Raw genomic sequence first — 566009 nt, 5'->3', positions numbered from 1 at the left:
CCTATGAACGACACTAATTTAGACAAGTACAAATGAAACAACATTAAAATTGTGGTGGTATTCAATACTTCAATTAGAGAGAAGCGTACCACAAAGCAGGGTAATAAAGCTGTCTCCGAAATCTTAGTGTGACATCACCCATGCTATTTGCCCATTGAACCAATGCGGTACCAAACATGGCCGCCCACTACCAAACCTAAGCCCGGACGTTTTACCTAGGCGCTGACGTCACAGCTGAGATAGCTCTATTGTAGTATGATTCTTCCCAACATCATTTTGCATTTGGAGCAAGGTTACTAAACCGAATCACATACGCGATAAATAGTTTCCTCAACATTATTCTATTAGCGCTTAACTAATTTCCAAGACGCGCTCGTGGATTTTTGTCCCACGTCAAGACAATCAAGGTTTGTGGGTTGATTGCTGAGGATTTAGTACCAAACAGTTATTGAATTCACCCTATTCACCCTACCACTGTGTGTTGGCCACTGAAGTTTGATAAGCAGCAGGGCAAACAAAAAGGGGTGAGCCTGGGAAGAATCATGTTACATAACTAACGTATTAAGGGGATATAGTGCCATCCTTCTTCTATTATCCCCTTCTGATTTAACGTAGTATTAGTTTGTTTAAACTTCGCATATTATCAAAAATGTCTAAGGTTTTTGTATGTGGGTGTCTGTTTGGGGCGGAGCTAAGATATTAGCTAGATGTTGTCAGTAGTAGAGCTTCCTTGCAAAGATAAAGGGGAATTCGGGAACGTGAGTTAGTACTATGGCCTTATTGACCTTTGCTGTATGCAATGCTGCAGTACCGAGTTGGAAATCGCTTTACAACGAACGCCAGCTCTATCTAGAAAGAGGCCATTTTGTGACCTCTGGCTTTTCTAGTTTAGAAGCTTGCCGAAAGCTATAATTAAGTTATTTTATAATAAAGTTTTCGTGCCTCCGAAGGTGCGCGAAACTCACAATTTGGCACTACTAGTGTAAGGGATGAGTAGAGACGGAGCGCAATTGTACGCATTTTTTAGACTGACAATTTAAAGAGAGAAAAAGGGGGAATTAGGAAAATCTTGGTTTTCGCTTATCACGTGGATATACCGCAAAGTTTCACTACAAACTGCCCTCTAGTGAGAATATTGATAAGAAAAAGCGACCATTGGCTGTAGTAGCATCAATGTGTGTGTTCTGACTGTTGTCTGAAAACTGCGTACAATTCTGCTCCTGCTCAACTTCTCCCTGCTAGTGTCAAAGCATCGATCTGTTTTACTGAATCCTAGGCAGTGTTCTGCCTTCTTTTGACATCAATATGAATTAGTATTAACTTGGTTTAATATATCAAAAATAAACAAATTTAAGTAAATAAAACATTTTACTTTTTGATGTGTATAATTTCTGAGTTGTAATAATTATTTGTCAAAAATTGTTTCACGAAAGGATGCTGCTAAACACCTACTACCTAAACTTGAAATCAATTCTAAATCAAACACGCGAAATTTTAAATAGCTTGCTTTCCTTTAAAAGTTCACGAAACATTTCGAATTGTCACCACTCCCAAAATCTCGAAATTCAAATCCATGGCTTAAAGGGAGGGTGAACAGGAAAATTAAGTGATATTTTTTTATGGATTTTTCTACTTAAGGCTCTTTCAGACGATCCAACTTTTTGACTCAGCTCGATGGGTCAAAAAGTTGTATCAACTTGCCCAACTTTTGAAGGGAAAAGTGAAGTAAATCCTTCCTTTTCATACGACTTAACTTTTACCGCCAAGTGGAACATTTTTAAGCGCCACGTACCTTGGCACTTATAAAATAACCCACGAAAAAGGTTTTTTATTGTAATTCATTTTGATTGGCTGGAGAAATGAAATTAAAAAGTTGAGTCAGCAAAAATTGGATCACTGATCCAATTTTTCCTAGCCAACTTTTTTTGGTGACTCAACTCATCCAGCGTCTATTCACACGATCCAACTACTTGATTCAACTCGAGTTGACCCATCAAGCTGAGTCAAAAAGTTCGATCGTCCGAAAGAGCCTTAGCTATAAGACATATTAGCATAGTGAGAGCTTAAAGAAATACCTCGGAATGATTTGAAAATTCAAATTAGTTTGACGTATCTTTTATAATTCGAAATTAGCACCTCCTACCAATGGCATCACGCCCTGCCTTCTTGTTAATAAAACTCAGTGTTGAATGAAATCTAACCCGAGATTAGATAAAGATTGCGCGATGTGACAATCCTGGCGCGAGCGTGCAACTTAAATTTTGTTAACAAGAAGACAGGGCGTTACGTGATTGATTGCTTGTGCTAATTTCAAATTATCCATGAAATCGCAAACTAATTTTAATTTTGAAGTCATTCGGAGGTATTTCCTGGTCTTAGAATTAGAAGAATTGATAAAAAGTCACTATTTTCCTTTTCACCCTCCGTTTAACCAATATCTAGCGTCGGTTCCATTAGCTGCGCCAAGCTATTTGTATAAGATCTATTTAATAGCGAGCTCATGTCTACAAAGACGTTTTTTGGTTATGAAATCATTCTATCCGTTATTTTAAGTAACTGAAAGCGTAATGCCATAAGTTCATAAGATATATTCCATAAGTGTGCCACTGGTTACTGGTAGCCTGTCATGAAGTGACGTAGGTAATAATTTCTCGTAAAGCGACACCTGGTGTGGCGGTATCAAAGGCTAAATAGGAGGATTGACTTCAAAACCGAGTGTAGTCAATTCTCACTTGTCGTTCTCGAACTGGCTCTCAGCATTAAGTATGGATAGTGTCATACTTATGGAATATAACTTATAAACTTATGATAATGTACAATGAAAGTTGTCGAAACTTTTAATGGATCTAGCCGATATTTCCATATTTATGTTTCTTGAGTACATAGTTTTCGAAAGCAACATTAAAATGTGTTTTTGTGTACCGACTTTTACATTAGCTCAAAGTTCTTTTGTTTGAGTTCACTTGTCCGTGACTCAAGACTTCAGCTTCTCAAATGTGAATTATTTTTTTCGAGCTTCTCGAAGGAACTTTCTACAATTTAGTTGATAATTTATCGACACCGAAAAAACTACGATGAATGTTGCGATAAATCTACGTCACAGATACGTAATATACCGAAAATTATTTTAATAAATAGCTTGTAGCTTTAATAATGATGTCTTTGAACATTGTAAAATCTCCCATTTGCTAGAGTAACATGCATGGATTTGTTGTACTTGGAATCTTTAACGGGTCCTTTTCTGGGTCTTCTGCTTGAATTGAAGGGGAGGGCGCGTAGAAACCAGGGTGGGAAATAAGGATTTTTTTAAAACTGGACATTGGGCCAGTGACCCCCTGGCCTTGAATAAATAATCTGGTCCATGACCATTGACCAGGGCGCAGCGTCTGCTAAACTAAAGAACTGGATAATTAAAATAGTTGAGATAATGTCTGGACTCTGGTTACCCTTGGTGGTCCCGTGGACCACTGACCCCCCTCCGATTTAATTTTTAGACTGGTCCAGGCAATTTTTAAACAGGTCATTTGCTATGTGCCACCACTTTATTTCTCATGCTGGTAGAAACCATTACCTCTGACGTCATGCATAATCCATTGAACTTGGAAACCACGTGATATTGACGTAGCTAGTGACATGTGCCTCGACTCCCGCGACCTATAAGTGCCGCACCCGAATGGAAATAAGTTCTCTTTTTGTGATATGAACGAGTAAAGCTAGGGTCCACGGTTGTCCTATAAATGTGAATAGCCAATGAAAAGCGAGGAAGGAGGAGAGGGGTTATTAACCAAGTTTAAGCCCTTCCCTTTACCTTCAATCAGATATTAGCATGGCCTCTTAAAGATTTCAAGTAGAAGATATCTATATACATTCCTGTGTCAGGTGATTACTGATTTTATGATAAACTTCATTTCACTTTCAAAGTACAAGCCTCTTGTTTACCACAAGTTGGGAACAAATCAAGGGAGTTATTTCCAAGGCGTAACTGGACCAATATCTGACCTCGTTCAGGCAATGGCTAGTAGATTCAAGTATGTTAGTCAATTCTTTATTTAGTTAATGAAGATTAACGTTTTTATTTAATATTTCACATTCTATTAACGTAGCTGGTCTCTTGTGCCATTACCCGTGAAGGTACGTAAACTTAGTCAGGAAAATCTGTGCCCATTCTTTTTGTGAACTTTTACTATGGTTAAGGGGGAAAAAACCGATTTATTCCAGAACCAATCGGATTACGATTTATATTTGTATCCATACAAAATCCAGACACGATGCAGATCAATACACTTCCGAAGTTTATTTTTCCGAGATAGTAATAATTTCTCAGCTTAAAAACTGTACAACTAGTTCACCTTTAGCTAGCTTTGCCAATATCCCATTTTGGGTACGACATAATTTATCCCTTTTCAAAGGTTGGGGTTAAATAGTCTGGTGTGTTGAGCACGTTGTTTTCTTGAGACAGGACATTGATGGGTATGTGCATGGACAATAAAGACTTAAATTAAGATATGCCTTCAAACTATATGGAGAAAATTTGGCGCAGGACTGGTAACTTTTAAGCCCTATCTAATGTCTTTTTGTCCACATACCCGTCGAAAGCGGTGCGCAGGACAAGAATTTTTCCTTTTTAAACGAAAGAGCGTGTAAAATAATGCATGTATCAATCGGAACCATGTTTCTATCTGCAATATTAAAGATACGAGCATTTAAGTTTTTTCAACGGTCACTACGCGTTATGGCTTTCACGCGAAGCGTTGGGGTGTATCAGTATTGGACGAGTCTTTAATATTGTAGATAGAAACATGGTTCCAATAGACCCAACCAACAAATAAACAAGTTGGCTGCGTCTCGGTTCCATCAAAGCTATATGATCACGTGACTAATAAGGTTGCCTATAGCACCATCTGTCGTTGAGGGACGAAAATAAATTTACTTTTTTCTGATTGGACTAGTCTCTCGACAGAGTCTGACTCTTGGGGTAAAACAGGTTCTGCGCATGGCAAAATCGAACCAATCAGATTATCCCTTTCTCACCTCAAATATCGAGAAAGAGATCTGAGCCTTTATAAAAATTCGAAAGATTTGTCGGTTGGTTCTATTGCTATATTCATTATTTTATATGCTCTTTCGATTACGAAGGAAAAATTCCAGCAGACGATACAGCACCCCTTCTTTTGAAAAGGATCTATTTCATATAACATACCTGCGCATCACTCTTAATCGTGATTTACTGTCTTGCAGTTACCATGTTCAATTTTTATATCGCTTTTAATACTTGCCTCGTTAAGTTTCTTCATGGAACGGATTTCAAAAAACTACACGATACGTATTTACCAGATTTTCTGGAGTTACTTCGAAAGCATCTTTGCGCAATGTAATGGCTATACTGCAATTATGAGTGATTTACTTTGGTTACAAAAATAATTGATTTTCAGCCATGTCCTATAACGGTGAGGTACTGGGGAGACCAACTAGAATATCGCTCTCTGTATGGTGGATTTCAATGATATTGTTTCACAATATTTTAAATTCGGTTATTCTGTTGAATCTTGTCAACAAATCGCGACATTACATTGATCATTTAACTGATATTCTTGATTTTAAAGACCTTCGGATAATAAATGAAGGTGATTCGCCAGGAATTACTGATTTTTTAGAAGTAATAAACACTTAAAATATAGCGTGTTCCAGATAAGGGTAATTCCAGGTACAGATTTAATTTTAGAGGTAGGAATGGAGAACGGTTAGTATTCACTTCAGTCAGACTCATAGCCCAGTATAGAGCCCCTCCCTCCAACACGTAACGAAAAGTTTAAATTATCTTATTGGCTCACTTAAACTACATTTTGATGACGTTGCTGACGGGAACGGCGAAAAATATGTAATTCCTTTTTACCTCTGTCGCTATGACCCGCCTCTTCTTTCATACCCCTCCGTCCCGAGGAAGGGGGTCCGGGACTTTGACGCGCGCCCACATTACTCTGTTCTCCATGCCTACTTCTATAATTAAATCTATCCCTGTCGTAACTTCGTTTGTGGCAAAATCGGTCATAGAAGTTACATTTTTGACTCAAAATTAATTTCCCATAAATGTTCCACTGTACAAAACTACCCTTCAGGAACACAATGTATATAAGAACGAAATTGATATATTAACATTAATTAACAATATAATGTTCAATTAGAATATACCTGGTAGTACTGGTGTGAAACTGAGAAATCGAAAACTCTGGTATGGTTCAACCACATACCATTTTTTGACATCTGGGCTTACAAATGGTCGTTTAGTATTTTTACACTGGCATGATGACCAGCAAGATTTCAAAAAAGTTTTTTGCAAAGATGTGTTAAAAAACGAATACGGTCCAATTTATTATCGAAGCCCTCCGAATATTCACTCTCGTGGAAATGCTCTCTGGACCAACAAGGACACGATTGATAAAAATACATTGGAATCAATTAATACAATGTACGTTCACGCTGCTTAATAGATGAGTCGTAAAATTGTTCGGGTACACCTTAAAGTTTTCACTGTTTATGTCGAGGTTACACAGGGTCGTTCAGTGCACATACCAAAGAGATCGGTTGTGTAAGACTATAAGAGTACGTTTGATCGTATTTCTTTTGCTACACGCAGTCAACAACACGTTCTACTCTATCCTTCGTTCGTTGGAAATCAATTCCAAAAAAAACCTTGAATGATTTTACCATTTATCTATTCTGAAACTGACCAGCAACAAAATAATTTTGTTGCAACTATGCCAGGGATAGATTTAATTATAGAAGTTGGAATGGAGAACGGTTAGTATTTACTTCAGTCCGACTCATAGCCCAGTATAGAGCCCCTCCCTCCAACACGTAACGAAAAATTTAAATTATCTTATTGGCTCACTTAAACTACGTTTTGATGACGTTACTGACGGGGACGACGAAAAATATGTAATCCCTATATAACCTCTGTTGCTATGACCCGCCTCTTCTTTCATTCCTCTCCGTCCCGTGGAAGGGGGTCCGGGACTTTGACGCTCGCCCACATTACTCTGTTCTCCATTCCTACTTCTAAAATTAAATCTATTCCTGGTGATGCGTAGTCTCTCTAAATCACCAGAATTAAATCTTCACCACGTGACATATCACAATGTTATTGGTTTCGTATCTTTTAAGGATACGGTATTTTTTCGCATCCGGGATAATCGACGATGCTATTAGAAAAGAATATTGGATGTTAGAAGACAGATGCATTACTGAAAATAAAAACACATTGGATAAATCGGAAGATATCTCGGCACACATGGCAACTTCGTACGCTTTAATTATCATCATTTGTCTCACAATATCAACAATTGTATTTGCGTTGGAACTTTTAGTGAAAAATGTTATTTCAACTTATAAACGACGTGAATTGAAGATAAAAAGATCTAATATATCATTTCAAATGAAAGTAACGGCGATTGCTCGGTTTAAAATGTCACTTGAAGATATGGTTTTAGATAACGTACGAGATTCTTAAAATCCATTTGTGCTAAAATTTATCGTTCCATTTACATTAACAGATTTAAGCTTTAGCCTCTGGTACCATCCTCGCATACTTGGTTGAAACAATTCATATGTTAACACTAGCTGTTACCCGCGGCGTCGCTCGCGTGTAATAAGAACTTACATCAAAATGATATAAAGAATGGGTAGATTTTACTGATGACTAATATTTTTGTAGCACCCTAGGAGCGAAGGCACTCGGCGTTGCCCGTCAGCCCGTCGGAACATTTTTTATTACTTTTCATTCGGACATTATTCCATTATGCAGGGTTTTTAAATTTCTGGCCGCCATTTAAAAAGATGGCAACAAATCGAATCCGAAAGACCATTCAGCCCGTCTCTAGGTTAAAGAAAACCAGTTTACTAAATATTTGAGACATCGGTTGAAACGCGCTGACTTTATTGCATAGAGAAGAGTTTTTACATTTCTGGGCGCCATTTATTAAGATGGTGGCGGATTGGAAAAATCTTTCTTAGCACGCGCCTACCACTTATGAGTAACGTTCCTGCAAATTTTCAGCCTTCTAGGGCAAGCGGTTTGGGCTTCGCGTTGATTATAAGTCAGTCAGGACTTTGATTTATATAGATATAGATAGATAGATAGATAAGATAGATGTATGTCTAGTATTTAATAGCTAACAGCACGCCCTGGTAAAGAGCAATATGGTCAAAGTATAAATATTCAATAGTTTATTCTATGTCTTCAACTGGTTTTTTTTAATAATTGGTATCATACCAACATTAACTTAAATTAAATCAATAGCGAACATTGTAAGTTTGCAACTAAGCAAAGTCAATCACAATTGTACGTGACATTTAATTTGTAGTACAAGCGAAATTTCAAAATTTAAAAACGAGTCTTAAAAGAATAATATACTTATGAAAATGTTAATTTCAATGCAATTTTTAAAAAGAAAGAGGGTACAACTCCGATTCAATTAAAAAGCCGTTTAAATGTTTATATCCTGTACATAGATTGCGACTATCGGTCATCATTTTATTAAAGTTTGTTTGGTTACAGCAACCAGATGTTAATTTTCGCGTTGCAAAGCACAAATAGCAATAATTCGAGTATGAAACTCATCAAAGCAATTGCCAAACAGAAAACATTTAAGAGAAAAGCGCCACTAATTGAAGCGAGGTTTAAATTGTAAAATTCTTCAGGCGGGGTTTTCCATAACATGCGATCCAAGATGTAACCTTGATCCCTGTTCATGTAATCGAACGGTTTGGTTTCGAAAACTCTCATGATCCTGCAAATATATCTTTAAATTCTCTGTGCGCTGCAATTACGAACTTAATGCCTTTACGAAATTACCCTTGAAGTATATTTTCAGTAGCATTTGAGGAGTTATCAAAGCGATGTATTTTAACTACTTCCAGGAACGTTTGAACAATGTTGGTTGATTTTCGAATTTTAATTTTAATGTTATTTTTGTCCTCCTTGACAAATTTGTTGACGCTTTGTTTCAAATCACTGACATGAGTAAATAAAGCAATTTTTCGATGTTGTAGTCCATCTAGAATTTGGTTCTTTTCGTACTGGTCAACGTTAACGATTTTGTGGAACAAGGAGTCTTGAAAGTCTTTGCTGCTAATTCCTGGAATTCCATCCTTTAGAAAGAAAAAACAAACGTTTATCGTAATTTATAGCTAATTATTAATTTGATGAAAGCGTAACTCACTTTCGTCCAAAAGAACTCAGTTTCTGGTGAATACTTCACTAAAGCCGGTGTTATGTTTGGATATTTCAAAAGATCACTGGCTGTTTCTAATATGTCATATGTTTTGACCGAGAAGTCGCTCTTCATGTAACTGGAAACGAAGACGGTAATAACCAGAACTACTAGCAACCAAGATGACCACACGATAAGAAAGGCGAAGTTATTGGGTCGATCACTTTGAACTGCCACTGCAATTCATTAATAAGTTAATCATACAAATGTCAACTTCATCTTCTGTTAAAATTGTACCTCCATACCTTGTTTTAACAGCAATACTGACGTCTCCCACAAGTAGTTAAGCCAAATGAAGATATTAATCTTGGTTGTTTTAATTGAACATGGATTAAGTTCCTGATGTTGATGGACATTATTATGCAGATTTTCATTTGTGATCTTGCATTTCAGTCGTTTCAACAATCCTTGAAATGTTGCTTTTGAAACCAACGAAACTAAGCATTTCAACGAAGACATGAAAATTATGACGAATAAAAGGTAAGCAACGAGCTGAAATGAAACACGCAATTGAAGACTTGATTTGGTATAATTTTGCACTTGTTAAAGTACCCGTATCTCCAAGCTTAGAAAGGATAAAGAGGTTACGAGTTTCATGGGTGGTTCTCCAGTAAACAAATGAACTGCGAAGAATTTCAATATCACAGGAGTTGCTCCATTATATAATTGATCGTGATAGTTAAGTGAAAAAATCGATAGATCACAGCACAAAAACTTGTTTATAAAACATGTTATAATTTTATAGCCGTCGAAGTGTCTTAAATAGATTTTAACCTTACTTTGCGACAAGTGCTCTCTGCTATCTCGTTAGATTTCGTGCTGAGAACCTCAAAATTTCTGAAAACACTTGAATGTTAAATCATCGCGAGAGTGAAAAAGAGTCGAATTTTCTAACCTTTGTTTCAAAAACCTGTATAAGAAGTGCCACACGGCAGTAGCAAAATCATTTTCGGTATCAAATCCGTAAAGCTCCTAGGTGAAAATATCACAATAATTTATCCATTTCTCCATGAATAACACTAGCTACACAACAGACAGATTTAAAATATAAACCATGATTCAACAAGGTTTGGGATGAAAAATTGCCCTGGATGTTTATTATTATTAAATTAATTTATGATGTATGTTAATTGACACAGTGACAACGATATTTAGGATGATGTTTCTTATTAAATCAATTTATACAAAACTAACTGTTACCCGCGGCGTCGCTCGCGTGCAATAAGAACTTCCATCAAAATGTTACAAAGAACGGGTAGATTTTACTGATGACTAATATTTTTGTAGCACCCTAGGAGCGAAGGCACTCGTTGTTGCCCGTCAGCCCGTCGGGACATTTTTTTATTACTTTTCACGCAGGCATTATTCCATAAAGAAGTGTTTTTAAATTTCTGGCCGCCATTTGAAAAGATGGTAAAAAATCGAACCCAAAAGATCATTCAGCCCATCTATAGGTTTAAGGAAACCAGTGTACTAAATATTTGTGAAATCGGTTGAAACACACGGACTTGTTGCATAGAGAGGATTTTTTACATTTCTGGGCGCCTGATTTATATAGATATAGAAGATATAGATAGATTATAGGAGGGATGGCCGATTTTTTATTTGCAGCCCACGAACCTAATCTATCATTAAATATTTTGCGGTCCGCGCTTAGGTCTCAGAAATGGCTAAAGCTCTTTCCATAAAAAACCTGTTCCGTCTCCTCTTGTGAACTTGCTACTCACCTGCTATAAGTAGTATATATTCTTTGGATTTGGTTACTTTATCGTTTTTATATATCCCTAATTTTCCCTCTTTTAATCTCAATAACATGGGAAGCACATTTTCCCTCTCTTTGCGCAATCATTTTTAAATATAAGTGTGTTTATGATCCTAATTTCTGCGCTGTTGATTTTAAATTTTAAACTTTCAGCCGGCGACATAGATTAAATTTTCGAATTTGGCCCTTCAGCCTAAATTACTGACTTACAGTATTCAACAATAATAGGACTTGTTGCTCGTATCTTTTTTATATTGTATTTATAAACATATGGTTCCAATTGAAATATTCACTATTTTATATTCTCTTTCGATTAAACGGAAAAATTCTATCCGGGGGTATTTCTTGAAGGCAAAACCATCCAAGAGTTTTTGTTGAACATTTGATAAATAAGTAAATTTAATTTATAACAGGAAAATGTTATTAATTAAAACTGGGCCATGACAATTAAGATGATGTAATACATTAAATGAAGGGTTACAAAAGTGACACACACTTACATTGTTCAATAATAATAAGACTACTGTTTTATTTATATTTTTAAATCTGAAATTAAAACTTAAATGACTCAAAACGACAAAATATATTTGAAATTAGAGACAAAAAAAAAAACCTACTGGTCATAATTGTAGTAGGTGCTCAAAATTGGATTATCCATAATATGTTAGATAAACGACCAATTGTCTTTGTCTGCGAAATTAGAAAACCGAATGAAACTGAAAAAAGGCAAAATGCAGTAAAATCGAGGTTCAAATACAATTTAAAATATTCAAAAATATTTCTTACCAAATTTTGTTTACTTCTAACATCGAGAGCGACAATTCTAAAAATCTTCTCAAAGTTTTACAAAATCCTCGGCGAATTTAAGAACTGGAGGTCGTACAATATTGACGTTTGAGAATTTTGCTTTATAAATTTTTGAACCATATTTTTCATAGCATTTCAGTAAATATTTAAACAATCTTTTTAGCGAACTTTTCTAAAACCGATGCATTATTGAACGCGGCTTTGTTTCCACGTCCAAATTCTATCGACTTAAGGGTGTATATTAAAGTGCGACGCTGTGTATCTTATTTCACTTTCATAGGAATTTTACCTTCTGTAGGTTTTCGAAATTAAACACGCAATGGTTTATTATTAACCTCGAATATATTATTGCACGCTATTATATTACTATTAAACATTAGAACCGTAAATATTGTGCGCTCTATTTGTTTTGATATTTAAGTCTTTTATGGGTAACATGCTTTCACCATTTGGATATAGCCTGACTGAGACGTGTTTTGACAGCAAAGCGCTTTACAAATGAATTACAAGTTGGGAAAACCAAAATATTACCTCTCCGAGTCAAGAGGTCTACTACTACAAACTTATTTACCCAGATATGGAGTTATTTCACTTTTTTGAAGTAAAAATTTACGAAATATTGAAGTAGTATTCCAAACATAGCAAACAGTAAAGTAGACGACATTTTACATCCAATAAGGATAAATCTTGGACACATGGAAATCAGTCAATGGGGAAAAGAACAGGAAATGAAGTCTACGCTTCAGCTGTTTACCCTATATTCTGGTAGCTACATTCACAACTGGTTTTCAGTGTAAACACAATCGTCTCGTCTCACCTCAACAATATTCTTAGTTTGCCAACACGAATGTTAACGTTAAATAACACCAAAGCTAAATTATACCCAGACGCACTAATAGTCATAGCGCACCGTAAAGAGAATAAAAAGTCTGTAGCTACTCGTTTACCACTAGCCCTTTTACTAATCTAATTGCCACCATGATCTTTTCTTCTATTATAAAATCTTTACCTGATTATTTAAGAGTGTATTTAACTTTCGGCTCACTCTGAACCGTTAATGTCTCTTCATTTCAGACACGAAAATCAAAGCCAAAAGTTTACTTCACTTCAGGCCTCAATAATTTACACTTTGTTTCACTAAGCCTATTGCGGATAATACTTGTTTTACCCGCCGGAGTCTAGGTCTTAGGTTTCTTCATGAAGTCACTAAACCAAGGATTATTCTATATACAGATGTCGTATAGCTTAAGTAATATATAAACAGCCATTTCAAATAACAATATTAAAAAAAATCTTTGGAATATCAAAATGAAACAGAGCTTTAAAGCTACAAAACTACTAAATGCATCATAATTACGAAAAATACTTCCACATATTCACTTTATATTATGTAAAAAGGGAATATTAAGGTTCTGTATGATTTCTTAACACATCAACACAAGGCTAACTGCTAACGCGACGCACTAGTGTAACAACGGACGGACACACACAGACAAAAAAATAAGCTGCTTTTTAACTCTTTCCGTATTAATTTTGAGATGAGAAACAAGATTATCTTAAATATTAAAATAAATATAATTAATATTAAATATTTTCTTCGTCAGTTGTTTGCCTTATTGAACGTTACATCGTTTTGATATAGAACAATTAAACATTCTAGAGAGACTTGACTAATATTGGCGTTTGAAATGAAGCATACGCCGGTTGCTTCGACTTACTCAAATAGGTAGTATATAAGGGATTCGAATCGCGGCTGTAGATAAGAACATCGCAATTGCGTGAACCTTGGAGGAAGACCCCTCCATTGGAAGGCTAGACGTTTCTCGTAACCCTAGCCGATCGCCGCGTATGTCTTAACCTTAAGGATGTTGGTGGTGTTAGAAGCCAGGTGTACAGACTGGTGTCCATGTGGGATGGACAAAAACAAAGACCAGAAGATGGTTGTGTTAGAAACCAGGTGTACAGACTGGTGTCCATGTGGGATGGACAAAAACAAAGACCAGAAGATAGTGGTGTTAGAAGCCAGGTGTACAGACTGGTGTCCATGTGGAATGGGCGAAAGACTAGAAGATGGTGGTGTTTAGAAGCTAGAAAGTTCAGACTGGTGTCCATGTGGGGTGGACAAATGAACAGTTGTTAGACAGACAATGGAGTTATAGCCTGTAAGTGGAATACAATTTCCGGGACTGTAAATGCGGTCTGGAAATTGAATACACGTTTGCTCCGATCTGCAAACTGCGAACGCGGTCACGTGGGTATAACAACGGACAGACAGACAGACAGACAGACAGACAGACAGACAGACAGACAGACAGACAGACAGACAGACAGACAGACACGTCGAATTTAGAACCTCTCCGTGACATACGTCACTCGGAGAGGTAAAAAATAACGATCTAAAGTTTCCTCAATTTTATTTTTAATACTTTAAATATTATGTATGTGAAATAAAATGGGACACTGTCTGTACACGGGATAAGTACTACAGAAAGGTTCATTTAGACTGATAACTCAAAGTAACGAAATATTTAGTACTTCCACTCAGACAGTTGAAATGACAAACTTATAAACATTGTTCTAAACCTCATTTATAGATATACCTGCATTTCAGCCCTTTGGCATTGTTCATAATCCGACCCAAAGCAACAACGCTAATATAAAATATAAAATGTATACTGAACATATTAAACATGAAACTATAAACCAAAGTCGAAGAAATTTCTAAATAGAAGTTGTGTCCAGATGTTCGAGCTCCAAGTACAATTTCCAAATAATACGGTTAAAAAATGCAGATATCGGTCATCATTTTAATAACAGTTGTTTGGTTACAGCAACCAGAAGTTAATCTTCGCGTTGCATAGTACAAATAGCAATAATTCGAGGATGAAACTCATCAAAACAATTGACAAACAGAAAACGTATAAGAGAAAAGCGCCACTAATTGAAGCGACGTTTAAATTGTGAAATTCTTCAGGCGGGGTTTTCCATAACATGCGATCCAAGATATAACCTTGATCCCTGTTTATGTAGTCTAACAGTTTGGTTTCGAAAACTCTCATGATCCTGCAAAAAGGTCTTTAAATTCTCTGTGCGCTGCAATTACGATTTTAATGCCTTTACGAAATTACCCTTGAAGTATATTTTCAGTAGCATTTGAGGCGTTATCAAAGCGATGTATCTTAACTACTTCCAGGAACGTTTCAACACTCTTTGTTGATTTCTGAATTTTAACTTTAATGTTATTTTTGTCTTTCTTGACAAATTTATTGATGCTTTGTTTCAAATCACTGATATGAGTAAATAAAGCAATTTTTCGATATTGTAGTCCATCTAGAATTTGATTCTTTTCGTACTGGTCAACTTTAACCATTTTGTGAAACAAGGAGTCTTGAAAGTCTTTGCTGCTAATTCCTGGAATTCCATCCTTTAGAAACAAAAAACGAACGTTTACCGTAATTCATAGTTCATTAACTTGATGGAAGTGAAACTCACTTTCGTCCAAAAGAACTTAGTTTCTGGGGAATATCTAACTAAAGCCGGTGTTATGTTTGGATATTTTAAAAGATCACTAGCCGTTTCTAATACGTCATATGATTTGACTGAAAAGTCGCTCTTCATGAAACTGGAAACGAAGACAGTAATAACCAAAACTGATAACAACCAAGATGACCACACGATACGAAAGGCGAAGTTACTGGGTCGATCACTTTGAACTGCCGCTGCAATTCAATACAAGTCAACTGAAGATTATCACTCAGTTTCTATCTAATATGAAGCAAAGGCAAACAGAAAAAAAACAGGAATCGGGGCAGTAAGGAAAGTGTAGGCAGATTCACCAACAAAAATCCATGTTTTTCATTGTTGAGTATATATAATCAATAGTACGCCGGCAAAATGCATTTCATTAAACAGGTTGAGGATTAAAGTAGAGCTTGTTATCGAGGTTTTTACCTCTCCGAGTGACGTCACAGATGCTACACTGAACGTTTCTGTGTGTCTGTCAACGCGTTCGCAGTTGCAATATCCAAACCGCGTTCGCAGTTCACAGAAAGCAATATATGCTTCTACTTTACTATCGTTGTTAGGGTTAAGATGTGCGCGGCAATCGGGTAGGGTTACGAGAAAAGCTTAGCCTCCCAATGGCAGGGTTTACACCAAAGTTTCACGCAATTGCGGGTTCTCTTATCACTTGCTGCGAATCAATCGCCTTATGTACCCTAAAGAGGCATACTCCAGAATTCAAACGTCAACAATAGCTATGTTTAAAATTATTTTAGGAATAACGTTTAAACGACTTAACTAGAAAAATAATTAACATCAATTATATTTATTTACTTATTTAAGGAAAACCTCTTAAATCGGTCTCGACTCGGAGAGGTTTATTTAGGTTTCCCAACTTGTTTCTATTTGCGTTACTTGGATGTTAAGTGGCTTTGGACACGTTTTGCTTGTGGCGTGAATTTAGATCCATTAAATCTATAATAACCCTTACTTTGTTTGAGCAGCAATACCAAGGTCTGCCATACACAATTAAACCAAACATAAAGGTTAAACTCTCCCCTTTTCATCGAATCTATATTTTGTTGTTTCGGTAAAGCGTTTCGATGACTCGTGCTTCTATTATTTCTTGAAAACTTCGTTCTAAATCTTTTCAACAAATCTTGAAATTTTCTTATTGTAAACCATGAAACGAAGCATTTTAATGAAGACACTAAAAGTATTACTAATACGAAGTAACCAACGAGCTGAAAATAAACGCTCTCAATGACTTGATTTGAGAAAACTTTCCAACAATTAATATACCCGGATTTCGAAACTTAGAAAGGATAATGATGTTACTAGTTTCATGGGTGGTTCTCCCGTAAACAGAAATACTTCGAAGAAAGACAATATCACCGGAGTTTCGCCCACTTTTAATTGAGTTTGATCGTGAAGCGAAAAAACCGACAGATCACAGCACAAAAACTTGTTTAAAAAAAAACGTCAATTTTGAATGACACCATTGGTAACTAAGAAGTTTTTATAAAGTAAAGGGTGACAACGCTATTTGAACCTTACTTCGCGACAAGTTGTTCTACTCCCCCTAGCTTTCCTGCTGAAAACATCTATATTTCTGAAAACACATTACATGAATGTTAAATTCATAGTGGCAAAGAAAAAGGTCAAGGTACTTCCTAACCGGTGTTTCAAGAAATTGTATAAGAAATACCACATGCCAGTAACAAAATCATTCTTGGTACCAAACTCGTCAAGTTCCTAAGCAAATCATGAATATCAAGATTACTCAAAGGGATACTCAGGTCAAGAATATTTTCCCTTATAATCGAAAGAGCGTTTAAAAAATGAATTTAACAATTGGAACGATGTTTCTATCTGCAATTGTAAAGAAAATAAGAGCAATAATGTTTCCGTAATGGACACTACGCGTTAGACATCTCCGCGAAGCACTGTAAAGTACTTCTATTGGACAAATCCGTCAGGTGGTACTATGCCTAGGCGTCAAATAGGGGTACTTTCCAGTGCTTCGTGGGAAAACGTAACGCGTAGTGTTCATTACGCGCCACGACGAGATCTTAATTGCTCGTATCTTCTTTAATATTGTAGACTGAAACGTGGTTCTAATTGATATATTTATATTTTATACGCTCTTTTGGTTAAAAATAAAATTAAAGGAAAAATCATCCAAATGTTATACATTAATAACGTTCCCAAAATTCAACAAAATCTGTTAAAAGAGTTTTTGTTGGAACGATAAAATACATTGATTTATTTAATAACAGGAAACCGTTCTTAATTAATATTTGGACAATGATAATTAAGACGATGTAACGCATTTAATGAATGGTTACAAAAGTGACAAGCACTTACATGGTTCAACAATAATACGACTACACTTTTATTTACATTTTTAAGTCTGAAATAAATGAAAAATTATATCAAACGAGAAAACCTATTGGAAATTATAAACGACAAAAAAAACCATACGGGTCATCGTATTCGTATAGCAATTCGGGCTTATCCATAATTTTAAGCTCTAGTTAAACGCTCAATTGTCTGAGAAATGAGGGAACCGAATGAAACTTAAACACTCGAAATGAAGTAAAAGGTTCAAATACAATTTAAAATATTCAAAAGTATTCCTTACCAAATTTTGTTTACTTCTAACATCGAGAGTGAAAATGCAAAAATTTTTCTCAAAGTTTTACAAAGTCCTCGGTGAATTTAAAAATGGAGGCCGTACAATTTTGACGTTTTAGAACTTTACTTTGTAAATTTTTGAACCTTTTTCTACATGGAATTTGAGTAAATATTTATACAATCTTTTTACCGAGATTTTCTAAGGCCGTTGCATTATTGAATGCGGCTTTGTTAATTCCACGACCAAATTCTATCGATGTAATGGTGTATATTAAATACGACGCTGTGTATCTTATTTCACTTTCATAGGAATTTTACCTTCTGTAGGTTTTCGAAATTAAACACGCAATGGTTTATTATTAACCTCGAATATATTATTGCACGCTACTATGTTAGTATTATTATTAAACATTAGAACCGTAAATATTATGCGCTCTAATTCTATTAAGTCTTTTAAGGGTAACATGCTTTCACCATTTGGATATAGCCTGACTGAGACGTGTTTTGACAGCAAAGCGCTTTACAAATGAATTAAAAATAACGATCTAAAGTTTCCTCAATTTTATTTTTAATATGTGAAATAAAATGGGACACTGTACACGGGATAAGTACTACACAAAGGTTCATTTAGACTGATAACTCATAATAACGAAATATTTAGTGGATCCACTCAGACTGTTGAAATGCCAAACTTATAAAACATTGTTCGCAATCTTATTTATAGTTATACCTGCGTTGCAACCACATGGTATTGTTCATGATACGACCCAAAGCAACAATGTCAGTGTAAAATGTATACTGAACATTTTAAACATGAAACTATAAAGCAAAGTCGAAGAAATTTTAAATAGAAGTTGTATCTGGATGTTCAAGCTCCAAGGACAATTCCCAACTCCGATCCAAGTAGTACAGTTAAAAATGCAGCTATCGGCCATCATTTTAATATCAGTTGTTTGGTTACAGCAGCCAGAAGTTAATTTTCGCGTTGAAAAGGACAAATAGCAATAATTCGAGGATGAAAGTCATCAAAGCAATTAACAAACAAAAAACGTACAAGAGAAAAGCGCCACTAATTGAAGTGACGTTTAAACTGTGAAATTCTTCAGGAGGAGTTTTCCATAACATGCGATCCAAAATGTAACCTTGATCCTTGTTCATGTAGTCGAACGGTTTGGTTTCGAAAACTCTCATGATCCTGCAAATAAATCTCTAAATTCTCTGTACGCTGCAATTACGAAATTAATGCCTTTACGAACTTACCCTTGAAGTATATTTTCCGTAGTATTTGAGGCGTTATCAAAGCGATGTATCTTAACTACTTCCAAGAACGTTTGGACAATGTTGGTTGATTTCCGAATTTTAACTTTAATGTTATTTTTGTCTTCATTGACAAAAGTGTTGACGCTTTGTTTCAAATCACTGACATGAGTAAATAATGCAATTTTTCGATATTGTAGTCCATCTAGAATTTTATTCTTTTCGTACTGGTCAACTTTAGCCATTTTGTGGAACAAGGAATCTTCAAAGTCTTTGCTGCTAATTCCTGGAATTCCATCCTTAAAAAAGAAAAAACTAACATTTATCGTAATTCATAGATTATTAATTTGATGAAAGCAAAACTCACTTTAGTCCAAAAGAACTTAGTTTCTGGTGAATACCTAACTAAAGCCGGTGTTATGTTTGGATACTTCAAAAGATCACAAGCTTTTTCTAATATTTCATATGATTTGACCGAGAAGTCGCTCTTCATGTAACTGGAAACGAAGACAGTAATAACCAATACTGCTAGCAACCAAGATGACCACACGATACGAAATGCAAAGTTATTGGGTCGATCACCTTGAACTGCCACTGCAATTCATTAAATACAAGTCAACTGAAGATTATCACTCAGTTCCTAACTAATTTGAAGCAAAGCCAAACAGAATTACAGGAAGCGTGCAGTAAAGAAAGCTTGGGCAACTTGTGATTCACCAACTAAAAAACAGTGTTGTTTTCAAAATGTCGCTTAAGCACTAGTACGCCGGAAAACAGCATTACATAAACCAGGTTGAGGACTAAAGTAGAGCATTATCGATGGTATTTCTATAAGCTTTACTTGGTAATTAAGCGGCATTGAACGCCTTTTTAGATCCATTAAATCTATAGTAACCCTTACTTTGTTTGAGCAGCAGTCCCAAGGTCTGCCATACACAATTAAACCAAGTATAAAGGTTTATCTCCCTCCTTTTAATCGAATCTATATTTTGTTCTTTCTGTAAATCGTTTCGATGAAGTTTGAATCTTCGCTTCGTTTTTCTCCTACGACTCTGACTACTTAAAAATTTTGTTTTTAATCTTTCCAAAAATTCTTGAAATTTTCTTATTGTAAACCATGTAACGAAGCATTTTAACGATGACACAAAAACTATTACCAATACGATGAAACCAACGAGCTAAAAATAAACTCGCTCAATGACTTGATTTGAGAAAACTCTGCAACAATTATTGTACCCGTATTTCGAAACTTAGAAAGGATAAAGATGTTACGAGTTTCATGGGTGGTTCACCGGTAAACAGATGAACTTCGAAGAATGACAATATCACCGGAGTTTCGCCCTCTTTTAATTGAGTTTGAGCGTGAAGCGAAAAAACCGATAGATCACAGCATGAAATCTGGTTTAAAAACGTGATCTTAGTCATATTATGCGGAAATCAGTATAAGAACGACACCCTTGGCAACTAAGAAGTTTTAATCAGGGATAGATTTAATTTTGGAAGTAGGAATGGAGAACGTTTAGTATTTACTTCAGTCCGACTCATAGCCCAGTATAAAGCCCATCCCTCCAACACGTAACAAAAAGTTTAAATTATCTTATTGGCTGACTTTAACTACGTTTTGATGACGTTGCTGACGGGGACGGCGAAAAATGCGTAAATCCTTTTGATCTCTGTCTCTATGACCCCCCTCTTCTTTCATGCCCCTCCGTCCCGTGGAAGGGGGTCCGGGACTTTGACGCGCGCACACATTACTCTGTTCTCCATTCCTACTTCTAAAATTAAATCGATCCCTGTTTTTATAAAGTAAAGGGTGACAGCGCTCTTTGAACCTTACTTCGAGACAAGCTGTTGAATGCCACTTGGCTCTCATGCTAAAAACCTCTATATTTCTGAAAACGCATTACATGAATGTTAAATTCATAGTGGCAAAGAAAAAGGTCAAGGTACTTCCTAACCGGTGTTTTAAGAATTTGTATAAGAAATGCCACAAGCCAGTAACAAAATCATTCTTGGTACCAAATCCGTGAAGTTCCTAAGCATAATCATGAATATCAGGATTACTCAAAGGGATACTCAGGACTAAAATATTTTCTCTTATAATCGAAAGAGCGTGTAAAAAATGAATTTAACAATTAGAACAATGTTTCTATCTGTGTACTAGGCGTTCAATAGGGATACTTTCCAGTGCTTCGTGGGTAAACGTAACGCGTAGTGTGTATTACGCGCCAATACGGAAACTTCTTCCAACATGGTTCCAATTGATATATTCATTATTTTATATTCTCTTTCGATTGAAAGGAAATATTCTATCCGGGGGTATCTCTTAAAGGCAAAACCATCCATGCATAAATAACGTTGCCAAATTCAACAAAAGCTTCTTAAATATTTTTGTTGAACGCTTGATAAATACGTAAATTTAAATAATAACAGGAAAATGTTATTAATTAATACTTGGGGCCATGATAATTAATTAAGATGATGTAATAAATGAAATGAAGGTTTGCAAAAGTGACACGCACTTACATTGTTCAATAATAATACGACTACTGTTTTATTTATATTTTCAAATCTGAAATTAAATGAGAACTTAAATGAATCAAAACGTGAAAATATATTTGAAATTAGAGACGAAACGAAAAAAAACCTACTGGTCATAATTATAATAGCTCAAAACTGGTTTATCTATAATAGATTAGTTAAACGATCAATTGTTTTTGTCTGAGAAGTGAAGAAACCGATTGAAACTTACAAACGCAAAATGAAGAAAATATAGGGTTCAAATACAATTTAAAATATTTCAAAAATTTCTTACCGAATTTTGTTGACTCCTAACATCGACACTGAAAATGTTACCGGTATTTTTCTCCAAGTTTTACAAAATCCTCGGCGAATTTAAGAACTGGAGACCGTACTATATTGACGTTTGAGAATTTTGCTTTATAAATTTTTGAACCGCATTTTGCATAGCATACTATAGAGAGCTGCAAAACGAAAATATTAACCTCCAACTCCTTCCAACTCCAAGGCAATACACAACAATGACTCCAATTCCTCCCAATGCCATAATCAAAAGTTTCAACTCCGCAGAACTCCACCCAGCGAAATGTAAAACTCCTCCCAACTCCTTCCATGAAAATTAAAATTTCTTAAACTCCTCCCAACTCCTTCCATGAAAATTTAAATTTCTTAAACTCCTCCCAACTCCTTCCATGAAAAGTAAAATTTCTTAAACTCCTAACTTTGTCCATTAAAACCTTTCTAGTTTCTAATTGGAAAAATAGAAAGTTTAAGTAGAAAGTGTAGCTCATTAGTTTTCTTTCAAATTTGGCCTAAGATTGATACAACGGGTTATGATTTTCAAGTAAGGAATAATATTTATACATAAAATTCTTCTATATAGACATTAAAACTTTGGGGGAAAAAGGCGCTACGCGTTGATGTTGAGTCATATTTTACGCTTAGTTTCTTAAATTAGCTATTTAATTAAAATCGGACTGATTCGCTTCGCAAATGCCATTTTGAAGGCCAAGGCCACAAACTTCACGAATCAAGAAATACTAACACTAGAGTCCATTCTGTTATTAGTTGTGCCTGCCAATATGCCTACTAACTTACTTTAATATGCCTCATAGCTAGAAAGGAGACTCTTGTCAATGGGTTTAAGAGAAAAGGAAAGCGCCCGTGGCTACATTGTGTGAGAGACTCACTGAGGGGACGTGTCACGTGGGGTTACGAGTGAAAAAAGAATTTCGTACGAAGCTTCTGATCCACTTATGACACTTTTAAATTGGAGTCCTACCACTTACCACACTTAAGTTTACCAACTCCGTAGATTTCCATGTTTTAAGATAATTTTCCATTGCCACCCAACTCCGCAATTATAATTATCATTATTCCCATTGCCTCCCAACTCCGCACACGAAAACATCCACTGCCACCCAACTCCAATTTTATCTTAGAAAAACATTTCCAACTCCTGGAGTTCCCATCGCTTAAACGCGGAACCCAGCGGGTTTCGGAGTTTTTCCACGGAGTTGCAGCTCTCTAGCATACTAGCAGAAGAAAATAGGGGAAGTACGTATTCTTAGCTATTTCGCGAGACGTCACTTTATCGGTTTTTTCGCGCCACTGAATATCCGCTTTTTTGGCGGGAAACCGCGGATGAATACAAGAAACTATTTTCTTCGAAGGTTCGTCTGCTATCCAGCTGAATGCTGATTTTGTTATGGTACCTGACTTCTTGAGTTTACTATGGCCGAGGCTTAACGAGTCACTCGAATTTGGCGAAAATTCTACTTGAATACCTTTAGTTTTGCCTTTAAAACTTGTCTGGCTTTTCTTCTGATACTAGTAAATATTTAAACAATCTTTTTACCGAGATTTTCTAAGGCCGTTGCATTATTGAATGCGTCTTTGTTTCCACGCCCAAATTGTATCGACTTAAGGGTGTATATTAAAGTGCGACGCTGTGTTTCTTATTTCACTTTCAAGGAATTTTACCTTCTGTAGGTTTTCAAAATTAAACACGCAATGGTTTTTTTAACCTCGAATATATTATTGCACGCTATTATATTATTACTAAACATTAGAACCGTAATTATTATGCGCTTTATTTCTTTTGATACTTAAGTCTTTTATGGCTAACATGCTTTCACCAATTTGATATGGCCTGACTTAGACGTGTTTTGACAGCAAAGTGCTTTACAAACGAATTTAAAATAACTATCTAAACTTTTCTCTATTTTACTTCTAATATTTCAAATATTTATGGATGTGAAATAAAATGGGACACTGTCTGTACACGGGATAAGTACTACACAAAGGATCATTTAGACTGATAACTCGAAGTAACGAAATATTTAGTGGATCCACTCAGACAGTTGAAATGCCAAACTTATAAAACATTGTTCGCAATCTCATTTATAAATATACCTGCATTGCAACCATATGGTATCCGACCCAAAGCAACAAAGCTAATGTAAAATGTATACAGAACATTTTGAACTTGCAAAGTCGATGAAATTTTCAAATAGAAGTTGTATCCAGATGTTCGAGCCCCAAGAACAATTCCAACTAATACGGTTAAAAACTGCAGATATCGGTAATCATTTTAATAACGGTTGTTAGGTTACAGCAACCAGAAGTTAATTTTCGCGTTGCAAAGCACAAATTGCAATAATTCGAGGATGAAACTCATCAAAGCAATTAACAAACAGAAAACGTATAAGAGAAAAGCGCCACTAATTGAAGTGACGTTTAAACTGTGAAATTCTTCAGGAGGAGTTTTCCATAACATGCGATCCAAAATGTAACCTTGATCCTTGTTCATGTAGTCGAACGGTTTGGTTTCGAAAACTCTCATGATCCTGCAAATAGATCTCTCAATTCTCTTTACGCTGCAATTACGAAATTAATGCCTTTACGAACTTACCCTTGAAGTATATTTTCAGTAGTATTTGAGGCGTTATCAAAGCGATGTATCTTAACTACTTCCAAGAACGTTTGGACACTGTTTGTTGATTTCCGAATTTTAACTTTTAGGTTGATTTTGTCTTTCTTGACAAATTTATTGACGCTTTGTTTCAAATCACTGACATGTGTAAATAATGCAATTTTTCGATATTGCAGTCCATCTAGAATTTGATTCTTTTCGTACTGGTCAACTTTAACCATTTTGTGGAACAAGAAGTCTTGAAATTCTTTGCTGGTAATTCCTGGAATTCCATCCTTTAGAAACAAAAAAACGAACGTTTACCGTTTTTCATTGATTATTAATTTGATGAAAGCGAAACTCACTTTCGTCCAAAAGAACTTAGTTTCTGGGGAATATCTAACTAAAGCCGGTGTTACGTTTGGATACTTCAAAAGATCACTAGCCGTTTCTAATACGTCATATGATTTGACCGAGAAGTCGCTCTTCATGTAACTAGAAACGAAGACGGTAATAACCAAAACTGATAACAACCAAGATGACCACACAATACGAAAGGCAAAAATATTGGGTCGATCACTTTGAACTGCCACTGCAATTCAATACAAGTCAACTGAAGATTATAACTCAGTTTCTAAATAATTTGAAGCAAAGGCAAACAGAAATTACAGGAAGTGTGCAGTAAGGAAAACTTATAGGCAACTTGTGATTCGCCAACTAAAAACACTGTTGTTTTCATTTTCTTATATGAATATAAGCACCAGTACGCCGGCAAACAGCATTACATTAACCAGGTTGAGGAGTGAAGTGTAGCATTATCGATGTTTTTTTTTCTATTTGCGTTACATGGTAATTAAGCGGTATTGGACGCGTTTGTGCGTTTGGCCTGAATTGAGATCCATTAAGTCTATAATAACCCTTACTTTGTTTGAGCAGCAGTCCCAATGTCTGCCATACACAATTAAACCAAGTATAAAGGTTTATCTCCCTCCTTTTAATCGAATCTATATTTTGTTCTTTCTGTAAAGCGTTTCGATGAAGTTTGAATCTTCGCTTCGTTTTTCTCCTACGACTCTGACTACTTAAAAATTTTGTTTTTAATCTTTCCAAACATTCTTGAAATTTTCTTATTGTAAACCATGAAACGAAGCATTTCAACGATGACACAAAAACTATTACCAATACGATGAAACCAACGAGCTAAAAATAAACTCGCTCAATGACTTGATTTGAGAAAACTTTCCCACAATTAATATACCCGTATTTCGAAACTTAGAAAGGATAAAGATGTTACGAGTTTCATGGGTGGTTCACCGGTAAACAGATTGACTTCGAAGAATGACAATATCACCGGAGTTTCGCCCACTTTTAATTGAGTTTGATCGTGAAGCGAAAAAACCGATAGATCACAGCACAAAAACTTGTTTAAAAAAAAACGTAAATTTTGAATGACACCATTGGTAACTAAGAAGTTTTTATAAAGTAAAGGGTGACAACGCTCTTTGATCCTTACTTTGCGGCAGAGTGTTGAAGGCAATGAAGGCCACTTGGCTCTCATGCTGAAAACCTCCATGTTTCTGAAAACACATAACGTGAATGTTAAATTCGTAGTGACAAAGAAAAAGGTCACGGTACTTCCTAACCGGTGTTTTAAGAATTTGTATAAGAAATGCCACACGCCAGTAACAAAATCATTCTTGGTACCAAATCCGTGAAGTTCCTAAGCAAAATTATGATTATCAGGATTACTTAAGGAGATACTCAGGACAGTAATATTTTCTCTAAGAGAAATAATGTTTCCGTAATGGACACTACGCGTTAGACATCTCCGCGAAGCACTGTGAAGTACCTCTTTTGGACAAATCCGTCAGGTGGTACTAGGCGTCCAATAGGGGTACTTCTCAGTGCTTCGCGGAGATGTCCAACGCGTAGTGTCCATTACGCGCCAATACGTAAACTTATTTGCTCGTATCTTTTTTAATATTGTATTTAGAAACATGGTTCCAATTGATATTTGCATTATTTTATAGTCTCTTTCGATTAAAAGGAAAAATTCTATCCGGGGGTATCTCTTAAAGGCAAAACCATCCATGCATAAATAACGTTGCCAACTTCAACAAAAGCTGCTTAAGAGTTTTTGTTGAACATTTGATAAATACGTAAATTTAATTAATAACAGGAAAATGTTATTAATTAATACTTGATAAATACGTAAATTTAATTAATAACAGGAAAATGTTATTAATTAATACTTGATAAATACGTAAATTTAATTAATAACAGGAAAATGTTATTAATTAATACTTGGGCCATGACAATTAAGAGGATGTAATACATTAAATGAAGTGTTACAAAAGTGACAAGCACTTACATTGTTCAATAATAATACTACTAGGCCTACGGTTTTATTTATATTTTTAATTCTGAAATTAAATGAGAACTTATATGAATTAAAACGTGAAAATATATTTGATATTAGAAACGGCAAAAGCCTTACTGGTAATAGCTGCCCAAAATTGGATTGTCCATAATATGTTAATTAAACGATCAATTGTCTTTGTCTGCGAAATTAGAAAACCGAATGAAACTTAAAAAGGCAAAACGAAGTAAAAACGAGGTTCATATACAATTAAAGTAATCAAAAATATTTCTTACCAAATTTTGTTTACTTCTAACATCGAGAGCGAAAATGTTAAAAATTTTCTAAAAGTTTTGCAAAATACTCGGCGAATTTAAGAACTGGAGACCCTACAATATTAACGTTTGAGAATTTTGCTTTTTAAATTTTAGAACCGTATTTTTCATGGAATTTCAGTAAATATTTAAACAATCTTTTTACCGAACTTTTCTAAGACCGATGCATTATTGAATGCGGCTTTGTTTCCACATCCAAACTCTATCGACGTAAGGGTGTTCATTAAAGTACTATTCTCTGAATCTTATTTTTTTTTATGGAATTGTACCTTCTGCAGGTTTTCGAAATTAAACACGCAATGGTTTATTATTAACCTCGAATATATCATTGCACGCTACATTATTATCATGAAATAACATTAGAACAGAAAGTACAATGTGTTTTATTTGTTTTAATCGTTAAGTCTGTTGTGGGTAACATGTTTTCACCATTTGGACATGGCATGGCTGAGACGTGTTTTGACAGCAAAGCACATTATAGAAAATTTAGAGATAACTACCTGAAATCTTCTCAATTGGGTTTCTAAGATTTTAGATATTTGTGTTTCTAAGATTTTAGATATTTGTGTATGTGAAAGAAAATGAAACACTGTCTGCACACGGGATAAATAATAAGCAAGGGTTCCTTCATTCGAACTGATAACTTAAATTAACGAAATATTTTATGGTTCCACTCAGACTGTTGAAATGGCAAACTTATAAAAGATTGTTTCCAATCTCGTAAATAAAAATGGATCATTTAATCGATAGTTATACCCGCATTGCAACCATATGGTATTGTTCATAATCCGACCCAAAGCAACATCGTTAATGTAAAATGTATACTGAACATTTTAAATTTGCAAAGTCGATGAAATTTTTAAATAGAAAGAGGTTTTATCCAGATGTTCGAGCCCCAAGTACAATTCCTATCTCATACGATTAAATATGCAGATATCGGTCATCATTTTAATAACGGTTGTTTGGTTACAGCAACCAGAAGTTAATTTTCGCGTTGCAAAGTACAAATAGCAATAATTCGAGGATGAAACTAATCAAAGCAATTGCCAAACACAAAACGTATAAGAGAAAAGCGCCACTAATAGAAGTGACGTTTAAACTGCGAAATTCTTCAGGCGGGGTTTTCCATAACATGCGATCCAAGATGTAACCTTGATCCCTGTTCATGTAGTCGAACGGTTTGGTTTCGAAAACTCTCATGATCCTGCAAATAGAAACCTATTCTCTGTACGCTACAGTTACGAACTTAATGCTTACGTGGGTCATTCCATGTGATATGAGTCAAGTATCTTCTATAATTGCTAGAAGCCTGTGACTCGGGTAATTCGCATATAACATTATTAAGTGGGACAAGTTAAAGCGCTCGTCAGTTTTCTTAGGCCATGTGAGCAAATTCGTCTGTGAGTCCCTCACCATAAATTTCAGCATGAAATCGCTTTCATCCTTAAAGGAGGCTAGCACAAGGGCAACGTACCACTATTGGTCGTTTTTATAATTCGAGAAACAATCCGAGTCGTAATTTGGTTTATTTTAATATAACTGATGGAAAAAGCTTATACATTTGAAACTTTTCGGAGAGCTTACTACGCGTCTTCTTTCGTTCGTTTTTTCATTGCCTATGACCATATTTTTCTATATTTCTTTAAACTTTCCGTACCCTAACAATAGGTAGTCTTTGCCTGTAGATATAAATCACAAATATTTCATAGGTGAAGTTACCCTTCTTGGAAAAAATTCTATTTCTGTTCGTCATTTTATGGTCAGATATTTAAAGTATTTTAACGTTAATAATTTGAAGTAAATTTTATAAACCTTTCATTACAAATCAATATTACACTTTTTTAAAACAATAAACAAATTTTAAACTTTCTTAAAAAGTATGTCTAGTCGCGACAGTCGTAAACAGCAACATATTGTCCCACTGATATATCCAAAAAAGCAATAGTGTTTTTATCGTCATTTATCCCAATAAAAACTTTTGTGCTGCAAGTATCTGATGATACGCGGTACATTTCAATTTGAAGTTGAATTTCTTCTTTAGAAACCCATAAAAAATCTAATCCGTTTTATATTTTCTTTCGACCACTCAAAACATTTATTCGACGTGGCTATTTGTTCCTTAATGGCAATTGCAGAGAAGCTCTGGCTACAATGCGTTTTGGCGTAGCTCCTATGCCGTCGCAAGCACTCTTGCCATGGCTGGTAGCTAAAAAGTTCCATTCTGCTGTTATTCCGGAATCAATTTCGTGGTGACATAAATTAATATAATTTTTCCGATTTTTATACTGTGACCTTGCATCATCGCTAAGGTAATTAACACTATTGCTTATTTGGATATATCAGTGGGACAATATGTTGCTGCTATTTACGATTAAGAGTTGTACGTTGCCCTTGTGCTGGCCTCCTTTAAGGATGAAAGCGATTTCATGCTGAAATTTATGGTGAGGGACTCACAGACGAATTTGCTCACATGGCCTAAGAAAACTGACGAACGCTTTAACTTGTCCCACTTAATAATGTTATATGCGAATTACCCGAGCCAAAGGCTTCTAGCAATTCTAGAAGATACTATAAACTAGATGATGATTGCCCTAAGCAAGTTCAAAACATGTTTCATGCTCTTATCAAAACGTAATTTACCATTAAAGCAAATAAATATTTTATATTTTGAAGAAAATATTTGTGTTTATTTAAATTAAATATTTAGGCTATAAGGAACAAAATACTCTAATATATGAATAAACCGTTAGAAAGGTCTCTTCGAGCTCTATAATTCAGGATATTTTATAAGATTTTTCGAGTTGGACGTGTTTCTCCATAGGCCCAAAAACGAGACCCCCGAAAATTTATAAAATTTATTTTTTCTCAAAAATGCTTCTGTAACTCGTGAAGGAAACTAGATACGCTAAATGTTAGTCGCTTAATCAATTTCCTGGGTTATATTACGTATTGTATGCAAATTTGATTGAATTCGCACAGAAAACTAGAAAGTTATTGCAGATTTTCTAAAAGGTACCAAAATGACTTTTGAGAAACACCGTTTTTCTGGGGTGATACAAATTTTGACGTAAAAATTAAACCGCTAAATTGTTTTAAAAACTATTCCGGTTTCTCTTTTCTAATAGCCACAGGATCATTTGTGCCAAATTTCATCAAAATCCGCCGACCCATGGTTAACGACTTGACTCATATCACATGGAATGACCCTTTTATGAAATTACCCTTGAAGTATATTTTCCGTAGTATTTGAGTCATTATGTATCTCAACTACTTCCAGAAACGTTTGGACAATGTTGGTTGATTTCCGAATTTTAACTTTAATGTTATTTTTGTCTTCTTTGACAAAACTATCGACGCTTTGTCTCAAATCACTGACGTGCGTAAATAAAGCTATTTTGCGATCTTGTAGTCCATCTAGAATTTGATTCTTTTCGTACTGGTCAACTTTCACCATATTGTCGTACAAGAGTTCTTCAAAATCTTCCGGGCTAATCCCAGGGATTCCATCCTTTTGAAATAAAATCAAACGGTTTCCGTAATTCTTAGTTAATTAGTTTGATGAAAGTGAAACTCACTTCGTTCCAAAAGAACTGAGTTTTTGGTGAATGCTTAACTAAAGCCGGTGTTATGTTTGAATATTTCAAAAGATCACTGGCTGTTTCTAATATGTCATATGTTTTGACGGAGAAGTCGCTCTTCATGTAACTAGAAACGAAGACGGTAATAACCAATACTGATAACAACCAAGATGACCACACAATACGAAAGGCAAAATTATTAGGACGATCACTTTGAACTGCAACTGCAATTTATTAATGAGTTAATCATACAAATGCCAACTTCATGTTCTGTTAAAATTGTAGCTCCATACCTTGTTTTAACAGCAATACTGACGTCTCCCACAAGTAGTTAAGCCAAATGAAGATTTTAATCTTGGTTGTTTTAGTTGAATATGGATTAAGTTCCTGATGTTGATGGACATTATTATGCAGGTTTTCATTTGTGATCTTGCATTTCAGTCGTTTACACAATCCTTGAAATGTTGCTTTTGAAACCAACGAAACTAAGCATTTCAACGAAGACATGAAAATTATGACGAATGAAAGGTAAGCAACGAGCTGAAATGAAACACGCAATTGTAGACTTGATTTGGTATAATTTTGCACTTGTTAAAATACCCGTATCTCCAAGCTTAGAATGGATAAAGAGGTTACGAGTTTCATGGGTGGTTCTCCAGTAAACAGATGAACTTCGAGGAATGACAATATCACAGGAGTTTCACCATCATATAATTGATCGTTATCGTTAAGTGAAGAAACCGACAGATCACAGCATAAAAACTTGTTTATAAAACATGTTTTAATTTTATAGCCGTCGAAGTGTCGTAAAGAGATTTTAACCTTACTTTGCGACAAGTTGTCTCTGCATTCCGGTCAGATCTCGTGCTGAGAACCTCAAAATTTCTGAAAACACTTGAATGTTAAATCATCGCGAGAGTGAAAAAGAATTGAATTTTCTAACCTTTGTTTCAAGAACCTGTATAAGAAGCAGGGTTGTTGATTTTTTTGATTTTTTCAAAAAAATCAAAAAAATCGATTTTTTTTTATTTTAATTGATTTATTTGATTTATTTGATTTTTTGATTTTTATTGAACTACTAGATAGTTAATTACCAACATGAAAACTTTTGAGTCAAAATTAACCAAAAGCAAAATAATCATGACATTTAAGCAGCTATTGGATATTGTTACTATTCAAATGCTTGTATAAAAAGATTAGCTTGACCGCTATTTCATTTCCTAGCCTTTCCAGCAAAACAAACTAGAGTTCTGGGAAAAACTTAAACTGAAATATACCAAAACCATGATTATTTTTAATTTTAGGTCTTTTCTAGTTAAGTTTCTTCTCGAGTTTCTTAAACTACTTCTTGGAATCTTAGAAAACATTTTTTAAAAATAAAAATATATTCTTGATTTTAATCATATGATTTTTTTAAAAAAAATCGCTTGATTTAAATCAGTGATTTAAATCAAACTGATTTAAATCAAACAACCCTGAAAAGAAGTGCCACACGCCAGTATCAAAATCATTTTCATTATTAAATCCGTAACGCATCTAGGTAAAAATATCAAAATAATTTATCCATTTCCCGATGAATAACACTAGAATTAACACTGTGACAACGATATTTAGGATGATGTTTCTTATTAAATCAATTTATTCAAAACTAATTGTTACCCGCGGCGTCACTCGCGTCACCGCGTGTAATAAGAACTTGTATCAAAATAACACAAAGAATGGGTAGATTTTACTGATGACTAATATTTTTGTAGCACCCAAGGAGCGAAGGCACTCGGCGTTGCCCGTCAACCCGTCGGGACATTTTTTTATTACTTTTCACGCGGACATTATTCCATAAAGAAGGGTGTTTAAGTTTCTGGCCGCCATTTAAAAAGATGCCAACAAATTGAAACCGAAAGACCATTCAGCCCGTCTATAGGTTAAAGGAAACTACTGTACTAAATATTTGTGAAATCGGTTGAAACGCGCGGACTTGGTTGCATAGAGAGGATTTTTTACACTTCTGGACGCCATTTATTAAGATAGCGGCGGATTGGAAAATCTTTCTTGGTACGCGCCTACTACTTCTGAGTAAGGTTCCTACAAATTTTCCGCCTTCTAGGGCAAGCGGTTTGGGCTGGGCGTTGATTATCAGTCCGTCATTCAGAGGACATTTGATTAGGCACTGCACCTGGCGGGGGGCCTTATCAGCGCCCCCCAATCGTCTCTCATCACTGTTCCCAATGGAACCTGCCGGGCCCGTAGCCAGAAACGTTTCGTTGAGGGGGCAATATCTTTCTGTAAGGGGGCATGACAAATGCCATTTTTTTTAAAAAAAAATACCATAAATAAATTGTCAAACAATCAATATTCTACAGGTGTTTTATTGCTGCAAATGAAACAATTTTTTATACCGGGAAAAAAATTACAATGCCAGCCGACGAGGCTTTTCTTTTTTAAATTTGTTTATAAACATTTCAAAATCAATATTTCTTGTAAGATCTTTTTCGTACGCTAGTAATGTTAAATTGCTCTTTCTTTCGTGACACATAGCTTGTCTTTGATTTGAAAAAACGCGAGTGAGGCAGGAAAAGCTAGCCTCGCAAGTCGCTGTTGAGGCTCCAAAAGTTACGGATACTGCAAAAACCTTATATACATTTGGAAAAATATTTCTAAATGGATGCATTGTGGCTAGAACGTTATGAATACTATTTTCTTTTGTTAACTTTGCTTTTAGATCTCTTAAAATGAAACTTTTGAATACTTTTGCTTCGGTTTTAAACACAGTTGTGTCGACTAGAGAATGTTTCAGAAGTACTTCGAGTTGACTAGAATCGAGAAATAATTCCGAATCTGGGAAAAGGGCGTCAAACGCAATTAAATATTCAATATTTCGACTAGAAAATCGCTCCGATGCTTCCGAAATAGCAAAGTCATAAACTTCGTTGGAAATACGTTTTAAATCGGTTTTCATGGGCAGATCGTCGATATTTGAGCTTAATGCACTTTCAACAACGTAATCGTTTAGTTTACGATTACTGGCTCTTTTTCGTTTTGGAAAAGAGCTGGTTGTTGTTTCGTCGATATCGAGTTCTTTGCAGACTTTCATAGCAGCTTCATATTGCGTTTCGAAAACCGAATCATCCCCTCTGTTTTCTTGCAAAATATGGATACACGATTGAACTAACCTTGCTGCAACAGCCAAATGCATTTTCTTGTCCTGGAGAGCCTTGTTTGCGGATTCAAAAATTTTTAATGTGTCTTTCATGAAGATTGCTAGTAGAATGAATCTTATGTTTCCGCATTTATGTAAAAGACCGGTGGCTTCGATGCTCAATTCAACGGCGATGTTAGTAGATTTTGGCGGCAATGAAAAATATTTTAAAACAGACATTATATCGGACGTGTTTTCTACTATGACACACGATGTGGCCAAATGACCTGTCCATCTTTGGTCTAAGAGTCTCTTCAAACGTGTTCCTTCGTAGACTTGACTAACTGTGAATTTTCGGAAGAAGTTGTAAAGAGAACCACAGAGGCTGAAAAATTCTTTAATGGCAACATTTTTTCACAAGCGTGAACTATCACTAGGTGAAGCTGATGATTGTAGCAGTGAACGTAAGGGATCGTTTTCTTTAATTTGTTTTGCATTATCCTTTGAATTCCACCGTCATTTCCAGACATGACATTGGCACCGTCATAGCATTGGCAAGTAATTTCCTTGGGTGGGAATCCAGATTTACTTAATATTTCTATTAAGTAGTCAGTCATGTCTATAGCTTTCAAGCTTGACAACTTGAATAAACCCAAAAATCGTTCTACAGCCACTCCGTCTTTCACAAATCGCACAACAACGGACAAGTTTTCAATACCAACGGAATCTAATGTTTCATCTACCTTTAAGCAAAACAGTTTGATGTCGCTTTCTTGGTAGAGTAAAGCTATTTGCTCGGTATCGTTCCTTTCAACCGAATTCCCAATGGACCGAAATCCCATTCGACCGAATATCTCGCAATGATTTTAGATTTCCAGCCCAATGGCTATATTCCCGATGGACCGAAATCCCAATCGTCCGAATATGCCCCTAAAAAATACATGAATATAACTTGAAACACTGTAGCCGTCAGCGATTCGGTGGTGTAGTGGATACGATGTTGGACTGCGAAGCGATAGGTTGTTGGTTCGAATCTCCGAAAGGTATGTTAGTAATATTAAAAGTAAATGTTTCGTGATACTAATTAAAACGCTCACTTTCATTCCTTTCAAGGCAAGAGATATATAGAATTAATAAACAAATTGTGCTTAAAATGAAGTACAGTCTTAATGGTAGTTCCATCAATGTCTTTAAATTTTAAATTAAAATTTTAATATTTTGGTTTCGGGTGGGTTGGGTTAGGTTAGGTTAAGTTAGGTTAGCATAGGTTAGGTTAGGTTAGTATAGGTTAGGTTAGGTTAGGTTAGCTTAGGTTAGGTTAGCTTAGGTTAGGTTAGCTTAGGTTAGTTTAGGTTTGGTTTGGTTTGATTCCAATAATTCGTTGACACCTTTTCCAAAATATGCTCCTTTTAATTAGCTACCACCTTTTCCGAAATATGCTCCTTTTAATTAGCTACCACCTTTTCCAAAATATTATCCCTTTAAATAGCTACCACCTTTTCCAAAACATTCTCCTATTAATTAGCTGCCACCTTTTCCAAAAGATTTTCCTATTAATTAGCTGCCACCTTTTTCAAAATATTCTCCTATTAATTAGCTGCAACCTTTTCCAAAACATTCTCTTACTAATTAGCTACCACATTTTCCAAAATATTATCCTTTTAACTAGCTACCACCTTTTCCAAAATATTCTCCTTTTAATTAGCTACCACCTTTTCCAAAACATTCTCCTATAAATTAGCTGCCACCTTTTCCAAAATATTCTCCTATTAATTAGCTGCAACCTTTTCCAAAACATTCTCCTACTAATTAGCTGCTACATTTTCCAAAATATTCTCCTTTTAATTAGCTACTACATTTTCTAAAATATTCTCCTATTAATTAGCTGCCACCTTTTCCAAAAGATTTTCCTATTAATTAGCTGCCACCTTTTCCAAAATATTCTCCTATTAATTAGCTGCCACCTTTTCCAAAATATTCTCCAATTAATTATCTGACATCTTTTCCAAAATATTTCTATTATTGCTCGTGGTAAGAGGCGGGCTTTTAATACTCATATAAATAATCTTTTTACCTCCAAACAAGGTTGGGTTGGGTTAGGTTAGGTTAGGTTAGGTTACGTTTGGTTAGGTTAGGTTAGGTTAGGTTAGGCTAGGGTAGGTGAGGTTCGCCGTAATTAAAACGTAGTTTAAATAAGTGCAGTAATACATTTTCAACTCACATTTATTTTAACAATAATAAGTTGTGAAATTAAAAATATATTTAATGCAAAACCACACAGTATGTCTTCTTCCAGTTCAATAGAATTTCGGTCCAATGGGACTATAATAAAACCGCACCTTTGGCTACGTTCGGTCGAATGGGACCCCCAAAAAAACCCCCTTCTGTCGAATGGGAATTCGGTTCAATGGGACCAAAGCATTTGCTCTAGTACCATAGAAGACATAATATCAATCACTTCATTTTGTATGTCCGGCGAAAGATAAGAAGCGTTACGTGGTATTGACTTAATTATTGATTTTAATTTGCAATCCTTTTGAATAGTATAGAGGAACAGAGACACGAAAAGACCTCCAGAGTTTTCGTTTTCTTCACCATTATTTATATGACGTATTGTTTCAATACTGTAACTGTTGGATCCCCGAAATGCTAGTTCATTCACAGCCAAAAACTGAATGGTCTCAGCTATGCTTTTTATATAGTATCTGTTATTAGATATCTGATTACGGCATAGCAGTGTTTGAATATCGCTATTGTTATAGGCTCTAGATTTTTCTTCTTCCCAAATGACTAGAGAACTCGTGTGACTTTTACTCGCTGCATGACGCTGAAATCCTTTCTTAGATTCTAATGCTATTTTCCAATTATCAAACCCCTTACTTACAAACGTTGGATCAAATTCCTTATTATCACTAGAGGAATACTTTCTGCACGGAAAGCAGAAGCATTTATCTTTTGAAACCGAATATTCTAACCATGAACGGCCAATGTACCATTTTTTATTAAAGGAACGTAAATTTGCACCATACTTCGTCTTTGGGTACTGATCCAACATTGGCTGAATCGGTGAAGTATCACCCAAATCATCGCTTGAATGTTTTGCATATTTAACTTTATCGCTCACCGAATTTTCTGGTCCAAGACTATGAGGAATTTGAGTTCCGGTAAACAAATTATCCGTAGAGATTTGTCTTTCAGTTCCAATTAAAGTGTTCCCTGGTCCTGATGATTCATAACGTTCATTATCATCACCATCGAAACCATTTCTAAGCACATTGTTATTAGGTTTGTAGACCGAGGCCGCAATATCCAGTTCATTATACACCCTAACCTCTTCGACGTTATCTTTAGGCTTAGTTGCTTTAAATCTGACTACAAATTTATCCATGTTCAACTCACTAATTTTGATTCCATACAAAAGGCGAAAAATAGCGAAAAAATATGATCCAACAGACACAATGTTCAAAGGTTATTATTAACAGCAAGCTAAAACTTACACACGCGCGAAAATAATAGATGTTTCAGACTTCAGTTTGATGCTCCACATAGCAAGATAAAACCAGGGATATTTCATAAGGATAAAGACATAAAGCTAAAAATTCTAGTGCATCAGGGATACGTATCAAGGGTGAAGTAAAATCATCCAAGTGAATCAGGGATATTTTTCAATGATAAAGACATTAAAGTATAAAATATTTTAATAAAAATACGAAGTATTTTGTGTACCAAAATAGAAATAGGAATTACAGAGGCAAAAAGAAATTGATAAGGGGGCATTGGAAAATTTTGAAGGGGCATTTGGGGGCAAACTTAAATTTTATTTGAGGGGGCAGGATATTTTTTTGAGGGGGCAATGCCCCCTGATGCCCCCCCGTGGCTACGGGCCTGGAACCTGCGAAACCGCCATCAAGGCATACGGGATCGGCCAGCGGCCGCGACTAACGCCCCTTGAGCAGATGACGAGAGCGCTACAGCGTCAGCGGCAAGCCCAGCCAGGAAGTGGTCGGTAACAGGGAAGGACTAAGGCAGCAGAAGGCTCGAGAGGCCGGGGGAGTGCCCTCCGAGCACAGCAGTGCCACACGGTCCAGGGGGTTGCCAAGAGCTGGGGATGAGCCAAAGCAACACCTGGACGAGGGCCAGGCGGCCGAGCAAAACGTTCGCGGAACGGGGCAGGGAAAGGTCCGAACCAAGGGCGAGCCCAAGGAACTATTCTAACCGGCACACCGAACTCTGGCCCCCTCCGCCACGACAAGGCCTGTTGCTCTGCTCCAACGGGACGACGACCCCGAGGGAGTCAGTCAGAACTTTGATTTATATAGATATAGATAGATTGGCATGCACTTATAGGAGGGATGGCCGATTTTTTAATTGCAGCCCACGAACCTAATCTATCATTAAATATTTTGCGGTCCGCGATTTGGTCTCAGGAATTGCGAAAGCTGTTTCCGTAATAAAACTGTTCCGTCTCCTCTTTTGACTTTGCTAGTATTTATTCTTTGGATTTGGTAACTTTATCGTTTTTATATATCCCTCATTTTTCCCTCTTTAAGTCTCAATAACTTGGGAAGCACATTTTTCCGCGTTTTGCGCAATCAGTTTTAAATATAAGTGTGTTTATGTTCCAAATTTCAGCGCTATTGATTTTAAATTTGAAACTTTCAGCCGGCGACATAGTTTAAATTTTCGAATTTGGCCCTTTAGCCTAAATTACTGACTTACAGTATTCAACAATAATAGGACTTCAGTTTTATTTGGACTTCCAATTCTGAAATGAAAAACAAATTTTCTGATTTAAACATTCTTCGTGTGCCTGAATGAGTTTTCGAATGTAAAACTCTATCCAGGTTTAAGTTTCTGTTACATTAAACGAACATTCTAGTATATTTAACTTGAGGTCTCCAAAAATGGACCAATTTTAAATTTAAACGCCACTTACTCGTCCAAATCAAAATTGTAAATTAGTTTTGGCTTATCCATAACACTGAGTCCACCTAAAGATAACCGAAGTTTCGAAAACAACCGATAAAACTGAATGAAATCATGTAGGTGCGAAAGACGTATTTCGATTTTCCAATCAATAGTTTTCTTCAACGCTTAGGTTTTAACGCATTCGGTTCATATGGTGTTGATTCACAACAAAATTTCGAGAGCAATAAAGTAAGCTTTGAAAGACTATTTGTATGGTTCGATAATGATCAAGAACTGCACGACCTTTTCGAGTATTTCAACATGATAAATATAGTAAGACCATTGCCCTAATTTTTTCATATTTTTTACACAGTCATTTTGTACGCACGAAACAACAATTATATTGATTTCAGAAAAACATGTTTTTTTCCCCACAGTCAACCCGTTTAAGCTTAGTTCCCACTTGACCGAAAACACGACGGATACAATGCGACAGAAACAGCTTTCGGTCGGACAGAATTGGTGTTCTATCTATTATTCAGAGACCGACGTAAAATTATTTTGATAATTTGAACTCTAATCAGATTTGATCGCGAATCGCTATTGCCTTGTTTGTATGTTGCAAATTTTTGAGTTTCAATCTCTCTGACCCGCATTTGGTAAGCTCCCTTATTAAAATACCATCAAGAAAAAAATCGAAGGCCAAGGCTTAAATTCTTGTGACTCCGAGTCCCAATTCCAACTGGTGCCACGTGACTACCGGTCGACCGCCCTTTTCAGTCGGAATTCGGTCGTATGTGTGAACTGAAAAAAAACTTGCCGTCGAATGCCTGCGTAAAAATCTATTTTTGGACGCAGCACTAAAGTTTTCGGTCATGTGGGAACCTAGCTTGACGCGTTCACATTTCACGTGATATTATTATATCTCAAGTGCACAAAAGTGTAAAAGTTTACAAAAAGTCAAAAGTTAAACAGTTAATAATTTATTATTTTCACAAAGCTCGCTCGTAACATTAAACACAAAGGTTTTTTTGTTCAAGCGCGTGGAGTTTCAAAAGTTTGTGCTGCTACGGCATTGACATCTTAGAGTTTTGCTTTATAAATTTTTGAATCGTATTTTTCATAGCATTTCAGTAAATTTTTAAAATCTTTCTAAGACCGTTGCATTATTGAATAAGGTGTTGTTTCCGTGTGCAAATTCTATCAACATAAGGATATTAATTAAAGTGCTACGCTCTGAATCTCATTTCTCTTTCATGGAATTTTACCTTATGTAGGTTTTCGAAATTAAACACGCGATGGTTTATTATTAACCTCGATTATATCATTACACGCTACATTATTAACATTAGAACAGGAAGTACTATGTGTTTTATTTGTTTTTATCGTAGAGCCTGTTGTCGGTAACATGATTTCACGATTTGGACATGGCCTGGCTGAGACGTGTTTTGACAGCAAAGTTCATTATAGAGAATTAAGAAATAACTACCTGAAATTTTCTCTATTTGGTTTCTAAGATTTTAGATATTTGTGTATGTGAAAGAAAATGAAACACAGTCTGCAGACGGGATAAGTAATAAGAGAAGGTCCATTCATTCAGACTTATAACTCAAGTTAACGAAATATTTAATGGTTTCACTCAGGGTTGTTGATTTTTTTGATTTTTTTCAAAAAAATCAAAAAAATCGATTTTTTTGATTTTAATTGATTTATTTGATTTTTTTGATTTTTATTGAACTACTAGATAGTTATTTACCAACATGAAAACTTTTGAGTCAAAATTAACCAAAAGCAAAATAATCATGACATTTAAGCAGCTATTGGATATTGTTACTATTCAAATACTTGTATAAAAAGATTAGCTTGACCGCTATTTCATTTCCTAGCCTATCCAGCAAGACAAACTGGAGTTCTGGGAAAAACTTAAACTGAAATATACCAAAACCATGATTATTTTTAATTTTAGGTCTTTTCTAGTTAAGTTTCTTCTCGAGTTTCTTAAACTACTTCTTGGAATCTTAGAAAACATTTTTTAAAAATAAAAATATATTCTTGATTTTAATCATATGATTTTTTTTAAAAAAATCACTTGATTTAAATCATGATTTAAATCAGTGATTTAAATCAAACTGATTTAAATCAAACAACCCTGGTTTCACTCAGACTATTGAAATGGCAAACTTATAAAAGATTGTTTCTCGTAAATAAAAATGGATCATTTAATCGATAGTTATACCTCCATTGCAACCATATGGCATTGTTCATAATCCGACCCAAAGCCACAACGTTAATGTATACTGAACATTTTAAATTTGCAACTACATACCAAAGCAGAAGTAATATAAGAGACCAGAAGTAAAGTGCTCTTGCATTGGTAATAGATCCTGGCACTTCCAACGCGCATACACTAGAGTGAAAAAAATTGGTCGAGTTCCAAAAAAAGGTTTCCAACCCCCTTCCCCTCAACCTAAAGCCACGGACGCGGGTGCTTGAATCTAGTTCGGCCGTCTACCGCCGCGAGCGTCCCGCGTTTTGGAGGGAAAATTCAGAACCCGTTACCAGGGGGCCAACTGTTGGTGTGTTATCAAGAGTATTCACTTTCTAAAAGTGAAGAATTTGGTTACCTCGATACTTCTAGTCCCTTATTTTACTTCTGACCAAAGTCGATGAAATTTTTATCCAGATGTTCGAGCCCCAAGTACAATTCCAACTAATACGGTTAAAAACTGTAGATATCAGTCATCATTTTAATAGCAGATGTTCGGCTACAACAACCAGAGGTTAATTTTCGCGTTGCAAAGTACAAATAGCAATAATTCGAGGATGAAACTCATCAAAGCAATTGCCAAACACAAAACGTATAAGAGAAAAGCGCCACTAATTGAAGTGACGTTTAAACTGTGAAATTCTTCAGGCGGGGTTTTCCATAACATGCGATCCAAAATGTAACCTTGATCCCTGTTCATGTAGTCGAACGGTTTGGTTTCGAAAACTCTCATGATCCTGCAAATAGATATCTAATCTCTGTACGCTGCAGTTACGAACTCAAGCCTTTATGAACTTGCCCTTGAAGTATATTTTCATTAGTATTTGAGGCGTTATCAAAGCGATGTATCTTAACAACTTCCAGAAACGTTTGGACAATGTTGTTTGATTTCCGAATTTTAACTTCTAGGTTATTTTTGTCTTTCTTGACAAAATTTTTTACGCTTTGTTTCAAATCACTGACATGAGTAAATAAAGCAATTTTTCGATGTTGTAGTCCATTTAGAATTTGATTCTTGTCGTACTGGTCAACTTTAACCATTTTGTGGAACAAGGAGTCTTGAAAGTCTTTGATGCTAATTCCTGGAATTCCATCCTTTAGAAAGAAAAAACAAACGTTTAACGTTATTCATAGATTATTAGATTTTATAAAAGTGAAACTCACATTAGTCCAAAAGAACTTAGTTTCTGGTGAATGCTTAACTAAAGCCGGTGTTATGTTTGGATATTTAAGCATATCACTAGCTGTTTCTAATATTTCATATGATTTGATAGAAAAGTCGCTATTCATATAACTAGAAACGAAGACAGTAATAACCAGAACTACTAGCAACCAAGATGACCACACGATACGAAAGGCAAAATTATTAGGTCGATCACTTTTAACTGCAACTGCAATTTATTAATAAGTTAATCATACAAATGCCAACATCATCTTCTGTTAAAATTGTACCTCCATACCTTGTTTTAACAGCAATACTGACGTCTCCCACAAGTAGTTAAGCCAAATGTAGATATTAATCTTGGTTGTTTTAGTTGAATATGGATTAAGTTCCTGATGTTGATGGACATTATTATGCAGATTTTCATTTGTGATCTTGAATTTCAGTCGTTTCAACAATCCTTGAAATGATGTTTTTGAAAAAAATGAAACGAAGCATTTCAATGAAGACAAGAAAATTATGACGAATAAAAGGTAAGCAACGAGCTGAAATGAAGCACGCGATTGAAGACTTGATTTGGTATAATTCTGCACCTGTTAAAATACCCGTATCTCCAAGCTTAGAAAGGATAAAGATGTAACGAGTTTCATGGGTGGTTCTCCAGTGAACAGATGAACTTCGAAGAATGACAATATCACCGGGGTTTCGCCCACTTTTAATTGAGTTTGATCGTGAAGCGAGGAATGCGATAGATCACAGCACAAAATCTGGTTTAAAAACGTAAACTTAGTCATATTATGCGTAATTCAGTATAAGAACGACACAGGGATAGATTTAATTTTAGAAGTAGGAATGGAGAACTTTTAGTATTAACTTCAGTCCGACTCATAGCCCAGTATAGAGCCCCTCCCTCCAAAACGTAATGAAAAGTTTAAATTATCTTATTGACTGACTTAAACTACGTTTTGATGACGTTGCTGACGGGGACGGCGAAAATACGTAATTACTTTTTTACCTATGTCGCTATGACCCCCCTCTTCTTTCATGCCCCTCCGTCCCGGGGAAGGGGGTCCGGGACTTTGACGCGCGCCCAGATTACTCTGTTCTCCGTTCCTACTTCAAAAATTAAATTTATCCCTGTTTTTATAAAGTAAAGGGTGACAACACTCTTTGAACCTTACTTTGCGACAATTTGTTGTACTCCCCCTAGCTGTCATGCTAAAAACCTCAATATTTCTGAAAACACATAACGTGAATGTTAAATTCATAGTGACGAAGAAAAAGGTCAAGGTACTTCCTAACCGGTGCTTCAAGAAATTGTATAAGAAATGCCACACGCCAGTAACAAAATCATTCTTGGAACCAAATCCGTAAAGTACCTAGGTATATAGGTAATAACATAAGTTTATCATGCCTCTAAGTAGACATATGGCTGCTAATTCTATGGCAATAGTGCTTGACTGGCTCCTTTTATGAAACCCTATACAGGGATCGCATCACGCGGCCCTCGAGCCGCATATGGCCCGCCAACTTTTTTAATTGCAGCCCGCGATGTTTTGCGCTCCGCGCTTAAGTTTCAGTAATTGCTAAAGCTGTTTCCATAAAAACCTGTTTCTTCTCCTTTCGTGAACGTGCTCCAACTGCTACCTATCTATAGCTTTATAAATCAAAGTCTGACTGACTGACTGACAGACTGACTGATAATCAACGCCCAGCCCAAACCGCTTGCCCTAGCAGGAACGTTTTCCAATCCGCCGCCATCTTCAAAAATGGCGCCCAGAAATGTAAAAAAAATCTTCTCTATGCAACAAAGTCCGCGCGTTTCAACCGATTTCGCAAATACTTAGTATACTGGTTTCCTTTAACCTATACACGGGCTGAATGGTCTTTCGGGTTCAATTTGTTGCCATCTTTTAAATGACGGCCGAAAACTTAAAAACCCTTCTTTATGGAATAATGTCCGCGTGAAAAGTAATAAAAAAATGTGCCGACGGGCAACGCCGTGTGCCTTCGCTCCCATAGGGTGCTACAAAAATATTAGTCATCAGTAAAATCTACCCTTTCTTTATATCATTTTGATGGAAGTTCTTATTACACGCGAGCGACGCCGCGGGTAACAGCTAGTAAGTAGTATATATTCTATGGGTTTGGTTACATTTTCCTTTTGATATATATCCTTAATTTTTCCCTCTTTTAAGTCTCAACAGGGGTAGATTTAATTTTAGAAGTAGGAATGGAGAACAGAGTAATCAGGGCGCGCGTCAAAGTCCCGGACCCTCTTCCACGAGACGGAGGGGTATGAAAGAAGAGGCGGGTCATAGTGACAGAGGTAAAAAGGAATTACGTATTTTTCGCCGTCCCCGTCAGCAACGTCATCAAAACGAAGTTCAAGTGAGCCAATAAGATAATTTAAAATTTTCTTTACGTGTTGAAGGGAGGGACTCTATACTGGGCTATGAGTGGGACTGAAGTAAATACTAACTGTTCTCCATTCCTACTTCTAAAATTAAATCTATCTCTGGTCTCAATAACTTGAGAAGCTAATTTCCCGCGCTTTGTGTAATCCTGCTTTATATATATAAGAGTGGTTTTGCTCCTTATTTAGTTTCAATTTTCGAATTTGACCCTTTAGCCAAGAAGGTTGGCCACGCCCTGACTTACGGTATTCAACAACAATAGGACTTCAGTTTTATTTAGACTTTGAATTCTGAAATGAAACAAAAATGTTCTGATTAAAAATTATTCGTGTAAGGTACGTTTGAATGAGTCTTTGAATTTATTACTCTATCCTCGTTTAAGTTTCTGTTACATTAAATGAACATTCTAGTATTTATAACTTGATCTAAAAAATGGACTGTTTTTAAATTTATACGCCAGATACACTTACTGCTTCAATTGGTAATTGTTAATTATTATTGGCTTATCCATAACACTGAGTCCAGCTAAAGATAACCAAAGTTTCGAGAAGGAAATTTACTTCAAACCATACTGAATAAAGTCATTGCGAAAGAAGAAATTCGATTTTCCTTTTAATAGTTTTCTTTAACACTTACATTTTAACGCATTCGGTTCGTATAGTGTTTACACACAACAACATTTCGAGAGCATTAAAGTAAGCTTTCTTAAAACTATTTGCATTGTTATATAATGATCAAGAACTACCCGCCCTTTGCGAGTATTTCAAGGTGCTACGCAAGCAACTACAATTATATTGATTTCAGAAAACCGCGTTTTTTTCCCCACACAATCAACCCGTTAACGCGTTCACATTTCACGTGACATCATAATTGCCACAGTTCACTAAAAAGTGTTTAGTTTACAAAAAGTCTAAAGTAAAACAGTTAATATATTCACAAAACTCGTAACATTAAACACAAAGTTTTTTGTTCAAGCGCGTGGAGTTTCAAAAGTTTATACGCGTTGTTTCGTAAATTTATTCGCTAACATGAAAAACTAACAGCCTTACCCTAGGTCGCCACTTACTCTGAGCCTATTTAGTGGTAGCATAGCCAACTCAAGTGCTGCTTCGTCCTACATATAGCACGAACAACTTGCGTACGTGAGCGCAATATTCGAGTGGGCTTTGTCACCTGCTACAACGAACCTAAACTTTCCGAAAGCCACGAACAGATAACAAGGTTTGCTACTGATTAAAAAATCCACGTCACAGGAGTGTCACGAAAACATGGCTCCCCTATAACTGTGGTTTCATTGGTTGTTAGTTAATGCGAGATCCTAGATGCGTGCGCACTGCGCGAAAGGTTCAACGTGCAGTGAGAGATTATTGTCAAAGATAGAATTCATAATGCATCACGATTATTCTATCTGCCTAGATAAGTTGAGAAAATGGTGGTTTCACAATGAATCCCTTTAGCTGTATATATTCCTATTGATTTCTTTTAATAGTCTTGTTTCTGCCTTCGTAACACAAACAACGGGCTTCCCTTATGTTTTGATTTAAGTCTCTTATACCGGTCATAGTAAAAATGCAGAACAGTCTTTAATAATTCGTAAACTGACAAAAACGAAACTCCCAACCATGCGCCCACGTAACCACCGATGCAGGAAAGCAATTGAATTCTCTGAAGAAAAAAAATGCAATGATTGATAAATAAATCCTTTTTCAAAAGTGCGTCCGCAGTATAGGGTTAGGACGGAACATCCGGCAGATACGTACACGCAAGCATATTCGATAGGGTTTCAAAGCTACCAGTTCTGCGCCAAATTTGGTCCGTACTGTTTGAAAGTATATCTTAATTTAACTCTTTTTTGTCCACATCGCCATTAATGCTCCGTCTTAAGAAAAGAAATAGGTCAAACATCCTCGTTTATTGACTTCGTTTAAGGTAAAGTCACGTTTTCACTAGTACGATCTAATGTATTTTTTAACGCCAATGTGGTAAGAATACGCAGCGAGCACGCATAAGAATGAGATCGAAGAGGGAAGGGGGAAGCTAACTATAACGGCGCATCCGATCATGAACGCTGGATCTCTAAAGGGACCGGAAAACGCCCGCCTTCCACTGTACAAACCGAGTCCTCTCTAACATAGCGTCGGGGGAAGGGACGGGGGTAGTGAATTTGGGAACACTCAAGGCCATTCGGTCTTTTGTGATTCTGAATAAACCTATTGAAAAGAAATTTCAACGACCTTGGCCGTACCCGGTTTTTTTTATTTATTTTTTTACAAAGCAAACGTGCTATAGAGAAAAATCTATTCCGTTTACCAGTCCCTTTAGAGATCCAGCGTTCATGATCCGATATCTCTCTCAAGCATCGAGAAAACCAGACGTCACGTGATCCGCACTGACGTAAACAAACTTCTCTGATTTTTTTCCCCCTCTCTGTTACGCCAATTGCGCATGTGCTGATACCGAGCCACTGATCGGTGCCGGTTTTGAAAAGGGGGGGGAGCGCTGACGGAGAATTTGGTCTCTCCGAGTCTCCTTCTATACGTGCTCACTGGAATTTGTGAGGAAATGCCAATTTGAACTCACGTCAATTTTAGGTATATATTCGTAAATGGAATGTATGTTCCTAGGATATGTCAAAACAACCAAACTTCTTGCGACCATGTCGTCATAGAAGCCTCTATATAAATCAAAATATTACGTCAGATGTTGTAATATAATATCTAAGAGAAAACAACTAATATTAGTTATTCTTGGGGCATTATTTAATCACGACTAATATTCAGTGTGTATATATATATATATATATATATACATATAAGAAACACTGACTATATATATATATAATGTTATGTTACCCTAAACTTTTCCTTTTTAGCCATATCGTAGTATACGATAGGCTCTTAGTTTGACCCGAGCTGTCCGTAGTAGTAGTAGTAGTAGTGGCCGGGGTTGTCGCTTCGTTATCGTCAGATTTTAGCTTAAAAGGAACTTTATATTTCCACAACCCACCCATAGGGGTTACTGGGCTCGGTTAGAGATTTAATTTTAATTAAAAATTTTTCAGGTCAGACCCGGGATTCGAACCCGGGTCACTGGCGCAATAAACAGCCATTCTAACCACTGAGCTATAGAGACTTGATAGAAACCCCGAGTTTTTTATTATTTATTCTTATCTCTAAAATGTCGGGGTGATGTGGGGTGGGGTACCTCTTAATCTGTGGGGTCGGAAACTTTTGAATTTTTATCTGTGGGGTCGGATGCTTATGAATTTGTATGTTTGGGGTTTTTATATTTATTTTCTTTTTATGTATGTGCTAATTAAATAGATAACGATTTTCCCCTCATGTGTTTCGTTCTCGTTCGGTAGCTATCGTCATCTATGTTATGTTTGACTGGAAAGTTTTGGCGGTTAATTCAAATGTGGGTTTAGATAGAGCTAACATAGTGTTAAATGAGCGTTATGCGTTTGATCATTTTAGCATTGCTAAAGGTAATTCGAGGGATAATCACTAAAATGCGTAATCACTATAACTAAACTTTCTCTTTCAAAAGTTTCTGGGCATAAGTCCTTGTTAGAAATTTATAAGATGCGATAAGTGTGCATCGGCATAAGTCTATGTTGTAAACTCATCGAGGGGATTATCACTAAAAACTATCTGTTCTTCGATTCGCCGGAATATTAGAATTACAGCATAAGTAAATTTATTATACGGTTATAATTTAATCACTGTTTAGAGTAGGGAATCGAGGGGCTATTCACTCTGATTTTATGCACGGTAAATCATTTAAGCATTGAAAAAGATAGCGCTATTCACTCATTAGGGTAAGGTATAGAGGGGTTATCCACTCATTAGGGTAGGGTATAGAGGGGCTATTCACTCGTACGATATGGCTACTATTACGAGCCCTTGGGCCGTCTTGTTATTTATAGTATTTAAAGGAAAAGTTTAGTTAACATAACATTATACCTTAAAAGAACGGCCCTTTTCTAATCTTATTACAAAAAAATTGGCATTTAAATATTCTTAAAAACATGGACTACTTGGTCGCCTTTAGTTTAGTGACGTCTGCTAGCCAGAAACCTAGCTCACCCTTACCTCTCTCAGCCTGTGAGAATTCAACCAATCGCGTAGCAACCCCACTAAACCCATGACGGAGCAGTAGTCCTTGTTTTTAAGACTAATTAAATGTTAATTATTTTGTAATAAGAGATTTATTTATTTTTTTTTAATATTTTAATATTTTATTCTTTCATATTTAGAAAAAGGCCGGTCTTTTAAGGTATAATGTTATTTTGATGAAATTTTCCTTTAATAACCTTCGCGATGCTTACGTTTTGCGATGATTTTTTCTCCAAAATCTCTTTTTCGAAATATGTTTTGTAAACGTTTCTTCCCTAATTAAATAAGGCATGTATTAGTAAATTAATAAGTAGATCAGGGGGAAATATAACCTTTAAACTTGATCAGTTTACTATCTGTTGAGATATTAAATTTCTGGTAAAAATAACTGAGATACTTTACTTGCAGTCACGTGGGCAGATGTCTTGACATTGAGTGTAAATGTTTCTAGAAGGAACCGGTTTTTCTGCCGAACATTCTGAAAGCAAATAGTCATGGTCGTCAGCCTGGGAAATGGGATACTTTCTCTTGTCCAAACCCAGATTATTAACTGGTTGGATCAGTTTATAACTTAAGAAGTGGGGATTACTGGTCTCTATGGGGCAAACTAAGGAGGGACTAGTTCTAAGGACCAGTTTCTACCAGACTGCTCATGGTTTCAAGCATAGGCCTAATTATTTTCAAACATGTTAGAATCAACTTAATCACTGTATTTAGCTAAATACCATGATAAGTGCCTTACCTTCTACGCCCGTCTTTGAAGAACACTTCAGGTGACTTTTGGATTTAGGAATGACCAACATGTAAATCAGGCAACCACATTTTTCCAAATAATAATCATGAAGACATTGTTGTACGCAATTCTAGAAGAAAAAAAAAATTAGATATAAAAGTAACTTCCCAACATTTTTTTCTTTTTCAAATAGTAACTCGCCTCTCTACAACTTGGTAAAGATTTGTTATTTTTCCACATTATCGAGTAGTCTGTACAATTTGTGTGATAAGGTTTTGGTAAAAGAATCGTGGTCACCTAAGATAAATGTTTCTAAAGGCTTGTTACCAGATTGTTATCAAGAAAGTGTGGAGAATATGGGGAGGCTGAGTTGTTATCAAGAAGAGATATCTAGTTTATTAGGGAGAAAGTATAAGATGCCTAGGTGTTCGCGCGCCATAGTCCCAGTCCCCCTTTCAAAATACAAGGGGGGACGTAAAAGGAGGCCGGGCTATTTCGCTTCTCCTCAGTCGGAAAACACGTAATTTTCGTCATTCGCGTCGTGCTGACGTGAGTTTTCAAGAACCAATGAGATACTGGTTGTAATTAGAGGCGGCGTTGTACTCGAGACCTACGTTTGGACTGGAGATAAAGCTGGAAATGTGGCGAACTTATACCTTCTCCCTAATAAACTAGATATCAGTTCTTGTTGTTATCTAACAATTCACGCTCGTGGATTTTATCGTTAAGTACCTTTGTAAGATGAACATCGTGAGTTGTTTCTGGAAATAATTCTTCAAAATCCTCACTTACAAATGGTATTTGTAAAGTATTGTGAACCCTATATTTAAGGGCGTTGTTTTCGTTAGGTTCCAGGAAAGTTTCGTTAAAGAAACGCACAGCTACTTGCAACACTGTTCCAAATATGATAAAATTTAATGAAATTGAACTGAAAGTTGAAATTAGTGATGGCACTAACCGATCTGAGATCGATATCGGTTGCCAAAATCGCCATTTTACCAATAAATATGTTCGAACTTTTACCGATTAACAGGTGCGAGCTTAATTTAACAATATTTACCGATTCCTCGCTTCGAACTCAGATTAATAATCGGTTGTCTTGTTGTGTTTAAATAATGAGTTAAAATCGGTAATCGGTAAGAGTTAAACCTCGATATCGGCACCGATATCGACATTTGTTGATTTACGATATCGGCCATCACTAATTGAAACATTATATTAAAGACGGAAACCTGACCCCCCCCCCTGAACCAATTCAAATCTAACCCTAACCAAACCTTATCCAACACACCAATTGATAATTTTTAAATTAACCAACATCTGCTTTTGTTAACACGGTCTTCGAGAGGGTTATTTCTGTAATTGTAGGTTTTGCAAGCAGTGTAAGGTCCATTGAAAGAGTTCTCATATCTGTAAATGAAAATGAACTTAAGTTAAATTTTATTTAATTTTTCAAAATGCTCACTTGCACATAACGTCTCCAGCCCTCCAAGGTCGTTCATTACAAAGGTTATGGAAACTGTAAGGACGCGAGCTGTGCGAAGATTTTTCTATCGTCTGATAAGTGGATATTTCTAGGTACCGAAGGATTTGCCTATCCTGAGATTAAAGTCCCGTTGAAAAATCATAAATAAAAGCGTTTATTAGAGGGGTTGAGATATTTTCTTGCAAAACATGTACGCAATATAAAGCGCCCTACTTACGTAGGTGTTAACCATATTTAAATTTTTAAAAGAACGTGTGAACTTACTGTTCTTTTGACATTCAAGACCTTTCCAAAAACGTTAATATGGCCGGGGGCATCTTGTTGAAATGGTCCCGCTACTCACGTATCAAGCTGTTAAACGGGAGCGCGTGAGGTTTTTAGTTGGGGTTCAGATGATCTGACACCCATCCGTAATGTTAAAGGAATAAAGGCTCATTTTCTTCATCAGGTTAAGTCATGAATTTATTCATTAACATAATAAATTCATGGTTAGGTCTTATTTTAAAAATTAAAACGACCCTTAAATTAGCGCAGGGATATATTTAATTTTAGAAGTAGGAATGGAGAACGGTTAGTATTTACTATAGACCAACTCATAGCCCAGTATAGAGCCCCTCCCTCCAACACGTAACGAAAAGTTGAAATTATCTCATTGGCTCACTTAAACTACGTTTTGATGACGTTGCTGCCAGGAACGGCGAAAAATACGTAATTACTTTTTACCTCTGTCGCTATGACCCGCCTCTTCTTTCATACCCCCCGTCCCGTGGAAGGGGGTCTGTAACTTTGACGCGCGCCCACATTACTCTGTTCTCCATTCCTACTTCTATAATTAAATCTATCCCTGATTAGCGTAACTGCTCTAGAGCTGGCGGAAGAATTGAATGAGTCACACAAAACAGCCATCGGACCATTTTCCCAGAATTCCTTCCGGTGTTTATTTTTGGAAAGGTCCATCCTATATGAATGTGAATTACCAAGCTCCCTTTGCCACTCGGTGAACAATAGTATTCGTTGTCGGGTTTACGACAAAAGACATCCTTGATTACCCTTAAAAGCAAAGTTAACTGTAGGTAATTTTCACACAAATGAGAGATATTCTAACCTAAGGTAGTTACCTATTATTAGCGCAGATTGTAATAGCGGGAAAGCTGATATTCACGGGATATTCAGTCGATAATTGAACGTTAGTTTCGAACTTATTGTACAGGATAAAAAACTGTCGCAGTTGGTAAAGACATCCGAAAAGGCATGAAAGCGCCAAAAGGATTTTGACGACCAAATTCATATTTAAAACTGACTATCGCATTACGAACGCCAATATCCTAATTTTTGTGATATGGTTACGTTACAGACCGTATTGCGCCTAAATGTCATTACTGTAAAGTACTTAACGATGATGACAACTTACTTACCTGGGAATCGAGACATTTGTCAAAAAACGCGTTAGGCAGAAAATCAATGGATCAAAAGTATTCTTTAAAATATAGTATTTAAATATTTAAGCATGTTTGCTCGATGACGATAATGGAAGTATTTGACTTGGAATATATATAGCTCTGAGATATTATTTCTTTATAACCATCTGTGGTAGATAAATTTATAGAGTCCATATTATGACACTAGTAAAATTTGCCTATCATCAGGGTAAATGACAATCAATAGTAGTACAATAGCAGGGATAGATTTAATTTTAGAAGTAGGAATGGAGAACGGTTAGTATTTACTTCAGTCCGACTCTTACCCAGTATAGAGCCCCTCCCTCCAACACGTAACGAAAATTTTAAATTATCTTATTGGGTCACTTAAACTACGTTTTGATGACGTTGCTGACTGGGACGGCAAAAAAACCTAATTCCTTTTTACCTCTGTCGCTATGACCCGCCTCTTCTTTATCAAGGGGAAGGGGGTCCAGGACTTTGACGCGCGCCCAGATTACTCTGTTTTCCATTCCTACTTCTAAAATTAAATCTATCCCTGACAATAGGCATTGAGTTCATTTCATCTGCAATATTTCTTTGCTGAGAGCTTGTAGTTGCTGTGTGAAATGCGCGTGAACATCAATTTATCATATAGATTGAAACACAAATTTTACATCAAATTTCTTTATTCGAGACAAGGCGTAGTCAAAGCTAACTGTGATTGGTTTAGACTAAATTGCAACTTTGATCACATCAAAATACACTCCAAGAAGCAAAAAATAATTTAAATCAAGAGATAGTTTGATATTTATGTTGTTAAAGCACGACAAACACTTTAAACTTTTAACTTGTCAAATATCTACGAAATCCTTTCTATCGCCAGCAGAAAGGAGCAAATTTTTAATTTTTCTTTTGGGTTTTCCGTAGCGATCGTAAGCCAAAAGAACGATTTTTTTGAACCAAATCAAACTAGAAAATAACGAGGCTCCAAGCCAAACTCCCGTGAATCCACCGACGTAACTGAACAACTCTATATCCTAGTAAATTATCGGCATTTCACTTTGAATTCTCGTAAAATAGTAAAACAGAAAACTCACGTCAATTTTGGGTTTGTATTCGTAGGTGGTGTGTTCGTTGTGGGTGTAGGACAGAATTATTTTGCTTTCTTTTTCGGTCGTATTCGATCTGTGCCAGGTATATCGTAAGTAACGTAGTAAAAAAAATTATGCACCCCCTACCAATTTCCGTAGCCCCCTTATATTTCAGTTTCTATTGGCTTCAAATTGGTAAACTACACTGTATAAAAATGCTTACAAAATCACGTAATCTTGAGTCCACATTCGTCTTGTAGAAATTCTGGTTTTATATGTATCCTCTCTTAAATATTTAACAAATAATTTTATATAATTTATCTTAAACATTTTTGAAAGCAAACGAAATTGTTAAAAACCACTTTATTTAATTTTGCGTATCCCTATGCAATAACCAAGAAGTGATATCTAGTATATTAGGGAGAAGGTATAAGATGCCTAAGTTTTCGCGCGCCATAGTCCCAGTCCCCTTTCAAAATACAAGGGGGGGGGTACGTAAAAGGAGGCCGGGCTATTTCGCCTCTCCTCAGTCGGAAAATACGTAATTTTCGTCTTTCGCGTTGCGCTGATGTCAGCCAAGAACCAATGAGATGCTGGTTGTAATTTACAGGCGGGGATTAACTCCGGACAGGCTATGTTTGGACTGGAGATAAAGCTGGAAATGTGGCGTATTTATACCTTCTCCCTAATAAACTAGATATCACTTCTTGAACTAACCATGAGTATCAAAACCAGTTCTTATTTTAATCTTACTTGCATTCCCTGGGACACGAATCCTGACACGTTTGTACTTCATCACACAGAGCTTCCATCGATGTAACTTGTTTGCAGAAACTGTAAATGTTGTCGGTATTCAAATCACTTATTATGAGACATAATACGTTCAGTTTCGAAACATTAATTTTATCAAAATTTGCGTTTCTAAATTGTTTTTAAGTGATAGTAATTTATCTTATGGCACTTGAAACGAAAACTAAAAGTTTCTACATTTTTAAACCAGCCAGTGGTAAAATGATTAAAAGAAAAATAACACAGCATAAATATTACCAGGGATAGATTTAATTTTAGAATTGGGAATGGAGAACAGAGTAATGTGGGCGCGCGTCAGAGTCCCGGACCCCCTTCCACGGGACGGAAGGGTATGAAAGAAGAGGCGGATCATAGCGACAGAGGTAAAAAAGGATTACGTATTTTTCGCCTTCTCCGTCAGCAACGTCATTAAAACGTAGTTTAAGTGAGCCAATAAGATAATTTAAAGTTTTCGTCACGTGTTGGAGGGAGGGGCTCCATACTGGGCTATGAGTCGGACTGAAGTAAAAACTAACCGTTCTCCATTCCTACTTCTAAAATTAAATATATCCCTGATTTTACTTTTTAAACTTACTGTCCTTTTGGATTTATACATTTCTGATCGAATTTCCATTCGGGAATTACAAGCATGTAATGCAAACAATTATTGCAACGTTGGAAAGCGTTGTCGTGAATACATTTCTGAACGCAATTCTGAAGAAGAAAAATAAGTTTTATTACTTTAGAATTTAGATAAACTTCATTACTGTTGTCTTACTTCTCGGTTAACTGGTAGTGAATTGTTCTTTTTCCATTCCAAGGTGTAGTCGTGACACTTGGTGCGAAAAGGATAAGGCAACGAAATCGTTGTAACCTATAGGTACAAATTAATTAGCATAAATAGCAATAATAAAATAATCGAAGCAACGTACTTTTTGTAAACGAACGAGATGAGCTTCGTCTTGAAAAATTTCTACGTAATCTTCGACGATGTCTGGAATATGCAAATTGTTGTGAATTGCGTATTTTGCGGCGTTGTTTTCAAAGGGTTCCGTAAAAGTTTCGGGATTAAAGCCCAAATCGATGGTCAAACCTGAAACGCAAAAAAGAAAACCTTAATTCACTTATAAAATCATTACCAACCTCTTTTTATTACCTTTGCTTTTGTTGAAATGTTCTTCTAGGGGATTAGTTCTGTAGTTATAAGTTCGACAAGCTGTATAACGTTCAGAAAATGAACTCACGTAACTAAGTTTAAAAGCAGAAAAATTTATTAATCCTAAATCTTTAATAGATCCTTTTGACATACTGGCAGTTAGACTGGCTTGTAATTGGCTCGGTCGTGCAATTTTTAAACATAACGTTTTCCCCGTAATCTTGGTAATTGTGAGAATTTTGTAGTATCACCGAACTGTTTGCATCGTCGAGGTAAAATGCAATATTCACGGCCTGAAAAAAGGCAATATTTTAATTGATATACAGATGTCGCTTATTTAGTAATAAATTAGACAATAAAATCTCAGACTTAGAAGTGTTTAATTTTCTATCGAATTAACGAAATAATAATTTAATGAAAATTAAAGCGAGGACTAATGACAGGAGATTTATTAGTTACCGTTCTGTCTTCTTCTTCAGGATAGCACATATACTTGGATAATTCACAAAATCTCTGTTTGACAATCCTAAATTCACAAAAATATTTAACATTTAAACTTCTCACAATCTGGAACATACCTGTTATTTGAGCATATTGTAATTGCGGGAAAACTGATGTTTTTCGGGTATGTCGTTGAGATTTGCACGGTTGTTTCTCGTTTATAAAACAATCTCAAGAAATCGTGCAATTGGTAAACGCATCCCACGAAACAAAGTAAACAGAAAATTATTTGTATCGCTTTCTCCATGGCTCAATGCAGACTAGATTGTTCTTGAACAATAATAACCACTAAAGATAAATTCGCTTTAGGATTTGAAAAATATTTTCTGTGGGACATCGACAGATGGCGTTCATCGTATATGACTATTAACATTAGTATACTTTAAAGCATATTAAACATCTGTTCGAATCGTTTGGTTCACGTTAGGTTCATTTATCATTCAAGTTAAATATTAAAATAAACCTTTATTGTTCGTCATAGCTATTACGACTATAATATGCCAAGAAAAACAGATGTTTAAAAATACAGAAAGTAGCCAAGGCTTATGCATTTAATAATTCGTAATTAAAAATTTTTTAATGCGGAAAATTATTTAATTTTATTCGTAATAATTTACAATGTCATTTTACATGTTAACCTCAAAATTTCTGGTGAATGGGAATTAATATGAAACTTTGTGTTGTGGCAGAGAGAATTAAGAAAAGGAGCGGAAGCTCCTGTCTTGCAAAACACAATGAAGCTCAAACGAGCGGGCGTGCCTCGAATAAGTGACAAGGGTTAACTTGACATGACAATCAAACTCCTTCCAACGAGAGGAGAGCAGACATTCCAGCAAGGAAGATCAAGCAAGGGCAGTTTGGTCTTACATTATAACTGTCCGCCAAAAATCTCCCGTCGTCGGCGCCAATGTGTTAATGTGCAATTTTCTGACGCATCGTGCTGAAGCAGACGACAATTCTGCCTCTGACGTATTGAAATGATGTGCTACACTCCTATTACACACGACTAAAACTAGATACGTGACCTGCTACGCTTCGTGAATTGAGACTTCTATACCGACGAAATTTCCCTCGCTTGATCTTCCTTGGTCCCAGAACAGGATTTGGCCTGTTACTTCTAATCATGTAGTTTTAGAGCTAAACCTTTCCCTTAAGCTTCCATTGCCTTTCTTAAATCTCTCTGGTTGTGGGCTGGTACTCTATAGTAAGCTATTGAGGCTTTTGCCATGGTGACGTTACTGACGTAGTAAAGGGATGTGATACAAACTCCTCCCATAACTAGGAGTATCATCGCGACATCATAATGTTGTTTCAGGTGAATTATAATTTAGAAACTTATTATGTTCAATTCTCTCGCAATCTCAATTGCTTTCACGAAGCTGGCTACCGAAAGTCCGCAGAAGAGGGCGTAAATTGAGAAAGTAAATTGGGGAAAACCCAAGGACATTGGGCTCTCGTTGTCCGTTTGTTCTGTCGGGAAGCAACGTCGGTTGACCCATATGTCAAAGTTAAGAGGCTTATGGAATACTCCAGTCGAAAATAGACTCGAAGCTCTGACAAATAACATAGATATAGTATTAAAAATTTTTAAAAAGGTAGTAGCGTTATTTCAGTAAGTTTTTACAGATTCATAGAGTTATTCTACTTGGAATGTTTAACAGGTAATTTTGGGCATTTTTCCTTGAATCAAAGGGAAAGAGGTGTAGAAACCGTCACCCCTGACGTCATGCATAATGCATTTAAACTTTGAAACCACGTTATATTGACGTAGCTAGCGACCCATGAGTGCCGAACCCGTATGTAATAAGGTTCTCTTTGCGTGTTCTGAACGAGTAAACCTATAGGGAGCTAACAACTGGCTAGGGGGAAGAGATATTCTGACGTCACTCAGCCCCTCTCTGGTTGTCATTTTTGCGCGTAGAATACTGTTTCCAACCGTTAGGGGGATGAAACTCGAGTAAGAGATATAAGGGTGTGACGTTTCAGGGTCAGAACTGTTAGTTCCCTATAGGGTCGACGGATGTTTTTTATAGCCAATGAAAAGCGAGGAAGGAGGAAACTGCGGTTTAAAAAAGTTTTAAGCTCTTCCCCTTATCTTCAATCAGATATAAGTATGTGGGGCATACGGCTTCTTAAAGGGAGGGTGAATTAGAAAATCAAGTGATTTTTTATCGATTCTTCCACTAATTATAAGACCAATCTGCATAGTCAAACATTCAGGAAATACTTCCGAATGATTTTAAAATTCAAATTAGGTTCATATTTTAAGGATAATTTTAGAGAAGGTCCTCCGACCAATCGTGTAACGCCCTGCCTTTTTATTAACAAAATTTTCGTGGCACGCGCCAAGTCTCGCGCCACGATTATCACGTCGCGCGCGAATTTTATCAAATATCGTGATAAATTTCATTCAACACGGAACGTGCCACGAGAATTTTGTTAATAAAAAGGCAGGGCGTTACGCGATTGGCCGGAGGACCTTCTTTAAAATTATCCTTAAAATCTGAACCTAATTTGAATTTTAAAATCATTCGGAATCTGTATTTCCTGCATGTTTCTTTATGCAGACTGGTCTTATAATTAGTAGAAGAATCGATAAAAAATCACTTGATTTTCTACTTCACCCTCCCTTTAAAGATTTCTATGTTGAAAATGTAAAATCGGCGGTACGAAAGAACTTTGGTTAAATACTTACACATTTTTGATGATTTTCTTGTATTTTTCCGGAAGGGACTTCCTCATTGGAAAAGCGATTGAAATTTCGTAAACCTTTTCGTTCAGGACCCGAATTTTTTCATCAGTCGGGCCACGACACTCCATTAAATATCCTAAAGTGCAGTAGATCAAAGGTTCGGGGAAAACCAGAAAATTTCTTCTTTTGTTTAGGTTTTGAATGGCTTCAATGAAGTCAAATTCCATAATTTTATTTACGCCTTCAGTTGATTCTGCTTGGGCGTAAATAGCACGTCGGACTTCACTTTCGGACATCTGAAAAGATAATTTTGGTTTACATCATTTAGTTACGAGTTTCGAGAAAGATTAAAGTGAGAAGTCACGTAAATAAAATTTCCGTATTAGCTTGGTGTGGTTGGGGGTGAGGAGGGCGTGTTAGTTTCGTATGCACTAATGTAATATCAGGGATAGATTTAATTTTTGAAGTAGGAATGGAGAACAGAGTAATTTGGGCGCGCGTCAAAGTCCCGGACCCCCTTCCACGGCTCGGAGGGGTATGAAAGAAGAGGCGGGTCATAGCGACAGAGGTAAAAAGGAAAAACGTATTTTTCGCCGTCCCCACAGCAACGTCATCAAAACGCAGTTTAACTGAGCCAATAAGATAACTTAAACTTTTCGTACGTGTTGGAGGGAGGGGCTATGAGTCGGACTGAAGTAAATACTAGCCGAACGTTCTCCATTCCTACATCTAAAATTAAATCTATCCCTGGTAGTACAGTATTCATATTCTCAACCACACCTAGCAAAAACGGTGAATTCAAGGTGAAAACAAAATTTGGTACGTTTTGAAAAGTTTACTTTTAAAGCATCGGGAACGGGAGAATCCTTAATAATGAATATTTGTGATTTTGGAAAATGCTTTCGGACGTCACTCAATGTTTGCAAATAAACTGGCTCCGGCGGTAATGTCAGAACGGATAAAATTCCACCTGAAAAGGCTGATGACATCCAAAAAGAGTGTAACACGCAAACAAGAATGAATAGGCGTAAACCGACTGTGCGTGGTGACTCCTCTAATGCTGAAATGAAAATTAATTGTACACATTTGATGAGACCAAAGTGACACTTACGGAGAGTGTGTTAGGCTTATGGATGAATTTTATTTGGTGTTGTCAGGAATACATGGATCTTTAAATTCTACCAGTTATAGAGTCAATTTTAGAAGTAGGAATGGAGAACGGTATTTACTTCAGTCCGACTCATAGCCCAGTATAGAGCCCCTCCCTCCAACACGTAATAAAAAGTTTAAAATTTCAGATTGGCTCACTTAAACTTATGACGTTGCTGACTGGGACGGCGAAAAATACGTAATTCCTTTTTACCTCTGTCGCTATGACCCGCCTCTTCTTTCATACCACCCCGTCCCGGGGAAGGGGGTCCGGGACTTTGACGCGCGCCCAGATTACTCTGTTCTCCATTCCTACTTCTAAAATTAAATCTATCCCTGATTCTTCTTGGAATCTTTCAGAGGCCTAATTTACTAATATCTGATTTAAGGCAAAGGGGAAGGGCTTAGAACTTTGATCAACCGCCCACTCCTCCTTCCTAGCCTTTCTTTGGATATTCACATCTAGAGGAAAACCGTCTACTCGATCATAGATAATAAACACCAGGATCAGAAGGTCGGGGCAGAGCTTGCCGCGCTTTGCACAAACTGGGTAGGTTCTACTCAATGAGATAGATAGAGTTCCAATTCAAATCGGCTTACCGCGATACACATTGTTTTTATCAAGCAAGTTTATCAAAACATGACAGCGCCACCTGTGAGCCTCTAGCTGAACTAATTACAACTTTTACTCGCTTATTTTCAATCGTTATGATTTTTATTTCATCTATTTATTAGATTAAAAAGGACTAGAGTTTTTACCTCTCCGTGTGACGTAGTCCAGGAGAGGTTCTGTAACGGCCGTGTCTGTGTGTCTGTCTGTCTGTCTGTGTGTCTGTCTGTCTGTCTGTCCGTTGTTACACCCACGTGACCGCGTTCGCAGTTTGCGTATCGGAGCAAACGTGTTCGCCATTTCCGAACTGCTTTCACAGTCACGGAAATGGCTCCTCTACTTGAGTTCTCACACCACCATCTTCTGGTCTTTGTCCATCCCACACGGCCACCAGTCTGTACATACTGGCTTCTAATCACCACCATCTTCTGGTCTATGTCCATCCCACACGGCCACCAGTCTGTACATACTGGCTTCTAATCACCACCATCTTCTGGTCTATGTCCATCCCACACGGACACCAGTCTGTACATACTGGCTTCTAATCACCACCATCTTCTGGTCTTCGTCCATTCGACTTGGACAGCAGTCTGTACATACTGGCTTCCAATCACCACCATCTTCTGTTCTTTGTCAATCCCACATTGACACCAGTCTGCACTTACACTGGCTTCTAACACCACCATCCACTGGTCTTCCGTCTATTCCACATTGACACCAATCTGTATCATTGGCTTCTACTCCATTATCATCGTTTGGTTTTAGGATATACGCGGCGATCAGCTAGGGTTACGAGAAACGTCTAGCCTCCCTAAGGTGGGATCGCCACCAAAGGTTTTCGCAATTGCGCTTTTTCCTTACTATTATAATGGAAACGAATCGTATATATACCCCAAAATTTGAATAAAGCGGGCAAGAGGGGTACCCTTCACTTTAAACGTCAATATTAGCAAAGTTTGAGATGATAATAGGTATAACTTTATTTTAAACGATTTAACTATTATTAATGTTAATTATTGAAGATTAAAATAATTAAAAATAATTATATTTATTTAAATATTAAAGATAAACCTCTCGTGCAAAGAGAGAGATTATCATTGCCTCCTATATCTACCAAGGCCCGTGCATGCGATATATTTCCTTCATTGCCTCCTATATCTATGAAGGCCCGTGCATTGTGATATATTTCATTCATTGCCTCCTATATCTATCAAGGCGCGTGCATTGTGATATATTTCATTCATTGCCTCCTATATCTATCAAGGCCCGTGCATTGCGATATATTTTTCAAAACAACAACAAAAATGGGAAGCTCCTCTCAGAAACATAATAATTTCTTTTCTCTGTATATGAAATGAAAATATGGATAATATTGCGCTCCTTCTTTAATGGTATGAATCCTTGCCTGTCTATTAATATTTTACGTAGGAGTAATACGTTTTTAGCGAAGTCTAGAGAGGATAAACATAAGCGATATTGTTTCGGAAAAAAAATACTGCTTCCACTAATGGGTTTATACTCCTTGTTACTGTTGTATAAAGTAATCATGATAAAAGCTTAAAAAATTACGAGAGGACAGACCTTTTTATCCTCTTGTTTTATTCTTAATAAGAATATAAAACATTTATTTTGTATCAAAAAATATTTTTTGGTGCTAAGATTGCTTTAAAAAATCCAAACGGTTAGGCATTGGTAAAAAAGACAAATGATATTTTTCAAATCTAATGAGATAACACCCACCTAGTTGAAAATTGCCCTTTTTTATCCGCGGGAGCCATTCTTAATGAGAATTTCGATGCTAGTAGGTTGTCAATTAAACTACCGGTATATTATTGTTGTTGGAAATTGGACATTAAGTCAAATTTAGTGGTTGTATAGGGCCAGCAGGTTTTTGCCGCTTCTTTTTGTGAGTATTTGATTTTTGTATGTAAAATGGAGGAAGATAATGTTGAGAGTAAGGATGAAATGAGGAAGCGCAAAGCGCGGGAAAGGATGAGGGCAAAAAGGTCGACGTTTTCATTGGATACTTAAGTTTATATAATCTTCTCGACACGGAGAGGTAATATTTTGGTTTTCCCAACTTGTTATTATTTAACTTGCTTATTTTATTTAACACGTTTAAAAAAACTATTTTGACAGCAGACGGTAATAAAAAAGTTCTTCAAGTGATTAATAGGTGGCGCCACCCGTATTTGATAAAGATTCATGCTCGACAAAAAGTGTATCGCGAATCGTCGATCTCGAGATCCCACGTTGTGACTCTTGGTTTATATATATATATTTTATCTCATTGGTTCTACTTCCGGAAACCAGCACATGCGTACAGCGTAGAATCATGGATAAATAATGCACGTGTTGAAAAACAAATTTCCCCACATACATTCTTTAAAGTTTTTAGGCCTATCGGTTATCATCTTATAGTATCATATGAGCATATCTTGGCACTATGGCTATAACTGACTATAAACTACTTACTAGAAACAAAAGAAGGATACCCCTTAAAGGTCAGGTTAATTTATAACGTTGTATTTTCAATAATTATTGAAAAACTTCCTAAGCCTCGGTTTAGATTAAGGGCCACACGGGTGCCACGGGGCGGAGCGAAAAACGAGCAGGCATACCTCGTCTGCGCAGAAGCGGAAGTCAACTGCAGAAGTTTGGCGTGCGGCCCCCCCGCACAAGCGCGGCAAAGAGAGATACACTACGGAAGGCATACCTTCCGATCCTTTTGTTTATTATCTATGACTCGATCAGTACAAGCAATGATGATTTGCTTACATTTGGATTCGACGCTAATACGTCGAGGAAGTTACTTTAATGTCACGTGGTTTCTAAGTTCAAATGTATAATGCATGAAGTCAGGGGTGACGGTTTCTAACCCTCCTCCCCTTTCTTTCAAGCATAAAGTCCCAAGTCCTATTTGAATAAATCTATGTATTCCTGGTGTTGTAAATAATGATTAACATACATTGTTGCAAGTTAATTACAATCATATGGTACGCCTTCATGTAGAAACGATACGCGAGATTCAAAATTGAATTCGGATTTATAAAATAGTCGATGAAAATCCAGGAAAGAGACAAGAATGTCGTGCACGCAAGATACGCTGTCCACAACTGTAGTAAATTGCTAAGTAAATATTGATTTAAGCTACGTACACGAACTTAAACGGGAATCGATTCAGAACTGTTTTTCTCATTTAGTTTTGAAACCCTTTCATTACCAGTTCGAAGCAATTTCAACGGTCTTGGTTCCAGCCTGAGAAATAAGGCGGTGGCCCTAGACAAATGTCCACTTTAAATATTAGCGGGGCCAGTTTAATAATTAAATCTTTAAGAAACCGCCTTTTGTAGGGCCTAATTTTTTCTCTAGTATATCAGTTTGAGGACTGTTCACAAGCTCGAGCCAGCTCGGGCTCGTGACGAGCAATCCGAGTGGCTCGATTAATTAACGAGCGATCTTTTTTAAGGTCGAGCTGATAGGCATCGAGCCACTATGACTCGCGAGCTTAGTCACTGAAATAGTGATTTCCTTTTAGTCTTTCGTCTCTCCACCAATAGCGTTCCGTTGTATTTTTACACGAAATGAAGCGTGGGAAATTGTCTCTAACCTTGAGCAGAGCGTATTTTACCGAGCGGGTTTTTCTGAACCACTACAGTCCTAAACATTGGATGACATTTCTAGTCGTTCTCAAGTCTTGCATTGGGTAGTAGCAATTTTTGTTAACCATATATATGTTAACCGAGCCAGCTCGGCTCGGCTCGATCATTTTCGAGCCGAGCTTTTAAAAAGCTCGCGCAGCTTGGCTCGTGAACAGTCCTGATTCTGTTTTGTTCACGCTTAACTTTGGAACGGTTATAAAATCGCTTCGAACCGGTTTCCCATGCATGTGTGAACGTGTCTTAATAGACAAGTAGACATAGTTCCGTGACCTGTTTAGAGAATATGCGAATTGGCGAGAATGTGTTACTCTTCCACTGCAAGGGCACATCTGCGCCAATCATAATCCAGCTATCAGCTATAATTATAAATAATTATTTGTACCGAGTTAAAGTCCTACATTTCAAGTTATAAACAGCAATTTACATATCATTGTTGTTGTAAAATCCACGTATGGGATATTGTTATACATCGGAGTAAAAGTGTCGAATCCCAAATCGGCAATCTGAAAATTCAATTTTGTTCCAAATTGGGCCCAGTTTTCCTATCCCTTATAGGCTTTATAATACCACGTTGACTTACTCCGTTCGCGAAGAAACCGATGTAACCGGTGACATTATTGGGTCCGTATACTTCTCCATAATCAGCGAATTCTTCGGTTTTTATTATTGTATAACTACACGCGCAATTATAGATGAATTTAAAAAATTATGTTAAAGGCCGACTTCCATCGAAAAGAGTTCTAGCGAACTGAAAACCGTGCAATGTGGTTGTAGCGAACTCAAGATACGCAATAGAGAATTTCCCTCAGGGGATAGAAAAAATTCGAGAGGAAATAAATTTAAAAGGATTTCTATTGTTCATCTTCAGTTCGCTAGAACCACATTGCATGGCTTTCAGTTAGCGAGAAATCTTCCAACTTTTGACCCAGCGGGGCTTCGAAAATCGGCACGGTCGCGTCATTGTTAATGTCGATGCTCGGTTTTCAGTTCGCTAGAACCCTTTTCGCTGGAAGTCGGCCTTTAAAAAAATCTAATTTTAAGAAATCAAAGACGAATGTACTTTAGTTTTATTTTTTCAATGATGGCATTAGCGAAGGTGGAAAAATAACCCTTTAAGGTCACTTTTTTGTTATCATCTTCTTCGAACTCCAACCAGAACGGAATCTAAAATAATATATATTATACCATGCACCCGTTTTAGAGCACCATGCAATTTAAGTGCTTATAAAATCAGCTTTAGTGCAACAATTATAATTTTTATAATAATTTCAAAGAATATGTGCTAAAATGTTTTAACTTACCTCTATAGCTCCGTAAGTTATATTTTCAGCCATGGAATTTTCTACAGAATGATTGCGCATGGCGAGCGCTAGAACTTTTATCGTGAAATTAATTATTATATCACGTTCAAACGAGCAATAATAAAATGAAATGGGCCGTTGTCTGTTTATACTTAACTCCAAATTGGTTAGAAATATAGAACGTTTTATGAGCGGAGTGAAAGTACGGACGTTTATTGGGTTTTTTTCTAAATGGATTTTTTGAAGTAAAGCGTACCAAGTTTCGATTTTGTACAGATGTGTTTTTGCTAATTCCAAACCGTATCATTTTCTATTGTTTATATCTCAACACACTCTAACAATAATGGTAAAATGAAAACGATACTGGTCTTAAAACTATTTCAAAGAAAGGGATTCTTAAATGACTTAATTTCTAAAAATACGAGACGGTCTTGTGGCGAATTAACGATAGAAGTAGAAGGGATGTACAATCAGTTATGTATTGGTCAATCAAGAAGTGATATCTTGTTTATTAGAGAGAAGGTATAAATTTGCCACATTTCCAGCTTTATCTCCAGTCCAAACGTAGGTCCGGAGTTAATCCCCGCCTCTAATTTACAAACAGTATCTCACTGGTTCTTGAAAACTCCCGTCAGCGCGACGCGAATGACGAAAATTACGTATTTTCTGACTGAGGAGAGGCGAAATAGCCCGGCCTCCTTTTACTCCCCCCCCTTGTGTTTTGAAAGGGGGACTGGGACTATTGGGCGCGAATACTTAGGCATCTTATACCTTCTCCCTAATAAACTAGATATCACATCTTGGCCTATCAAGAACTATATTATGAGGTAGTAGTGTTTCTATTCCCTGAAGTAGTGATTGGGCAATATCAGGTGTCTGTAATAGTGGAACGACTCGGTGTGTATGTAGATTCAACGGAAATGTCGATGAAAATTCTCAATATTGGTGAAATCGGTTGAAACTAACACCTACGTTATTCCGTGAGAAAGTATTTGGTTACATTTCATCAAAGATGGAAGGAGCAGATCATTGAAATGTCTCTTGGAGAGTGCTTACTGGTAAGGTTTCCCACAGTTCAGTTTTCGGTTCAGTTCATTTATTTTCGGTTTCAGTTTAGGGACTAAACTGATTTGATTGCTTCAGTTCAGTTTCAGTTTGCACATCTCGTAACTGATCAGTTTTCAGTTCGGTTCGGTTTATTTCTTAAACTGAACTGAAGAGATAGTTAAGTACTCTTTCGATCTATCGCGAGAAACGATATCAATACGTTCCCGCAAACATTAGTAGAACAATAGAAAACTGGCATCGTTTAGTATTGCATGCTGTATGATATTTTGGGGGATGTGTCGCGTAAAGTTACCTTATTAGTGTCGCGTATATTTCATCATTTATGTCGCGTATATTTAATTATGCATAGAAATAAGCTATTAATTTAAGTCCCGTGATTAGCTGGGACCCTCTGCAGAGAGACACAGGCTAAAAGAATACCAATAATTAGTAACTAAAAAGAGTATCATAATTAGTTAATTAGTCAAAGTTAAATTGTTCAATGTTAATAATTAGTAGTTAGTGAAATAAACGTGACTCTTAAGGTATGGCACTCAACGATTCCAAAATAATTAGTAGTAGTAGAAAATGTTAGCGGTTAATAGTTACAATCTGGGGTTTTCGGTTCAGTTCAGTTATAACTGAAAACTGAACTGATCAGTTCGGTTTCCCAGCTGAACCAGACCTTGCAGTCTTTCTAAAAGGTTACCGCGCTTCTCCTGAGGGTACATGAGAACGTGCAAGATTGAAGCGGATCAAAAAAATATCTCTTGGAGAGTATCTATCTAGTACTTAAGAGTATCTTTCCTTCCAGGCTGGCGACCTTTGATAATATGTATAGATTTTGAATAGCACAAGGTAAACAAAGCTCAATTTCATTAGCTGCAATTTTTGATTACTTTCGTGGGAAAAATGTACGAAATTATTTTTAGTTGCGTTCCAAATGGCATTTTACCCATTATATAGTTTTCTAGAGACGATAAAAGCAGAATAAGTAATATATTTTTGGCGCCATGTCGCGAAAAATACATCGATTTATATAACGTGCGTGAAATGATAATTGTAATTCATTCGTTATTAATCTTTGCGGTGTTTGTCTCCACAAACAGCCAATATGTAGAGAAATTTAGGGCAACTCTAAAACTTTTCATATTTCTCCTTGGTATTTGCACCCTTTTGTTTTTGTATCACCTACCAGGGGTCGGTTCTTAACTTTGACTACATTTTATATTGATTCATCTGTAGTGAAAATGGATTTTAATGGGACGCACCTGTATAAAATGTTTAAATTACATTTAAATTAAACTTATAATGATCTACAAAGTCTTAAAATCAAATTCCGTTAATAGTAGCTGGGAGTTTATTTGGAAATTTATAAGAAGTCAATGAAGATGGCGCTTTTAGCGTTCCTCCTAGGAAAAATCATTCGAAACTAAATAGATTCTTCTAGTTCTAGCTCTTATCATCTAGGGAACTTTATCGATTCTAATTGCATATAAACGTATAATAATAAATTTATTTTTAAGATAATGAAGAATTAAATGTGAGTTTTAAATATGCTAAAATAAAAATTGTAGTTCAAAATAGTATTTTAAGTTTCAAAGAAAATTGCAGAAATGGAATTATTTTCGTGAATCATTTTTAGGGAAAAACAGAAGTAGTTAATCTTCACTATTGGCAAAAGTTAGAGTAAGACCACAATCCCTTGAGCGATGTTTCGACCGCGAAACTAAAAACACTTCTTTTTGTAGCCGTTAAGGGGCGTTGCAGTCTGCTTGCTGCTGGTTTTACGCACTCCTCGAGTCCCAGGGTTGGAAATAAGACAGGTTTACAAGTCCAAAACTAGTTTATTAATTGCTCGGACCAGTTTATTTATTCCAAAACTTAGGGTCACTGGTCCCAAAGACCACTTAATTAATTATCGTTTTTGGAAAAAATAGACGGTGGGACCAGTTTATTAATTCGGGGTTCCTTATAAGAAATCTTCTTGCTCACACATTTTCCACCAATTCTACTACTATGTAGTTAGTACTCCGTGGCTACAACTTCCCTACAACTATTGAAGATTATTCAAAGGAACCCAAAATTAACATTAAGTTCTATGGGAGGAGGTAGCTTTTTTGGCCAGATCCTTTGTCCTAAACATCCGAATAACCTGAAATTTTAATGAGACGTGTGTTTTGGCGTGTTTTATTATACTAAAAAGGGTCCAAGCTTCTAGAGTGGGTAGTTTTTCTTATAAAAATTATTTTCCAAAGTCAAAATGATGGCTTATGAATATATCTTCGGATCTACTGGTCCCAATGTCAGAAAATTTTAATGAGAGGTGTTTTACAATCTATTCTGTTATACTAAAAAGGATTCAATGTTTTAGAATGAATAGATTTTTAATAAAAATTAATTTCTAACGTCAAAATTGTAAATTCAGTATTTAATCCACAATATCCTTGGATAAATTGGTCTAAATCTCCTGAAATTTGATTGGGAGGTGTGCCACAGTATATTCTATTCTATTAAAAAGATTCAAGCTTTTAGAGTCGATAGATTTTTTTTTAATAAAAGTTAATTTCCAATGTCAAAATTGTAAATTCAGTATTCAATCCACAATATCTTTGGATCTAATGGTCCAAATGTAATGAAACTAATGAGAGGTGTGTTACAATATATTGTATCAGAAGTATATAATACTTCTCTTCGAGAATTTTAAATTATACTTAGTTGTCAAGGAGGGCCAAGAAGGAAAAAAGCTTCCTTGCAGCTTGTTCGATGACGTTCTGAAGCTTCTTGCGTTTTTTTTAATGCAATCATTTTTATCAGTATCCAAGAGCGAGAGGGATAGGATATAAAAGCGGTACGAGCATAATTGTAGCTAGGAGTCTTCGACTGCCCGATCTTAGAGCTCAGGTTTCGGCGTGTCCGATGAGAGATTCGTGCACCCGTACCTAGTTACCTTGGTTATGCGCATCACGTCACTCACGTGACCACGCAAATCCAATTAAAAAAATAGCAGGTTTTTCATGCTAGCATAGGACTTTGAAGCAACGCCGCCTATATTACGTGTTGACTGCACTTTTAGTGATATTTTTTTATTTTCATCGGGCGTTAATCTTTAATCCATCTTAAACACTTATCTAGTAGAGTTTTTGGTGTAGGGAAAGAGTAAAAAACCGTTACCTTTATCTAAGAACCATCATTTGCTATTAATAAAAAATAAAATAACGATAAAAAACGGACCCCTTCCACGGGACGGTGGGGTATGAAAGAAGAGGCAGGTCAGAGTGACAGAGGTAAAAAGGAATTACGTATGATTCGCCTTCCCCGTCAGTAACGTCATCAAAACGTACTTTAAGTGAGCCTATAAGATAATTTAAACTTTTAATTACGTGTTGGAGGGAGGGGCTCTATACTAGGCAATGAGTCGGACTGAAGTAAATACTAACCGTTCTCCATTCCTGCTTCTAAAATTAAATCTATCACTGGTATTGTAATTAAATTAGTAACTTGAAAAATATGCTAAACACAAAGGAAAATATTACATTCACAATAGAGAATTACTAGATTTGAGAGTTTTATTCACGTCTAATCTAGGTGTAGATTATTAATATCTGTTTATTGAGGAAGGTAAGCTCTTTCAGTTCGTAAAAGGGTCTCATAAATTAATTTAAAAAATGTATTTCTTTATTTAGTTTGTGAAAAGACGGGCGTAAGTGTTTAATTTTGATCCTTTACATGTTCTTTCAGTAATCATCTAAAGAGATGGGGACCGCGGTTTGGACGTTTCTCTTAATCCCCCCCCATCCTCCTGCCGCCATCATAAAAGGTAAGACCATGGACTCGATTTACATATTCTCAACTCTGCATAAGCTTTCAGTAGTAATACTTCTCAAGTAAGAAAAAGTACGTCAAAGTATTTTTAGCCACATCGTATGACGTACATCTACGGTGAGGCTCTTAGTTTGACCTGCCCTGTTGTTGTCCCTGTCGTCATCGTCCCCGTCGTGCCAGTATAGTATACGCACCTTTGGCTGTATAGACGTTTTCGTTAGTCGTTGAAGGGAAAGTGAAAGGGAGAGAATTGTGGTGAGGTGATATTTTTCGTTCGTCTACTTATGAGGAAGGGAATTATGATAGTAAGGTTAAGCTATATACTCTCCCTTTAAAATTCGTCTCACCCGTCGTCGCCGTCCACAATACGATTTCACGCTTTCAATACCGCTCCCCTATTTCAACATTCAAAGAAATCGAGGGGAATTTCTAATCTAGGCAAATAAAATATATGTATTTTTAGAATGGTCTTAAGGCACCGGGATATTACAATTATTGGGTGTTTTACCGAATTCTCTCTCTTTCAAACGCTTCTGGCCATAAGTTCATGTTAGAAATTTTTAAGATGCGATAAGTATGCGTAGGCATAAGTTGTAAATTAAAAGTTTCTGTACGCGTATTAATTGAACGTTAAGTACGTAATCATTTTAGCACTGTTAAAGGTAACTCGATCATCGAGGGGATAATCACTAAAACTTTCTGTTATTCCATTAAGGGTTACTTGTGTGTAATCAGTTTAGCATTGTTAAAGCTAAAACCTCGTTTTTAGAATGGCCTTACGGGTAATCATTTTAGCAATGTTAAGGGTAGCGCATCGAGGGGCTACTCACTCAAGTTTTCTCTTGGCGTCGCACTATTACAATTATAACATAAATAAATTTATTGAAGTAAGGATTACGGGTAATCATTTTAGCACAGTTAAAAGTAGCGCATCGAGGGGCTATTCACGTAAATTTTATGTACGCCTGTTATGTACGGTACGATGTGGCTACTATTATTAGCCCAGTCCTTGGCCCATCTTGTTTAACTTTTATTTATAAGAAAATTTTGTTTAATCAGATCTTTCGTGTTCAAACATTATTATTTGCCGGTTCAAGCAAATTAATGAATATTTCTGTTTAGTTCTATCATATACACTAAGAAAGATTTTTCCAATCCGCCGCCATCTTAATAAATGGCGCCCCGAAATGTAAAAAATCTTCTCTATGCAACCAAGTCCGCGCGTTTCAACCGATTTCGCAACTATTTAGTACACTGGTTTCCTTTAACCTACAGACTGGCTGAATGGGCTTTTGGGTTCGATTTGTTGCCATCTTTTTAAATGGTGGCCAGAAATTTTAAAACCCTTCTTTATTTAATAATGTCCGCATGAAAAGTAATAAAAATGACGGGCAACGCCAAGTGCCTTCGCTCCTAGGGTGCTACAAAAATATTAGTCATTAGTAAAATCTACCCATTCTTTATATCATTTTGATGGAAGTTCTTATTACACGCGAGCGACGCCGCGGGTAACAGCTAGTTTATTATAATTGTAGATGTTCGGTATTGATTCAAACGTTCCTGGGAATTCCGGCGTTACTCTATTCCTGGCTGCCATATTGGTATTTCTTTCTAAGCTATAAATGTTTATGTTTTGAGGCATACCAAGTACAATTACGAGGAGTCCGACTATACCCAAAAAAAAAGAAAAAAGCGTACGGAATTTCGGGATTTCTTCTTGATTTCGCCTAAGATTTCGGAATTTCTCTTTGATTTCGCCTAAGATTTCGGAATTTCTCTTTGATTTCGTAATTTATTGATTACTTCAACGATTTCGCGAGAAGCGTACGGGATTTCGTGTAAATGTCGGATCCCTCGACAATGTATAATTTAATAGTGAGATTGAAGTAGTTTATAGTGTCACCGAGGGGCTAAACACTCGCACATTCTGGCCTCAGTGTAGAAAAGCGCTACTTGGGAGAGCTAATATATTTAAATCCATCCACCGGACTGAAACAATGGGCGCGTCGCCATACTCTCCAACCCTCTATGCCTTTAGGGTGTCCTATTGTCATCCTAGCTGGGGTGGTCCTCGTTACCCTGACCTCCCGGACTAGGATGCCATTAGGCACTAATTTCACTTTCCAAGAATCTACCTAAATTTATGGCTTGATGACTTGGCGGAGAGATGTTAAGAAACTCTCTCCGAATGGTTTTATGACAGGGTTGACTTGGGGGATTCTGTTGTTCCGAATAATAAAATATCAGTTCTATTTCTACCCTCAAAACGAAGAGTCACTTTTTTAACATCTCCTACATTCGCTACTTAAAATCGCGCTCGTAGAGAGACTTGTAGCGTTACATATCCGGGCAACGTTACAGCGGTTCCTAAAACAGCGGTTTGCAAAACCGCGTGGAAGCAAAACCGCGGTTGCTGTTTCCGCGTTTCTCAATACAGCGCTATTTCCCAAAACAGCGGTTGCTGTTTCCGCCCAAACTGTGATTGATAGGGAGGGAAATCTCTATTATATTAAGTATATAGAACAAAGAACAATATTATGCAAAAAGGAGTAATGTTATATCGGAAGTAAATATAAAATAAAATTTTTTGGAAAAGGCATATTATTTTGGGAAGTCAATGAAGATAAACAAGAATATTTTGGAAAAGGCGTACTTTCATACGCTCAAGATATAAACGCTGAAATCAAAATGCGCTAAAACGAGAAATGGCTATAATGGCAAACGCGTTTATGAAAAAGCCGTTTTGGACAATGCTGTTTTGATAACACGCCCAATCGATAACATACCCCCAAAGGCTGGGCTCGTAAGAGTAGCCACATCGTACCGTACTTCGACTCGCGTCTTTTAACAGTGGTAAAACATGGTACCCCGTAAAGAAAATCAGAGTGAATAGCCCATCGATACTCTAACAGAACCCTTAATCCTTATTTCAATAAATTTACTTACGTTATAAGTGAATATCCGGGGCCACAAGCTAGTACTTTCTTTTAAAACTCTTCTCGCTTTGTGGAGAAATAGACGTGTTTTGGGAACGTTCCCCTTTCGCTAGCTCGAGATAGAAGCTCTCCAGGATTACAGATTAACAAAGCTTGTTTTACAAATACGAAGGTGCATTTTCGTTACTATTAAGGGTTGGTCGCTTTAGAAATTGAAAGCTCAAGGTTTTTACTTCCGTTATTTTTGTATTCAAGGTTGGGTGGGTTTTTATCTTTTTACTATTGTTCACTCGCACTTACATATTTCTTTTATGCGATTAATCTATACATGGTTAATAATATTTATGCAATTTTAATTTTAACAATTAACTTATTCCATAAAAATAAAAAAGCGCAAATTACTTTCCTAATTTTTCAACACTCAGTGACTTTACGCGCTTCCTATCTGGACGCAAAAGCGTAATGCTACGTTTTACCACCAAATACCCTGGTTTTCCATCCTAACAACCTCGTTTTCCACCGTAGGATATTAGCGTGGGAAAACAGTGAAAATTCTAAGCCGATTAAAATTTGTTAATAATAGAAATTTTCTTATTATTTTCAGTACCTGGACTCAACACTCGGAAGTAACAAGTTTATAAAAATATTCTTATTATTTTCACTATTAATCTTTTTAATAAAATCTAATGTATCAATGAAATATATTTCAAAATAAAAACTCGCATTAATATTTATAAAATATTATTTAATAAAATTATTTCTATTTATAAGCTTATTAATTATATTATAGTTATGGCGTCAAATAATAAAAAAGAATAAAAGACTTTAAACAAAGTTATAAAAATGATTACCACATTTTTGAAAAGTATTTTAATTACAAATTTTTATTATATCCGAATGTATCAAATGGAATAGATTTCGAAATAAATATTGAATTAATATTTATAAGTCTGCCTGATAAATTTATTTTTACTTGTAAGCTTACTAATTATATTTAGTGACTAAGGTATAGAAACTCGCTTCATACCTCTGAATTAGAGTATGATTAAAGTGCTTGCTCAACATGGTAGAGCCGTCAGTGAGTATGAATATTTTGAATACAGTTTCAAAGTTATAATGAATGATTTTATTCGAAGTGCATTGCACTGAAGCGTGTCGTAGCAGCCACGTAAAACAAACAAACTAATGCTTTAACTAGTGCTGGTTACATAACTGCTTATGTGTGTGGTAGTGAACGGATTAAAGGTTGCGTCTGGATTACGAGTAATTATCGAGGGGCTACTCACTAAAAACTCGTTAGTGATTTTAAACGGGATAGGGATTTGGGGTTACTTAGGGGCTATTGGTTATTATTATTATTAATATTAACGGATAATTAAGCATTAACACATTTGCCACTAGGGGCGCTGTATACGTAGTTACGTATTTACTGACATCTAAAACATGATAAAATTCTGCTAGACATTCGTGTAAGCAATAGATAGTTCATAAATTGCCGCTAGGGGCGCTGTGTACGTAGTTACGTATTTACTGACATCTAAAGCATGGTAAATTTTTGCTATGACGTCATATCCGGGACGTGGCCAACGACGTAATATCCGGTGACGTAACCAATGACGTCAAATCCGATGACGTGATCAATGACGTCATATCCGGTGACGTGTCATGACGTCATATCCGGTGACGTGTCATGACGTCATATCCGGTGACGTTACCCATGACGTCATATCCGGTGACGTCAGCTATGACGTCAACGAGGTAATTGACTTGTGACGTCACGACAGATGTTAATGGTAATAGGTAATGATTGTCCATTCAGTTAGGCCTAGCGTTCATTCATTTAGGCCTAGCATTCATTCATTTAGGCCTAGCGTTCATTCAAATAGGCCTAGCAGTTTTCAGCTATTTGGATTTCGTGCCCGGGGTATGGCGCACCCGAGTCCGCGCATGGGAGCTTTTAGCGCCCCCCGACGTTGGAAATGTATTTGGTTGCAGGCAAAGGTCAGACGGCTATTTCGTTGCCTGGAAGCCGTCGAGGTCAGACGGCTCATTCTTTGCCTGGAAGCCGTCGTGGAGGTCGCTTGGAAAAACCTTTGCAGCCCAGCTGATCGTGATCCCGGCTTTTTTTAAGGTCGATTCTTGATAGCTCTGCCATTTCGTTGATCGTTTTTGCCGAGGATGCAAGCTGAATTCGACGCTCTTCAACTTACTTGGCGGCCATTGCTTCGCCTCGTGGTGCTTTAACAGTCCGTAAGCGTAAACTTTACAATAATCCAAACTCATCTAGCTCCCCTTAAATTATTTATTTTATTTCAAGTATTTAAATTAATTTGGTTGTGTTAAATGTTAGTGAATTTTATTTATTTATTAAAAACCAAGTACCATAAATAAAATTTTACAACAAGATCTTGGACAAGAGAGATAATTAGTTTAGGGGCTATTATTATAAACTATTAAACCGGGTACGTAATTAATTTAGAGATAACGCGACAGATTTTCGGAAATCAGGTCCCGCCGAGAGAATTTTAAAACACTAGGACCCTAAGCCTAAATTAAGCCGTGTCTGATTAAACTCTAGTTATTTTACGGATACTGTCTGTGGGAATAGTTTTAAAATAAATGGAAGGCTTTCCTAAAATTAGTTTAGGGGATATTATTAATTAATTTAGATCTAAAGCGACAGATTTTCGAAAATCAAGTCCCGCAGAGATAGTTTTAAGACACGCGGACGTTTGCCCTAAGCCTAAGTTCAGCCTTGTCCAATTTCAACTCAAGTTTTTGTTTATGGGTTCTATCTGTGGGAATAGTTTCAAATAAATGTCAGGTTTTCCTAAAATTAATTTAGGGGATATTTTAACTTAATAATTTCATTATTAAGCTGCGTAATTTAAATAAATAAATGGCAAGTTTTTCTGAAATTAATTTAGGGGATATTTTAAATTAATTTGATTATTAAGTTACATAATTTAATTTTAAATAAAGGGACGATTTTCTTAAAACTACTTTCTATAAAATTTTGGGAATTAGCTAGCTAGAGTATTTATTTAATTCGGGGTGGAATTCACGGTAATCAACTCTTTCTTAAAATTAGTTTAGGGGCTATTATTAATTAATTTAGAGCTGAAGCTACAGATTTTCGAAAATCAAGTCCCGCAGAGATAGTTTTAAGACACGTGGACGTTTGCCCTAAGCCTAAGTTCAGCCTTGTCCAATTTCAACTCAAGTTTTTGTTTATGGGTTCTATCTGTGGGAATAGTTTTAAATAAGGGTTTTCCTAAAATTGGCGAAGAAGATATTTTAAATTATTCTATTAAAAGGGGCAAGCAATTTAGTTTAAATAAATTTCAGGTTTTCGTAAAATTAATTTAGGGGATATTTTAAATTAATTTCATTATTAAGCTGCGTAATTTAAAGTAAAAGAATGGCAAGTTTTTCTGAAATTAGTTTAGGGGATGTTTTAAATTATTTTCATTATTAAGTTACATAATTTAATTTTAAATAAAGGGCCGCTTTTCTTAAAGCTATTTTCTATACAATTTTGGGAATTAGCTAGCGAGAGTATTTATTTAATTCAGGTGGAATTCACGGTAGTCAACTTTCTTTAATTTAGGGTGACAATTAGTTGGTGTAGTTTGTCATGGTTTATAAATTTGGTAACCAGTTTTTTAATTAATGACACGCTTTTCTTAAATTATTTAAATCTACAAGATTACTTTGTTAGTAGGCAATAGTTTAATATGTGTTATTAATATGTTTCAATTTATAGTTGTGGATGACTTTCTTGGATTTTTCTGTCGCTGGTCATTCCGAGACGTATCCATCCAGATGACATCCTTTGTTCCGATTGACGCAAGACGAAGCTGTTCTGGACTCGCTATGTATCATTCCTGATGCCATGCTTCGTTGGATTCACGTTACATGATGTCTTCTGGACTTGCTCTTTCTCTCAGCGGTGACTTAAAGATATGGAGGAAATCATCGAAGCTAGAAGACACAAAATATATCATTTTTACTTGCAAATTTTTCATGTAACCACTTAACTTAATTTTTTTGCTTCCAAATTTTATTTGTAACTACTTATTATTTTTTTTCGGGTTCAAACTTTAACTTACCAACCTCTTTAATATTTTTTGTTCAAAATTTTTGTAAACACTTTGGTTTTTTTGTTTTTAATTGAATAAATTTTGCCTTAAACCTCGTTCTTTCTTTTCTTGAATTTTTTATATACTAGACTTGGTTTCAGTTTTTTTACCTCTGGACTTAGGGTGATATTTTTGACCCCTTTTTTAAGCTTTTTACTTAATAAAAACATTAAAAAAATATTTTTTACACAAAAAAATGAAAATTTTATTAAATTTTTTTAAAAAAACAATAAAATAAGCATAAAAAATGTCAAAAAAACTACCCTAAGTGTTTTTCGACTATTTTTGTTCCTTCCCCAATATCGAAACTTTAGATTTAAACTTAAGCTACCACCCCCCACGTAAGCCTTGCGAGCCCAATTTAAATTTAACAAGTCCCTGTTTAACTCGGGAATTATTAAATTTAAACAAAAGCCCGCTGTGGAGCCCCCAAAACCAGGAAACTTCGTCCTTCGCATGGGATTTCCAATGAAAGTCCACTCGATGAATGAAGTCCTCTACTCGATGATTGAAGTCCTCTACTCGATGATTGAAGTCCTCCACTCGAGAGAATGTTCCTGTGCAAGAGAAAGTCTTATTATTATTTGGAGAAAATAGCACATGCATAACTTCAAATTAAATTACCTTAATATGAAAATCCACTTGAATATTCTTGCATGACGTAACGTAAAATGTTCGGGCATAAGACAAATTATCATTATTTGACAGGTTGCACACGCGTAACATTAAACTAAATACCTTAGTATGGGGAAGTAAAATAATACCATAAAAACCTAATACTTGATTTAAATCCGCTTAAAATCGTGTTTACTTTTAAAGGACAAAGCGTATAAGCAACCTTCTACCTTAAACATAAATCATAAATTTATTTAGATCCTACAAAACTCCCTCAACGAGTTGCCAAACGCTTTTCCCCTAAAAATATTTATAACTAAAACTAGATACCTTAATACCGCAAAGGGAATCTCACCCTTAAAATACTGATTACGTTCATTATTCTTAAAAGGGAGGGCTAGGACCAGTTTTCACCTATTCCATATTTCAGCTTTTTATTCATGTCCTGGCGAAAAAAATCCCTAAAAAGAGAAGGACACAAGCTCTTTCCTTCTAAGAATAAATATAATAATAAATAATAAACTAAATACCCCAATAATTGCCTACAATGTTTGATAGGCTGTCGAAATAGTCTTTTTTGCTAATGAGATTCCCTTTAAACGGATAAAATCAAAGTGTAGACCTGAATTGAGAATGGAATTGTCCTGTTAATATTGCTAAAATTACTATTAATAAGATTTAATTTCTTCACTGAGAGCCTTAAATTTCTAAATTGCTTTCCTAGTGAGATTCAGTTTCAACGGATAAAATCAAAGTGTAGAGCGGAATTGTAATGGGTTCATTGACCTGATTAATATAGGGTGTATTTTGTCAAATAATAATAATTCATTCTAGAATCCAACATAAATTTCTTTGGAAACGGATGATAGCTAAAAAAATAAAATCTGTTCAATTCAAACAATCTAATACAAAATTAAAATTATTATCAGCTTAGATGGGCACAAGCATCTTGAATAACATTAATTCCACTTTCAAATAAATCATTTAACATAACTAGAAAGATAAATATTAATACGGTTTAGGGTCAATCTTGAAATATTTGTCAATTAAACAATCACTTTGAATTACTTTTAAACCGACTAAAAGATTGAATAGTAAAACCAGAATAAATGCAATGCGCAATTAATTGGAAAAATTTAATAAGATTAATTTCAAATTTTTTGAGTAAGTACGACATAAATGTGAATCAAGAATACTGTGTGCCAAAATAAACTTCTAAATTCTACGGATAACTTGTAACTACACAAATGTTACGGTGAAAACAAATGGGCTTGACACCCACAGGGCCGGAAATGAGAAAACTTTCATATAGAACATCTGTCCCCTCCTTTGACTAGAAAATTTATAGGACCTCGTCCACTAGTGTGTGCAAAAACTCCGCGTATCTCTAGTACAACCACAGTTATGAGCCTTCAAAGTTGGGTGTAATTATGGTGGGATGGGGGGGGGCAAATAGGACTATAACATAGTCAAAGGACACCCCATATCTCTAGTAGAGTGAGAGTTATGAGCCTTCAAAGTTGGGTGTAATTATGGTGGGATGGGGGGGGCAAATAGGACTATAAAATAGTCAAAGAACACCCCCATATCTTTAGTAGAACCACAGTTATGAACCCCCAAAGTTGGGTGGAATGCTATTCCTATCGAGGCGGTATGTTTGTGAACATTTTGCTTAATTACTCAGCCCCTGTTTGTCGTAACCCTGGGTTTCTAATATGGTTGGATGGGGGGGCAAATAGAACTATAACATAGTCAAAGGACACTCTCATATCTCTAGTAGAACCACAGTTATGAGCTTTCAAAGTTGGGTGTAATGCTATTCCTACGGAGGTGGTATGTTTGTGAACCTTTTGCTTAATTACTCGGGCTTCTAATATGGTTGGATGGGGGGCAAATAGGACTATAACATACTCAAAGGACATCCCCATATCTCTAGTAGAACCACAGTTATGAGCTTTCAAAGTTGGGTGTAATGCTTTTCCTACAGAGGTGGTATGTTTGTGAACCTTTTGCTTAATTACTCGGGATTCTAATATGGTTGGATGGGGGGGCAAATAGTCAAAGGACATCCCCATATCTCTAGTAGAACCACAGTTATGAGCTTTCAAAGTTGGTTGTAATTATGGTGGGATGGGGGGGGCAAATAGGACTATAACATAGTCAAAGGACACCCCCATATTTCTAGTAGAACCACAGTTATGAGCCTTCAAAGTTGGGTGTAATGCTATTCCTACGGAGGTGGTATGTTTGTGTACTTTTGCTTAATTACTCGGGCTTCTAATATGGTTGGATGGGGGGCAAATAGGACTATAACATACTCAAAGGACATCCCCATATCTCTAGTAGAACCACAGTTATGAGCTTTCAAAGTTGGGTGTAATGCTTTTCCTACAGAGGTGGTATGTTTGTGAACCTTTTGCTTAACTACTCGGGATTCTAATATGGTTGGATGGGGGGGGGGCAAATAGGACTACAACATAGTCAAAGGACATCCCCATATCTCTAGTAGAACCACAGTTATGAGCTTTCAAAGTTGGTTGTAATTATGGTGGGATGGAGGGGCAAATAGGACTATAACATAGTCAAAGGACACCCCCATATTTCTAGTAGAACCACAGTTATGAGCCTTCAAAGTTGGGTGTAATGCTATTTCTACGGAGGTGGTATGTTTGTGTACTTTTGCTTAATTACTCGGGCTTCTAATATGGTTGGGTGGGGGGCAAATAGGACTATAACATACTCAAAGGACATCCCCATATCTCTAGTAGAACCACAGTTATGAGCTTTCAAAGTTGGGTGTAATGCTTTTCCTACAGAGGTGGTATGTTTGTGAACCTTTTGCCTAATTACTCGGGATTCTAATATGGTTGGATGGGGGGGGGCAAATACATAGTCAAAGGACATCCCCATATCTCTAGTAGAACCACAGTTATGAGCTTTCAAAGTTGGTTGTAATTATGGTGGGATGGAGGGGCAAATAGGACTATAACATAGTCAAAGGACACCCCCATATTTCTAGTAGAACCACAGTTATGAGCCTTCAAAGTTGGCAGTGGCGCCGCCAGGATTTTTTTGCAGATAGGCTAAGGAAAATTCGGGGGCCCCTTATAAAATTTCCAGAGAAAAATTTGGTTCCACAGCGTCGATAATATTAAATTAACAACCATTTTTATCATTATAGAGAAGTTTAATGTATTAAAGATCAGTATTATCAGACAATAGAAATATTATTATATCAGGGATAGATTTAATTTTAGAAGTAGGAATGGAGAACAGAGTAATATGGGCGCGCTTTAAATTCCCGGACCCCTTTCCTGGGAAGGGGTGAGTATGAAAGAAGAGGCGGGTCATAGCGACAGAGGTAAAAAGGAATTACGTATTTTTCGCCGTCCCAGTCATCAACGTCATCAAAACGTAGTTTCAGTGAGCCAATAAGATAATTTAAACTTTTTGTAACGTGTTGGAGGGAGGGGCTCTTTACTGGGCTATGAGTCGGACTGAAGTAAATATTAATTGCTCTCCATTCCTCCTAAAATTAAATCTATCCCTGATTATATAAACTATTGTTTCCGAAAATAATAAAATCACGGAGCCGGAGAGAGAGAGAGAGAGTTGAGGGGGATTTTCAGTTAAGCCCCATATGAGGTCACTGTGCACTGTCGATGTGGTGAGGAAAAGGGAAATCGGTTTACCAAAAGGAGTCTGACCTAGACGCTTTATGGGAACAGAAGGAATGGGAGAGAAGAGGGTTAAAGAGCGCGAAACCAACAAGACGACCCAAGGGCTTGTAATAGTAGCCACATCGTATTGTACTGAACAGGCGTACAGAAAATTTGAGTGAATAGCCCTTCGATGCTCTACCGTTAACTGTGATAAAATGATTACCCGTAATTCTGACTTCATAGAAGTGCAGAAAATTTGAGTGATTAGCCTCTCCATGAGCTGTCTTTTACAGTGCTAAATTCCTATCCCAATGAGTGATTAGCCTCTCGTTGCGCTTGAAAACGTAACATACTTGATTTTGTTTTTAAAATTCTTTAAGCAATGGTATATTGATTGGCCGTAAGCGTTATTTCAATAAATGTAGTTATGTTATAATTGTACTATCACTGGTTCACAAGCAAGTATATATTTTCCTTTGCTTTTAAATTTTTTCACGATTTCTGGAGAAACAGACGTAACTTCCAATAATAAACACCGCCTTAAGACCATTCCAAAATAACATCAGTATATAGTTCCTTTTGCTTTTAAAATTTCCCTAGATTTCTTAAAATGTTGTAATGGGGGAGTGGGATTGAAAGCGTGAAATCCTTATTGTCGACGGCTGAAAACTCCCATTTATATCAAGGCAATACCATAATCCTCTCTCTCGCCTTAAACATATCGAGCAAACGTAAAACACAATTCACAATGCTTAACCTTACTAGTACAATTAAATGCAATTCTTAATCCTCTCCTATTCAGTCTCACTTCAATGACGAACGAAAAATATAACCTCACCACATTCCTCTCCCAAATACTGTACACTACAACGTCGCCTACAATGCCGCCAACAGGGCAGGCCAAACTAATAGCCACATCGTAGATGTTCATCATACGATGTGGCTAAAAATAAGAAAGCGAGATAACTTTTCAGGCTAGTCAAAAACTTTTACCACGAGTGTGTTAACCCATTCCCCATTCTGTAGAATATTGTAAAAATCAAATGCTAAAAGGATCATCATCCTTATGAAACTTTGTCTAAAGTAATTTGCCTTGTAGATCAAAATATTGTAATAATGGTATTTTAGTATTATGGGAACCTCATTTCGGGGCCCCTCTGAAATTTACGGGTAGGCTGTAGCCTACCCAGCCTACCCCCTGGCGGCGCCACTTATAAGTTGGGTGTAATTATGGTGGGATGGGGGGGCAAATAGGACTATAACATAGTCAAAGGACACCCCCATATCTCTAGTAGAACCAGAGATATGAACCTCCAAAGTTGAGTGGAATGCTATTCCTATGGAGGGGTTATGCTTGTTAACATATTGCTTAATTACTCGGCCCCTGTTTGTCGTAACCTTGGGTTTCTAATATGGTTGGATGGGGGGAGGGCAAATAGGACTATAACATACTCAAAGGACAAAAACGACTTAACTCCTTTGACTAGAAAATTTATAGAACCTTGTCCACTAGTGTGTGCAAAAACTCCACGTATCTCTAGTAGAACCAGTTATGAGCCTTCAAAGTTGGGTGTAATTATGGTGGGATGGGGGGGACAAATAGGAATATAGTCAAAAGACACTCCCATATCTCTAGTAGAACCAGAGTTGTGAACCTCCAAAGTTGGGTGTAATGCTATTCCTTGTGAACATTTTGCTTAATTACTCGACACCTGTTTGCCGTAACCCTGGGTTTCTATTATGGTTGGATGGGGCAAATAGGACTATAACATACACAAAGGACAAAAACGACTTAACTCCTTTGACTAGTAATTCATAGGATATTGTGCACTAGGTGTGAAAAAATAGTATCGCGTGTTCATGGTTACGCTATCAAAACTTTGGGAAAATTTATTGGTCAAACAGGCCAGTGACCCCCTTCGTTTTTAAAAATAGTATGGGACATTTTTTAATGTTATTGGACAATGTGTCCTGCGCTTATTTCCGGCCCTAGACACCCATATTTACACCAATAGATTTGTTAATTGAAAACATTTTAGAGAACTAGTTACTTAAAAAGCTCACTTCGGCGTTAATACACAACTGCCGTTAAAGGTTTTCTACTCGCTTCAGTTAAGGGCAATATACAGCCAATAACCAAAGCAACAAAAGTGCATTAGTTATTTAGAACTATGGAGTTCCAAATAACTACCATTATGTTTGGTAACCAATATATAAAATCAACTAAGGCTATGTTTTCCTCAAACAGACAATGGTCGTAATTAACAAACCTATTTGGCACGGTTAAGATACATTTTCCATTTGTAACGCTTAATTTCCATTCGGTTGCGATAAAACTTCGGTATTTAATCTAAATTAGGTCTTAAAATATAAATAAAATATTTACCTGGAAAGATCTCTTATACCACTACTGAAAGAGGCAACTGCTTCCTTGAATCCGTGGTGCCAACGTGGTCCCGTAAGCCTTGGTAATAGTAGCAATAGCCAGTGGTGCCAACCAACGTGGTCCCGTAAGCCTTGGTCGTAATTAACAAACGTATTTTGGCACGGTTGACCATAAATTTTCCACTTCCAACGCTTAATTTCCGATCGGTTGCGATAAAACTTTGTTATTTAATCAAAATTAACCCTTAAAATATAAATAAAATCAAAATATTTACCAGCAAAGATCGGACAGAAAATCGCAGCGTCCACTTCTAACGGAAAACGACCCCAAAAATGACCTTGAATGAATAGATTTATTGGCTGTAAACACGGACCGCTAGATGGCGCTGCTGAAGTTAGGCACACTTCAAAATATGGCGGGAGCGTGCGTTTCAATTTTATTGTTTCTATTTTCTAATATAATTAATCCTATGAAAAACATTAACATGTACAAAAATGGGCCAAGCCTCGCTTCGTGCCCTCTCCGCCGTAAAACGTTCTGAGATCCCATGTAGAGCCAAGTCTGTCTTTTGTTCTCATTCAATCGCCAATTGAACAATTATGTTATAAATTAAATCCTTTTCCTAATTAATAACCAATATTCTTTGACTCTATCATTATTATACATCTTTGTTCGTATCAAAAATATCGTGACTTGGCAAGCGCAGGTGTACATAAGGTTATGCATAACTCACCATATAATTTGTACATAGGGTTGTGCATGACTCATCTTATAAACTTGTACATATCCCCTCGACCATAAACGATTTAGTGAATATCCCTTCGATTATTTTAAAATCGGCAACGATTTAGTGAATATCCCCTCGACTTCCTTTTAATATTACTTATCTGCGATTGCCAAGTCACGATATTTTTGATACGAACAAAGATGTATAATAATGATAGAGTCAAAGAATATTGGTTATTAATTAGGAAAAGGATTTAATTTATAACATAATTGTTCAATTGGCGATTGAATGAGAACAAAAGACAGACTTGGCTCTACATGGGATCTCAGAACGTTTTACGGCGGAGAGGGCACGAAGCGAGGCTTGGCCCATTTTTGTACATGTTAATGTTTTTCATAGGATCTCACTTCTTTTTGTAGACCCTCTAGTTATACTTCGGTAGTCATATTAAAACAAGACCCTCTCGTGGTACTTCGTTTGCCAATATAATGGCTAACGTTTGTCCATATTTACGCTGAATTACCCCTTTCGACCCGCAGAGAATATGCAATAAAGATTGTATGCGATATCCTAATAAAAGAATGTAGCATCAGTTAAGACACATTTCTTTTAAACTACTACTCCTACTAGCTTTAATATATATTTAACTTTCGGTTAACTTTGGACCATTACGTCCTTTCACCAAGAACACACACTATTTCTGTTGAAAAGACGGCAGCGCCATCTAGTTTTAAAATAAAGAACTAAAGAACAATTTTATAAAAATTTCGGGATGTTTTAATTTTTCTGTGCTTTATAAAATAAATGAAAATTAAATCCTGAATTTTAAGTTTCTATCTCCTCTAGAAGTACCTTAGAATTTTGATGATCGGTGAGTGAGTGAGTGAGTGACAAAATAAGGTAAATTTCACCTGCGATATTTCGAAAAGTATATAGGGTAGGAACTTGAAACTTGGAAACTATAGCTACAATTGACAGTCCTCGCGGCAAGCAAAATTTCAGGCTTTTACCTGTACCCATCACGAAGTTACAGTGGGCTTAAAAGTGCCACGAGTTGCTTCGAGAAAAGGATGTCAGTGCTCGACTTGGCTGGGAGCACTGCCGTGCTCCCAGATAATTTAGTTAATTATAAGTTACTAATGTCTTCTAAACAGCCAAAACACTTTTAAAAAGTGGTACTGGAGTTTATGGATTCCTGCAGCTGGAAAAACCACCCTATAAACGTGTTTGTCTAATAGGTCGAAACCTGAAATCATAATAATTAAACTAATTCCTGTGAAAGTTAATTAATTTTAAAGGGGACCCTGTTTTACGTTGATAAAAAGTTCTGAAATGAAATGTGTAATATATTCCAAAATCTTTGTTTGTTTTTGGTCTAATTATCCCTGTTCTCAATTAGAAAATTACTAAAATAAAAATAGTATGAAGAATGAAGATGCTATAGGTTTAGCCGGCCCATAAAGAAGGTGTCCTGTAAGAATAATCTGGTTGGAATACACGTCAAAACGCTATCAGAAATTCCACCTAAAATGGTGCAATCGCAAGAGATGCGAATCTTCCCTCCAGTAATGACAATGGTCAATAATACTAAGGCAATGCCTACGAGATAGATATCTATCTATCTCGTAGGCATTGACTAAGGTTAGTTTCCCCGACATGTGTGCTAGCTTCAAACGTTACAGCGAAAGCGTTCCTTGGTTTCTTGAAGGTAAAACTAATTAAAATTAATTATGGGCTAGACAATCTGGCTGTATAATCTAATACTTTTTAAAAGGCATGTTTTGGACAAGGAGGATGAGGTTGGGTTTTTTTATCTGGGAAAACGGTTATAAGTACTGAATTTACAATTTTGATATTGGAAATTAATTTTTATTAAAAAACTCTATCGACTCTAAAAGCTTGAATCCTTTTTAGAATAATAAAACACGTCTAAACACAAGTCTCATTAAAATTTCAGGCCATTTGGATGAATAGGACAATGGATCTGTCCAAAAACCTACCTCCTGCCATAGAACTTAATGTTAATTTTGGGTTCCTTCGAACTCTCCGCCGATAGTCCAAAAGTCGAATATTTTGTCCGATTGTATGGGCTTCTATAGTGCGAGCAGCTTGTAAAGTTTTGTAGTATATTGGCAATTGTTCTTGACTAGCGTCTATAGTATACTCTACAATGAGTCTCTTGAAGTCGACAGCCTAGAGCCCTAGTCGATGGTCAGTACTAGTTCTCAGTAGTCGTATTAGGCAGTAGTGTATGGCACTAGTCACATTACAGGACTTTGATCCTTAGGGAGCTCTCGTACTCTAGCTTACTGATGTAGCCACCGAAATTATGTAAAACCAGGAGTTCATAATAACCCCCCTTCGAAGGGGGGTTATTATGAACTCCTGGTAAAACGCAATAAGGATAGTTCAGAAAAGGATGAAGAACTTCAAATATCATTAGAAGTTGTAATAAGAAATAAAAGTTCACTGTTTTTACCTCTCCGAGTGACGTATGTCACGGAGAGGTTCTGTAACGATCGTGTTACTGTCTGTCTGTTGTTACACCCACGTGACCGCGTTCGCAGTTTCCAAATCGGAGCAAACGTGTTCGCCATTTCCGAACTGCATTCACAGTCACGGAAATGGCTCCTCTACTTGAGTTCTCACACCACCATCTTCTGGTCTTTGTCCATCCCACACGGACACCAGTCTGTACTTACTGGCTCCTAATCACCACTATCATTTGGTCTTCGTCCATCCCACATGGACACCAGTCTGAACATACTGGCTTCTAATCACCACCATCTTCTGGTATTTGCCCATCCCACTTGGACACCAGTCTGTACATACTGGCTTCTAAACACCACCACCTACTGGTCTTCCGTCTATTCCACATAGACACCAATCTGTTTCAATGGCTTCTAACTCCACCGTCATCGCCTGTCTATCAGCTAGGGTTACGAGAAACGTCTAGCCTCCCTAGGTTGGGTAGTCCATCAAAGGTTTTCGCAATACCGGTTGTTCTTGCTCTTAACTGTAGTTCGACACCCTTATATACTACCTATTTGAGTAAGGCGAAGCAACCGGCGTATGCTTCATTTCAAACGCCAATATTAGTCAAGTCTCTCAAGAGTGTTTAATTGTTCTTTATCAAAACGATGTAACGCACAATTAGGCGAACAACTAACGAAGAAAATATTTAATATTAATTATATTTATTTTAATATTTAAGATAACCTTGTTTCTCAACTCAAAATTAATACGGAAAGAGTTAAAAAGCAGTCTATGTTTTTGTCTGTGTGTGTCCGTCCATTGTTACACTAGTGCGTCGCGTTAGCAGTTAGCCTTGTGTTGATGTGTTAAGAAATCATACAGAACCTTAATATTCCCTTTTTCCATAATATAAAGTGAATATGTGGAAGTATTTTTCGTAATTATGATGCATTTAGTACTGTTGTAGCTTTAAAGCTCTGTTTCATTTTGATATTCCAAAGATTTTTTTTAATATTGTTATTTGAAATGGCTGTTTATATATTACTTAAGCTTTACTACATCTGTACATAGAATAATCCTTGGTCTTGTGATTTCATGAAGAAAACTAAGACCTAAACTCCGGCGGATATTTCAAGTATAAGCTTAGTGAAACAAAGAGTAAATAATTGAGGCCTGAGGTGAAGTAAACTCTGTGCTTTGATTTTCGTGTCTGAAATGAAGAGACATCAATGGTTCAGAGTGAGCCGAAAGTTAAGTACACTCTTATATAACCAGGTTAAGATTTTATAATAGAAGAAAAGATCATGGTGGCAATTAGAATAGTAAAAGTGCTAATGGTAAACGGGTAGTAGCTACAGACTATATATTCTCTTTATGGTGCGCATTGACTATTAGTGCGTGTAGCTAAAATTTAGCTTTGGTGTTATTGCAAACCAGTTGTGAATGCCGCTATCAGAATAAACGGTAAACAGCTGAAGCGTACACTTCATTTCCTGTTCTTTTCCCCATTGACTGATTTCCATGTGTCCAAGATTTATCCTTATTGGATGTAAAATGGCGTCTGCTTTACTGTATATTCGACATGCTTGGAATACTGCTTCAATATTTCATAAATTTTACTTCAAAAAAGAGAAATAATTCCATATCTAGGTAAATAAGTTTGTAGTAGTAGACCTCTTGACTCGGTAATATTTTGGTTTCCCCAACTTGTTGATTTTGATACGCTACTTTTTCCTACAGTGAAAAACTCAAAATCAATTAGAACTTTCAGCTTCTTTACTTTTGTGTCTTTACGCGCTTCTTATTCTCACCAATTTAGAAATTTTATAATGGGACCAGTAAAAAAATAATTTATGCAAGGGTCACTGGTCCCAAGGACCAGTTTAATAATTCCAACAGGAGGGGTCACTGGTCCCGAGGACCACTAACAAAATCCACCTTATTTCCAGCCCTGTAAGGACCTTGACTAGTTTCTGTAAAAATCAGTGAGCCATCATGGACTTTGTAACTGTAAAGAGGACCTGCAAAGAAGCAATTTTTTGCGATAAAATTTGCATAAATTATGCAATGAGCTTTTAGTTGCGTTCCAAATGGATATAATGGCCTTTTATCCATTATATATAGTTTTCTAGAAACGATAAAAGCAGAATAAGTAATATTTTAGGCACCATGTCGCGAAAAATGACATCGATTTATATAACGTGCGTGAAATGATAATTGTAATTCATTCGTTATTAATCTTTACGGTATTTGTCTCCACAAACAGCCAATATGTAGAGAAATTTAGGGCAACTCTTAAACTTTCCATATTTCTCCTCGGTATTTGCACCCTTTTGTTTCTGTATCAGCCACCTGGTGTCGCTTCTTAACTTTGACTACACTTAATATTGATTCATCTGTAGTGAAAATGGATTTTAATGGGACGCACCTGTATAAAATGTTTAAATTACATTTAAATTAAACTTATAATGATCTACAAAGTCTTAAAATCAAATTGCTTTAATAGTAGCTGGGAGTTTATTCGTAAATTTATATGAAGTCAATGAAGATGGCGCTTTTAGCGTTCCTCCTAGGAAAAATCATTCGAAACTAAATAGATTCTTCTAGTTCTAGCTCTTATCATCTAGGGAACTTTATCGATTCTAATTGCGTATAAACGTATAATAAATTTATTTTTAAGATAATGAAGAATTAAATGTGAGTTTAAAATATGCTAAAATAAGAATTGTAGTTCAAAAAAGTATTTTAAGTTTCAAAGAAAATTGCAGAAATGGAATTATTTTCGTGAATCATTTTTAGGGAAAAACAGAAGTAGTTAATCTTCACTATTGGCAAAAGTTAGAGTAAGACCACAATCCCTTGAGCGATGTTTCGACCGCGAAACTAAAAACACTTCTTTTTGTAGCCGTTAAGGGGCGTTGCAGTCTGCTTGCTGCTGGTTTTACGCACTCCTTGACTAGTTTCTGTAAAAATCAGTGAGCCATCATGGACTTTGTAACTGTAAAGAGGACCTGCAAAGAAGCAATTTTTTTGCGATAAAATTTTCATAAATTATGCAATGAGCTTGGAGGAATACTGTCATTTACCTCCGCTTACTCGCCTAGCTTTGAACAGTGTACTTTGAAAATAAATGATTAATTTCTTAAAAGTTACCTTGATATACCTTACGTCTCCCCGCGCTCCTAGCTTTAAATTTCGAATTACCGGTCCGTTGCTATACTAGTGAACGATAATCTTAAAGGGAAGGTTCAGGTAACATAACCCTTTACCTTAAAAGGACGACCTTATTCTAAATATAAAAGGAAAAATATTAAGAAAAAATAAATGATTTCTTATTACAAAATAATTAGCATTTAATTAGTCTTGAAAACGAGGACTGCTGCTCTGCCATTGGTTTAGTTGCGTCTGCTAAACCGAACCTCTTACACCTACGACATTGATTGAATTCACACTAGCTGAGAGTGGTACCAATTAATGGTGGCACATTAGTTCCCGTTTTTAAAACTAATTAAATGGTAATTTGTTTATTTTGTAATAAGAGATCATTTATTTTTTTTAATAGTTTTCCTTTTACATTTAGAAAAAGCCCGTCTATTAAGCATAATTTTTAATTTCCGTGCTGATATTGCACACCATTCCGTCATTACAAATGTATATTTTGTATTGTAAGCGCTCTACTAGTTTTCCCGTCCTCTATAGGGTTTACGAGATCCATGGAATATGTCTGTCTTTTTTCATTTTCCTATTCTTCTCGCGCTCTCTTAGTTCAATCGATGCTTCTTGGCTTTCGTCCCAATCTGCGGCATTCTTCCATTGAAGGGTGAGCCCCTTAAGAAATCAGGTGTTCAAACATTGAGAAATCGATTTGAAATAAAGCAATTAATATAATATTAAAAATACAATGCTATAGATATGAGATAAATTTTAATTTTACAAAGATAGAGGGAAATTTAATTGTCTTTAGTTCATTTTGAAATCGCAAAATCAAACGAGAAATTAATTTTTTTTTTACAAAACAGAAATAAGATGTTGGGAAAATTAACAAATAGGCTTAAAATTCAAGGAAATCATAAGAAAATTAAATACTTTTTGTTCGATTAAATGAATAACACACAAAATAATTCAATGGAAAGTGAGAATCTTTGTTCATTTATAGATTTCTTTAAAGGGATGTACAATGTGTTATGTAGATTATCTTTCTTGAAATAGAGCTCTTCTGGGCAAGCGTGAATTTCGTTGCGTTATCAGTGCATTAGGAATAGTCATCGAAATTTAAGTTGAAACTATCCACCGAGTTATTCCCACTTAGTCACGTGACATTGCCCAATCACCACTCCAGAAAATAGTAATACTACTACTTGAAATATAGTTCTTGACACGCCTCTTCAGATACTAACCTATATATAAATTTTGCCCTAATAGAAGGCTTAGGAAACTAACCATTGAACGTGCAATGTCTTTGACATTTTGCACATTAATTTAGTTAAGTTCAAATTTTGCCCCAATTTGAAACTAAATTTGGAAAACACGTGCGTTTTTTCTAGGCCTAGTGCCATCCAAAATTCAAAGATGAACAATTAATTTTAGAACTTCAGAAAAAACTTCGGTCAATTTCTTAAGCGGTATATTATTTGTGTAGCGCCTGATTTCGTTTAGACGAGTTATTTGCCTTGATATGCTAATTTCAAATATATGCAAACGCCCTCGTAGTAGTGTCTTCCAAATAGGGACACCTCTATTTAAACAGTTTCGTCGAAAGGAATATGCTAGTACTGAAAAATGTTTAAAGAACAAAACGTCAAACGAGAAAATTCTTATGTTCGAAAGGTTTCGACATATTTTGACACTGGAGGAAAAGGTTTAATATTTATTTTCTTTCCTTCACAATACAAACTTTTCCTTATATTCAGACCTAATTTCCTTTGGGCAAGGTATCAAGGTTGATGTAAACAGGTTGGGACATCCTTGACGAACAGATGCTAATCCACCCCTTCAACACCACGCAAAAAAAATACCGGGGTTCCAAAAGGGGTGATTATAGGACCGAAGTACACCTTGATCTATGGGACAATCAATTTTGAGTCTAAATTTGAGGGGTCGTCCGTAAAACACTCTAATCATAACTTGTAAAAGGTGAACTGTAGGGCAAAAGTGATGTCATAAAAGTTACATTTTCGACTCACAATCGCCCCACAGAACCGGATGTACTTCAGTCCTGCCATGCCTTTTGAAGCACTCTTTATACTGTTATACATTTCCTGGGGCATGCTGTTCCAAAACATATCGCCTCTGAACGGAAACGTAACTCTAAAGATGATCCAAACAGAATATGAGGTCTAACATGTTTGATTTGAACACAATTCAGGGGTGTATCTAATTAAATTCACGATAGTCGTTAGTACTTAACCTGCTTTGAAGTTCCTTGCTCGAACTTTAGCACGAGGCGCTTGCGCGACGTCTTCTGGTTGCGCTAAATCGACTCGAGCTCTCGATCGATTTGGAACTTTGAAAGGAGGATCGGGCCTTTGCAACGGCACAGAAAGAGCTCCCAAAAAACTTAAGAAGGGGGGTAGGAAACTCTTCGATCGGCTGTCGCTGGCAAAACTTTGCCCATCGCTAGCTCAGCCGATAACCGGGTAACGTTTAATAACACCGCGCTTTTGGGGTAAAACGCGCGCGTTGACTTGAACCGCTCTCTTCTTTCGCTTTTCTTCGCCTCAAGATTTACCCGTAATTTGGTATTCCACTTTATTACGGAACCGTGGAAAATAAAATACCGTAGCGTTACGAGACAAATGAAGTTTAAAATTGACTCGTTTAGTTTAGTAAATAGATCAGGAAATCATGGTCATTCGTAAATACGTTAGATTGAAAAAGAAAATCATGGCAACTCGCTTCTGAACGAAACTAAACATGATTCGCGGAATGTTTTTTGTTAGTTGAACTAGTCTAAATTCCTCGGAGGTGATGAAGGGTATTGAAAGATTAAATCGTCTTCAAAATCGGGAAAAACAATCGATTGCGGACGATAATTATCGAATTAGTCGAAATGTTTTAGAGAAACATCATCGTCGTTCTAGTAAAGTGTCGAAGGTTAGTAACCGAAAAGAGGTTAAATTCTCAAACGCGGACGGTGCGGATACGACTAGGTCGAAGAAACGGTCCCGCAGAACGTTACTCCAACTCCGAGATGAGGATCAGTATGATATTGATGAAGATAACGATGATATGATTAAATCGTGGCAGGGTGAAATGGTTTTATACCTTATTTTGATTATCGTTACAATTTTGTGTTACTGGAATTCGTTACGAGGTGATTTCGTACACGATGACATTGTCGCGGTTTGTGGAAATCGCGACGTTCTCCAACTGACTCCTTTAACTGAACTCTTTCGAAACGACTTTTGGGGGAAACCCATGGCGGATTCTCGCAGTCATAAATCGTACCGACCTTTGACCGTATTAAGTTTCAGGTCAGTACACGACCCCTCTTTGTTATATAAATCATTTCCTTTTTATTTTGTTAAACGCTGTGGTCTTGCGTTGCGGAAACGCAAACACATTTGTGTTGGGAATGAAATCCACGAAGACTCTATTTTATCGGTTTGTTGTTGTAAATACAGTCTTAATACGTCAGAAGAAATTGTTAATCACATAATAGTTTTAAAGTTTGTACTTCTCCTTCTCAATGTTGACTTAGAAGAGGTAGTACCAATCAAAGGTCAAACATGGTTGGAATACCTGTTAAGGTCAGGGAGTTTGAAAATGGGTCTGAAATATCTGGAAAAAGTCTGAATTCTAAAATTAGTCCTTAAAAGTTTGGAAATTTTTAAAAGTGTCTATAAACGTTTTGTAGATTTTAAAAATTGGCCATAAACGTTTTGGGAATTTTTAAAAGTGTACTTAAAAGTTTGGGGATTATAAAATGGTCATTAAAAGTCATTTACATCAGAACACAAATAAATTAAAATTAAAATAATGACCACAATAACAAACTAATTTTCGTGACTCTTCATCCTGTTGATTAATTATTCATTTATAATACTTAATACTTGCCCATATTTCAATTATATTTATTCAAACTAAAAATTTACATCCTTTAAAAATATATTCCATCGCGAAAGAGCTCAAAGTTGACTTTTGAAAAGTGTTTCCTAGGCTAGTTTCCTATAAATAATAGAAAATCCCTTCCTTGAAATACGTTGGCATTAGTCCCCCCTAATGCTCCGTAATCACTGAAACGTGAATAATTTTTAAATTAACAGCGAGTTTTCTCGAATCCAAGACTTCTAAAGAAGAGAAAAAGGACAAGGCTTACTCCCTCCCTCTTTTAAAGCTCTCGCTCCCTCTCTTTTGGGGCTTCCGAAAAAGGGTTATCGAAGGAATACGAAAAGCTACAGTACCTAAGGAAGGGGTTAAATACTCTGGTATTCCGCGTGTACCAAACTGAATAATTTTAAGGCCAACGTTATCTATAAGGTTATTCTACATTGTTTTTAAGGGTTCATGAAGTTAAAGTAGATAAATTGAATAACATTTAACTTTATCACGTTTATTTATTTCTGTTGTTATTTAAATAGGGTAATTATAGGACCGAAATACAGTGGGACTGTTCTATAGGCAATCAGTTTTGAGTCGAAAATGTAACTTCTATAACGTTTCGCCACAAACTTGGAACCTCCAAAACGAGTTATGATTGCAGTGTTTTTTAAGGTAGACAAATTGAATTATATTTGTGAAGGAGTTAGTTTTAAAAATCAATTGATATTGCTTTATGTAATAATAGAACCTACGTAAGCCAAATGCTTGCATCCCTTCTTGGTACTGTAACTACAGTAAAAGGGCCACTTCGTTTTCTCGTCAAAATATTGACGCCAAAACATTATTTAAACCTCAATAGATATTTCAAAAGTTATAAAACATTTACACCAATATGCAAACCACCTTCCTTTTAGCTTATTATTAAATTCAAAGAAAAAATAAAATAATAAATCGATGCAAAATTTAATGATCCTTTGTCCTAAATTGGCCAATTTATTAGAGTACACCATTATAGAACGGAGGAAGTGGGAGGTCCCTCGAGGAAATATGAATGCCGGTGTGACTAAGGAATTAGAAGGAAAAATATTTAAAATGTCCTTACTGTCCGTGTCCCAACGGGACATTAATCTTGTTACGAAAAGCCTTGGTGTGACCAAAAATAGAACCGGGAACTATATTCTTCTATACGCGAGTATAAACGACGTATAACGTAATTATTAGGTGATAATTTGAATTCCTTCCCCGCAGTTTCTATCTTTTAGTAAAATATAACAATTTCGAGTTTACACCCTTGTTCTAATACCCCTGCAGCGAGCGTGCACTATTCAGCATGGACAACGAACGCGGCTCCGAGGCTTTTGTCAATAGTCGGGCCGCTTTATCCGCTGCAAGTAATAACGCCTCATTTAAATAACAATCTCTTATTCTCAAACACTTGCCCCCATACCAAAATCAAAAGTAATATCATTGTAAATAAGTAAGTTTCAATAATGATATCTCTGCTTGAAATTATTCATCGTCAAGACATGCCTCATTTTAAACTAAGGCGTAGATAAAAACTGTAAGAACCAGGCTAATCAAGTAGCATATGTAAATTAATTTTTAAATGTGAAATCGCTCCTTTAAATATTAAACGCTTTAATTTAAACCCAAATTATTATTTTATCATTGTTTAAATTTGAACTCAATCAACTGATTTACTGCTAATCAGTTTATTAATCTTAAATTGGTCATCTCACATTTCTCAAATCCATCGTCTCATACTTACTGAGGCTCCACCTGCTCACCTGTCCTGATGTATTTATCCATTTGATTTTCGTATTTTGCATCACAGTATCAACGACGGCAAACCCTGTCATACTTTTTGACATGGTATACTTCTGTCTAAACGAAGTGGGACGGTTCCAGGGTTTCCTCCCATCAGGCCACGTACGTCCCAAAAGGTTCTCGAGCTGGGTCCCTTGCATGGAAAAGAGAAAGATAGCGGAGGCGCGATATGTATGCACGTTGGCAACCCGCTCCTTATCTAATGGGCCCCGAAACTTTAATAGGTTACGCCTGAAATGTCGCTTTTCCTGTCAAACACGAATCGGGCGTGAAGATATAGGACTCCCTACTTTGTACACCTATCCCTCTCTCCCTTGTTTACCAATTATTAATTTTCGCCACTCCATCTTTTACGTCTTTTGTCTCAATATTTTTGGCTCTAAATTTCAATACCCATTCAGGCCATTATATAAATACTTGTAGCAAAGTTGCGGATAGCTAATAGAACGGGCGCTAGTCGTAGAAGTTTTAAAATTTCACTAAGCCTTGGTTTTTGAATTTTGAAAGATTCTAATGCCCATGTTTTTGAATTATTAAATCAATTTCGCACGCGCTTTGACCCTTCTAATTGTCACGTGAACTGTCACTATACCTAGAGAGTACGTAATATGGGCTTTAATTTGATCCCAAAAACTACTAAATAGGTTCAGAATTAAGGAAGCTATGAATTTTATAAAAATATCGTACACCGATGTATTGCGGGCTGGAGTTTTACAGGGGCAGGTAGGAAATACATTATTAGATTTACCCCTGGATGTTGGCACTTTAAATTTCGCGCGATCTAACAATGTCACGTGTTTTGTCAATATATGTAGAGAAAAAATAATTTTGGCTTCATGTTGATCCCAAAAACGTCGAAAACGGGGCATAATTAAGGAAGCTATGAATTTTATAAAAATATCGTACACCAGTGTATTGCGGGTAAATGCTTTACAGGGGCCTATAGGAAATACATTATTAGTTTTACCCCTGGAAGGTTGCTTTTAAAATTTAACAAAAAAAAACAATACAATTCGTAATTAGTAATTTTAAAAACAATTATTAAAATATCTAATTTAATCCCAATTACTCTAATTAGTTCCACTATTTAAGAAGGCTATTCCTAACAAGAACAAAAACTATTAGCTTTTTCATATTGGTTGAATTATTAGAGCCATGAAGCCTTCTATTCTCTTTGAATAGAACTTGGTTTCATATTTATAAGCCAGCCTGTGCTAAGGTGGTCCTTTATTAGAGAAGGCGATGGTGAGTATAATTTCCGTCGCAAATATAATGGGACTCTAGTTTTGAGGTCACGTTTCTGATGGTCAGTTTAAACATAAATTCCGCCGCTAATTTGCTTAAAAGGATAAGAGAGACGGCGGAAGTGAAATTGTCTTGGGAAGGAATTGAGTAAAATTGCCTACGACGTCGAAACGTTTGTTGTTTTGCCGAAATTAAGCTAATGCACACCTAAGTAAATGTTTGCGACGTAAAACGAAATAATTCTTTGAATTTTCGGAAATTTACTCTTTGTACTAAAGAGAGAAAATTGTAAATATCCCTCTAAGGTGAACCAAAATATGAAGCGTGTATTGAAAATGTTATGGTTTTAAACTTAATTTTCCCAATATATATTAATTAATGTCGTTAAAAATTCATATGAAACAAATTAGGGAAAAATCGGAAAACTAACTTTGGAAGATTTATCTAATGTAAGATAAGTTGTTAAGCCTTGGTGTAAATATATGACAAAATTAGCCCCATGGCGAGGCAATTTAGGCACTTAAACACTCCCTGTATCTTCGTTGTGGGTAAGTCTGAAATTTAACTACACCAAGAGTACTTGCTGGATCTACCTCTGCCCCAAAATTTTCAAGTTTCATACCTAATATAGTTTACGAAAAACCACAAGTCAAAATTTCCATTTACTCACTCAACGCATCGCCATCTATTGGCAAGCAAAAGCGTGAATTCGTGTAATCGTAATATGACTAGTTATACGTCTCTCAGATCTTATATTGGTTCTTAATGCGACAGTCCTGTCAAACCCTTTCTATTTCCTGCAAACAATACGTTCACGCACCCGTTTTGAAGCAAACTCTTTCAGGTGAAACAAGACATACCTTTGTAAGTTCATAAAGTTTGTAAATCTTTTGCTTTTAGTGTATTGCAAGGGTGTCTTTATTATATGTTCGTTTTATTATCGCCATATCTTTTTATGTATGGCTTTTAGGACGATCAAATGGTGTTGTAAAAAGCGGGCAAGTTCGTATTTGAAGGAAAGGAACGAACGCTCTCTTAGTTATGACTCGTTTCGACAACCCCATCTACCGAGAATAAATTCATAAATACTATGAATATAAGCTTTGTAGAGAAATTTCTTCAATTATGGATAAAGACCCTACTATGGTGGAAATGATAATTTTCATTCGAAAATATAATAGCTTGATAAATACATGGTGTTTATGATAAGTCTGTCATAAATTAGGCTATTTGTAATAACTGCTCCATTTTTAATTTCGCCAACTGCGCGTTTTACGTCACGCGATCCAAAAAAACCGACCATTCACGTACCGATGAGCGGCATGACGTCAAAATCCAAAATAAAAATCAGGTTCAGTTAGACACCGCTAACAGTGGTGACTTAATGGACTCAGCCTAGGTTTGACAGTGTACTTGCGTATGACTAGTATTGTTACTCGAGTTTTAAATTCGCCTAGTATACCACCAGGGGCAGTAAATATTTGTTTTCGTTGGTTAAAAGGCCACGTTAATCATACAAGGTCCCAGTGCTCTTCTTTGTGTTATTTCTATTTGCCTTTGGCCGCCATAAAAGAAACACACACACACATTTACTTTTGGACTTACTTTGAAAGGAAAAGAAAACCGCTATACTAACCTTAAAAAGCAAAGAAAAAGTAAAGATAATTTAAAGTTATAAAAAAAAATAAAAAAAAAATTCTTTTTCACTAACCTACTCTCTCCTGGCACCTTTTCATATTCGAAGTTCGTCTCCACGTTTCTTTCTAAGAAGAAAGTTCAGTTAATAATAAACCCAAGAGGCGAAGATTCGGCGGAGTAATACATAATGTTAACGCGCGTTGGAAAATACTTGCGTGGGTATATTTAGGATAGGCTATCTGGGATAGAACATAGGTGCTCTTCTGCGAAGCTACTTTTCGCAATTTTTTCCAGTTTTCCCAGAAAAATATAGGAGAGATAGAATGTGGGTATTTTAAAGGACAATTGACGGGGAAAAACTATTTATAAGTAAATATTTTAGAAAGGAAGCTGGATGGATTAAGGGACTAGAAGTATCGAGCTAACCAAATTCTTCACTTGGCGAAAGTGAATATTCTTGATAACACACCAACGTTTGGCCCTCTGGTAGCGGCTTCCGAATTTTCCCTCCAAAACGTGAGACGCTCGCGGCGGTAGACGGCCGAACTAGATTCAAGCACAAGCGTCCTTGTTGCGCGGCTTAAGGTTGAGAGGAAGGGGGTAGGAAATTTTTTTGGAACTCGACCAATTTTTATGCGGAAGCGGCATAAAATCCTCAAATTTGTTCACTGGTGCCAGGATCAATTACCAATGCTAGAGCACTTCACTTCTAGTCCCTTATTTTACTTCTGATTAAAAATAAGCCTTTAATGTATTCCCAGTATTGTCTAAGTGCTCTGCTTGCCGATTTACTTTCTACTATTTCTATTTACCAATGATATTGCTCAACACCGTAATCATAATTTTGTGTCACTGGTTCTTCAACAGGGGGAAAAAACCTGGGGGGGGGCGCAAACTTGTTATATTGTAAACAAAGCGGGAAGAAGAAAAGTGTGTGGGAGGAGGAGGAGGGGTCTTCCCCTCGGAAAACGTAATCTGGTTGGGAGCTTGTATGAATCGGATGAAGCCATTTTTATCCTAACCCGAAATTTTCGTGGCCCTCCTCGAGTCTCGCGTGCGGTATGAGGAAACACAATTTACTTTATATGGATAAAAGCGCGCTTCTTCTTCTTGAAGAAGAAATTTGTTTTTTGGGGGTTTTTTTACGTAATAAAAGGAACGTACTTGGATACACTCTCGCTCTAGAAAAACGTATTCTTCAAGATATTCAGGAATCGTTCCCGAAACGCTGTTTCTCGGGGACTGTATATAGAGTTGCCTGGTTTTGGTTGAAAAAATACATCAGGGATGAAGATTTAAACACTCGAGCGTAAAAGAGACTAAGAAATTAAAGGGATAGTTGCGTTTAATTTAATTTTAGAAGCAGGAATGGAGAACGGTTAGTATTTACTTCAGTCAGACTCATAGACCACCCAGTATAGAGCGCCTCCCCCCAACACGTAACAGAAAGTTTAAATTATCTTATTGGCTCACTTAAACTACGTTTTGATGACGTTGCTGACGGGGACGGCAAAAATACCTAATTCTTTTTTACCTCTGTCGCTATGACCCGCCTCTTCTTTCATACCCCTCCGTCCCGTGGAAGGGGGTTCGGAACTTTGACGCGCCCACATTACTCTGTTCTCCATTCCTACTTCTAAAATTAAATCTATCCCTAGCGCTTCTCAAAAAACTTTTGGTTCCAAAATTTAATGACATCATGGTACTACAGCCCAATTCTTTCTTTGAACGTTCTCGGATCTATTATGGGTTCTGGTCCTACTACGTCCAACTTATTTTTATATGGATTTTCGCCTTGGGATATTAAAGTGGTCCAGTGGACGACTAAAGAAAAGTTTCTGGTTTTGGCAGCGTAGGATTTCTTTTATCCATAAATGTAAACGCAAACCGAGTTAAGGAAGAACAAAAACCTCTGTTGTCTGCAGTAATAACCATTTTTCTTTTTGACTGGTATGTGTCTGCATCGAAAAACTAGTAACTTCAAATAAAGCAATGAACATTCCAGCTTTGAAATTTAGAGTTATTTAAAGACAGACAAACAGCCAAAGTTGGCGAGTTTTCTACAGCGTAATTACTTTTCTTCGGATTGTCATACTTTCCTTCCTAACTTTGAAGTAATGGGCATAACCAAACAAAGGCTCAATGCTTCTTCGTAAACCATAAAAAGACCCCAACTTAGCAATATCAAAATAAAATTGATATCCTTAAGGGAAAATAAACAAACCCTCGATAAAATAATACGCTGCTTGAAAAAATTTATTTTATCAGAATTTTCTCTGATAAAAGCCCTTAATGTACCCAGGGATAGATTTAATTTTAGAAGCAGGAATGGAGAACGGCTAGTATTTACTTCAGTCCGACTCATAGCCCAGTATAGAGCCCCTCCCTTCAACACTTAACGAAAAGTTTAAATTATCTTATTGGCTTACTTAAACTATACGTTCTGATGACGTTGTTGACGGGGACGGCGAAAAATACATACTTCCTTTTTACCTCTGTCGCTATAACCCACCTCTTCTTTCATACCCCTCCGTGCCGTGAAAGGGGGTCAGGGACTTTGACGCGCGCCCACATTACTCTGTTCTCCATTCCAACTTCTAAAATTAAATCTATCCCTGATGTACCCAATTTCGGGTTAGGATTTATATCGCTGTTCTGCATTCAAATTTAAAAACTCAATATTTAAATCAAATAATTTGTGTCAGGGTCTTTATTAGAGAAGGCGTTGATCCGTACCGTAAATCGTGACAGGTAAAGATTTGAGAGACTGGTACAATTTCCAGAACTCTTAAATATAAAGTGCCAAAGGGATCCGTGTTATTCGTCATATACGTTTTAGAGTTTCCTTTCCTATGAGATCGTTTTTTTATGATCCGTATAAACAGGACATCAAATAAAAGTAGCAGTTGAAATGGTTAAGAAGGAACGACAGCCTATATTGAAAAACACTTTTTTTGGTAAAGTAGAACTTTCGATATATTGGAAAGTTGAAAATATATACAGGATGTTCCATAAAGGATAATTATAGGACTTAAATTTAAGAGGTCATCACTCTAATCGTAACTTGTTTAGGGGGTATCCCTTGTTGGGCCAGGGATAGATTTAATTTTAGAAGTAGGAATGGAGAACGGTTAGTATTTACTTCAGTCCGACTCATAGCCCGGTATAGAGCCCCTCCCTCCAACACGTAACGAAAAGTTTCAATTATCTTATTGGCTCCCTGAAACTACGTTTTGATGACGTTGCTGATAGGGACGTCGAAAAATACGTAAATCCTTTTTACCTCTGTTGCTATGACCCACCTCTTCTTTCATTCCCCTCCGTCCCATGGAAGGGGGTCCGGGACTTTGACGCGCGCCCACATTACTCTATTCTCCATTCCTACTTCTCAAATTAAATCTATCCCTGGTTGGGCAAAATCGGTCATAGAAGTTACATTTTCGACTCAAAATTCATTGCCCATGCAGTCCCACTGTCTTCATCGGTTCTACAATTACCCATTTAGGAAACACCTTGTATTCAAATTGTTTATAAGTTTAGAAAACTTCGTAACTTAGACCAAAAATAGTTTCGTAGTGACGTGCCCCTTCCTCGGGAAGATCAGCTAACATTCCTCCGATAGCCTGGTTGTCGTTTAAACATTCTTAAATTCTTTATAAAGTCGCTTTGTGTTTAAGAGTCAAGTTTCCTTTCTATAAAGGCTACCCTAGTATAGTTGGAATTTCTAAAATTATTCAAAGTACTGTTCGGCGCTTAATTACCGGGGAACTCCCTCGATACGTTACTCGCGTCGCCTAACGGATACTAACAAAAGTATTTCCAGTCAAAGGCTACGAAGCGGAAGTTCGTCGTTGACTCCTTCGATTTTACAATTTGAGAATCAGTACATTATACAAGAGAGTGAGAGAAAGAGAGAAAGTCCTTCAGTTTCTGTGATCGCATAGTTCAGTCCTTTCAATTACTACTGTTGAGGGGTACGATACTTAGCAGAATACTTGATTGTTAGAGCCCTTAGAGTTCCTTTGAAGGAGCAATTTACTTAAAATATGTTAAATATCTTACAACTAGAAGGACTAGCTTAATTAGAGTCAGTCAAAGTGGTGTTTCTGAAAGGTCTATCAGAAATTAAGGGGATTTCGAGTTAAAAATGTTAACTTCTATGACATTTTTGCCACAAGGGATAACCCCTAAACAAGTTGGATTGGAGGAATATTTTACGCATGACCCCTTTAAATTTACTTAAGAAACTGAAACGTAATGATTGCAAATTTAATTAAGGGGTCATTCGTAAAACGCTCCAATCACAGTGAGTAAACAAAGACACACCTTGTGGTGTTTTGATCCACCCCTGAAAAATGACCTGAACCGGATAGTCATTGATCGGGCTGTGTTTGTGTCTTACTTCTTCATCCAGCATCACTTTTTTCTTACTATTTCGACATAAGATGGTCAGGATAACCTGAAGCAATGGTGGATGTAACTCGCTAATCATATTTTAGAGGGACGATTAATTGCTCGAGGCAACTCGAGGCATAGGGTATATAGCAAGCGCGCCAAACCCTTAAATCGATAGAGAACACTCGACTTGCAGAAGAGATAACCACCAACCAAAAGGAATAAGTTTTACCACCCAGTTTTATTAGAAACTGCGACTATAACTCGCCCGTATAGGTAACAGGGTTCTCTCATAGGACACTTTAGAAGGGAATGGACACGATTGAATGAAAAACACCACTCCATCCATCTCTCCTTGGGAAATACACTAAAATTGAATTCTTTCTTACTTTCTGTTTTGGGTTTCCAGTCCATTTTTAACTGTACTAGGATTACCTAATTTCGGGGTAACTATATCCTTGTTTCTTAGCAGGCTTTGAAGCTTATCTCTTGAAGGTACGGCTATATTAATAGGCCGAGGAGGGCGATAAGCCTAAGATTTACAAGAGCCATTCTCTTCCCCTAGAGTATTAGTCGATTACTACCAAAGACAAACCTGAAGTTTTGTATTTTCTCGTACCTTGAGACCTTTTCTTTTTCTATGAAGTTTTATGGACCAAAACGTAATGTAGCAGTACAAACACATAGAATAAATAAACTGTGTTCAGTCAGTGTCTATTAACTAAAAAATGATCAAATGTAGAAATATATATATATATTTTATAACTTTGTCATAAAACACTACAAGCTGTACCCCAAAATAAAGTAAACTAAAAGCGTATCATATTAACATAAAAAATACATTTGGGTTCTGCTACATTCAGTTTTGTGTCTGCCCTGACTTGAGTCAGTCAGTTAGTTGTTCAAAATTTTTTAATTCCGCGTTAAGAAACTTAATTTGTTCGAAACCGCGCCTCTTCATGCAACCAGATCGACTAAGACTATACCGTTCGAGGAGGTGATTTTATCTGTGCAGATATACAAAGGTTCTTAGCCCACCGAGGGTTTGGCTGTTGGGCGGGGAAGCTTTGGAGAATCAAAGGAGCCGCGACTCGAAGTCAGATTAAAAGGGAGAAGACACGCATTGTAATTTCCTTGGAATAGCCGTTTGCCCGCTCAGTATATTCCCCGAAAGGACCTGCAACGATTAGCGTTTGGTCCCAAAACCATAAAGAAAAGATATGTTCGCTTGCCGTCACCGTTACGCGACGGCCAGCAATGGTAACAACCAAGTCCTTGTTTGTGAACGTAAGCAAAATACATTAGTCTAAATACCCAACCTCGGGTTAGGCCCGACGTTAAAACGAGTCGGGTAACAAATAGAAGTTGAGTTCCTTTAGCATAACTTTTATCGAACGTATTTAAACAGCTCATGCAAAATATTTTCTGCCATGGCTCAGTTCTACCGTTAACTCTATGGCGATTTCCTCCTTCAGCCTAAGGTGTCACGAATTAAGAAGTCGTTAGGAAGTCATTTAGGTAAAAAATAGCTCGTAACACCCAAGGCAATAGTCTGATTTTCCTTTTTCTGTGTGCGCTGTTTCGTCTATAGCTTTAGGGACGATTTCTTGTTAAAATCGAAAACCCCTATGACCCAAGGGCAGACATACATAGATTTCCAGTTGGAATCATTAAGGTGCCATAAACCCCATACTAGTACCTGATTGAAGGTAAGGGGAAGGGCTTAAAACATTTTTTCCAAGCGTTTCATTGGCGTTTTACATATGTAAAAACCCCAGGTTTACTCCTTCAGAACACGCAAAAAGACTTGTTTACATTTAGGGTTTGGCGCTCATAGGTCGCTCGCTTCGTCTTTAGCAAGTGGTTTCTGCACCTCCTCCCATTCCAAGAGACCCAGAAAATGACCTGTTAATGATTCCAAGTAGAGGAAATCAATGTACTCCAGCCCAGGGTTTTACGTTTGCAGTTCTGATTGGTATCTACGTTCCTGACTACATCGTCAGGGAATCTGAGCTATATATGACAATAGTGTATTGTCATCGTGGGGGCTTTAAGCATGTGTGCAAAATCTTTAAGCTGATCAGATTGGGTGGGATATGGAATTCGATCTCGTCATAAAATTGATTCCACCCATCATTGCGTTAAAGATGGATTTATTGTATTGTCGACTCGGGTCTTACTGTAAAGTGGCACCGACAAAAAAAAACAGAAAATACTTTTCCGTTAAGGAAATAAAAGTAAGATTTTGAATTCTAAAGGAATAGGAACCGGAAAACGTCATAAATGTGCCGAACGTTTCACAAAAGACATACAGGGTGTTCTAAAACAAGTAATTACATTAGGACTGTTTGCCATAACAAGCAAGTTATGATTGTCCGAGGGCCTTAGGGATGATCCGTAAATTTAAGTAAGATATTGAAAGAAGTATCGTATGTCGCTGGTCCTTTATCGAAGAGAAGATACTTATGAAGTATTATTGTAAGGAATAAGAAATAACTTGCGAAATTCTAAGGTTCGTTGAGTTTTTCCAGCATTCATCCTATATTTCTGTTCCTAGTCTTATTCTTCGGAAGATTCCGTATTCCCAATCAATTTAGCCAGGACTGCAATCATTTTTACGCTTCACTAAATACGCGTCATTGCTTCAATGCTTCCCCCCTTTTTCTATCTGTACAGTTCATCTTATTGCGAGTGTTCCATATACAATGTTCCTTTAGCCTCGATATCCCATATTTTCACGTAGAAAAGACTTAACCGAAGCCCATTAAGTCATAGAACAAATAACTGATAAACAGAATTGAATCTTAATTCGTTATCGATGGACTTTGTCAGATTTAATTCGCGATTTGAGTTTAGATTGTATTGTAAATTTAAATTTGGCTCAGTCAATTGAAATCATGATGAAATTTACGCGGTATTGCAACTTGTTGATTTATGTAAATCTTTGTTTTTGTTTATATCGTACACAATTAATTATTTGCGCAACATAATTTACTACCGAAGTTTTAATTGAAATGAGATTAGTAGCGTTCTTAATTAATTTTAAATTAGAGGAAACGTCGAGAAAATTTGCATCTCATTTTTATTGAGTAGAAAGACAAATTATGCGTGAGATTTTCCATACATTAAAATGAAATCGATAATTCTATTAGCTAATGAAATCCTAAATTCTATTCCAGAAATTTCTTTCAATATTTAAAAACTGTTTACGCAGTTATAAAGAGGTGATTTGGTAACAGCGGTACGTTACACATTTTTTTTTATTTTATTTCATTTTACTTCAAGGTTCAATTACTTAGATTTAAACTCATTACACATCGGACTGAATACTTCGTATCATCAAAAGTAACACGTTAATTGTTCCCTGTACCACAATGGTAATCCATTATAACACGATTATCCATTTTAATAATTACCCGGGTTTCGGCACCAAAATCTAATGCACTTTTGTCCTCACTCGCATTATATTGCCTCACCGCAGACTGCCGATGAATCTAGACCCCTTGTTCTCTAGTTCTTTCTCTTCTTTCAGCCTCGGGCACTTTTCCCGACGTTCCTCGAATGGTGAACCTACCGAAGATACGCATTGCCGCTTACACGTCGGGAAAGACGATGGAGGGGGTTATAGAACCATGGATGAACGTTATCAGGATATTTCACTAATAGTATCTTATTCGTTAGAGACAGTCAAGACACTAGGCTGCACCTTATACACTAACAACGTGACATTATGAATCATTAAACCACGCGGAGTTTCAAATTTATAAACAAAGGTTTAAGGAGCATATTAATATATTCGCAAAACACGTGACATACTCATCATTTTTAAAGCGCACGAAATCTCAAATTAAAACAAGGCTTAGCAATTGTTTGTAATTTATATTCTAGCGCCGTTTTATTAACCGCAACGAACTTTTAAAATAGTTGGTAAATAATTTAATTTTAACAATAGTTGGAGGGCGTGTTTCAGTTTGGAAACATTTCTTCTTCTTTAGACAGACGATTTCCGGTAACGGTAAACTGAAGGATGCTTTCTTTTGGGTAGTATATCCGTATCGTTTTAATCGAAGACAGAATCCGAGAGAAGGAAAGGGAGGGAATGGTAGGGGAAGTAGAGGAAGATGGAAGAACTTGTAATACTAAAAGAGTTTTCCTGTAAGTTTCCCCGAGTCGCTTTACACGGATGCAACTCTTCTCGTGTCTTCGTTTCCTTTTTCCCTTAAGAATGAAGGAACGTGAATGGACAGAGCAGTTGGGGAAAGAACTAAGAGGGAATGCCAAGAACATTTAATAGAGAAGATCGAATTGCGGAAGCCGCTCATTAAAAGTCTTAAGAGCTGCAAGTACCAACAACATAGGGGAAGGAAAGTAGAACTAGATAATCGATTAATGAATTATTTCTCTAGCTCTATTTCTTGTTAAACATTGCACGCAGTTACTCGTTTGTTACAAATTCATTTGTTTGATATAATTCAAAATATTAATCAACAAACTTAAACGCTGAACGTAACTGACCGTCCATTATATGTATATTGTGTTCCAAAGAGGGGTGGTAGTACAGAATTACAGTAGGATTGTTTTATATGGGCAGGGATAGATTTAATTTTAGAAGTAGGAATGGACAACAGAGTAATGTGGGTACGCGTCAAAGGGTCGGACCCCCTTCCCCGGGACGGGGGTATGAAAGAAGAGGCGGGTCCTAGCGACAGAGATAGAAAGGAATTACGTATTCTTCGCCGTTCCCGTCAGCAACGTCCTCAAAACGTGGTTTAAGAGAGCCAATAAGATCATTTAAACTTTTCGTTACGTGTTGGAGGGAGGGGCTCTATACTGGGATATGAGTCGGACTGAAGTAAATACTAACCGTTCTTCAGCCCTACTTCTAAAACCTTTCCCTGGGGAAACCAAATTTGAGTCGAAAATGTAACTTCTATGAAATTTTGCCGCAAGGGAAACCGTGTTTACGGTATGATTCTTTGACTAAATTACCATTGTTTTTCAGATTCTTACTTAAATTTAAGTAGTCATCCGTAAAACATTCCAATCATAACTTCAACATGGTGGCACTTGGGGAAAAAATGTCGCAAAAGTTGCATTCTTGACTCAAAATTTATTTCCTAAATTAGGGCAAAATGTCATATAAAATTTTCCACTTAAAATCGGCATTATAACTTACTGTACTTCTCCCTTACCACCCTTTTTGGAATACCCTGTATAAAAAACATCGCAGAGTTCAATCACAATATTGAGAAATTTTTCAAACGCGTTTATCTTGTTTTACTTTGCGTTTTTTTATTTCAATCTCCCCCTTTATATCCTCTTCCACATTTTGTGTAAAAAAGTCGATCATCAGCGGCTCTCCCATCACCTCAATTTTCTTATATCCACCCCCAGTTTGAACCTCGAGCAAATTTTGCTTCTTAAGCCTTATGATCCATCCCCGAAAGAAAAAAACGGCATGCAAATAAATTGAGTTTAAAAACTTGGCCTCTACGCGGAGGAGGCAGGGTTTTAAGGACCGTTTTCAAAGAGAAGCTCTTCGGCCATTGCTTTCTTTTAGATGTCAGGCTTAGCTTTAATGGAAACGGGCCTTGATTATCGCGAAGAGAGAGATTTCACGCTTCCACGAACGAGCTCTTCTTTTTCGCTTCTAAAAGTCATTAAAATTCACGATGATAGCCGAGCGCTCCACCGATGAAATAAAGCCTAGCAGATCCTAACCAATCGAGTAGGATTACCACCTGACAAAATTGTAAAAGATGTACATACCTGGGGTGAATCCAATTTTTAGCCAAATGCACTCACTAAGATTTTGTCTTATATACAAAATTGTAAAGGGAGAATATAGTGCACCATAATTGAAACGTCTTATTAAACACCTTTATGGACGTATTGAAAGAAAAGGTGAAAAGGACAAAAGAACTTGGTGGTATTTTACCAGAATGGTGTGTCGGCGTTACTACTGAAGCGTCAGTATAACCTTTGACCCTTTTAAAGCAAATTTCGCATCGTGCGCCCACCCTTAACATTCTGACTAATTTTCCACACACCTTTTGCCAAAGGCCGGAACCAATCAGATCTCGTTAACGTCGTGGGTGGAGCTTAAACTAGCCTTTGCTTGATTATGGGAGCATCTAGTGGCATTTGCTTGACTAAACCATAGCCAAGACTAGCTTTGAGTTGCGTGTTTGATAATAGATTATTTTACAAAACCAGGGGTAGATTTAATTTTAGAAGTAGGAATGGAGAACAGAGTAATCTGGGCGCGCGTCAAAGTCCCTTGACCCCCTTCCAAGGGACGGAGGGGTATGAAAGAAGAGGCGGATCATAGCGACAGACGTAAAAAGGAATTACGTATTTTTCGCCGTCCCCGTCAGCAACGTCATCAAAACGTAGTTTAAGTGAGCCAATAAGATAATTTTAACTCTTCGTTACGAGTTGGAGGGAGGGGCTCTATACTGGGCTATGAGTCGGACAGGAGTAAATACTAACCGTTCTGCATTCCTACTTCTAAAATTAAATCTATCCCTGGCAACACTAAATGAAGTACTATGACGTGAGCAAAACATGATTATCGTCGAAGCCACAGATTTTAAAATCTTTCATACACATAATATAGACGTAAAACTTCAATCGTTTTCGGAATAGATACCTCAATGACCTCTTTTACCAAAGGTACATATATGAACTTTAACGAGAATGACCCTTATCCAAGCATCACCATCTAGTCTTCTAAAACTACGTCAAATTGGGTAAATGTCGTATAGGTAGCCATCTCTTTCATACTATCTTTACTCGAATTCCCTTTTTAAAAGAAAAAAATAGGAAGATAAAAAGCTTTTGAGAAAAAGGGGATAACTTTATAGTAAAAGACACCTATAGGTCTTTGGTAATATATTGGATTATTGATCCTTATCGGAGCAGTCTATGGGGATGCGACTGAATAGAGCAAGGGTATGAGAATATTCACGCGAGACTAGGAGCAAAATAGACTGTTCTGGGATCATGAGGAGTCAAAATTGTAAAGGAATTTCAAAGAAAAAAATTTAGCGTACATAATTAGAACTCCAGTTAATCGCAAAAAAACGACCAAAGAAATTACAAACAAGCAGGAATACATTTTTTTCAACTTGGAATATTTAAACACCCATCAACAACATCTGATTGAAGGAAAGGGGACGGGCTAAAAACTTCATTAAACCGTCAGCTCCTCGTTCCTCGCATCTCATTGGTTTTTCGAATGTATATAATCAGGGATATATTTAATTTTAGTAGTAGGAATGGAGAACGGTTAGTATTTACTTCAGTCCGACTCATAGCCCAGTATAGAGCCCCTCCCTCCAAGACGTAACGAAAAATTTACATGATCTTATTGGCTCACTTAAACTACGTTTTGATGACGTTGCTGACGGGGACGGCGAAAAATACGTAATTCCTTTTTACCTCTGTCGCTATGACCCGCCTCTTCTTTCATACCCCCCGTCCCGTCCCGTGGAAGGGGGTACGGGACGTTGACGCGCGCCCACATTACTCGGTTCTCCATTCCTACTTGTAAAATTAAATCTCTCCCTGGTTTTAGTTGATTCCTATTACGATGGGTTTAATTTTTTTAACAAAGTCAAAAGGCGCGTTCAGCTGCACGTACAAAATACAGGTTTTAAAAAATTATTCGTGATCGGTTTTTGTTGCTGAACGCGGGAAACAATGTACAGAAATGGTTTAGTTTTCCCACTCGACTCCTTAACGGATTCGGGGTAATCTTTTTCCTAGAATGGCATAGAAACTTGGGAAAAACCTCGCTTCCCCTAAAACTGAGTTGAGTTGAAAGTGTTGCCATTTATTTAAATTACGTTTTGTATAAATTGCATTTACACTAAGGGAGGATGGGGAAGCAAAATACTTCAATATCACGTGGTTTCCAAGTTAAAATACATTATGCGTGACGTCAGGGGTGACGGTTTCTACATCTCCTCCCCTTTAATTTAAGCAGGAAGGCCAAGAAAATGACCCGTTAAATATTCCAAGTAGAGGATCTATGTATTCCGATTCCTATATCATATTTCTCCAAGTACGGGTACGATAATCGTCCCTGTCAAATTATTTTTATGTCCGAATTACAAATTATCTTTATGTCCGAATTACAAATTATCTTTTGCTTGTAGCGACGTAGAAGAGAGCCTTACGGAAAATATAAAAATTTAACGCAACAGAATTTTACGAAATTCCTCAAAACAACAAAAGAGAAAACGCAATAACGCTTTCATCATCTTGGATGAAACAAAACACAGCACGTTTTACGCGTCTGAAAAGGAAAGATAAGAGTTATTATTAGTTGTATTAGGAATACATAGATTTCTTCAACTTGGAGTCTTTAAGAGGCCATTTTATGGACCGTTCTATGAGGTGTAGAAATCGTCACTCTGACGTCAGGTGTATTATATTTGATCTTAGAAATCACGTTATTTCAACCCAGCTTGTAACCTATGCGCGCCGCTACACAGTTATCAAAAAACATCATATGCATTCGAATATCCAATGAGGTGCAAGGAAGGAGGAGCTAGCGGTTTAACATAGTTTTTAGCCCTTCCCTTTACCTTCAACCAGATGTTAGTATGGGTCTATTTGCGTTTGTATGGGTCTGTGAATTCTTGGTAAATACAGGGTATTCCAAAATAAGTGGTGGTACCGAAGTACAGTGGGTTTCATGGGTGGTTTTGGGTCAAACATGTAACATCTATGACCTTTTGACACAGTTTACAAGTAATGATTGGAGTGTTTGACGGATGACCACTTAAAATTAAGTTGGAAAAGCTAATTCAATCCGTAAAACACTCCAAATCGTAACTTGTTTAGGTTGTGTCCCTCTTATCAAAATGTCATCGAAGTTACATTATGTGAGTTCGTTCGGTTCTATAATTACCCTTTTTGAAACGCCGTGTTTGTCTCAAAATGTAACTTACTTGTAACAACCTTTAGCTTGGAATTTACATTTCAAAAGATGTAAAACATTCTTATGTTAGATTATTCCAAGCGAAGGATTTCAAGTGTGTGTCTCGCTACTCAAATATTTAGGACCGTCAACTCGCTGTTCGGTTCGTTTTCGGAGTTTCGCGTGGCATCTGTTTTCTTCCCACGCAACATTATTCCCTTTGATCGTTAATTTTAAACTAGGTACCTACAATATCAATATATATCTTTTATCTCTCCGCTACATTTATATAAAACTCCCCCGAACCAAACAAATCTCTCATTCTGTCTCGTTTACTAGAATTCTTATTGTTCAGTTATTGAACAGATTATCAAATACTTCCAAAGTATGTCCCAGTTTCTGTTAGTAAAAATACTATGACAAACCACAGACTCATCTAAATACTTAAATATGTTTTTAAAAACTCAATTTTTAGAATCTGAAACCATGTAACCAAAATTGAGCCTTTTCGTAATTGACGTTGATTAGTCTTACGACGTACCAAAAAAACCTAAAATACTATGGCCAACCACAGACTTGTCTAAATTTTTGATTATATATTTAAAAATTCCCAATTTTTAGAAACAGATTTTTCAACAACTAAGTAACCAAAATTGAGCCCTTCGTTATTGACGTTGTTTAGCCTATCAAGAAAGAAATCTAAAATACTATAGCCAACCACAGACTAGTCTAGATTCTCGATTATATTTTTAAAAATTCGCATGTTTTGGACTTTGTTATGATCAACATTTGTGGTTATTCACGTTGTTTAGCCTCACGGCGTACCAAAGAAACCTAAAATACTATGACCAGCCACAGACTCGTCTAAATTCACGATTCTTGTTTTAAAAATTTCCATTTTTCAGAAATTGGGTTGTGTTCAGAAACCATGTAGCCAAAAATTATAGCCCTCACAACGAACTTGACGAGCTTATAATAATATGGGCAATTGCAGACTTATCTAAACTCTTTCTAATTCTTTGGTAGAAAATGTTATGAATATTTTTCGTCAAAGACGTTGTTTAACATAAGTACCAGCCTAAAAAGCGTATAATACTATGGTTAAACCACAGACTCATCTAAATTCTTAATTATTTCTTCGTAATGGTCTTATAAATATTTAATGAGCCCTTTCTTGACCGTACTATAATCATTAGCCCCCAAAAATAATCAAGATAAAAACAGCTCTTTACAAATTGTTTTTGAAAGGTGCGACGTTTAAAAAATTACTCCATTATGTACAACCTGAAAAAAATGAGGCAAGAAAATGAGAAAAACCAGGCATTTTTAATTACTAGCTGAAAACCATTTAGAAAAGAGGCTCAATTAGTGCATAAAGCTTCCTCCCCCCGGCACCCCTTGGGCAATTTTCCTTCGCGCCATTTTTATAAAGCGCGCAATTTCAAAGCAATTTGTTTCAATTAATGCTTTTTAATAAGTTACTCGGCTTTAAAGTCAAAAAATGACCCTAAGCGCTGAAACGACGTTCCTCTCACGTCTTCCGCGCCCCCTATTGTTTGGCGATGGTGGTGAAAATTTATTTCCCAAATTTCACGTCCATGTCAAGCAGAACTAATACATTCTAGCCCATTTTCTTTCAAGTCCCCAGTGAAAAGCCAAAATTCATGCATCTTATAAATTCTTTATAGGGGGATTGGAAACTGGAGGAATTAAGGAGATGTTCATGGTCATTCTCAATTTAATTTCAGCGAACTAGCCGTTTAAAACTATGCACGTTCTTTGTGGATGTAAAATATGATTTGTATTTTTCTGGTATATCAAGGTCACTCGAAATTAATTAGGACGTGGATGAGGTATGTTCCACTAAGCTTACTGTCTATGCTGGTATCCCAAAATATTACTGCTTGGCTGGTCCCTTTTTATAATTATGAAGTCCGCACTATAATTTTGAACTTTGTTTGGAATAGTTGTCCATACTTTCTTCTCGCTTTTCGATTGGATATGCCCCTGCCGCCATCTTGGGGAGTCAGAAAAGTAGCCAATTCTTTTGCGTCAGTAGTCTCAGTCGAGTAGCATCAAAAGTATATAATGCTTCTCTTCGAGAGAAGTGTACCACAAAGCCAGATAATTGTAGTATGATTCTTCCCAACATCATTTTACATTTAGAGTGTTCAAGGTTACTAAACCGAATCAGATACGCGATAAATAATTCTCTTGTCAATACTCTGGTAGAACTATTTTTCTACGCTTGCTTGTGGATTTTTGTTCCATGTCAAGTCTAGGTTTGTGGGTTGATTGCTGAGGAGCTAGTGCCAAACAATTATAGAATTCCCTACACGGTGCAATGCCCATGTGAAGTTTAATGGGCAGGAGAGCAGACAAAAAGGGGGTGAGCCTGGGAAGAATCATGTTACATAACTAAAGTATTAAGAGGATACAACAGAGTGTCATCCTTCTTCTATTATCCCCTTCTATTAACGCTAAAACCCCTTACTTGAGCAACGCGCGTATTACCATTTTGATTCCGTACGGTTTGATTTCTAAGCTAGCTCACCAGTCCATTTTTAAATATCTTTCATTTCGTTCATCCATTTTCGCATCCCTTCGGGGAAAACAAATGCGCCAAACGTATTACGAGCTTTAGTATAATTCGCTACGGTATATTGATAAATATTCCCTTAGTTCATAGGTTCGTTCTACGATAAAGCGTTCAGCTTCGAGGACTGGAATGTGTTATATATCTTCCCCCTTTCCCCTCGTTCGCATTTACCTTTCAGTTTTTGACAAGTGACAAGTAAACGGAAATATAACAAAATATAAAAGAGAACTTAGATAGGAAACTAACTGAATGTATCAAAGATGCTTCTTTCTAAATATCCGTTTTAACAAAATGTATTTTAAGGGAACACATATAAAACCTGAGAACGTTACTTCAATGATCTAAATTACCTGTGACAACAGATTTTGCTTAAATTTCATCACATTGCAATAAGTTTATAAGATATGATCGATAAGTACCTACACTTCGTAATGATAGAGACTTACTGAGAGCTACAGTTCGAGAAGGACAAGCGATAATTGACTACAGTCCATCTTCCTATTAGTCTGTACCAAGGCTTTGACAGCGTCTAGCCAGGCGTCGCTTTACCTCGAATCTATGACGTTTCACTTGCGTCGCTTTACCTCTAATCCATGACGTTTCACTTACGTTACTTCATGATATGCTCTCAGTAACCAGTGACAAACTTATGGAACATATCTTATGAACTTATGGTAAAGCGTATGAGCTCATGGAAGCCTAAATGTTCTGTGTGAAGATGCTAGGTCTACTTTCCCGACTTGATCATCAACTTTGAGAGGTTAAAATGGTATCGTCATGTTTTTAAACATAATCGTGTATGTTTGCGAAGTTTCAGATCAGTCGTACTCGTGTTTGAGTAGAATTGTTGATGACCGAAATAAGCTTTACAACTCAAGATAAGCCATTTTTTATTTTTCAAAAAACATCCTTCACTAGAAATTTCAGACCATTATCGTCAGGGATAAGTTAATAAATCAAAATGATTAAGCTTGACAGTTGGAAAATTCACTGACATTAAAGTGTTGACCCGAAAACAGCTATTGGAGAATGAATCAATAAGGTAAATAAAAATAGTGACGCGGAGTGTGTAGGCGACGTGTGATTCACCCCTGCCAAGCTTTTCATCCACGACCGTCTCTTCCAAAAACAAAATTCTCGCGCAAAAAGATATCTTTATTAAATTATAAAACGTGATATTGATGTAAAAGGAATGCATACAACTAATAGGAATTATAACACCCATGTTGATTTCTATGAGGGTTTTGTAGGCCGCACCTGAGTACTATACGTCACTTCTAACTGTAATTCACTTGTTGGTAGCAACGCGAGCTCCTAGGCGGGCGCTGGGTTCAACACGCAGCGAGGTACAATTCGTCATACATAATTATTAGACTAGCTGTTCCCACAAAATCCAATCTGCCCAGATGCGTTGATAAAATGGCTACGCAATCATTCCTATTAGATGTATGTATTCCTGGTATAATAAACTTCGAAGGATATTTTTATAAGCTTCTAGTATTTTTTTCGCTTAACGTTGAGAAGCAAAATTTATGGTTTCGAGATGGAAAATGTATACGCCCAACATTTGAAAAAATGTACCCTTTTATGTTTTGAGTTGGGCGGGCATTACCTAATACATTTACTTATCCTTTTGAAGCCTTTTTTTTCCTCACTAACCAACCAAGTACAAGATATGAAAAGGGTCCTCGTATTAAGCTACCGGTTTAGACCTTCATAAAAACCCTATCTTTAGGAAAAGGAATTCTTTTAAAGACAATTTATTACCCGAAGAAACATTAAACAAGTTGAACAAATGCCACAATACGAGGGTGTAATGATTACAGCCATAATCTGATTTCTAACTTCAAAAGACCATGATTTCATAAGTCTGGAGGTAAAATAGGGTCTTGGGTGTTGACCACCTTGTTGTCTTATGACGGACAAGAAAGACGTAAAATAAGATATGGTGTCAAACAATACGGACTAAATTTGGTGCTGGACTGGTAACTTTTAGGCCCTATGTCTTTGTGTCCAAATACCATCCTATCAATGTTTCGTCTTAACCCTTTTTGAAAGCTGTCTATTAACTCGACAATTTTAGTTTTAGTTCCTCAATGATACTACGACATCCGAAGAGAAACTAATGTATTACAATAAGGGCAACAAATAGCTGACCCCTCAAAAGTGTATATGGAAGAAAAAAAGTAAAAGGTCTTTACTGTCTGGTATTTTCTGGGAGCATTAAGATCCTCAAAGATCGTATAAAAAGTATATATATTTAAAAGACTATATACATACATATATAAATAGAAAAAGATCAAATGCGATGTGAACATTGGCTTCCTTTTTTATATAAAATGGAATGAAAGGCAGCCTAATATTTTCAAATGGTAAAACAGCGAGACATTAAGACGACTGTGAGATTATTTTAAATAATCCATGACACTGAATATTTAACTTGCAAAAATGTGAATATTGTAAAATATTACATACTTAAATAGATAAATAGTCATTTATAATATTTGGAGTGTTATAAAATTAGTTGCAGGAAGATGGCGCTCCCCTTTATTGCGGACTAAATATATTTTTTAAACCTGCCAGTTTTAGAAATCCAATTTGTGTAGTAACAGGGATAGATTTAATTTTAGAAGTAGGAATGGAGAACAGAGTAATGTGGGCGCGCGTCAAAGTCCCGGACCCCCCTTCCAAGGGACGGAGGGGTATGAAAGAAAAGACGGGTCATAGAGACAGAGGTAAAAAGAAATTACGTATTTTTCGCCGTCCTCGTCAGCAACGTCATCAAAACGTAGTTTAAGTGAGCCAATAAAATAATTTGGGGATGGATTATGAGTCGGACTGAAGTAAATACTAACCGTTCTCCATTCCTACTTTAAATTCCTAAAATTAAATCTATCCCTGGTAGTAAACTATACAATCAAGAATGGTTAAGCATGAATATGACGTAAACTGTACACTAATCTCTTAAAAATGCTTAGTTCTGACACTTCAAAGGCACAAAGTAAAGGGATGGATTTTGAATAGAAATGTTTCTTAACCTTTACTTCAAATATTGCTGGTATTTCAAATGAAATTCATTGGTCGCATGCAATTTGAGGGAGAAATCTGGCGACTATATTACCGATCGGAAAAATATTATCAATTGAGGAAGTACTTTAACGATTTATTAAGTAGACCAGGCCCCTTTTTGTATTATGCAAATCGGACGACTGTTAGAAATATCGTGGATCGGTCAATGGGAAGAGAAACTTTCCCTTTTACTTCAAATCGCTTTTCGCCCAATTTGTTCCAATTTTGGGAAAGTTATTTCAAGGGATAAGGGAAGTGGAAATGCAGTTCTGGGAACCAATATTCCCCCTTATTCTAATCTACATTTAGAATGGCTATATTTTCCATTACACGCGGGAGCAGGACCTTATCAAAAGTAGTATAAGAAAATAAAGTAAAACATTGTCGTAAAAATACTGTGACAAGGTTTGACTCTATATGATATCCTCGGTGATTTATTTTTTATTTCCACTCCATTTTCTAATGCTCCCTGCTTTAATGCTTTTTAAACTTGCACGTGATTTTTAATAGTAACTCGTGAAATTTGATCCTGAATCGATGGAAAGAAAGCTCGTGCTAAAAACCTAAAGAAGCAAACATATCACTAGTCCGCAGACCTACTTATTTCTATTGTGTTACGTATGATCTGTTTTATGGTGGTGCATGGGTAAAGCGTCTGTCTAACCGATTACCTCGCAGTTCATTGCAACGACAGAGTTTCGGTGGAGTTTTTTGGAGGGGTCTAACATTCATCTGAGTTATATCAATTAGCCTTTCCTGGAAATACGAATCAATCAATCGATAAAAATATAAAATTACCCAAAATAATGATTTAAAAAGTTAGCTTATAATTACCATTCCGGGTTTCGGCACCACTCTTTCATGCGAAACACATTGAGAGCGTTGACGTTTCATATTCTCTCGCTGTTAATACAAATTGGCGAACATCACAAAATAGATATACCTATTATCAAAGAACTGATAAAGTTATTAATTTCCCGGGTTTCGGCACCAAATCGATTTTTCATGCAAAACAAGTACATCGAGATGAGTACGAACGAAATCTAATGCTGGTATAATTAAATAAACAACGCTAAATGTAATTTATTGATCGAAATGTCCGCATCAAATCACGAATGGCCAACTCCGTGGTTTCTCTTTGCTATATTAAATCTTTAACGGCGGTTTCCCTTGACTTATAGGCTTCGGTTAGACCGCGAAATTTAGTGGAGAGTGGCTGGGATTATTTTTCGCGGCTCAGAGAATCGGATCACTGGGAATTTCTCGTCGAAAAGCGAGAGTTGTTAGAAATGAGGAGAGACTCCGATGTCAGTAATCTAATTTGGGTGAAAATTTAATTTGGAAAATCGTACGAAGAATCCTTACATTTAACTTGTATTCTATATAGGGCTTACGAATCATTTTGAGTTAACTTCAACAAGATGTTCAAGATCAAATACTTTCACAAACTTATCAAAGTACATCCAAATAAAAGGTCTAAGAGAAAAATATTCCCTGTCTCATTAAATTGGATTTATAAAGTTCAATTTAAATGAGACCTGTCTTTATTGTAGTAGATAATCTACCCGCTATGAAAGGGTTTTGAATCCGTCACCATCTTGGATGAAATGGTTTCCAGAAATGTAAACGACTAATTTCCATAGAGCCAAGGCATACAACTAACCTTTTATCCTAAAGAAGCCCTAATAGATTATCATTTAAGTGTATTTTCTCGTAGTTATTTTTATGCACAATAAACCCCGAATTCATTCATTCATTTAAATGTAAGATTCACAAATTAAAATAATAGGTACATCTAAGAATTCAGTTTCAGAACGCACGCTGTCACATTTATTCGGGCGTACCATAAAATTACGTATTTAAGCGACGTAACCCGTCTTCGTACGGAAACGTTACCCCGAAAAGTTTGTTATAATTTAGTTTTCTCTTGTAGACTTTGCGTCGCTGCGTGTCGACGGAGGTAAAGCGCGTCTTCTCTAAATGGTTATTATTGAATTAACGCGTCACGATGACGTTTACGCCTAATTAAGCAACTTTCCTCGATCCAACTGGGACCACCGCATCTCCCCAGCCAGCTCTTCCCACGAGCTTTTTGAAAACCTTAATGATCGGTTGGGGGTCCCGCGATTTACATTGTGCGTCAGTGTCTTTCCTTCTCGTCAGTATCAATATAACCTTGTTATATATTAAATTCGTTAAACGTAAATTTTGCAACGTTCTTTATTAACAACAAGAAGTGATATCTAGTTTACTAGGGATAAGGTATAAGATGCCTAAGCTTTCGCGCGCCATAGTCCCAGTCCCCCTTTCAAAATACAAGGGACGTAAAAGGAGGCGAGGCCGGGCTATTTCGCCTCTCCTCAGTCGGAAAATACGTAATTTTCGTCATTCGCGTTGTGCAGACGTGAGTTCTCAAGAACCAATGAGATGCTGGTTGCAATTTAGAGGCTGGGATTAACACCGGACCTACTTTCGGACTGGATATAAAGCTGGAAATGTGGTGAATTTATACCTTCTCCCTAATAAACTAGATATCACTTCTTGGTATGACGAATTTGTATTGGTGCTTGTATTGGTGCTTGTATTGGTGCTTGTACTGGTGCTTGTATTGGTGCTTGTACTGGTGCTTGTATTGGTGCTTGTACTGGTGCTTGTATTGGTGCTTGTATTGGTGCTTGTATTGGTGCTTGTACTGGTGCTTGTATTGGTGCTTGTATTGGTGTTTGTACTGGTGCTTGTATTGGTGCTTGTATTGGTGCTTGTAATGGTGCTTTTACTGGTGCTTGTACTGGTGTTTGTATTGGTGTTTGTACTGGTGCTTGTACTGGTGCTTGTATTGGTGCTTGTACTGGTGCTTGTATTGGTGCTTGTACTGGTGCTTGTATTGGTGCTTGTACTGGTGCTTGCACTGCAAGTTATTGAGTATCGACACTAAATCCCTTCAAAATAATTAATTTCTTGATAATGTGATTTCGGAAAATGGAATTGTTCTTGAAAAAGCGTAGATATGTAATTTTTTTATTAATTTGAATGGAATAGATAAATTAACAGTAAAATCAGGTGATTGAATTAAATCGTAATTAAGGATTAAATAAATAGAAATAATATTGCAAGAAAAATTGCAATATCAGAAACGTGCACACATTTGGTAAGGTTATTTTCACCGGCATTAGCAGACAACACCAATGCGTGAACCGAGGCTGCTGAAATCGCTTCGAACTATTAATAAAGTCTGATTATCGGAAGCTTGTCATGAAGTGACCTAGGTCATAGATTCTCCTAAAGCGACGGTTATATAAATATAAGATTTGCTTGTAAGATATTAGAATTTTTGTTATTTAAGTCAAATTTAAAGCTTTCTCATATTGAAATAGTTAAGAGAAGTTTCTCTCAAAGGAAAGTAACGAATATACGGTGTCATTACCAGCTTATCCGTATTTCCGGCTGTCTCTTTATTGGCTACGATCCAATTTCGAGACCGAATATAGTTTATATGTCGTCGATATCGCGGCGGCAGTCAAAAGTCAGTCGAGTTTATCTCTTCGAGAATTGGTCTCGCTCCGTTGATCTTTACCGAAATTCTCTTCATACTGTATGCATTTTCACCGCATTGGTAACGGAGAGTGGGATATATTAACTCATTACAATAAGAATTAACAGAGAAAGTAGCTCCTTCTTTGCGTGATACGAAACCCGACCCGGTTTCCGCTACTTGATCCTAGATTTGATCTTTCAAATACAGATTGGGGGTTTAATCTGAATCTACTATAGCAAACGTTACCTAAATTTTTAGAAACGGTTGAAATTTGGCGAGGCGTATTTTTTCGTTACCAATTTCTAAAACTGTTCGGACACCAATATGTTGTTATTTTACGATGACGTCAGTGTAACCAGTTAGAACCCTAAACAGGTTAAAATTCATAGGCTCTCTGTTCTTAAATAGGTTCTTCGTTTAATTCTACCCATTAAGCTTTTCTCTATATATATATATTCGTTTTGAATATCAATTTGACTAATTTCACTTTACATACAGGGTGGAAACTGTCACACGTTACCAGTCTAGGTGCTTTTGCTAATGACTTGACAAGTTTTATGAAGATATTAATTTCTAGTGGATCTACAGACGCTAGTGTACCAAATATCTATACAACCAACTTATTAGGAGAATCGTCTAGACTGGTTGACAGTGAATGTTACCACCCTGTATCGTTGGAAACCGTCGATCGACACTAAATCAGTCTTCAGTGCAGCCTGCAAACTCGGAAAGCGGGGGCCGTGTAATTGCCCCTTGTTATAACGTAATGGCTTGATCCGTAGATTCGAAATTCGCATTTAGGTTCGTAGACTCAGCTCGATAAATATTCTATATATGTTAAATTAGTCAATTGGGATCTTAAATATATGCTTAGCTACTAATGAAGATATGTAAAACGATTTGCTATATGTATTGACACATAAACGTCATAGACAAGTATTGATATATTAACCAGTGAAATTTAAGGGATAGTATAGTATATTTATTAATCAATAAATTATGGAAAGAAAACTTTCTGTTTAGGCAGGGATAGATTTAATTTGAGAAGTAGGAATGGAGAACAAAGTAATGTGGGCGCGCGTCAAAGTCCCGGACCCCCTTCCACGGAACGGGGGGGGGGAATGAAAGAAGAGGCGGGTCATAGCGACAGAGGTAAAAAGGAATTACGTATACGTATTTTTCACCGTCCTCGTCAGCAACGTCATCAGAACGTAGTTTAAGTGATCCAATAAAATAATTTAAACTCTTCGTTACGCGTTGGAGGGAGGGGCTCAATACTGGGCTATGAGTAGGACTGAAGTAAATACTAACCGTTCTCCATTCCTACTTCTAAAATTAAATCTATCCCTGGTTTAGGGAATTTTTTTTAGAAATGAAGCCGTATTATGGGGTGAACTCGAGTCGTATTTTACACTGCGAGCCTAACCTCCCACATTGGGAGAAATTTAGTTAACGCCACGTGGGTTGCTAATTATACATTGAGCTACTATTTTGCTCCCTCTCTTAGACACTAAATGTATTATTTTCAAAAAAAGTCTCGTACTGATTGCGTAACTACAGCCTACGGACGTTTTTTTTCACTTATCAAGATTCTCACGAGAGGGCAGTTCGTAGTGCGAATTTGCGGGAACTCTTGCCACGTGATAAGCGGGAACCAAGCTTTCCCTTCGTCCCGTTGTGGGAGTTAAGATTTCCTGAACTTGCCCGCAATACCCCTCCTTTCTAAGTACTCCTCTCTGTTTCAAGCGACTAATTCTTTGGCAAATTTTAACTTTTAAATACTGGAGGGGCTTTATTTTGATTTTTCGAACTTGGAAACTCTGGTTTTTAATTTCGTACGAGATGGTGTTTTTCGCTTTGTCCTGATGTTATTTATTTTGTCTTTCGACTAGAAACAAAAAGTGTGAACAACACGTTGAAGGTAATTATTATACAGGTACTGTTTTTAGAACATTTTCTACTAGTATCAAACTAAAACATACTTTCCGAGTTAACTATAGCTACAGGAGAAACTTGGAAAGTTGCCGGGAAACACATAAATATTTTCTACGATTTGTTTTTATGAAACACTGATAGTTTAAGGGTAAGTCAAATTTTTAATTTAATTCCAAAATAACGTTAAATGAATCCTGATAATAAAATAAATTTTTACATCAAATTTATTATCTGCATAGATTGAAACTTTTTTTAAGTGATTTTAGTTATTTTTACATTTTTCGTAAATGATACTAAAGACAAATAGATCTAACAGAAAGTGAAGGAGATGAAGGGTTTGATTCATATTGCCGTTGATTCAACCTTCCCCGCATCTCATTGGTTATTAGTGTATAAAGGACTCAAGGTTTACTCGTTTTGAATATTGAAAGTGAACTTTTTTACTTTCGGGTTCGGCGCTCGTATAGGTTGGGGGAGTCGAGGCCACGTTCTACACATCCTCTCCTTTAATTCAAGCAGAATGCCTCAGAAAATAACCTGTTAAAGATTCCACGTAGAAATCTAATCTATTATTAATATCTCCTTTAAAAGAATTATGGTGTAATTTCTAAAAGCATTCCCTTCCAGGTGCCTCAATTCATTCAAATGAACAAACCGAATTGGCTAAACCAGTCTTTTAGAGTTAAATTAAAACAGATACTAAAGTAATATTAAAGTAGAGTGATCACTGATTGGTCCCCAGCCAAAGAAGCGTAGTAGTGAAAAAAGATCGAGATTTTGTGTTGTATTCATGATACTTGATACTCCAATGCCTCATTTTCTGTTATTTTTATATTTGCCCTTGAAAACAGTTGCTTTTCATGCCCATGAATCGCGACTATTTCTGATTGAACCTCTGTATTTCTATTGATAACTGATTTTCAGACCTACAGAAACAGTTGTAAAGGTTTAAAATGTACTTGTAGATACGTTGTATCACTGTCAGAATAATTTACACATACAGCAGCAGCAGAGTGAGTGGGCAGACCTTAGCGCCTGTTTTTGTTAGTGATATTCGTTGTTTCACTGTCAGCGTGCTACAGATCGTGAAACCACGGAATATGAAATTTTTCATTACTTCTATTTTTTTCAGACTAGCAACATGTCAAATGTTATTGCGACAATCGTATTTTCTATTACGCTTTATATCATTCTGGAAAAATTTGATTTATTTGAGAGTTCAGCATCTAATATCGTTAATTCAGCCTTCATGTTTATGTTATGGAATATCGCGTGTTTTGGGTTAATAGCTCGTACCGTTTGCGTGTGCTTGAATTTCGCCGGTCAAATATATCCTAACGAAAATATATCTGACCCTAATTCAAACCATATTAATAAACTTCCAATGATTTCATTTCGATTCGTTACACGTGGAGATTATCCGAATGTGATTCGAAGAAGTATCGTTCAATGCTTGTCCGCTTGTAAAAGTGAAAATCTCGCAGATTTTGTCATCGAAGTTGTGACCGAGAAACCCATTGATGGATTGAAGTTAGGATGTGACGAAGTCAAGGTTACGCAAATAGTTGTGCCTTCAAGTTACAAAACTCGAACAGGAGTTTTGTATAAAGGTCGTAACCTTCAATACTGCCTGGAAGATGACGTCAGTAAATTATGTAACTAAATTTTCAAATTAATAAGATTTAAAGCGACATTATTATCGAAATATGTAAGCCAACGAAAAGGTTGCTTCCCTCATCAGTCTGGGAAATAAGGATATTTTTTAAACTAGTCCTTGGGACCATGCAGTGACCCCTCTAGTGTCCGAAATAATAAACTGGTCTCCGGACTGGTCCCCGCCTTTGTTCTACTATAGATTTGCAATTAATAAACTGGTCCCGAGGACCAGTAACCCCAACTTCTTCAATTTAAAATCTAGTCCAAGCAATTAATGGTTTTGGACCAGAGGAAGTGTGCTATTTCCCAGACTGCCCCGCCCCCCATAGCCGTACAGTAAGACACACCTTATCTGTTTTATCTATTTGCAATTGATAGTACCCACATTAGCCAACTAATTCCGTCGTATTAGCTCCAGATGACTGGATTCTGCATTTGGACGAAGATAGTCACGTTACTGGCGACACAATCAAGGGTATATCTCAATTCATCTTACGGAACAAGTACTCTTTCGGAACTGGAGGCATTACGTACGATCCTGAAAATATCACTACCTGTCCTTTGAGATTACTCATGACTCAGAGACTCATGAACGATTTTGGATTCATTAGAATGTCAACGGTTTTATTTGACTCCCCCTTAGCGCATATTAAAGGCTCAATGTTTATAAGTAAAGTTAGCGCTGAGAAAGATGTGGGTTTCGATCATGGCGCAAATTCGTCTGTACTTGAATTTTCGTATTTTGCTTTCGTGGCATACGCCAAGGGTTATCGAGTTGGATGGATAAATGGCGGATTGGTAGAGCAGGGTGTTTTAAGTATATTTGAATACTATAAACAACACGCTAGAATCATTTTGGGTTTTATGTTAATCGTAAAAGACCAGGATTTAAATTTTAAAACAAGAGTATCAACTTTCCTAACGTCTTTCAGTAAATTTATGTGCTTCATTCCGTACATTTTTAATTGCATCTTTTGCATACTTAATTACGAAGAATATCCGGGTTATTTGTACCCATTATTAATTCTTTGTATCTCTTACGATATTTACGCCGGTGTTTATTGTTTATTTATATACAATTACACAAAGAAAAATGCCAAATTTTACACGTTACTGTTATTGAACGTGTTATTTGGTCCAATTTATTTTCCCATTGTAATGAGTTGCTCTTTTATCAAGGCGTTACTCGAAAAAAATATTAGGTTTGAAGTTACGATTAAGGAATGATTTAATTAATGTTAATTTTAACGTATTAATTATGCAGTGTTTCTGATTAGTCTGCTTGAAATCAATTAAAGGGTTTCTGTTCTTTGGGTCAAGTTGAGTGTGAAGTGTCGAAGAACATGTGCTTTCAACTCAGTTTGAACTAAGGAACACACGCTTTAATCTTTTTCAGACTTATCAGACATCACCCTGTATAGTTAAAGGGATAGTTCCGATTAATTTCAACTACCAGTTTTAATAGTTTAAATATTATAAGTTAGTTTTGTAAAACGGAGAGTACCATTTTTCAAAATCAAATAAATACTGTTCATCATAGTTAAGGTACTTCTTATTGTAATACTTTCGGTATATATATAGAAGAATACGTGCTGTATTTTCACTTAATTGAAGTCTGGTAGTGGGATGAACCTTGGAAAAAAGAGGAAGTGGTAAAAAGTGGCACGTATAGGGGTAATGAAGTCGCGCTAGCCGAGGCATAAAAGAAATTCGTGCAATGAAGGTATTAAAGACTCAGAGAGGCGTGAGTGATATTAAGCGCTGCTATATAGCTATCCCAGCACTTTCAGCAAAAATGGGGACCGCCTGCTCATAATAAGAGCTAACCTCCTCTTTCATAAGGCTATCATTCTTTTCGTAAGTATGGGTGAAAAATGATATTTGCTAATAGAAAGTATCTTTAAATAGAGGGTTTTGGATTTGAAGTAAAGTCATGCATAGGTCTACTGTGATTTCTATCTCTACCCGTAACCCTATTCGACCAAGTAAGGGAAAGGAAAATCACAGTAGATGGCGCCATTTGTTAGAGAAAATTTTAAACGTAGATGTCAGTGAAATCTCTTCAATTTGTCTCTTAAATGGACTGTACCGATACTATATTACAACATTATCTCTTTTGCCAACACAATTCGATAGGTGTGGACACCTAAGTTACTTCATCGATAAGAACGCCATCTTTAGAAAAAAAATACACAAATTCAATGATCGAAACTTGGTGAAATGTTGCAATAAAAGACAAAATTAACCTCATTAAAAGTAGCTTTGTGCAATCAAAAACTTCGAGCTCAATTACTTTTGAGTCCTGTTTGAACCATGCCGGGAAGTAAGTTTTTTTTTTCATGAGAATAGGGAACAAGGAGCCTAGTTTTGCCACCGCGTTGAAGATATTTGATAGGACCCTTTGTAGAGACCCTTAATGTGATTTTGTGAAAAACGTAATCTCTTCTACATTACTCAGCCCTAGGAAAGAATTTACCTAATTAAATTTAGCTTTTTTTCTTTTGAGACTTAGTGTGGAAGCCTACGGCGTTCTGCGCGTATATTACCTTCGGTTTTGAGACGCTGCAATTGCCTGCAAGTTTTAATGCATTTTTTCAAATAGAAAGCTTGAGTATTTGACGAAGTTGCTTGATGTCTAATTTGCGCACGCCATTGAAAAAAATGGCCTGTATTATATTCCATGACAGGTCAACTTTTTATAAGAAGAACGCCATGACTTGTTATTTGTCAAAAAAATTATGGGTGAGGCGAAGTCCATAGATATAAACACCCTGTAAGAAGAATTATGGAAGATTTTAGAGTTGCCCACAAGTTGCAAATTATTTTCATTGGGAACACACGCAGTCCATCTTCCTAATTAGTCTGTCTGTACTAAGCCTTTGACAGCGCCTCACCAGGCGTCGCTTTACGAGAATCTATGACGTTTCATCTACGTCACTTCAAGACAAGCACAAGCTCTCATGGAACATATCATATAAACCCACGAAACGATCCAGGAGAAACTAAGTTTCATTTCATTCAAGGTTAGGTAATCGTTTCCCAGAACTTTTAGATTTAATCGTAGTTGCGTTTTCGATTAGTCCTTTAGGCCTATTTGGATTTAGTCGGTACTGGTACAAGGCGACCCTAGTTAGTTCCGCCATAACGTAAGAAAAGAGGACGTACGCTACGGATTTTGATCACGAAAACTAAAAGGTGTTAGACTGAGGGTAAGCTAGAGTGGGAAATAAGCCTAACGAGCCAAGCTACACAGACCAAGCTAAACCTTAGCGAATTTACGATAGGACGTACTAGTCCTTTCTCCAGGGAAAGAAAGGTACAGCACGCGCTGAACACCATTCGATAATATCAGTATATCGTCTAAGAGAGAAGCCCTTCTGGATTTCTCTTTTAGTTTCCTCATTTTCCCCTTAGCGTACATCGAACCGTTTTCCCTGAGACTTTTTCTCCCATCGACTGCTTCGTTACGACTTTGCCATAGCTCTTCAACGCGTGGGTAAAGACAGTCTGAAAAAGTAGAAGCAATATGGTGATACGATGTTACTCAGAAGTGGGAGGTGCTTGCATCATATCCTTTTGTTTTAAGAATTGAATTCAAACGGACATTGTTGGCTGCGTTTATCGAGAAGAACCGATAGCGTCCAATACGTGCAACTGAACGAACCCTTGTGATGTCCACAAGAACAGCAAACTCAAGCTCGGTGATAACCAAACATCTTTAGGGATCACCAATAGATCATGTCCAGTCTACATGCGCACCGCGATGTCTCGCGTCTTCTAAAGATGGAGTCGTATTTGGGGTAAGCCTAGACTCTCTCAGTGGGAGAGAGGGGTCGACGGGTTAGATTGGTTCCTTCTTGTCACGTGATAAGCGATAACCCCCCACACGGTTGCCAGTCTAAAAGGCGACTTCATTTCTTCTCCTTTTTCTATTCCTCCCTGGTTGAATTTATCTTAGTCATCGTCTCACTGCGCGTTTCGATCTAGAGGGAGGCATAGAACTACGCGTAAATGGTACGCTAACCATTCGTGATAGGGTACTGATTTTATGTTGCAGCGCGGACCCTTCTTTCTCTATGGCTTTGTCCTTTCACTTTCCGATAGAATAATTTCACCCAAATAAGCTTATCCCGATCCTATCCTATTTTCCAAGCTCTCTTTCCTAAGATCTCTTTTCTTTTACGTTCATGGTTACTAGCAACGTTCCGTTACAGTCGGGGGCTTCTTGATGAGCGTTTGGGGGACCGCGCTAGAGAGAGAGAAAGAGGTTTTGTAAAGAAAGTACATACTCAAATACTACTTTCATCCTCAGGACCTTCAATATTACGTATTAGTCCACCTCAGCTTTGTCAATTTTGCAAACTGACTCGAGTATCACTCCTAGAAAAGATAGAAAGCTAAAATCTTAGCGGAGTTTGCGCTTCGACTCAAAATAAAGCCTTTCGATTTAGAGGGAACAGATGGGGTTAGCTGATTACAACGAAATTTAGGTGATTGGTTTTTAAGTAATTACCGTACGAGAAAGAATAAATTGGGCGGTAGACAACCCGTTTTTAATTGCTTTAATTAAATGACATCGAAACAAAATCATTAAAAGTATACCGTTAACTTTTTAATAATTTTTTAAGCTTAACTAATATAAACCATCATACGGAATTCTAACCAATAAGCGATCGCAACAGCCGCGAGTGTTCCCTAACTGGTCAGAGTTACAGTGCCTTTTTTGTATTAAAACGTTCTTTGTTTATAAAAAAATGAGGATATGCAATACCTTTTCAAAGTAACCGTAATCAACAATTTGACGTAGAAAACTAGCGATAATATAAGCAGTATCTAGGAAAAACCTATTTTATGAAAGCTAATGTTACAGAGATATAAAGTATTGGTTATTTAAGGTTTATTGATAACGGAATAGAGTATCTATCGAGGAAAAGAAGCGATAAACATTAAGAAGAAGAAACGAGGCCTTTTGTTTGCCTCATATATTCCATACTCGATGATCCCTTAAAGGAAAGATAGGTAAATACGAGGGGATATCCACTTTTTGTAGACACGGACAAAATAAATAACATTTGTAGTAGACATGTTCCAAAAGTATACGACACTTCCTATACTTCGTAATTCCAGAAGTAAGATGAGACTAGAAGTGAAGGGCTCTAGCATTGGTAGTAGATCCTGGCACTAGTGAACAAATTTGAGGATTTTATGCCGCTTCCCACGCGCCTACACTACTGAGAAAAAAACTGGTCGAGTTCCAAAAACATTTCCTACCCCCTTCCGCTCAACCTAAAGCCGCAGAACACGAACGCCTGTGCTTGAATATAGTTCGGCCGTCTACCGCCGCCAGCGTCTCACGTTTTGGAGGGGAAATTCAGAAACCGCTACTAGAGGGCCAACCGTTGGTGTGTTATCAAGAATATTCACTTTCGCCAAGTGAAGAATTTTGTTACCTCGATACTTCTAGTCTCATCTCACTTCTGGTAATACTAGACAATTATGAGAGCTAGTTCGAGAACGACAAGCGAAAATTGTTTCTAATTTTGTTAATTTTAATAAGTACTACTACTAAATTATCAAAATTAGAAATAATAAAGCACCATCATGGATCCAAAATTTAATATCTACGAAGCGAGAATTGTCTGCACTTGGTTAACTTTGCAGTCCATCTACTTATTTAGTCTGTCCTATGCCTTTAACAACGCCTCGCCAGGCGTCGCTTTACGAGAATCTGTGACGTTTTCCCTACGTCACTTCATGACAAGCTCTCAGAAACCAGTGGAACAACACTTATGAACTTACGGTTGTACAAGTTGCACGTATAAATTTGCACATTGTTTTGTGTGTATATTCTGTGCAAGTCCTGTAGTGCTATTTTAGATCAAATACTTACCCCCTACTTTAACAGCCCCTGAAGTGAACGGCCCCTTGAATAAAAGAAAGCTGGAGTCGGTATCGTGGTAAATAACGACTGGTGATATATGTATAGAATGTTAACTTTTTTATCCCGGTCGCTTATTCTTTTCCTTCTTATTTCCCCGTACAATTGCCATAGGGATGAGAATTCCCTTTTTTCGGTTACAGTAAGCAATTTCCCATGGAACCACTCGCCGTGAGCTTCTAAAAGCCAGAATAAAATACCAACTTGGCGTTTTTGTACATTTTCCAACCCCAAACTCTCTGAATATTTTAACCTTTCCATCTATCGATACTGTATACAAATCTTGTATTTTTCGATGCAAGAACATTTAAAGAGGGGACTGGAAAATCCAGAATGAACCAACAGTAAATAGAATTAACGGAAAGTGAGCTGGGTGCGCTGATGGAGAGGTTAATGAGTCTTTTCCTTTCACCTTATCAAGTTGTGAAACAACATGTTTTTCTTTCAAAATACCAGAAGTGAGATGAGACTAGAAGTGAAGGGCTCTAGCATTGATAGTAGATCCTGGCACTAGTGAAAAAATTTGAGGATTTTATGCCGCTTCCCAAGCGCCTACACTACCGAGAAAAAAATTGGTCGAGTTCCAAAAACATTTCCTACCCCCTTCCCTTCAACCTAAAGCGGCCGAACACGGACGCGGGTCCTTGAATCTAGTTCGGCCGTCTACCAACCGCGAGCGTCTCACGTTTTGGAGGGAAAATTCAGAAAACGCTACTAGAGGGCCAACCGTTCTTGTGTTATCAAGAGTATTCACTTTCGCCGAGTGAAGAATTTGGTTAGCTTAGTACTTCTGGTCTCATCTCACTTCTGAAAATACTCAACAAAGAGCGAACAATTTCATCAAACCAAACTACCGCCATTTTCATTTAAAAATAAACCTTTAAAAAATCACGAGACCTCAGCTCTCAAAACGCTTTAAACAGTACTCATATCGCTTCCCGAATCGGTTTGGATAATGCGATTCGGAATCGGTTCAGTTAAAAACGGTTGTGTTTACACATGGTTTCAAATTGTTTCCAATGCGTTGGCAACGGTTCGGGCAAGCTCGTGTCAACACGGCTTTATTGTATTCTCAATATGGAGTTTGGGACCTACACCAACCGCTTTAGTCGCCAAAATGTGCGGTTTTCTACCTTCCGTCCCATTGAGCCAAGTCCCATTTTGCAGAATCCCATTGGACCGAATTCCAATGGGCCGTAATCCCAATGGACTGTAATCCATAAAAACTATTTCTAGCCTTTGGGCTAGAAATGTGAAATATTCGGACGAATTGGAAGGTGGTTTTAACGGGATTTCAGTTCAATGGGCCGATAGAGCACCAACCCTGCTCCAAGGTCTTTCTCTTTTCTCACTACTAGCTTCTTCGACCAATCAGCACTCTAATAACTTTTTAAGTTAGCCAATAGTGTAGGTTCATTTGGATGAATTAATCCATTGATCTGGAAAGAGAATTCTTAAGAAATTATGTTTCAAATTGCTTCAAGGAGATAATAATAATATTCAAAATAGATTTCGTATAGTTCTGCATGGTAATTGAAGATTACATTTTCGGTTTGCACGTGGGTACTCACGCGGTAAATATTGTTTTCGCTGGCTCAGAGCCTGAGTTAACGTGAACGATTATCCATACAGTCCTAGTTTCCGTCCCTTTTTAACTGTCCTTTGCCGAGGAGCAGAAAGTGGTAGGGCAAAGTTCGAAAAAGATATGCCAAGAAAGTAGTGGCGTTAGCAAAATAAAGCGTATGTCGTTGAAAACTCGTCGAAGCGCGTTATCTCTCGCCTTTCACTTTCCGCGGTGACGTTTCCACGAAAGATAAATCCATCAAACGGCCCCTATCAGACAATTGTCGGATGTTTGTCAGTTTTTGAAATCGACGGAACGTGCATGGCGCCATACTGCATCTGACAATTCTTCCTTCTTACGGACCAACGACACGAATTCTAAAGTAAATTGACTCAAAAGGGATACTCCGGGCTAGAATACTTTCTTTTTTAAACGAACCAACGTATAAATAAATTAATACCATAAATTGTAGCCATGTTTCTATCTATAATATTAAAAAAGATTGGTCTACAAGCAATTAAGTTTCTGTGATGGCGCGTAATGGACACTAAGCGTCTAAATTCCCGGACCCCCTTCCACGGGACGGAGGGGTATGAAAGAAGAGGCGGGTCATAGTGTCAGAGGTAAAAAGGAATTACGTATTTTTCGCCGTCCCCGTCAGCAACGTCATCAAAACGTAGTTTAAGTGAACCAATAAGGCAATTTAAATTTTTCATTTCGTGTTGGAGGGAGGGGCTCTGTACTGGGCTATAAGTCGGACTGAAGTAAATACTAACCGTTCTCCATTCCTACTTCTAAAATTAAATCTATCCCTGATCTTTTATAATTTCTTTTAAGTCGAAAGATCTTAAAAATATTGCCTTTTTTGTGTCTCTGCTCCTTTAAAAATGTCCCACATACCAAAACTTATGTAAGGCTGGATAAGTATTGTTCTGTCGTTTGACACCGGACGACGATGACCTAGCTATAGTGTATCGCGTACTTCTCAAAAACCCATTCTCCTTTCTCTGGAAGGAATCTGCAATCTATTCGCTTCCGTTAAACATACAACGTCATGCACGAAATCCTGAAAGAGGTTATTCTTCTCGATGAAAGTTTGTATTTTCCGTCACGTGAGCTTTTTTTAAAGGGATAGTAGCATTAGTAGATAGTACCATAAATTCAGGGTTTGGAGTTTTAAATGCCTGAAAATTAACAACTATTGTTTGTTTTGTTGAATGCAAAATATTTCGAAAATTGAAAGTAACCAATATTTAAAAATTTGTTTATACGCTTCTATCTCTTTAAATTAATGGAATTATGTTTTTATTCATCTAATTAACAATGAATTAAGATTTAAAATGTAAAAGAGACTCGTGTAAGATAATTTAACTTATGGAATCGCATTGGTAACGAATGAAAAAATACAGCATTTCGTTGATAATGTCGATGTACTGAATGCGGAATATCGAGATAGCTTGGTGCAGTTGAAAATTGATTTTCTCGAAAAGAACGAAGCGCATAAATCAACTGGCAAAAAGATTGGACGAAAGCGAAATATATAAAGACAAAAAAAGAATATTTTCTATTCTTTTTCGAAAAGTGAAAACGGAATATCAATTACTGATACTCGCCTACGTGATCAGTTTGTATCGACTACTTTTCTTCTGAATGATTTTCGCATTAGGTATTGCTCCGCCTTTGTTATCTCTAGAATGAACAGTTATATGGTAAGTGCATCGAGAATTTTCTAAAGATAACCAACAAAATTCGTAAACTCTTTCCAATAAGAAACTTAGAAAGAAAACTTTATATTAAACATGTATTATGAATAAAGTGAAAACTTTGTTTATTGGTTAAGAAAAGATCCGGTATCAGCTTTCATTGGTAAATTCGGCATTTTCTTGTTTCTTTGCCATAGCTGATTTCTAAAATCCTTGAAGATGTCAATTTTTACTTCTTTTCCTATTTCGTTTTTCCGGAAATTAACGGCCAACTAAGTAAGGAAAGAGTAGGACGTGTTCTTGAAGGCGTTCAGCAAGAAAACCCAATACATAACCAATATTATTTGGTATGTGCACTGAACGCCCCTGTATGACGAAACAAAAACGGTAATGCGAGTTTCCCCAAAAAAATGCGATGGAAACGAGGTCTTAACACGGACGGTAACGTACAAAACGAATGTACTGTTATTTGACTTGAAGAGAAAACGGGCAAAGAAAAACAAACCTCTTTTAGATTTTTTGACAGAGGCAATTTAATAGTTGGTTCTCGTGCCCCTTTTTTGGCAGATTCCGTAAAATCTCTTATTTCTCGCAGCCCCTCGTTGCTGCCAAAATAGCCAACTTTATTTAACGAACTTCAAAGTCCCAACTCAACTTTTCTATTTCGCATCCCGGGATTTTTCAGTTCGTGTCGAACGTGCTACGAGAACTAAAAAGTTCTAAAGGGGAAAATATCTACTTTGATAAAAAGCTTTGGCCAAATCACGGTCGAATCTCAAAGCGGGAATTCTCGGGTATATAAAGAAAGCTTGGACCGTCTAGTCCGCTTAAAATCAGGACGCCGTGATTCGATCGACGACGATTGTTAACCTTTGGTAAATCCTCTTTCTCTTCATCTTCTTTGACTTTAAAAACCCTCCATAGACCGTTAGACAATCCTGGAATCCTTCTTTCGGTTTCTTTTTTAGAGGATCAGCAATATGGTGCCTCTACTGACAGAAAGACTCTCGAAACCAATTCTAAGGATTGTAATTTGAATTACTTTAGTTTATGGTTAGATAGGTTAACGGGCCAGTCAACTCCACCCATCGAGTTTGGGAGCATCTAGTGGCAAATGTTTAAGCCAGGGATAGATTTAATTTTAGAAGTAGGAATGGAGAACGGTTAGTATTTACTTCAGTCCGACTCATAACCCATCCCTTCAACACGTAACGGAAAGTTTAAATTATCTTATTGGCTCACTTAAACTACGTTTTGATGACGTTGCTAACGGGGTCAGCGAAAAATACGTAATTGCTTTTTACCTCTGTCGCTATGACCCGACTCTTCTTCCATTCCCCTCCGTCCCTTGGAAGGGGGTTCGGACTTTGACGCGCGCCCACATTACTCTGTTCTCCATTCCTACTTCTAAAATTAAATCGATCCCTGTTTAAACTGAATCACAACAGAGACCTGGTTGAAAAGTTGAGAATATCTAACCTTCTACAAAATAAATCTAATAATAACAATAAAACCAAATGACTAAAGACTAAGATTATAGCGACATCTAGTGAAAACAAGAAAGACTATTTATCCCGTCGCTGCGCCTTCAAGTTTTATAATAAACCACAGTTGCGTTCTTCTCAAGTCACACCAGGTTCCGTTTGATCACCAAGGGCCCCACTAGACGGTAAAAAGCCCACGAATGAAATTGGCTTTTGAAGTACGTCATACGAAGCCTCGCGCCAGTCCCTAATATTAGGCAGAAGGGATTTAGTGAAGTTGTCGAGAATTTTCTCTTTCCTCCCAAGAAAATGGCAAACCCAATGGGATCGTGCCAAGGAATAGGGGAAGAGAAAAAAAAGTTAAAAAATATTAGTAATCGATATTTTTCCGTATAGTGGTCCTCCATAACTACGTTTTGGGAGAAAAGTCGCGGTTGAAGCTAATAGACCATGGGTCTGAACCCCGCAACCATTCTCTTTCCTTCTCCTGTTCAAGAAGTGTATGAATACCTCCTTTAAAGTTTTCGAAATCTCTCATTGGGATCAAGGGCAAATAGATTTAACAAAAAGTGATGTAGCAGAGCGTGACCACTGACCCAATGACAAAATGTTTATTCCCACCAAGGTTTAGTGGGATAAATCAACTAAGAAATAACGGGAAATGAGGCTTTAAGTTGCACGTTGCTTCTGTGCTCGTGAAAAACCAGACATCTCATGGAAAACTAGCGCAATGAGATCGCAAATTATGGACAGACGAAAATACAATGGGTTTCAGAAAGGACTGAACTAAAATGAGTTAATTCTATGGTAGATGTTTTTCAGTCGAAAATGTAGCTTCTATGACACCCTAAGAAAGTTATGATTTAGAGTGTTTTACGTATGACCCTTATTTAAATTAGCTGTGTATTTCAGTTTCTTAATTATTAAATTTAAAGGGTAATCCGTAAAACACTCTAACCATAACTTGCAGTAGTTTACTTCAAGGGATGTTTTCATAGACTTCTACTGTTCGGGGAAAAAGGAATAGACAGTGGTAGTCACGTTTCAATCTTATACTTTTGTTACGCATTAAAGATAGACCGTTCGTTATGTTTGTTGCGCTTGTATATTTCTTTTGGGGAGAGAGGTTCTCCGTGTGAGGAAGTAGTCAATCTAATAATACGCGAGTGTAGAATCACATCTCGATATTCTTCAACAAGGGAACGAACCATAATGGATATTTTGGTCTGAAATACGAGATTTTCTGAATGTCTACCAGCAAGTTAATGGCTCTTTCAAGAAAGAGCCTTCTTTTTTTCTTCATTTTTTGACTTACTCTTAGTTAAAGGGATTGTGGAGTTTAATCGCGATTACCGTTACGTTTTTGGTAGTTTTAAATGCTACCAGTTTCTGCACGGATAAGGGTTGCCAGAAGAAGGATGACACTCTGCATCCTCTTAATATTTTAGTTATGCAACATGATTCTTCCCAGGCTGACCCCTTTTGGTTTGCACTCCCGCTCATCATACTTCAGATGGACATTCATTGCACCGTGCTAGGGTGAATTCTATAATTGTTTGGTACTAAATCCTCAGCAATCAACCCACAAACCTTGAAGTGGGTCAAAAATCGACCTTAAGCACGCCTTGGTAAATAGTTAAGCGCTAATAGAGTAACAATGAGGGAACTATTTATCGCTTATTTGATTCGGTCTAGTAACCTTCCTCCAAATGTTCCGATGTTGGGATGAAGTGTGTTACAATTACCCCGCTTTTTGGGGCATACTTCTCTCTAAGAGAAGTATTATGTACTTCTGGTGTTGTCATTGGATGATGGAAAAGTTACGTTGGTCGCGATTGGCGTTTGCTCTAAGAAAAGTACGAAGTTACGACGTGAGGTATGGAATTGCTCAAGCAACTCTCTATCATAGTGTTCACTATCTCTTTAATGTCGCTGCGTTCGCTTAACCAACAAAAAATCCTCGGTGAATTTGCGCGAATAAACAAAATAATCGAAGATAAGCAATAAGGCTATGAACTTCTCAGTTTGAGAAAGAAACAAATGTATTTGGTAAGGTTGCATGTGCGCTTTAGGCACTGAAAAAAAGAAATAGCGGACCAGTCTTATCCTCTTGAGGTTCCACGGGAGAATTTCATCTAGATCCATACCAGACTGAAGCCGGAACAGGAACAGCCAATAAGAAGAGAAAGGGCAGGGCAGTAAAGGAGGAAAAAAACACCTAAACGGGGAACGACATTGGCAGTGGCACGGAGTAATCACGAGCATAGCCGAGGCTTAATGAGCCCGCGAAATCGATATCAGTTTGGACAAAGTCCCTTTCAATTCTTACAACGCCTCTCCCGCACTCTTCTTTACCAGCAACTATTCCCCATCGTCAGTTGCCCGACTGTTCTTTTTAGCCACATCGTATTATGTACATCTACGATGAGGCTCTTAGTTTGACCTGGCCTGTTGTAGTACTCGTATGCGTGCCAGAATTCCCGCCTTTGGCGGTATAAAACTTTTCGTTCGTCATTGAAGGGAAAGAGAAAGGGAGAGAATTGTGTTGACGTGATATTTTTCGTTCGTCTACTTGTAAGGAAGGGAATTATGGTAGTAAGATTAAGACGTATACTCTCCCTTTAAAATTCCTGTCCCCGTCGACAATAAGGATTTCACGCTTTAGGTTGCGTCGTCGATAAGCATTCAGCTGACCGAGGTTCGATTCCCGCCGGTGGAACTAATATTTGTGTAGAAATCTGGTCTCTTTTGAATAATGCATTGAAGTTCAATTCATAACTCAGGTTGTACAGCTGAAAGCTTAGCGCAGTTGATAGCGCGCTAGTAAGCCAAACCGCGAACCCCGGTTCGAATCCCGGCGAGGAAAATGTTACTTATATGTGAAAATCATCGCTCTTTTAAATGGCGCATCGCGCTTTGGTATATTGAAGTTCAATTTATCATGTAAGTTATTCCAGTGGTGTGGTGGCTCAATTGGTAGAGTCGTCAATATACACACCACGGGGCCGGGTTCGAACCCCGGTGAAGGCGAGAGCCAAAAACAAAAACAAAATCTGGCTGAGATGAATTGGCGCCATCTCCTAGTCCTGCCTAAACATGGGAAGTCGGAAAACGGGGGGGTGGGGCCCCCCCGGCATTTTTTTTCTCTATGATTCTTAACTTTGTTTTTGTTTTTATTCTAGCTTACTAACTTAGGGGGGGGGCTCTATATATAGTAGTAAGCTAGAATAAAAAAACAAAAACAAAGTTAAGAATCATCGAAAAAAAATGCCGGGGGGGGGTCTGATGGTCCACGCCAAACGAGCGACTCGAAGTATAACAAAAACTGATCCCTAATACCAGAGGTTAATAGTTATATCATAATAATAATAGCAATAGTATATGAGACCATCAGAAAAAAGAACAAAGAGGTACACTCCCAAGCCCAACAGAAGAAAATAAACTATAAATCAGTTGAAACTATATAATAATTTTGCCAAATTTCCGTGGGAATTATCAGTCGGAAATCAAGTTTTACCTTAAAATTCTGGTAAAGGGCTTAAGTTGTATCAGGAAGAAAGACTAATGTCTTGAAAACTATAGTTTATGTATTGTAAGATTCAAGGGGGGATGGATTTGAATTCCGCATATTCCGCTCCGGAATAGCCCACTTAATTTTCCTTTTTAGCCACATCGTATGATGAACATCTACGATGTGGGTCTTAGTTTGACCTGGCCTGTTGGTAGTGGTGGTGGTGGTGGCGGTGGTGGTGATGGCGGCGTCGTGAAAGAGAACTGTCTTAGACAGTATAAAATTTTTCGATCGTCATTGAGGGGAGAGTGAATGGGAGAGAATTGTGGTGAGGTGATATTTTTCGTTCAAGTATTTTGAAAGGAAGGAAATTATGCTAGTTAGGTTAAGCCAATATACCCTCCCTTAAAAATTCCTCTTACCCGTCGACAATAAGAGTTTCACGCTCCCCTATTTTAACATTCAAAGAAATCGAGGGAAATTTTGAAAGCAAAAGCAAGTATTTACTGACGTTCTTTTTAGAATGGTCTTAAGGCACCGGGATATTACAATTATTGGGTGTTTTACCGAATTCTTTCTCTTTCAAACTCTTCTGACCATAAGTTCATGCTAGAAATTTATAAGAAGCGATAAGTGTGCATCGGCATAAATCTATGTTGTAAACTCATCGAGGGGATAATCACTAAAACTATCTTCGATTCGCCGGAATATTAGGGCTATTCACTCTGATTCACGGTAAATTATTTAAGCATTAGCACTATTCACTCATTAGGGTAAGGTATAGAGGGGCAATTCACTCGTACGATGTGGCTACTATTACGACTTTACGAGCCCTTGGGTCGCCTTGTTATATTTTATTTTCTAAATAAACGTGAGTAGTTAGGCGAGTTTAGCAATAATTAAGGTTTATTCAGAGAAAGTAAAATAATAGGTTCAAACTGTACTGGCGCGAGGTTATCTAGTCGCTATCCGTAAGAAAGTTCATTCTATCAAGTTCAAAGATGTAGAATAAGCAGACCAAGACTTTTGTCTTTGAAAGAGAAAAATAAGACGATGCCCGTTTAGAGTCTCGATGAAACGACTGGCGTACGAACGTTTGTGAAAGGCTGTAGGGCCAACGTCGAAATTTCAATAAGTTCCCGTATCTTGTTTCTTGGCAAAGCAAAAACTGTTCGGGTTAAAAGGGACGCTAACTTTAAATGTTACATCGCTTACAAATGGTTTAAAAACTACCATCTTGGAATAATGCACCTTTATTTTTAGATCTGTAAAAATTTATTTATGTCAGCTTACCATCACTCTAGTGTGTTTTACAATCACTTTATTTAAAGTATGGTTAATACTGGGCATTTCAAAAAGGGTAATTACTAAGTACAGTGAGGCTGTTCTATGGGCCATCAATTTTGAGTGGAAAATGTAACTTCTATAAAGACCCCCCCTCCCTCTTCACTTTCCGTTATGCCTATTTGCCTTTGAGTGCAAAAACTTCTGTTGAAGAAATGTTATAAGCAAATTCTCCGATGTACCCTTTTATCTTTTCGAATAACTCGTATAAATTTTTTTGCAAATTGGCCTTGCAAGGAAGAGAAATGATCAACGATATGTCTACTTTCTACTTCCAACCCGATCCATCCTTCCTTTGTGTAAGTACGGGGGGGGAAGATGGAAATGATGCTTTTAATCTGGCGTAAAATGAAAAGACGCTTTTGATTTATGCGACTGGGGAGACGATAATTAATAAAGGATATGATAGCGAGCTTTCATTCTCTAGCGGCGTAAAAGGCTTTGAAAGGAATTATGGGTGATCGTTCCTTTCGCGACAATCGCCATCGAGGGGTCGGTCAAATATTACCCATCAAATTTATTAAATCTATTCTTCTCATTGAAATTCTAGACACGAGTAGGGAATTATATTTTTTAGAGTAAATTACGCAATGAGCTTATGGGAAATACATTCATTTAGTTCCAGAATCCTTTGAAAATATTTAATCAAATTCTTGAAAGTGACCTTGATATGCCAGAAAAATACCTGTAGATCCTGATTTGCGTCTCCTCTCACATACCCAGCTTTCACACAGTGAGTTCAATAAAACAAATTTTAGAAATTATGACACCTTCATTGATATACTAGTGAACTCTAATCGTAAATTTCTTTTCTGATATTACATACAATTCCTTTATTATATATTATATATTATAATTTTGTATTGTAAGTATAGTGCTCTCCCATAACCTATAGAGTTTACAAAGGCTTAGCTATATCCATAAAATTTAAAGCATTAATAGCAAAAATCGGAAGTATAATGAGGTTCGAAATTTTGGTTCAAATGTTCGACACCTCCTTGGATTTCCTCCTGAAAGCGTTTGATGAGGAGATATCAGCTTCGAATATATCACACCAGCTCCAAGAGCATAGCTAGGGGTCATTTTACTAAGCTTAAAACTTTCAACCTCAAGTAGTGTTTACAAGTTGGCGACGTTAATCTCTCTCAAGTGACCACCATCGTCCTTACGCCTCCAGAACGGACCATCGTCCGTTTTCCTAACACGTCTCCCTAACCCGATCTCCACTAATTTTCCGTAAACTGACGGGCTTTTAATTGACCATGAATAAAGATCGTTAGATCAGCTTCGTTAAGGATTGTTCACAATTTTGGAAATTATAAGACTAAGGCCATTATTAGAGGTAAAGCATTGTAAATTAAATTAAGTCAAGCAACACGATCAACTTACACGCAAATTGTTAAGAGGACGTGAAAATCGTCGCACGAGTTAACCTATACTTTCAAAATGAAACTTGAAAAACAAGTGTGATTTTTTTTTCTTACGCCTTGTTTCAGCATAAATTCATAAGATATGTTCCACAAGTTTGTCACTCGTTACTGAGAGCTTGCATGAAGTGACGTAGATGAAACGTCATAGATTCTCGTAAAGTGACGCCTGGTGAGGCTCTGTCAAAGGCTTAGTATGCAGAATAAATAGGAGAAGATGGACTGCAAAATTAACCGAGTGTAGTCAATTCTCGCTTCTCGTTCTCGAACTAGCTCGAGCTTTAAGTCTCTAGTATTACTAAGTATAGGAAGTGTCATACTTATGGAACATATCATATAAACTTATGGTTTCAGTAATTTCTTAAACTGTCTGTGAAATGCATTCGATGGAACTTGTTTCAATGTGTAACCATACTTTCTTATCTTTATTTGTCAGGTTGAACCACGCTCTTCGCGGGAGTCAAGTCTCGTGGGACTTCCATCTGGTCAACTTGTTATTACACTTAGTAGTCACCTTGTTGCTGACTTTCCTCTGCCGCCAAATTTTAAAAATGAATAGAGAGTGTTCCTTCACAGCCGCCTTCCTTTTTGCCGTTCATCCAGTACATACCGAAGCGGTAAGAAATACGTCCCATAATGTTCTTGTAAAGTGTTCCTTATTCGCCACGTCTAACGAAACTTAAACCATCTAAGCGTGGGCAAGAATAGACTCTGGTTTCAAAACTCGAGGATAGAGTCTGGTATTTAAAGGCCGACTTCCAGCGAAAAGGGTTCTAGCGAACTGAAAACCGAGCATCGAGACTGACAATGAAGCGACCGTGCCGATTTTCGAAACCCCGCTGGGTCGAAAGTTGGAAGGGTTCTCGCTGACTGAAAGCCGTGCAATGTGGTTCTAGCGAACAGAAGATGAACAATAGAAATCCTTTTAAATTTATTTCCTCTCGAATTTTTGCTTTCCCCTAAAGAAAATTCTCTATTGTGTATCTTCAGTTCGCTAGAACCACATTGCACGGCTTTCAGTTAGCTAGAACTCTTCCATCTTTTACCCCAGCGGAGATTCGAAAATCGGCACGGTCGCTCCATTGTTAGTCTCGATGCTCAGTTTTCAGTTCGCTAGAACTCTTTTCGATGGAAGTCGGCCTTAAACCGCCTTGTTTTCTCAAGACGTAACATTGATGGGCATGTGGACAACAAAGACGTTAGATATGACTTTGGTACGGAGCTGGTAACTTTGTAGCCCGATCTAACGTCTTTGCATCCGCATAGCCAATAAATTATACATCATAACCTATATCAAGCGGACGATAATCCTTGATATAACATTAATTACTATGAAAATAATAAAAATAAGTCAGAGTGAGTTTTGCCAAAGTTCTTTTTTATTCATTGAAGTATGGAACCATTTATTTTGGTAAATCTTTTATACGGTACATCCATATTTAAAAGGGCAGCGAACGACCACTCACTCCCCCCCCCGTCTTGTGCATCTAGCAATTCATTTCTCTTTAGTCCCAGCATAGCCCACTCATTCAAGCGCTCACGGACGCAAGCTGCTCGCTCCAATTACGTGGGAAACACTGTATTAGGCAGGAAAACGGTGCATCAACACGAATTCTTTTGGATAAGAAAGCAAATATTATGGAACTATCCCTGCTCGTTTCAAAATTTGCTTTCCACCGGCTTCTATAGCGTCCTTGAGTGCGTGATCGAGTGGGCTATGTTCTCAGACTGGGTGAGAACTTCCCTGATAGGAAGAATGGTGTAGATTCAAGTAAAACAATAAGAGAACATTAAGAAAAACGCGAGTTTTATACGAAGAGGGGGTGGAATGAAATCCCTTAACTCCCGTCTGTTTTTCGTTCCCCCCCCCTTGTGCAGTTCTTTCATTTTAAAGGTTTGGCAACAACTGCGTTATGTTATCCGAAAGCTTTTATTACCCCCAACTTCTTAACTTTCTTAGATTTTTCTTAGTTTCTTTAAACTTGGAGGAAATAAGCACTCAAAACAAAATTTACTCGTTTCTTAAAGGGATGGTAGTAAACCGTAAAACGAAAATAGTTCTACTCGATCTGCCAACCGAGTAGCTAATGAGCGACTGTACCGATGTATAGTCTGCTACTACAAACATTCTCGTGACGTCACACCCTCCTATCTCTTACCTCGGTTTTGGCAACCATTTTGGAAGTCGTCAGCTCAAGCCATACTATTTAGACTACCAGTATTGACGTCACGTCCTCGTAGCTCCTCCCCTCTCAGTACCACTATTATTTTCTTATGGTACCACTCTATTCCTAGAACCCCTTAAAACGATGTACTGTACAATGCGTTTCTTAGGGGCGTACCAAGATCTATATTTGGAAGAAGTAGCGTTACTCTATCCTGGAATAGTGATTGAGCAATGTCACGTGACTGTATAAACGCTACGAAATTAAATTAACGCATGCGCAGTTCATCTCTTTTTCATGGAAGCCCTACATAGCGCATTTTACCTCCCTTTAAGACTTTAGTGTTAGAGACCAAATGTATATTTTACCTTATGTAACGCAAGGGCGATTTGTTTCGACTTCATTAGGGTCTAGTCAGGGCCGGTGACACTAAATCCCTGGATTCGCCCCCAACAATGGTAAGACATACTTCTCTTACGTATGTGTACGCATAGAGTCCGCTGTCACTACACAATCCAAGCCATATAATATACAACGATGCCCCTGGTAGACAACGTACCTTAACATCCGGTACAAAGACCTAAAAACCAAGCGAGTCCGCCTAGACTTGATTTTTGTTTTAAAACTTGTCGCTTTGTCTTTATTTCGGGAAAGGAATCCCTTCCATAGCAGTGATGATAACTTATAGCCTGGGATCAATAGTGTAGAGAAGACGTCAGCGGGATTTGCCCTGCTCTGGAAATACCGTCTCCCTTGGGAAGGAATATAATAGGAAATAGTCTACAAAACTTTTACTTTTCCTTCGTCGGGGTGAAGGATCCTTCGGTTTGAGACAATAGAGAGTTTAAGAAACTAAAACAAAATGTGAAGTGTAACGCGTCAGAACTAAATTAATTTTATCAATAATACATACAGTTAATTGGAATCATTATACCCTCGTGTTAATTTCTATGCGGGTTTTGTGGGCCGGGCTTGAGTCACGCCTAATAATTTTGACGTCTTTCTACCTGCATGTGATTTCATTGGTTGAAAGCAACGCAAAGTCACGCAAGGCGCAACAGGCAGCGAGCTAGATTATTTACGAGGTAAAATTCGTCATATCAAGAAGTGATATCAGGTTTATTAGGGAGACTGTATAAATTCGCCACATTTCCAGCTTTATCTCCATTCCAAACGTAGGTTCGGAGTTAATCCCCGCCTCTAAATTACAACCAGCATCTCATTGGTTCTTGGAAAGTCACGTCAGCGCGACGCGAATGAAGATAATTACGTATTTTCCGATTGAGGAGAGGCGAAATAGCCCGGCCTCCTTTTACGTCCCCCTTTTATTTTGAAAGGGGATTGGGACTATGGCGCGCCAATACTTAGGCATCTTACATCTTCTCTCTAATAAACTAGATATTACTTCTTTGTCATACAAAACGATTAGTAAGCTCTTACCACAAAATCCGCCTAGATACGTTGAGAAAATATCTACAAATAACTATAACGAATATGCTTAATCCTATAAACTTCTGGGTAATTGTTAAAGGAAAAAAAACTAAAAAAAATGCTTTTTTCTCTATTTTTAGGTGTCTGGAATAGTAGGCAGAGCCGAGGTCCTTAGTGGTTGTTTCTATTTTTTAGGACTAATTGCGTTTTGTAGGTACGTAATCAGTTTAACTGGCCATTCTTTAAAATTGAGTTAGATCTCAGCCCCAGTGAGGGTTTGAGGTATGGTTTCGAGCCTACCAAAAATATAATATAGATAAACCTAGAACCTCTACATATGGTTTAACTTTTCGAAATTTAATATTTGTACAACTATCTCTTTTCAGATCTTTGCTATTTAAGGAAGACTGTAAAATTTGTATTGAGCTCTTGATAACAGTGGTCTCTTCGGCTTTGGCTCTATTAGCGAAAGAGCAAGGCGTAACCGTCCTCGGTGTTTGTATCGTCTATTTCGTTCTTGTTCCAATAAATTGCGGGTAAGAAACGATTTTAATCGATTAACAAACCCATATCTGGTCGATTAGAACTCCAATTAATCGCAAAAAACGACGGAAATAAATAAACAATCAGGAATAAATAGATTTGTTATCAACTTGGAATATTTACCCCATACTAACATCGGATTGAAGGAAAGGGGAAGGGCTAAAAACTTCGTTAAACCGTCAGCTCCTTCCACGCATCTCTTTGGTTATTCGAATGTATATAATCAGGGATAGATTTAATTTTAGAAGTAGGAATGGAGAACGGTTAGTATTTACTTCAGTCCTACTCATAGCCCAGTGTAAAGTTCCTCCCAACAACACGTAACGAAGAGTTTAAACTATCTTATTGGCTCACTTAAACTACGTTTTGACGACGTTGCTGACGGGGACGGCGAAAAATACGTAATTCCTTTCTACCTCTGTCGCTATGACCCGCCTCTTCTTTCATTCCCCTCCGTCCCTTGGAATGGGATCCGGGACTTTGACGCGCGCCCACATTACTCTGTTTTCCATTCCTACTTCTCAAATTAAATCTATCCCTGATATAATGTTTTTTGATAACTCTGTTGCGAAGCCCATAGGTTGCAAGACGCGTCGTTATCACGTGATTTCTAAGCTCAAATAAATTATGCCTGACGTCAGGATGACGGTTTCTACACCTCCTCTTTAATCGATCCAAACAGAAAGCCCCAGAAAACGGCCCTTTAAAGATTCCAAGTCGAAGAAAATGTATTAGTGAAATAAGTAATTCGTGGTAGGTAGGTAGCGAGAGCCATCTAGCTTTTATTTGAATTAAATAAAATGAAATTTCGAATACCTTTACTGAACTATTGTTGGTACGTTAACTTTTACCATGGGCCAAAGAAAACTAGAGGACAAGATTATTATCATAACATCCCACGTAAAAATGAAGGCTTTCGTCTCTCTCAGTGGAAGTGTAGTAACGCTGAAGTCAAGTCCTTTTATCGGTCCATACTTTTAGAAACGCAAAAAAAGACTCTAGACAGCACTTGGAAGAATTTGCTTTCAAAGAAATAAGAGTTAGAAAAAGAAAAGGCGGACGACCCTTTGTACGAAAATGGAACTCGAGGATTTCCTCGAGATCACTTACTCTTCTTTCTTCTTCAACAGAAAAGTATGAAAACCTCTCTTAAAGTTCACAAATCTCAGAGTGTGAATAGGAAATATCTTTTAATTTCGATTGACCTTAATATACCATAGAATAATACCGATCTTAATTTACGTCCCTCTGCGCGTCTAACTTTAAACAGTGGCTAATTCACTGAAATTAAATTTAGATATTACGTCCGTTGATACAGGATGTTTCCTTGTGGCAAAATGTCATTGAAGACTCAAAATTTATTTTAATTGAAAATACGCGTTAAAGGTTTAAACTTCTAAGGAGGTTTTCATTCATTTCTGCTCTCAGGAGCAAAAGCATCTCTTTTTCTGTTCCGCATCCTTCTGAACCCTCTCCAAGCCGGAAACAACGAGTTTTCCAACAGCTGCAACATCCGAGAGTTGAGATTGGAAAATAGCACCGAGAAGGAGGCAAAGTATTCTTTCAGGGGCTTGCATAAAAAAAGGAGAAATACATTTCTTTCGTTTTTCGAGAAGCAGTTTTAACTTTATTGAGAGTGAAATATTTTCGGAATAGAAATGAATTTGGGACTACATACATACCCAGCAAAGAACGAAGTGTGTGTGTGTACGATGGACAACTTTCTTTTCCCGGATACTTAAGGAAATTCCTTTGATCAATATTAGGGTTACAGTTACGTCGTTGACTGCTAGATATTTACCACCATGGAGTAGTATTTAAGGAGAACCTAGTTGTAATGTAACGCGCTTATAAGAAATGTATTATTTTAACCAGGGATAGATTTAATTTTAGAAGTAGGAATGGAGAACAGAGTAATGTGGGCGCGCGTCAAAGTCCGGACCCCCTTCCACGAAACGAAGGGGTATGAAAGAAGAGGCGGGTCATAGCGACTCAGGTAAAAAGGAATTACGTATTTTTCGCCGTCCCCGTCAGCAACGTCATCAAAACGTAGTTCAAGTGAGCCAATAAGATAACTTAAACTTTTCGTTACGTGTTGGAGGGAGGGGCTCTATACTGCGCTATGAGTCGGACTGAAGTAAATACTAACCGTTCTCCATTCCTAGTTCTAAAATTAAATCTATCCCTGTTTTAACTCTAATAAAATTACTCCATGGAAAATGGCATTAGAAAAACACTTGGGACTAAAATTCACGCCTCTTACAACAAAATCCTTGAATTAAGGTTAAAAATTTAAAAATGATTTCAGTTCGAACAATGAATCGATATTTAGTAAGTTGGGGGAATGCGCTTACTAAAAATGGGAGGAACTAAAATGAGTTGGACAAAGCCTGGCTTAGTTTTCGAGAGGAAAAGACTCAAACTGAACGTGAGAAAAAGATGAGGGGAGAGCAAACAGAGCGGATTTTGTTAATTGTTAGTTCGTACGGGTCCTTTCTTTCCTTCCTTTCCTTTCCTTCCCCCTACTACAATCTTACTACCTAACCCTCTATTGGCTTTTTGCGGTTCAGCAATACGAGACCCTGATTGGATTAATACAATTTGGATGTCGTTTAGAAATTCATTTCTGAACTCAGAAGCCCAAGTATTAGGTTTTGTCAAAGACAAATAGATATAACTGAATGTTAACGCGTAGTTTAACGAAATTATTTAATTATTTTTAGATTTTCGTTTTGACCGCCAACTTTGACAAATACGCGGGTTTGATCTCCCTGATCTACCACGAGGGGGCATTATATATTATTTCGTTGACTCAGAAGCAACTTACTGCCTGTTATTTCTATTTGCCTTTGATTGTTGGTTTCACATATCTATATCTATATAAATCAAAGTCCTGACTGACTGACTGACTGACAGACTGACTGATAATCAACGCCCAGCCCAAACCGCTTGCCCTAGAAGGCTGAAAATTTACAGGAACGTTACTCATAAGTAGTAGGCGCGTACTAAGAAATATTTTTCCAATCCGCCGCCATCTTAATAAATGGTGCCCAGAAATGTAAAAAATCGTCTCTATGCAACAAAGTCCGCGCGTTTGAACCGATTTCACAAATATTTAGTACACTGGTTTCCTTTAACCTATAGACGGGCTGAATGGTCTTTTGGGTTCAATTTGTTGTCATCTTTTTAAATGGCGGCCAGATATTTAAAAACCATCTCCTCATGAAAAGTAATAAAAAATGTCCCGACGGGCTGACGGGCAACGCCGAGTGCCTTCGATTCCAGGGTGCTACAAAAATATTAGTCATCAGTAAAATCTACCCATTCTTTATAACATATTGATGGAAGTACTAATTACACGCGAGCGACGCCGCGGGTAACAGCTAGTACAAACATATTTTGGGTTCAAAAAGCTAGCTCCTATAAAATGACCTTCCAACCATCTTGTTATTATATATAAATTCTGGCTTTTTGAAGAACAGATTCAAAAGAGTATACAGGGTGTTTCCAATAAATCTGTCATAAATGAAAGGGACCAGGTGTTCTTGTCAACTTCCTACTCAGTTTAACCTAAAGAACACGCGCCCTTTAATTCATGACAGACCTATCTGAAACCCCCTGTATAGTGTTTGGCAGTACGGGCGCGAACTATGGTACGGTGGAGGTTTGGTGGTGCGGGCGGGCAGAACGGGAAACATTAAGCGTGGGCGGCTGCTCGTTTGCCGGTTTGTTCGATCGGTGGAGCTAGCAAAACTCCATTGGCAGCGCCGGGGACTCCATTAAAGAGCTTTCCTTTAATCTAATCACCCGTATCGCGGAGATTACAATCCGATAGGATTCGATCGAGCTAAAACAAAAGGAATTTTCTATAATAAGCTTTGGGCGCGCTAAAGCGATCAATGAGTGCCTCTCAAGGTGCTTTTTCAATCGACCATTTCGATTTCTTTTTATAGCTCAAAATTGCGTCCGTTTTAGATCAATAGCATAATTTAAAGTATCTTCATCCGTTCATGGATTCAATAGGTCCTTTTCAAACGTCGAGCCTCGTGTTTAACCACATCGGTATGTGGATAAAAAGACCTTAGATATGCTTTCGAAGGAAAGACCTTCTGATAATGTTCAGGCCCTATCTATTTTTTTTATTTTTTTTTCTCGGGAAATATTAATTACTGAAACTCTAATTGCTGTCAGCACAAGACGTTGTTACCGTCGTACAAAGAACAATTTTATTTATAAATCATTAGGACTTACAGTCTTAAACGAGGGGCAGGCCACTCAGTGTAAAGGCAGCTGTACCTTTGTCTGTACAAAATGATTACGCGTAATCCGTAATCGGTGTACAGTCTTAAACAAATAGACGTAGTGGTAAATTTTCATACTAATGTCTAATAATTGTTTATTTCCCATTTCCTTTCAATTTCTACGATGCCTTTGATTCGGATACGAGTAGTTCACTTTACTCCATTCCGCGTTCATGGCATGATAAGCGACTTCTAACAGTGTTAACAGCGGTAAGTAAATATAGTTATTATCACAATAAAATCAGTGATTGTTTTAATATACTCACGGGGTAGATTTGACCATGCAGCACATGGGTAATTTCGTATCGTGTTTTTATAATGTTGCTTAGTCTTAATGGTAAATTAGCGCCCTTTATATCTCGATCCTTATCGTCTGCTCTTTGTTCTTACCTTCGTTACGTTACGTTAAAATTAACCGTCACTTTGTATTCCCCGAGGCACTGAAAGAAGCTTCTCTAACACTTGACAAGGCTTTTGTTTACATATACCTTGTAATAAACGAAAACGATTAAGAAGGTACTGGCACTCGAAGTAGCGAGATATAAACTTCATAGATATGTTTATACACCACTTTATGGAACTATAAAATTCTCTCTTAGGAATAAGTCAGTTGATACGTTTAATTCCACCTAAGCACCTAAGAAACACGAAAGCCCTTTTTTAAGTAATGTACCTACACTTTTAATTCCCCGTTAAAGCGTCCTTGACCTAAGTTTCTCCTATAATTTTCGCTTAGCGGAGCTCTAAATTGCCACATTTCCTTTCCATTAACGTGAGATGTTGGGCTCGACACTGTTCTTGCTATCGTGAATGAAGTTCTTGGCACTCGCGTACTTGTTTTAGGAAACGTTCAGAAGAGGGGAGGGGGTCAGTTACTTTCGTCCGCTTATGTTTTCCAAGAAGTGCTATCTAGTTTACTAGGGAGAAGGTATAAATTCGCCACATTTCCAGCTTTATCTCCAGTCCAAACGTAGGTCCGGAGTTAATCCCCGCCTCTAAATTACAACCAGCATCTCATTGGTTCTTGAAAACTCCCGTCAGCACGACGCAAATATCGAAAATTACTTATTTTCCGACTGAGGAGAAGCGAAAAAGCCCGGCCTCATTTTACGTCCCCCCTTGTATTTTGAAAGGGGGACTGGGACTGTGCCGCGCGAATACTTTGGCATCTTATACCTTCTCCCTAATAAACTAGATATCGCTTCTTGATTTTACCTTAAGTTTCAGTGAATGCGTTTTTTCTTAGGATAGTCAAGGAAAACAAAGAAACTCCTAGACTTATACTTCACCAAAATCCATTACAAGGATACCGATATCTTTCTTACCTTTTGAGCTATTGGGAAATGACACCCTTTTACAAAATATCGTCTCCATCCGCTGTCAAATGAAGGACTATTGGGACGATTATAGTGTCTATTTACGCCTATCACGTGACCTGTTTAGCCCCTGACCCTTAAAACACACGGGCAACCCCTAGTTGGCCAATATTTTGAATCCTCAAAAACAGAAACTATCCGCCAGTAAACGAAAATAAAAAACTTGCTGAAAGGAGGAAGTAAATTTATAGTTCCGCGTAGCTAAAACCGTTCCGTTATAAATTACTCGAGTTTTTGAGTGTTCTAAGCCAAAGTTGAGCTCCTTTCTTCCAGACCGGAAATAATAAGAATAAAAATTCTCGGGTGTTTTTAGTAGTAGGAGTGGATGGATTCGGTCTGCTCTTTTATTATAAATCTTTTATGCAAATTTATTTTTTTTTTGTCAAGGAGGTTCGGTACTTTTATTATCCTTTTCGAATTTTTCCCTATGTCTTTCGTTCAGGTTGAAATTACAGTGCTTGGAAACCTTAACCTTAGTTTCTTGATACAGTTAAGATAGTGCAATGCCTTCTTTCTTCGTAATGTAACTTCAAACTGAACCTGAATGTAGCTTCCTCCTTCCGTACACCGTTTTTTATTTCTGACTTTTCTCGCGCGTTCTCTGATGCGGCATATCCGATTCATTATTTCTCGCGCTGCTTAATGCTTTGCCAGTCATGGGTCGACGGTGTCGAGGGGCATGGCTCCAAAAGAGTCTTTAAAAGTTGTCTTCACTTATTTTTCGAAGGAGGGTATGTTTGTCTAGAGACAATAGATAAATAATCTTTAAGGGGAACGAAATTGCATCTGTTTTAGATGAAGTTGGTTAACATGATAGACCATTTCGATGTAAGCAAGAACAGATTCATGCTGTTAAGAACATAGGGCAATAGCTTTATCCTCTGGTACCATCCTCGCATACCTGGTTGAGAAGATTCGTCTGCTAATATTTATGTCACGTGTTTAAAAGCATGATTTTCTATAATCTATACTTGCTGCAGACCGTCAGAGATGGCGGAATGGAGTGACGCAAACCTACACAAAGTATGCTAGGACGGGGACAGAATATCTCGTGCCCTATGTTCTTATGAGCATGAATCCGTTCTTGATATAACTAAGAGGCAATGACACGGGGGTAAAACATTGCCTTCCATCTCGCTTTTTGGCGCCTGCGCTGTTGTCTATTTGTACCATGAGAATGCGCAGAGATGGCAATGTATCAACCCCCTTGTATGTCCCGATATTTAGGGTTTTCTACCCCCTTATTTGCTTGTCTATAAAGCCAAAGGATACCAAATAAGGGTTAGTTAGAAGATAAAGTGTAGATATTATTCCTTCACAATAGAGCTCGAACCGACTTTCTCTACAGACCTCTCTCTTTCTCTCTCTCGCTCTTGACTATTCCCACTTCAATTTCCTCCGTTCCTCCAAGTACCATCCCATATTTTTAAGTTAAAACAAACCACAGTGGAAGGTCATATCAGGGCCTTTTTATAAGGCATTGTTTTCACTTTGAATTTAGCTTCGACCACGGTATAATTTTACGTTGCAAAAAATGTATCTAGGCCCTTTAGAAAGAGAAGACGCAGGGAAAGCGACGATCTTGAAAATAACAGAATTTTGTGACAAGGAGTTTATCACACTATCGCTGTTTTTCAAGTTGCGGCTGCATCTCGGGTACGCGTACTACTTGAGGGGCGAAGCTTTTTTTTGTGTGTCAACAGATGTTTCTAGCACCATACTTTACGCGTAAAATAGGACCAACAATCTTTACAGAGCCGTATTCCAACCGAAACACCATTATCGATGGATTTCGCTTTGAAGCCTTCTTTAACTTGGGCAAATTGCCGATTTTTCTTTAGATTGAAGGTTTGCGTGAAGCGTTTCGTATTGTTACGTTTTATATCTCTATATATTTTAAGAATCAGACCTTTATCCTGAACTGTATTGGATAAACGAGATATTCTTTACGCGCTTGACTGACCCTCCATGTATATATTAGTTTTTTTCCTCTCCTTCTCTCATATATTTCTTTGATTTTCTTTGCACGCAGCTCGCGTGTTTGCTCGCGTTTCGAGTGTGGATGCTCTCTGGATCACTGCCTCAGTTTTCCGATCAGGACAATCCGGCTGCCTGTTCACCCTATATATTGACTAGGTAAATGCTGCTTTTTTTCCAGAAAACGAAAGTCTATATATACCTAGTTCTTTTATTAATTTGATAAGGCATACTGAAATATTATTTGCTTTCGAAGTTAATTCAACCAAGGATGGTATAGTTTTTAAAGGAAAAGTGTAACGCGACATTACGGAAATACTTAATTGCTCTTATCTTCTTTAATATTGTAGATAGAAACATAGTTCCAATTGATATATTCGATTATTAAGTTATAGCAGGGATAGATTTAATTTTAGAAGTAGGAATGGAGAACGGTTAGTATTTACTTCAGTCCGACTCATAGCCCAGTATAGAGCCCCAACCTCCAACACGTAACGAAAAGTTTAAATTCTCTTATTGGCTCACTTAAACTACGTTTAGATGACGTTGCTGACGGGGACGGCGAAAAATACGGAATTCCTTTCTACCTCTGTCGCTATGACCCCGCCTCTTCTTTCATACCCCTTCGTCCCGTGGAAGGGGTCCGGGACTTCGACGAGCGCACAGATTACTCTGTTTTCCATTCCTACCTCTAAAATAAAATCTATCCCTGCGTAGATAGAAACATAGTTCCAATTGATATATTCGATTATTAAGTTATACCAGAAGGGGATAATAGAAGAAGGATGACACTCTGTATCCTCTTAATGCTTTAGTTATGTAACGCCATTCTTCCCAGGCTCACCCTTTTAGTTTGCTTTCCCGCTCATCAAACTACAAATGGGCATCGCACCGTAAGGTGAATTCTATAATTGTTTGGCACTAAATCCCCAGCAATCATCCCACAAACCTCGTCTTGACGTGGGACAAAAATGCACAAGCGCGTCTTGCCAAATAGTTAAGCGCTTATAGAGTAATGATGAGGGAACTATTTATCGCGTATGTGATTCGATTTAGTAACCTTGCTCTAAATTTTCCGATGTTGGGAAGAGTGACGTTACACTTACCCCGCTTTGTGGTAAACTTCTCTCGAAGAGAAGTATTATGTACTTCTAGTTATACGTACGTTCGATTAAAAAAGAATATATTCAAACCCGGTGTTTACCTTTAAGACAGCAAGGTGATAAAAGACTATTTTACCCCCAGACTTTTGGAAAAAGGGTCTTTTAACTAATTAACTATTGCTCTTTAACATTAACTTAATTTCTTTACCGTTCAAGGTTCTTAACCTACAGCTACTTGGTCTTCTTCAATCTGCAACTCCTCTTGTCTCCGGTATTCCTATCATACGACTGGCAAATGGGTTCCATTCCTCTGGTGGAAACAGCGGGGGATGCTCGGAACGTGGCAACTTTACTAACAATGTTGGCTTTTCTAGTCCTTATTCGTAAAACGAGTAAAGTGTATAAGGTATGTTATAACCCCGTAGCTAACTAGCCACGAATAAAAGGTTATTCCCTTTGTCATTTCAGCTTCGAAACCGACGCGCTCTGGTTTTATCATTGGCCACACTTGTACTTCCTTTTCTACCAGCTTCCAATCTGTTTTTCACGGTTGGTTTCGTCGTAGCCGAGCGAGTTCTTTACATCCCGAGGTAAATTATTATTAGGGTAATTGTAATTAAGTATTTTAAATGGTAATTTATAAAGAGGGTAAGTGTTTTAACTAGTAATTTATGAATAGGGTATTTGTGTTTAAGGATTTTAATGGGTTATTTATAAAGAGGGTAACTATAATGAAGTATTAACTTATGAATATGTTAATTTTAAGTCTTTTAATTAGTAACGTATGAATATGGTAATTGTAATTAAGTATTTTAACTAATAATGTATGGAGAGGGTAATGGTAATTAAGTATTTTAAACTGGTAACATATGGAGAGTGTAATTGTACTTTAGTATTTTAGCTGGTAACTTACGAAGTATATAATTGTAATTTAGTATTTTAGCTGGTAACTTACGAAGTATATAATTGTAATTTAGTATTTTAATTGGTAATTTATGAAGAGTATAATTGTAATTGAGGATTTTAATCTGGTAATTTGTTTAGAGGATAATTGTTACTAAGGACTTACGAAGAGGGGGTATTATTCTTTCAGTGCTGGATTCTGTATACTTGTGAGTTACGGTTTGGACCGTCTTCGAGAGCAAGGTTGGCGTATCGCCTGGATTGGACGAATTTGCGTTTGTTTTCTTCTGTTTTTCTTTATCGTTCGAACAATACGGAGGAATCACGACTGGGCTTCGAGGGAAGCTCTGTTTCTGTTAGTAATTATTTTACGTTTCTATACACTCCTGTTATTAGAGTTTAAAAAAATTCGCGAAAACTAAACCGTACACGTTTTCAGTAAGTTCAAAACTCTATCAGATCAATCAATCTTTTAGCATTAAACCGCCCGCGCGAGTCTCCTTTGCTCGATCGATATCCGTAACACTTCAAATTCAACTCTCTCCGCTCGGAACTTCCCCAACCTACTTCCTACTTCCTATTTGGCTCTTTAGAACCGGGGATTATCGGCACATACAAGCTTAATCCCACTTAATCGTCGCACGACAGAGATATAACTGATAGTCCATCGGATTAAACGTCAAATCGTGTAGCTGTAATTGCGCTGCAATTGCGACGTTACTTGAACCATCCATGGATCTTGTAAATATTCCCTATTTGGGATCGGAAAACTGGGAGTCATTTCTTTGTCCATACAAAAATTTAATAGAAAGGGTTTTTCTGATAAGTCTGCATCAATTAAGGGGGTGAATTTGAGTCGAAAATGTTCCATGACATTTTGCCCCAAGGGCCACTTTATGGTATATCAAGGTCACTTCTAATTTTTTTCCAGATCTGGTATAAAAACGGTACCTCAAAACGCCAAGGTTCACTACAATTACGCCAATCTTCAAAAAGATCTAGGCAACTTTCAATTAGCAGATCATCATTACCGCATAGCAATAGCGTATGAACAACATTCTATAAAGCCGCACCCCCGCGTTGACGCGAGATTTACATATAATATCATTATGTCTATTTACAGTCTTTGGCCCGATCACGCCAGTGCTCATAACAACTTGGGGACAGTCTTGAATAGTCCCGAACAAGCGGAGAAACACTTTAAATTAGCTTTATCGATAAATTCGCAACACGCTAGGGCTTACTTTAACCTAGCAAGCTTGTACAGGTTAGTGACTGTCCCTACAGAGGACCGAATTAAGTTCATAAGATATGTTCGATAAGTTTGTCACTGGTTACAAACTGGAGCTTTCCATGAAGTGACGTAGATGAAACGTCATTGATTCACGTAAAGCGACGCCTAGTGAGGCGCTGTCTAAGACTTAGTACAGATTAAATAGGTAGATGGACTGTGTTGATAACTCTCACTTGTCGTTCTCGAACTAGCTCTCAGTAAGTCTCTATCATTTCGTAGTATAGGTAGTTTCATACTTAAGAACATATCTTATAAACTTATGGTATTATAGAGTTACGCAAAATAGCCCATATTATAAGTTACTCAAACAATTTCACATTAAATTAATTTAATTTACTTTGTTTAAATGTTTTAAACTAAACAGCAAACAAGGTCAATTGGAGCTCCCAGTGGCTCTGTTACACCGTTCTGTGGATCTGGAACCAGATTTTGCCGAGGCATTTTCATCCTTAGCTTTGTTATATACCGAATTGGGAGACAATAAACAGGCAGAAAAATTTTACAAAAAAGCAATAAATCTGGACAATGAAAGCGCCGATTATCTAAATAATTTTGGAATATTTTTGCAGAAAATGGGTAAGATAAATAACCTCAATTTTTTTAAACAAATTCTTATTTTGTAATACAACAATGTTCAATATTATGCGAAAAAATTTCAGTTAGTTCATACTTATTCTTACTATGTTATTTATGGTTTTCTGGCGTAGTATATGTATATGTAAGTAAAAATCAAGAGGTAGAGTAGTCGGAATCCAATTAAGGAAAAACTCTGGTATTCGTGTAATGGTACGGACGTTCCGAGGGGTTAACCACTCAGATAACCGGATCAGAAACATAAGGGCTTTTGAAATAACTCGCGTAACATTTATAAGCGGGTATAAAAGTATATAAGGCTTTTAGCTTAGCAAGTAAAATGATCAGTAGGTGGCGTTGTACTCCTCCAAATTCAAATACGCCTTTAAAATAAATTTTGACTATTTTAAAAATACAGTTTTTCAAATCACGTGAGTAGCCCCTTCAAGTTAGCAAATTTAATACGGTTTCAGAGCTATCGCGGAGGGAGTCAAAGAAAACTTTGATTTTTCAGATGAAAAATTTGCATGTTATTGCGTTTTCGAATGCAGGGCGAGTGGAGGAGGCAGTTTCTCAATACCAAAGGGCGATAAAGGCTCAACCGAATCACACAGCGGCTTTAGTCAACGCCGCCAGAACACTCAAGTCACTCAAGAACTCGCTCGAGGCTGAGAATCTTTATCAAAGGTAAGAAACTAAGGCACCAGACAAGTAACAGAACCCGTATAAGTTACGAGAACGTCAACCAAGGTTTCCACGAGGACAATCTTAAATAGAACTGGATTACGTTATCTTTCAACTTTTGTTCTCAGGTTTTATGTGGGTTCTTAAACAGAGTTATTTGAGTTTAGACGACGAGGAGCTTGATTAAGGGAACTAACTCATTCCGTTGAATATTTTACTGGAGAAATCGAAAATGGTAAAGGGCCTTTGCGCGTGCGCGACCAGCTGATGTTTATGGTCGATGGCTTTGAGTTCCTTATAGAAAATAATTATAAACAAGATTCGATATGATCAGAAGTATATAATACTTCTCTTCGAGAGAAGTGTACCTTCCACAAAACGGGGTAATTGTAACACGATTTTTGCCAACATAAGAACATATAGACTAAAGTTAATAAACCGAACCACATACACGATAATTATTACCCTAGTAGCGTTTAACTATTTGCCAAGGCGCATGCGCTTGTGCATTTTTGTCCCACGTCAAGACAAGGTTTGTGCAGGGTTGACTGCTGAGGATTAAGTACCAAACAGTTAAATAATTAAAATATTAAGAGGATACAGAGTGTCATCCTTCTTTCATTATCCCCTTCTGGTACGGTTTAATAAATAACGCTATTATTAGGTCCGCGTATCTGGCTTTCTACTAATCCTACAATAAAAATGAATGACATTTTTATCTTCCTTTCTGCCTTTGCGTTTTATTCATCCCATGGCCAATTCAAAGAGCCCTGTCTCTACAAGAAGATCCGCAAATCATGGATAACCTCGGCGTACTTTACCTAAGTTCGGGACGCATTGCCGACGCCAAAAAGTTGTACAATACGTTAATGGAAAAATTTCCACATCATCAGGATGCCAAGTGTAGATTTGTAAGAGCATAATGATAGCCACAATATTTTAGGGTTAAGGAAAATGAATGTTTCTTTTCAAGGCTCAAGTGTTGATTCAGGAGAGAAATTTTAACCTCGCCGAAAATATTTTAGTTAACCTCACAAATTCCAACTCCAGCCATCGTGAAGCCCTCCACCAGATGGCGGTGCTTCACACGGCGAAAAACCAAACGACAGAGGTCAGTTATACCTTGGTGGAGAGAGGTGAAATGGAGTAGCAATATCCATCCCTATAACGTAGCCTCTGTACCCCCATCTACGGAACGGGCAACAAAGTCCTCCCAGCATCCTCAGTTCCTCACTGGCGTTTAGATAACGTCGACAATGCCCTCTGTATCTTAAAAATAGAAGCTAATTCATGAGAAGTAACTTCTATTTTTGAATGACTCAAGGCGGCAGCACTTATCAATCCCTATCAAAGATAAAGGCGTGCGCAAGGTACTCTGGGAGACATTCATGGCCGCACGTGGCCCACGAACATTCTACTCCATCTCAACTTTCTCCACAAGTGTGGATCGAATTAGTTAAATTTAATCGTTAATTTCAGGCTCTCGATTTCATATTACGAGCCCTGACACTCTGTCCTTTAACGGAAAAGACATGCGCGCAGCTACACGTTAAACACGGGGACATTCTACGTGACCTCAATGCCCTTGACGAAGCTGCCGAGGTAGGAATATTAAGATTGTACACGTTTGGGTGACAGAAATAGTTTTTTTTTTCTGAGCTAAATTTTCCTTCCTCTTTTAGAGCTATCTCCTCGCTATTAGCTTGGAATCAAGCATAACTCATGCTCATCTAAACCTAGCTGTGATTCGGCACTTACAGGTAATCCTATTACGAAATATATATCCCACTGTACTTCGGTATTACAATTATTCTTTTTTGTAAAAACCTGCGCACGTGCTTACCACGTGATGTATCTATTCTCTATTCAAATTGCGTTTCGTCGTGTTTCTACATTCGTGTCGAACCAACTTTGGGGTTTCGCGTGATGTCCTTATACACCTGTACAGGGAAACTACGCCGAAGCGCTTGTTCACTACCAAGAAGCGACACTTTTGGATCCGCAAAATAAACTAGTCAGAGAAAATAAGGAAAAACTTCAAAAAACTATTTTTCGTACTTCCCGTTCGTGTAATTCCGCCGTACAAGCAAACGCGTGCCGTCGCTGGTGATTACTCGATTATGATAAACAGTACAGCAATACGTAGATAAAATTAAACAATGACCACACTGTTTCTATGCAATCTTCTGTGAGATGAATAAAAATTGAAATTGGTAAAAAAAAATTGTTTCTCTTCTTCATATAAACAAAAAAGTATGGTAATAAAGAGAGGTTACGCTGCCGACCGATAGTGGTATCCAGTAGTCACGTACCTTAGAGGATCAGTCTAGGTGTTGTCCAGCTTGAGGAGAAGGTCCCTTGCCCACACAAGAAGTGATATCTAGTTTATTAGGGAGAAGCTTTAAGTTGCCTAAGTATTCGCGCGCCATAGTCCCAGTCCCCCTTTCAAAATGCTAGGGGGACGACGTAAAAGGAGGCCGGGCTATTTCGCCTCTTCTCAGTCGGAAAATACGTAATTTTCGTCATTCGCGTCGCGCTGACGTGAGTTTTTAAGAACCAATGAGATGCTGGTTGTAATTTAGAGGCGGGGATTAACTCCGGACCTACGTTTGGATTGGAGATAAAGCTGGAAATGCGGCGAATTTAACCTTCTTCCTTATAAACTAGATATCACTTCTTGCCCACAGGAATGCTGTAAATTTCAGAGTGGTTAAACGAAAATGTGGTTAGGAAACTCAATTCTTGATTTTCAAAATTTCTTTATATTTGTTAAGTTAACTGTACTTTTATTAGACTAAATAATACTCTTTTAGAACTACAGTAATATATTAATATTATCTTTTTGTTGTTTTAGTAAAAACAAAAGTTGAGTGCGTTTTTTTTTGTTTTTTTTAACCGACGATTGAATTACTCTTATGCCGTTTTCCATTGGCATTTTAAAAGGAGTAATTTTTAGAGTGAGAACAAGATATCATTCATCTACTTTGGTTTACTTTAATATCGCTCCGTGGTTACAGATTGCAAACAGCCAATGGAAAACGGCAATAAACTTTCATTTAAACTTCCTGGAAAGACTCGACTGAAATCAGTTTTGTCTTTCTACGAAAATCAATTCACTGAAATTCTGGATACATGTTTCAAGTGAATTAATTTTAGAACAGGCGAGAGAAAGAATTCTTGCGAACTAAATTTCAGTACTCTCCTAATGAGTAACGGTTCAAAAAAACAACGCAAAACTTTTAAATATGTTTTAACACTCTGTTTTCTATAATATTAAATTTAAAACATGAAACCAGTCATGGCAATTAAATATCTCTTAAATGGGAGTCAATTTGGTGAAGTACTTATCGAAGTACTTGCGTAATTAAGGTTTAGAATCAACCTAATTTAAAGTCTAAGACAACACTCGTAACAGACCCCCAAAAACATTGGTATTAACATAATAAAATTCGCTAAGAAAACGTCCCTTGAAATGTACTAAAATAAATATCATTTTCATCGGGCATAATTAGTGCCTTGAAGAAAAGTTATTTTGACCGTAAAATTACGAGCGATAGACTTTCTTAATTGGAATAGTGACAGTTCAAATGGGTCTTTTCAGAGGAGCTAGTTATACGTGTTTAAAATGATTCTTGGTATCACCGTATTGTCCTATTCGTTGTTGATATTATATATATATATGTTTTCTATAACAAAACTGGGTCCTAAATCTAGAGATCCGTTTTATGACGCAAGGCCCATGGGTGATCGATGTATTAGAGTCGAACACGATACGGTTAAATACAGAAAGTTTTAAAGAATAGAAAAATGTTCTCAGGTTTATGCCAAGTTATGACTTTCACTGTTTTGTTTGGTACACTTTCAGCCCTTGCACTTGTACTTGCGACACTGAAAGAAAATATTTTGTTACGTTAATTTGAAGGTAAGTTCAGACTGCGAAACCTTTGCTGAAAAACGTCTCCAATTTTGTTACGGTACAAACGGGATTGGTTCAGCAAACATTACGTAACAAGAACGGGCGTATGCTTACAGTCAGCGGTAGAAACGGTAGCGGCGGATGAACTTTCATTGTTAAAATCGTAACTTCCATCAGGCCATTGAATTTCGATAAAGATTTTGTAAAGCCATACACCGACAATACCACCCAAATGAGGACCCACAATGGGGATCCAGAACCAATTGTAATCGCGGTAGCTATAATGCAATTGAAACCAACGTTACTTAGACTGCAATTGAATCTTAAGAAAGATAACCTACCTGAAGACATCATCACCCCATCCTGCAATAGCGGTGAATACTCTAGGTCCCAAATCACGCGCCGGGTTCAATGGGTTCATACAGTTCATGGCAAATCCGTAGAAGATACCGGTTAAAGACAGACCGATGGCTAGAGGATACATACCTTTCGTTACGCTCATGTTGCGCTCGTCCGTAATTGCGCAAATGGCAATCAGAAGTAATGCCGTAGCTACAACCTAAGGTATCAATTAGAAAAATGGGTCATTAGCAAAGATTTGCTAATTAAGTAAAGAAGTAATTTCACTGGGTTGGAAACGTAATATAACCTGGTCTCCGACGCAGTTGGCGCTGGTGACGTATTCCGTTGGGAAGCAAGAAAAGATCTGGGCTGTCGCGTTGACGTGTGGTGGAATTGAACGGAAGCCATCGTCGAATTGATCAATGGCGCCTAAAGAAAACGTAGGTTAGAAACTTTAGCTAAAACTGTTAGAGCCAATTGTCAACGGGTACACTCTGAACCGTTACAATTTGTGACGACATGTTTTAATTAAACTTACTTCTATAAACTAGAAACAAAAGTCCAGCCGAGACAAAAGCCCCCATATATTGGGCACTCATGTAAAACAAAACTTTTCTCCAAGGAAATTTGCCTATAGTAGCAAAAGCCAGTGTCACTGCCGGATTCAAATGACCTCCTGAAATGATTTAAATTTTATATTTATTTGACGGAAGTTCGTGGAATTTTTTGAGATGGGATTTGTGGTTTGTACTGACCAGAGACGCCTCCGGAGACGAATAAAGCGATGGTCAGTGAAAGTCCCCATCCGAATGGTACAACCGCAGGGGCGATACTACCGGCGCGACCCAAAAATACGGACGCCAGCATTGCATTTCCACATAACTAAATGAAAAATATTGAAAAAAGTATAATGAAGTCGTTGTATTTTTGTTAAAAATCAAAGTAATTATGTGATTTAATCGCTGTACAATTTACACCATAAGTATGGTAATTTTAATAAGCGAGACTTGGGTCTAATCTCTTTTAATCATTATTATTATTTATTCCCTCTCCGTGATGTTTCAAGAGAAAAATTGCATTATTTGACTGACACTTATCGCTGTTATGCTATTTATGTCTTAACCTTAACTAGAAAGAAAAACAAATAGGTATAGGATGTAAGGTTGACAGTCTGGGTCTTCTCATACGTCTTTGTCAAAGAGGAATGACCCCTTCGTTCTATGACAAATTGGGGGCAACTTCCCCGAGACACAGACCTTTTCGCTTTTAGCCTCGTCAACAATCGTACCCCCGAATTTCCCGCTGCTTACGTGTATGCAATACGTGCAAAGCAATCGAAACACACACAGACAGCCTTCGCGATATAACAGTTATTTTCATTGTTATATACAGTCAGTCGTATTTAGACTGTAAATTGGTTCCCCCTCCCAGTAGAGCGTGTAAGTGGCGCGTAATCTGGTTAGTTGGTAAACAATGATGCTTTGGATTTTCAAGAAACTAAGAAAACTGTATAATATTTGGTACAGTACAAAGTCGCATCCTTCATTAAGAAGTGATATCTAGTTTATTAGGGAGAAGGTATAAGTTGCCTGAGTATTCGCGTGCCATAGTCCGAGTCCCCCTTTCAAAATACAGGGGGGGGACGTAAAAGGAGGCCGGGCTATTTCGCCACTCCTCAGTCGGAAAATACGTAATTTTCGTCTTTCGCGTCGCGCTGACGTGAGTTTTCAAGAACCGATGAGATGCTGGTTGTAATTTTAGAGGCGGAGATTAACTGCGGACCTACGTTTGGACTGGAGATAAAGTTGGTAATGCGACGAATTTATACCTTCACCCTAATAATTTAGATATCACTTCTTGATTTATAAAATGGTGGAGGAATATGTCTTTCTCTATTTCACTATCTCTTTGAATTTTTATATATAATCTAGGACAATGTCAGGTTAGTAGATAGAGAATTAACAGCTCTTCATTCAAGATAACCCTCCTCACGCGTATCTTTAAAAGCGTAGATAATTTTACCATCAAGATTAAAAATAAAAAGAAATAATTTCATTCTTAAGTATTTTTTTTCTGGGAAAATACTTTATAACAAACAACAAAGCAAATGTAAAATTTAATTGAGTAATTTTTTATAAGTATTTCTTATCTATATCGCGTGAAAGATGGGAACTTATCTATCTGGAAACAATTTCATCGAGTAGCCTCAAAATTCGTGCTTAAACAATTTATGCCGAAGAAAGATATTTGTTCAGATAATCGCAAAATCTAGACTTTATAAAAAAAAATTACAAAATATAATCGTGATGTCGTAAGATATTCGTATTGAATGAACTACACTACCGCACTTTCAAAGTTAATCTACATTTAGGGGTAGAGATCCGGTTTACACGTTACGGAGTAAACCAGTTTTAATGGGCAACAAACCATTCACGTGGATTTCATAATATAAAACAAGCAACCGAATTCATAACCAAATTATTTAAAGGTAACGCGATGTAAAAAAAATAAGTGTTTCCCTTTTCTCACTAGCACTATAGCATCTTTATAAAAATCAACCAATCAGTTATCAATCTAATCATAAGTTTATAATGCCTCTAAGCAGAGAAATGGCTGCTACTCCTATGGCAATAGTGTTTGTCTGGCTCCCTTTAATGAAACCCTATACTCTCTCCGTATCATTTTTCACCTCAACTTCAACACAAAATTGTACTGCCTAGCCTAGCGTTTCTTTTATCCCTTTTAGAATGTTTCAGGACTGAAACCGCCTCTATCTCACGAGAGAGAGAGAGGGATTTGGGGTTTCTTAAGTAAAATTCGTTCCCCCCAATGCCTGCCTATACGAAACGTAAAAATCACCTTTATTCCATTGGATGATTTTTTATCATGTGACCCATTTAGTAATCGTCTCGACCGCGACAGATATTTCAAAATTTTCTCTCTTCGGATCTTAACGCTATACGAGTTCTGACGTCACAGAAGCCTGCGGAAGATGCCCAGTTGTAACCCGTATTTGTGTACTTAGAGGCATAATAAACTTATGCTCTAATATAATCAGTATTCGGTTTTAATTTCTCTAAAAGACTAAAAAGTTTTTATTCAATTCGGTTTGTTTATTTGAATGAGCTCAGGCATGATCTGGGAAGGGAATTACTTAGCAATTATGTTTTAATTGGCTTCAAGGAGATTATAAAAATGAGGAATACATGATAGATTTCTTCAACTTCGAACGCCCATAGACTCCATACTAACATCTGACTGAAGTTAAGGGGAAGGACTTAAAACTTCGTTCAATCTCCAACCCCTCCTTCCTCGCATCTCATTGGTTACTCGAATATATATGATGTTTCTTGATAACTTTGTTGTGGCACGCATAGGTCGCAAGCTAAGTCGATATCACGTGATTCCTAAGCTCCAATAAATTATGCCTGACGTCAGGGTGACGATTTCTGCACCTCTTTAATTCAAGCAGAAAGGCTCAGAAAATGACCTCTTAAACATTGCAAGTAGAAGAAATCTATTTATTCCTGGTTATAGAAACAAAGAGGGGAGAAAGAGGGAGAGAGAATCAGTATAGGCAGCCGTGATCCATGCGTGGTGAAAACGGGGGTAAATCTACGGTACACCTAGGCGCCTGAACGCAGCTTTCTCGCGCATAGTTGACATAAGGGATGACAGAGATAAGGCGAGAAGGTCAATCCCCCCATGCGCAAAGGATGTGCGCCCTAAAACTTAACGTACCCCCCTATTTTCCCATTTTTCGGGGGATTTTATAAAACGCGTTTCTATCTCCCTCTCTCTCTCTCTCTCTCTCTCTCTCTCCTCTTTGATAGAAACATCCTGTATGTCTTTTTAAACTTCTAAAAATTCCAGTATCGATGTCAACTACGCCCACCTTGATCTTGGAGGTTTTACAAATTTTATATTTTTAGCATAGACCGAAAATTGTCTTGTAGACGAAACAGGAAAAGTAATTCATCAAAAAGAGAAAAAAAGACTCGCGTGAGACGATCTTGACCTTCCCTATATATATATATATTTCTATTTTGCCTGTAACGTTAGATAGGTAGATATTGGAATTGGGACATTGGAAATCTATACTTATCTATATTGACTTACTTTCCTCTAGGGGATAAGGGAGAAAAAAAATCTATAAACGTCTAGGTTTCGAAGATATCACTTGAGGGACGACGCGATAGAAGCCAGAAGATACCATTTTAAAGGGTAGAATAAACAGGGTGTTCCAAAAAGGGTAATTATAGGGCCGAAGCATGTTCAGGGTTGCCACGGGTCAGGGAAAACCTGGAAAAGTCAGGGAATTTAAAAATGGGCCGAAAAGGTCAGGGAAAAGTCAGGGAATTTGATTTTAGTGGGTAAAATTTCTGGGAATAAGTCTTTATTGAAAGAGTAATGAAAGTTTCTCCTCATCCTCTCTTAACACATAAAACTCTAGAGCAATCCTTAAAAATGTCTAGAATTGTTTTTATAAAGTAAATGCCTTTAAAAAAATCTGTTATACTGTTATTTATAGTTAAAATGTTTCTTAATCATTTTGGTGCAACAAATACATTGGAAAACTTGATGTAGAGAGTTTATTTAATTATAAGCACTTAAAACGTGCTGTTAACATTACACTTTCGGCCTAAAAAGGTCAGGGAAAATCTAAGAAAAAGGTCAGGGGAAACGTGGAAAATTTAGGAATTTGGTTTAGAAAATTCAGTGGCTACCCTGATGTTTTGTGGGAAATTAATTTTGAGGCGAATATGTAACTTCGAGTCCTAAAGGTCGCCGAAAAATATGATAGAAGTATAAACATTTTCGACTTAAAATTCATTGAACGGTCCCGCTGTGCTTCGGTTCAATAATTACTCCTTTTTGGAATACCCTGTATATAAAGAACTAAGCTTCACTAGGTGGTACTACTAGGCGTTGTATGTACTACAATCAGCTTAGTGTTGAAACTCTTGTAAGGAGTGGTGAAAATTGGAAAGTAAAGGGGCTAGAATTTTGTAGTGGTTATGAATGAAAGAATTCATTGTTGAATGATGATGGTTCAGAAGGTACAAACTCATTTAATTTCAACGTTGTAACAGTGGCTCTTAAGTGAATTATTTTTTTTTTCCTTTCCACTCCTACCCGTTTCTTACTGCCCAACCTAGCCCATTTACAAACTTTTATTTAGGTATTACGTAACTATTGTATTATTTACCGAGATAGAAACTCCATTACGCGATGGAGCTAGAGCAGGTGCAAACGACGAGCTAATGTACAATTTGCCTTTGTATATACTAGATTTAAATTGAGTATCTTACTATCTTCATTATCATGGGCAAATTGAAAAAACAGTAAGTTAATGAAAGCCTGAAAGTTAGATTCCCACGCGACCGAAAATACGACTGAAACCCGGCGGAAAGGAGTTGGTTTGAGTCCGACGGAAGTTCCGTTCGACCAGGCATAACTTGTGTACTATTTTTTCGGTCGTGTTCGGCGTTACGCCACGTTCTCAGCCAATGAAATTTATCTAACTAACGACGTCATACCTTTCAAGAGCGCATGTGTACGCGGGATTAATCGATAGCCGCCATTTATATATTGTGTTTGTTATTAGATGTTACAAGTAGTTGACGAGGGCTTTTGGGAATATGCTACCCCAAGATAGAAAATAGTGTTTGCACCCTCGAGAAATCATTCCCATTGTCACGTGACCCAAGAACAATCTACCGCTAAACAAAAAAAATTCGGTCGTAGTATGAACGATCTACCGCGGGAGTCAGGTGTAAGTTCATATTTCTACCGTTGGCTGCGTAATTTCCGTCGGTGTTTTCGGTCGAAACCTTTAGCTTTTCTCTTTGGTCCAGAGTCAACGTGAATCGCGTGTTATACCTACACGCCCTTCTTACTGTAGACCTTACTCTCTGTTTTTTTCAGCTTAAAGTAACACTGTCGCTACGAACTTCGAAGTAATGTTCAATTTTTATCTTCAGAGACGCCGATTGCATGAACTTACAAAGGAACCTCCCTAAATTGGCCTGGTTTATATTTTGCGAGTAAGCAAAAATTACTTCACATTTGATAATCCAATTCCCATATTATCACCGATAATAACAAGCTAATTTCTCACAATTTGCGTAGAGAGTTGGCAATGATACTTGTCGGCGCCGTATAGACGGTGCCAATCTCCTCGAGATAATGTAAAATATTGACCCCAAAATTGTCTTCTAAACCAGCTTATTTGCGTTGTAAGAAACGTGTAAATAACACTTGTGACTTACCGTGTTCAGATAGACAATTCGGTTTACGAAATATTTTTGTTATCGTCTGAGATCTACTCTGAATTAGAGGGGTGGAGAATTATGGCAACCACTTCGTATTAACTATTAAAAATTACTTGAATTGCGTCATATTTTAAAGGGAGCATGAAGATTGAAACAATTGGCTTCAGTTATTAGACTCAAAACACTGGCGTTCATTTTTATTAGAGTTGACAATATTAGGATTAAAGAAGATGTCAACTAATGTGGCGCCCCTAACATTAATTTTACCTTGCCAAAGGCAGGAACCAACGAGAACTCGTTAACGTCGAGGGCGCAGCTAAAACTAGTCTCGCTAAGCTTATCGGCCCAGTTAACTTCACCCCTCGACTATGATGCCATCTAGTAGCATTTTCTAAAACTAAAACCACAGCCGAGACTTGCGTTGAACGTCCAAAATAAATTAGACAATTTTTTTACTAACAGTATTTTACAAATTGACTGCAATATTCTGTGACAACCGTTAGAACCAGGGCATGATAGAGGCTTGAAACATCTCCGTTTCTGCGCACTCTCAGACACAAAAAGGCTATAGCGCATGCGCCAAGAAGAGAAATGGAACTCAGCTCCTTTCTCTTTTAGTGTTGAAGTCATTTAAGTATTGAAGAGTATTAAAAATGACGCCTCAAAATAAAAAAAAACCATTAAGCCTTTTTACGGTATTTCATCACGGTTATAATAGAAAGTCAAAAATTCATTATGACCGATCTAAACTAGGTTACTATTTCATTATCCCTTCGATAAAGTATAATTAAAACTTTCTTTTGTAGAATAATGAGAATAAAAGAAAGTTGAAGGTAGCGTAGTTGTGGCAACGACTGATTGCCCCGTGGCAAAACATTACTCTGACCCTTATAGGGCATACATATAGCTTTTGTACAGTTTGTTTGCCTTTGGGGCAACCGAACGGGTCAAATTCGAGGCAATGGTATAGGGCGGCGTGCGAACCAGATTGCCCGAATTCAAAATACCCGAAGCGACTATTACAATTTTAATGAACTCAAAGCGAGACAACTTAAGAAAAAAATAAAATACAAAGAAACAAAAGTGAACCTTTTATGGTTTATTGGCGTAAAATAGGTGTTGCTCAAAACATTCTTTAGGACAATATTTATCTATTTCCAAAACTTATTAAAAAATTATTGATCTATGCACTACCATCCCTTTGAAAACCTTGAACTAAATTATATTTTTTGTAAATTACGTTGGTTGTGATAATGATAATTTTCCAATTAACTTTAAACTAATTGAAGAATATCGAGATAAGAAAAGTTGGTGATAAAAGTGGTAACCAGATGTGTGAAAGTCCGCTACGAAACTAGTAGCTTATCATTGACTGAAAAACCGCTTGAAATAATACAGACATCATCTCTATTGAATCGAATGCCCTTCCCTAATTTCCTTGAAAACTACCAAGTATTTCTTTTCTTTTTTTACAACCTCCTTGGAAATTCTAGTTATTACGTAAGATGGTAAGGTAGTTCAAAGACCCTCCTGATAAAAATATAGTATTAAGGAGGTGTTGAGCCCTAGATTATACGACGTTTTGTGAATGAAAAAAAACTCTAGAGATAATCACTAATTATGATAAAATTGGGTACGTTAAGCTACAATTTAACAGTTTGGGTTTTTTTTTTGGAGAGGAAATTTGGAAAACTGAACCGAATGAGGTTTCCTGTTGGGTGGAGGAAATAGGCTTTGGGTTCATAGTAGAAATAATAATTTGGAAAGTTAGCTAGGTACACTGGGCATGTTACTGAAAGTCTTCAATTAAATTTAGTGTATTCACAGAGTGGTGTCTGCAATCTACAACAACCCTTCTACCAACCAACTCTTGAGCTCTTTCTCATTCACTACTAGCTTCTCTAGAAAATCGACCAATCAGTGATCACTCTACTTTAATATTACCAGGGATAGATTTAATTTGAGAAGTAGGAATGAAAAACAGAGTAATCAGGGCGCGCGTCAAAGTCCCGGACCCCCTTCCCGTGACGGAGGGGTATTAAAGAAGAGGCGGGTCATAGCGACAGAGGTAAAAATGAATTACGCATTTTTTGCCGTCACCGTCAGCAATGTCATCAAAACGCAATTTAAGTGAGCCAATATGATAATTTAAACTTTTCGTTACGTGTTGGAGGGAGGGGCTCTATACTGGGTGGTCTATGAGTCGGACTGAAGTAAATACTAACCGTTCTCCATACCTACTTCTAAAATTAAATCTATCCCTGATATTACCATTTATATTTTTATAATTTTTTCTAAAATACGAAAATAGCCAACCAATTTGGTTCATTTTAATGAACTGAGGCATTGAACTGATTCTATGACGATTACCATGACTAGTATAACAGAAAACCTTTGAGCGATCAGACGTAGTACTATAATAAAGAATATATACACTCAGGTGACACCAAAACCAGCCAGCAGTTATGGGGCCTAAAAACAAAGCAAAAGCAAAATGAGAACGAATTCAGCTTTTTAACAGTTACAAGTATTTAATCAAATAATAGATTGAGACATCAGTCGTTCTTGAAAGGCACTTGAAAGCTCCCTATCTTATTTAAATAAACTATAAAAGATTATCTACCTACTTAGACAGATCGATTTATTATCTTAAACCACTTGAAGAATTTTAATCCTAAACCGTTTGACAGCTTTCGTCATAACTTTACATTCTTAAAAAGATTGACTCGTTAAGCTTAACGTTATTGATGTAAACTGGTTGATGGGATTTGTTTGTAAAAGGGAAAATGTTAAAGAATGGTTTAATGTTTATTTGTGTTTGTACGAGTTCTTTAATTAAATAAAGGATGTTTCTGATAAGTCAGTCATAAATTAAGGATATGTTCTTTATCCGATTTTGAGTCGCTAAAACAGGAAACCTTGCACGTTTAACAATATTTTCTATAGCTAATTGAAAACCATTCACGTTTAAAATAGATTTGAAAACGTAAACTAAAATAAAACAAAAGTTTCTGGTTGAGAGAACTGGGCCTAATGCTGCATCGATTCACGATTTTCCGTTAACGGACCAGCGACGGCGCAAAACATTATCCGAAACTACACTTCCAACCGTATAAATTGAAACATTAAAATTTCCGTTAACTATTTTTACAATACGCCATAACTATCGTAAACGTCAACTGATATAACTGAAATTTTTCATAGTGGTTCATCATAACGTGTAGTAAAACAGCGTCGAATTTCGTTATAATCAGAGGACATCTTGAAAAATGGCGACCAAAACTTTTATTAACAGTGATTGCATCTTCCAAAATTAGTTTCGCTACCCTCTAACGGTGCATATAAAATAGATCAGAATTAGACTTAAAAAATTGTATTTCCTTGTCACTATTTCTTTCAAAAAAAATCTGCAAATCTTTTTATGTTTACGAAGAGGCACGTTTCCGCCCGCGCGATTTTTTGACTTCAATTGAATTGTATTTTATTTTATTTTATTTTACTTTTTTTTTATTTCATAGATTATTCGAAAAAGGGAAGATACGGTATTATCTAGATTCTAGAAAAAAATAAAAACGAAATTTCAAAATAACAAAAAAAAAGTGAAAAAGTTTATTCGTAAAATTATATAAAGGGCATTGAATTTTTTGTTGTGGAACGCCCCTCTAGATTGATTTTTTTACGGTTCTCTCTTCTTTTGTCGTTGATATTTTACATAATGCACGGGCGTATCTACGCGTGCGCCGAATCATGAACGCGCCTCGAATACTTAAAAACCGAGGGATAATTCACTAAGCGACTCTTGAGATTTTACAGATCGCTGGCATTTTTTTAAATAATAATTAATTTGATTATTAAAACAATTTGAATAGAATTTTGATTTTTATTCGAAAGAGCGTGTAAAATTATTCATATTTTTAATTGGAACCATCTATTTTCCTATAATATTAAAGAAGATAATTAAGTTATGATGGTCCCACGCGCTAGGACTTTGCATAGAGTTATAAAATTCTATTGGATAAATAGTATCACGTGAAGCGTTCGTCCAATAGTTTTTGGCACAAAGGCTTAACACGTAAACTATAAGAAAACTTAATTGCTTGTATCTTCTTTAATATTATAGATAAATAGATGGTTCCAATTTTAGATATTAGTAATTTTATACGCTTTTTTAAATTGAATTTAAAAAAATACTCTCACATTTTCTTTTAAGAGTAACGTACCCCTTGGTTAACACTTAACTTTCTTAAGCCTTTCTGGTCTTTCTTGACTTTCTCGATATTGTTTGAATGAACTACTTTCCCCTTTTCAGTTATATTCCCACGGTTAACACCTGGATTTCCCCAAAAAAATCTTAAACCGCCCGAATCTTGACCCTCTGTATCGGGAACAAGCGCATGCACTTAAACCTTCCTTCTTATTCAAATCTAACTTAATGTTGGCTTTATTAAAGAAATAAATAAACTTAAAAACATTTCATTTAAAGTTAATTTAGAAACCATCGTAACAAAAATTTATAATATGTAGCTTGATTACTTTTTCCTAATTTCCGTCGCTGTTTCTTTGTGCAAAGGTAAGAAAAATTAATATATTGTTTATTATTCGACGATGGTTTTGGTTTTTATTTTGGATTTTTGGAATCGGCCCATCATCACGTATTTCTGGAGAATTAGGAAGTTTGAATTCAAGTGGGCAGGTAAAGGTACTCGAGTTCCAAATGGTTCATTAAATTTCCTACATTGATAGTTTCAAAACTAAACTTTGCCTTGCAGTTTAAGGTGCGAAAATTCTGTAATTTATTACTAAACACGTTTTAAATGATTTTGCTTCGATAATTTTGTGGCTCACGAATTTTACCGTAATGGTAACGCAAAACCATCCGTAAGAATGAATTTAGAAATGCAGGGTGTTCTAGTATCATGGTTTTATGGGTAATCAATTTTAAGCCGAAAATGTAAACTTTTATGACAATACAATCATAACTTCTGTTAGGCAAAATGTCACAGAACATTTTAGACTCAAAACGGCCACTATATTTCCAAGAAGCGATATCTAGTTTACTAGGGAGAAGGTATAAGATGCCAAAGTATTCCCGAGCCATAGTTAGTCCCAGTCCCCCTTTCAAAATTCAAGGGGGGACGTAAAGGGAGGCCGGGCTATTTCGCCTCTCCTCAGTCGGAAAATACGAAATTTTTGTCATTCGCGTCGCGCTGACGTGAGTTTTCAAGAACCAATGAGATGCTGGTTGTAATTTAAAGGCGGGGATTAACTCCGGACCTACGTTTGAACTGGAGATAAAGCTGGAAATGTGGCGAATTTTATACCTTCTCCCTAATAAACTAGATATAACTTCTTGGTATTTCGGTGCTACCATAGTTTTGGAACGCCCTGTATATAATAACTCAAAGCATTTAGGGAACAAGACTCCCATCTTTAAAGGTCAACCAGACATCAAATGTGAGATTGAAGATTCCATAAGAACGAATCTGGGTTACTAGAATCATTTTATCTATCAAGTTTAGATAGAGAAATGTCAGCCGTTTAAAAACATGGTCTAGGGCATCATGCTACTGAAAACAAGAACACATCCTGTTAAGAAAATATAACCGAATAAACTTGGGATGATCGTTTGTTCGCCAGAGGTTGAGGATATACTTAAGCTCGCCAATTAACTATCTTGGTGGTCTAGAGCACATTCCCAGACAATGCCTCAATTCATTCAAATGAACAAAGAGAATTGGCTAAATATTTTTGTCTTTTAGAGAAATTTAAACAAGATAACTGGTAATCTTAAAGTAGAGTGGTCACTGATTGGTCTCTAGACCCAAAGAAGATAGTAGTGAATGAGAACTAGAGATCAAAGAGAAGTGGTGTAGGTCGCAAATAAGATACTGGTACTACACCAAAACTGAAGGCTGCTTTCATTAACCTCCCCAGTGCTAAGATCATTTTAAAAATTAATATTTTCTATTTTACATTATACATAGTTTTCAGATAAGGAGGATTGACACTATTTACACCAGGAGGCCAGGCTATTTGGCGGACAAAGTGCAGTACCAAGTAGCCATGCCTCCTGTTCTAAATGGTGTAAATTATCCTGTGTATTAGTATGTATTAGTATGTATTAGTAGTATCAGAAGTATATAATACTTCTCTTCGAGAGAAGTGTACCGCAAAGCGGGGTAAGTGTAACGTCATTCTTCCGAACATCGGATCATTCGGAGCAAGGTTACTAAACCGAATCACATACGCGATAAATAGTTCCCTCATCATTACTCTATAAGCGATTAACTATTTGGCAAGACGTGCTTGTGGATTTTGTCCCACCCCAAGACGAGGTTTGTGGGTTGATTGCTGGGAATTTAGTACCAAACAGTTATAGAATTCATCTTACGGTGCGATGCCCATCTGAAGTTTGATGAGCGGGAAAGCAAACAAAAAGGGTGAGCATGGAAAGAATGACGTTACATAACTTAAGTATGAAGAGGATACAGAGTGGCATCCTTCTTCTATTATCCCCTTCTGGTAGTATGTAGTATAGTATTCCTCAACAGGATTTTTACATAATAATTATTTAAGAATGATCATTTAAGTGTCCCATTAAGTTCAATCTCAAGGCAGTAGAATGAAACAACTTCCAATATAAAAGACCCACATATTTCCATTAGGTTAAACATTCAAATGGTTTTTCATCAAAATTACAATTTCCGTTTCTCGTCAAAAAGATGAATGCTTTCGGAGAAAAGTGAGGGATTTTTAAATGCATGACGTGATTGACAACGTTCCACGCGCCCTACAAGTGTCCATAAAAAAATTTCAGAAAAAAAATAATATATGGGAGGGAGAGGTTGATCAAGCAATTGTAAAGTGTTTATAGTTGGATTTTATACTGCCATTATTGTATACAATGTTACCAGTTTAGATGCCTCAAGCAACGCGTAATGCGAGTAACAGTGGCCTTAGTTCAAGTTAATACAGGACACAGTAACATGGACTAGAATCCTGTTGAATAGGATTTTACAATAGTAACTGCGTGATAAGGATTTATACGAAGTTTCCAATTTAACCAATTTCTTTGATATTTCCAGGACTTCAATATATTAAAAATTTATATGTTCTCTTGTATGTTACAGTTTACCCACGATTCCTTGAATAGAGATATTAACCGTTGAATTTCTAAAACCAAATTAATTGATAGCTTGTGAACGTATTTCATGGTTCATCTTTTAAAACTATACTTCATACTAACCTAACTAAACTATAGACCCCATTCAAAAGACGCGGTGAAATAGAGTCGAGTGTTTGGTCACCTGGTTTTTTAAGACATTACATTGATGGGTATGTGGAAAACAACAAAGACGTAAATTCAGATATTGTTTCATACAATACTGACCATCCACATCCAATTTGGTTGTGGACTGGTAACTTTCAAGCCCTATCTTACGTCTTTGTGTCAACGTTCCTTCTTAACCCAATATCAAGCAGATGATACTGCACCGCCCCCTTTCGATAAGGGTCTATTACTATAAGCAAAAACCACGAATCAAATTAAACGTTGAAGGCATAGATAAAGGAAGATAAAACGACAATCATACGGTTAACTTATTAACTACTTCTTATAACTATCCATGATAAACTAAACTAAATATACATTACATATAATCAGGAATGATAGAGCCATTGTATGAACATTTTCTCAACGTATCTATGCGAATTTTGTGTGAATCGTGAAGTATGACGAATTTTTTTTCGCCAATAATCTATCTCACCGGACGTTGCATTTTGCGCGCTAGTTTGTCCTCGCGTTGCTAGTAACCAATGAAATTACAGATAGAAAGACGTCAGAACTATAGACCTAACGGATACATCTCAAGCCCAGCCCACAAAACTCGCATAGAAATTAGCATGGCAAAATGATTCCTATGAGCCGCATCTATTCCTGATATCAGAAGGGGATAATAGAGGAAGGATGACACTCTGTATCCTCTTAATGCTTTAGTTATGTAACGTCATTCTTCCCAGGCTCCCCCTTTTAGTTTGCTTTCCCGCTCATCAAACTACAAATGGGCATCGCACCGTAAGGTGAATTCAATAGTTGTTTGGCACTAAATCCCCAGCAATCATCTCACAAACCTCGTCTTGACGTGGGACAAAATGCACAAGCACGTCTTGCCAAATATTTATACTCTAATAGAGTAATGATCAGGGAACTAATTATCGTGTATGTGATTCGGTTTAGTAACCTTGCTCTAAGTGTTCCGATGTTGGGAAGAGTGACGTTACACTCACCCCGCTTTGTGGTACACTTCTCTCGAAGAGAAATATTATATACTTCTGCTGATATGCATAAATTAAGCGACCAAACCAAATAACGAATATCCAGTCCATTCTAAAGTATCCTTGGTTTATATAAACGCGAACTTTAAAAGAATATCCCGAGGGACATAACCGTATTTTGATTTAGTTCTCGGGCTCTCTCGGAAATCCACGGTAAGAAATCAAGAGAAAAAAAAAACCGGTCCAAACTTAACTTTTAATTGACCTTTTTCAGCCGCCGGGATAGTTTGCTGAAGATCATTTAGTGTAGTTTATAGTCTCTGTATATACATATCAATTCTCCACCTCCCAGTTTTGTACTCGCAATCGGGGCAGGCCACAATTTGGGTGTGAGAGGTTGCCCTTAACCCGAGAGGCAAGACATTCGTTTAATTATAATTAATTGTTTTATTACATTAAAGTAATTATACCAAAATAACCCGCGTTGGAGATGAGAAATTTATTAATTATTATTTTAGGTACTTACAAATTTAACGATTTATTATTAATTTTAATATTTTATTTATATTATCGCATCATGAGTGTCGAACACCTCGAATTGTATTTTAGCCCAAATAGGTCGAAATATGGGACCGGATACTCTAATTTTCTTTTATAATATTTAATTTATTTTGATAGATAGTTTGACCTTGTTGTAATGTTAATTTTGTCATAGTTACAATTTAAGTGTGAAATTTGGGTTTTTTACAAGTAGTGTAAATTTGTGAAAACGTCGTTAGGAAGTTGAAGAAACTGTAGCAACCCAAGTTGCGCACCCGTGCCGTTGTACCTTATTGCCTAGGTTTAAACTACGTATCAACATTTGTCTATTTTGCAAACGAATTAAGCAAAAACTACGTGTCACACTTCTCGCGTTAAATTTCTCCGCCATTTTTTGCACGTTATTTTCAACTTGTTTGAACTCTTACTGCTGTTGCTTAATTTAACCTTTCAGACAGACAATGATCTCGCTGTCATAAGCCTTCCCTATACGAAGAAGGGTGAAGGTTATTACACCACATTCGGTGATGTCAAACTATTATTATTTCATAAGAGTTTTATCATAGACATGTCTAATAGAAATGTTTTCTTTTCATTGTATTTCTTCCCTTAAGCAGATGTTTATTGTAACTCAAACTTAGTGTATCCGTAAGCAATGTATTTGACCCCGGTGTCAGCCTAAGGGCGTCTTTATGTTTGAAATATATTTCCCATTGTCTTCAAGAATATTTCATAATGTTTCAAAAAAAATTAAGTTACGCCAAGGAGCATTTATACCCCAGGAGTGGAAATCTTTAAAGGAGTCGATTTCAAGTCGATCTCATTCTCACTGCTAGGTTCTTCGACAAGAGACGGTACTGGTAAGTGATATTTAGTTTGCCCAAGTACTCTGTTCTCCTATAGTGTATACCTCACTTTCTACTATTTACATTTGCCTTTGATCATACCATACTAGACTTTGATCTCGGAAAGTTATTCAAATAAAAGGTTCAGTAGAACGGAAATGTGTATCGCGTTTGTAAAGTTAAACACAGAATTGAGCGTTCAATTTCAAGTTAAACCCCATGAATGAAAAGAAACTCATTAAAAGTCAATTTTAAGCGACTCGCTATAATATACCCGCCCCGTGAGAGAATAAGCTCGCTTTGGGCAACGAAAAAGAAAAAAAAGAAATGGTAATCTTGGTCGAGCGAACACAAACGTAACCCACATTCGGTAGATGGTTTTTAAATGCTGGGCTTTGCCCTTATAACTTAAAAAGTTCTACACTACAAGTTCGGAACCGAAACAAAAATTAACAACCAGATTTCGAAATAACGGGGGCCATTTATGTCTGGTTCAGAGGAAAACGTACGAAAGTCATCACACCCTCCTCAAAATTAAGAGCTTCGAGCATTTAAAACTTGTTCAAGAGCATTTTGCAACTTCTTTTATCCAAATCACGTTAAACATTGTGGATTAATAAGCCTTTTACCGAGCAATGTGGGAAAGCTCAGCGATCTGAATTTTAAAACTTTTTGTCGGTAAGGCGATACCGATGACGATAAAATTGGGCATAGTAGATTTCAGACCCAACTAAAAAGTAGTAAAATTTGTAAGAAAGATGTACGCAATTGATTTCACCAATTAATATTAATTATTATCAAAATTAGTAATTGATAGTGATATAAATCTGTGCATAGTGTGCAGACAAGTGTTGCCAGTCATTTGTGAGTGAAATTAACCGTTAACTACAACCGACTGAAAAGCTTGTAGTAGTTCTGTTCGATTCATATGATTCAGTTCATACCTGAGATGCACACACAGACAAAAAATTAGTGTCCCAGATAGCAAAATCTCTTTGAATATTTTTGACTCAAAATCGCACTAAAAACATTCCCCCTTAGCGTTGGTTGATATCTATTTATTGCTGGCATTGAGGGTAAAATAACATAATTCACTAAGCCATGTTTTAAATTGACGGTCAGTAGCTAAAATCAAGAAGTGATATCTAGTTTATTAGGGAGAAGGTATAAATTCGTCTTATTTCCAGCTTTATCTGAAGTCCAAACGTAGGTCCGGAGTTAATCCCCGCCTCTAAATTACAACCAGCATCTCATTGGTTCTTGAAAACTCACGTCAGCGCGACGCCAATGACGAAAATTATGTATTTTCCGACTGAGGAGAGGTGAAATAGCCCGGCCTCCTTTTACGTCTCCCCTTGTATTTTGAAAGGGGGACTGGGACTATGGCGCGCGAATACTTAGGCATCTTATACCTTCTCCCTAATAAACTAGATATCACTTCTTGCTAAAATTAACTGATTCAACCCAAACTCATCGCTAATGCAATCCAATTTATCGAACTTCTGCTCGCATACCCCCAAGCTCTAATTTAGTCAAAAAGCTAGCTCTGAATTGCGAAGCTTCAGGTTATCCAATAACCTGACCATTATGATTTATCTTGTAAAGCTTCATATTCTTGACAAGGCTGTCTTGACTGAAACCTATTGTTACGTGGAAAATAACTCAAAATTATTTATTGTCGCAAATCTTCTTTTCCACCTGCTTGGGAAAACAAACAGAGCTGAGGCTGATCACCAGCACATAAACTATAAAAAGTACATAAATATCCAATATGACAAGGTAATTGTACACCTATCCCTTTTAAAAACAACGTACGTGTTAGAATACGGGTTCTTCCAAGCCAGGTGAATATTTATATGGATGTAAATAAGAAATATTGGCCCTAAACAACGTGGAGAAAAATGAAGAGAAATTTCCGACTGAGGACGCAAAGACGCATTTATCTGAGGAATTTAAAGTATAAAGATAACGTGAAGAATGCCAGAGCAAATGGCGCGATCTGGAATGTTGTTTACTATAGACCCGAGTGGTCTTAGCTTAATTACTCGAGCTCTGATGTTGTAACACCAAGTATTTAGAATAGTTGGAAAGGGAAATAATACTTAATTACGCCACTAATTGTTCTAACTTTCATCTGTGTTTTTTCTCTTTTCCTTAAAAAACACTTGTCCCATGTCAAGACAATCAAGGTTTGTGGATTGATTGCTGAGGATTTAGTACCAAATGGTTTTAGAATTCACCCTAGCACGGTGGGATGTCCATCTGAAGTTTGATGAGCGGGAGAGCAAACATAAAGGTGCATGAGCGTGGGAAGAATCACGTTACATAACTGAATTAGTATTAAGAAGATACACAGTGTCACCCTTCTTCTATTATCCCCTTCTGCCCTTTTGATACCATTTAGCCAAGATACTTCGCGGAGAAAGTGCAGTACCAAATAGGCTGTCCTACTGGTATAAATAGTAGCAGGCCTCATAGTCTGAAAACTATGTTTGTACAGGAATAGATTTAATTTTAGAAGTAGGAATGGAGAACGGTTTGCATTTACTTCAGTCCGACTCAAAGCCCAGTATAGAGCCCTCCCTCCAACACCTAACGGAAAATTTAAATTTTCTTATTGGCTTACTTCGACCACGTTTTGATGACGTTGCTGACGGGTACGACGAAAAAAACGCAATTCCTTTTTACCTCTGTCGCTATGACCCGCCTATTCTTTCATACCCCTCCGTCCCGTGGAAGGGGGTCAAGAGACTTTGACGTGCGCCTACATTACTCTGTTCTCCATTCCTACTTCTAAAATTAAATCTATCCCTGGTTTGTATAAAACTAAATGTTACCAATCAAAAGCAGAACCTTACCCTATTAATCTCATAGGTATGTTATTAGCAATAAAAATTTACAGTATTTTTGATAGTAAGGGTCGAGGTTTTTGCCAGCCAATAAAAGGGCAATTGGAATATGAGACGTTTCTTATCTTGAAATCATAAACCTTCCTACTTTAAATAATTTTATAATATATGCATACGTTTATTATAAGACAAAGTTTCTAAGGCATAATCTTTGCTTCTCTCTGCAGCAAACTGCTGTCTTGAAATAGAGCACGACAAGAGTGTCGTTGATAACTTAGTGGATGAATACTTTACTTATGATAGACTAATAAATGATCAAAGGTAGCGCGCTATAATGACGTAAACAGGATATAGCGTCTAATAAGTAATATAACCGACCATAAAACATAAAAATAACCGCCGTAGAAACAGAGTCCAATCTGTTAGGCATAATTATGTTTTCAATCAAAGATTTACTTAGAAAGGAGAGATTAATAACAAATGTAAATAGAATTAAGTGACAGTAAGGTGGAACATTTACTCTATTTCTTTCGCTTAATAGAGCTACCTCAGTTGTGACGTTCGTGCCTAGGTAAAACGTCACACGATTAGCTTTGGCAGTAGGCGGCCATGTTTAGTACCGCTATGGTTCACTGTGCAAATAGCATGGGTGACATCACTCTGAAGCTTCACAGATAGCTCTATAGATCATTCAGCTGGTAGTTTGAGCACCTTGTTGCGAAACATTGATGTGTATATGGACAACAAGACTTTTAAATTGAGATACGGCTTCAAACAATACGGACCATCGAAATTTGGTGCGGGACTGGTAACTTTGACGCCCTGTCTAATTAAGGTCTTAGCGTTCATATAATGTCCTGTCAATGTTCCATCTTAACACTATTTCAAGCAAACGATACAACCCCATCCCTTTTGAAAAGAGTCCCTTGCATGCTCATCAAAAATAAGATTCCATAGTTCTAGTTTATTTCCTATTATAAACCGTCCATATCGTGTGTTGTGTGTTAGGACTTAAGAATTTCTCTAGGTAAACGCTACGAGAATTATATCATTCTAGTTTGTGGTCGACCTAAATGATATATATTTAAAACAAAAATTATCCTGGTTTAAAAATAGATTGGCCTTTAAAATAGACGCTCTTTATAATAATAAAAAATACCCAAAAAAATGAACGCAAATACAGTAGGAGCCATTATTTTTACGATTATTATACGCGGTAAACAAAATTCCTGTTTATTTCGTTTTGTAAAGAGAAAAACAACGCTTTATTGTTCGAGCGCGAATAAGGAAGAACTTCATTGAAGCAAGCTATTGACCTGGACTTGATAACCAGCAGAAAATCGCGAACTAACGGTAAAAAATATCATACCCATAAATACGTCTTTTAAGAAAAAGGCCTCGTTTAAATATATTTTTTAAACAGAGTGTTTCTGATAAGTCTGCCATAAATTAAAGGCCGACTTCCAGCAGCGAAAAGGGTTCTAGCGAACTGAAAACCTAGCATCGAGAGTAACAATGAAGCGACCGTGCCGATTTTCGAATCCCCGCTGGGGAAAAAGTTGGCTAGAAAAGGCTTCTAGCTAACTGAAAACCGTGCAATGTGGTTCTAGCGAACTGAAGATGAACAATAGAGAATTTCCTTCAGAGGAAAGCAAAAATTTGGGAGGAAAAAGGATTTCTATTGTTTATCTTCTGTTCGCTAGAACCACATATAGCACGGCTTTCAGTTAGTTAGAACCCTTCCAACTTTTGCCCCAGCGGGGATTGAAAATCGGCACGGTCGCTCCATTGTTAGTCTCGATGCTAGGTTTTCAGTTCGCTAGAAACCTTTTCGTTGGAAGTCGGCCTTTAAAGAGGGATGCTCTTTGGATGCACGATTTTGAGTCCATAATGTAACTTCTATCTCCATTTTGCCCTCAGGGAGACTGTTTTCAAGTTAAGATTAGAGTCATTATTTTACGAATGACCCCTTAAATTAAATTAAGAAACTGATTTAGACAAATAATTCTAATTTAATTAAGGGGTCATCCCTAAAACACTCAAATCCTAACTCGAAAACAGTGGCCCTTAGGGCAAAATTAAGATTTCTGCCTGATTCTATTCTACTCCGTCTTTTGTGAAAGGTGTATATTAAGTAATAGTTTTATTTAAACAAATTAGGGAATTAACAGCTTAATCATCGCTTCAAACATAACCCTTAACACGGAGAAGCTAGTGAAACTAAAATAAATTAGTCATTAAAGTCAAATTACTAATTATTCAAGGGAATTGAACCATCTATAATGAAACAAAGGCGCAGCGATTGAAAAATTAAAACCCACTAAGTTAAACTGGATTCATTCAGTATAAAGCCTTTATTATTTCGTTGGTACTTTAAAATAACTGAAGCACGTGATCTCATTTAAAAGTTGGGAATATTCATAATGGTTTTCCGGACAATGAAATCATCAAATTTTTGTATTCTTTTTTATTTTACAACAATAGACAAGATCATCCCACCACGATTGTTTATGGTAAAAAAACTAAGGATTTGGCAGAAATTCAAAAAACTTCTAAGCGCTATAAAACTACAGGGTGTTTCAAAAAGGGTAATTATAGGACAATAGTACAGTGGGACTGAAAAATATATTGCCCATGGTAAGTTATACTGTACTTAGTGTTCCTAACAACCCTTCTTTGAACACCCTGTACAGTTTCTAAGCGTATGGCTTAAGCCATTGAACACGTATAGTGGGAGAGGAAAACTGGGAGAACGATGGTAGTACCAGCGATGGCAGATTAATTCTTACATAAACTACACTTTAAAACAATCACGTAACGGTATGGTCTAGTCCAGTTAAAATAAATAGGAAAAAAAAGTTAAAATAAAAAAGAATTCTTTAGATCAAGGTTAAATATAGAGAGAAAAAAAAATTGAAGGCGGAAGAATTTTCTTCGAATTTCCTTAACTTCTTTAAATATCTTACCAATTTATAGGAAAATTTCTTAAAAGGTCTTTGACACCCGTTGTTAAGTTAGGGTAAATTTATAGTTATTGGAATTTCCTGGTATTGAAACCATACTTGACTATTGTTGCAGTAAGTTTAAGAAATTAACTGAAAACGTGTTAAAGTTCTGCACTTATTTCAAATTTCATTTATGAATTTTTTTAGGAGTTAGGTCCATATTGAAAAGCATGTGCGGATTTCCTCGCGCCAAACTTAGAAAGATCTTATGTACGGTTCAAAGTTCAAATAATTGTTTCAACTAGCCTAGACGTTTTCGCAAAAATTTATGGGTCTCTATTCAAAATATTAATTTCAAGATCATATAATTTTTTAATTCCATTTAACTTAAATATATATTTCATTAAATAAATTGAAATTAGACGTTACGGAATTAACTTTTTTTACCAACTATATAAGTTTAAAATTAAATAGAATAACTAACTTCAAATCTTTAAATTAATATTAATAATACTTTATATTGAAAAAAATAATTAAGTATAAAATAAATAATTAGAATATGAAATTAATTTCTTACCGTTAAAACCAAAGTTCCCAAGAACTCAGCCATCGCTTCTCTAACAACATCATTTTGAACTTTCATTTTTTGCCAAATTGAACTATCCGAGTTCAACATTTCGTGAAGTAAAAAATTAAACTAAACACCCGGTACCGAAAAACCGAAGTTAAATTTAATTTAAACTTGAAAGAAGCCAAAAATATCTAAGAAAATATTAAGGTGAACAGCGCGGCTATCCGTAGTCAAATGCTTAACGCGTAAAGTGTCAGAGCTTTTTTCGCAAAAAATTCGGTTCAATCGCGTGGAGACTAAAAGCGGCAAAGCCGGGTTTTGGAGAGAGAGAGAGATAAAAAATATATGCCCTGGTTAATTTTTTGGGCCGCTGGTATTTCAGTGAACTAACGGTAGAGCGGGAGAGAGACTTTAGTAGAAAGATAGGTAGGTAAATAATAGTATATATAAATATTACCGGAGCGACAAAGGGGGCGCGCAGGTAGCCGGTTTCCAATAGGCGAGTGTGAGGTATCTTTCCTTCAAGCAGAGATATACTAGAGACAGATGAAGTGCTTTGGATGCGAAATATTTGCTTCTGATAGTAAATTTAGATGGTGTACGGACAAGTGTTGCCCGTTTTTTGAGAGTGCAATTCAACCGCTGTCTACAACATATAACTTGATTCGATTCAGATCTTTCACTTCGAAACCCGAGATGATCTCACAATTGACTGGCAACCCTGAAGCACAATTAAAGTTAAGAAACGGTGTAGGAAACTTCTCAAGTCGTTTTAGTGCACACTATCTCTAGCACAGCGGAAAAATAGACTAATGAACATGAATGTTCATAAACATACCTTAACTAGGAATATCATTACACCCAACTTTGAAGGCTCATAACTCTGGTTCTATAAGAGATACGGGAATGTTCTTTGAGTATGTTATAGTCCTATTTGCCCCCATCCAACCATACTAAAAACTTGGGGTTACGACAAACAGGGGCCGAGTAATTTAAATTAAGCAAAATGTCCATAAACATACCCTCCAAAGGAATAGCATTACACTATACTTTGGAGGCTCATAACTCTGGTTCTACTAGAGATACGGGGATGTTCTTTGAGTATGTTATAGTCCTATTTTCCCCCATCCAACCATACTAAAAACTTAGACATCAACCATACAGTTTGACCAATCAAATTTGGCATTGAACGGTACGCGTTTCTTTTAACACAAGCTTAGAAAGTCCGGTCAGCCATGACTTTGATGAAGAGGATACAGAGTGTCATCCTTCTTCTATTATCCCCTTCTGGTGATATTAAAGCCTCACTGGTCATAGACCAAAGTTTCCACCCTGTATGGTTTAGTCTATTTCGGGTGAAATTCACCTTGGGTTTACTGCTTTGATTGGCAGGAACTGCTGTTTTCGGCTTTGTTATCAGGAAACACACGCAAAGCGGAGAAATGACGAAGTTTTACAAAACACGCATTTCGGTTTTGTTTTAGAACGCGTGTTCAAGGTTGATGGTTTACCGTTGTATTTCCAAAGTGTGAAGCAACAAAAGCGTGGTTAACAGAAGCACGTGTTTACCAGTATTCTACAACACTTTATAACTATCTTTCACCAGGAATACATTTAAATTTAGAAGTAGGAATGGAGGACGGTTAGTATTTACTTCAGTCCGACTCATAGCCCAGTATAGAGCCCCTCCCTCCAACGCATGACGATTCGTTTAAATTATCTTATTGGCTCACTTAAACTACGGTTTGATGACGTTGCTGACGTGGACGGCGAAAAATACATAATCCTTTTCTACCTCTGTCACCCCCCCCCGTCCCGTGGAAGGGGTTCCGTTACTTTGACCGCGCCCACATAACTCTGTTCTCCATTCCTACTTCTAAAATTAAATCTATCCCTGGTTCAAATAAACAAACAGAATTGGCTAAATATTTTCGTCTACACCAGGATAAAATAATAAACATTATATTCCCTTACAAAACCCGAGGGACGGTGAAAAATAATAGGGACTTGGCAATTCAGGCTTAACTCCGCCCCCAGCGCCATTATGGTATGTTTTTTTAACAGAATGAAAGCTACATAAGCCCCTCCTCCTGGTATGTTTTTTAGCACTAGTGGAAGGTAGCCTGACGTTGCATAACGTAGTACTGCCAAGTCCCTATTCCTTTTTACCCCTGTCGCTATGACCCGCCTCTTCTTTCTCCATTCCTACTTCTAAAATTAAATCTATCCCTGCTTTCACTTAAATGTATCGTAGTTTAAAAGGTATGAACAAAAGGTGTAATCAACCATTTAAAGGGAGAGTGAAAAGCAAAATCAAAGTGATTTTTTATCGATTCTTTTACTAATTATAAGACCAGTCTGCACAGTGAAACATTCATTCAGGCATACGCAAATCGTTCACTTAGGATTTTCGACAAGAATAAATAACAACAGATTAATACAGAGAACTTTATTTAATTACAACCATGAAACGCAACAAAATTTATTGAAATCCTTTGTCAGAAGAACTCAAAATGCTTCTTACATTGGCGCCATGTTCAAAAAGCGATCTGTTCATGGAGAAATAGTTAAATTTACTGTTATTACCTTTTTTATGGCGCTCCCCTAAAGTCCGCAACAATTCTTACTTGAACAATTTTATCCTGTTGAGACTCTCTTCGAACTTCTTAGCTTTGACTCGCCCAGTCTTTATGACGTCATCTGGAACGCCCGCGAGTTTGGCGGCGTTAAATCCATAACTTTTAGGGCAAGAACCTTCGGCAAACTTGTATAGGAAAGTGATGGTTTCTTGATCCGGATCTTCCGTATCATTTTCAACCATACAAGACTTAAAATTTGCAAGAAAATACCAAGTAATGTAGATTAGAACCGTTGCGGCATGGTTTTCCATTGAAATTGATTCCGCGCGCTTTTGTTAAGCCTTGGCTCAAATACTTTAATTCCGCGCGCTTTTGTTAAGCCTTGGCTCAAATATTTTAATCCCGCGCGCTTTTGTTAAGCCTTGGCTCAAATATTTTAATTCCGCGATCTATTGTTAAGCCTTGGCTTAAATATTTTAATACGGTGCGCTTTTGTTAAGCCTTGTCTTAAATATTTTAATTCCGTGCGCTTTTGTTAAGCCTTGGCTCAAATATTTTAATTCCGCGCGCTTTTGTTAAGCCTTGGCTCAAATATTTTAATTCCGCGCGCTTTTGTTAAGCCTTGGCTCAAATATTTTAATTCCGCGCGCTTTAATTAAGCCTTGGCTTAAATATTTTAACTCCGCGCTCTCGAAAGGTTTATAATAAACGTATCGCTTACCATATGTCCTTGTTGCACTTTCGGATTATGATTAAATTCCTCAACGAGGCTATGATAATGAGTCGAGAACAAGCTTCGACAACCAATCTTTTCCGACAGTTCTCGGACGACGGAATAGGCAATCGCGCTTCCGTCAAAAGTAGCCGTACCTCGACCTAATTCATCCATTAATATTAACGAGTTTTTGGTGGCGTGATGAAGAATACTGTTGGTTTCGCTTAATTCGACGAAAAAGGTGCTTTCTCCTGTAATGCGGATGACAAGGCTTAGCTAAATTCACCTTATTGTGTCGGCACACGCATTGATAATAACTTAAGTTCATAAGATATGTTGGCCATAAGTTTGTCACCGATTTATGAGAACTTGTAATGAAGTGACGTAGGTCATGGATTCAGGGTAAACCGACGCCAGGTGAGGCGCTGTCAAAGGCTTAGGAAAACCATGGCCAACTTAGATTACCGGTGGTAGAAGGCCTGCCAACTTCACCCGAGCCCCATGTTAAAAAACGACTAGCAAAATCGCCCCTAGTTCCGACTTTCGCCGTTAGGTGCGCTACCAACCCAGTTTTCCTCCGAGTCCTAATGCTTTTTCTATGGGAAAAAAATTCGGAAGTGGACTCGGTTTAAGAGCATTTTTAATATATTTACCGATCTTTTTCGTGGCCGAATTTTAAATGAGAAGTCAAGTAAGTTTTAATTTATATTTTGAGACAAATTTCATAATTTTCCCTCCGTTATTTGACGAGTAATCAACATTCAAAGTTGGGGTTGTTTTTAAGGCGGAGAAATGCGCCGTTTAGAGTTAAGCCTCGGTCTTGAAGGAAGTTTATATTAAAATTTAGTGGCGCCGTTGGACGAAGGCTTAGGTTTTCCGAGAAATTTCATTTCTCCGCCTTAAAAACAACCCCAACTTTGAATGTTGATTACTCGTCAAATAACGGACGGAAAATTATGAAATTGGTCTCAAAATATAAATTGGATCTTACTTGACTTCTCATTTAAAATTCGGCCACGAAAAAAATCGGTAAATATATTAAAAATGCTCTTAAACCAACCGAGTCCACTTCCGATTTTTTTTCCCATAGAAAAAGCATTAGGAGGAAAACTGGGTTGGTAGCGCACCTAACGGCGAAAGTCGGAACTAGGGGCGATTTTGCCAGTCGTTTTTTAACATGGGGCTCGGGTGAAGTTGGCAGGCCTTCTACCACCGGTAATCTAAGTTGGCCATGGGAAAACAGACTAAATGAACTGCAAATTTAACCGAGTGTAGGACTTCAATTCTCGCTTGTCGTCCTCGAACTAGCTCGAGCTGTATGTCTCTAGCATTACTTATAGAACATATCTTATAAACTTATAGTAATAAGGTGCCTTATGTCCGTAACAATAACTAATCTAACCTTCGGTAATTTGGTCATTAGCTCCCAGTCGAGTGAATATTCTATCCACTAGAGTAAAATAGCACGAAGTTGCTGGTACAAAAGAGCCCATCTGGGCCATAATGACAATTAAACCCGCTTCCCTCATTAAGGTTGATTTACCACCCATGTTAGGTCCCGTTACGAGGACTAGGTTGGATTTGCGAGCCTCGTCATCCTGGGATTGGGTGGGAATATTGCTTAACTCGCAAATTCATTTTGTCGTAGTTAATGTACTTACGCTGTTTGCCCCGATTTCGATATCATTAGGAACTAAATCAGTGTCGTGGAAGAGTTTTAGTAAAGCTGGATGACGACCTTCGCAAATTATTAGGAATGGCTGAAAGTATAGTAAGTCAAATATACAACATGACGTTTGTCATCGCGAGGACGATTGACAATGGCGTGAACTATAGACGATAGTCTCCGCGTAAACGATACAAACGACAATTTCCACCGAGTAACCGATACCATCGACAATTACCACCGAGTAAACGACACAATCGACAATTACCACCGCGTAAACGATACAATCGACAATAATTACCACCGCGTAAACGATACAATCGACGATTACCACCGCGTAAACGATACATTCGACAATAATTACGACCGCGTAAAGAATACATTCGACAATAATTACGACCGCGTAAAGAATACATTCGACAATAATTACGACCGCGTAAAGAATACATTCAACAATAATTACGACCGCGTAAACGATAAAATCGACAATAATTACCACCGCGTAAACGATAAAATCAACAATTACCACCGCGTAAATGATACCATCGACAATTACCACCGCGTAAACGATACAATCGCCAATTACCACAGTGTAAACGATACCATCGACAATTACCACCGCGTAAACGATACAATCGACAATTACCACCGCGTAAACAATACCATCGACAATAAAGCTATCTCAGTTGTGACGTCAGTGCCTAGGTAAAACGTCACGGGCCTTAACTTTGACAGTGAACGGCCATCTTTGGTACCACTTGGTTCTATGGGAAAATAGCATATGTGACGTCACACTAAGGCTTCTGGGATAGCTCTATTACCACCGCGTAAACGATACCATCGACAATTACCACCGCGTAAACGATACAATCGACAATTACCACCGCGTAAACGATACAATCGACAATTACCACTGCGTAAACGATACTATATAATCGACAACTACCACCGCCGCTTGAACAATTATACAATAAACAATCTCCAAAACCTAGAAAGGCTGACAACTCACGGTATCATTTTCATTTGGAGCCTCTATCTCTGGCTTACACATCTCAACACCCGTATTCAAACTATACTGGGCCAAACCAATAAGTACATCCAGTAATGAAATGCATCCGATAACGGCTTCCCATTGGTTGATTCTACGAAGCAAAACTCCTCTCAACACTATCTATTCAAAATGAAAAACATTAAAAATACTTACTCATCATCAAACGCTGCAAAAATCCTTCTCATGATATCTCTCAACGCAGTTTCCCTATGTTCTTCGGCCGCCATTAACTCTTGCAGAAACTCTTTAATCTCATTGGTCCAATACCTTTTGAACCCTTTCCTATGACTTTGTAAATCGTGATTCTTTGTGGCTTTCGATACGCAATGATCGGGGACTTCTAACTGAAAACGGTTCTTCCCGGTGCCGAAATACGTCACTCGACATTTAAAATGATCGCGTTGAGTCTCCAAGTATTGCTCCAATTGACGATTAATTTTTTTAATGTCTGATATGGCCGAATCAAACTCCTTGTCAACTCCTGTTTGCGCAAATTAAAAGCAAAACCCCCTTTGCAACAAGGGTAGACAGAGCCATCTAGTTTTAAATGAACTAACCTGAACTGGGAATAATTTTGCCATCTTTCTTGGCTTTATCGTGGTCAAACGCGTTCTACGTCACCGAGAAATTAATTAGTGATTGCTAATAATAATAATTGCTTGAATAATTTAACAAATTCATATTATCTACCTCAAAAAACTTCAAACTAGATTTAATTCTCGGAAATCGACCTCCATTATCAACAAATTCAAAACATTTCTTAAGAAGTGGCGACCTTTTTGGGCAATAAACAAAGAGGTCAAAAGGTCAAAATAAAGTTATAGTAAACACATCACATTAAAAGTAACTATTGCAGGGTGTCCACTCTTAAATTTAAATTATTTAGGGTATAGGAAAAATAGGAATTTTTTTTCCGAAATTATAGGATTTTATAGGAGAAAAAATGTGTTTTTATAGGAAAATATAGGACTGAAAATGGTCTAATATAATACAATTTTGGGCTTAAACTATGTAGAAAAATCCCAAAAAATAACAAATTGGATTTTACTTTGAAAACTCAGAAGAACTTAATTAAAATATAACATAATATAATATATAAAAAATCCTAAGCGAGCTCCGCAATTTCGGTCTCCATTCAAATGTGATCTCGATAAAAAAAAAAAGCTAAATTTTGATAAATTTGATGCTAAACTATACGAAAACTTCGACTAAGTCAAAAATATAGGATATTATAGGACCTTTCATGAAATTATAGGATAATATAGGACAGGTTCAAAAATATAGGATATTATAGGACCTTTCATGAAATTATAGGATAATATAGGACAGGTTCAAAAATATAGGAATTTATAGGACCGTTCATGAAATTATAGGATAATATAGGACAGGTTCAAAAATATAGGATATTATAGGACCTTTCATGAAATTATAGGATAATATAGGACAGGTTCAAAAATATAGGAATTTATAGGACCGTTCATGAAATTATAGGATAATATAGGACAGGTTCAAAAATATAGGAATTATAGGACCGGTGGGCTCCCTGCTATTGATAACTATGAGATGAGTTTTGAAAGTTATCGCGCTATTGGGAAATAAGCAAGATCGGGAGCAACTTCATTCTACGGCGCCATCTTGTGGCCATTTCCGGCCAAGCTCAATTTTACTCTTCGCGATAAAATTTAATTTAACCCAATTTAATTATTTTTAATATCTAATCAGTAATTAATAACTTAAATTGTTTTTTAGATGTCGTCTCGGTTTTTCCTTGGGATTTAAGATTAAATAAAATGCACTTACGTTAATTTTTCATTGTAATTTTGCAGGATGTTGATAATGTCCAGGCAAGTTTTAAAACCGTCTAAGGTCGATAGAAAATCACCTATTTTCTTTCTACTATAGATATTTTCTTCGTAAAAAATAGCCCTACTATCGGGGTGACTTTTAGAACGACGCGCGGAGCCTTGAGTATGAACCCTGAACAGTTCAAAGTGTTTTCATTACAAAAACACCACGCCAAGTACAATAAGTGTCGTTGTACTTACCATGGATGAAGGATGCGCGTGAGGAAATTTGTTTTCACTCTACAGGATAGGCAACTCCCTATCTCGAACGACAGCTTATTCTGTATATACTCTGTTACAACGTCGGTTGTCAGCACACGCAAAGCTGTTTCTCTATGTAACGTAGCTTTGTACGTGCTGTCAAGAGACGAAAAACTTCAGGATCTTCAGGATTTAAAATATCCGCGAGTTTTTTAGCTCGAGTGCACGGACCTCTAGGCCTTAGTTTCAAATACGTGTGAAATTACCTACAGCCTACTACAAGTATTTGAAACTAAGGCCTAGAGGTCCGTGCACTCGAGCTAAAAAACTCGCGGATATTTTAAATCCTGAAGATCCTCAAGATTTTTGTCTCTTGTCAGCACGTACAAAGCTACGTTACATAGAGAAATAGCTTTGCGCGTGCTGACAACCGATGTTGTAACAGAGTATATACAGAATATTCTGTCGTTCGAGATAGGGAGTTGCCGATCCTATAGCGTGAAAACAAATTTCCTCCCGCGCATCCTTCATCCATGTACTTACTTTGAGATTAATCGTTCCAGATCAGGCAACTGTTTAAGAAGCGGTATAACTTCGTCGATAACGTTCTGATGTGAACGAAGATTTTCGATTGCGTCTTGCCTCAACTTTATTTGATTAAGGGAACATAAGGGGGCGCAAATCATTTGCCGAAAAAGACGTTTGCCAAAAGGCGTTGAGCAATAATCCATTGTATCTAATAGAGTTCCTTTCTGAGAACCATCTTCAGCCTCGATTATTTCAAGGTTTAATAATGTAGCGCCATCTAGTACCTATTGTAGAATGTAACATATTGTCCCGTATCTAATTAGCCTTATTCCTGATCAGCGCCACCTAACCATAGCGGCGACTTCGAGAACTACTGTAATATGCAAGCCAACCACTCCAGATGTCGCTAAAATCTGGTGACGTCATTTTTTGGTAAGACCCCCCCCCCCCCCCCAGAGTGCCCGTCAGTGACGTCACCAGATTTTAGCGACATCTGGAGTGGTTGGCTTGCCGATTACAGTAGTTCTCAAAGTCGCCGCTATGGGTAGGTGGCGCTGATCAGGAATAAGCTACGCTAATTGCCGTTAGACAATAATGAACGAAATGAATACCATGCGTTCCGGAAACTGCAACTTCCTTTCAGTTTCGACGTAATTTTCATCAGGCGGAATGTATTCTTCGAACTTTCTCATTGTTAGTATTTCATCCTCAATTCGAGAATAACTTAGGTACCAGACGCACGCGCCTAAACATTTGACCGCTAATTCGTACTTTTCTTTGGCAGATTCACGTAATGGATCATCTATATAAATTAATTTCAATATTTTGAATACTAGGCCTAAAATGATGACTTTAAATGTGAAATGTGCATTTGTAACTCGATCAAGCGCTTCGATAAACGAAACTGATCTACTGTAACTCGATCAAGCGCTTCGATAAACGAAACTGATCTACTGTAACTTGATCGCGCGCTCCATTAAACCATAGCCCACTTGATCACGCACGCTGGCTGCACGCGCTCTAGAAGCCCGTCCAAACGATTTTTTTTACATGTTAACTCGCGAATGCGGCGCGTCACATAGGTTCGGTCTAAACTTTTAAACCCGTCTGGTTTTAACATGGGCCTCTATGGGAGGGGACCAGTTTTTTCAACGTTTTTGACAATATTAGTGCATCTACAGGTTCAAATCTCATAAATTTTTAATGAGACGTGTATTGAAAGGTTTGATATTATCCTGTAAAATTTAAAGCCTTCAGCTATAATAGTTTTTTTTTATAAAAAATAAAAACCATCACATAGTAGAGAATTTTGCCCCTTCAATTTCTCTACTATGTGATGATTTTTATTTTCTATAAAAAAACTATTATAGCTGAAGACTTTAAATTTTACAGGATAATATCATACCTTTCAATACACGTCTCATTAAAAATTCAAGAGATTTGAACCAGTGGATGCACTATTTGGGCCAAAAACGTTGAAAAAACTGGTCCCCTCCCATAGAGGCCCATGTTAAAACCAGACGGGTTTGAACTTTAGACCGAACCTATGTTATTCTCATTTTTAGGGTCGATTGAGCGGGCTTCTATAGCGCGTGCAGCCAGCGTGATCAAGTGGGCTATGATTAAACAAAACTAATCTACTGTAACTTGATCACGCGCTCCATTAAACAAAACTGATCTAATGCAACCCGATCGCATGTGCTCCAATTTGAAACCGTGGAATTGCAACTCGCGAATAAAAGAACAAGTATCTACTCACTTGGATCCATAAAATGCAAAAGTTTCGATGGCCATTCAGCTTCACTTGTACTCTCGTTAACAAAATATTTTCCCTTTTCGAGAAACTTCAGAGTTTCGGTGGCTTCCAAAAATTCCGATCCCGATTTCAAACCTTCTTTTATGGCGTGTGATAAACAGTTTTCAAGAATGTTCAGCGTTTTAGATGAAAGCATTGATTTTTCGTATAAAACCTTCAAAGAGTGTAATTAACTAATTACATTTACCGCAAGTAACAAGACAATAATTTAAAATTAAGTTTATATATTTTTTTAATGACGATTAACAGTCGCGGATGAACCTAAAATAGGCCAAACTACTTTCGACCGAAAAAACTAGGAAATAAATAGACTTACTTGTGTAGGAGGATAATGGGCAATCAAAGTTCGAAGTCTCGAGCAATTACGGTCATCTGAAAACTGACCAAGCTGCAAAATAATATGAAAAATAACAAAATACAACCATTATGACGTCATCATACACTTGCTATTATCCTATTTAAAAAGAACATCTTGCCCAATTATGCTTACGTGAAATGTTCCAATTGAAGTATCAACGAAACAGGCTCCGTAAAAATTTTCCCCAGTTGAACTATCATTCTAAAAAGTTTTAAAAACTTATAAGTTTTCGTAACCGACAGTGTGCGTAAGTTATATCAGAAGTGAGATGAGACTAGAAGTGAAGGGCTCTAGCATTGATAGTAGATCCTGGCACTAGTGAACAAATTTGAGGATTTTATGCCGCTTCCATCGCGCCTACACTAGAAAGAGAAAAATGTTGGTCGAGTTCCAAAAACATTTTCTATCCCCTTCCCCTCAACCTAAAGCCGCGGAACACGGACGCGGGTGCTTGAATCTTGTTCGGCCGTCTACCGCCACGAGCGTCTCACGTTTCTGTGTAGGGGAAAATTCAGAAATCGCTACCAGAGGGCCAACCGTTGGTGTGTTATCAAGAATATTCACTTTCGTCAAGTGAAGAATTTGGTTACCTCAGTACTTCTAGTCTCATCTTACTTCTGGTTATATTACACACTTTTTCCGTCAAAGCCAATAGAAAGTGATTATTATCATCAGTTGATTGTCCTTCTAGGAAACTGAATGTTCGTGTTCCTTTTGAAGTAATCCTGCAGAGCTCTCTTAAAACGACTCGGTCCTCTCTTCCTGGCTTTCTAACTAATATCACCAGTAAATAATCATCCGTAAGTACGCGTCTAATCATGATTTGTAGTATTTGTGCTATAATAACAGCCTTTCAAAGTAAAAACTAAAAACCAATCCAAAAGTACGCGTGTATTCAGGGTTTGTAGTATTTGTACTCTCCTAACAGCCTTTCAAAGTAAAAACTATCCACAAGTACGCGTCTATTCAGGGTTTGTAGTATTTGTGCTCTCCTAACAGCCTTTCAAAGTAAAAACTATCCACAAGTAGGCGTCTATTCAGGGTTTGTAGTATTTGTGCTATAATAACAGCCTTTCAAAGTAAAAACCAATCCAAAAGTACGCGTCTAATCAGGGTTTGTAGTATTTGTGCTATAGTAACAGCCTTTTCAAAGTAAAAACTATCCAAAAGTACGCGTCTAATCAGGGTTTGTAGTATTTGTGCTATAGTAACAGCCTTTCAAAGTAAAACCAATCCAAAAGTACGCGTCTAATCAGGGTTTGTAGTATTTGTGCTATAGTAACAGCCTTTCAAAGTAAAACCAATCCAAAAGTACGCGTCTAATCAGGGTTTGTAGTATTTGTGCTATAGTAACAGCCTTTCAAAGTAAAACCAATCCAAAGGTACGCGTCTAATCAGGGTTTGTAGTATTTGTGCTATAATAACAGCCTTTCAAAGTAAAACCAATCCAAAAGTACGTGTGTATTCAGGATTTGTAGTATTTGTACTATAATAACAGCCTTTCAGAGTAAAAACCAATCCAAAAGTACGCGTCTAATCAGAGTTTGTAGTATTTGTGCTCTCCTAACAGCTTTTCAAAGTAAAAACTATCCACAAGTACGCGTGTATTCAGGGTTTGTATTATTTGTGCTATAGTAACAGCCTTTCAAAGTAAAACCAATCCAAAAGTACGCGTCTAATCAGGGTTTGTAGTATTTGTGCTATAATAACAGCCTTTCAAAGTAAAAGCCAATCCAAAAGTACGCGTCTAATCAGGGTTTGTAGTATTTGTGCTATAGTAACAGCCTTTCAAAGTAAAACCAATCCAAAGGTACGCGTCTAATCAGGGTTTGTAGTATTTGTGCTATAGTAACAGCCTTTCAAAGTAAAAACTATCCATAAGTACGCGTCTATTCAGGGTTTGTAGTATTTGTGCTATAGTAACAGCCTTTCAAAGTAAAAACTATCCATAAGTACGCGTCTATTCAGGGTTTCTATTATTTGTACTCCCCTAAAAGCCTTCCAAAGTACGCGTCTAATTAGGGGGTTGTAGTATTTGTACTCTCCTAACAGCCTTCCAAAGTAAAAACGTAATATAAGGAGTACGCGTCTTATCAGCCATTTTTAGTTTTCCCAAGTAAAAACGCAATATAAGTACGCGTCTAGTTAGGGGTTGTAGTACTTGTACTCTCTTAACAGCTTTCCAGGGTGCAATACAAACCCAGCTATAAAAAATTACCATTACAACAACGTCACTTCCTATTTCACTCACTTGTTTTGCATCGTTCTTCCATCATTTGCGGAGTTTCAGTTTGTTCGACCCTTCCAACCTTATAACCCTTCTGTAAAAGAAGTTCCGAAAAGTGACCGTAAGATTTTTCGGGAAATCCCGAATGAGCGTAATCTCCCTAAATAATTAACCCAGGAAAATAATTTTAGGTAATGTTAACTTTTTAAAGCTAATACAAATTAAATTTACCTTCATATAAGATAGACCAAGTTCATTTACACCAATCACGGCGTCCATGTGATATAACTCATAGAATTTTCCAACTTTGAAAAACAGTACGACGTCAAAATTCTTTGATTTTATCTCCCACCATTGTTTGTGGCCCTACAAGAAAATTTTCAAGGAATTTTGAAGTCCACGATTGAAAAGAATCAACCAGGGTTCATACAACTTTTGGAAAACAAATTTCCCTGAGATTTCCAGGTTTTTCCCCATATACTTCCCTGAGTTTTTCAGGTTTTTCCCGTATATGGAGTGTCCTATGGAGCAAATGTTAACGAAGGAGGGGAGGGGGGCAAATAGGACTGTAACATACTCAAAGGATATTCACGTATCTCTAATGTAACCAGAGTTATGAGCCTCCAAAGATTAGTGTAATGTTAATCCTATGAAGGGGATGTTTGAGAACATTTTGCTTAATTACTCGGCCCCTGTTTGTCGTAGCCCTATGTTTTTAGTATGGTTGGATGGGGGGCAAATTGGACTATAACATACTCAAAGGATATCCCCGTATCTCTAATATAACCAGAGTTATGAGCCTCCAAAGTATAGTGTAATGTTAATCCTACGGAGGGGGCTATGTTTTTGAACATTTAGCTTAATTACTCGGCCCCTGTTTGTCGTAGCCCTATGTTTTTAGTATGGTTGGATGGGGGATAAATAGGACTATAACATACTCAAAGGACATCCCCGTATCTCTAATATAACCAGAGTTACGAGCCTCCAAAGTATAGTGTAATGTTAATCCTATGAAGGGGATGTTTTATGAACATTTAGCTTAATTACTCGGCCCCTGTTTGACGCAAATTTCCCTGATTTCCCTGAATTTTAGTAAAAAATTTTAATTTCCCTGAGGTTTTTGTCAACTATTTATTTCCCTGATTTTTCCAGGTTTTCTCTGTTTTCCAGGTTTGTATGAACCCTGTCAACTATTTTGTGACTTTGGTTCAAAATTTAGAATCTTACTGGAGTGACTGTTTTCATGAAACTATCGGGAATGTATAAAGTTCGTGGATTGTAATCAGGATGATTCATGGGTCTTCCGTTAGCGTCCCTTATTTTATAATTAATTAAATTATTAATCATTATTAAAGGATTAATTGAAGAAATTAATTACACACTTTCTTTTTCTTTCAGTTAGAAAATCAAATTTGGGTGTCAAGTGAACCCAATTCCGTTCTTCATTGGCGTCCAGCCCCTTTCCTTCCGAATCGCCATTCTTAATTGATCAGATGACGTCATACCATAAGTAAACTAATAATTATAAGTACCCCTATTTACTTACTTGATCTACAGTAGCTGAAAACGTTTTCAACTTTGATAACGTTGAACTTCTAACTGGGGTTGCTTCCGATATTTTTTGCTTCAAAGCGTCTAAGTTGCTTAAGGATTTCACGCCTTTGACGGATTTTGGACGCTGCTGGTTCTTGACGGGAGAATCAATATCTTCGTCACTTAACAGAGCAGCATCCGATTCTGATTCCGACTCGGCTTTCTTCAATTCTTTCTTATCAGGAACATATTCGTCCGAATCTTCATCAGCGCTTATGTCAGTAATAATTCTACGACGTTTTGAAACTTCCGTTTCTTTAGAGTCATTAGATCGCTAAGAAAAGGGTTTATGATGTTTCAATAAAGAATAAAATCAACTAGGAGTAAGGATCGAGCTGTGATCATTTTACTTTTCTCGGTGTTTCGATAGTTTCATTATCACTACCATCGTTAACTTCATCAGCTAAAAATTATTAAACCAGTGTTAATTAATTAGCTTGGATCAAACACATCACCATTTCGATCGAGAATAACGCGTTAATTTTATCATTTCTAACCAGAATCATCTTGATCAAAAACGGCCACGAGTGTTTTCCGATCATTAACTGATTTAAGGTACGCTTCATTAGCTTTTTCAACGGATATTTTCCATTTTGCGTCCTTTTGAACCGGAATTTCCGAGTCTTTTGGATTGGTAAAGATTCTAATTGATCTAAAACCGATCAAATCAAACAGACGGGCTATTATTGATCATATTCCAAAAGAAAGTGATCGATACGATAAAGGGAACAATACTTTGGTCTAATCCAAGCCCTAGTTGGTGGCTCATCGAAGAATTGAATATGATATTTAGAACCAGATTTATCTTTGAGGATATGCAGTCCTTTGTCTACTTTTGCTGGACTTTGACAAATTAAACCAGGCCACCATGGGTAACCCTCTACTTTAGCCCAGACAATGTCGTAAATTGAATAGACACGCTTGTCAGAAGCTGAAAGTTATCAGTTGACATTTAGACCTACAAAACTTTCCCCTTTTAAACCTGACAATGACATTCTTTCTAGATTCTAACAGAAGGGGATAATAGAAGAAGGATGACACTCTGTATCCTCTTAATGCTTTAGTTATGTAACGTCATTCTTCCCAGGCGAAGGAGCCCTTTTAGTTTGCTTTCCCGCTCATCAAACTACAAATGGGCATCGCACTGTAAAGTGAATTCTATAATTTTTTGGCACTAAATCCCCAGCAATCATCCCACAAACCTCGTCTTGACGTGGAACAAAATGCACAAGCACGTCTTGCCAAATATTTAAACGCTAATAGAGTAATGATGAGGGAACTATTTATCGTGTATGTGATTCGGTTTAGTAACCTTGCTCTAAATGTTCCGATGTTGGGAAGAGTGACGTTACACTTACCCCGTTTTGTGGTATACTTCTCTCGAAGAGAAGTATTATATACTTCTGATTCTAATGACCTAATATCTCTCAAATAATCCCTAGCCAGACAAAACTGAAGAATAGTATTAACTTATCTAATCAGCGAGTTAAAGTGTTACAACCATTAGCACTACTCTAAACCACTGAAATCTCTATGGATGTCATGGGTAAACACTAAACAAGCAATTATGACAATAATAATGAATTTATTCATACCCGAGTTAGCATTTTTAGCGTTAGTTTCCTTGGTTTTGTTCGTGTTTGAACTAGCTGTGTTGCGATTTAGTATTGATCCTTCTTCTTTGGACGGAGTTAACACGCTTCTTGAAGATGCACTAGGACTTGAGTTAGAACTAGACGATTGTTTCGGTGATTTTTGAAAGTAAGAAAATAGTGTTTTTCCTTTCTTCGTCGCCGACATAATGCCAATCAAACTCTACCGTTTAAATAGCTATAATATATATTATAGAATCAGAGTGGTAGAACCATAGACATTAGAATACTATAATACTATGGGTAGAACTTCACAGTTCCCACTTCCCGCACACGCGGTGGTACCGTGGTAATTTGCGCGGGTAAACTTCTGTCATAAAATGTAGCAGACGACTAAGATATAGCCCACTCGATCACGCAATGTAATTAATTGTTCTTTCCATTCCATAATAATAAAAGTAATATTAAAAATAAAATTATTAAAACTTGCATTACTAATGAATACCAAGCACAAAATTATTAAGTGTAATTATCAAAATATAATCCGAGTAGAACTTCCACAAATGAGGTGTTCCATGTAGGGTGGTTTTACCAGCTATCGGAAATCCATAAACTCCAGTACCACTTTTTAAAAGCGGAGAAAAGTGTTTTGGGCTGTTTAGAAGACATTAGTAAATTATAATTAACTAAATTATTAATTATATTAGAAAATAGAAACAATAAAATTGAAACGCACGCTCCCGCCATATTTTGAAGTCTGCCTAACTTCAGCAGCGCCATCTAGCGGTCCGTGTTTGCAGCCTATAAGCTTATTCATTCTGGGTTATTTTTGGGGTCGTTTTCCGTTAGAACTGGCTGCTGCGATTTTCTGTCCGATCTTTGCTGGTAAATATTTTGATTTTATTTATATTTAAAGGGTTAATTTTGATTAAATAACAAAGTTTTATCGCAACCGATGTTTTATCGCAACCGATCGGAAGTTCAGCGTTGGAAGTGGAAAATTTATGATCAACCGTGCCAAAATTCGTTTGTTAATTACGACCAAGGCTTACGGGACCACGTTGGTTGGCAGTGGAACCACTGGCTGGTGCTATTATTACCAAGGCTTACGGGACCACGTTGGCACCACGGATTCAAGGAAGCTGTTGCCTCTTTCAGTAGTGGTATAAGAGATCATTCCAGGTAAATATTTTATTTATATTTTTAGGCCTAATTTAGATTAAATACCAAAGTTTTATCGCAACCGAATGAAAATTAAGCGTTACAAATGGAAAATGTATCTTAACCGTGCCAAATAGGTTTGTTAATTACGACCATTGTCTGTTTGAAGAAAACATAGCCTTAGACCTTAGTTGATTTTATATATTGGTTACCAAACATAGTGGTAGTTATTTGGAACTCCATAGTTCTAAATAACTAATTCACTTTTGTTGCTTTGGTTATTGGCTGTATATTGCCCTTAACTGAAGCGAGTAGAAAACCTTTAACGGCGGGTGTATTAACGCAGAAGTGAGCTTTTTAAGTAACTGTAGTTCTCTAAAATATTTTCAATTAACAAATCTATTGGTGTTAATATGGGTGTCTAGGGTTGGAAATAAGCGCAGGACACATTGTCCAATAACATTAAAAATGTCCCATACTATTTATAAAAACGAAGGGGGTCACCGGCCTGTTTGACCAATAAATTTTCCCAAAGTTTTGATAGCTTAACCATGAACACGCGATACTATTTTTGCAGACCTAGTGCGCAATGTCCTATAAATTTTCTAGTCAAAGGAGTTAAGTCGTTTTTGTCCTTTGTGTATATTATAGTCCTATTTGCCCCATCCATCCATAATAGAAACCCAGGGTTACGGCAAACAGGGGTCGAGTAATTATGCAAAATGTTCACAAACATACCCCATCCATAGGAATAGCATTACACTAAACTTTGGGGGTTCATAACTGTGGTTCTACTCGATATATGGGGGTGTCCTTCGACTATGTTATAGTCCTATTTGCCCCCCCCCATCCCACCATAATTACACCCAACTTTGGGGGTTCATAACTCTGGTTCTACTAGATATATGGGGGTGTCCTTTGACTATGTTATAGTCCTATTTGCCCCCCGTCCCACCATAATTACACCCAACTTTGGGGGTTCATAACTCTGGTTCTACTAGATATATGGGGGTGTCCTTTGACTATGTTATAGTCCTATTTGCCCCCCCCCTCATCCCACCATAATTACACCCAACTTTGGGGGTTCATAACTGTGGTTCTACTAGATATATGGGGGTGTCCTTTGACTATGATATAGTCCTATTTTCCCCCCGTCCCACCAAAATTACACCCAACTTTGGGGGTTCATAACTCTGGTTCTACTAGATATATGGGGGTGTCCTTTGACTATGTTATAGTCCTATTTGCCCCCCCATCCCACCATAATTACACCCAAATTTGGGGGTTCATAACTCTGGTTCTACTAGATATATGGGGGTGTCCTTTGATTATGTTATAATCCTATTTACCCCCCCTCCCATCCCACCATAATTACACTCAACTTTGGGGGTTAATAACTCTGGTTCTACTAGATATATGGGGGTGTCCTTTGACTATGTTATAGTTCTATTTACCCCCTCCCCATCCCACCATAATTACACCCAACTTTGGGGGTTCATAACTCTGGTTCTACTAGATATATGGGGTGTCCTTTGACTATGTTATAGTCCTATTTACCCCCCATCCCACCATAATTACACCCAACTTTGGGGGTTCATAGCTCTGGTTCTACTAGATATATGGGGGTGTCCTTTGACTATGTTATAGTTCTATTTACCCCCCCTCCCCCATCCCACCATAATTACACCCAACTTTGGGGGTTCATAACTCTGGTTCTACTAGATATATGGGGGTGTCCTTTGACTATGTTATAGTCCTATTTGCCCCCCCCCATCGGACCATAATTACACCCAACTTTGGGGGTTCATAACTCTGGTTCTACTAGATATATGGGGGTGTCCTTTGACTATGTTATAGTCCTATTTATCCCCCCCCCCTCATCCCACCATAATTACACCCAACTTTGGGGGTTCATAACTGTGGTTCTACTAGATATATGGGGATGTCCTTTGACTATGTTATAGTCCTATTTGCCCCCCATCGCACCATAATTACACCCAACTTTGGGGGTTCATAACTCTGGTTCTACTAGATATATGGGGGTGTCCTTTGACTATGTTATAGTCCTATTTGCCCCCCCTCATCCCACCATAATTACACCCAACTTTGGGGGTTCATAACTGTGGTTCTACTAGATATATGGGGGTGTCCTTTGACTATGTTATAGTCCTATTTGCCCCCCCATCCCATCATAATTACACCCAACTTTGGGGGTTCATAACTCTGGTTCTACTAGATATATGGGGGTGGCCTTTGACTATGTTATAGTCCTATTTGCCCCCCATCGCACCATAATTACACCCAACTTTGGGGGTTCATAACTCTGGTTCTACTAGATATATGGGGGTGTCCTTTGACTATGTTATAGTCCTATTTGCCCCCCCCTCATCCCACCATAATTACACCCAACTTTGGGGGTTCATAACTGTGGTTCTACTAGATATATGGGGGTGTCCTTTGACTATGTTATAGTCCTATTTGCCCCCCGTCCCACCAAAATTACACCCAACTTTGGGGGTTCATAACTCTGGTTCTACTAGATATATGGGGGTGTCCTTTGACTATGTTATAGTCCTATTTGCCCCCCATCCCACCATAATTACACCCAACTTTGGGGGTTCATAACTCTGGTTCTACTAGATATATGGGGGTGTCCTTTGACTATGTTATAGTCCTATTTGCCCCCCCCCATCGCACCGTAATTACACCCAACTTTGGGGTTCATAACTCTGGTTCTACTAGATATATGGGGGTGTCCTTTGACTATGTTATAGTCCTATTTGCCCCCCCATCGGACCATAATTACACCCAACTTTGGGGGCTCATAACTCTGGTTCTACTAGATATATGGGGGTGTCCTTTGACTATGTTATAGTCCTATTTGCCCCCCGTCCCACCATAATTACACCCAACTTTGGGGGTTCATAACTCTGGTTCTACTAGATATATGGGGGTGTCCTTTGACTATGTTATAGTCCTATTTGCCCCCCCTCATCCCACCATAATTACACCCAACTTTGGGGGTTCATAACTGTGGTTCTACTAGATATATGGGGGTGTCCTTTGACTATGATATAGTCCTATTTTCCCCCCGTCCCACCAAAATTACACCTAACTTTGGGGGTTCATAACTCTGGTTCTACTAGATATATGGGGGTGTCCTTTGACTATGTTATAGTCCTATTTGCCCCCCCCATCCCACCATAATTACACCCAAATTTGGGGGTTCATAACTCTGGTTCTACTAGATATATGGGGGTGTCCTTTGATTATGTTATAATCCTATTTACCCCCCCTCCCATCCCACCATAATTACACTCAACTTTGGGGGTTAATAACTCTGGTTCTACTAGATATATGGGGGTGTCCTTTGACTATGTTATAGTTCTATTTACCCCCTCCCCATCCCACCATAATTACACCCAACTTTGGGGGTTCATAACTCTGGTTCTACTAGATATATGGGGTGTCCTTTGACTATGTTATAGTCCTATTTACCCCCCATCCCACCATAATTACACCCAACTTTGGGGGTTAATAGCTCTGGTTCTACTAGATATATGGGGGTGTCCTTTGACTATGTTATAGTTCTATTTACCCCCCTCCCCCATCCCACCATAATTACACCCAACTTTGGGGGTTCATAACTCTGGTTCTACTAGATATATGGGGGTGTCCTTTGACTATGTTATAGTCCTATTTGCCCCCCCCCCATCGGACCATAATTACACCCAACTTTGGGGGTTCATAACTCTGGTTCTACTAGATATATGGGGGTGTCCTTTGACTATGTTATAGTCCTATTTATCCCCCACCCTCATCCCACCATAATTACACCCAACTTTGGGGGTTCATAACTGTGGTTCTACTAGATATATGGGGATGTCCTTTGACTATGTTATAGTCCTATTTGCCCCCCATCGCACCATAATTACACCCAACTTTGGGGGTTCATAACTCTGGTTCTACTAGATATATGGGGGTGTCCTTTGACTATGTTATAGTCCTATTTGCCCCCCCCTCATCCCACCATAATTACACCCAACTTTGGGGGTTCATAACTGTGGTTCTACTAGATATATGGGGGTGTCCTTTGACTATGTTATAGTCCTATTTGCCCCCCCCATCCCATCATAATTACACCCAACTTTGGGGGTTCATAACTCTGGTTCTACTAGATATATGGGGGTGGCCTTTGACTATGTTATAGTCCTATTTGCCCCCCATCGCACCATAATTACACCCAACTTTGGGGGTTCATAACTCTGGTTCTACTAGATATATGGGGGTGTCCTTTGACTATGTTATAGTCCTATTTGCCCCCCCCCTCATCCCACCATAATTACACCCAACTTTGGGGGTTCATAACTGTGGTTCTACTAGATATATGGGGGTGTCCTTTGACTATGTTATAGTCCTATTTGCCCCCCGTCCCACCAAAATTACACCCAACTTTGGGGGTTCATAACTCTGGTTCTACTAGATATATGGGGGTGTCCTTTGACTATGTTATAGTCCTATTTGCCCCCCATCCCACCATTATTACACCCAACTTTGGGGGTTCATAACTCTGGTTCTACTAGATATATGGGGGTGTCCTTTGACTATGTTATAGTCCTATTTGCCCCCCCATCGCACCGTAATTACACCCAACTTTGGGGTTCATAACTCTGGTTCTACTAGATATATGGGGGTGTCCTTTGACTATGTTATAGTCCTATTTGCCCCCCCATCGGACCATAATTACACCCAACTTTGGGGGCTCATAACTCTGGTTCTACTAGATATATGGGGGTGTCCTTTGACTATGTTATAGTCCTATTTATCCCCCCCCTCATCCCACCATAATTACACCCAACTTTGGGGGTTCATAACTGTGGTTCTACTAGATATATGGGGATGTCCTTTGACTATGTTATAGTCTTATTTGCCCCCCGTCCCACCAAAATTACACCCAACTTTGGGGGTTCATAACTCTGGTTCTACTAGATATATGGGGGTGTCCTTTGACTATGTTATAGTCCTATTTGCCCCCCATCCCATCATAATTACACCCAACTTTGGGGGTTCATAACTCTGGTTCTACTAGATATATGGGGGTGTCCTTTGACTATGTTATAGTCCTATTTGCCCCCCATCCCACCATAATTACACCCAACTTTGGGGGTTCATAACTCTGGCTCTACTAGATATATGGGGGTGTCCTTTGACTATGTTATAGTCCTATTTGCCCCCCATCACACCGTAATTACACCCAACTTTGGGGGTTCATAACTCTGGTTCTACTAGATATATGGGGGTGTCCTTTGACTATGTTATAGTCCTATTTACCCCCCCCCCCTTATCCCACCATAATTACACCCAACTTTGGGGGCTCATAACTGTGGTTCTACTAGATATATGGGGGTGTCCTTTGACTATGTTATAGTCCTATTTGCCCCCCGTCCCACCAAAATTACACCCAACTTTGGGGGTTCGTAACTCTGGTTCTACTAGATATATGGGGGTGTCCTTTGACTATGTTATAGTCCTATTTGCCCCCCCATCCCATCATAATTACACCCAACTTTGGGGGTTCATAACTCTGGTTCTACTAGATATATGGGGGTGTCCTTTGACTATGTTATAGTTCTATTTACCCCCCTCCCCATCCCACCATAATTACACCCAACTTTGGGGGTTCATAACTCTGGTTCTACTAGATATATGGGGGTGTCCTTTGACTATGTTATAGTCCTATTTACCCCCCCCTCCCATCCCACCATAATTACACTCAACTTTGGGGGTTAATAACTCTGGTTCTACTAGATATATGGGGGTGTCCTTTGACTATGTTATAGTCCTATTTGCCCCCCATCCCACCATAATTACACCCAACTTTGGGGGTTCATAACTCTGGCTCTACTAGATATATGGGGGTGTCCTTTGACTATGTTATAGTCCTATTTGCCCCCCATCACACCGTAATTACACCCAACTTTGGGGGTTCATAACTCTGGTTCTACTAGATATATGGGGGTGTCCTTTGACTATGTTATAGTCCTATTTACCCCCCCCCTTATCCCACCATAATTACACCCAACTTTGGGGGCTCATAACTGTGGTTCTACTAGATATATGGGGGTGTCCTTTGACTATGTTATAGTCCTATTTGCCCCCCGTCCCACCAAAATTACACCCAACTTTGGGGGTTCGTAACTCTGGTTCTACTAGATATATGGGGGTGTCCTTTGACTATGTTATAGTCCTATTTACCCCCCCATCCCACCATAATTACACACAACTTTGGGGGTTCATAGCTCTGGTTCTACTAGATATATGGGGGTGTCCTTTGACTATGTTATAGTTCTATTTACCCCCTCCCCCATCCCACCATAATTACACCCAACTTTGGGGGTTCATAACTCTGGTTCTACTAGATATATGGGGGTGTCCTTTGACTATGTTATAGTCCTATTTGCCCCCCCGTCCCACCAAAACTACACCCAACTTCTGGGGTTCATAACTCTGGTTCTACTAGATATATGGGGGTGTCCTTTGACTATGTTATAGTCCTATTTGTTATGTATTACTGGAAGTCACATGCTAGAAATCACATGATCAGAATCGGAAATAATAGAATGCGCCGCTAGGGCTAGAGTTGATATAAGCGGCAGCTAGAACCTGAGCTAGGCACTCTTGAACTGACAGTCTTGTAATAAACTTAGAAATAAAGAAGTATCTTTCTAAACGTAACATGGTGATAGAGGTGGGATCAAATAACCTACGGTCTCTCTAAGTAATATTATCGCGTTAATTATATTCGTCAATTTGACTCGGAAACGGGACAAGTCGCGCTAACCCTAAACGCGATAACGTCTCTCCAAGACACTTCAGATCGATGACGTCATTCAAGAGTCCCGCGCAATTTCTGCCCGGCCCAGATCCCGCGACCGCGTGGTCGGAATACAAAGACGCTTACGACATATACGCTACTGCTGCCGAACTTTCTACCAAAACGGTCGCCATTCAACGCGCTACATTTTTACACATACTAGGTGCGACGGGACGTCGCATTTACAAAACATTACCTATCGCCGAAATAGATGATGCTAGAACTGTGAAGGTAATTACGGATGCCTTTGACAATTACTACAAACCTTATAAGAACCTTCTCTACTCGCGATACGTGTTTACAACCTCGGTCCAACAAGAAAATCAAACATTTGACGAGTTCTTTACGGACTTAAAGGCCAAGGCCCAGGAGTGTGATTACGCGCCCCTCACGGAGTCATTAATTACCACCCAATTAGTGGTCGGCATTCGCAACGAACGCCTCCGCAAGGATCTTTTATCTAAACCCAATCTCACACTGAGTGAAGCTGCCACACTCTGCCAAGCAGAAGAGACATCAAGCATCCAAGCCGGCTTAATGGGACACAATAACAAATCTCAAATCGGCACTCCAGTTGCCGCTCAGGTAGACGCCATCAAACGACACAGGCCTCAAAAGAGTCAAGGCCAACATCGTGCCTCTGCCTCTACACGTTATCCTCCTCAAAGAAATTATCAGAACCAACCTCATACTAGACGAGATAGCCATCCATCACGACGAGATAACTATTATCCACGTCACGCACCCAGAGCACAGCGAAGTCAACCTGGAACGTGTCCCAACTGTGGGACTGTACATACAGAACGTCCTTGCCCGGCAAGATACTCTGAATGCCTAGGATGCCACTCCAAAGGACACTGGCGATCCCAATGCCGACAGATACACCTACTTCAAGAAGCCCCGACAGACTATGAGCTCGACGACGCAGTATACGATCCACAAGACGATAGTTACCACGCACATGAGCTGACACACACCATGAGAGGGCCTTTCGATGAATTAACCCATCCTGAGTACCTCAGTTACTGCATCACACTACAAACTGATCAACTGGAAGCACCACCGCACGGTCAAGTTTCGACCCTTGAGGACTATAGACACAAAGAGGACGAAATTTACGACCAAATCTACTTGCTCAACAAGGCGACAACGTTCAAATTGGATACCGGCTCCCAAGTCAATATTATTCCTAAACGCCTCTACGATGCTCTCCCTGTACAACCTTCGTTGCGACAACCTACGCATAAGGTCACAGCATACTCAGGCCACGAAGTACCAATACTGGGGATAGTCGACCTACCATGTACTTCACACGCCGCTATGACAACCTGCCCATTCTATATCACGGCAGAAGATCGGATGCCAATTTTAGGAGCTACGGCTTCTTTTCACCTGGGGCTTATCGAACACCATCGACAACCCCTCGGACCACCCCCTACATCAAGTAATTTGATTCACGGGATTCATGTCCTTTCATCACACACCGACCTTCCTCATAGCTCCGCTCTTTCACCACAACACATCGTCCAGCAATACCACACCACATTTGGCGAAATCGGCAAAATCCCTGGAAAACACTCTATCCAGCTTAAACCACATGCCATACCATCTGTCTCCGCAGCCCATAAGATCCCCATTGCCTTACAACAGCCAGTTCGCCGGGAATTGGAACGACTCCTACAAAATGGGGTAATCATACCTGTTTCAGAAGCTGCAGATTGGGTTCATCCTATGGTCGTCGTGCCAAAATCTGGAAACGAAGTTAGAATTTGCCTCGATCCACGACGATTGAACAAGGCCATCAAACGGACTCCTTTTCCAGTCCCAACCTCACAAGAAATTTTTGCTACACTGAAGGGCTCTAAAGTTTTCACCGTCCTGGATGTTCAAAGTGCCTTTTGGCAAATCGAACTCGACGACGAAAGTTCAAGGCTCTGTACGTTTGCAACACCAGAAGGGCAATACCGATTTCAACGCCTACCAATGGGCATAGCTACAGGGTCAGAGGTGTGTCAGGCTTCCTTGCGCAGAATCTATCCTGTCACAGAGTTCCCAGAGGTGCACATTTCCACGGACGATTTCTTAATTGCCACTAAAGATATGAAATCGCATATGGAATCCTTAATCAGGATTTTGGAAAAAGCCTTACAAACGGGCCTCTGCTTCAGCCGCAAGAAACTACAATTGGCCGTTTCAAAAACGTCCTACATCGGACATATATTAACTGCAGAGGGAGTTCACGTGGACCCGCAGAAAGTCACAGCCATCACCGCGTTACCACCACCAGCCGATAAACCAGCCCTCCAAAGTTTCTTAGGGATGGTGAACTACATACTTAAATTCATCCCTCATGCAAACGAAGACACGGCCCCGCTACGAACACTGCTTAAAAAAGATGCTGTTTTCCAGTGGGAACCAACGCACCAACGACATTACGACAATCTTAAAAACGCCGCCGCAACAGCTCCGGTTTTGACGTTCTTTGACCCGGGCAAGCCCATAATCCTGTCCGTTGATGCCAGCCAGTACGGTGTAGGAGCCGTACTGCTTCAAGAAAACCACCCTGTAGAATATGCTTCCACATCGTTCACACCCACACAAACTCGATACGCTCAGATAGAAAAGGAATTATTAGCAATAGTTTACGCTTGCGAACATTTCAATTTCTATATCGCCGGAACGAGAGTCACAATTCAAACGGACCACTCCCCACTTATTGGACTACTACAGAAACCTCTACACTTAATAACACCTCGGTTACAAAGATTAACGATGCGCTTATTTAGATATCAATTCAACCTAATATATGTACCAGGCAAATCCTTATTAATCGCCGATATGCTCTCACGAGCCCCGCAGAAGACGACCGATATCAATACATCAAATCTGGAAGGACCATACGCTGCAGTACACGTAATTACCACCTTGCCCGATGACATACAAGGACGTTACAAGAAGGCCACGCAGGAAGATCCCACATTGCAAAAGATAACAGTTCTCATTGAGAGCGGCTGGCCGAAACAAGCGAAAGTTCTACCGCCAGAGGTTCGACCATATTGGCCATACCAAGACGAGCTACACACAACGCAAGGCCTACTCTTCCGAGGGTCAAGACTGATAATCCCAAAACTAATGCAAAAAGAACTCCTCGACAAGGTCCACTCCACCCACCAAGGGATTAACTCGTGCATCGCTAAGGCCAAACTTAACATCTTCTGGCCTACCCTAAACCAGGATCTAACGACACATATTCGGGCTTGCGCGATCTGCGCCACTCGCCAGAGAGCTAACCCGCCAATGCCAATGACACCGCACCAATTGCCATCACTACCATGGCAGATGGTAGGCCTTGATTTATTTCATGTGGACTCACAGAAATATATACTCCTAGTAGACTATTTCTCACACTTTGTGGAGGTGCAGAAACTAGTCTTGACGAACACCCAAGCAGTAACAAACTTCCTCCGACCACATTTCGCCAGACACGGCCCTCCACAAAGGTTAATATCGGACAACGGCCCGCCATTCAACTCGGAACAATTCCACAAATTCTTGGAAGAATGGGGTGTGCGGCACACCACATCGTCACCAAACTACCCCCAATCTAACGGGCTCACAGAAAGGACGATACAAACCATAAAAAATTCCATCATCAAGGCCAAGCAGAGTGGCAAGGATTTGGAAACGGTACTCTTGGAATATAGAACGACACCCAAGACCAATCGACCGTCTCCCGCGGAATTAAGCATGGGGCGAAGACTAAGGACAACCTTAACAACTACCAATAACAGTTTGAAACCCTTCTATCCCGTCCAGAGGGCCAAGAACTCCATCGCTAAACAGCAACACAGCATGGTAGAGAATTTCAACACCCGACATACAGTACCACTACCCGACCTACAAACCAATCAACCAGTCTATTATTGGGCTGGACAACGACAATGGCTACCAGCTAAAGTAATAACAAGAGGGCCGGAGCCACGATCATATCAAATTCGAACCGCCACAGGACAAATACTTCGGCGCACCAGAACCCATCTACGTCAGGATTATAGCGATTCCAATACTACAATGACGAAACCTACAACAATGAATTCCTCGCCAACCCCACCACTCACTAAAACTATCCCTTCTAACACACGAATCTATTACGCTCGAACCAAACCTAAGTTCTTACCAGCAAACCCAAACCTACAGACACTCAACCAGCCAAACCACCATCATCAGACCATAGCAACGGCAGTATCCATATCACTACCAAATGACGACCAAGCTTTACCAGAACAGACTCCACCTCAGGACGAAGTACAGCGGGAATTACAGAGACACAGAAGACAGGACAACGTAGAAATTCCAATAGCAGTTGACCTTCCAACCGACGACTTCCACATACATCACCGAATTCAGCCCGGTCGTAACACTACCATGAACAGCCATACGAACCCAGCACGACTTCCAACAACGGCCACTAATACACCACCAGATCACCCACGACCTGAGCAAGCATACTCCCAGTCAAGAACACGCAGGGGACGTCCCATCATCAGACCGCAGCGATATCAAAATTAAGAACTGCTAAACTCGTTAAGGACTTTATTTATCATTTTAAAATTTTAGCTAATTACGAGTTATTTTTAATCACATAGTTATTTTAATTGTAATCACGTATTATTTTATGGAACATTGTAAAACAACAAATCAGATTAATTAACGAGAAAGGAAAGAGGGTATACAGTAAATGTAGCGGCAGTAATAATTAATGTAAATGTAGAATTAGAGAATTAGAATCTTACATAAGGGGAAAAGAAAGATGTTATGTATTACTGGAAGTCACATGCTAGAAATCACATGATCAGAATCGGAAATAATAGAATGCGCCGCTAGGGCTAGAGTTGATATAAGCGGCAGCTAGAACCTGAGCTAGGCACTCTTGAACTGACAGTCTTGTAATAAACTTAGAAATAAAGAAGTATCTTTCTAAACGTAACACTATTTGCCCCCCCCCTCATCCCACCATAATTACACCCAACTTTGGGGGTTCATAACTGTGGTTCTACTAGATATATGGGGATGTCCTTTGACTATGTTATAGTCTTATTTGCCCCCCGTCCCACCAAAATTACACCCAACTTTGGGGGTTCATAACTCTGGTTCTACTAGATATATGGGGGTGTCCTTTGACTATGTTATAGTCCTATTTGCCCCCCATCCCATCATAATTACACCCAACTTTGGGGGTTCATAACTCTGGTTCTACTAGATATATGGGGGTGTCCTTTGACTATGTTATAGTCCTATTTGCCCCCCATCCCACCATAATTACACCCAACTTTGGGGGTTCATAACTCTGGCTCTACTAGATATATGGGGGTGTCCTTTGACTATGTTATAGTCCTATTTGCCCCCCATCACACCGTAATTACACCCAACTTTGGGGGTTCATAACTCTGGTTCTACTAGATATATGGGGGTGTCCTTTGACTATGTTATAGTCCTATTTACCCCCCCCCTTATCCCACCATAATTACACCCAACTTTGGGGGCTCATAACTGTGGTTCTACTAGATATATGGGGGTGTCCTTTGACTATGTTATAGTCCTATTTGCCCCCCGTCCCACCAAAATTACACCCAACTTTGGGGGTTCGTAACTCTGGTTCTACTAGATATATGGGGGTGTCCTTTGACTATGTTATAGTCCTATTTGCCCCCCCATCCCATCATAATTACACCCAACTTTGGGGGTTCATAACTCTGGTTCTACTAGATATATGGGGGTGTCCTTTGACTATGTTATAGTTCTATTTACCCCCCTCCCCATCCCACCATAATTACACCCAACTTTGGGGGTTCATAACTCTGGTTCTACTAGATATATGGGGGTGTCCTTTGACTATGTTATAGTCCTATTTACCCCCCCCCTCCCATCCCACCATAATTACACTCAACTTTGGGGGTTAATAACTCTGGTTCTACTAGATATATGGGGGTGTCCTTTGACTATGTTATAGTTCTATTTACCCCCCCCCCCCATCCCACCATAATTACACCCAACTTTGGGGGTTCATAACTCTGGTTCTACTAGATATATGGGGGTGTCCTTTGACTATGTTATAGTCCTATTTACCCCCCCATCCCACCATAATTACACACAACTTTGGGGGTTCATAGCTCTGGTTCTACTAGATATATGGGGGTGTCCTTTGACTATGTTATAGTTCTATTTACCCCCTCCCCCATCCCACCATAATTACACCCAACTTTGGGGGTTCATAACTCTGGTTCTACTAGATATATGGGGGTGTCCTTTGACTATGTTATAGTCCTATTTGCCCCCCCGTCCCACCAAAACTACACCCAACTTCTGGGGTTCATAACTCTGGTTCTACTAGATATATGGGGGTGTCCTTTGACTATGTTATAGTCCTATTTGCCCCCCCCCCCTCATCCCACCATAATTACACCCAACTTTGGGGGTTCATAACTGTGGTTCTACTAGATATATGGGGGTGTCCTTTGACTATGTTATAGTCCTATTTATCCCCCCCCCTCATCCCACCATAATTACACCCAACTTTGGGGGTTCATAACTGTGGTTCTACTAGATATATGGGGATGTCCTTTGACTATGTTATAGTCTTATTTGCCCCCCGTCCCACCAAAATTACACCCAACTTTGGGGGTTCATAACTCTGGTTCTACTAGATATATGGGGGTGTCCTTTGACTATGTTATAGTCTTATTTGCCCCCCATCCCATCATAATTACACCCAACTTTGGGGGTTCATAACTCTGGTTCTACTAGATATATGGGGGTGTCCTTTGACTATGTTATAGTCCTATTTACCCCCCCCCCTCCCATCCCATCATAATTACACCCAACTTTGGGGGTTCATAACTCTGGTTCTACTAGATATATGGGGGTGTCCTTTGACTATGTTATAGTCCTATTTACCCCCTCCCCATCCCACCATAATTACACCCAACTTTGGGGGTTCATAACTCTGGTTCTACTAGATATATGGGGGTGTCCTTTGACTATGTTATAGTCCTATTTACCCCCCCCCTCCCATCCCACCATAATTACACTCAACTTTGGGGGTTAATAACTCTGGTTCTACTAGATATATGGGGGTGTCCTTTGACTATGTTATAGTTCTATTTACCCCCCCCCATCCCACCATAATTACACCCAACTTTGGGGGCTCATAACTCTGGTTCTACTAGATATATGGGGGTGTCCTTTGACTATGTTATAGTCCTATTTACCCCCCCCCATCCCACCATAATTACACACAACTTTGGGGGTTCATAGCTCTGGTTCTACTAGATATATGGGGGTGTCCTTTGACTATGTTATAGTTCTATTTACCCCCTCCCCCATCCCACCATAATTACACCCAACTTTGGGGGTTCATAACTCTGGTTCTACTAGATATATGGGGGTGTCCTTTGACTATGTTATAGTCCTAATTGCCCCCCGTCCCACCAAAATTACACCCAACTTCTGGGGTTCATAACTCTGGTTCTACTAGATATATGGGGGTGTCCTTTGACTATGTTATAGTCCTATTTGCCCCCCCCCTCATCCCACCATAATTACACCCAACTTTGGGGGTTCATAACTGTGGTTCTACTAGATATATGGGGGTGTCCTTTGACTATGTTATAGTCCTATTTATCCCCCCCCTCATCCCACCATAATTACACCCAACTTTGGGGGTTCATAACTGTGGTTCTACTAGATATATGGGGATGTCCTTTGACTATGTTATAGTCTTATTTGCCCCCCGTCCCACCAAAATTACACTCAACTTTGGGGGTTCATAACTCTGGTTCTACTAGATATATGGGGGTGTCCTTTGACTATGTTATAGTCCTATTTGCCCCCCATCCCACCATAATTACACCCAACTTTGGGGGTTCATAACTCTGGCTCTACTAGATATATGGGGGTGTCCTTTGACTATGTTATAATCCTATTTGCCCCCCATCACACCGTAATTACACCCAACTTTGGGGGTTCATAACTGTGGTTCTACTAGATATATGGGGGTGTCCTTTGACTATGTTATAGTCCTATTTGCCCCCCGTCCCACCAAAATTACACCCAACTTTGGGGGTTCATAACTCTGGTTCTACTAGATATATGGGGGTGTCCTTTGACTATGTTATAGTCCTATTTGCCCCCCATCCCACCATAATTACACCCAACTTTGGGGGTTCATAACTCTGGTTCTACTAGATATATGGGGGTGTCCTTTGACTATGTTATAGTCCTATTTGCCCCCCCATCGCACCGTAATTACACCCAACTTTGGGGTTCATAACTCTGGTTCTACTAGATATATGGGGGTGTCCTTTGACTATGTTATAGTCCTATTTGCCCCCCCATCGGACCATAATTACACCCAACTTTGGGGGCTCATAACTCTGGTTCTACTAGATATATGGGGGTGTCCTTTGACTATGTTATAGTCCTATTTATCCCCCCCTCATCCCACCATAATTACACCCAACTTTGGGGGTTCATAACTGTGGTTCTACTAGATATATGGGGATGTCCTTTGACTATGTTATAGTCTTATTTGCCCCCCGTCCCACCAAAATTACACCCAACTTTGGGGGTTCATAACTGTGGTTCTACTAGATATATGGGGGTGTCCTTTGACTATGTTATAGTCCTATTTGCCCCCCATCCCATCATAATTACACCCAACTTTGGGGGTTCATAACTCTGGTTCTACTAGATATATGGGGGTGTCCTTTGACTATGTTATAGTCCTATTTACCCCCCCCCATCCCACCATAGTTACACCCAACTTTGGGGGTTCATAACTCTGGTTCTACTAGATATATGGGGGTGTCCTTTGACTATGTTATAGTCCTATTTACCCCCCCCCATCCCACCATAATTACACCCAACTTTGAAGGCTCATAACTGTGGTTCTACTAGAGATACGCGGAGTTTTTGCACATACTAGTGGACAAGGTCCTATAAATTTTCTAGTCAAAGAAGGGGACAGATGTTCTATATGAATTTGTTCTTTTTTCCGGCCCTATGGGTGTCAAGCCCATTTGTATTCACCATAACATTTGTGTAGTTACAAGTTAGCCATATCCAAATGGCTTCTTGGGAAGAATTTAGAAGTTTATTTTGGGGATTGCTTTCAAATGGCACACAGTATTCGTGATTCACATTTATGTCGTACTTATTCAAAATATTTGAAATGAATCTTATTAAATTTTTCTAATTAAGTGCGCGTTGCATTTATTCCTGGTTTTACTATTCAATCTTTTAGTCGGTTTAAAAGTAATTCAAAGTGATTGTTTAATTGACAAATATCTCAAGATTGACCCTAAACCGTATTAATATTTATCTTTCTAGTACCGTTAAATGATTTATTTGAAAGTGGAATTAATGTTATTCAAAATGCTTGTGCCATTTAAGCTGATAGTAATTTTAATTTTGTTTTAGATTGTTTGAATTGAACAAATTTTATTTTTTAGCTATCATCCGTTTCCAAAGGAGAAATTTATGTTGGATTCTAGAACGAATTATTATTATTTGACAATTGCACCCTATAATAATCAGGTCAATGAACCCATTACAATTCCATTCTTAATACACCCTTTCTACGAGTCTAAGAGGGAAAGGCGCGGGGGTAAAACTCTGCTTTACATCTCGCTTTTTAGCGCCTGCGCTGTAGTAATTAAATCCCATTAATAGTAATTTTAGCAATATTAACGGGACAATTCCATTCTCAATTCAGGTCTACACTTTGTTTTTATCCGTTTAAAGGGAATCTCATTAGCAAAAAAGACTATTTCGACAGCCTGTAACATTGTAGGCAATTATTGGGGTATTTAGTTTATTATTTATTATTATATTTATTCTTAGAAGGAAAGCGCTTGTGTCCTTTTCTATGTAGGGTTTTTTGTTTCGCCAGGATATGAATAAAATGCTGAAATATGGAATAGGTGAAAACTGGTCCTAGCCCTCCCTTTTAAGAATAATGAACGTAATCAGGATTTTAAGGGTGAGATTCCCTTTGCGGTATTAAGGCATCTAGTTTATGATTTTAATTATAAATATTTTTAGGGGAAAAGCGTTTGGCAACTCGTTGAGGGAGTTTTGTAGGATCTAAATAAATTTATGATTTATGTTTAAGGTAGAAGGTTGCTTATACGCTTTGTCCTTTAAAAGTAAACACGATTTTAAGCGGATTTAAATCAAGTATTAGGTTTTTATGGTATTATTTTACTTCCCCATACTAAGGTATTTAGTTTAATGTTACGCGTGTGCAACCTGTCAAATAATGATAATTTGTCTTATGCCCGAACATTTTACGTTACGTCATGCAAGAATATTCAAGTGGATTTTCATATTAAGGTAATTTAATTTGAAGTTATGCATGTGCTATTTTCTCCAAATAATAATAAGACTTTCTCTTGCGCAGGAACATTCTCTCGAGTGGAGGACTTCAATCATCGAGTGGAGGACTTCAATCATCGAGTGGACTTTCATTGGAAATCCCATGCTAAGGACGAAGTTTCCTGGTTTTGGGGGCTCCACAGCGGGCTTTAGTTTAAATTTAATAATTCCCGAGTTAAACAGGGATTTGTTAAATTTAAATTGGGCTCGCAAGGCTTACGTGGGGGGTGGTAGCTTAAGTTTAAATCTAATGTTTCGATATTGGGGAAGGAACAAAAATAGTTGAAAAACACTTAGGGTAGTTTTTTTGACATTTTTATGCTTATTTTATTGTTTTTTTTTAAAAATTTTAGTAAAATTTTAATTTTTTTAAGTAAAATAATTTTTTTATGTAAAAAAATATTATTTTCAATGTTTTTATTTTCTTTTTATTAAGTAAAAAGCTTAAAAAAGGGGGTCAAAAATATCACTCTAAGTCCAGAGGTAAAAAAACTGAAACCAAGTCTAGTATATAAAAAATTCAAGAAAAGAAAGAACGAGGTTTAAGGCAAAATTTATTCAATGAAAAACAAAAAAACCAAAGTGTTTACAAAAATTTCGAACAAAAAAATATTAAAGAGGTTGGAAAGTTAAAGTTTGAACCCGAAAAAAAATAATAAGTAGTTACAAATAAAATTTGGAAGCAAAAAAATTAAGTTAAGTGGTTACATGAAAAATTTTCAAGTAAAAATGATATATTTTGTGTCTTCTAGCTTCGATGATTTCCTCCATATCTTTAAGTCACCGCTGAGAGAAAGAGCAAGTCCAGAAGACATGTAACGTGAATCCAACGAAGCGTGTCATCAGGAATGATGCATAGCAAGTCCAGAAGACATGTAACGTGAATCCAACGAAGCGTGTCATCAGGAATGATACGTAGCAAGTCCAGAACAGCTTCGTGTTGAGTCAATCGGAACAAAGGATGTCATCTGGAAGTATACGTCTCGGAATGACCAGCGACAGAAAAATCCAAGAAAATCATCCACATCTATAAATTAAAGCATATCAATAACACATATTAAACTGTTGCCTACTAACAAAGTAATCTCGTAGATTTAAATAATTTAAGAAAAGCGTGTCCTTAATTAAAAAAACTGGCTACCAAATTTATAAACCCTGACGAACTACATCAACTAATTGCCACCCTAAATTAAAGAAAGAGTTGACTACCGTGAATTCCACCCCGAATTAAATAAATACTCTCGCTAGCTAATTCCCAAAATTTTATAGAAAGTAGTTTTAAGAAAATCGTCCCTTTATTTAAAATTAAATTATGTAACTTAATAATCAAATTAATTTAAAATATCCCCTAAATTAATTTCAGAAAAACTTGCCATTATTTGAATTGCTTTTAAAATAAGTGCTGCTATTTCATGGAGAATAGTTTATTTAAAACTAGAAATTAAAAATTATTTTCGGGAGCTTTCGAACCGTGGTTCTTCCTCAGCCGTACAAACTTATTTATTTATTTATTTATTTAAATTACGCAGCTTAATAATGAAATTAAGTTGAAATATCCCCTAAATTAATTTTAGGAAAACCTGACATTTATTTGAAACTATTCCCACAGATAGAACCCATAAACAGAAACTTGAGTTGAAATTGGACAAGGCTGAACTTAGGCTTAGGGCAAACGTCCGCGTGTCTTAAAACTGTCTCTGCGGGACTTGATTTTCGAAAATCTGTCGCTTTAGATCTAAATTAATTAATAATATCCCCTAAACTAATTTTAGGAAAGCCTTCCATTTATTTTAAAACTATTCCCACAGACAGTATCCGTAAAATAACTAGAGTTTAATAAGACACGGCTTAATTTAGGTTTAGGGTCCTAGTGTTTTAAAATTCTCTCGGCGGGACATGATTTCCGAAAATCCGTCGCGTTATCTCTAATTACGTACCCCGTTTAATAGATTATAATAATAGCCCCTTAACTAATTTTAGGAAAACCTTATATTTATTTTAAAACTATTCCCACATACAGTATCCGTAAAATAACTAGAGTTTGATAAGACACGGCTTAATTTAGGCTTAGGGTCCTCGTGTTTTAAAATTCTCTCGGCGGGACCCGATTTCCGAAAATCTGTCGCGTTATCTCTAAATTAATTACGTACCCCGTTTAATAGATTATAATAATAGCCCCTAAACTAATTTTAGGAAAGCCTTCCATGTATTTTAAAACTGTTCCCACAGACAGTATCCGTAAAATAACTAGATTTTAATAAGACACCGCTCAATTTAGGCTTAGGGTCCTCGTGTTTTAAAACTTTCTCTTGAGGGGGACCTGATTTCCGAAAATCTGTCGCGTTATCTCTAAATTAATTACGTACCCCGTTTAATAGATTATAATAATAGCCCCTAAACTAATTATTAAGGGATTCTCTCTTGTCCAACATCTCGTTGTAAAATATTATTTATTTTACTTGATTTTTAATAAATAAATAAAATTCACTAACATTTAACACTGCCTAATTAATTTAAATACTAGAAATAAAATAAATAGTTTAAGGGGAGCTAGATGAGTTTGGATTATTGTAAAGGTTAGGCTTACGGATTGTTAAAGCACCACGAGGCGAAGCAATGGCCGCCAATTAAGTTGAAGAGCTTCGAATTCAGCTTGCGTCCTCGGCAAAAACGATCAGCAAAATGGCGGAACGATGAAGCTTCGACTTCAAAAGCCGGGATCACGATCACCATCAGCTGAGCGCGAAAGGTTTCTCCGAGCGACCTTCTTCGACGGCTTCCAGGGAACGAAATGAACCGGTTGGCCTATGCCTGCAACTTACAACAACGTAAATTTCCTTCGTCGGGGGGCGCTAAAAGCTCCTATGCGCGGACTCGGGTGCGCCATATCCCGGGCACGAAATCCAAATAGCTGAACACGTTAGGCCTAAAGAAATGAACGCTAGGCCTATATGAATAAACGGTAGGCCTAAATGAATGGACAATCATTACCTTTTACCATTAACATCTGTCGTGACGTCACAAGTCAATAACCTCGTTGATGTCATAGGTGACGTCACCGGCTATGACGTCATGACACGTCACCGGATATGACGTCATGACACGTCACCGGATATGACGTCATGACACGTCACCGGATATGACGTCATTGGTCACGTCACCGGATATGACGTCATTGGTCACGTCACCGGATATGACGTCATAGCAAAATTTACCATGCTTTAGATGTCAGTAAATACGTAACTACGTATGCAGCGCGCCCTAGCGGCAAATCTTACAGCATGTTTAAGATGTCAGTAAATACGTAACTACTTATACAGCGCCCCTAACGGCAATTTATGAACTATATATTGCTTACACGAAAGTCTAGTAGAATTTATCATGATTTAGATGTCAGTAAATACGTAACTACGTATACAGCGCCCCTAGTGGTAAATGTGTTTATGCTTAATTATCCGTTCATAATGATAATAATAATAACCCATAGCCCCTAAGTAACCCCAAATCTCAATTCTGTTTAAAAGCAGTAACGAGTTTTTAGTGAGTAGCCCCTCGATGATTACTCGTAATCCAGAGGCAACCATTAATCCAAATCCATTTTATTAACTTTTTAAAAGCATCAATAGAAATCACCAATGAAAGAAAATTTTCATTAGTGAATAGCCCCTCGACGCACTGCCTTTAACAGTGCTAAAAAGTGATTTATTTATTAATGATCATATGTATGCCTGTAACTTTATTGAAAAGAAAAGCAATAAAATGAGATTCATTAAATCGATGAACAATTATTTCATTTTATTTATTCTATAGTACATTTATAAATTTTAAACAAAAGTATATGTGTTTAAAAACAGAAAGTACGCTGCGTTGAAACTTGCTGGAGCCGTGTAATATGAGAAGGCTCCCTTTAATCCAAAATAGTGTCGACGTACCTTCCCGAACGTGGCACAGGGAACAAGCCGTGAAAAGGCTCATAATGTAGCTTCAATGAAAATCCTATATGAAGGAAAATTGTCATTAGTGTTTAGCCCCTTTAATATAGGTACAGAAAGTTTTAGTTTACAGAAATTGAACCAATAGCAACCTATCGATTTTCTTCGACTTCATGGTCTGTGCAAAAACGTTAATTTTTATCATATAAATAACGATTACGCCAAACTTTTTGAACAAATTCTTATTCTGTTTATAATTCGAGTCACCTGTTCTGTTATATTGAGAAAGCACTTTAATATAGTGGACCTTATACTTAACCAGAGGGTACAAATCAAGTTTTTATAACATAGCCATAAAATAATAAGAAAATTGCTATTATTAACAAATTTTAATCGGCTTAGAATTTCCACCGCTTTTCCACGCTAATATCCTACGATGGAAAACGAGGTTGTTAGGATGGAAAACCAGGGTATTTGGTGGCACCCAACCTTGAATACAAAAATAACAGAAGTAAAAACCTTGAGCTTTCAATTTCTAAAGCGACCAAAGCTTAGAAAGAAATACCAATATGGCGGCAAGGAATGAAGTAACGCCAGAATTGACAGGAACGTTTGAATCAATACCGAACATCTGCAATTATAATAAACATAATAAGAAATGTAATAAGAACTTCCATCAAAATGATATAAAGAATGGGTAGATTTTACTAATGACTAATATTTTTGTAGCATCCTAGGAGCGAAAGCACTCGGCGTTGCCCGTCAGCCCGTCGGGACATTTTTATTACTTTTCACGCGGACATTATTCCAAAAAGAAGGGTTTTTAAATTTGTGGCCGCCATTTAATAAGATGGCCAAAAATCGAACCCGAAAGACCATTCAGCCCGTCTATAGGTTAAAGGAAACCAGTGTACTAAATATTTGCGAAATCGGTTGAAACGCGAGGACTTTGTTGCATAGAGAAGATTTTTTACATTTACAAATCTTTCTTAGTACGCGTCTACTACTTACGAACACAGACCTGGTCTGTGTTACGAGTAACGTTCCTGAAAATGTTCAGCCTTCTAGGGCAAGCGGTTTGAGCTGGGCGTTGATTATCAGTCAGTCAGTCAGGACTTTGAGAACTAAACAGAAATATTCATTTATTTGCTTGAACCGGGAAATAATAATGCTTGAACCGGGAAATAATAATGCTTGAACACGAAAGATTTGATTAAACAAAATTTCTCATAAATAAAAGTTAAACAAGATGGGCCAAGGGCTGGGCTCATAATAGTTGCCACATCGTACCGTACTTAACAGGCGTACATAAAATTTATGTGAATAGCCCCTCGATGCGCTACCCTTAACATTGATAAAATGATTACCCGTAAGGCCATTCTAAAAACGAAGTTTTAGCTTTATCAATGCTAAACTGATTACACATAAGTAACCTTTAATAGAATAAGAGAAAGTTTTAGTGATTATCCCCTCGATGATTGAGTTACCTTTAACAGTGCTAAAATGATTACGTACTTAACGTTCAATTAATACACGTACAGAAACTTTTAATTTACAACTACGCATACTTATCGCATCTTAAAAATTTCTAACATGAACTTATGGCCAGAAGCGTTTGAAAGAGAAAGAATTCGGTAATAATTGTAATATCCCGGTGCCTTAAGACCATTCCAAAAATAACATCAGTATATATTTTCTTTGCCTAGATTATAAATTCCCCTCGATTTCTTTCAATGTTGAAATATGGGAGCGGTATTGAAAGCGTGAAATCGTATTGTGGACGTCGACGACGGGTGAGACGAATTTTAAAGGGAGAGTATATAGCTTAACCTTACTATCATAATTCCCTTCCTCATAAGTAGACGAATGAAAAATATCACCTCACCACAATTTTCTCCCTTTCACTTTCCCTTCAACGACTAACGAAAACTTTTATACAGCCAAAGGTGGGTATACTGGCACGACGGAGACAACAACAACAGGGCAGGTCAAACTAAGAGCCTCACCGTAGATGTACGTCATACGATGTGGCTAAAAATACTTTAACGTACTTTTTCTTACTTGAGAAGTATTACCAGAAGCGGATAATTAAACCTCCGAAGGAGGTTTAATTATAGGCTTCTGGTATTACTACTGAAAGCTTATGCAGAGTTGAGAATATGTAAATCGAGTGCATGGTCTTACCTTTTATGATGGCGGCAGGAGGATGGGGGGGGGATGAAGAGAAACGTCCAAACCGCGGTCCCCATCTCTTTAGATGGTTACTGAAAGAACATGTAAAGGATCAAAATTAAACACTTACGCCCGTCTTTTCATAAACGAAATAAAGAAATACATTTTTTAAATTAATTTTTGGGACCCTTTTACGAACTGAAAGAGCTTACCTTCCTCAATACACATATATTAATAATCTACACCTAGATTAGGCGGGAATACAACTTTCAAATCTAGTAATTCTCTATTGTGAATGTAATATTTTCTTTTATGTTTAGCATATTTTTCAAGTTACTAATTTAATTACTATACCAGGGATAGATTTAATTTTAAAAGCAGGAATGGAGAACGGTTAGTATTTACTTCAGTCCAAATCATAGCCTAGTATAGAGCCCCTCCCTCCAACACGTAATTAAAAGTTTAAATTATCTTATAGACATATAGCGAATTCCACTGACTGCTCTCGGAGCGCTCCCATGGAGCAATAAATATAGGAGACCCTGATTTAGCAAAAACAGTCTTTAACGACTTCGAGAACTACTTCTCCCATTTATATGGCTCCATGGGAGCGCTCCGCGAGCAGTCAGTGGAAATCGCTATCACTTATAGCGAATTCCACTTACTGCTCTCGGAGCGCTCCCATGGAGCAATAAATATAGGAGACCCTGATTTAGCAAAAACAGTCTTTAACGAAGCCGAGAACTACTTCTCCCATTTATATGGCTCCATGGGAGCGCTCCGCGAGCAGTCAGTGGAAATCGCTAATAAAGTACGTTTTGATGACGTTGCTGACGGGGACGGCGAAAAATTCCTTTTTACCTCTGTCGCTCTGACCCGCCTCTTCTTTCATACCCCTCCGTCCCGTGGATGGGGGTCCGTTTTTTATCGTTATTTTATTTTTTATTAATAGTAAATTATGGTTCTTAGATAAAGGTAACGTTTTTTACTCTTTCCCTACACCAAAAGAAAATGAAACGGTTGAAAATTAACTATAAATACTGAATTTACAATTTTGACATTAGAAATTACTTTTTATTAAAAATTTATTCATTCTTAAACCTTGAATCCTTTTTAGTATAATAGAATAGATTGTAACACACCTCTCATTAAAATTTTCGGACACTGGGACCAGTAGATCCGATTATCCGAAGATATATTCAGTGTTAGCACTGAAGGCATCATTTTGACTGTGGAAAATAATTTTTATAAGAAAAACTACGCACTCTAGAAGCTTGGACCCTCTTTAGTATAATAAAACACGCCAAAACACACGTCTCATTAAAATTTCAGGTTATTCGGATGTATAGGACAAAGGATCTGGCCAAAAAAGCTACCTCCTCCCATAGAACTTAATGTTAATTTTGGGTTCCTTTGAATAATCTTCAAAAGTTGCGCTTAAACATGTAAATCGAATTCTTTGAACGGGCTTCTATAGCGCGAGCAGCTTGTGTCGTGTTGCGCGTGATCGAGTGGGCTATGCTTTAGTAGGGAAGTTGTAGCCAAGAAGTACTAACTACATAGTAGTAGAATTGGTGGATTTCTTATAAGGAACCCCGAATTAATAAACTGGTCCCACCGTCTATTTTTTCCAAAAACGATAATTAATTAAGTGGTCCTTGGGACCAGTGACCCTAAGTTTTGGAATAAATAAATTGGTCCGAGCAATTAATAAACTAGTTTTGGACTTTTAAACCTGTCTTATTTCCAACCCTGAATTCACAAGTACTTTTTCTTGACTTTTGAGCGCGACATTAAAACGTGAAATTTAAACGGTTTCCAAAATAATGACTACTAACGAAAAATAATTAAAGATCAGACACAAACTGGATTCAATAAAAACATTTTATTAAAGCAAATTTCTCGAAAAACGAGACTGATTTTATCGATCTCGATTCGCGTATGTTATAGAATAGCGTTTATCGAGATGTAACTTCTCGATCGAAGTGAGTTCTTTCGAGATCGACTTCGATACGATATCGAGAGCGAGATCGAGAGCTGTTATAGAATAGAACATACATACCTACTCCCATAGAACTTCCTGTTAATTTTGGGTTCCTTTGAATTTTTTTTTAAAAGTCGCACTTATACATGTAAATGGAATACTTTGAACGGGCTTTTATAGCGCGAGAAGTTTGCGTCGTGTTGCGCGTGATCGAGTGGGCTATGCTTTTGAGCCCGACATTAACACGTAAAATTTAAACGATTTCCAAAATAATGACTAAAAAATAACGAAAAATAATTAAAGATCAGACACAAACTGGATTCAATAAAAACATTTTATTAACACAAATTTTTTACAAAGTATATTTTGGAAAAACAGAGTTCAAAATGAACCATTATTAAAATTAATTTTAAACAAAAAGAACGAAAAAAGTAGTAGAACAAATTAGTTATTAATAAAAGAAAAAATTATTAGCCCCATAAGGTTTTTTTTAACTCGTGAAGTTGCTTAATTAATTATTTTTAATATTGGCCGCCCTTATGAAATGTAAAAAATCTTCCGCTGCTGGGAACACAAATTCCTTGAAATCAGGTGCGGGATATTTGTGCAAATATTCCGAGAAATATTGTGGGACGAGACACCATACTTGATTTTTCATTAAATCTTTGCACGTATCGTCTTTAATGGAACACCCCTTGCCATTTTCAAGAAAAGCTAATCGAACCTTGCTTGAAACCATTTCTTCGGCCGATTTTACAATTGTCGCTCCACCAGCTTCAAGAACTCTTTGAAAAACGCCGCGTTTGTTTTCAGGGGCCAATAAAATCACGCACCAGTCCGCGAAAGCTCCATTGTCAGATCGGAGAAAGTTTTGGTGCCACCTGAGCATGTTGAGCATAATTATTAAAATCGGGTATTTCTGGTCTACTATTGGCCTATTTCCATATAGATAAGATTAACTAGGCTTAAATGTTTCGAAATATATGATCTGATCTACGATTGGCCTATAAAATGAATAACGTTAAACTCTGTTTCATTACCTGTAGATCGCGGTCATGGTACTGGCTTGATCTGGTTGTACTTCGTTATGCCTCAGATAAATAGTCGATCCGATGACGTACTTCTCTTCTTCTACGAATTTTCCAGCTTTACCGGAATCGAAAATGAAATCCTTGTGAATTATGATTTTCCCGGCAGCGATTGAAGATAGCATTTTCTCGCTCTTGGCCAGTTTTTGAACAACCATATGCGTGCATTCATTATTGAACATTTTTTCGTTCAAAACTTTGCCGCCTAGTTGTTCAACTATGGAAATCATTTCTGCAAACAGAATAATTAAAAAATAAGCCTAAGATCTTATTGCCCAACTTAATTACTGTTGAACTTACCTTTGAGCATCTTTTCGTCAGAGAAGCTTGAAAACAGAAAGACTTTCTGCAAGTACCGTCCATCAAGGGAAGCGCCTTCGTTGTAACTAGTATTGGCTTCCGAACCAAAATTTTCAGGTATTTGTCCCTGATCCGACCATATAATGGGTGGTAATTGCGACGATTGGACATGGTCCACGTCGAGTGGTTGAGTCTCCGTTTTGGGGAAGCTACGATGTCGCGGTTCTACAATCGAACTCTCGGCCGAAATTAACTTTTCTTCGTACGCGCTTTTCGCCGCTTTCGTGGCAGAGGCTAACATTTCCAGCTGTTTTTGGAATTCTTGCGTGCAAAGTACGTCATTATCTTCTTGTGCCGAAGCCGTGGACGACTTCGCGGAAGTTGTAATGAGTTTATTAGATGCGCAAGCTTCACCTAAAGAAGAGAAACGCATTTTTTTTTTCGCCTCCAAAATCAATTTCCCCGAAATATTCCCTCTTCGTAGGAACCCGGTTGACCCTCGTAACCCTAACAGTCATCTAGCTTCTACCAAAAATACCAAGGAAGGTAGTTTTTCCGCTCTAAATAAATTTCCCTGATATGAACATGCCTAAAATTCATCGCGCTCTGTCAAAGATACCCCCCGAAAAAATCCACAAACATACCTTCTTGGCGTTCCTGAGGACCTTTCGTGGTATTTGCAGCGTCTTTAACTGGCGTCTTTGTAAGTTTCTGCGACGATATTTGCGAGGCGAGTGAAAGTCTTTTATCATAATTCGGTGGAAACAGCGCCTCATCTACAGCGGCGTTTTGTCTTTTACATTCGTGTATCCATTCGGGCGAGACTACTTTACTTTTGTAAGTGTTTACGTATAACGAAACGACATTAGCGAGTTTATCACCGGCTTTCTGTCGATGAAGGACGTGGGTGATATAGTTTTTGTGATCTTTATGGCAGTTCATTCCCAATCTCTTGCCGATTTGGAAGAGTTCGTCGCGTTCCTTTAATGGAACCGACTTTAAGGCCGTTACGTGAAACGTTACAAATATGTTGGTGGGCTTGAAATGATCGGGAGATAATGGCGGGTCATCTTTACAAAATGGGTGGGGTTCGGTGTAGAGTTTGTGTAATTTGGTGTCGAAACTATCGTCAAGGTTTTCAACGTCAATGGGCAACTTAAACCTGAGTTCGGGAAGGTCCCAATTACGGACTTTCCACACCTCCTTTCCGTCGACAATTGTTAAGTATGGCTCCGGTTCTAGTTCTGGTGTCTTCAGGCGTTTAGCCGGAGAAGCTGCGGCGGCCTCAGCGTTAGATCGCTTTTCAGGCGTCTTTGAGCGTTTAGGAGATGAAGGCGCTTTTTCGACAGTCTTTTGTGGTTCAACAGGTTTCGGCGGTATATGGTCACTATCCTTATCGTTGAAAGCATACGCCGTTTCATCGACGAATTCCCCACTCTTCGCAATGGCGTACAACCACTCAACTTTAACAACCTTGATCTTCCAGGACAATGCCGCTACCAGTTTTTTCCCTTCGGGTACTTTCATAATAAGATGGGTATTCCTTAGAATATTTTTTTCGGGTTGACTTTTCCTAGACAACGATGCCTGAGGAGTTCCACCCAGAAAAGTTATCAATTCAACCAAAGCCTCTTTTTCAGCAGAGAACGAGAATTGACTCAAAGTGATGACTGTGTTCCTCAATGGTAAACTCGTTTTGGCCACGTTTGCAACGATCAATGGCGTATATAGAATGTTCACGTTTAAAGGCAGGATTTCCTCCAATTCCACGCACATTCGTAACCAGCAACATGTCGCGTAGGTTGTACTTGGTTTCAAATTAACGCTATCGTGTTCGTAAAATAGAAAAGGAACGATGGTGTAGTTAGATTTCTTGTTAATCGCACCTCCGTGTTCTTTAACAGACTGTTCAATTTCTTCCTTCGTTTCTTGGTCGTAGCCTTGAACTTTAAAGGAAATTCCTTTGAAAAGTTGAGTTGGTTCGGTCGTCATTGTTAACGTATCACGACCTTCGTCTGTCTTGGAGACGTTACCTTTTACAGCGTTAATTAGTTCAGCTACATTCAAGATTTCACCGCAGAAATCCTTAAGGTTTTGTTTTAAGTCGCTGGTAATGACGTGAGTAACTCGCGAACTCATTTTGTCGCAACGCGTACCGTTACCGATGTTGATAAGTTTGAGGATTTTTGCTAAGGCATTAGAATTTGGAGGGAATCCGACTGGCAAGATTTGAAATCCGTCCAAGTTATTGTTGGGTTTTATGGTCGAAATGTCCAGGTTTTCAAGTTCGTTAATGAGTTTCTGTTCGGCATTTTCTTTATCGTCGTCATCTGACAGAGTGACAGGTTTCACAGGACTTTTTTCTTGCTCCTTCACGGGTAAATGTGTTTCGTCAGCATTATGGTCTTCATCAGGTGAACGCGTTGAATCATCATTCTGACCTTGATCAGGTAAATTTATTTCGTCACCATCTTTGTCTTGATCGGGTAAACGAGTTTCGTCATCACTTTCACCTTCATTTCCTTTGAGAGTTTTACTGCCGGTAATTTCTGCCCCCGATGACTTCTTTTCGTTGGAACCACTAGTTACATCCCCAATCAGATCCAATTCCATGGAACTTGCACTCGTTATGTTAAGTTCCCTCGCATTCATCGATGTACCAGGAATACGTGTCATCGATAAAACATCAATAGGGACATTTTTAGACGCAGATGTTGGCGATGACGTCAACGGTTTCTTGAAACCCGGAACAGCAGTGTCATCAAGCGTAAGGTTCTTCGAAATAGATTCAGATGCCGACGGTAAGGGAACAAGTAAAAAGTCTTTCTCTTCAACGACGTATTTAGATTCGAGGCATTTTTCGAACCATTCCGGTTTAAGGCATTTGATCTTCCATTTGTAAGCGGCTTTGAATTTTTCACCAGTTGCCGTAGGTGTTAGCAAATGGGTGACATCACCCATTTTGAGTTGGCCCGAGTACTGGCCGCCATTTTGTACCGTTAAAGCCCGGATTCGATTTCGACTTGGCAAGTCTATGTTCGAAACCGATAATTTAAGACCGTGAAATAATGGAAACTCATGTTTTTCGTAGATGGGGTCATTATGAGGTTTCGGTTCATTCGAATTATCAATGGACATTTCGTCTACCCAGGATGGTAGCATAAGCTTGATATTGTTCTTAATAGCAGCATAATATTTCTCGGTTCCGGAGGTTTCTACATTGAGATGGATTTACAGTTAAGATTATGGACTTAACGGGGTAAAATTTTATAGGATTAGAAACTTGGAACAGTTTGCAATTAAAAATTATCGGACCATTATTAAATTCCTAGCCGACTTAAAGGGATGTACAACGCGTTAAGTAGGAGTGTGTCATGAACTATATTTTTAAGTGGTAGTAGTGTCACTATTTCCTGGAGTAGTGATTGGCCAGTGTCACATAACTAAGCATGGAACGACTTGGATTCAATGGAAAGGCCCATGGTCATACCCAAAGCCCTCATAATGCTACGAACTTCACACATGCTCAGTTGAGCTCTATAGACCTTTTCGACGTAAAAGAAGAGGGTAGGCAACCCTCAGTATCGGGACATAAAACGGGGTTGAGACAATAACGTCTCTGCGTGCGAACTCCAACGAAGACTACAGCGCAGCCGACAAAATGCGAGATAGAAGGCGGAGTTTTACCCCCCCCCCCCGCGTGTCCTTCCCTCTTAGTTACATCGAAATAGAGAGCTATCAGATGGGATAGTAGTACGTCACACCCTCCAAGTCTTACCGCTGTTCTGGTAGACATATTGGGTGGTCTAAGCTTCGTTCCTGCTTTAAACCCACCATTAGATAGTTTTAAGACATGGAGGATTCATACCATTTACACCAGGATGCCGCGCTATCTGGAGGACAAAAGCAGACTGGTTTTTGTCCGCCAGATATCCCGGCCTTCTGGTGTAAATGAATCCTCCATGTCTAAAAACTATCTCTATTTGGCATAGTAAATTATGCCACGACACTCAGCTCCTCTTACAAATGAAAGCTCTCTATGGTCTATTTGATGGAAGTAAGCTTAATATAGATAGTTTACACTAAAGGTTTTTTATTGCCGATCCCTCAGTGTTGCCAGACCGATTGTGAATCAAGAGATTGTAGAAAGGCTAGTAGTTCAGTCTGATTCAGAACATAGCCCACTTGATCACGCACGCTGGCTGCACGCGCTCTAGAAGCCCGTCCAAACGATTATTTTTACATGTTAACTCGCGAATACGGCGCGTCACATAGGTTCGGTCTAAACTTTCAAACCCGTCTGGTTTTAACATGGGCGTCTATGGGAGGGGACCAGTTTTTTGAACGTTTTTGACAATATTAGTGCATCTACAGGTTCAAATCTCTTGAATTTTTAATGAGACGTGTATTGAAAGGTTTGATATTATCCTTTAAAATTTAAAGTCTTCAGCTATAATAGTTTTTTTTATAAAAGATAAAAATCATCACATAGTAGAGAAATTGATAGTAGAGAAATCCTTCAATTTCTCTACTATGTGATGATTTTTATTTTTTTATAAAAAAAACTATTATAGCTGAAGACTTTAAATTTTACAGGATAATATCAAACCTTTCAATACACGTCTCATTAAAAATTCATGAGATATGAACCTGTAGATGCACTAATATTGTCAAAAACGTTGAAAAAACTGGTCCCCTCCCATAGAGGCCCATGTTAAAACCAGACGGGTTTGAATTTTAGACCGAACCTATGTTATTCTCATTTTTAGGGTCGATTTAGCGGGCTTCTATAGCGCGTGCAGCCAGCGTGATCAAGTGGGCTATGTTCAGAACTAGAGCAATTTGACTCAAAGAGGGCCTGACCTTCTTCCATGGCCTGACATTGACAACACTGCACTGAGGTTTAAGCCGAGAGATTGGGGAGGAGTTTTCTGTAGCCCCATAAGTGAAAAATATAGGCCCTACTCCAACATAACCCATTGTACATCACTTTGCCTAGGCTTTCCCTGACTATTTCCTTAATTTTATTTTCCCTACTATTTTTGACACAAATCAAACCTAGTCATGAATGTTAACCGGGATACTTGTTAAATAAATAAATTTTTATAATCAAGTCAACTCTTGATTTGGAATTGATCTTTTAAAGCATATTTATTGTAACATTTCTTAAAACCTCAATAAATTATCTACATAAAAGTCAAATTCCATGATTTTGCTTAAGATTCTAAAAACTCCCCGACGGTTTCCCAATGTCTCTCTGTTCCTATGTCTAAGTATCTTAAAAACAAATAAAATTTACTCACCAGTAATTAGATGCGTGCTTTTCATGGTCATTACATTTTGAACCTGTCCTCCCATGCGATGAATTTTTGTGGTTAGTTCGCCTTTACGGTTACTATTTCTGATGTTCGAGAATGTGATAATACAGTCCCTCATGATCAAATTATAACACGGATGCGGTCTTCGAACAATCCGTTGGTTTTCACTAGCTAATGCCATGAGTAAGGCAACTGGTCCCAAGATATGACAGCCGTTACTTTGCAAAAGCTTAAACAGTTCGTTCTCGAAACTTGATAGCACGTAGATTTTATCTTGATCAATTTTAGCCGAGTCAAAATCTTCAACGGAGTAAAATTCAGGTTCTAATTCCAGTTCAATGCTTCTTTCAAAGGCCAAGTTAAAATTGGTCTCATTGGTTCCATCAGAGATAAACAGCAGGTCGAAAACCGAGTTCGTTCCCATTTCCGAGGTGATACTGTTAGAACTCGCCATGATGTCCTTATTATTAAGTAATTAATAAAAACTAACTAACACAACCTAGACACACCGGACTAAACCTTGGCCCTAGGTAAAAGTAATGAAGGCTCTATTCAAACGGCGCAATTTAAAACCAACGAGTAGCGGGAAATTTCACTCATCTAATATAAAACTTTCTATCAAAACCTAATTCACACGCCCGAATAATTCGAAATAAACTAAAAACATCACGCAATCGATCAGAAAAGCACACTGTACGCGATACAAGAGTAACTTCCCGCCAACTGTTCATGCAGTAACGCAGAAATTCGAGCATACAATCGTATTTATAACCTTCAAGTCAGGGATCTTTATCGTGGGATAAGAACTTCACACAAATTCCGTTTTTTTCTTTGCCTACTAACAATCTGTCACCATGGAGAAATATTACCGGAGATCTAGCCTCAATGTAAGGTACTTTCAAGGAAACTTTCATTCTAATATCAATACAAATACTCCATGGAAAATGCCAATGTAAAAAAGAGCATTAAATATCTCTAAAAAAAAACAGTTTTTACACCTTATCTCCGAAACGTAAAATCAGTTTTTTCAATTGCAATTTGTTACAAACCAAGCCACTCAAAAACTATATATTAAATAGGTTTTTTTTAACAAGGAAGGATCGAATTAAATGGATTAATTAATGTACAGAAAAAAATGACGTTTTTGTGTAATAAAAAACTGGCAAAGCGCAGCATTTTTGCGAGCTGTTATACTTTAGTTCATAGGTACTTGGCAATACATAGAAAGCTACAGAGTATTAATATACAATCTTAAACGCTTCAGAAATAAAAGTAGTTTCGTGAAACTGTTGTTGAAATGAACTATAGTAACGCCCGCGATTGTGTAAAATATTCCGAGATTTTCTTTCTATTTTTTTAAATCAAGGGTTTTTTTATTGGTCACGAGGGAAGCTGTCGTAAAACAAGCATTAAAAATCCGCTATACGCAGCGAAATAAACTTTTGCTTAAGCTCATCTCCGCGCCGGACAAGAGGACGAGACCAGAAAGTAAAGAGAGCAAAATAGACTAAAACAAGCGCCAACTTTGCAAGGTGTCCAAAACAATAGATTATAGTTAAAAATATTTCGTAATGTTGTTACTTCAACTAACTGATCAAAAATCTCAAAAAATAAAAAAAATATTTTAATATATGTAGGTAATTCTAAGAATATATGTAGGTAATTCTAAGAATATATGTAGGTATTTCTAAGAATATATGTAGGTAATTCTAAGAATATATGTAGGTAATTCTAAGAATATATGTAGGTAATTCTAAGAATATATGTAGGTAATTCTAAGAATATATGTAGGTAATTCTAAGAATATATGTAGGTAATTCTAAGAATATATGTAGGTAATTCTAAGAATATATGTAGGTAATTCTAAGAATATATGTAGGTAATTCTAAGAATATATGTAGGTAATTCTAAGAATATATGTAGGTAATTCTAAGAATATATGTAGGTAATTCTAAGAATATATGTAGGTAATTCTAAGAATATATGTAGGTAATTCTAAGAATATATGTAGGTAATTCTAAGAATATATGTAGGTAATTCTAAGAATATATGTAGGTAGTTCTAAGAATATATGTAGGTAATTCTAAGAATATATGTAGGTAATTCTCGGAGTATATATGTGGGTAATTCTCAAATGTATTTAGGTAATTCTCAAATATATAAGCAATTCTCAAAGTACATAGAAAATTCCAGGCATAAGCGACTCCTTACGATGGATTCAACTTACTTCTAGATTGCAGAACGTTTTTGGGCTCTTTCTTTTCTTTTTTAGTGGTTTATTTTTTTTACCGGAGAGAAAAGATGGGAGGAGAAATGGTTTATATTGCTATATATGGATCTTTTAGCTTCAAATCCCTATTAGTCTGGATGTAGAAACCCAGAAATGGTCCGTTTTTTTAAGTATCTAGCCAACAAGAACATAAATCGGCATTTTTCTTTATCTCCGTACTTTCTTTCTCCGAATGATCACCGAAAAACCCAAAATGGAAGAACAAAGAGTGAAACGCTCAGAATAGGCGGGAAGTTTCGTAATGTAAATTTTTGTTAAGTTGACAAACATTTATGTGCGCCGCAAAATCTAATCTATTATTATAATCTCCTTGAACCAAATTAAAATATAATTTCTAATGCATATATCAGCTCTTCAATTCATGAAATTGAAAAAAATTGGCTAAATATTTTCGTCTTTTAAAAGAATTAAAAACAGATAACTGGCAATATCATAAGTTAATATTTTCCATAAGTATGACACTACCTATACTTCGTACTGCTAGAGACTTACAGCTCGAGCTAGTTCAAGAACGAAGCGAGAATTAACTACAATCGGTTTTTGCAGTCCATCTTCCTATTTAGTCTGTCCTAAGCCTTTAACGGCGCCTCACCTGGCGTCGCTTTACGTGAATCTATGACCTACGTCACTTTATGCGTGACAAGCTCTCAGTAACCCGTGACAAACTTAAGGAACATATCTTATGAACTTATGGTAATATTAAAGTAGATTGATCACTAATTTTTCTCAGTCAAAGACGCTAGTAGTGAAAGGGAAAGAGATCATGACTTGGTAGAAGAGTTGGGTGTAGGTAACAAACACCATTCTGGGGAATACACTAAAATTAAAGGATTTCATTAACCTCCCCAGTGTACCTATATAGCTAACTTTCTAAATTATTATTTCTATTTGCCTTTGTTTAGGCATTCATTTGATATCGATATACCACTATCTCTCCCCCACCCCCAGGGGAAATGGACCAGTAACCGTCCCTCTGTTGTATATGGACCATTTTCCGCGATGTTAATCATCCGTTTAATAACATTGCATTTTTAGGGTGGTTGAGTCGGGCGCTCGCACTGTTCGTTTGCCAAGCACGCTGCCATTTTGAATTTGTATTCGTCGCGAGACTCTCGTAAAGCGGCTGAAAAAGTGAGAACATTTCTTAAGAATGCTATAGAAAGAGTAAGGGGCTTATACAAAAGTTAAACTTGTCAATGTAAGCCCGGCCTTAAGCCTTGGAAACACGTGTAATACCAACAAAAATAACAGTTTCTAACGCCGCAACCCGAAAAGATGGCTTAATATCTTTGACGAATAAAGAACGGAGATAACAAAATAAAATCGTGGAATGGTCTCTGGTGTTTCAGCACATTGTTTTCTTAAGATGGAAAAATTTATGGGTATGTCGACAACAGAGAAGTAATTTAAGATATGCCTTAAAACAATCAGAAGTGAGATGAGACCAGAAGTACTGAGCTAACCAAATTCTTCACTCGGCGAAAGTGAATATTCTTGATAACACAAGAACGGTTGGCCCTCTAGTAGCGGTTTCTGAAATTTCCCCTCCAAAACGTGAGACGCTCGTGGCGGTAGACGGCCGAACTAGATTCAAGCACCCGCGTCCGTGTTCGGCCGCTTTAGGTTGAGGGGAAGGGGATTGGAAATGTTTTTGGAACTCGACCAATTTTTTTCTCTCTAGTGTAGGCGCGGTGGAAGCGGCATAAAATCCTCAAATTTGTTCACTAGTGCCAGGATCTATTACCAATGCTAGAGCCCTTCACTTCTAGTCTCATCTCACTTCTGAAACAATACATACGGACCAAAATTTTGTGGTGGACTGGTTACTTTGAAGCCCTGTCTCACGTCTCTGCGACCATCCTATCAATGTTCTTACTTAACCCGTTTTATAAAAGGATCTACTTAAAAGACGATAAGCAAAGAATAATTTATTTTGCGACGACAAAATTATCATAAATTATGCAGTGAGCTTAGGGGAACACATTCATTTACTTCCCATTCGCGCCTAACTTACAACAAAGTACTTTGAAAATAATTAGTTTCTTTCAAATGACCTTGATGTACCATAAAAATGAAATTTGTATCCATTTTTACGCCCCCCCCTCCCCGCGCCTCTAGAGCTAAAATTGAATGTCGAATAACATTTCTCGTACTATTTTGACTCCTTCACATTTTACCACCAAGTTATGCCAACATACTAAAAGAAAGTTATATACTCTTTTAGAAGCTTGGACGCCATGAAACTACCTTAGATACCCCAGTTTTCAATAGGAATTTTCTAAGACGCGCAAATACTATAACCAAAAAGCTACAAAAAAAATAACGCTCACCACATAGTAAGGAGCCTCCAAAAAATCGTGTTCCTCATACGAAATGAAGAACTCTTCATCTTCATTTCTTGGTCTCTTACATCTATGGTACATCATCGAAAGCGCGCCAAAAGTCATTGCTAAGCCTAACTGCAACACTTTTAGGTTTTTAACACTAACACGTAGAGTAAGGATAAACCCTGAGCTTCTTGGAAGGCTTCAAAATATCGGGATAAAATCGTCCCCAATTTTTTTCATTGAACTGCTGGAATCTGATAACCATTATCTTAAAGCAAATGTCGGCTCCTGCGGCAAAGTTAACATTCTGACTAGTCGCCGACACACAAAATTTTACATTGCCAAAGGCATTAGCCAATCAGAACTCGTTCATGAGGGCGGAGCTATAACTAGTCTTTGCTAAGCTTTGAGGGTCAGTCAACTCCTCCCCTCGATTATTTGTTGTCCATCCACATACCAGAAGTGAGATGAGACTAGAAGTGAAGGGCTCTAGCATTGGTAGTAGATCCTGGCACTAGTGAACAAATTTGAGGATTTTATGCCGCTTCCACCGCGCCTACACTAGAGAGAAAAAATTGGTCGAGTTCCAAAAACATTTCCTACCCCCGTTCCCCTCAACCTAAAGCTGCGGAACACGGACGCGGGTGCTTGAATCTAGTTCGGCCGTCTACCGCCACGAGCGTCTCACGTTTTGGAGGGAAAATTCAGAAACCGCTACTAGAGGGCCAACCGTTGGTGTGTTATCAAGAATATTCACTGTCGCCGAGTGAAGAATTTGGTTAGCTCAGTATTTCTAGTCTCATCTCACTTCTGCACATACCCATCAATGTCCCGTCAGAAGAAATTAAGGTGGTCAACACACCGGACTCTCAAGTCAAAGAATTACTGCAGTTACCAATCGATTCCTACATGGACCATTTTTTACGTAACTAAATAAAACTAATTAAGCAAAGAGACCCGGAATGGAATGATCTATAGATCATATAGCCGACTAGGGAAACCATGCACATTGTAAACATCAATACTCGTAACTGAACACACTTCTCTCCGAGTAAAATATTATTAACTTCGTATTCTACTAAAAATGTAAGGGAGGTGTCTGTTGAGGCTTATTCGTTTCGAGAGAGGGGATTTTTGTCTATTGCGAATTAAGGACTCTTGGTACTTGGTAAGGGCTTGATATTGTCGATTTGCCAAATGGACTTTTTTGTTTTTTCCACTTTTCGTGCCTTGGCCTTTAGGGGCTTGACTGGGGAGCTTGTTTCGGTTTAGTATGGATAAAACGCATCTTACGCTATCGCCTTTAAAAAAAATGTGCGAGAAGGAGAAGGAAAAAACGTTGTAAAAATTGCCACTGGAGATTTAACAAGACGCTTCCCCAAAATTTTTAGGGTGAGATCTGTATAGGTAGTGTTTCAGCGGCTTGGAATTGATCCCAAAACAAAGTATATTTGAAGCAGGGAGAAATGAGCTAGATGAAGTGGGTGACCCGCGCACCGAAACTCTCCCAGTGTAGCTTGCGCACGCCCCTACCCTTCGATAGGCGATTGGTAAGTGCTGCCACGTAGTGCCATTGTATTTGTTTGAAAGCTAGCTTCTATTTTTAAGACAGAGGGGGCGTCCTTTACCATTCCCTAAAACACTCTAATCATATCTTGTAAACGGTTTATATCCTTGTCCACGGTACTTCGATCCTTCTAATTCTTTTTGGAACACCTTGCATAAAAATATGGTATTCGATATATACATGTCCACTGTTTCGACAACGTTCAGATATACATTTGGGTCATTCCAAGTCGCTCAAAGACTATATAGATTCGGCGTATATGAACTGTACAACCAGTTTTCTTTTGATCTATATTTTGAAAAAGGGGCTTTTTCTACGAACTGGTTGGTGGCTGGCTAGACTTTAACAGTTATTGAATTTAAGTAATATTTCTACTATTGGCCAAATTTCCGGGTTATTACATACTCAATTTGGGGCTTAGCCATTCAACCAGTACTTTAAGGAACCTTGCTCCAAGTATAATTTTTAGCCGAAATTTTCTACAAGGGATTTTTGATACTATGTTTTTGCTTTGGCATACAAGTACTAATTGGTTGGGATAATGTAGCGGCTCCAAATTGAATTAGCTAGATTCTCTTCCAAGTACACGCCGTGCCCCGGCCGTGTGTGTCAGCGAACTTATCTGCTCATTGGCGCCCTTACAATCTGGGCCCCCGCCCCCTCTCTCGGAGCACTGTGGATTCGCGCTTGAATAAGCAAAGGGCAACTCAACCTTTCCTGACACAAACCAGAACACCTCATACACCGTTACGCCATGATAATTACGTAAAGGTTCATTTTCAACCAAACGTTTCGGCGTTCGTTCAACACGCAACAATTATTCTTGATATCTTTCCCATTTACTACTGGCTTCTTTGGCTTGAAACCAATCAGTCATCACTCTACTTTAATATTACCAGTTATCCTGTCTTAATTCAACTGTAAAAAGACGTCAATATTTAGCCAATTCAGTTTGTTCATTTGAATTAATTGAGGCATTGATATCAGATTATTATATTAGATTAGATTTCGTATAGTGCGACGCCTGGTGCTGGTAAACGAAACAAGATTTTAGGTTTGCAGGAACACTTTCTGCTATTTCAATTTGCCTTTGTAAGCGATGAGGTATTGTAAAGGCGTCTTAACTAACGGTAGGTATATAGGCTTTAATAAAGACCCTCGGTTACAATATTTCCCCTTGTTTGCCTGTTTGCTGATATCGAGTCCATCAAGAGTTCATGCATGCTACCACAGCCCCAATAAGAATTGTATTTATGGGTAACTTAATCCTCATAAGTATGTCGTGTATAGTACGCTGTCGGTTAACTGTAGCAGAGGGGCTAGCCACCACCCCGCTTTACATTGTAAAGAGACCACTTGTAAATAAGCCACAGGGTTAGTGTGGACATCCCTTGATAGACTAAGTACAAAATAAAGGAAAGAAATTGCGAGGATTCATATTTCTTAAACTTTGTTTATATCTTGGGTAAAGTTGAATGTATACTTATATTTATGACGTTATTTATAATGTTACGTACATATACTCAGCTAGCCGCAATTGCCTCTCATCATTATTTCGTGGAAAATTCATCTAGTAAACGAACGCCTTGGACAACGGACGATCTAAGAGGCATCAAACAATCACTCGACGCCCCACGCAAGGAGTTCGTTTAACAAAGGAACATTAAAACTGAGCTTTGATATGTCACTGGTTACCGAGTGCTTGCCATGTAGTGACGAAGGTGGAACGTCATAGATTCTCGTATAGCGACGCCTGGTGAGACTCTGTCAAAGGCTTAGTACAAATGGGTCCATAAAGTGCGAAAAGACGGCAATGGTTCAACCTTCGCATGGCTCGATACTGAGGGTTGCCTACCCTTTTTAGCCACATCGTAGTATACGATGAGGCTTTTAGTTTGACCCGAGCCGTAGTAGTAGTGGCCGGAGTTGTCGCTTTCGTTAGATTTTAGCTTAAAAGAAACTCTATAGTACCTCAAAAAAGTTTTCACAACGCACCCGGGAATTGAACCCGGGTCGCTGACGCAGCAATAAGACACGCTACCACTGAGCCATAGAGTTTCGATAGATCATTGGAGTTTTTACCTATAGTTTATCTCTAAAGTGTCGGGGATGGGGGGAGGGTACCTCTCTATCTGTGGGGTCGGACACTTCTGATTTTTTTTTTTAGGGTCTATGAATTTTTTTTCTTTTAATTTATGTGCTAATTAAATAGATCACGATGTGGCTACTATTAAGGCCCAGCCTTGGGCCATCTTGTTTTCATCGAAGGGGCTTATATGCCTCGTAGAGTTTAACATACAAGACTATCCTACTCCTTGACAAAGGGTGTTGTATTATAATACTCTTATCTGTAGTATCCGTGGCTGCTCTTTCTACGAGGAAAGTTAATAATACACCATAGTTGCTTGTAGCCGTGGTTTTTGGTGGAAGCAGTTATCCTATCCAGATGCCTATAATATCGTTCGTTTATAGCCGCGGCTACTTAATTTTTGATATTGCTTCATACGAGTAAACATACTTGGAAAGCAGTTTTATTATTTCAATCAACTTTTATCATATCAAAGTTTATGTAAAATTCTTTAAAAAAATATTAGCTTTTAAAATTAAGTTTATTATACTAACGTAGTTGTTTCGTGGCAAATTAAATTAATTTAATTAGGAATTTCTGTTGTTGTTTTTGGTGCCAAATAAATCTCAAACTGGATGCGAAAGTTAAATTGAGGGTGAAAAGGAAAATCAAGTGATTTTTATCGATTCTTCTACTAATTATAAGACCAATCTGCATAGTGAAACATCCTGAAAATATCTTCGAATGATTTTAAAATTCAAATTAGTTTGTGAGATTTTATGGATAAAATTCCCATGTCGACGCTCCATGTCGAATTGTATTCACAAAACACGTGCATGACACTATGTTACTGTTAATGAGCATGAGATTTTTAAATTAAAAATAATTTTTAACCAGGGATAGATTTAATTTTAGAAGAAGGAATGGAGAACAGAGTAATCTGGGCACGCGACAAAGTCCCGGACCCCCTTCCCCAGGACGGAGAGGTATGAAAGAAGAGGCGGGTCATAGCGACAGAGGTAAAAAGGAATTACGTATTTTTCGCCGTCCCCATCAGCAACGTCATCAAAACGTAGTTTAAGTGAGCCAATAAGATAATTTAAACTTTTCGTTACGTACGTGTTGGAGGGAGGGGGCTCTATACTGCGCTATGAGTTGGATTGAGTAAATACTAACCGTTTTCCATTCCTATACTTCTAAAATTAAATCTATCCCTGGTTTAACTAATTTTTTAATATTTTCTACTAAATCGCTTGCAATCCTCCGTTTTTCGCCCCCAAAACTATGAAAATAGATTTGATTGACGTATCAAATTTTAATATACATTACTTGTTTGCATTGGAAAATAACCGTTTAATAAAATTGTCAGATATTTTATGGATATATTTACGTATTGCAAATATACGATATTTTTTCATCTATTTCGAAAAATTATGAAACATAGTTGCGAAGTGCCCAATAGATAAGTGATAAACGCAAGGCATATCTGGGTATGCCTTTAAAAATCTATATCTATATAAATCAAAGTCCTGACTGACTGACTGATAATCAACGCCCAGCCCGAACCGCTTGCCCTAGAAGGCTGAAACTTTGCAGGAACGTTACTCATAAGTAGTAGGCGCGTACTGAGAAAGATTTTTCCAATCCGCCGCCATCTTAAAAAATGGTGCCCAGAAATGTAAAAACCCTTCTTTATGCAACAAAGTACGCGCGTTTCAACCGATTTCACAAATATTTAGTACACTGGCAACCTATAGACAGGCTGAATGGTTTTTCGGGTTCGATTTGTTGCCATCTTTTTAAATGGCGGCCAAAAACTTAAAAACCCTTCTTCATGGAATAATGTCCGCATGAAAAGTAATAAAAAATGTCCCGACGGGCTAATGGGCATCGCTGTGTGCCTTCTCTCCTAGGGTGCTACAAAAATATTAGTCATAAGTTAAATCTACCCATTCTTTGTATCATTTTGATGGAAGTTCTTATTACACGCGAGCGACGCCGCGGGTAACAGCTAGTATAATATATACAAACTAGAGCCATGGAGCTTATCATGAAATGACGTAGGTAATAGATTCTCGTAAAGCCACGCCTGGTGAGGCGCTGTCAAAGTCTTAGTAAAGCAGACTAAATGGAATGATGTACTACAAAAACCGAGTGTATTCTGCAATTCGAGCTTGTCGTTCTCGAAGTAGCTCGAGCTGTAAGTCTCTAGCATTATGAAGTATAGGTATTGTCGTCATACTTATGGAACATTTCTTATAAACTTATGATAAAATAACCAAGGCAGAAATAAATAACTTTATAGAAAGCGAGCCACGCACCGGGGAGGTTAACGAAAGCCATTAACAATTAATTATTAATTAATATTTATTATGTGTTTTTGAACCTTATCTAAAAGAAAATAAACACAGACTATTCATTCTGAAGTATTTACAACTATCCCTTTACAGGCGAGGAATACTTTAATTTCCAATGTTCTCGTCAACATTTTTGAAGTGTTTGGTCACGAAAGAGGAAATCTTCGAAGAAATTAGTTCAACTTCTGAGTATATACCGAATTCATTTCTTGAGTCAATAATAATATAAAAAATGTTGAGGCCTACTTCACCCAGTTCCACGTTTTTTTTTTCCACTTTAAAAGAAAATCCGGGCATTTTTAGAACCAGCTCCAGGTGTTTACCTAGGAGGATTTCTTAACAGGAGACGTAAAAAATGCATTGAAGTTTTCCATAATTTTAAGGCAATTTAATTAATGCTCTAAATTAACCTATTTTACCTAAATTTTAAAGAAACCCAGGTAAAATACCTGAGAACGTTAGATTAAAAGATTGGTTAATTTATTCACCGATCTCATGTTGGTAAGCTTGAAACTAAAAACCAAGCAGTGCAAAACGTATGACGTATGAGATCGTGAAAACGTTGATGTTCTCTGTAGTTCTAATATGGCTTCTTGGATTTAATAATATTTAAAGTTTAGGACGGATTTATCAAGTCTATTTGACGTCACGCAGCAAAATCACGTGACGCGCCATCTTTTTTTTTCGTATTAGACATTATATTTATAGTTAGGTCATAACACTCCCATGTTTTCCGAAATATACCTTTAAAAAATTCCGTTTGAAAACTGTTAAGAGGTAACATTTTGCCGGTAAAACCTTATTTGCCCACTACTTTAGGTAAAGCCCAAGTGCCCTCAAGCGCCCACCAACGGAAAATATTCCAACCAAGGTGGGTACGTACATCCGAGTTTCCTTTTTCAAGAAGTTACACCCAATCACAGCCTTCTCAAACTAAAGACGAGGTAGGTGTTGCGCTATCTAATTTATCAAAGTCCTGACTGACTGACTGATAATCAAAACCGAGCCCAAACCGCTTGCCCTAGAAGGCTGAAAATTTGCAGGAACGTTACACATAAGTAGTAAGCGCGTACTAAGAAAGAGTTTTCCAATCCGCCGCTATCTTAATAAATGGCGCCCAGAAATGTAAAAAATCTTCTCTATTCTCAGTCCGCGCATTTCAACCGATTTCAAAAATGACTGGTTTCCTTTAACCTCTAGACGGGCTGAATGGTCTTTTGGGTTCGATTTGTTGCCATCTTAAATGGCATCAGATAATCATCATCATCAGATATGGCAGCCAGAAATTTAAAAAAAACCTTCATTATGGAATAATGTCCGCGTGAAAAGTAATAAAAAATGTGCCGACGGGCTGACGGGCAACGCCGAGTGCCTTGGCTCCTAGGGTGCTACAAAAATATTAGTCATCAGTAAAATCTACCCATTCTTTGCATCATTTTGATGGAAGTTCTTATTACACGCGAGCGATGCCACGGGTAACAGCTAGTCTATATCCTTGAAGAAATTAAAATTTAATTTCTATACAATTACAATTACTCCTCAATTCACTCAAAGCGCAAACGTCATACTGGGAATACACTAACCTTACCAAATGTACCAAGGCCTTCAGTTAGAGAAGACTCTGACAAGAGTACATCCAACGAAAAACACTTGAAAGCGTCAAAACGTTCGAGGCACCGCGACTTCTCGAAAACTAAATCTATACGCTCTTGTAATAGTTTCCAATGTTACTCGAGGCTGTCAAGAAGGTATAATAAAAGTACGTCTAGCCTTTAATACCGCTGTAATTTGACATTGACTTACGGACGTATGTTTAGTTGTCAAAACCTTACCACGCTTCGAGTATCGCGAAAACAGACCGCGTATTCAATCACTTTTAAATTGCGTACTTGCCAAATATAAGCGGAGTAACACATTAATGATAACGCTGGTAACAAGAAAAGTAGTATAAACATTCCAATACTGAAATGTGTGATATACAAACCCACCTACAAAGAGAGAGAAAAAGCGAGTTTCAGGCTGCGCTTTTAGAACTTACAACAGAGATAGTAACAATTATCTGCTAGAGTCGATCGACCCAATTTAGACCTTCAAACTTTCAAAATTGCAAGATTTATTTAAAGTGATAATTGTTTAAAAACAGCGAAGCTTCCAGACAACAAAGACAATACTGAAACACAACCAATCAAATATAGAGGATGAAGAAATGGAATCCGATAACTCTGTAACATTCGCGCAAAGTTAGGATCTTCCATTCCAGGACTATTTTCTCGGAGGACATACTCGAAAAATAATTTTCAGGTTGTCTGATTCAACGAGAGTTCACCTTTCTCTACGAGAGTTCCAAACACAAGTACTACAAAAATAGATGGACTTTTGTACAAGTAGCTAAGCTTGTTTGTTTGCTTATCTTCTTGGTTTTGGTGGGGTACCTATCAAAAGCATTTCCGAGTTCTTCCTCGGGTATTTGATAAAGGGATAATAAAACATATTACCAGGGATAGATTTAATTTTGGAATTAGGAATGGAGAACGGTTAGTATTTACTTCAGTCCGACTCATAGCCCAGTATAGAGCCCCTCCCTCCAACACGTACGTAACGAAAAGTTTAAATTATCTTATTGGCTCACTTAAACTGCTTTTTGATAACGTTGCTGACGGGGAGGGCAAAAAATACGTAATTCCTTTTTACCTTTGACGCTATGACCCGCCTCTTCTTTCATACCCCTCCGTCCCGTGGAAGGGGGGGCCCGGGACTTTGACCCGCGCCCGGATTACTCTGTTCTTCATTCCTACTTCTAAAATTAAATCTATCCCTGATATTACAAATGGTCCGCTTGCCATTTTTGCAAATCAGAGGCTGATTAAGAAACGCTTAGTTTCGTGATAAAAAATACTGACATCACCTTCACGATAATTATTTCTCAATTTTAATAAAATGCCAATTACCATAAATTGCAAAAGGAAATGTTTATAAAACATAAAAGTCGTGTTAAATTTAATGATGACAGATTTGGTTCATAAAATATCCATTCCCCAGGTTACCCTTAAACGTCGTCGTTACAGTCAAAATTCACCCCATTCCCACGTCCCAAATGGCGCACTTACACTGTTTTACGCTTAAAGGGGTATTTTCATGAACGATCCATGCGGAGGCATCGGCACTTCATACAAAGAAAATTGCATTACCCAATATTATGAGTCTTCCGTCAAGTCTAAAAGTGTACCTCGCGCACGCTCCTATACTTCGGTAGGCGATTGTTAAGTGCTGCCGCGGCATAGCGCCATTGTTTTTGCATGGGAACTAGCTTCTTTTTAAGACACAGGGGGCATCCTTAACGTTTCCGTACCGTACGACCTTACCGAAACGCTGAGCATGCTGGGAGGACCTGTAGCCTGTAGGTGGGGGTACAGACAGCAACTTTATAAGTATGGAGGTTTCTACTCCATCCATCTCTCCTTAAACAGACTACAGCGCCATCTAAGTTTAAATATTACTATGGTTTTGTTTCCTTGACCATACAGAGTTATTTAAAGAGGTAGAGATCGCGGTAGGCAATTGTATACACCACCAGGTGACGCGCCTCTAGGAGAAATCCACCACCTCAATATACTCATTAACGTAAAAATATCCTTTGAAAACGGGACTTGAGCTGAGAGAATCTTACATAAAAATCGCCATTAAAGACGTGTAAATATCACTGTCATTCCGTCGTCCCATGTTTACACCTTTATTCTCTTATACCACCTTGAGAGTTCCCGTGTTACTTTCTCATCTAGTAGAATTTACACGTACTTATTCCTACCCGTAGTTACGACCATAGTGCATTTAACAATTGGTATTTAAGTGTATAATATTTCTATCGTCTGACCGCGGTTAACTTGTTTGTTTAGCGCCAAGTTTACACGTAGGCGTAATATCACGCCGTTATGAGGTCTTTTTCTCTTCGTAAGGCTCGTACGCGGTCGGCCATTAAAATCTTGGATACTAGAAGACAATTACAGGTATGATGGCAGGGAATACATACATTTAACCGGAATCGTTGTGTAGCAAAATGGCGGTATTTTGTGGGAACTATGAGCAATCAATTTTGTGTCGAAAAAGTAACTTCTGTGACCGATTTTGCAATAAGGGACACCCTAGACAAGTTATGATTGGAGTGTTTCACAGAAGACCCCTTGGCATTGTCTTACAGTTTCTTATGTTAAATTTAAGGGGCCATCGCTAAAACACAGCGATCATAACTTTAAAATGGTGTCCCTTGTTACCAAATGTCATAGAAGTTACATTTTCGACTCAAAATTGATTGCCCATAGAACCATCCCGTTGAAGTTGCGTCTTTTAATTACCCTTTTTGGAACATTTTGTCTTCTGTTGAAAAGTTCATACTTACGGTTATTACGTCATTTTGTGTCCAACGAATCCAGAAATTGGATATCAGATATGGAAGAAAAAGTGAAACTGAATATCCCGAGGGAAAATTCAGCTTAAAGGTATATACGAACACGATCCTTTACTTTGCAGCAAAAGCTACAGTCGCCACTCTTCGGGCCAAAGTTGAAAACGCTGTATTTTTTCACTCCCAAGACGATTTTGTGGCCAGATGAGGGGTACGCCACTAAATCTAAGATGGCCAACAAAAAAGGAATTTTTTTTCGGTACCAAATTAGCATAATTTATGCTGCGATCTTAGGGGAATACTGGAATACATTCATATACTTCGCCCCTCCCACTCGTCTACCTTTGAAACTAGTTCAATAAATTCTTCAAAGTGACCTTGATATACCAGAAAAAAGATCCTTCTTTACGTTCCCAAGCTCCTTGATTTAAATCAGGGATAGTTTTAATTTTAGAAGTAGGAATGGAGAACAGAGTAATGTGGGCGCGCGTCATAGTCCCGGACCCCAGCTTCCACGGGACGGAGGGGTATGAAAGAAGAGGCGGGTCATAGCGACAGAGGTAAAAAAGGAATTGCATATTTTTCGCCGTCCCCTTCAGCAACGTCATCAAAACGTAGTTTAAGTGAGTCAATAAGATAATTTAAACTTTTCGTTACGTGTTGGAGGGAGGGGTTCTATACTGGGCTATGAGTCGGGCTGAAGTAAATACTATCCGTTCTCCATATTTTTACTTCTAAAATTAAATATATCCCTGATTAAATTTAGAAATACAGTTCCGTTGTCATACTAGTGAACGCTAATCTCCAATTTCCTTGCTGATATCGTATACCGTTCTGTTATCATAAATTATATTTTTGTAATGTAAGTGCTCTAACTGTTTTCCAATAGAGAATATTTATAAGATTCATGGTGTTATATTACACTGGACAATTTCGGACTGTTTTGTCCCTTGTTTGTGGCATCCTTTGCTGATAGCCAAGCGGAAAATGTGGATGAAAGTTGGAAGGGGAAAGGAGGGGGGGAAGACCAGGACAAGAAATTCATATTGAACAGTTTCTTTTTCGTCGAACGCTTTTTGTGTGGATTATGTTTTTATTTTCAATACTTGTAAGGGATTCCAGGGTTATTGGAAAGCGTAGGTTAGGTTTAACACGAGAGAAAAACCAAACTTTCTATTGAAATTCGCCTGAACAAAGTAAGGCCTGTAAAATTAGAATTAACATTCAGAAGGGTATAATCATTAATGAGTAAAAACCATATGGTAAGTTAAAGAAGACTAAGCTGACTGCAAACCATTTCGATCAAGTAACTACGCACTGTACGTTTTTATTTCGACCATATCATTTTTCTACTCACAATTTTTCTTCAACATAAGTAATAATCTTTTCGTAAGTGTGTACATGGATAGATTTAATTTTAGAAGTAGAAATGGAGAACAGAGTAATGTGGGCGCGCGTCAAGTTCCCGGATCCCCTTCCACGGGACGGAGGGGTATGAAAGAAGAGGCGGGTCATAGCGACAAAGGTAAAAAGGAATTACGTATTTTTCACCGTCCCCGTCAGCAACGTCATCAAAACGTAGTTTAAATGAGCCATTAAGATAATTTAAACTTTTACTTACGTGTTGGAGGGAAGGGCTCTTTACTGGGCTATGAGTCGGACTGAAGTAAATGCTAACCGTTCTCCATTCCTACTTCTAAAATTAAATCTATCCCTGTGTGTATATAGGTTTGTTTGTAGTGATAATAAACGATATGTTCCGTAAGTTTGACAATGATTAGTGATAACCATTCATTCATGTGAACAAACCGAATCAATTGGCTAGATATTTTCGTCTTTTTGATCAAATTAAAAACAGATAACTGGTAATAATAAAGTAGAGTGATCACTCTGTGATTAGCCTTTAGAACCAGAGTAATGAATGGGAAAGAGATCAAGAACCAGAGTAATGAATGGGAAAGAGATCAAGACTCGGAGCTGGGTTGGTTGTAGGTCGCAAATAGCATACTGCAGGGATTACACTAAAGTCTAGCTCACTTTTATGTATTTCCATTTGCTTTTGGTAATACTGCTTAAATTAGGAATAGTTGATTGTTAACCGCGGTCTTGACTTTAAGGTACAATTTAAATTCCGTTTCGTTAGGCATCCTATAGGGTGGAAAAAGTTTTCGCTTTGCTAGTTCCATCTCGTATACTGCGAATACTGCATGGACTCGTGGGTCGGTAAAAGATGAATGTATTTAATTTTAATAGCACGATTTTGGAGTTGACTTTTAATCAATTAACAGGCGGTACCAAACTATATGCTACCCTCTTCTAATATCCACTATACCAGCCTAAATGTTAAGGACCATTTACACTTAAGAAGCGGTGAAATTATGTAAATAAGGAATGTACTGGCTTGGAGGAAGAAATATCAAACTTTCCTAATTAAGGTACATGCAGATGTCACAAAATGTCCGCTGCACAACTAGATACAACTATTATACCGCATTATTAAAAAGATGTTCCTTGGAAACGGACCTTGATTCAGCCTACAGGCGGCGTGCAATACATAAATTTCAAAGCCTTCCGGGAATTATAAATAACGGAACAATGATAAGTATGCCTATTTTTGTTTGTGGTGCGTCGAGAATTTTACCTAACTACAAAAATAAATATTTTTACCAAGAAGCCATATCTAGTTTACAAGGGAGAAGGCATCAATTCGCCACATTTCTAGCTTTATCTCCAGTCCAAACGTAGGTCCGGAGTTAATCCCTGCCTCTAAATTACAACCAGCATCTCATTGGTTCTTTAAAACTCACGTAGCGCGACGAAAATGACGAAAATTACGTATTTTCCGACTGAGGAGAGGCGAAATAGCCCGTCCTCCTTTCACGTCCCCCTCCCTTGTATTTTGAAAGGGGGACTGGGACTATGGCGCGCGAATACTTAGGCATCTTATACCTTCTCCCTAGTAAACTAGATAACGCTTCTTATTTTTAAATATTCTTTCTCAACCTGTTAAAGCATTGTCGAGTGGAAAATGCAAAGATATTTTGTTCCTTTCCGCGTCTTTGCACGCCCCCTGGTGGAAAATAACATATAAAATCACCTATTCAATCCCCCCCTCCAAAAAACCACCCCAAATTACGTACAATTTTGTGATATTAAACGTAGAAATTTGCATAAAGCTTTGTCATTGAGCAGAAAAATTATTCATTGTAAAATTACTTATTTATGGTTGGTATATTACTTATTCCGCAAGCCATATTTCAAAAGGGAAAATTTTTCAGCTAGTTTGAAGTAGGCTGCGCATGGCTAGACGCTAGCTCAAACTCTCCCTAAAATGACTCCCTTTTCAGTTCATTTTTTGGCCCATTTCAATTAGTTAAATTAACGCTGGATGTTTTAGAAATTTTCCCACGTTGGTCCAACTAGTGGAAAGGATAAATGGAGAATTTAAAAAAGCTGCCAGACTCTAAGTTAACGACTTATCAAAGAGCTGGCTTATTATTCAATTTAACAGTTTACGAGCAAACCAAACCCTCACGGGAAATATATTATTATGTTTTAAAAGACTACCAAACCAGGAGCGCATTTTAATGCCTGAGTGCTGCTTCAAGTTTAGATAGTCTACCCAAGAAGCGGTATCTAGTTTACTAGGGAGAAGGTATAAATTCACCACATTTCTATAGCTTTATCTCCAGGCCAAACGTAGGTCCGGAGTAAATCCCCGCCTCTAAATTACAACCACCACCTCATTGGTTCTTGAAAAATCACGGCAGCGCGACGCGAATGACTAAAATTACGTATTTTCCGACTGAGGAGAGGCGAAATAGGCCGGCCTCCTTTTACGTCCCCCCTTGTATTTTGAAAGGGGGACTGGGACTATAGCGCGCCAATACTTAGGCATCTTATACCTTCTCCCTAGTAAACTAGATATCGCTTCTTGGTCTACCCTTTTTAATTTGGATAGGTCTTCAAAAAATCCCTAGTAAACTAGATATCGCTTCTTGGTCTACCCTTTTTAATTTGGATAGGTCTTCAAAAATACAGTTGTGACACGATACGGGCTTACTGGTGCCGCCATCTGTGGTTGACTGTTCTTAGAAATTTAATAGACCATTATAAGAATTCCAGTAGGGAAGCAAACAACACAGGGGCGGGGAAGATCTATCCTTCCTGCGTTGTGTAAATACTCTTAAAATCTAGGTAATAGCTGCAATTGAGAATAAATAAAAATGAAATCGCCCGAAGCTTGACAATTTTCCCTTTAAAAGTTAAAAGCTCCCGAAAAATCAAAATCTTTCTTTTTGGAAACAAAAAATAAAAAATAATATTTTAAAAATATGTTTTTCACGTTTTTTCTTTCCATCGTCTCCATCCCGAATTGTTCAAAGTAATTTGATCGTTACATAACAATATTAGTACGCCAGCCTTCCGCTACGGTGCATTTTCCGACTGTTATTGATAAACCTTTTTTCCTAGTTTCATTTTTTTTCGCAACCAATAAAACTATTGATTATTGAGCCGAGCCCAGAGGAACGAAGGGATCATAAGAAAAATTGACGATCATAAGTGGGAACAAATCCGGCGATATTGTGTACGTTTATACCCCCCCCCCGGTCCCCTCCTCTCAACCATTTTGTCGATTTGTTATGAATCCCCTCTGCTCCGCAACCAATGCAAAGTTCATAAATTATGGTTCGCGCAAAGATTTCTCTACAAATAACAGAAAGAGAGGTTAAATACCCAGTATGGTGTTTGTGACCTACACCAACACTTCTCCAAGTCTTAATCTAACTGTGGTTCTACGAACCTTCGTAAGTTACCCAGTCTCTATGGGACCAAGAACGAATTCAGGATACCATAAGAACGTTGAAACAAGGCAATGCTGGCGCCATGAAGTCATACTTTTCATAATATAAGGGAGGGGCCTATAATTTTAGGAATATGGAAAATGAAGTCTCCTAGGGAGTGTTTGTGTCGGTGTCAAGAACAAAAGTGTTTAAATCGTTAATGATGATCTGATATATTTAAAAAGAGTGGTCCATAATGTTATAAAGAATCCAGATTGTCTATTAGAGAGCCAGATTTATCTGGGGCGAAGTCAGTACAACGGATTTCTCAAACTTTAGCGTATGACGCCAAGGCTTAAGGCCAGTGAAGCTGAATGTGATACTAGCCACTTTAATTGATTTATAACCCACCGATGGCGCTAAAAACGGATTTTAAGGCGTTACCTAGAACGAATGCGGTAACGGTTTTCGAAAGAGGTATGACTTCACGGTACCAGGGTACAATGTTACCATTCCACGTTCTTATGGTATCCTGAATTCGTTCTTGATGGGAGTAATTTCCAGACCCTCCGCCAGTGGCGCTGAATAAAAATAAGGCCAAATAATGCAAAACCTGGATGGTGCTGGTAAAGGATAGTTGGTTTGCCCAACTTACCTAGTACTCGCCTAAGATGACTAGTAATAATATTACGCGTGATAAGGGCGTTGCTTAACCATTATGAGTAAACCATGGATGGTAAGATTCGCTTTCTTTTCCTCTTTTAGTGACTAGTCTATCGTCGCCCCATTCATCCCTACAAACACTCTCTCTCTCTCTTTCTCTCTCTGTGGCGCGTTCTCTCTCGGAATTCCCGAAGCGATTCTTCGCCCACCCGTTCCCGCCCAACCAGAAAGTCAATGTCTTTATCCACGCGTATCATCGAACAGAATCCTTACGTAAAGGGATAGTCAACCATTCACAATTGGAACGAATGAAGACAATAATATATAAACTATATACTTTAAAAATACTAGATGGCGTCTGGTCTGCCTACCTTGATTCCAAACGAATATTAAAAAATATACTCTATCACTTTAAGCGTTTCACAAATGTCTGGCGCTAGGACAGTCTACTGAACTATATTTTGTACAAATTGGAGTATTTTTTTCACTTCCCCTTTAAGCGCTTGGTCTCACCATCCGTCTCTAAAGAGCAGTTTAAGAGATGTCTGGCTGTAGACCCCAATGGAACGATTACACCTCAAACTCACCAACCGGATCGAGACATCATCGCATCGTTTAGAATCAACCCTTAACCCTTAAGACTCACTTCAGACGAGACGCTTGAAAAGGTACTATATACTGCATGAACCGCGGTTGCTATTTCGGGAACTGCTATTAACATGTGGATAACAAAAACGTAAATTAAGATACGGCTTCAAACAATACAATCTAAAAATTTGGTGGTAGACGTAGACTGGCAACGTTGATGCCCTATCAGGTATAGATTAAATTTTAGAAGTAGGAATGGAGAACGGTTAGTATTTGCTTCAGTCCGACTCATAGCTCAGTATAGAGCCCCTCCCTCCAACACGTACGTAACGAGAAGTTTAAAATATCTTATTGGCTCACTTAAACTACGTTTTGATGACATCGCTGACGGGGACGGCGAAAAATACGTAGTTCCTTTTTATCTCTGCCGCTATGACCCGCCTCTTCTTTCATACCCCCGTTCCACGGTAAGGGGGTCCGGGACTTTGACGAGCGCCCACATTACTCTGTTCTCCATTCCTACTTCTAAAATTAAATCTATCCCTGATTATTTCTAACGTCTTTGAGTCCACATACGGGATTTTACGTTTCGAAGATATATCAAGCAGAAGATAAAATTGTCTATTTCAACTGCACGTCTGCAGAGAGTATTAAAGACAGAATGATAAACAGTCATGTATGGTGGATATAGTTTGACCATACAAGTACAGGTGGGCGCTAGCTACACCTTCCGTTGAAAGGGAAATCAGAAATAAACGACTTCCTAGCTCAAACGCTTTTTAAACTTTTTCATTTTGGCATACATAAAGGATTTAAGAATATTCCGCCAAACGGAAACCTTTACGCCTATTTTCGGTAATGTCTAAACCTATAGTAGACACCAATATACGGTTGCGTATACAGGATATCCGCTTTGTTATCCCGCGTTTTAAATCTCGTAAAGATGTCCATGTCTTTTGGTATTAAATGTCCACGCTTTTCCATAATAGTTTTGTACAAGTCCCTTTTAACAAGGACTTATCCCGACGCTAAGGAGGAAATATAAATTTTTACGATTTTTTCCCGTTGTAGACTGTACATACTTCCGTTTATATATCGGAAGTTGCCTTGAAATAGTTTTAGTTAATGTCACTTCCGGGGTTTTACCTTCTTCTTCCCTGTCGCGGAACTATAATACAAACCTCCCATTTTTACTTTTTTTAAAGGGTTAGCGTCTCTTTCTCTGCCAACAATCACAAATGAACGCTGTTAAATAGAAGTAAGATCGAATTTTTTTATGGTATATCAAGGTCACTGAAAATTAATTTGTACTCGACTCGAACCAATAATTAACATTAAATTAAATCTCAAAACAGTCGTTCAAAAAGTTTGTCTCTAACCCTTTAAGTGTTTAAAACGCGTGAATTAAGCGTAGTAATATAGCTCTGTTCAAAACAGCCACGAGAAGCGACTAAACCTAAGGCGGATCAACACCTAATGTTAAATATCATAGAAAAGAAAATAGTCTTCCTCGTCTACAGTTGAACCATCGACAATATTTTAAGGGTATCCCATATATATATGTATATATACATTGGTTTTTGAAAAATGACGAGGAAATGTCAGTTTTGTCGGATGTTCTAAAAACTGACGTATGGTTTCCTACTCTAGTTCCCTTCTGATATACCTTAACCCGCTTCTTATACGCATAATGCATATTTAAACTTTTGAAATTATTAAATTGGTTACGAATTTTTATAATGACATCTGCAAAAATTATGGTCTGAAAGGGAAGCTAAGTGAGATACAGGAAAGGTTAACGAAAGACTTCCTTGCGTATAGTGTCTATAGTATGATGTTGACTCAGAGGATCTCATATCTGCCTTACTTTCCGTCTCTTCTATTTGCTTTTGGTAAAATAGTTCATAGAGTAAGTATAGACCATTTAAACAATCCAACTTTATAACTTCATAAACATAACCCCGACTAACTTTATAGATATGGTCATATGACATACACATGTAAGGGGATGTCTTACGTTTGTCGTACAAGGCTTTGCACTTAGACCGAGAGGTTAGTCACTACTAAAATGGAACTACATTAATGTAGATCGCGTTTGATGTAAGTTAATGACTGAGATCGAAGTAAAAACCTAGCATCGAAAATAGTGCGTTGCCTGCAATTATTTTTCTGATCTTTAATTCGCCTAAAACCCCTCGTTTCTCACTGAGAGAGTTCAAAATTATGTTCGGTCTAACTTCAAGAGTGACTAACCCCTCGATTTCGTCCGTATTCTATCTGACACATAAGGGGTGGATACAATACTCTATCAAAACAAAGCTGACTTCTGGGTTTTTTTGGGTGTGGTGATTCTGGAACCTTTAAACCAAGAGTAACTTAAGAAGAAGTAAGTATTTAATTCTACTTGGGTATAGAGAGTGGCTTATCTATCCCGGGTGGGTTCCCAACGAAAGTAATTTCGCACTCCACGTTGATTAACTCTTGTAAAACCTTACAGATTTCATTTTCCAAGTCAATGTCACCTAGAGTTCTACAACTACCTTCAGGTAGCCAACATAGACATCAAAAATATGAGTAAATACTAAATTGGGATGACCCTATCCTTCTTAGACGATACAATCAACTTTAGGTTTCTCGCTTGCTCGCGTAAAAATAATTCCAATTTAGTCAAGGGGTATCCCTAAAAGACTCAAATCATAAGTTGAAAACAGTGGCCCTTCAAAATGTCATAGAACATTTTTGACTCAAAATCTACCAAAGAACATCCCCTTAATTTATGGCAGACTTATCAGAAACCCCCCGTAGAGATGTATATTTATTATATCTATGGAATATGGACTGAATGAATTAAATTATTCAACCCCATGGTCCATCCCTTCTTATTTAGGCCAGAGAGGTCGGTTGCGTCGTCCCCCGCTTTATATCTACGGACGTTTTAGAAAAGGCGAATAATTTATTGCTATCCTATTTACGGACACATGCCTCAAAGAGCGCGATCTATACATACCGAAATTCAAGGCCCATTTACACTGAATTTACAGAAGTAATGTTGTGGATGAACCATATACTACGTACTACGCACCTTTTCATGACGTCACACCGTCTTATCTTTTACTTCAGTTTTAGCAACCATATTGGAAATCGTCAGCTCAGTCCATTAAATTTAGACTAGTACCAATATTGACGTCACGTCCCCGTAACTCCTCCCCTCTCAGTACAACTGTATTATTATAATTATAACCAGGGAGGATAAAGGATAAGAGAGAAGTCAGTTCACGCTAACGGAATTCACCTTTTATGGCGGGAACAGGCGTCTCGTTCAGTGCGATTGAGCGTACTAACCGGTCTATGGAACAGTAGAAGGGTTGCATTAAAAGGATCATAGTATATGGGCCGATCGGGCTATGGAAGATAGCAAACTTAAACCCTACCCAACCCCAACTCTAGCCTAACCGTCACCCAGACGTCTTAGAAATCACGCGATATCTAAGTAGCTTCTGACCTATCCGAGATGCAACAGGGTTATCCAAAACATCCTATACATTAGAGTAATCAATGAGACACAGAGAAAGTTTGAGCGTGCGGTTTAACGAAGTTTTAAGCCCCTCCCCTTCTCTTCAATCACATATTAGTACAGGGTCTATGGACTCTTAAAGATTCCAAGTAGAAGAAATCTATGTATTCCTGCCATAACCTAATCCAAACCCAACCTAAAATTGGCCCCTCCTCAAATAGCCAAAAGGTGGAGGTAACTTCGTTAAGTTCACTACAACATTAACTATCTCTTCTTGAAGCCCTGAAGGCTAAACATCATACCTAGCTATGAAGATATTACTCAATGATGAGTAAGGTCTTAGATACCCTAGAGATTTATTGAACCATTATTCATAGTGAATTCGCTTGTTTACACCAGGTCAACTGGAAAATATCTACGATAAGTGTATTTACCAAACTGGAATCCAAATATAGACCAAACTTTAAGGCAATACCGACCATCGCTAACGGGACAATATTATTTTTACAGATTACCACAGTTAAGGTTACCAACACATTTCTTAAATGTTTCCCGTTTATTTATCGATAATTTAAACGTTTACGAAACTCCACGCATCTAAATTTCGTAAAGCGACTTAAGCCTATTTTGAAAATTGAAATTAAAAGCACGTGTGATGTCCCGCCAAAATGGAAGATACTTTTTCAGCCAATAAATACAGCCTTCTGGCATATCGTTTCTCACTGAGGGTTAGCTAAATTTAAAGTTTATAGCTCTGTAATTAGACGAGTACTTACGAATTGTAATAAACTTATGATGGCAACAGGGAGAAAATGTAATCACAAACTAAAATTGTTCTGGGAGTGAATTACAGTAGTAGGCTTAGAAAATCTTCCCTAAGTAAAGGAAAACCGTTAGCGAATTCGTTGGGAAACGCAGTCAATCTATTTTCATAATTTCCAAGATAATCTGTTCCGCGTAAGTACCTCGCAAGAGCCAAGAGACCCGAGCAATGGTACGCTCTCCCAAATCGAGGGGCAGTTACCCCAGGACGAATTCCCTTCCCAAATACCTCAAAATTGAAATGAACAAAAAATAATTGGCTAAATAGTTTCGTCTTTTAGTGAATTTAAAAGAAGCCAGTAGTGAATGGGAAAGAGATTAAGACTTGGAGAAGGGTTGGGTGTAGGTCGCAAGTTACACCATACTGGGAATACACTAAATTTAATGGCTTATTTTCATTAACCTCTCCAGTGTCTAGCTGACTTTCTAAATAATTATTTCTGTTTGTCTTTGGTAAATTGCTTTACCCCTCGGTTTAGGACAACACAGATACTGAAGTTGTAGGAGCAGAGCAACACCTGCAGGCATTTAATATTAAATAATATTTTGCGCGCATACTTTAGTTTCAGAAATAGTTAGAACAAGAGAATATTGGTCGAAACGTATACTGTTGGGTCAGTGAGAGGCCAAAGGGTTATTACACGAGCTGGAAGAATGGCGAAATCCTTCCTTGGAGCGTGCTGGGATAGGCTTTAATCCTCGTCGAATACAATATTTATTCTGCAGATAAACCTCGTAGTTAAGGAGGCAACGTATCTCCGACACTATTGGATTTATTTCGATTATAAAGGGTTACTGACCAAGGAAAACTTTCACCCTCAAATCTCCCATCATCGGCCTTAATAGATCCTCTTCAAAATACGGTGGTTGGGTCTAGTATGTTGAGCACCTTGTTGTTCTTCAAACGGAACATTGATCGTTATGTGCATGGACAGGAAAATATAGGGCTGCGTTCAAAAGAGCTCACCGCTGCTAAGTCCGCTAAGTCACATGCACTGTTAACGGTGTCTTACTGAACGGGATTTTTATTTTGAATTTTAACGTCACGCCGTTCATCGGTGAACCAGCACGGTCAAAGGAAAATATGGGTTTTTCGATCGCGGGACGTAAAACACGTAGTTCTCAGTTTGGCAAAAAAAAATGGAGCAATAATTACAAATAACCCTTGCTGATTCTTATGGGGCTACCTATTTAATAGCCGTGAAACCAGCTGATCACTCGAGAATTTTACAAGATACGTTAGTCTTTCTGCATCTTATTGAAAGCAGTCTCGGTCTATTTTAAATATTAAATTTTGGTTTTACGGTTTTATTTTTCTTTTCACTGACCTTAGGTTGTCTCTAACCCTTTAAATGGGGTGGGTATTCCGATTTACTAAACCCCTTTCGTTCCGCGGGGTTCGCATTTCCTTTGGGGATGCCATAACGTATATATGCATAGATGGGGTTTATTTCGTTGGTACATAGCGGACGGATTTTCCATCCAAGCCATGCAGCTCCTCGACCGTCAGTCCGATCGCCAATGCAAAGCATTGCTTTTGCATAAAATAGGGGGGGGGGAACAGGGGGAGATACAACTATTCAAGCATATGTTTTAATTAATACTTCTACTTTGCTTTTCAGCTAACTCCTACACTCCATACCCCCATACTCATTTGGGGTCATTCTTAAAGGTATAATGTCCCCTCAAAGACATGTACTCTTCTTAACTATTTACGTTTTATTAACCGGACTTCTTTTCACAGAGGGTTGCAGAATCGTCTGCTTGATATAGGGTTAAGATCAAACATTGATAGGCCGCTATATGGATGGATGCAAAGACGTTAGATGGGGCTTCAAAGTTAACAGTCCACAACCAAATTTGGATGGTCCGTATTGTTTGAAGCTGTTAATTGGATATGCATGCCTTACTGGGCTATGGTTTAGCAGACAATATATGAAAAGTTTTAGGATTCTTGGCGGTATTTGTCATTTTGGATTTACCGTAAGATCAGGGATAGATTTAATTTGAGAAGTTGGAATGGAGATCAGAGTAATGTGGGAACGCGTCAAAGTCCCGGACCCCCTTCCTCGGAACGGAGGGTTATGAAAGAAGAGGCGGGTCATAGCGACAGAGGTAAAAAGGAATTACGTATTTTTCACCGTCCCCGTCAGCAACGTCATCAAAACATAGTTTAAAAGTGAGCCAATAAGATAATTTAAAATTTTCGTTACGTGTTGGAGGGAAGGGCTCTATACTGGGATATGAGTCGGACTGAAGTTAACCGTTCTCCATTCCTTACTTCTAAAATTAAATCTATCCCTGGTAAGATTTTACACTAGTCTGAATTGGTCTTTAGTCTCTGACTGCGCCAGTAATTTTTCAAAATATGATTCAGTATTCCTTTTCAATTCGCTTTTAAAAATCTCTGTATCTCTAATTACAAAAGGTTGAAATTTGAAATTCCATTTTTCCTTGACACTATTTTCCGCATAAATAGTCAGCATAACCCTTGGGAGATAATGTCAAGTTTAAATTTAAAAATACAACTACAAGTAAGCTGCGTATGTTGTAGGTCAACGTGGCTTCGAAATAAGCTTACCAAAGACAAATAGATAAAACAGAAAGTAAGCCTTTAACTGTACTAAAAGGATTGCACGAGATCAAATAAAAAATTGAAGCCTCGTGCATGATGAAGTTTGTATTATTTTCATAAGAAACTAACCAATTCTTCACAAGTTTCATTTTTAATGAAGTGATCGTGCTTAATTAGGGATTAATCATGAAGCCGTTAGCGAGTGTCAAGGAAAGAGACTTGAGAAGAACTTAACATACACCAAACCACTACAAAAAAATCTTAATTTCCGTAGTGTTTCTAATTAATATCAACCATGCAATTTGACCAATCAAATTTATTAAAACTTTGACGAATAAAGACTTGGCATTACCAGGGATAGATTTAATTTTAGAAGTAGGAATGGAGAACGGTTAGTATTACTTCATAGCCTAGTATAGAGCCCCTCCCTCCAACACGTAACGAAAAGTTTAAATTATCTTATTGGCTCACTTAAACTACGTTTCGATGACGTTGCTGAAGGGGACGGCGAAAAATACTTAATAGGGACTTGGCAATTCGGGCTTAACTCCGCCCCAGCGCCATTATGGTATGTTTTTTTAACAGAATGAAAGCTATATAAGCCCCTCCTCCTGGTATGTTTTTTAGCACTAATGGAAGGTAGCCTGACGTTGCATGACGTAGTACTGCCAAGTCCCTATTCCATTTTACCTCTGTCGCTAAGACCCGCCCTTCTTTCCCCCACCCCTTTCCGGGGAAGGGGGTCCGCGACTTTGATGCCGGCCCAGATTACTCGGTTCTCCATTCCTACTTCTAAAATTAAATCTAACCCTGGCATTACTACGTTTCACAACCTCATTCTAGCTTTCACTCATGGCTTGTGTTATGACCGAATTTCCAAGTGTCAATATGGACTTGGCAGTACAGTAGAAACCCCTCCTATACCGCTGCTTGCCCAATCAGCTCTACTCTCCCACGAGCCTAAGACTTAATAAAATTCTCCACCATGCCCAGCCAGCCTTCTCGCTGTTTCTCTATTGCAACTGTGTATATCATAAAGAACAAAACATCAAAACAAACAACAAACAAACTTCTTAAGATATCTATCTCCTCCTAGGATTAACCAATACTTCAACTAACCCTCTACGATCTGAGCAACCAATATCAATCGAATTTCAAAAAAAAAAAAAATTACCTAATCTTTAAGGCAAAAAAAAAATCGTAAATAAATAAAATCCTTCTTGGTCGTTGTCATTTTCAAATTAGTCTATCCTTTGAAAAAGTTTACGCGACCAATAACGCATGGTATTTCGCGTGTGTCACGGAGAAATTGTTGAATAAGACGAATTTAGCGTGACTAGAATGTCACCCCCCCCCCCCACCCAACTGCCTTTTCATATAACAAACACGAAAGCCTCTTTTCCACAAACGAGGGGGAATGTTCTTTGTCCACCAAAATTTCCCCCTTCAAATCAATATCAATCGTAAAATGCAATGAAACCAAAGTTAAATCGGATTTAAACAATAATGTAAATGAAAGTAGTTCAGTCGCCTTCTCAAGGTGGAGCCGTTTTACTACTTCTCATAATGGCAAAATAAATTGAGTTCTCTATATACGTATCCAAAAGCTTGCCCTTATTGGAACGAATTAAACATTAACAAAGGACAATTGAAAAGGGACTGTACCTTAAAACTGTTTGAGTACAGTCGTGGGACTGTTCTATGGGCAATCAATTTTGAGTCGAAATTGTAACTTCGATCTAGCTTCGATGACCGATTTTGTCACAAGGGAACACCCCCTAAATAAGTTATGATTGGAGGAGTGTTTTACGCGTGACCCCTAAAACACTCCAATCATTGGTCCTTGTGGCGAAATCGGTCATAAAAGTCACACTTTCGGCTCAAAATTGATTGTTTATAGAACAGTCCCACTGTACTGAATTCGGTCCTATAATTACCCTTTTTGCAAAAACACCCTGTATTGTTTCCTTCAACGTTTTTTAATTGAAGGTCTACATCAAGATGTTGCTTGTAAGGATATTCGTGTATGAGAGTGCACACAAACCCCGTATTTATTGTTCTTTACCCATATCATAAGTTTATGTTCTTAAGCCTACAACAACCCTAAGAATGGGTATGTGCACAACAATGACGTTAGGCATGGCTTAACGTTTTTTAATTGAATGTCTACATCAAGATATTGCTTGTAAGGATATTCGTGTATGAGTGCACACAAACCCCGTATTTATTGTTCTTTACCCATATCATAAGTTTATGTCCTTAAGCCTACAACACCCCTAAGAATGGGTATGTGCACAACAATGACGTTAGACATGGCTTCGAACAAAAGGACTTCTGGTAACTTTGAAGCTCTATCTACCATCTTTGTTGTCCATATGCCGTCCGGGTGTTCCGCCATAACCCTAAATCAAGCAGACGATACTTGTAAATATACCTTTCGGGATATATACAAATTTTTGGAGGAAGGCTGTCACTGAAAACTTATGTTCATAAACTTATTTAGGCATGTGATCCAATTAATGTGTTTGTTCAAGGGGTCCCAGAGAATCGGGCGATGATTCCTCCAAGTAGACGAAAGAAATTAAGAAACCTAAAGACTTAATTGCTTCAAACCCTTTTCCTTTTACCTTTTTACAGCTGCAGTATTTTCTCTGGACAAGGACGCGTAAACAGGGACTGGGACATTACACCAACCCAGCTCCAAGTCTTGATCTCTTTCTCATTCACTACTAGCTTCTTTGGGTCTAGAGAGCAATCAGTGATCACTCTACTTTAATGAATAACCACAGATCGGTTTTTAATATCTCGAAAAGACGAAAATATTTAGCCAATTCGGTTTGTTCATTTGAATGAATTGGGGCATTTATCTGGGAAGGGAATGCGTTGGAAATTATATTTTAATTTGCTTCAAGAAGATTATAATAATATATTAGATTTCGTAGTGTGGCACCAGATGCTGGTAAAGGAAATTAGATATTCTGTTTACCCAAGTACTAGCGTAGTAATATTACTCGATTTTTTCCGGAAGTTACCACCAGGGGTCAGTAAATACTCTTCGTTGGCTTAGAGACAACCTAAATTGTGCTCATATTCTATTCCCGATGGTACCACCAGGGTGCACCAAATACTATTCGCCGTTGACTCCGAGACAACTTAGGTTCTATTTGTGTTGTTATTCAAATGATTCAGACTTAACAACTGATGTCCAGTCAAAAGATTGAAAACGGCCCTTGAAAGGCCACTTTGGCATCGGGCGGCGGCGGCAGGTAGCGCGACGTGCGAGCTTCCGTAAGAGTGCTATCCAAAATAATACACGTATCTAAAGAAGGAACTGAATAAAAAAGAAATAGCTAGCAGCCTAGGAGGCGTGGGTATCCAAGATCCATATGCAGCTAGGCATACCGTACCTATATAGGTTTAAGCAACTAAACGAAACCAAACCAAACGGCAGCAGCAAGAACAGTGGGGGAAAGGAAAATAGCATAAACCCCCTATACCCCTATATGTTCGCTCGCTTCTACGCACGACGCGCTAAGGTTTTTAGAGACAGTGGATGATCAACTCCTTTGTTTTGAAAGAATCTACTCTTGTAAAGTAATCGCGTATAAGACTTTTCGTGACGTTCAAGGACAGAACTGAGTTGCCATATTGTCCCTGACTTTTAAGAAAAATTATAAAATTCCCTAACTTTTTTGGCAATTTTTAAAATTTCCTAATTTGTTTTCCCAATTTTTCAAATTTCCTAATTTGTTTTCCCAATTTTTCAAATTCCTTAAAGGAAAGCGCGGCTCCGTTTATGCCCCTTATAGATGGCTTTTCTGCGAAACAGTGGGACGTATGGATGCGGTTCTAGCAGAGTAGGAGCCACTAACACTACAGACTGGAACAAGATCGTAGATAAGTCTGTTCAAGATCTTGCCGAACAGAAGTGGAGGGCCGAAATAGAACGCCACCAAAGCCTGTCAGTTTACCGCACCAAAACGTCTCCATCGGTGGAATTGTTTTACTCCAATGGAAAGGATAGCGAGCTCCTCTTTTTAGCAAGAACTGGAGCATTACCAACAGCGGCTCGAAGAGCAGAAATTTTTGGAGAAGACCCAGTGTGCCCGAGATGCGGTTCTGCGCGTGAGGATATTGCTCACATCCTTCTGGAGTGTCCCTCATTTAGTCGATATCGCGAAACTGAGGCAGGACCATCAAATGCAGAAAACACTTTGCTCCTTAGACTAGGTTTTACGGGTAAAGACAAAGCCAAGAATGTGAGACGAACCAAAGCCCTTCTACATGCTTGGAACAATCTGAGACAATTTCCTGCCGACACAACCACCGCGCCTTAAAATTTCAACCGTTTATTATTAACAAATAGAAAAAAAAAAAAAAGTTCTAAAAATGTACATACTAAACTTGCGAGCAGCCTAACTGCTCCTCCCTGTTTCAAAAGGGATTCACTGTATGTGATAAGTAAATAAATATTCATTCAACTTGCTAAAGGCTAGTTAAGCCCAAGGCAGGAACCAATGGGAACTAGTGCATTAGGTCTGATTGGTTCCTGCCTTTGGAAAGGTAAAATTCGTGTCCAGAAGATTAGCCAGAATGCTAGGGGTGATCATGGAGCCGCGCTTTCCTTTAAGTTTTTTGACGTTTTATAAAATTCCCTAATTGTTTTTGACAATTTTTAAAATTCCCTAATTTTTTTTGACAATTTCTTAAAATTCTCTAAGTGTTTATGACAATTTTTGAAATTCCCTAATGGTTTTTGACAATTTTAAAAATTCCCTAACATTTTCCTGACATTTCAAACCCATTTTCGAATTCCCAGGTATTTCAAATTCCGTGAGAACCCAACTCTGTCAACTCAAGGAGTCTCCTTAACCTATTCCTCAATGATTCGTATCTCTTTTTCCGCTAGCTCCGTACATACGGACGGTACGGTTCCGTGTATCGCGTGGTAGCCTAGCAAACGCTCTTAGATGTAGTAGTCGAGCAGTTTGAGCGTGAACTCTTGCCGGAGCGCGATTCAGTATCAGACTGAGGTCTGAGCGACTTGGACTCGAGTTTTGGAGTGGTGTGTTCGAGTGTCTATGGAAACCTCAGGCATACGAATAAAGTCCGCCGCTTTACGGAGAAAGTTTTCAAACGCTTGCCGGTGAATGGCTCGAACGGGTCGGCGCAAAGTCGGGCTCCGTACAGCTCTAAGTAGTAAACTATCGGAGACTTCGACGCTAAATAGATATGGAACTGTTCTCATTGTTGTTATTCCGTTTCAAAGTTTCTTTCACATAACTACTTTACGTACGATAAAAACCTAGAAAAATTGACAACTAAACACTACACGTGATTGTCGTTTCTCATCTGCCAAAGTATCTCGAGGCATTGTAGAAAATTCATTATTGACGTAGCTCCAAACGAGTTCTTCGACAACAGGAAATTCATCTATTGTAGAAATTCTACCAAAACGAGTTCTTCTACTAAACGAAATTCATCTATTGCAGAAATTCTACGAAACAACCGAGTACAGCGAACTCCTAATATCTATCCGTAGAAATTTAATTATACCATCAATGTATCTATTGTAGAAACTTTTCTACAACGTATTTTACTATGTACCGAGGTGCAGCGTTTATCGTAGAAACTGTTCATCGAACGTCTATTGAAGAAACTGATCTACATCGCTTGTAGTTTAAACATGGACTGTAGAAAGTAGAACGGAATTATTCTGGAAGACGAATATGATCTGTTACTATAGCGAGTAGAAACATTTTCCAAAGCACGGTTATCTACTGTAAATCATTTTATAAATAATACTAATTCTATATATTCTTCGAACTGAACTGAATCGACTGTAAGTGGTTCAAATACGAACGAAAAATCACCCCCTGTACATAGTTACTAAAAATCTTAACGCTTTCTTGAATCTTCCATAAATAATATCTTCGCATCGTAACGGTATTTAACCTAACCTAAAGAAATACCCAGAATCCTTTATTTAATTATTATTATTTCTAATTTTGTGAAATATATATTAATAATCTACTAGAAGAACTTACTAACAATTAGAACTAACTAATATAACTAGTACAGTCATCATTTTTAGAACGGAAAAGGCTTCATTTTTAATTATATCTTAAGGATAATCAAATAATAAAATTATAATCTAATTAAACTTTACCTCAATATAGTAAAAATTTTCTAAATATAATAAATAATAATAATATAGTCAATATATTTAATCTTAATCTACAAATTAATATAAAGTATATATATATATATCTAGTAGTATATAGTATTTCAAATATAAGTACTTTCGATTTTTAGTTTCGAACTTACGCCTTGATCAAGTTTTATAAATCTACATCGACTGATCTGATTTAATTTATCCCATGTGTTGGACAAATTGGATTTTCTCTTAAAATATTAAAAAAAAAATTCAAAAAACAAAGAAACAAAGAAACATTTTTTCGAAGAAATTAAAAACGGAAAGAAGCAATTAAGACAATCAAGAATGAAGTGGTCATTTAGACTAACTAGAATTATATGGAGGATTATCAGTCTTCTATCTTGGATGTTTCAGGGTAAGTCAAATTTCATATTAACTTAACTTAATTTTATTGAATTAATTTTCAATTTTTTCTATGGGAAAAAATTAAAAGGGCTACTACAGATTTTCACTAATTAATTAAAAAAAAAATATTTTTTTTATTATTTTTAACTTTCCGTTCTTAAAAAAAAAGAAATGTTTCCTGACAAATTTAATTAATTGCACTAAAAATTAATTATTTTGTAAGGTCAGAATATTGTGGGTGGCTAAAAATATATATTTTTAACTTCAAATGAACTTTTAAACATTATAGTAAACTAGTATAAAACAATTACCTAGCCGAGGTTGTTACTGATAAGTCTTCCATAAATTAAAGGAGATGTTATTTGGGTGAACGATTTTGAGTCAAAAATGTAAGTTCTATCTCCATTTTAGCGTCCGGGTCACTGTTTTCGAGTTAAGATTGGTCAAAGTATTTTACGGATGACCCCTTAAATTTAATTAATTAAGAAACTGAGCTAGACAATGAGTTCTAATTTAATTAAGGGGTCATCCTTAAAACACTCATCAAATGATAACTCGGAAAAAGTGTCCCTTGTGGCAAAATGGAGATAGAAATTACATTTTTGACTCAAAACCGATTTCCCAAAGAACATCCCACTTAATTTATGGCAGACTTATCAGAAACACCCTGTATATAGTTTCGAATCGATTACAATAAAATTTGATATTCTAGAAACCCGATAAGATATATTCCAATTTATAACGATTATTAAAAAATAAAAAACGAAAATCTAATTCGATTTTGTCTCAGAAATAATAGACAAAAATGTTGGAATTATTAAATAGTTTAGGCCTAGTTTGTAAGTACATTATCTCTTTAAATTTCTTTATAAACAAAAAAAGAGATAAAGAGATTTTGATTATTAGCAATTCATTTTTCCAACTCGGCAATTATAAGCGTTATCAAATTGATATTATTTATTAAGGAAATTATTACTTAGGTATTAAAAATATACGGGTAGACTTTGCGCGCGTGTACTTTGCTCTCTGAGACTTTGCCTAATTGCGTGGTAAAATTAACGGAAGTCATTAAAGATGTTTATCGCGGGTTTTAACGAAGAAATAAATTAAATAAAATATATATTAGAAATAGCCGTCACGTCCTTTAATTTCACTTTCCCTTTAAAGAGAGAATGAAATGATTACAAAAATATTTTTAATATATACAGGGTTTTCTAATAGAACAGTAAAAATGTACTTCCGTTCTATAATTACCGGTTCTTATTTGAAACAAGTAAAATTTAGACTTCAAAATTAACAACTCGTATATTTATTCTAAATCATTTCAAATACGCTTGACTGTCCATTATTTCACCGTCCCTTTAACAAATACTTGATTATAAATATGCCTTTAGTTCAAATAGAATTAATAATAATAATGATGATGATAATTACATAAACTACCTGTACTTTTAGCTTAACTAATAGATTCTCTATAGAGAGAATCTACCACGCATCAGATTCTATTTGCCTAAGTGTTTCAGGGGACGCTACCTTAATATAACTGTTGTGCGATAGACCGAATATAGCCAGCTAGATCTAGCAAGAGTATATTACAAATAGTGTAAGTTAGCCTTTAGTAAGAAATACGCTACGCCTTAAATTCGTCAAGTGATAAGCCTACCTTATTTGCCTCGCGTGTTATTGTAATTCGAGATGGCAGAACACTAGTGTTTGAAAGGCGAAACCAGACGATGAGTAATACCAGAAGCGTGTAATAGAAGAAGAATGACACTCTGCATCCTCTCCTCTTCATACTTTTGATATGTAACATGATATACCCAGGCTCGACCTTTTTCTTTGATCGCCCACTCATCAAACCTCAGATGGGCATCGCACCGTGGGAGTGAATTCTTTAATGGTTAGGTACTAAATTCTTAGAAATCAACCCACAAACCTCTTCGACAAAAATCTACAATCGCTAATAGAGCAATAATGAGGGAACTATTTATCGCGTAGGTGATTCGGTTTAGTAACCTTGCTCCAAATGTTTAGATGATGTTGGGAAGAATCATGTTACAATTACCCCGCTTTGTGCGTGGTACACTTCAATCGAAGAGAAGTATTATATACTTCTGGTAATACACAAACGGTCAATTCTAACAATATAAACTGAAGCAGTTGACCGTTTCCATAATAAAGCGCCCCAAATTTTACCATGATATAAAAACTGGCAATCTTTCGCCCTGGTAATGACTGAATAACGATGATGAGTACATACACTCTATTTTCTATACACTCTTGATAGACGATAGATTGAAGCTTCCCCTACCCAGCTTCCTTAATAAGTGACTTTTTATCTAATGAATCTATCCTATTAGTCTGACCCACCTCGAGATAACCCGGACTATTTTTTTCATTACGGGCGGTTTACATTGTTGTTTAAATCCGCGTAGAGTTATCCTTAATGTAATTTACCCCTGAAATTGACTATATAGTGCATGGCTGCTTCACTGAGCGTTATAATGAGTATCGCCCGATTCCCATGCACTTCAGAGAGCCCAACCATGTTCTTTTTCTCTTTTGCTCGTACAGGAACAGTGGTCAACCCATTCGAGGGGGTAGGCATCTATATCTGAAACTTCGTTAATATCGTGAAATATCCAGATCATCCTTGAAACAAACGTTTTCAATTCCCAGATCAATGCCTCAATTCATTCAAATGAACAAACCGAATTGACTAAATATTTGCCTATTAAGTAGAGCGATCACAGATTGGTCTCTAGACCCAAAGAAGCTAGTAGTGAAAGGGAAAGAGATCGAGACTTGGTAGAAGGGTTGGGTGTATGTCGTAAACACCATACTGGAAATACACTAAAAATAATAAAGGCTTTCATGAACCTCCCCTCTCATTTTCAAAATTATTATTTGAATTTGTTGTTATTTTCAGCAGGGATAGATTTAATTTTAGAAGTAGGAATGGAGAACGGTTAGTATTTACTTCAGTCCGACTCATAGCCCAGTATGGAGCCCCTCCCTCCAACACGTAACGAAAAGTTTAAATTATCTTATTGGCTCACTTAAACTACGTTTTGATGACGTCGCTGACGGGGACGGCGAAAAATACGTAATTCCTTAATTTATACCTCTGTCGCTTTGACCCGCCTCTTTTTTCATACCCCTCCGTCCCTGGAAGGGGGTCCAGGACTATGACGCGCCCCCAGATTACTCTGTTCTCCATTCCTACTTCTAAAATTAAATCTATCCTTGGTTTCAGACAATTTTCAACACTTCTAAGTGTGGGTCCCCTCGATTGAAGCCCTACCACGAAGACCGCTTCCCAGTAGTCTACTACGTAAACGTGGAGGAGGTTCAGGGGTTTTGTGGCCTTTATCGCGAGACGTTTTTGGCATACAAAAATAACCAAACGCTTTTTAGCTTGATTTCGATAATTCCTCCCTTCTTTCATTACGCGCAGCTACACAACTTACCCCCAACCCCTTCCTCCCACATGATCACCAACACGTGACCACCAACGTTTAAAGAACCAGCGAACAGAAAAAGGATAATCCGTATTCTCTCAAAATTCACAGACCGTGTATGCAGGTCTTACCTCTGAAACCTATTCAAAATACAGGGGTAAAATAGAGTCTAGTGCGGTGACCACCTTGTGTTCTTGAGACAGAACACATCCGGTGGATGTATCCACAGACATTGGACATGGCTTCAAACGAAATTTCTTTGGTGCAGGACTGCACCCCTCCCTTTTTCAAAATAATCTAAACAAAGTCGATTACACTAATGGTTTAGTCTTAACCAGGGATAGATTTAATTTTAGAAGTAGGAATGGAGAACAGAGTAATGTGGACGCGCGTCAAAGTCCCGGACCCCCTTCCACGGGACGGAGGGGTTTGAAAGAAGAGGCGGGTCATAGCGACAGAGGTAAAAAGGAATTACGTATTTTCGCCGTTCCCATCAGCAACGTCATCAAAACGTTGTTTAAGTGAGCCAATAAGATAATTTAAACTTTTCATTACTTGTTGGAGGGCTACTGGGCTATGAGTCGGACTGAAGTAAAAACTAACCGTTCTCCATTCCTACTTCTGAAATTAAATCTATCCCTGTCTTAACATAATAAGCTTATGATTTATCGAAATAAAACGAAGATAATTTTAATTCCCGTAGACCTGAAAGTGACTTGATTAAAAATTTTAATTCTGATTTGAAAGGGCAAAAATAAATTTAGAATTGTCTAGCCTTTGAATTTTTAAAATATATATATAGGTCTGAGTACTAATTAGTGTCCTAGTTCATCGGAAAGAACGTATAACCGAATAAAATAAAACGGTCAGACCATCCGATCCTTAAGTAAACCTTTTAATGAGGGGGGAATAATTTTTTTTAAAATAATAGTCCAAAAGCTAATGAAAAGAAGAACTTGCATCAAATAACCCAATCTCTTGGCAAAGTTCTAAAAAATCCGTTTTATCTAAAATGAAATAGAAATTGGGTTCACCATTACCTCTTTAAACCTCAGTAACCCAAATCATATTTATAATAACCAAACTAGCAGAAAAGGCACCCGGAGATGCCCGTCGGGACATTTTATTAACTTTTCGGGTGCCATTTTTAAAAATGGCATCAAAGCTAACCCCAAAATCCATTAAGTTGTCTATAGGACATATGGAACCAGTGTAATAAATATTAGCGAAATCTGTTTGGATCCCGGAATCAACGTTATTCCATAGAGAAGCTTTATACATTTATGGCCGCCATTTTTCAAGATGGTGGCGGATTGAAAAAGCCTTTCTTAGAACGTGCCTGCTACTTATGAGCAACGTCCCTGCAAAGTTTCAGCGATCTAGGTAAAGCGGTTGGTCTGGAAGTTTATTATTAATCAGTCAGTCATGACTTTGACTTGTGAGAAATACAAGTAATCTAAGCAGACGACGCGATTTCATCTACAGTATCTGTTATCTCGTGCGAACGAGTACGGTTCTTTTTTTAAAGGAAAGAAAAAAAAACCAAAAACAAAGATATGTTTCGGGTCTGCGACTGTTTGCGCAATTGATTCCTTTTTAAGATAAACACAATTTTTTATATTTTTTCGGTTTCAATAATATATTTTTTTCCTGAAATTCTTCATGAAAAGGGAATTTTAGGTTAGGTCCCCCGTGATGAGTATGGGTATATTTTTTTTTTCCTAAAGCAATTCAACTTAAATTCGCATTTTATATTAGGATCAAGTCCCGTTTTCAAACGGCGTGTTCTAAATAATAAATATTAAGTTTTAGAGATATCTAGTTATAAATGTAATTCGGTTACTTTCTGTTAATTCTATTTGCCTTTGGGTATACCAAGAAGCGATATCTAGTTTACTAGAGAGATGGTATAAATTCCCCACATTTCTAAAGCTTTATCTCCAGTCAAAACGTAGGTCCGGAGTTAATCCCCGCCTCTAAATTACAACCAACATCTCATTGGTTCTTGAAAACTCACGTCAGCGCGACGAGAATGACGGAAATTACGTATTTTTCGACTGAGGAGAGATGAAATAGCCCGGCCTCCTTTTACGCCCCCCCCCCTTGTATTTTGAAAGGGGGACTGGGACTATAGCGCGCGAATACTTAGGCATCTTATAGCTTCTCCCTAGTAAACTAGATATCGCTTCCTGGTTATACCATAAGTTTAAACAAAATGTTCCATAAGTTTGTCACTTTTTATTGAGAGCTTGTCATGATAGATGACACGTCATAGATTCTCGAAAAGACGCCTGGTTAGGTTTTGAAAAAGGTCTATTACTGACTTAGAACTGTCTACTTAGAGATTATCATAGATTAGATTTTATATAGTTCAAACCTGATGCTGGTAAATGTTAATCAATTTTCCCGCGTACTCACGCATGACTAGTAATAATATTACTAACTATTACAACAAACAGAGAAGTGCCAGTCGTAAATTGTAAATACCCCATGACTCACGTTTTATTTTCCATTTCCCAGATGAGTGTCTCTCCAATTCAGAAAAATTCAGAAACACGACCTTATGAATATTAATCGAATTTCATCTCTTATTTTCCAAACCTGCAGAAATAATAATAATAAAAAAATTTAATTAGCAATTTCAATTAGTTTGACGTTTAACACTTAAGGTCGACAAAGAAAAAAAATTTACAAGTTTTATTGACTTGAAGTTAAATACTCGTATACTCCGTAGAAAACTTCTGGGAATTTTTAAATTTTAAATAGCTTTTAAAAACAAAATCCAAAACACGGATTTGAAGCCTTGTAGGGGATGGCAGGACTCCATTCGATTTAAAAATATAATATACTGGATAAATTAAGGGGATGTTCTTTAGACGTTTTTGAGTCGAAAATGTTCTGTGACATTTTGCCGTCACTGTTTTCGAGTTAAGATTGGTTGGAGTATTTTACGGATGACCCCTTAAATTTAATTAAGAAACCGAAAGACATTCTAATTTAGTTAAGGGATCATCCCTAAAAGACTAAATTTCAAAGTTAAATCATACGAGTAAAAAATAACGGTTTATTATCCCTTTAAAATTATAGTAAAGAAAAAATAAGAATAAAAAACACGTGAAAATTAGTTTAATAACGTGTTTAATTTTTCACTCAGACGTTTTGGGTTTTCTTTACAAACGCTCTGAGAATTTCGTGCTTGACGGTGTAATATTTAAGCCAATTAATTGTTAATGGGAAGGAACTAATATTAAACGTAATATATCGTTGCTAAACTCTAGGGTACTCAAAAGAGTGACGCGATAAAAATGATACAACGTATATTATTGTATGTAGGTAGATCTGCCTTGAATTAGAGGAGAGCACGAAAGCAACGCCTTGCTTGCTCTTATATCTAGGTCAGAATAATTTTAACACACACACACACACACACACACACACTACGGATTCATGTAACGACCTATACATCCTATACCTGGTTATAGAACTTTTTAGTTAAAATCATAGCCTTTCTAAATGTTGCGAAATGATATCTCTCCTCTTTAAAAATTTCGATCTTTAACATAAAGGCATTGTCACCCATTGTTATAAGTTTGATGCTTAGTTTTTTCCTAATCGTATCTCAACTTTTTATTATTTTACAAATATAAAAAAATAATTTCGTTCGTTCGATTTGGTAATTATTTTAAAATTATTTGACAATTCCAACAAACAAACAATTATAATAAAAACAATTGTTTGTTAAATACGAATAGACAACTTTTCGATGTTTTCAATTCGCCTGTTTGTGAAATTATTTTTAAATTCCAATAAATATACAAACGACAATAGAAACAATTGTTTGTTAAATACGAATAGACAACTTTGCAAGGTTTTAAATTCGCCTGTTTGTGAAATTATTTTAAAATTAATTTTAAAATTCCAATAAATAAACAAACATCAATAAAAACATTTTTTTGTTAAATACGAATAGACAACTTTGAGAGGTTTTAAATTCGCCTGTTTGTGAAATTATTTTTAAAACTAATTTTAAAATTCCAATAAATAAACAAACAAACAATAATAAAAACATTTTTTTTTTGTTAAATAAGTATAGACAAAAACTTTGGGATGTTTTCATATAGCCTAAACCCGATTCGGTTAATTGAATCTGGCCAATTTTGAATTATTTTAAAAATAAACAAATAATTTGGTTCAATAATTAAAATTGAAACTTAAAATATTTCAAAACTAATAAACAATAAAAACAATTGTTTGTGAAATATGTAGATAGATAACTGTCTGAGCTGCGGTTGAATTTAGGGCACGCCTAACAAAATAAAATTAACAGCGCATATTTCCCCATTGACACATTCCAATGAATTTTCTAAAAGCTACTCGAACCAGCCAGGCTTAGCAGATAGAGCAAGCTGATGATTTAGAGTGGCTATGTTATGTTTTATAATTCGAGAGACAGACTATAGATTGCAATGTTATCACGCGGTGTTATATATAAAAATCAATACTTTATGTATGTACACTAAGCTAGCGCGAGGCATTTATGGAGAGAGTAACAAACACACAAACAGTAGACCTAGATTGGAGTGGTACGTTAAAATCTTCGCGATTACTAAAGTGGTTTTATGTCGAAAACTAAGCTAGCTTGTTTAGTTGGTGTGAAATCACATTTACGAGTGCGGAACACTTAGTACCATATATTAAAACCATGTTTGCACTGAAAAACAATAGAGAATGCTACCGTTTTTGCGCAAATGCAATTAAAGGGATAGTTGTAGCGTTAAAATCAATAATTTAAAAGAAAATCTTTGATGTGATGTATACGTATTTTATAATATGAAGAGGGGATTACAGAAGGATGACACTGTATCTTTTTAGTACTCTAGTTATGTAACATGATTCTTCTGAGGTTCACCCCTTTTGTTCAGCAATCAACTCAAAAACCTTGATTGTCTTGACGTGGGACAAAATCCACATGCACATGTGCCTTAGCAAATAGTTAAGCCCTAATAGAGTAATGATGAGGGAACTATTTATCGCGGATGTAATTCGGTTTAGTATAACATTGCCTCAAATGTTAAGGGATGTTGGGGGGAAGAATCATGTTACAATTACCCTCTTTGTCGTACACTATTTCTCCAAGAGAAGTTTTATATACTTCTGGTTCTGAGATCATGTTACGCACTACAAGAACCCTTCCAACGTTCTTGACTTTTTTATGAGCTCTTAGTATTAAGTATGTACTGTACTGGACCGTATGTTTTTATTTTCTTACGCATAAAAGACATTATCCTGTTTGTCATTTAATAAACTAGAAAACATGTTGTCTGCAGTCAATTACCAACAGGAAATTAATCATAAGCTATAGCTTAGTCTCTTAGCTTCTTGGCCCGCAAATAAAAACCAATAATTAATATAGTCGAACTTATTTCCTTACACACACGCAAACACTCGCACTTTGGTTAGAAGACGGTGCATGCAACCTGACTTCCCCCTGAACCTAACCCTAATCTAAACCGAAACCCAACATAACCTGAACTATCACCCCATAAATACATTGGATGTATCAGGTTGCAGTCTTATCCCGACTATCTTAGCCATTAATCGAGAACTGCGGTTGGTGATTCACAAGGCGCTAAGATGGTATACGGATCAGATAAAATAACAAAAAAGAATTCAAATGAATTTGTTAAGCGAAATAACGAGACTGGGAAATTTTTTTCTTAGCTAGGCAAATTCGGGAAACAGAGGCGTAGAAAACGAAAACTCAAGAACTCTGTTTGAAAGCGTATATCTTGCCAAAGGCGTTCTTGAAATTGGCTCTTTGTTCAATTCGAAATGGTCCATTGGGGTTTCGAAATAGCAACTATCTGTTTTCTTTAGTTTAGGAAGTTGTAGGCGAGCAAATTGAAACGCGCCAATGTTTACGTCTCTTTCAATTTTTGCCCCCCGGAAAGAGACTTTTACTCGAGTCAATGCCAGTCGTAATAAGCACCGAACTCAACCCTAAGTGTACTTACACACTAATGTAAAACCATCATAGTCTAAAAGTAGTTTAGAAATTCTCAAGTTGATTACAAGCATAAAAAATAGCTCGTATTCAAGAAGACAGATGTGACGTAGTATAACTTCCTTTGAAGTTATATATATATAGTTAAGTTGGCTAAGTTTAAAAAATTGACCTAAAACGTGAGACGAAAACGCGTAACACCTTTGATCTTCTCTATTTCAAATCCATTAGGGTTAAATTTCTGGTAAGAGTTAAAATAAATTAATTTAAAAGCACTTTTCAATTTCCTCGTGCCATAAAAACATGTAGGAGCTAAACTTTACGTCTAGACATAGCCCCACTCAATCACGCGCTTAGCTTCCATCCGTGAGCCCGCGATTGAGTTGTCTGTGATATAGAAAGCTAGACCATTTCGTTTTTGACACGTTTTCTCAATCAATTGCTTAAACTTTATGCCTAGTATCTTTTTAAAGTAACATTTTGAAGTTTTTGGGTTGCACATTGTTTGTGAAAAACAGTTGCTCAATTACAACATTTCAAGGTGATTCGGTGAAATAGGAAAGTTGAATTAGAGGATTGGAGAAAGGATCATCAAGTTGTTTTTATGTTTTCCAAGGATGACCATTTAGGTTTCTAGAACATAAAATCGCCAAGTGTCAAAAATGGTTAAGAAAGATGTTGAGGGGAGAGAGTGAGTGTGTGGAAAACCGCGGGCTGTTATTGCTTTTCAATTGTTGAAGATGTCATCCATTACTCTTTCCCTTAAAGCGTTCTTGTCCCACCTATCCTCACCGAGAAGAAATACAAAGGGTTAAGGACACCCAATTCACCTTCCCTCGTTCTTCCTCTATTCACTAATCACGTGACATTATTCTCTTAATTGTTAAAGCGCAAAACAATTTCAATATTTGAAGCAAAGGCTTAACGAACAATTAATGTAACTGACTTAACGAATTTTTCATTTTTTTTTTATAAATTTCGAAATTTCGAGTGCCAACTTCCAGGGGTAAAACTACTAATGTATTTCCTACCTGCCCCTGTAAAACTCCAACCCGCAATACACCCGTGTACGATGATTTTAATAAAATTCATAACTTAATTAATTCAGCACCGATTTAAGTCGTTTTTGAAATAAAACTGAAGCCCAAATTACGTTTTCAATTCATATATTGACAAAACACGTAACATTGTTAAAGATCAAGAAATTTTGAATGCCAACTTCCAAGGGTAAAACTGTTAATGTATTTCCTACGAGCCCCTGTAAAACTCTAGCCCGCAATACACCCGTGTACGATGATTTTTATAAAATTCATAAGTTTCTTAATTCTGCACCGATTTAGTTGTTTTTGGGATCAAATTGAAGCCCAAATTAAGTACTTTCTACCTATATTAATAAAAACAGTTATAGGCCTACTATAAATTTTACTAGCTCGAAATTTAAAAAAAAAGGGTTAATGAATTTTTTAAATTTATATGGTAGAGTAAGTTGCATTATCTACAATAGGCCTTTGTCTAAGAGTAACACCCCTATATTAGGTGTCTCTAACACTTTAATAGTTGAGTAAGGAAGAAGAATACGGTAGAAGATGGAACAGAAAAAATAAAGAAAATAAAAAAAAAACAAGAAAAAAAGTCAGATAAAAAATGTTCGGAGAAACCGACATGTTATACAGAGAGGTGGGATGCTTCCCAAACCTGGCTGGAAATTTAAGACAATTCTTGCGCATCTTCCTAATTAGAATTGGGAGTTCTTTATATTTCTCTGCGTTGAATATATTCAACCAATTCAGTTCATTTGAATCGTTGATGAGTTTGGGAAGGGTAGTTCTATTTTAACTTACTTCAAGGAGATTATAATAGCTAAAAAAAAATGTTCCGACTTAATTTTTAGAAACCGAAACAGGGCAAGTAATAGTTCCCTCGTTAGAAACGTGTTGTACTCCGACCGATAGAATCAAAGAGACTGCTTGCCGATAAACTGCCAAGTCTGTCGCCTCCACTTTTTACACACTTTTTTTTTCTTTTTTGCCACCGTTCATTGGTTTCAATCAATATTGGGGGGACTATTGTATTAGTGCCTTCTTGTACCAGTCCCTAAACGTTGTAGATTAAAGGACAAGTGAAATCACACTCCGTCTTTAAAAAAATAGGCTTTTTAGAAACGTAGATTTTATTGTACCGGGAATGCATACAGTTAATTACAATCATTGTGTTTGTCATTTTGTTAATGTATTTAGGCGGATGAATTCTATCTCCCAAATTACATCTCGCTGCGTATTGAACCATATGCGCGCGTCTAACCAATGAAATCGTAGTTATAAAGACGTCACAATTATGAGGCGTGACCTATATTAATCAAGCCCGTCCCACAAAACCAGCGTAGCGATTAACATGAGAGATATAGGAGCATAATGATTCCAATAAGTTGTATGTATACCAGGATGTACAGTACCAATTAATTCTTTTACTAACACGCAACTATCCCTTTAATTAACTGAAGTCCGAGTGTAAAACCACATAGTTACAGGTCACCATCTTGTCTTAGGATAGTCATTTATCGGTTTTCACCCCCCCCCCTTCACTCCTTCCCTTTATCTTGTGTCGCCCCCTCTACCTTGTCAATTTGCCGAGAGCCGAAGGTCGCCCATAATTTGATCGTGATATTGATATAATCATTTTACCTTCTGGGGTTCTGCCCCCCACCCCTCCCCTCCCTAGGGTTAAGGTGTATTTTCAAGGATACTAAAGTATGCTAGCGAACCTGAAATATAATTACATTTACCAACACCAGGTGTCATACTACGAAATCTAATATATTATTGTAATCTCCTTGAAGCAAATTAAAAAGTAATTTCCAGATCAATTACGCCTCAATTTTTTCAAATGAACAAACCGAATTGGCTTAATATTAACGTATTTTAAAGTTAAATTAAATTAAAAACAGATAACTGGTAATGTTGAATTAGATTGAAGAAGCTTGTTGTGAATAAGAAAAAGAGATCAAGACTTGAGTGTAGGTCGTAAACGCCACACTAGTTCACTGTTTGTCTTTGGTTATTTTAAGTTTAAAACGATTGTATACAGTAAACGGCCCTTTACGTTGTTATAAAAGAGTCAATTCCATGGAATTGATTAGCCATATACAGTTATATTATTGATTTGGTTTTCCAATTTTATTGGGACTACACTTTTTCTACCGCTATATTGTCTTTGAGAAAATTCGCTTAATATTTATAATTTTAGATTGCAATGTTAATCGTTCGTAATGAACTGTTTTTATGCCCTTTAATGAAAAACAACATATAAGTTTCCTAAATACAACATTAAAATTATTCATTAAATAAATAACATAACAATCATAAGTTACTCGATTTCCGTCGAAAATTACGTGAAAGGTTTTGAAGACGTTCGAGACTTATTTTCTTTTACAAACTTGTGATCTTATCCTTTCTATTGTCCCAAAACTCCATCCTTATATTATGTTCACCGATTCTGACCCAATAGACGGAAAGCAGGGACTGTAGGATAAATGTATTGTTTTCTAAGGCTTTCCGTGTATTGGCTTTGAAGCCGTTAACATATAGCTCACGAAATTATAGTGTTTGTACGCTTGGCTTTGTTTCGATCCGTTAGAACTTTTGGATCATCTGGTTTACTGAATACGAAAACCCCCTTCCGCTTTCGAAAACGGGAATCTATTATAAAGCCAATGTTAAGGTGTATTCCCACCACGAAAGTTTTGAAAGGATTCAAAATTATCCAGTAAAAAATAATAGCGTTGAAATCTGGCCAATATTTTTAATTAAAAATGTACTTTACTATTTTTGATAAAATTATAATTATACCACGTACGGGTTTACTCTCCCTTTAGGGTTGTCAGTCTAGGCGGGTATGATTAGTCTCTCTATAGTCTATAGTCTACGCTTTCTATATTCCTTTCTCTTTCTGCACGCTCTGATTCCCATCTTTCCCCACGTGCAATTCGCCCTTTTTTTCCCTGACTAACTCCTACACTAGAATTCAATCTCGAAACTAGTCCATTCTTCCAGCAACAAGTCCGATATATCTATGGGTAGTTTCATCGCTTTTAAGGTTGCATTTTACTATAGCAGATGCTTTCTCTTTTTCCTACTGCTTTTTCTACTTCCTTCTTTATCAATATTGATGAAAAGTAAAGTCCTTCTCAGACGGCGCGGCGTACTTTCAAAATGTGGCTTAAGATTAATTGACTTATAACAGGGTTCATACAACTTTTGGAAAACAAATTTCCCTGAGATTTTCAGGTTTTTCCCCATATACTTCCCTGAATTTTTCAGGTTTTTCCAGTATATGGAGTATCCTATGGAGCAAATGTTAACGAAGGAGGAGGGGTAAATAGGACTATTACATAATCAAAGGACAACCCCGTATCTCTAATATAACCAGAGTTATGAGCCTCCAAAGTATAGTGTAATGTTAATCCTATAGGAGGGAATGTTCACGAACATTTTGCTTAATTACTCGGATCCTATTTGACGCAAATTTATCTGATTTCCCTGAATTTTACTAAAAATTCAAAGTTTCCCTGAGGTTTTTGTCAACTATTTATTTCCCTGATTTTCCCAGGTTATCCCGGATTTCCAGGTTTGTATAAACCCTCTTATAACGTCTGAATGGGGCTTGACATGGATAAACGTTAAAGGTTAATTTGTCAAAATTTAATTGACACTTTGCGGATCGCGGAAGTAATGTTTCGAACATTACGTTTTTCCTTTTTTTAGAAACACATAAATTTTATCGTCTGAACGGGGCTTAATATGGATTTTTCCCGTTGCAGTTAGAGTGGACATTTCCGTTTTGGGTTTGTATAGTGATTTAAATGAACATTCCGGCGCTGCTTTGCCTTGTAACAGTCACATGAACACGAGAAAAGATAATCTATTACGATATATACGGAAGAACGTAAAAACATACCGAGAAGTAAACTAATGTATTTTATAATTCGACGTGTAGTGGAACGTGGCCATGGGGGCGTGACAACCATTATTTCCGTTTTGGGTTTGTATAGTGATTTAAATGAACATTCCGGCGCTGCTTTGCCTTGTAACAGTCACATGGACACGAGAAAAGATAATCTATTACGATATATACGGAAGAACGTAAAAACATACTGAGAAGTAAATTACTGTAATGTATTTTATAATTCGACGTGTAGTGGAACGTGGCCATGGGGGCGTGACAACCATTATAGTATAGCTAAAGCATATAAAAAAGGGAAGAGTAGGCGACCATTCACAGACACAGTCTATGAGCCAATGAAAAACGTATGTCATAGGCGAGTACGAACGATGGCAAACCTAAACTCTAATTTCATTTACCATCAGCAGGCGTCGTGCTATACGAAATCTAATATATATTACTATAATCTAATTAAAGCAGGTTAAAATATAATTTCTAACGCATTTCCTTAATTTCAGATCAAATTTTCGGTTTAGTTTTTTTTAACCAGACACTGGAATAGTATACATCGACGGGATGTTTTTTATGAGCTTCTGCGGCCCATATCTATCTATGGCGTTTGTTTGAGAAATAGAAACCCCGAAATCAGGTCTTTAAACATTTACAGAGTCAACTATCCTATATGTATGTTTCTATAGGTTTTATTTACATAACCGATGTAAATGTCTTCCTAACCAATACACTATACTTGTAAGTAAAGAGCCGTTTTCAATCAAACCTCGCGCTCTAGATTTGAGTTTCAATCATAGAAGAGCAAAAAAAAACAACGTTTTTCTTTCCCGATTTAATCAGATAGTAACATTCTCTGATAACCCGATTTAAAATCAGCGAGATGTCGCTAGAAGAAGTACGATTAGATTTGTCAAGGGCTAGTAAAGACACTATTAACGTTGAATATACAGGGTGAATGTTCCGAAAAAATGGTAGTAGAAGCGAAGTACAATCAGAAGTGAGATGAGACTAGAAGTACTGAGCTAACCAAATTCTTCACTTGGCGAAAGTGAATATTCTTGATAACACACCAACGGTTGGCCCTTTGGTAGCGGTTTCTGAATTTTCCCTTCAAAACGTGAGACGCTCGTGGCGGTAGGCGACCGAACTAGATTCAAGCATCCGCGTCCGTGTTCCGCGGCTTTAGATTAAGGGCAAGGGGGTAGGAAATGTTTTGAAACTCGACCAATTTTTTTCTCTCTAGTGTAGGCGCGATGGAGCGGCGTAAAGTCCTCAAATTTGTTCACTAATGCCAGGATCTATTACCAACTCTTACTTCTAGTCTCATCTTACTTCTGGTACAGTGGGACTATTCTATGGGAATATCGTGCATATGGTTGTTACGTCACTTATGCTTTTAGTGAAAATCAAGATTTACTCCTGGGTATAATTTTAGCTTTTCTTATTTCTGTTGGAAAACCATAAGTATAACATTACGAAATATAAATCACCTTCCCTACACCGGCGTCTGGTGTTACTTACGGAAAGGCAGCAAAGTTCATCTCCATAAAATTCTTTTCTACCTGTTCTAAAATTCCAGTGTTTTTACAAGAACAGAAAAAAAAAATAAAAAACAAAATAAAGGTTTTTTTAGATCATTCTTTTTTATGGAGGCTTACGGAACTTTTCAAAGATTGAAAGAAGTTTTTAGCGGCTGTAGATGCGAAGACAGCAGTCAAGTGTAAGGGGTAAGACACTAAAAATACACACCCCCCAAACAAGTTACGACTAGATTTTTTTAAAGATGACACCTTGATTAAAATAGTATTGTCAGTTCAGTTTCTCTCTTATATTTAAGGGGTCATCCCTAAAACATTTCTCCAATCATAATTTATTTAGGGGGTGCCCCTTGTGGCAAAATGTTACCGGAGTTACATTTTCGACGCAAAATTTAGTGGCCATTGAACCGTATTATAATTACCCTTTTTGGAACTTAAAGGCCGACTTCCATCGAAAAGAGTTCTAGCGAACTGAAAACCGAGCATCGAGACTAACAATGGAGCGACCGTGTAGATTTTCGAATCCCCGCTGGGGTAAAAGATGGAAGGGTTCTAGCTAACTGAAAGCCGTGCAATGTGGTTCTAGCGAACTGAAGATACACAATAGAGAAATTCCTTCAGGGAAAGCAAAACTTCGAGAGGAAATAAATTTAAAAGGATTTCTATTGTTCATCTTCAGTTCGCTAGAACCACATTGCAAGGCTTTCAGTTAGCGAGAACTCTTCCAACTTTTGACCCAGCGGGGCTTCGAAAATCGGTACCGTCGCTTCATTGTTAGTCTCGATGCTCGGTTTTCAGTTCGCTAGAACCCTTTTCTCTGGAAGTCGGCCTTTAAAACATTCATAGACGTGAATTTTGACTAATATTTCAATAATACATTATAATTTAAATAGGAAAAAAAATTATCGATTAATCGATGCAACATAATTCTAAAACCCAATAAATTATTCGATTCATTTAATATTTAGTGAATTTATCTTAATGATATAAAACTAAATTATGCCCATTTCTAATATTTTGAAAAACATTTTCGTATATTTTTCTGAAATCAATAATTGACTTCAATGATTAACAGTGAAAAATTAGAATAATCGGTGGTTTCTAAAATTTCTATTTCAACCTATGGCTACCTCTAGTATCTTTTGAGAAAGGAGAGTACGTGGGAAAAGACAACATTTAGGAAATTGTCACCCCATGTTAAACCTACGGCCCCTGTAGAAATGTTTACACTGCCGCACTCTCGCGTTCAGGAAAACGTTACCCAACAGGGTGATTTTAATATTATATTATAAACCTAAGCTAGATATCTTTAAAGGTAGCATGAAGTGTTGAAATAAGTTGATAATACGCGTTTCAAAAATTAACGTTCAAAAACTCACCATAACATTATTTACTGATTTTCAAAGACAAATTCAAGAGTGTTCCGCAGCTTGTACGAAAATTCTGATTTTCTGAAACAAAAAATATATAGATTTAAATCCCTTACTTACGTACGCAGTCTTAAAAGACAACAGATATTACGTAAAAAACGCACCCCAAAACCCAAGAAAAGTAACCATTTTAAACTTGAACCGAGAAAAAACTAAAGAATAAGTGTATAAAGTTCATCCCATGTCGTGCATGAATTCACAACCAAAGTTATTTTTTCTCTACGAAGCTTAATATAATCGCATAGCTCGCGCTTGCTTTATCCTCAGAGCATTTTACGATTGGTATTGAGTAAATATATATATTTCACTTTCCACGTATACCTTAAAACGTCTCCCTTAAAAAGCTACGTGATATTCCAATGCCTGTTTTTTTTCCAAGCCACCCCAGTGTCTAAAATGGTCATTGTGAACCGAAGTATGATAAAATATCTATGGTATAATACATGGAATTTGATTCTAATTGTTAAGAAGACCGTTATTACAAAGGGTGCTCCAAGGCGAGTGAGACGGTTTTATGGGAAACCAATTTTGAGTCGAAAATGTATATTATATTTTTGTAATTTGAGAGCTCCTCCAGTTTTCTCCATAGGGTTAATTCAATCAGATTTTGAAAGACCGTTGCAGACTTATCTTCTTAAACTTGTGGTATAATTATTTATTGAAATATCAGAACCATATAGGAGATCTCTTTATTCAATTTGACTAACCAAATAAAATCCAAAATCACTTTAAAATAGAGAATAAAAAAAAAAATGCAAAATCTAAAGTCAGTAGAGCGTTTAATGTTGTTTCAAAAGAAGCGCCGCTCAAGTTTGAAGTAAGGGGAGCGAGCCCCCCCCCCCCAAAGAGGTTGGATTAGAATTGAGAGGGTGAGAGAAAAAATTTCTCTTGATCTTGTAAAGTAAAAAAAACCACCAACGAATACTATACAGCTCCAGGGATGTACATTATAACCTCCTAGCATGGTCTATAGACACTGCCTATAGTACTAACAAAGGCAAATAGAAATAGAAATAAAAGTACTGAGCTAACCAAATTCTTCACCTGGCGAAAGTGAATATTCTTGATAACACACCAACGGTTGGCCCTCTGGTAGCGGTTTCTGAATTTTCCCTCTAAAACGTGAGACGCTCGTGGCGGTAGACGGCCCAACTAGACTCAAGCACCCTCGTCCGTGTTCCGCGGCTTTAGGTTGAGGGGAAGGGGGTAGGAAATGTTTTGGAACTCGACCAATTTTTTCTCTCTAGTGTAGGCGCGATGGAAGCGGCATAAAATCCTCAAATTTGTTCACTAGTGCCAGGATCTACTACCAATGCCAGAGCTCTTTACTTCTAGTCTCATCTTACTTCTGATAGTAGTAAGGTTGCAGGGCTAAATTCACCTTATACTCAAAGCTAGGCGGATGTATACAATGAACACCTCAGTAGAGAAAAGACGCAGTTTGGCTGTATTTAACTTACTACTTCTTGAAGAGTAAAAAGTGCTAGCGATAAAACACCTCAAGGACCGTTTTCAAATATCTAACAGACGAAACCTTATTTAGTTTTCCGTAAACTTCGGAAAAAAACATGTTTTCTAGAATGGGTGCAACAAAAAGAAGTTACCTTGAAGATTTTTTGGGAACTGTCCGAGTTTAAAAGTTTGTTTTGTCTGTAAAGGGTCCTTTATAAGTGTCTGGGCTATCAATAAGAAAGTGGAATAGTGGAGGATCGCGGGGAAGGTTGTAAAAGTTAGGATCCCTAAAAAATCCTCCAAAAAAATCTCGGTTGTGGCCACTGGCTTTACTTAACGGGCTAGAAACTGTCCATCAGAGACGCCGGAAGTCTGTCCCGAAAGCAATAAAGTGAAGGCTAGGAATAAACAGGTGTTCTCCATCTTATTTGCCAAGAGAACAATCAGTGATCACTATATACTTAAATATATTTTTTAATTTCTTTAAAATACGAACATATTTAGTCAATTTGGTTTGTTCATTTGAATGAATTGAGGCATTACTTGATGCCTAAGAAATTAGATTTTAATTTGCTTCAAGGATATTTTAATAGTATATTAGATTTCGTATAGAGCAACATCTCGCTTGTAATTAGCAAAAATTAACTAGGAAGTAAACACTATTATTGTTCTTAACTGTATCATCAGAAGGGGATATTGGAAGAAGGATGACACTCTGTATAGAAGGATGACACTCTGTACCCTCTTAATACTTTAGTTATGTAACATTCATGATTCTTCCCAGGTTCAACCTTTATATTCGCCCTCCCGCTCATCAAACTTCAGATGGGCATCGCACCGTGCTAGGGTGAATTCTATAACTGTTTGGTATGTACTAAATCCTCAGCAATCAACGCACAAACCTTGATTGTCTTGACGAGGGACAAAAATCCACAAGCGCATGCGCCTTGGCAAATAGTTAAGCGCTAATAGAGTAATGATGAGGGAACTATTTATCGCGAATGTGATTCGGTTTAGTAACCTTGAACACTCCAAATTTAAAATGATGTTGGGTAGAATCATATACTACAATTACCCCGCTTTGTGCTACACTTCTGGAATTAAGTGTACACCGATAAATGTATTTCTACCAAACTTAGCTTAGAACTTCATTGGTTCAGTTTAAGCGAACAAAGACTTTCTGTTGTAAAAAATAAAAAAAAAATGCGAGATCATAGCTGTTTAAAAGCTCTTCGTTCATCCCCGTTTGGTAAAGAACGTTGTGCCCTTGGAAGTTAGTGACTGCGAGACTTCATTCTCTATCGGTCTTACGAGAAAAGAAGTTTCCAATCTTGTCTCAAGACTACCTATAGTCTGGATCACTTTGAAAATACCAAGAGTACACTTTATAACCTACGAGGTTTTATATTACCGTAAAGCTTTTTATAGCTTCGAGTACGATGCATTTTAAGACTGGTATAAGAGCTGTCCTGATCGCTATCGAATTTTCCATTAACCCAGCCGATATCTATAACGAATTTTTTTTCTTTTGGCATCGCAACCTTTTTTAAATATAGAATACTCTATCTTAACTTCTTAAGTGGCTTTGCTTTATCTCTCACTTTTATTTTTATCATAAGTAAATATATAAAACTGATAAGTTAAAAAGGTTTTAAAATAATATTGAAAGAATTTTTTTATTTAACAACCGTTTTAAATGCTATCTAAATTTAACTGATATTTATGTAGACCCGGAAGAAACGCATGGAATACTAGTGGTGCAGTCATGATATCTAAGCCATGTTCACACATGCACGAGAAACCATTTCGAAGCGATTCAAAACGAGTCCAAAATTAAGTGCGAACAAAACTCATATTTGCAAATGTGATTTCTTGAAGTTGCTTCAATTGTCTTAGCTGACAATATTAAAAGCAGTCCCCGCAGAGAGTACTAATAGAAGCGTCTTAAGGCGTGAACCTATTCTGTTGAAATCGCTTCAAATTGGTTATGAAGAGGGTTTCAAAACAAACTAGTTTGGTAAATCAGTTCTGAACCGATTCCAGTGTAAATGTGTGTATTGCTTTAAGAGATGAACTTGTATCATATATTAGTTGACGTCATCATAGCTCTTGCGTACTTCATGTTTAGTACATAGAAGCAACACATGTATTTTTGAGAAGCATTCCTCTTTATTGACGTCATCAAGTGTGAGCCGAGAGTTTACTACTTTTAGGCCCATAAAAGTTACAATTCAACTTTAAGAAAATTTTAATAAATCAAAACCGTGTCTCTAACCCTTTACGATTATATAGCTTTATTAGAAAATTTGAAAAGTGAGATTTTTACGGCTCAACAATTATCGGGGTCTTAATTTGGCTTTATATCATAGCCACTCTAAATCTCGCGACTCCGGTGCCATCGTACTAAAACCTCACCAAACCAAAGTCGAAATTTCACACACGAGTAACGAATGCAACTTTGCGAAGTCGACAAAAAAAAAATGAAAATGTATTGAAAATTTATTTTGAGAAGGCTTTGAAAAGGACGAACGCGAGATTTAGACTGGCTATGTCACGAGTCAGTGAGCCAACGATTATCGCGCCTTAATGTTGGGTAGCACTTTTTTGGATGGCTAGTTAATTTGTGTAGGTGCATGGTATTTATGATTTATCGATGCAATAAAGGGGATTGCCGATTGCGCCATTGAACCAAAAATCAAGGGCTTATATATATCTACACACTGAAACAGTAGCAAAAGGCTTGGTCTCGCATTAACTGCTTTTGATCATGAATTATGTATGGTTACTTTTACCCCTCTCTTTTGCCTTCTCTTTTTAATCCCCCCCCTCGTTCTCCTCGTAACCACCCCCTCCCCCGCTAGCTCTTACAGCAAAGGCACAGATCTTTTCGCTCTTTACCCTGAGACGGTTACTTATCAAGAGCAAATAAAAAATAGTACCTACGTTTTAGAAATATTTCTTAAACGTATATCACTTCTCTTCGACAGAAGTGTACCACAAAGCTGGGTAATTGCAACACGATTCTTCCCAACATCATTTAACATTTGGAGCACTCAAGGTTACTAAACCAAATCACATACACGATAAATAGTTCCCTCATCAATACTCTATTACCACTTAACTATTTGCCAATGCGCATGCACTTGTGGATTTTTGTCTCGCGTCAAGACAATCAAGGTTATACAATTCACACTAGCACGGTGCGATGCCCGTCTGAAGTTTGATGAGCGGAAAGAGCAAACAATAAGGGTATTGAGCCTGGGAAGAGTCATGTTACATAACTAAAGTATTAAGAAGATACAGAGTGTCACCCTTCTTTTATTATCCCCTTCTGGTTTTAAATAATGTATAAAAATTGAAAACTAAACTGTAGAAATTTATATATAATATTGTAGTATAATATTAAAGTAGATTGGTTGATTTTACAAAACGTTAGTAGTAAGAAATAGATCAAGACTTGGGAGCTGTGTTGGTGTAGGTCTGAAACGCCATATTGGAAATACATTAAATTTATTAAAGCTTTCATTAACATCCACAGTGCACCTAAGCCACTTTCTATGGGGCTATTTCTATTTGCTTAATTGATAATTATAAATAGATCCGTCAAGATAGCTTGACGTGTCATTTGTATAAACGCGTACACTCTATTTTAAATCTACTCCTGGTAATACTAAAGAGCATTGGTCATTTTTTATTCACCACCGATTCTAGTTCCCCCAAAACAGTTACTGTACATGAATCAGAAGTAACAATGCAATTAAAAAGTTTTAATTGATTTAGATTCAATTAATTAATACTAATCTAAAATTGAAAATTATATAGTGAAAGCCTTTCATTCCAAACTGGAATAAATGTTATAACTATACCCAGTTAAGGTACGAGTGCGCTAAACTAAACTAAAGAAGGAAGGCAGCTTATCTTGGGTATGTTACTTTGGTTTATATTTCAGTTTTGAAATAAGTACGCTGTTTAATATTTGAAAGGTCCGGGGTTAAAATCCCGGTTGTTTAATTCCAGTTCCCAGAGAGGGCCATAAGATAATAATTACTTTTCAAGTGGAACTTTAGTTCTGATTAATTTAAACTTAATTTATTATGGACGAACGGAGAAAATTATTTTATTTATTTAATTTAAGTGTTTGCTGGTACGCGTGCATTTTTGAATTCCACGTCGCAGCCAATCTTTGCTGTTACGCGCTCTACACCTATAGATGGCGATATTTACCTACAAAAACAAGTCATCCCATGGCCAGGGCCGGAAATAAGGAAAAATTCTTATAGGACATGTGTCCAGTGACGGCCCCTTTGACTGGAAAAATGATAGGACATTGTCTACTGGAGTGTGCAAAAATACTGTTGCATTTTCATAGTCAAACCATCAAAACTACGGAAAATTTATTGGTCATAATGTCCACTGACCCCCTTAGCTTTTAGAAAAATTATGGGACATTTTAAAATTTAATTGGACAATGTCTAGTGTCCTGTGCTTATTTCCAGCCCTGCGCATGGCCCGCACTTTCCGTAGCAGACGACGCGAGTCTTTTTACTCCCTTAAAGAAGTCTTCCTCGAAACCGCTTTCACTGGCAAAACAATAAATTTATCTTCTTATTTCTTACTCCTTGCCTTTTACAAAATTCCAGTAAAATAAAAAAAAAAGGAAAAAGATCGAGGCGCCGGTAACTTTAGAACAGAGCAGAGTTAAGAGAGACTAGATATAGTTCAGGAGATAGAATATTTTTCAAAAGCAGTTACGTTACGTGTTCTGAAAACTTTGAGAAAGTATACTAGGAAAATTTTCCACGCCTATCTTTTCCTATATAAGTTCTAAACCCTTCAGCTTATGTAATAGTCGAAGTAAAGGGGGGGAAGGGGGGTAAAACTATTCCTTTCCCCCCTTACCTTTATAAGCGGAGAGGATCTCTAGTAACAGAATGACCAAAAGCCCGCGAAACCGAAAGGAAAAAAATCTACATTTTAGATGAGCCAAAAGAGCTAGGTAGAGATTGGGGTTCCACACTATTCTAAGAAATTGTTTGGTTTTGTAAAAGAAGGAGGAGCTTGGCAAGTGTTGAATTATACGTCATCGTGTCGGTGGCGCCATTCAGCGACGCGAATTTTTTTTAAAAAAACTTAATAGTTAAAGCTTATTAACTTTTGTATATCAGGTTTTGGTTAACGCATGCCCCAATTCGAATTTACTTTATTAATAAACAGACCCATACTTATGGAGTATTATATGGTTATGATATGGTTATGATATTTTATATCAAAATATTCAGAATTTTCAATATTTTTACTATACAAATTTTAACTAAAATTTTCATTATTTGTCTAGAATATGATAGAAATTATGCTAGGGGTATGGGGACATATTGCTTGGTACCGTCCTCGCTAAAAATCGACTGCTAGTTTCTGTTCATATCACTGATAAAAAGAACAGAGCGCCCTCTGGTATTTAAATATTAAATGATTATCCATGGAAATTTTAGAAAATAGATCGTTCCACTAATTTTTGAAGAGACGCAAACACCGCCTTCTTGGGTTATTTCCCTGTCGCCAAGAAACACCGCTAGAGGTAGTGCGAGTCGGCTATGTAGAGTTCACGCGTGTAGTGAACTCTGGCTCCGTCTGGTGGTACCTTTCGGTGCGAGGAAAATAACCTAATACTGCTGCCTCCTGTCTGTTTGCGATGATTTCTTCGCAAGAAATTAATGAAATTGTCTTATGCTATCAAAGTTGACTAGATCAAGTGTCCTCGCGAAGTTTGGGAAAAATGGGAAATTCAACTTAGTGTCGAGCCTCTCGGACAAAAGAAAAGGGATCCCTTGCGTGCTATTGGAACACTAGGCGCTTTTACGTTTTCCAAGAGAGCTTCAGCCTGTAACTCTAGACTCGTCACTTTAGAGAGAGGTACAGTCCCAAAGGGGAAAATTCTCCACGGTCAAAGGTAGGCGGAATTGTACAATAATTAAAATTCTGGTAGAGATTGAAAGTAGTCCGTACATTCTCAAGGTGACATAAACAAAGAACACGAGTGTAGTCTGGCCATTTCTATCAAGGACCATTCGCCATCACAAAGTGTAAGGTTATCCCCGATATTATTACGGTACAAAGTATAAACAAATACAAATGGAAATAACAGAAAATGGGAGCGTTGACTCTAAGTCAATGCAAAAAAAAATAATTAACAGTTCAACGATTCATACAGGGCACAATTAGCGTAATATTCTTACTAGTCGTACGCCAGTCGTCCATTTTAGAAGTAGGAATGGAGAACGGTTAGTATTTACATCAGTCCGACTCATAGCCCAGTATAGAGCCCCTCCCTCCAACACGTAACGATAACTTTAAATTATCTTATTGGCTTATTTAAACTACGTTTTGATGACGTTGCTGACGGGGACGACGAAAAATACGTAATTCCTTTTTACCTCTGTCTATGACCCGCCTTTTCTTTCATAGCCCCCTCTGTCGCGTGGAAGGGGGTCCGGGACTTTGACGCGCGCCCAGATTACTCTGTTCTCCATTCCTACTTCTAAAATTAAATCTATCCCTGGTTCAAATAAACAAACAGAATCGGCTAAATATTTTCGTCTTTTAGAGGAAATAACAAAAGATACAGGTAATATTTAAGTAGAGTGGTCTCTAGCCAAAGAAGTTAGTAGAGAGAAAGAGATCGAGACTTAAACCTGGGGTTGGTGTAGCCAGCATAAAATAATAAACATTACATTCCCTTACAAAACCCGAGGGCTTTCAAACACATAGGTCTAACCAGAAGGGATGACACTCTGCATCCTCTTAATGCTTTAGTTATGTAACGTCATTCTTCCCAGGCTCACCCTTTTAGTTTGCTTTCCCGCTCATCATACTTCAGATGGGCATTGCACCGTGCTAGGGTGAATTCTATAATTGTTTGGCACTAAATCCCGAGCAATCATCCCACTAACCTCGTCTTGACGTGGGACAAAAATGGGCAAGCGCGTCTTGCCAAATATTTAAACGCTAATAGAGTAATGATGAGGGAAATATTTATCGCGTATGTGATTCTTTTTAGTAACCTTGCTCTAAATGTTCCGATGTTGGGAAGAGTGACGTTACACTTACCCCGCTTTGTGGTACACTTCTCTCGGAGAGAAGTATTATATACTTCTGGTCTAACAGAAAAGGTCTCGACTTCTTAATTTGAAATATTCATTTCTATTCAAAGAGTGTTATGGTTTAACAATCTGAAAATAAGGGAAAAAAGTCTTCATCCATGTATTAATGCAATTACAATTCTTTTATGTCGTAGGTTCTTTATTTAAGGCAAAGGCAAAAATCAATTCCTCGCTGGAGTTTTACTAATAATGCATGTTCTTCCAAGCGATACCCTCCTAAATTATTCATGTTAACGATGTACGTATTCCCCAGATTTAAATTAGTACTTAGTTAGTTATAGGCTTAGTGTCGTTTTGCATCAAAACAACACTACCTTGTACTATTTCCCTTCCATTATTGTATAAATACGCCTGTATACATTTCGCCTCAATGTGTTAAACAATTGACTAAATATTGAAATTTGTATCTATTTGTTTGTGTATATTGTTGCGTATTGATGTGACACAGTTTAGCTTGCAACATTAAAAATTACACTCTACAATAACAGAAAACACAGATTTGTTTCAAGTTCAAAGAGGACTAATTACGAATTAAGTCTGTGATCATATTTCGAGGGGAACGCCACTAACATAATTTTGTTCATTACGTAAAGCGAGAGCACATACCGTTAAGAGGAATCATTGTTATGTTATTTCTCCTTCAAAAAGGTTTTGATAGTTTTAAATACTTGTTTGTAATACGCTATGTTAAATATCAGAGAAAAGCAACTTCCCAGTCTGGGAAATTTTCCCACGTTAATCCAACGACTCCTGTATATGGGTTTATACCGCTACACATCGATGCGCGGAGAAAAACAGTCTACAGGCGACTACTATTTTTAAACTAGGTGTGCATGTTCAAAACAATAAACATTCAAGTTGGCGTTCAACTACGCGTAGCGAAAGACCGGTTATATATAATTAGGTGATCAGTTTCTCTCACTGAACGCAGTCAACAACGCCGCTTTTTTAAGGTATAATCAGGGATAGATGTAATTTTAAAAGTAGGAATGGAGAACAGAGTAATCTGGGCGCGCCTCAAAGTCCCGGACCCTCTTCCACGGGACGGAGGTGTATGAAAGAAGAGGCGGGTCATAGCGACAGAGGTAAAAAGGAATTACGTATTTTTCGCCGTCCCCGTCAGCAACGTCATCAAAACGTACTTTAATTGAGCCAATAAGATAATTTAAACTCTTCGTTACGTGTTGGAGGGAGGGACTCTATACTGGGCTATGAGTCGGACTAAAGTAAATACTAACCGTTCTCCATTCCTACTTCTAAAATTAAATATATCCCTGGTATAATGTTACGTTCTCTGAACTTTTCCTTTGATAGATAACCGGTAGAAAAATATTTACGGTTTACAAAAATCAAAAACTATATGATTAATCAATAAATCCCTTGATTGAAATTTAACTTGTAAATACACCTTAACTTTGTTCGTACAGTACTACCAGCACCACCAGCAGCATATTTTCTCCGCGGCGTTACGTATACGTACGGTTCCAGGCTTAAAGGCGGTTTATAAATAATAAATGTGGTACGTAGCTCTCAGTAGGGGTTCTACAAAGCTTACCTGCGCTACTCGCTATGTATGTATGCATGAAGGTTCAAGCCCCTTCCCATTTTGAACGCGCTTTTTTTTAAGCAGGACGCTCGTGAGTCTCGGGAAGGTCATACACTCAGAAGAGGGTTGAAGCGAGTTGGGAGTCGTGATTAAATTGATGGGGACGCGATCGAGTGGAACTATAGGCGAAACCAAGATTAAAATGCATTTTAATCAAAGCCCAGGTGGAGTAATACCTTCATATCCGATCCATGAGAAAAGGAAATAGTTCCCGTATTTTAAGAATGATGAATTACTCTTTCGGAAGCTCGCGGAGACACGAGGAAAGGCCACGCCGTTCACTCAAAATGCCAGGTACTACTGTACCGTCGAACAACCCTACATCGTGTATTATTATGCCCTCAAAGGTTTAGCGACAAAATATTTTTAGGTTTCAATAGTAAATTTTCCGTTTACTGTTTTTGTATACGTCACCACGGTGTGTTCAGTGGTACGTACCAGAAAAACCGGTTATGATCGGTTATTCTCACTGAACGCATCATACAACTGCTAAGTACTGTCGAACAACCCTACATCGTGTATTAAAGGTTTAGCGACAAAATATTTTTAGGTTTCGATAGTAAAATTTCCGTGTACTGTTTTTGTATACGTCAGCACGGTGTGTTCAGTGGCACGTACCAGAAAAACCGGTTATGATCGGTTATTCTCACTGAACGCGTCTAACAACTGCCGAATACTGTCGAACATGATTCTAAGGCATTTTATTTAATGATCTTCTTTGTTTATTCGAGGTATTATAAATAATTTTACACAAATTGCATCGGCGACACAAACGTTATAATTGAACGGCAACATTTGCAAGCTGGAGCAAAAAATAAAACCTTATTATTGCTCCTTGGAGGGTTCTGCCTGACCCGCCGCCAGGGGTCGATTGCTTCTACCAAAATTGATAGGTTTGAACCACTCGAAAACACTTTAATTATTAAAGTTAAGTACTACTTATTCTTGACACGTTACTTATGTTCATGCGCAAGGAGTTTGGAGAAATTTTGAATCTCGAGGAAAAAATAGATCCCACAACCGCTAGGTGCTCGCCAGTTTCCAAGTCATAACAACGGCTTTATGAAGATTAATAAAATGCGGCCGTCGTTCTCTCCAAGCGTTAATGACGCAATTTCTGTTTAGAGAAGCTTATACCTTCTCGTCTAATGTATTTTTCCCCCCTTCGTCTGTTAATTCTCTAGAGTCGAAATTATTTTTAACCTCTGACCTCCAACATTTTTATTACCCTCTTTTAGGTGATCCTGTCTGAATATGAATTACTTAGGATTAGGATTTAGGTCTGGTTGGCATGCAAGGGCTATTTTAAAATTGACATTTTATTTCTCTAAAATGTTAATAGTTCAAACAGATAATACAAAAGGTTTCAACTTATCCTATTATATTGTAGAGAAATTTAGGTGTTCAGTGCCAGGTTATAATCTGGGTCTATACAAGGTGTTTATGGTAAGTCTGCCATAAATTAAAGGGGATATTCTTTAAGTCAAATTGAGTGGAAAGTGCTAATAGAACGTAGAAACACCCTGTACGTATAAAAGCATTCTCTTCGCTATTACTCTCTCCATTGTTAAAAAGCGCAAAATTTACAAGTGCCAACTTCCAGGGGTAAAACTAATAGTGTATATCCTATAGGCCCCTGTAAAGCATTTACCCGCAATACTACAGTGTACGATATTTTTATAAAATTAATATCTTCCTTAATTCTGTACCGATTCAGGCGTTTTTTGGATCAAATTGAAGCTAAAATTACGTTCTACATATAGGAAAAAAACCTTACATTAAAAAGAGAACAAAACTTCAAAATTAAAAAAAAGCTTAAGGAATTTTTTAAAATTGTATTAGTTTTTATTTATGGACAAGCAATGCTTATAATCCTTAATATTTAATCTAATAAATATTTTCACCTTGCTCTATGAAATCCTTGAAAAGGTATTTTGGCGATTAAGGTAACTTTTAGCTTAAGCCTAATGGTCAAACTGTGTGTTGGAATATTAAACGTAGCACGAAACGTGACTAAATAGTTGTCATTATCGGTAGCTTCTGCGTAGTAATCTTCCTTACAAGTCACAAGTGTTCCCGCGCGGCCCCAAAGCGACCATAATAATAATAAAGACAAAATATATGAACCTTTTTATAAATATAATCGAAAACAATTTGTATTCGTAATTTGGGGAAGCCGTAATAATCTATTTATTCTTCTTTTATATCCAACAATCTATATTAGGTCATAGCCACCTTAGATCTCGCGCTAGAGGCGTGGCTTACAAAAGAAGCGCAATTTAAAGGGAAAATGAAATGAATAAACAAACAAACGTTTTTATCAATTTAGATTACAAATAAAATCAAAATTTCAAAATTAATTTTAGGTTCCTATAGTTAAATTGATTTAATCCGGGGCTAGAAGATGCCCATCTGACCCAAATTGAACCAAGCCTAACCTAAGCTAAGCTAACCAAGCCTAACCTAAGCTAAGCTAACCGAGCCTAACCTAAGCTAAGCTAACCGAGTCTAACCCAAGCTAACCTAACCGAGCCAAACCCAAGCTAACATAATCAAACCAAACCTAACCTAAGCTAACCTAACCTAACCTAACCACGCCAAACCTAAGCTAACCTAACCAAGCCAAACCCAAGCTAACCTAACCAAGCCTAACCTAAGCTAAGCTAACCTAACCTAACCAGAGTTGAATATAAAAGTTTCTTTAAAAACGTGACGGGAGGCGTCAGGCTGTCGCCTTATCCCCTATCTGGGCGTCTATTTTCAGTCAGTCAGTAAATTTGGACTTATACTTCCATTTATATAGATTTTTTTTCATATTTTTTCAAGTAGCGCGAGATCCAAGTTGGCTATGATTACTAAATGCCCTGTATACTTATAACGACCGCGGAACAGCACATAGGTAAAGGTCTTTTTACCAATTTTTCCCACGTTTCTCATGTTAAAAGAAATAAACGAAATTATGAGTTCAACTTCCGAGAAACTTCAAAAACGTTTTAGGTAAACAAAGAGGTAAATGATCGTCTATCTGACCACTAGCTGCCCTTTCTGACCAACACTTTATTATTATTATTATCTTTTTTAGATCGCTATGACGGATGTTACCTTTTTTTCCTTTTGTTAGTTCCTTTTGCCTACCGTTCTATGACGAAATACCACTACAGTTGTTTTTTAAAATTGATTTTCATAGAAAATATTTCTAACGAAAGTTAGAGCACGTGCTTGAAAAAGTCTAACGTATCACCGGACTTCATAGTTTGGCGCGAGAAACTCACACGTGCTAAAGGCTTTAATCTTTTGGCGCGAGAAAAACCACGTGTGATTTATACAATTCATTCATATTCAAAATTAGGCTTAACTCGTACAAGTACTTATGGGAAATCACAGTCCACTCGATCACGCGCTATTGAAGACCGTCCAATTGGTCATTATAACGCTATAGGCGGGTAATTCAAACGGAGACATGACGTTCTTTGAAGAAGTGGGTTTTAGAGTGGATAGTTTTTACATAAAAATTAATATCCAATGTCAGATGAGAATGATGTATGTATTCAGTGAGCCTAAAACACAAAATATCTTCGGATCTACTTGTCCAAATGCCGTGAAATTTTACTGTAAGGCATGATTCAATCCATTCCATTATACTAACACGGTATCAAAGTTTAACAGCAGATATTTTTTAAATAAAAAGCTGACATTGGAAATTAATTTTTTAATCATGGATAGGCAGTGCATTCAATGCTTTCTGTATTGTAAGCTCACTCCCAGTTTTGCTATCCCCTATAGGCTTTTATAAAATATATATATAAATAAATATAACAATATTTGGTACACTTACGAGTAGTTATGTTACTTATGTCAAGTTTAATAATGATATTTGAGAGCTATTTCGCCTTCTTTTATCCGCTTGTCTATATAGCCTTGGAGTTAATTGTAAAAGCAACGTTTACGTATTGACCTGAATACGAATTTTTCCAAATTCGTAAAAAGGGGAAGTCGCTTGATCGTTCCTATGAATTTAAAATAAGCCTCATTTTCATTGTCTGGGCGGATTTAATATCCGTAGCCTCTTTATTGCGCCACTATCCAAAGGGGAATCATTTTGACTTTTGATATTTTCAACTTTTTCGAAATAGTATTGAGTTATTTACTCGTACCAGGGATAGATTTAATTTTAGAAGTAGGAATGGAGAACGGTTAGTATTTACTTCAGTCCGACTCATAGCCTAGTATGGAGCCCCTCCCTTCAACACTTAACGAAAATTTTAAATAGAGTTATATTTGCTGAGGGGGGTGAGACGTTATTGGTTTTTCAGCCAATGAAATTAACAAGCCAACAGATGGAGTCACCTACTGGTGGCTATAGAGCTCATGTTAAATTCTGCCTCCAAAAGGGCGAATGGGCGGAGTTTAATGTCACCCTCCCCGTAACCGATATTACTCTATTATCTTATTGGCTCACTTAAACTACGTTTTGATGACGTTGCTGACGGGGACGGCGAAAAATACATAATTCCTGTTTACCTCTGTCGCTATGACCCGCCTCTTCTTTCATACCCCTCCGTCCCGTGGAAGGGGGTCCGGGACTTTCACGCGCGCCCACATTACTCTGTTCTCCATTCCTGCTTCTAAAATTAAATCTATCCCTGCCCGTACATTAAGGCCCATTCAGACTATACTAAACACTTCCATTTTCGCTATAGATCCAGCTCACCAAACTGCATGTTTCTTTACTTTTTTTTAATATTTACTCTTGGCACTATCAGGTACAGTCATAGAGGGAGCGATAAATTTTTGAAGGGCCGAGATAACAAATAGTTTTTGGTGGTTGGGCAGCAGTCACCGCGATAAAGGAGGCTATTATTCAACGATAAGCTGACCCTTCTACCAAGAAAGCACGAATCCTTGCAAGAGACTTTCGCAGACAAGTATAGTCGAACTCAATACTAAAATACACCCTGGTTAAAACTGCGTGGAGTAAGACTGTAAAACAAAACCCTCATAGGAAAAAGTAGTTTTGGGAAATATGACATTGACAGTTTACATCTTGATAAAATTTCGTAGTGGGTTTAAGTGCATGTATATTGAAAACTTATAAGAAGTTTCCTTACTTATGTCTGTATACTAACATGGATATTATAATTATTCTCTATGGGGGATTGTTCTAAAAAGTAAAACGGTCATTCTAATTTTAATTTCAGTGAACTAACTGTTTAAAGCTAGGCGCTTTCTAAGAGGCGTAAATCGGGATCTACAGGTATTTTAATTTTTAGGGTATATCAAGGTCACTTTTCAAAGTACACTGTTTAAAGTTAGACGAAGAAAATTAATGTATTCCCCTAAGTCCATTGCATAATTTATGCTAATTTGGTGGCGAAAAGAAAATATTTTTTCTTTGTTAGTCCTCTTTAAAAATTATTTAGGAAGGTCCATGATACTAATACCGTCATCGTGTAAGCAATTTCTGGTGAAACTAAAAACTTTCGGTTTCCATCAATCCAAACCAATAAGTTGTAGCATTATTCTATCCTCGGCGTAATTTATCCCAAACGGAAAGTACTATAAAGACTAAACCTTCAAGAAATATGAGTACAATATAAGAATTTGAAGTAAACGTATATTGGGACGGACTATAACCGTCTTGCGGCTTTGTTTTTAATTGAAAGCCGCGGGTTAATTAATTTTTATAACGGCTATACTCAATTAGCACATTGGCAAGTACCATACGAAACGATTCACGAAGAATTTCGAAAGGGTGTTTCAAAAATTAAACTTATATTGGCAATTTTGAGTACAAAACTTCTATGACATTTTACCCTAAAAGATACCTCCTAAACAAGTAATGATCGTTTTAGGGATGACCCCTTAAGTTTAAGTAAGAAACTGAGACGACAATGTCAATTTAACTATGGGGTTATCCATAAAACACTAATCGTAACAGGGAAAAATGTCATAACTCAAAATTGTTGTCCTATAATTACCCTTACTTGAAACACCCTGTATAACTTACGGAATGTAGATGGCGTTAAACAAGGGTTAGGATTACATTATAAACCTTAGGAATGTTCTCATGAACTACATGGCAAGCGCAAACCTTTTGAAGCTCGATAATTGCCAAATACTAGGGGAAAAATAGCGAGTTAAAGTTCCGCTAAAGAAATTTGTTACAAGTTTTAATTAGTGTAACCCATCCCCGTTGTTGCGCTTGCTTGGTTTCATATTTCGCCGTTATGTATAGCCATAACCCTATTCTGTTTACTATAAGTATGGGTCTACCGTAAGGGCTTACAGTATTTATAATAAATAAAAACTACAGCGCCACCTTTCTTTAAAAGTTTCCAATACAAACTGAAACGAAAAATTAAGGCATGGCCTACTGTGATTTCGGGTTACAGGTAGTGATAGCGATAACAGTAGGTTATGGCTCTAAAAAATATTTGCAAAAATGATTTTTGTACAGTTTTTCGTCAAGGCAGTAGTAGAATCAATTCGGAAAAAAATAAAACAAATTTTTCCAAGAAAAGAAAACAAAACTGTTTGATAATTTTGTCGATTGCTTTTTTCGAGAAAATAATACAATACAAAACCAAATCAATTTTGAAAAGGTCAAAAAATAAAGAAAAGAAATTTAACAAAATAATGAAAGAACTATTACCTTACGTTTCAGAACATAAGTTTCCAGAGCTACACAACACCATGGAGGAGATGGGAGAAGCCGCGAGATTACGCAGTAGGTACTTTTATTTTTCGCTAGGGGGCACTATATAGCGTCTCATCTTTCACAAGAAATATTGTCCAATAGGTCACAGCCAATAAGGGGAAAGCTGCAAGGTATGGTATTTAGCTGACTCGCGTTTTCTTACTCCTAGTGTTTCAATTCATTACGTAAAAAAGTTGAAACAAAATTTGGCTTCAAATGCTACTTTACGACTAAATTGTCTCAAAAAAAAAATAACTCTTAACAATATTCTGTAAATTCGATGCTTCCAATCATTTACTATGAAAATGTTTCGACCATTACTTAAAGGGAACATGAAATGACCAGACAACAAAATTTTAAATCTATGTCTATATAAATCAAAGTCCTGACTGACAGGCTGACTGATAATAAACGTCCAGCAAAGCCCAAAACGATTGCCCTAGAAGGCTGAAAATTTGCAGGAACGTTACTCATAAGTAGAAGGCGCGTACTAAGAGAGATTTTTTCAATCCGTCGCCATCTTAAAAAATGGCGCCCCAAAATGTAAAAATTCTTCTCTATGCAACCGAGCCGCGCATTTCAACCGATTTCAAAAATATTTAGTACACTAGTTTCCTTTAACCTATAGACGGGCTGAATGGTCTTTTGGGTCCGATTTGTTGCCATCTTTTTAAATGGCGGCCAAAAACTTAAAAACCCTTCGTTATGGAATAATGTCCGCGTGAAAAGTAATAAAAAATGTCCCGACGGGCTGACGGGCAACGCCAAATGTCTTCGCTCCTAGGGTGCTACAAAAATATTAGTCATCAGTAAAATCTACCCATTGTTTATACAATTTTGATGGAAGTTCTTATTACACGCGAGCGACGCCGCAGGTAACCGCTAGTATACTAATATAACAAATCAAAATCTTTAAGAAAACGTACTAAAGTACATTCAGTTAGTGTTACAAAAAGGGTAATTATTAGGGTTGTAAATTTTCCGGAAAAATAAAACGCGGAAAATTTTCCGGAAACTTTTCCGGAAAATTTTCCTCTTCGCGGAAAATTTTCCGCTAATCGGAAAAATATAAAACTAGCAATTATGTGAGCTTTGAGTCAATTTATCTAACTTTTAAAGATTTAAAACATTCTCCAGTTATTTTGCCATCTTTAGTAGATCTATTAAAGTACCACAAAATATTAGTGGTTGATTTTCCCATAATTTGTGACTTTAAACAGGGTTAACAAACTTAATAACATTAACAACATAACACCTCGTTTCCCTTACAATGACGCAGACGATCACTATCCTTCATGCCTGATAATTTTAGTTTCACTTGGGTCTCTTAACGGTTAGGTCTCGACTCTCAAACGCCTTATACCGTCATAAGAGCAAACAGTAACCCTATGCATGCAAGCGATAGCAAATGAGTGAGCTTTTCCTATAGAGAATAGGGGTCACTAGACTCTGTGCCCTTGGACAATTTTTTACCCCTCCGAATTCACCTAAAACAAAATAATGAATGTTTTGAAAAGAAAGGCAATTGATAAATTTTAAAGTTTTAACTTTTTAATAGAAAAACCGGTAGCGGAAAAATACGGAAAATTTTCCGGAAAAATATAGCTCGGTCGTTTTCCGGAAAATTTTCCGAGCGGAAAATTTTCCGCGGAAAATTTTCCGACTTACAACCCTAGTAATTATAGGATCGTAGTACAGTGGGACTGTTTTATAGGCAATAAATTTTGATTTGGAAAATATAACTTCTATGACCGTTCTAATGGAAATAAATAAATCGTTACTACTATCCCTTTAAAGAAACCCCTGCCGTACCCACAATGCAAGGGCTCTGTTTGTTACAAATTGAACTTTGCGAAGTTCAAAGAAGCCGCGTAGGGTTTTTGGGGGAGAGGGAGGGGGTGGGGTGTCGCGTATACTTCTTAAAAATTGATCGAAAGTGGATCAAAGGTATTTAAAATTTTTCAGCGCCTTATGCCAACGTCGATTTTAATTTATTTGGAGATAGAATATTTTCGTTTTGAGAGGGTATTTGTTAGTATATAGCTTATACCGGAGGGGGAGGGATAGGTCTTTGGTTTCTCTAAGCTTCCCTTGAACCCGCGCCATTATTAATCAAGTTTGAAAACTAAGCAGAAACCAAAGGAAACAGCGCTTTATACAAAATTCTGGATTAAACCCTTCCCGATAGGTCTCTAGTTTGGTGAACCCGTGCTACCAGAGGTACTGTACCAACTATGGCACAGGGAATTCACTCCAACGCAATTCTCCGTTAATAAATTACACTGCAATTTAAACAAGGTGGGAAAGAAATTCAGTTTTGAATTTCTTCAAGCGACCTGAAATATACAGGGTGTAACTGATAAGTTTTCCCTAAATAAAATTGAGTGTTCTTTGGGTCAGACTGAGTGTAAAGTGCATCGATGAACATTTGTTTGATGAACAGGAGAGCAAACAAAATGGTGCATGAGCTTGGGATGAATCATATGTTACATAACTAAAGTATTAAGAGGATACAGAATGCCATCCTTCTTCTATTATCCCCTTCTAGTCAAACTAAGTATAAAGTGCATCAAAGAACATGAGGTTATGATTTACCAAGAAGTGATATCAGGTTTATTAGGGAGAAGGTATAAATTCGCCACATTTTCTGCTTTATCTCCAGTCCAAACGTAGGTCCGGAGTTAATCCCCGCTGCCTCTAAATTACAACCACCATCTCTGGTTCTTGAAAACTCACGTCAGCGCGACGCGAATGACGAAAATTACGTATTTTCCGACTGAGGAGAGGCGAAATAGCCCGGCCTCCTCTTACTCTTACGTCCCCCCTCGTATTTTGAAAAGGGGACTGGGAATATGGCGCGCGAATACTTAGACATCTTATACCTTCTCCCTAATAAACTAGATATCACTTCCTGGTAAAACTTCTTGCATAATTTGGTTATTTTCGTGGAATGACCTCTGGAGACGATTTAATTATTTGAAAAAGGTCAGAAATTAATAAAGTGGCACCCTTCTTCTTTGATAACCTTCTGATAACACCTAACAATACTAAAGAAGATGAAGTATTACTTCCTTAGCATAATCTTAGAGGGAAACGTGCATGCACACCCCACTTTTATTTATTTACAGTTTTTTTTTTATTTTGTAAAATAGTGGTAAAAGTTTTTTATGCCTTTGGTTGCAACGTAACTTTTTTTCCTCCGAACAGTGTACTTTGCAACTTGGGATGATTTTTTCACGTTTTCGGTTTAGTCAGGGAGTTGTTTCCATGTTTTTACCATAGTCAGTCCAATAAAAACAGTATACCCAAAACACAAACAGGGTGTAAACATTATGGAAAATAATCTACATTATCAAATGAAAATTGAATTAGGAAGGTGCTTCTAGAGAAAATGTGCCAGACGCGTCATCTATTAGGTTTATAGGGTTCATACAACTTTAGGAAAACAAATTTCCCTGAGATTTCCAGGCTTTTCCCCATATACTTCCCTGAGTTTCCAGGCTTTTCCCCATATACTTCCCTGAGTTTTCCAGGTTTTTCCCGTATATGGGGTATCCTATGGAGCAAATGTTAAAGAAGGAGGGGGAGGATAAATTGGACTATAACATACTCAAAGGACATCCCCGTATCTCTAGTAGAACCACAGTTATGAGCCTCCAAAGTATAGTGTAATGTTAATCCTATGGAGGGGGCTATGTTTATGAACATTTTGCTTAATTACTCGGCCTCTGTTTGACACAAATTTCCCTGATTTCCCTGAATTTTACTAAAATTTCTTAATTTCCCCCAGGTCTTTGTCAAGTATTTATTTCCCTGATTTTTCCAGGTTTGTATGAACCCTGGGTTTAGCATCACGTCACGTGACGCCTCTTTCGCAACTAAGAATAACAACAAAACGGTTCTTCTTAAAATGCAGCCTCTATAGTATTTCTGGTGGCAGACTAGTAGAAGCACCCTGTATACATCTCATATCACCTTGAGAGTGCACTATCTACTATTATTGACTACATGACTTTACATTACAGTTTAATATTAATTTCGTGGATGTACAGCTTTGCCAACATTGCATATCGGTATTGAATATACAAGTTTTCAGTTTTCTTTTCTTTTCATTCTACGGACTAACTACACACTGCGTGTAGTTTCCCCTTGAGACGCGAGACCCCTTATTCATTGCGAGAGATACGAAACGAGTCTCTTAAGTCAATACCAGTGTTAAAGTACACTTTAGTCAAAGTTACAGGCGGATTAATATAACAATGGAATAACTCGTACACAAAAAGTAGTTTCTGTACTTTCAAAGTGATATAAACAGAAAAAAAAAGCGCAACGGAAAAAGCATTTTAGGGCGTACTAGAGTTTGTATCTTGTATTAAAGGTGCAGTGAAATGAATATACACAGCCTTCCATAACTAAAGAGTCATAGAAGTGTCGATCTCTTTCTCACTACTAGTTTCTTTGGATCTAGAGACCAATCATGACTAGAAGCAAAGAGCTCCAGCATTGGTAGTAGATTCTGGCACTAGTGAACAAATTTGAGATTTTATGCCGCTTCCATCGCGCCTACACTAGAGAGAAAAAAATTGGTCGAGTTCCAAAAAAATTTCCTACCCCCTTCCCCTCAACCTAAAGCCGCGGAACAAGGACGCGGGTGCTTGAATCTAGTTCGGCCGTCTACCACCGCGAGCATCTCACGTTTTGGAGGGAAAATTCAGAAACCGCTACCAGAGGGCCAACCGTTGGTGTCTTATCAAGAATATTCACTTTCGCCAAGTGAAGAATTTGGTTAGCTCAGTACTTCTAGTCTCATCTTACTTCTGATATTACCAGTTGTTGCGTTACATATTATCATAAGTTCTTAAGATATTTTCGATAAGTATGACACAACGGTATTCAATGTTTCGTCTTAATAAAACAATATGCTCAATACACTCGACTTTTTAAGATGGTCTATTAATTACGAGAAAAAAATGTGTGTCCATTTCATTGCGACTTTAATAATATTTGGGGGCGCGTTACCCATCATACCCTTGGGTCACATTTGTAAATTGAATAAGCCCGGATGATTTGATACAGTGTAAAGAAAAAAATACCCAAAATTCCCCCAACTGAAAAAAGCGGGCTTTTTTTGCAGTACAGAAAAAAACCTAATTATTAACTTTTGTATATTGACACTATGTTTTATCATAGGAAACATATCGCATATAAGTACGTAGTTGATTATATCATTGTTATTTGAAGATAGATGGTTATAGATAGTGTGTTACCAGTCTTTTGTGAGTGCAGTTCTTTGAGTCGAAAATTTTCTATGACATTTTGCCCTAAGGGTCACAGTTTTAGAGTTTTGATTGGAGTATTTTAAGGGTCTGTAATTACAAACTTTATCATCACCTCATTTATTTGCCATATTGCACTTGTTACCCTTATCAGAAGTGAGATGAGACTAGAAGTGAAGGGCTCTAGCATTGATAGTAGATCCTGGCACTAGTGAATAAATTTGACGATTTTATGCCGCTTCCCACGCGCCTACACTACTGAGAAAAGAATTGGTCGAGTTCCTAAAACATTTCCTACCCCCTTCCCCTCAACTTAAAGACGAGGAACACGGACGCGGCTCCTTGAATCTAGTTCGGCCGTCTACTACCGTGAGCGTCTCACGTTTTGGAGGGAAAATTCAGAAACCGCTACTAGAGGGCCAACCGTTCTTGTGTTATCAAGAATATTCACTTTCGCCGAGTGAAGAATTTGGTTAGCTCAGTACTTCTGGTCTCATCTCACTTCTGCCCTTATCCATCTTCAAATGCTTCCATATAGTTCCTTAACCATAATATTCAATGACCCATACTTTTGTATATTTTCCCCTTAAAGCTATACACCACTTTGAGAATTCCCATACTACTTTCTTCAGCACGAGTATTTACATTAAATATAAATCCGCATAGTATCGACTGAGTTGTATTTTATCAATGATATCCCCAGGGGACAATGTATAGCGTAGTATTTTAAGGTTTAACACAGCAGAAAACGCCTTTATCAAATGGTTCAATAATAATTTACATGAACTACTTTTATTCCTACGCGATTTTGCATTTAATATAAATTCGCGTAGCCTTTAACTTCATTGAATTCGTATTGAAACTTAAACCCCCTAGGAACCTACTGTATGTTAAGAAATAAAGCTAAGAGGTTGGTTGGGCCTTTTTTTTAAGAATTTTTTTTACATAATAGGGTGTTGGAAAATCAACTCAATTAGTTGGGGTGATAATTTTCTGAGGGCTAATTAACACGGGTATATCAATTAACGTTTGCCCCCTATGTTTATTAAAGTAAATTAATTTGTTGAATATAATTTTGTTTACAGAGGAAATAAAAATAACTGAATTATTTTTAATTATATACAATAACCTTTCATAAATGAAATAAAACTTTTTCTCTAAAAACTAATATTTAAATATGCATATCTGAGAAAATTCAAAAAGTCTTAATTCTTGGTTAAACTAGAACTATAATATCATTGACTTTAAATTCTCTACTTCCTTCGGGTACGAAGAGGCTCTCAAAACAACATCGTGTAATGTTAGCTCACCAACAGTTGAAGGACCAGAGACATAAAATATAAAATGCTTCATCAATGGCAACTAACAGAAAGTGAGTATATGCCACAGGGGGACAATGTTTTTAAAAGAATTTTTAAATGTAAAATATTATTTCGAAACATACGTAGTTGGTTCTTTAAATTTCATTAGGATTACATTCCCGGAACAGCAGTCTACTGTATAAATATAGAATTTTAAATTATGCACCAAATTAAGCGCGTATATTCCCATAAATGATACAGAACGAACCAAGAATAAATTTAGAATATATTTGGTACCCCACATACATTTGAATAATTTCTCATCTCGGTTAGAAAATAATGTACGGGAATAAAGTTAAAGTTATTTTAATTCAATTTCAAGATCCGTTCTAGCCTAAAACGAGAGACAAAAGAAAACCACAACCTAACCACCAAAAACCGTAAGAATAAGTCTTGAACCAAGGGCTCTGAAGTTTATATTTATGAACGTTTCTTGTAAAGAGAGACAGATCTGCCTGTTAATAACGCTTCCACGTTTGTCTGTTAATAACGCTTTCGTGTTTGTCTGTTAATAACGCTTTCGTGTTTGTCTGTTAATAACGCTTTCGTGTTTGTCTGTTAATAACGCTTTCGTGTTTGTCTGTTAATAACGCTTTCGTGTTTGTCTGTTAATAACGCTTTCGTTTTTGTCTGTTAATAACGCTTTCGTGTTTGTCTGTTAATAACGCCTTCGTGTTTGTCTGTTAATAACGCATCCACGTTTGTCTGTTAATAACGCCTCCACGTTTGTCTGTTAATAACGCCTCCACGTTTGTCTGTTAATAACGCTTCCACGTTTGTCTGTTAATAACGCTTCCACGTTTGTCTGTTAATAACGCCTCCACGTTTGTCTGTTAATAACGCCTCCACGTTTGTCTGTTAATAACGCCTCCACGTTTGTCTGTTAATAACGCCTCCACGTTTGTCTGTTAATAACGCCTCCACGTTTGTCTGTTAATAACGCCTCCACGTTTGTCTGTTAATAACGCCTCCACGTTTGTCTGTTAATAACGCCTCCACGTTTGTCTGTTAATAACGCCTCCACGTTTGTCTGTTAATAACGCCTCCACGTTTGTCTGTTAATAACGCCTCCACGTTTGTCTGTTAATAACGCCTCCACGTTTGTCTGTTAATAACGCTTTCGTGTTTGTCTGTTAATAACGCTTTCGTGTTTGTCTGTTAATAACGCTTTCGTGTTTGTCTGTTAATAACGCTTTCGTGTTTGTCTGTTAATAACGCTTTCGTGTTTGTCTGTTAATAACGCTTTCGTGTTTGTCTGTTAATAACGCTTTCGTGTTTGTCTGTTAATAACGCTTTCGTGTTTGTCTGTTAATAACGCTTTCGTGTTTGTCTGTTAATAACGCTTTCTTGTTTGTCTGTTAATAACGCTTTCGTGTTTGTCTGTTAATAACGCTTTCGTGTTTGTCTGTTAATAACGCTTTCGTGTTTGTCTGTTAATAACGCTTTCGTGTTTGTCTGTTAATAACGCTTTCGTGTTTGTCTGTTAATAACGCTTTCGTGTTTGTCTGTTAATAACGCTTTCGTGTTTGTCTGTTAGTAACGCTTCCGTGTTTGTCTGTTAGTAACGCTTCCACGTTTGTCTGTTAGTAACGCTTCCGTGTTTGTCAGGTAGTAACGCTTCGGTGTTTGTCTGTTAGTAACGCTTCGGTGTTTGTCTGTTAGTAACGCTTCGGTGTTTGTCTGTTAGTAACGCTTCGGTGTTTGTCTGTTAGTAACGCTTCCGTGTTTGTCTGTTAGTAACGCTTCCGTGTTTGTCCGTTAATGACGCTTCATCCCTTAGTAAATTAACAATGATTAGTTAAACATTGTCTGTTTGCGAAGTTACGGTCAGAAAGATCCAATAAGAAACACACAATTTGTCTGTAAGTCTGTTTGTAACGCTCTGCATATGTTAGTTGGAAAAAAACCATTCGAACATTCTAACCAATCTCCAATGAAACCTGCTGTTGAGATTGATAATGAAAATCTCCCCGAGTGTATAGTCTTCTTGCTACTTGTTTCACCCAACTATCTGAATTTTTCAATAAATGAAAATTTAAGGCGAACCAAGCCGCTGAACACCGCTATAGTCTACAACTTTCGCTATATCGTCGTTCTACCGCTATCTCTCATTAAAAATTAAGACTTATTCATACTTTTGGGGACGATGTATAATAAACTTATGTTAGTACACCTCGGAAAAGAAAATTTTATAGCTTGGTTGGTAGAAATATATTTACCCACACTTGATTTACGCCACCAATGTCTTGGCGGCTGCCCCAAAAACCATAAAAAATACTTATGCTCTTGACTGCATGAACCACCTTGCAAAGTCTGCGCCTATTTTTTTTTTTTTTTTTTTTGCTACCATACTGGCCCTTCAAGCTCCGTTTACATCGTCCATTTGTTGCGCTTTTCGAGGGGTAATGCGCTCCTGCAAACCAGGGAGATTCAATATGGGGAGTTTTATTGTATGGGGAAGGGAAAAATGGGAGACAGAGCTTACAATACATAAATATAAATAATATAATTCAAAGGAAAGGGTCACACCAAGAAGTGATGTCTATAGTTTATTAGGGAGAAGGTATAAATTCACCACATTTCCAGCTTTATCTCCAGTCCAAACGTAGGTCCGGGGTTAATCTCCGCCTCTAAATTACAACCAGCATCTCATTGGTTTTGGAAAACTCACGTCAGCGCGACGCGAATGACGAAAATTACGTATTTTCCGACTGAGGAGAGGCGAAATGGCCCGGTGGCCTCCTTTTACGTCCCCCCCTTGTATTTTGAAAGGGGGACTGGAACTAAGGCGCGCGAATACTTTAGCATCTTATACTTTCTACTTTCTCACTAATAAACTAGATATCACTTCTTGGTCACACTAAATTTAATTTCAGTGAGCACGCTGTTTAAAGCTGGGAGAGATCGAATTTAAAGGATCAACAGGTTATTTTATCTGATATTTCAAGGTCATCTTCAAGAAACTAATTAATTAAATCCTAAGTATACTGTAAATAAAGTCACCCTGGGGTAAGTAAACTCACTGCATAATTTATGTTAATTTAGTGGCAACAAAAATTATATTTTCTTAACTTATTACTCTCGACAATTGAAAAGCAGTGTGGTTTCATGAAAGCCCGCCTTTAATATAGAGCAGACCACACAAAATTCAATACCAGTGATGAACATACCGTAGCCAAAGTATAGGCGTAGTGATACAATAATGCATTCCTCATAGTAAAGAAAAAATAGTCCGTACATTATCAAAATGAAAGATATCATAGTCATAGCGACGGTGTATCGCAACCATACTCATAAAAAACAAAAACTAGCACAAACTTCTATTTTTATAGCATATGGTATTTTTATACCAGTGGCAAATAACCCTTTATTTATAACACAACATTACCGCATCGTTTCTTACGTACTGAAATTTTTTCCAGGATATTTTTACCAGATTTTACGCTTGTGTTATCCGTAATACAATAGTAGTAAGTAAAATATTCTAGCGCAAGTACTTGGGCAAACCAGGGATAGATTTAATTTTAGAAGTAGGAATGGAGAACGGTTAGTATTTACTTCAGTCCGACCAGAAGTGAGATGAGACCAGAAGTACTGAGCTAACCAAATTCTTCACTCGGCGAAAGTGAATATTCTTGATAACACAAGAACGGTTGGCCCTCTAGTAGCGGTTTCTGAATTTTCCCTCCAAAACGTGAGACGCTCGCGGTGGTAGACGGCCGAACTAGATTCAAGGAGCCGCGTCCGTGTTTCTACCACTTTAGGTTGAGGGGAAGGGGGTAGGAAATGTTTTTGGAACTCGACCAATTTTCTTCTCAGTAGTGTAGGCGCGTGGGAAGCGGCATAAAGTCCTCCAATTTGTTCACTAGTGCCAGGATCTACTATCAATGCTAGAGCCCTTCACTTCTAGTCTCATCTCACTTCTGGTCTGACTCATAGCCCAGTGTAGAGCCCCTCCCTTCAACACGTAACGAAAAGTTTCAATTATCTTAATGGCTCACTTAAACTGACGTTGCTGACGGAGAGGGTGAAAAATACGTAATTCCTTTTTACCTCTGTCGCTATGACCCGCCTCTTCTTTCATACCCCTCCGTCTCGGGTAAGGGGGTCCGGGACTTTCACGCGCGCCTACATTACTCTGTTCTCCATTCCTACTTCTCAAATTAAATCTATCCCTGGTTGGGCAATTCTAAAATGAAATTTCATTTGAACTAGGCCTACAAATTAGTAATTGAACAAACCGAATTGGCTAAATATTTTCGTCTATTAGAATTAAATTAAAAGAAGATAACTTTCTGTTATCTCTATTTGCCTTTGGTACTGCTCATTCGAACCAATAGAACAACCGTTATATTTTCTGCCAAACCTTTTAATTTGAGAAGTTTCTGACGCTCGTTTAAAAAGTAACTAAACCGCAACGTAAAAGAGGGAAATTTCCTGATGCGATCATCTAATTCGGCTAATTATCTCGATCAAAAGAAATGAAGAGTATTTAACCCAAGATGAAGATATTTCTTTGATCTTATAATGGCGCCTAAATTGTATCTTATTCTTGTTAACAATTTATTCCGCTCATTTACATTGAACGAGTCTTGCGCGAGAGAGAACCGTTAAAGGCCCAGTGATACCAAATTGATGAATAAATTTATATTTTGTTGGTTAGTGAGTGTATCAGAACGGAACCGGTTTTTCTAGGGATCTACGCAGGTGCAATAAGTCTCTTCGATGTATAAAAGGGGGTAGGCACGCACTGCAATGCTCAGTATCGGGACATACATAAAGTCTCTGCGCACTCTCTGGACCCAAAACAGTCTGTTGTTTGACCACCTTGTTTCATTAGGACCATAACCTACAAATTTGGTGCAGACAACACTGCGGCCCCTTTCTTATGTATCTCCAGACTTTCGAAATTATCGTCGCAGGTTCTTTAATTCAGATAGGAAAAGTTCATCTCTTGCTTTGGGATAATTACATTTTCCAAAATTACGGTGTTTCTACGCTTCGGGCGTGCTCTGCGCAGACTTATGATAACAGAGGAAACATAATAAAAAGAAGAGCGACTGAATAATCCTCTCAGTGTAAAATACTTATTATAAGAATCGTATCCTAAAGCGGAATTTGATTTAATCTCGATACCGTCAGAGTAGGTATCAAGTATACTTATCAATACTACGTTATTTATGTTAATATCGAGGTTTCCTTTCTATCTGGTAGTAAAGCCCTTCCCATAGGCTTCTTAAGCCTTGGCGCGATGCAGGCGTTGAATTTCAGTATAGCGCGCGTATTTCGGTCTGATAGGATAGGAAAAGCTGAGCTCGCTAGCTGCTATAAGAATTAATATTACATACCTTAACCTACTTCATAATTTAGGCGGAAGTAGCAAGCCCCCTACACATTTATTTCATCTTGCCAAGGCTTAATGGCTATAAGCGCTAAACAGAGGTGTAAGACACTAGTGAACATTCTGAAACCCGGATCCTTGAAATCAAAACTCAAAGGGATATGTAAAAGTCTTGACTGAAACACAAACCAAATGGTAGTCGAAGTTCCAACACAAGTTCATAGATAAAAACCATAAGTCTACTTAGCTGAAGTTTCCTCGCGCTGTGTAATATGAGAAACGCCCCTTTACCCTAAGAATAGTGTCGATTACGCTCTGCGCATGATTACTTTCACAGGGAAGGCCCGTAAATAAAATAGTAGTAGTACCAAGAATTAACGTTTGGATCGCCACTATAGAGTACTGTTTTTTCTAAACCTTTGACCTTAAAAAAAGCTCTTCTCTGATTGGTTGGTTTGTGTATGGGTTGAGAGGAGGGCTGTTTGCTTGCATGGCATCTACAGCCAAAGGCTGCATGGGAACTATGAACCAAGTATACTTTTCATTTTCATCTATGAGTTTTTGGTTCCAGTGTTCATATTTTGACCACTGTGCAACACTTGACCAAACGGTTTCGTAAGGAATTATTATCTATTGAAGGCATGCAATTTGGTAGTGATTTAACCCTCGTGGAGCATCGGTGTGAGCGGTATAGGAAAGCCAAACAATTCAGAGTTAGGTATACACAATAGAATGAATCATTGTCTTTCTAGTATGTAGTCAAGGGTAGAGCTCTTTTTTTTTGGTCTCTTATTACTTCAAAAGTAGTTAACGCCTACCGGTTCTTCCTATAAACAATGCACTATACCACTCGTGAAACAAGGACGTAAAAGAAGGGACTTTGTGTTTGTACCACTTCGGAATCGGTATACGATTGATCTTTGATTGTGTAAATGTTTATTATGATTGATTTGAAATTTTACTAAAATAATGATTCAGATAGCAACTACGGTAATTTCGGAAATTCCATACAGAGAAACCAACACCAGTAGGGTATTCTCCCTCGCGCCAAGAAGCAACGCCAGAAGGAGTTCACCCGAGTTCACGACAGGCGGAGGGAGGCTAGCCGACTCGCACTGCCTCTATAGGGGTGCTTCTTGGCAAGAGGGAAATAACCCAAGAAGGGTTGCTTGCTTCCCTTCTGGAATTAATGAAACAGTCTATAAAACTATACAACCAACTGAGTTTCTAGCAAAAGTTACCCTCCATTTCTGACCGGTTTAGTACGAATACCAAATATTTCACTCCGTCAGCAAGAACAATACTATAGAAGCACAAACATCATGATATACTTATAGGATTCAATTAACTACAATGTTCGGTTTCCTGTCCTTTTTGAATCGTTCTTGTTGGGAACAAGAAGAAAACTAGTTTGCGCCTAGCTATCGTTGCAATTTATAGGGGGTTAGAGTCTGACAGGCTAAGGCTAAGGCTAAATGAAACTTAGCCGCTTTTTTGGTGCGGTCTTTTTTTTCCGAGACAATATGTAGTAACTTTTTTTGGGTATGAAAGTGAGAATGAAATTATACCAAACAAAACACGGAAGGTTCCATTGGAATGGGAAGGGGGTGTCATTACAAACGGGCAAAGTGACGTTTCAGACTTAGATCGTGCTTACTCTCTTTTTTTTATTTGTTTAAATGGTGGGGGGGGGGGAATAAAACATGGTGAGGTAATATGTGGATTTTGCGCAGTACAGTTCAAGGATTTAATAAATTGTTCACTTAATAGCAGTCTGGGAAATAAGGATATTTTTAAACTATCCTTGGGACCAGTGACCCCCTAGTGTCCTAAATAATAAACTGGTCCCCGCCTTTGTTCTCCTATAGATTTACAATTAATAAACTGGTCCTGAGGACCAGTAACCCCCACTTTTTAATTAAAAAACAAGTCCATGCAAGCAATTAATAAACTGGTTTTGGACCAGATGAACTGTGCTATTTCCCAGACTGCTTGATGGACCCTTTTCAAAATGGCGGGGGAGGCGTAGAATCGTCTGCTTGAAATAAGGTTAATTCGGACGGTATGTCTTAGTTATCCACATACAGTCCGGATGTTCTGGCTTAATAAAACCGAGTGGTCAGCAAACCAGACTCTATTTTACTCCCGACTTTACTAACCAAACTATCAATACAATCTTTCTATATCTTCCAGTCTCTTAGTAAAAGAAGTTTGTTCTTAAATTAGTTTCATTGTCCCTTTACGTTTATTTAATATACGTGGTATTGGCCCTAAGGTTGAAAATGCTATGAAAATTCCCCCGTGGTTTCTCTGGAGGCTGGCTGCGAGCGCGAATTCTATCCAAACACAAAAACATCTTGATATTTTTTGTTTAAGAATACGAAAGTAACCTAACCAAGAAAATTAATTTTCTTTTATTTAGTTTCTTCGGTTACCAGGGAAACATACCCGGAAACTAACTTTATGATAGTACTGTTTTTATTTAGCTACACACTGCCTTCTCTACGAAAATTCCTTGACAACATTACTAAAAAAAACATGTTTTCCGATAAGAAAATATTATTTGCATTGTTGGGGTTTGCATTAAAGAGGTTTTAATACGCCAGGCCGTTGGTGAGTCAACAGAAAGTCTACCATGTATAGTGTCCATTGCAAGCCATTACGGGTCAGATGCAGGTTCGATTTTGCAAAGACAATATTTGCATCGCTTACTCCCTTTAAATATGAAACACTTTCAGCCATAATATACACGATTTACAAATAACAGGGATAGATTTCATTTTAGAAGTAGGAATGGAGAACGGTTAGTATTTACTTCAGTCCGACTCATAGCACATTATAGAGCTCCTCCCTCCAACAAGTAACGAAAAGTTTAAATTGTCTTATTGGCTCACTTAAACTAGGTTTTGACGACGTTGCTGATGGGGACGGCAAAAATACGTAATTCCTTTTTACCTCTGTGGCTATGACCCGCCTCTTCTTTCATACCCCCTCCGTCCCGTGGAAGGGGGTCCTGGATTTTGACGCGCGCCCAGATAACTCGGTTCTCCATTCCTACTTCTAAAATTAAATCTATCCCTGCAAATAATAATTATTACAGCATAATTTGTCGCCACATCACACCTATCTTTCCCTTGAAAAAATAAATAATAATAATGATAATAATTTTGTTTCATCATGGGGTAAATTTGTTTCGTATATATTTCTACACGGAAATACATCCGCCTTTACAATGTAGCAGGGCAAACTCTAGTTTCTGGGATAAAACGTTGGGTTATTCATTACATGTACAAGAAAAGATGAATAAAAAAACCGGTGCAAGGAGAGAGGAGGGGCCTTTGGGGTAATGGTAGAAAATATCCCGCGTGAAATCCCTGCGGTAAAACCGGTGGGAGAGAGAGAGAGAGAAAAAAGGAAGCATTTTTCCTTTTAAGATCCTTCTAAAGAGGCCCTTTAGAAAAAAACGGGGGCATAAGGAAAGAGAAATAAGGAAACTAAGGAAAGTAAGGAAAGGAGCTAGAGAATAGAAATATACACCGATCCCGCGCTTCAATGATGCCCAAAACCATACAGAGAAAGCGAATTCTACTATATTAAAAGAGATAATGAAACGGTACCATCCCAGAAAGTAAAAAAATCCTTCAATGGATCATTTACATAAGCCTGGTGTGTTGAGCATCTTGTTTTCTGAAAACGGAACATTGATGGGTGTGTATGGACAAGAAATACGCAAATTAAAGGAAAACTTAATTGGTCTGGTAATGAAAAACGTATCTGAGTCCACATACTTGTTCCGTAGCCTTTTGAAAAGGCTCTATTGCCCGAGTAATCTCGGTAATAAACGCAGTGGCTACCCTCTCGGAATGAAAGAAAAATGAAAAAGATGATATATTTGTGTGAGCACGCCCTCCAAAGACTTCTCATGTTTTTTACAAAGATATCCAACCCCTTTCGAGCTTACGTAAAATTAATACAACCTTAGAAGACATATTTTTATAAGTAAAACACCTTTTTTTACCGTATGTTAAAAGTACAGTTTCTAAGATTGATAAAACGTATGTTTTACAAGGTTATCAGACAATATGGTTCAAAGACTAAACTTAGTTCTGAATCGAGGGGAAAAAATGCTACAGGATGTGAAGCGAAAGAGTTAAATTGAGATTTGCCTTGAAACAATACGGACCATCCAAATTTGGTGCTGGACTGGTAACTTTGAAGCCCACTATCTAACAACCTCAGGATGCTCAGTCTTAGCTATATAACAATCAGGCGATACTGCCCAAAAAGGGTCATCAATTCCCATAGAATCATTTGCAACTACCATTTTTTAAATCAATGCTGATTAACCATGCATTACAGTAACCATGAACGTGATACTACCACCAAAGGAATTTTTTTCTCTTAGTTTCTCAAGGATAGTAAAAAAACTAAAGAAAGTGTTTGCATCTTGAAATTGTTTCACAATTTTTTTTTCTTCTGGTTTCATAAAATATTTATTAAATTACGTTTATGATAAATTTTTGAGCGTGAAACGGGGGACCTATAGCGAATTCTTCCAAATTTTTTTCTCTCGTGGCTTTGGAAGCTCGAGGGGTACGTTACCCTTTAAAAATCTCTAACCCTAATCAAACTGAATGCAATTTCAATTTCATCACTTATTTTCAAGGTTATATTACTGTTAAGGCTAGTGAGTTACCCCTCGAATTTGTGGATATATTGTATTTACAAGGGTAGCAACGCATAAGGGTTGCTAGTGTTAAATTTTTTACACCTTTTGGGAAAAATTTCGTATACAGACTGGTATATGGTATCTTGGGAAAAAGGCCTTACAAACAAAATTTACAACCTGCCGAATAAACGTGGCAAAGAATATATATTGGTAGAATTTCAACCATGAACCAAAAAAGGGGAGAGAAAAACAGGCTAATGCTGACCTAACTGGCCTATAAGGGAAGGGGGAAGAGAATAGGGGTGTGGAGACAGACTAACTGACCATACTGACCGTTCTAAAGAACAACCCACAAATAGAATCTTAATAGATAAACTTAATTCGATTGCGCAATAGTCAAACAATACGCTAAAATCATGTTTAATTACAATGGATCAACACTGTCTTGTATCCAACGAGATTTAACACTGTGTTATTCATACGCTTAACCAGGGATAGATTTAATTTTAGAAGTAGGAATGGAGAACAGAGTAATGTGGGCGCGCGTCAAAGTCCCGGACCCCCTTCCACGGGACGGAGGGGTATGAAAGAAGAGGCGGGTCATAGCGACAGAGGTAAAAAGGAATTACGTATTTTTCGCCGTCCCCGTCAGCAACGTCATCCAAACGTAGTTTAACTGAGCCAATAAGGTAATTTAAACTTTTCGTTACGTGTTGGAGGGAGGGGCTATGAGTCGGACTGAAGTAAATACTAACTGTTCTCCATTCCTACTTCTAAAATTAAATGTATCCCTGGCCTAACGAAACCATTTTCAAAACCAGCAGAGAATATCGATTGATAATATAAAAAACTTTCGAACTGCGCACATTTACAAAACTAATAACATTACGAACATTGATCAAATGTTTTCCCGTTTAATTAATTCAAAAAGCTATACCAAAAATCACTTGCTAAAATAAAAAGAAAATAGTGAATAAAAAACATTGTTCGACTTTTAAATCTAATTGCGCTGTTAGCAATGTTTTTAAAACGGTGCGTTTGACATTGATTTAATTACACATAAAAGCTTTCAGAACTAGCCTTTTACGCAAATAAGTTATATATACGCTTAAAGGTATGTACATATGTTTGAATCTCTCTTAAAATGGATAGAAACAAGTTGGCCGTACGACAATATATTAGGGTCAACTGACTGTGTTTACAGGTAAAATATTAAGAAATAGACCTAATCAACAAATCTTTTGAATTTTTATAACGGCTCAGATCTCGTTCTCGGGTTTTGAGCCGAGAAAGGGATAACCTGATTGGCTTGATTTTTGCCATGAGTCAGACTCTAATCCAATCAGAAGAATAAGAGATTTATTTTAATCGCTCAACGACAGATGGTACTACAATAAACTATGTTAGTCACGTGATCCCATCCCTTAGATGGAGACAAAATCAAGCCAACTTGTTTATTTGTTGGGTCTATTAAAGTGAGCCGATATAGTGAGTTGAAAGTATAGTTGAAGTATAGTTATAACTATCTAAAAACCTTTTAAGTATACGAGAAATGGTCCCTCTTCTTTTTCCCTCAAAATGGCGAAAGACGCCCGATTGGGTAAGCGGGGAGATGACGTTTAGTAGGGCGGATCTTTTTCCCTGTTTTGTCCTGTTGTCGCATGACCTTATTAAATTATAGAATGCGTTGATTTTTGTTAAAACCCACGCCATTACAACTTAAATGGCGCCAATATCTCTTTAAATTCGTGAAAATAAGTCAGTACTCTTTTTTGTTTTGTGATTAGAAAGATTTCTGTTTAATGTAATTTGTATTTTTCGCATCGCATTCTACTCCTCTCTTCGTCTTAAGTCACCTTACAATTCAGGAACTATTTTTGTTTCAAGGCTGGTTTATATCGTTGTATAAATCCGCGCGAGCATTACGTAAGGTGTATTTTACCGGTGGTATTAACTATAGTCGACAAGGGAATTCTCTGAGCGCAACAATTTTCTTCTGTCTCCAACTTAGGTCGTCTCTTTCATCGTAAAATTGTATTCGTATTGAAAGACGTAATCTGGTTAAAGGCCAGCGTTACAACAAGGGTTATAAGGCTTCACTTCTTCTAAGAAAAGTACTATAATAAGTAGAGGTCGTACAATAGTATCTCTCTTTGACGCCTGCGCAGTGTAGTCTTTTTGTATCATGAGAGCGCGCAGAGACGACAATGTATGTAACCCTTTTGTATGTTCCGATACTGAGGGTTGCCTACGTCGAATAGGTCTTTTATATATATTCGGGGAAACCATTTCACATCGCCCCGCCCACAATGGGCACCCAGAAATTCAATTTTGTACCGCTTACATTAATTTCAAGGTTCCAAAACCAAATTTATTGGCTTAGCTACAATTTTTCGCCATTTCATTCGCTGATGTCACACTTATCTTTATGTGGTTATCTTTTTTTCTGCCTTTAAGCGCATTAATCGAGTGAGGACAGTTGATAGGAGCCTATAAAAGTGGAACTCTGTTTATGAGAGCAACGACAAGGCTTTCGGCAGCACCAGAATCCCTTCTCCATGGATCCCGAGAGAGATTGCAACTACTCAAGTTTCCAACGACTATTTTTCTAAAAGAAGATATCTCGATTTTCGCCATACCAAAGGCAAATAGAAATAAGAGAATGTAACCCAAACACTGCATGGAGGTTAATGAAAACTCTAATTTTAGTATATTCCCAGTATGGTGTAACTCGCGACCTACACAAATCCTGCTCCAAGGCTTGATCTCTTTCCCATTCACTACTGGCTTCTTTGGCTTGAGACCAATCAGTGATCATGCACTCTACTTTAATATTTTAACCAGTTATCTAGTTTTAATTTAACTTTAAAGACGAAAATATTTCGCCACTTCGGTTTGTTCATTTCGAGGCAATGATCTGGGAATTGAATTATATTTCAATTTGCTTCAAGGAGATTATAAAAATATCAAGAAGCGATATCTAGTTTATTAGGGAGAAGGTATAAATTCGCCACATTTCCAGCTTTATCTCCAGTCCAAACGTAGGTCCGGAGTTAATCCCCGCCTCTAAATTACAACCAGCATATCATTGGTTCTTGAAAACTGAGTCACGTCAGCGCGACGCGAATGACGAAAATTACGTATTTTCCGACTGAGGAGAGGCCGCGAAATAGCCCGGCCTCCTTTTACTTCCCCCCTTGTATTCTGCAAAGGGGACTAGGACCATGGCGAGCGAATACTTAGGCATCTTATACCTTCTCCCTAATAAACTAATTATCACTTCTTGATAATATATTAGATTTCGTATAGCGCAACACCTGGTGTTGATAAATGTAAAGCCTGGCCGATAGATGTCGCTTAACTACGACGTTAAATCACCAAACTATCATTTTAAAAGGAAATTGACCAGAATAGGTCAAACGCGTCATTCCTAACGTCTATAATAATCACACGCCCATGCAGTCAGTGACTGGTCAGCCATTTGTACTGGGGGGCTGACCCCTCCTGATCCCCAAAAGGCCAAAAGACGATTTCCACCACATAAGCGAGGGAGGAGGTGCACAGCAAGGGATGACCAACTAATATTACATAGATATATTTTGGTATTAACGTTTTCGACGTGTTTCGCAAACCATAGTTTTTGCCGCCCCAAGAGCCTATTTTCCTACTGGAAAATTGTACCGTAGACATAACTAGGGCGGAGTGGTACAATAAGGTAAACTCTAGCAACCACAAAAATAATCCGTACATTCTTAACGTAATATAGAGTTTATATATCATTTCCTATGGGCATGAACCTAACCAAAGCGTTTCTGGAATAAATATTATTTTTATACTGAACTCGAGGGGAAAACCACTCTGGAAAAATATGTACATCCTTTAAATTAATGTTTCACTTAGTTTACTGACATCAGGGAGGAGATATGTTTAAAGGAGTCGGAAAAGTTATTACTGGGAGTCTCCATTTAGGGTCTGTGGTGAGAAAGATCTACCCTAGCCCGATTAGTACCTACTACGCATCAAAGGCGCGCAATTTCGTCAAAACTTACGTCAAAGGAAGGGCTGCCGACGAAGACACGTGATCCCTAACGAAAGAGCTAAAAAAAGCGCATGCGCTTGAAACAAAAATGCCCTCGGTTACGTCTCAGAGCGCTACGGGAATTCTCTGGAACTTTACAAAGCGCGTAGAACCCCTCCATTAAATATAACTTCTCCAAGCTGATATCATATTGGAAAATTTCGTTGGATTATTTTTCAGGAGTGGTTTACCCCTCGCCCTAACCCTTCCAACTTGCTAAAATACCACCGAACGGCGTATATTTTGTGGCAAGCGCTAGCCAATATATTTCCGTAAAGGGGTTCAAGCCCCCGGCGCCTTAGGGTTCGAGTTACGGAGCAGCACGAAGGGTGCGAAACAAGATGGTAAAGAAGACATTTTTTCAGTGTACTACCAACTCTCCCAAAAATAATAGGTCCTTATAAGTATGAATTTTACCCAAAGCTGAAAGAGTAACTAATATTTTGGCTTAAATAATTAGGGAAAGGTATTAATATTACCTAATTTACATTTCTTAGTTTCGTATTACTTAGATTCCCTGACACTTTGGGGAAATTTAATTAGGTCACAAATTTGAAACTGAAATACCAAATATAAATAATAATTTAGAAAGTGAGCAAGGCACACTGGGGAGTTTAATGAAAGCCTACAATTTTAGGGCATTCCCACCACTAGATCTTTGGCTAGAGACCACTCTACTTTAATATTACCTACAGATATATTTTGTTATTCTAGCTCTCTAAAAGACGCAACTATTTAGCCAATTGCGTTCAATTGAATGAATTGAGGTATTGAACTGAAAAGGAATCCGTTTAAAATCATATTTTAATTTATAATAACACCAGCTGTTACCAGCTGCGTCGCTCGCGTGTAATTAGAACTTCCATCAAAATGATACAAAGAATGGGTACATTTTACTGATGACTAATATTTTTGTAGCGCCCTAGGAGCGAAGGCACTCGGCGTTGCCCGTCAGCCCGTCGGGACATTTTTATCACTTTTAACGCGGAAATTATCCCATAAAGAAGGTTTTTTTAAATTTCTGGCCGCCATTTAAAAAGATGGCAACAAATCGAACCCAAAAGACCATTCAGCCCGTCTATAGGTTAAAGGAAACCAGCGTACTAAATATTTGCGAAATCGGTTGAAACGCGCGGACTTTGCATAGAGAAGATTTTTTTACATTTCTGGGCGCCATTTATTAAGATGGCCGAGGATTGGAAAAATATTTCTTAATACGGGCCTACTGCGTCAAGCGGTTTGGGCTGGACGTTGATTATCAGTCAGTCTGTCAGTCAGGACTTTGATTTATATAGATACAGATTAGATTTCGTATCGTGCGACACCTGGCGTTAACAAATTTATATGGGTATACCGATGAACTGGTCTGTAACTATAATTCATACGCTATAGTTTTTCCCTCCGCCAGATGGCAGTATATATATTTTTTCCGTTTCCACTCCTTACTTGCCTCATGCACTTTCTGTTATTTTCATTTACTTTTGGTAGCATCTAATTTCTATTGACTTTGTATGTTTGTTTGTTAAAAAGTAACAATTTATAATAGACTATTACGCAACAACACCGACAAAACCGTAATATATTATTCACATCCATGAAAGCTTCCGATAAATAGAAATGCCACGAAAAAAACGTGTAACTTACTAAAAACCGTATCTCAACTTGAGTGTTCAGGGATTACTGTTTTCTCTACATGGGTTTACATTATACCTCATAGATTCGCGTTCATTGAATATTACCACTGATACGGAGTATAAATATATAGGACATAGGGAAAAAAGCGTTGAAGAGCCCCAATGATGATAGATATATGGAAGTAGATGAAGGCTATTTATGAGAGAGCCCCGGAGCTACGCGACACGCATATTGAATAGTCTTAAACTAAAAAGATCTGAGAGAGACTTCATCTCTCAGATGAAGGCAAGACCTTCCTCCCTCCCCTTCATACAACGAACAGATCAAAAAAAAATGTTACGCGTCTTAACAAGGGGATGGACAGACGTAACAGATAGAACAGTATACTTCAGTTACCAGCCTTTGGGTGAAGACGCCATGGAAGCAATCGACCATCCTCTCAACCAATCAGAGTAGAACTTTATGGTGGTCAAAGGTTTAGAGAAAACAATACTCTATAGTGGTGATCCACACTTTAATTATTGGTACTAAGAAGTGATATCTAGTTTATTAGGGAGAAGGTATAAATTCGCCACATTTCCAGCTTTATCTCCAGTCCAAACGTAGGTCCGAAGGTAATTCACAGCCTCTTAATTACAACCAGCATCTCATTGGTTCTTGAAAACTCACGTCAGCGCGACGCGAATGACGAAAATTACGTATTTTCCGACTGAGGAGAGGCGAAATAGCCCGGCCTCTTTTTACGTCCCCCCTTGTGTTTTGAAAGGGGGACTGGGACTATGGCTCTCCAATACTTATACCTTCTCCCTAATAAACTAGATATCACTTCTTGTTGGTACTAGAACTGGCTAGCATCTGCAACTATATAAGCCTTTTCACGCATGCTCCCAGTACAACGGTCGTGAAGGTAATCATACGCAGAGGGGGGGGGGTGTTTCTAGTATTACACGACGCGAGCAAACTCTCAACTATACCACTTCTAAAACCTTACCCATGTGTTACTAATATCATCCCGAAGCAATCATTATCAAAGACAGTAATAAATTGTGACAAATCACTTTCTAAAATATATTTATGATAAACAAAATTTTTTGACTATTTTCCTATTGGCGAGGCTAATATCCTTCCCCTTGGTTGGGTGTCAAGAGAAGGGCATTCCATTCGTTTTGTGGCAACTTTTTTGGCTTCTTATTTTCGTTCTGAGGCGAGCAAAGACATTTTTGCCTTAACCCTAATCCGGAGTAAATGATGTTGTGAACCACATCAGAAGATACCCTCCTACTGACACCAACCCATCCCAGCCTGTCCCATCCCTCCCACCTCGTTTCTTTTATTTAAATCCGCAATATAAGGACAATGTTAAGAATCACTGTATTTTGGTACAAGGCGAATTTTTGAATCGAAACGAAGTGAGAAATTCCGGCTTTTTTAATTTGCATTATAAAATTTATCACACCCAAAAATATTCTAACAGTAAAACATGTTAGTTTTTACTTTACCGTGCACAAGAATGATAAATTTTCAGCACCCTTAAATTAGAATTAGTCTAGGGTCTATCAATTTTGAGTCGAAAATATAATTTCTATGACATTTTATCACAAGTTACGATTGGATGGTTTGAACCAAGGCCGAGAAAACAAACGATATGAGTGAGGTTTTTCAATTGACTGAAGTATCAGATATTGCAATTTTTCTTAAATTATTTAATCCTTAATCACAATTTAATTCAATCAACTTATTTTAATATTGAGTGAGTTTTAAGGATGGGCCCTTAATTAGATCAAGGGGGCGTTTTCTTACAGTTTCATAGTTATTAAATTTAAGGGGTCATCTCTAAAACACTCCTCCAATCATAACTTGCTTAAACGGTGACCCTCGTGGCTAAATTCCATAGACGTATAGAACATGTTCGACTCAAAATTGATTTCCCATAGAACGATTACCCTATACTTCGGTCCTATAATTACCCTATTGGGAACATCCCGTATATTAAATATTATGTAAATTTACCTTAGTAATTTCATTAAATGTTATTTGAACAAAAAATATTGTTTCTGATTAATTTAAGGGTGTTTAATACGAATTTAACCTCTATTTAAGTATCAAAAACCAAGGTAACGTAAACACGTTTATAGACTAGACAATTCCCTACAAACGTTTGTATCCAAAATGCACCCATTTTTGAACAAACCCCTTTCCTTTATGGGTTTACTATATTTATTTCTATGACTTTGAAGTCAAATATTAAAATATTCAGATTTTCCGTCCGCATTCTTTCGTTTTTTACGTCCGTCTTTGGCGTATTTTAGTCAATACATTGACACTTGTAATATATTGTCTGAAAGTTTTTGTTCGTAGCAGGCAAGCCATATAGCCGTCTATGGGTCAAAGTTTTTCTTTTTTCAGTCTTTATAACATAGGTAAAAATGCACTACGGTCAAAGGCTAGAGGCACTTATATACCAAGAAAGTATAATATTGAGATTTAGTCGAATCGCTATGCTTTGCATGTTGGAAAATACGTAACATTAAGGTTCTATTTCAATGAAGATGAAGATGTATATATAGGATCGTAATGGACTTCAAACGAAAATAGAATCGGGATGGGATAAACGTTAAGTCATATGTGATGGGTTTAGGGTACTTTAATATTAATAAATACTATAGCGTTATGGGTAAACAGTAACGGTTAACAGATAATGCTTCAGGGTTGCCACAGAATTTTCAGAACCAAATTCCCTGACTTTTCCAGGTTTTCCCCGACCTTTTTAGGCCGAAAGTGTAAATGTTTACAGCACGTTTTGAGTGCTTAAATTTGAATAAACTTCCTACATTAAGTTTTCCAATGTATTTGTTGCACCAAAATGATTAAGAAACATTTTGACTATAAATAACAGTCTAAGAGATTTTTTAAAGGCATTTACTTTACAAAAGCAATTCAAGACATTTTTAATTATTGCTCTAGAGTTTTCTGTGGATGAGAAGAATTTTCATTACTCTTTCAATAAAGACTTATCCCCAGATATTTTACCCACTAAAATCATATTCGCTGGCTTTGCTACAACTTTTAAAATTCCCTGACTTTTCCCTGACCTTTTTTGTTCCATTTTTAAATTCCCTGACTTTTCCAAGTTTTCCCTGACCCATGACAACCCTGTACCTGACCATTATGGGTAAACAGTAACCGTTTAGGGTTAATGCTGTTTAATTTCGATTAACATCAGAAATAAATAGATTTTCTACACCCCCTCCCCTTTAATTCAAGCAGAAAATGACTTGTTAAAGATTCCGAGTAGACAAAATCTAACATAACATGACATAAATAGACTGTTTTCAAAAGGTCTATTATGGATTTCGATAGATTTAAATAATCTATATCTATATAGATCGAAGTCCTGACTGACTGACTGACTGACTGATAATAATAAACCGCTTGCCCTAGAAGGCTGAAAATTTACTGGAACGTTACTTATAAGTAGTAGGCGCGTACTAAGAAAGATTTTTCCAATCCGCCACCATCTTAAAAAATGGCGCCCAAAAATGTAAAAAAAAATTTCTCTATGCAACAAAGTAAGTGCGTTTCAACCGATTTCGCAAATATTTAGCACACTGGATTCCTTTAACCTATAGACGGGCTGAATGGTCTTTTGGGTTCGATTTGTTGCCATCTTTTTAAATGGCGGCCAAAAATTTAAAATCCCTTCTTTATGGAATAAGCATGAAGAATAATATAAAATGTCCTGACGGGCTGACGGGCAACGCCGAGTGCCTTCGCTCCTGGAATGCTACAAAAATATTAGTCAATCTATACCCATTCTTTATATCATTTTGATGGAAGTTCTTATTACACGCGAGCAACGCTAGTACTCCATATGTTTTTAAGACAATCAGAACGTTGCTCGAAATTAAACGCACTATCCCTTTAAATACAGTACTGGTATAACAAAGGCAATTATACTGGATGCATCAGACTAAATTGCATTCAATGCGTTTTATTCCAATGAGATTTCTATTTATCTAGTAAATTTAATTGGTTTTTTTTTTATGATTAATATTATTTCAATTTTCTCGGTTTGGGATCGAAACCAGCGGGTTGTGATGTTTCGTCTTCACTTCAACAATAGCTTTGCTTTTTAATATTTAAGTATTGTGTAAATAAAGTCCGTTTTTAATTTCCATCTTTTCTTCTTTACTCGCGCCCGCTACTTGAGGTCACGATTTTTCTAAAAAAACCCAAGGGGTTTGAAATATACCCATCTTTCTTTGAGTAAACAATACGAAAATGAGTCTGCGCCTTACCATGGATCTTATAAATACTCCCCATGCGGGAACTTCGGGAAGGGAAAACCGCGAGAGAGCTCTTACGATTCAAAAATATATAATAACGGTATATACCATCATCTTCGTCTATATACTCCTGATAGTCAAGGCGAATTTGTGATGGATAAGTTCTCAAGGCCATCCCACAAAACCCTTGGGCCCCCAGCCGAATTTCAAAAATTGTTATAGGAATTATAGGTATTTTTCATGAAAATACAGGATTTTATAGGACGGTTTTCCAGAATTATAGGATTATATAGGACACTAAAATATTAATTTTTCTTTTTTTTAAAGAACCAGTACAGCGAAAAAAATTATTTCCCGCCTTTTTTGATCTAGCAATGCAAATGGCAACTAATAGACTCCCTATAAGCTGCCCACGCGCAAAACTCACCATGGTGGCGCGCACTGAACGTTCAGTTATCAGAAGCATAATATAACGAGCTATTTTTAACTAGTTAAGCTACAATACTAGGGAAACCATCCCCATTTTATGATATTTTCTAGGCCCGAGTCCTGGTTTAGCCGATGGGTTGCTTAAAATTGGCCCAAATTTCAAATTTATAGCATTTTATAGGATCTTTGGCGATTTTAGCCAAAATTATAGGATTTTATAGGACAATTTTAAAATTATAGGATTTTATAGGAATTAGGGGACCTCTGGGGGCCCTGAAACCGGCATACAAAATAAACATGGGAGATATGGGGGTACAATAATTCCAATTAGCCGTATGTATTCGTGCAAAGTAGATAAACATTAAAATTTAGTAAAGTATCTCTCGGTGGTTTCGTTTTGGCGGTAGTAGGGTTTGGGTACCATCCCAATATTATGTAATGATCCTGCACTCTGCCTAACTAATTTTCCTCAAAACAGCAAATTCCCATTACGTGCCTTTATAATGACGTTGGTCCGCGGCCCGCACCCCTTCGCTCCCCCCAAACTAAGCCTAATTCTTTGATTATTATTACTCCGCCCCTATGTTTTACTTCCCCCCCTTCTCCCTCTCCAATATATCAAAGTTGGTACGCGTATGAATTAGCCCTTGCCTAGCTGAGTTTTAATTAGATTGAAAGCTTCGATTTGACTTTTTTGGTGCGGGATTCTCTCACAGTAAGTATAGTCTATCATGGATCATATAAATTTTCACTGTATGGGATGGGAAAACTGTGAGAGAGATAGCTTACATTACAAAAACATACAGGGTGTTTTTGATAAGTCTGTCATGAATTAAAGGGCGTGTTCTTTGGGTAAAAGTGAGTGGAAAGTCATCAAAACACATGGGGTCTACGATATTTAGTTACGGAGATACGGGCTTCAATTGACTGACCCCTAAAACAAGGATAATAGCCACGGATGTGTAGTAAGACATAATAGCATTCAATCCAAGAACGTCATCGAACATTTATCTAGCAGAAGTGTACTATTAAATTTAGGGAAGTGTACTACTTATCGGATTCACCCTGTATATTTTTGTATTGTAAGCGTTCTCCTAGTTTTTACATTTCTAGGGTATATAAATTGAATGTTACTTGTCCTTCAGACTTGAAATAAAAATGCGTTACACTCTCCCTTTTCTGGTGCTATTACAGTACACTTCACTATCCCTTCATTTTGCCAGTATTGTCATTGGGAACGAAACCCAAGATGGACTATCAATTTTATCCATTTTGTTCTGGCGGAGAACTAACGTAGTTTCCTCTAATTTTCCGTGGTAAATTACACAAACGTTCAATGATCAAGTTTTACCAACTTTACTTGACTTTACGTCCATGGAGATATTAAACTCTGTCAGCCCTTGTTAATGATCTCAAGTTAGAGTGACAACTGTACCAAAGCGAACAATATTTCGGTATTATATTTCAAGTTTAAAAGCGAGCGGGGACGAAACTACGTTCCACGTTATATCTACGAGAAGAACGTTAAGGATAAGCGGGTAGCCTACTCTTGTACACGGTAACATTTTAAGATGAACTATATTAGTTTGCAGCCACGATTAGCCTTGTTTCGTCTGTGTTTCGCGCTGTACTTTCGAGGGGGACATCACTAAGAAGATTTGATTGCGACTTTAGAAAATTGATTAATCTATGAAACATATAATTAAGTTCTCTATTTATCCAAGCTTGTCCCTATTGGACGAAATTAAACTTTAACAAAGGACAAGCGAAAGGTACTGAGATTTAAAACTATTACAATCACAAAAGATGGTGGTAACACGTGACATATTGGAAACCATAGATATCTTAAAATATAGAAGCGAGGATTATTAATTTAATTATAGCAAAAACTCATATAAGAGCTGCAGAAAACATTCAAAAATCTATAAAATGGATTGAAGTTCGAAAAGGTGTAAGATCATGGAAACCTACAAAGTTTTCAAATATTATTTACAAATATTAGTTCTTGGTTAAACACAATTGGTTTCGAAAACAGCTACGATTTAACCTTATTTTTAAACCATTCTCAGTGTATGTGGATGAACATTGTGGGCGTGGTTTGGGAAAATAAGAAAGGAAACTCAATATGATATGAAAATACAGCGTGCTTCGAAAAAAAGGCAAATATAGGACCGACGTATGGGACTGTTCTATGAGTAATCAATTTTGAGTCAGGGACACCAGCTAAACGAGTTATGATTAGGGTGTTTTAATGATGACCCCCGAAAAAAATTACCATTATCTGTTCAGTTTCTTACTTAAATATAAGGGGGCATCCGTAAAACACTGCAATGTTCATAACTTGTTTTGGGTATCAGTCCCTCGTGTTCAAAATGTCATAGAAGTTACATTTCCGACTCAAAATTAATTTTCCCACAGAATATTCCGACTGTACATACGTCGGTCCTTTGCTTGGTTGTACCGGAAGGTTCTCTAACGGAATAGTGGTTATCCCCTCGCAGATGTACCAATGTATATATATGTTTGATGGTTTAATTTACTCTTCACTAACTTGGGGGGTGTATATAGTTATGTACACAAGACAGTGCAATGGCAACAAACGGCTTGCAAGTAAGAATCGGAATCACAGCAATAAAAGGCTCCGCTTCCCCGTTTCGTTCACCCCTTTTCGCATTCCATCGCTAGTAGGGACTAGGGCAAAAGGCAACCCTTTTGCCTTACCCTTACCAGGCCTGTCCCTCTCAAGGGGAAACCCTCTGGTAGTAAATTACAGTTAAGGCTTTATGGCATAAGGCTTTGGCCTGACTCCTTAGGCACATCCAGCGCCTCTGGCACATATCCTAATATCACATGAATAAAGTCAACATGCGAGCCTTTTTCAAATTGGTTGCTTAAATTTTGTTATATAACTTGTTTTAAAATTTTGATTAGGTCATAGAATTTTATATTTATTGGTTTTTAATTATTGTTACCTAGGCCTAAATATTGAAAATTTTGATTGGAGTTTTGTAAATAAAAAGTTTATTGAGTTGGAAATTATAGGTTTATGATTGTTGGAGAGAAACGTCTCTCAAATATAATGGTTTTTTAATGAACTAGTGTTTTTTGGGCAAGAGGGCGTTGCTTATCAGTCAGTCAGAACTTTTAACTTTTTGTTAATTCGTAGCTAAAATACAGGATGAAAGGTCTGTCCGAAATAAAGGGGATGTTCCTTGGACGATTTCGAATAGAAAATATAACTTATGTAACAGTTTTGCCACAATGGCCACTGTTTACAAATGATGATTTAAATCAGGGATAGATTTAATTTTAGAAGTAGGAATAGAGAACGGTTAGTATTTACTTCGGTCCGACTTATAGCCCAGTGTGGAGCCCCTCCCTCCAACACCTAACGAAAAGTTTAAATTATCTTATTGGCTCGATTAAACTACGTTTTGATGACGTTGCTGACGGGGACGGCGAAAAATACGTAATTCCTTTTTACCTCTGTCGCTATGACCCGCCTCTTCTTTCATACCCCTCCGTCCGGTGGAAGGGTGTCCGGGACTTTGACGCGCGCCCACATTACTCTGTTTTCCATTCCTACTTCTAAAATTAAATCTATCCCAGCTTAAATATACTTACAAACATGAAAGACTCGAAATCGCCTAAAGAACATCTCCCCTTAATTTCTAATAGACTTTTCAGAAATATCCTATATAAATACATCTAATAATTACTTTTATTTAGTTTAATTTAAATTAATTTTAAGGTTGTTAAGTCTATTATATTATCAGTATCCTTCCCAATCTATCTATTTATATGCCGGCTTCGTTTATTTTTTTGTTATTTCCAAGTAGTATATAGACTCGCGCATATTAGAAGCGGCGGCTCTTTTCGTCTTGGGATGAATTTGGCACACAGTCTATATTAATATTATCTTCTGTATTCTACATTTGGGAAATTCTGCAATCTATCTCGTTACTTTAGCCTTTCTTTGTTTTATTCGAGGTGCAAGATACTACGACAATGTATCTATTTTTGGATACAACAGCACCGTCCAGGTGTTGCGCTAATTCGAAATCTAATCTATTGTTATAATCCCCCTGATGCAAAATAAAATATAATTTCTAACGAATTTCCTTCCCAAATCAATCAATGCCTTAATCCATTCAAATGAACCAACAGAATTTGTCTAAATATTTTCGTATCATCTTTAAGAGAAATTAAAAACAGATAACTGGTAATATTAAAGTAGAGTGATCACTGATTGGTCTACAGAAAAATAAGCTAGTAGCGAATGGGAAAGAGATCAAGATTTGGTAGAAGGGTTAGTGTAGGTTTCAAACACCATACTGGGAATACACTAGCGCCTAGTATCTCACTTTCTAAATCATTATTTCTATTTGCCTTTGGTGTGGTACGTTCATTTTAGCTGAAATAGGAAGAGACTAGAAGTAAAGAGCTCTAGCATTGGTAATAGATCCTGGCACTAGTGAACAAATTTGAGGATTTTATGCCGCTTCCATCGCGCCTACACTAGAGAGAAAAAATTGGCCAAGTTCCAAAATATTTCCTACCCCCTTCCCCTCAACCTAAAGCCGCGGAACACGGACGCGGCTCCTTGGATCTAGTTCGGCCGTCTACCACCGCGAGCGTCTCACGTTTTGGAGGGGAAATTCAGAAACCGCTACCAGAGGGCCAACCGTTGGTGTGTTATCAAAAATATTCACTTTCGCCAAGAGAAGAATTTGGTTAGCTCAGTACTTCTGGTCTCATCTTACTTCTGATTTTAGTAAAGGGTTGGAAATTATATATGGGGGTTGAAAAGGTCATTCCGTGATCAGTGAAGTACCCCTCGGTTTGTTTCGGCAGTTATCTTTGCCAAGCGAAGGTAGCAGAAACATTATCTTTTGTTATTTTGAACCTCGGTTGGTTACTGTGTATACGTGAGTTTGGATCTTGGATACGTTTCGCCCTTTGATTACTAAGCTTTACCTAGTACTATTACGGAAAGGCTCGGCGGAGTTGAACAACAATTTAAAACCCGGTAGAGAAAAAAGTAGCGCGTACATTCTCAAGATGATAAAACGGTATGGAAGGTCCCTAAGCCATTTGGATTTCGGTGCTATCTAATTAAAAATAATGTTCATAGGTTCAGAGTTCAGAAGCATTTGCAACGTGCCAACCATTTAACATAATAATGCGCGGTTTTCCGAATTACACATACAAAGATTTTCTTTACTTTTAAACTTTTCGGCGGCAAAAATATATTTCGACAAAGTTATCCTTAGGCTTAGATAAGGAAACATTTTCTTTCGTACAAGGAAAAGGTGAGACTGTATTAAGAATTATTGTTTCAAAATGAGCTAGGCGTACAGTGTTCTCGGACTTTAGTGTAACTTTAACATTTGTTAATTTGATATAAGAAACATTATAAACTGCATACAAAAGATAAGTACGAAATGCGCTTAGTGAACTACGTTATACTGAATGTGTGTTTCTCCAAGAAAAGCATGATTTTCAACAAATCCAATTTGTTATTTCGAAGTCGTGAAGGTGCGTTTTACAGGGAAGGTATCGAAAAGACTGGTTATACAATCAGTTTCTCGTGCTGAATGCACTGACACGCTTTTGAATTTTGAATCGCAAGGACTTAGACTCGAAGTCATGAAGGTGGGTTTAGTCGCAGGTATCGAAAAAACCGGTTATATGATCGGCTATCGGTTTTTCGCGCTGAACGCACTAACAACAATCACAAAAAGCCATTGAATCGCCAAGCCCTAGGCTCCAAGTCATTAAGGTGCGTTTAGTCGCAGGTATCGAAAAAACCGGTTATATGATCGGCTATCGGTTTTTCGCGCTGAACGCACTAACAACAATCACAAAAAGCCATTTGAATCGCCAAGCCCTAGGTTCCAAGTCATTAAGGTGAGTTTAGTCACAGATATCGAAAGATCGGTTTCTCTCACTGAATGCAACCAACAACCACTACAAAGCATTTGAAATTTGGAATCGCCAAGTATTAGGATATTACCATAGGTCCCAGATTCTAATTCGTGCATGTTGTTCGCTGTTTTCAAAATATTGTTTTCGTATATAATACAAATTTTAATTTCATGCAAATTACAGTTAGTAATGTTAAGGATCGAGTAAGCCAAACGTTAAAATGCAAAATAAGCTGTAAATTCGTAGTAGCAGACGATATCTAAAACCACGCCCAGCTTATTACTTTGTTCTCCGTAAACATAGAAGTTCCTGCAGTTTCCGAAAGGGTAGAATTTAATTTGGAATATTGTCAGCAATATCTCACGTGGATTTGTTTACGTTAACGGCAGTCAACACCAGAAAGAAAAATTCTCATAGAAACAAGAACAATTTCTATTCCACAATACAGGGTGTATTGTTCTAGTTCTAACAAGAACGGAGACGGGTTATAGTTTAAAACGTAATGTTTATTACTCGCGGTCACAGAAAACTCTGATCGTTTATTACAGTTTTGGTTTATTAAGAAACCTCGTATTTTTAGGCCAAAGGTTTTTTATCATCTATTTTAACTAACCCCTTTATGAGTCTTTCTTTAGAGAGCTAGATAACGTTGATTTTTTAGCTATCGCTACATCTTCCCTTTTCAGTGAAGGTGGGTTTACATTAATATACATGATTCTTACACTAACATCAGTTTGACAGTTTAGAACAGCATAATTAATCTATCTGGACTTTTCCGGTGGCGCTGTGACCTTCTAACTATCGGATCTCTAGACTTCAAGTTCGGTGAATCCAAACGACAATCTTTTGACGAGGTGACGAATCTGGAGCCTGTTTGATTCTCGGGTTCGGGCATTGGTCTTGAAGTCGAACCCCCTGGAGCTGTGGCTGGATTTGGATGGCTTGACAGCCCTGAGACTGTTGCCGCTTTGGGAGACCTTGGCGTTGAATATCTGGCTGTTGGACATCTGTATATTAGCGATTCATCTCCTGTGTTGTAACCGGTGTTTCTACTCGGCCTTCTTTCATTCGCTTCGTTTCTGTTGTTGCGAAACGATTCCTTGACCAATCTCAGATGTCTTCGGTTTCTACGCCATCTTCCTCCTTCCTCTAGCTCAACTTCGTATGATCTGGGTGCTACTTCACGTATCACTTGACCTTTCCTCCTCCAGACTCCGTGCTGATTCAGTATTCGCACTACACTTCCTGGAATAAGTTTAGTTAGTTCTTTTCCTCGCTCCTGTTGTTTTTTCTTCGTCGGTCTGTTGCTTTGAGTTTCTCTATCTACCCTGGGTAGTCTTGTTCTAAGCACTCTACCCATTAGCAGTTCTGCTGGAGACTTGCCATGTTCAAGTGGGGTGTTTCTAAAGCTCAATAGTCCCAGATGAAAGTCTTCTTCGGAATTTATGGCTTTCTTTAGTAGTCGTTTCGCGATTTGTACTCCTTTTTCGGCTAGTCCGTTGGACTGGGGGTATTCTGGGCTTGACGTCTTGTTAATGAACCCATATTCGTCTGCAAACTCTTTGAACTCCTTTGAACTGAACGGCATGTTATCTGACATGACGATTTGAGGGATCCCTTGACGGCCAAAAATCCGTTTCAGACAAGAGATTACTGATTTTGCTGACGTTGTTCTCAATGTCTCAACTTCTATGTATGTTGAATACGCGTCTATGGCCACCAGATAGTCGTTTCCCGCATTGTGAAACACGTCAGTCCCTATCATGTCCCATGGCTTGTCTGGTGTCTCTCTTATGATGTACGGCTCTTGGTGTTGTTTATATTGAAACATGTTACACGTGGGACATCTTTTGCAGTGATCTTCTTTGTGACTATTCATGTTGGGCCAGTATAGGCATTGTCTCGCCCTGCGGCGGCATTTCTCTATTCCAAGGTGCCCATCATGTATGATTTTCAGCATGGTGCTCCTCATAGTCTTGGGAACGACGATCCAAGATCCTTTTAGGATGAGCCCTTCTGCTTCGGTCAACTCATCTTGAACGCTCGCGTATCCTGAGGTTTGTGTGTTTTTCTTTTCCCAGCCTTGATGTATTTGCTCCAGGACGCCTTTTAGTTCCTCGTCCTTTGCCGTTTCTTCTTGTAAGCGACCTAGCATTGACTGACTCACTGGTAATGAAGTAATTACTGCGTTTATGTGGACTTCGACTTCGTCATGCGTGTCTTTATCTTCAGTTGATCTCATTGGTAAGCTGGCTCGAGACAACGCGTCAGCTAGGATAAGGCTTTTCCCCGGGGTATAGACGATCTTATATTGATATTTCATGAGCTTCAGAAACAGTCTCTGAAGTCTTGGTGGCACCTCTGCTAGTACTCTGTTAGCCATTGCTACTAGTGGCTTGTGGTCCGTCTCCAGAATAACCTCTTTTCCATAGATGTAGTTGTGAAACTTTCGACAACCAAACACGATTCCCAGAGTCTCCTTCTCGATTTGGGCGTATCTTGTCTCCGCTGACGTCAGTGTCCTTGAGGCATACGCTATGGGCGACCAGTTATCGCCCTGTCGCTGCATAAGTACTGCGCCCAGCCCGTCTTTCGAAGCGTCTGTGGACACTTTTGTATCCTTCTTTGGGTCGTAAAACTGTAGTACCGGTTGCTGAGTCAGCACTTTCTTGATGTGAGTCCACTCTTGGTGGTGCTCTGGCAGTATCTGATGGTCATCTACGCTCTGTTTTCTGAGGCTTCGCAAGTTTACAGTATGCGCGGAGAGGTTTGGTATATACTTCCCAACGAAGTTCACAACTCCCAGCGCTCTTTGCACCTCCTTCTGAGATGTTGGCGTCGGCATCTTCAGAATTGCTTCTATTTTCCTGGGGTCCGGTTTGACCCCGCCCTTGGATATTACCTCTCCCATGTATGATACTTCTGTGACTTTGAATATGCACTTCTGTACGTTGACCAGTGTTGCATTTGTACTAACATGGTTTCCGTTGCCTGACATAATTGTATGGCACGCTGCAAGGTGAGGTTTTCTTCCGCTAAAAGCGTCCGTCGGATTTTGAGATCCTTGGAACCGTAGACGATTTGATCGCGGATGAGCGAGTCCTCCAGTTGCCCAAAGTTACATGACTTCGCTTTGAGGCGCAGGTCAACAACGTACTGTTCGACGGTCTCTTCTTTCTTCTGCATTCTTTCGCGAAACACCAGCCTTTCGTAGGTTTCGTTCTTTTTGGGAGTGCAATAAGTCTCGAACTTGGCCACCACGTTGTCATAGGTTTTGGGATCGGCGACTGTGAAGACAAACGTGTTGAAAACGTCGATAGCTTCTTGTCCTGCAGCATGCAGCAACAAGGAGAGCTTCTGTCCGTCCGACCGGCCAGCGCTTGGAGCCGTGGCAACTTCGAAGAGTTCGAACCTTTGCCGAAATACACGCCATGCCGTGTCCGCATTACCGGACAAGTGAAGTTCCGGCGGTGGTCTTAAACCTTCCATTGTATCCGATAAAGCTCGTTCGCGAAGACGTGAGTCACGATTCTGACACCATGTATTGTTCTAGTTCTAACAAGAACGGAGACGGGTTATAGTTTAAAACGTAATGTTTATTACTCGCGGTCACAGAAAACTCTGATCGTTTATTACAGTTTTGGTTTATTAAGAAACCTCGTATTTTTAGGCCAAAGGTTTTTTATCATCTATTTTAACTAACCCCTTTATGAGTCTTTCTTTAGAGAGCTAGATAACGTTGGTTTTTTAGCTATCGCTACACAGGGTGTCTCTCATAAGTCTCCCATAAATTTTATGTTATATCCTACGTCACATGTTTAGTGGCACACACTCTTTACACCGTAAACACACCCTTTAAAGTGTTAGTGACATAATTTTCGTCATCCACAAACTTAAAATGCGAAAAAATCATTGAAAAATCTAGTTTATTATGATATGTTTACTTCTGTAATTGGTTTCGTAGCAATTTATAAAATTGCAATCAAAGTATTGTGTTTGGAAATAAAATTGCAATCAAAGTATTGTGTTTGGAAATAAAATTGCAATCAAAGTATTGTGTTTGGAAATAAAATTGCAATCAAAGTATTGTGTTTGGAAATAAAATTGCAATCAAAGTATTGTGTTTGGAAATAAAATTGCAATCAAAGTATTGTGTTTGGAAATAAAATTGCAATCAAAGTATTGTGTTTGGAAATAAAATTGCAATCAAAGTATTGTGTTTGGAAATAAAATTGCAATCAAAGTATTGTGTTTGGAAATAAAATTGCAATCAAAGTATTGTGTTTGGAAATAAAATTGCAATCAAAGTATTGTGTTTGGAAATAAAATTGCAATCAAAGTATTGTGTTTGGAAATAAAATTGCAATCAAAGTATTGTGTTTGGAAAAGACCTAGTTAAAATTTTGTTTCGTTTGATGACGTAGTAAGGAGAAATGTTCTCTCTAGATGTCGCTCACGTGACGCCTGTTAGTGTCTCCGAGCCGCTTTAAGCCTATTTTATTCAGATTCGCGCGTCATTAGTAGACTCGGCTCCGCGAGATGCCGTGAGTGACGTATCAAGGATAAAAACCCACCAAAAATCTTCTCCGCAAATTTGCTTTTGCCCCCCAATTTTCAAGTTTTCGAAGTGCTTTTTCTGTGTTTTCCCTCATATTTAAATATTAATCAAGCATAATTTTGGAATCAGAAGAGTTTAAACTCTCAAACAAGTTGGGAAACCAAAATAAACCTCTCCGAGCCGAGACGAATTTACTTTCCAAACACAGGTCCACCAGCCAATGAGACAAACCGGAAATACATAGTTCTAATCGGCGAGATATTGCCATGATCATTTGTAAAGTTCAAAGCGTTTAATAATTTCCTGCGTATCCTCCATAATTCTAATGAGGACCTAATATCTATCACTTAAATGTGTATTTAACTTTCGGTTCACTCTGAACCGTTAAGACCTCCTATAAGAGGACATGAAGCAAGGTCAATTATGGTTAAGATCTAGGTTGTCTTATCTCATAGACCCAGTCGTTTCAACACGTATGAAGAGATGAAGTATTAGCATCCTTATTATTTAATGGAGCTAAAAGTTACGTTTACACTATATATAAATGTAGTAAAGATGAATTAAAAAGTAAACACCAAATTTTAAATGTTAATATCAAAAGATGTTCTTGGAATATTGAGATGAAACAGAGCTTTATAGCTACACAACTACTAAAAGAATCGTAATGCCGAAAAATATTTAAGTATTTCCATTTAATATTCTGCAAAAAGAAAATGTTATAGTTTTGTAAGAGATCTTTTCATCCTACTCGTTTTATATTAACTTTGATATGCGTGTAGTGTTTCGTTTCAGATGCAATCTTCATTACTCGTTCTATATTAACTCTCACTTGTGTCAGTACATAGAAATAAGTTTATCTTAAATAATTAGTTAAATATAAATGATATTAATTATTTTAATCGCCAGTAAATAACTTTAAAAATAGTTAAATCGTTTAAAATAAAGTTGTTCCTATTATCTTTCGAAACTTTGCTAATATTGACGTTTAAAGTGAAGGGTACCCCTCTTGCCCGCTTTCTTCAAATTTTGGGGTATATATACGATTCGTTTCCATTATAATAATAGATAAAAACGCATTCGCGTGAACCGATGGTGGAAGCCCTACCATTGGGAGGCTAGACGTTTCTCGTAACCCTAGCCGATCGCCGCGTATATCTTGAAACCAATAATAGATAAAAACGCATTCGCGTGAACCGATGGTGGAAGCCCTGCCATTGGGAGGCTAGACGTTTCTCGTAACCCTAGCCGATCGCCGCGTATATCTTGAAACCAAACGATGACGAAGGAAAAGAAGCCGGAATGGACTGACTGGCGTCCATGTGGAATGGACAAAGACCTGAAGATGGTGGTGCATAGAAGCTGGTGTCAATGTGGAATTGACGAAGAACAGAAGATGCTGGTGCATAGAAGCTGGTGTCAAGGTGAAGTTGACGAAGAACAGAAGATGGTTGTGCTTGGAAGCTTGCAAGTACAGACTAGTGTCCATGTGGAGTGGACGAAAACCAAAGCTGGTGGTGTTGGAATTCAAGTAGAATAGCCAGTGGAGACAAACCCAAATTTCCGTGAACTGTCAATGCAGTCCGGAAATTGGGAACACGTTTGCTCCGATACGCAAACTGCGAACGCGGTCACGTGGGGCGTGACAGACACACACACAGACACACAGACACACACGCACGTCCGGTGTAATACCTCTCCGTGACATACGTCACTCGGAGAGGTAAAAAGTAAGGTTTTCTTTAGATTTGAGATAATTCTTAAACCACGTTGCTATTCCTTTAATTTATGGCAGACTTATTAGAAACACCTTGTATATCCAGTTCCGCTACTGATTCATTTGTCACAATAAGGCCGTATACGTACTACTTTCAGGCCTACGACGTTTAAAATTATTGTACTTCTCCGCGTATCTTCGCTTTTGGTAAATTCCATGTATGGTATTGACAAAATATTTTTTTATTTTATTTGTTCAGTTCCCTACGTTTAATGGTTCGGTTGCCGTCAAAAGAAAAATCGATGTAGAATCAAACGGTGGCAAATATTCGTGCCAGTTGACAATAAAAATCTCCCTTTCGCGATTGATTGAATTTCAATTGCGGTTTGGTTAGAGGGGAAGGGGAATGGCAGGCGGTGGACTTGAGGAAATGGCTTATATAGATGGTACAAGTACCAGGAAGTTAAGAGAATGGCAGATAGATAAAGACTGAATACCATGAGGGGAAAGACACTCTTATAGAAGCTCTCCATGCATTGGACCATGGTACTGAAATATAAACATTAACCTTCAAAGGTCTGTTATTATTATAATCTCCTTGAAGCATTTGAATTAATATATAATTTCTAAAGCATTCCCTTCCGGTTCATGCCTCAATTCATGCAAATGAACATGTAACCGAATTGACTAAATACGAAGGTCTTTTAGAGTTAAATTAAAAACAGATGTTAAAGTAGATTGATCACCGATTGGTCTCCAGTCAAGGAAGCAAGTAGTTAGAAAGATATCAAGAATTGTAGGAGTGTTAATTGGGTGTAGATCGTACTAGACAATACACTAAAATTAAAATCTTTCCTTAACCTAGCTCTCTTTAAAGTAATTTCTATTTTCATTTGGTCAAATAGTGACTTCCATATCCCAAATTTGTGTAGTTAATTACCCCTCGTTTCGGATTGACTTGCCCTTGCTATCCTTGGCTTCTCTTCCCTGGGCAGGTATATGCGCTTATTCTGGTGGGAGATCATTTACATAATTTGGTCTGCTAATCGATAGATTGGATAAAAGGGGGGCGGGGGGTCAGTCGGGATCGTCTTTTCTATATACGGGGGAGGAGAAATATGGGGGTTGTCTATATAGTGCTCTATTGTGGACTAATTGGATAGGAAGCTCTTTTCCGTCTCTGGTCCCTTAATAGATTCGGGACATCAATGGGGCTCGAAAATATAGCTCGCAACAGGGTTCATTGAAGTTATGGTTTAAATCAGGGATAGATTTAATTTTAGAAGTAGGAATGGAGAACGGTTAGTATTTACTTTAGTCCGACTCATGGCCCAGTATGAAGCCCCTCCCTCCAACACGTAATGAAAAGCTTAAATGATCTTATTGGCTCACTTAAACTACGTTTTGATGACGTTGCTGACGGGTACGGCGAAAAATACGTATTTCCTTTTTACCTCTGTCGCTATGACCCGCCCCTTCTTTCATACCCCTCCGTCTCGTGGAAGGGGGTCCGGGACTATAACGCGCGCCACAATACTCTGTTCTCCATTCCTACTTCTAAAATTAAATCTATCCCTATCTTGAAAATGTGAAATTTGAGCAAAAAATAAGTTATTTTAAATTGGCACATAGTGAAACCATAACTGTGTCGCCTTCTGGTGGGAAAAGACGCTTCGCTCGCTACTGGCGTTTGCTACTACCCTAACCATGATTTCAATGAACACCGTGTATTAAACCGACTGGGGTAAACCTATGAACGAAATAAAGCCATATTAAGACGACGTCAACCTACACTTGACTGTCTTGACATAATTAACTTATTTATGTTGATATTTAAGCGTTTAATTTAAAGAGAGAGTGAACCGTATTAAAAAACATTTTTAGCTGATTATTTAAAACATACAAAGATAAATCAATACCACTGGTAATGTACACAGTTATCAGAGTGACGCGGAGTAATATTAATACGTAAACCATCGCGGAGAAAGTGTATTCGGGTAGGTGGACACGGGTCAAATACAGTATCGTTGTGGTTTACGGTCACGTGCTTTTAATTGCATTTCCCGCATTGGGGATTTCCCTCTATTTTCCGATTCAGTTCGTTCGAGTGCGTTTATCCAATTCTACCGCAAAGACAACTAATATAATGGACAGAAATTAATTCTACCTTGTTAAACTCAAATTATTTTCGTGTCAGGGTTATTTGAAACGCGAGGTTAATGAAAGCCTTTGATTGTAGCGTATTCCCTGGATGGTTTACGACCTACATCAACCCTCCTCCAAAACTCGATCTCTTTCTCATTACAATATTCTTTGGGTAGAGACCAATCAGCGATCACTCTAATATAGCCAGTTATCTCTTTAATTATACTATACTTAATTCACTTTCCGTTATTTCTTATAAGCTTTTGATATAAAATGAAATAATTTTTTACATCAAATGTAGGCTACGAGGCATACCATAATGGGCGTTTCGTGAATCGAATATTTTAAAACCTTTAAAATGAATTATCGGTTTGTGAGTAACGAAGCAACATCAGTCTATTCATCTTATTCACGTGGCGGCTTATTAAAGGATTTTAATAACGGGTCATTTTGCGACTGGCAATTTTATGCCCGCGCCCTCAGCTCAAAAGCACTTTAATTCCATATAGAGCCGAGGCTTGGCGTGTCAAATCTGCGGAACCCGCGACTGCCACGAACCTATCTTTAAAAATGAAGGTAGTTAACCCTAAGGAACACGTACGAATAATTAGGTAATTTATATCTCTAATAAAACGTATAACCGGACCTCTAATTATTATTAACGTATATATCATTCAATTTTTGCAATTAAAATTAGTTTAAAAATCGATTTATAAAGTAGCAATAAATAAACGCAACTAGTCAAAAATGTTTTTGATCGATTAGTTCAAATTAATTTTAACACAAGTTCATAAGATATGTTCCATAAGTTTGTCTCGGGTTACTGAGAGGTAGTCACGAAGCGACGTGGATGAAACGTCATAGATTTCCGTAAAGCGACTCCTGGTTTTGGCGCTATAAAAGGCTTAGTATAAACTAAATAGGAAGATGGACTGCAAAATTAACCACCGAGTGTAGTACTTCAATTCTCTCTTGTCGTTCTCGGACTAGCTCGAGCTGTAAAAGTCTCTAGCATTACGAAATATAGGAAGTGTCATACTTATGGAACATATCTTATAAACTTATGGTATAACTGTATACTGTTTTGTTGGTCTCGTCCGTGGTGTCATATCGATATACCAAGCGTTATTCTAGGAATGCTACCAAAATTGGCCTTCTTTTTCATTATTTTTAACCATTCAAAGAGTGTCATCGTGTACAAATACCCCAGCATATTTCGCTTGATTTAGTGGGAAGCCACCCTTTAATATAAAAGGTGGACAGTTAGTGCAACCGTACGCATCTCAGAATAGGAAGAGCCTATTGCGTTAGAAAAGAAACTGTATACGAACAGGTTGGCTCTCGGACAATATACTGGGGTCAGTTTATATAATCAAAACATCAAACTAGAATACACCATCCTACACTTACTAAACAAGTTACGATTAGTGTTTTACGGATGATCCCGTAATTAAATTGTCCGGTCTTTCAGTTTCTTAATTAAATTTAAGGGGTCATCCGTAAAACGCTCCAATTAAAACTTGTTTAGGAAGTGTCCCTTGTGTTCAAAATTGGTCATAGAAGTTACATTTTCGGCTCAAAATTTATTGCTCATAGAACAGTTCCACTGTAGTAATACCATTTTTTTGAACACCCTGTACGTAGAGAATGTAGGACATAATCCCCCCTGGACATAATCCCCCGGACATAATCCCCCCCATTTGAGAAGAAAAGGACAATCCCCTCAGGTAGGAGACAAAATCCCCCGGACAATTTCCCCCCGAATGGATGCCGAAGACAAAATACCCCCAGCCCCAGGACAAATTCCCCCCAGCCCAGGGACAAATTCCCCCCAGCCCCGGGACAAATTCCCCCCAGCCCCGGGACAAATTCCCCCCAGCCCCGGGACAAATTCCCCCCAGCCCCGGGACAAATTCCCCCAAACTGTGTTCTTCGGAAGAAAATAAATGTAAAAAGTAATATTTTGGAAAAGGCGTACCATTGTTACAATATTTCCAAAATATTACGAACCGAACCGAACCTAACCCAACCCAACCCAACCCAACCCAACCAAACCAAACCAAACCAAACCTAACCTAACCTAACCTAACCTAACCTAACCTAACCTAACCTAACCTAACCTAACCTAACATAACCTAACCTAACATAACCTAACCTAACATAACCTAACCTAACCTAACATAACCTAACCGGGGATTATGACCGGGGAATTTTGTCTAGAGCGTAGGGGGATTTTGACAAGAGAGTAGGGGGATTTTGTCTACAGAGTTGGGGGATTTTGTCTACAGAGTTGGGGGATTTTGTCTTGATAGTGGGGGGATTTTGTACTCTTAACTTGGATGGGGGGAAAATGACCGGGGGATTTTGTCTTGAGAGAGGGGGGATTTTGTACGTTTTTAAAAATGGGGGGATTATGACCGGGGGTCTTTTGTCTTGGGGGTATTTAGTCCGTATACCGTACGGAGAGAGTACATAATTTGCGCTTCAATTTCATCCCAAAAATGTCTAAATCGGAGAAGAATTAAAGTAGATATGGATTTTATAAAAAATATCCTACACCGGTGTATTGCGGGTTAACGTTATACAGGGGCTCGTAGGAAATACATTATCAGATTTACCCCTGGAAGTCAGCACTCCAATTTTTGATGAAATTATTTTATTTTAAAAAATAATATCACTTTAACATCCTAAAAACGATGTCATTTCAGCAGGGTCACCATATTGCTGATCCCCTAAATAGAATAAAGTTTATATTCTCTTTCTTTCTTCGGTATGGTTCTCCTAGGGCCTCCTCCTAGAGCTAAGAAAGGTTCGTAAGCGTATTTTCACTTCCTCATAACGCCTTATGCCTTACGCCTTAATACGGGGTAGAGAGAGAGAGGGGGGGCGGGGTTTGCCTTGAAAGGCTACGCTAGAATATATGGGAGATTTCGTGGCGTATTTACTACGGAGGCGTTGAGGTGAGTAAAGCCAAAGTCATCTCGCGCTAAGCTCTGTTCAGAGAGCATTATCGGGTCAGAGACTCCCCTCCCCCTACTACTACTACTCCGAGGGGTAACGCACTCTTAAGATTTTTCAATTAATAAAAATTATATAAAGGTTTGGTTGCAAGAAAAATATTTTCACAGTTAAATAGCTGGTTGACTTAATTTCTGCGACTTTTGTTAAACTTTCCTGAATTTTTGTCAAAATTCTTAAAATTCCCTTAATTTTTGTTAAAATTCTTAAAATTCCCCGACTTTATGTTAAAATTCTTAAAATTCCCCGACTTTATGTTAAAATTCTTAAATTTCCCCGACTTTATGTTAAAATTCTTAAAATTCCCCGACTTTATGTTAAAATTCTTAAAATTCCCTGACTTTTTGTTAAAATTCTTAAAATTCCCACACTTCGGCAGTTTTCCCTGAGCCCTTCTATAATTTAAGTCAATTATTATCGAGTCTTCGTAGTGAGATTTCCCTCGGTTTGGTCCCGTTCTTTGGGCAGCATTATTCGCGAAACCTTTTCATGGTTATTTTCCCTTTCCTTAACTCCTTCTCCGGCACCATGGGAGAAATCTTTTTCCTTACGGGTAGTCAGGTATTATTATGTATACTAAAAGATTCGAGTCTTCTTTCAGGTTTGGAAATTTTATAGGTGAAGACTCGTCAAGAGTATATCAGAAAGGAGTCAATAAATACTCGGATATTGTTAAGTTCCTTCCTCACAAAAAAAAAACTGTTCAAAATCGGAACTAGCTCATCTTACGGAAATAGACAAACTCGCGCAAAGGGCCATTAGATGTAATTATGGAAATGTCCACCAAGAGACATTCATAGATGGCGCCGTAGTTTATCAATGAAGAGAGTTAGAGGATTCAGGCGCCATCTAGCGTTAACAGACCCAAAAATAAAATAAACAAGCTTTTCGTTTAAAGGGACTTGGCAGTACAGGAGAAACCTCGCCTACCGAACGTCATACCCCTGCTTGTCCAATCAGCTTTACTCCCCACTTGACTTCCACTTAATAAAATCCTCCGCCATGTTGATGCAAAAGGGAGGAGTCATCTACAAACCCTACAAACCCAGCCTTTTTGCTGTATCCCTATTGGTGCCTGACTCCTCTAGCCTCTCTACATTGAGAGGCTTTGGCGCCATCTAGGAGGATATTGATAACGAATTCAGAGCCATCTAGTTAACAGATACGTAAACACTAAGCCAATTATTTTTTTTGAGCATTGCTACGAGAAAAAACAAGATCACTCATGCTATAACGAGCTTTGTTAATTATCATTTCAATTATATTACTTCTAACTCTCGACGTAGCTTCTAACTCAAATGCCGAAGATAAATACTTCCTTTAATATACTTCTATTCTTATATACAGATAGAGAGAATCGTTTGGGGCGAAGAAAGATGTTTAAGAGAACGGTCAGTTTGACCATTACGATTGCAGAGCAGTAAGGCCGCAGGGCCATCAGAGCCGAAAATAAGCTTTTCTTCGATTCGAAAAGATCATCTTACTAAGGTTTAATCGTTTATATACGATGGGAAAAAAGAGTTCCCAAAGCAGAGTGTTCTTTTGCCAAGATCTCCGGTTCTAATTGAGATATCCATCCGCGTCCTACCTTATTTTGTAGACCAAAATGTCTATTTTTCGCAAAATTAACACTAAGTTCAATAAAAGAGCCGAGCTGAATTTGGCAACAATATTGGAAAATGGTAGCTTGTATGAAAACGTGGTCATGATCCCAATATTCATGTTGTGTTAGCTTAGATTATGTTAGGGTTGGGTTACATTTCGTTAGGGTTAAGTTAGTTCTGGTATCCACCTTCTAGCAGACGACGCGTATCTCCCTAGCCATTTACAAATATGAAATACGCTTAAAGTCCCAAGTCCCTTAGACTTATGCACATAAATGTATGATTATTTTAAGGAGTAATGTCTGTAAGCACGTACATAGACTACGTGGTACCAGTAATGTTGGTGGGATTTTAGGAAGCCTCGGTCCAAGTACAATCCCTTTCGCTGGTGGGTTCGAGTGCAGTCACCGAATAATTAAGTTAAGGGTCCTTCCCAGCCATTATACATTACATTACGTTATCGAATACGGAGATAAAGTTATACTACATACCTCCACCACTAGTGCAAGCTTGTTCCGGGTCGCAAAAGCTTCCGAGGGGAGCTTATAGACTCGTTGGCTCTTGATCTCTGCACTCAAAACATCCGAGCTTGGCTTGCTCTCTTGGCTGCAAAATCTGGGACAGTACGCATTCTCGACTGCTGATCAAATCCGTAAACACTCGACGATTGACTTTCACTCCGGATCTATGCGTGTAAACATACAACAATATATATTATTAATTAAGGGATAGTCGTAACAGCAATAGTGTGGGAGTGATGTTAGCAAAAGTTAATAGAAATAATGTTCAGAAGTGAGGTTAATGAAAGCCTTTAATTTTAGCGTATTCCCAGTATAACCCTGCAGCTTCAAGTCTTAATCTCTTTCCCATTCACTACTAGCGTCTTTGGCGAGAGACCAATCAGTGATCACCTTATACTTTAATATATTACCCAGTTTTTAATTTCTCTGAATCACTTAAAATATTTAGTCAATTCGGTTTGTTCATTTGAATGAATTGAGGCATTGATCTGGAAGGAAATGCCTTACAAATTATATTTTAATTTGCTTCAAGGATATTATAATAATAGATAAGATTTCGTATAGCGCAAACAATTGTAACGTCTGTAATTGTCCCCATTTTTAATAACACCATTCACGACTATCACTTTAATCCGTCAATTTTGAAACTATAACATTTGGGTGAAACTGAAATGGTAGCGAATTCTCTTTCGTATGGGCATAGAATCATGGACTTTGTAATTTAAAAAGAGGACCAGAAAAGAAGTACATTATTATTATTATTTTTGCGACCAAATAAGCAAAACATTACGCAGTGAGCAAAGGGGAATACAATATTTACTACCCCAAATGTACTTTGAAATTTATAAATTAATTTCATGAAAGTGACCTTGATATACCAGAAAACAATAAGGACTATTTTACGTGAGCAAAGGGGAATACAATATTTACTACCCCAAATGTACTTTGAAATTTATAAATTAATTTCATGAAAGTGACCTTGATATACCAGAAAACAATAAGGACTATTTTACGTTCCCAGCGCGACTATAGCGAGTTCACAGAAATTAAATTTGATATACTAGTGAACGCTAATCTCTAATTTCCTTACCGATATCGCATACCGTTCCGTTATTATACATTATATTTTTGTAATGTAAGCGCTCTTGCAGTTTTCCCATCCCTTATATATAGGGAATATTTATAAGATCCATGGAGTATACAGTATATCTATGTCGAGGCACTTGGAGAGATAGACACGGCGTCAAATGAAGCTTACGCGGGGAGGCAAGGGATATGAGGCAGATGATGAGTGATGCCAAGAGGATTAACCACATCCCTCCTTCGTCATTCCAGACCCTAAAGCTCATCAAACACGCGCGATTACCCGCTCCCCCCATCTCTTTTCCCCGCCGCATACCGTACCATACCAGGACAGGACAGGCTCTCTGTCCCATCTCTTCCTCGGGATACTCAGACATAACCTATTTCTCTCTCCAACAAACGTAATACGTAGTAGCTCAAGCACAGATTGACTGATTATTCCTTCACCCACTCCATACTCCTCGACTAATGGATAACGATTAAAGGGAGAATGAAGTATGTCGTTTTAAAGAGAACTTAATGAAAGGCAAAAATAATTACCAGAAAGTGATCTAGCAGTAAGTAGAGCCTCATACAAGAGTACTTGGGCAAACCGAAAAGATATTTTAATTTACCAGCACCAGGGTCCAGGCGTTAAACTATATACGAAATGTATCCTGAACATTATTAAAATCTCCTCGAAGCTATCTATATCTATATAAATCAAAGTCCTGACTGACTGATAATCAACGCCCAGCCCAAACCGCTTGCCCTAGAAGGCTGAAAATTTGCAGGAACGTTAATCTTAAGTAGTAGGCGCGTACTAAGAAAGATTTTTCCAATCCGCCGCCATCTTAAAAAATGGCGCCCAGAAATGCAAAAACATCTTCTCTATGCAACAAAGTCCGCGCGTTTCCACCCATTTCTCAAATATTTAGTAAACTGGTTTTCTTTAACCTAAAGACGGGCTGAATGGTCTTTCGGGTTCGATTTGTTGCCATCTTTTTAAATGGCGGCTAGAAACTTAAAAAACCCTTCTTTATGTAATAATGTCCGCATGAAAAGTAATAAAAATGTCCCGACGGGCTGACGGGCAACGCCGAGTGCTTTCGCTCCTAGGGCGCTACAAAAATATTAGTCATCAGTAAAATGTACCCATTCTTTGTATCATTTTGATGGAAGTTCTTATTACACGCGAGCGACGCCGCGGGTAACCGCTATAGTTAAAATATAATTTCTGAAGTACTCCCTTCCAGAGCAATGCATCAATTAATTCAAATTAACAAACCCAATTGGCTAAATATTTTAATCTTTTTAGAAAACTTAAAAACAGATCAGTGGTAACATTAAAGTAGAGTAATCACTGATTGTTCTCTAAATAAAAAGCTAGAGTGGAAAGTAATTTTAAGATAGTTTTGATATTAAAGGAATAGCGACGTGATTTAAAAATTATCTCAAATCTAAAGAAAACCTTACTTTTTGGAGAGTTTAAACTCTTCTGATTCCAAAAATATGCTTGAATAATATTTAATTATGAGGGAAAACACAGAAAAAACACTTCGCAAACTTGAAATTTGGGGGACAAAGGCAAATTTGCGGAGAAGATTTTTGGCGGGTTTTTCACCTTGCTACGTCATTCACGGCATCTCGCGGAAAAGCCAAGCGCGAGACTCCTGAGTTTACTAATGCCGCGCGCGCGCGAATCTGAATAAATTAGGCTTAACGCGGCGCGGCGACACTAACAGGCGCGTCACGTGAGCGACATCTAGAGTGAAAATTTCTCCTTACTACGTCATCAAACGAAAGAAAATCTCAACTAGGCCTTTTCCAAACACAAAACTTTGATTGCAATTTAATAAATTGCTACGAAACCAAATAAAAAAGTAAACATATCATAATAAACTAGATTTTTCAAGGATTTTTTTCGCATTTTAAGTTTGAGGATGACGAAAATTATGTCACTAACACTTTAACCAAAGTTAATCGAACTTCGGACACTAAACGTGTTATTAATATCAATTGGTCAGTACACAATGCACTAAAGACAAAAGATACGCGAAGTGGCATTAACAATACAAAAATTCATACTGTAAATACCAAGCTCGTTCATCCCCAAAGTGCATGCAGGGGACAGAGTCACGGAATATATCTTAACATCAAAAGGGTGTTATTAAGCGTTACTTTTGCGGAAACTGATATCCTCTTGAGAAATATAATTTTAGGCTAAAGTACTGTTCCTTTTATTCGCTTGTCTCGGTACTTTTTCAAAGGGATAGTCTCATACATTTTCAAGTATTTATAACTACCAAAAAACTTATACAGGGTGTTAAAATAGGGTCGAAGTACAGTGTGTAATCAATTTTGGGTCAAGAATAATATTTTACGCTGCAATCCAATCATAACTTGAAAACGGTCTCTCTTAAGGGCAAAATCGGTCATTGAAGTTACAATTTCGACTCAAATTGATTGTCCATGGAAGCTACTGTACTTCAGTTCAATTAATAAACTTTTTAGAACACCCTGTATGTAGATAGTACGTAATTCAGGATTCAATTTGATCCCAAAAACGTCTAAATCGGATCAGAATTAAGAAAGATATGAATTGTTTTTTTTTTAATATCGTACACTTGTGTATTGCGGGTTGGAGTTTTACAGGGGCTCATAGGAAACACATTATCAGATTTACCCCTGGAAGTCGGCACTTACAATTTCGCGCTATTTACCCTGTATTAGTGGAAAAATGAAAGCAACTATCCCTTTAATGAAGACAATGAATGGGAAAAGCCTTCTTTATTTTCTTCCAGTCTCGAACGGGAAAAGTTTCTTTTAATTATTACTTTAGGGACCGGATGTTGTCGAGTCGAGAAAAGACTCCGGCTCTTTCGACGCGGAAATGCTAAAGGAATATCCTTCCGTTTGCTAAGAAATGTTCCACGAACTATTTTTTATTCCTATAGGATTTAACTATTACGTATTAAAACGCCTTAACTTCAGTTACAATCCCGAATTCAATCCGAACAAGAACGCGAGGCGGATTTCGAGAATATAAGCTTAGAAAGTGAGTTAACGTCGTAAGGAAGATTTCTTAGAAGAAATGGTTGGAGAACTCTGGTCCTTAGAACATGGTAACGAATTTAAAGCGGGTAGATGGCGCCACAAGTAACAAGATCGCGGGAAAATTTGAAAAATCTTAAAAATAAACTAATTTAAAGGGGGGATGAAGTTGATTTGGTTTAACTTGTTTCATCAATATCGCTCGAGATTGACCTTTAGCTCAGAATATGAATATTTAATTGGCTTTTAATTTATTTATTTTTTTGCAAATTTTGAAGTTTGTTTCCTTACGTTTAATGAAATAGTCTTTTTTAAGAAAATTTCGAAATGCATTCCACATAATATTTGGTCACGTGTTCAGAAAAGTAAATACATGGCGCCAATAAAAACTGCCAAATAAATAAATTTTGATAAGAAATAAATAATTCGACGGAGTTTATTTTCATTTACGGCCGTATAGGGGTTGCTATAGAGCTATATCAGTTGAAGAGGGGAAACGTCACAGTTGGGCCAGCCAATAAACGGAGCCGGTTTTCACCCTCCATCCGTGCGCACCGCTAAAGAACTCTATGCTAAATTTCCCGCACAATATGGCGCCTAGGCGGGGACTGGCGAAACACCGCCTCAAAAGCTCTTCTTTCCCCCCAAATTGAAATAGCTCTATAGGCCTTTATCCATGGGTCAAAGATAAGTTGGTATGTTCTCTAGAACTAAATAAGTTCCATCTATTAGTAATTCCGTTCAGACACCCTCCAAATGATAGTCTTTATTTTAAACTAGAGAAATTTTCTCGCTTCTCTTATGGGGATTAAAAGCGGAGAATTTTCATATACTGTAAATATGAGATTTAAAGTTGTTAATCGAGCGCAACGGTGTCACTTATATAGTATGTAAATTTCCCCCCGCTTTCCTAAGCCTTAAGTTTCAAGTTTAAGGGTAAATTACTTTATGTTTCTGGCATATTCTTTACAGCACATACGACGTTTACGAAATAACACACGCCATCCTCATATGGCATTGCTCTATTCAACCCTAATTTAGCGAATTAACTCTACCATAAGTGTATGACTATCCATCAGCATACAGCGAGATCAATTTTGAATTCATGTCTTTTTGCCCTAATGAACACCGTTTTCAAGTTACGATTCGAGTGTTTACGATTCTAAAGAAGGCTCAATCGGCTGGATTAAAAGGGGATTAACCAACAAATCTTTTGAATTTTTATAACGGCTCATTTTCTGGTTTTGAGACAAGAAAGGGATAACCTGATTGGCTTCATTTTGCCATGCGCAGAACCTGTTTCACCCCAAGAGTCAGACTTTAATCCAATCAGAAAAATAAGAGATTTATTTTCGTCGCTGAAGTTAACGACAGATGGTACTACAGTCAACTTTGTTAGTCACGTGATCCTATCCCTTAGATGGATACGAAACCAAGCCAACTTGTTTATTTGTTGGTTGGGTCTATACCACCTTTGGTGAGTCGTGGCGGAGATAGAGAGCTTCGCTGTTAGCGCCATCTCGGGAATAAACACCCTCCCGGGAAACCTGGAAGGCTAGTTCTGAAGCGTATCAGACTTATCATCATTTACTTATGACTATGTATGGTCAGGCGTACTGTAACGGGGTCTCAGTTGCCCCTTAATAGAGTTAAGTATTCCCCCAAGGATTGCCGGCACAAATCTCATTTTAATCCTCGAATAACTAGGCATAAGAGAGGTTACTATAGCGTTGATGAAAACAACTCCCAGTTCGCTCTATAGTTTCCATAAACCATGGACTTCCTAATTGCAAAGAGGACCAGAAGAAATTATTTTTCACGACCAAATTAGCATAAAATATGCAATCAGCTTAGGGGAATGCATTATTTACCCCTAACCGCGTCGACATTTACAGTGCACTTTGAAAATAATTAATTTTGTGACAGTGACCTTGATATCCCAGAAAAAAAATCCCCGGAGATCTAAGCTTTAAACAGAGAATTCACTGGAATTAAATTTAGAATGACCTAGAAAATTATGATCTGACTGTCTAAGGACAAAGTGTTGACCATTAAAAACGCCATCTACAGGAAAACACTTCATTTACTTTATATTATCTAAACAAGTACTTCTTCTATAATGTTGACATAGAAGCTAGTCATCACAAAGAATATATAAGATTCAACATATTGCAAAAACCGCGTGTTTGGAGACGCAGACGTTTTGGGATTAAGAACGAATTAATGATTTAAGATTGGTATTAAGGTAGCCAAGCTTAGAAGTTTTAAGCCATTAAACTATGTCGTGCTCGACAACGCGTGAGAAATTTCTAGAGTAGTGTTAAATTAGTTTCAAAATCTTCTGTGACTGAACTGCATGGTTAAATTAATATAGGGCAAAACGAGAGGTACGCCACCTGTCGGATGCAACGATAACAGTACAATAGACAGGGTGTTCCCAAAGGGGTAATTATAGGACAGAGGTACAGTGATAACCAATCAGTTTTGAGTCGAAAATGTATCTTCTATAATCACAGTCATATTTGGAACATGACGTAATCAAACCTCTTCAGAATTGGTATGCAAAGCCTATCAACACTATAGTGAATGTCCCCTCGCTTATTATTGGGATAGAGATGTATGTGTGTGTTGCTCCATTTTCCGAAACTAGATTAAAAGGATTATCTCGGTCGATTTGATGAGAAAATGAAAGCGTTTTCGACGCGAATATAATCTGTGTTTTCAAAACTGAAGAGATTTATATTTCCTAAGTTCCCTAAATCTTTCTTTTAAACAATAAGACTGTTTACCAATATCAATAGGATATTTAACATTGCGAATTCATCCGTCTAAGCCTCGGCTACACTCCCAACTCCAACTGAGATAATTAAAAAGATTTTACAATCGGCCAGCCATCTTTTTCCTGGCAAATAAAAATGAAGCGACACAGGGAATCCACTGTCCTATATTCGGAACAATCTGTACATAAAATACTGATTAACATTGCACAAATAAAAATAAAGATTTTAAGAATAAAATTGCAACGTGATTAAAAAATAAATATTAATGCGAAATTACAGAGCTAGAAATTTTAAACTTTGAAATGAAGTATATGATGTATTTTCCAGAGAAGTGTTCCGCATATCAATGCGGCACGAAAAGCAAATATCCCTCTTTAAAACAATCGTGTTACACCCCAGATTAAAGTGGCACACTTCTTCACTCTTTAATTATCTCCTTCTGCCTTTTTAAGCAAGTTGTTATTCCGTTTTAAAAAAAGGGAGTGCATTTTAAAATACGAAATTGATTATTTTTTCTAATTGCTGAATTATTAATTCGTCATTTATAAATGATTTCTTCTTTAATTAAAGTTTTGTAAATTATTTTCTTTTAAACAGTGTTGGAACTGAGCCGGTCGGAACCAGCTTTTTTGGGAACAATATCGAGTCTCACAGTCGCGGCTGGAAGAGACGCCATCTTGAAATGTATCGTGGAAAATTTGGGAAATAATCGGGTAAGTCAATTTTAACATTTCTTGAATATTGAATAATGTCATATGATAACTACAGTGTAATAATGTAGAGTACCATACATTTTCTTGATTCTTTTCCCTTCAAAAACAGGAAGTAGGGTTAATATTTGTGACCTTTGTAGCTTGGCAACCCCTAGTAAGTCTTCAATCATAACCGGGCACGTGTATTCAAATATGGATTCCTTTTGTTGTGTCGCGAAAATATTTGGACTAGGCGCGGGAATGGACATTTAAAGGGATAGTGAAATGCGAGAAAAAAAAAAAAATAAAACATATGTTATAACCGAGATTTATAGAACCTCGTTAGGCTTAGCAGTGAATATTTGTTGCATTCTTTCTTATTGATTTTGAAGAAATTATTTAAGGACTTTATTAACCCTTTAAAAGGGGTATAGGAAAGCTCGCGACCCAAAATATGCAAATGAGAAATTAATTTAGTCTGGTTATTCTCTTTTTCGCCCCCGGCTTATGTCCAACGTCCGGGAAAAGATAATCATAAACGAGCTAGTTTTGTGGTCCGCGGACCTCACTTTGGTCATACCCAACTTTGGATGGGAACTATATTATATTAAAATTGAGAAAAACAACAGGGAGAATCTGGTCAATACCAGTCATAATAAGCGTAGAAGTAAAAGGCTATGAACATTAATACATTAATGTAATCGCGAATAAAGGAAAAAGTAGTAAATGAATTCGTGAAGTGGTGTATGAACCTTATTCGAGGATCATTCTAGACTAATCCTTCCATATTTTATAATTTATCATTTTAATAATTTGAAGGGAAATTTTCCTAGCCTTTGTCCGTCCTGGCCGTCCATGACAATTAAATATATTTTCATAACGGTATTTTGAGATTTCAAGATTTCTACTGAGATTTTGGACTTGAGAGTTCGAAAAAGGGTTGAAATCTTGTATGAGATATTTAAGATTTTATAGAGGAATACACACCTCGTACCCTTGCGTTTAAACAGTGTACTTTTAAAGAGACATTGACATACCAGAAAATTACAGATCCTAATTTTTACGTCCCCCTCGCATGTCTAGGTTTAAACAGTTGAGTTTACTGAAATAAAAATTAGAATAATGACTCTTTCGTTGATACAGTGACCCTTAGGGCAAAATGGAGATAGAAGTACAAAACTTTTTCGACTCAAAATCGTCCAAAGAACACCCCCCCCCCTTAATTTATCTTATACTTATCAGAAACACCCTGTTTATCATATTTTTCTATCGATATATCGGTCTAGCATTTTTCTCATCCAATATAGGGAATATTCTTAAGATAGTTGGTATGGCAGTCCACGTTTAACTGTCTTAGTTAAATTGGTCTCTCGCATATAATTGGCGTCTCTATAGAGTTTGGGAAGATGTAATGGCCGGAAACTCAAATATGTAAACTATATATGTAATGGCAACTCAAATCTATTTCACTGTTTGTCTAATTAGTAATTTAATGCTTGATAAAGCCCTAACTGGATTCTCATTTATTCACATTTTTACTCCCTTTATCGCTAAGCTATTAATTAATACCGTATAATTTGCCCTTTCGCCAAAACTTAAAACTTGAAAGAAAAGAAGAAAAAAAACAACGTTATGGGTTTCATTAGTGCTCGAAATGAGAGTGACGTAACTTTTGTTAAAGGAAAAGTTCAGGTAACATAAAATCAAAAGTAAATAGATATCAAAAAGTTAACAGCTTTAAGTCAATCATACCTTCCCGCCTGCATGCTATGTAAAATGAGTATCGAGTATCACGTGGCTTGCTTGTAACCAATAGGTAGTCGCATGACGTCATAGAAGCGACAAGAGATATTGGAAAGCAGTACAAATTACTGAGCATCATGGGAGTAAATTTAGGGCAATATCATTGGTAGCCGCGCTTACGTGATGGAAAATGGCGCCGTAGTAGTGCGGGTAATTGCTGAATTATGGTAAATTAGGTATATTAAAATACTAAAGTCTAAAACTGTAATTAGTTTCATAATGCCGCGTAAAAAACGATGTTAGTTTCGCCTTCGGTATCGACCCAGAGCAATTTTTATCTGAAACCTACGAATAATACCGCATACTCTTCCATCATGTTGCAAACAAAAGTTTTCAAACGTCCTTGGCTCTCCCAACATTGTAGTATTGTTTTACGTTCATCTTTTTGTTTCACGAATTCGTCATAATCATATTCCTTATCCATTTTTCATATTACTATTTTATCACATTCATAGGCAATCACATGTAGTCTTCACAGATTTTGTACTAGGCCTAGGCTATACTGTCACAGTCTCACAGCAGACAGCTGATTGAAATTACCTTTAGAACGCATGCGCGTCGATTAAACCTTCAACAACCCGCACTACTTTGTCTGAGCGGCGCGACACTAGATACGTTAGGTACATGTCAAGTGGTTCGCTAGGTGCTACGCCATTTGTGCGCTGCCGCGGAATAGGAGCGGGAATCTCAACTTTCATAACGCGCCCATGCCGGGGAGATATTAACTTCTTGTTTATACTCTATTTACTTCTGATAAAATTATACCTTAAAAGAAGGGCTTTTTTCTAAATATAAAAGGAAAAATATTAAAAAAAATAAATGATCAAAAACGAGGTCTACTGCGTCGCCATTGGTTTTGTGGCGTTTGCTAAACCGAACCTCTTCAAGAAGAACCTCTGTAAGAATTCAACCAATCCCGTAGGGGTAAGAGGTTCTGGCTAGCAGACGCCACTTAGCCGCTTTACCTAGAGTAGGAAGCTGAAACCAGCGTAGGAAATAAGGCGGTGGCATAGGGCAAATGACCAGTTTAAAAATTGCCTGGAACAGTTTAAAAATTAAATCGAAGGTGGGGTCATTAGTCCACTGGACCACTAAGAAAATTCAATGGTGACCAGAGTCCAGAAATTATCTCAACTATTTTAATTACCCACTTCTTTAGTGGGTAATTAGCAGACGACGCGCCCTGGTCAATGGTCATGGACCAGTTTATTTATTCCAGGCTGGCCCAATTTCCAGTTTTAAAAATAACCTTATTTCTTACCCTGGCTGAAACTATAGTTTTGTTGACTCTCTGAAGTAGCAGACACTCAGAAAGAATTTTTTTTTCCTTTCTATTTCGTGGATATTAAAGTAGAATGATCACTGATTTTTCTTCAGCCCCAAAGAAGGTAGTATAGTAAATGAGAAAGAGATCAAGACTTGGAGGAGGGTTGGTGTAGGTTGCAAACATCATACTGGGCACCTTATGAACGTTATTTAATCTATATTTGCCTTTGTAGTTACGTAACGAATGTCCAACCCCTTTAAACACACACTTACATCCACATCGTTCAGAAGAAAATTTGGATATCCTCAAAATACATTTCCATAATTTTCTATAGACTTTTCGTTTTGGTTCAAAAAAAAAAAGAAAATTTTCAAAGTAAAAGAAAAAATCCCAAATGGGACCTTTCATATACGTTCGATCTCACGTATGAAAATTTCCAGTGGAATTTTTTTCTTCTTCTGTGGCAAGGATACGCTTCGGAATTTTGGAAGTGATGGATTTTTTTTTCCTTTTTTTTTTTGGTAAAAAAAACGCAAACCACGAGTTACTATAGCTAGGTACTCAAGAAAGCAAGCGCTTGGGTAAAGTGGTTTAGCTTATAGCTTGAACTAGAAAAAAAATGGGCATATGTACACTTAAGATACCGGCGGAAGAATAAAAAATAGATCCATCTTGAAATAATTTTACCAGGACCACATGCAAGCCGATGCAGTGCACAAGGAGTTCTTTCTGGGACTTATTCCACGGTATGCAAAATCAGAAATTAAATTAAGATTAGCTGGGGGACGTACAGGTTTTTTTTCTGGTATATCAAGGTTAATTTCAAGAAAATAATTAACTAGCTTCAAAAAAAGCTAAGCTCACTGAAAAATTTACGCTAATTTCCTAATTCTGAAAGAAGAAAAAATTTATTCGTAAATACTAAGACCATGCTTGCATAAATACTAAGACCATGCTTGCATAAATACTAAGACCATGCTTGCATAAATACTAAGACCATGCTTGCATAAATACTAAGACCATGCTTGCATAAATACTAAGACCATGCTTGCATAAATACTAAGACCATGCTTGCATAAATACTAAGACCATGCTTGCATAAATACTAAGACCATGCTTGCATAAATACTTTAAAGATATATATAAATGTCAGTCAGCAATTTTGAATTTCGCTACCAAAATCTTGTAAAACTGAAGCAAGCAGCCCATATAGTAGAAAGCATCCTTGAAATGGGCCAATTTCAAATTATAAAAACACTGTTTTTCTATGGTAAATTTTACTAAACCCAAGGTTGGAATCTACTATATTTAGTTCATACCAATTTGAATCTTCGTGGATTACCCTTGTTGTCTAGATATATTTACGCTACAATACAGCTCCGCGTACCCTTGGCCTCGTTGTATTTTAGAATAGGTTTCATTAAGTATATTTTTCCCTGGTGCCGGTGGGAACCTTCCGTTTTGTCTAATGGAGTGGCATCATGCATGGGGATTTAGCCGCTTCGAATACCTTAGCGGTCCAAAGGTCGATCCTTTAGAGTACGTTTCTTTTCTTAGCCTCTCTCTCCCGCTCTCTCTCTCTCTTTCTCCCGAGCAGCGAGGACGTTGGCGAACAGAAAATAAATCGGCTCGAGCCGTTCTTCTTCGATTGAGCGCTTCACTAAGTCACGAAGATTTCCTTTTCCCGTTTTTTAAACCCCTTCAGATATCGTTAGGTTAACGAGTTTATTTGTTTGAGTGCTTTAATTGTTTGTCACGAGATTAATTATAACAAATATCAAGTGAATGTCATTTACGAATACGGTGACAGAATTCGTATAACTTTTGGAAAACAGATTTCCCTGACATTTCCAGGTTTTTCCCATGAATTTCCCTAATAGTAATTTCTGGGGTTTTTTAACTAAGGGAGTGGTTATTTTTAGTAGGAGAAACCGCTTCGGGGCAAACTTACTTAAGTCTCACAAATTTCCCTGAACTTTACCAAAACAATTATTGATTTCGCTATGTTTCCCCTAAATGGACCATATCGGACCTTAGAAAGAATAGTTTGGCCTAATGGCTTCCGGTTACAAGTTATGATTGGGGTTAATTACGGATGACCACTTAAATAAATTAGCAATGTCTTTCAGTGTCTTATTTATATTTAAGGTTTCATCCGTAAAACACTCCAATGTTCATAATTTGTTAATGAAGGGACTCTTGTGTTCAAAATGTAATACAAGTTTTTTCCAAACTCAAAATTGATTGCTCATTAAAACCCACTATACTTAAGTTCAATTATTAACCTTTTTGGAACACCCTGTATGTAGAGAGTACGTAATTCGGGCTGCAATTTGATCCCAAAAACGACTAAATAGGATCATAATTAAGGTATTTATGAATTTAACCAAAAATATCGTACACTTGTGTATTGCGGGTTGGAGTTTTACAGGGGCCTATAGGAAACACATTATCAGTTTTACCCCTGGAAGTCGGCACTTAATATTTCTCGCATTTGAAGAGCAAAAATGATTTTTAAAATGTTCCAAATGGGCTTTGGGCTTGCACCCCTTGTTATATCTTTTTTCATTCCACTCTTTCATTCATTCGTTCATTCATTGCAATTGAGAGTTGCGCTGAAAACACAAATCCCGGACACAATTAGGCTTATAAGAGAGATCACACGAATCTCGCAGCGGCCTTCCGGAAAAGACTTGTGTGCAGACCGAGGCTTAACGACACCCTATTAAACACATTAAAACATCGCACTCTCAAAGCACTAACCGATTTTTCTTGTTTCATTTTTATTCTTTCTTTCTTTCTTTCCTCCTTACTCTTCTATTTCCGCAAAAGGACAAAATGGGCGGAATGGGATTTTGGATTATTAGAGACTAAACTACTAAACGAAATATTTCTTGGGAAATTAAAGAGACGGTGAAATGGAGCGCAAATTACTTATTTTTAAACCGAAACTCAAACGCGATTGAGGGACTACATTTCGCCATTAATGGAAGTTTCTATAAGATGGCTATTCGTACGTTCTGAGCTATTTTGACAGGGTTCATACAACTTTTGGAAAACAAATTTCCCTGAGATTTCCAGGCTTTTCTCCATATACTTCCCTGAGTTTTCCAGGCTTTTCTCCATATACTTCCCTGAGTTTTCCAGGCTTTTCTCCATATACTTCCCTGAGTTTTCCAGGCTTTTCTCCATATACTTCCCTGAGTTTTCCAGGCTTTTCTCCATATACTTCCCTGAGTTTTCCAGGCTTTTCTCCATATACTTCCCTGAGTTTTCCAGGCTTTTCTCCATATACTTCCCTGAGTTTTCCAGGCTTTTCTCCATATACTTCCCTGAGTTTTCCAGGCTTTTCTCCATATACTTCCCTGAGTTTTCCAGGCTTTTCTCCATATACTTCCCTGAGTTTTCCAGGCTTTTCTCCATATACTTCCCTGAGTTTTCCAGGCTTTTCTCCATATACTTCCCTGAGTTTTCCAGGCTTTTCTCCATATACTTCCCTGAGTTTTCCAGGCTTTTCTCCATATACTTCCCTGAGTTTTCCAGGCTTTTCTCCATATACTTCCCTGAGTTTTCCAGGCTTTTCTCCATATACTTCCCTGAGTTTTCCAGGTTTTTCCCGTATATGGAGTACCCTATGGAGCAAACGTTAACGAAGGAGGGAGGGGGCAAATAGGACTATTACATAATCAAAGGACATCCCCGTATCTCTAATATAACCAGAGTTACGAGCCTCCAAAATTTAGTGTAATGTTAATCCTATGGAGGGTATGTTTATGAACATTTTGCTTAATTACTCGGCCCCTGTTTGACGCAAATTTCCCTGATTTCTCTGAATTTTATTAAAAATTCTAAATTTCCTAAGTTTTCCCTGAGGTCTTTGTCAACTATTTATTTCCCGGATTTCTCCAGGTTTTCCCTGTTTTCCAGGTTTGTATGAACCCTGTTTGAGCAAGACAACTGTGTGAAAGAATTTTGGGTGACAACGACTGGGTGTCCGAAAATTCGGAGTCAATTTAAAATTGGCTGTCCGAACATTGGGAGAATTTAAAATTAGGTGGCAATGAACGTCAATCGGGGAACAAAAAAATAAATATTTATTTTGAAAAACACAAATTTAATCCCATAAGGTTGTATATTTATCGAGGATTTGCACTGTGAGCTCAGGTTAGGTTTGGTTCCGTGCGTTTATCCTTTTAAATATATATATATATAAACATACATAGTATTATAATACCGTGGGAATTAAGTCTTATAACAGGGTCAACACTAAACAGATTGGGATCTCTTTAATAAACCTAAAGTGCCATAATAAAAATAAGTATAAACAAATCAGTGATCACTCTAATATTAGCAGTTATCTTGTTTCAATTTCTCTAAAAGTTGTCAATATTTAGCCAATTATGTTTGTTCAATTGAATTAATAGAGGCATTTATCTGGGAAGGGTATGCCTTTTTATTTCAGTTTAGTTCAAGGAGATTATAATAATAGATTGCATTTCGTATAGCAGTGCAACACTTTGACCGTGTTGGTAAATGAAATTACTTTTTCGGCTTGCCCGCATCTAGTATCCATACCCATGTTACCAGTTTACAATAGGAGACAGCGAATACTTTCCCTTGGTTCAGTTGCAATTATCGTGAATCATATTATCGCCTTTACTACGCACTTTCCGTTACTTCTATTTGCCATTGGTATACGCGTAGACTTTTATCTGTTAGTCTATTTATGATTTGGTAGTATTAAGATGGAACAGTATAAGGTTAAGTCGTGAAGTCGGTCGATAGCGAACAATTATTCCTACAAAAGCTCTTAATTTCCCTGGAGGACATTTTTCCTTTCAACTCTTTATCCTTTATCTTATAAACTGAAAATGAGACCGAATTAGCTCCCAAGTTAAATTATTTCTTATTTCTCGAGAAACGCCAGCGCGCGAGAGCTATGCTTTTCAAAACCAAGAATTCCCATCCAGCTTAAAGGGAAACTAAAACGAGAAATTAGAAACAGATTAATCGATTAAAATTAGGCTGGTACTAAAACTTAACCTTGCAAAACGTCTAACTAACATTTTAAATGCTTGTGAATTAAGTCTAACCCTGTATGTAGAGAATACGTAATTTGGGCTTCAATTTGATCCCAAAAACGTTTAAATCGGATAATAATTAAGGAAGATATGAATTTTATAAAAATATCATACACCAGTGTATTGCGGGTTGATGTTTTACAGGGGCAGGTAGAAAATACATTACATAGTTTACCCCTGGAAGTTGGCACTTTGAAAAAAATTACAAATAACAATTTTTAATATTGCGAATACGTTAATATTCTTTAAGCCTTTGTTCTTAGTCAAACTTACAGTACGTAAACTACTTTCAAAATAAATTAAGTAAAACTTTTAAAGATTGAGAAGGGAGTATATAATTTGATCCCAAAAACGTTTAAATCGGATCATAATTAAAGAAGATATGAATTTTATAAAAATATAATACACCAGTGTATTGCGGGTTGGAGTTTTACAGGGGCAGGTAGAAAATACATTATCTAGTTTACCCCTGGGAGTTGGCATTTGAAAAAAATTACAAAAAACAATTTTTAATATTGAGAATACGTTAATATTCCTTAAGCCTTTGTTCTTAGTCATACTTATAGTACGTAAATTACTTTCAAAAAAGTAAAACTTTTAACAATTGAGAAGGGAGTATATGAAACGCATCGATTTGCTAAACCTGGAAAATGAAAACTGAAAATAAAAAAAAATACCCGAAAAGAAAATGACATGGGAATAAATCATAGCTGTCCGCCTACTCATTCATTTATATGTTGCGCTTCTCAAAACATGCCTTCTTTCCTATCTTATAGCAAGCTTGTCACGCGAACTAACTCTCTCTATTCAAAAACAGAGAAAGAAAGTATAGTCCCTCAGTTAAAATATTTAAGAAATAATTTATTCTAATTTCTTTAAATAAGAATGGATTTAATACTTCCATAAAGAGAACCAGTAAAGAAGAAACTATTTTTTTTTCTTTTTCCCACCAAATTAGCATAAATTATGCTGTGAGCTTCAAGGAAAGGTTTACGTAACTTAACATTATACCTTAAAAGAGAGCCTTTTCCTTTAAAGTGTTAGAGTCACCAAAAATCGCTATTTTTAAAACTAAAAGGTTTTATTCCCATCTGAAAGATCAAATCTTTCTGATTCAGAATATCTATTTATATAATGCATTATAATTTTTCAAATATTATTAAAACGCCGGCTTTCGGAACCTACTCGCAGAATTTTTTCAAACTATTTTGACAGTTAAATTTCGCGGTACTCCATATACCCCTGGTGACGTCACGATTCGAGCGCGCGTGAGCACGCGGCACGCGCGACTCCGTAAGTCCTATTTTTTATTGATAGGTGGCGCTTTCAAAGTGATCGAATTTGACGCGCTCGCGATGTTTAAAAACTAGGCTTAGCTCGTAATGAAATCTGTCTCGCGCTGGTCAACCTCTTATGACGTCACCAGGGGTATATTTATAATTTATTCCGTCTTAATGAGGTATGTGAAATATCAATTTTCTTTTTCATATTACAAAATGAATAAATTTCTATAAGACTTTTTACTTTGGATCTACTGTTATTATAACCCAATTGATGTTTTAAAACGAAAAATAGCCACTTTTCAAAAAACGTGGCACTAACACTTTAAACACCGAATTTAAATCTTAATTTCCCTACTAATAGTGCATACAGCTCCGTTATTATCCTGTATATTTTTGTATCAACGTGTCAGACCTTTAGTTAGAGAAAACACTGAACTAGCAGACGCCATGATGAATAAATATTAAGCCGCTTTAAAATAATACGTCAGTATATTATTTGAACTGTGCAAAGTTTTTCTCTCTTTTTTTTTGGCATTTCTATAAACCTATCAAACTCCAAAAGCGAAAAAAAAAATAATTTTAACGTTTATTAAAACCCATTTATTTGGAAAACGTAAAAACCAAATTACTGGGTTTAAAAAAAATCACTTGAGATAGAAAGAGGTTTGTTGTCTTTGTAATCTGGGAAAGGGTTTAAATTTCCATAAAGAAATCGATTTAACTAAAGGTACTTTAATACTTTCTAAGATTGGAACTGACTATAGCATCAGGTAGAAAAGGGATTTTTTTAGAATCAAGAGATAAGATTGTTTGTTGGGAGCAAAACCATCGTAAGTTTTAAAAATTAAAAATATTTGGATTATTTTTACGTGTAGATGCGCAGATACAACAAAATTGGTTCACTTATGCGCACAGTGGTTAGAGGAAGGGGCAGATAGAGTTTGTATTTCTTACCTTTATTTATTCTTTGTTGTCAAGGTCAGAATTACTTGTAGGTATTTGTGCAAAAGTTTCAAGTCAGTGTCTTCGTAGAAAATGCCAATATGGGAGTTACGTCGGTTTTCCATAAAACTGCAAAGATAAGAGAATCATGCAGGTTATGAAGCAAGGCAGAAAAAAAAACAGAACTTTGAGTACAGTTATAAGAATCATAATAATGAAAAGTATGCAGTTTTAAAATGCTCGCGTAGAAAATAATATTATATGATGCGATACTTCAATCTAACACAGTTATATTATCAAAATAAAGTCATAAGTGTGTCAAGAGCTGACAAAGTTATGACGTCATCACTCGGCCAAGAGTTGACACAGCTATGACATCATCACTCGGCCAAGAGTTGGCACAGCTATGACGTCATCATTCGGCCAAGAGTTGACACAGTTATGATGTCATCATTCGGCCAAGAGTTGACACAGCTATGACGCCATCATTCGATCAAAAGCTGACACAGTTATGAACTCATCACTTGGTCAAACTATCTTATTAATTTTCCATTTTGAAACAAAACAACTTTTGAGGCTTTAAATTCACATTTAGACGACTATCCCTTGACAAGAAACACTTATGGCTGTTAGTTTATTTAGTGGGGAAATGACGGTAACGAGATTCTATGGATTCCTTTCCTAGATACAATGTATATATGGGAACATATATACATAAAAGAGGAAACTTCCTGAAGAAGAATATATTCGATCGGAAGTAAAAGATAAGGGATGAAGTACGCCCCTTTCGGTCAAGGAGGTTGGATATCCTTGAAAGGGAAATTATAGATATATATATATATATATAACCGTCTAAATAAAATTTTCTATATATTCCTTAAGCATGGATATTATCAGAAGTATATAATACTTCTCTTCGAGAGAAGTGTACCACAAAGCGGGGTAAGTGTAACGTCATTCTTCCCAACATCAGAGCATTTGGAGCAAGGTTACTAAACCAAATCACATACGTGATAAATAGTTCCCTCATCATTACTCGATTACGCTTAATTATTTGCCAAGGCACGCTTGTGAATTTTCGTCCCATGTCAAGATAAGGTTTGAGGGTTGATTGCTGAGGATTTAGTAGCAAACAGTTATAGATTTGACCCCACGGTGCGATGCCCATCTGAAGTTTGATGAGCAGGTGAGCGAACAAAAGGGGTTAGCCTGGGAAGAATGACGTTACATAACTGAAGTATAAAGAGGATACAGAGTGTCATCCTTCTTCTATTATCCCCTTCTGATATTATAAACATTTTCCATAGAGGATGGGAAAACTGAGAGAGCAACGAAATTAAGATTAGCGTTCACTATATATCAACGGAACAGTCAGTTGAAATTTAATTTCAAAGAGCTCACTATTTAAAGCAGAGTGCATGGAGGGTCTAAAGCATTTGTATTTTTTCTGATATATCAAGGTCATTTCCAGGGATTAATTAAATAGTTTCGAAGTGAACTGTTAAATTGTACCATTGAAAATAATGATAAGTTCTTTTTGTTTTCATTAAAAGGTTGCTTGGATATTCGTTGAGAAGCAAACGCTACTGACAATCGACACTCACGTCATAACTAAGAACACTCGAATCGGAGTGTCTCACCGCGATAAGCGAATCTGGTTCCTTCACATCAAACAAGTCCAACCGGAAGACACGGGTTACTACATGTGCCAGATAAACACCCAACCCATGATCAGCCAAGTTGGATACCTCAACGTTGTCGGTAAGAACAAATTAGAACAAAATAACCAGTTCAAATTTAACGAGTACTTTTAAGAGTTCAGAATAATTTGAAAAATAATATATGAATTGAAAACCACGTGTGTTCATTTTTCTCGCGCCAAAATTTAAAAGCACGGGTATTCATTTTTCTTGCGCCAAAATTTATAAACACGTGTATTCATTTTTCTCGCGCCAAAATTTATAAACACGTGTATTCATTTTTCTCGTGCCAAAATTTATAAGCACGTGTATTCATTTTTCTCGCGCCAAAATTTATAAGCACGTGTATTCATTTTTCTCGCGCCACAATTTAAAAGCACGTGTATTCATTTTTCTCGCGTCAAAATTGAAAAGCACGTGTATTAATTTTTCTCGCGCCAAAATGTAAAAGCACTGTAGTAATTTACCTCGCGCCAAAATTGAAATTACGATCTTCGGTCTACAGATAAGCCTACACTATACGTTTTCCTACATATTTTCCCGAAAATTTCTTAACTTCACACAAGAAAATAAAACAAGAAAAAAATATATAAAAATTTCACAAACGCAAACTTAAAGTTCCATAAATTTGAAAAACACGCAAATGCCGCTGCTGGAAAATAATAGCCGGTAATAAAGGTGCGAGGGAAGAGAGATAGCGCTAGACTAATCGTTAGCCATTAACTATTATTTTTTTCTTATACCACAACCTCGAAGCAAAACGCGGACCTGTGCCTTTTATCTCTAGACTTTCTCGCCGATATCAAAAATTAGAGCCAATGTTTTTTCTTCCAGCACACGCAATTTTTTGATAATTTATTTTCGCTTTTTTTTTTTCGAACCCAAGGCAAAAAGGTTTAAAGTCCATATGAAGTTATGAACTCCAAATAGTTTTATGGAATCTTCTCGAAGACAGCGTAGGTAGAGAGGGGATTTTTTTACGTTATTGCGTGTGTTCTTTAAAAAGGGGAATATAGTGGAGCGAAACCGAATCGCCTCGGTATGGAAAAATTTACTTTTGTTAGTGTAATTGTTTTTCCGAGTGCTATGCCCTATCGGGATCAGCCTTTTTTACTTTTCCCTCTTCCTCCTATCATCCTATAGGATTTGAACTCCCCGCTTCTCTCTCTTTCTCTCCATACTCGAGTCAATTGGCTTATCTAAAAGCAGTCAAGAGGCCGCCAAAATTGCCTCAACACTGCCTTCTTTAACTAATATCCTTGACACGCCAAGAATACTTAGTGAAGTTAATAAAAGCCTTTAAATTTAGTGTATTCCCCAGAATTATTCTACGACCTACACCAGCTCCGCTCCACCTCTTTGTTGGCTAGACAAAGAAGTGATATCTAGTTTACTAGGGAGAAGGTATAAGATGCCTAAGTATTCGCGCGCCATAGTCCCAGTCCCCCTTTCAACATACAAGGGGGAGGTAAAAGGAGGCCGGGCTATTTCGCCTCTCCTCAGTCGGAAAATATGACTGCAATTTTCGTCATTCGCGTCGCGTTGACGTGAGTTTTCAAGAACCAATGAGATGCTGGTTGTAATTTAGAGGCGGGGATTAACTCCGGATCAGTTTGGACTGGAGATAAAGCTGGAAATGTGGTGAATTTATACCTTCTCCCTAATAAACTAGATATCACTTCTTGGCTAGACCAATCAGTAATCACTCTACTTTAATATTTTAACCAGTTATCTGTTTTTAATTTAACTTTAAAATTTAGCCAATTCGATTTGTTCATTTGAATGAATTGAGGCAAGGCTATTGGTTACAGAAGGCATTGGTTGGTTGAACCCAACCCAACCCTACCTCGAGAGATCCCCCTTTCCTAGCCCGAGTTGGCCGTCGTTTCAGACAGTAGTTGCGTATCTCTACACGGTCTATGTATTATTCCCGTTCTTTCCCATATACTCGCGCTTCTAGATGCAGTAATTATCTAGATACTAAACAGACTTTCGTTTATTACGATTCTTTTTTGACGGTTAGGGAAGGGCAGCCCCCTTTATTTTTTGCGCCAGATCTTTTTACCATATTCAAAACGAGGTGTATATACTCTTCATTGTTTATCTACGTGTTTCGTTGCTTCATTGCAAACGCAGCTTATGCGTTGATAATTTGTTTGAGACGTGTTAGTGGGTATGTTTGTTTGTGGAGCTTGGGTACGCGAAAACACCATTAAGGTTGGAGAGGAAGTGGTTATTAAAGGGAATGAGAAGCTTCGTTTGTTAACCTCTGACTTATATAACAAAATATAGAATTAATTTCTGTGAATTCAAAAATATCAAGCTTTAATTCTCCGGTTTCTGGTTATTTGGCAATATGCAATTGAAAATGATTCATATGAAATGATTTGAAATCCACTTTTTATGAAAGGCTAAAACATTTCCCGTAGGCTGACGTCACATATGTATTTTTCACGAGAGATGCTGTTCGCGTCGGCCACTCTCTCTGCTATCAGACCCCCAGAGTTTAGACTGGCGAGATGCTCGAGACTCGTATTGGACTCCCGTGGTTTTTTTTCCCTCACGTCATAGTGATGTCATCAAACGGGCGAACAAGCTCGACAAGACAAAATTGTTGATTTATCGAAACTGGGTTTTCGTGATTTTTCTATGGATTTTGATAATAGAAACTTTGGTTCAATTATATTAAAAACTTGATATTTTGAAAGTAGAGACTTGAAAGTGTAATAAAATACCACTTTCGTGCTAAAATATGATATGAAATTGTTATTTCGTATTTCCTTAAAGACCCACTACGAGCTCATATTGATCTAATCTGCTTATGCGCTGATAATCTGTATGCCGATATGTTTGTGTGTGCTTGGAGCTGGTATACACGAAAAAAATGGTTTGTCTAGAAACTGGTCAAGAAAAGATCCGCTACCAGTTTGTAGGTCGTATTGGAAATGAAATAATATTGGTAGGCCTACATTACAATACACACGATAAATGTTTAATATAATGTGTTTTTACGTGTTTAAACACAGAACCTCCTTCATTTGTGGAAGAATTGGCGTATCGAAATATCAGCGTTACTGAAAACTCTAACGTTACATTGACGTGTAGAGCAACGGGAAATCCGCAACCGAAGATACTATGGACGCGGGAAGACAGTCAACTTTTTTCAGTTGGAAAAGAAGAAAGTAAGTCTATACTTTTTCCTACTAAAACAAAATCGCTCTATTTACAAAAAATTATCATATTATACAGGATGTTCTAAAAAGGGTTGGTAGGACCGAAGTGAAGTGGGTTCTATTGCCAATTTTGAGTCGAAAATGTGTAATGGCATTCTGCCACGAAGGCCACCATTTTCAAGTGATAATTAGCGTATTTTAGGGATGACCTTATGATTATGGTAATTTTCAGGGGTCCTCCGTAAAATGATGCCCCTTTTTTCAAACTGCCATAAAAGTTACATTTTTGACTCAAAATTTCTTATAGAACCCAATCTCATAGAACGTTTGACTCAAAATTACTCATAGAACCCAATCTCATAGAACTGTTGACTCATAATTACTCATAGAACCCAATCTCATAGAACTGTTGACCCAAATTACTCATAGAACCCAATCTCATAGAACTGTTGACTCAAAATTACTCATAGAACCCAATCTCATAGAACTGTTGACTCAAAATTACTCATAGAACCCAATCTCATAGAACTGTTGACTCAAAATTACTCATAGAACCCAATCTCATGGAACTTTTGACTCAAAATTACTCATAGAACCCAATCTCATGGAACTTTTGACTCAAAATTACTCATAGAACCCAATCTCATGGAACTTTTGACTCAAAATTACTCATAGAACCCAATCTCATGGAACTTTTGACTCAAAATTACTCATAGAACCCAATCTCATGGAACTTTTGACTCAAAATTACTCATAGAACCCAATCTCATGGAACTTTTGACTCAAAATTACTCATAGAACCCAATCTCATGGAACTTTTGACTCAAAATTACTCATAGAACCCAATCTCATAGAACTTTTGACTCAAAATTACTCATAGAACCCAATCTCATAGAACTTTTGACTCAAAATTACTCATAGAACCCAATCTCATAGAACTTTTGACTCAAAATTACTCATAGAACCCAATCTCATAGAATTTTTGACTCAAAATTCCTCATAGAAGTTAACCCAATCTCATAGAATTTTTGACTCAAAATTGCTCATAGAACTTCAGTCTTACCACCCTTATTAGAACGCCCTGTACATTAATCACAACGAAACACACCTCCTTAATCGTTAATGTACTTCAATGTCATTGTGTAAAGAAAAGTTAGTCATATGATATAGAGTCAACTTACAAGCTGAGTAAACATTTTTAGACACCTGCCATAACGTCACGTTGTTTTTTTTTATTATATAATATTTGTATTTGAATTCTATATCGTAAACATAATCAATAACCTTGCTTTAACGACGCCCACGTGCTTCCTAAAATGCATATATATTTAATAATTACGCTAATGTTATCGCGTTGGGGAAAACATAGGAAAAGAGGCAAATTGCAATCGTTAACGCCCCAGATTTAAACCCATTTTTCATGACGCGCTTTTGTTTTTGGGCAACGTATACAGTATACTACAACACTATATACCACACTACACTACAACAAAGCTAGTGGCATCTTCGTGTATAGTACGTTAACCTCGATACACTGACCTATATAAGTTTATACACTTACGTTTATGATAACGAAAAAGCCACTACTCGACTCTTGATTAGAAAAACAGTACATGGGTATACGCGGGGATCATTATGAATTTACAATTTACAATCTTAAGTCCTTAGGGATTTCAATGCGATTCGAATAATAAATTTAGTCTTTACCAAGTGGGTTGATTTCTATAGGCAAATGCAAATAGCAATAACAGAAAGTAAAGCTTCTGACTGAGTCAATCAAAAAAGTATTTACTGCCACCTCGTGGTCAGGAGTTGAAACCGTGAAAATCTAATTTCATTTACTAGCACCAGGTGTCGTGCTTTACGAAATTTAATCAGAAGCAAATTACAACATAATTTTAAACGCATTCCCTTCCCATATCAAGAAGTGATATCTAGTTTACTAGGGAGAATGTAAAAATTCGCCACATTTTTACAGCTTTATCTCCAGTCCAAACGTATAGTAGGTCCTGAGTTAATCCCCGCCTCTAAATTACAACCAGCATCTCATTGGTTCTTGAAAACTCACGTCAGCACGAGTCCAATGACGAAAATTACGTATTTTCCGACTGTTGAGAGGCGAAATAGCCCCCCCCCATCCCTCTTGTATTTTGAAAGGGTGAATGGGACTATGGCGCGCGAATACTTAGGCATCTTACACCATCTCCCTAATAAACTAGATATCACTTCTTGCCCTTATCTATTCCTCAATTCATTCAAATGATCAAACCGAATTGGCTAAATATTTTCATCTTTTAGAGAAATTAATAACAGATAACAGAGTGATGGTCTCCAGTCGAAAAAGCTAGTAGTGAGAAAGAGTTGAAGACTTGAAGATCAATGCCACAATTCATTCAAGTGATAAGTGTCTGATAAAATCCCAAACCGACAAAAAATCCGTTGACTAAGAATATAACTTATGAACTATAACCCCGCCATATATCTACAATGTTACAGCAGGACGCAAAAAGGGGCCAAATGTTTCCCATACAGACATTGTAAGGTGGTGGGAGGTCGAAGGGGATTTTAATTCGGCTTTGGGTGTTCGGGGCTGTTCGCGTTATAATGATTTGGCAACCCTGGCCTTAATCTACTTAAAGGAGAAATAATTCCCCCGGAGACATGCTAATCCCTTAACGCGTCATTATTACGTAGTCCCCTATCCTCTCGAGCAACCAAAAGGCGGGAAACGTGACGTCATTAGACCTCCGTATTTGGCGCCTTTACTAAAGTTATTAGAGAGACGGGTTTAAAGACATTCAAGATTGATTGACCAAGGCTTACTCAAATTTAAGCACGCTATAAGAATGCTAAATCTCAATAAAGTAGTGTAGAACTGTTAACCATTTTCGAGTAATACTTTAGGATAAGATTTTTTTTTATTTTCAATAATTGATAGTGGGTATTTTTAATCGATTAAAAAGTCGTGGACATCAGGGATAGATTTAATTTTAGAAGTAGGAATGGATAACGGTTAGTATTTAATTCAGTCCGACTCATAGCCCAGTATAGAGCCCCTCCCTCCAACACGTAACGAAAAGTTTAAATTATCTTATTTGCTCACTTAGACCACGTTTTGATGACGTAGCTCACGAGGACGGCGAAAAATACGTAATTCCTTTTTACCCCTGTCGCTATGACCTGTTTCTTCTTTCATACCCCCCCCCCCATCACGTGGAAGGGGGTCCGGAACTTTGACGCGCGCCCACATTACTCTGTTCTCCATTCCTACTTCTAAAATTAAATCTATCCCTGGAGGTCATATTATCTCTAAATAAAATTTTTAAAATTCAGGGGTAGCCAACCTTTTCGGCTAAAGGGTATAATTTGAACCACGATCTAAACTTCAACGAAAATAGAGAAGGGGTCTATAGAATTTATTCAACCTGTTCCTCTAAGAACCTTACCTAGCTTGAACTTCTCTCCCCTTATTACATCTAATTTAGAGGACGAACTACAAAACCGAGGAGTTGCTATCTTGATTAGCTCTCCAACGGTCTCACGAATCTAAAAAAAAATTATCTCACCCATGGTTCCCGTGTTTCGGCACCAAAAAAAAACATGGCCAAAAAATATATATGGCGTTGACGTTTTAACCCCCGAAATTAAATTTTTTTCTTCACATTTTTTCTGGAGGTTTTTCCTTATTCTTCTAGAGGATTTACTTGGACCGAAATATTCGAAAAAAATAGTCTGGCTTTATTCCGAAAGTGACAATTGAGAAGGGACTGGAAAGAGTATATACTTTTAAAGTTGGAAATTTTCCAATGGCAGTAAAAGGGAAATGACAGATGGTTCAATGGGAAATAAATTTTTAGTCCAAAATTTTCTAGGAAATTCTAAACAAGTTGCGAACATTAAAGTGTTTTACTTATATTAATTTTTTTTTAAATATTGTACACTTGTGTATTGTGGGTTGGAATTTTACAGGGGCCTATAGGAAACACATTATCAGTTTTACCCCTGGAAGTTAGCACTTATAATATTGCTGATTTGAAGACCAAAATTATTTTGAAAACGTACCGAATTGGATTATACATATTTTAGTGTTTTACGGACGACCCCTTAGCATTGTCTTTTAGTTTATTACTTAAATTTAAGGGGTCATCACTAAAAGATAAATAATCATAACTTGTTTCAATTGTCAAAAGAAGTTATATTTTCGATTCAAAATTGATGGCCCATAGAACAATCACACTGTACTTCGGACCTACAATTACCTTTTTCGGAACACACTGTATAACGTCCCCTCTATCTAAATATATAACGATTTTTTTGACCACTAACTGGTCTAGTAGTGCATTCAAGTTTCTAGTTGGTTAGCAGTCCATTCTTAGTTATTTTAGATTTAAATTATTTTCTATTGTTTACAACCCTGTTTTGTAATTTCGGAGCTTGATTATTCGGAGTGAAAGATAATACAAGTTTTAAATCTCTAATCCATGGGATTTAACTGATAATCTCATTGGTTGATATTATCATACGGTTTTTGTTTTAAATAAAGAGACGAATAATAAGGTTTGGGGGATTATAAAGTAATTATAATATTCAAATTTTTATCGAGAGAAAGGATGTTTACGATGAGGACGATTAAATTTAGAATGTAATAAAGAATAAAGATTTTCTTGAGAAATATCATGGCTGCGTTCAGTAACTATATCCTACTCAGCGCTGCGAGTATCGGAGCCCTTTTTTCTTACTGTACTGTTTTTCGAACTTCCGGTTTCTAAGTCACGATGCGCATCGATGAGATACCGATCACACCGGCTGGAGGAGCAAGTTCTTCGACGCGCACCAGTTTTGTGACGTCATTTTTAATGGCGACTGATAAATTGTGCGCGAGTTTTAAAAAGTGTTTGCCGAATAATTCAGTATATATATTTCAAAAATTGCCCAAATTATGAGAGAATTATTGCTACTAACAATCATCTAAATTGATTTCAAATAGTTTTATCCCAACACTTTCGTTTAAATTTAATTAATTCCCGAAATTGGTTAAGCCTTGGTACTTCGCGATCTGTTTGAATATGCTGTAGCAGACGCCATTTTGATTGAGACGAAACAAGTTGAACAACGAACCAAAACAGCCTTCAAAAACTTATGGTGTACCGTTGCCAAAATGAATGCAACTGAGGAAAAACTTTTTTTTTTGCATTGTGAGTTACTGAACGTAGGTTTTTTTTTTTTTTTTTGGTTTCCGGGTTATTGAAAATGACCAGTAAATAGTTCGGACATCGTTATCCTAGGTCCGTGGATTTAATGGTACAAGCCGCTCTTAATTTGGCTGGCATCTCTGTAACATCATCTACGGACATATTAAAATCTTCAATGCAAGTTTGGAAGCTTTATAAAACTAAGGCGGATTAATACTTGATGTAAAACCTCATAGAAAAAAAGTAATCCTGCTGTTTACGATTTGATCGGGAGTATATAATACCTGTATTACTATCCCGAAACGACCTAATACGGTTTTGCAAATGAAATGTACCGATCATAATCTATAGATGAAAAGGGAAGGTCCATACCTTTAAATTTTATATTACTTATGACATAACAAGAGACGTTATATACCGAAAAAATTTAATAATTCCTTGACTAAAAGGCAATTTTAAAATTTCCTGACTTTTCCTGACACTAATTTTCAAATTTGGTATCATTTACAAACACCAAATTGAACGTTTCTAGAACTTTTTAAGGTGTATAAATAAATCTATAATAAAAATAAATAATTTTTTCCCCGAACATTACACTTTCCCTTTAAAGGGGGGGGGAGTTAAAACGGAAACGGAAATGGGCGTGGTAGCTTCCCCTTGTCGCCATATTCATGTAGTATATTATAGTAAAATACCATTTGATAGAATTATTATGAATGGGCTCTTCAAATAGGTTGGAAACGGTGCCCTCAATTTAACCGACCAAAATAAAAACTACGAACCCTTCCAGAACAGATTTTCCAATCTATTGGTGAATTGAACCCCGTTTGGCTTGCTGGCGATGATAATTTTACATTATGGGTTTACACATAATTATGGTTCTTAGAGCAAATTTTTTAAATTTAAAATTTAAGACTATTTTTAAAATAAATTAAGACGATAAATTTTATACATCATAACTTATTTAGTGGGTGACCCTTTTTAGTACATCCTCAACAAGAAGTGATATCTAGTTTACAAGGGGGAAGGTATAAGAAGCCTAAGTATTCGCGCTCCATAGTCCCAGTCCCCTTTTCAAAATACAAGGGGGGACGTAAAAGGAGGCGCCGGGCTATTTCGACTCTCCTCAGTCGGAAAATATGACTGTAATTTTCGTCATTCGCGTCGCGCTGACGGGAGTTTTCAAGAACCAATGAGATGCTGCTGGTTGTAATTTAGATGTGGGTATTAACTCCGGACCTACGTTTGGACTGGAGATAAAGCTGGAAATGTGGCGAATTTATACCTTCTCCCTAATAAACTAGATATCACTTCTTGCACTCTAGAAGGGGTTTTAGGCAGACTTGCGTATCTTGTTGGCGAAAGAGACTTTTATATTTCTTTGGCTCTATTAATCAATTTTATTACGTAAGACAAAGCGAAAAAAAAAGAAGGTCGATTTTAGCTTGACGAAATAATCGTCCAATTTTCGATCCATTTCTTTAAGCCATACGTGAAAAAAGCAACCCCGATTCATTTCCTACGTCATAGGAACATACGCAACGACTTTCGTGTCTTTGAAGTCTGAGCTTTCTACATTTTTATGTTCTTTAAACCAACAGTAAATGAACTAGAAGTTAAAACCAGAACTATATAATACTTCTCGTCGAAAGAAGTGTACCACAAAGTGGCCGGGTAATTGTAGCATGATTCTTCCCAACATCATTTTACATTTGGAGTGCTCAAGGTTACTAAACCGAATCACATACGCGATAAATAGTTCCCTCAGAATTACTCTATTAGCGCGGCTTAACTATTTGCCAAGGCGTATACATGCGCTCGTGGATTTTTGTCCCACGTCAAGACGATCAAGGTTTGTGGGTTGATTGCTGAGGATTTATAATACCAAACAGTTTTAGAATTCACCCTAGCACGGTGCGATACCATCCCATCTGAAGTTTGATGAGCGGGAGAGCAATCAAAAAGGGCTCCCTCGCCTGGGAAGAATCATGTTACATAACTAAAGCATAAAGAGGATACAGAGTGTCATCCTTCTTCTATTATCCCCTTCTGTTAAAACGTAATACGACATGGATGACCGAAACCCTTTAAACACTTGTATGAATATCAATCCCTGTACGAGCAAAAAAAAAGTAAACAAGCAATGGTCCCGCCCACAATGTTCAACCACATCGAAAGCATCGTTGATTTCTACCGTAACTAATCGTATACTTGCGCATGAACTTTAAAAATACGTATTTGGGTCGATTGGTTTTAATGAAGTGGTTTTAGTGACGTAGTTTTTCACCCTCGCACCCCCCGCTGACTGATCTTGGGATTGAAAATAAGGTGAAGCTGCAGCTAAGCTCCTGAATGTTTAATTCGTTTGAGGGGTAAGTCACTCTCCGAAACTAGAACCCCGATTGATCCCTACAGTTGGTGTAGGCAAAACTCAACAGACTACGTCGATCAGTCAGCTCACCTTCAAAGTTATTATTTATTTCTATTTACTTTTGGTATATAACGTAACAGAAGTGTCTTACCCCTCGAATTGAAAGAATTATCCCCTCACCCACATGACTTCCTCGCGACAAGTCCGTTTGTTCATCGATCATAAACCGGGAAAAGACCGCGTTAAGAGAAACTACCAAACTTGTTATACATTATACTTAATACCACCATTTTTAACTATTCCAGTTGTCAGTAGCTACAAAGCTATGTTTCTTCTTATCTCTATACATCCTTAAGTATGAGCAAGAAGTGATATCTAGTTTCTTAGGGAGAAGGTATAAAATCGCCACATTTCCAGCTTTATCTCCAGTCCGGAGTTAATCCTCGCCTCTAAATATTAAAATTACAACCAGCATCTCATTGGTTCTTGAAAACTCACGTCAGCGCGATGCGAATGACGAAAATTACGTATTTTCCGACTGAGGAGAGGCGAAATAGCCCGGCCTCCTTTTACGTCTCCCCTCCCCTTGTATTTTGAAAGGGGGACTGGGACTATGGCTATGGCGCGAATACTTAGGCATCTTATACATTCTCCCTAATAAACTAGATATCACTTCTTGGTACCGTATGAGATAAGTAAGACGGAGTCTGGCTTGATACTCACTGACAACTCAATACGACACGAACAGTTCATAAATATACATCTTACTGATGCCAAACAATTAAGAAATGTCCAAGAAGGATTAAAGACTCATTTCAGGGAAGATTAATTATCAAAAACATTTTTATAAGTAAGTAGTGTAGTGTTGAGATTACCTCAAAAAATAATAGATAGTTTTCTCTAACGGGGCTACAAAAAAATTCCTCCCCCTCTCTCTCTCTCAGCTTAAATTTCAGCGTAGTGTTTTCAAGTTGTGGTCAAGTACCGTGTCAAACTAAACCGCTAGCCTTTCTTTGTGCAATCTCTTGATCAGCAACGGCCTGTCAACATGGGGGGACGGAAAAAACCATTTTGGGGACAGTTTTGGAAGGCCATACAATTTCAGGGTTCATGCGAAATTTCCAAAGTCAATTTCCCTGATATTTACAGGTTTTCCAGAGTACTTCTGATAAATTTCCAGGTGTATTTTTTACATTGGAGGAGTGGTATAATTTCAAAAGAGTTACCAGACTATACCTACATATTAACCACTCTTTGCTAGGTTATAATAGACAACATACGAAAATCCACACGCCGAAAAAATATGGCACTGAGACAAATAATATCTATTTTCTCGACCACCGAATTATATTATGGGTGACACTGAAGTGTATTTGTTTCACTTCATTTAATTTCCCTGATTTTTTGAGGAAAAAAAAAATCATTTTCCCTGAATTTTCGAAATAATTTTAATTTTCTCTGATATTTTTCCAGGGTTCGCGCGAAATTTTTACATTGAAAATCCCTGACTTTTCCAGGTTATCCCTGACTAAATTTTGTAAATATCCCTGACTATTTTAAGGTGTTTACCAGAGCCCACTTCATCACACCTGTCTCATATTTAGTATTGCTCGAAACATAGCTTAATACACCAAACGAAATCCCTGACATATCCCTGCCTTTTAAGGAAAAAGTTTCAAATCCCTGACTTTTTCCCCTACTTTCCATATCCCTGACTTTTTCCCCTACTTTCCATATCCCTGACATATCCATGTTTTCCAGGTTACCCAGGGTCCGTATGAACCCTGTTTTCTTCTAAACCAATTTCCCTGATATATGCAGGTTTTCCCTGAATTTAGACTGACAATATTGACGTCACGTCCCGTAGCTCCTCCCCTTTCAGTACCACTCTATACGATAGATCCATCTCTTGACCGAAACAAGAAATAACCTCGACGGTATCACCCTTTAGTGACGAACCCCTCTGTTTCTCACTCACTTTTCTTTCGTTGATTTCGTTATGGTTTTATATTATATATATGTATATATATATATATATATATATATATATATATATAGGTAGGCGGCGGTATACTCTCTTTAATATTCATTTCCCAACAGACATAAAAGAATAGCTGGCGGAAAAGAAAGGTTGTATTCCCGTTCTTTTTAGCCAATCTTCTGCGAGCTCTTTCTGGGTTCGCCATAAAGGAAAAACCTCGTGTAGTTTATATCACCTTGAAAATACAGTACAACTACTAAAATCTATAACACATTTCGTCATTTCTATTAACGCCTACGCAACGTTTCGAACAGCTACCGTATTTCCCCGTTGAAATTGGGTTGGGTACATAAAGTTTACACGAACAATTTCTTCCTTTTTCCAGGTACCGCGTTATGGTATTACTCCGCCTATACTTCGCGCCTCAATGCATTTTTAGTTTGAGACGGAGTACCGAAGTTATTATTCTTGGTGCGTGGCGCACCCTAGTCAGAAAGAGACGAGACGGCGTTAGGGGTCAAAGGTTAAAAGAGAAAGAATTCCCAGTTGATTTCCCCTTTACTTTTTCTCTCACACTTCTTCATTCGCATTACCCATAATTCCCTAAAGTCTACGCCAGCCTACAATCCTAAGAAAGATGGAAAAATAAGCTCTCTCCATATTTTTATACGATATAACAGAAGTAACTTCGCCAAATTAAGTGCGACTACTGCAGAAATTACTATATAATATGAAGATTTCAGTTAGCCACGCCCAGATAGTTCATCCACATTACTGCACGCGCCCGGTAGGGGGGTTTAGACTGAGCTAAAATACAAGGTATGGCGTTGACATACGTAGCAGTTTAGCTCCGCCCCATAGACGTGCTACGTCATGCAACGTCACGCTAACTTACACTAGTACTAAAAAACATACCACGAGGAAGGGTTTAATTGGTTTCATTCTAGAAAACAAAATATCATAATGGCACTGCGACCGTCAAGTTATAATAGGGAATTGACAGTTTGAACTTTTAGTTATTTCTAAGAAGGTACTAGTGTGACGTCACCCATACACATAGAGAAAAAACTTTACCACTGTCAAAGCATGGATAGTCCTAACAAGGAACCAGAAGGGATTGGGCCTCACCAAGAAGTGATATCTAGTTTATTAGGGAGAAGGTATAAGATGCCTAAGTATTCGCGCGCCATAGTCCCAGTCCCCTTTCAAAATAAAAGGAGGCCGGGATATTTCGCCTCTCCTCAGTCGGAAAATACGTAATTTACGTAATTTTCGTCATTCGCGTCGCGCTGACGTGAGTTTTCAGGAACCAATGAGATGCTGGTTGTAATTTAGAGGCATGGATTAACTCCGGACCTACGTTTGGACTGGAGATAAAGCTGGAAATGTGGCGGCGAATTTATACCTTCTCCCTAATAAACTAGATATCACTTCTTGGCCTTACTTTATATAACTCGAGTTGAAGGTAAGTAATAGTTGGGGACCATTACGGATGTAAAATGATATTTATATTTCTGTCGGTGACATTGTCGTCAAAAGTTTGCTTTTTTCCCTTCGATTCAAAGAAATCTTTGGCTGTTAGATTCCCGGGCTTTTAAATTAGTAGCTAGCACCATGCACTCTCTCGTTCAAGAATGCAGGCCTGATACTCTCCTGCACCCAAAAAATAAGTGACGGAAGTGACTAAAAATTTTTAAAAAAGTGACTTAAATAAAAACATTTTAAGGTTGAAAAACTGCCCTACTGGGGTCCTAACATATGTAGAACGTAACACTTGATCTGATTCACTTTGTATTTATACTAGGGGTGTGCGAATAGCACATTTTGGGTATCAAACCGGTTACCGAATACCAAAAACGTTTCCTTATCAAATACCGAATCGAATAGTTTATTCCAAATCAAATACCGAATAGTTAGGCCTATAAGATTAATCGCGACTAGTTAAGTCTAGTATTCGCGAATAGTTAACCCTAATACTCGTGAATATTAGGCTTGACTATTTGCAATTAATCGGTTAGTAACCCTAATATTCGCAAGGAGAAAAATATTTTGAAGCTCCTAAATTTCAAAGTACCTATCCTAATTGGTGGCCAAGTATATCTGAAAATTTCCTAGGCACTAGCTGGTAGTTTTTGATGGGAGACAAATAAAATTGGGACAGGAGCGAGATCTCTACGGCTCCCAGAAAACAATTTGGTTTAGTTAAGTACACTTCCAACTAAACAAAAACTTAAGTCTAAGGAAGGGAACTGTGCCTTTTTTGTGTTTAGAACTTTAGACGATTGAAATATACTAAGTTGTTAGCAAAGATTTAGAATTCAAATATCAAAATACTGAAAATTTCAAAAAAAAGTACAAATAGTGACTAATTTCAGAAAAAAAGTGACTTTAGTGACTAATTTCAGAAAAAGTGACTTTTAGTGACTGAATTTAAAAAAAGTGACTTTTAGTGACAAAAGTGACTCAGTATCAGGCCTGAGAATGCCAAGGTGATTTGCATCAAACATATCGCAACAATTTTACAGGGTGCAATTTCTAACAAGTCAACGTATAATTTAATAGGCTATAGTAAAATCGATAATAATTATTTGTTTTCTTTGCAAAACGTTTTAGACAGTGTCAGCTAAAAAAAACATTTTGGCAAAATAGTAAGAAAAATTTTGGAAAATAGACTTTATAATCGTGGTCCCTGGCCACAATTTTCTTAATTTGTCTCTAAGATTTCGAGAAAAATGTTTGTTCTTATTTTGTTTCTAGTTTTTAGCACACGCCGTACTTGAAAACATAGGGAAAGCTAAGGCGTATTAATACGTAATATAAAACCCGCGTAAGAAAGAAGTAGTCTTTACGAAGTAAGTTTGTTCACGGGTATAGGAGAAAAATCATCGAGCCAGTCGTTAATATCATTTAAAAATTTACAAGCTCGTTTTCCAATTGGAAAACACGCTATAAATGTACACGGACGTTTTGGACCCTACGGAGTAAATATTGCCAAGTTTAATCGAGGGATAATATACTACGAAAATGACCTTTGATCCGTGGTTTACCATGCACGATTGGAAAACTCTGAGCGCGATTTCTTCGTCGATTCAAAATGGCGACACAAGCGAGGAATGCTTAAGATCTCAAAGTCACTATATTTTTAGATTAAAAGAGACCTTTTTCAAAAGGGGGGGGGGCTACAGCATCGTCTGCACGATATTGAGTTTAGACAGGGATAGATTTAATTTTAGAAGTAGGAATGGAGAACAGAGTAGTGTGGGCGCGCGTCAAAGTCCCGGACCCCCTTCCACGGGACGGAGGGGTATGAAAGAAGAGGCGGGTCATAGTGACAGAGGTAAAAGGAATTACGTATTTTTCACCGTCCCCATCAGCAACGTCATCAAAACGTAGTTTAAGTGAGCCAATAAGATAATTTATACTTTTCGTTACGTATTGGAGGGAGGGGTTCTATACTGGGCTATGAGCCGGACTCGAGTAAATACTAACCGTTCTCCAATCCTACTTCTAAATCTAAATCTATCCCTGGATTAGACGGAACATTAATTGGACGGTATGTGGACGCAAAGACGTTAGATAGGGCTTCATAGTCACCAGTCCACTCCACCAATTTGAATGGTCCTTATTGTTTGAAGACATATCTTAATTTAATACGTCATTATTGTGCATGCACATACCAATCAATGTTTACTCTTAAGAAGAAAAAAGCTGCTTTTGAAAACGGTCTATTTCATGGCAATTATGGTACATTTTCAAGTTCCCTGACTTGCCCAGATTTTCTATAGGTTTTTCCCAGACCGGTGTCCAGCGAGCGATTTACCCCTCGTGTTAAGGTCCCTTACTACCGAACTAACCCAATGGGTGGATAGTTGCAGGGTGCAAGTATCAGAGGCAGTATTGATAGCTATAGCTACTGTACTCAGCCGCGTTTAGCTAGGTTACTAGGTTTGAAGACTGGATTCCTAGGTCGCATTTAAGCTCGTGCAACTGCAACTCTTTTAGCGGAGTTAATGGGCGCGACTCCCCGGAGATTTGACTCTTTCTTTTCCGGGAGCTCAACTCGCTTTTCCCTCGCCTATCTCATCCACACGCAACGCAACTAGCCAGAGAGGGAGAAAACTCCGATATACTGATTTGCAGATTAATCACCTTAATTAAAGGAAAAAAACAAAACAAAACACCAGGGGCGACGCCTTAATATCAGGACGACTAAAATGCACCTTGCCCAAAACATGCCAGCGAAATTCTTTTGATAAAAATTGCCACGAATTTGATATACAAAACTTCATAGACATTTCGTCTATACAGAATACTAGAGAATATGTTTATATTATCAGGGGTAGATTTAATTTTAGAAGTAGGAATGGAGAACAGTTAGTATTTCCTTCAGTCCGACTCATAGCCCAGTATGGAGCCCCTCCCTCCATCCCGTAACGAAGAGTTTAAATGATCTTATTGGCTCACTTAAAGGCCGACTTCCATCGAAAAGGGTTCTAGCGAACTGAAAACCGAGCATCGAAACTAACAATGAAGCGACACTGCCGATTTTTGAAGCCCCGCTGGGTCAAAAGTTGGAGGGGTTCTCGCTAACTGAAAGCCGTGCTATATGTGGTTCTAGCGAAATGAAGATGAACAATAGAAATTCTTTTTCCTCCCAAATTTTTGCTTTCCTCTGAAGGAAATTCTCTATTGTGTATCCTCAGTTCGCTAGAACCACATTGCACGGCTTTCAGTTAGCTAGAACCCTTCCAACTTTTGACCCAGCGGGGATTCGAAAATCGGCACGGTCGCTCCATTGTTAGTCTCTATGCTCGGTTTTCAGTTCGCTAGAACTCTTTTCGATGGAAGTCGGCCTTTATACTACGTTTTGATGACGTTGCTGACGGGGACGGCGAAAAATACGTAATTTCTTTTAACTCTGTCGCTATGACCCGCCTCTTCTTTCATACCCCTCCGTCCTGTAGAAGGGGGTCCGGGACTTTGACGCGCGCCCAGATTACTCTGTTCTCCATTCCTACTTCTAAAATTAAATCTATCCCTGACAAAACTTAATAAAAATTTGGTCTATATAGACTACTAGAGAACATGTTTATATTATCGAAGGAAAATAGTTCCAAATAATTTTCGTGAACTATATGGACTGGGGCCCCAGGTTAATTCCCAGTATGGTGTTTACGACCTACACCCAACCCAGCTCCCTAGACTTCATCTCTTTCTCACTAATAGATTTGATTTCGTATAGAGCAACACATAGACGGTGCAGGTAAATGAAATTAGATTTTGGGTTTGACTGCGTACTCGCGTACAGTATTCATCCGCGATTTTTTTCCTTTCTATTTGCCTTTCGTAATTAATATTTTTTTTCTCTCCCATTCTTGTTTATGTTTATAGCTACAACGTACGAAGGAGAGGAGCTCAATTTGAACGGGGTATCTAGGCTACATATGGGCGTTTACTTGTGTAAAGCGACCAATGGCGTCCCACCAGCGACAAGTCGTAGGATCCGTCTCAGCGTCAATTGTCAGTAAAGCGAATAATGTCTTATAATTATTTCGAATTAATAATTGTTTTTCTTCGTCCCATAGTTCCTCCTATGATCTGGATTCCTAACCAAGTAGTGGGGGCTCCCCCCAAGTCTAACGTGACGTTGGAATGTCATACGGAGGCTCACCCCCCTTCTTTAAACCATTGGTCCTACAGAGACAACATCATCTCGTCCAATCACCCGCGCTACGAAATCAACGAATGGCGTAATCTCTATAAAGTTCACATGAAACTAAAAATCACGCAATTACAAGGCTCCGATTACGGACAGTACAAGTGTATCGCGCGCAATGTCTTAAGCGAAACCGCTGGAACCGTCGAGTTATACAGTGAGATTGATTACATTTTCAAATTATTGCCATTAAAGCGTATGACCCTATGTCCAGGGATAGATTTAATTTTAGAAGTAGGAATGGAGAACAGAGTAATATCTGGGCGCGCGTCAAAGTCCCGGACCCCCTTCCACGGGACGGAGGGGGGGTATGAAAGAAGAGGCGGGTCATAGCGAGCGACAGAGGTAAAAAGGAATTACGTATTTTTCGCCGTCCCCGTCACCAACGTCATCAAAACGTAGTTTAAGTGAGCCCCAATAAGATAATTTAAACTTTTCGTTAGGTGTTGGAGGGAGGGGCTCTATTCTGGGCTATGAATCGGACTGAAGTAAATACTAACAGTTCTCCATTCCTACTTCTAAAATTAAGTATATCCCTGATACGTTCCATAAGTTTGCCACTTAGCCCCGCACTTAATAGATTATTAAATCCTTATGGTTTTTCTAACAAAATTATTCAACTTTTCCCAAAACGGGACACGTTACAGAAATAAATATCCCATCTCAAAATACGGATCAACCAGCGGATGCGACAGTATCAGAGACTTCCTCACAGAGAAAGAATAGTAAACTGATATTTTGTTTTAACGCAACTTAATTTGAATGTCTATAAAACTATTTTTAAATTATGATTCTTTCGTTTTCTAGCTTTAGAAAAAGATCGTCATGAAATTGTTAGACCCGAGGAGTTAGAAGATGTCAGATATTCACCCGGTCCTAACACTAAGATGAAGAAAGGTCTCGTTAAAGGTAAGCTAACCTAACCTAACCTAACATACTACCATGAAGACTATGGTGGGTCAGTTTGACGTCTTATTCTCAAGCTAGTTTTAGCTTCCTGGGTCTTTTTGTAGATTTATAACAAAAATTAAATTACTGTTTTTAGGCTCAAATTTGAATCAATCTTCTAGCGTTGCTCCAATCAGCTTAGAAGTTCTATTAATAATTTACGCCATGATAACGTAAATATATATATTATACTATAAATTTACTCAGAAATTAAGTATTTTCATTCAAATTTATCAATTGTTTTTTAAGTGTATAGAAAAAGTTGGTCACCACGAAATTTTAGGATGGGGGAGTTGAATGATGTCGGATATACACCCGGTTCTAACACTAACATGAAGAAACGTCTCGTTAAAGGTTAGTTATTAAGTTTGCATACGTAGAACTGACATTACTCTATTCTATCTCTTAGCTCAGTGTCATCCCCCCTACCAGGCGCGTACAGTATCCCCTCTTACAAAAGCGCGCCTAGAGGGAGGGATAAACAGTCTACTCCCCTCTCTACCGACACAACTCTATTCCCTATCGCCGGAAGTTAGGCTTATCTCGGGACTCGTGGAGGGGAGTAACGGAAAGAAATTCATCTGTCGTCTGCTACAATGGCCAATTAGTTTAGTTAAAGAAAAAAAAACTAACCAGAATAATATTACTTTTACTATTTATAAGATAATTAGTTTAGTTAAAGAAAAAAACTATCCAGAATTACATTACTTTTACTATTTATAAGATAATTAGTTTAGTTAAAGAAAAAAACTTACCTAATGCCTTCCTACCGAAAATTTGGTTTAGCGTCAAACTTACTGAAACTTTGAGCATGCTTTGCGCGGCTGTAACGGCTGTTGCGGATGCGGATTTAAATCAAAGCAGGGATATTTAAAAAGGGATAGGTAATAGGAGAACGGGCGTCCACTTTTAAAATTTGGCGCGCATCTAGTTTTTGTAAATGAGGATGTGTACAATGTGCTATTCAATCACGTAATGCATTCTTATTTTCTTTTATAGAATTTTGCTGGAGATCCAGAATTTCTCAAATTTACATTTGGTCCAATTTTGATCAAATTTTTATCAAACAAAATTGGAACCTCTAAAAATACCCTTAAATTGTTCCTTGGGCATCAATTATATGCAAAATGCTCCAAAAAAAACCTAATTTGATCCAGTCAATTTTGAACAATAAAAATAATATAGTACCATTGCATCGATCGGGAAATTGCCCAGAATATATAAATAGACGATTATAAATTGCATTCCTCTGATGACTTCATTAAGATACCTTATTCGTGTATCACGTGACTATAGAGAACGTCACGCACGGAAAACATGAGGGATGCCGTCAACAGGGGAACAGTTTAAATGTCTTTTAAAAAATTATTTGAAAAAAAAAATATTGGAAAAATAATCATTTTAGAAATACTAATTTGAAAGTGTCTATATAAATAAATTTATATTTGAACATAAATTGTTGGGATTAGTTGGAACATACGAAATTGGAACTAAAAATATCGAAACGTTTCTATTAACTTTACCATCGAACGTTATTTTCGTTCGATAAAATAATTTGAAAAAAAAAAGAACCTTGTTCATATCATATTAAAAACTGCGAAGAAAAATTCGTTTTGTACAAAATACGTTGGATCTCTTTCAAATCCGTCAATATAAATGAAATGAACTAATAAGTTAGGCCTTAAAGGGGGAGAAAGGGTCGGTAAACTTGAAGAAGGCATAGGTGGGTGCCTAAATAATTTGATATACGTCATAGACCAAGGAAAGGGGCGTTCGATTAACTTTGAAAACTACCACTTCGGGGAATTGGCGCTGCAATATCCCCAAAAATAGGGACTAGGTGTCCATGGATTAACTAACGCTAGGGATTGTTCACTAACTGGGTTTCCCATGTAATTCTATCGCCAACTACATGTTCCGAATTATTCCTTGATTCCCCTCTTCATTCCCCCAATTTATTGGACCAAAACGGATGTAGATATAGCGCCATCTCTCGGCAAAATAAATCGTTTTTGCCTAATTTAGGCAGTATTTCAATTTTGACGTCATAGGCCACGTGGTCCAATTTTCTTATAACTTCCTGTTAGGGATAGTAGCTGCTGCTAGGGGGCGTTTGGAACATGCATGCGTTATCTTTTTGGGGGAACGAACTATCCCTAGCGTTAGTTAATCCATGAGGTGTCCATGTCTTTGTATCATGGCGTAATAATGTTTACTCACCCGCCGTAGCCTTCTTCACAGTCCCTTTAACAATGAAATAAGTACAAGTACGCAATTCAATTTTTGTGGACAATTAGTGAATATATAATTTATTTTTAAATTACAAAATTCTCAAAAAACATTTTAATTGAAATACAGCTAATTATGTATTCCAGGTATTAGGTAACTTTTACAGGTGCTGGAATGTGACAGGTTTTGGAAGTAACTATCCCAACCAAATGTTTGGTTAAGTCACAAATAAAGGATCCTTTAAAGGGGGAATGAATGTTTAAAAAGGTACAGAGAGAGAGAGGAACTACAGGTAGTAATTAAAAGGGAATTAAGTCGCGAATGTTTATTCCACAACCCTATAATACTTTCCATAAGTATGGGTTCCAAAGGATATATTCGCTATCCTAATTAATAACCGGGAGAAATAACTTGACCCATTTTAAAAAACCTCGAAATAAAAGGTTGAGTTGGACAACTCATATACTCGAACAATCTCGGAGATTTATTCGATTCAGCCATAACGTTTTCGCAGCCATTTTTCGGGTCCGCGTCGTCTTGGTCATTCACACCACCTTCATTCGTTTCCCCATTGTCTCTACTATTTTCTGGGGGTTGTTGAGGGTTTAGCCCCGCGACTCTAGCGTTATAGTCGGTTATATTAAATACATCACCGTAATTAAGTTCCGTTGGTAAGTTTGAACCATTTTCCGGTAACTTAAGTAACAACGATCGTAACTTTTCGGCTTGAGCTAATTCGTAAGATTCGTTCGTTAATTGGCCTGTTTTTTCATCCACTTTTTTAGAATCGGTTTCGAATAAACTTTCTTCGTCTGTATTATAATCGTCGTCGTCATCGTCTTCAATATCTGATTCGTTATCTGTAAGAGAAAATATACGGCCATCCATCCAGAAGGGTACTTTCGCAAACTCTTATGGACGCTACAGTAAAAACTATTCACGATTCCCACAAATAATTAATTTTTAGATCCCAATTCCGATCTTTTTAACCTCTATCGTCAACTTTCCGATCTTTTTAACCTCTATCGTCAACTTTCCGATTTTTTTGACCTCTATAGTCAACTTTCCGATCTTTATGACTTCTATCGTCAACTTTCCCGATCTTTTTGACCTCTATCATCAACTTTCCGATCTTTTTGACCTCTACCTTCAATTTCCCGATATTTTTGACCTCTATCGTCAACTTTACGATCTTTTCGACCTCTATCGTCAACTTTCCGATTTTATTGACCTCTATCGTCAACTTTCCGATCTTTTTGACCTCTACCTTCAATTTCCCGATCTTTTTGACCTTTACCTTCAATTTCCCGATCTTTTTGACCTCTACCTTCAATTTCCCGATCTTTTTGACCTCTACCTTCAATTTCCCGATCTTTTTGACCTCTACCTTCAATTTCCCGATCTTTTTGACATCTACCTTCAATTTCCCGATCTTTTTGACCTCTACCTTCAAATTCCCGATCTTTTTGACCTCTACCTTCAATTTCCCAATCTTTTCGACCTCTATCGTCAACTTTCCGATTTTTTTGACCTCTATAGTCAACTTTCCGATCTTTTTGACTTCTATCGTCAACTTTCCCGATCTTTTTGACCTCTATCATCAACTTTCCGATCTTTTTGACCTCTACCTTCAATTTCCCGATATTTTTGACCTCTATCGTCAACTTTACGATCTTTTCGACCTCTATCGTCAACTTTCCGATTTTATTGACCTCTATCGTCAACTTTCCGATCTTTTTGACCTCTACCTTCAATTTCCCGATCTTTTTGACCTTTACCTTCAATTTCCCGATCTTTTTGACCTCTACCTTCAATTTCCCGATCTTTTTGACCTCTACCTTCAATTTCCCGATCTTTTTGACATCTACCTTCAATTTCCCGATCTTTTTGACCTCTACCTTCAAATTCCCGATCTTTTTGACCTCTACCTTCAATTTCCCAATCTTTTCGACCTCTATCGTCAACTTTCCGATTTTTTTGACCTCTATAGTCAACTTTCCGATCTTTTTGACTTCTATCGTCAACTTTCCCGATCTTTTTGACCTCTATCATCAACTTTCCGATCTTTTTGACCTCTACCTTCAATTTCCCGATATTTTTGACCTCTATCGTCAACTTTACGATCTTTTCGACCTCTATCGTCAACTTTCCGATTTTATTGACCTCTATCGTCAACTTTCCGATCTTTTTGACCTCTATCGTCAACTTTCCGATCTTTTTGACCTCTACCGTCAACTTTCCGAACTTTTTGACCTCTACCTTCAATTTCCCAATCTTTTCGACCTCTATCGTCAACTTTCCGATTTTTTTGACCTCTATCGTCAACTTTCCGATCTTTTTGACCTCTACCGTCAACTTTCCGATCTTTTTGACATCTACCTTCAATTTCCCAATCTTTTCGACCTCTATCGTCAACTTCCGATCTTTTTGACCTCTATCGTCAACTTTCCGATCTTTATGACCTCTATCGTCAACTTTCCGATCTTTTTTACCTCTACCTTCAATTTCCCGATCTTTTTGACCTCTACCTTCAATTTCCCGATCTTTTTGACCTCTACCTTCAATTTCCCGATCTTTTTGACCTCTACCTTCAATTTCCCGATCTTTTTGACCTCTACCTTCAATTTCCCGATCTTTTTGACCTCTACCTTCAAATTCCCGATCTTTTCGACCTCTACCTTCAATTTCCCGATCTTTTTGACCTCTACCTTCAAATTCCCGATCTTTTTGACCTCTACCTTCAATTTCCCGATCTTTCTAACCTACATTCAAATCCCGGAACGTTTCAGACCTATTTTTAAATTCCCAAACTGTTTGGCCTATACTAATACTGCCTTATCTACGTTTAGCATAACCTAAATTGCAACCCTGCACAGTGACATGCACTACTGCAAAAACCCAAACTGCACAAAAATCAAAATTCTTACCTGTTAAATCTTTAAACCCGCCAAACACCAATGACCCTCTCTTATTGGCCAATCTCCCCGCATACTGCGCCGTATTTGTATTATCAGGAACCAAATCCAACAAGGTATAAATATTGAGCGAAGATTTCAAATCCGCGATGAATTGCTCTTGCGACTTCTTCCCTCGTACGTGGCAACACTGCAAAGCCGCGATATCTATTGGATGTGCCTCTGTGTTGAAAACGTACCCTCCTGATCCAATAACGCAGGATTCATTCTGCCCCATATTAATTACTTCCCCGCAACATCCGTTATTATGGATGAAACTATCGGTGTCAAATAAAAGGTACAAGTATTTCACCGTTTCCGCTAAGAAAAATGATTCCATGCGATCTTCCACTTTGTGATCTCGAACATTCTTAACCTGAAAAGCAACTCGTAGTGTTAAACCTTTTAGAAATTAAGTTTAAATAAATGAAATTACAAATTAGCCTTATTCCTGATCAACGCCATCTACCCATAGCGGTGACTTTGAGAACTACTGTAAGCGGCAAGCCAATCAGATGTCGCTAAAATCTGGTGACGTCATTTTTGGTAAGACCCGAGAGTGCCAGTCAGTGACGTCACCAGATTTTAGCGACATCTGATTGGCTTGCCGCTTACAGTAGTTCTCAAAGTCACCGCTATGGGTAGGTGGCGCTGATCAGGAATAAGGCTAATTGAATGTAATTTAGAACAGAACCAAATACAATGGGTCAACTAAACTTACAGTTGCATATCCGCAATTAGTTTTAGCACTATGTTCAATCGCTTCCAGTATATCAACACCCATTTGAATAAGAAACGGATCTTTTGTCGCTTGATACATGTACATGATGCTTTCTATCAATTCTATTTAAATTTAATCGCGATTAAGCTATTGCGGTTAACGCGAAAAACAGCTTAAAGGGTCTCTAAAGAGGTCGGCGGACCGTTGGAAATATTTTTTGAAAACGTCGTTATTGACGTCACAATCCCGGGGGGGGGTGAGCAAAACGAAAGTCTTTCCTTCTAGCAAACGCAGCGGGGGTCTCGGACTCTCGCGGGTCAGAAATTCAGAATAGGGGAAACGCCGAAGCAGGGCGGATCACAACCAATCACAAGAGAGGGGAGGATGGGTCGGGTGAGTTTTTTTAAAAAAAGAAATTCAACGGTCCGCCGACCTCTTTACAGTCCCTTTAATTTTAGCTTATTACCAGGTCTGAGTGGGTTTCCTTCCCTCTTGGAATTAGCTCTACCGTGAGCAATATCGTAAGATTCGGGAGGAAAGCCATATTGTCGTAAAACTTGATGATAATTGTATAAAGTGGCCTGAGCTTGACTTATATCTCCCACTAAAGTCTAAATGTCAGAAAAAATAGGCCAAAATAATTCTTTAAAACCCTGTACTATCATACATATTCATTAAAAGAATATCTTACAAGTAATCCGGGCCAAAATGATTCCAATGATTGGAAAATGGGCATGGTCACGTGACCCGAGGACATGCTAACCCAAACGAACCAATCGTCCCGTTTCATGTGTTTATTTATTAAATCTTTATAGGCTAAAAAGGATGAAAGGCTATTGAAGTCCAAGTAAGTTTAAAGGGACTACGAAGAAGCTATCGGTGGGCTGGTAAAAATGATTTGAAATACGTCACAGGCACGACGTGACAACAAGATACAAAGGCTCCTCATGGAGTGGGACTGGACATCTAGTCCTTGTATTTCGCAAGATTGCAGCGCCAATTCCCTGAAGTGTTTGTTTTCGAAATAAAACGAACTAAGCTTCTTTGAACCACGCCTCTCCTTGGTCACGTGACTCTGACGTATTTCAAATAATTTTTACCCACCCGCCGATGCGCTCTTTACAGTCCCTTTAAACTAAGACTTCTACATCACGCTCACTATTGAACATCTTCATTAATTTTGGTTTCTGAAGTAAAACGGAGCCTTTAACCAAATATTCAAAGTAGGAGTCAACCCCCGCTCCAATTCCCGCGTCCACCGCGGTCCATTTACCGTCTTGAACGTTGATGTGATTTCCCAACTAGTTTTTACAACAGCAATTAAGCTATCCGATATTTCTTACCATCTTCAAAGTTTCTTTAGTGTATGAAGCAATTACTCACGAGTCCTATTTTGGATCTGGTTTCCCATAAGGCATTTATGGCTCGTAAGGCTGTTTTTTCAAATATTGCGTCTCCCGTTAGTCTACTAAGTGTTCCAAATTCAACGGTGAACGTTGAAATGCCCGCTGTACACGTCACGGGAGTCTCACCAGGAGGAACGCCAAATTTTAAATTAACCGTTCCAAATGGCATGCCAGTTTGAGTATCAAATGCTGGCAGTAATCTTCTCGCTAAGTTTTCGGCTAAATCAAGAAGTGGTCCTTTACAAGGCCACCCTGGTTCCAAATCAATACCCGTCTTGTATGATAGTAAGTGAGCGGAAAGCAAACCCCCCACCACTAAAATTTCCAATTATTAATTAGTTTACTGCTCCTTTCTTATAGCAAGAAGTGATATCTTGTTTATTGGGGAGAAGGTATAAGATGCCTAAGTATTCGCGCGCCATAGTCCCAGTCCCCTTTTCAAAATACAAGGGGGGGGGCGTAAAAGGAGGCCGGGCTATTTCGCCTCTCCTCAGTCGGAAAATACGTAATTTTCATCATTCGCGTCGCGCTGACGTGAGTTTTCAAGAACCAATGAGATGTTGGTTGTAATTTAGAGGCGTATTGGGGAGAAGTTATAAGTTGCCTAAGTATTCGCGCGCCATAGTCCCAGTCCCCCTTTCAAGATACAAGGGGGGGGGCGTAAAAGGAGGCCGGGCTATTTCGCCTCTCCTCAGTCGGAAAATATGACTGTAATTTTCGTCATTCGCGTCGCGCTGACGTGAGTTTTCAAGAACCAATGAGATGCTGGTTGTAATTTAGGGGCGGGGATTAACTCCGGACAGGCTACGTTTGGACTGGAGATAAAGCTGGAAATGTGGCGAATTTATACCTTCTCCCTAATAAACTAGATATCACTTCTTGGTTATAGTAAACAATACAAAACGCACCTCTGATATTTGTTTCAAAAACGGACACATTTATATTCAGATTGAAATCGGCAATCTCCAGAACTTTATGTACAACGTTCTTAAACTCGCTGTAGTTTTTCAAAACGACTAATGTATCTAAAGCGTCTATTAGGCTTAGAGAAAAGCTTCCCCACGTATCGACGCCATCGCACGATAATGGACGTAATTCATCGTAAGGATAGGCATTGTTTATGTAATTATCGTATCCATGTTGAAACATAACATTCACGCGTTCCCTGAATCAAATTATAGGGACATATTTCAGAAGAGCTCCTGGTAGTCGGTCACTTTTGTTTTTATGTTTATGGACCAATTCGATAATTACATGCACAGAAACAAACTTCCAGGGGCAAGCCGCCATTCTGAATAATTTCCCTCACGCCACGAAACACCACAAGAGGCAGCCCAAGCTCACTGCATGTGAGAAGCTAGCAAAGTAAGCAAACCCGGTTATGCCTCTAGCGATGCCTTCTGGCGTGAGGAAAATTATTCAGAATGGCGACTTGCCCCTGGAAGATTGATTCCCTGCATGTAATATTCGAATAGAGCTTTCAGTTGGAGGAGGAGTTGAGTGAGTCTCATGACATAATTTACGCTGCCATTTTGGTGGGTTTAAAGTAGGAATGAAGCTGAGACCACCCAATATGGCTACCAGAACAGCAGTAAGACTTGGGATGGTGTGACGTATTACTATTCCATCTTAAAGCTCTCTATAGGGGCTTGGCAATTCGGGCTTAACTACGCCCCCATCGCCATTATGGTATGTTTTTTTACAGAATAGGGAGCTAACAACTGGCTTGGGGGAAGAGATAGTCTGACGTCACGCAGCCCCTCTCTGGTTGGTATTTTTGCGCGTATAATACTGTTTCCAACCGTTAGGGGGATGAAACTCTAGTAAGAGATAGAAGGGTGTGACGTTTCAGGGTCAGAACTGTTAGCTCCCTATGAAAGGTATATAAGCCCCTCCTCCTGGTCTGGTATGTTATTTAGCACTAGTGGAAGGTAGTGTGACGTACTACTATCCCATCTGAAAGCTCTCTATAGGGACTTGGCAATTGGGGCTTAACTCCGCCCCCATCGCCATTATGATATGTTTTTTTACAGAATGAAAGCTATTTAAGCCCCTCCTCCTGGTATGTTATTTAGCACTAGTGAAAGGTAGAGTGACGTTGCCTGATGTAGTACTGCCAAGTCCCTAAGATTTCTTTATGTTAAAGGGATAGTGAAGATTCGCTGATGACGAGTTATATTTAAAGAAACCTACGATTTAAATAAAGTAATAATTAAAATTAAACTTACTTGTATTTTTTCAATTCTTCTTTAGAATATGTTTTCCCTTGCATTGGTTGAAATAAATATGTTAGGAAAAATACGTAAATAAAGAAGCGATATATTGCACTATTTTGAATTTTAACTAATTCCATTGCTTTAGAGATAATGAACTTCTAAAAGTTATGTTTATATTTACATTATATTAATTATAATAACATTTTATTTACATGATTCCTAATAACACGTCTACTTTTCGTTGTATTTTACATTAGCAGAATCTTTAGCAGAAAACAGACCGGTGTGTTGCGTTTGCGTTTTGGGGATTGACTCGGGGGTCAGTAAAGTGGGATAAGACATGGAAAGGCGGGCTTTACGAAAATTATGAAATTTCCATGTGAAATTGTATTTATGTTTATAAAAAATTTCAATATATTGAATAGCATTATTATTTTTTTTATTTCAATTTCTTAATACTACTATTACACAAATATTCGAATGAATGTTAAATTATTCATGTTAATTTAAGTTTAGAAGAGCTTGGGATTCGGCACACCTTGCCACAGATGGTGGCATACATTCTTCATTAAAAACATTGTACTGCAATCCCTGTTCGCACTCTTCCAAGATTGCTTTACCCTTGTCGCAAATGTAGTATTTATTGCAATCAGTTGGGTGGATGTACGAAACCTGCTCCTCAACATTCTCTTCGGGGCATTTCTTGTCCATCTTATCTTCTGTTAACGAAAATCCATTTTCAGTAACTACTTTCAGTAGCGTCGCTAGGGTTTGAAATTTGGGGGGGGGCTAAATCTGGGCAAACTAGTAATTATAAAAAGTTAATAAAAAATTGCATAATGGATTCATTGGATAATGTGTAGACCTTTAAAACTATCCGTAAATTTGTGTCAACGTGAAATTATTCGTATTTTAAAGATATACAACCTTTCATTGATAAAAATGGAACCGATTATGAAGGATTTTTACTCGTCTTAAGTTTATTTTTAGTTTTGGTTAGCTTTTAGTCCACACTATTGGGACTACTTTCGAAAGAACATGAAACATTTTACTTGTCTCCATCTGTTCTTTTCTTCAAAATTGTACTGTTTGATATTGAAATTCATCTCTGCAGAGATGAAACTTAACGAATCTATCATTATAATTTTTTATATATTGCTACAGAATTTTAGGATGCTAACAGCAATTTTTTGGTAGGGTTTACGGATATTTTTTGGGGGGGGGGCTAAGTATGGAATTTGGGGGGCTATAGCCCCCAAAAAAGGCCTAGCGACGCCACTGATTCTACTTTTCGAAAGCAATACTGCTATAAAGGGAGAATGAAGCTGATGTCTAACACAAAGCCCATCAGGTCTTTAAATTTGTTAAAAAAAAAAAGGAACCAAGATACTGGTGTTTATGCCAAATAAAAATTAACTTACGAATGCACGTCTGCGAAGCTTTACCACGGCACATCTGCAGAGCTAGGGCTAAAATAGCGCAGCAGGCAAAAACTTTAGTGAACATTTTTGAAAATAAAGTTACGACTGTAATGGTTCAGGAAAAACTTTGGTCTGACTTAAAGTGTCTCAAGTCTGAGTATTTATTGTGAAACGTGAATTATATCTTCACCAAATTCTTTGATTTGCGTGCTGTAACTGTCAGCCTAGAAAGTGTCAGCTATATCTACTTGCAAATACTGTTCTTCCGCGTGGAAATATATGCCTGTCCCTTAAAAAAATTGTCAACTCGACGTGTAAAAGCGAGAACTTTTCCATGTCGTCGAGCTAGTACTTGTTAGACATTTGAATTCAAAGAACACGATGTTTCGTCTTGTTGATAAAGAAATATGTCACAACAAGTCGTTTTTGCAATTCCAAACGAATGTAAATTGTTGAAGGAAAAGTTTAGATGATACCTTAAAGCAAAGCGCGGGTCCCCTACAAGGCGACTTTCCCCCTGTACTCCAGTTTTGGCTTGGCAAAGGCTAGTGGGCGGGATTTATAAGTGCACTTATAAATCCCGCCCACAAATGTCTCCTGCCTTCGCCAAGCCAAAACTGGAGTTCGTAAGGAAAGTCAACTTGTAGGGGATCCGCTGGACCTGCGCTTCGCTTTAAATGAAAGGCCTTTCTCTGAGCATAAAAAGAAAACTATAGAAAAATTAATAATATCTTATTACAAAATAAATAGCATTTAATTAGTCTTAAAAACTAGACTTCTGCGCCGTCATTGATTTTGTGGCGTCTGCTAAATCGAACCTCCTACCCCTACTTTAGCTCTCTCAGTCTCTCAGCCTGTTAGAATTCAACCAATCCATATTTACGTAAGTTTTATTTATATCAGTTTCGTTATACTTCGGGTCAATACATATTTTAATTTAAAAAAAAATCACAATTTTTAATATTAGAATGAAAGTTAAATTATTTATGTAAATTCCTGCTTTTACGAGAATTGGGGTACGCTTCAGCTTGTGCTTCAGCACACCCTGCCACAGATGGTGGCATACAAACTCCTTGGTAACCAAAATGCAATCCCTGTGGGCACTGTTGCAAAATAGCTTTACCCCAGTCGCAATAGTAGTATTTATCACAATCAGTTGGGTGAACGAACGTAACCGGGTAAACACCATTCTCCTTGGGACATATCTTGTCCATCGAAACTCCTGTTAAAGAAAAAACATTTAAGTAGCTAGCGTTTGAAAGCAGAACTACTAGGCCTATAAAGGAAGAATGTAGCAAACTAAGTCTTTAAATTTGTTAAGTTTTTATCAGCAGTTCCCGAAATAGCAACAGCAATTCCAAAAAAAAAATCAGCGGCGTTGTTCAACACTGATGTTTTATAAATAGCGGCCGTTTTTTTTGGGAAATAGCAGTGTTTAACTAGAGTTTTGAATAATTCTTAACCCTACAGTTCAAATGAAAGCGCGGCTACGTTGATGCCCCTTATAGATGGCTTTTCTGCTACACAGTGGCTAAACTTGCTAAAGGCTAGTTAAGCCAAAGGCAGGAACCAATAGGAACTAGTGCATTAGGTCTGATTGGTTCCTGCCTTTGGCAAAGTAAAATTTGTGTCCAGAAGATTAGCCAGAATTCTAGGGGAGATCATGGAGCCGCGGTTTCCTTTAACTATTAAGTACATCTAGATCATCATACCTTACCCTAACCTAACCCTACCTGTCATAATACTATTGGGTTCAAATAATCAAACCTAACCTGACTTAATGCAATTGATGTTCAAATAACCCAACTTGAGCTGACTCAATACTATTGGGGTTCAAATAACCAAACCTAACAAGCTAAATATAACTTAACCAAACCTAACAAGCTAAATATAACTTAACCAAACCTAACAAGCTAAATATAACTTAACCAAACCTAAACTACCTAATAACCTGACTTAATTAACCTGACCCAGTACTATTTGAGTTCAAATAACCCAAACTACACCATCATAGACGACTATCATTTTTCCCACGCCGGCTCTACTGCTCTTTACGAGAACCGCTGTATTGGGAACTGGCGTAACGGGTAAACTGCATTTTCGGGAAACCACAGTTATGAGAACCGCTATTATGGGATCCACTCATACGAGATTCGCTTATACTGTACCAAGATACTGGCGTTTATGACAAAATTGAGTCTAACCATAAAATAAACTTTAACTTACCACAGCACATCAGCAGAGCTAAGACTACAATAGCGCAACTGGAAACAACTTTGGAGAACATTTTTGAAAATTAAGTTACGACCGTAATAGTTTAGGAAAAACTGTAGTCTGACTTCAGAATTACTCAAGAGTATTTATTGAAAAAAGAGAATTTTATATTAAAAAAACCGTTTGATTTAGAAGCTGTCACTGTCAGAAATTTTTAATTACAAGGGACTATTGTCTAAAGGTCTACTTCTACAAGAGCTAGTATTTGTCAAACATTTTAGTTCAAATACCGCCTTGATTATCATTTCTTCTGTCACCTCCCATTTAAACCGCATTTCATTCCCCTAATTCATGGCATCAGCTCAAAAACGTCTCGTTTATTGCAATATATTATGAATTTTTGTTTTGAAAATTTAAATATGATTATTTAAATATGTCGTTTTTGAATTTTCAAACGAGTATAAATTATTAATCCTTTAAAAATATATGAACGATTTGTTTAATTCAGTTTCGTAATACTGCGAGTCAATACATATTTTAATTTAAAAATAATCACAAATATTAGAATAAAAGTTAAATTATTATATTAATTATTGTTTGTTTGCACATCCGGGTACCTTCTCCTTCAAGTCACAAGTCTTGGTTACTGGATTGAAGGCCAGTTGCGATGGACAGAACATCGGGATAGCCATTCCCCAGTCACAAACGTAGTAACGACCGCAAATCTTGGAATGACCGAAAGCGTGAGGGTATGTTGGGTTGGTCTTGGGGCATCTGTAAACGAATTGTATGGTCAGTTCCACCGATTTCAACAATGAAGACCTCAACAGGTTTATTTCTAACTGCTAACACTCACCTGGGGTCGGGTTGGATTCGTTCAGGGTCAACGTTGTTGTAAGCCCCTCTTGGTTGGGCAGCAGCTACTCCCTCTGGTACTTGTTGATGTTGCTGAGGAATTGGTACTTGTTGCTGAGGCGCAAACTTACTGAGTTTAGCTAAGCTAGCTTGGGCTTCAGCACACCTTGCCGCGGATGGATGCATACAAACTCCTTGGTAACCAAAATGCAATTCCGGTGGGCACTGTTGCAAAATCGGCACACCCCAGTCGCAAGTGTAGTATTTGTTGCAATCAGTTGGATGAACGAACGTAACCGGGTAAACACCATTCTCCTTTGGACATTCAGTCTTTAAATAACTGTCCACCAAATCTCCTGCTAAAGAAAAACATTTTTAGTAACTAGCACAAAAAGTCTTCAAATTTGTCAACAAAATAAAATACGGTCGTTTATGACAAATTTGAACTATATGTATTTGTACCCAATACACTATTTGAATAATTGGTTATAGTCATCTAAACTGTAACTTACCACTGCACACTTGCAGAGCTAGGGCTAAAATAGCGCAACTGACAACAACTTTTGAGAACATTTTTAAAAAGTTACAGCTAAGTTAGGACCGTAATGGTTCAGGTGAAGCGAAGGTCTGGCTTAAGACGCCTCAAATCTGAGTATTTATAGCGTACCGTCTTCCATAAGTGACGTGTCCAATCATAAGTGTGATAAACTATCAAATCTTTAAGGTAATTGAAATTAAACGCAACTACCTCGTTAATAATCTTACAATAAAACGAAAGTCACTCATTAAAAAGGCATGTTACTTCTGCATCTATTTATTGATACACTATCAGGTGACAAAATTTTCAAGTGTTTTGATTCCATATAAAGTTATTATCACGTAGGCACAAGGTGTATTGCGTTAGAAAAGAAGCGCGTGCGTAAAAACCCAAAGCCCCTTAATCCTTTTATTGCGACATGCACTTGAAAAATTAGAAACCATCCTAGATTTTTTATATGATTTATTGACGTTACAAGTTCTTTTCCAGGATATAGATAAAATTACTCGAGAGGTTTTGAATCCGCAAATGGAATTATTCAAATTGTTTTATCGTTATAGTCTGTCCTAGTCGAGTCGGTCTTATGACGTCATGGGAAAACTTGGCGCCTGATTTGTCAATGCAATAATATTCCAAGGTATGCACGAGCGAGGATCATTTCAAGGTCACCTCTAAATTTAATTTCAACAAACTCATCAGGTTACCAAATAAATTTAGCTTGGCCAGTTTAAAAATTAAATGCTTGGGGGCCTACTGCCCCGCGGTCCCTTCATTAATTAAAAACGTTCCAAGGTTAACCATTTTAAGTAGCCAATGTCCAGTTTTTTAATTAAAAGTGCTTGGACCCTGCTGGTCACATGTCTAGTTTAAAATAAGACATTTTGCTGCCTGCAACTCACTGTTTAAAGTAAGGTCCGCGATTTTGGACTTAAGATAGGATCTGTATTGTTTTCTGGTATATCAAGGTCACTCAAAATATAATATGAAATTAATTAACACATGACATTAAATATGATATTTTATTTTGAACATGATAAAATTACGATAATATAAAATTTAAATGAATTATTTTTATTGTACTGATTTCAAATCTATCTCTATTTTGGGTTCTTTCGAGTCGGTTTTGGTAGTTTCCGGGGGTGGTTCACCCCATGGTTGAAGTTTTGATGAACCAAACAGTAGGAAAAATACTATCCCTCCCGCGCATATTCCCCCAGAACTATAGAAAACGTAGCTCCATTGCGTTAAACTTTGATCCTACAAAAATTAAACTTAATTAATATAATTAACTTTTTTGATTAGGGGATTAAATTACATTTTCCTGCAATATTAAACCAACAGCTAAAGGCGCAAGAACACCTGTAGTCGCTGCAAACGTATTAATAATCCCAAAAATGGTTCCTGAAAATTAAAATTGGTCATTAGGAATCCATGTTTTAAATTACATCAGAAAACCACACTGTGTACCAGAATAGGCGGGTGCCATGTCAGTTGGTGCGGGATAATCTCCACCACAGTTGAAACCGGAAGTGAATAGTGCTACGCATAAGATCGTGATGACCACAGTAGTATCGCAACCAATTGAAGGTATAACCATCATTAATACGCCCATTCCAATTAAGGCTAAAGAGTTAATTAATGAATCATTAAGGGTAATTATAAATTCAATGTGAACACGTCACCACGGGCTTCGAAATAAGACAAGTCTACAAGTCCAAAAACCAGTTTATTAATTCGTTGGACCACTTTCTTAATTCAAATCCCGGGCCTCACTGGTCCCAATGACTACTTTAAAAATTCCTGCTTAAATGCATAGGGTAAGAGGAACTGGTCCATGGGACTAGGTTAATTATTCAAGACACCAGGGGTTACAAGTCTGGAGGACCAGTTTGGAAAAAAAATTTATTATTTCGAAGCCTGGTCACGTGGGACTAGATAGAATTCTGACCCCTCCCCCCTGTGTTTATGGTGTGATGGTTTATGTTTAGGTTAGGTTAGGTTCAATTTGGGTCAGGGTTACGTTTTCTAGCCTGATCCAGGACCATTTCAACCCCATAGGGAATATGAAATCGAATATGGTCTCACCAATGGACTCAAAGATTTTCCTTACAGGATCTGTTGTTAGCGAGGTTTTTTTGAGGATCATGTCGGCCAAGAACCCAGCTATGACACCACTAATGCTTTTGCAAATGTATAGCACGGCGTTTATAACTCCATTCTGATAACAAATAAAATTTTGATTAATTCGCAAGAGTTGGTTTATAAATAGAAAATATCTTACAGCTTCAACAGAAAAATTTAGAACCCCGTCCAGATAAGCTGGTATTCTAGTCAAAACCACGTGGTAAGCGTACGATGACGTCATTTTAGCGGTTGCCAATGCGTATACGGGAACGGAAAATAAGATTTGTTTCCAAGGTACTGGCGGGTTCTGAAGATAACATATTTATCATTTTTCGGTTTCGAAGTCAGGGTAGACTTTGTACTTTTTGGTTTGATTGCGAACTTCTGCCATCTTTCAACAGTAACAGTTCCTTTTGCGATATCCATGGATGATCTTCTGGCTTATCCTCCACAAAGACAAATAGAAATATGCAAAACAGGAATCCCACAGCACCTGAATCGTGATTGGACAACACATTTAAAGGTATTTGTTAATCCTTTGTTTTTGTATTTTGAAATTTGGCGCGCTTAAAGGGAGGGTGAAGTGGAAAATCAAGTGATTTTTTATCGATTCTTCTAATTATAAGACCAGTCTGCATAGTGAAACATTCAGGAAATATCTCCGAATGATTTTAAAATTCAAATTAGGTTCCGATTTTAAGAATAATTTGAAGTATCCCCCTCCGACCAATCGCGTAACGCCCTGCCTTTTCGTTAACAAAATTCTCGTGGCAAGCTCCATGTCTCGCGCCACGATTGTCTCATCGCGCGCAAATTTTTTCAAATCTCGCGATAAATTTCATTCGACACGGAACGTGCCACGAGAATTTTATTAATAAAAAGGCAGGGCGTTACGCGATTGGTCGGAGGGGATACTTCAAATTATTCTTAAAATCGGAACCTAATTTGAATTTTAAAATCATTCGGAGATATTTCCTGAATGTTTCACTATGCAGTCTGGTCTTATAATTAGAAGAAGAATAGATAAAAAATCACTTGATTTTCCACTTCACCCTCCTTTTAACGATTTTGTAATGTCACGTGATTACCGAATACTGAGCGTCGCACTTAAGAAGTAACGCGTTTTTTGACAAAACTTACCAAATAAATAGTACACCGAAGGCCAGCCACCGGCAAACCCATGGTCACATAAATATCCAGCAATAGGCATGGCTACGATGGTACCCACGTGATTTCCGGTTAAGATAATTGCCAAATGCGTCGACAATTCCCTTGTCGTGTACCAATATGGTACGAAAGAGTAAATCGCCGGGAAAGATACGCCCTAACCAATTGAAGACATCTGTCAAGCTTAAAGTATTACTCGACAAACAAGTACGTACTTGGAAAACACCAACTAGGATCCGCAAAGCTACAAGAGCAGCAACGTGCCAATTGGCCGCCAAGGGGGTCAATAACGTCAACAAGGACGACACTAGAATACCTCCGGTGTACACAATTTTTGGTCCGAATCGGTGAGCTAGTCTTCCACCTACCATCTGAGTTGATAAGTATCCGTAATAGAAACCTCCTAAAATGGTCCCTTGTTCAGCTTGGCTCCATTCAAAAGTACCACGCCTTCCCAACTGTAATTAATGCAACAATAAGATCGCGCATACCATTCCGTTGTTATACATTTTTGAATTGTCCGCGTTCTTCCATTTTTCCCTTAAAATCATAAGTTTATAAGTTATGTTCCATAAGTATGACGCTTCCTATACTTCGTAATGCTAGAGACGTTTCACCTACGTTACTTTAAGACAGGCTCTCAGTAACCAGTAATAAACTTATGGCACATATCTTATGAACTTATGATAAAAGCAGTTTTTGAAAACTTACAGGGATCTCTTCCGTTTCATTGTAATTCAGATTGAAGGTGGTATTTCGATTGACGTTTTCATCGATACAAGTATCAATTGAACTGGAAGAAGTATCGTTATATTTATCGAAATAATTCAAAGTAGTGTTTGGTTGTTTGATCATTGCAACAATGGTTATGTTCAGGTTGACCCTTAAGGCGTAAATAATAACAGATCCAAGGAAGAGCAGCCATGTCAGGATGTACCGGGCTTGGATCTTGCCTTGAAAATAATGTAAAGTTAACGAAATTAACCCTAAATCGCTTACTAAAAAGCATAGCGTCCTAGATGTAAGATTTTTGGGAAAACCCAAGGTTTTGTTAATTTGATTAGAATTAGGGTTAGGTTTAATTTACTTTGGTTAGGATATTTTCAAGGGGGTCAAGTTGGCTTGGTCAATTGACTTACTTTCCGAAGGGTCATCAACAAGATTCGATGTCGAGCTTTCAATTTGTGCAATTTGAACGACATTTTTCGACAACTTTACCATTTTTATAAATGTCTATTAATGAGTTTTTAAGTATCCACTTTATTGCATAGATAAACCTTTTTTTCGTACGTATGGTACGACCCTCGAGGTTTAAAGAGATAATTAAACGCACGGATGACACTCGTTATTCACATACTATAGAATTGTGCATTCCCAGTTATTGCTCGAGGTGAACAGTCTAGTTCTTTGCTTTTTGTCTTTCTTCGCCAAGCTTTCCTCAACAAGCTTAAGAAGTTTAGATTAAGTAAAGAATTTTTAGTACAGATTAAAATGTTCATAGTTCAGTTTAACCCATTGTTGTTTATTGAGGAGAGTACACAGAAGTCGTAGGAGGCTGTATTAAGGGCGAGAAAATGTAGTTCCAATGGACAATTTCGGAAATTACATACCCCAATTGCGGCCTCACCCGTCTGTATTGGTTTCTCTGTATATAATTTCCGAAATGGTCTATCTTAAATTGTGTTCTCATTAATTTTTCTAGCAATTTGGTTATTTGGATTAATTTAAGAACTGAGCACAAACACCGACCCCCTGATTTATGTATCCCTTTAGTACCGAAGTAATTAAGAACACGTTATCAAAGTCCAAAATGTTCTTCAGATAAGGTATACGTTTTTATTTGAGTTTCTTTATTGAAATGGGATTAATAAATTAACAAGTTATAACCGGAGAGATACGAGTTTTCTTCACTTAAGATTACTTTAAAGGGAGAGTGAAAAGGAAAATCAGATGATTTTTATTTGACCCCACTGATAAAAATACATATCTTACATATATCTATTTTCCTACCATTATGTTTCGCAGTAAAATCGTATAAACATACTAGATTTTCCAGTTCATCCTCCCTTTACAGTACTTTCAATGTCTCCGTTTTGAAAGAGTAATTTCGATAAATTTACAAAACATACACCGGTACATAAATTGTATAATATTTTTGCTTAAACCGAGGGGTTAGCCACTCTCGGATTCCCTGTAAACACGTAATTCTTCAGAACAGGTACAATTAACATTTTTTTCAGAGTGACTAACCCCTCGACGGAAGCTAGAGAGTGCGAGAGCACGTGAGTATAAAGTTTATTCATTAGAAGTTCATAACCTCGAAGTATCTACTTGCAACCGCAAGATTGTACCACCATATTAGGATACTGTCTTAAAACGACGTTATTATTGTGGTCTAAATACAACATAGTAATTGAGGTTAACTTATCAGGAACGCAAGTCGCGGGAGGGATTTTAGGTCGATGCGTATTGACCAATGCTTGAATAATGGCGTGATTGGAGCCGTTTAATTGGCCCGTTGCTGAGAATGGGCAAGTTCCTTGGCAGTAATTGGCTCGGTAACCGTCCGGTGATACGATCCAACTATCCCATCCTATTTCTTCGAAATCAACGTAAAGAGATTTTTTCTTGCAGTGTCTTTTACCTGGAATGGGAAGTGTCATATTTATAGACTCTTTTCAAAATAGGGGGGGGCAGTATCGTCTGCTTAAATTAGGGTTAAGACGGAACATTGATAGGTATGACGTTAGATAGGGCTTCAAAGTAACCAATCCACCACCAAGTTTGACCCGTATTGCTTGAAGCCATGTCTTAATTTAAGTCTTTGTTGTTATACACATACCCATCAATATTCGGTCTTAAGAACAACATTACGTTACTTATTTGGAACATACCACTTTTGTTTTTATTCGCATGTCTACGAGTGATTACTCTTTTCTTCGTTTTCAAAATGGCGTCCGAATTCTTTCCACATTTCCTTTGAAGTACTTCCGCTTCCTGATTCATGTACAACATGACGTAAATGTTCTTGCCTCGCGGATAAGGTTCAATGTCACTTGGATGATTTAGAAATATAGCAAAAGTCATGGGCCTTTGTTTTTCATGACTATATTGGGCGATTTGAGTTATATTCCATGTTAATTCAACCTCGCTTCCTGTTGGACTGTCAAAAACGCCATCACTTGGTTCGTTCGTAAATGGATTTAGTATTCGGGACCCGTTATATATTGGGGTCATCACGGAATTGTAGATGAGGTCACGAGGTAGGTGAAAATCAAATATGTCTTCGTATTTGATGAAGATATTTTCTTGTTTGACCGATTGGTGACTGAATTCAACGCGAAGTTCAGCGCGGTTTATGTTAGTTATTAGTTGACCGGTAGAGCTTTCAGTTGGGATTTCAAATTCGACTCTAAATTGATCGCCTCCTGATTTGAATTCTGAAATCAGAATGGAGATCAAGACTTGGAGGAGGGTACCATACTGGGAATACACTAAAACCAGGGATAGATTTAATTTTCGAAGTAGGAATGGAGAACAGAGTAAACTGGGCGTGCGTCAAAGTCCCGGACCCCCTTCCACGGGACGGAGGGGTATGAAAGAAGAAGCGGGTCATAGCGACAGAGGTAAAAAGGAATTACGTATTTTTCGCCGTTCCCGTCAGCAACGTCATCAAAACGTAGTTTAAGTGAGCCAATAAGATAATTTAAACTTTTCGTTACGTGTTGGAGGAAGGGGCTCTATACTGGGCTATGAGTCGGACTGAAGTAAATACTAACCGTTCTCCATTCCTACTTCTAAAATTAAATCTATCCCTGCTTAAACTAACTATAGGCTTTCGTTAACCTCGCCAGTGTGTCTATAGCTCTCTTTCTAATTTATTAAATCTGAGTACCGTGAAATGAAGATTTCTGTATAAAATAAATATAATTCTTACCATACGGTGATATCTTCAAGACGACTTGATCATTGCATTGATTTCTCTTCATTTCCTCATAAAGTTGGAACATAATTGGAGGTATCAAAATATCCTCTTTCGTGGCATCGGGAATAGTTTCAATTTGCATGTATTTCATTGTCATGGCTTGAATTTGAGTTGTACTTAATTCCTCGTGGTAGCTCAAGGACTCTATTGAATCTTGCCATATATTGGTATGATGAAGGCACGTTGTTAAAACCGCAAAATTGAAGAAGACAAAACGCAAGAACCACGCGGAATGCATCGCGTTCATCAAATGAAACTTATGTGTTGGTAATACTTGGACTATTGTTTTATAGCGGGTACAATAGGATATGGTATTGTTTCTTGTTAATTATCGTTAGGTTTCCGATGAATTTAGGTGGATATGGCTTGTTTCCGTGGAGAAAGTGATACTTCTTGTTTTAGTAATATAACAAAAATAAGTATGAAATGAACTGATTGAGATACGTTCATGACACGTGAGTTTCCTACTATAATATAACTGATGTCCGTCAACACTACTTGTTAAATAATTATTATTTTTCAATAAAAACTAGCTTAAAATAGAAGAGATCAATCATTCCTTAGATATCTGATATGGGAACACTATAGACTTTGCATGGAAAACTTTATTTGAAGGTAACAGGGTGTTTCTGTTAAGTCTGACATAACCTTATTATGGTCATATGTGTTCTTCAATAGTATAAAAGGAAAGTAAGAGAGGCGTAGAAAAGTGAAATCAACAATGATTAAGCGTGGAGTTGCCATAATGTACCATTTTTATTAAAAAAACTGACTGAATCAACGCTCAGTCCGAAAATCAAATAAAATATTCTTTTTAACTTGCAAGAACTTTGGTTTGTGGTTTTAAGTAGTTAAGCTTAATACGAATAATTATTTTAATTAATTATTATAATACTTATCATTCACGCGTTGTTTTCGGGCATCGTGAACTTCATTTTAAGTTTCAACCTGAAATAATTAGGCTTAAGAACTTTGAGGGTCCAGGAACGAGCTATCATTACTTGATGTAAACAAGTAAACACCAATTTTCGTTACAAATATGTTTTATTTGATAAAAATACAGCCATCCACAGTAGATCAACACCATAGCAATTAAAATTGAATAAAATATTTAGTTAATAGGCTTAAATTTAAATAGAATTAAATATAAATAACATCATTTTAGTTTACATGAAGATTAAAATACATTTAGATATAAATTAAGTTAACCGGTAAATGATAAGTTAGGCTTAAAGTTAATGTTTTCGTTATTTGCAACCGCACGACTCAACGACCATATCCGAGTATTGCCGCAAAACCAGGTTATTGTCGTGGTCAAAGTACAACATGGTGATACTACTGAGATTGTCGGGTGCGCATGAAGCTTCGGGTATGCGTGGTCTGTGACTGTTCATCAAGGATTGAATGATGGCGTGATTGGATCCGTTTAAGTGACCAGTGTCCGTGAAGGGACATTTTCCTTCGCAGTAAAATGCTTTGTAGCCTGGAGGTGAAACTATCCAAGTGTGCCATCCAATTTCCTACAAAAACGAAAGATCTTTAGGCCTAGAAATTCAAAGTCAATTTGGAAACTCACCTCAAAGTCCACGTGCATTCCTTTGCGCCTGCAAAGCTGCTCCGTCTCATTCGTTTCTTTGTTCTTGCGTTTCGCGGCTCTTCTACGACCGAAACCTTTTATTTCAAGTACTTGATAATAGGAATCACGTGGTTTGCATTCCATTTTGGTTTTCAGGTACAACATCAAATAGACGTACTTAACCACCGGAAGTGGTTCAATGTCTACAGGGTAGTTAAAGGATGCCACGAATACCATTCTTTCACGTTTTCTATAACTGTACTGAGCTATTTCCGTAACGTTCCAAGTCATTTCGGTTGTTTGAATAGAGTTATCATTACTATTGGAACCGTTTAAAACTGGACCAGATGGTGAGAGGTCCTTGGGGTCATTTGGAAAGTTGAATAGGTCCTCGAATTGCAAATGGACGTCAAGTACTTGAGACACGGTTTCCGTGAATACCATACGTAATTCGGATTTGACGATATTTTTAATTTTGAAGCCTAATGAAGATTCCGACGGCATTTCAAAGTCCAAGAAGCATTGGTCACCTCTGAGGTCAAAAACTAAAACAGTATTGTCATTAGCAAGGTACCTTTATGGGATAAATCTGCAACCTGACCCTCCAATAGATTCATGGTGTGATAATTCAGGTAAGGTTCAGGGTTGATTTTAGGTTAGGTTTAAATTATCAAATTAAACATAAATTTTCTATTTTTATCTACCTCTTGGAACTAGTTTGATGACCATATTATCATTGCACTGCTCCTTGTTCATGTTTTTGTATAATTCATACATGACCGGTGGTATGTAATGATCCTCCATTTTTACCACTGGGACAGTGTTGAGTTTCATGTCCTTCATGGCTTTAGCACGGACCAGGTCAGGTCCGTATGACCATTCGTCAAAATCCGAACTTACGGAGTCTTCATAAATGTTGTTGAAGTCGCGATACCGTCCGCTGGCTAAAGTTAAAGACTCCAAACATATCAATGTTAAAATAGTTACGTAAACAACGCACATGATTGACGAACGACAGCTCCTCGCGCTAGGAATTTATTAAAGAACAGAAAAATGCTTTTGTACTCAGCTGTAGAGCGCTTTCCTTTGAAGGGGAAATTGTTCTTGAGGAAACGATAATTTCTCTCTCCTCATATTTCCATTTCCAGTTTAATGGCGGCCCCGACAACATTTTGAGGGATTCTGCGCTAACCGAAAGCCGTAGCTCTATCATAACATAACACTGGTAACGCGTAATCGGTGTCTGAGAGTTGGTAGTCCCTCTGTTTATTTACGATATCGTATTTTGAAAATAAGAAATTTATTCATTTCGAGAAAGTGTACATAATTTTAGTAATAGATTTCCAGCATCTGTAGGAATTAAATAAGCAAGTTCTCAGCAGAATGAAAGCAGCCTAGCAATTATACAACAACTATAGTTTAACTGGCAAATTTTTTAGCTGTATATCCTTTTCAGTTCCATTGGCCACTTCTCCGCTAACAGTCTTAATTTTTCTGTGAAAGAAATGTACATCAATTATACCAAAAAAACAACCCTATACTATTCTACTAGATCTTTAAACGTTGTAGTATAGATCTTTAAACTACTTGGCTGCCATCTTTAAAAATGGCAACTTAACTCACTGTATGGTTTGTTCTTTCGACGTTTCTTCATTCGATTTAATGCGCATGTGTTTGGGAACCACGAGTTGATTCAGTAACCGGACATCGGGATATTCTTTATTCCCTGAGTAGTGCAAAAATAGTGTTATTTAAGTCTAATACTAGCCAAGGCTTAACTATATTTACTTACCCCATATTAAACTAAAAAGCAGACCTAAGACTAGGGTCATGCCAACCCCAATAGCTCCGAACCACATAAAACTGATCTTGTATAACGGAAATACATCCCTGTGATGAAAATTTGAAATCAGTGAACTATTTTCGACTCAAGGTCAAGACGAATCGAGAGACTGATCATTTTAGTTGTCCTGAAACTACTAAAAGTGATCAGCACCTCGAGATAGACGTCTTACTTGTTGGGATGTAGATCAACAAATGCTGTTTCATTGAAATTAACAGCCGGGGTTGTGAAATACTGTTCATGATCTTCAGGACTGATCTTGGTACCATTTAAAAAGAAGGTTTCGTTAAACGCGGGGCATCCTTCGGTGGTTGTAGGCAAGTGTTTTGATGTTAGAGGGTTCATTTGACTTCCAATAGCCAACCAGGTCATGAAGACGATGGTAATGATCATGGCCATCTTGCAGACCTTTGCGTTTGTCCTCGGGGCAAACATACCTAACATCATAACCCCGCATAATGGTCCAGATGAGGCAGCAACCACGGAACTGTAAGTCTTTATAGCCCCTCCCAAAAAGGGTATACCAAAACTGATTAGAATGGCCATTATCCCGTAAAATGCAGCTGAAATTATAAATAAAGACAAGGGTGTATTAGATATTTGAATTTCGGTCAATCTGATCATGATAACGTACTTAAAACTTTGCAAATAAAAATGTTTCGTTTCTCCGTCTTGGTCAAGTTAGGGAAGAATGGTTTGAGATAATCCTCCAAGGTCAAAGCGGCGAAGGCGTTGATGTAAGACGAGAAAGTACTTAAGGAACCACTAATTATTCCAGACAAGGCCAGACCAGCCAACCCTGGAACACCTTTTAACATAACCCCAATTGCGTAGACCAAAATCTGCAAGAAAGGCGGGAAATTTTGGTGTTCACTAATCACGTGATATTTTTAAAGCGCACGGAATCTTAAAATTCAAACTAGGCTTAAAAAATGTTTATTCCTACCTGATCGGAAGATTTGACCCCCGTTCTAGGGTCAGACAAGGGGTCACAGTCCTTGAACTTTGAATAAATAGCGAATCCACTGAATATCAGTAGGACCTTGTAGAAGAGCATCATAACGGTACTGATGTACACGGACCTGGCATACAAAATTTCAACAATGTTAGAAAAAATATGGTTATGATTTACTAAAAGTTAATTTTACCTTTGAGCTGCCTTGGCGTCCCTTACGCTCAATAACCTTTGAACTCCAGCTTGATTGGTGCTGTAGTTCTTAGCGGACAGCAAGAAACCGGAAGTGCATAGAGCCCAAACGGAATAACGCGTATCTTCGTTCTCATGCCAACTGTAATCGATGTATTAGATTCTGGGAGTGATTAGCCCGTCGAACATAGTTAAAAATTACTCGAAATGCAGTCTTCCTCCTTCGTAATTTTGAATGCAAGTTTCAACTATTCCACCGGCGTCCCAAATACCCACACACATGATCAAACCAAAACACGTGAACATGAGAAGCGTTTGTAGAACATCAGTCCATATAACAGCCGCGTATCCACCCTATAAACATTATAGTATCCCTTTAGAATATTTCCTTCCATTATCCCTTTATTATGACGTACCAGAACACAGTAAAACACGCAAACAGCTCCCGTGACCGTACTGGTCAGCGTGTAAGGAATACCGGTTACTGTGGTCAAGGATAAAGCAGGAATGTACAGGACAACGCCCAAATAGAAAGCCTTCGTGTAATTTATATGATTATTAAATTAAACTAAACTGTCTAATTAAGTTAAGGGGTACTTACATTACCCGCTAAGTAAATTACTGAAAATAAAAGACGCATGGAACGATCGTATCTCAATTCCAAATACTGTAAAATATTGAATGAAAATTTAGCGGAAGTTCTTGGGGGGGGGGAACATCGACGTATACTGACCTCGTACACACTGACATATTCCATTTGATGAAATACAGGAACTATGAATATTGCAACTGCAATTTTGCCAATTGCACTTGCTAGTGTAGAAAACTAAATAATTTTAAGTACAATATTAAATTTCTGGCAATAAACTTTCGTGAAACAGGGATAGATTTAATTTTAAAAGTAGGAATGGGGAACAGAGTAATCTGGGCGTGCGTCAAAGTCCCGGACCCCCTTCCCCGGGAAGGGGGGTATGAAAGAAAAGGCGGGTAATTAAAGTAAAGTAATTACGTATTTTTCGCCGTTCCCGTCAGCGACGTCATCAAAACGTAGTTTAAGTGAGCCAATAAGATAATTTAAACTTTTCGTTACGTGTTGGAGGGAGGGGCTCTATACTGGGCTATGAGTCGGACTGAAGTAAATACTAACCATTCTCCATTCCTACTTCTAAAATTAAATCTATCCCTGGTAAAATTAATAAATAAGTACTTGATACTGAGCTCCGTACAGGTACATCTCTCCAATACCACCCGCCATACTAATGGCCGACATTATAGTGGCCATTATGGAAAATGACACTGGAATAACGGCCATCCTACGATTGGCTAGTAAGTAATTCACCACCGTGTCTTCGGGGGCACCTTTTTTCTTTCGACCAGTGACGACACCAATACCGGCGCATACCTTGAAAAGAAATGTGTACTGTCAATAGCCCTTTAGTCACGTGACAATGTTCAAGCCCTCGGATTTTCAAAAATTCAAAAAAACAAAGGCTTAACAAGTTTCTAATTTTAGCATTTTTTATTGGTTGAAATCTTTCTATAAATACCATCATGGTCGCTCCGAATATGACGTAATCCCATATGGTCATATAAGCGGTTCCATCGTTGGACATTTTTAATTTCAACGTGACGTCACTTCAGTATCTGAGTTAAAGAAAAATATGAAATATATTCACCAATTTTTAAATTAATTGAGAAATCAAATATAGACACAGATATGAGATGATATAAATAGTGTCCAATTACTGCAGACCACAAACGGGTTAATGACTTCTAGTCTATGTCTATATAAGTCAAAGTCCTGACCGACTGATTGACTGACAGACTGACTGATAATCAACGCCCAGCCCAAACCGCTTGCCCTAGAAGGCTTAAAATTTGCAGGAACGTTACTCATAAGTAGTAGGCGCGTACTAAGAAAGAATTTTTCCAATCCGCCGCCATCTTAATAAATGGCGCCCAGAAATGTAAAAAATCTTCTCTATGCAACAAAGTTCGCGCGTTTCAACCGATTTCACAAATATTTATTACACTGGTTTTCATTAACTATATAAACGGGCTGAATGGTCTTTTGGGTTCGATTTGTTGCCATCTTTTTAAATGGCGGCTAGAAATTTAAAAACCCTTCTCTATGGAATAATGTCCGCGTGAAAAGTAATAAAAAATGTCCCGACGGACTGACGGGCAACGCCGAGTGCCTTCGCTCCTAGGGTGCTACAAAAATATTAGTCGCATCTGTAAAATCTACCCATTCTTTATATCATTTTGATGGAAGTTCTTATTACACGCGAGCGACGCCGCGGGTAACAGCTAGTATAAGATAATCATACATTAACTATCTTAAAATGTATTAGGCTAATACTAACATCGAATTAAATATAGAAAAATTGGTTTAAGAACTTAACGTCACGTGATTCCGAATCTAATATCACGTGATTTGGTAATCTAAGTAATCAATAGCTCCCGTTGCATTAGTTATAATTAGAGATGGCCGATACCAGGCTTAACCCGATACCGATACCGATATTTACTCGCTATTATCCAAAATCCGATACTTCAACCGATGCCGATATTTTTAGTAGTACAGTGCCATTTATATTTGTATTAAAAATACTAGGAAATAATTATAGAATAATTTCATGAATTATACTACCAAGTACAATGTTTAGAGCTACTTCCAAAATAATATCACGGCTTATTGAATTTGAAATTCATAGAAATTAGATATTATCACCATCAATACATTACTGAAAGATTTAAGAATGTCATGTAGCGCTATATAACGCATTTTAAACGAGTATCGGTTTAGTATCATATTAAACCAACCGATCCGATCGGGAAACGCCGAGTATCGGTTCATCCCTAGAACTTATAATGCAATTTAAATTAACTCACCTAATTGTTGATTAAACTTAGTTCTTTGCAATATTTTTAGGGTGCTAGCTTATAACATTTCGGAGGTTAGCCTTATTGGTTCTACAGAAGTTAAATACTGAACTTAAACCAGTGATTTGTAAAATTCTTTGTTCTTATCTTCAATCGCAAAGTATTTTTTGGTGGATTTAAAATTTGGTGTTACTTAAAGTGTCAAATATCGCGTTTATTTATAAGATATTTCCTATAACTATCACTCTATCATTAACTAATTAATAAGATAATTCCGCATTTAATAGGGTATCAATTACAAATTTAAAGTGATAATGTAATGTCAAAGGCCACACGCAGCGCGGTTCATTCTCAATGCGCATGCAGTTTCTGAAATTGCGTTTCGATCGGTTAGTTTAGGTTAGGTTAGGGCGAGTGAAGGGTAAAGGAGCAGCATTGCTTACACTATCCCTTTAAGGTCATTTCGAACTGGAACGACCTTAACGATAATACGAATTTTAACGAAAAATGGTTTCAAATCGCCTTAAAATTAACATCTGAGAACACATTTAAGTGAATATGGAAGATTTAACTGGATGACTTGACTTCATTATCTGGGATGTTTAACGAGTTATAACTGGTTTATACGCAATCAATTTAGGCAAGCATCTTTTCCTGTTAGAGTTTTTTCTCGGAAAATAATCTTATGTTGAGGTAACTTTGCGTAATCTCGCGTAATTTAGCAACGTTTATATCTTTTTTTTTATTTTAATTATATTCGGAATTCCTCTAATTTCTATAATTTATGAGCGGTTTAAACAAAAAGAAAATTAATTTTTAAAATGTTCTCAAATTTACCGAATTTATAAAGTTATATTTCCTTTAAGTTACAAACTCTGTAACCTTTAAGCTGTTTAGAACATACGTAAAGCAATGCTAGTGTTTTCCTCAAATTGAAAACCAAATTTATAAATTTTTCCCAATTTAAAACCAAATTTATCAATTTTCTCAAATTTGACACTTTCTCAAATTTGTCAATTTTCTCAAAGTTAAAACCAAATTTTGTCAATTTTTTCAAAGCTAAAACCAAATTTTGTCAATTTTCCGAAATTTAAAACTGATTTTCTAAATTTTTTCAAATTTTAAACCGAATTTACAATTTTTTTTCAAATTTTATAACCAAGTTTATCAATTTTCTCAAAATTAAAACCAAATTTATCAATTTTCTCAAATTTCAACCCTAATTTAATGATTCTCACAAATTTAAAAACAAATTTATCAATTTTCTCAAAATTAAAACCAAATTTATCAATTTTCTCAAAATTAAAACCAAATTTATCAATTTTCTCAAATTTCAACCCTAATTTAATGATTCTCACAAATTTAAAAACAAATTTATCAATTTCCTCAAATATAAAATTAAATTTATAAACTTTCTCAAATTAAACTTCTTTGTGAGATAATATTCCCTTTAATTCATGGCCTGTATCGATAATCTATGCGCGGTTTACAATTGGGGATAATCACTAATCAATGTACCGTACACCAAATGACTGTCACCCTCGTCTATTAATAAAACAGCGATATCAAATACGGACACGCTAAAATTTTCTCAATTAAAAATCTTAGGCGTAGGCCTAACTCATTTAAAATTTCACATTAATTTTAATTCATCGACTACAAATAATTGTCGCGGCGCCCGAAATAAAACGAATAAATTTAAAATTCATAAACATATTAAAATAAACCTTACCTCAGAATTGAAACGTTAACTCCTTAAATTGATTATTGAAGTTCGAATCTTTCTTCGGAATCCTTGCCAAAAACTAAACATCCAAATATTCCTTAAAAGTAACTGAACAACACCTAAGTTACGAATTGTTTGCGTGAAAACTTTCCAAAAATTCCTTCGTCAACGGGATTGCTATAATATATAGTTGAAGGATATGGTTGGTCGAATCTATTTTCTAAACAGTGAAGGACACACACAAACTTCTTCGTCAGGTTTAATTGACTGGTTATTTAAAACTTGAATAACATTAAATTTGAAAAAAGAAAAATAAGAAACAAGGCATTTTTCTTAATGTACTTGTAAACGTATTAACCGTTTTGAATTTTAAGCAAAAACTGAGATATTCTTCCAAAGACAAGTTAAGAAAATATGATAGCTTCACAAAATTTAAAAAGAAAGAAAAAAAAAATTGTTTTCGCCTCTAGCTTCTCGAACTAGTTTATCTGTAATGTAAACTTACATACAAGTTAATTCTGGGGCAAAAAGAGTTAAAATAAAGGGGACGGATACTTATCATTCAAATATATACAAAGTCGGGGCATGGATAAAGAATGCGCGTGAGGAAATTTGTTTTCACGCTAAAGGATAAGCAACCCCCTATCTTATTGTGTTACAGCTTACCTGACCTGGCTTTGCGCGTGCTGACAACTGATGTTGTAACGGAGTATATACAGAATAAGCTATCGTCCGAGATAGGAAGTTGCCTATCCTGTAGAGTGAAAACAAATTTCCTCACGAGCATTCTTTATCCATGGTCGGGGGGAGGGGATGGGGCTGTAAAGAAGGCATTGGCAGGCGTGTAAAATGTTTTTGAAATACGCCATAGACACGTGACTAAGTAAAGGCGTGGTAGAAAGAAACCTATTTCGAAAAGTACGACCAACTCGCACTGCCTCTAGTGGAGCTTCTTGGCGAGAGGGAAATACCCCAATGGCGACCTCACGGCCCCTGTGTGTTGGTTTCTCTGTTTGTAATTTCCGAATTGGTCTATTGGCCCTGCAACAAGGACTAGGTGTCCATGTGGAGTCTTTGTATCACGTGATGCCTGTGACGCCAATAATGTTGCTAGCATGGTGAAACTTCTCAGTTTCCAAAGAATCAGCTAGTGTCCGACACCTTTATTTGTCTGTTACGTAGACTTTTGTCTTATTTGAGGTTATATACCGTTATACAGCTGATCAAATACATTTCCAGGTTGTCATGTGCCCGTTTTGCTTTAAGCGGTGAAGTGAAAGGTATAATTATAGCAGCGTAAGTATCGATATCCCTTTGGGAAGAAGGCGTTTGAAATTAAAAACATTAACGTGTCAATGTCCCTTTACCTCTACGTATATGTACTTAGCCCATTTTAAAAAAATATATTTATATCGTATTCTATTATTAATGGTTTTCAATCTGAAAAGGTAAATAGCTCGTGCCATTATCCCTTTACAGTAAAATAATTATTTAACAGTTTTCTTATGGCAATTACTTTGAATAAACAGCAGGTTAAATAAAAATCTCTTCATGTCCTCAACTAGGAGTAATAGTTATTTTTAGGAACTGGATCTGTATCAACTCCCTCTAGAGGTCGAAGTTATATTGTCTAGTGAGCTGCATTATCATTTCTAACTTCTCCAGCATTTCTTCCTGTGTTTTAAAATTTTCGCGCTTTAGGCTTAGCAATTGTAAATATGTTAAGCCTACCATCTAGTGCTAACTAGCCTAAGTTTTATTAATAACGACTAATAAATATGTCTATTCTAAATTTTTATTAGAGAAAATATTTAACCATGTTTTGCATCAATTTAAATTTCAGTTAAACTTAGTTAACTTGAAATTGAACATTTGGGTAATTACTGTTTGTAGGTGGCGCTAGCTCCTTCAGTTTCTCGTTCGCCTGTTTAAAGTATTGATTTCACCCTCCCCCCTCCCGAACTCAAAAGAAAAGTTTCTGTTTCAAAGTGAATTTGCTATCTCATCCCCCCGCATTTGTACCTCTACGGCGCTTGACTGATTTCAACCGTCATTCCCTCTTCCCTAGTTCAAATCACCCCAATATAATGCAATGAAGACAAAGCCAGGTGACGTGATTTCGCACTACCGTACCCGGCAGGATCCAGTGTATTCATGGTATAACCCTGAACGTGAACAAACGACAGCGCACGCGCAATGTCTGGATTTTCTTACTACCTCTATTGTTCATAGTAGAAACTGGAATGAGATCAAACCGTGAGGATCGGTTGTGTCGAGGTTAAGTTATTACGCACTGCTATGGGTATCTCTCATCCCCCGATTTTAACGTATTCCCTCTACTACGGAGAATGAAGGGAGCGCACGCGCACCAAGTCGCGTTGCAAATATTTTTGTCCGGTGAAAATCTTTAGTAGCGCGTGAGACGCTGTTGAATAAGGAGGTGTCGCGCGATTTTTTCGTGAATACTTAGGCACGTGCTAGCCTTTAGCTCGTATTAACCATACCGGGTCGTACGTAGATATTTAATTAAATTTAATATACTACCGAAATCGTGTGCGTATTTATTTAAACCAATCAAGTCCTTCCATTTGAATTGAATTCTGGCGAAAATTTGAGACTGCAAAGGCAATGAAAAATATTAAACAGTGTTAATTAAACAAAATAGAAGAAAGAATATGTGCGCGTTGTGTGAAAAGTGCTGAGTTTTCAATAAAGTGGCGCGTAAAAATTCAAAATTATCAACCGTTATTATTATTTACACATGGATTAAACCTCCAAGGCTTAACGACACTTCAAACTGAAAATACTACACTTTAAAGACAATTATCGTAAGTTAAAATGTTTAATTGCATGAAATTAACTTAATTAACGCTTTCTTTTGGGTACATGTTCAAAGTTTAAGTATCTTTGGTTAAAATAGATTATCAATAGAGGTTTTTTATGACAATTCCTAAGCCTTGGCCGGTTAGATAAACAGGAAATTATATAGCTCTCCCATGCCACATGTGTTTATGGTCCTAGATTTCATAATGGTTAAAAATAGCAGCTTAAATCCAAATTCCCTCAAAAATTGGAATTCGTCCTTATACTTCGTACCCGTTCTAACCTTGTAGTAAAAAAAATTAATTATCTTAAACATTCTCGTCATTACGACGTCATCATCTGTGGCTTACGTAAATACAAAAATTTTCCAGTCATCGTGTTAGAAATGATCTATCATATTTCATTGTTAGCTTGTTTGTTCAAATCATTAGAGGGGCTGAGGGAAGTGTTGCCTGTTAAAGGGAGTTATGTTAGAGGAGGCTTTTGTTTTTAATGAAATTAAATTTGTCCCACCTGCACTAAAGTGAAAGGGTTTAAGATTAGGGGATGCTATACTTTCTCTTTAAAATATTATCTACGTAACTTTCCCTTTAAAGATAATAGTAAGCACATGCTCTAAATAAGAACTATACTGTACTAGAATACAATCTCAGAAAGGATAAATTTTCAGTTGGAAAATTGTTTTTACATCTTAACTTCTAGTCCTTCCAAGACTGGATTCCACTATATTTCTTAACAAAAATGAACAATGTAACTATCCCTTTACGATATTGGCTATGATTCCCTTTCAAGTGTATTCTATGCCTTCCCATTAAATGTATTCTCTACTTTCACTTTTAATGTATTGGTTATACTTTCCATTTTAATTTATTGGTTATACTTTCCCTTTAATGTATTGGCTTACTTTCCCTTAAATGCATTTTCTATACTTGCCCTTTAAATGTACTCTCTATACTTTCAATTTAATTGTATTTTCTATACTTTCCCTTTAATTGCATCGTCTATGCTTTCCCTTTAAAGGTATTGTCTCTACTTTCCCTTTAAAGGTATTGTCTCTACTTACCCTTTAATTGTATCGTCTATACTTACCCTTTAATTGTATCGTCTATACTTTCCCTTTAAATGTATTGTCTATACTTACCTTTAAATGTAGTGTCTATACTTTCCCTTTAAATGTATTGTCTATACTTACCTTTAAATGTAGTGTCTATACTTTCCCTTTAAATGTATTGTCTATACTTACCCTTCTAATGTATTGTCAATACTTACCCTTTTAATGTATTGTCTATACTTACCCTTTTAATGTATTGTCTATACTTACCCTTTTAATGTATTGTCTATACTTGACCCTTTAAATTTATTGTCTATACTTGACCTTTTAATGTATTGTCTATACTTACCCTTTAAAATGTATTGTCAATACATTGACTCTGCTATCCCTTTATAATATGTGTACCCTTTCCCTTATAAAACCTATTTCCAATACTCCCCCTTTAACAATGCAACCGATATCTTATTCGTATCGTTCTCAAGAATGCAAGATAGTAAGAATAAATTTATATTGGTTGGTTACTTGAGTGTGACGTCACTTCCGCTTATGTTTTTTACCTTTTTCTAATATTTCCGGTTAACCGACTTCCTTTAGTTTAAAAAAAAAATATATCACCTGTAGTATTTAATATTATTTATTTCCGTATAATATATATAAATAATCGCAATCTTTTTTGTGGTCATTTTCTTTTGTAAAGCATTTTAATCTGGTTATTTGAGAATTGGAATTCGGTTAGCCCATTTAAAGCCCGCCAAAATATAATAAAAACCCGCCAAGGAAATTTGTACCAACAACTAGGGGTCTGACATAAAGTTATTCTTAACAAATATCCCTCTTAACATTGACAACTTTTGATATCAGAAAAAAGTCAAAGAAAATCACAGAAAAAGCCAAGGAAAATCACGGAAAATAGTCAGGGAATTTATATCTAAAATTTATGTTCCAACCCTGTTAGTTTGAACTACAGTAATTACCCGTCAATTACGCTGACTGATTGACTTCTAGTCAATAATTACCATAATTAAAAATTACCTTAACCTCAGTCAGTGACAAACTTGTGCAATGATTATAAAAGAAAATGAAGCAATAAGGAAGTTACGTAATACCTAATTTTCATAAAAAAAATCTCCCAAACTTAAAATTTCGTACGTTAAGAGTCAAAACTATTAAAATTGTGTGTATTTACATATGTATCTTTATCACCGACCCCCTAGCTATAGCATGATAGCGCTTTTTGGCGCGCGCTGATAGAAGTAGGCTGGGGGGGGATGAGGTGTATAACTAGAACAGCTGATGTGTGTGTGGCGACCGCGAAAGGGGGGGGGGAGTCATAAGAGTAGCTTTTTGTTTTAATTTTTTTTTTATTCATTTTGCACGCGCTTGTATTGAAACCCTCCCCTCTTCTTCCCTTTATCTGGCTCGCGACGCGCAGGCGCGAACAGCATTCTCGCGCGGACAAGGTATTGCAAATCTTCACTCTACCTCTCACGAGCCAGATAGATTGTCTCCCCCCTTCCTTTCTCCGGTTTTTGCGCCCCCCGTCCGGGTTTAGTGTTAGCTATGGTTTTATCCTAGGAATGAGAAAGGGGGTCGTCTATAAATAACTAATTTCCAAAATCAATATGATACCGAAGATAGCATAACCGATAATGTCGTTTTTTTTAGAGACCATATGCTCTATATTAATATATTGTTATAGGAAAAAGGGGTCAATTAAATTGGCAGCACTGTTAAAGGGAGTGTGAACCTGCGGTGCAAGGGTTAATGCATACATTTCGTCAGAGAAAATTGTTATATAATAGAAAGTAGGTGGCGATAGTTTTCAGAAATAGTTGCGTTAATTTCCCGCCGGTTTTGGTTATGACGTCGTGACAGAACTAACCAATCAGAGACAGGAAACCAAAGAACAACCAAATAGAACCGTACTAATAATGCAATTCACGTACAAATGCAACACCTTTCATTCCTATACTATTTTCTTTGATTTCATAATTAAGCATGTCAACGGCGTAGCATATTTTTTATTCAGTTTATAATCCCTTTAATCGTCTCACCACATCCCCCGCGTTATGAAATACATTTTAGCTTCTTGAAATGTATTAATAGAAGCGTTTTAGAATGTTTTAACAAGGTGCTTAGAGACTATGGTAGATGTATTCCGACTTTTGTCACCCGTTCGATTGTAAGTTTTATCCGATATCTTTTGTAGTGACCCGCTTTCCAATAGTAACGTATCTCTATGGCCTTCAAAATAAATACAAATTGATATTTACGCATGACCCCCGTCTCCCTCCCCCTTTACGAGGCTTGACTGGTGCGCTTATCCAATATCACCCCATTCCCCCCACCCTATTAACTCCTTGGTTTATTTAGATTTTATTGCAAATACGCTGTAAGTGAATGATACTTTTTTGCTCCTAACCGCAAACACCGCGAAAAAGCGGTAACTCCAACAATATCAAAGGTGTAATGAAATGTCGTAAACGCTAAATTAATGTCATATTATTTATTTATTTATTTATTTATATATATGCATATTTTATTGTAGTTATGATGTAAGTAATTTATTTATCGTGATAAGTTCGTAACTACGGTTGACATAGCTTATTTTATTTAGATGTTGGTTAATATTATAATAATTTCTAAATGAAGTGATCTTTGTACCGAGGGGCTATTCACTCATGCTAATGCTTGTTAGACCTTTTTCAAAAAGGGGGGCGCAGTATCGTCTTTCCGAGTCTCTATTTTAGCTCTGACGTTTTAAAAGGGTCTGTAATTTAATAATAATAATAATTGTAATTTGGAAAAGTCATTGAAAATTTCGTACGAACCCTGTATTTTCTATTTATGGGCTTCGCTATTTTTGGCGGTAGTTGGTTTTGGCGTATAGGGGCGACATTCCTAAAGAAGGCCAAGGATGTTGTGGCGTTTGTAGTTTATATTCCCTTTAAAAGCGGCTAGAATTAAACTTTAAGTATCTCCGAAATTTTAGCGAAGAAAATTGCGTAAGGAGCTTCGAAAATTTATTTTCTTTAGCACCCGCGAGTGGAATTTCTTTGATTCCAAAAATAAGTTCTCCGTTCTTATAATCTCGCCAATCTCTCTCCAAATGCCGAATGACGTCACATTTAAAAATACCTCTATATCATCCATACTTATCCCCCAATAATATCATTATAGACTTATGTCCTTAAAAAGACCGACATCTCCAAATTTAGTATGGTTTTTTGTCACTGTTGGTTTAGGCTTAAGAGGTTTAAAGTAATTGGGGATATTTTGTGATGTATGTTGTTTGATTATATTTAGGGGAAGTAATTGGGTTGATTATTTTTCTTTGTTTTGTCAAAATAATTAGGGTAATTTTTAAATGGTTGCTTTAGGTTTAAACATATTTGGGGTAATTGTTAAGTGGTTCCCTTAGCTTTAGATATTTGGGGTAATTGTTAAGTGGTTCCCTTAGCTTTAGATATTTGGGGTAATTGTTAAGTGGTTCCCTTAGCTTTAGATATTTGGGGTAATTCTTAAATGGTTTCTTTAGCTTTAGATATTTGGGGTAATTATTAAATGGTTCCCTTAGCTTTATATATTTGGGGTAATTATTAAATGGTTCCCTTAGCTTTATATATTTGGGGTAATTTTTAAATGGTTCCTTTAGGTTTAGATATTTGGGGTAATTCTTAAATGGTTCCCTTAGCTTTAGATATTTGGGGTAATTCTTAAATGGTTCCCTTAGCTTTAGATATTTGGGGTAATTTTTAAATGGTTCCTTTAGTTTTAGATATTTGGGGTAATTCTTAAATGGTTCCTTTAGTTTTAGATATTTGGGGTAATTCTTAAATGGTTCCTTTAGTTTTAGATATTTGGGGTAATTCTTAAATGGTTCCTTTAGTTTTAGATATTTGGGGTAATTCTTAAATGGCTCCTTTAGCTTTAGATATTTGGGGTAATTCTTAAATGGTTCCTTTAGTTTTAGATATTTGGGGTAATTCTTAAATGGCTCCTTTAGCTTTAGATATTTGGGGTAATTCTTAAATGGCTCCTTTAGTTTTAGATATTTGGGATAATTTTTAAATGGTTCCTTTAGGTTTAGACTTATTTGGGGTAATACTTAAATGATTCCGTTAGCTTTAGACATGTTTGGGGTAATTGTTTAAACCCCCAAGGTAATTTAGGGGGAATGGGGAAATGTTTCCTATAGGTGTCATTGTAGTAATTTTTACATTAGCTTTAGGTGCATTGGGTATAAAATCATCACCTTCAATTTTTATGTATATATGTCAAAATAACTCACTTTAGGTTTCCTTTAAAAGTCGCGGGTTGCTAAATATGCTAAAGGTTTACTGATTTGTATTTTTTTTTCTGCTTGTCCCCATTCTATCCCCTTGTTATTGACAATGTTACTTGTCATTGCTTATGGATATTTAAGACGACTTCTTAAGCCTTGCCTAGCGCTGTCAAGTAAGGCTAAAGTATATCGTAACATATGATAGACCATAGCCCACTTGATCACGCTGGCTGCACGCGCTATAGAAGCCCGCTCAATCGACCCTAAAAATGAGAATAACATAGGTTCGGTCTAAAATTCAAACCCGTCTGGTTTTAACAGGGCCGTCTATGGGAGGGGACCAGTTTTTTCAACGTTTTTGACAATATTAGTGCATCCACTGGTTCAAATCTCTTGAATTTTTAATGAGACGTGTATTGAAAGGTTTGATATTATCCTGTAAAATTTAAAGTCTTCAGCTATAATAGTTTTTTTATAAAAAATAAAAATCATCACATAGTAGAGAAATTGAAGGGGCAAAATTCTCTACTATGTGATGATTTCTATTTTTTATAAAAAAAACTATTATAGCTGAAGACTTGAAATCTTACAGGATAATATAAAACCTTTCAATACACGTCTCATTAAAAATTCAAGAGATTTGAACCAGTAGATGCACTAATATTGTCAAAAACGTTGAAAAAACTGGTCCCCTCCCATAGAAGCCCATGTTAAAACCAGACGGGTTTGAAAGTTTAGACCGAACCTATGTGACGCGCCGTATTCGCGAGTTAACATGTAAAAAAAATCGTTTGGACGGGCTTCTATAGCGCGTGCAACTTGCGTGATCGAGTGGGCTGTGGATAGACTGGTCTCTGGGCAAATAAGCAGCTGCACGTGCGTCTAGGCTCCTCAATGCTGTCGGGCGCCATCTGGCGGGAAATATTCCCTCCCCCCCCTCCTTCCGCCTTCTCACCCTGTAGTGTAGACTTCAACAGACCGCCGTGCTCCCAGACTCACGGGGGTCTGACATAAAGTTAGAAATGTTAAAACTGTTTTTTTTTTTTTTTTTTTAATTTGCTTAATAATTCTTCACTTTTTCTAAAGTGATAAGCTAAATAGACTTACAGGGGGCCATGCATAAAGATTCGAATGTAGTTTTAACAAAAGTTACGTTATAAAAATCAATATTATGAGTATTTATATTTAGTATGGATACACAATTTAAACGTATTTTTTCAACTTTTTCGATCTCAAGTGATACTGAACTGTACGGGGGGGGTCTGATATAAAGTACTCCAAATTATATTGAAAAACTTCATTAATAGATTAATTATTATTCTTTTTTTAATGAGTAGCTAAGATTAACCTCGTAAGTATTTTCTTAATCGGGGTTAAGATTTAAATAGCCGAAGAAAAAATAATAAAACGGTCAATAAATCAGGTCGCTAAATATAAATCTTCCAAGTATTAATGAATATATTATTGTAATAAATATAGAATGGATAAAATTAAAATAAAATATATTTAATCAAGTTTAAGCTCTTATGGTATGAATGCGGTATTAAATAACGTAAGGAAATAACCAGTAGTATTGTTAAGTGGTCTTTGTACACGAGTTCAACAGCATTTTTTTTATATATATATATCAGCTTTGAAAACTTGAAACCGGTATTTAGAGAAAATCCATTTGTTTTAGTTTTAAATAATATACAGGGTGTTTTTTGCAAAAAGGGAGTGAGTGTTTTACGGATGACCCCTTAAATTTAAGTAAGATACTGCATGGTAATTTAATTATGGGGTTATCAATAAAACTCTTAATTATATCTTGTTTATGGGGTGTCCCTTGTGGGAACAAAATGTTACAGAAAGTTACATTTTCGACACAAAACTGATTGATTGTACCACTGTATTTTGGTCCTATAATTAGCTTTTTTGCGACAACTGTATAACATATAATATGTACAGTATATTTTTTGACGGGTCAAATGCACCACCAACACGAGGGGCTACACATTCTCGGATTACCCCCTTATGTAAATTAGCACGGCTTGTTTCTTAGCGTTAATAATATAAATTATAACCCTTAACCTATTTCAACTTAACCAACTTAAAATAAATGTCTTTTGTATTCCCTTTAAATTGGTAATTAATGACAACGTGACACGTACGAAAATAATTCATCAAAAATTTAAATTTTTTTGGGTCTTTTTATTTCTTTTACAGATTTTTGCGGGAAAATTTATTACATTTGACCAATCACGTCTGAGTATCCATCGTCTCTAAGGGAAAACGCATAGCATCTAGAACATCTCTCGTTGTTATTATCATCGAAATTGGTAAGTTTTACTCTTTTCAACTTGATTTTTGTTATCTTTTCGTCATAAGTAAAGTTATTACAGTAAGTGTGATGCTAAAGTAAGAAAAGTTAGCTAATAAATTAATTTCCTTGAAAGTTTCGATAACATAACATTATACCTTAAAGAACGGCCTTTCTCTAAATATTAAAGCAAAAATATTTTTAAAAAAATAATTATATTTATTACGAAATAATTTGCATTTAAATAATTAGTCTTTGAAACGATAACTATTGCGCCATCCGAGATTGATTTAGTGGCGTCTGCTAAATCGAATCTCTGACCCCTACGGGAGTAACGGGATGAGAGAGGTTACTAAGGGTAAGGTAGGGGCAAGAAGCGATATCTAGTTTACTAGGGAGAAGGTATAAGATGCCTAAGTATTCGCGCGCCATAGTCTCAGTCCCCCTTTCAAAATACAAGGGGGGGGCGTAAAAGGAGGCCGGGCTATTTCACCTCTCCTCAGTCGGAAAATACGTAATTTTCGTCATTCGCGTCGCGCTGACGTGAGTTTTCAAGAACCAATGAGATTCTGGTTGTAATTTATAGGCGGGGATTAACTCCGGACCTACTATACGTTTGGACTGGAGATAAAGCTGGAAATGTGGCGAATTTATAACTTCTCCCTAATAAACTAGATATCACTTCTTGGTAGGGGTAAGAGGTTCGTTATAGCAGACGCCACTAAACCAATGGCGGATGGCACAGTAGTAATCGTTTTTAAGACTATTAAATGCTAATTATTTTGTAATAAGAGATAATTTTTTTTAAATATTTTCCCGTTATTTCCAAATTACTGACAACACTGAAGCGCAGTTAAAGTTAAGAAATGGGGGAGGAAATTTCTCTACCCCCTTTAGGAAATATTTATAACTTATAAGATTAAAGTTGAAACTCGTCATACTTACATAACATATATTACTTGTTTAAAAGAAAAAAGAAAACGATGTATTTTTTCCCAAAACTAAACCAATACCTTCTTCATCATACCATCCATATCTTGATTCTTGTTTCTTTTCTTAATCCGGTTTTTGGTGGTTATATAGACAGGGGGAGTGTAGTGCATGATACCACGTGATCACACGGAGGAAGGGGTCGAACTCGAACTTAAGAGCCGAGCCGAGCGCGAGCTCAGGTCGTCGATTTTATGGGGTGAAAGACATTTTCACCATCCATTTTTCTATAGAGATATGTGTTCTTATATAAATTTAGTACAGGGTGTTACAGAAAGGGTAATTATGAGATCGAAGTACAGTCGGACGCTCAGATGATGGGCCATCAATTTTGAGTCAAAATGTAACTTCTAAATCATTTTGGCACACGGTGCACACCCCTAAGACAAGTTATGATCATTGGAGTGTTTTACTGATGAGCTCTTAAATTTGAGGAAGGAACTGAAAGGCACTTCTAATTTAATAGACCGATAAAAATATTCGCCTACTTATTGTTTTTACCGTAATCCACACCGTCTCAAGAGGCTCAAAAGTGTGGTCCTTCATGATTGGTCAGATTATGTGGGCAACCAGGGCCGGAAATAAGAAAATTTCTTACAGGACATGTGTCCAGTGACCCCCTGTTTGACTTGAAAATTTATAGGACATTGTCCACTGGAGTGTGCAATATAGTGTCGCATCTCCATAGTCAAGCTATCAAAACTTGTGAAAATTTATTGGTCAAACTGACCCCCCTTAGATTTTTAAAAAAATTATGGGACATTTTAAAATTTTATTGGACAATGTCCAGTGTCCTGTGCTTATTTCCGGCCCTGATTTCGTTGGTCGTCAAAAATCACGTGTTGCCAGATCTTTTTCAACGTTTTCCGATCAGGCAGGGAAATAAGGTTTTAAATACTTATCTGCATCATAATATACTCGTGAGTCGTGTACAACTGTAGGCCGGCGTGTTAGAGGCTTAGCCTCTATTATGAAACTGATAATTAACAACTTAAATAACAATATAACAGGTGCTAAGCCTTAACCGCGTTGTTGATAACAACAAGGACTCTAAGCAGACGACAACTATTAATAATATAAAAAAATCTTCGTAGTTCAAAGATTTCAAGTAGAATCGAGAATAATATGAACCGAACCGAACTGGCTTCAATTCAAAAATCCAGCACTGCTGAGGGAAAATGACTTACAGGCGAATTTTTTTATTGGTCTATTCAGGGGGTCATCTCTAAAACACTACTGTGTTCATGACTTGTTTAGAGGGGGGGGCTTGTGGGGGAAAAATCGGTCATAGACGTTAGATTTTCGTCTTAAAATTCAATTGATTGCCCAAAGAACAGTTCCACTATACTTCGGCTATAATTTTTTGTAACACCTTGTATATTATTAAGTTCGTGTGATATGTTTAACGTTTATCAAACCTTTATTAAAACAAAGGCTGTATCCTTTGGGGGGGGGGGTTAGAAGCCGGGGGTAACTGGTTTTCTTGGACCCCGAGAAACGTACGGACTTGGCGAGCATGTCTTAGAAGACAATGCATTAAATTACACCACCACCACGGTTGGGGATTATTCAACCCAACGGTGTAAGAAGTTAAGATTTCGTGATTTGTGTTTTCTTCCAAGATATATACATTACAATTTCGCGGAAATAATTCCCCTAACCCCCTTCTTCTTCCCCCCTAACCCCCCTCTCGGCCCCGGGAGCTTGGAAAGGGGAGGGGGAAGGGGTGATTGCCCTGAAACTATTTTTGATAATGTCCGGCTCAACTCGGTTCGGTTCTAGTTGTTTTGGGTTTTATTTTATTTTGGTGTATATTGGTTTTTGTAGTGTTCGTATTTGAAAGGATTACTTTTTCTGCACCTTGCCTATAATTGTGCTAAATTAGAGATTCTATAAATCGGTATCGATTCTAAATTAGAGATCCTATAAATCCGTATCGATCCTCAAATTGAGATCCTGTACATCTGTATCGATCCTAAAATAGAGATCCTGTAATCTTTATCGATCCTAAATTAGAGATCCTGTAAATTCGTATCGATTCTGGATTATAGATCCTGTAAATTCGTATCGATTCTGGATTATAGATCCTGTAAATTCGTATCGATTCTGGATTATAGATCCTGTAAATTCGTATCGATTCTGGATTATAGATCCTGTAAATTCGTATCGATTCTGGATTAGAGATCCCGTAAATTCGTATCGATTCTGGATTAGAGATCCTGTAAATTCGTATCGATTCTGGATTATAGATCCTGTAAATTCGTATCGATTCTGAATTAGAGATCCTGTAAATTCGTATCGATTCTGGATTAGAGATCCTGTAAATTCGTATCGATTCTGGATTAGAGATCCTGTAAATTCGTATCGATTCTGGATTAGAGATCCTGTAAGTCCGTATCGATCCTGTAATAGATATCCTGTAAGTCCGTATCGATCCTGGATTAGAGATCCTGTAAGTCCGTATCGATCCTGTAATAGATATCCTGTAAGTCCGTATCGATCCTGGATTAGAGATCCTGTAAGTCCGTATCGATCCTGTAATAGATATCCTGTAAGTCCGTATCGATCCTGGATTAGAGATCCCATAAATCCGTATCGATTCTGGATTAGAGATCCTGTAAATCCATATCGAACCTAACCTGTAAATTTGGATCGATCCTAAATTAGAGATACTAGAAATCCATGTCGATCTTAAGTTATAGAGATCCTATAAATCCGTATCGATCCTCAATTAGAAAAACTACAAATCTGTATCGATCTTTAATTAGAGATCCTGTACATCTGTATCGATCCTCAATTAGAAAACCCATAAGTCGGTATCGATCCTCAATTAGAAAAACTTCAAATCCACATCGATCCTAAATTAGAGATCCTGTAAATCTGTATCGATCCGAAATTAGATATCCTGTAAATCCGTATCGATCCGAAATTAGAGATACTATAAATCCATTCCGATCCTAGATTAGAGATCCTATAAATCCATTCCGATCCTAGATTAGAGATCCTATAAATCCATTCCGATCCTAGATTAGAGATCCTATAAACCCATTGAGTTCTTAAATCCCGTAAATCTTTGTTTATTCTAAATTTCCTATATCTATATTGTTCGTAAATTTCTTATAAATCTATATTGTTCGTAAATTTCTTATAAATCTATATTGTTCGTAAATTTCTTATAAATCTATATTGTTCGTAAATTTTTTATAAATCTATATTGTTCGTAAATTTCTTATAAATCTATATTGTTCGTAAATTTCCTATAAATCTAAAATCAATCGATCCAAAATGTCCTACGAAATATCGATCCTCACTTGCCTTAAATATCCATATCGATTCCTAAATTTTCCGTAAATTCTTATCGATCCTTAGTGTCCCATAAATCCGTGATTCATTATATCCTATGAAATCCATTGATCCTAAATGCACACTATAAAGTCCATCGATCCTAAACTTCCCATAAATAATCGACCCCAAACTTCCCATAAAAACATCAATCCTAAAAAATCCTATATAAAAAAATTAAAAACCACCCTATTAATTAAATACTTGAAAATAAAAAGAAAAAAAAATTAAATTTCAGAAGCGATTTTGCTTTCACCAAAAAAAAAATAAAATAAAAATTATTCAAGGTCGAGAATGTGAGACTGTGGAAAGTTTATCTTTTATGTCGTAACCCTAAGACATTTCAGGGAGGGGGGGGGCAAACCTTAAGAAAAAATAAGGGGATTCTTAAACCCCGCCCACATTTTTCCCCAACCTTTAGAGGCGCCCCCTATATTAAAGATTACTGTCACTCGAGCACTTTGTTTAGAAGTATTTAGCTTCCCTCGCAAACTATCCTCGTAAGACAGCGAACCTAGTTAAAATTAGACAACTCCATAAGTTAATCATTATACCCTATAAGTTTAACAGCGACTGTATAGTTTAAATGATTTTGAATCGACGAACCTCTTGCGGAGTTATTATTATTTTTAATTAATATTAATTGCATTTAATTCAGAGGCAATTTTGTTGAATTTAGAGTTCGTATTAACCGGGGTTTTTAGGGCAATAATAAACCAAATTTTAACAAAAATTATAGCAGACGATCCCTTTATACCACGCCCCTCTTATATAGTTCTCCTAAAACTATCTTCATGAAACAGGGGTGCCGGCTTCCATAAAGGCGCAACAGTTTATTGTAAGTGACCTTGGGTAGTTTTAGTAATAGCCTATAGATCGCATATCTATTGTGTGACGTCACCCGTGCAATTAATGCCTAATGGGTAAACAGTACCAAACCAAAAGTAGGCCGATAGTTGTGTTCGATTCTGATCATTCAGTTCCAAACCTGCAGGAGATGCACTCACAAATTACTGGCAACCATGTAGCGCATTTAAAGTTATGTGCGCACTATCTGTAACTTATAGGGAGTTATCATTAGCTTATGTCGATATTTACCAAAAGTGTGAAGTCTGGTTTCATTTTGACCATCTTGTTATTAAGCTCAGCCATTTTTTTAATGTTTTTTTTTTTGTATTTTTGACGGCGATGCAGTGCGGTCCTGAATTAGAAATGAGGCAAAGAGCCGCATGAAAATAAGGGGTCGGACAGTAACGTTATTAATAAGTGTATGGAGAAAGGCGTTCGGGGTCTTAAGAATTAGCTCCGGGGGTTTTTGCACTTTCTTGATTATTGTCACTGTACCCCTCCCCTCCTTTCCCCTGAATCCGCGCCCCTTTTCAAATGAAATGCGCGAAAATTAAAAAAAAAAAATGAAGAAAGTCTTTTTTTTCTGAACCCCCAATCAACTTCCTGACGTCACAACTCCGCTGTTTTTAGAGCTAGGGGGAAAATTAATACAGTATGCGATAGGATAAAATGCCCCCTATCTAATGGTACCTTATACTTGGTCTTGTAACGAAGGGGTCGTACATAAATTACGTCACAAAAACTTGGAAGAAATTTCTTTTTCTTTTTCTGATTTCTCAACTTCGTGACGTAGTAACTCTGCTGTTTTTAGAGCTAGGGGGGAAATGAATACAGTATGTGATAGGCCAAAATGCCCCTTATCCAATGGTAATAAATATTTGGTTTTGTAACAAAGGGGAGGTGCATAAATTACGTCACAAAAACTTGAAGGAAATTTTATTTTCTGATTTCTCAACTTCGTGACGTAGTAACTCTGCTGTTTTTAGAGCTAGGGGGAAATGCGTACAGTATGTGATAGGCCAAAATGCCCCTTATCCAATGGTACTAAATATTTGGTTTTGTAACAAAGGGGCGGTGCATAAATTACGTCACAAAAACTTGGAAGAAATTTGTTTTTCTGATTTCTCAACTTCGTGACGTAGTAACTCTGCTGTTTTTAGAGCTAGGGGGAAATGCGTACAGTATGTGATAGGTTAAAATGCCCCCTATCTAATGGTACCTTATACTTGGTCTTGTAACAAAGGGGCCGTGCATAAATTACGTCACAAAAACTTGGAAGAAATATCTTTTTCTTTTTCTGATTTCTCAACTTTGTGACGTAGTAACTCTGCTGTTTTTAGAGCCAATGGGAAATGAGCACATTAAGGAATTCAGTTCTTAATCTGTATTTCCCGAATTGCTCCCAAAATTCACCGCTGACGGACGGTATTCATTCAAGGGAAAGGCGAACTGCGTGTATGGCCTAGGAATGTAACTTATTGGTCTTTGTCACGAGCTTATGTTGAGGTTTTCCTCGAATTGAGCTCAAGGAAAGCAAGGGGGAGAGAGATACGAGTCGACAAAACGCAGAGATCACTCGGGGACTGAGCAAAATCAAAAATTGGGTCACATTACGACGTTACGATGCTTTTTAAGCCACCCACGAGCGAACCGCAGCCGCGCGCACCAATCTAGCATGGTATTATACAAAACCACCGCTAAAATCCACACAGAAGTAAATGAAAAACAACACTGGCTTTTTACGAAAACATTCTTACTTATAATTGACCCAATATTATTATTTTTCGAGACTTGGTCCTTTTATTTATTTATTTATTAATTTTAGAGTGAAAATTTCGGTTAATGAAAAGTGTTTTATTTATTGAAACCAGGGATAGATGTAATTTTAAAAGTTGGAATGGAGAACAGAGTAATGTGGGCGCGCGTCATAGTCCCGGACCCCCTTCCACGGGACGGAGGGGTATGAAAAAAGAGGCGGGTCATAGTGACAGAGGTAAAAAGCAATTACGTATTTTTCGCCGTCCCCGTCAGCAACGTCATCAAATCGTAGTCTAACGAGCCAATTAGATTATTTAAACATTTCGTTGTGTCTTGCGTGTTGGAAGGAGGCGCTCTTTACTGGGCTATGAGTCGGACTGAAGTAAATACAAACCGTTCTCCATTCCTACTTCTAAAATTAAATCTATCCCTGGTTTCGTTAATTCGAACTCTAAAGCCTGTTCAGTCCAGAGTAAAATTAAATCTTACGTTCCCGTCGGTCCGATTCGTTGATTTCCCTGTTCAGAATCGAGAGCAGACGGACTTAAAACGAGTCTCGTTTATACTGTGATTTTTGAGCCAATAATTTTGAATACTAAAATAGCCCAATTCAAAATATAATATCTAGAAGTGAGTCCTGCAGTCCCCCTTTCAAAATACAAGGGGGGCTATTTTGCCTCTCCCCAGTCTGAAAATACGCAATTTTCGTCATTCGCGTCGCGCTGACGTGAGTTATCAAGAGCCAATGAGATGCTGGTTGTAATTTAGAGGCGAGATTAACTCCGGACAGGCTACGTTTGGACTGGAGATAAAGATGGAAATGTGGCGAATTTATACCTTCTCCCTAATGAACTAGATATCACTTCTTGCTTGTAATATACCGCCAAGAATCCTAAAACTTCTCATATATCATGTTGCAATTATCTCGCTTTGTGGTAGGTACACTTCTCTCAAAGAGAAGTATTGTATACACTTCTGATAATATTAATTTCAAACTTTTGAAATTCGAATTAAACAAATGAGAAAATACAAAATTAAAGAAAAACATAGAATTCCATAATTTCGCAATTGATATAAATGAAATATTTCTTTAAACGATTTAAAAATCTTTCAATATTAATTTTTATTCATTTTTAACAAATCGAGATTTTCGTATTAGACTCGGGTCATTTATTCTTTGTTGTTGATTTGAAAGCGAAAGACTTTTATTACATCAAAGCTCGAGCAAGAACAGGTGATTTTTCTTAATATTTATTTATCTACGCAACCAATCACGAGTTCAAATCCTTAAAAGAAGAACCAATAATATCGAAGCAGGTGTTTTCGAATAATTTTGACCCATTTTAACCCGTTCTTTTATAATAATACTCCCACTATTCAGGATATATGTGAATGTATTTTTTATTTTTTTATTTTATTATCATTATTTTAAATAGCGGCCAAGGATACTTGCGGGTCACGTGGTAATAATTCTCGCGCTCATTGTTAAAGGTGTAGTTAGTGTATTAAATTATTAAGTTTTTGATCCAAACCAGGGATAGATTTAATTTTAGAAGTAGGAATGAAGAACAGAGTAATCTGGGCGCGCGTCATAGTCCCGGACCCCCTTCCACGGGACGGAGGGGTATGAAAGAAGAGGCGGGTCATAGCGACAGAGGTAAAAAGGAATTACGTATTTTTCGCCGTCCCTGCCATCAACGTCATCAAAACTTAGTTTAAGTGAGCCAATAATATAATTTAAACTTTTCGTTACGTGTTGGAGGGAGGGGCTCTATACTGGGCTATGAGTTGGACTGAAGTAAATACTAACCGTTCTCCATTCCTACTTCTAAAATTAAATCTATCCCTGTCCAAACCTACCAAGATGTATGTAAAGCGAGTCTCGGTCGTGGTTTAGTTCTAAAAAATGCCACTAGATGATCCCATAGTCGAGGGGTGGAGTTAACTGACCCTTTAAGCTTAGCAAAGGCGTTAATGAATTCCGATGGATTCCTGCCTTTGCCAAGGGGTGTGTAGAGCCGACATTTGCTTTATAAGTAAAATCAAAAGTTTATAAGATATGTTACATAAGTATGACACTAGTAATGCTAGAGACTTACAGCTCGAGCTAGTTCAACAACGACAAGCGAGAATTGACTACAATCGGTTAATTTTGCAGGATCTACATCTTCCTATTTGGGCTGTACTAAGCCTTTGACAGCTCTCCAGTCACCAGATGTCGCTTTACCTCGAATCTATGACCTACGTCACTTCATTACAAGCTCCAGTTTGTAACCAGTGACAACATATCTTATGAACTTATGGTAAAATTATCAAAGCCTCGTAATAGTCGAAATTAAACCGTACAATCCCTTTATTTTAAATGCATTGTAATCTTTTTGATCTACTCCGTGTTTTATTTACTCCTGTCAAATTCCAATTTGAAATATAACATGAATAGCTATTATGTAAAAAGAAAAACATCTAAATTCAGTCGTAAAATGCAATAAGGGCGAATTTGAAACTCAATATAAAGATACTAAAGGTTTTAAAATAATTCGGGGATTACTTAGGGTGGGGTTGAATCTCTTGTAAGGTAGACATGTTTTTTAATAGACATCTCCGCGTGGGTCGTTCAACCTGAAGTCGGTTTCTTTTTCTTTATTTTTTTTTTTTTTTTGGATTTCCCGCCATTAGTGCGGAGTTCTCGCGCCAAAATCACTCCTCGTCCATGAGCGCGCGCATTCACCCCCTATCTGCCTCGTGACCTTCCCCCCCTCCTGCCGGGTTTCTCTACAGTATAATCCGTTTCATACAGAGTGTTCTATAGCGTAAAACCTATTTTGTAATTCATCCCAGCTTTCCTCGTAATGAATTCTCGGATTATCGCGTTACTTAGGCCCCTTGTTTCTTTTGGTCTATTTTTCACCTAAAGTTTTTTAGCGTGGGATTTATATAATATTTTTTTCATCCGAAATATTTTTAGGTTCGTTTCCAAAAATTGAGATAGGTTAGTTATTTATTTATTTGAGGTGTTAGTTGTAGTAGTACTTGTAGTTGTTGATGTGTGCCAAAATAAATAGTTCTTATACTATTCCTTTAAAGGGATAATGAAGCTAAATCATACAAACTCTAATTTACATCCGACTTTTGAAGTGTCTATTCATTATAAGTTATATTAATAAAACGTTAAATAATCAAGGATGATTGATTAAGTATGGAGTGGAAATAGGAATAATTTATAAAATATAATGGGAATGAAATTCGACTCCTGCAGTGTTAATTTAAAGTTTAGAGCATCCATGTTTAAAATGAAATCAAGATCCGGCTTATGACAATTCATTTATTGTTATTGAATTAATATTATCCAAGGATGACTGTAGGAAGGTTAATCGCGCATGCGCCATTATTACAGATAAAATAATAATCTATACGAATGTGATACCAGCTGTCTACGTACAACATTTATCATAGCTTTATACAGGGTATTTCAAAAACTTGGACCGTAATATTTTGAGATGATTCTATGGCCAATTAATTCGAAAATGTTCTATACTTCTGGGCCTATGAGAGGCTATGACTGTTTACGAGATATGAACATTGGAGTATTTTACGAATGACCCCTTAAATTTAAGCAGGGATAGATTTAATTTTAGAAGTAGGAATGGAGAACAGAGTGATCAAAGTCGCGGACCCCCTTCCACGGGACGGAGGGGAATGAAAGAAGAGGCGGGTCATAGCGACAGAGGTAAAAAGGAATTACGTATTTTTCGCCGTCCCCGTTAGCAACGTCATCAAAATGTAGTTTAAGTCAGCCAATAAGATAATTTAAACTTTTCGTTACGTGTTGGAGGGAGGGGCTCTATACTGGGCTATGAGTCGGACTGAAGTAATTAATACTAACAGTTCTCCATTCCTAATTCTAAAATTAAATCTATCCCTGATTTAAGTAAGAAACTGAAAGAGAGTGCTAATGTAATTAAGGGGTCATCCGTAAATCACAACTTCTTTAGGGGGTGTCACTTTTGGACCAAAATCGGTCATAGAAGTTACATTTTTGACTCCCCATAGAACAGTCCCACTGTATTTCAGTCCTATAACTACCCTTTATGAAACACCCTGTATTTTACTCTTGATTTTATCTCAGTTATAGTAGGTTTATCTTCAAGGCTAGATTAAAAAAAAAATAAAACTTTTCGTCGCCGACAGGTGAAGGCGGGATATTTACCTAGATACTTAAAAACCTTACGCGGCTAATTCATTGATAACGAACGCCATTTATATTAAGAGCAGACCTCCTTTAATTCGAGGATCGAGGCGGGTCTTGTCCGACCCCTTTTGTCGACTTCTTCAAGTGGCCTCCGTGTAATAAATTAGCGTGTTTTTGTCTGAGATGCTTTTCGGTTTAGTTCCATGCACGCTTGGGTTTATAAATAACCGATTCCTTCCCAAAATCTATAATAAGCTGAAGAAAGATCCGTCCCAATGTATTTCTACATACATACATACTCGAGGAATGTATTTAGCGTATTATAGGAACGTTCAATTGGCCTCTGGTAACGTCAAGTCGCACTATCAGCTTGAAGGAGATAGGGATGGAGCGGTAAATTCCATACCTATAACCAGAAGTGAGATGAGACTAGAAGTACTGAGCTAACCAAATTCTTCACTCGGCGAAAGTGAATATTCTTGATAACACAAGAACGGTTGGCCCTCTAGTAGCGGTTTCTGAATTTTCCCTCCAAAACGTGAGACGCTCGCGGTGGTAGACGACCGAACTAGATTCAAGCACCCGCGTCCGTGTTCGGCCGCTTTAGGATGAGGGGAAGGGGGTAGAAATGTTTTGGAACTCGACCAATTTTTTTCTCAGTAGCGTAGGCGCGTGAGAAGCGGCATAAAATCCTCAAATTTGTTCACTGCCAGGATCTACTACCAATGCTAGAGCCCTTCACTTCTAGTCTCATCTCACTTCTGCTATAACGTAGCCTCTGTCCTACCCCCATCTACGGAACAGCAACGAAGTAGGACCGATGGCAGCCCATAAAGCCTCATACTAAGCGACTAAACAACCAATGTTACGCTTACTTCCCCCTTTTCAGCCCCAAAATAGAGGGGGGTTTATGAAAAATACCGAGTCAAATCCCGGAAAATACTAGCGCCATCTAGACAAAATAAGACGTTTGCTGCTCCCTCTTTAGAACGTTGATTCCCCCATATGTCCCCACTATACTGTTTACTACTATCTACCGCTAGAGGGCGAATTAACAACTATTTTTCAACTTTCTCCCTCTGCCATCGGTCCTTCAGTATTGCTTTGTCCATGTCGGTTTGGTCGTAGGTACGGAAACGTCGAGGATGCCCTCTGTGCCTAAGAAATAGAAGCTAGTTCCAGGGTTGCCACGGGTCAGGGAAAAGTCAGGGAATTTAAAAATGGGCCTTAAAGATCAGAGAAAAGTCAGGGAAATTTTAAAGTTTTATAGCAAAGTCAGGGACTTTGATTTTAGTGGGTAAAATTTCTGAGGATAAGTCTTTATTGAAAGAGTAATGAAAGCTCATTCTCCTCATCTTCTCTTAGCACAGAAAACTCAAGAGCAATCCTTAAAAAATGTCTAGAATTGATTTTGTAAAGTAAATGCTCTCTAAAAATCTATTAGACTGTTATTTATATTTAAAATGTTTCTTATCATTTTGGTGCAACAAATACATTGGAAAACTTAATGTAGAAAGTTTATTTAATTATATGCACTTAAAACGTGATGTAAACATGTACCCTTTCGTCCTAAAAGGTCAGGGAAAATCTCAGAAAAAGGTCATTGAAAACCTGGAAAAATCAGGGAATTTGGTTCTGAAAATTCCGTGGCAACCCTGTAGTTCTCATACAAACACAATGCTTCTACGCGGCAGCACATAACAATCGCCTACCGAAGCAGGTAATCAGTTAGTCACCAGATGGAGCTCATTTAATTCGCAAAATTGATTCCTCCCGCGTATTATGAAGTATAAGTTCATGGCCCTGGCAATTATTACCTTGTTTGGATGTTCTTAAGGTATCCTCACCTCAATACGTTCTTCACATATTCGTCAAGTCAAAATGTGCGTTTATTTTTTAGACCATTTCATACTCCCTTTAAGATTAAGAGGCCAGAAAAGAATATAAAAGATATTGGTGGATTTTTCTTTCGTTTTTTTTTTTCTTTTCTCTAAAGATGGGATGGAGCTTTCCTTTCCCAGAATTCCTCGAAGTAAAGTAGAAAAAGAACGAAATATTTTCTCTCAGACAAAAAAACTCGGCTATAAGAAATAAGAAAAAAAATCAGATGAAACTGCGATTTTTTTTTCTTTTAAAGAAGTCTTGAGATCTAGTTGGTTGTGTTCGCACTAGAAATTTAATACGTAGGTTTCACTAAAGTGGGTTTATGCACTTTTTAGACAGTGTTGCCAGTATTTTGGTGATGCTAGAGGCTGCATAGAAAGGCTAACAGTTCAGTTTGAATCAGTACTTGATTAAGTTGGTTCTCAGAGGGCCTGGCAACAGTGCACTAATTAAAACTGAGGTATAGATAGAAACAATTATATTTGCTAAACCAGGGGGCTCTAGTTACCTACCAAAACAAGTTGTATTATGGTCATACCGTTCTCGTAGCAGACGAATTTTTTTGCTTTAATATCTTCATGCACCCTTTAACCCTTGAAGGAAGGAGTAGGGCACGTGCCCACGTAGCCCCTCCTTCGCTCAGAAAGCCAATCTGTTCTATATATCGATCAGGCGCGCTCTGTAGCTGACTCTTCCCGCCAAGTACTAGCTTCTTCAGTGACGTCATCACGGTATTTCTCTCCTTCCCCCATCCCACCTCCCCCGCGTCCCTTTCTCTGTTTGTCTATTTCTGGGAAACTATGGGTACTTTTCAAGGGAAAGTGACACGATGTTTATATTTTTTTATAATCAATTTGTTTTTATTTTTTGTTTTGTAGGCGTGTTTATTATTCAAATCCGATGATGGTGTGCCATTGGGACTTTGGAAGCGTCATGTGACGGGGAGCCTAAATCGTAGCGCATGCATGTGACATCACGCTAGAGAGAGCGGGCCATCATGGCTGCCATGGCCACAGCCATGGAAAGACATATTCAACAAACTAACGAAAGGCTTCAATGCATCAAAGACGTAAGTGGCGCATTATTTAACCCTTTTCTTGCGCTAGTAGACCTATATACACGCATATTTTATTGGGGTCATTGGGGTAGTATTTTCCTACTGTAATGTAGTGATTTCCCACCTAAACTTGAACCAGATGTGAAAGGTTCAAACAAGTTGATTTTATTCTCTTTATATAATAGAGTAATGTCAGTTCTACGTATGCAAACGTCATAGCCTTCTATCTCTTAGCTCAGTGTCATCCCCCCTACCAGGCGCGTACAGTATCCCCTCTTACAATAGCGCGCCTAGAGGGAGGGATACACCGTCTACTTCCCTCTCTACTGACACTACTCTATAGTAACATAAAAACCTTTGCGAATTTTTCTACAAATTTCAACCCGCTATATAATTGGCCAAAATTTCAGCCAATCATATAAAGGAACGCGAAAACCGTCGTTACATGAACTGTAAAGCAAATGAAATGAACCTGTTTGAATATTTCACGCTCCCTTTAAATAGTCTTCTCCGTAAACAAACTATTAACTTATTTAACTACGATTATTTTATCATAATATTTAAATTAACAGTAGAAAAACAACTACAATATAGTAGAATCCTACATAGTGCCCAGTAGCCCTGAAATAAATAACTAAGGCGCGATGTCCCTGCATAGTCTAGAATTTAGTAGTAAGTTACCTTTAGGCGATATGTTACTCGCTTTCCCCCTGAATGCGAAACCCCCTTTCCTGACCTTTGACCCCTTTGGTTGAGTCGCCAACGAATCAAGGCGTACAGCGTCTCTATCATGTCAAACGACCCCAGGCCTCGAGCCCCCATCTCCTTGGTCACCTAGCAACAAGGTGTCCTTTAACGCCAACCCCAAACTCCCCACAACAATCTCCTCGAGGGGTAGGACAATCCTCAATCATTCCCTGCCACCTTACCGTATCTACGAATCCGATTTATGTAGGGAAACTGTTAAACCCCTCCCACAAACCCCAAGATGGATGACTCGCTTTCTAGAACCCCCTCCTCTTCCCCCTAAATGTTAAATCTAAGTTTGCAGTGTGAACAAAGCTACATAGCCGGGAGTTCATGTGTGTTTGCAAGAGTTGATAAGTTTGGAGTTTTTTGGAATATGGTATGTATTACGGGAATGGGGTGTAGTATAGAACGGAGGTTTTAATTGGAAGCGTACTCCCGGTTTATTTACTCTTGCCTTTTTGGGTTTATTGAAGAGATTTACCGCTCTGATCTTAGGCGGTTTTGGAATTGTCTTTGATGTGCTAGACAAAGTTGAACTTTAGTCTTGAGATGAACTTTTGCTTGGCGGGTCGATATATAGACAGAAGGATAGGGACTTGTTCGCATAGCGTCGGTTGACTACTTGGATAAGGTCGTGTTCATACTGACTGACCTTTTTCCAGAGTTGCGATAGCAGGTCAAAAGAAAACCTAGAGAAGTTAGGGAATTAAAATTGGTTCATAAAAATGCAGGGAATTTTAAGAAGTCCCGAAATTTGATTTTAGTATATAGAACATTTTTGAGTTTAAGATGTCAGGGAAAACTTGGAACTCTTAGGGAATTAGGATCTTTCATTTGACCTAAAGTTATCAGGGAAAACTCACAGGAAATAATAAGGGAAACTCCTGATAAAAATTTTAATCCGAAAGTTTGGTCTTAACTCTGATTAAAGTACTTCGATTTAAAGTTAGTTTGATTTTAACAGTAATATCAGGGATAGATTTAATTTTAGAAATAGGAATGGAAAACGGAGTAATGTGGGCGCGTGTCAAAGTCCCGGACCCCCTTCCACGGGACGGAGGGGTATGAAAGAAGAAGCGGGTCATAGCGACAGAGGTAAAAAGGAATTACGTATTTTTCGCCGTCCCCGTCAGCAACGTCATCAAAACGTAGTTTAAGTGAGCCTATAAGATAATTTAAACTTTTCATTACGTGTTGGAGGGAGGGGCTCTATGCTGGGCCATTAATCGGACTGAAGTAAATACTACCCGTTCTCCATTCCTACTTCTAAAATTAAATCTATCCCTGGTAATATATATTTCACAAAACAAAGACCATTATATCCAAGGCTTTTCAATAATAATGCTAGTGCGATCAAGACTTAAACTCTCCGGAACTGATTCCGTGATTAGCGGCGAGTGTACTGCTTTGGTCATTCATCGCCAAAGAGCGTCGGGGGGGGGGGGCAGGGGCTCGAGAGTAAGGGGGAGGGAAGAGACTAAAATGTATCTCTGGTCGTTTTCGTTTTCGAGTATTAAGGTTTTGCAAAACAATAGAATACTCTTCCCCCTTTCAAGGAGGCAAATAACACCCCCTCTTACCCTGGCCCCTGCGGGAGGGGGATGCACCTCTCGTGGGTGGAATGACGCCAAAGTTACCAGGAGGGTCGGATACTTGCATTTTGAATTTTTGGATATATTTTCCTATTTTTCGTTATATGTGAACGGGAACGCTGCCCACCCAGATTTTCCCCATCTGCCCACCCTCTATCTCTCTAGAGAAAGTGTTTGTCTCTGAAGCCTAAATTCCGGACGGGGGGTCGGTAAGAAATGGAACCTCTTCTGCCCCCCCCACCTCCCCTTATCTTATAGATAATCCCCTCTTGCTTTCCTGCGGTTCGGTTTTGATGACGCTACTGTACTGCATTTTCGTCTCACCCTGTATATGCATTGAATTTAAAGTCAGGCGCGGTTTTTTTGTTTTGTTTTTGGAAGATACAAATGGAGGGAAGAGAGGGATTTTTTAAAGGGATAGTGGTATCAAGTAGAAGTTTTAAAATTCAGGTTTTATGATATTAGAGTTGATAAGAATAAATAACAAATATTAAGTGCTAATAAAAATTAAGAAGTATTAAAAATTAATCATTTATAGTAAATAATAAATACTCGACTATAAAAATGAATAAATTGTGGTATATAATAAATACTCGATTATAAAAATTAATAAATTATGGTAAATAATCAATTAAATTAATTACAAATAATCAATTACAAAATTATTTATAAATAATCAATTACAAAATTATTTATAAATAATCAATTACAAAATTATTTATAAATAATCAATTACAAAATTATTTATAAATAATCAATTACAAAATTATTTATAAATAATCAATTACAAAATTATTTATAAATAATCAATTACAAAATTATTTATAAATAATCAATTACAAAATTATTTATAAATAATCAATTACAAAATTATTTATAAATAATCAATTACAAAATTATTTATAAATAATAAATAAACAATTACAAAATTATTCAATTCAATTCAATTCAAATACTTTTATTAACTCTATAATACAACATGCTTATTGCACTTTTCATAGTATTACAGAGTGTGGTCTTTTATATTAAAGGTAAACTATATAATTTATTTTATATACAATAAAATGAAATAATAAAAATAGATAATAAAATATTTAAAAAAAAGGTGGTAAATGACACAGAGAAAATAAAATAAAAAATAAAAACAAAACAAAAAAAACCTGAAGTGGGATTAAATCTGTTGATGTTAAGTAAACATTAGTTTGGATGTAAGTACTATTTAGATTTATAAATAATAAATAAACAATTATAAAAATTAATTATATATAATAAATAAACAATTATAAAAATTAATTATAAATAATAAATAAACAATTATAAAAACTAATTATAAATAATAAATAAACAATTATAAAAATTAATTATAAATAATAAATAAACAATTATAAAAATTAATTATAAATAATAAATAATCGATTATAAAAATTAATTATAAGTAATAAATTTTTTTAATTATAAAATAATAAATAGTTAGATTATTAAAATTAATGAAAAATAATGAATAATAAATAAAAAATTATAATAAATAGAAATTTATAATAAATAGAAATTTATAATAAATAAAAATTTATAATAAATGGAAATTTATAATAAATAAAAATTTATAATAAATAGAAATTTATAATAAATAAAAATTTATAATAAATAGAAATTTATAATAAATAAAAATTTATAATAAATAGAAATTTATAATAAATAATATTAAGTATTAAATGAAATGAAATAAATTTTATTAGGAATAAATAAAATTAATAAAATTCGTGTTTTAATTTTCAGGCTTTGAATTCGCCAATGGGATTTCAGAGTGCCGCTCGTGAGTTATTGGATTGGTGTGGTGATTCACGCGCTTTTCAGAAAGTCTTTGAACAGTCTCTCATTGGATGCTTAACGGTAAGATAATATATAATATTCCACAACATCAAAGTACTCCTTTATATTCTTACCACTCTCCATTAAATGTTCATAAAATTAATTTAAAAAAAAAATAATCATAATTTTGTTTTTCTATTCCTTATAGGTGGTTAGTCGAGTTGCGGCTCAACAAGGTTTCGACCTCGAATTAGGCTATCGTTTACTGGCAGTCTGCGCAGCACAACGGGACAAATTCACCTCAAAGTCAGCCGGTGAGTTTTTATCATTGAGTTCAGAACATATATCTTTCTAGAGTTCTATTTGGATATCGGGTTTTGGGGCTCGCGCGACCATCGTTTTTGAAATTATGGGACGGACGGATAACTTTATCATTAGGTGGTGGCGCCATCTATTTCACTTAAAAACACATATTTGTTACTATGGCGTCTGCTATAATTTCTTAATATAGATAGGAAATGTTTAGAAACTGCTATGATAATGGAAGTAAATTGCTAGATTCGAGCAAAAACAGAGAAGGAACTGCATTAACCGATAGTATATGTATTTTCGAGCTTTCGTGATAGTCAACTTGACAAAAATTATCACTGCAAATGTCTTTTTTTGGAGTCCATTCAATTCCATTAATGGCCTGACACCATTGTTTTGGTAATTCCGAATTTTTTGTAGGGAATCTTAATGGTACAGTTCAAAAAGGGTCGAACTCAACTATCTAAATATTTATTAATTTTCTATACGTATACTATATATACTTTTGTCACAAAACATTTTTATTTCTACCAGTGTTGACACACTTTTCTACTGAGCATTTTCGACCCATTTTAAAATTTAATACATTTTCACATTATGTGTTACTTTAATAACTAATAACATATAATTTCCAAGTAAAAACACGCAGAGACCTGCACGGGCCGAGTTTTTCAGGCCCGACCCAAGCCCGGCCCGGTTTTAGAATTTTGAATAAGCCCGAAACCCGGCCCGAGTCCGAGTACATAATTGGTTTTTCGGCCCGGTCCGGCCCGGCCCGTTACATGCATTAACCAAGCCCGGCCCGGCCCGGCCCGGCCCGGCCCGACACATTGAATGAATTGAACAGGCCCGGCCCGGCCCGGCCCGTTACACGTAGTTCAGTTGTAATTTTTATATTTTTTTACATAAAATCAATGATTTGAATTCATATTTGCTTTAGCGCAGGGCTCCCACCATGTCCCTAAAATACCTAAAACCCCCTACTTTTTTTTGAGGTCCCTAAACCACCATAGAATTGTGATTTGGTCCCTAAATCACCATATTCCTAGTTTAATGTGCCATCAGCTTATAATTTTCAACCCAAAGTCCAATTTACACATTTAAATTTCTTATTTTGTTGAAAAACGAAAAAAGACTGATTGTTAAGTGTGATAGAATTGTGATAGATAAAACGTGGTAATGTAATAAACAAAAACTAAGTCAGTTTTATGATAAAATATTTTTACAAATATCTGACTATGTCATTTTGTGAAAATATAAGTTCAAATAAAGATCCCATTTTGGTTCCTATTTGGTCCCTACTTTAAAAATTCGGTGCCTATTTCACCCTATTTCTAGCCTAAAAAATCCCCTATTTCCCTACTTTTTTTTTAGATTTTGGTGGGAGCCCTGTTAGCGTCGTGTATTATTCATTTCTTTTGATAATTGTTCGTCACATTTGTTCTTAGAAGCTTATACTCATTTAAATAATCTTTCATTTGAACTTTGGATTAAATGAGAATCAAGTTCGGCCCGGCCCGTTAACTTCCAAAATTTTAAAAGCCCGACCCGGCCCGGCCCGTTAATTTCCAAAATTTTGAAAGCCCGACCCGGCCCGGCCCGATACAATTTTCAAAAGTGGAAAGCCCGGCTCGGCCCGACCCAATCGGGCCGGGCCTCGGGCCGGACCGGGCTTGAGCCCGGCCCGTGCAGGACTCTGAAAACACGCATTTAATAAGAAATTGATCAATATTCCATTTACTAAATATCAAATTTTATTTATTAGGCTCCACTTACTGTTTTTCAATTACCTAACTTTCATATTTCGCGCTTTACTTCTTCCTAAGCCTAATTTTCAAACTCGAGCTGCGGCGATTTTGCGGTGCGCTTTCCCGCAAAGCAAAATCGTAATGAAATTCGAGGAATCCGAGTACGCGAGGAGGAAATTCAACAAAAACTCTAGAAATACATATATTAGAACTCAATGGTTTTTATACCTACTCCTTGGTTTATGCACTCATGGTTAAAAACGTAGTATCTAGTGTGAACTCGGCTAATCTCCCGTCGTCTCGCGTTGTTTTTTTCGCGCTGTGTTTTTCCGAAAAGCGACGTTATGACGTCACTATTAGGTTGTGGTTGTCATGGCAACTGAGACAGTTTTCATATGTATATTTTTGGGGGTTGACCACTATGTCCGGTGATGGCATTTAAACGTAATTGTTCTTTGACCTAAATACAAAATAAATAAGGCTAAATTGGAAGATTATTCTAATGAATTTAAAGGTACCGGCATTTAAAGTGAGCGTGAAGTGTTTCAACAAGTTGATTTTATTATCTTTATAAATATCAATAATTATTTATCTCAATATTGTTTATAAAATACGATTTTCAAAGTTGCGATATAAGACTGGACTGGACGTTTAAGAAATTTTGCTGTAGAATGCGACCGGCATTTTCATTGGTCAGAGTTTCAGCCAACCAGAGAAGAGATCGCGAAAAATTTCAAAGTACTTTGCCAAGGCCTAAGCGGAATCAGCTTAAAACCATTTCCATCGTTTTTTGACTGGTTGAAACTTTATTTAAAAGTTGATTCCACGTGTTCGTCTGAACCCTAAGTAGACGACATTTGGTAATATAACTAACTTACGCCATCTATACATTCCAAAGCCAACACTCAAATAAAATCAATTTTTTTGAACTATTCACGCTCCCTTTAAAAGTAATTCCTTTAAAGAGTTGATTCCCATGTTTATCTAGACCATATGCAGACGACGCTTAGTTACGCAACTAACTTGATTATTGCGACTAAAATGGTTTTGTTCATATGATAAAGATATAATGTCAGTATGTCACGCGAATGACTTTCTCTGTGTTTACTGCAAACTGATTTTAATATTTAACTATACTATGGGGAAAGTAAATTGCATTAAGCACGGTTTTCATGGGACTAAACTATGGTTAAAATGTTTCCTTTGGAAATATCCAACGTACAAATGAATGTCGTCTGCTCTACAATGAATGAACAATATATTATACTATGGGGAAAGTAAATTGCATTAAGCACGGTTTTCATGGCACTGAACTATGGTTAAAATGTTTCCTATGGAAATATCCAATGTACAAATGAATGTCGTCTGCTCTACAATGAATGAACAATGCACTATACTATGGGGAAAATAAATTGCATTAAGCTCGGTTTTCATGGAACTGAACAATGGAGTAAATGTTTCCTTTGGAAATATCCAACGTACAAATGAATGTCGTCTGCTCTACAATGAATGAACAATACACTATACTATGAGGAAAATAAATTGCATTAAGCACGGTTTTCATGGAACTGAACTATATGGTGAAAATGTTTCCTTTGGAAATATCCAACGTACAAATGAATGTCGTCTGCTCTACATTGAATGAACAATACACTATTCTAGTTTTGTATAGGCGTTGCATCATTCATGACGTCATATAATCCAGGTCTATGATTGGCCGCCGAAAGTAAGAACTCGTTTCTAGTCTCACAATAGGATACATTTCTTTGTGGCAGGCCGAAACGTTTCCCTCCATTTCTTCCCCGTGAAAACCAGCCTTAATTATTCGGTCCCGTGAAAACCGTGCTTAAAAATGCTCCTTTGGGAACTCTATAGGAAAGTTTGCTATTAAGTTTCAAAGTCATTTGTAATATGATTCAATGTTGGTATGACAAGTTGTTAGGCGCGCTGCACGAAACGCGGTTGACCTGCTTAAGTATTTAACAGCGCCGCTAAGTGTTCTTTTGCACGTAAATTCTAATTCTTTCAGTCGTGACGTCATTACCGTAGTCTTGTTTATGCGCTGGAACGTTAAACAACCAAATATTTGCTTTAATATTTTTAAAGCTTTTGAGTTGAAAATTGGAGAGCATTTCGTCAAAGGAAATTTCAAAGGAATAATAGAGGAAGATAGAAATTTGAGTTTTAAATAAAAACTTAAGCAAGTTTGATTAAATTTCAGAAAATTAAGTTTCAAAAGAAATTTAAGGATGTTTGAAGTTTTCGATGTTAAACTTAGGGAAATTTGATATGTCAATTGAAAACTCAACTGAATAGAGCAAAATTTCCGTGAAAAACTTAAACAAGTAAATTTTAAGGAAATTTTCAATGGAAAACCAAAGAAATCTGAAATAAGACCAAGAAAAAAACCTACAGTTCTTCAATAATATTCATTTACAAGATCGTTGCAACAAATTTTCATCTATATCCACACATAATATAGATCCATCCAACGGGGAACCGTTAACAATATTCGAAAGATGACGTCACGTTGCATTGTTATCATTATGTTTTTAGCGGGCGCGTGGCCACTGTCATTGATGGTGGGAGTCCTCCAATAGGGGGAGGCAGGAGCATTTCGCCGGCTTCCATCTAAAAAAGGCGCGAGATTCCCTGCAATACACGTTTTTTTCCCATACTTAAAAAAAAATGCAACTGGTTCCCGGGTCGCCTCGACTCTGAGAGAGTCCATTGACGGTTACTTTTATTCTATGCCATGCTAAAAGCTTTGAGGAAATACGACAGAAGTTGTACGATAGCGGGTTTGGTGATTCATACATTATATTCGCCACGTGCCACTCGTCCCAGCATGCATAGCGCCTCCGTTTTCTCTCTCTCTCACTCTGTACCGTAGCAGACGCCACTGGTTTATAGACCCCCTTAATTTCCACCAAACCAAGGGGGCGCGCCTCGCGGGGGTGAAAGGACATCTGCTCCGTAACTGTCGCCAGATCTCTCCCTGTTGCCCCGAAAAGGTTTTCAACAATGTATGGTCACTATGATGTTTTGCGGACATTTTGAATTTGGGGCCTCTGTCAGGATATGATGGTCATTGGGAGGTCTATGATCATGTCATGATGTGGTAGTTTTTTTGGTGATCAAAGTCGTCTCAGTATTAAGAAATTATACTGGCGAAAACGATACCTATTTTGCAATACATAGTTTACACGCAAGGAGGATCCATACCATTTGCACAAGGAGACCAGGCAACTTAGAGCGTAAAATAGCAGACGATTTTACGTTCTAAGTCGCCTGGTCTCCTTGTGTTAATGGTAGGAATCCTCCATGCCTGTAGACTATGTATTGGTCAATTATTCGAGCCCAGACTGTTATAACTCATAGGACTTAGAACCAGAGTTTAAAAAGAATCGTGTAAATAAGAATATGTTAATCCTGTGGAGAGGAAGTTTATCAACATTTTGCTTAATTACTCTAGCCATGATTGTTGATATCCAGAGTGTTAGGTATCTTTTTAAAGGAGAGAAATAGCCCTGGCTATTACATACTCAAAGGACTTCCATGTGTCTCTAATAAAACCCGAGTTAAAAGGTGTTGGGTAAATAATCCCGTGTTAATCCTATGGAGAAAACGTTTATGAACATTTTGCTTAATTACTCGTGACCTGATTGTTGAAATGCAAAGTATTAGGTATCATTTGAAAGAAGGTAAATAGGGCTATTACATACTCAAAGGACTTCCATGTGTCTCTAATAAAACCCGAGTTAAAAGGTGTTGGGTAAATAATCCCGTGTTAATCCTATGGAGAGGACGTTTATGAACATTTTGCTTAATTACTCTAGCCCTGATTGTTGATATCCAGAGTATTAAGTATCATTTGAAAGAAGATACATAGGGCTATTACATACTCAAAGGACTTCCATGTGTCTCTAATAAAACCCGAGGTGTTGGGTAAATAATCCCGTGTTAATCCTATGGAGAAAACGTTTATGAACATTTTGCTTAATTACTCGGGACATGATTGTTGATATCCAAAGTATTAGGTATCATTTGAAAGAGGAGAAATAGGGCTATAACATACTCAAAGGAATTTCCCGTATCTCTTATAGAAAAGGAGTTCTGTCATTTCAAATTCCCCATAAATTTGTTTATGGGTGTATATAAGAATGAAGTTGGTCTGGTCAAATTCGTTTGTTTTTGTGTCACTCTGCCCGTAGAGACAGCTAGCTATAAGACAGTGTCACTCGATAGGCCTTTCCTTTTTCGCAGTAGGTGGGCGCATGGGGTTTCGCCCCCAGCAGGGGGTGGTAGGGGGGGTTGCAGTGGTGGGTGTGCGTGATCCTTTGGGCAGGCGCCCTTAATTACTAGAAGACGGTACAGAAGTTGAAAACACTCTCTCAGCACCGAGTCTCTAGTTCTAGTTTATACCTTTTGCTCTAAGCCTCGCTCGCTCGCTCGCCAAGTTCCTTCAATCCATACCCTTTTTTTCGGGTGGAGATTCACTCTTTGCGACATTTATACCAAAGTTCCATGGAAACTATTGAAATTGTCCTTAACGCTTTTGAGGTCAGGGATTCGAATCTAGGCCGTATAGAGTGCTGTCAGTTGTGACGTCAGATCCAAGGTTAAACGTCACGAGTCTGCCTTTAGCAATGGGCGGCCATGACAATTACCGTTTTTTCTTTATGGAAAACAGCATGGGTGACGTCACACCGGCGCTTCTGACAGCACTCTATACCACGATTGGCTATAGAGCTATCTCAGTACCTAGATGAAACGTCACGGGCTTAGCTTTAGCCGTGGGCTGCCATGTTTGGTACCGCTTTGGTTCTATGGGTAAATAGCATGGGTGACGTCACACTAAGGCTTCTGAGATAGCTCTGTAGACCTTTTCAATGCAAGGAGGTTGATATATAGAAAGCTTTCAGTTGGAGGAGGAGATGAGTCTCGTGACATAATTTAGGCTACCATATTGATGGGTTTAAAGCAGGAATGAAGTTGAGACCACCTAATATGGCTACCAGAACAGAGGTAAAACTTGGGAGGGTGTGAAGTACTACTACCCCATCTGAAGGGTTCTCTCTATTTCCGTCTCTGTGCACTCTCATGATACAAAGAGACTACAGAGCAGGCGTCAATAAGCGAGATGGAAGGCAAAGTTTTACCCCGTGTTACATCGAAATGGTCTATTGAAGAAAAGAAGAATAACTTTTAACACTTTCCCTTCCTGAATGCCTCAACAACACGAATGAACAAACCGAATAGACCCAACCGGCAAATCTTTTGAATTTTTATAACGGCTCAGATCTCGAGCTCGGGTTTTGAGGTGAGAAAGGGATAACCAGATTGGCTTGATTTTGCCATGCGCAGAACCCGTTTTACCCCAAGAATCATACTCTAAACCAATCAGAAAAATAAGAGATTTATTTTCGTCGCTCAACGACAGATGGTACTACAGTAAACTTTGTTAGTCACGTGATCCTATCTCTTAGATAGAGACTAGACCAAGCCAACTTGTTTATTTGTTGGTTAGGTCTATTGGCTAAATATTGTCGTCTTAAATTTGAGCGATCGCTGATTGGTCACAAGCTTAAAAAGAGGTGAAGACTAGGAGGAGGGTTGGGTGTAGGTCGTAAACACCATAAGGGTAATGCGCTAAAAATAAAGGCTTTGGCCTACTAACTTCGTCATTGTACCTAGCTCACTTTCTAAATAATTATTTCTATTTGCCTAACCTTCGATGCTATCAAAGTTTGACCCAAAACTTATTTCAGAAAAGTTAAGTTTGACTTTAGTTTTTGGTAGCCTTAACCAACTTGTTGATACGGTCTCGTGTTTTTAACAGTAAGGTTTACTAGAGAGTGTGGCAACTATAGAACAATACCAACCTTAGATTGAGTAGAAATCAACGCGAATCTTGTAGAAAATTTCCCAAATTTCAAGATTGTATCCTAAAATAAAAGCTATACTATTTTTCCGCTGCCCTCGATGCATTTTTTTTTTCTTCTTCTTCTTTATCCTACGCGAGTCTCGAGCCTTTTTCCCGCTTTTTCTAAAACTGAAACTAGATATCAAGATTACCTTACTCTAAAAGGAAAGACTTTGTAAGGGTGTGTTAAGGTTTAATAACGCTGACAGGTGACGTTGTAACCTCTCCTCTTCTGGGGTTGAATCGATAAATGGCTTCTAAGCTGTTTGCCAGGGTTTTGTCCGACCCCTCTAGTATAGGATAGATTCTGAGCATTCCAGTGGGTGTTATATATGTGAAGGGGGCTGTATAAATAGTATGCTGGGGCGCATGGGTGGGCGGGAGACAAAATCACCAGGTCTAAAACGTTCTTAGAGCAAATGCGCTTTAACTGCGATTCTCTTGGTAACAGCTAGGATTGCCACAGGTCACGGAAACATTCAGCGAGAGTTTGGGAGTTTAAAAACGGGCCCAAAAAAGGTCAGGAAATGTTAGGGACGTCAGGGAATTTAATTTTAAATGTCAGGGAAACGTCAGGGACTTGTAAGAATTTGAACAAAGTCAGGGAATTTGATTTTAAAGGCCGTGGAAAAATCAGGGAATTTTAAGAATTTCAATAAGGTGATTGAATTTGGTTTTAAAGGCCGTGGAAAAGTCAGGGACTTTTAATTAAAAGAATTTCAATATGGCTAGGGAATTTGATTTTAAATGTCAGGGACTTCAAAGAATTTGAATAAGGTCAGGGAATTTTATGTTAAAGGCCGTGGAAAAGTCAGGGACTTTTAAGAATTTCAACAAGGTGATTGAATTTGGTTTGAAAGGCCATTAAAAAATCAGGGACTTTTAATTAAAAGAATTTCAATATGGCTAGGGAATTTGATTTTAAATATCAGGGACTTCAAAGAATTTGAACAAAGTCATGGAATATGATTTTAAAGATCAGGGAAAGACATATTTTTTTTTTTAAGAATTTTAACAAAGTCATGGAAATTTGATTTTTTAGTTTGGAAATTTCTTGATTGGGTTTTATTCAAATTGCAATGCACGTTAAAGAGTGTTAGAGCAACGTTGCACTTTACAATAAATATATTTTAAAACGTTATTATTTGTCGAAATTAAGAGTCGCTTTTGTTTATTACACAATAATATTCTTTACAAATATCCTCTTAACAAATGGCTTTTAGCCTAAAAATAATTTGTGAAAATCAAATTTAAAAATTAGGGAATTTAAAACCTACCTTTAAAAATCAACTAGGTAGCAATTTAATGATCTGAAAGTAAATTTACTTCAACTATAGTCCATAAGCACTTGGAGAACTGGTAGATTGATCCATGGAACTATTTTCATGTTGGAGTTACGTCGTATTACCTTTGCCGCGATAGGAAATAGTACAGGCGGGAAAAGGGGGGGGGGCTGAGAAGGGATTGCCTTTCCTGTGGAGTATGGACTACTGGGTTTTTCCTTTCCTTTGGGGTCTGGCCCCATTTCCCCCTTAAACCCCTCACCCATCCAACCCTCTCGCGAAAACTCACCAGGCACAACCCACATCGAAACGTGACGTATATAACACATATGTATACGTGTTCGTCTTGTACCAAATAATAGAGGCGTGTTAAGGGAAGATGAAGAAAACGGCAAGAAGGTGCGATAGAAATCCACCCCGCTGGAATATCGTACTCATTGATATGGAAAAGTTATATACGAGTAAGAAAAAAGCTTATCTGCCAGCTATCTTCCTTACTTCCATGAAACCTGGAGTAGATTTTTTTATTTTGCGCCTTTTTCTTCCTTTCCTTTCCTTCATAAGTAAATGATAACACCTAATAAGTTCAACGTACAACAACCCTCCAAGTTTTGATCTTTTTCTCACTACTATCGTCTTTCTAAAATCAACAATCGGAGCTCAGTTGGATGAGTTGTACCAGAAGTGAGATGAGACTAGAAGTGAAGGGCTCTAGGATTGATAGTAGATCCTGGCACTAGTGAACAAGTTTGAGGATTTTATGCCGCTTCCATCGCGCCTACACTACTGAGAAAAAAATTGGTCGAGTTCCAAAAACATTTCCTACCCCCTTCCCCTCAACCTAAAGCCGCGGAACACGGACGCGGGTGCTTGAATCTAGTTCGGCCGTCTACCACCGCGAGCGTCTCACGTTTTGGAGGGAAAATTCAGAAACCGCTACTAGAGGGCCAACCGTTCTTGTGTTATCAAGAATATTCACTTTCGCCGAGTGAAGAATTTGGTTAGCTCAGTACTTTTGTTCTCATCTCACTTCTGGTTGTACGTCACAGCCTCCTAAATCTTACCACGGTTCTAGCCGCCATAATGGTGGGTTTCAACTTTCCTTTTGGCATTGAACCTACGAACCTACCTTATATTTTAATTTGCTTCAATGAGATTAAATAATAGATTTTAGATTTCTGCTGCTAAATGTGATTCGGTTTGCCAATGTACTGCGAGTATTCATGCGCGAGTCTTTTATAAAGTCTGTAAATATATTTTTTTTTCATAGATGGAGAGAAAGACCAGGGTATAGAGAAATAATGATAGTCAGTTAGGGTTTTTGGCGCCATCTAGCGATATGTTATAACAAACTTATTTCCAAGCTCGTAATTAAATACCAAACCAACATTCCAACAACATACTCACAAACCCAAATGAGCTACTATAGTGCCACACCACACACACTAAGAAATAAATTATCCGTACAACCATTGCTTTTCGTCCTTAGTGCGAACAGGACCCTGTATTTTCTTGATACCATTCTTGGAGAAAGGAGCTATAGCTGTTTTCCTCAGAAAAGCCGAACATCCCTGGTATACCCTTTTCCTCCCACCCTCAGGAAAAAATAGTACGGAGATGAGGAGAAGGGGAAGGGGGCGGAATGAGTTGAAGAAATACCAAGAGTATGTGTTTTCTCCTGTAGTCTTCTTGGATGGGGCTCAAGCCCCCCTGCCCGGCCAAAGGAGGGTGGGCAGGTAGAATTGATGAGGCGCCAGCTAGGGGAGCGCAAATCGAGAAATGCACATTGTGTTCTATGATTTGGAGCCAATGGAAGGAAAGGCAGGGGTCAGGGTTCTTACCGACATGGAAAGTATCAGGGTAAAAGCGTGATTGTTTCTGAAAGAAAAATTGTTTCTGCAAATCAGGAAAAAAGCGTAATAATTTCTGCAAGTCAGGAAAAAAGCGTAATAATTTCTGCAAATTAGGAAAAAGAGTAATAATTTCTGCAAATCAGGAAAAAGAGTAATAATTTCTGCAAATTAGGAAAAAAGCTTAAAAATTTCTGCAAATCAGGAAAGATGAAGCGTAATAATTTCTGCAAATCAGGAAAGATGAAGCGTAATAATTTCTGCAAATCAGGAAAAAAGGCGTAATTGTTTTCGAAAATCGGAGGAAAAGTATGATTCTTTCAGGAAATATATACAGTTGTTGATGAAAATCAGAAAAAATGGCAGTTCTTCTTGAAATTCAGGAAAAAAGGGATAATTCTTTCTGAAAATCAGGAAAATTTATTATTAGTAAAATTTCTAATGCGGAAATGTGTTATAATTTAGCACGAGACCTAACCGAATTAGGGTTTCAGGAAAATGGATGTTCGTGCTTTTAAATGTATGCATTTCTTCCGCGTTTGATAGCCGTTGAGATAGTCCATGATTACAAAGACTCGACTTTATTTTTGGAAATGTCGTAGGAACCCTGAATGGAAGAGGGTAATCAATGATTGTTCATGATTCTAGTACGCCTCCTTTGTTCCGTATTGGGTTTATTTTGGTTAGCGGAGCCCTCCTGAAGGCAGCTATAGGCAAAGACATTCAATAACAACATGCACTTTTTTCGCCTCGCTTCTGCTTGGGCGAAAAGAAGGAAAGTTAACGGGGGAAAACCGAGAGGTTTGACACATTCTCTTTAAACTAGAAGTCGGTGCGGTTTCGCTCCTCGCCACGTGGTAGGGTAAATCAGGGGAATTTGAAAGTGGACTTGATAAGCTATGGGAAATTTGAAAATTGGCTTAAAAAATTATGGAGTTTCAAAATGACTTAATAAGTTATGGAGTTTCAAAATGACTTAATAAGTTATGGAATTTCAAAGTTGATTTGTCTAAGTCATGAGATTTGAGAAGTAAATCAACACTTCGAAGAATTTGAAATTTGGAGAAATGGAAAATTGAGCAATAAATTAAGGAAATTTATCAGTAAGTTTGAAAGTTCGACTATAAGTTAAGGAAAAACGTCAGGAAATTTGAAAATTCGTCTCTACATTAAGGATAAACTTCAGGAAATTTGAAAATTCGATTATAAACAAAGGAAAAAGTGTCATAAAATTTGAATAATCGCCTATAAATTAAGGAAAATTGTCAGGGAATTTGAAAATTCGCCTATAAATTAAGGAAAAACGTCAGGGAATTTTAAAAATCGCCTATAAATTAGGGAAATATATCAGAAAATTTGAAAATTCGCCTATAAATTAAGGAAAAATGTCATCAAGGTTGAAAATTCGCCTATAAATTATGGAAGAGCGTTAGGAAATTCTAACACTAACCAAAACAATAAGGAAAAACGTCGGAAAATTCGAACACTGAGCAAAACGAGAAGGAAATACATAAGGAAATTTGAAACTTGGCACAAAATACTAAGTCAAGCGAGTTAAAACTGTGGAATAATGGTTGTGTTAGAATGCCTATTTAAGAACCATAATATTTTTGACCAGTGGTCAAATAATTTTAGCTTTACCAGGCTAGAGAAAACCTTAAAAGAATTTGAAAAGTTTTAGACTGCAATCCTGAAAAATTGATAACTTTACATGTGTAAGTGAGCATTTTTCGAGCCTGTCTGACCCCTCGAAAGAGTAGAACCCCTTTGAGTGTAGCTTCCTTATCCATTTTCCCTCTCTCTCACACACACTCACTTCCACCGACCCCGTAGCCCCTTAAGTTGAATGACTATTGGCTGGAATCCCAGATTCTCCAGGAGATGCCACGCCCTCTTCGAACCCCCCCCCCTCCCCTTCCAATCCTCCTATATATCTCATTTATTCTATCCCTGGAGTAGAGAGGTTCAAACGGCGCATCTCTCAACGTTTTAGAGAGGTTAAGCATTAAGTATCTAATTATGCATGGTCAGAGAACACGTGGGAAAGTCAGGAAATTTTAAATACGTCATTAAAGTCATGGAATTTTAAGAATTTTAAAACCAAGTCATGGAATTTTAAGAATTTTAAAACCAAGTCATGGAATTTGATTTTCATTGAGAAAATTTCATGATTTTTTGTCAAAATTAAGAATGATTTGTTTAAAACACAATAATGTTCAATCTTAACATTGATTAACAATTATTTCTGTTTGACCTAAAAAATAATTCGGGAAAATCAAATTTAAAATTTAATGATCTGCAAATTATTTGTAAATTTCAAATTGTGTACGGGCGGGTGTCAACAGGTTAGGAGTTCAGTTCAATTTAAGTCAGTTATAAGCACCTCTGTTTTTTTATTTATTTGTAACTTTTTGTAACTATTGAAACCTTCTAAATGTTTTTAGATATTCGGGCGCGTTTTACGCTGTCTATTATGAACTTTAACCTCTAGTCATATACGCGTCTTCTCAACTGACCTGTCAATTGTTGAGAAAGCTATAAAATCAACCAACAGGCCTAAAGGGAAAGGGTTAAAGCCCCAAAACAGGGGGGGGACGAGATCCTAGAGACAGTCTCGATCGTCTCCACCCTATCTGGTTTCTGATTGGTCAGAGGATTTAGCCTAGGAGAAAAATCAAAAAGGCTTAGCTGATCTGTCTTCATTTAAGACTTGATTTATAACGGCTGACCCTAAGAACTGTACGGGATTAGGATGGTAAAGGGTTTGCTTTTAGTGTAAAGTAACACGGTGTAATAAGCTATTGTACGAGGTTGCTTGACTCTAAGTTTTATAAGGGATTACTTAAAGGAAAGGGTTCGGTTTTAGTGTCAAGTAATATCGCGTACATCCCTAGATAATCTAAATATTGTACCCTTGTTGCTTGTCTGTTAATATATTGGGGAAAACTGAGGTCAGGTAGTATTGGCTTTACTGTCAAGCGATAGGCTATGTATTTATAGGTGTAGTGGCAGCTCGTGGTATTTTAGTATAAAGGCTAATACAGTCAAAGGTAAGGAGCTGTCATAACTCTATTAAAGATTGAAAATCTTTATTTCTTTACGACGTTCACTTTGAAATAATTAATAGGTTTAAAGGACCGGCTCTCAATAGATAATTACCTTTAATCCCAGTTTATTTTAATTAACCGATTTAATGTGAAATATAAATGAACACAATTTATACAATATTTTAGATTGAAATCTGCAGGTTGATTTAACTAAAGAGTCATTAAACAATTTTTTTTTCTTAACCAGTATTTGGTTATTAATTATTTGATATGAGAAATAATTAATAATTTGAAAATACCATTGTTTTAAACATCAGTTCACGCAGTGTTACCAGACCATTGATTGGTGAGGTAATAAACTACTGAGAAAGATTAGCAGTTTGGATCAGTACTTGAGTAGCTTAGCAAACAGAGGGCCAAGTTACAACACTGCATTGAGAGAGATGGGGGAGGAAATTTATTTAGCCCCTTTAACGAAAAATATCTATATTTTCATGTTACTGATTTCCTAATTATTATTAAGTCAGGAAGTCAGAAATCTTTCGAAAATCTGACTTCAAAGACATAATCGAGTGGTTTTTTTAGTTTTTAGCGCCATCTATTGATGGCTAAAAACTAATGCATTTATACCGAAGATTTACTACCCCCACTTTTACCCCTTTCACCCCCACTTTTTCCCCCTTTCCCCCCTCTTTTCCCCCCATTTCCCCCTTTTTTTAGTGCCTTTCCCCCCTATATTACCCCCTTTTTTCCCCCATTATATCCTATGTTACGGCTGGTTGGGCGTCTTAACCCCGCCTTTTCGCGTTAATTTATTCAAATTTATTCATAATTCATAAATAATGCTCTAAAACGCTAACAGATGGACCTAGGGTAGCTAAGCTTCATATGATTTTATTTCGCAAATTTCCAAATCCCCGACGGGATTCGAACGTCCCAACGTTAACGCTACAGTTCGGAAACCCGGTACGCTAGAACTGCGCCACAGAATGCTTTCATGAGATATAAGCTGGGATAGAAATCCATCTCGAGTCTAGGCGCGTTTGCGGCGTTTCGCGCTAAGAGAGAGAAATTAAATAATCGCCCACTACCACGTTAATATGACGTTAAGTCGGCCTCAAAGTCACGTCTGAAGCTTAGAGTTCTTTTCCTAAAACCTTATCAGTCTTGAATGTAGAGAGAAACGAATTAGCAGGCAAAGTTCACCATGAGTTAACCAATGATATCGTCTCTTGAAAACTCGTCTGCTACTCTACTTAGTTAAGCGAGCAGTCCACGTTTACAAGTGAGATTAATGATAACTTTATAAATAATGATGTTTAAAATTAACCGATTGAGGAAGTTACAATAGTTCAATATATATTATTCTGTAATTTAATTAAGATTAAAATAAATATATATTCACGAGTGAGATTAATGATCATAATGGTAGATAATGATGTTTCAAGTAAGTTAATTGAGGAATTCACTGTAGATTAATTAATATTATACTTTAATTTAATAAATATTATACTTTAATTTAATTAATATTATACTTTAATTTAATTAATATTATACTTTAATTTAATTAATATTATACTTTAATTTAATTAAAATTGAGGAAGTTACAATAGTTCAATATATATTATTCTGTAATTTAATTAAGATTAGAATAAATATAAATTCACGAGTGAGATTAATGATAATTATAAATAATGATGTTTCAAGTAAGTTAATTGAGGAATTTACTTTAATTTAATTAATATTATACTTTAATTTAATTAATATTATACTTTAATTTAATTAATATTATACTTTAATTTAATTAATATTATCATGATACTATAGTTTATGATAACTTTACAAATAATGATGTAGTTTAGTTAAGTTTAAAACTAACCGATTGAGGAAGTTACTATAGGGTTGGTACTGGTAATTATGGACACTTTTTGCAAATCTTTGAATAACTTCCGTGGAGCTAACGTTAGACACCAGAAACTTTCAGGATATGAAATATGATTCTTTATACACAATTCGCTGTTTTCAGCTTTTTAACTCTCTTAAATTTTGCACAATATCCTATTTCCCAATCCCCTCGGAGGACCCCAATTGTGAACAATCGCTGGTAAATGTAAACACCCTGACCCTAAATACTGAAGGAGGTAGTGAATGAACACTGGACCCAAATGTGAACAACAATGATAATCAAATGGGAGGAATAAAAAAGGCCCTAGGAAAGGACAGGGTTGCCACAGTACCTGGAAATCCTGGAAAATCTGGAAAAGTCAGGGAATTTAAAAATGGGCCGAAAAGGTCAGGGAAAAGTCAGGGAATTTGATTTTAGTGGGTAAAACTTCTGGGAATAAGTCTTTATTGAAAGAGTAATGAAAGTTTCTCCTCATGCTCTCTCAACACAGAAAACTCTAGATTAATCCTTAAAAATGTCTAGAATTGTTTTTGTAAAGTAAATGCTCTCTTAGACTGTTATTTATAGTTAAAATGTTTCTTATTTGTATTGGTGCAACAAATACATGGGAAAATTTAATGTTGAGAGTTTATTTAATTATAACCACTTGAAACGTGCAGTAAACATTCACTTTTTCGGCCTAAAAGGTCAGGGAAAATCTGAGAAAAAGGTCAGGGAATTTGGTTCTGAAAATTCCGTGGCAACCCTGAAGGAGCTACCATTACGTAGGGCCTAAATCCATGCACCTAGATTAAAGTTTACGCAGATGTGATAAGTGATAATAGGATAATATAGTTAAATCAATACCCGAGTCAAAATGTTCAATAATTTGTTGAGAAGTCCTATTTATTTCGATACCTCGCATAACAGCTGTCTCATTTTCTCGCTTTCCCGCCCAATAAGTAGTCGTAGCTACCGCCCTCTTACCGCTAAATTGATAAACTTACCAATGGCGCGAAATTTGAGTCTTTTTTGGGTCAATGATGTATTTTAAAGTTAATATTATAACTTTTACTTTTATTTTTTAGTAAAATAGCTTAAAAAGGATTCTAATTAACCTTGAAACAATTGAATTTTTACCTGGTTTTTTCTAAAATCGAATTCCGAATCGAAACCACAGATATTAATATCAATTTTATAGTGAAAAACGTGATCTATCTAACGATTAAAGGTTTGTTATCGTGGGATTATTTTAACTCTTCCTAGAGCTTATTCCCCGATGGTATTGTATTAAGCAACACCTAAAATTGGCATCAACTTAAGTTGATTAGTCCGAGTTGGTGTGTATATAGGTTCGTATCTTTCATCCACGTATTCCTACAATGTTCATACCATTTTTATCGTAATCCTCAATATTCAATCTACAAATAGAGCCGTTTTAAAAGGAATTTAAGCCGCCCAAAAATTAGCTACAAAATGTTAAAGAAAAAATAGAATCGTTCACATTTACCAGTACCGACCCTAGTTTAAAAAATATTATTCTGTAATTTAATTAAGATAAAGTTCTGTAGGTTAAGTTTAAAATGAACCTAATAAGTAAGTTACTGTAGTTTATTACTAGATTGATTTTATTCATAATAGGAATGCTATTTTACAAACAATGAAAAAAAAAACCCGAAATGCTAAATTAGCTGGGGTCATCTTATAATGCATATAGTAATACTAATTCTTGTCACTAGAAGGCGGTAAAAACTATATGACTGGGTCATCTTGTTTTAATTCAAACTTTTGATTTAAATTTTCATTAAATCATTACTTAAATTTAAATAAAGGGTTAAATAGATTGGTTTTTTTTACATATCTAGGTCATCAGCTCCATCTATACGCAACCCCTGGAGTAATTTATTCGATTAATAAAAAACTTTGATAAATTTAGTCAAGACTTGAACTATTAAATATTAAAAATATATATATATATAATTTTAAATTATTCATATTTTTGTCAGATTTAACAATTTAAAATACTCTTCTTAGTAGACGATCCCCTCTGTCTTCGGAGAAGAGTCAGATGCTCTTGCTCTGAACTCATCAGATTTTGACTAAACTCTGCGGCATTTCCCTTTTGGGAGGTTTTTTCTTACATAAGGGGGGCAGGAAATGCGCGGGAGGGGGCCAACCTAGCAGGTGATCGAAACTGACTGTCAAGAGACGTACGAATTTAAAGGACAAGTCTTTGTTAACAATTAACAAATGTTTTACCATAAACCAACCTCGTTAAGATGAAATATTGTTTATTGCGACTTAATAATTAAACTATTTACGTGAAACTGCACCTTTATGTTATGAAAAAATGCTTTTATTGCATGGTGATACTTTCCCTTTATAAACCCATAGCCTATATGCGCAAGGTGGGCGGTAAACTTGTTGGATTTCAATGTTAGTAGTGCTAAGATTTACATCTGGATCTGCTGGTAAATGAAGCCATTCCAAGATTGCGACTTGACAGCGTATATAGCCTTTGCCTAAGGATAAGGTATTTCCGGGGAAGTGAGAGAGAATTTGAATGCGCGCGCATCTTTGGAAAAGCGCCGACTCCATGGTCCCCTAATACTCGGAAATAGGGAAGCGACATATCCTGGCCTTTGGCTGTATTAGGTTCTATGGGGAAGTAAGATGGAGCTGCACTCTCTCTATGGGATGAAGGACTAAGGGCTCAGGGAGGAGATGTTCGTGAGTTAAGCCTCGGTCTACTTTTAGTTTCATCACACTCGGAGTTTGTGTTTTGGCGCGAGAGGTCGCCGCGATTCGTGCAACGCTTAGATTTATGTTGTTTTATTAGAGAAGTTGTTGTAGCAGCACCTCGTGTTATTTTCACATACGTGCAAAGGCTGGTTGTTGTCAGTTGTAGCTCCTCTACACGTGATATAATAATTAGTAAACAGTTTTGCTTACAAACCACGTGATTGGTTAAAAATACCTTGGTTAATTTTAATATTAACCAAATGCGAAAATGGTTCGGCGATCTTGTTTTACATGGTGTTGTAAATTGTCAACAGTATTTGTGTGCTATGGATTACTTGTAAACGCCTTTTTAAAGACATTTTAAATCCGTAAGTAATAGCGGTTTCAATTGAAAATATGTGTTTTTATATATTTTGAATGAAACCGCGTGAAAAAAGCACGTGTTTTCAAAAAGGGCGCGAAATCTCCGTTTGTTGTTAGAATAGGCGCGGAATATCCACGTGTTATTAAAAAGGGCGCAAAATTTACGTTAGTTGTCAAAAAGGCGCTCAATTTCCACGTGTTATGAAAAAGCGCCCAAAATTTCCGTTTTTTGTCAAAAAAAAGGCGCGAAATCCCACGTGCTATCAAATAAGGAGGCGAAATACTACATTTTATGAAAAAGAGCGCCTAAAATCCAAGTGTCGTGAAATAATACAACATACACGTTCTATTTAAGCGCGCCAATAACAAATGGTTATTAAAAAGGCACGAAATAAAACATGCTAGTAAGAAGGGAACTAAATAATTTAATACCACATGTCATTAGAAAAAGCACGTTCTAACTTTCTATGAACATGAAAGCCTAACCACAAACCACGCTCCATTACAACGCGTTTAAAAAAACACTTGCCATAAAAAGGGCGCCTTAAACCACGTGCTATCAAAAAGCGCGCGAAAAAACTACATCACCACGTGTTTTCGTCTCAAAGCGCGTGCAAATAGGGATGGGAGTAAAAAGGGAGAGAGATTGGTTAAATTTAAAAGTCTTGTTGCTTCCCGCGCGCGCTCCCAACAGCTGGTAAACAACTTTTGTAGTTTAATTTAGAACAAAAATGTCATATCTCAATATTTGAGATAAAATGTTCTTGTACCAAAACAAATCAAGCCGAAGGTTTTAATTTGCACCTTTTGAATCATACCAGGATTAGATGTAATTTCAGATCTAACCCTGATCACCATACTGGGGCATACATTAAAAATAATTAACATAATAGTTAACCTAACAAGTGTACTTAGCTCACTTTCAAAATTATTATTTCTATTTAGTATTACAAATTAGCCTTTATCTTGTTTCTTTCTTTGGTTTGAAGTTTCAAGGCCGTTTGATATGGCCTATCATGACTTAAGGCCTAGCTCTTTCTGCAGAAAACATTTCAATAGACCGTTCCATTAATTCCAGAGGGGAAGCAAACACCACAGGGGCGGGGAGATCCCCTTCGCGCCTTATTTCCCCCGCGCCTAGAAGTACCGCCAGAGGCAGCGCGAGTCGATTCACCGAACTTCCCGCGCGTAGTGTGCAGTACAATGGCTCCGTCTGGCGGTGTCTCTTGGCGCGAGGGAAGTGGGCGTGTTGTGTGTTGATTTCTCTGCTAGTTATTATTGGAATAATCTATACACGTGAAAAAAATACACAGAGTTAAAGCAAGCAATGAGACGTCTTATATTACAAAACGTTTAAATTTTTTCGAAATGACAAAAATTATAATACCTGAAATCTTTCGTAAGAAATTTTACCATTTAGACCCAGGTATTATTAAGTTTTTGTCTATGTTTAGGTCAAGGAAATATTTGACGAAGAGGAAAATATAATTTATCGGTGAATATATATTATTTTATCCGTTATTAAAGCGAAGGAAAATTGGGAACAATAGTTGTGTAGGTATCTTTAAAGTCATAAAGTCGCAATCGAAACCTGTTTTCAAGAAAAGTATTATTACCAAAAATGTGTTGGAAGATATTTTATTTTTCAAAGTTAAATTTAGGTGGTTTATTATAAGGGGGGATGTTAAGGAAATAAGATAAGTTAATTTTTGAGTCAGTTGTGATACCTAATTCCAGCATTCCAAACCGCTAAAATACTATATATTTAAAGGGATTGTGGCTTATTTTTGAATTTATATATAAAAAAAAATTATAAAGAATTTGATATTTTACGCGTGCTGTTTTAAGAAATACGTACTCTATTGATGATTAAAAATATTGAAGTACACGACACCGTTATGACGTTATCGCCATGTTGATATGGTTACGGATGACGTCACACGCAGTACGTTCTATAATTAATCAAATGCCAGTCGCGAGTTAAGAGATAGTTTCCAACAGAAGCCGACACTGTTATGATCGTATCCAGTCAAACGGAGGGCGTTGTGCATTTTGATAAATTTATTGGTCAAATGAAAATCTCAGGGGGTCCGCGGACCCCAACTTGGATTAAGAGTCTTTCACGTTGTTTGTCAAAGCACGTGGACGCCTTCAGAGACGAACAAAAATTGGAAATTCATTGCGCCAAAAAGAGTTATCTAAATTTAGGCCTTTGTAAAAGAAAACCGACTAATTGAAATCGCAGTTCTCTGGGAGTCTGAATTTTATATAAAAAAAATGCGGGACATCTAATGTGCCGACAATCATACAAATTCCCACACATAAGAAATACGGTTTCATTCACACGTATTTGGAAAATAGGCCAAAAATAGACCTTGCGTGTAGAGAAAAAAGGGGTTTCATTCATGAAACAGTCCTGAATATATACGAGTACTTAAAATTGGAAATAGGAGACGGGAAATAAGAACTTCAAACCATATTCATTTCATGAGAAACATTTATTATTTATACGTAAATATCGTGCGCAAACTGATTTTTATTTATTTATTTATTTATTTATTTACCTTTTAAATATTTTGTTTTCTTTTCTATTTCAAGCTTTATTATCATTGTGGTGCGAAGATTTGGGTCGTCTGCTACTGTTACGTCACCAGAAAAGCCGAGACGGTGTTGAAGGTCAACCGATTCACCCTGGAAAGGTTCCTCCTTCGCACCCTCAATTACACCCTCAACACCCGCACTTACAAGGACTTCACAGCCACGATCAAAGTCCGAATCCAACGGGTGGTGTCATGCACCAGACACTCGCTTCTCAGAAGGGAATGTCTCCGATACCACCTCAACAACAAGGGTAAGTACTCCTTGCAATTATACCCTTCAACAAAGACGGATGAAAGTAACAGTCGCCAATACGGTCTCTTTACTGTTATCTCCATTTGCATTTGCTGTCAACAAGTACTTCTGTCTGTGTTCCATCGTAGACTTAAAGGTGCAACGCAAAGTGAAAGTAGCGCTTAATTTCGACATAAGTTCATAAGATATGTTCCATCCATAAGTTTTTCACTTGATACAAACTGGAGCTTGTCATGAAGTGAATGAGGTAGGTCATAGATTCTCGTAAAGCGACGTACGCCTGGTGAGGCGCTGTCAAAGGCTTAGTACAAACCAAGAAGTGATATCTAGTTTATTAGGGAGAAGGTATAAGATGCCTTAGTATTCGCGCGTCATAGTCTCAGTCCCCCTTTCAAAATACAAGGGGGGACGTAAATGGAGGCCGAGTAGGAAAATACGTAATTTTCGTCATTCGCGTCGCGCTGACGTGAGTTTCAAGAACCAATGAGATGCTGGTCGTAATTTAGAGGCGGGGATCAACTCCGGACCTACTATACGTTTGGACTGGAGGTGAAGCTAGAAATGTAGCTAATTTATACCTTCTCCCTAATAAACTAGATATCCCTTCTTGTACAAACTAAATAGGAAAATGGACTGCAAAACCGAGTGTGGTCTTCAATTCTCGCTTGTCGTTCTCGAGCTGTAAGCCTATAGCATTACGAAGTCATACTTGAGGAACATATCTTATAAACCTATGGTTTCGACGATAGTTTTAAATTCTTGAAAATTCAGTTATACCTTAGTTTCAAAATACTACGCTATTATTATCCCTTTAAAGACCTGTAACTTTTGTCAGGTAGAATTTATGAATGGAACACAGTTAAGTCTACTTATACAGCAGGTTTATAGTGTAAAACTGTTCTCCTACACAAACAGGGGGTGGGAAGTAATCCTTATACCGGGGGCTGTCAATTTTAAGACAATAGAATAATCTTTTGATATCTTTAAATTTGAGAAGCTTTTTAAAATAAATACACTATGACCTTCGTGAGTTTCGATTTACGCGAATGATGCAGTTTTTTCCCTTGAAGACTATATCAAATTTCAATGTACAATATTACCAGAAGTGAGATGAGACTAGAAGTGAAGGGCTCTAGCATTGGTAGTAGATCCTGGCACTAGTGAACAAATTTGAGGATTTTATGCTGCTTCCCACGCGCCTACACTACTGAGAAAAAAATTGGTCGAGTTCCAAAAACATTTCCTACCCCCTTCCCCTTAACCTAAAGCGGCCGAACACGGACGCGGCTCCTTGAATCTAGTTCGGCCGTCTACCGCCACGAGCGTCTCAGGTTTTGGAGGGAAAATTCAGAAACCGCTACTAGAGGGCCAACCGTTCTTGTGTTATCAAGAATATTCACTTTCGCCGAGTCAAGAATTTGGTTAGCTCAGTACTTCTGGTCTCATCTCACTTCTGATATTACTCTTTTAGCAACTTGTAGCCATGTTTATCTGTTGAAATTAGGCCTAGCGTTTCGTCAATAAATTCAGCTATTTTTTAGGAAAAACGTTTGTAATAATCCGCAATAGTTTAAACTTTGATTTAAACATTTATTTACAAAAGTCGCGGTTTATTTTCGCGTTCCTGTCGTTGATTCGCTGAAATTTAGACCAATGAGAGCGGTGATCGAATTTTGCTGGAATATATAGTGAATAAGATAAACTTATTGAACAATTCATGTTCCCTTTATAAAGTAACATTGTTTAACTTGTTTAGTTTTCCCATATACCCACTGTATCTGGGTTCTAAAATGTTTTTAGGAATGCTGATATAGAGTTGCCGAGTAGGATAGTAGTGTCGATCCCCTCGCTGGCGTTAGCTGGTGATGTCATTTTTCCATGTGACGTGCGTGATATGGGGTATATTCTTTGTGTGTAGCGAGCAGCGAGCAGACTATCTGCCGACGTGCTTTTGAAGCGCGGGCACTGTCGCTATTGCTATTGGATGATGTGGTTGCCTAGCAACGTGCCCCACGCTCTCTGCCCCTTTGAGGTTGTCTTTTGGGTACAGCCAACCATAACTTAGCAACGGGGAATCTAACACGTGACCCTTTTAGCCTTTTATACACAGACAACCCTACCTCTCTTCCCCCCCGTATCGATGGCTTTACTGCATGCGCTCACCCGTTTAAGACCTGTTCATATCAGTAGTGATTTGAATTATTGCGCAGGTCAAGCACTTTGGATACGTCTATTCCCATATGAATTTAACGCGGCCAATCATGGCTTCAAATTTAATAATTAATTATTTCTTCGAATTCAATGCAATAAATTTCTTCAAATTTAACATGAATTTATATTAATTATTTCTTCGAATTCAATGCAATAAATTTCTTGAAATTTAACATGAATTTATTCTAATTATTTCTTCGAATTCAATGCAATAAATTCCTTCAAATTTAACATAATTTAATTAAATTAATTCTCCAAATTTAACATGAATTTAATGAAATTACTTTCTTCAAGTTTAACATGAATTTAATGAAATAAATTTCGTTAAATTTAACATAATTTTAATGCAATAAATTTCGTTAAATTTAACCTAATTTTAATGCAATTAATTCATTCAAATTTAACATGAATTTAATGCAATAAATTTCGTTAAATTTAACATCATTTTAATGCAATTAATTCTTTCAAATTTAACATTAATTTAGTACGTATCACAAGGTTATCTAAAGCCTGAATTTCACGTACGTCTTTTTTTACCAATTTGAAGATCTTCGAAATTATTACAATGTGAACGCGACCTTCTTACTCCCCACTCCTATAGCGTGTCTATTTACTCCCGTGGTCGTTGCTATAGCAACCGTCAATATCATCTGTCCGCAATATAACACACTTGAAGAGCATGACCCCGCCTTTCGCAATACTGTCAAGTGTAAATCTCTTCCCCCCTGCTTGCCCTTTGTAGGCGTCAGGCGTTTGCGGGGGTGTATTGGAGGGGATCTTCCCCAAAGTAATGAACTCTTGGTGGTAGAACCGAGGGGCTGGACACTTTTAACACCCCATAATACCCATAATTCATTTCGAGTCAAGTGTTAAGTGAAGTTACGTTAAAATCGTATTTATTATTTTTTTCGATTTTGCATAAAAATGTTTATAATTTTGGTTCCATAAAATATAGGAGAAAACCGCGAGTATCATGAGAAACAATACATTCCATAGAGTAATTGTACCGAGTTTCATAGCAATTGCCTTTAAATTAAAAGAGCTACAAGGGTTTTAATTTTGAAGTAACTCGATCGGTAGGCCTGTGTTTTAAATATTTAATGAAATCAACCATCCATAACGGTAGTGACATTTTCTTGAGGTAGATGTCACTTATGTTGTGTACTCATTCTACTATAGTATTTTAAGAATACTATGGGCGTATATAATGCTAAATATCATTGACACGAAAATGTTTCGCGTCGCCCGCCGCCGTCTTCGCGTGAACTTAAGTAGAACGGCCCCGATTTCTCGCTACAAACTCGAATCTGTTTAAAGCAAGGGGACGGACATTTCTCATAACGGGGAAAAAAATGTGATAGCCATAGTTTCCCGATTTCGCGAGGTTGTAACTCCGGTGTTTTGAATGATACCACGAAATCCCTTTAGTATGTCATAGCCCCTTGTCATCTGTTCATTGATACTAAATATTTGGTTCTGTATCAATCAGGGCTTCAGATAATCAGCTTGAAATAATCAGCTTTGTGATGCCATAATTCTAAATTAAAAACATTTCCATGAAAATCCCTTGAGTATGCTATAGCCCAGTTTGTGTTCTATTCAACGATACTAAACACTTAGATCCTGCATCATTCAGGGCTTGAAATTCTTGACGTCCATCTTTGTGAAATCAGAAATGTAAAATTAAAACATTTCCAGGTAAATCCCTTGAGTATGCTATAGCCCAGTTTGTGTTTTATTCAACGATACTAAACACTTAGATCCTGCATCATTCAGGGCTTCAGATAATCAGCTTAAAATTCCAGACGTCCATCTTTGTGAAATCAGTAATCTAAAATTAAAAACATTTCCTGGAAAATCCCTTGAGTATGCTATAGCCCAATTTGTCCTCTATTCAACGATACTAAACATATGAATCCTAGATTAAATCAGGGCTCAAGATAATCATCTTTAAATAGAACATAATTAAAATTCCTGACCTCTTGCTTTGTGACGTCTGAACTATAAATACGAAATATTTCCTGGATAATACCTTGAGCCCAGATTGTCCTCTATTCAACAATACTTATCACTAAGCCCTACACCAATGGGGGTCTCGAGAAAATCAAATAAAAATAAAATTTGAATCCTTTCATAAACGTCATAAGTATAACTCCCTTTGAGGCCCAATTAAATTATCGGTTCTTTAAGTCAAGTTTCCTTCCCCTTGAGGGCATCAGACTGTTGCGTGGGTGCCATTGAGAAATGCGCTTTTTTCCTTCCCCCCTTGCTTTTAAACACTACCGCTAGAGGGCCACGGTTAGGGGAAGTTCGGGAGGGTTGAAAGAAATTGAGAAAGATAACGTGTTGCCAGGCCGCGTTTTCATTTCATGGGGTTTGTCATTCCCCCTTCCCGTTCACGTCATATTGTGATTTCAACCCCCCCCCCCTTTGATTCTCCATTCTCCCGAATCTCTTGTGGTGGTTCACGGGTGTAATGGAACATAAGTTGGTAATACCGTTCCCAATAAGTCAAAGAAGAATATAATATGTTTGTATTCTTTTTGAAAGGGTTTTTTTTTTATTATTTTAAGAAATAAATATTTTTTTTGTACGTTCGACGTTAACTTACTAATAATGTACTAATTACTATCAGAAATTAATACAGGGTGTTCCAAAAAGAGTAATTCACTATGGGACAGAAGTACAGTGGGACTGTTTTATGGTCAATTATTTTTGAGTCTAAAATGTAAATTCTACAACATTTTGCCACAAGAGATACATACTTCGTAAATAATTTCAATATACCACCAGGGATAGATTTAATTTTACAAGTAGGAATGGAGAACGGTTAGTATTTACTTCAGTAAATAGCCCCTCCCTCCAACACGTAATGAAGAGTTTAAATTATCTTCTTGGCTCACTTAAACTACGTTTTGATGACGTTGCTGACGGGGACGGCAAAAATAAATAAGTAATTCCTTTCACCTCTGTCGCTATGACCCGCCTCTTCTTTCATACCCTCCGTCCAGTGGAAGGGGTTCCGGGACTCTGACACGCGCCCACATTACTCTGTTCACCATTCCTACGTCTAAAATTAAATCTATCCCTGATACCACCGCCTTTGTTTACAAAAAAAATACGCTGTCAACTTAGAGAGATTGTAATTATGTGCTTATGATTGTGGTATAAATGACCTTGATGTACAGGTGTGAATGACCTTGAACTGGGTGTCGTCTTGGGTAGTTAATATATCATATCTTAGTGGTATCTTATTGGTTGGATGAAATCACGAAGCATGCCTTCTTGATATCTTGTGTGTGTGTGTGTGAGAAAAAATGTACTGATACTGTCTTCTTCTTGTCCATGGGAATGAGATATCTCATGCGAATCTCCTTTATTTCTGCCATCCACTATGGATGGAAAAAGCAAGACGTACGGAGTACAACGACTATCAAATTCTTTTGTTCGAATGAACTTTTCACAAATGAAAAAAGAAAAGAAGAATATATTTGTAAAAAAAAAAGGTTTTTTTTTATATTTATAAAATGCAGATTTATTATACAGTTTTTCAAATTATTTTGGGTTATTGTTGGGAAGGTATAAGCAGAAGTGGTATGATACTAGAAGTATTGAGCTAACCAAATTCTTCACTCGGCATTAGTGAAAAGACTTGATAAAACACAAACGGTTGGCCCTCTAGTGGCGGTTTCAGAATTTTCCCTCCAAAACGTGAGACGCTCGCGGTGGTAGACGGCCGAACTAGATTCAAGCACCCGCGTCCGTGTTCGGCCGCTTTAGGTTGAGGGGAAGGGGGTAGGAAATGTTTTTGGAACTCGACCAATTTTTTTCTCTGTAGTGTAGGCGCGATGGAAGCGGCATATAATCCTCAAATTTGTTCACTAGTGCCAGGATCTACTATCAATGCCCTTCACTTCTAGTCTCATACCACTTCTGGTATAAGTAAATATTACTAAGGATGAGTTTAAGGTAGTTTGTGGCTCAGTTGGTAGAGTGTTTGGCATTAGTGCAAAGGGGGTGTGAGTTCGAATCCCGTAGTTGAAAATTGAAGTGTGTAAGTTAGAATATCGAACTCGTGGAAAATGCATGCTTGGCAAATGATGAGCTGGTGTTTCGTGGTGCAGTTGGTGGTGTAGTAGTAGGTGTGAGGGTCAACAAGTGAGAGGTCAAGAATTAAGGTTCTGCAATTGTGTACTGAAGTTTCATAATTATTGTATTTAACTAATTAAAAGTATTATCAAATTTGGGTATATCCGAACTGTGGAGAAGTTTATGTTTGGGAAATGATGAACTAGTGTTTTGTGGTGTATAGTAGGTGTGAGGGTCAACAAGTAAGAGGTCAATAGTTCAGATTCTGTATTTGAATAATGAAGTGTCATAATAAATGAAACTGACCTCTGAAAAGTATCAAATTTGGTAAAAAGAAATATTAACGAGTTGTTAAGTAACTGTAAGGGTAAAGAAAGGTTAAGGGGTCACATCCCGTAACTGTATGTTGATTTTCCTTGAAGGAATATGGCCCATGATAGAATGCAAAATTTTGGGGAAAAGTAGATACGAGTTACGATTAGGTTGGTTCTGGTCCAGTTGGTATGTACAAATGTAGCGCTTTCAAGGTCAAGAAACGTAAGGTCATGGGTTCAGATCGTGCAACGGCTAGAAATAGATCGTACCAAGTTGTTTAACACGGGTTTTATTAGTTTCTGCATGGTAGGGTCACGGGTTCAAAGCGAAATTGAAAGTTTCTCGTATTTTATGGTAATTTTTAACACAGATATGATATATATAATTTATGAAAAATAAATATATGCATTTCAAATAGAACTATACTGTTTGGCTGTGGAGCAAGTTCAAGGGCAAGTCTAATTTAAAATGCATTTTTTTTAAATCCAATTTAATGAGGTGGGGGATATTTTTTTCTTTGAAACAAAAGAAGTTTCTTTAAAATCGGTTGAGATTTCACCAAGATACAAATTTTTAAAGTAATTAAAAAGCCAGGTTCACTGACATTCATAAATCTATTGTGATATTCGAAATGAGCGGGAATTTCCCCTTCTGCGTCATAATTACGTAAGAGGTTGCCGTTTGGAAAATCATTCCTTTATTTATTTTATACATACGAAGTTACATAAATATTTAATGACGTTTTTAAAATTTTACTATTTAAATGAGACTTGCCCTTTAACGAGCCACGCATGTAAATGTTTTATTTTAAGTATTCCAGACACGGAAATGTTCATGTGTTTAAACGCTTAACACTAATGTATTACATTCCAGAGAAGATCATGAAACCACCATAAAGTGATATAGTCATGAGCCATAATTTAATTTTATTAATTTGTAAATGGACCTTTAAAGGGATAGTAGCGTGTAAACCAAATAATAAATTTTTTTTATTCAAGTATTATTTCGAAATTAGAAAACTAAGGATGGTAAGAACGAATTTGAACTGTTCTATGGTCAATAAATTTTGAGTCAAAAATGGAACTTCTATGACCGATTTTGACCGCACAAAGGGACACCTACTAAACAAGTTATGATTGGAAGAGTGTTTTACGGATGACCCCTTAATTAAATTAGCATGCTCTTTCACTTTCTTATGCTAATTTAAAGGGGTCATGCGTAAATCACTCTGAAAATTTTCATAACTGGTAAACGGTGTCCCTTGTATCAAAATGTCAAGTAAAGTTACAATTTCAACTATAAATAGCCCATAAAACCCACTGCACTTCGTTCCTAGCATTATTCTTTCGACACACTATAGTCTGTTACCACGATCTTTCTCGTGACGTCACAACTTCCTATCTCTACCTTCGGTTTTTGGCGACCATATTGGAAGTCGTCAGCTCAGGTCATGCAATTTAGACTACCAATATTGACGTCACGTTCCCGTAGCTCCTCTCTTGTCAGTACCACTCTATAATCTGCTACCACGATCTTTCTCGTGACGTCACAACTTCCTATCTCTACCTTCGGTTTTTGGCGACCATATTGGAAGTCGTCAGCTCAGGTCATGCAATTTAGACTACCAATATTGACGTCACCTCCCTGTAGCTCCTCCCCCTCTGTACCACTCTATATATTAAACACTCAATGTTAACGAAATCCAAGTATTTAAAGCAACCAAAACCTTACAGCACTCTAAAATTAAACGCAACTATCCCTTTAAAAGATATCTAATATCTTTTTTTCGACTTGAGAAAAATGTTTTTGTATTCTTTTCTTTTTTATGTTACGTTTCCTTAGGTCGATATCTTAGGATTTCTTTTTCCTTCCCCCCCTCCTTTTGGGCTTCTGTCCCTCCCCCTTTCCCCAGTCTCTCATTGGTTGCCGCCATTCTGTCTCCGATAGCAGAGCAGAACATCTAGTCAACCTTCGCCAACTTGAATCTAGTCTCGAGGAAAAAAAATACCGACCAAGAAAGGTCTTTTTCATTTTTTTTTGGGAGGCACTATCAAAATAGCTTAGCCATGTTTTTTTCTGCTCGTATCGTCTTCTTCTTCTTCTTCTTCTTCTATGCTTTCGGATGCAGAGGTAAAGAATCTCTACGAGATATATATACAAGCACAAGGGATCGGATACTATACTTACTTAGTATCGGGGTAGTATTAAACTACTGTAATGTAGGGACTCCGGAGTTTTTTTGTTATACTATTATTAAGGGGCTGGGTCCCCGAGGGAAATGTTTTAATGGATTTATTTGTATTGTAAATTGAGAATGTTAGGAACATGTGTAGTGGGATTCTACTGTAATGTAGTGCTATTATACTACAATCTTGGTTTTTTTTTTCTACTATTAGGGGCAATGTTAGAATGAAAATATTGATAAAACGTTTCAAGATTAGTTTACAAGTAATCAAAATGGCAGTAAATTAGGATTGTACTTTAATGTAGTTGGATTCTGCCGTAATGTAGTAGGTTTCTACTATTAGGGGCAATGTTAGAATCAAAATATTGATAAAACGTTTCAAGGTTAGTTGTTTCAAGATTAGTTAGTTAACGAGATATCGAAATGTCAGTAAAGTGGAATTGTACTTTAATATAGTTGGATTCTGCCGTAATGTAGTAGGTTTCTACCGTAATGTAGTTAGTTTCTACTGTAATGTAGTTAGTTTCTACTGTAATGTAGTTGATTTCTACTGTAATCTAGGGTTTCCTCCAAAATGTAGTAGGTTTTCTCCGAAGTGTAGTAGGTTCCTACCTTAATGCAGTAGGCTTCTTCCTAAGTGTAGTAGGTTTCCTCCTAAATGTACTACTTTCTACTCCTATGCAGTACTTTTCTACCGTTATGCAGTAGGTTTCTACCGTTATGCAGTAGGTTTCTACCGTTATGCAGTAGGTTTCTACCGTTATGCAGTAGGTTTTTACCGTAATGTAGTAGGTTTCTACCGTTATGCAGTAGGTTTCTTCCGAAATGTAGTAGGTTTCTTCTGTAATGTTTTCTACTATTACTAGCAAAACTGATAACGAATTTTCAGTTACAAATTCTATAAACTAGTGAAATCAAGCTTTGAATATTAAAATTCGCGCATATGCAATATTTGCAGTGTCATGCCACTGATGTCATCCTGATGATGAAGTCAGTGAAATTAGAAACCAATCGGAACTCGTCAATGTCCCGAGGTATTCACCCTACCCTTAATTTTCTTTTCCTTTATAATAGATATTGTTTACAAGCTTGTAGCTATTTAACATATTTTACCTTATTATACACTTACAAAATAAATATCTATTTCAAGGGGGTAGACACTATATTTATCCTTCCTTACATAATAGTAAAGATTTCTTCGAGGGGTGAAACACTGGAACAAAAATCAATAAAATATTCTCTCTTTCTCTCTCTCTCTCTCTGACCGGGCTTTTTCTAAAAACCTTCGGAGAAGATCAGAAAGGGACCCGAAAAAAAAGTATGGTATTTGCAGCGACAGCTTAAGTTAACAGCATATTTTTACTCTTACGTAGTATAATACTTGTATTTAAGGCTTTCGTCAGGTTAAGTTGGTAGCGTTTACCAATCCAAACAGCGAGATGCCTTTTTTTTTCTTCCCCCTCCCCGAGTAGCGTCACTTTCACTTGACAATGAAGGAAAGGCCTGACTTCTTTTTTTTTACAAACAGAAGGCCGTAATTAGATGTCAACTCTCACTGGCACATTTGAGATAGTATCCGAGGGGTTGGATACTACAGGGGTCAGGGAAGTTACAATAAATATGTTTTAAAACAAAGAGTTGACTTAATATTGTTAACATTTGTTGATAACCAACTTTTGACCTAAAAATAATTAGTGAATATCAAATACTTGAAGAAAATTTGAATATGAAACATACGTTTGTACAATTTTAGGCTTATTACACACTTACCATAAGTTTATAACAAATATTTCCCTATAAGTTCGACGTACTGCAAATTAAATTTGTTTATAGCAACACTTGTTAAACTAAACTACAAAACCCCCTTCAATATTCTACACATAACCATAACTTCTAATTATGAATTTCAGATCACAGCTATTAGTAGCGATGCATTTTGAAGCTAGGCTAGCTGTAGTGCAGTGTAAAATACAGAGTCTTACATCACACTAAGGGGCTAGCAAGCAAGCAAGCTGCAAGCTGCATTTCCACGCTAGGTTCTCTTTAGGCTGTCCGGTTTTCGTTTTAGGAGGGGTAAGATGGCGTTAGGGGGGGGGTACGTTTTGTCGCGGGGTGAAAGAGCTATTTCCCACGAGAATTCCCTCCGCGAGAGAGCGCTGCGCTGACTGCCTTCAACAACACCCCGCATCCCCCCCCATCTCGCCCCTTACTGGTGTTGTTGATTCACTGCTATGCCTTACTGAGCGCTTTCTGGTGATCATCCCCCCTTCCCTCTGGTAAAAGAGACAGAAGCACAAGCAGAAGCATCTCTTTTTGAACCCCCCCCCCCCTCCCCTCCATTCGATGTACCACCAAAAGTCACTCACTCTCACTCTAGACGTGATATGTTATGTTGAAATACCAACTAACTATTCATATCTTTTTTTGACTAATTTTTATTTTCAATAATAGCACTTAATGTTATTACTTATTGAGATTGATACGGAATAAGGCAGGGGATGCCATTATATCGTGTTGATTCATGAGAAATTTGTACGTAGCACTTGGAAATTGTTTCAAAAATGTGGCTTTTATAAAACATTTTTTAGGTTGATTAAAAAAATTAAACTTTTCACATATTCAAAATATTCCATTGGTTAAAAATAACCTAAATTTTAACGTAAAATTCTTGATTTATTAAAAACAAGCTAAATGTTTAACGTAAAATTCTTGATTTATTAAAAACAAGCTAAAAATTTAACGTAAAATTCTTGATTTATTAAAAACAAGCTAAAAATTTAACGTAAAATTCTTGATTTATTAAAAACAAGCAAAATTTTTAACGTAAAATTCTTGATTTATTAAAAACAAGCAAAATTTTTAACGTAAAATTCTTGATTTATTAAAAACAAGCAAAATTTTTAACGTAAAATTCTTGATTTATTAAAAACAAGCTAAAAATTTAACGTAAAATTCTTGATTTATTAAAAACAAGTTAAATTTTTATCGTAAAATTCTTCATTTATTAAAAAATAAGGTAAAATTTTTTATTGATTTAAAAACAAGCTAACAATTTCAACGTAAAAAATTTTAATCAATGAAGAACAACGAAAAATTTAAACGTAAAATTCTCTATTGATTAAAATACAAACAAAAATTTATTTAGCTTCCAATTCGCAAATTAACTAAATAATTTTTTTTTGTTTAAAGATTTAATAAAAACATTTCATTCTGGTAAATTTTACGTCGTTCAAAATTGACTCGCAGTGATATTTGAACGTTACAAAAGAAATGTATAAAATAGGTTTGGGTGCAGCAGAGATAGCCCCGGCGGCGGCGGCGGCCCAATGTTTAAGAAATACACAGGAAGAAGGGGGGGGGGGAGTTAGAATGGCGGAAGTGGGGCAATTCCCCCACCATCATCCCCTCTCTTGTGGGGCCGCGGAAGTCAGGGGGTCAAATAGAAAAGAAACAACATATCATACAGTTTAGTCTCCAAGGTTTATACTATAAAGGTCCAATGACACGAGATAAAGATTCCTCAATCATTTATATACAAATTGTCTTTCATTGTCTGATACTATCCCTTTAAAAGAGGGGCTCCCATGGCTTGCGTAACCTCAATTTAAAGGTCCCACGAAAATAGGGGTGCCTCTTCAAGAGGGGGGAAATCCGTTGTAAATCTTAAATTGTCAAGAATAAATACCGCATAGCTCATTTTAAAATATTTATAATGCAATTTTTATCTATTTTTTTTTCTTATATGATTGTGTTCGACTTAAATGGGATTGTTATGGGCTTATGAGTTCTTTATACGATATACTAATAGCCAAGGTTGTAAAGCTACTTGTACGGAATGTTTTGATTGGGCGCCATTTTTAAAAGATGGCGGAATTTATATTTAAACGATATAGACCGTTTGTAGGACTATAAATAGCGAATTTTATTTTGAAATCTGAATCATTTTTCACATTCGATAACTTTATTTTTTAAGGTCAGCTTTGAGTTCAGATTTGTACGGTTTTGGGGTTTTTGAAAAGAAGGCTAATAGTCAGTCGACTTCAAGGGGCCGCCGGACCCCACACCGTTCAAATCTTTAACCGTACTTGAGGTCGGACAATTTCCAAATTTATGCACCATGTCAATAAGATGACATATTCGTGGTCCGAGTGTCATAACTCTGGTGGTGTTTTAGAGTATATATTAAAATATTTTTAAGAAATGATAGCCCAAATTGTCCTGTATCAAACGGTGCCAATAACGTGGTCCTACCTAACTTAATCCGTCTTCGAGCTAATAGCATTTAATAAAGAAAACAAATTGACAATCAGGTTAATAAAAATATACCAACATTATGTCGCTATAACTCATGTGTTTTCCACTATATCCAAAAATCTCTTTAGAGTATAATAGCCCAAATTGTTCTGTACCCAACGACACCAAAAACTCGGTCCTACCTCCATCCGTCTTCGAGTTAATAAAATTTTAAAAACAATTGACACCCAGGTTAGTTAATAAAATAGATCAAAATTATGTTGCTATAACTCTTGTATTTTCCACTATATCTAAAAATCTCTTTAGGGTATAATAGCCCAAATTGTTCTGTACCCAACGACACCAAAAACACGCCCCTATCTCCATCCGTCTTCGAGAAAATAACATTTAAAAACAATTGACACCCATCAGGTTAGTTAATAAAATAGACCAAGATTATGTTGCTATAACTCTTGTATTTTCGACCATATCTAAAAAATCTCTTTAGGGTATAATAGCCCAAATTGTTCTGTACCCAACGACACCAAAAACACGCCCCTATCTCCATCCGTCTTCGAGAAAATAACATTTAAAAACAATTGAAACCCAGGTTAGTTAATAAAATAGACCAAGATTATGTTGCTATAACTCTTGTGTTTTCCACTATATCTAAAAATCTCTTTAGGGTATAATACCCCAAATTGTTCTGTACCCAACGACGCCAAAAACACGCCCCTACCTCGATCCGTTTCCGAGATATCACACTTTGAATAAAAAAACACAATACTGTATATTTGACCCACCCCATGGGTGTTAAATATCCGACCCCTATAATAAGCTAATATACCCTTTTACTCGAATATATTTTGAAAACGACAGAAAAACATTCGACTCGCGCGATGCATGCATGCTCCGTCGTGTTTACTTCTTGGGGTCCTTCTTTGGCTAGACTCGAATTTTCTATTATAGAACTGAGGGGAAGATGGGGAATGGGGGGTTTGTAACAGGGAGAATAGTTGGTATTTCTATTCTATAGTATCGTCTGGTATTTTTCTTACCACCGAAATATTTTTCGTCGGTCGGTCTGGTCTACCCTGGTCTTGTCCGTCCATATTGGAGCCGGGTTTGACCCACCCGATTTCCTATCCCGCATTTCTGTAGATTACAAATCAACCTATCCCATAGAGTCCGTCCCCCGGCATGCTTTTTAAAGGTCAAATCTCATATCGTGACCTTTAGTTCAGTTCGATTAAGATTTGCATGGCGGACTTTTCTGTAACATAATATTCACGTTATATTTATTCTACAGGGGTCTATATCGTTACTAAAGTATTTTAATTACCTTTGATTAAATTTTATTAGGGTCCTTTCTCCCCACTCCATCAAGGTTCGTAATCCTGGAAAACCTGGAAATGTCAGGGAAATAAATTGTTGGCTAAAAATTCAGGGAAATATTTACATTATATTTATTCTACAGGGGTCTATATCATTACTAAAGTATTTTTAATTATCCTTGATTAAATTTTATTAGGGCCCTTTCCCCACTTCATCAATGTTCGTAATCCTGGAAAACCTGGAAATGTCAGGGAAATAAATTGTTGACTAAAATTTCAGGGAAATTTGTGAGGTTTGAGTAAGTTTGCAACTGTTGACTTTGACGTAACTAAAATTAAGCAATCTGGATTCAGGATTCCCTGAAAATATCAGGGAAATATATTGTTGACTAAAAACTCGGGGAAATGAATTTTTAAGTAAATTTCAGGGAAATTTGTGAGGCTTGAGTAAGTCTGCAATTAACTAAAGGGGTTGCTGTAGCTAAAAATAACAAATCTCGTAGTTACTAGGTTGGTTGCCTTGCACCTGGAAATATATGAGAAAAACCTGGAAAGTCAGGGAAATCGGTTTTCAAAAGTAGTTGCATAAACCCACTCCATACATAATTATCCTTGATTATCGCAGTGAAATTAAAACATTATTTAAAACAGCATCTAATACCATAAATATTTCAAATTGGAATCATGTATCCATTAACATTATTAAAAATGTTACGAGCATGGGAAGTAGGAACTGTTATTCATTCCTGCTTTTTTTAAATAAATACGTTCCTGAAGGCTGACGCTATTGTACTCTATAAGAAAAAAAATTGTAACGAATCAATTAATCCTAATACATCTTTCTCTATTTCATCAATAAATGGGATGTTTTATTGTATTATTATATTGACTAGTGTGATACTTGTCCTTTGAGGAAAGTTGTTTCTTAACCTATCTATTGTAGTGGCGGTAGCGATGCCCGCCCGCTGACCTCAGGAAGCGAGCGAAGAGAGAGAGAGAGAGAGAGAGAGGGCTCTGTGATATTTGATGATTACTGGGGAGGCCATTCAATCCAAGATTCGTTCTGCTGCTTGCAGCGCCAACATTTCTATCTATTCAATTTCGCCGGGTGAAAAATATCCTGTTGAATTGTTTGTATACACATACCACTGCGGAGTGATACCTAATGTAATTTCTAACCCCCCCCTCACCCTTATATTGTCTTAAGTTTCATAGAAAAATAGAACATATTTACGCAAAAGGTCATAAAAGGTCATGAGCTTTTTACAAAATCCGATATATAAAAACAAAAACAATTTGAAAGGTTTGCTACAAACATAAGTTTATAAGATGTGTGAAACATAAGTTTGTCATTGGTTACAAACTCAAGCTTGTCATGAAGTGAAAGAGGTAGGTCATAGATTCAGGGTAAAGCGACGCCTGGTGAGGTGCTGTCAAAGGCTTAGTACAAAAGTTCATGAGCTTTTTAGACCGATATATAAAAACAAAAACACAATTTGAAAGGTTTGCTACAAACATAAGTTCATAAGATATGTGAAACAAAAGTTTGTCATTGGTTACAAACTGGAGCTTGTTATGAAGTGACGTAGTTGAAATGTCATACGTTCTCGTAAAGCGACGCCTGGTGAGGCGCTGTTAAAGGCTTAGTACAGACTAAATAGGAAGGTGGAAGTCCTGCAAAATTAACCACCGAGTGTAGTCAATAGATAGTTTTCACACATGGAGGATTCATACCATTTACACCAGGAGGTCGGGCTATCTGGAGGACAAAAGCAGACGGGTTTTTGTCCTCCAGATAGCCCGACCTCCTGGTGTAAATGGTACGAATTCTCCATGTGTGAAAACTATCTATTGTAGTTCTCGAACTAGCTCGAGCTGTAAGTCTCTACCATTACGAAGTATAGGAAGTGTTATACTTATTATGGAAAATATCTTATAAATTTATGCTATAAATCAAAAATACTGTTAAACAAATTTGGGCAAGTGTCCAGTTTTTTGTTTTTCTAAATGCTAGAAAACTTGAGGGAGGTAATCCTCCCTCGCCTCTAGCGGTCAACCACCTCAAATAATCCCCAATTGTTACCTACGTACCTCCGTAATACCAGGAGTTCATAATAAGGGGGGTTATTATGAACTCCAAGGTAATACACAAATATGTACATACACTCTTGTTACAACCACTTTCATTTGATGTACAGGGTGTTTCTGATAAGTCTGCCATCTCCGTAAGTAAATGTTGTAGACCCCTTGATGTTCTTTCAACTCAGCTTGACCCAAAGAACATAAACACCCTTTAATTTATGGCACTGCAGACTTATCAGAAACACCCTGTTTAATTTTAAACACGTTTGTTCGATGGCTTACCATATTTCATATAAGTTTAATATTAAGAAGTGATATCTAGTTTATTAGGGAGAAGATATAAGATGCCTAAGTATTCGCTCGCCATAGTCCCAGTCCCCATTTCAAAATACAAGGGGGAGGGGACGTAAAAGGAGGCCGGGCTATTTCACTGCCTCTCCTCAGTCGGAAAATACGTAATTTTCGTCATTGGCGTCGCGCTGACGTGAGTTTTCAAGAACCAATGAGATGCTGGTTGTAACTTAGAGGCGAGGATAAACTCCGGACCTACTATACGTTTGGACTGGAGATAAAGCTGGAAATGTAGCTAATTTATACCTTCTCCCTAATAAACTAGATATCACTTCTTGATTTAATATTAAGAAGAAAAAAAAACTTTAAAACTATGACTAGAAAGTGAAAATTTACACCGAAAACATTCTCTATGTAAAGATTTCTTAAGTATCGTTGGAGACATTCTAACAAGTATTTTGTAGAGAGGGGGGAGGGGGGGCGAGGTCTGCGTTAAGCCTAACCCTGTATAGTGTTGACTAATCGAGGGCAAACGAAGGGAACTTGGAAGCCTTGAAAAAGGCCGGGCCAACTAGGGTATAAACTCAATCTTTATTTTATTTTTTTTATATTTTGTTATTTGGTGTCCTGGTGGTATCAAATCCCAAGGTCACTACACTCCGCTTTATAGCTTGAAGACAATAGGAGCTTGTGTTTCGCCTGGAATATAATATCATGTGACTTTTCGACCCATATCATAAGTTAATAATAAGATTAAGTTGTAAGTTCGACATTGTTTTATTTTTTAACGATCTTTGAAAATATTTTAAAGATTTATTAACCAAGGCCTAATTTTTGAAATTGGAGAGTTTTTAATTATGAAATTTGAGACATGCAAATATTGTGTGTTCATCGCGCTTGTACTTGCGTGTGCAAAGTTTCAAATTCATCGAATTACGCTGAGTAGATGTTAAAAATGAGCTGGCTAACAAGTACTTGTCACGTGACTTACTTTCCAAAGCGCGCGCAATTTAAAAAATAATTCAAAATGAAAGGCTTATTGCAACAAAACGCGCGAAAATTATTTTAAAATTGAAACAAGGCTTAACAGGGCATGTTCTTGGGGGTTATCTCCCCCCTCCCCCACCCATAATCCCTCGCGATGATGTCATATTACGTGTTTTTGTTAGCATTATAGTGAAAATAGCCCTAAAAAGGCAACAAACCAGCAATCAATTCATTCAAAAATCACAATGAAACGACACTGTAAATTTCCTATATAGTTTTTTTTGAGGACATTATGAAACAATATTGTAAACCGTGACCTATATTTTCTATAAGTTTTTGGGTACATAAAGAAAAACAGGTCGGTGTATATCTACAAATTCTATATTTTCATAAAAACCAACCCTCTTGGAGATTATTAAATAAGCAGTGTTAGTTCATTATTATTTATTTTTTTATTTTATATAAATATGGCTAGAGGAAATTATTGCCCCAGTGCAGTGTTACCAGTCGTCTAAGTTAGATAAGTACTGATTCAAACTGAACTACTAGCCTCTGGCAATGCTGGGAAAACTCCTTAGTAAACCGAAAACTATGAAGTTAAATTTCGATTTGTTATCTCCAAGGGTATAATATGGCAAGGTATGGTTACGCCAACTGATTTTAATACGCGTACATCGTAAGTCCAATTCGAAATATTGGGAATCGAGTTTTGTTACGTCATTGCCGAGGCCGGGATTTTCGACGAATGACATTTAAGCGTTTGTGGTTTTTGAGGTTAAATTGTGTTAAGCCTAAAAACTCTGCCTAATCCGTGTGTGTACGGTTTTCAACGGCAACTCTTTTTCTCTTCATAGATATGCATTGCCTGTTATACACTAGCGCCTCTCAACGATCCCAGGAACACTTTCGGTTTTTTTTTTTTTTAAATTATAGCAAAGGGAAAGTGTCAGCGAGTGTCAGTACCATCCGCGGGGTTACGTGATTGAGTCCCAGGGATCCCACCGGTCCTATAATTCCTATATTTTTGAACCTGTCCAATATTATCCTATAATTTCATGAAAGGTCCTATAATATCCTATATTTTTGACTTGGTCGAAGTTTTCGTACATTTTAACACGAAATTTATCAATTTAGCTCTTTTATCGAGATCATGTATGATCAGACACCGAAATTATTATATATGATCAACATTTTTAGTCCTTTATTTTCCTATAAAAACACTTTTTCTCCAATAAAATCCTATAATTCTGGAAAAACATTCCTATTTTTCCTATAAGGAATTTTAAATTTTTGGCTGGGCTCCCTGTGATTGTTATTTACACCAAATTGAAGCTCTCAGCGCATTTAATAATAATATTGCATTTTTAATTACGATGCTAATTAAATCAATTTAAAATTATATAAAAACGTCTTGGTTTGGACCAAGGCCGAAAAAACAAACGATATGTGTGAGGTTTATCAATTGACTGAAGTTTCAGATATTGAAATTTTTTCTAGTTATTTTTATACACTCAATCCTTAATCAATATTTAATTCAATCAACTGATTTTACTGTTAATCGACCTAGTCCCTCTAAATTAATTGAAAAAATTACATATCTACGCTTTTTCAAGAACAATTACATTTTCCGAAAACATTCTATCGTGAAATTAATTTATCATGTTGAGGATACAGTATTGAATATTTGAAATGTTCTACTGGATGTCTAAAACAAGCAAGCGAACTTGGCATAACTCGGATGGAAAATGTAAATATTTGATCGTGGATGCCAAACAAGGGTGTTGCGCGAATTTATACATTTAATTTCGTAAATCGAAATGCTACATTTCTATTGTCGCCTCTTTGATGGTAAAGTTGCACTGGAACTTCCTTTTCCGTACTTAAGAATTTCTTGGTCATAACTCAGTCTATGGTAATATTGGCTGAGTGTGTTGCGACGGCTCAGATGACCCATACACTGAAACCACTGGTGATTATAAAATGCCATATATTGGGAAAATAGAGGAAGGGAGGGGGTGTCGGAGTTAGATGTGACCTTCTTGGCATAACTAGTAATGAATGATTTGTTTAACCATATTATTTCCGCGGGAAATGAATATAACAAGTCTGAGAAGTATTTCTGTTTATGTGATCTTTACCCTTTACCACACAGGATAAACTTTGTTGCTTTGTCTTAAGTAGACGACATTCACTCTAAACGACAGTCTTATCAACAACTTAAAACAGATTTAAACTTCTTTTGGTGCAAACTTGAAAATTTGTCAAGCCAGCAACAATTAAAACTATATCGGTCAAAATGCTCACAAGTTAGTGAGTATCGACACGAAATCCCTTCAAAATGATTAATTTCATGATAAAATGTTTTCGGAAAATGTAATTGTTCTTGAAAAAGCGTAGATATGTAATTTTTTCAATTAATTTAGAGGGACTAGGTCGATTAACAGTAAAATCAGTTGATTGAATTAAATATTGATTAAGGATTGAGTGTATAAAAATAACTAGAAAAAATTTCAATATCTGAAACTTCAGTCAATTGATAAACCTCACACATATCGTTTGTTTTTTCGGCCTTGGTCCAAACCAAGACGTTTTTATATAATATCTGTCGCTTCAGTCTTAATGTAATTAAATTTTGAGTAATTATGTTTTCTTTACCGCTTATTATTATGTCCAATTACGATGGTCAAAACATGTATCTAGCAGGGCCCAAACGTTGCACCTTCCGCGTGTTAGGCGGACGAGATAACCACTACACTATACATACCTGGTAATACTGAGATTCCTAAGAGATCTAGCTTATTATTATGTCCAATCACGATGGTCAAACATGTATCTACCAGGGCTCGAACCCGGGACCTTCCACGTGTAAAGCGGACGTGATAACCACTACACAATGAATACTTGGTTATTCTGAGTTTTCGAAGAGATCTAGCTTATTATTGTGTCCAATAACGATAGTCAAGTCATGTATCTACCAGGGCTCGAACCTGGGACCTTCCGAGTGTAAAGCGGACGTGATAACCACTACACCATAGATACTTGGTTATTTTTCGAAGAGCTCTAGCATTATTATTATGTCCAATCACGATGGTCGAAACAAGTACTTCTGTAATTAACTAAAATTAACATACTTCGACTTAATTGTTTCTGATTAGACTAGCCGATCGCACACCCTGAATACTTAATTGTTAAATTAAGAGTATTCCGAAAAGTAACTTCGCTCTAGTTTCTCGGTTAGGGGTGGTTAAATATCACGAAAAACCCCATGTTAATCTCCATAGGAAAATTGGTAAAAGCATGTGAAGTTTGATTTAACGTTACAAAAGAGTATCAAGTCATATCTACAAGGGCCTACCGGCCCTGTAGAATTAGGCTTAACTAAAAGCACCAGTAACTTTCTTATTTATGGTCCGATTCGGTCGTTATTTATACGAAATTGAAGCTCTCAACACCCTCCGCGCTACAATGAATGCTAATCACGGAAGGGAATCACGCCGAAATACTCTTCGTGACACTTGACCTTTAACAACCCCTCCTCCCCCCAACCCGATCTCGTAAAACTGGAAAGCGTATATTATTTTTACAAGCTGGGAAAACCGAACCGCTTTTAACCGGTAGTCCGCGCGCGCACCCTATCGAAGCAAAAGGACACACAGTACGCGAAAAAAAAGGCCGTGTACCTATCAAGTGACGTCACATCCGCCTTTCGCCGCTAGGGGGAGTTGGTCTCATACCCAGAGAGAGGGAATAAACATAGAGAATAAAGGAGAGGAGTAGTATCTCTTATTAAAAGTTTTCATATTTATCATTTTCTAATAATAAACACATTTAACTATTACTATTTAGAAAAGTTTAAAGGGTGTTCTTTTTTTAGTCATTACCAACTTATGAGGATCGTTCTTAATAGATTTATGATAAAACCATACTCCATAAGTTTTTAAGACGCGTTCCGTTCCTTAAGTTTGACACTTCTGTTAATAATTCTCTTTGGATTTAGAGGAAAAAGGCGGGCGGGGAGGGGTGATGGCTAGAATAACCCTACGTAACTTTGAATGTACTCGTCTCGTCCTTCCCGGCCTCCTAGATGTGTTGTGTGTGAGGTTGCAGCTTTGTCAGCTTTAGGCTTAGGTCCCGCGCGTGCGTGTCTGGCGTCTATCTCTAAAATTCACGAGACGAGAAAAAGTCCGTCGCTTATTCGCTGTTAAACCTGAATCGCGGAAATGGCGGCCTTCGACGGTCACGCCTTCAAACCTTCCCGGCATTTCGCTTTGGATTCTCCCCGTGAACGGTTCCCCAAACTCTCGGAACCATCGCGATTAAACTCCCGAATTCACGTCGTCTGCTTCATTACAAAAATTGTGAAAATTCGGACGCGGCAAATTTGTGAATGTTAAACCCAAAAAAAAATTCTTTTAATTTTGTGATTGCGTGATACTAATTAATTGAAACAAAATGCTGTGAAATTAAATTAAATTACCAAATGGATTAATTTGATTATTATTATTTTTATAAATTGATTAAAAAGTGTTCAAAAGTTTCCATGGATTAATTTATAAGTGTGAACACGACCGCCAGAAAATATTATAAACTATGACGTCAGTCGCATATGCTTCCGTCAGTTTGCAATCTAGGTATGATGACAATTAACTTTAATTATGATTATTCTATAAGTATTTAAGTTAAGTACAGCATCGGGAAATATATGCGTTTGGAAAATAGCGGTGTATTATTTAGAGCGTGTTTTTTTGACACGTATTTAAACCCCGAGATCCAATTTTCCGTTGATGCTAAAAGTTTCCTATACCTTCCTATAGTTTTAAACCATGTACCTATATAAATGACGTTAATCCTTTAGTTTAATTAAGGAACTTTTACCTTGATTCGCAGCCAGATAAAAATTATTTAGTCACTCACTATATAATTGTTTACGAGTTGCAATTTAAATAAGATCCGTTTTATTGTACTTGGGTTACCACAGGTCATGGTACGAAGTCAGTAACATCAAAAATAGGCCTGAAAGGTCACGGAATAGCCAGGGAATTTAAAATTAGACGAAAACGGTCATGGAATAATCAGGGAGTTTAAAAATAGGACCAAAAATGGCAGGGAAATTGAGGGAATTTGATTTTAGCGGGAAAAATGGCTTGCTTTTAGGGTCTACCGATATTGCAATCATAGTTGAATAAGAGTGTTGCGGCAGAGTTGGACTTCTTACAAAAATATTTTTTTGAAACAGAATTACTTGACAAATTTATAAGTGTTGACTTGTTTATAACGCAATAATATTCTTAATTTATATATCACTCTTAACACTAGCCTAATAATTAATTAAACGAAGTAAATACATAGTTTAAAACCTTGACATAAAAATTAACTAGCAATTTGATGTTCTAAAAATTAAGTGACAATCCTAAATTAAATAAAAGTTTTTTTTTTGTATCTTTTATTTCTAGCGATTTCGGCGACTCTAACATGGTCGGTATGAATTGGCAAGGACCTCATTCGCAAGGGGGTGTACCCCACGGAGGGGGTCATCCAGGTGGGGGTCCGCCTCAACAGCAGTTATCCGTAGTTACCACAGTCTGGGGGGTGACCACCAGCACCCAAAGTGGACCTCATCCTCACAACGCTTTCGGACCTAATACGAATACCACCATGGCGGGAGGTACCCCTTACTCGCAGACGGCCAATCAACAAGGGGGATACCCCCCTGGAAAGGGTTATCCCAATGCAAACATGTCCAGCCGGCAACAGCAAGGTCAACCCGGGTATAATGGGTATGGACACCAACTTGTTTTTAGTTTTTTATTCTTATTTATCTTGCCGAGGTTTTCAAGCTTCAGTCTAGAGCATAAGATAATAGTTGCGGCCCTATAAGTTTAACTGATTAAAAAAAAACTTTGATGAGATTTATACCGCGATTCGCTTGACAGCTTAGTTTCATATATTTTTATTTGTCTACAATATCAAATTAGTGCTGTAGTTTTGTCTACAACATGTTTTGTGTTGTAATTTTGTCTACAGCATGAAATTGGTGCTGTAGTTTAGTCTACAGCATGAAATTGGTGCTGTAGTTTAGTTTACAGCATGAAATTGGTGCCGTAGTTTAGTTTACAGCATGAAATTGGTGCTGTAGTTTATTCTACAGCATGAAATTGGTGTTGTAGTTTATTCTACAGCATGAAATTGGTGCTGTAGTTTATTCTACAGCATGAAATTGGTGTTGTAGTTTATTCTACAGCATGAAATTGGTGCTGTAGTTTATTCTACAGCATGAAATTGGTGTTGTAGTTTATTCTACAGCATGAAATTGGTGCTGTAGTTTATTCTACAGCATGAAATTGGTGTTGTAGTTTATTCTACAGCATGAAATTGGTGCTGTAGTTTATTCTACAGCATGAAATTGGTGTTGTAGTTTATTCTACAGCATGAAATTGGTGCTGTAGTTTATTCTACAGCATGAAATTGGTGCTGTAGTTTATTCTACAGCATGAAATTGGTGTTGTAGTTTATTCTACAGCATGAAATTGGTGCTGTAGTTTATTCTACAGCATGAAATTGGTGTTGTAGTTTATTCTACAGCATGAAATTGGTGTTGTAGTTTATTCTACAGCATGAAATTGGTGTTGTAGTTTATTCTACAGCATGAAATTGGTGCTGTAGTTTATTCTACAGCATGAAATTGGTGTTGTAGTTTATTCTACAGCATGAAATTGGTGCTGTAGTTTATTCTACAGCATGAAATTGGTGTTGTAGTTTTGTCTACAGCGTGTAATTAGTGCTGTAGTTTATTCTACAGCATGAAATTGGTGTTGTAGTTTATTCTACAGCATGAAATTGGTGCTGTAGTTTATTCTACAGCATGAAATTGGTGTTGTAGTTTATTCTACAGCATGAAATTGGTGCTGTAGTTTATTCTACAGCATGAAATTGGTGTTGTAGTTTATTCTACAGCATGAAATTGGTGCTGTAGTTTTGTCTACAGCATGAAATTAGTGTTGTAGTTTTGTCTACAGCATGAAATTGGTGTTTTAGTTTTGTCTACAGCGTGCAATTAGTGCTGTAGTTTTGTCTTCAGCATGAAATTAGTGTTGTAGTTTTGTCTACAGCATGAAATTGGTGTTGTAGTTTTGTCTACAGCGTGCAATTAGTGCTGTAGTTTTGTCTACAGCGTGCAATTAGTGCTGTAGTTTTGTCTTCAGCATGAAATTAGTGCTGTAGTTTTGTTTACAGCATGAAATTAGTGCTGTAGTTTTGTCTACAGCGTGCAATTAGTGCTGTAGTTTTGTCTTCAGCATGAAATTAGTGCTGTAGTTTTGTTTACAGCATGAAATTAGTGCTGTAGTTTTGTTTACAGCATGAAATTAGTGCTGTAGTTTTGTTTACAGCATGAAATTAGTGCTGTAGTTTTGTTTACACATCAACTTGGTGCTGTAGTTTTGTCTACAAATAATTTAGCTCATATTTAATTACTAAAATTTCAAGGCCGCAACTGCGTAAATACTAGCGCAAGAAGATAAACTTTACAGTTTTTATTATGTTTACGTTTAAATCTCTAAAATTAATTTTTTATGATGACGTCAGTTAAATATTTACTCAGCTTAATCCTTAACCAGCTAGCTGAGCAAAATTCGAAATTTTTCAATCCAAAACAGCGTATTTAAATCAACGTGATAGACCTTTTTCATTTAAGTCCCGAGATCCGAGCCTTAAACCCTTTCCTCGTGTAAAAAAAACGAATAATGAATTATACTAACAAAGCTAGACTGATTAAGCGCGAGACTATAATAAAATTAGTCTAGGTCATAACTGGCGCGCGGAATTTGATCTCACGCGCGTTTTTATTTTTTTTATTTTTGGGACATTCGTTTGATAAGAGTTAACGAGGGAATGTTAGGGGAATGAGAAATATCCGGTAGGCTAATAACAATCTTATAAGTTTTATACGCATTACTTGAATTTGCGTGAACAATATTTAATAGTACCTGAAAATCTTGGTAAAATCAGAGATTTAAAAATGCTTAACAGGAAATTTGATATATAATTTTTAAATATATACCACTACGTCATCACCATCAATAAAGGGGTAGTGACACAATTAAAATTAATTTTTTAAAGGGTTAGTAACCCAACCAAAAAATTAAAAAAAAATATATATATATATATATAAATAGGGTATTTTGCTAACTTTCGCCAGACTTACGATAAATGTTGGGGAGCCTCAATATAGAAAATGCATAAGAATTCGAGCCAAGAAAAATCATTTTCTATTTTTAGAACTTCGCAAAGAGCCTCCACTAGTCACTTACTTAGTCAGAACACTTTTTCTTCCCCCTTTGACAAATATTTCTGAAAATAAGATGTTTTTTTTATATATATATTTTGTAACTTACATTGGCTTTTTTTTGTAATTAGAAAAATATGGTTTGCAAATTTTAAATAATTAAGACTTAGCGCGAGGTTTAAATTTGTTTGTATTTGTCTTTAAATTCTTTCAGTAAGAATACGACAGGTAGAAGAAAACCCAGAGTTAAAAACAACAGGTGAAAATACCTACATATTAACTCCAAGACAACTTTTTTTAATATTCTTCAAATCATTTGAAATTTTAAGGGGGAATTTTAAACGTAGTTTTAATGATTGGTCATAAGTTGATAATAAAGCCCTTCCCCGTAAGTTTAACTTTCTATGCTTTGAAGTAATGTAAGCAGTCGATGCTTTCGTTACGGGGTATTTCTAGAAAGGGTAATTACGATGGAACTGTTCTATGGGCAATCAATTTTACCACAAGGGACACCCTTCTAAGCAAGTTATGATTGGAGTGTTTTAAGGATGACCCCTTAAAGCAAAACGCGGGTCCATTGGAACCCCTACAAGTTGACTTTCCTCCTGAACTCCGGGTTTACCTTGGCGAAGGCAGGATGCATTTGTGGGCGGGAACAATTATAAGTGCACTTATAAATCCCGCCCACAAATGCATCCTGCCTTCGCCAAGCTAAACCCGGAGTTCAGGAGGAAAGTCAACTTGTAGGGGTTCCAATGGACCCGCGTTTTGCTTTAAGGGGTCATCCTTAAAACACTCCAGTCGTACCTTAGTGTCCCTTGTGGTAAAATCGGTCATTGATTGCCCATAAAACAGTCCCACTGTATTACCTTTTTTGAAACGCCCTGTACTGCAGAAACGAGTTGATGCTTACATTATTACAGAAAAGCGTGGATTAGTTCAAACTTTTGATGGGTTTATTATTTACTTATGTTTTTATGAGTGTTTCTAAGCCTTAATTTGTTTCTTTTTCTGTTTGTTTCTTTCTTGATAGTTATGGAGGTGGCACAATGGGAGGTGGTATGATGACCAGCGGTCACGGTAACGCGCAGGACTTCCAAACTCCAAATTCGGCATTAAGTACGGCGGCGCTTGTAGCGGCGGCAACTGCAACCGCAACTGCAACTGCGAGTGTCGTGGCATTGCAAGAAAGGCAGCACCAAGAAGCCGCAATGTCGGCGCAATACGGACAAGTAATTTTCGTTTTTCATTATTCGATTGAAGGTCGCTTTAAGTTTAATGACCTAAAGTGACCTTTATGAATTTACTTTCGTTCCAGATGCAGAATATGCAAAATCCACAGTTCCAAACGGGGGCCTACGGACCCCCACCGGGTATGGGCCCCCAACGTCCCGGTGGTATGAACTCTTCCATGGCCGGGGGTGTCGGAGGTCATATGGGTAATCATAACGCCCCCGGAAATAACCCCATGATGAGTGGAAATAACCCCACAAATCAAATGGGACCCATGATGCCCCTAATGGGTAAAAACCCCATTCAGAGTATGCAAGGTATGGCCTCCCCCATGCAACAACATCAAGGTGGTGTGTATCCCGCTGGAGGACCCGCTCCTGGAGGTGGAAGTGGAAGAAGTCGATCGGCACCTTACCCCCAAGGGTATCCTCCTCAAAAACGTGGTGGGGCCCAGCAACCGCAGTATAATCCTATGACGCAACAATACGTCCCGGCCTCACCTTCGATGCAACCATACGGACCACCCGCGGGGTATAACCCTCAATATCAAAGCGGACAATTCGGCAAGCAAGCGCAACAACCCTATTCGGCTTCCTACCCACCGCAACAACAACCTATGAGACCTTCCATGAGGCCGCAGTCGGCCCCTGCCCCTCCTTATGGCGCGGGACAACCCCAACCTGGGCCTCAGTACTATCAACAGAGCCAAATGAATGGGGGACCACCTCCGCAGACGCAGTATGACCCGCAATATGGGGGCGCCCAGTATGGACAACCTAATATGCAGGTATGTTCAAAATAGACCTTATTGGGGACTGTTGTTTTCTTACAGTTGAATTACTTCCATTGCAGCGAAACCTAAACTATCAACCGTCCCCAATTCCTGGTAATCCTACACCGCCCTTAACCCCCGCGTCGGGAGTACCACCTTACTTATCGCCCAACCCTGACTTGAAACCTTCCTTCCCGGACCTCAAGCCGCCCTTACAACCCCAAAGTAAGTACAATTACAGCCATAGTAATACTTGCGCGAGGACAAAAGTACAAGTGGTTACAAGAATTGTTTTTGACCAATCAGAAGACGACGAATTACGGTTAACGTTCCCCGTTCGTGACGGCATCATCCTAGCTCCATTTCGATTGGAGCATAACCTGGCGGTCAGTAATCACGTCTTCCATTTGAAGCAGTCTGTTCATCAGACCCTGATGTGGCGGACGGACCTCGAACTGCAACTGAAATGTTTCCATCACGAAGATCGGCAGATGAACACCAATTGGCCCGCTTCTGTACAGGTCTCTGTCAATGCCACGCCCCTGACGATAGACAGGGGGGAAAATAAGACGTCGCACAAACCTCTTTATTTGAAAGAAGTCTGTCAACCCGGTAGAAATACCATTCAAATCACGGTCACTGCGTGTTGTTGCGTAAGTACCATTGCTTAAACTTTCTATTATATGATGTTACTGTACAATATTGCTATCAAAGTAAGTCTACAGTGCCAGTAACAAATTGGATTGGTTTTTACGTTTTTTAGTCTCACTTGTTCCTTCTGCAATTGGTTCACCGTCCAACGGTGCGTTCCGTTCTTCAAGGCCTCCTACGCAAACGCCTGTTACCGGCGGAACACTGCATAGCCAAAATCAAACGCAACTTCACAAACGTGGCGACGGGTTCTTCGGGAGGTACAAGCGGGGGTGGACCCCCGGGTACTGGTGGTGGAAATGGCGGGGGAAACAGTGTATCTTCCAATTCCGGTGGTGTCGGTAGCGGAGGAAATAGCGGAAGTGGCTGCGAAGACGGCGTCGAACAGACGGCATTCAAGGTCATACTCAAGTGTCCCATTACTTTCAAAAGGATAACTTTACCCGCCAGAGGACAGGAGTGTAAGCATGCGCAATGCTTCGATCTTGAGTCGTACTTACAGTTGAACTGCGAAAGGGGATCCTGGCGATGTCCCGTTTGCAAGTAAGTACTATGTTAATTAAGGGCTTGGAATTTAAATTTACGCGCCCGTTTTCGCGAGTGGGATTAGTTCAACTGTAGTTGTCAAGTTGCTCTTTATATTAAGGATAGTACGCGCATGGATGAAAAAAAACTAACAGGGATAAATCACGGCGGTAAAATGTTTGTTCGAAACGCACCCACGCGGCCGAAATTATAAGAACCGGAAACATTCAATTTACCGATTCAATCACGGGGTCAAGTCGGTTGTTGTTTCATCTGCTTTTTGTACCCACGTAATCGTAACCACTCGGTAGCTTTGAAATGTTGAATGAAAATCAGCATAAAAGCAGAAGCCTATTAGCAAAAGCGGATTATGCTTTTTCCATAGCTTTGGCCATGGATTTCATGATATTCCCGAAGTAAAAACTAAGCAGACGAACAAAAAAGCTTTTAACCAATCATGAGCCCCTAACCATAGATAACCTCTTTAATGCCAGACCAATCGGCGACGGCTATTACTATTTCTTGCATATGGGATGGGACCTCGACTCGACGTCGCCGTCGAGATAACCGGGAAGCCCGCAAGGCGAATTTGCGATATCATTCGGTTGGCGTTATAAAATATTCAACGTTTTAAAGCTCAAGTTTCGAAATATTTTTAAGACATTTACTAAGTCTTCAACTAAATATTATAAGATTTTCTTTAAATTTCAACATAAATATAGCTCTGCGAATAAAATTAGACACAAAAACTACACTTAGCCTTGGCTAGATATCAGCGGCTGAGGCCGAGCGGCGCATCTCGAGCCGCCGGCGGCCGCGCTTGCCGTAACGGCGAGAACAGAAAAATACCTCGTTAAAAAACAGATGAACGGCGTCTTAAATAGTCCAAGCAAAAGCTACCCAGATTGATAACATTTTAACGCCTTACTCCCAAATAATCTTTGGTATTGTGAAAAGTTTTATCTAAAGAATATTTTAGACACCCTACTCATTCTTTATAGTTGTTCTCGAATTAAGGTACGTGGTAAATCGGTTCTTTAGGCGGAAGGATCGGATGGATCCGAAGGAGCCGCGTTACTGAACTATTTCCCTCCGCGTAGGGGGAGGTTCTTTCCTAGGAGCTTAGAGAATATCGTGTAGCTCCCCCAGGCGCATGTTACGTACTTCATGTGTAAAGCCTAATCGGCTTCTGCTATTAGGCTTTACACATGAAGCCATGTATCTGTTTTTTTACGAGGAATGTTTTCTGTTCTCGCGGTTACGGCGAGCACAGCCGCCGGAGGCTCGGGAATCGGGATACCGCTGTTACCTAGCCAAGGCTTAGTGTAGTTTTCGTCGAGTCTACTATAATTCGCAGAGCTATTTTTCTGTTGAAATTAACAAAAAAAACTTATAATATTTAGTTGAAGACTTTAAATGACTCGAAAAGTTTCGAAACTTTAGCTTTAAAACGTTGAATATAACGTATGCAAGTTACCAACCCTAACAAATCATACGAAGATTCTCAAACGTCTAAAGTTGGAATCGACATTTTTAAATTAAAGTTCCCGAGGTTACCACGAGATGGCAAAATTTCTATAAATCTACTTCCGAATTTGAATCGGTAAATGAGCTAAAAAAATAAAATCGAAATCAAATCTGGCAGCCTTGTTGGTAACAAACGTGTTTCCCTCTTAAGCTTTGTCCACATTGAGCTCGCGCTCGCGTGTTCGCGCCTTCGTTTATTCGCATCTTCGTAACAGTACATGAAAAATATTTGCCCTACTGTTCAGATACACGCAAATATTTTGCTTTTCCTATTCTGAGAGCCAATGAAATTTGAGAAATCATTGCGCCATCTACGTTCACCATATTTATTAATAGTGACTCGACTGAGCTGCACGCTGCTTCCGCCATTGTGAAAAAGTGATAAAAACAAAACTAATCGCCTCCCTCCACACCCCACCCGTACTCTCGTCTGTGATTGGTGCTTATCTCGCGAAGGCGCGAAATTCTTGGCCTAGTCGCAAGAAATTTGCATCTTCGCGATATGAGGACGCAAAGTAACGAAAACCCAATTTGGACAGCAGAGCGATATTGCAAACAAGCGCAGCGAAGATGCGAACGCGCAAAATGTGTCAGTCTGGACAGGCCTTTAGTAATGTAAAGTCTACGAGTTTGATTTATCCCTGTTAGTTTTTTTTCATCCATGGTACGCGGCCCTACTTTGTGGCGGTTTGTTACTTCATCTAATTGAAGTTATAGGTATATCTGAGAAGTTGTAAATTGAACATTTTGGCCAATTATAGACAAAGGCATCGTACGATTTTGTTCAAATTTCGGATGATAATACATTTTAGTATGTTAAACATGTGCATGAAATTTCACGTGAATGTGCAATGCGGTTGCAGAGATACGTCTGACCGAAAGCCAATTATAGACAAAGGCATCGTACGATTTTGTTCAAATTTCGGATGATAATACCTTATAGTATGTTAAACATGTGCATGAAATTTCACGTGAATGTGCAATGCGGTTGCAGAGATACGTCTGACCGAAAGCCAATTATAGACAAAGGCATCGTACGATTTTGTTCAAATTTCGGATGATAATACCTTATAGTATGTTAAACATGTGCATGAAATTTCACGTGAATGTGCAATGCGGTTGCAGAGATACGTCTGACCGAAAGCCAATTATAGACAAAGGCATCGTACGATTTTGTTCAAATTTCGGATGATAATACCTTTTAGTATGTTAAACATGTGCATGAAATTTCACGTGAATGTGCAATGCGGTTGCAGAGATACGTCTTACCTAAATTGTCAAGCGCAGTGTTAAACGCGTTATTTCAATTCAAACAAATGTCAAGTAATGGTAACCATTACCTATAGTAAACCGGCGTTACTGGAGGGTCTAGAGGTTGACCAATACATGTGGGGTATCCTAACGAATCTAAGCAACTCTGACGTGGAAGAAGTGACTATTGACGCGACGGCCAGTTGGAAACCTGTCCCCATTAAGACCATCAAAGAAGAACACGATAGTTCCGGTATGTCCCTTATCAAAATTACGCCCTCTGGTATCAACTAGACTTTGTTAACATTGCGTTAATGACGTTTATAGATTCGTGCAATCCTCATAAACGTTTCAAAGCCATGTCCCCGGGTAGCATGACAATGCCCACTACAAGTACTTGGGAAATGGGACAAGGGTTATCACCGTATTCATCTTCAATGCCATTACCGGAAATGCAATGTAAGTACTCGTATTCTATCATAAGTCTATGATAATTCCCAATAAGTTGTCGTTGTCTTATAAATGTCGGGTTATATGTCTTTTAGCATTGTCAAACGGGGGTTCTAACGTGTCTAACGGCGTGAGTGGGGGAGGGGGCAGTTACGGGGGAACGGGAACGGCGACTAGTTTCGAGTTTCAATCGCAAGCGTCGGATTTCAGTAGTCCGTTATCGCATTTGAACGAAAGTGTCGCGTCATTGGACCCTCTCGCTGCCATGGAGAAATCCTTGAACCATCACGAACTGCAAATGACGTCAAATAGCATTCACGATCACAATAATCAATCATCTTTACGCGGTGGTCCCGCCACGACAACGCCGACGTCATCGAGCGCGAATCAATCGCAACAACAACCATCGACCCCAGGGACATCGTCATCCAATCAAAGTAGTTTAATGCAACACGGAGGACCCCATACGCCGCACACTCCTCATACTCCTCATACACCTCATACCCCCGGCAATTCCGTGGGTGGACCCCCTAGTGTGCCCCCGCCTTCAACGGGAGGGCAACCAATGAATGAGAGCAGTAATTCCAGTAGCAATGGCAACGCGGGAAATACTCCGACACACGGTGGTGGTGGTGGTGGCGCAACTGGAAATCAACCCCCTTCCGCCGGAAGTAGTACCACGACGGACTCTTTGTCGCACGCCCCTGACCTCAGTGATTTGAACTTTGACCCGGCTGCTGTTATTGAGGGTGAAGGTCAAGGTCAAGAACAATTAAACGTGAGTACTTTGCTTTATTATTTTATCCTTTCTATATGTATTAAATTTCCATATAGCGTTAAAAGCAAGGATGATTAAGAGTGGAGTGGAAATAGAGAGTTGTATATCAAAGATAATAAAGAATAGTGTGGCAGTATACGCCTGGGATATGTAAAGTTTATATGTATGCGCCATAAAACGGAAAACCAAGGATGGTTAAGTGTGGAGTGGAAATAGAACATCTTGGTTGTTTATAGCAATGATAATTAAGAATAGTTTGTTATTTAGATTCATGGTTTATTATTTTATCCTTTCATATGTATTAAATTGCCATATAGCTTAAAAGCAAGGATGATTAAGAGTGGAGTGGAAATAGAGAGTTGTAAATCAAAGATAATAAAGAATAGTGGTGGCAGTATACGCCTGGGCATAAGTTTATAAGATATGTTCCATAAGTGTGTCACTCGTTAATGAGAGCTTGTCATGAAGTGACGTAGGTGAAACGTCATAGATTCTTGTAAAGCGACGCGTAGCGAGGCCTTGTCAAAGGCTTAGTACAGACTAAAGAGGAGGATGGACTGCAAAACCGAGTGTAGTCAATTCTCACGTCGTTCTTGAACTAGCTCTCATTAAGCCTCTAACATTACGAAGTATGGGTAGTGACATACTTATGGAACATACCTTATAAACTTATGGCCTGGGATATGTAAAGTTTATATGTATGCTCCATAAAACGAAAAACCAAGGATGATTAAGTGTGGAGTGGAAATAGAGCATCTTGGTTGTATAAAGCAATGATAATTAAGAATAGTTTGGTATTTAGATTCCTTAGTAGTATTATGGCCAAGGTTTTAATAAATCATCTCTTTAATTTTGACGCGGTGGTAATTAGCTCCTGCCCGAAAGCGTGGTGGACCCAATGGAACTGCTTTCCTATTTAGACACTCCCGAATTAGGGACGACGTCATCAAGTTCTAGCGCCACCACAACGACCAGTAGTAGCACGGCGGGTAGTGGAGTGGGCGGGGTCACAACCTCCACGTCATCCGCTAGTGACGATTTACTCGCGCTCTTTGAATCCTAACAAACTAAAAACAAAAAACAAAATGGTGGAATAATGAAAAAAATTCTCATTGACAAACATTGTACAAAGGTTCGTAACATTAATTTAAAAATCATGAAAGATGCAACACCCGACCTTTACTCAAGGTCATCCTATAAAAGCAGACGTGAAAGACTTTGGATCTTAATTTAAATAAACTAAGTCCCGCCCCCTTTTAAGGTCATCCTAATTGTAAGGATTAGGACGTTATGGTGACGTCACCGCGCTCTAAAACGAATTATAAGTATTTACTTAAAAAAAACCGAGGAATGATTTTTCAGGAAAGGTGTATCGCGAACGCGCGCGCGCGCGCGGTTGTGACGACTTAAGAGGTCGCCTGTGATTGGTGCGCGCAGTATTTTCGGGAAATTGACGTCAGTGACGTCATCAAGTATTAAAATCCGCGCGAAAAACAGTTTATATATAGATATATCAAAGCCCATATGTGAGAAATCTTCAAAAATATGAAAAAAAAATACCTAAAAATCAGTTTTTAAAAAATAAACATTTATTAAAAAAAAAAAAAAATAAAAAATAAATTGACATTTTTAAACATCGGAGGACGTTTTGGTGCGATCGAAATTTACACAAGAAAAATTTGAAAATTTAAGATAAAAGACTTGGACATATTTAAAATACAAAATTTTCAAAATTAAAAAAAAAAAAAAAAATATTACACACAAGTTTTTTGAAAATTTTCAAAAAGAAAATTTAAAACAAACCAATTTACCTCAACAACGTTTCCTAGCAGACTAATTTTTTTAAAAATGAACAAAAAAAAAACAAGAAAATAATTCAAAAATTCTCAAATTAAAATCCTCCTTAAGTTTTTTTTTTTAAAAATTAATAATTATGGTTTAAAATGAAAAATTTGGAATTACTAAAAAAAATCCAAATAGTTTTTTAGTGGCTTGGAATATACTAAAAAAAATTTCATATTTGAAAAATAAAAAAATAAAAAAATAAAAATGTTTTTAAAAATTATTCTTTGGTGCTTTCCAAGTTGCTAAACGACTATTTTTTAATTTTTTTTATTTTTTTTAGTTATCAAGTAAGTAGCTCTCTGTAGTTTTTGAGTGGCTTATAAAGACCGGAATCCATATTTTTTTGGGAATTCGAGTTGTCTAAGGCTAAGCCACTCAAGAACTATATAAATAACTTAAATAAACTTTTATTTAAAATTAAAATCAAGGCAAATTTCTATACAATGTAGAAATAAATACGCGAAGAAAAAAATCAATTAAAATACAGTAAAATTTAAATATATGGGAAATTAAAGTAAAAATAAAATGAATTTTTATGCAAAAAAAATAAATAAATAAAAAACAAACAAACAATTTAATATAAACGACTTTATCCCATGAAATTGTATAAAAACAAACAAACCCATAAATAAATAAATAAATAAAACATGAATATTGTTGTACAGTTATGTCAGCCGCTAGTGAGGGTACGAGTAATTCATAATCATTTTATTTAATTAATTAAATTTAAATATTGTTAAGATTTTTCACAAGACGGAAGTTGTTTTTTTTTTTTAAAAATAGAAAATTGCATCTTCTATTTTTAATTCTTGGTGGGAGAAACAAACAAACAAACAAACATACAAACAAAACGACAATAAACAAATACCTATAATTTAAAAAAAAAATAATAATAATAAAAAGGAACCCTTTAATTTGAATTAATTTAAAATAATTAAAAAGAACCCTTTAATTTGAATTAATTTAAAATAATTAAAAGGAACCCTTTAATTTGAATTAATTTAAAATAATTAAAAGGAAACCTTTAATTTGAATTAATTTAAAAAATAAATAAAAAAGAACCCTTTTGAATTAATTTAAAAAAATAAATAAAAAAGAACCCTTTAATTTGAATTAATTTAAAAAATAAATAAAAAGGAACCCTTTAATTTGAATTAATTTAAAATAATAAAAAATAACCCTTTAATTTGAATTAATTTAAAATAATAAAAAAGAACCCTTTAATTTGAATTAATTTAAAAATAATTAAACAATAAATCTCCTTCAAAAAAATTAATTCCAATTTAATTTAAATAATTAAAATTAACTGGCGTTTTAATTGGGGAAATATATACATAAAAATTAAATTAAATTAAATCAAGCCAAAGAACTGAAAATAATTAATTAAATTACTAATTATGGAAACCTTAATAATTAGTAATTGTTAAGCAGCCAGCGTTGTTGTCGAAAAAAACAAAAAAATGTAATTTATGTTAAAAAAAAAAAAACGTAGAAATTAAGAGAAAAAAAAAATAATAATAAAATCCTTGTACAGTTTGTGCTTAAAAAATATATTTTCCGAGGGGTACATCACTCTGTTGATTTATAAAAAAAAATATCATCAAATAAATTATTGGGATTAATTAATTTAATTAATCTCAATTTTAATTGCAATTAAAATTAATTAACAGAGACACAGGCGAATTAGAAATAATTAGAATTAGTTTAGTCTCAGTCTCTCGGAGTGGTTTGCCCCTTGGATTAATTGATTTATTAAAAGAAAAAAATCTACCCATAATTAAAAACAAAAAACAAAAAATAAATATTTTTTAAAAAAAAAACATTTTTCAAAAACGTACATCGCGCGAAAGATAATTAAAAAAAAAATAAAATGTAAATTTGAAAAAAAAAAAAAAAAAAATCAAGTTGTTAAAAATTTTTGGGGCGAAAGTGAAAATTAGTTATAACTATCAGACAATATAAAAAATACAAGAAATTTCAACAACAACAACAGAGTAAATAAATAAACAAACAAACAATTGTGGCAGCAAACGAGTTAAAAAAAACAAACAAACATACACATACATAAAAAAGTGATTCCAGGTTTTTGGGGTTTTTTCTTTTTGAAAATTAACATAAAATGTTCCCATAAATCTTCATAAAAACATTTATAAAAAAAAAACAAAAACAAAATGGCACTGGTTGTCGTAAAGGGTTAATCCATCTTATTAATTAATTAATTATATGAGAATACCTAATTTAAATAAATAACGAGGTAAAAACAACTAAACAAACAAACAAACAAACAAACTTGGAAACTTATAAAAAAACAAAAAAACAGGAATAACTATAAAGGGTTGTTCAGCGAAAAACAAACAAAAAACTATGTAAATATTGTAGTTATAATAATACGTGCTTGTTGTCAAAAGTACAAGTGTTTTTATTTATTACAGCCAGCCTGATGGGTTGACTTCAAAATACTTCGGATAATAATCTACGCGAGGATACAAATTAAATCGTCATTCATCAGCGAATTTCTCATTCCGTCGTACAAATAACTAGCGAAAATTAACTAATAGCCTTATTTAATTATTAAATTATTATTTAGTTTCCATAGCAACCACGAAAATACCGTTAATAGTATCATGGTAATATGGATTCCCATGATCCTGTCGTTTCTTAGCTTCCACAAGGACCACAAAGCATTTGGCTTAGGCGCCCATTGAGGAGAGAAAAATGTGACTTGTAAAGCCCCAATTTTGTGAGTGGGGGCTATTTGAAAGGGAAACTGGTATGTTTTTACTCTTTGCCCTGCAGTGAAATTTCAAGGTCACCGACCATTATTCAGGATTGGGGGCTAAAGTTTCTTTTCCCCATGTTTGATGTTAATATACCCCCTGATCTCGCAAAAAATAAACAAATTTGCATAAACCACGCCCCAAAGATAGACAAATTTGCATACATAGATCAGGGTTAATATTTATTTCAGTCCGACACATAGCCCAGTATAGAGCCCCTCCCTCCAACACGTAACGAAAAGTTTAAAATATCTTATTGGCTCACTTAAACTACGTTTTGATGACGTTGCTGACTGGGACGGCGAAAAATACGTAATTCCATTTTACCTCTGTCGCTATGACCCGCCTCTTCTTTCATACCCCTCCGTACCGTGGAAGGGGGTCCGGGACTTTCACGCGCGCCCAGTTTACCCTGTTCTGCATTCCTACTTCTAAAATTAAATCTATCCCTGCTACTAGATATAACGTAAATAATACGTTAATATTTACATATGTCAATGATACCACTACTACTACCTTTCCCTAGAAATCTGCCGCAAATCCACATGTGTATCATACCGTTTTCCATTGGCTGCTGGCAATTTGGCACCATTGAGATTAAAGAAGGCATAGGTAAAGAAACTTTCGTTATCGCTCCAGGAAAAATACTCCTTGGAATATACCATTGGTGGAAGTTAAAAGTGACGGCGTTAGTGTTGTCTGCTTATATTTTTGGGAAAGTCTGGCTGCGCCATAGAGATAGGAACATATATACCTCTAGAGTCACAACATGGAAGCGTCCCCATAGACTTTAACCTTATCATTAGTGAATATACAACGTTAAAAACAGTATACTTTATCAAATACACCCAGCGCCATCTGTGCAAAAACGGAAGAACTATTTTGATATATTTTCAACGGCGTAGTCTGCTACCGTGTCTTGTGCGTGTATTGTATTCTAGCAAATTCGAGGGAAGTGATAATGAATTAATTAAACAAATTGATGGTGATTTGACAAGTTAGTTAAACAAACATTTTTTTTTGGAGTGAATGAACGAATCATGAATGCTGAATGTAAAATGTACGTATCAACTAATAAATAAATTCAAATTATAAATAGACTACTATTGTCCTTGGAATAAAATCAGTTTGGTCAGTCGCTTTCTAATATTCTCTTTTCATTTTCTCGATCATATTCATTGCTATTTTCCTCAGCCAGATATCTGTGTAGATGTTTATTGCCTTTTTAACAATGTGACTTAAATGGTGGTTCCATCCCGTTAGAGTGGGAAATATGTTTTCATGCATTAAGCATCGTCTAACAAACACTTAAATATACTTTGGAAACATTTATTTAGATAGTTAAGAACAAATAAAATAATATAAGGTCCGTCAACTGAAAAAAGTTTGAAAAAGTTACAGATTTACCGCGAAAAGTTCATTTTTCCCGCCAAAAAGTCGTTTTTAGCGCGAAAACCTTTTTTAGCAACGCCATCTATTTGTAGCTCGAATAATATTTTAGTTAAGAATATCGCCGATAGTGGCGCTGGTGTCGAATGATAAAGTTTACATGGTTTTAAAAAGTGCGGCCTGTCTCGGGATATACGTTGTGACTCTAGAGGTATATATGTTCCTATCTCTATGGGCTGCGCAGGATAAAGAAGTGGGTGTTGACCAGGGTGGGAAATAAGGATTTTTTTTAAACTGGACATTGGGCCAGCGACCCCTCTGGCCTGGAATAAATAAACTGGTCCATGACCACTGACCAGGGCGCGTCGTCTGCTAAATTGAAGAAGTGGATAATTAAAATATATTAGCTAATGTCTGGACTCTGGAAACCCTTGAATTTTCTTAGTGGTCCTGTGGACCACTGACCCCCCTCCGATTTAATTTTTAAACTGGTCCAGGCAATTTTTAAACTGGTCATTTGCCCTGTGCCACCGCCTTATTTCCCACGCTGGTGTTGACACGTAGTCGTAGATGTAGCTCGTGTTTGTTTTGTATTGCTTTTACCATGCTGTATGCCATGTTTGTTATGAGCCTTTATAATATTTAAAACTAAATTAGTGCCGCATAAAACATTCTAATTAGCGAATAGACGCCATATTTTATATTAAAAGCCTGGAAACACAAGGAAAGTTCTCCTTGCTTTTACTGTTCCCTTATCTCTTCTTGAATTTAGGTTAATAGGACATTTGAATTAAATTTAAAAAGAAAAAAATTAAAATTGTGAATTTGTGACTGTGTGTGTGTGAAGAAAAATGGATAAAAACAAAGCAGAGTGTCCGAAATACAAGATAGACGAAGCATGTGTGACCATTTCTTCAGCAGTAAAAGAAAAACTCGCGTATTTATGGCAATCCGATGAATGCCTTAATGTAAGTAATTAAACATTTCTATTAAAATATACCCTTATTAATTGCGCTAATTTCGGTGATTATAAATTATCCTTGTTTAATGTTAGTGTGATCTTTTACAACAAAATAAAGAACCAATACGTCAATTGGAAGCTGCTAGTTTTAATGTCGATACGCGTTTCGGTTCAAAAATTCAAATTCAGGGTTTAGACAAATTTGAGAATCAAACTTGCGAGTATGTCATCCTCTAAATATCATTTATCATATTGTGTTAAATTAATTACAATTAATTATTAGGCTTAGTTATCACTTTGTTGATACTGGGAAATATCTATTGAGAGTTACTGATAATTTTACAAAATGCGATCGTAGTTTGGAAAATTGTTTAAAATGTGAACTTGAGGCTATAGATGAGCCTTCCCTCGTCAGTACTTATTTGCGTACGTTAATTTTAATCATAATTAAAGCCAAAACGAATCGCAAATAATATTAAATAAACTTGTAGCCATAATTTACTCCTTGATTGGATATTTTGCCATTGGCTTATTTTGGATTTTATTGAAAAAATTACATAAGTGAGTTTTGAAAGAAGATTTTGGCAAAAAAAGGAGTAAATTATATTTATCGCGAGTTTATTTTTAGGAGGGGAATCTTTGCATCCTTGTTAAGAAGAAATTCCTCAAATCTAACGGAGGTTAGTTTTAGATGAACTTCAAATGTTGTAGGTTTTATTTAACGGTCTCATTTGGTCTGGTTTAGTCCACAGTTGACCTGGGTAATTCTCCAGTCACTAACGATCCCTCAATTCAAGGCGAAATTCCGCCAAAAACTCGAAAGAGAGTAAAATCGCTTGACACTTTCAGAGGGTGAGAATGAACTTTTTTTTTAAATATTATTTTTGGAGTGAATCGTAGAAAGTTTCATGGGGGGGGGGGATGAATTGTAGAGAGTTTCGGGGGGGGGGGGTGAATTGTAGACGGTTTTGAGGGGGGGGGGTGAATTGTAGACGGTTTTGAGGGGGGTGAATTGTAGACGGTTTTGAGGGGGGTGAATTGTAGACGGTTTTGAGGGGGGTGAATTGTAGACGGTTTTGAGGGGGGTGAATTGTAGACAGTGGAATGGGGGGTTAATTGTAGACAGTGGCCTGGGGGTGAATTGTAGACGGTGGCCTGGAGGGTGAATTGTAGACGGTGGCCTGGAGGGTGAATGTAGACGGTGGCCTGGAGGGTGAATTGTAGACAGTGGCCTGGGGGGTGAATTGTAGACAGTGGCCTGGGGGGTGAATTGTAGACAGTGGCCTGGAGGGTGAATTGTAGACAGTGGCCTGGAGGGTGAATTGTAGACAGTGGCCTGGGGGGTGAATTGTAGACAGTGGCCTGGAGGGTGAACTGTAGACAGTGGCCTGGGGGGTAGGGGTGAATTGTAAACAGGTCTGGGGGGGGTTGAATTGTAGTCAGTTTCGGGGGGGGGGGTGAATATTAGACAGTATAAAAAAATAATAGACAATTTTTTTGTGCAATAAATTTTTAGAATTGCGATTGTTATAATGATCTTTGTCAACTATGGTGGGGGCAAATATTGGTTTTTCCATCATGCCAAATGGAATGGCTTGACTGTGGGCGATTTGGTTTTTCCATGGTCAGTATCGTAAATTCATATATTTTTTTTTTTATTTTTGCATGTCACAACTGACCATGCAGTATCGCCATAACTATAATGATATTTGTCAACTATGGGGGAGGGCAGTATTATTTCTTTGACCATCTACCTTGGAATGGACTCTCTGTAGCTGATTTAGTTTTCCCATGGTCAGTAGCCCTTTAAATTTAAAAATATAAGACCTTGGTGTAGGGAAAGTAATGTCCGTGGAATTTTTTTTACAACAACCAAGAAGTGATATCTAGTTTACTAGGGAGAAGGTATAAGACTCCTAAGTATTCGCGCGCCATAGTCCCAGTCCCCCTTTCAAAATACAAGGGGGGGGGGCGTAAAAGGAGGCCGGGCTATTTTGCCTCTCCTCAGTCGGAAAATATGACTGTAATTTTCGTCGTTCGCGTCATGCTGACGTGAGTTTTCAAGAACCAATGAGATAGATGCTGGTTGTAATTTAGAGGCGGGGATTAACTCCGGACCTACTATACGTTTGGACTGGAGATAAAGCTGGAAATGTGGCGAGTTTATACCTTCTCCCTAATAAACTATAGATATCACTTCTTGCAACAACTCAATAATTTGTTGAAAATTAAACGTACCTTCCCCCTAATAAACTAGATATCACTTCTTGCAACAACTCAATAATTTGTTGAAAATTAAACTCTTACGCGTAAACCTTTTAGGTTTATATGGATAATGGGTGTTTCAATGGCGATCTCTATGAAGTCATTGGTCAAACGGGGGACACCCAAAAAGAAAATATTCTATAAAATAGTCAAAAGAAGTCTAATATTGTTTGCATTGGGAATAATACTTAATACTTCCTACGGAGCTAATGACTTAACCAAAATTCGAATTCCCGGTGTTTTGCAACGTTTTGCCATTTCCTATTTTACAGTAGCGACTGTTCATATGTTCAGTGCGCATATTGATACTGAACTTCGAGTCAACATGGTAATTAATTAAGTTTCTCACTAATTAAAGGGAGGGTGAAGTGGAAAATCAAGTGATTTTTTTTATCGATTCTTCCACATATTATAAGACCAGTCTGCATAGTGAAACATCCAGGAAATATCTCCTAATGATTTTAAAATTAAAATTAGGTTTAGATTTTATGGATAATTTGAAATAAGCCCCTCTGACCAATAGCGTAACGCCCTGCCTTATTGTTAACAAAATTCTCGTGACAAGCTCCATTCCTAATTAAATTTAGCGCGAGATTTGATAAAAATTCTGCGTGTTGTGATAATCGTGGCGCGAGGCATGGCGCGTGCCACGAGAATTTAGTTTACTGGAAGGCAGGGCGTTACGCAATTGGTCGGAGGGGCTTATTTCTAATTATCCTTAAAATCTGAACCTAATTTGAATTTTAAAATCATTCGGGGCTGGTATTTCCTGAATATTTCACTATGCAAACTGGTCCTATAATTAGTAGAAGAATCGATAAAAAATTACTTGATTTTACCAAACACTTCACCCTCCCTTTAAAGCCCAATTATTTTTAACAATATTTGTTTTTTTTTTTTATAAGACATTAGTGATGCGTTTTTGTCGGGATATTTTATTGTATTGGATTGAATGGTTAATTATGTTAGCTTTCTTAATTGCGCACGTTGTAATTACGTTTAGCGTTAACGAGCCAGGTTGTCCAAAGTAATTAATTTCATTTATTAATTATTGCAAATAATTATTTTCAAATACGTATTGGAATATTTTTTTTTCTTGTTAGGGGTTACCTGGGACCAGGTGGTCTTCATGACCATGGTATGTATCAAAATTGTACCGGTGGTGCTTCTGGTTATATAGATAGGTGGTTTTTTGGAAGTGAACATATTTATAACCATCCAACACCAAAGGTATGTAATTATAATTTTTAAAATTAAATAATTAAGTAAGTCAGGGAGCCCATGCAGCAGTCCTATATTTTTGAACCTGTACTATATTATCCTGTAATCTCATGAAAGGTCCTATACTATCAGGGATAGATTTAATTTTAGAAGTAGGAATGGAGAACAGAGTAATCTGGGCGCGCGTCGAAATCCCGGCCGGACCCCCTTCCACGGGACGGAGGGGTATGAAAGAAGAGACGGAGGGTCATAGCGACAGAGGTAGAAAGGAATTACGTATTTTTCGCCGTCCCCGTCAGCAACGTCATCAAAACGTAGTTTAAGTGTACCAACCAATAAGATAATTTAAACTTTTCGTTACGTGTTGGAGGGAGGGGCTCTATACTGGGTGGTCTATGAGTCGGAATGAAGTAAATACTAACCGTTCTCCATTCCTACTTCGAAAATTAAATCTATCCCTGGTACTATAATATCCTATATTTTTGACTTAAGCAAAGTTCAGAATATAGTTTAGTCCTATATTTTTCTACAAGGAGTGATATCTAGTTTATTGGGGAGAAGGTATAAGTTGCCTAAGTATTCGCGCGCCATAATCCCAGTCCCCCTTTCAAAATACAAGGGGGGCGTAAAAGGAGGACGGGCTATTTCGCCTCTCCTCAGTCGGAAAATACGTAATTTTCGTCATTCGCGTCGCGCTGACGTGAGTTTTCAAGAACCAATGTGATGCTGGTTGCAATTTAGAGGCGGGGATTAACTCCGGACAGGCTACGTTTAGACTGGAGATAAAGCTGGAAATGTGGCGAATTTATACCTTCTCCCTAATAAACTAGATATCACTTCTTGTTTTCTATAAAAACGTATTTTTTCTCCTATTAAATCCTATAATTCTGGAAAATAATTCCTATAATAATTTTTCCTATAATGAATTTAAATTTTGGGCTGGTTCCTTTGTTTACAGGTTATTTACAAAACAGTTCGAGCTTATGACCCCGAGGGTATGCTAGGGTCATTGACCTCCATATTTCTAGTGTTTCTGGGGCTTCAAGTAATTATAATAATTTTTAATTAATTTAAAGAAATTTTTGTTTGTTTTTAAATTTGAAATGGATTTTTTTTTCCTGAAGGCGGGAAAAATACTTTTGATTTACAAGGAATCATCATGTAGATTGAGCCGTTGGCTTTCATGGAGTATTCTTTGCGTATGTTAATCAAATTGACCTAATTATTATTTAATTATAACTAATTTTGTTTGCAGGGAATTATCGCTGCTGTTTTGTGCAAGGCGTCTAAAGATGACGGTTGGATTCCGGTGAACAAAAATCTCTGGTTAGAAAATACTTGTTAATGGCTTCACCAAAAAAGTCAAATTTTCTCAAAATTGACCAGGCCAATTTTTACAAATATATTACCAAAGATAGATCTAAATGTGCCAAATCGATCAGTGCAAACCGTTAATTAATCCGTTGATTAGTTCCAGAGATATAAATTAATTTCAATTATAATTTCGCCAGTGTTAAAACTATGGCTTCCCGGTAAAACTAAATTTTCTCAAAACATTCAGAACCAATTTTCATCAAATTATTACCAAACATTGACCAAAATATACCACATAAATTGGTCCAAAGCGTTAATTAATCGGTTAATTAGTTCCAGAGATATTAATTAATTTCAATTATAATTTCGCTAGTGTTAAGACTAGGCTTCCCGGTAAAACTCAATTTTCTCAAAATTATTAGAACCAATTTTCTCCAAAATATTACCAAACATAGACCAAAATATACCACATACATTGGTCCAAACCGTTAATTAATCGGTTAATTAGTTCCAGAGATATAAATTAATTTCAATTACAATCTCGCAAAAAAAAACTATGGCTTCCCGGTAAAACCCATTTTTTCTCAAAATAATCTGAACCAATTTTCTCCAAAATATTACCAAACATAGACCAAAATATACCACATACATTGGTCCAAACCGTTAATTAATCGGTTAATTAGTTCCAGAGATATAAATTAATTTCAATTACAATTTCGCAGGTCCGTTTCTTATATAATGACGACGGGATGCATGGCGTTTTTTCTGCTCAGTTTATGCTATTACATTCAAGATGTGAAACAATGGTGGAATGGCGCGCCCTTTTTCTACCCTGGTCAGTAAATTTTAAACAATTTTTTTATTTTACTTTACTGAGTTAAAAAATTGGGGAGTTGAATTATTCATGTCGTGTACGATAGGAATGAATTCGATTTTACTCTATGTTGGACACCAATTGACCGGGGATTTATTTCCATGGAAATGGGCGACTGAACCTTCCCATTCAGCTTACTTGGGAGTAAATCTGTGGGGCTGTTCACTATGGGTTCTTATTTCTTTCGTTTTATACAAGAAAAAAATGTTTCTCTCGATTTAAAATGAAATATTCAACAATAATTAACTTTCAATACGTACATTTTAAATTTTTCTAATAAGACTTTTAAATTTTTTTACATAAAGCCAAGATATCATTGACAAATGTCTATTGACATTAATATTCACGAATTATTGACACTAATTGAAATTAAATTTTACTAACTGCAAAAATAAGCTTATTTTATTTAGCAAGGTACATAATTGTGTCCAGGAAATTGATGCTTAATGAATTGAAATTCCTTAAGTTAAAACCCTGAAAATCAAGTAAGTAACAGCAAAACTTACTTCATACAAACCTGGAAAACAGGGAAAACCTGGAAAAATCAGGGAAATAAATAGTTGACAAAAACCTCAGGGAAATTTCGAATTTTTAGTAAAATTCAGGGAAATCAGGGAAATCTGCCTCAAACGGGGGCCGAGTAATTAATACCCTCCCTAGGATTAAGATTACACTATACTTTGGAGGCTCATAACTCTTGTTATATTAGAGATACAGGGATGTCCTTTGAGTATGTTATAGTCCAATTTATCCCCCATCCAACCATACTAAAAACATAGGGCTACGACAAACAGGGGCCGCGTAATTAAGCAAAATGTTCAAAAACATAACCCCCTCCATGGGATTAACATTACACTATAGAGCTATTTCAGAGGGGGTAATGGCTACGTCACCAATGCTATTTGCCCATAGAGAAAACCCTCACAAAATGTCCGCCCTACACTCAAAGGCAGACCCAATTCTCATAGCAGACGAAATTTTTCCCCCACTGAAATAGCTCTATACTTTGGAGGCTCATAACTCTTGTTATATTAGAGATACGGGGATGCCCTTTGAGTATGTTATAGTCCTATTTATCCCCCATCTAACCATACTAAAGCCTTAGGTTTACGACAAACAGGGGCCGAGTAATTAAGCAAAGTGTTCGTGAACACTCCCTCCATAGGATTAACATTACACTATACTTTGGAGGCTCATAACTCTGGTTCTATTAAAGATACGGGGATGCCCTTTGAGTATGTTATAGTCATATTTGCCCCCCATCCAACCACACTAAAGACTTGGGATTAAGACAAACAGGGGCCGAGTAATTAAGCAAAATGTCCATAAACATACCCTCCCTAGGATTAAGATTACAGTATACTTTGGAGGCTCATAACTCTTGTTATATTAGAGATACGGGGATGCCCTTTGAGTATGTTATAGTCCAATTTGTCCCCCATCTAACCATACTAAAAACGTAGGGCTACGACAAACAGGGGCCGAGTAATTAAGCAAAATGTCCATAAACATACCCTCCATAGGATTAACATTACACTACACTTTGGAGGCTCATAACTCTGGTTCTACTAGAGATACGGGGATGCCCTTTGAGTATGTTAAAACCCTATTTATCCCCCATCTAACCATACTAAAAACGTACTGCTACGACAAACAGGGGCCGAGTAATTAATACCCTCCCTAAGATTAAGATTACAGTATACTTTGGAGGCTCATAACTCTTGTTATATTAGAGATACGGGGATGCCCTTTGAGTATGTTATAGTCCTATTTACCCCTCCCCCTCCTTCGTTAACATTTGCACCATAGGATACTCCATATATGGGGAAAAACCTGGAAAACTCAGGGAAGTATATGGGGAAAAACCTGGAATGGAAATCTCAGGGATTAAACTTGTTTTTCAAAAGTTGTATGAACCAAGTAAGTAAGTAAATAAATAATCAATCAGCTTTTTTTAATTAAGAAAACTTTTATTCATTTTAATTAATTAATAATTTTTAACATTACATTCTTCCAAGAATAAATACAAAATAACTCCGAGTTTCTTGGTAAACAACCAAGCTTCTTAAAGACTATAATAATAACATAATGCTAGTTAAATTTTGGCTGTAGTAATAATCATTGGACTGTTCATAATTAATTAATTAACAAACAATACACAAATTTAATTAAGAAAAATAAATAAGTATTTATAATTTTTCCAATCCAATATACTGGGGGTGTAGGGATGCGTTAAAACAATTAAGAGTATACAATTAGTTATTTATCCAATTAACTAATTAATCAATCTAGTTTAGTTTTCAATGAAGATAATTATTAATTCCCTAATAATCTCTAGAACTAGAAGATTTGATTGAATTTGTTTGAATCTGTCTCGAGTCGTTTGTAAACATGTGATCTCCTTCTCCTTCGACCCCCTCTTCCTTCAACAATCATGGCTAGAATCTGAATTTAGAGAAAATTACAATAATTAGCTTGTGTTTGTTTGTTTACATTGGGGGGGGGGAAATTAGCCTTATTCCTGATCAGCGCCACCTACCCATAGCGGCGACTTTGAGAACTACTGTAATCGGCAAGCCAATCAGATGTCGCTAAAATCTGGTCACGTCATTTTTTGGCAAGACCCCCAGAGTTTACCAGATTTTAGCGACATCTGGTGTTTGTTTACATTGGGGGGGGGGGGAATTAGCCTTATTCCTGATCAGCGCCACCTACCCATAGCGGCGACTTTGAGAACTACTGTAATCGGCAAGCCAATCAGATGTCGCTAAAATCTGGTCACGTCATTTTTTGGCAAGACCCCCAGAGTTTACCAGATTTTAGCGACATCTGGTGTTTGTTTACATTTGGGGGGGGGGGGAATTAGCCTTATTCCTGATCAGCGCCACCTACCCATAGCGGCGACTTTGAGAACTACTGTAATCGGCAAGCCAACCACTCCAGATGTCGCTAAAATCTGGTGACGTCATTTTTTGGTAAGACCCCCCCAGAGTTTACCAGATTTTAGCGACATCTGGTGTTTGTTTACATTGGGGGGGGGGAATTAGCCTTATTCCTGATCAGCGCCACCTACCCATAGCGGCGACTTTGAGAACTACTGTAATCGGCAAGCCAACCACTCCGGATGTCAGATTTTTTGGTAAGACCCCCAGAGTGCCCGTCAGTGACGTCACCAGATTTTAGTGACATCTGGAGTGGTTGGCTTGCCGATTACAGTAGTTCTCAAAGTCGCCGCTATGGGTAGGTGGCGCTGATCAGGAATAAGGCTAATTGAATCCAAGGTAGCGAACCTTTTGTTTATTATGGATAAGTAAATATCCAACAGCAAAAATTAGAACAGCTGTGACGAAATAGGCGAAGAAATGGTTATCCTCTTGTTCTGGGAAATATCCCGTGTCAGTTTGGGGGGGTAAATTAAGTCCCCCTTTTGAATCTCCATCTTTCATGAAATTATCGATGTTTGAATTCAAATTAGGCGATGGTTCTAGGACCTTATCTTCCATTTTATCTACATCATCTGAGTTTTGGGATTAAAATAATTATTTGATGAAGTTATTAATTACTAATTGGTATTACAAGTTTACCAATAGCAGCATCGTAGTTTAACTGATCCGTATTTGTTGTTATAAGGGGGTTTTCAGAGGCAACTTCTGAATCAATATTTTCTAAGTTGTTTTGGGGTAAACTTGAACTCTTCATTTCTCCATTTGGAATGTTTTCTTTTTTGGATGGTTCGTCATTGTGTATCTCTGGTGAAGATTTCTCTTTTGGGTCGTCAACAGCGGGTTTCTCTTTTGGTTCAACAATAGCAGGTTTCTTATTTGCTTCCTCTACAGGTTGCTCTTGTGGACCATCAATAGAAAGGTCCTGATTAGGTTCAACTTCAGTGTTTTCACCTTCTGTATGTTTAACTTCAGCATCTTGATTGCTTTTATCTTTACTCTTTGGAACCTCTTGTTTAGTTTCAACTTCAGGCTTTGCATTCTCTAGATTAGGTTTAACTTCAGGCTTTGCATTCTCTAGATTAGGTTTAACTCCAGGCTTTGTATCCTTCTGCTCAGGTGTAACTTCAGGCTTTGTATTCTTATGTTCAGGTGTAACTTCAGGATTTGTATCCTTCTGCTCAGGTGTAACTCCAGGATTTGTATCCTTCTGCTCAGGTGTAACTCCAGGATTTGTATCCTTCTGCTCAGGTGTAACTCCAGGATTTGTATCCTTCTGCTCAGGTGTAACTCCAGGATTTGTATCCTTCTGCTCAGGTGTAACTCCAGGATTTGTATCCTTCTGTACAGGCTGAACTACAGCCTTTGCACCATTTGGTTCAGGCTCAACTACAGCCTTTGCACCATTTGGTTCAGGCTCAACTACAGCCTTTGCACCATTTGGTTCAGGCTCAACTACAGCCTTTGCACCATTTGGTTCAGGCTCAACTACAGCCTTTGCACCATTTGGTTCAGGCTTTGCAACAGGTTCCTCATGGTCATCCTTATGTTCAATTTTTTCATCAGCATTATGTTTATCCTTGTCATCAGTTTTTGCACCAGGAAGTTCTTTTTCAGATTTATCTTCAATTACAGTCTTTTGTGTAGTTAAAACTTTACTGTCTACATCCTGCTGTTTAGTTTCATCGTCTTTAGGTTTTTCAACTAACCGATTAACGGCAGATTGAATCTCTTCCACGTTTTTTGATTTTGCATCTTGCTGTACTTTAGGTTCATCTTGAGGAAAATTTACATTGGCCTCTGGCATTTTTGATTCAATAGTATTTGAAACTGATTGGATGGTAGGTGAAGGTTGAGCATCATCTAGCGTTGTTTTTGGCGGCAACAAGCTCACTGAGGCTCTTTCAGCGTTAGTTTCAGGGTTTACAATTGTTTTGCTTAGTTCATTGTTCGCACCTTGCATGTTTCGGTGTAATTCGTCTTGTTTTTCATCTGCCACTTGAAGGGCATAACGCGGGTCTATTACGTCAAGTTCATTTGCGTTAGGGTTTAAGTCTTCTCTACCAATTGGTGGAGCTAAGTCTACACTAGGAACACAAATCGCGATTATAAACAATCCAAATATAACTAAACTAAATAATCCATTAATTTCCTTCATTTTAAATAGTGTGGCTGCAAAGTTAATGAACTTTAATGTTACTTTAAACTACAAAAAAAATTCAAGGTTACTTTACTGTTATTTTGTATAAATAATAATTTAAATCTTCACATTTGGTTGCTTTTTAAAATGTTTCTACGTTTTAAGGAAGGTTTGTTTATATTTTTTTTGGTTACATACGAGTTTCGTTAAATGACGTGTTAATTATTTGATTTGGAAACTAAAATATCGTGACCAGGATTTAGGGTTAAAGTTAATGAGACCCTTTAGCAGACAGCTCTGAAAGTATCGTTTCCTCTTTACAGGAATGGAAATAAGCAAATAACCAAAGACATTGTTCATTTGTTCATGAATCATGACTTTTGGAAATTATCAGTGTCTTTTTTCCGAATTTTAGAAATCCCGTTTCAAAAATTTACGGTTTAGATTATTTCTTGACCATCATGTTTAGTACACAGCTGAATACGGCTGCAGGCAAGGTAATTTCTTTCTTGAAAAAAAAAAAAAAAATTATAGGGTTTTCGGATCCAGGCTTGGAAATAAGGTTTATTTCTGAACTAGTCCTCCGGACCAGTGACCCCTGATGTCTTAAATATGAAACTGGTCCCGGGACCAGTGACCCTTCCCCAATTTATTTTTCTACTGGTCCCAGGACTTGTGGTCGTTCTCTCTTCTAAAAAAATCTCTCTCGGCTTAGGGTTGTATACACAACTGGACTCCTGGAGTCGAAATTTATGTTAAAACGAAAATAATTAAAGAGGTCACCATATCAATTTTTAATAAAAGTAGGAATTAATAAACTAGTCATTAGGACCAGTGACCCTCGCGTTTTGAATAAAAAAAGTGGTCCAAGCTATTAATAAACTGGTTTTTGACCTGTAAACCTGTCTTATTTCCTAGCCTGTTCGGATCTATGCTTAGACCTCTACTTCTGTTCTAAAGCGCAAGGCATAACGTAGGCTCTAATAGCAATGTGCGCAATTACAAAAATAGTCAAGCCATTCTATAAAATAGTCCGTGTAATATTTTGGCCTAACCATAATTTATTAATGAATAACATTTAAGTTTGCAATTATTAAATTTATTAAAACTATTAAAGTAATATAATTAACAAAATGTAACGGTAGAAACTATGTTTATTTTAAGGTATTTCCTAAAAATTTATGGAATGTTACCTAGCGGAGTGATACATTTTGTCCACCATATAAAGAATAATACAGAGATCTACAAACAAGGCAAAATTGCCCGAAGAAACAATAGCGCGTAGTTGCCTAATTGTAGCCTTCCCGCGTTTTAACTTGTACAAGTTGAACGTTAGAAAGCTACCACGCCATTTGTAAAGTAGTCGGTCATTTTTTAGCTGCCTTTCGGTGCGGTAACGTTAAAAATTTTTAATTCTCAATTAAAATTAATTTAACGTTAGATACTTAAATATTTGTATCGAATTAATCCTTAGATGTTTTTGAACTAATTTAAAATACTAGAATACCCTTTGTTATTAAGAAAACTATAATAATTTAAAGTTACAGTTACGGTTACGGTTTTTATTAAGCCTAAAGCGCCAATGAACAATGGATTCTTACATGTAAGATAATTTTTTTTTCTTATTACATTTTCAAGCTCCATCGTGATCAAATTTATTTAAGTGAACGAATTTTCTTAAGCAACTTAATAATAACCATTTTTTTTTGTAAAGTTTTTTATATCCATTCCAATTTGGGTATTCTTAAAATTGTTTTTCTTTGATGATAAAATTTCAAACTTAAACTTTTGAATTATAATATGTTATAACGCAGGCTAATAGCTTATTAACTGCAATTATAATAATTAAAACATTTTCTTAATGTAAGGTGATGAAATTTGGACTATTAAATGCATTGTTAGATGTTAATTTGAACCTCAAGATTGTTTTCCAAGTTCTGTTCGGAAGATTTGTTCGCTTAAAGAAAACTCAGGTATGAGATGAATGAGTTTTTAAGGCCTACTGTACCGTCTGGGTTTCTGCTAAGTTTATTAAGTAAGTTAACTTAACTTTTCCAGAAACTGGTAGTAAAAGTTGGGAAGAATTTAGGCCAAATTTGATACTTATGAACTTAATTGATGTTTTAATGGACTAATTGGCAACTGAGGCACGACTTATGAAATCACATTGAGGTAAAGTGATCATTATATAATTAAGCCATCATTTAGATAGGGTAGCCTAGATTGTTCAGATTAGAATTTTACACGGTGATAGCAGCAGTTAACCTTTGAACCTAAACACTTCTTCTAAGTTCAGTATAATATTAATCTCAATCTACCACGAATTTTAATTATTGTTAATACTAGTTTTAAATACAATTTAAGTGTAAAATTACTTACATTAACCTTTAAAACAATAACTTTAATTTAGCATTAGCATGATTAGTTAGTAACTTACCATGGATCGAATTGTATTTTTCACACGTTTAATAATTACGAGTGAAGAAAACATTTCGAACCATTAGACAAACAAACAAACTCGATCTTCAAGACCATCAGACCCTCTAATGTAGGGCGAAAGTCCTCCTAACGTGAGGCAGTTGTCTTGTTCAATGTTAAACACCATTGAGGTGGTCTGGTCCACAATGACTGGCATTTTTTTTATACCACCAAAGAAATTAACCAATACGAATTAAGTTAATCTTGTTGCCGCGAACTTGAACAACTCAACTTATCTATGTCGTCCTTTTGTTTTGTCCTGTGCCCTCTCAAGAAACAGATTGTACGATACGATTTGAAAGTTAAATCGCGTGCTCTGATGACGGATGATCTGAAAAATGTTCAGAAACTAGATCAGATTTTTTTCCATTAAACTTCAAATGATATTCAATAACCATGCACACATTTCCTGTGATATGGTTAAATACTCTTGCATATTGTTCAGAAATGGTCTACAATTACTTTTTAGCGGAGCAGTATACAATCTTGCTTTCCTTTAGTACTTAGTAATGGTAACATGATACATCAGCAATAGCAGAAGTGAGATGAGAATAGGAGTATCGAGGTAACCAAATTCTTCACTCGGCGAAAGTGAATATTCTTGATAACACAAGAGCGGTTGGCCCTCTGGTAGCGGTTTCTGAATTTTCCCTCCAAAGCGTGAGACGCTCGTGGCGGTAAACGACCGAACTAGATTCATGCACCCGCGTCCGTGTTTCGCGGCTTTATGTTGAGGGGAAGGGGGTAGGAAATGTTTTTGGAACTCGACCAATTTTTTTCTCAGTAGTGTAGGCGCGATGAAAGCGGCATAAAATCCTCAAATTTGTTCACTAGTGCCAGGATCTACTACCAATGCTAGAGCCCTTCACTTCTAGTCTCATCTCACTTCTGGCAATAGTATGCACACGTGGTACAATTGTTTCTTGCGGGGACCCTCTTTCGGATGGTGCTTCTAACGCAAGCCAACCGCCGTTAGGGGTTTACGTACACAATTTCACACAAACACACACGTACGCGATTAATGGCAACATTGCGACGGGCAAGGGTTGATCCATTGCACAACCGGACAACCGAGTAGGCCCACCTACGCCAATTAAGGATTTACTGCAATGGGCGCGTCTCATATTGACGCATTAGGATGCCCACATACTCGCGAATGCGATGCTGCGCGCTTCAACTGCGATTTAGTCACGGCAATGATTTACTTTGTTAAAACATTGTTTTGGCTTATGTGTTTTTGTGTTTTTTGACTTAGTTGATGTAAGTGTTTGACTTAAATCTTCCCGTTCGCTGTGAATTTTAAGTGTAAGGGAGGGTATTGTGACATTTTTCGCGATTGCTGTGACTTCGCGTTGTTTCTGTAACATTCTTCGCGGTTTCTGTAACATTCTTCGCGGTTTCTGTAACATTCTTCGCGGTTTCTGTAACATTCTTCGTGATTCCTGTGACTTTCTTCGCGGTTTCTGTAACATTCTTCGTGATTCCTGCGACTTTCTTCGCGGTTTCTGTAACATTCTTCGTGATTCCTGTGACTTTCTTCACCTTTTCTGTGACATAAATGTAAGATAGGATATTGTGAATTTCTTCAGCTATCATACATACGTATGAAATATAGAGAAATACTACAATCGATTCGCAGTCTCACTTGTAATTGCAATTAATAAATAAATGAATTTTAATAAAATTCCAAGTCAAATTTTATTTATGAAGAAATTCAGTATTGTATAACATTAAAAATTATTTAAAAATTTTAAGAGTTTCACTTATTTTATGAAAACAAACTGAAGAAGTGAAAAACAAAGAAAATATGTGCAACACATTGTGAAACATTCACGATTCACAACACTATTTCAACAGTCAGCAATCTATCAAATCAACCACCTGAACAATGACAACTGGCAAAGCTTTACTACGACAATAATATGATTGCTTTAAGAGTTTCACTTATTTTATGAAAACATACAACTTAATTAACTGAAGAAGTGAAAAACCAAGAAAATATGTGCAACACATTGTGAAAGATTCATGATTCACAACACCATTTCAAAGGTCAGGAATCTATCAAATCAACCACCTGAACAATGACAACTAGGAATTTTGGCTGCAATAATAATATGATTACTTAGGGACATAACAAATGTAGGAAAAAGTCTCTGGATTAAAATATATACAGCTGTTTTGAGTTCTTTATTTATTTCAAACTAATTTCGCAATGCGCGAAACAAAGAAACATATTCCTTCGAACAACGCAAGTCAAATTTCCCTCTTCGCACGGACTTGGTGCGTTTCACAGCAAAACTTCAATTGCCTCGACTGTAGTTTAAGAACGCACTAGTACCTGAATAATAATCTTTTTTCACAAAAAATAATGCGTACATCTTTGTTGAAGTGTTTTTTTTACATCGAGTGACGTCCTAATGTGTTTGTTTCCATGTTACTTTAACATATAAAATACTCAAGGATATTTTCTAAACTATGGGAGTTCTAATCAACTAATTTCTAAAAACGACTCCATATGTCGCTGCGTTGTGATTCCATAATCGAGCACAAGTATCGCTGCAATCGCTTGCAAACTGCTTTTTGACAAGGAATGACGTCATTTTAATAGATAGCGCTGTTTAGCGTTCTCCTTCGTTATATTTCGCCGACAGACCTTGAATGCTGAGAGTGAGACATCGCAGGTGTATTTCTTGTCGCGCTACTATTGCTACTTGCTAGTCGCTGTGGGAGGAATAGAGCCTAGCCTTAATTACGGGAACATCTAAAACCAGCGGATTACAAAACTGTAACGGTTTTAAGTAATCGGCTCACGCACAATTTATTACGCCATGCATTCGGAGGCATTAAGTAATTCAAGCGGTATTTGAAGATTGATCAGCCGAAGATTCAGTATAGATTTTAGGCTTAAGTTAAGCCTCGTAAGAGTAAGTTCTCGAGTTTTGTCTTGTATCGGGACCCGGCGAAGGTTCGAGGAATCAGTAGGCTAAACTGATGTTTGCCTACGGCCCTACCATCACTGTTACAACAAGCGCATTAAGCCTTTGAATTTCAAAAATACCACGACCAATTGCAATTTGCATCGCGTTGCACTCGCTGAAATATTATTTAAAAGAAAAAGATCAACATGACAACTGTCGACGCGATAGGAGCCACTCTCTTTGAATCGGCATCGCAGTTGTATCAATCGAAGCCTCACTTTACATTAGCTGTCAGCTGTATTATTGTTTACGTTCTCTATTACTTGGCTGATGTGGCGAAGGTACGTTAAGTTTAATTTACAGGTGGTGATTAAGTCTGGGTTCGTATTGTTGTTAACGAGTTGTTTATCTCCTATGGTGGGTTAGTAATGAGTGTTTCGTGCTGCGTTAGGTTAGCGTCTCTGGGAATAATTTGCAGGGTTCTTACAAACCTGGAAATGTCAGGGAAGTTGGAAGGATGGTTGGCTAAAAATTTAGGGAAATTTTTGAGGCTTGGGTTGAAAAAAAAAAAAAAAAAAAACTGAAAATGTCAAAATATTAATTCGCAATATTTTGTGAAAGTAAAAGGAGTATCAAACAACAATATACTGACATCAGACAGGGAAACACAGGGTTCGTACGGAACCTGGGAAACCTGGATAAGTCAGGGATATGGAAAATAGGGGAAAAAGTCGGGGATTTAAAGTTTTTTCCTAAAAAGTCGGGGATTTCGTTTGGTATATCAAACCATACTTGGAGCAATGCTAAATATCATCCAGGTGTGCTGAAGTGGGCTCTATTAAACGCCTTAAAATGGTCAGGGATATTGGCAAAATTTGGTCAGGGATTGGCTGGAAAAGTCAGGGATTTTGAATATGACAATTTCATACAAACCCTGAAACATGATATTTTATGCTCCCTTTGATAAATTTCGACAAATAATAGACTAGTGGCACCCCATGTTATTTGCCTGTACAGCTTAATATAGTCAAAGCTGGGAGACTGCCATTACTCTTTGTAAATAATGAAAATTAATTTTAAAGGGAGCATAAACAAAGAGTGTAATTTTCCCAACAGTCTACACTCTTTGTTAGTCCTCATGTTTAAAGAACCCCTCTAAGTAGATTTTGTTTAAGTTAAAGGGAGTATCAACCAAGAATCTCCATTAAATATTAAACATTTAAATATTCTGTGAATCTAGTAGGTCTGTTGTTTGATGCTCCCTTTAAAATTAAGTGAAGGAAAAAAACTAAAAGATAAATTTAGTCCGCATTCCAAAATCCAAATTATATTTTACAAGGACACATTGTTAAAGATCGTGGTGGTGATCCTTATGAAATATTACGTAATTTTTCCATGGAATTGAGTGTTACACCTATACATTCTTTTTTTTTATGAAGGGAGAGTGTGTGTCATTGATGATACGGGATTTAATTAGAATAGCTTTTAATCTTATCTTTAATAATACTCATCTGAAATACGCAAAAGGATATCGTTACCGAAATGAGCCAGCTTTGACCGATTAACGCGTATTCTTAATAACAAAACTAGTCTAAATTCACGTGGTGTTTTCAAGAGATAGTTAATTAGATAATAAGATCACGTTTTTAAGAAACTTGATTGATAGTTTTTTAGTTTACGCACGGTTTTGAAATTAAATTGGAAACTATTCAAGAAAATTATGAATTTTAGGATTTATTTTTCAGGGGATCAGGTGGTTTTCCCGGGGAGATCGGGTGGTTTTTTCCCCCGGGGAAGATCGGGTGGTTTTTTCCCCCGGGGAAATCGGGTGGTTTTTTCCCCCGGGGAAGATCGGGTGGTTTTTTCCCCCGGGGAAGATCGGGTGGTTTTTTCCCCCGGGGAAGATCGGGTGGTTTTTTCCCCCGGGGAGATCGGGTGGTTTTTTCCCCCCCGGGGAGATCGGGTGGTTTTTCCCCCCGGCGGAAGATCGGATGGTTTTTCCCCCGGCGGAAGATCGGGTGGTTTTCCTCCCAGGGGAAGATCGGGTGGTTTTCCTCCCAGGGGAAGATCGGGTGGTTTTCCTCCCGGGGGGAAGATCGGGTGGTTTTCCTCCCGGGGGGAAGATCGGGTGGTTTTCCTCCCGGGGGGAAGATCGGGTGGTTTTCCTCCCGGGGGGAAGATCGGGTGGTTTTCCTCCCGGGGGAAGATCGGGTGGTTTCCCGTCGAATCGGGTAGCTTCAGCCCTGGGTAAAATGTTCAGAAAGCTTTTTTTTTATTTTGTTTGGGGCAAATTTGAATAACGACGTAATTTGAATGTTTCAAAAGTGTTTCATGAAACTGACTCTAATATTAGTCATTTTGTCTTGGTGTATTTAATTTCGGAAACTCAGAAACCAATTTTGGCTTGTCGTGAAGGAAAGTTCAAGAAATTTCTGGAAGAAACTTGTCCGATATTAAATCAGCGTTTTTGGCCGACACTTTGGTGTTTTGGAACTCACGCCCAAACGGCTCTAGCCAACCTGTTTAGAGGACGTTTACCTAATATTGCCTATCAAAGGTAATTTAATTCATTAACGCTCTTAACTACTAAGTACCAATCACCAATTGTTTTCTGCTTATGAACTACGTTAGCTGACATTTTTTTTTTAAACTTGTAAATAAGATAAGAACGTTATCATCTTAAGATGTCTTAGAAAATATTGTCGCCCAGTCGTTTATAAATAGTTTTGATAATTGCGGGCATTTTAAGTGCAATTGCGAAATCACTGCTTTTAGTCATGTTTTTTCTCGAATTTAAAACCAAATTTTGCATTTTCTGAAATTTTACACATCTGGCTTGAAATCGTGGAATTTTCTGGTACAGATCGGTTTAAACATATTTTATGCATAAACTATTGCGGCGTTGACCTTTTAAACTTTGGGAAATCAGTTGTTCCGAACGTTACGTTAAGTGGTATTTATTTTGGGTTTGTCAGGGAAATTCTCAGGCTCTCTGATGGTGGAGCCGTGGCTCTAGATTGGCTGGATGGAGTCCCAATTCCAATACGTGGACCAAAAAAGAGAGGACCAGTTATTGCTTTGTTTTTGCCTGGTCTAACTGGTGACAGTCAAACTGAGTACATAAAATCGCTCGTACCCATTGCTCAAAAAATGGGCTGCAAGTACGTTGAGATTTGTTAATAATTTTGTGCGTTTTGTTAGTCTGGGATCGTCGGGAATTTGAATCAGGTTATAGATAAGTCAGGAGGGCATAAGTTCATAAGATACGTTCCATAAGTTTTTCACTGGTTACTAGCTGATAGCTTGTCATGAAGTGACGTAGGTCATAGATTCTAGTAAAGCGACGCCTATTGAGGCGCTGTCAAAGGCTTGGCGCAGACTAAATTGGAAGATGCACTTCAAAATTAACAGAGTGTAGGGCTTCAATTCTCGCTTGTCGTTCTCGAGCTAGCTCGAGCTGTAAGTCTCTAGCATTATAGGTAGTGTCACGCTTATGGAACATATCACTTATAAACTTATGATCAGGGGTTTAAAGGGACTGTAAAGAAGGCATCGGTGGTGGGTAAAAATTATTTGAAATACGTCAGAGTCACGTGACCGAGTAGAGGCGTGGTTCAAAGAAGCCTTGTTCGTTTTATTTCGAAAACAAGCACTTCGGGGAATTGGTGCTGCAATCTCGCGAAAAACAAGGACTAGGTGTCCAGTCTCACTCTATGTGGAGTCTTTGTATGTTGTTTTCACGTGGTGCCTGTGACGTATGTCAAATAATTTTTACCCGCCCGCCGATAACTTCTTTGTAGTCCCTTTAATGTTTCACGAAAAGTTTAGTGTTACGCGATCAAGTGGGCTCAACACCTCCAAATGATAAAAATTGGTCAGGGGTAACCTGAGAAGTCATAAAAAAATTTAATACGAACTCTTGGGTGTGTGACCTTAGATGTTTTGCTTTCCGTTATCCTCGGGTCACGGGTGTTTATGTAAACTTTATTCAGTGGTATTTTCAATGATATCTAAGCAAGGTGGGAGATAGTTTTGTCCTCGGGGTTCGTTTCAATTTTCACGAGTTTCCGATAAGAATTTTTGGGTCAGTTATTACATAAAATTAAAACCCAGTCTGTTTTGATAGTTTATAGTAGTAAATGAAGGTTAAATAACTTTAGGGTTTAGATAGAAAATGATTGCGTAAGTCGGGTGGTGTTGGTGAAGGATCGCGGTAGTTCAATGTTCATATTTGAAATTCATAGCTTGGGGAAATGAAATGAAGTGTACTGTTTGTTACCCAATCTTAAAATTTATTTCCCTTATATTTTTTATAGGACTGTTGTTTTCAATAATCGTGGAATTGCAATTGATTTGCTGGTAAAATTAATTAATATCAAAGATTTTTTGGATTGGGAAAATAGACTAATTTTCGTCCGGGGATTTTGAAAATAGGCCTATAAATTACACGGGAATATTCGGGGATCAAGAAGTGATATCTAGTTTACTAGGGAGAAGGTATAAGATGCCCAAGTATTCGCCCGCCATAGTCCCAGTCCCCATTTCAAAATACAAGGGGGGGGGGGACGTAAAAGGAGGCCGGGCTATTTCGCCTCTCCTCAGTTGGAAAATACGTAATTTTCGTCATTCGCGTCGCGCTGACGTCAGTTTCCAAGTACCAATGAGATGCTGGTTGTAATTTAGAGGCGGCGGGGATTAACTCCGGATCTAAGTTTGGACTGGAGATAAAGCTGGAAATGTGGCGAATTTATACCTTCTCCCTAATAAACTAGATATCACTTCTTGCGGGGATTTAAAGTAGATCTTATACCGCGAGGAAAATAAACGAATAGGCCTAAAATATCAAGACTTTGAAAATAAAACTAGGGCAGGAATTTAATATTTTTTCTTAAATTTTTGGAGCCGAAATTAGTGTTACATTTAGTATTTCAATTTACATTTTTAGTGTCTAATTAGGTCTACGTCTCTTGAAGGTTAAAATAATGAATTTTTAATGTTTCTTAATGAGCTTGAATGTATCTAGTCCTAATTGACTTACATAAGACCCGACAATTAAGACATTATATAATGAAGGCATTTTATAAATTGTTACATTGCCAAACCTTAATAATACATGTAAAAGAAACACGGAATGATTGTCTTGCAGACTCCACGCACATACTGCGCAAACAACTGTGATGATTTGAAGGAAGTTCTCGCTCACATAAAGGGCAAATTTCCAGACAGCCCAATCATAGCTACGGGGGTTTCTTTAGGGGGGATTATTACCGCTCGATACCTAGTGGAAATGGGTGATCAATCCTTGATCACAGCTGCCATGCTGGTCTCGGTCGCTTGGGATTTACACGCTGGTTGTTACAGTCTCGGACAACCTGGTCTCAATCTAATGCTAAACAAACATTTAACTGGCCATCTAGTAGAATTTGTTAAACGGTGAGGGAATTTTCAGTGATTTGATCTCAGGCCTAATTGTGATAGGCTAAGTTGCGTCATAATTTTTACAAAGGCATACTGTTGATCGTCGACGATGCATTAAATTATTGCCAAGGCTTAGGGATTTACCAGTTATCTTGCGAAGGCTTATCGATTACGAGTGTCGATGTATCGGATATTTTATCAACGTTTAATCACGCCCGTCGACCACTGATCAAACATTTTCCAAAGGCCTAACGTTGATCGTCGACGATGCATTCAATTTGTCGCAAAGGCTTAATGACTTTCAATTATCTTGTGAAGGCTTATGAATTAGGTTTTATTAATGCATAAAGACGCTCTTCGACTAGGCATAAAAATTTTAACAAAAGCTTAACGTTCATTGTCGACGATGCATAAAGCCAGACTCGTCAATTATCTTGCCAAGGCCTATATCATTTACCAAGGCTTAACGAAACTTCTTATGACGTATTTAATTTTATAATATAGCAACAGGAAAGTTTTCGTAGATCAACCAATTAACCTTGAGGAAGTTTTAACGGTAGGGTAGCTCTGATATAAATACTAATTTGTGCGGGAAGTATATTTATTAAAGCAAACTTGTAATTATAAGTGCAATACTGTGAGGGAATTCGACGAACGCTTCACCTGTAAAATCTTTGGCTTTGAAGGAGCTGATCATTACTATGCAGTTGCTTCTCTTAGAGGACGATTGCATCAAATCAAAGTTCCTGCTCTCTGTATTAACGCTGCTGATGATATGTTTGCCCCACTTCATGGTACGCGCTTCTTATGATCATAGTTTTTCCTAGCTTTCCACGAAGTATCTTACCTTTTCTTTCTTCTTCGAAATTGCGAAGCATTGCCATGCAACGAAGCGAGTCAAACGAACTACGTTGCGATGGTGATCACCGCCAGAGGTGGACATATAGGTTTCATGGAAGGATTTTTACCTTCAACACCCTTTTTCTCTGAGAGATTGTTCGATCAGTATCTTAGAGGACTTCTCAAAGTTATCGCAGACGGAGACGACTTGAGCCAGTATTTTAGTTAAATCAAAGATAACACAAGGAAGGCTATGTTCCCTATAATATTTTTTAAGTTCTTTTTTTCTATGTTTATCGAACAAACGCTGTGACTAAAAAGAAATCCACAACCCAGACATTCGCGGAGGCTTTTTATAAAATAGTTTTAACGCAGTTCAGTCGAAAATAAAGTATATTTAACTCTACAACTTTGAAGAATTAAAGAATTGAAATTTTTAGGCAACGCTAGTTATTCTAAAACCGTAATGAATAATTAACACGATTAAACAGCTCGGGGTTATTTTAAGAATTTTCTTAAAATTTCATTTGTGATAGTAGATAATTTTATCTAATTATTTTTGTTTTGTAAGTTTGCAAATTACAATGCATTATATGGTTTTAGGGGACAATCCATAAAATTGCGTGAGTTTTTCCATAGGGAAGTTTGTTATGGAAGGTCCCTGATTAAGAAAAATGTACTAATTATGTAGATTTCCGTTATTTTTGTGGGAACACACTAATAGATATATTTTAATAATATTGCAGCTGTAATTATAAATACATACAAAATTGCCATTTTTTTTTTAATTTTTCGCGCTGTGCAAATCTAGTCAAATTATTTTCGATAACTTCATCTTTTTATTATAATTTTAGAATCCCGCGTCAGCTTAATCGAAATTAGTCGAGATTTAATTTTAATTATATTTATTTTTAACCCCCCCCCCTCCCACACATTAAACGCTTAACCAAAAATAAATAAATTCCAGCTTTTAATTATGAACAGTAATCAAGTTGATATAATTAATTTATATATTCCAAAGATATTTCAAAACCGTGCGTTTTTATGTGAAAAATTTCTTATATTTTTGTATTGCAAATGAAAAAGGAAAACAAACATTAACATTAACCAAAGCACACGTTAGTAACTAAATAACATGGCCACATTTCCCTGTAAATTGAAAATTTAAATATAGCTAGTTTTAATTAAGATTAACTTATTCTTAATTTGGCTAGCTATGATTTTTCAAAAATAATTTGGGATTTTACGTAAAAATAGTCCGGTATCAAAAGTAACGTGGCTTTAATATTTAACGTGAAATGTTAATTTTCCACGTGAAAAATTAACATTTCGCGTGGAAAATTAATATTAAACCTTAGATTATGAAGGCTATTATTTTTTAATTACGTAATTACAATTTGGCAGGTTTAAAACGCCACCTAGCGGTCATAGAATTGATACCGGAATATTTTTAACTAATCGGAATTGTAGATACATTATAGAATAATTGGACGTACATTATCAAATTTTTCTCTAGGGCCAAAATACGAAACTAATCTTCATTCTTCGATAAACAAAAAAAAAACATTAAATTTAGCAAAGTTCTGAAAAATCAACTCACGACGATGATATTTGTAGCGTAAATTCTTCTCTCTCCGATTGTATAAGGGGAGTTATTATATAGAAACGAAATTAATTAACACGATAAAGAAGACTGATGTATGATTTTGTATTTCAAAAGGTATACTTTCCTTAACCAGAAATAATCCTAACGAGCATTTATGTATCAGCTTAAATTATTTAATAAAGAAAAAAGAAAAAAACGAAGTACGATAAACATTTCAACAAGTAATGAAAATGATTTTATTGTTTCAAAATTTTACATCGCAAAAACAAATCATTATTCGGGTTGTAGTACAGTAGTAGGACAAAGATTGTTCAAGGCACACGCCACGCACACCATTTTGTCCACGATAGAACATTCCCCTTGGTTCAAATCCTGTTCAACAAATATATGGAACTTGGATTCGAGTATGGCGTACTTTCGTCTCAAGTACCCAATTACTTTATCGACGTATTGAATTTTAATGTAACGGTACGCTTCGAAATCATTGGGTTCGAGCTGATTGGCCAAGTTTTTGTTAACCTTCGCGCAGTAAAATCCAAGTTCCCCCGTATCGGCGCGGCGATTGGATAGAATTATATCCCCGGATTGGAGTTTATCCAATAAACCGCATTGTAGAATTAAATCGCGGAATGTTACTTGACCATCCCAACCTTTCGAAACGTACGTTATGGCTCCTAAAGGCGTGAAGGCGATCAAGTATTTAATTGTGTTGTGTTTGGCGTTAGACGGAGTTTGTTCGTCGTCTTTGTTCACCTTACGATGAACAGCGTCTACTTCCAAGTAATCTATAATCGTTACGAGTTTTCCCTTTCCAAATTTATCCTTAAATGGTTTGGGCGTACTCTTATCGATGGTTAGTTTGCGATCGGGCCATTCTACGTATTTGTTAAATTTATCGTAAAGCGCGTTTAAGCAGTTCATGAAAATGCGCAAAACGGTTGTGGTTGATACGTCAAATAGGTACATTAAAAGTTTATTATTCGGCGCTAAACTAAACTTGATCAGCGTCATTACGCATTGCTGGAACGGAGATAATTTGGAACTTTTAAATAATTGTAATCCGATTTCGTTTACGACGAAGGTTAACTTATCGAAACTTTTTAAACCAGTAAAGAACTCGACTTTATCGTTGCTATCGCGGAAAAAATCTTCGCCAAATCTCCTAAAACACAATTGTTCCTCTAATATACTAGTTTTCTTTTTCTCGGCGTCTAAAAGATTTTGAGCGGCATCCGACAGTTTTTTATTTTTTTCCATCGTATGATCAAATGCCTGCATTTGGTTTTTAAGTTTTTCGATCTCGAATTGCGCCGATTCTAACTCGAATTTTAAACATACTCGAAATATGGTTTGACACTCGATATCTCGTCGGCTTATGACCGTGGTTTGCGTGTTGGTGTTGCGTTTACTTACAACTCGGAATTTTAAATTTGAAATTGAAGGTATGGCAGCGTTGTTGGGATTAGCGGCAGGACGTATTGCCATAATGGGTTGTGTTGGGAAATTACGAGCATTTGCGAAAATGGGGATATTTCCAATAGTAGAACAGTTTCCAATGGATTCTGGTTGATTTACTGCATTGTTGCAAACATTTACAATTGCCGAATTATTCGAAGTGGTTGTTGCTATGCTAGAATTATCTTTGATGGTTGTTTTTGCAACAGTATTTTCTGCTTTAGAATAAGTTGCAAGGGTTCTTCCTACTTTAGAATCACTTCCAACGGTTGTTCCTTTGTTAGAATCTTCTACAATGGTTATTTCTTTGTTAAAATCTTCTGCAATGGCTGTTTCTTTGTTAACATTTTCTGCAATGGCTGTTTCTTTGTTAACATCTCCTGCAATGGTTGTTTCTTTGTTAGCATCATCTGCAATGGTTGTTTCTTTGTCAGCATCTTCTACAATGATTGTTTCTTTATTAGCATCTTCTACAATGATTGTTTCTTTGTTAGCATCTTCTGCAATGGTTGTTTCGGTCTGAGAATCTTCTGCAACGGTTGTTCCATCACTAGAATTAACTCCAGTTGCTGTTTCCACAGAAATGGAACTACTCTCAATAAGATTAGCTCCAACTGATTGAGTTTGCCAACTAGAGACATCTGTTCCAACATCAAAATTTTCAGTTTGCGTTTCCATATTGTTGAAAGTTCTGTGGAGTCTATTGTTACAAACAATGCAAACATTATCAATGGGCAATATTGAATCAGGCAAGATGGCTTCATCAATATCAGGATTAGGACTTCTGGGTTCTTCCTTAATAATGCATTGCGGTTCAAACTGCGATATACTGGCGTCCACGTTATTATAAACGACAAATTGCGGGTTTAGAGTCATAATGAAGTTTTGATTTTGAGATGGTCCTGGTAATTCAACCACTTGGTTTTGAGTGGTCTCTGAGAGTTTAGGACGTTTTGAGTCTTCAGTTTCGGTGTTTTTGCGTTTAGATTTTTTCGTAGGTGCAGTGTCAGTAGGTGTAGTGTCCAATAATAAACTGGGAACCCAGTCCACGTTTGAATTATCCATCAACTTTGCTGGTTGACCAGAGTGAAAATGTCGGGAACATACTGTAAAATATCCTTTATACGTCTGAGGTGTTATTTTCAGAGCTTGAAGCCATTTCAACCTTCGTTCTTGCGATAAACGTGCGGTTTTTTCGCATTGATACGTTATTACAGCGGGGATGCGGTAGAAACTAATACCTTTGTGTTTAGCGCCGTTTATTTTACACGTTTTTACGCAACAACTTTTGCCCATTTTTGATAGCTTAGTATTAAAGTTCGCGCTGATTGTAAAATAGTTCGTTTATTTAACTTTAATTGCATTAAATGATTGATTACCAGGCCAATTTTCTGGGTCGATCGACGTTTGAGTAAACAATAATGCACTGGTTACAAGCAGACGACTATGGAGTGATAGGCGGAAATAAACTGGTTTAACTGAATGCACCGTGACTACGAATTACGAATAGAAACACTTAAAATTGTTTATTTACAAATTTTGCAATTAAAATTGCAATTTTACCATTGAGTGGTGACGCACATGTAATTCGTGCGTTCGAACTCTCCCCTATCTCAAGTTCGCAACTCCGAAGCCTATACCCACACCCTCCTGACCAGGCTGGGAAATAAGGATATTTTTTAAACTAGTCCTTTGGACCAGTGACCCCCTAGTGTCTGAAATCATTTACTGGTCTCCGGACTGGTCCCAGCCTTTGCTCTCCAATAGATTTGCAATTAATAAACTGGTCCCGAGGACCAGTAACCCCCACTTCTTGAATTAAAAAACTAGTCCAAGCAATTAATAAACTGGTTTTGGACCAGAGGAAGTGTGCTATTTCCCAGCCTGCTCCTGACAATAGTATTTTACCATCATAGAGTATTATTTAGGGAGACTATGCTGTATGAAAGACTATTTAAATTAAACTTAATTGTCACTACGTTATAATTACTCCATTGCATCATAATACACTTAATTTCACTGTCTAGTCTTGTTAGCTTTCGGGGCCTTTGCCCCTAGGCATACTGGGAGTCTGGAATTCTGCTAGTGCAAGTTGCAAAATACTAAATTATTTGGGGAGTTAGATTAGGTATGTTTTATTTTATTTTCTTTGTCAATTAAATTAAGCGTAATTACTATAAAAATTAACAATAAATCAAGTACATTAATTTTATTATTAAGCCAAATTAATATAGGTTTAAATATAAATAAACATGTTGAGCCAATTAACCCTGAACCAATTCAATTTAATACTAGGCCAAGATCACCGAATTGTTACAGTGTTTTCATAACGTAAATTTGTTTTTTAATTTTAAATTAGATTATGTAAAAACTTCGCCACACACTTGAAATGAATGTCTCGATTACTCTCAGCTGCAATGTTCCCCAAAATCTACCTTATTTTCCTTTCGCTGGTTTTCGCCTCGGTTATGCTGGCTGATACACTTTTTCCACCTCTTGGTGCTATATTTTGCGGATTTTTATCATATTATTGGGTTTCGAAAGCCTTACAATCCTGGCTGATACGTACAGCTGAAAAATTTCGAAAAGCTCCCTTACGTTACCCAGCGTATCGACGTAGAAAAATAGTGACTTTTTCAAGCGGGTATCTTTTACCGTGGGTTATCGCTCTCTATCAACGGATATCATCCAAAAATAAAAAGGTCACGGATAACCAGAATGATTCCTCCGACGAAGGAGTTGATTTTACCATTTCGTCTAAACGTTACTGCAGTAAACGAAAGATACCATTAGCCTCTGATGAATTTAAGACTTACGTTACCAACATATCGGAGCATCATATTAAAACTTGGTATCATTATCTGAGTCAAAATGAGGATTTTCCCAAAGAAATTGAGGAAGTGTTAGAGGATGTCTTCGCTGCGGCATTGTACCGTGTCTCCAGGCTTAATTTGAATCAGTTAGCCAATCAACTTCTGATAATAGCCTTCAATCATTTATACGTTGTTACTCGAAAATCTAGTGGGAAAATGTCAAATGCCAAAGGATTTGATTCTGTTGTAAGTGTTTGATAATTTAGCATATCTCGCCTGATCGAATTAGAACCTTAACGTTCGTATCTTGTATTTTCACAGCTAACACATCCAGCAATGAGGGACCAAAAATCAGAGAAAATTTACATTTCTAACGTATGCGAAATTTTAATCGACATGGTTGGCCCTTCTAAAGTATTACAATGCCGTCTTGCGCGGGCTACAGTCACCGATATATTAACACAACAATTATTAGTCCCCGTTTTAACCCTTCTCTCGGATCCTAGTTGGATTATGTGGGGACTCGCCTACCTACTAGATGGTCCCCTTGATTATTCCCCTCCTAATTCCAAAGACGTAAATGGTAACAGTTCCCAACAACCCGTTGAAGAGAACGCTTCAAAGAACATTAACGTTACGCGGAAGAAATCGAGTCCTAATCAGTTAAATAAAACCAAATCGTTTTCGTTCGATTCGTTAGACGATATTGGCAAAGACAATCGTAACAATCTCAAGGTGCAACAAAAAGATTTCGGTCGTAGCATCGATCGTATATCGATGATAAGTAAACCTATCGAGGCCGCTACTAAAGCTAGACCACCTTCCCTGAAAAATCAAAAACCCCTTACTACCACCAACATCAATAGAAGACGCTTAAGTAGCGAAGATAATAGTCCCGATTTTAAAGCCCTTCCGCTTTACAGCTTGTATCCTGTCCTTCGACCGAAAGCGTATAAAACGCTATCCAATTGTAAATCGGTTCCCAGTCCAGTTTTTGATCGTCTTCCGAAAAAAGGGTCGACGCTTAACAAATTAAAATGCTCATTTAGTTTAGACGCGATTAGTTCTTTGGTGGGTAACGCTAACGGCGAAACTAATCAAGTCCAGGAAAATGTCTTCCATAATTCACCCAGTGCTCAAAATTTACGCGTGTCCTCCTCCGATCCCGTTGACTTCCCCCAATCTACCGTAGTTAACCCAAACCGAAAACAGTCATTACCCCCAACTCCCGATGTCGAAGAAGCCGAGGAAGTAACGGAAATTATGAATTTGGAACCGTTTCAAAATGTTAGGATAGTCGGAACCAAGGAACAGTTAGATCCCAGAAATAAAATTTATATTCTTTACAGTATTAAGGTGCGTGCGTTGTTAGATTCTTAAAGTAGTTGGGTTTATTATTTACTTACGGTATGTATGATTGCAGTACGAATATTTAAAGTCAGAAGAAAATGAAGATGGTTACGTTGAGTTTATAGAACGAACTGGTTACGCAGAAAGGCGGTTTAAGGAATTTATCGCGTTGCAATGCAAACTTGAACAGCCTGAGTTCAAAAAATATATGAAAGGTAACAAACATCCCTTTCAAATGGTGTTCCGTAGAACCTTTTGAATATTGTTGTCTAAGTCTCCGCTGTATTTGAATTTGTCCCTTTGTAGGCATTGAAGGTCCCAGTAAATGGCTCTCTATGACCATATCCCCCAAAGATAAAAGAAACATAGAAAAACGTCGAGTATTTTTAGAAAGATATTTGCAAACTTTGTGTAAACGTGAGGGGATCAAAAACAACCCTGATTTACACGAATTCATGGGTTTCAGGGGTGATCCCAGAATAGCTTTTGTTAAAAACGTATCTGATTTCCCTGTTCAAAGAATATTAGCTAAGGTACGATGACTTACGCGTATTTGGTAGAATAGATTTAATTTAAGAGTATTTTGAATAGATGATGGGTTCCGCGTTTGATTTGATCAAAACTGCGTTGCCAATCGTGCCAGATGGCTTCGAGTCAGGTCACGGGGATCTTAGTCCCAATGCCGTCACATCATCTGATAAGAGTCCCAATACGGGACGATCTATTTTGCCATCGTTTGGCGCTAAAATGAAAATAAAAGCCAAAGTTCCATCCGTAATTTGTCATTGCAAAAGGGTAAGGTGTTGTACCAGTTACCAAAGTGATTAAGTAACTCATGGAACATACTTATCATCAGAGATCCGAGTTGGACGAAGTGATTCGAACGTTTCTGGCAGGGCCGTCCCAACAAAGCTCACGCCCTCATTCGCCCGATAGTTTGAGCAATTTACCGTTATCCGATCATAACGCGGGGGCTATGGGGTCAAATCCTCATTGTGATTTATACGCGGAAGGTCAACCCGCTTGGAAAAGAAAAGCCGCGGAACTCTGCGATCCTCCCGTTGGACCGCGAGTTCAAGGTGATGGTTGCGATTCCTATTACTTTGATTCAAAATTGGACGAAGATGATTTGAGACGCGTGAACTTCCAAAGTAAACTCAATTTCGCCAACACTTAATTGCGGTAAACGTTAATGAACGTTTTTAATTACATAGATGTGCAAAGAACATTCCAGTACGACATTCCATTAGCGAATACTTTAATTGATATTGTGTTAACTATTTTACTTCCAAATCATTCCTTGTCCGATGATTACGCTACGATCGCTTTCAAAGTACTTTTCGGAGATCTCGTGCAAGCGTTAGTACATTGCGTCGATTTGTAGTTTGCGGGAAAAACAAGTTTATGCTCTGGTTTTTATAGATGGATACAAAAACAGTTGAATTATTTGACTAAGAGCGAACCATGGGCGTTGTGTTTGCATAGTTTGCACGAGACATTATGGCCCTCTCAGGGATTCGAAGTTAGTCAAAGCAGAGACTTGGAACAATGCAAAGTCGCTGCGTTCAATGCGTTGAAAGCTAATTTTCCTGGTATGGTTTTATCTTTTGATTTTTGTTGTGGTTTGTATCAAGTGCTTACAATTTATCTTCGGTAATATTTAGCTTTATTAAAAAGACTGATTGGGGAGGAACAATTAAATTTGAACTTGAAAACGTTTTTAGAATCTTTACTTAATGAAAATTACAATCGGTAAGTTTGTAGACATTTTTTTAGCTTTTATATCGTCAGCTTTTACCCATGAGTTGTCCATCTGTTTTTGAGCTTTTACTATATGAGTTGTCCATCTGCTTTTGAGCTTTTACTATATGAGTTGTCCATCTGTTTTTGAGCTTTTACTATATGAGTTGTCCATCTGTTTTTGAGCTTTTACTATATGAGTTGTCCATCTGTTCTTGAGCTTTTACCATGAGTTGATCACGTGCTCTTGAGCTTTTACCATGAGTTCATCACGTGCTCTTGAGCTTTTACCATGAATTGATCGCGTGCTCTCGAGTTTTTACCATGAGTTGATCACGCGCTCTCGAGCTTTTACCATGAGTTCATCACGTGCTCTTGAGCTTTTACCATGAATTGATCGCGTGCTCTCGAGTTTTTACCATGAGTTGATCACGCGCTCTCGAGCTTTTACCATGAGTCGATCACGTGTTCTCGAGCTTTTACCATGAGTTGATCACGTGCTCTCGAGCTTTTACCATGAGTTGATCGCGTGCTCTCGAGCTTTTACCATGAGTTGATCGCGTGCTCTCGAGCTTTTACCATGAGTTGATCGCGTGCTCTCGAGCTTTTACCATGAGTTGATCGCGCGTTCTCGAGATTTTACCATGAGTTGATCACGTGTTCTCGAGCTTTTACCATGAGTTGATCACGTGTTCTCGAGCTTTTACCATAAGTTGATCATCTGCTTTTGAGAATTTCGCCCTCATCGGAAAATATATATTTTTCTTTCAGGAATTTACTGTACCAAATAATAGATGTGATAATAGAAATGTTGTGTGCGCAAGAGCTTCAGAGTGCTCAGTGACGTCATTCATCACGTATTTTTCCTACCCTCCCTTCCCCCAGTGTGACATTGACCTAACCAACCATATTACAGTAACTGGCATCCAGAGAAATTTATAACTAACCCTAAAAATAAATATATAAAATAATAAACAAACATATATTTATTTAAACAAACAAAATAACAAAAAAAATGGTCTACACATGATTTAAGTCTATTTTTTGGCCTATTTTCAATAATTATTTTTTTGTATCAAAAATAATAATGATAATCCCCCTTTATTCTGTGATACATGTGGTTTTTGCCCTCGATAACGGAAACATACATTAACTGTTGATAAATATATTGAATATATGTAACATCTTTTGATGAAATTTTTTAGTTGATTATAAATACAGCTGCGCCTGCGCAACTAACCGTGTGTTGTGTGTGATCGGGTGCATATTTTGTGTGACAATATTTTTTAAATCACGAATAGAAAAATATATATGAAAATAAGCCTAAAAGTTTTGGATCTGTCCATACATAAATGGCTGGGAAATAAGATTGTCATTGATAAAAAAACGTTTCAAAACAGAGAACTATATATATATATATACATATATATCTGGTGTGTTTGTACTACTATTATTTATTTCTTAGTACAAAATAAATTTTTTATTGTAGCGTTATATGCTCAATGGCGTAGGTGAAATTATAACAATGTTTTCAGGATTTGTAACTATTTATTCATACAGTACATGAGAAATATTTTAAGCGAATGTTTCACATAAGGTAGCAGTGTGTTCGACTCCGCAACTAACTTTAATTACTTTAGCTGGTACGCAAACCTTTAATTAGAATGCAAGTATTCAAAAGACGTTAATTTAACCATCGATAAAGAATGCGCGTGAGGAAATTTGTTTTCACTCTACAGGATCGGCAACTCCCTATCTCGAACGACAGCTTATTCTGTATATACTCTGTTACAAGATCGGTTGTCAGCACGCGCAAATATATTTCTCTATGGAACGTAGCTTTGTACGTGCTGTCAAGAGACTAAAAACTTCAGGATCTTCAGGATTTAAAATATCCGCGAGTTTTTTTAGCTCGAGTGCACGGACCTCTAGGCCTTAGTTTCAAATACGTGTGAAATTGCATACAGCCTACTACACGTATTTAAAAATAAGACCTAGAGGTCCGTGCACTCGAGCTAAAAACCTCGCGGATATTTTAAATCCTGAAGATCCTGAAGTTTTTTGTCTCTTGACAGCACGTACAAAGCTACGTTACATAGAGAAATAGCTTTACGCGTGCTGACAACCAATATTGTAACAGAGTATATACAGAATAAGCTGTCGTTCGAGAAAGGGAGTTGCCGATCCTATAGCGTGAAAACAAATATTTCCTCACGCGCATTCTTTACCCATGGTTTAACTAAGTAAGAGTTAATTCCAAGTCTGAACTTCTTACTCGAAATGGGAAAAATTGGTTATTTTCGTGGCCAAGGCCTAAGGCCACTTGACGATTGCGTCCCCACATGTACAGATCACCTTTATCTGAAACGTGAGAATTTACAATTCCATGCTGGACAAGGCTTGAAAAGAACTCGCCAAGGCTTAGCGAGAAATAAGGTCCTTAGAGGAAAGAAGTGTGTTTTTACTTGTAATGGCCGCGTAGCAATTTAATCCGCACTTGATCCTCTCGACCGCGACATCGGGGTTCAATTCGTTTCTACCAAATAGTGGTTCTGGAAGTAATGTAGGCTCGGATAGATGGTCCACTTTAGGACCTTGACCTAAGATACCGTAACCCCAAACGAATACTTGACCCTTGCCTAAATTTATTTGTTGGAGATTATAACTCTTATTATACCGTGATCTGATCAGAGATCAACTTACGATTAACTACGCCACACATAGTACCACCCGCCGCGACACTTTTGACTTTTCCAACCGCATGGGATAGAGCGAGATGATGTGAAACGTTAAATTGTGGTTGGGAATTATTTTGATTGAAGTTTAACTGGCCATATTCCGAGTTGCCCCACCCAAATACGTCGCCTTTATCTGATAAGGCGAGTGTGCAATCCGCGGCACCAGAAACAGAGACTATTTTCTCACCAACAATATCTCCCTTGACTAGTTGAGGTTGACCATTACTTTTGTAATCGCCTTGACCTGGAACGCGATGACCTACTTTTTTTAATCAAATATATGCTGTGCTTTGAGATCGCATATCAATTTAAGTTCCCTATTGCAAAATGTTTAGGTTTTAGCTATACCTGTTTGACCATCTGCTCCCCAACCACAAGCATACACTTTGCCATCTTCAGTCAAGAAAACAGTGTGATCTTGACCACAAACAACCTAAATTGCAATGTGCAAATTTTTACATATAGGCATTCCCAAATATCGCCAAGGGTTAACGTTATACTCGATGCCGCTGGCAAGGCTTAACTGACAAGGCCCAGCAGAAACCTAAGCCTCTTCAAAAACAACATTTTTACGCCTTCTCAAATTAGAGATTAAGCTTTGAAAAACCATGTACTTTCCCTAACTTATCACGCTAAGCCTTGCAAGCTGCATCGCGAATAATGTGGTTAGACAAATTGCCTCACATCAACTACATTTCCATCAATTCCCTGAATATTATGAATCACATTGCTCCCTAAATACGTCTCTTCTTCAATAATAGGTCTACCACACTGTCCAAATGCATTATTTCCCAAACTAAAGACTCCTTCTTTATCAGTCAAAATCATAGTGTGTGCTCGACCACAGGCGACCCTTTTAACTTTAGTCTTTCTATCGCTAAGTGGTATTTGAATTGGTACAGGAGCAGCTAAAACGTGTAATGGATAACCGCGTCTAACTTCGTGAAAACCAATTTGAGAATCAGTATTCAGCCCAAAGCCGAAGACTTTAAAGTCATTATCAGAGTTTGTTGCTGAGATCACGGTAAAATTGAGACCACAAGCCACATCAGTCACTTGGTGTGTAGCTGAAAATGGTAGTTTATATGGTCTGTTCATGTGTTTGACTAGTCTTTTGCCACTAGGGGGTTTGATGAAGTTGGGGTTTCCCAGGTTACCATAGGCGGCGTTCCCCCATAGGTAAATTCGTTTAGTTTTTTTCGAAACTTCAGGGGCGTATTGAAAAATAGGCATATTTTCGATTTCATCTGGATCTTTTTTTCTTAAATACGATTTTGAGGCTAAGGTTCTCGTAAATGATACACGTGGGTTCGTGCACGTTAGAGGTAGAACTAGGCCTTGTCTTCGGTCGAGTGAAATTAGGGTTAAGACAGTCTTTAAGCGATTTAGTTGAATTTTTTTCATTAGAAAGTTTTGACTAACATTTAACGACATTATAACAAGCTTTAATTTATATTTTTTAACCAGTTTTTGTATTAATTTAATTAGTTTTTCTATCGTGTCGCGTGGTAAGAGTTTCGTAACTTTTGTTTACATTAGAGGAAGCAGACGAAACAGGAATATGTCGTCTGCTTATAGACCCGTTTGTGAGCAAGGAGACAACATACCTCGGGGCGATATGAGATGAAAGTTGAAACTTTATTATAAGAGTGTAAATTGCACATAATTGCGTTAGTTTTCGTCAGGGAATTTAAAAATTTAGGGAATTTCTTTAGTAGTACTAGTATGAATTATTATATTTAAAAGCTAATAGTACTAGTCATTTATTAAACCCAGAACATTCTGACTTGTCTACTAATTAATAAAAGTGGAAATTAAAACTGGTTAGAGAAAATTAAGTGACTTTAAACGATTAGGGAAAACATAAAACAGTCAGTGAATTTTTAAATTAAAAATCTATGGCACCGCTGATATGAAACTTTACCATTTCATTTTAAAAATGACAGCGGACGAGAATCCGATGTGAATAAAACTTAACATAAATAAAACAGAAAGAAGGTAGTTTATTAACATGACATATATATAACATCTGCTTTAACAAAGGAGCTATAACAGTTTCGTGCCGCCCTTCACTTTTAAGTTCACTTTCTTTCACTTAAATTATTTTGTAAGTTGCTTGTTGCTCGTCTGCCGAGCAATGATTGGGAAGTCACGAAATAAAAAAAATGACCTATTTTACTTGAGGCGCATTTCCCTTAGGAAGAAAGGAAAAAATAATCTATAATTTTAATTCGAAATCACTCATCTGTGAAACGCGCGTCTACTCAGTCTAGTTGAAACGAAATTGATAACCCTCAAAATTAAGATAAATTATGTTTTATCTACTTCAGACTGTAGACAAAATTATGTATTAATGAAACGTATTTTAGTTGTTCTATGAAGGACAACGTTTTTATTTGTTTTTCTTATCATATTCGTCCTATATTTTCCTATAATTTTGGTAATTTTCATTGGTATTATTTATCCTAGATTTTTTCTACACTTTCCATATTATTTATCCTATATTTTTTCTACAATTTTCATATTATTTATCCTATATTTTTTCTACAATTTTCATATTATTTATCCTATATTTTTTCTACAATTTTGATATTATTTATCCTATATATTTTCCTACAATTTTGGTATTATTTATCCTATATATTTTCCTACAATTTTGGTATTATTTATCTATATCTATATAAATCAAAGTCCTGACTGACTGACTGACTGACTGATAATCAACGCCCAGCCCAAACCGCTTGCCCTAGAAGGCTGAAAATTTGCGTTACTCATAAGTAGTAGGCGCGTACTAAGAAAGATTTTTCCAATCCGCCGCCATCTTAAAAAATGGCGCCCAGAAATGTAAAAACTCTTCTCTATGCAACAAAGTCCGCGCGTTTCAACCGATTTCACAGATATTTAGTACACGGGTTTCCTTTAACCTATAGACAGACTGAATGGTCTTTTGGGTTCGATTTGTTGCCATCTTTTTAAATGGCGGCCAAAAACTAAAAAAAACTTCTTTATGGAATAATGTCCGCGTGAAAAGTAATAAAAAATGTCCCGACGAGCTGACGGGCAACGCCGAGTGCCTTCGCTCCTAGGGTGCTACAAAAATATTAGTCATCAGTAAAATTTACCCATTCTTTGTATCATTTTGATACAACAGCTAGTCCTATATATTTTCCTACAATTTTGGGATTATTTATCCTATATATTTTACTACAATTTTGGTATTATTTATCCTATATATTTTCCTACAATTTTGGTATTATTTATACTATATTTTAAAATTTTGAATCGTTTACCAATTGAAGAAGACGACATACACTTGCCATTTTGGGGTTACGCGGAAATTATTTTTAGTCTCGTTTTGATACGCGTTCCTTTCTCTTTTTTATTGTTTAATTTATGATATTTATTTTACGAGAAATAATGATTTTGTTTACTGCCATTATTTTATAAATATATACCATATATCGAAGTATTTATAAAGAAAATCAATTTATTTTGAATTCCAAAATAATTTATACCATATTAGGCTCGTTACTCGTTTGACAATCATTATTGAATTTTGCCATTACTACACATGCAACCTTAAAAAGATGTTAAGCATACGCTTAAAATCCAGATTATTCAATAGAAACTATACCGCTTCCAAGATTGTAAAGCTATTTCAATATGATTTACTGTTAAAATCCTTGGTATTTTTTTTTTCTCAAAAAAAGGGGACCATCTATTAATAAATTAATGCGTATGTCGATTTTAATTATATAATTCGGATACTACTAAGAACGCAATTACAAATTTATAAAGAAGATAATGGACTTTCAAATATTGTACTGAAATTTATTAATTTACGAAATAATGGTTTTTTGGGATCGCCTCGAAAACTTATTTCGCCCACGTTATAAACTTTAAATTCGGCCATTAAAGGGCAGATAACACACGAGGTCAATTCAAACAAGGAAAAAGAGGTAAAATGGAGCGGTAATGATGAGGGGCGATCTTCATCGATGTCTGTGTAGGTGTTACTTTCGCTTTTACTTTGTTAAACTAATTTCGAAATAATTTTAACGTCTTCACTTAGTTTATTTTTTGTTTTAGTTGTTAGAAGGAAAATCGTTATTTGGTACCTTGCGGTTAAGGTCGTATATAATTATTAATTTCTTTGATTTGCCCTAAGCCGTAACTGCGTAAGTTTTGAGGGAAAGTGGGCTAGATTGATCGGAGGAACAAAGAAGGCCTTGTTTTTGGCAGCGAAATCTAAAATCTTCAGCCCCGAGACATTGACTGCTGTACATCCGAGACATTGTTACGAAGAAATTAAAACAGCAATAAGTTCCTTGGGCTAAATGTCAAAGAAACATCCTGTGGGTAGAAGTACATTTATATGAAGTATGATCTGTAAAGAACCATCCAGAACTCGTTAATGTCGAGGGCGGAGCTAAAAACTAGCCTTTGCTAAGCTTAGAGGGCCTCCACCCCTCCATTATGGAAGCATATATTGGCATTTGTTTAAACCAAGAAGTCATATCTAGTTTACTAGGGAGAAGGTATAAATTCGCCACATTTCTAGCTTTATCTCCAGTTCAAACGTATAGTAGGTCCGGAGTTAATCCCCGCCTCTAAATTACAACCAGCATCTGATAGGTTCTTGAAAACTTACGTCAGCGTGACGCGAATGACGAAAATTACGTATTTTCCGACTGAGGAGAGGCGAAATAGCCCGGCCTCCTTTTACGTCCCCCCCCCCTTGTATTTTGAAAGGCGGGCTGGGACTATGGCGCGTGAATACTTAGGCATCTTATACCTTCTCCCTAGTAAACTAGATATCACTTCTTGTTTAAACTAAACTACAGCCGAGACTCACTTTAAGACAACATTGGAGGTCTCTATATTGCCGACTTTTGAAAGTGTCTATTACTTTCCGTTATGTACTACAGTATTTCTGCATATCCTTAATTGTTGGTAGTTAGAGAAAAATATATGGCAATGGGGAGGCCCCAGTTCCAGAAACGTCAAATACATTTAATTTAGATTAGGAAGCTACAATGATGCGAAATACAAATTAAGTCGTCGGTTTTTTTCCTCGCTTATTATAAACATATTTTATGAAATTTGGAGGACATCTAGTCTGGATCACGTTACTCTAGTCTTTAATCAGGCGCTGTTTTTAATATATTTCGTGTTTTACAAAATATGTATAACGCTTCGGGCTCTATTTTCTTATACAGTGTGTTCTTATACAAAAACTGTAGTTAGAGGACCAAAGTACAGTGGTATGGTTCTAAGTGCAATCAATTTAGAGTCGAAAATGTAACTTCTATGACCGATTATGATTATTATTTTATGGGAAAATGTCGCAGAAGTTACATTTTAAACTCAAAATAAACCAAGAAGCGATATCTAGTTTACTAGGGAGAAGGATAAGATTTATTTATTTATTTATTTATTTATTTATTTATCGAAGTATACATATTCGCTAAGCCTTTTTAGATGCCTAAGTATTCGCTCGCCATAGTCCCAGTCCCCCTTTCAAAATACAAGGGGGGGGGACGTAAAAGGAGGCCGGGCTATTTCGCCTCTCCTCAGTTGGAAAATAGGTAATTTTCGTCATTGGCGTCGCGCTGACGTGAGTTTTCAAGAACCAATGAGATGCTGGTTGTAATTTAGAGGCGGGGATTAACTCCGGACCTACGTTTGGACTGGAGATAAAGCTGGAAATGTGGCAAATTTTAACCTTCGCCCTAATAAACTAGATATCGCTTCTTGATAAACCATTTCGGAAAATACAAAGAAACCAACGCCGCCATTGTGGTATTCTGCCTCTCAAGAAGCCTTTATTAAACTCTGGCTCCATCTGGCGTTGCTTCATGGGGCGATGGAGAATACCCCAATGGCGGCCCCGCCCCTGAGTGTTGGTTTCTCTGTGTGTAATTTACAAATGGTCTATTGATCGCCCGTATACCAGCTCACTGAACTTCGGTCCTATAATTACCCTTTTGGTTCACACTGTATTTTGTTTGAAAAAACTGTTTTACCCAAAATTTAATGCTTGATTTATACGCTACTATCCCTTTAACAGAACAATTAACGTTTCACGTCATTTTCAAAAATTAAAACTAGGTCCCGGATCATTTTAAAACGATCTCCGATTGTAAATTCATCTTTCCTTTGGTGTATACGTCTGCAATTTTTATTGCTATTTACAAATCAACAGTGGTCATCATCGTACTTTTCCTTAATTCAATTATATTTATAATGGCCCTTCAGAATGCGATAAAGGTTTTTAAAACCCATCATAAAAATATAATCACACTGTCTCTTTACACCGCCTTCAACGTTTATGGACGCGTTGAAAACGGAGCAACCATAGAGTCAAGTGAAATGGTGAAGATATTCCGTCATTAAAATTTGAATGATATGCCTTTGCTTAGGAAGAACGCAAAATAATGTAGGGTACATATCCCCTCCTTCGAAATTTGTAATGTTGCTTCAGATAGGACTAGCAAATAATCGACGTTATTTTTTTTTTCTTTCATTATTCTTTGACTGTTTTGAAATGTGAAAGCTAAAAACTGGGCCAAACTCGATTGTTAATGTTAACTTACTTTATTTAATTCAGGAGGTTTCGTTCAATGAAATAATTATTTAGAAAGTGAGCTAGGTGCTCAAGAAGTGATATCTAGTTTATTAGGGAGAAGTTATAAGTTGCCTAAGTATTCGCGCGAGGCCATAGTCCCAGTCCACCTTTCAAAATACAAGGGGGAACGTAAAAGGAGGCCGGGCTATTTCGCCTCTCCTCAGTCGGAAAATATGACTAATTTTCGTCATTGGCGTCGCGCTGACGTGAGTTTTCAAGAACCAATGAGATGCTGGTTGTAATTTAGAGGCGGGGATTAACTCCGGACAGGCTACGTTTGGACTGGAGATAAAGCTGGAAATATGGCGAATTTATACCTTCTTCCTAATAAACTACATATCACTTCTTGGTATTAATGAAAGCCTTTAGTTATTTTTAGTCATAGTTCCTTACTTTTGGTTATTTCTGTTAGCTTTTGATTTCATCTTTGTATTATTTTTTTGCGATGTAAAATGTGCTTATTTATTTTTTCCAATGTAAGATGCTCCCACTTGTCTTTCGTCCGCCGCCGCCGGATAAAGGGGAGTTCCTTCTTTTTGTAATATTTTTTTTTTCTTTTTATTTGATGGAACATCTTTGTGGCTTCTTTATTGGAATATAAATTGGAGCATCGGTTGTGTGTGTCGAACCTCCCATAATCTTCTTATCAACGGGAGATTGCCTTCAATAGTTAGCGCCAAAAAACCGAAAGGACTCTCTCACTCTCTTTAATACCTTTCCTCGTTTTACATTTTTACGCACGACACTGCGTGGATGGGTTTACATCTTTCAAGGATTTTTTGATTTTATTTTACATATTAGCTTAAAGTGAGGATCAAATAATTTTCTGTTCAAATTAAATCGTTTCTGGGTATATTTTGGGCGGATTTATCAATTCTCTGGTTGATTTTGGGTGGATTTATTAATTCTCTGGATGATTTTGGGTGGATTTATCAATTCTATGTGTGATTTTGGGTGGAACTCGGTGGATTTAGTAATTTTCTGGTTGATTTTAGGTGGATTTAGTAATTTTCTGGTTGAATTTAGGTGGATTTATCGATTTTCTAGTTGGTTTTGGGTTTATTTATCTATTCTCTGATGTATTTTGGTTGGAAATTTCTCGCGTTTAATTAGAGGACGTCTTTCTCAAATTAATTATAATCGATAGCTTTGGGTTTCAATTTTAATCCAAGATTGTGATTGAATTTAATGAAAAATTTAATTATCTATTTGTTTTAATGAAACAAAAACACAACTCGATGGCAATTACATCAAAACACAGTGAACAAACCAATTGAAACTCTTAATATGTTTTAAGTAAACTCATTTAAATCACGATTTTGCTTTAATCCGCAACTTAAAAAAGGCTTTTAGATATATTTTTTGAATTGTAGTTTAAAATTTACTGTTGAGCTTTAAAGTAGCTAGTGGATTAACTAAGGGTTTTTATGTCATTTCAACAACCCTTTAGATATAAATTCGGTAAAGAAAATAAAAGTTAATTCCACCATATTCGGAAAAAGGAAGGCCTAGAGCTCCGGGCTACGAAATAATAATAATAACTTAAGAAAATATACGAAACGAAGAGAAAGAGGAGCGTCAAGACTCGACATAAAGATCTTCACTCAATGTAGATCGTCGAAACAAATTAACCCGAAGTTTAAGAGACCAAGAGACAACCTAAAGAGTTCTAGGCAAACTTTAAAATGTGAAATAACAAATCATTGACTCTCTTGTTTATTTTCATTTCGCTTAGAACCGCTTGCGTGACTTTCTGCTAGCTTAGAACACAACTTGAACGGCTTCAGTTAGCCTAGAACACAACTTGAACGGCTTCAGTTAGCCTAGAACACACCTTGCACGTCATCAGTTAGCCTAGAACCCACTTTTCACGTCATCAGTTACCCTAGAACCCACCTTGCACGTCCGTCTTCAGTTAGCCTAGACCCCTCTAATTTTGCGAAGGTGGTCCATTGTTAGATGCTCTGTTTTCATAAAACTGTTTGCAACACTTCTGGTTCATTTGCTTCTGGATTATTTCGTATGTTATTAAATTGGGATGGTGTACTAGCCAATATTACGCCAAGTGGCCGAGCGTCAAACCTTTCAAATGGATGGATTAAAAAATTGGCAAATAAGAACACGAGTTTGTAGGGGGATAGAATTTTATTACAACGTCAATATTATAAATTAGAGTAGTCCACCTTGCTAACACGACTAAGGATATGACGGGTGAAAGATTTTATAGTTCTTTTGGAATGCTTATTTAAACCCCTTCCGAGTTTCCTTACCAATCGCCTTTGTTTCCGGAAAGAACACTCACGATTGTTCGACGTTTTTGAGTCAGTGATGTTTTAAGGTAACCGGTAATATTGTAGGAGGGACATTGTGTTAACCGCCCACGTAGCTTTGTAAGCGTTAGTTCAAATTGCGTAATCAATACTTGAGGAGTTTGATAAAAAAGGATGGGCATTATTTTACGTACATCCTCCCTGATGAGTGAGCTCTTAGCTCTTCTTAGCCTATTTAAAATGGTCGAATAATATTTGGTCATCAGTGTTGACCTTCTCTAAGCGTCACGTGACGTTGATGTGTAAAATCTAGTTAAAAATTTGGGTATAAAAGGGGTTCCATTCAAGTTACGTTCACTCAAATACAGTTCGAAGCTTGTCTTCAATAGTTAACTCTTTCGAACACTAACAGTGACTTAATTTCGCCATCATGCTAAGGGTAAGATATTGTACTTGAGATTCTTTTAGACGGTCTTAAAGGGACTTAACTTAGGGTTGCCGTAAAATATTTGGGTTTTTTTATCGTATTATAGTTATATATTGTATGCGGTCTTTGTCTGTCCGCCTTTGCCGGTAATCTTAAACCAGGAGTTTATAAGTTACTTAGCGTGGAAGCATCCAGTGTAAGTACTTACTCGCAAGTACTTTACGCTATTTGTAATGTAGGGATTTATAAGGTTTTTTTGGGGGGTTGGCTCGAATAGCAACGCTCTAGCGGCGGTTACGGTGGTCAATCTGGTGCTTCTTCCGCGCCATGGGCATCGCAAAGTTCGGGTGGATACGGTGGTGCTCAGTCTTCTGGTGCCGCTGCACCATGGGCCCAACAAGGATCAAGCTCTCGATCAACCGGTTCTGATCCATGGGCTCAAAATGGTGTTGGTGGCTCCAGATCAAACGCGGCTGCACCATGGGCTCAAAACGTAGCCTCTGGTAATGGTGGGTGGCCGCAACAAGGCGGTTCTGGTTATGGAAGTTCCCGATCGACTGGCGCCAATCCATGGGCTCAACAAGGAGGTTCCCGAAATGGAGGTGCTGCTCCCTGGGCCCAACAAGGAGGTTCCCGATCTGCTGGAGGCGCTGCTTCCTGGGCACAACAAGGAGGTTCCCGATCTGCTGGAGGCGCCGATCCCTGGGCTCAACAAGGTGGTTCCCGATCTGCTGGTGGTGCTGCTTCCTGGGCTCAACAAGGAGGTTCCCGATCTGCTGGAGGCGCCGATCCATGGGCTCAACAAGGTGGTTCTCAAGGCAGCGCTGCTAAATGGGCTCAACAAGGCGCTTCTCAAGGCTGGGCTCAACAAGGCGCTTCTCAGGGCTGGGCTCAACAAGGCGCTTCTCAAGGATGGGCCCCACAAGGAGGTTCCCGAAACGGTGCCGCTGCCTCATGGTCCCAACAAGGAAACGGATATGGAGCTGGCGCTGGAAAACAAGTCGAAGACGAAACCCCAAAACCATACGCTTTCAACTACGTCGCTGAATCCAACGAAGGCATGAGCTCCAGAACCGAAGAAGCTGATGAAAATGGAAAGGTCACTGGTTCATACTCCTTGAAAGAAGCTGATGGTCGTACCAGAACCGTCCAATACGTCGCTGACCAAGATGGATTCAGAGCTCATGTTATGACCAACGAACCAGGAACTGAAAGCAAGAACCCCGCTGATGTTGAACTCGATTCTGACGCACCAGCTGTCGATTTCAGCCAATCCCCACAAGGTGGAAATGGTGGCGCTCACGGACAAGGAGGATATGGAGCCGGTGGACACGGTTCTGGATATGGAAGTGGTTCCCATAGCAGCGGTGGATACTCTCAAGGCGCTAGCAGCCAGGTAGACCATAAATGATTTTTTTCTCGATTCTTACGATTACTTTGGGATATTTTACGACGAAACTTTTGAAACTTTTTCCGAAAGGGTCCTGGTCACAAGAAATTCATTTTAGTGCCAGTTGACGCCAGTGCCGCGGCTGGAGGTGCAGGTCAAAATGGAGGTCACGCTCATGGGCGATCGGCTGGTTGGGAATAAACACTGCAGTTGTATTTGGTTAGGGGAAATTTATAAATTCTTCACCTCTTATGGGACTGAAATGGGCATTACATAATGGTGACTCTAAATATTTTAATTACGCTTTAATTTTTCACTCGTGTTAATTTATATATTACTGACTTAATTCTTTTAATTCCTTAAATTTTATTCTTGACTTTACCTCAACTTTGCTCTTATTCTTAAATTCTTTATTTTAAACTTTGGCTTAAATTCTTAAATCTTTTATTTTTCAAATTTGTCTCGTGGTTTCGTGTTTGTTACTTGTTCGTCGCTCTTCCGTATTTTGTGTTTTATCTTCTTAGGATTAAGGTATTACTTCTAAAAGTAAATTAATAAATTGCCATTGTAAAATGGAGACCATAATGTGAAGTATATATGTTAAAGTAGTAGATAATATTATTAAAAATTAAATCGTTTTTGTTGAAAAAAAAGTGTTTTTGTTTCTCATAATTCAAATAATCAGGGCCAAGCTAATAGGCCCCAAGGCCGGAAATAAGCACAGGACTCTGGACATTGTCCAATAAAATTTTAAAATGTCCCATAAATTTTTTAAAAACCAAGGACGGTTGACCAGTAAAATTGATAGCTTGACTTTGAAGACGCGACACAATTTTTCCGCACTACAGTGGACAATTTCCTATAAATTTTCCAGTCAGAGGGGGTATCACTGGACACATGTCCTATAAGAAATTTTTCTTATTTCCGGCCCTGATAGGCCCTATATTTTTAGCAGACGACACTACCTCCCTCTAACCAGGGCCTGAAATAAGCACAGGACACTGGACATTGTCCAATAAAATTTTAAAATGTCCCACAATTTCTTTAAAAACTAAGGGGGTCACTGGACAATTTGACCAATAAATTTTTCGAAGTTTTGATAGCTTGACTATGAAGATGCGACACTATTTATGCACACACCAGTGGACAATGTCCAATACTTTTCCATTGAAATAGGGGGGGGTCACTGGACACATGTCCTATAAGAAAATTTTCTTATTTCCGGCCCTGCCTCCAACCCCCGCTTTTGAAAAGGGGTCTATTTGAAAGTAAAAACATTTTGTTAGGTACGAACAAGTCGCGAAATTCATTTGAAAGATGATCTCTTCCGAAGTCAAAAGATTTAAAAATTATTTGAACCCCAAAAAATTCCTTAAAAATTTCTAAACTAAACCCAACACTGAATCAATTCGTGCTGTCCGGTGTTATATTTTTTTTTACAGGAGGCCTCTTAAGATTTTTTTCTTACATCCTAAGTTAAACGATTATCTGAAATGAAAGTGAAATCTAGGCCAAGAGATTGTTCAATTTTCGAAGATATAGCTTTAAGAGATGATGCTACTCATAATATAAGACCTGTAGTTCCGGAGGGCGGTAGGGGACGGACGACCTGTGCCAAGGTGCCCCACACTTTTGTAACACGAAAAAATTTACGGGGAATATATCAGAATTAGAGCATCTTGATTTTATTTTTCTTCTCTTTGGAATGGATGAAGAAGCGGCATATACTTAAATGTCGTTAGTTAATGTTGTACTATTTATGAGGTGTAAGTGCCTTTAACGTATAATTGGTCTCAAGTGGTATTTCCAATGCGTGCTGTAATAGTTTTCACTTTTAAAGTCCATTTATAGAAGTACTAGCTGTTACCTTTGGCGTCGCTCGCGTGTTATAAGAACTTCCATCAAAATGATATAAAGAATGGGTAGATTTTACTGATGACTAATATTTTTGTAGCATCCTATGAGCGAAGGCGCTCGGCATTGCCCGTCAGCCCGTCGGACATTTTTGTTACTTTTAACGCGGACATTATATCATAAAGAAAGGATTTTAAATTTCTGGACGCCATCCCATTTAAAAAGATGGCAACAAATCGAACCCAAAAGACCATTCAGCCCGTCTATAGGTTAAAGGAAACCAGTGTACTAAATATTTTTGAAATCGGTTGAAACGCGCGGACTTTGTTGCACAGAGAAGATTTTTTTACATTTTTGGGCGCCATTTATTAAGATGGCGGCGGATTGGAAACATTTTTCTTAGTACGCGCCTACTACTTATGAGTAACGTTCCTGCAAATTTTCAGCCTTGTAGGGCAAGCGGTTTGGGCTGGGCGTTGATTATCAGTCAGTCAGGACTTGGATTTATGTAAATTGACACTTGGAAGGTTATTGAAAGACTTTTAGTGTATTTCCCAGAATGATGTTTGCGAACTACACCAACCCAGCAACCCTTCTATCAAGTATTGATATCTTTCTCATTCTTTGGCTTGTGACCAATCAGTGATCACTCTACTTTTTGGCGTTAGGTAGGAGGGGTTTCTTTCTTTACTGCGCAATACCACTTTTTATTTCCCTGATAATTTTGACATCAAGTTATGATCTTTTGCTTCTACAGTTGATGGTATTCCTACTTGACTCCAACTATGTCTGCACCCACCATGATGAGTGGTGACCACCTCTACGTGATGAACCTCGCGATTTCTCAAGGCTGTATCCAATAACGGTATTTTAATAATAAAATGCTTTAAATTCGAGCCCGCGAGAGTAATTTTTTTTCTCTCTCTCTTCTAAGACTTCTTGTAATTCGACAATGAACGGATATCGTCTTTTGAAAGTGGAAGAAAAATTGAGATGAGGCACACACGTACTTTTTAGAAGAAGAACATCGTTTCTTCTAATTGTTATTGGTCTAAACCCCCGAAAAAAAGCTAGATTGGCCCTCTTATCCAAGGAGGGGCATTTCTGAATGTTATTCGATCGGACTTCCAGATCTTCTTGTAGGTAATACGCGCCTTGTTAGGTGAAGTTAATGTTCAATTTAACTCGAGAAATTTTTCTCCATACTGAGGGGTCAGTCAGTTTGCGGGCATTTCAGAAATCTTGGAGTCTAGTCAAAGATTTTGAGGTTTTCAATGAGATTTCTGGAATTTTTACTAGATTTTGAAAGTTTTATAGGGATTTGAATGAGACTTCAAGATTTTATTGTTTTATAAAAATTTCGAAGTTTGAGGTTTCGAAAGATATTTTGGGATTTTTTAAACGTGATTCGATTTTTTTTGGAAAAAAAACTTTTATTTTAATAAGATTTTAAGATTTTGCCACGCGATTTCGAAATTTTGAGATAAGAGTCCAGATTTTCACAATTTCAAAGCTCTTTTTCAAGATTTTATGAGATTTTAAAATTTTATAATGAGATTTTCAAGATTTTATAATGAGGTTTTCAAGATTTTATAATGAGGTTTTCAAGATTTTATAATGAGATTTTAAAATTTTATAATGAGATTTCAACATTTTATAATGAGATTTCAACATTTTATAAATGAGATTTCAACATTTTATAAATGAGATTTCAACATTTTATATATGAGATTTCAACATTTTATAAATGAGATTTCAACATTTTATAAATGAGATTTCAACATTTTATAAATGAGATTTCAACATTTTATAAATGAGATTTCAACATTTTATAAATGAGATTTTATAATTTCCAGTCAAGATTTCGGGATTTTTTTACATTTTGACTGAGAGTTTTTTTAAAGAAATTTCGGAGGAAGTATCCAACCTCTCTACTTACTCCCTCCAATGTGCTAAGACGGTAACAATCATACTGGTTTGGCTAAGTAGAATTTTAACGCGGTAGAACTATCTCTATTCTAAAAGAAGGGCCCCAATTTTTTTGATAGAAGCGTATAAGTAATTATCTATGGGTTAGGACCGGACCATCCTGGTCCTTCAATGACCTTCCAAAAAATATTTGGGCGTGATATAACTGTTGTGTGGTTAGTATATAAGTGGGCCAATTGACTAAAGAAGCCTCAGTATCATCGCGGTAACCTATCTGAAGGAATATAAACAATTCTAAACAAAGTTAATAAAACTTAGGATACAAAACATCTACGGAAATGTTACGAGTAAGTTAGACTTTTTGTTAAAGTGTTTTAAATGGACTTTCAAGAAGGTATCGGCAGTCACTTTGAGGACAAATTTTGAAAGGGTCGTAATACTTTTCAGTTAGCTTTGGGTTTATGTCTGACCGTTTTGGCCTTGGCGGGGAATTCCAAGTCGGGATATTACAGATTGGTTGAAGTTGATCCCGCCACAAAATCGCAAGGAGCTTACAGCGTAAGTTAATTGACTTATTGCTTATTAATTTATTGCAAATAGCAATCGAAATCGCGTTCCCTATGCGCTTATAACTCCACTGGTGGTCAATCGCTTTATGTTTTTAATTGGACATTGAAATATTTAGTCACCTGCCGCTTTCGGAGGTGGTCAACCACCAATGCAAAAACCAAAGCCATCTATATTCTCTCACGCGCCTAAATACCCTCAACGTGGTCCAGTATCACCATTCTCGAAGGAACCTCCAAGAGCCGGTCCCGTTTCCCCATTCCCAATTGAATCTCAACAACCCATGGAAGCGGGACCATGGGCTCCTCCGCAACAAGTCATGGAAGCGGGACCATGGGCTCCTCCACAACAAGTCATGGAAGCAGGACCATGGGCTTCCCAACAATCTAATGGAAATGGCAAACCCAAAAAACCTTCATACTCCAGACCCCAAGAAGACGAAACCCCAAAACCCTACCAATTCAACTACGTAGCGGAAGCTGAGGATGGTTCCTCATCGCGGAAGGAACAGTCTGACGGTAATGGAAAAGTGACCGGAAGTTACTCCGTCATGGATGCTGATGGACGCGTTAGAACGGTTGAGTACGTCGCTGATGCTGGTGGATTTAGAGCCAAGGTTATGACCAATGAACAAGGAACCGAGAGTAAGAACCCAGCTGATGTGGTACTCGAATCCGACGCCCCTGAAGTTGACCATAGTCAGTATACACCACCACCGGCACCTCGACCACAACCAAATGGAAATGGTGGACATAGAAATGGTAACGGGCATCCTCAAGGTCCCAGTCAGGTGAAGATTTTTCTAAAATTAAAATCTATTCGAGCTAGATCAAAAATAAACATTTTCAAAAATTGAGCTTGTTGGATCAATAACGTTATTTTGAAAATTAACAAAAGTGAGAAATTGATATAGAGGGCGCTAGGTTCTACAAAGAACCCGTCGACGTCATGTTTCTCACTTATTAGAAGCCTTTCATATAATAAACCTATGATAAACCTTGACTTTAATATCTGTTTACAATCAAAAGGGCGGAAATGGCGGAGTGAAAAAATTCCTCCTAGTACCGGTTGACCCCAAGGAATTGTCCGGTCAAAAAAGTGTTGGACCTCCACCTCCGTCGTATTATTATTAGACCAACCAATAGGCAACTGGCATGTAATTAAACAAATTCAACTTCTATTGGGTACAAATTAGGTTTGGTATCTTTTCTTTCTAAGGGACTACCTTAATTTATTTGGCAAGGCTTAGTGATTTAAAATTAATTTGGCAAAGGCTTAGGGACTTAAAATTAATTTGGCAAGGCTTAGCGATTTAACATTAATTGGGAAATAACATACCTCTACCAAATTTTTCTAGCTTGCTAATCTATTCGGGTGCATTTTCTTTTCAATTGAGGTTAAAAGGTCGTAGAAGCTTAATTGTTTTGAGGTCATAGGTCAAGAAAAGGGAACATGGGCATTTTTGAAGGATTTTTCGTGAAATTTCATACGAAGAGAAGTATTATTAGTCATAGTTATTTTTGTTGCAGCAAGAAATGAGCGATTGTGTCCTTGTGTTTGTATGTGTTTTTATATCATTAGTTAAACTCAATTGTAATTAGTCCCTTGTTAATTAATTGACTGGTCAATAAAAGTGATTGCTCATTATTTTGAAAATTATTTTAACACCGTGTGAAGGGTTTTAATATGGCTTGGGCATATTGTTACAAATGGTTTTGGTTTTTAGGACATATTACATCACCATCTGTTGAATTAATAGTTAATTTTACATAATAAAGAATAAATTAATTAGATTAATGTAAATTAAATCAGTAAACGTATCAAATATTTCAATAATTAACCTGTAGTTAGTTTGTATTATTGGCTTCAGTTTTATTGGACTTCAAAGCGTAGAGGGCGGTAAGTACTTAAATTTAAATTTTAAGAACATTTTTTTTTATTTTGGAAACCTGTTCGAAAATTTAAGTAGAGAACTATAGTTGAAATCTATACTTCGAAATGAAACGTAACAGAGATATAGACATTTAATTCAGGGATGCCGCAGCTCAGGAAAAGTCTAGGAAAATAAAATATATGCCAAAATGTTCATGGATCATTCAGAGAATTTAATTTTAGTGGGGTAAATGTCTTGAGTTTAAGAAAATGCCAACGTTGAACGTTACAGCATGTTTCAAAAACTAATTTTCAAATTAAAAGTTGATCTGATACATCTTTATCAAAAAGGGAGAGGGGTCACAGGTCCACAGGACCGTTGGTGCCCCTTTAAGATGGAATTTCTACTACACAGTAGCTAAGCTTGCTAAAGGCTAGTTAAGCCAAAGGCAGGAACCAATGGGAACTAGTGCATTAGGTGTGATTGGTTCCTGCCTTTGGCAAGGTAAAATTCATGTTCAAAAGATTAGCCAGAATGCTAGGGGTGATCATGGAGCCGCGCTTTTCTTTAATGTAGTTGTTGAACTCTACTAAAACTGGTGGTATTGTCCATAGAAATCCATGTCTTCCTCGTAAATTCTAAAAACTTCCTTATTTTCTGTAATTTGGCTCTTAAGTATTTTAATTGTTGGCAACTGACGGGTTACACGAAGGAACAACCATGGTTTTGGGAACTTACACCCAATTTCCAAATGTATTCTTCTTTAGTATTTAAGTTATTTACCGACACAAATAAAACGTTTCGTGTATTCACTCGGTTCTAAAAATTGTATAGAGGGTGTAACCGCGAATCTCAAAATGAACTTAAAACCCTAGAAAGTGAAATTAATCCTTTTGCAAAACAAGTTGGAACTTGGAAGAAAAGTCCCAAGTCAAGAAGTGATATCTAGTTTATTAGGGAGAAGATATAAATTCGCCACATTTTCCAGCTCTACCTCCAGTCCAAACGTAGGTCCGGAGTTAATCCCCGCCGCCTCTAAATTACAACCATCATCTTATAGGTTCTTGAAAACCCACGTCAGCGCGACGCGAATGACGAAAATTACGTATTGTCCGACTGAGGAGAGGCGAAATAGCCCGGCCTCCTTTTACGTCCCCCCTCCCTTGTATATTGAAAAGGGGACTGGGACTATGGGGCGCGAATACCTAGGCATCTTATACCTTCTCCGTAACATACTACATATCACTTCTTGTCAGTAGAGATTCTTTTTTAACTTTGTGAGATGTTCAGTATGTCTTTTGAGGGTGTTTTTTTCTTTTCTTCTTATTTTTATAAAATAACGGCTAATCCGTTATCTTGATTCACCTAGTCGCGGCGGTACTTCAGTACTCATTAAAAAGTAAAAAAAATATAGCCAAAAAACCCATCTTCTTACTTTCTTTGAAAAAAATTAATTAGAGGAGACGAGCTAGGACATGTACTGATAATACTAATCCCTCAAGTAGAGGCTTATAAACGTGAGTTGAATAAGAATTTTGCAATATATCCAACGGCATTCTTAAAGGGAGAGTGCGCTCCTAATCTTATGGCGTTTATTTTATTTTTTTTTATTAATCGAGGACGAATTACGATTGGTTGATAATGATTGCATATTCTTAGTGTTATTTTGTTGTAATTAGATGCTTTTAAATGTCGGGGCGGGGACGTAAAGTAGAGTCTGTTGTATTGATCATGTACCTTGTTGTCTTAAGACGGAATATTGATGAGTATGTGTAACCAAGAAGTGATATTAGGGAGAAGGTATAAGATGCCTAAGTATTCGCGCGCCATAGTCCCAGTCCCCCTTTCAAATACAAGGGGGGACGTAAAAGGAGGTCGGGCTATTTCGGCTCTCCTCAGTCGGAAAATTCGTAATTTTCGTCATGTCGTGAGTTTTCAAGAACCAGTGAGATGATGGTTGTAATTTAGAGGCGGGGATTAACTCCGGACCTACGTTTGGACTGGAGATAAAGCTGGAAATGTGGGCCGAATTTATACCTTCTCCCTAATAAACTAGATATCACTTCTAGGTATACAACAAACACGTAAATTATAATATGACTTCAAATAATAGGAACCATCCAAATTTGGTGGACAGGTTACGTTAAAGCCATATCTAACGTCTTTGCTTTCATATACCTTCCTAAGCAGACGATAATACACCCTTTTGAAAATGGTGATCTATACACAGTCCCATAGCTTAATTTTTGTTGAACTTCGGAAAGGTCATAGATAAATTCAATCTATCAAAGTTTTACTACCTCTTTAGTTTAGCTCCATGCTGCGAGGGTGTATTGGAATTTTGTAAAGACGGGGTTAGTTAATGGGTGTACCTCGTTTCTTCATGTTGTTAAAATTGACCCTGATAAACCGTAAGCCACTGATTTCAAACAACGCATTAATTTAATAAAACCACTGACCCGCCTGAGAGTCTGAATTATGCAACTATTTGTCGGGAGTTATTTCTTTCATCCCAACTCATTAAAACCATCAGATGACGATATAAATATTTTTACTTTAAATTAATTAATTCGTATTGCGTGTGTTTTTTAATCTTAATTAGGTTAAGTCGAATCGGGATGCGATTAAATTAGTAGCGTACATCCTACGGGTAGAATTTAATTATGGCTGCAAGCTATCTAAGTGACTGGTTTCTGAATTTTAATTAAGAAATTATGTGATTTAGTTTATTTGAGCAAAACATAAATAAACTAATTATTTTAATGGTTGATTTTGGTTTGAAAAAAATTTACTGAACTGATCCGATCAAATGGTGTTCTGTACGTAACGATTTCAGAATTAGTAAAATCTCCTCGAACTGATCAGAAGTATTCACCCTTGCACCGTTCGATGCCCATCTGAACTTAGTTTGATGAGCAGGAGAGCAAACAAAAACGGGTGAGCCATAACTAAAGTGACCATACGTCCCGGTTTAGCCGGGACAGTCCCGGTTTGTTAAACTTTGTCCCGGTGTCCCCGAAGAATGCCTCGGGACGCTAAAAAGTCCCGTTTTCTGGAAATTGTCCCAGTTTTGATTATCGCGCGGTATATGTAATTATGTATTCTGCTAAATATTTCTTCAAATCTGTGAACAATGTCATGGTGACTTGTGTAGTTTTTCTAGTGACGAGTGAGTCTTCTTTTATTCAAAATGCCTAAACGCAAATGCGTATTTAACGACAACCTTCAAAAGAGTTAGTTTAAAGGTGGATTCGCAAAGGCGCTGAAAGCTGAAGCTGAAAGTCGAAACTGAAAGCTGAATGAAAAAATCAGTTTCAGCGGACTCTTTCGCAAAGAGGCAAAAACTGGTTTTTTAAAGCTGAAGCGCAAAGCAAACGCTGAAAGCAGGCTGATTTTAAGTTTCAGCCAAGATCAAACCGAGGTTGATCTTTCAGCTTCAGCGCCGTACCACGTGATGCCAAGAGCCAATCAAAAAAGGTGGCACTGGGGTGACGGTTTTGAAATTATTTACGCGGGTATTTTAAAACGGTGAATATCGTGTCTCGTTATCTTGAAAATGTTTTCTGTGAAATAATTAATTAAACAAGAAAACGATAACAAACAGCGAAAAATATTTGAGAGAAGAAAATAGCAAAAAGGATAGAAATGAGATAAAATAACAATATTGTGGAAAGAGGTTACAATAAACAATCTAATTAGAATAAATTGGAAAAGTAGCAATAATTTCAGGTTAAAACATATCCAATTCAGTAATATTTTGGAAAAGGGAGAAATTTACTCAGTTGATAAACCTTGATAATAACCAAAACATGCGCACATTTAGCCACTCATCTATTTTTCCCCATTAACAGCCAAGGCTTATCATTTGATAATCTCCTTCAGTTTTTCTGTTTTTCCAGATGGGATGAACCCACCAACGGTGCTTTTTCCGCAAAAGGTTTTGGGTTCGTCTTTTTCGTTTCAAAAGTAATAATTTCTTTTTTAATAATAATAACAGCAACAAGTTCCGATTCACCGACGTCATTTTATTTCTATATTTTTGTGATGAATCCCTAGCGGTTGTTAATATAAACTGCTGCTTTGCGAAAGGTACAGCGCGAAGCTTAAACTGGTTTTTGAAGATGAAACTTTTTTTTTGGAAAAAAA

At 37.2% G+C, this 566009-nt stretch overlaps 27 protein-coding genes, 5 long non-coding RNA genes and 1 other non-coding gene across 56 annotated transcripts; 10 read left to right on the top strand and 23 right to left on the bottom strand.

Annotated features, from left to right (window-relative positions):
* Window positions 1-18584: 18584 nt before the first annotated feature.
* Window positions 18585-20047, bottom strand: LOC149625160 (uncharacterized). Its single transcript, XM_089852077.1, has 4 exons — window positions 20017-20047; window positions 19601-19827; window positions 19237-19532; window positions 18585-19171 (listed from the first exon to the last, which is right to left on the bottom strand). The coding sequence occupies exons 1-4, from the start codon at window positions 20045-20047 to the stop codon at window positions 18934-18936; spliced, it is 792 nt and encodes a 263-aa protein (XP_089708203.1). The 3' UTR covers window positions 18585-18933.
* On the bottom strand, window positions 20008-21185 carry LOC149625159 (uncharacterized). Its single transcript, XM_089851770.1, has 3 exons — window positions 21071-21185; window positions 20470-20631; window positions 20008-20411 (listed from the first exon to the last, which is right to left on the bottom strand). Exons 1-3 carry the CDS (start codon window positions 21104-21106, stop codon window positions 20082-20084), a joined length of 528 nt encoding a protein of 175 aa, XP_089707896.1. The 5' UTR covers window positions 21107-21185; the 3' UTR covers window positions 20008-20081.
* Window positions 21186-24214: 3029 nt separating this feature from the next.
* On the top strand, window positions 24215-25165 carry LOC149625158 (uncharacterized). Its single transcript, XR_016374564.1, has 3 exons — window positions 24215-24337; window positions 24865-24943; window positions 25023-25165. It is a non-coding gene; the product is annotated as an uncharacterized LOC149625158 (long non-coding RNA).
* On the bottom strand, window positions 24287-26060 carry LOC149625157 (uncharacterized). Its single transcript, XM_089851934.1, has 4 exons — window positions 25926-26060; window positions 25033-25867; window positions 24668-24963; window positions 24287-24602 (listed from the first exon to the last, which is right to left on the bottom strand). Exons 2-4 carry the CDS (start codon window positions 25156-25158, stop codon window positions 24365-24367), a joined length of 660 nt encoding a protein of 219 aa, XP_089708060.1. The 5' UTR covers window positions 25159-25867; window positions 25926-26060; the 3' UTR covers window positions 24287-24364.
* Window positions 26061-41748: 15688 nt separating this feature from the next.
* Window positions 41749-49749, bottom strand: LOC149625156 (uncharacterized). The gene is made up of 10 exons (XM_089852076.1): window positions 49689-49749; window positions 49159-49221; window positions 45299-45353; window positions 45073-45118; window positions 43593-43790; window positions 43017-43178; window positions 42710-42956; window positions 42414-42640; window positions 42049-42344; window positions 41749-41986 (listed from the first exon to the last, which is right to left on the bottom strand). The coding sequence occupies exons 1-10, from the start codon at window positions 49747-49749 to the stop codon at window positions 41749-41751; spliced, it is 1593 nt and encodes a 530-aa protein (XP_089708202.1).
* A 3614-nt stretch (window positions 49750-53363) lies between these two features.
* Window positions 53364-54500, bottom strand: LOC149625155 (uncharacterized). The gene is made up of 4 exons (XM_089851664.1): window positions 54431-54500; window positions 53901-53963; window positions 53684-53771; window positions 53364-53623 (listed from the first exon to the last, which is right to left on the bottom strand). The coding sequence occupies exons 1-4, from the start codon at window positions 54487-54489 to the stop codon at window positions 53438-53440; spliced, it is 396 nt and encodes a 131-aa protein (XP_089707790.1). The 5' UTR covers window positions 54490-54500; the 3' UTR covers window positions 53364-53437.
* Window positions 54501-77665: 23165 nt separating this feature from the next.
* On the bottom strand, window positions 77666-78947 carry LOC149625154 (uncharacterized). Its single transcript, XR_016374456.1, has 2 exons — window positions 78112-78947; window positions 77666-78044 (listed from the first exon to the last, which is right to left on the bottom strand). It is a non-coding gene; the product is annotated as an uncharacterized LOC149625154 (long non-coding RNA).
* Window positions 78948-93059: 14112 nt separating this feature from the next.
* Window positions 93060-160766, top strand: LOC149625153 (protein O-mannosyl-transferase TMTC1-like). Its single transcript, XM_089851928.1, has 18 exons — window positions 93060-93825; window positions 142629-142809; window positions 145929-146002; window positions 146175-146324; window positions 150782-150842; window positions 154041-154144; window positions 155305-155494; window positions 155557-155678; window positions 156182-156346; window positions 156923-157036; window positions 157115-157258; window positions 157650-157861; window positions 158410-158545; window positions 159309-159453; window positions 159516-159653; window positions 160022-160144; window positions 160225-160302; window positions 160491-160766. The coding sequence occupies exons 1-18, from the start codon at window positions 93320-93322 to the stop codon at window positions 160650-160652; spliced, it is 2805 nt and encodes a 934-aa protein (XP_089708054.1). The 5' UTR covers window positions 93060-93319; the 3' UTR covers window positions 160653-160766.
* Window positions 160767-161297: 531 nt separating this feature from the next.
* On the bottom strand, window positions 161298-186057 carry LOC149625152 (aquaporin-7-like). 4 transcript variants are annotated; one of them, XM_089851919.1, is made up of 9 exons: window positions 185938-186057; window positions 185557-185820; window positions 185106-185485; window positions 163556-163682; window positions 163339-163476; window positions 163108-163229; window positions 162800-163017; window positions 162573-162736; window positions 161298-162430 (listed from the first exon to the last, which is right to left on the bottom strand). In XM_089851919.1, the coding sequence occupies exons 3-9, from the start codon at window positions 185202-185204 to the stop codon at window positions 162381-162383; spliced, it is 918 nt and encodes a 305-aa protein (XP_089708045.1). In that variant the 5' UTR covers window positions 185205-185485; window positions 185557-185820; window positions 185938-186057; the 3' UTR covers window positions 161298-162380. The 4 variants fall into 4 exon arrangements, with proteins under 4 accessions (XP_089708045.1, XP_089708046.1, XP_089708048.1 ...); XM_089851920.1 differs by having other exon boundaries at window positions 185106-185395; XM_089851922.1 differs by lacking the exon at window positions 185106-185485.
* Window positions 186058-187533: 1476 nt separating this feature from the next.
* Window positions 187534-201651, bottom strand: LOC149625151 (DNA mismatch repair protein Msh6-like). The gene is made up of 25 exons (XM_089851918.1): window positions 201273-201651; window positions 200413-200608; window positions 200175-200329; window positions 200028-200080; window positions 199631-199951; window positions 199467-199564; window positions 199312-199399; window positions 198316-198450; window positions 198109-198244; window positions 196492-196631; window positions 195990-196058; window positions 195816-195887; window positions 195443-195653; window positions 194295-194485; window positions 193699-193967; window positions 192911-193087; window positions 191801-191885; window positions 191668-191722; window positions 191264-191591; window positions 191069-191201; window positions 190055-190153; window positions 189796-189991; window positions 188400-188644; window positions 187727-187926; window positions 187534-187648 (listed from the first exon to the last, which is right to left on the bottom strand). The coding sequence occupies exons 1-25, from the start codon at window positions 201475-201477 to the stop codon at window positions 187582-187584; spliced, it is 3924 nt and encodes a 1307-aa protein (XP_089708044.1). The 5' UTR covers window positions 201478-201651; the 3' UTR covers window positions 187534-187581.
* Window positions 201652-201709: 58 nt separating this feature from the next.
* On the top strand, window positions 201710-220020 carry LOC149625150 (uncharacterized). The gene is made up of 4 exons (XR_016374562.1): window positions 201710-202154; window positions 202255-202451; window positions 218814-219696; window positions 219764-220020. It is a non-coding gene; the product is annotated as an uncharacterized LOC149625150 (long non-coding RNA).
* A 3492-nt stretch (window positions 220021-223512) lies between these two features.
* On the bottom strand, window positions 223513-389773 carry LOC149625148 (uncharacterized). 11 transcript variants are annotated; one of them, XR_016374556.1, is made up of 9 exons: window positions 389707-389773; window positions 367883-367999; window positions 349877-350070; window positions 286381-286452; window positions 275009-275110; window positions 225855-225934; window positions 225556-225710; window positions 224236-224301; window positions 223513-224159 (listed from the first exon to the last, which is right to left on the bottom strand). It is a non-coding gene; the product is annotated as an uncharacterized LOC149625148 (long non-coding RNA). The 11 variants fall into 11 exon arrangements; XR_016374555.1 differs by having other exon boundaries at window positions 225556-225934; XR_016374551.1 differs by lacking the exon at window positions 225556-225710.
* On the bottom strand, window positions 228143-236116 carry LOC149625149 (DNA topoisomerase 2-binding protein 1-A-like). The gene is made up of 5 exons (XM_089851916.1): window positions 234518-236116; window positions 229859-232429; window positions 229215-229628; window positions 228867-229146; window positions 228143-228707 (listed from the first exon to the last, which is right to left on the bottom strand). The coding sequence occupies exons 1-5, from the start codon at window positions 234984-234986 to the stop codon at window positions 228338-228340; spliced, it is 4104 nt and encodes a 1367-aa protein (XP_089708042.1). The 5' UTR covers window positions 234987-236116; the 3' UTR covers window positions 228143-228337.
* Window positions 267335-390407, top strand: LOC149625147 (lachesin-like). Its single transcript, XM_089851917.1, has 11 exons — window positions 267335-269058; window positions 357400-357515; window positions 369424-369631; window positions 372597-372752; window positions 387679-387807; window positions 387873-388160; window positions 388651-388728; window positions 388811-388912; window positions 389049-389124; window positions 389201-389305; window positions 389951-390407. The coding sequence occupies exons 1-10, from the start codon at window positions 268989-268991 to the stop codon at window positions 389205-389207; spliced, it is 1230 nt and encodes a 409-aa protein (XP_089708043.1). The 5' UTR covers window positions 267335-268988; the 3' UTR covers window positions 389208-389305; window positions 389951-390407.
* An 824-nt stretch (window positions 390408-391231) lies between these two features.
* On the bottom strand, window positions 391232-398741 carry LOC149625145 (ER degradation-enhancing alpha-mannosidase-like protein 2). The gene is made up of 9 exons (XM_089851915.1): window positions 398490-398741; window positions 397170-397426; window positions 396239-396576; window positions 396015-396156; window positions 395547-395671; window positions 395322-395466; window positions 394856-394977; window positions 394108-394510; window positions 391232-392040 (listed from the first exon to the last, which is right to left on the bottom strand). The coding sequence occupies exons 1-9, from the start codon at window positions 398612-398614 to the stop codon at window positions 391571-391573; spliced, it is 2127 nt and encodes a 708-aa protein (XP_089708041.1). The 5' UTR covers window positions 398615-398741; the 3' UTR covers window positions 391232-391570.
* Window positions 392268-394032, bottom strand: LOC149625146 (uncharacterized). Its single transcript, XM_089851734.1, has 3 exons — window positions 394012-394032; window positions 392742-393937; window positions 392268-392291 (listed from the first exon to the last, which is right to left on the bottom strand). Exons 1-2 carry the CDS (start codon window positions 394030-394032, stop codon window positions 392885-392887), a joined length of 1074 nt encoding a protein of 357 aa, XP_089707860.1. The 3' UTR covers window positions 392268-392291; window positions 392742-392884.
* Window positions 398742-398896: 155 nt separating the features above from the next.
* On the bottom strand, window positions 398897-400097 carry LOC149625144 (peritrophin-1-like). The gene is made up of 2 exons (XM_089851401.1): window positions 399899-400097; window positions 398897-399196 (listed from the first exon to the last, which is right to left on the bottom strand). Exons 1-2 carry the CDS (start codon window positions 399981-399983, stop codon window positions 398979-398981), a joined length of 303 nt encoding a protein of 100 aa, XP_089707527.1. The 5' UTR covers window positions 399984-400097; the 3' UTR covers window positions 398897-398978.
* A 2539-nt stretch (window positions 400098-402636) lies between these two features.
* On the bottom strand, window positions 402637-404212 carry LOC149625143 (peritrophin-1-like). The gene is made up of 3 exons (XM_089851743.1): window positions 403480-404212; window positions 402969-403326; window positions 402637-402886 (listed from the first exon to the last, which is right to left on the bottom strand). Exons 1-3 carry the CDS (start codon window positions 403538-403540, stop codon window positions 402703-402705), a joined length of 603 nt encoding a protein of 200 aa, XP_089707869.1. The 5' UTR covers window positions 403541-404212; the 3' UTR covers window positions 402637-402702.
* Window positions 404213-404510: 298 nt separating this feature from the next.
* Window positions 404511-408183, bottom strand: LOC149625142 (sialin-like). Its single transcript, XM_089851913.1, has 10 exons — window positions 407936-408183; window positions 407508-407749; window positions 407012-407254; window positions 406770-406953; window positions 405992-406122; window positions 405787-405936; window positions 405591-405723; window positions 404973-405128; window positions 404821-404906; window positions 404511-404762 (listed from the first exon to the last, which is right to left on the bottom strand). The coding sequence occupies exons 1-10, from the start codon at window positions 408015-408017 to the stop codon at window positions 404577-404579; spliced, it is 1593 nt and encodes a 530-aa protein (XP_089708039.1). The 5' UTR covers window positions 408018-408183; the 3' UTR covers window positions 404511-404576.
* A 453-nt stretch (window positions 408184-408636) lies between these two features.
* Window positions 408637-411028, bottom strand: LOC149625141 (uncharacterized). Its single transcript, XM_089851914.1, has 3 exons — window positions 410734-411028; window positions 409691-410236; window positions 408637-409440 (listed from the first exon to the last, which is right to left on the bottom strand). The coding sequence occupies exons 1-3, from the start codon at window positions 411026-411028 to the stop codon at window positions 409124-409126; spliced, it is 1158 nt and encodes a 385-aa protein (XP_089708040.1). The 3' UTR covers window positions 408637-409123.
* A 717-nt stretch (window positions 411029-411745) lies between these two features.
* LOC149625140 (uncharacterized) lies at window positions 411746-413524 on the bottom strand. Its single transcript, XM_089851730.1, has 3 exons — window positions 413062-413524; window positions 412358-412902; window positions 411746-412301 (listed from the first exon to the last, which is right to left on the bottom strand). Exons 1-3 carry the CDS (start codon window positions 413357-413359, stop codon window positions 412029-412031), a joined length of 1116 nt encoding a protein of 371 aa, XP_089707856.1. The 5' UTR covers window positions 413360-413524; the 3' UTR covers window positions 411746-412028.
* Window positions 413525-413673: 149 nt separating this feature from the next.
* LOC149625139 (sodium-coupled monocarboxylate transporter 1-like) lies at window positions 413674-420454 on the bottom strand. The gene is made up of 14 exons (XM_089851729.1): window positions 419966-420454; window positions 416895-416991; window positions 416555-416749; window positions 416081-416173; window positions 415949-416014; window positions 415764-415883; window positions 415550-415701; window positions 415349-415489; window positions 415147-415282; window positions 414835-415042; window positions 414373-414763; window positions 414150-414247; window positions 413981-414083; window positions 413674-413851 (listed from the first exon to the last, which is right to left on the bottom strand). The coding sequence occupies exons 2-14, from the start codon at window positions 416958-416960 to the stop codon at window positions 413770-413772; spliced, it is 1851 nt and encodes a 616-aa protein (XP_089707855.1). The 5' UTR covers window positions 416961-416991; window positions 419966-420454; the 3' UTR covers window positions 413674-413769.
* Window positions 420455-422362: 1908 nt separating this feature from the next.
* On the top strand, window positions 422363-506655 carry LOC149625137 (zinc finger MIZ domain-containing protein 1-like). Of its 4 annotated transcripts, XM_089851923.1 has the most exons (17): window positions 422363-422787; window positions 430324-430436; window positions 444308-444498; window positions 448605-448718; window positions 448846-448951; window positions 470389-470641; window positions 493824-494147; window positions 496869-496913; window positions 497688-497886; window positions 497973-498674; window positions 498740-498884; window positions 498966-499312; window positions 499423-499853; window positions 502709-502866; window positions 502941-503072; window positions 503159-503841; window positions 504713-506655. In XM_089851923.1, the coding sequence occupies exons 3-17, from the start codon at window positions 444427-444429 to the stop codon at window positions 504902-504904; spliced, it is 3903 nt and encodes a 1300-aa protein (XP_089708049.1). In that variant the 5' UTR covers window positions 422363-422787; window positions 430324-430436; window positions 444308-444426; the 3' UTR covers window positions 504905-506655. The 4 variants fall into 4 exon arrangements, with proteins under 4 accessions (XP_089708049.1, XP_089708050.1, XP_089708052.1 ...); XM_089851924.1 differs by lacking the exon at window positions 496869-496913; XM_089851926.1 differs by lacking the exons at window positions 422363-422787; window positions 430324-430436; window positions 444308-444498; window positions 448605-448718; window positions 448846-448951 and adding an exon at window positions 467482-467795.
* Window positions 491337-491409, bottom strand: TRNAV-UAC (transfer RNA valine (anticodon UAC)). The gene has a single exon. It is a non-coding gene; the product is annotated as a tRNA-Val (tRNA).
* Window positions 506656-507024: 369 nt separating the features above from the next.
* On the bottom strand, window positions 507025-509123 carry LOC149625136 (uncharacterized). Its single transcript, XR_016374563.1, has 2 exons — window positions 508729-509123; window positions 507025-508159 (listed from the first exon to the last, which is right to left on the bottom strand). It is a non-coding gene; the product is annotated as an uncharacterized LOC149625136 (long non-coding RNA).
* A 981-nt stretch (window positions 509124-510104) lies between these two features.
* On the top strand, window positions 510105-516882 carry Hgsnat (Heparan-alpha-glucosaminide N-acetyltransferase). 2 transcript variants are annotated; one of them, XM_089851933.1, is made up of 15 exons: window positions 510105-510820; window positions 510907-511034; window positions 511097-511239; window positions 511305-511374; window positions 511442-511493; window positions 511559-511665; window positions 512500-512607; window positions 513136-513406; window positions 513984-514105; window positions 514182-514308; window positions 515258-515344; window positions 515424-515498; window positions 515555-515625; window positions 516336-516448; window positions 516534-516882. In XM_089851933.1, the coding sequence occupies exons 1-15, from the start codon at window positions 510704-510706 to the stop codon at window positions 516707-516709; spliced, it is 1767 nt and encodes a 588-aa protein (XP_089708059.1). In that variant the 5' UTR covers window positions 510105-510703; the 3' UTR covers window positions 516710-516882. The 2 variants fall into 2 exon arrangements, with proteins under 2 accessions (XP_089708059.1, XP_089708058.1); XM_089851932.1 differs by lacking the exon at window positions 512500-512607 and adding an exon at window positions 512330-512437.
* A 1554-nt stretch (window positions 516883-518436) lies between these two features.
* LOC149625134 (uncharacterized) lies at window positions 518437-521881 on the bottom strand. 3 transcript variants are annotated; one of them, XM_089851931.1, is made up of 4 exons: window positions 520879-521881; window positions 520072-520779; window positions 519778-520004; window positions 518437-518932 (listed from the first exon to the last, which is right to left on the bottom strand). In XM_089851931.1, exons 1-4 carry the CDS (start codon window positions 521585-521587, stop codon window positions 518828-518830), a joined length of 1749 nt encoding a protein of 582 aa, XP_089708057.1. In that variant the 5' UTR covers window positions 521588-521881; the 3' UTR covers window positions 518437-518827. The 3 variants fall into 3 exon arrangements, with proteins under 3 accessions (XP_089708057.1, XP_089708056.1, XP_089708055.1); XM_089851930.1 differs by having other exon boundaries at window positions 520072-521601; window positions 521664-521881; XM_089851929.1 differs by having other exon boundaries at window positions 520072-521881.
* Window positions 521882-522626: 745 nt separating this feature from the next.
* Window positions 522627-543681, top strand: LOC149625131 (uncharacterized). Of its 3 annotated transcripts, XM_089851906.1 has the most exons (13): window positions 522627-523172; window positions 523438-523542; window positions 523628-523741; window positions 538644-539343; window positions 539419-540453; window positions 540521-540662; window positions 540754-540980; window positions 541039-541242; window positions 541304-541598; window positions 541662-541806; window positions 541870-542039; window positions 542112-542199; window positions 542959-543681. In XM_089851906.1, exons 4-13 carry the CDS (start codon window positions 538678-538680, stop codon window positions 543029-543031), a joined length of 3045 nt encoding a protein of 1014 aa, XP_089708032.1. In that variant the 5' UTR covers window positions 522627-523172; window positions 523438-523542; window positions 523628-523741; window positions 538644-538677; the 3' UTR covers window positions 543032-543681. The 3 variants fall into 3 exon arrangements, with proteins under 3 accessions (XP_089708032.1, XP_089708033.1, XP_089708031.1); XM_089851907.1 differs by lacking the exon at window positions 523438-523542; XM_089851905.1 differs by lacking the exons at window positions 522627-523172; window positions 523438-523542; window positions 523628-523741 and adding an exon at window positions 538241-538412.
* On the top strand, window positions 526270-535029 carry LOC149625133 (phospholipase ABHD3-like). The gene is made up of 8 exons (XM_089851912.1): window positions 526270-527306; window positions 529356-529522; window positions 529941-530126; window positions 531282-531324; window positions 532112-532398; window positions 532888-532939; window positions 533012-533177; window positions 533259-535029. The coding sequence occupies exons 1-8, from the start codon at window positions 527172-527174 to the stop codon at window positions 533450-533452; spliced, it is 1230 nt and encodes a 409-aa protein (XP_089708038.1). The 5' UTR covers window positions 526270-527171; the 3' UTR covers window positions 533453-535029.
* On the bottom strand, window positions 535042-538163 carry LOC149625132 (uncharacterized). Its single transcript, XM_089851908.1, has 2 exons — window positions 537848-538163; window positions 535042-537777 (listed from the first exon to the last, which is right to left on the bottom strand). The coding sequence occupies exon 2, from the start codon at window positions 537578-537580 to the stop codon at window positions 535103-535105; it is 2478 nt and encodes an 825-aa protein (XP_089708034.1). The 5' UTR covers window positions 537581-537777; window positions 537848-538163; the 3' UTR covers window positions 535042-535102.
* A 34-nt stretch (window positions 543682-543715) lies between the features above and the next one.
* LOC149625130 (RCC1-like G exchanging factor-like protein) lies at window positions 543716-546492 on the bottom strand. 3 transcript variants are annotated; one of them, XM_089851909.1, is made up of 6 exons: window positions 545610-546492; window positions 545274-545358; window positions 544891-545187; window positions 544653-544826; window positions 544463-544548; window positions 543716-543840 (listed from the first exon to the last, which is right to left on the bottom strand). In XM_089851909.1, exons 1-6 carry the CDS (start codon window positions 546357-546359, stop codon window positions 543763-543765), a joined length of 1470 nt encoding a protein of 489 aa, XP_089708035.1. In that variant the 5' UTR covers window positions 546360-546492; the 3' UTR covers window positions 543716-543762. The 3 variants fall into 3 exon arrangements, with proteins under 3 accessions (XP_089708035.1, XP_089708036.1, XP_089708037.1); XM_089851910.1 differs by having other exon boundaries at window positions 544891-545184; XM_089851911.1 differs by having other exon boundaries at window positions 544891-545169.
* Window positions 546493-551737: 5245 nt separating this feature from the next.
* On the top strand, window positions 551738-559100 carry LOC149625129 (uncharacterized). Its single transcript, XM_089851904.1, has 6 exons — window positions 551738-554262; window positions 554357-554446; window positions 554528-555646; window positions 555731-558162; window positions 558252-558359; window positions 558429-559100. Exons 1-4 carry the CDS (start codon window positions 554254-554256, stop codon window positions 555839-555841), a joined length of 1329 nt encoding a protein of 442 aa, XP_089708030.1. The 5' UTR covers window positions 551738-554253; the 3' UTR covers window positions 555842-558162; window positions 558252-558359; window positions 558429-559100.
* A 536-nt stretch (window positions 559101-559636) lies between these two features.
* Window positions 559637-561633, top strand: LOC149625128 (uncharacterized). The gene is made up of 4 exons (XM_089851903.1): window positions 559637-559770; window positions 559871-559981; window positions 560109-560780; window positions 561019-561633. Exons 1-4 carry the CDS (start codon window positions 559762-559764, stop codon window positions 561121-561123), a joined length of 897 nt encoding a protein of 298 aa, XP_089708029.1. The 5' UTR covers window positions 559637-559761; the 3' UTR covers window positions 561124-561633.
* Window positions 561634-566009: the final 4376 nt, after the last annotated feature.

The sequence above is a fragment of the Phalangium opilio genome, unplaced genomic scaffold, assembly GCF_054372755.1.
Source record: "Phalangium opilio isolate 3A_F unplaced genomic scaffold, DU_Popi_V2 ptg000105l_1, whole genome shotgun sequence".
In the NCBI taxonomy this organism is placed as follows: Eukaryota; Metazoa; Arthropoda; class Arachnida; order Opiliones; family Phalangiidae; genus Phalangium; species Phalangium opilio.
This window is presented reverse-complemented; position numbering and strand designations above follow the sequence as displayed.

What these genes read in the sequence shown, in the direction of transcription:
- LOC149625139 (XM_089851729.1), bottom strand. Translation starts at nt 416,960, where the DNA reads ATGTCCAACGATGGAACCGCTTATATGACCATATGGGATTACGTCATA. An exon ending in GGGTCAAATCTTCCGATCAG is followed by an intron (nt 415,043 to 415,146) that starts GTAGGAATAAAC and finishes CCTTTCTTGCAG; the next exon opens with ATTTTGGTCTACGCAATTGG. An exon ending in GTTGATCTACATCCCAACAA is followed by an intron (nt 414,248 to 414,372) that starts GTAAGACGTCTA and finishes TTTTCATCACAG; the next exon opens with GGATGTATTTCCGTTATACA.
- LOC149625130 (XM_089851909.1), bottom strand. Translation starts at nt 546,359, where the DNA reads ATGTCGTTAAATGTTAGTCAAAACTTTCTAATGAAAAAAATTCAACTA. An exon ending in TTGATGGAAATGTAGTTGAT is followed by an intron (nt 545,359 to 545,609) that starts GTGAGGCAATTT and finishes ATTGCAATTTAG; the next exon opens with GTTGTTTGTGGTCAAGATCA. An exon ending in ACCAATTTTTCCCATTTCGA is followed by an intron (nt 543,841 to 544,462) that starts GTAAGAAGTTCA and finishes TTCTAATTAAAG; the next exon opens with GTTTGCGTACCAGCTAAAGT.
- LOC149625134 (XM_089851929.1), bottom strand. Translation starts at nt 521,587, where the DNA reads ATGAAGGAAATTAATGGATTATTTAGTTTAGTTATATTTGGATTGTTT. An exon ending in AAACTACGATGCTGCTATTG is followed by an intron (nt 520,005 to 520,071) that starts GTAAACTTGTAA and finishes CCCAAAACTCAG; the next exon opens with ATGATGTAGATAAAATGGAA. An exon ending in TTATCCATAATAAACAAAAG is followed by an intron (nt 518,933 to 519,777) that starts GTTCGCTACCTT and finishes CTCTAAATTCAG; the next exon opens with ATTCTAGCCATGATTGTTGA.
- LOC149625143 (XM_089851743.1), bottom strand. Translation starts at nt 403,540, where the DNA reads ATGTTCTCAAAAGTTGTTGTCAGTTGCGCTATTTTAGCCCTAGCTCTG. An exon ending in AGCTCTGCAAGTGTGCAGTG is followed by an intron (nt 403,327 to 403,479) that starts GTAAGTTACAGT and finishes GTTTTTCTTTAG; the next exon opens with CAGGAGATTTGGTGGACAGT. An exon ending in CGAATCCAACCCGACCCCAG is followed by an intron (nt 402,887 to 402,968) that starts GTGAGTGTTAGC and finishes ATTCGTTTACAG; the next exon opens with ATGCCCCAAGACCAACCCAA.
- LOC149625159 (XM_089851770.1), bottom strand. Translation starts at nt 21,106, where the DNA reads ATGAGAGCCAAGTGGCATTCAACAGCTTGTCTCGAA. An exon ending in ATTCAACAGCTTGTCTCGAA is followed by an intron (nt 20,632 to 21,070) that starts GTAAGGTTCAAA and finishes TTTTTAAACCAG; the next exon opens with ATTTCATGCTGTGATCTATC. An exon ending in TTCTAAGTTTCGAAATACGG is followed by an intron (nt 20,412 to 20,469) that starts GTACAATAATTG and finishes GTTTATTTTTAG; the next exon opens with CTCGTTGGTTTCATCGTATT.
- LOC149625160 (XM_089852077.1), bottom strand. Translation starts at nt 20,047, where the DNA reads ATGCTCTACTTTAGTCCTCAACCTGGTTTAT. An exon ending in CTAAGTTCTTTTGGACTAAA is followed by an intron (nt 19,533 to 19,600) that starts GTGAGTTTTGCT and finishes TTCTTTTTTAAG; the next exon opens with GATGGAATTCCAGGAATTAG. An exon ending in ACGGAAAATATACTTCAAGG is followed by an intron (nt 19,172 to 19,236) that starts GTAAGTTCGTAA and finishes ATTTATTTGCAG; the next exon opens with GATCATGAGAGTTTTCGAAA.
- Hgsnat (XM_089851933.1), top strand. Translation starts at nt 510,704, where the DNA reads ATGGATAAAAACAAAGCAGAGTGTCCGAAATACAAGATAGACGAAGCA. An exon ending in ATTCCTCAAATCTAACGGAG is followed by an intron (nt 511,494 to 511,558) that starts GTTAGTTTTAGA and finishes GGTCTGGTTTAG; the next exon opens with TCCACAGTTGACCTGGGTAA. An exon ending in CTGAACTTCGAGTCAACATG is followed by an intron (nt 513,407 to 513,983) that starts GTAATTAATTAA and finishes TTTTTTTATAAG; the next exon opens with ACATTAGTGATGCGTTTTTG.
- LOC149625155 (XM_089851664.1), bottom strand. Translation starts at nt 54,489, where the DNA reads ATGGAAGCTCTGTGTGATGAAGTACAAACGTGTCAGGATTCGTGTCCC. An exon ending in TCGTGTCCCAGGGAATGCAA is followed by an intron (nt 53,964 to 54,430) that starts GTAAGATTAAAA and finishes TAAATATTTAAG; the next exon opens with AGAGGATACATATAAAACCA. An exon ending in AATACAAACCCAAAATTGAC is followed by an intron (nt 53,624 to 53,683) that starts GTGAGTTTTCTG and finishes ATAATTTACTAG; the next exon opens with GATATAGAGTTGTTCAGTTA.
- LOC149625129 (XM_089851904.1), top strand. An exon ending in TTAGCGTGGAAGCATCCAGT is followed by an intron (nt 554,447 to 554,527) that starts GTAAGTACTTAC and finishes TGGCTCGAATAG; the next exon opens with CAACGCTCTAGCGGCGGTTA. An exon ending in CTCAAGGCGCTAGCAGCCAG is followed by an intron (nt 555,647 to 555,730) that starts GTAGACCATAAA and finishes TTTTTCCGAAAG; the next exon opens with GGTCCTGGTCACAAGAAATT.
- LOC149625142 (XM_089851913.1), bottom strand. Translation starts at nt 408,017, where the DNA reads ATGGTAAAGTTGTCGAAAAATGTCGTTCAAATTGCACAAATTGAAAGC. An exon ending in TCCTAGTTGGTGTTTTCCAA is followed by an intron (nt 406,954 to 407,011) that starts GTACGTACTTGT and finishes TCAATTGGTTAG; the next exon opens with GGCGTATCTTTCCCGGCGAT. An exon ending in TAAATTTTTCTGTTGAAGCT is followed by an intron (nt 405,724 to 405,786) that starts GTAAGATATTTT and finishes ATTTGTTATCAG; the next exon opens with AATGGAGTTATAAACGCCGT.
- LOC149625152 (XM_089851919.1), bottom strand. Translation starts at nt 185,204, where the DNA reads ATGTTGAACTCGGATAGTTCAATTTGGCAAAAAATGAAAGTTCAAAAT. An exon ending in TTTGTTTCTAGTTTATAGAA is followed by an intron (nt 163,230 to 163,338) that starts GTAAGTTTAATT and finishes CGTTTTCTTTAG; the next exon opens with GCGCCATTGATCAATTCGAC. An exon ending in TACCGTTTCTACCGCTGACT is followed by an intron (nt 162,431 to 162,572) that starts GTAAGCATACGC and finishes ATTTTCTTTCAG; the next exon opens with TGTCGCAAGTACAAGTGCAA.
- LOC149625151 (XM_089851918.1), bottom strand. Translation starts at nt 201,477, where the DNA reads ATGTCGGCGACGAAGAAAGGAAAAACACTATTTTCTTACTTTCAAAAA. An exon ending in CTATCGAAACACCGAGAAAA is followed by an intron (nt 199,952 to 200,027) that starts GTAAAATGATCA and finishes CCCTTTTCTTAG; the next exon opens with CGATCTAATGACTCTAAAGA. An exon ending in TAATGACCAAATTACCGAAG is followed by an intron (nt 188,645 to 189,795) that starts GTTAGATTAGTT and finishes TCCGCATTACAG; the next exon opens with GAGAAAGCACCTTTTTCGTC.
- LOC149625137 (XM_089851923.1), top strand. Translation starts at nt 444,427, where the DNA reads ATGGCTGCCATGGCCACAGCCATGGAAAGACATATTCAACAAACTAAC. An exon ending in ATTCACCTCAAAGTCAGCCG is followed by an intron (nt 448,952 to 470,388) that starts GTGAGTTTTTAT and finishes TTCTATTTCAAG; the next exon opens with CTTTATTATCATTGTGGTGC. An exon ending in AAGGTCAAGAACAATTAAAC is followed by an intron (nt 503,842 to 504,712) that starts GTGAGTACTTTG and finishes GGTGGTAATTAG; the next exon opens with CTCCTGCCCGAAAGCGTGGT.
- LOC149625141 (XM_089851914.1), bottom strand. Translation starts at nt 411,028, where the DNA reads ATGAACGCGATGCATTCCGCGTGGTTCTTGCGTTTTGTCTTCTTCAAT. An exon ending in CTTGAAGATATCACCGTATG is followed by an intron (nt 410,237 to 410,733) that starts GTAAGAATTATA and finishes TTCTGATTTCAG; the next exon opens with AATTCAAATCAGGAGGCGAT. An exon ending in TGCGAATAAAAACAAAAGTG is followed by an intron (nt 409,441 to 409,690) that starts GTATGTTCCAAA and finishes TTCCCATTCCAG; the next exon opens with GTAAAAGACACTGCAAGAAA.
- LOC149625140 (XM_089851730.1), bottom strand. Translation starts at nt 413,359, where the DNA reads ATGTGCGTTGTTTACGTAACTATTTTAACATTGATATGTTTGGAGTCT. An exon ending in CATCAAACTAGTTCCAAGAG is followed by an intron (nt 412,903 to 413,061) that starts GTAGATAAAAAT and finishes ATACTGTTTTAG; the next exon opens with TTTTTGACCTCAGAGGTGAC. An exon ending in GAATGCACGTGGACTTTGAG is followed by an intron (nt 412,302 to 412,357) that starts GTGAGTTTCCAA and finishes TCGTTTTTGTAG; the next exon opens with GAAATTGGATGGCACACTTG.
- LOC149625149 (XM_089851916.1), bottom strand. Translation starts at nt 234,986, where the DNA reads ATGGCGAGTTCTAACAGTATCACCTCGGAAATGGGAACGAACTCGGTT. An exon ending in TCCTCAGGAACGCCAAGAAG is followed by an intron (nt 229,629 to 229,858) that starts GTATGTTTGTGG and finishes TCTCTTCTTTAG; the next exon opens with GTGAAGCTTGCGCATCTAAT. An exon ending in TGACGAAAAGATGCTCAAAG is followed by an intron (nt 229,147 to 229,214) that starts GTAAGTTCAACA and finishes TTCTGTTTGCAG; the next exon opens with AAATGATTTCCATAGTTGAA.
- LOC149625132 (XM_089851908.1), bottom strand. Translation starts at nt 537,580, where the DNA reads ATGGGCAAAAGTTGTTGCGTAAAAACGTGTAAAATAAACGGCGCTAAA.
- LOC149625153 (XM_089851928.1), top strand. Translation starts at nt 93,320, where the DNA reads ATGAAGGGTATTGAAAGATTAAATCGTCTTCAAAATCGGGAAAAACAA. An exon ending in ATCCAGTACATACCGAAGCG is followed by an intron (nt 142,810 to 145,928) that starts GTAAGAAATACG and finishes CTCTATTTTTAG; the next exon opens with GTGTCTGGAATAGTAGGCAG. An exon ending in TTCTAACAGTGTTAACAGCG is followed by an intron (nt 150,843 to 154,040) that starts GTAAGTAAATAT and finishes CTTTGCACGCAG; the next exon opens with CTCGCGTGTTTGCTCGCGTT.
- LOC149625128 (XM_089851903.1), top strand. An exon ending in AATCGCAAGGAGCTTACAGC is followed by an intron (nt 559,982 to 560,108) that starts GTAAGTTAATTG and finishes TGAAATATTTAG; the next exon opens with TCACCTGCCGCTTTCGGAGG. An exon ending in ATCCTCAAGGTCCCAGTCAG is followed by an intron (nt 560,781 to 561,018) that starts GTGAAGATTTTT and finishes TACAATCAAAAG; the next exon opens with GGCGGAAATGGCGGAGTGAA.
- LOC149625145 (XM_089851915.1), bottom strand. Translation starts at nt 398,614, where the DNA reads ATGGAATTAGTTAAAATTCAAAATAGTGCAATATATCGCTTCTTTATT. An exon ending in GAAGAATTGAAAAAATACAA is followed by an intron (nt 397,427 to 398,489) that starts GTAAGTTTAATT and finishes AATTTGATTCAG; the next exon opens with GGAACGCGTGAATGTTATGT. An exon ending in TTTTGAAACAAATATCAGAG is followed by an intron (nt 396,577 to 397,169) that starts GTGCGTTTTGTA and finishes TGGAAATTTTAG; the next exon opens with TGGTGGGGGGTTTGCTTTCC.
- LOC149625133 (XM_089851912.1), top strand. Translation starts at nt 527,172, where the DNA reads ATGACAACTGTCGACGCGATAGGAGCCACTCTCTTTGAATCGGCATCG. An exon ending in GAATTGCAATTGATTTGCTG is followed by an intron (nt 531,325 to 532,111) that starts GTAAAATTAATT and finishes ATTGTCTTGCAG; the next exon opens with ACTCCACGCACATACTGCGC. An exon ending in ACCTTGAGGAAGTTTTAACG is followed by an intron (nt 532,940 to 533,011) that starts GTAGGGTAGCTC and finishes TGTAATTATAAG; the next exon opens with TGCAATACTGTGAGGGAATT.
- LOC149625157 (XM_089851934.1), bottom strand. Translation starts at nt 25,158, where the DNA reads ATGAAGAGCGACTTCTCGGTCAAATCATATGACGTATTAGAAACGGCT. An exon ending in CTAAGTTCTTTTGGACGAAA is followed by an intron (nt 24,964 to 25,032) that starts GTGAGTTTCGCT and finishes TTGTTTCTAAAG; the next exon opens with GATGGAATTCCAGGAATTAC. An exon ending in ACTGAAAATATACTTCAAGG is followed by an intron (nt 24,603 to 24,667) that starts GTAAGTTCGTAA and finishes ATCTATTTGCAG; the next exon opens with GATCATGAGAGTTTTCGAAA.
- LOC149625146 (XM_089851734.1), bottom strand. Translation starts at nt 394,032, where the DNA reads ATGCTAAACGTAGATAAGGCA. An exon ending in TGCTAAACGTAGATAAGGCA is followed by an intron (nt 393,938 to 394,011) that starts GTATTAGTATAG and finishes AATGTAGGTTAG; the next exon opens with AAAGATCGGGAAATTGAAGG.
- LOC149625131 (XM_089851907.1), top strand. Translation starts at nt 538,678, where the DNA reads ATGTCTCGATTACTCTCAGCTGCAATGTTCCCCAAAATCTACCTTATT. An exon ending in GTTGAAAGCTAATTTTCCTG is followed by an intron (nt 542,040 to 542,111) that starts GTATGGTTTTAT and finishes GGTAATATTTAG; the next exon opens with CTTTATTAAAAAGACTGATT. An exon ending in CTTAATGAAAATTACAATCG is followed by an intron (nt 542,200 to 542,958) that starts GTAAGTTTGTAG and finishes TTTTTCTTTCAG; the next exon opens with GAATTTACTGTACCAAATAA.
- LOC149625147 (XM_089851917.1), top strand. Translation starts at nt 268,989, where the DNA reads ATGAAGTGGTCATTTAGACTAACTAGAATTATATGGAGGATTATCAGT. An exon ending in TGGATACCTCAACGTTGTCG is followed by an intron (nt 369,632 to 372,596) that starts GTAAGAACAAAT and finishes GTTTAAACACAG; the next exon opens with AACCTCCTTCATTTGTGGAA. An exon ending in TGGAACCGTCGAGTTATACA is followed by an intron (nt 388,161 to 388,650) that starts GTGAGATTGATT and finishes GACACGTTACAG; the next exon opens with AAATAAATATCCCATCTCAA.
- LOC149625144 (XM_089851401.1), bottom strand. Translation starts at nt 399,983, where the DNA reads ATGTTCACTAAAGTTTTTGCCTGCTGCGCTATTTTAGCCCTAGCTCTG. An exon ending in AGCTTCGCAGACGTGCATTC is followed by an intron (nt 399,197 to 399,898) that starts GTAAGTTAATTT and finishes TTTCGTTAACAG; the next exon opens with AAGATAAGATGGACAAGAAA.
- LOC149625156 (XM_089852076.1), bottom strand. Translation starts at nt 49,749, where the DNA reads ATGTTGGTCATTCCTAAATCCAAAAGTCACCTGAAGTGTTCTTCAAAG. An exon ending in TTCAAAGACGGGCGTAGAAG is followed by an intron (nt 49,222 to 49,688) that starts GTAAGGCACTTA and finishes TTATTTAATTAG; the next exon opens with GGAAGAAACGTTTACAAAAC. An exon ending in CTAAGTTCTTTTGGACTAAT is followed by an intron (nt 42,345 to 42,413) that starts GTGAGTTTCACT and finishes TTCTTTCTAAAG; the next exon opens with GATGGAATTCCAGGAATTAG.